General features: G+C 35.0%; 13 protein-coding genes and 3 long non-coding RNA genes across 30 annotated transcripts in view; 10 read left to right on the forward strand and 6 right to left on the reverse strand.

Annotated features, from left to right (window-relative positions):
• The window catches only part of cdi (serine/threonine kinase), a 34,438-nt gene extending 22,397 nt beyond the window's left edge, over positions 1 to 12,041 (reverse strand). Inside the window, exons 1-2 of the mRNA XM_011632869.3 lie at positions 11,155 to 12,041; positions 3,764 to 5,882 (exon numbers count right to left, since the gene is read on the reverse strand). Of these exons, the coding sequence (XP_011631171.2) occupies positions 3,764 to 5,053 (1,290 nt within the window). The 5' untranslated portion in view covers positions 5,054 to 5,882; positions 11,155 to 12,041. The remainder of the gene's footprint in view (positions 1 to 3,763; positions 5,883 to 11,154) is intronic.
• Positions 12,042 to 14,016: 1,975 nt separating this feature from the next.
• On the forward strand, positions 14,017 to 17,225 carry Ns1 (Nucleostemin 1). Its single transcript, XM_011632868.2, has 8 exons — positions 14,017 to 14,176; positions 14,440 to 14,544; positions 14,907 to 15,274; positions 15,346 to 15,733; positions 15,998 to 16,349; positions 16,421 to 16,640; positions 16,726 to 16,897; positions 16,987 to 17,225. Exons 1-8 carry the CDS (start codon positions 14,164 to 14,166, stop codon positions 17,076 to 17,078), a joined length of 1,710 nt encoding a protein of 569 aa, XP_011631170.2. The 5' UTR covers positions 14,017 to 14,163; the 3' UTR covers positions 17,079 to 17,225.
• Positions 17,226 to 20,320: 3,095 nt separating this feature from the next.
• Positions 20,321 to 23,515, forward strand: LOC105423198 (uncharacterized). The gene is made up of 4 exons (XM_011632867.2): positions 20,321 to 20,728; positions 20,968 to 21,149; positions 22,130 to 22,290; positions 22,676 to 23,515. Exons 1-4 carry the CDS (start codon positions 20,443 to 20,445, stop codon positions 22,875 to 22,877), a joined length of 831 nt encoding a protein of 276 aa, XP_011631169.2. The 5' UTR covers positions 20,321 to 20,442; the 3' UTR covers positions 22,878 to 23,515.
• Positions 23,516 to 23,660: 145 nt separating this feature from the next.
• Positions 23,661 to 97,539, forward strand: CCAP-R (Crustacean cardioactive peptide receptor). 3 transcript variants are annotated; one of them, XM_089074573.1, is made up of 9 exons: positions 23,661 to 25,811; positions 26,002 to 26,295; positions 33,473 to 34,169; positions 76,689 to 76,824; positions 81,563 to 81,760; positions 84,243 to 84,337; positions 84,618 to 84,870; positions 92,919 to 93,099; positions 93,471 to 97,539. In XM_089074573.1, the coding sequence occupies exons 3-9, from the start codon at positions 33,987 to 33,989 to the stop codon at positions 93,664 to 93,666; spliced, it is 1,242 nt and encodes a 413-aa protein (XP_088930699.1). In that variant the 5' UTR covers positions 23,661 to 25,811; positions 26,002 to 26,295; positions 33,473 to 33,986; the 3' UTR covers positions 93,667 to 97,539. The 3 variants fall into 3 exon arrangements, with proteins under 3 accessions (XP_088930699.1, XP_088930698.1, XP_088930700.1); XM_089074572.1 differs by having other exon boundaries at positions 23,661 to 26,295; XM_089074574.1 differs by having other exon boundaries at positions 23,661 to 26,295; positions 93,481 to 97,539.
• Positions 92,799 to 104,029, reverse strand: LOC148937082 (uncharacterized). The gene is made up of 3 exons (XR_016138746.1): positions 103,515 to 104,029; positions 101,651 to 101,767; positions 92,799 to 93,628 (listed from the first exon to the last, which is right to left on the reverse strand). It is a non-coding gene; the product is annotated as an uncharacterized LOC148937082 (long non-coding RNA).
• LOC148937083 (uncharacterized) lies at positions 98,992 to 104,609 on the forward strand. The gene is given in 8 exon segments (XM_089074575.1): positions 98,992 to 99,257; positions 99,536 to 99,595; positions 100,148 to 100,358; positions 100,461 to 100,544; positions 100,731 to 100,913; positions 101,752 to 101,953; positions 103,136 to 103,218; positions 104,355 to 104,609. Coding segments are annotated over 8 exon segments (1,200 nt in total). The 5' UTR covers positions 98,992 to 99,103; the 3' UTR covers positions 104,578 to 104,609.
• A 2,326-nt stretch (positions 104,610 to 106,935) lies between these two features.
• On the forward strand, positions 106,936 to 115,371 carry prd1 (pleckstrin homology domain-containing protein pruning defect 1). Of its 2 annotated transcripts, none has more exons than XM_089074569.1 (9): positions 106,936 to 107,238; positions 109,038 to 109,233; positions 109,600 to 109,787; positions 110,274 to 110,462; positions 110,541 to 112,238; positions 112,320 to 112,544; positions 112,704 to 113,302; positions 113,402 to 113,521; positions 113,592 to 115,371. In XM_089074569.1, the coding sequence occupies exons 1-8, from the start codon at positions 106,951 to 106,953 to the stop codon at positions 113,493 to 113,495; spliced, it is 3,477 nt and encodes a 1,158-aa protein (XP_088930695.1). In that variant the 5' UTR covers positions 106,936 to 106,950; the 3' UTR covers positions 113,496 to 113,521; positions 113,592 to 115,371. The 2 variants fall into 2 exon arrangements, with proteins under 2 accessions (XP_088930695.1, XP_011631168.2); XM_011632866.3 differs by having other exon boundaries at positions 112,704 to 113,285.
• mRpL47 (mitochondrial ribosomal protein L47) lies at positions 115,367 to 117,642 on the reverse strand. Its single transcript, XM_011632865.3, has 5 exons — positions 117,333 to 117,642; positions 116,802 to 116,969; positions 116,502 to 116,716; positions 116,218 to 116,377; positions 115,367 to 116,111 (listed from the first exon to the last, which is right to left on the reverse strand). Exons 1-5 carry the CDS (start codon positions 117,452 to 117,454, stop codon positions 115,970 to 115,972), a joined length of 807 nt encoding a protein of 268 aa, XP_011631167.2. The 5' UTR covers positions 117,455 to 117,642; the 3' UTR covers positions 115,367 to 115,969.
• Positions 117,643 to 117,956: 314 nt separating this feature from the next.
• LOC105423195 (ATP-dependent DNA helicase Q5) lies at positions 117,957 to 123,506 on the forward strand. 2 transcript variants are annotated; one of them, XM_011632864.3, is made up of 14 exons: positions 117,958 to 118,350; positions 118,518 to 118,642; positions 119,129 to 119,293; positions 119,735 to 119,911; positions 119,987 to 120,166; positions 120,242 to 120,347; positions 120,416 to 120,527; positions 120,614 to 120,841; positions 121,086 to 121,277; positions 121,360 to 121,477; positions 121,541 to 121,630; positions 121,703 to 121,882; positions 122,085 to 123,210; positions 123,314 to 123,506. In XM_011632864.3, the coding sequence occupies exons 1-14, from the start codon at positions 118,263 to 118,265 to the stop codon at positions 123,361 to 123,363; spliced, it is 2,937 nt and encodes a 978-aa protein (XP_011631166.3). In that variant the 5' UTR covers positions 117,958 to 118,262; the 3' UTR covers positions 123,364 to 123,506. The 2 variants fall into 2 exon arrangements, with proteins under 2 accessions (XP_088930696.1, XP_011631166.3); XM_089074570.1 differs by lacking the exon at positions 121,703 to 121,882 and having other exon boundaries at positions 117,957 to 118,350.
• A 176-nt stretch (positions 123,507 to 123,682) lies between these two features.
• LOC105427829 (scavenger receptor class B member 1) lies at positions 123,683 to 148,690 on the reverse strand. The gene is made up of 8 exons (XM_089074571.1): positions 147,605 to 148,690; positions 136,164 to 136,419; positions 134,669 to 134,810; positions 129,279 to 129,479; positions 128,752 to 128,976; positions 128,020 to 128,182; positions 126,911 to 127,155; positions 123,683 to 126,697 (listed from the first exon to the last, which is right to left on the reverse strand). Exons 1-8 carry the CDS (start codon positions 147,816 to 147,818, stop codon positions 126,401 to 126,403), a joined length of 1,743 nt encoding a protein of 580 aa, XP_088930697.1. The 5' UTR covers positions 147,819 to 148,690; the 3' UTR covers positions 123,683 to 126,400.
• A 716-nt stretch (positions 148,691 to 149,406) lies between these two features.
• Positions 149,407 to 161,052, reverse strand: LOC148937084 (uncharacterized). 2 transcript variants are annotated; one of them, XR_016138743.1, is made up of 3 exons: positions 160,800 to 161,052; positions 159,305 to 159,515; positions 149,407 to 149,743 (listed from the first exon to the last, which is right to left on the reverse strand). It is a non-coding gene; the product is annotated as an uncharacterized LOC148937084 (long non-coding RNA). The 2 variants fall into 2 exon arrangements; XR_016138745.1 differs by having other exon boundaries at positions 159,366 to 159,515; positions 160,800 to 161,018.
• A 3,097-nt stretch (positions 161,053 to 164,149) lies between these two features.
• LOC148937085 (uncharacterized) lies at positions 164,150 to 168,375 on the forward strand. The gene is made up of 2 exons (XM_089074442.1): positions 164,150 to 166,245; positions 166,318 to 168,375. The coding sequence occupies exons 1-2, from the start codon at positions 164,434 to 164,436 to the stop codon at positions 168,373 to 168,375; spliced, it is 3,870 nt and encodes a 1,289-aa protein (XP_088930568.1). The 5' UTR covers positions 164,150 to 164,433.
• A 201-nt stretch (positions 168,376 to 168,576) lies between these two features.
• On the forward strand, positions 168,577 to 173,473 carry LOC105427830 (uncharacterized). Its single transcript, XM_089074466.1, has 2 exons — positions 168,577 to 170,839; positions 171,300 to 173,473. The coding sequence occupies exons 1-2, from the start codon at positions 168,998 to 169,000 to the stop codon at positions 172,848 to 172,850; spliced, it is 3,393 nt and encodes a 1,130-aa protein (XP_088930592.1). The 5' UTR covers positions 168,577 to 168,997; the 3' UTR covers positions 172,851 to 173,473.
• Positions 173,474 to 175,784: 2,311 nt separating this feature from the next.
• Positions 175,785 to 471,612, reverse strand: Fas3 (fasciclin 3). Of its 9 annotated transcripts, none has more exons than XM_089074638.1 (13): positions 471,167 to 471,612; positions 221,067 to 221,123; positions 201,375 to 201,698; positions 200,492 to 200,626; positions 199,914 to 200,096; positions 199,332 to 199,516; positions 196,555 to 196,696; positions 195,578 to 195,628; positions 194,504 to 194,617; positions 180,824 to 180,854; positions 180,501 to 180,581; positions 178,262 to 178,433; positions 175,785 to 177,453 (listed from the first exon to the last, which is right to left on the reverse strand). In XM_089074638.1, the coding sequence occupies exons 3-13, from the start codon at positions 201,562 to 201,564 to the stop codon at positions 177,259 to 177,261; spliced, it is 1,479 nt and encodes a 492-aa protein (XP_088930764.1). In that variant the 5' UTR covers positions 201,565 to 201,698; positions 221,067 to 221,123; positions 471,167 to 471,612; the 3' UTR covers positions 175,785 to 177,258. The 9 variants fall into 9 exon arrangements, with proteins under 9 accessions (XP_088930764.1, XP_088930763.1, XP_088930762.1 ...); XM_089074637.1 differs by lacking the exon at positions 471,167 to 471,612 and adding an exon at positions 295,308 to 295,503; XM_089074636.1 differs by lacking the exon at positions 221,067 to 221,123 and having other exon boundaries at positions 195,608 to 195,628.
• Positions 312,282 to 317,113, forward strand: LOC105427151 (uncharacterized). 2 transcript variants are annotated; one of them, XM_089074385.1, is made up of 3 exons: positions 312,282 to 312,720; positions 312,815 to 313,766; positions 316,946 to 317,113. In XM_089074385.1, exons 1-2 carry the CDS (start codon positions 312,387 to 312,389, stop codon positions 313,759 to 313,761), a joined length of 1,281 nt encoding a protein of 426 aa, XP_088930511.1. In that variant the 5' UTR covers positions 312,282 to 312,386; the 3' UTR covers positions 313,762 to 313,766; positions 316,946 to 317,113. The 2 variants fall into 2 exon arrangements, with proteins under 2 accessions (XP_088930511.1, XP_088930510.1); XM_089074384.1 differs by lacking the exon at positions 316,946 to 317,113 and adding an exon at positions 315,581 to 315,720 and having other exon boundaries at positions 312,283 to 312,720.
• Positions 471,613 to 473,174: 1,562 nt separating the features above from the next.
• On the forward strand, positions 473,175 to 480,362 carry LOC148937086 (uncharacterized). Its single transcript, XR_016138724.1, has 3 exons — positions 473,175 to 474,186; positions 475,663 to 475,806; positions 477,095 to 480,362. It is a non-coding gene; the product is annotated as an uncharacterized LOC148937086 (long non-coding RNA).
• The last annotated feature ends 76,819 nt before the right edge of the window (positions 480,363 to 557,181 follow it).

The raw sequence follows: 557,181 nt of genomic DNA on the forward strand, positions 1-557,181 counted from the left end.
TAGCCGTAGGGAATCTTACGCGAAACTGCAAACTTAATCGATTAACTTCAACACGCGAAGATTGAGACAAATAAGTACCGCTAGAGATAAATAAGTACCGCTCTCTGTTTCGTCTATCTAATATCTATCTAATATCTTTATTTTGGATAAATAACGGTATTGAATACTCTGTCGGGATTCGCACGATGAACTTGAATGAAAGCTTGTCTTTAGATTCCGTTTGTCTCATTCTCTGAAATTCCCTTTCTCGAATTCTATTTTCCATCTCGATATTTTTATCCGCAAGTATATTTTATTTAGACGGGGAATATTTAGCTATCTAATTCATAATCGATTTTTATATAAGTCTATAAATAAAGAAAATTTTCAAAGATAACCGGCTAATTTCTGCTAATTCCATTAATTTTCATTTCGATTTTGGCGATACTTCTACTTTAGAATTTAAGTGAAATGTTTAGGCACAAATTTTGTAAGCAAGTTTGTTTGCAGTTGATGATTAAAGAGCATGCGACTGCATACTCGGCTAGAAAATTGATGTACTTGCTCAAAACTCTTGGCACGGCAATTGCCCTATCGTGCCAAGAATGCACGACCTCTGGGCCTTCAGTGACCCTATGTCGACTGCGATTAACTTTCGAAATTTTTTGAAACGTTTATGATTTTATTATAATTATAATCATTTTCTTTCGAGACTCCTGTACTTCCTGTACACGTTTCTCATTATATACAATATATCTCACAGCGATAAATGTGTAATTCAAATAACGAAAACGTTGTAAAATTAACAAATGTACAACCTTCTCTCTGTACCGTTTTAATAATTACATTTCTGTCATTAAATTGAAATACTATATAATTTCTTAATAGTATATTTTATTAGAAGATTAGAATATTAAATCTTCTTTTCCTATAGGTCGGTTAAATAATTAACGAAAGATTTGAAGATGATATGACATTCTTGTCAAATTTTAACATTTCTGTAGCCCAAAATTGTTACATGACATTTACCGAACTGTACACATGTCATTGGACAATACAATAAATCGAGAGCAATTATGTCAGCGGAATCTGACAATCTCTGACGCACCGCACCCAATCATTAATCATTCTTCCGATTAATAATATTAGTCATGTTCGAGAGGAGATTGCAAGTAGAATTTGACCTACGGCACAAACGACAGGATCGATTCTATCCACGATAACATCGAGAAGCACGAGTTTATTTTTAAACGAGGGTCTCGCTAATGCGCTCAAGCAGAGGTGCGCTATCCAACATCTGGCGGAACAGAAAAATATTATCCTTGCCGGAGGCAACGAGGAAAAAAGAGAGAGAAGAAAAAGAGCACGTTGAAAATTTATTCCACGAATCTCGAAACTGAAGCTCGCCCAAAGAAAAGATAGCAATCATTTAATTATTATTAAAATCAACCTTAATCTGGCTTAAGTGACTCCACGGGAGGAATTTATAAAATATGTTGAATAACTAGAGTGAAAATATTCCGATAAAAATAGGAATGAAAATGGCCCGGTTTTTTCAAAAGGCACTTCGTCACTCGAGAAATGTCAGGAGGGATTACGTGGTGGCGTCAAGTTCGAGATTTGCGCACCGCTGCACCGGAGGAATCACCACAGTCACTACGAAGCGTGCTCAATTTCCTGTTGACCTATTTATAACGCGCCTATCCACGCCGCGGAGAAGCCGCGGCATACTTTTCAAGGTCCCGGATTGCTCGGCTGACTTGTGCTGGTAGATAGATAGGTAGGTAGGTAGGCAGATGGGTAGGTAGGTAGATAGGCAGTCCAGCACAGCCGTCATCTCGACCGGCGCATCTGCCGCAATCGCAGGCCGGCAAATGCGCAAAATTACGGACTGCACGGAATGAATATCACAGAACTGGGGCAACTTTCCGGGGCCACTTTTACCACTTGCGCGTGATGAAGTTAGATCGATAAAGAGAATGGAGGGAGGGAGGGAGGGGAAGGGGGAGAGAGAGGGGGGGGGGGGAGGGACACGTGCATAAATCTCTCCGCGGGATGCAGAATGCGGCGTCGCACGCACGACGAGCGAATTTCGATCGATTTCCGCAAAATTGCTACACGATTCCATCTCAAATCAACATGCCCATCCTCGATTCACCGTTACGATAATAGCGCGCAGATGAAGCGATATAATTTATTTGCGTCCCTCCCGGTGCTTTACAAGACTTCCGCTGGAATTCTAATTGCTCCAATCTCATCTTATAGATTTATCATTATTACATTTATATCTTGTGTCTTGCTTCGTTCGAGGATTACTTCAAGAAATTGTAATTTTTTTTCATGCAACTCTCGTAATTTTCCTCTAAGAATATAACTTTCATAAATTTGATAAAATTTTTACTTCAAACCGACGGATTTCTCGTGATATTGTAACATCTTAAATAAATTATTCGCGTGCAATTGGAAAATCTATAAAGCGAGAAATTTTTATTCCTGAAATCAGTCGAAGAAAAATAAAGTCAAGGATAAGACCCTACGATAATTACGTGCTCTTGCTTACGGCAAATATACACAATGATTTACGTAAGCAACCGTGACACTATTCTTAAATCGCAACGTCTTCTGCATTCGTAAACGCAAATATACAGTGCACGACCATAAAATTCTATAGAAAAATGCATTGTAACAAATGTTCGGCATTATCCAAATAATTCATTTCTCTTCAAGGTATTTTTAGTCGTCAAAAGATCTCGTCGCTTTAATTATAAAATCATTACGTTACGAGAAAAAAAATCCATTGTGCTTTTTTACTTTTTGCGATAATAATTGGTATTATTATAATGATATTACAATAATTGGTACTATCGTAAAAGGAATTTAAAATAAAAAGCAGATTATTTTGTATCTTTGACTCATTCAGGATCTTGTGTGAAGTACTTGCTAACATATCATTTTTTTCCTTTCGTTATTTACATGATAAAAATTATCACATTAGTGACGTCACTGCGTCATGACGTTATGTATGCTCGTATGATTCACGATCACTAAATCGAATAAAAAAATATCCTCCTACGCAACTTCCCCATTCGCGAGTAAATGATAAATTCGAGTAAAACGATAAACGATCTGAAGACTAAGGAAAAAGAGGATTTTTTTTTCTGATAAGTTATATACATCGAATGAGAATTTAATATTTCCGAAAAACCGCGCCAGGACAAAAACAAAATGTCTTCTGATCACTCGTTACCGATGAGTAATCGCGTAATTACGAATGGAATTAAGTTTATGAGGCTACGCCTTCGTGCCGGCGAGCAAGCGTATCTAATCTCCATCCAAAGGATATTAATCTAAACGAAGATAACGCATTCCACACAGCGAAATACATCCGTTTCGAATTCGCGATTGTTGTTCATAAACAATGGTGAGAATTAAGAGGAAGCACATTGCCATACGGGAGAAAAACTTTCTAACGAGCCTCCTCTAATGCAATCAAGTATGTATCTTGAAATCTGATATCGTTCTCGATAGGTGAATGGCACTAATCATCCAGATTTTCGCTGTGCCGTTTAACCAGATAAAATTAGATTATATTTTTTATAATTTTACAATATGTAAAAAAATTTATAATTTTTTTCAATTTTTGTAATAATAGTTCAATTTTTATAATTATTACGTGCGAAAGAGATAAATATATATTAATGTAATACATGCGGCTTATTCTCATCGCGTTGAATCGCAAGAGTATTTTATCACAAAACTTTCTATTAATTAAATATCATCCTACCTTATAAACCTCCGAGAAGAAGCCCGCGCCAATTTTCTCCATGTAGAAGTCGTCCAGGCGGTTCAATGAGGCGACGGCGTGCCTGAGCGCCTGACACGACGCCCCGGTGCGTCTCTTCGAACTCGAGTCCTGAACCGTCTCGCCCGAGCACATCGTCAATCCGTGCACCGCGCCACTCTCCGTCATCTCCGTGGGTCGCCAGGAAGGATCGCGGCACTTCTCCTTAAGCTCCTTGTAGGTCTTCGGCGAGGTGGACGACTGCAGTTCCGTCGGCAGATCTTGCGGCAGATAGGATACGCAATTCTGCTGCAGGGCCTCGCCGCTGATCCTCCTCACCGTCCAATCTTTGGACGGCGTCGAGATGACGAAATCGTCGCAGGTGTCATCCTCGCAGGACGCGGCGGTGACGGTCGCGGAATCGCCGGCGCCGTCGGTGACGTCGGTGACGTCGATCGTTCTCGACGCCGGCTTCTGATGCAACTGCTCGCTCACAACCGCCGGCACGCTGGACGCGCCATTCGAGCTCGCGAAGTAATTGTCCGTCACGAGATCGTCGTTCCCGGATCTCTTTTCACCCGGTAGCGACATGTGTTGGATCGTCTCGGAAGATCTCGGCGAAGATAATTTGGCAGCGACCGTACCCGAAGGGGCGTATCCCTGCAAGCACTTGGTCTGCTGCTCGTTACACGTTGTCTGATGCTCTTTGGTGCTCACGGACTCTCGCTTCACGGCGATCTTCGCGGCGATCTTCGCGATCGTATAGTCTCTGGCACACGAGTCGACGTTAAGATTTCTCGCGATCGTGGTGGACTGCGGTCGTCGCGATCTGCCGACACCGGTCTTCAAGTAATTCGAACAGTTTTGACCGGCGGCACACTTTTGCACCGCGTTGACATGATTTCTGCCAATTTGGGATGATCCTTCCTTGGGCAAACACTTGGCCGAAGTCTTGGAAGAGACGGAGTTGCAGGTCGTTGTTGTCTCGTCGATCCTGCAGGGCCTAGAAAGCTCCGCGGATATGACGTCCATCAAACCGGCGGGCGATTGCAGGGAGTTGCTGGGTGCCTCGGAGACCACGACGGACGAATCGTTGTCGACGTTGTCCTTCGTCGGTCGCCAAGGTCTGGCCTTGTCGTCGGCACTCACCGTCGGCGTCTCCTCCACCGAGAAGCACGGCAGACACGACGCCGTGCCCGTCGTCGCCGGTCTGATGCACGACTTGGCTGACGCTTGGCCGCTGTTATTATTAGGCGGACCCGGCGTGTTCGACGGCGGTACCTTTCCGAACATCTTCGCCGTTATTGCGACGAGGAGGCGGTCGCGCAAGCTGACGCGAGACGACGACAGCAGTGGCAGCCTTGTATGCGTCGCATCACACGCGGCCGACTCGATGATGCGCCTCTCGACGATCGTCACGGCGTCGTCCTGCCGTATCTCGCGACGAACGAGAGATGATCCTTTACAATAAATAACTGCTCGAACCGAAAACAAACGCGGCAACGATGCCACGATGTTTCGAACGTGTTCGAACGACGATAGCGGTGGCAAGGTACATCCGTCTTGCAATGTGCACCTTGCTTTCGTATGCGGTCCAAATTGACGTAATACAGTCAATGAATCGCGTTCGCGTTGACTTGGTCAAAGAACATTCTCGGAGCACTCGTAGTGTCTTGATCGGCAGAAGACTCGATCCTTCTTTCGTGTTTCGAGTGTGCTTCAAAAAAAATTCGAAGAGGTCCTTTCGGTTCGCTGGTCGAAGGACGTTGGAACTCGTAGGAAGACGTGGGTATCTCGGAGTAAGACAATGACAAAAATTGTATCGTGCGTTGTTTCTGGTACAAGATTCTGGAAGACACTCGTCCACGATGAACAGATTGGAAGGCGAAGGAGACGAAGACGCGAGTTCGCGCTCGACGCTAGTTTGTTTCCTTTTTGGCAGTGGCGTCACACGTTGAAATCACAGTCGGTGGGTCACAGGCGAATATTATCCTTGCAGGGCAGCCTGGGATAACGTCACAGGTTCGAAATGAAGCGTAGGAAGAGCACGGCACCGAAACTTGGCACGGTTCCCCCCCTTCGTCATCAACCGGCAAGTCCTCGTGGGCTGACTCAGATTTTCCTGAAATAAAGTTGCACCCGACAGGTGATCGGCGAGTGTCGAAAATTTCAACGAACATTGACGTAACGAAAAGAATATATATACACACACGGTGTTTAAGTACACACATTGACTGAACGTCTAAAAGACGTACTTCCCGACATTGCAAAAGAATTGCGTAGACGTCTTCAACTTTTAAGACACACTTTAGAAGTCATCGGGTCTTCTTAAGACATCTTTTAGAGATCTTCAATGTTTATTATTTTTAAAATATTTCCATGCTTCTTTAGATACTTAGATACTTATTATTTTGTCTAAATTTTCAAAAAGTTGCATAAATAAAAGAAAATTTTTTAAATTACTATGCAGAAATTAAAATTTAATCTATAATATAATAAATAATAGTTTTATAACTTCGTACAAACAATTTTAATAAAGTTAAACTTTTTGAATTTTTCTAATTTGCTTTTGGCGTAAATAAAAAATAAATATGTAAAATTAGATATATAAATGTCTCTCCGTTTCATAATTTATATTTTTATGTAAAAATAATTGCTTTAATTTAAAAAATGCTTAAATTAACGATCGCAATGACAATTTTATTATCTAATTAAGTTAAAAACAAATATTGCAAAGATATTGAAATATGAAAAATAGAAAAATTTTGATTTTAATATATATATATATATATATATATATATATATCTCAATAACGTTAGACAACTATATTCGCGTAATAGCTCTTGAGAACTAATGTGGTACATCCAGAATGTTTCGTTTAACTTATAACTTTATTTAATATGATAAAAAGATTATACTGGGACAAAGTGCGCAATATTTGATCTTCTAAGTGGTAACGGGTTTCCGTAGTTTGAATCATGACGCAGCACGTGCCTCTAAAAGCTATAAATCACGAATAACTGAAATCGATTTTCCCCTCGTGCGGCAAATAATCACATTTTCACACGTAACGAACATCGCGTAAATTGCCACTGTAGATTGACATCGAAATATTTTCTCCGTATTTTCGCAAGTATATCTCAGATCTGCCGGAGAAATCGCAAGTAACGGGAGAAACAAATTATAAGCTGGTTATAATGAACTGTTTTTCATTTATTATAAGCACATCGCAGCGCATTTTACGATAACAAGCAGAGTGTGTCAATCTCTCGAGCGTCAGAAGAAATAAATGTTTTTGTGCCAAAGATGTTTTCAATAAAAAGAAATATTGTATTCATAAAATCAACTTTTATTGAATTATACGCAAAAAGAAATTTCCAAGATCATTGGAAATCTTGAAATTGCAAAAGACAGATCAAATAAAATGAACAAGATATTGCTACATTTAAATTCTTAGCAATATTAAACTATTTATATATCAAGTGTTAATTTTTAAATGAATTCTTAAAATGTATTTAAAGAATAATTTAGTATCAAATCTCCACTTTACATTCGGAGATGTGTAATTATAAATAACTTAATAAAAAATAAAATACAATTTATAGTCAATTTATTTATTCTATTACTTATTACTTATAATTACTTTGGTAGATTTGAGGTATATCTGTAAAAATACGAAGTAAATGTGTTTATTTCAAAATCTTTTTTAAATTAAATTTAAAAGTCTTTTAAATCGCACTAATACAATTTTTTTCCTTTTGTATCTAAATGCGTCATTAATACTATAATTGGCTTTTGTGTCAGTGACGTTCAAGAGGTTAAGGACGCTATTCGTTATCGGATTGATCGTATAAAAAAAAAAACCATTATTCCTAATTATATCTAATGACATAGATAATTTTAGAAAATCCATATTTTTAGAAATATAATTAAATTCTTAAGTAGAAAAAATTCAATAATAATATTTTTGATGAACAAATTTGACGAATATTTTGTTAAAAGCCGTAACAATAAAACGAACAATAGAATTCCTGTTTCTATCGAAATTTAATTAAAAATTATATTTTTCGCGTGATTCTTTATTTATAAGTTTCAGATTGAGTAATTACAGTCAACGATATCGTTAGTTAATTATAGAAAATAAACTCAGGATTTTATCAAAACTCATTCAAAGTTATCTGGAGAACAAATTTTCTGATCTATATTTGTACTCGACGTATGACTCGTTACACATATCTTAGGCCAGTATTCATAGTCAGTTCTTATATTTAAGATCGTCTTAAATAAGCTCATACAGTTATCCTATTGTTGGAATGGATTGGAATGTTATCTTAAGACGATCCTAAATATAAGAACTGACTATGAATACTGGCCATAGAGTATTATATTTTGTTATTTGCGACAAGTAACAAATTATAAAATTTTCCAGCGTCTTTTACCTTGGCGACCAAAATCAACTTGTAATGCAAAAATTAGTTTGATAGTCAAGTGTTTGATAAGACCGAACGCCACACTTACGTGACGCGTTTTTACCTCATTGTCGCATTGTACGATTACGACACAGAGTCGTAATACATAGAGTCGGCATCCACGTGATGCACCTGTATCGACTCGATTCGCTTGAACAAACGTACAGGTGTAATCATTTTCAGAAGAACGCGACAAAGACGAAACAATTTGGGAACGATGTCGCTGTAAAAACGACTCTCACAATTCGTAAAGAGTGGTTTAGCAAGCAATAAAAACGAGGATTTCGCGAAACTATTTATCCCACTTTTAATTACTTTACACGAGATATTAGTAAACAATTACATTGCAATATATATATATATTAATTAACAAGATGTCACTAATGCCGATAAAAATATTCATTTTTTATTAATTTGGATGTATTAGTTACACACATGAAAATAAAATAGTTTCAATTTATCACATTTTTTAGAAATTGATTTTTAATTTGTAAAAAGCAATCATTAAATCCTTCCTTTAATGATTGCTTTCATACAAAAAGGCGGCATTTTAATATTTTTTTTTTGTTATGAGATTTAATTGTTTTTCTTTTAAGTACAAAACTGCTTTTAAATTTTTTAATATAAAAAAATAAGGCTCACAAACTTTTTACTATCATTTTCATATTCACCATGTGAAAACTAATTAAAAGTGTTTCATTTATATTATCGAAAAAAAAAAAGTTAAATTAAATGTACTGATTAATATTGTTATCAAAAGTCATTTCTATTACTCATTTCTTTCGTTCTTATCAAGTAGTCTTAATTCTACGTTTGTCGCGTGACGGTCGATCTAAAAGCTGCAATTATTAGATGGCGGCATCAATTTTAATACTAATTTTATAACATTCTTATGCTGCATAAACCGCGAAATGTGCAACGATCCGCGCAATTTGTACACCAACTACGAATGTTACGTGATGTCAGCGAAATCTTTGTGGTCTGTTTATATCACACGGGTTTTCTACATCGATCTAAAACGAAATCGTGAAATCCACGAGAAGAAATGCGAATTATTATCTCTCCACGCGCCTTCATGATACACTTACAGTGACTGTAATACCGTGACAATGTAACATACATATAAAGTAATATCGCTCTTGCATTCAATGGAAAATTTCAACTAATTTATAGTCGTAATTAAATGGTAATTATACACCATACATAGATAAAAAATAACTATCGGTTCTTCCTCGACGAAAATATCCAGTCATTCTTGTTCGATTAGCGATGGAAAATAACACGCTTATCGCAAGGTAACTCCAGAAGTGCTGAGCGATAAGCCATATTCTCCAATTAACTTAACATGGACTAAGATATTATTTTAAGCTGAAGCCTGGATAGGAAGATTCTAGCAGATGATATAGAAAGTTGGAAAGTTGCGACAAACGAAGAAATCAGCGGAAACATCAGAAGAGATACGTCAATAACGATGTTCCCTAGAGTTTTCTCATGGGAAAATTAACCCGAGGGATATATTTCGTTTTCAATATGCTAAAATGGATATGTCAAAATGCTAAAGACGAAGTAGGAAAATCGAAAGTTAACCCGTTACAATTTTTTCTTACGAAAATGCAACGATATAATTGGTAAATAAAAGACGTTAATAAAATCATTTAAAAATATATAGTATTTAAAATATTAAAATATATAATATTTTATTACATTTAAAAATATATAATATTTAAAAAATTTCTTTCTCTCTATAGAATGTCCAGGAGAAGTCATATTCTGAATCCTTTTTTTATCGATAAAAGTTTATCGATTTATGAACCTTCGAGTTGATGTAATGCCACTTTTAGAGTCATTTTTATATTAATAAAAAAAAAATTCAGAATATGAATCTTCATGTACAATTACATTGAAACTTTTTATTTAAATTTGATCTCAGAACCTCGGAAACCTGGAACACGTAGCATAAGGTCTAGTGATCGATAATTCAAATCCGCTTTTCATCATATATTTACGAGATCGCAAACCTTGCAATTTTTGAGGCTTCATTCAGAACCATTTCAATGTACAAATAATCTATACAAATTGATGGCACTTAAAACAAAAAAAAATGCAATGCCTAGACTGCAGTCTATTTTGTATCACGAATGCCTTGAAGTATTTGAGTGACCAATCAAAATACAGAATCCTATTTCCGATCGAGAAATGCTTCAAAATACTTGTAGCATCAAATGCAACTCTATTTTGTAACTTTTAACAACAATTTTGTTATTAGGCTTCTGAATAGCTTTTTCTTAGCTGGAGTTGGGGAGAAAAACAGGAAAGATGCAAGAAATTTACCTAACAATAAGATTTTATAATAGAAAAATTGCACAATGACAACGTAACGATAATGACATTATAGTTAAAAGTTACAGAATAGGCTTACTAGGATTTTTAAGTCTCCGAAGAAATTTTCATAAATACTTTGTATGAATTTTTAAGAGGTCAGTGGATAAAAGCTCTTCGAATTCTTTTTTCTCTATAGGAAAAAATTAAACTAAACTCAAAATTAAATTAAATAGTGATTTTAATATATTATTAATAATATAATTTGCAAAAAAAATCTTTTTTCTTTAAAGTGCTATGAGAATGGAATGACATTACTAGAAAATGAAAGACATTGATTAAATCACTAAAAGATATGTAATATCTAAAAAATTTTTCAAAACTTTTTAAAAACTATTCCTTTTTTCTTTAGAGTACTTCCAACTCTGGAAAAATTATAACGTATAATTACATATACTTTTATTTGTAACCCTATAGTCTTACATTCCGAAGCTTAGGTTTTAGTCAGAAGAAACCCTCAAAATGTGCAAGAAATTTAAGAGATTTAGATATATAAATTTATATAGATGTAATCAAGTCACATGTGGCGATCGAACGATACTTACGATGCATCGGGTTTCGGTGACCGTTGTCTGTCAAGTAAATACTGTCGGAAGAAATCTCAGGTTCTCGATATTTCGAGATGGAAGAACCGGGGAAGTCTCGACGATCGCTGACAGCTCTCTCGCGCGGCGTCGCGTGGAAGACGTCGCGTCGTCTTGCCTCGCTTCCTCACGCGTTCGCTTACTTGCTTGCTTGCTCGCTCGCATGCACGCACGCATGTACGTACGCACTCGTGATGTCTGAACGCTTTTAGACGACCTTGAACCACCGTGAGGAAGAATTCGGGACCCAACTGGACGTTCCTCTTCTCGCAGATTCCAACTCACGTCTTGGGCCGGACGAGTCGAAACGGCCGCGTTTTCTCTCACTCGCGCACGCTGTCACTCAATGTGTTTACCATCTCTCGACGGCGAGAAATGAGAAAGACAGGGACAGAGGGAGATAGAGAGAAACGGAGAGAGCCCACCCGACGCCGCGTCTCGCGACGGGATGGCCAGGTAGATGACGGACCGGAAGCGCGCCGTCGCTAGATTTTCGGGTTGCTGACATTCGACGCACGGTAAACTCCGCGCGCCCCGGATAAACAGCCGGAGGGAGAGAGGAAGAGGGCGGAAAGGGTGGCACACAACACTTGATGTGTATACGAAATATGCAGTCGCTCGTTTTTAAATCGCCGCCGGTGGCGAGGGCAATCGCGACGCTACGTGACGCGTTGAAACGCGTCCGCGCGCGCTTCACCGTCGCGATTCGCACGTACGCGCGCGAGATCTCGGAGTCACGATCCCGCGGACGATGCAGCTTCCCGACGCAACACAACTACCCGCGACGGGCAACCGCACACTCACTGACAACGCCAGACGGCGGCCATTACGAGAATGAGTCGTCGCGGCGGATGCGCGGCGAACGCCACCGCTCGGCGACGAGCCCGAATCGGGATGGTTTCCCCCTCCATCGGCCTCCCCCACTCCACCCCGTCGATTGGCGGATCGCGCTGATTTCAAATACGCGCGAATCTGTAATTCACGAAGCAGGATATCAAAAAGCAGTAATCCTCGGCAAATTTTTTTATTTCTCAAAGAGACTCAGATTATTGAAATAAATTTTTGATTGTTTACATAAATATTTAAATAATTATTTAACTCATAATTTTTTTTTCTACAGAGAAGGAGTAATCAATTCCAAAATTGGATTATCGATTTATTAAAGAAGGAAAAATATAGCTTTGTTATGTATTAAATATATTAAATTGCTGTTATTAAATATATTAAATTGCTATGTTAAATATAATGTCACATGGTTTGCGATATAAGCAATTGAATCCTGAATTTATAGATGTGAATTCAAAAAGAAAAATTATTAAACTAAAACTCTAAAAGTTTAATTTATCGAGCCTATGTATCGAGTAATATCATCTATTATCCTTATTATAATTTTTTATTACACAAATGCTTCCTAAATAAGTATACAAACTATAATATTATATATTGTTATAAAATTTCAATTTTTTTACACGTATCATTTTTATGAATAATTAAACATGAAAAAAATGATAATTATAAAAATGCAATTTTAAATAAAGTTAAAATATTATTACCAAGTGGTAAATATAAGTCTAAAAAATATCAGGGTATTAATCATAAAATTAATATATTTATTATAGTATAAATTAATGATTTTAATTTTAATAGTCATGTAAACTTCCGTAATTATTGAAAATTTAAAGATCTTGTCAGTGTCGAAGTCCTTCAAGGAGGACGCGTGAAAGTGTTTCGCGCCTTACGTTCATGCCGCGCTAAAGTATACATTAATAAAAAGTGTGTACGGAGGAAAAGCGGAAATTTATTCAGAAAGATCATCAGATTATACCATTCAGTTTTAAACTCGTCGTGCTTTTACTCATAAATTATATTTCATTTCGTTTCACGGGGCAAACGGCCGGGTCGGCGTTCCTTTAAATTGACTGCCTAGATATCGCGGGAAGTACGTATGGACTAACGGACTATGCCAATCATCGCATGCCTGTGAATGACACGGCGTGGGAATTGGGATAAGAGAGAAATTGTATCACTCTCGTGCGATCACAAGGGACGTTTCACGACGCGCGTGAAATTAATTTATGGGAATTTCTATTCCGCTCCGCGTATCTAGCCTCGCTAGAAACGGCCTTGTCTCTATCGCATCAAAAGAGCGCCTCTTGTAAAACACGATGAAAGTGTGAGAATGCACATTTTATCGTATGCGAATACCTTTCACTACCCATCCCGGGCGGTGAACTTCAATCGAAATCTGGCCAAATAATAATCAACTTGTCAAATAATACTTAAATTTACTTTAATAGCAACAATAATGTTCTTAGAGAACATTGATATCTTAAAGATGTCCTAAAACTTATTGAAATATAATATTGTAATGTTATAAAAAAATCTTTCAGATCCAATTTATGATGTTTTTTAAATGTCTTATTATTTGGGATCATTTTTTACATTTTATGGTAAAATGAAAATTAATTATGTGAAAACATGGTAACAAGATGAAAAACACGAAAGAGAAGCTTAGACGTTGCTAGATAAATCAATATATATATATATAATTTAATATTTATATTTTTTAAATTTTATTTTATTAATGATCTACTTATTTATTTTATCTTATATATTTTGAAATATATATTATATATATATATATATATATATATATATGAGACGGTGAGTTCGGTTGTTCGACCAACTCAACTCATTCACTTTTCGAACAAACTTCGCTTTGAGTGTTGCTTCAAAACGTTTGATTAACCAATCAGAATAAAGAATTCTATAAATTGACCAATCAAGGAACGTTTCGAACCAATAATATATCTCAAATATATTACATATGTCATGTGTAGTGGCATCACGGGTCAAATGGTGGGAGTTTCCACTTCATTCGGTTCGATTGAGCACGCGTGATTGTTTCGAACATAATCATTATTATAAAAACTTTGCGATTGTTTAGTGGTAGTATAATTAATAGAAAATATGAAAATTCGTAGTAAGTATATCCAGTATATCACCAAAATTCGGATTTTGTATATCTTATAAAAGATTCAAACAATTCATGTTATGTATTAGATTATGTATAGGTTATGTGCAATAATTTTTATTTTAATCAAAACTGTTTTTTTACACAATTAATAAAAAATCATGAATATTATAATTATAATATTATATATATTATATATTATATATATTTTATCTCTGTTTATTGCATTAATGCAGTTATCTTAAAAATACATTTTTTATTTTAACAAATAGAAAAGGAAAGCAAGCGCGTGCAGGCGCGGAAGAGGTACAAGATTGAGAAAAAAGTTCGCGAACATAATCGAAAAATGAAGAAAGAAGCTAAAAAGCATCCTAAAAGTGAGTATTCTAATTTATTAAATGATAAATGTTAAGTTTAACGGCATTAATCTCCAATTTCGATAAAATTAGGCTTATTCGTTTTTGCATGAAACGAAAGAAGCTGGTAGAAAAAAGTGTCGCTCTGTCTCGCGAATCGAGATATTAATCGTTAAAGTTTGCACTATTTAGGATTAGGAAATCTGTCATATTAACTAAGTGTATTGATACAATAGTAACATATGCATGTATATATGTAAAGATGCGTTGAATAAACCTAATTTTATCGAAAGGAGGTAGGGTCCCTAAACTTAACATTTACCTATTAAATATATACATTTGTATTTATAACAGTTAACAATTGTAATTTCACTTTTGTTTAGAAAAATCCAAGGTAATGGAAGTACCAAATCAGTGTCCTTTTAAAGAAGATATATTGAAGGAAGTAGAGGCGATGAGGAAACAACAGGAAGAGGAAAAACGGAAGCAGAAGGAGGCAGCACGTGAAAGAAAACGTGAGCAACTTGCCAAAGATGGTCTCCAAGGATTGGTCAATCAAGCTGAGAAAAAACAATTAGCACATAAATCCATGGAAATAGATTCTGTACAAGATCAAATGAAAAGTGCCGTTGTTAAGCAAGAGCACTCACTTAAAGCTTATTATAAAGAATTCAAAAAGGTCTTAGATTCAGCTGATGTTATTCTTGAGATTGTGGATGCTCGTGATCCATTAGGAACACGATGTAAAGAGGTAAATTTCATTGAGCTTGTTTTGTTGTTGGAAGTAGAAATGTATATTAACTTACTATTACTTGGATGTAGGTAGAAGAAACAGTGCGATCAGCAAAGGGAAACAAAAGACTGGTGTTGGTTTTAAATAAGGCTGATTTAATCCCTAGAGAAAATTTAGATCAATGGTTGAAATATTTGAGGACCAGTTTACCTGCGGTGGCATTTAAGTCATCCACGCAAAATCAAGCAAATCGATTAGGTAGAAAAAAACTAGGAAAGAAAACGGAATCCATGATACAAAGCAATACCTGCTTTGGGGCAGAATTACTTCTATCATTGCTTGGCAATTATTGCAGAAACGCTAATAATATGAAAACAAGTATCAGAGTAGGTGTTGTTGGTTTACCAAACGTAGGCAAATCTAGCGTTATTAATTCTTTAAAACGCAGCAAAGCGTGTAACGTGGGAAATTTACCAGGTATTTAATTATTTACCAATTTTTATATCTGCTTTGTTTTCTAAACCAATATAATCCTTTTTAGTGATTGTATTTTCGAATTAGTTTGTTAATCTATACTGATTTAAAAATTTTTTTTTTTTGCTTATTTATAAGTTACATAAAATATTTTCGTAGTAACTATATCATTGGTTAATATGTATATATTCGTTAATAGATATATGTATATTATATTGTGTCTATTTATTATTAATTTAATTTATGATTTGATGTTTCTAATTTCAGGAATAACAAAAACGATGCAAACTGTTCAATTAGATTCTAAAATAAAATTATTAGATTCTCCTGGTATAGTGTTTGCTACCTCGGATGAAAATTCTGATGACACATCCATAGCTCTCAAAAATGCAATAAAAATTCAAGCATTGAAAGATCCTTTTGCGCCAGCAAGTGCGATTCTGAAAAGAATTTCGCGACAACAGATAATGGAGTTGTACAATATGCAAGATTTTTCAACGCCAGATGAATTTTTTGCAATGAAAGCAGCGCGAATGGGAAAATATAAAAGAGGTGGGGTGCCTGATGTGACTGCCGCCGCACGTAGTATTATTGAGGATTGGAACTCTGGAAAAATCAGGTTTTGTCGCTAATTCGAATATTTTTGCACTGATGAATTTTATTTTTTAATACTTAAAAATATTTATTCAGATATTATACAATACCGCCTGAACAACCGGTATGTCATATATCCGCTGAGATCGTCAATGAAATGGCTAAAGAATTCGATATCGAAAGTTTCGCTGCAGAAGAAAAAATGATGCTTGATAATTTCACGATAGATTCGACAAATAACGATGTAGATTCCACATTAATTGATAGTACGGGCCCTGTGACGATGGCAATGAAAATCGAAATGCAAAAAGAAACGGTGAGATGCAATTAGAAACTTTTATTTAATGAAATCTCGTGCGTATATATTTAATGCAATATTTGATTAATATATTCTCGTGTAGGAATACAAAGTGCAAAAGAAATTAAAGAAGAAATTACAACGCACAAAGAAAGAAGTGCCTGAAGAAAGAAAGAAGAAAACAGATCCACTTTTCGAGATTGAAGGCAATCAGAAATTGAACAAACTTAGGAAACTTCAATACAAGAAAGAAAAAAAAGAAAAAGCGAGAAGAGGTATGATAAAAATAAAAAGATACTTTGATATTTGGTATAACATTTAGTGTAAATTGGTGTAATATTTGTTTTAAAATGTTAATTTTCAGAAAAAGCTGCTAATAAGCTAGCAGGACAACTTGAAGAATTTAAATTAAGCTCCAATGATTATGACTTTAATACAGATTTTACAACTGTATAGATTACTTCATTATTAATATTTTTTTTTTCTATGTGTCACAAATGTATACATATATGATAAGTGTGTCATATATTACTACATTTACAAATAGTACACACATATACATGTAACACATGTAAATAATAAAAATTATTCCGGTGTATAAAACGATTTCTTTTTGTTCCTTTATATATATATAATTCCAAAAAAATTACAATACGCGAATTATTTCCTTTAATCATTTGTGTATACAAACGAAAGAATCCACGCAAAAATTCTGTGATTTAAATGTACAAATGCTTTAGTTAATAAAGTAGATTAACGATAAAATCTCGTGATCCTTCAAATGACAAAATAACAGCTTACAGATTTATATACTTAATTTAAACATCTTTATCAAAAATAAACTCATTATATTCCACATTATATGTTCATTATATTTTCATTATCATTTGATCATTTGATAGATAATATTGCTTAATTACACATTAATAGCGACCAATAAAGACGATAATTTGACGATTAAAATTTGAAACAAACATACAGAGCTATTTTTAAATCTGTTCTCAGAATTTACCGAGACAAAATACATATTCCAAGAATTTCGATACGAAGTTGTTTAAAATTTGGATTGCATTATCTGCATATTTCCATGTACTTATCGATTAACCTAACTGACATTTATAAATCGGCAAAAGATACGCAAAAATTTACTAACATATGAAAGAATGACATAATCAAATTGTTTTATCTATGTATATATAGAAAATTGTATATATAGCGTTGTATATAAAATTGCTTCAAGACATGTTACATGTTATAAAAATATGTTATTTATTAATTGGTCTTTGACATTTTATTTAACAAGTATAAGAAAAAACTTCTTTCAAACTTGCTTAATTATTAATCATGTTCGAAGCAAGAAATAACTGTAAAGAAAATGAAGAAATTATCGAAGATTTTTTGAAAAATTATAGATAACATGAAAAAATATTTGTAAAAGTTTTTTAAACAACTTATTCATTAATAGTATTTGTGGATACAAAAGTAAAAATATTTTTTGACATATAAATTGGATAAAATATAGCTTCAAGTAAATGAGACAGTCTGATTTTGTTTTTTTCATATGTAAATTATGTATGTTTTTGCATGTTTTTTTTACTAATTTACATTAATTTTATAATATACATAAAAATTATATAATAACAAAAGTAATGCAAAAAATTATTCATTTTTTGGCTCACTGAATGTAATATCTGATATTACGGAATACAAATAAAATATGTTTGGACATCTAACAGATTATAAATGTACATAATGTATGAATATAATGTAATTAACATACTGATATAAGTTTAAATTATTAAGATATAAAATTTAACTTATGCTCACTTTCCTTTTCTAGAATATGCAATTTTTTTTACGTATTTATTCGAATACTTTTATAAGTAAAATAAATATAAGAATTCAATTTGCATAAAAAAATCTTATAGTTCCAATACTTATTACAAACAAAATGCAAATATTATTGATATACTTGTCAAAACAATTTTACTTGTAAAAAATAGAATTCATTAAAATGTTTCCTCATTTTCTCTGTCTTTTGCGGAAACTTTAAAAACACTACTTTGCTCTAATTTTCGGAATTACCACGTACATTTTAATAGCATACTTATTCAGCATTACGTACTTTATTTTATGGCAAAATTAGCAGTTATATATGAATCAAACATGTCATATAGACATTCGATAATGTCAATCTGCGGAAAAAGAATGCAGTGCACTGTAATAACGGGTAGATAAGTTTTCTTGAGTATTTTTTATGCGATTAATATGAGCTAATTGCATGAGAGTTATGTGCATGGGAAATGTATGTATGGATTATTAATAATAATATCTTACAATATATTGTAAATGCAAATATGTTTTACTGCATGTTTTACTGCATAAAAAAACATATCTTTATTATATTTTATGATAGCATATACTAATCACAATCTCGAGACTAGATTATTATTATTATTATTAAAGTTTGAAATTCGCACGATTATAAACACACTTACAAATTCGTATGATAAACAATTAAATATCGATTAAAAAACTCGACATTGTGCTTGTCTCATCCGGTCTTATTATCAAATTTTCGCGCATTATCATTGATACGTAACGCAGACTCGTCCGCCTTTATTAAATTGCGGAAGCGTTTCATAATTAAAAAGAGCCAACTGTGAGGAAACAAGTGGCATTCTGTTCTTACGATAAATAACAAAATAATGTGTTTGCCGCTGTTGCTCCAGATCGGTCCTTTACTGACTTATTTGTCAATGTACAAATATGCGATTAGTTATGTCTGCAATCTCGTATTTCAGTTCTGTTATCAGCGTTTACAAAAATATCGTAAAGAGTAAGTAGTTAAGTTACAAGTTATTTTATTACAAAATATATTGCTTGTTAAGCTTCGAAAATGTGTTACATAACTTGTGTGAATGAGTGTGTGTGTGTGTGTGTGTGTGTGTGTGTGTGTGTGTGTGTGTGTGTGTGTGTGTGTGAGTGTTTTGAAGTTCCGTGTACTCTAGATTTTTGTACGAATAGAGAGCTTATTAACCCTTGAAATGGCGTTTTGATGCCTGAATAGCAATCCAAATCTGAATTTCGTTTCTTATCTGCCAAAATAAGATTTTTCATTAAATTTTTGTATTATTGTAAATTCTGTTATTTAATAAAAATAATATTTATACGAAATATAAATAAGAAGGCTTATTGTATCTCTTGTAATAAATGTTTTTTCGTTGCTAGAAACTAAAAATTGCAAATCAAAGTCAATAGAAGAGCTCGATGAGACTGACGACAACGGTAATATATTGATTTAAATACCATAAAGTAGAGCTTTAGCAATATAACGTTGAGTAATTTATTAATATAACTGACCTCCGCTAGACAAGGCTTAAATCTATCAAATAAATACAAACAATGTGTTTTAATGATATTTAAACGAGATTTAAATTAAGAGTGTTCTGAAAGGCAAATAAAATTACGCTTGCATATTAATTTCTGTTTCATATAATTTACAGCTTTATCTTATATTTTCTTCCTTCCGTTCAAACAACGATATTTCTTTAAAGCTGTAGCTGTCGCACGAGAGCTATCTACTGAGGACGTGCTACATTTTCCAGATAAGACGGATGCAAAGAAAAAAAAAAAAAAAACATATACAAACGAGATAGCGCTAACATATATCTTATTGGTACTACATGTTTTCAAGTGTCATTTGCGTTTGAACGCTAAGCGAACGCGCAACTTATTTAAAAGCAACTTGATAATAAAGCCAAACCCATTCGATCGACGATAGTCATTGGTTGAATAACGGGCAGAGGTCGACGTATAAATGTTAAAGACCTTGCGCTTCCGTAACGTCTGGACAGCGTGTCATTCGACACGTATGTACACGCAGAAGCTGACCGGGATAGATCTGCAAAAGGAAATCAAGAAAATGCCACACATCAGACCAATCGGCCAGCCACCCACGGTTTGGAAATTGATTGAAAAAACAGCTAAGGATGGAAAGAAGATGAAGTTTACGATTCAAGAGATTCCTGAGGATCGGTACGAGGATGCGGTTCAACACATGTGCGAATTCTTCTTGGCCGATGAACCGACTTGTCAGTGTTTGGGTGAGCTTCCGATTGTTCGATAACGAACTTTTAAAAGTATTATTCAAATTATTTTTAACAGCGTCAGTGAATTTAAGATAAAAACGATTATGAAAAAAAAAAAAGAAAGAAAGATTTCGCAGATCATTATTTAAAAAAATTACAGAAATTCATTCAAGATCGAAGAAAAATAACTGTCTTTCGTAATTCCGCGAATTACGAGTGTTTTTTTGTTACCTTTTGACATATTTTATTTGCAGATGCGAAAAATGATCCTGTCTTCGTACGAGACATAAGCACGATATGGCGCCTATTGTTGGAAGAAGGCATATCCATAGCCGCATTCATCGACAATCCCAACGGTGGAAAACCTATAATTGCTGGTATGAATGCTCTGGGCGTTGATCATAAAGACAAGAAAGACAGTATTTCGAGTTACCAAGTGAGTTTTTTCTCTTGTATATATTTGTTGTTTTAGTTAACACCTCATGCTGCTATATAGCTGTCTTTTTTACACATACATAATATAATATAATTACGTAATTATATTATATAAGCTTTATGATAGTGAATGCGTCATATCAGTAAAATACTGACTGCAGATATCAGTATATAAACGTTGTGTCATTGTATAATGATCGTCAAGTGTTTTGATCCTCTTATTGACGTCCTTCGTCTTCTATCGTCGTTAATAGTTAAAGTGTCGAGGGGACTTCATGCTTCTTCTCTACGTAGCATCAAATACTATACAGGATGTTTCAGATCGTCAATAACAGATTTTGTTGTTTCAGATCATTTCGAGATAAAAATCTTAATATCAAAATATCGAGGATAGTTTTGAAATGAGAAGGATTTATAGTTAACTAATTAAACTGTCTAAAATTCGCGCTCTCTCTAGGCATGACACATTGCATAATAATAGTAAAGATGTTTTCAAACTGTAAAGTCTATTCCCGAAATTGATATAATTCTGCATATGTCGTTGTTACAATTGCTTTTTATTTTTATTCTTTCATGATTAATTAATTATGAAAATATTTTTAATAAAAATAATAATAAAAAATTATAAGGAAATGCAATACGAATGCATCGAATTGTCACAATTGTTACATGTAACATATTATAAACTAAATGGCGAAAATTAAATTAAATTTTCGAGAATAGAATTAACATTTGAAAACACTTTTATTATTATATATGTAATGTATCAAGAACGAGCAATTTTCGAGCAAATTTCGAGCAGTTTAATTAATTAATTTTAAACTCTTCTCATTTGAAAATTATTATAGTCTTGACACCTTATTATTAGGATTTTCATTTCAAAATGATCTCAGGTAGCTGTCATTAATGGATGTCGTAGTAAGTCTGGGTTATTATCGCAACGTATAATTACGTAACTAAGTTGGGATTAATAATTTACAGTTTAAATCAGACAAATGCAGAACCACGTTTGAAATCATAGCTGATGCAACGAAGGTGGTGTACGATCGTTACGGAGTTGACAAGTATCTGTATGCCATTGGGCTTAGTGTAGACTCTGATTATCGAGGATATGGATTAGGCAGGGATATCTTGAAAATAAGGTACAATTTATGTTAGAAGATTGAAGCACTTTCAGTATATTTCGCGATGTAATTAAAAATTTTAAGAGATATGAAATTTTTTCAAAGCTTTTCCTATTTTCTCACATGATGATGACAGAATTATCTGCTACTCCTTTTCTTAATTTTTCATTATAATTATATATTTAATTTTGTTAAAAAATTATATTTAATATTTTTATAAATTTAATGTGTCAACTTTGTCAATATTTGTTATATTGACAAATTTTGTTACTGCATAATAATAAAAATTATCTCTATTTTCTTATATTTGACAATTTATTTTTATTATATTATTATTAATTCCGTTAAAATTATCACATTAATCAATTACGTTTATTTGTCAATGATTTAAATCTTGATGTAGGGAACAAATCGGCCCCATGTATGGTATCCCAGCGACAGCCACAGCGTTTACATCGATAATTTCGCAAAAATCAGCAGCGGGCGCAGGATTCGAAGAGTTCACGGAGACGAAATTCGCCGATGTGGTGGATAAGAATGGAAAGGAGATCTACCCTGGTATTAAATCCAAGTCATTTAAAATCATGGGTAAAAGACTAGCTTAATATCGCTCGACCAGGCGCGGCGATGCAGAAAAATTGCATGTTTATTTAATTTGTAATCTGGAGTAAGTCTTACAATTTCTACTGCAAACTGCTCAATATTCCTCATATGCCATCGTGACGCATCGGGATGAATGACAAACATAAAGGGTACCTTTTCGGTGCACCGGGCGTATGTCAAACACATTATTATCGGCTTCTTGTCGAAACGCGGACGGGCGTAACTTCCGTTCCGATAAACATGCACCCATGTGGCATGTGGATGCACTTGGAATACATACATGTTACAAAATTTTAAATGACATACTTCCTCTGTATACGCGGTGAAATGCGGGTTGCACTTCACGCGCCAGAACCTGCTCCGAAATTCGTGACAATACCATGTCGATCGCATGGCTAGAATTTTATGATCGTTGCGGTTTTCTTCATTTACGACGCGCCAAAGAAAAAGATCTAAATTTAGATCGAAAAAGTATGCTTTCACATAATAATCAATGCTAAGCTGTTAATTTATTCAAATTGTAAATGAAGAAAGTAGTAGTCGCATTTGAAAAACAAAATTGTTTTATTAGAAATCCGTTTTTTTATGAATGTCAAATAAAATGTATGCATTCAAAAAATAAATAATTTTCTATCATAAATAGTGGCTAAATATTATTTTATCACATGTGTCCAATTGTTTAATGTTATAATCGCCACATAGAACACAAAAACAAATGGAATAGTTAATCGAAGAATAGAATGATTGTAAAGCAGAATAGAAATCTTTAATTGTTATTTAATGTGTTTACTATAATCTTATACTAGAAATTTCATGCAAAATTTAATGTTATAATTGCATAAGAAGACTTGATGAGAATTTTATGTACTGTATATATAAATTTTCGATTTGATATTAAAACAAAAATTCTATTAGCACTTCAAATCATTAAATAAATAAAATATTAATTATGATATCATTACCTTGCGTTACATCAATTAAAATTTTATGAAGATCAGATATAAATTATTTTATTTCCTATGTTAGGAAATTAATTATTGCAAATAAAGGAGTAAATATGAAATATATTGCATCAATTGTGTTCAAATAGTAAAATAAAATTTTTACATATTTTTTATTAATAGATTAATAAAAAGTTAATGTATATTACGTGTAGCACAATAGAAAATTGATTATAACTTTATTATTTTTTGATATATTATTTTAATTTAATTATTTTATTTAATATATTATTTTGGACAATAATTTTATAATTCAGTAGAAACATCATATCTGTATTATAATCAAATACAAAAGTGACATTTTATGCATAAATCATTGTCTTGATTAAATTCGTATTTAATTTATATATCCACATATATATAATATTGGATAAATTGATTTTTTCTCTTAATATCTTATTTTGTATTTAAATTTAAAAGAAAAAAAATAATCAACTTGACAACCTTTATTTAAAAAGTATGTAATTATTCATCAAATAATTTTATTAAATTAAAATAAATAAAACAGTGAAAAATTTTTTTATTATTAGGAATTGAGATTTAGTCTTTACAGAGTCTTTACAGTTGTTTGTTCTTCTATAGTTCGCAATTTCTTTTCAGTAAATCAAATATATACTTACTGCGGTTGCAATACCGTGGAAGTATTTAACGAATGTTGACAAACACGTGTGTAATTGTATCGGCGTATTTGCCATTCCTGAATAAATATACTTGTTGCGCCAACAAGTGGTTGGATTTTATTGAGCTTGTCGTTATCTCCCTCAATTCCAATCGGTTTGCTTTAATTCCAGTCAATTCCGATCAATTGCAATTAATTTCAATGGTTTTAATTCCATCCGATATCGCGAAATCTCGTTTAGCGTTAATTAACTTTACGGATTTTCGAGGTTTAATTTTACAACGTATTCAAACTTAATACCCTGAAAACAAACAAATGTTCAGATAATCATAAAATGTTATTACAATTCATGTGGGCATAATGCAAATATGATATATTTCTTATTTCAATTATCGTCCAAAATAATTAGTAAGATTTTAAATAACTTATTTTCTTTTAAAGGTAAAAGAACAAACAATATTACATGTTATTTTATCAAAAAATTTTATCAAAAATTTAATGTTTTTCTTGTTATCAATGCTATTAAAGTAACTGTCTCAGAGTATTAAACGAAAAATATAATAGCCTAAAAAAATATAGAATAATCTGAGACAATATTGATCAATATTAAATTTCTTCTCAGAATTCTCATCGAGATACCGAGCCAATTATATAGACGTTCTTAAATAATATTCCCACACCTTTAAAATCAAAGATTAAATGTCATCTTTTACATTCTTCACTTTATACAAAATTAAAACAACCTTTTACTACAAACTTAGTCTACGTACGTAATTACTGACTACGCATTGTTTTTAAATAATTAGTTTTGCTTGAGAGTAATTGAATATATTGCCTTTAACTTTAAACAGTGTACAACTTCCTTCTTCCCCTCGCCCCTCCCATATCTCTCTCTCTCTCTCTCTCTCTCTCTCTCTCTCTCTCTCTCTCTCTCTCTCACACGGACTTTCTCTAGACAAACTATGTAATGTTACAAAAGTTAGCGTCGTATCGCGCTATTAATACATTACGGAGATGTATATTGTTTTATTATCCAGGGAGGGAAAATTCGCAAGTCTCCCGTGACACGTGCGCGAGCGTGGGCGCGTGCGAGCCGCGCGACGCCGCGCCGGACCGGTGATTCCTCCTCTCAGACCGGCGCTCGAACGCGCCTTCAGTCGCGTTCCGCGCGTCGTACGAGCGAGTGTGTTCTTACTCGCATTTCTCTCCCAGTTGGTTCTCACCCTACCTTCCACCCTTCCACCCTGTCCCATCTGTCCAAATGATACGTGACGCATGCGAAAGTTGGAGACCAAAGAGACCAAAGAGAGAATGAAGTAAACGCATAAAACAAGCCGCGTGCGGTTGATCTTTTAAAACAGCGCTAAAAAAAAAAAAAACTAAATTTCTTGAAAGAACAAGAAAAAGGAGAAATATCGATGCGCAAATCCGTCGATCAGACTCGACGTCGTTTGCTAAGAGAGCGGCCTGATATTCGGGTTAATTGATCGTTCGTTTCGTGTACAGGTGTCGCGAGGAAAATTGAAATCGGCGAGAGAGTGTTTTTCACAATTAGTGCTTGTGGAGAAACGGATTTCTCCCAGATACAATTCATATGTCTATGGGACGTATTCAACGGATTTCCCGTGACACGCACTGACAATGAACACTGACATATATAATGCCAGCCAATTTTTCATGGGCACCCTCGCTAAGATGGACTACACTCGGAGGGTCGAGGGAGCAGCGTAATACCTGTTGCAGAATACGATATCGAGATATCGTTAACGCCCGTGAGATCATTCTTCACCGGTGTGTCACGTAAGGGCGGCTTCTTTTCTCCTTCTTGAGGATGAACGCTTCGCGCTTTGGTCGTAGCTATTTTTCGGGCGTAATTAGGATTCTTGTAGGATTCGTTATCTGACGTCCGTATTGATATAAATTAATAATTGATTGAATTTGTTCATATTAATCATTGAACCGTAAATAATTAATTATATAATAATAAAAATAATTAATTTGACGCTTTGATGAATTTAACAATTTGTTACGTATTATTATTAAATTATTAAATTTATGATTTTCTTATTTAATTATTTAATTTTACTATGTGTTAAAAAAATTCATTTCAATCTTTTTCCAAAATTCACAAAAAAGTTAATATTTCCTTGCATCATTTCTATTTAAGGGAAATTTTAGGATTAACTTTAGTTGTACGGTGTTGTTTCTTTTCATGAAATTTATTTCGTATACATAATTTGATCGCCTTGTTAAATTCATAAAAATTATAAATATAATATATGGTTTGCCGATCGTAACGCAATTTTCTTTCATTTTTCAATTTATCATCAATTTCAGAGTATCGATGATAAATTTTGGGACATTTTGAAATCGCTCGTAAATTCAAATCGGAAAACAAAAGAAGAAAAACTAACAAAATCGTAGTGAGCAATTTCATTTAAAAGTTTGCGCAGCGTCCAAGTTTCTTTTATTTTTTTAGAACAAAAGAGGTGCATAGAGGTATTACCCTTTTGTCTTCATTCTTGTCTCAATGCAATAAATTCGCGATTCGAAATAACTATAGAATAAAAATACTCATACAACGTCGTATTCTTCTTTATTTTCATAAAACACGGGGAAAATATTTTTATCTCTCAACTGTGCACACACGTATATTTCTTTGGAAATTTTTTATTTCTTCATGTATTATAAAAGTATTGAAAATCGGGATACCCGATTAAAAAAAAAAAAAAAGACGATATTAATCTTTGATTGACGTTGAACAGCAGATCGCCGTCTGCGTTCTGTTTTTCATACCTTTTTATCTTTTACTCTGAAACCTGCATCCTCATGTACTTTCCATATAATATTTTTTAGGTAACTTGCTTTTTTCGCAAAAATAATCACAAGTCATGTCAATTAAAGGAACAGAGTACGGTACCTTAATTAGGGACTTAAAAAAATTAAAAAAAATTTTTTTTACGAAAAACGCGGTCATCCTTCGCTTTGAGTCCCCAATAATAATCTCTCTGTAAATCGGTCCGATTAACGACTACGTTATTGGTCCTCTGCCATCGATGTCATGTTCTTCTTTGAACGCGTAGATCGCGTGTATCATAAGTTACGCGATTGCATCGCTGAACGGGAGATCAAAGAGAAACCATCCATCGTCGGTATTATCTTTTTAGAATCAGCAGCTCGTAATACCATGTAACACCCTTTACTTGCGGCAAGTAGAAAAAGCCGAGACACTTCGGACTCGCGCGGTGAGAGGCGCTTTCGATATCCGGTATCTCAAAAGAGCTCAAAGGAGCAAGTTCCAGATTCTCAAATACATCGATAGATTACTTAGCTAACAACGCAATATGATCAAGACTATTTTCCGCTATAATTTCCGCGTTAATGATGACAGAAAATACAGAAGATATACATTTTCTTCTTTAATAAAGTATACACTTCCCTATTTAAAATTATTTATTTTCATTATTTATAATACAAAATTGAATATATATTATTGACCATTTAATATTCTTTATATTTTCAAATAGTAATTAAAAATCTACTCGACTCATTATTTGTATATAATCTTTAATAATTTTTTTATAACTTTTCATTTAATTTTTATATTATAGTGCATGATTCTTTTATAATGAGTTTGAGTTTGAGAAACACAAAACTAAGAAAATACATTTATATAAAATGACTTTTATGTCTACAATATAATATGTATTTGGAAATCAAATTGAAACTAATGAATATAACATATTGAATATATTGAAACTAACTAATAACAATAAACAACAATCTCAAGTCCAGTTAATTGAACCTTTTAAATTTGATAAAATAGTCAAATCGTATACAAGGTAAAATAAACTAATTAAATATTCTAAAATTTATCTTAAATAAAAATGAGATGCAAATGCTATTTGAAAAAAAATCATTTATAAATTTAACATAGTAGCATAATTTATAATAAAATTTAACATAACTTAGCATAATATATAATAAAAATTGCGCAGTTGTTGAAATAACTTTAGAATTTGTGCGTAAAATGACTTGTACAATCAAATGCTGGAGAATGAATAATGAGTAAGGCTAATGAGAATCAACATTGTAAACGGTGAGCAGTCATATGTTTAATTTTAATTGTTTTTGTTTCTTGTTAATCTTAACAATTATCATTATTCTCAGTTACCGCCTTGAATTAGAAGTGTAACCGTTTTTCATTATAACGAGACACATTACAAGATGACTCAAATTCGAATCGAAATATTTGACAATTTTTAATAAACAAATTAAAATGAAACATATGATTGCGCACGATTTACAGCGTTGATTCTCATTAGCCCCACTATTGTCCCATTGTTATCATATCGAGAATCTTTTTTCTCTTAACGTGTAGAAGATGCTCATGATTTAATGATTTAGCAATATTGTTTTTGTAAAATAAATGAAAATTAATCGTAATCTCTTTAAGTAACTTTTTATATTTTCAGATTTAAGAATCTATTTTATTTCTGTCAGCGACGCTTTTAACGAGACGTAAAATATATTTATCCGTAATACGCTTGTGAATAAATCGAGATAAGTCGCAGACTAGTTGCTTTAGTAAGTTTGAATGAAAATGACTGTTTCAATGAGCCATGCGAAAAATATTGCCCGTAGATTCTTTCTGCGAAAGAAAGGCAGAGAATAATACGACCGTTTTCTGCAAGCTCGCGTCAGTATCAGAGGCGCTCTCACGACGTTCTCTTCGCAGCATCGTAGGACTTCCACTCTTTTTCCAACAATAATGTCACCGTGGGACGTAATTTTGTTGAAAATAAGTCATCTTTACGTAAAGAAATATTTTCTTTCGTTTCGCCTTTCTTTCTTTCAAAATAAAACCGCGTGAGTGCCTGCACGATAAAATATCGAAGCAGGAAGTTTCCCTTGGGAAAATCTCACAATCCCGCAATGTTGAACGGATAATCGTGTTTCACGTTGACATAGCTATTTAGAACATACGTACGTGCTCGAATACAAGTTTTACTCAATGGATTCTTTACCTGGCGGATTAAGTTTTTGTTAAAATAAAACTCACTTCCTATCGCTAATTATATTTTCAAGAACATGACACTTCTTTAATATTAGATTTATTATTAAAGACAAATGCAGCATATGAAAAATTTATATAATTTGTTTATATTCATGTTTATATCGATTTATTGCTGTAATTCACGTGAAATAATGTAAACTTTTCTTATTAAATTGCTATATATAAAATTCTTCCAAAGAATAAGATTTACGAAGTAATAATAATTTTTTTAGGCTTTAATATAGAATTTGGAGATAACAATTAAGTCTGTGGATGAAATGTAATTAGTTGAAGTTATTTGATTAAATCGATGTGTTAGATATGTTGCGCACATTTACTTTTGATATTAGATAATGTAAGTCAGCAAAATTATATTTGATGAACCATAGTAAGTTTAACATGTTGAATGTGAAACGATTAAAACTAATCATACGATGAACATAGCGTTATGGCACGTGTATGATAGGAATTGTAATTGCTGTAGTTTCCTTTAAGTTTAGATTTCCACGCAAACATCTAAAATTGATGTTTATGTTTGTAACAACGTAGCAATTCGTCCAAGTCCAAAGTATAAATCGCTTTTACCAAGACTCTGTCTATTATCTTGTTGTAACTTATGATTTAAGAAATTAAAAATTTATACTTTGGAAATTATGAAATTTTATTAATAAAAGTATAAATTTTTAATCCCACTGTACGCATTTAATTCATTTTTATTATATAACTCATAATACATAATGAATTTTAAGTTATATTTTCTAGAATTATATTTGTATTAATAAATAAAAGTAAAATGTAAAGTATGACAAGTGATATATATACATTAACTTCTCTATCAATTTCAGCTCGCGCAGTTGCTTAGTTTTTCAATTAATACATTCACTAATTAACTCCCCAACAAGTAATAATAATTTCTATTTCCATGACGCACCAACAATCGCGTAATTTTCACCCGAAAACAAGAAAGAGAGAAACAACAATTCGATACAGATACTGCATTCAGGAAATTATTTTCAGTCTCAAGGGAATAGTAATTGTTTGCTCGTTATGTACTTCACTAATCAAAGAGTATCCTCTAACGGATACTCTTCTCCTGTTCCATTCATGTCAGGAAACGCAAACGGTTTTCGATTTACATCTCAGAACTTCTCAAGAGTTGCTTTTGGCGTGATTGCTATTATATGTCAGAACGGTTGACAAAGGCATGACGGATATCCACGAAGCACGTTCATATTGAATAATTAATTGTCAACTGGAAAACACTGATTCGTTTTTAACAATGCTCGATTCATTAATTGCGGGACGCAATTGCACGTCAAAATTAATCAACCCGTTTCAACAAACTTTGAGAAAATAGAAAGATTGAATAAAAAGTTAATACAAAATATAAAGCACACTATCTATACTAACGTTTCTTAAATATTTAAATGTTTTTTATTAAAATTAAAATTTTTATTGAAATTAATAAAATCATAATAATTATTGGATATAGCAAACGAGTGCTTTAAGTTGCAGCAAACTTCGTTCAACGAGATTTCGTATTTCAATCTGTTCCCGATCTGAAGTGGAATGGAAATGCGAATTAGCGTTGAAACGAACTATTCCAAACTATTTCAATTTGTGCAACTTTTCTCGGTTTTTTTTTTTTTTTTTTTTTTTTTATTACGGCGCTGAGTGATGCAAACGCGTGCGTTCTAATACGTCCCGGAAATGTATGAAATGTACCACATGGGGCGGGAAGATTTAACACGAGTGGATAATCAAAGCAAATGATCAGACACCTAGAAACAAACGTTTCTTTGATGTTTGGAAAATATAAACGTCACGAGAAAAATTCCTAATCAATTAAGTTAAGTACACGCTGCGGGCCCTAGTAGTTTCTCTCAGTCGAAATAGAATAGAACGAATCATTAAATCAAATGACACTACAAGAAAACATATCGCTATCACCCGGAATGTATAGTGCACTCAATTTTTGAACATCTCTTTTTCCATATAATATCAGTTGTTTGCATGCAAATTTATATTTAAATTCAATATTAATTTATATAGAAATTTCAAGATGCTCTTTATAATATATTGGCATTAATGTTATTATAATAAAATGTTTTTCAGAAATTTATGGAATTTGTAATATTCTTAAACTTGTAATAAAACGTGTAATGAAACGTTTAAAGACGAACAATTTAATATACGAAATAAAGAAGAAACGCTAAGCTATTTAACGCATATATACTGTTATTTAACGATTACTTATGACATCAGAATAAAATTATGAAGAATAATATATTATTATTATTTTTTTTTTAATGCTAAACAGTGCATATTATATTTGCGTCACGTGCTTTTCGTAAACTACAAGTCATCATTTACGGGATAAAGTTTATTCTAACATTCTAAGAAACAATGAGAGAATTTCCTGCGTATTACGCCAAATAGTAAAAGCAGAATTATTCACTTACCACAGAAACCGACCACCTTGCAGCCAGTTTAATCAGCTCATGACAAAAGACAAAATTACGAGAAGGAATTGTTCCGTCTGTCAAAGTGATGTTCCGCGATACAGAAGACGCTGCTTAACGTCCATTAGCACAATGGCTGTTTTATCCACCTGTCAGCTCGTGTTGCTACTAATACGCGCGCGGTAATTCACTGTGACATCATGGGAGATATATCATTTGACGGGTTTGCTAAGATCTAGAAGGCTAGATCAAAACAAACCTCAACTGTTCATTTGCGAACAAGCGAAATTGGCTACACGGCGTACAAATGTGCGGTATCGAATTTTCCATCAAGTCGCCGCCCTGCGAGACGGAATGAAAAATGAAAGTCGGAGGTGTAATTTTTCCGCCCGGAGGATCCTCTCGAGTAGAAAACGTTGTAGCGTTTAGCTCTTGGCGAACAACGAGGCGATTCGAGCGTAAATTCTCGCGATATCGAGATCCCATCGTTGTCTATTTTTCTTGGCCGATATTTCTGCGACACGATCAGCGCGATTAGGAATTTGTCGTCCTGTTAAATGTAACGCTGTTTTTACTCAAGAGCTACGCGGAACGATTTCTAACGTAGAATAGAATGTGTATAAATTGGAATTGTGCTAACTTTTTTTACATTGTGTGCATTTATTTATATAAATTGTATTTAATCGAATTAAATGTATTTTAAATTTTAACCATCATAATCATTGACTCGTATGTGTTATAATATCGTTTTTTAACTTTTATGATGTTTTTGAAAAAAAAGAAATATTGTAATATATTATTAGTATAATATTTAATTTTTGAATATAATAATTATCATTTAAATATTAAAAGCAATAATAATTTATCAAAATTCCAAATTTTTAGAAAACAAATTTTGATTTCTTCTTCTTATCTTCTTATAAATCTTCTTATAAATTCAACATATTGCATCTAAATTATTTCCATAATGCAATAAAACTAATTTAATTGATATTCTTGTAATTTCTTTTTCCCTGCAATTTTAATTGTTAAAATTCAAAGAGTTTTATATCGTAATATATTGACTAGCGTAAATTCATAAATGCTAATATAATTTAAATGATATTCAGTTTTATGTAAAACTTAGAAAGTGTATTTTCTTTCATCGTTGTTACTTTTTATCATTGGATGATGAAATGCTTTTGGAGACAAAAAGTATTATCCAACATGATAAATGAATAACACAATGACAATCAATATGTTAAAATATATTGACATAAATGTAACATTATATTTAAAATAAGAATTAAATAATTTAGATACAAATACTTACGAGATAATTTGAATAAAATATAACATCATTATGTATAAAATTTGATATAAAATTAAATTATCATTTACAAAGAAATTTATCTATAATGTTACTTTGATTTTTTGCGTTTAAATTCGAATTTTTTTATCGGATATCTTTCTGCAATAGGCAAATAAAGTTCGGACTCACTTGGACGGCCATCGGATGCATCTTTCGTGCAAGAAATAATAAACCATTTTCCGTCAGAACTTAAGAGGTGGATATTAGTGAACTCAATTGTAAATAAATGATGTTAAATTTTGTGTTGTCCAAGAGAGAGAGACTATAACTTTTCTCTAACTGGCATTATGTGCAGTGATGGTTTCCGCGCGGGAGTATACGTGCATTTCTTCCCATTTCGAACATACTCGGACTGAGTCGTGCAATTGTTCCTTCAAATATTCCTAGCGTGAATCAAGCGAATTCGCGGAAGAGCAAGGAGAAATCGTGGATCTCTTCTTGTAAATGCTGCGTATTTCAAGTTAACCCAATAGAAATCAGACTCAAGTAATCGAGAAAGCGTCTCCTCAAATACGAAGTCGGCCAATATTTAGCCGACGAACATGACCCTCTCGCGAAAAGCTCGCGGAGCGAAAACCTGAGCTGGGGGCGGGTCGTACGAATATTGTCGATCAGAACGACCATGTCCGGGGACGCGAACCAAATGCGGACCGATGATTGGAATCAGACGGCCGATTTCGATCTGGAGCACGCTGGAGAATTGGGGAATACCACCGAGTTCTATCCCCTGCCGGATTACATCAATGTCACATCGCTGCCGGACGTCAATACGACGGAGAAGATTGACTCGTTCTACTTCTACGAGGTAAGTTAGGCTTCGGCTCTCATTTTTGCGTACTGCGCGGTGAATTTGCGAGAAGCGATACAGATTGCGCACGATACGTCATTTTCTGTTACGGCGACTGTCATTTTCGAATCCGCGAAAGATTTATGACAGGCACGTGGATAAATATTTGTTATTTTGATGAATTTTGAAAAATACGTCTAAAATATATATTACTTTTCGAAGTTCTGGAAAAAATATACGTATTTATATTTTAGTTATTTCAATAAACAATTATAATATATTTTTTCTTCAGTCTAATATCCTTTTTTTGCGTTTCTTAATTTCTAGAATAACTTCTGAAATATTATTATTTCTAACTTATTTTAATATTTTTTTCCTGTCTGTAATGACAGAAAAGTAACTTTGGATGTGTTATTAACATCATACATCGCGACATATGATTTCAAATCATATGTTCAAAATATTGGCGTGACATTTAAATATTTTTTTTTTAAGAGCATTAGCCTTAGGCTAGATGCATGTAATAAAACTGTAATAAAACTGTTCGAAGTGTCCGTTTTTTTATTGCAGTAAAAATAACTTTTTTATGTTTTAGATTTCCATAAATTTGATACACATTGTTTAATAAAAAAATACAAACATTTTATATTCGTTTTGTAACAGAACATTATCGAACGATTTGAATCGCAAGACAGACAGACCGTACAATAAAATACGATTGCAATCACAACGTTTTTTGCTCTAATAAAATCATTCTTGCGACTACGAGTCCAGACGATGCAGCATTATTTCACGCGTTTTTTTTTTTAAATTTAAGAAAATCTTTAAATTCAATAAATGCAAATTCCGTTAAGAAAACTCCGCGTTCTGAAAAAAAACCACCTATTAAGAATTTTGAATGCATACGTTCCATTGCTGTATTTCATTTAGGATATTCATGAACGGTTTTTCTCACTCGCGAGCATCACGTTCGTGCGTAACGAATTTCATACAGAACTTCGCATTTACATCGTTTCTTTCTTTTTCTCACGCGCGTCAGAACTTTCGCGCTGAGAATAAGCGCCATAAGAGCATGCAACTTTACTTGCAGCACTTTTTAAGAAAGCGTGATGGAAAATTCCGATGAAGTTTAAAACAACTTTTTGCGCGCTTCCTCGCAGTATATGATTACGAATTACGAATGTTTCTTCCTTTTCGTTTCAGTTTTCGCTTTTCAAAATTGTCAATATACGCATATCTCCTTCCCTACGTAGCGGATTGACAATGAAAATATTGGAGCATATCATTTTTTTAATTACCGGACAAAAAACGCTCGTATAAAGACGATAAGAATATTTCACGATGCAATTCAAATTATTATGCAACTTGTCGCCATTATGCAACACGCTCGTCTGCATATTTTTCAAGTACCACCGTGCACAAGAAAGACAAGAAGAAGGAAAAAAGAAAGAAAAACGTAGCAATGACCGTAAACATTGAAAATAATGAATATTTTAATGTCACGTAAAGTGAAAATTATGTGTTATGAAATTCCGCAGGACAGCTTTACAATATATATATATATATATATATATATATATATATATATACGTTCTATATTTATTCTATATAAAAGGTATGGTTAACTCAATTTGGAGGAAAGCTCTTTGGATTGAATTAGATTGCAGGTAATTACACACGCAATTTCCTTCTTGCCTGTTAATTTACAACGAGATTGCTCGGAGCAACGCGCTGTCGCTTTCAGAAAGAGAGTTGGTGCACAAAATGCCGGTAGTGAATCTTATCTGAATGATTGAGTTCCTGATCAAAGCAACACCGATCTACGATACTCCATTTTTTAAATTAAAGAATATAAATAAAAAACAAAGTTTAGCTTTCATTATCCTGGTTCATTCATATCGAGCATTATATTTTGGGCTTTTATTTTTATTCTCATTCTTCTCACTATTAGAATGAAATTTAATTTTTTTTTTCTATTTTTTCGAATATATTTATTGTCGAAAATGTATAAATATATGAATGTATGTAATGTATGCAAGTGTTTGTCATGTATTAAGCAGGTTGTGAGTTCGCTAAAACCAAATGACTGTGCGAATCAGCCAGAGATAATTTATTATACAAGATATCGCCATCGTCATCATCTGTAGCTCGTTTTTTTTATGATGAGATAAGTTTAGATGTTAGGAAAATATAGAATTCGCCTTCTCGTAGTGCGATCGGTCGTAACCATCGCTTGCTTTTCAGCTACAAAAACTTATTCTATCTTCTATGCCGTTGTCATAGAAGATCATGAAAAAGTAAAGAAAGAGAAACAGAGATAGAGTGTATCTCTCCTTCTTGTATCTATTATTTTACGTTATTCTATAAAACTTTTTGATATGTCAGATAAAAGTCCTCACTGAGAACTCAGTTTTCAGTAGTTAAGCAACAACAATAGAACAAAATATATATTACCAAAAAAATGAAACAGGAGCATTGAAAAAATTGGGTATAACATTGTCTTAAGTACAAAATTTCAGTGCTTTTTTCTTTTAAATTTCAGAGTTGTTTCCCCTAGCCACTTTAAACGCGTAGATAGGAAAAAAGAATTATGATCGCGCCTTCTATCATGATCTTCACATGCAAGATATCTCTCACATGGGTATTCCGCCTTATCCGTCTCTCTTTCTCGCATATACGCGCACCCCGAAGCCGGTTGCATCGCGTGCACTGAAAGCATGACGACGACGACGACGACGACGACGACAACGACGACAGCGGCGGAGGTTCCCTTCTCTCACGATTGCAGAAACCACGCCAGAGGAACTCGCTTATTTTTACTAGGAATGCGCCTCGAGCTGAAGCCGAGAAAGAAAAAGAGTTTGAGCGGAGAGAAAAAGAAAGGGCGAGAGGGGACTCGCTGACGTGACGCTGGAAACAGGCGTCCGATAAAATTAAGCTGCCCCAGAGCGTCCGAGACAGTAAAAATGACTCTTTGTCTTATCTTCCTTTCTTTCCTCTTTTCAAAGAGCTACCGATGATACAATTTCCACATGAGACAGTTGGCGTGACGAGAACGACAATGACGTTGAAACTGATATTTCACGCGTCACTAATAATATCTGTTAAATTTCTGATTGGAATTCCTCGCGCGACATTATAGAATTATATTTATGTGGAAACGTTCAAGGTACAGGCTTATCCCGTGCTTTTTTATCTGATCTCAGCTCGGCATTTCTATTTCTGTTATTAGTGCCGGCTCGTCCTTATCTCTTCTCTCTGTCTCCATCTTATTTATAGAAATCCATTGACGAGAGTTGAAATTTCCCGCGCGATTGACAGAACGCGTCAAAATTCTTCAAATACAACGTATAATTAATGTAAATTGCTGAAATTCTACATGTGGACTTTTGAGATTTCGAGCGCAAAGGCTGTTTCTTTGATTTCAAACAAACTTTACAAGCTATAACAAGATTCTTTGTTTAATTGCTTGTTAATTTATAGTAAACGTTTTTTTTTTTCAGTCATTTATTTTTAAGTTTTCCTTTGAATGGATTTGAAGTTTACTTACAATTTGAGGTTTACAATTGGAGTTAGATAGATATTTAAATGCCGAGAAAATGAGGACATTTGAATGCCAAAGAGAGACTCTAAATTGATCAAAGAACTTGGTTGTTCGATACTGAGAACATCCCGTATAATCTCGCAGCGTTGTCTAGATGGTCATCCAATTTACGCCTATCCGATTTCTCTCGCGAACGTGTACGAATTTAACTATATACTGTCGGTATTGTATGCATGCAGCTGCGTGTCGGTTAAGCTTATTTGAGAGCGCATCTGCACCATGTTAAACTAGCGCCAGACTATGCGCGATTCGTGCTTCGTGATTCGCAACTCACTATTTGTATGAGATTTTGTGAATAGCGTGAATCGTTGAGTTGGTATTTGTTATTTATACCATATTTCATGCCAATTCGCCAATGGAGTGGTTTTTTTTTTTTTTGATGAAATCGAAAGCCGCGATACATCAATTCGTACTGATTCATACATACAGTTGTACTGTACGAACAATAAATCGCGTACAATGTGGAGAGAATAAGTACTAGCCAATGGTGAATTTTTGCAAATCTGATTTTTTTATGAATCAAGAGTAGTATGAGCTTTACGAAATAGTATCCAGCTGAAGCCGCGCTTTATACATTTTTTTGAAAATTTTATCAAATATTGGCTAACATTGTTTTAATATCATTAATCTTATTATTATATACGTTATTGATTGCGAATATGTTCTGCAAATAAAGAAATAACACTAGGAGTACCAAGCGGTCATTTCTATCTCCTTAAATTAACATTTTTTTCTGATAGGATTTTAAAATTTTCTGACATTGATATTTCATGAGAATAAAGAGAATAATTGATGAAAAGTTAAGAAATTCCAAAATTGTGTCTTTAATACAAAAAAAAAGATATTAATTTAAAAAAATAAAATGGTCACAGAAATGATAGCTTCAGACTTCTAACGTTAATAAACTTGAATAATTAAAAATTAATTTAATTTCTCCGGTTAATTTTAAAGCGGCAAATTCTTTCTGAAGCCAACGATATATCAAGTACGAAAATTACAAAGTGGAGTACAATGATGCTCCACATTAACGGAGAGCCGCGGTCCACTCGAATGTAACATCGTGAGTGCAAAGAACACGACGATTTTCTACTCTCTCATGATAATCGTCGGTTACAACGCAAACGAAAGTTTCCTCATCGCCGTGACTCGTGATCGCGCTGCTCGTAAAAGCCTGAGCACGAGTCTGATTGAACGCTACGGGTCGTTATGCGTACTTTTTGCGATCGCGCGGTCGGTGATACAAAAGGCCTGGAAACGAAAATTCGGAAGAGAGGAGCGCGTAAAAAAATATATATAATAACGCGAAATACAACTTAATCGCAGATTTTCGCTGCGCGGCTCGATTTCGCGAACCCGAGAGAAAGCGATGCGATGAGTTAGCCCTCGAAATTACTTCGCAGAAAAGTACTCTCGATACAATATAATAACGGCGAGTGGATATATGTACAATACGATGGCAAGAGAGTTCTGTCTCGAGAAAGTTGTATCTCGTCAAAGCTTCTTCTCGATGATCCCGTCGATGTAAGAGACATTCCGGCGGCAGTGATGATTAGCTGTCGCGACGCCTTGGCTCGTTCATTTCTTTGATTTGGCTGATCATGTTGGCTTTCACGAAAAATCAGACGAGAGAAATTGAATGGCCTCTTCCCTATTCGCACGCACGAGTCTGACCGTGAAATAAGAATGTTCTGCAATGTTCCGAGTTTATCTTTAATTAAGAAAATGTACTTTATATATATATATATATATATATATATATATATATATATATAAAGTAGAGAGAGAGAGAGAGAAAGAGAGAGAGTGAGAACATTTTTGACTTCTCATTTGATATTTCATTTCTAAATGTAATGCAAATTGCCTCGCCTCGAGCTTCTTTCGAATGATCATACCTCGAATGATTGTACATTTGAAAGGCAACATTAGCATAGCGGTGTGTAACGAGTAAACTGGCAATTACTCGACTCGTTATCAGAGATAAAATCGGAATCTCCCTTTGCACGGATACATATCTAAAACATCGAAGTTTCTCTTCCGATGAACAGGCTTCTGCTTCTCGCCCGGGTACGTGAGAAAGAAACGGCTACTCCCGATAACGTAGGAGCGCATGAGTGAAATTTTCTTCTTAAATATATACGATGTACGAAGAAAAAGCTACCCTCCCCTCCTCTCCTCTTTCTTCGTTCCTCCTCCCCTCCTCGCGCCTGACATTCCGCGGTCGTAATTGCAGGCGGAACGGGCATGTAACAAGTTGCGCGCGGGTCGCGCATCGTGAAAAAGAGCCTCGTAAAAATCATGTTCCCATTAGAGCGCGCGGCTCGTTTTCTTGATAAATTTTACGGTAGATGTACGACTTGGCACGTACCGCGCGTCTGCCCCGCGAAGAAAGTTATTTCCACAGTCGTATCTCACGGCGGGGTGGAGGCGCGTTCTTCTTCCCCCGCCATGTAGATTGACTATATACTTTGTCTCTCCGCATCGAGTATTTCGATCGTTTCGCAAATCTGAGACGTCGAAGATGTGATTTATGTGATCTTTCGTGTGGGCCGATCATTTGTTTCTCATCAGAGCGATTAGAGCACTCCCACGATAAAGTCCTCGTGAAGATATACGCGTTCAAAAGAAAGATGCTCGTTCAACGCGAAGCTGGCTTTATTGTGCAATTTATTCTCTCGCAATAATTGAATTGAACACTGACAGCGTCGTATCGTTGATCTATTTAGATCACTCTGATTTTGTTTAATAGCTAAAAAAAAGCTGTTCAAGAAAATGTGCAAACTTTCCATTCGCCACTATTCAATTAGTAGTATTTTTGTTAACTGTATAATGGCGCAGAGCTAGTAAATTGAAATTTCTGTTGTATTAGTACAAATGCGATTCTTTCTATTCTCATGTTAAGTGAATATCAACAAAGAGCAGGTTTAGGAATAACAAGAAAGTTCTCGCGGAAATTAAAGCGAAACAATGCATATGCTGTTCGCATACGCTGTTCGCTGCTTTTACTAATTAGCAGTTTACACGATCAATTTCAAATCACGAATTACGTAGTCAATCAATTATTCTATTCTGACAATGCACTCGCCTTCTCTCCGTTTCCATTTTCCTCTATTTCGACCGCCACTATACCAACTGGATGCGAAATTAATTATAATCCTGTACATTGTACCTTTCAATTAAGTGTCACGAAGCAACGCGAGTCATCAGGATTAGACGCTTCTATTCATCTATCTCTAATCTTATTGAAATAATTTACCATACATGCTCCTTTGACACACCTGTTGACCAACAAAGTAATACATTATATGTAATCGAACATGCAAAGATAAATCGACCTTCTCTTATATTTTTATTTAAAATAATCAAATAGAATAATATATTAATTTATCTCTTTTAATATGTTTGCTTTATTTGATATATTCCATGCCAGGATATTTTGATTTTGACACGATTTTGATAAGTTAAACAGTGCAAATGTACTAATTTTACATTTCTAAAATTAAAAATTAAATAAGAATATTATATCATTTTACAAAATAGAATCAAGTATAAAATGAGAAAAATAAATATTGCTCTTTCATTCCACGTTTACATTAATTTCTATATAATTAAGCTATATAAGCTATTATATCAAAGTATAATATATAATATAGCTATATAATATAGCTATATAAGCTATATTCAAAGTATGAAGAAACGAGCTTTGCAATTTTTATTTGAAATAATAGAATAAAATATTTTTTAATGTAACATTGAAGAAAAATGCTAATTGCAAACTTTTTAACATTTAATTCATGTCTGACAATTTTTGTATATTCATAATAAAAAAATATCGAAAGATCTAAAAAGATTTGAAAATCGAAAAAATCCTAAACCTAATTCTACATTGTCCTATGTTTTAATAATTTATAAGATATTATTTATTAACATATTACAATAAAAATATTAAGTATATTTTTCACTTAAAAGAGCTTATATAATTTTTTAATTATACAAAAATTTTTTTTCTAGTTAAATGTCATTTTGGATAACAAAAAAAAAACGGTAAAAAGCAGAAGCTTAAATTAGATACATTGCAATAATGTAAGCCACGTGCAATCTTTTTATCATTTACGTATTGTTTGCTAATCCTATAATATATCGTCACATTGATATTTCAAGGATAAAAAAGTCATCAAAATGCATAATATATGCTATTCTGCAATTGTAATTCTACTAAAGTTATATTTAATTTTCTGAATAAAACATTAGTTAAAAAAATTGGAAGTTAAAATGCTAATTTATCAAGCTAAAAATATATTGCGTAAAAAAATCTAACACATGCCAGTTTAATGCCACATCGACACATTTTTTTACGATTCTATATTAATTTAACGGATCAAAATGTTTGAAACGCATTTTGAAGAAACTGTTTTTTTTTCTGTCTTAGTTTATTTAGAAGCTAAAAATTATCGTTGATAGTATAATATAATCCTTTGCTTTTTGCTCTATCGTTTACCACAGTAATTTTCTTAGCTAACACTTTTCTTTATGCAGATACGAACTAATTGAGGCAATCATTGAGATAATCGCTTGGAAATTAATTAGGTATGCATTCGGATAATGACGTTTACACCTCCTCGATTGAAAATTGTTACGCTTACCGTAGTGAAGCAACCAACCATTAATCAATGTCGGAATTTTCGCAATAAATTACAGTAACGAGTTATATTCATCTCAGTTTAGTTAATGCCTTAAATCATCAGAGCTTGAGAATTTTTTCGATAAATTTCATTGCGTTCTCTATAAATATGTTGCCTCTCCGCGCTGAAATTCACGAAATATAAATAAACCTTGTTAGTTCCGTTTTATTTTATTTTATACATTAGCATCGTCTTAAATTCGAATATTATAGTTAATTCGAATATTATTTATACAACTGATTCTTACAATGTGTTTGTATAATTAAAGATATATTGCAACAAATGTTGAAAGAATATATAGATTTTTCGTTTAAAAATAGGAAAGAGTATTATATAAGAAAACATGAGTCTATAATATTTTTAAAAAATCAGAGATATCAAATAAAAGATAAATCAAATGATAAATTAATTTTATGTTATTATACAAAAGTCATATTTTAGAAAAATTATATTTACATTTAACAAGATACACTATTATATAAGTTTTCTTTTCATTAACACATTATAATATTTTATTACAATAATTTAATTATATATTAGTTCTCTTTCAATGGTTTCGACATCAACATTTAATTAATTTATTTCATTATTGTGACATGATAATAACGTCTTCATTATTGGTTCGAAGTAATTATCATTTGATCTTGAAATTTAATTTTCTCTATGATTTTGGCTATTTATTATAATATATATTATAATATATGTATAATATTTATTGAAATATACAAAGACAATATATTTAACGATAATTGACACGGTAATTATATATAATAATTACATATATCAAAACTGATAAGTGACACTATCATCGCCTAATTGGCATCAAACAAATGCAGTAGTTAACGTATTTGTCAACTTAATGAGATATCTATGTTATAATTTTCTGCGCCGCCCAATTAGAATCGTTTATGGCTGCAAACGTGGCATAAACACCGCCCGAAATAATCTAATTCTATTGCGTTATCATAATTTATAGCTCTTTAGCTGTTTAATCGCCGATTACCGAAGCCAATGCGCGTTGTTACGCATCTAAATGGTAATTGGCCGACGATAATTTTCGCAAACTACTGCGGCATCCCGCGTAAATCAACTGAATTGACTAATCGATCTCGATCTCTCACAAGCGAGAGAAATACCGGGAATTGGATGCGCTTCCTGGCAACCGAAAGCTTTCTCTATTTTATTTATGTTTCTTATACATATAAAACTTTTAAAAAAATTTTCTGCAAATATTTAATGAATTACCTATAAATTAAATATTTTAACAAATAAAAGCATTAAATTATGAATTCTTTTTTAAAGTTTATTTAAAACAAAATAAAAGAGATATAAACCCTTTCACTGCTTCTCTCAGAAGTCTGATTCCTGGAAAGCCGTTTACTTTCATCTACTTGCTTATAACTTATAACTATAAAAAGTATTGATTCTCTAAAGTTTTTGCGAAGAAAAGTTTTGGTGCCCTTACTATATTAAACTTTAACTATACGTTTCTCAGTAAAGTGTTAAATAAGAGTTTTCTACAAGTTTTCGAATTTTTACGTTGCCATCTTTAGAAATAGCGATAATAGTAGATCTTGATACAATAGAAAAATTAGCGTCGAAGATAAGACACATAAGAAAGTCTAAAAACATGAAGAAATGAAAAATTTGAGATTAATGACTGTATCAAGAAGACTGTGTAAAGTTGAATAAAGATTTAGATAGCAAAAGACATTTAAGCGAACGTTAAACGGAGCTAGAAAGAGATTTTTCACGATTATATTTTCTTTCTGAATGCACAATATTATTAAATAGACCACGATGTTTCGAGGTTATTCCATCGAATGGCGTGTTATATCCACCATCGAACGCATGATTCGATCATTACCGTGTTACCATGTGACACAATCGCTTCGATATCACATCTGCAATAACCGTAACATCGTCGATTCGATGGACGTATCATCGTTACTGCGTCATTTACGATCACCCCTTTATGCAATTTGTGCTGAGAGGCGTTTTCCTAGAATTTCAGAAAATTATACCCCGGACAGTAGACGACGGAGTGAAAAGAACGTATAATATCGAAAAGCTAGGTGACGATGGCTTTCCACTTTTTTCTCAGCTCGAAGAGTTTCGAGCCTTTGGGGAGAAAACGTTCGACGAACGCGAGAACTCGTTCGAACGAGTACGAAGTACCTAATAGGAAAATATTCCCTATGGGAAAGATGATCTAGAGCATAAAAACTCCGGAGTGACCCGAGCTTAAATTGCAACTATTATTTTTAAATTTTGTCATTAATGTACACAGTTCTTCTGATTTATTTTCTAATTATTTTTAAAATTATCATTCACAAAAATATATTGTAAATTCTAGACAAGAAGCTAAATATTGAAAATTGGTTTAACTTGAGATTTATAATATTGCAAACATGAAATAACAAAATATTAATTTTCAAAATGTATAAATTACAACTGTCAAAACAAAACTATCGGATTTTTTTATTTTTCACTGTTATAGGACCAAATACATTTTCAAGCAACGTTTTTTGATGTGATGTTTTTCGTAACTTATATCTAACAATATATTGTTAGATTTTCAGTTTTTTGTATAAAATTACGTTTAAATATATTATGCGTATAAAATTTTTAACGGTGTGGAATTCGGAGATACAAAGAATTTGTGAAGAAAGTCCAACATGTTGCAATATAATCCATATCAAATAAACTTATTTATTTATTTCTATTTAACTTATTTATTTCTTCTATTATAACTTCATAATACATAGTTGATGCGCTTTTTATCCTCAAATTTTTAATTATTGGTACGACTTTTCTAAGTGATGATTGTAGTCATATTCACGATTCCCAGAAATCTTCAGGTGGTGGAAGCTTTAGTATTTCATATCCATTGTTCGTCTTACGTAAATACCCCATAAGAGTACAGTTCACGCTGCCTTGAATGCAAAAACAGCGATTGCATCCATCGAAGTATTCCTTGCCCTCTACGCATTTTCGCAACGCTATGTAAACGATAGAAAGAGAAACTCTCCGTTAGTTTCTACACAATTACGTATAATATTCTACTCGAGTACAGCGTAGATGACAAAAATAATTGTAAGGAAATCGATAAGTCTGGAAGGCGGCGGGAATATCAAAAATAAAGTTTTAAACAATCTTTTGTTGAAACACACCAAAAAATATGAGTGCGTTTATTCAGTTCGAGTGAGCGTTGAGATACAGTCTTATTAATTCGCATTTACTCCGATTTTACTCGCGCACGCGGTGCCACCGGTGTACCGGCCATATTTAAATTTGAACCGTTCGTTCTTCGAACGAAGAAGCGTGAGGTTTTACAAAGTTTCTTATTTTAAATTAATCGTCTGTGAAAATAAATCACAGAATTATCACTGATTTTAATCGAAACCGATAAATTATTCGGAAGATTAGACAAAGACTTTCCCGGAGCGACTCTCGGCAGCGCGCGTCCGACATGTGTGCCTTCTCGATAGAGAGATAAGTGATGTGAGAAATGCGGAATAACGTTCTTTATTGCCTATTTGAACACCGTATAAAATATAGTAAAGAGATATAAATAAATAGGCCGACTCATAGTCGGTCTATTCAGCAGTGCAGAGCGTGTCCTTAATGGTGTTCAAAATTACCGCTACCGATTGAATTTCGTTTGCCCTGCACTGCTTGCACTGGATGTCTGGTGTGTTGTTGACACCAGTTCTGCAATAAAGAACGTTTCAGTGTACACTTCTTGCACTAATTCAGGAAGTTCAGGAATAAAAAACAAATCTTATATCTCAGGCACGACTCTGACATTTGGACTTTCCTTTTCCGATTCTTTCTGTCTTTTTCTCGATTGCATCTCGACTAACATACTCGTTGACGCACGTTTAAACGGAAGTTAGAAAACAATACGATACGATAGCCATACGATGCCCCATCAGATTATCTAATTTAATTTCAATTAATTTGTTTATTTCTATTATTGGAATTGCAATTGAATAACAATTGAGAAATGACGTATCGAATAAGTCACACGTCATTTCTCAAGTTAATTTCAATCTGCTTACTTCTATAGGTTTTAGCATAGTGACATTATCATTAAACATTCCATATGAACTTGAATAGCTGCGGTATAAATCGATAGAATCTCTCTCCACAATTAAACAAATTATTCCTTTAATATAATTTTCACTATTCCAAAAATGTCTGTATAATATATTTAGATAATGTTTAATCTGATGATGAGGCTGCACAAGAATTGATTTTTTAAATTCCTCTATAACTTTTTTTAAAATCGAATATGTTTTTATTAATTCGTATATTTTTCATCATATTAAAAAGATTTTAATTAATATAAGAAGATGGTCACTGTATCCTTTTACAATTAATGTTATTTTATTCAATGAATTATTTAGCTCCCACTATAAACCTGCTATATTAGCAGCGTATAAATATTCTATTGAATAGTCATTATATACTTTCATATATATATATAAGACATTATAAGTAACAGGATCAAATTGATTGACAATATTTAAAATCATACAGATTTTTGTAAGAAATTCTGTATGATTCTTATCCTTTTTATACCATAAGTTTAGAAACAAAGTATCCACCAAAACAACAGGAAACGTTTCCACATTAGTTTCAAGTTTGATATTAAATTTAGTGGCTATAAATTCATTCTCTGAAGACAATTTCAAGTCCAAATTATAGCCACTCAGCTTTGTTTTGTGTGTGTGTGTGTGTGTGTGTGTCTGTCTGTGTGTGTGTGTGTGTGTGTGTGTGTGTGTGTGTGTGTGTGTGTGTGTGTGTGTGTGTGTGTGTGTGTGTGTGTGCGTGTGTGTTTAAAGTTTCTTGCCTACATCCCTCACATCTAATTATATTTTATTTCAGGAATATCCTATACGAAATACATAATACATATCTTTATTTTTATAAAAAATAAAAATTTTAAATTGTTATTCTCGATGCACTTTATATATTTGTTCATAACTCCGACTTTACATGCAACGTTTGTTGTCGATTATATGAGCTGGGAAACTGTCACGAGCGTGCTGCGTATGTAATCAAAATGTCAAAGCTCATGGCACGAGTCTCTCGTTAGGATGCAATCTCGATCAAAGTGTCGCGTATGACAGGTTCATGCGTTCCGAAAAGTACAGTCATGACTTGCGTTATTGCGTCTAGTGTTGACGCGTTGCAGCGACAACGATTCGTTGATGATACGTTTTACACCGTGTTGTGAAACAATCAGTTGTTCTTTCCATTTTTCGATTCACCGATTTCTCTTTAACGAAAACAGACTCGGGACACCTATCTCTCGTTCTCGACAATTCACGATTAAAAATAACTTTCAGTAGTGAAACCCCAGGAAAAAAAAAATATATAACCAATATCTTTTTTCATCAATATCAAATAAAATTGTCTTTAATAAAGATCCTTGTAAAATTTAATTAAAAAAAATACGCGAGGTAAAAATTGAAAAAGTATAGGCGATGGTCGTCTTTAATATTGGCCGCTAAAGAAAAGTCATCTTCAAATTGACGGAAGAGAGAGAACATTCGGTGGTTCTAGAATATCTCACACTATGATTTAGCGACCAGGCCGAATATGGCCCGATCATTATTTCGCATTATGGTGATTCCATCGGCGGCGACGCGCCGGTTTCTCCATAAACGGCGCGCATCTATCGATCCTCGATGTTCTATTTCGCGAAATAGATTTACGACGGTGATTCCCCTTTAGGACTTTAAAGTATCAGATTGCGACGGCGACGGATCCCCGAGCTCGATAAAAATGTCCGTCGCCGCACGGATCACGTTGTTGTAACGAGTTCGAGCATCGGAGGTAATGTGTGGTAAATGGTAAATGTGATCGTCACGGCAAACGCGATCGTAATGACGCGTCGCCCGTAATAGTAATAAATTGACAGCCGTCACTATTAACGCTACCGCAGACATTACATCTCCGACCTGGCGCTACTTCATTTTTAAAATAAGCAGTTAACGCGTTGCAGTGACGATTGTGGACGACTCGCACGATGCATTTATATAAAACTAATCGAGTCTGTACGTTATAATAAACGTTTATCATAAAAATTCTGTTCGGATAAGCGCAAAAAGCGCAAAAAAGTTTCTAACTTATTGTCTCTTACAAATAAATATTTATTCACCATAGAAATATTTAAAAAGTATATTACGTGGTATAAATAAGTATATTACAGGTTATTCTTATTAAATATTCATGATCAATATTTTATAATTATAATAATTATATCGTTGCACCAGCATTTGCCAGTGTTACGCAAATCATTCCTGAATAATTCACGAAGCTCGGACGTATCTTGACATTTATTTTTCGCAGATCCCAGAAATGGCCACCCCATTAATTTAAGCTCTGTGATCGGTCTTTTGTTTATGGTGTATATTATCGATAATGGAGAAATTTAATGGTGAGAACATAATAAATATAATTTGGGATAATTCCAAGCGAGATTTTATATTAAAACCACTAATTAAACGAGCAGATGTGTAATGATCTCCTCGAAGAGACGATATTATCTGAATTGTCCGGAGAAATTAATCGTTTACGATGGATTAACCTCTTCGTATACGAGATTGATGACTTTATATGCGGGTCAGATTTCTGATATCTTTTGTTGTAGTAATATCCAAACCCCAAGTAATTCTTCTTAATCCCTCAATCTTTTTTCAATTTTAGATAAATTCCTGATGGTAATAAAAACTTAAAACGAGAAAATCACTCTTTGTGCAATATTATTCTTTCACCTAGAAATTAAGATAATAATTATAACAGAAAAGTAAATGTAGTATAATACATTCATATTTTAATAACGGATTTTAATTTTCCGTCCAATAAATAATGATAATAATAAAATAAAATAATAAAAATAAAAAATTAAAAACTCATTCCTTTAAAATCTTATAATAATTAAAGAATATTTTAATAAATAAGTATTTTAATGAAATAGTACAATAGTAATCTTATAAATTATTAATATTATCTATAATTGTTTGTAATTTCACAATTAATAATATATTAATAATGTAGTGGTTTACATTACATGTGATGGCATTAATTTTCGGTGTTATTACTAGTTTATTACGTGCGCCAACAGTAATATCACTGGAAGTAATTCTGCTTTAGGGAACTGCGGACCAGAACGAATTATATTCTCAAAAGGAAGGGAATATGAGCTCCCAACTTGGTGGTATCAAGCAAGTTCAAGAAAACCATAGTATGCACCGGAGTTGCAAACAGACTTCCTGCTATAGCATAGTAAATAAATATAATATGCATTATGTGCTATTGTAACCACATTTATTAAACTTATTAACATGGATAAGAAGAAAGGAAAGATTATCAATGATTATTTATTTAGCGCGTAGTTTAACATTAATTTATCGCAAGAGAGTCGTAGATGCATCTTAGAAGTTGAGATTAATGTTATGGCGTCTATTCATATTCTAAATTTAGTGCTAAAGTTTTGCCGAGGTTCTCATGTGGAATATGATAAATACATTCAATGTTATCGCGCGCGCATAGCGAAAATTAGAATTTATATAACTACTTATTAGTTTAGTCGAAATACAGAAAAAAATTACAACAAGTATTTTCAATAATAAAAATTATCTAAAATCAAAGGGATTATCTACAATTTTATTTCTCGAATGTTTGATTAATTTTTCAATCGGCTTTAAATATAAATTTGTAATTAAAAATAAATTTTCCAGAAGAAATGATAAAAAACTGAATTATGTAGATTATTTTTTTTTATCAAACATTTAATAATTTTCCATAATTTTCCGTAAAATCATAATCAAATTAATTATGCAAATTCATCATCAAATAGTAATCGGTAAACGAATTACGACGATATTGGAAAAATGAAACGATTATTATACGATTGTTATCGAAATACAATATATATGACGTTTGTATTGTATTATATATGCAGTATATGCGTTTGCAAGCTGTTCGCAAATATTTGCGATTTGTGTTTCATAACAATGCAGAAAATTGTAAAAGTGGTTCGTGCTCGACAGATCGGAAAATCGAGTGGTTGCACGAGCTTTTAACCGACACTTAAATGCACGGCCATTTTGTAATCTATGATATATGATGCTTCTCGCGAGAAAGTGCACTCTTTAACCGAAAGCGCCGTCATATTTTTCGTTGACGTCGCGCGAAAATCCATTATAAATCCGCTCGCGAGAAACGACACGAAATAAAGAGGCAGATAATCCGGAGATACGAGACGAAAAAATTATGCTTCAAGGAGTTATGTATGTCCAAACAAATATCTCAAGCTTGTATTTATAGTCGTTAGTTAAACGTCATCTTGAAAGCGTCTCAAGTGACGTACTTCAGTATAAAGTTGCATATTTCAAGACATGAATAACGATTACATTTTAATTAAAGATCAGCTAAGACTCAATGGAAAAATAGAATGCTTATTTACGTTTATATAAAATCAGATAAATATTGAAATGTTAATTACAATCATAATTGTTAATTAAAATTTTGTATCACTGAATTCTAAGTTAAACCATTCTTTATTAGCATATCATTAAACGTCTGTTACAATATTTAACTACATGGAAATATCTCAAAAGCGTATACAAAATTCATTAGAAACTTTTAGACCAAACGTAGAACTGACAAGTTTCCGATCTGTCGAGCACGAACCACGACGATTAATTGTGCGATTTTTACTATTAATGGTTAATTTAAAATTACAAAATTTATTAAATTTTATGCAATGTAAAAAATGTAACAAATTTATTAATAATCAAAAGGTCATTAATAAAGATATCTATTTACTTTTCTCAATTATAGAAAATAATATTTGTCTACTTTATTACTGTTTTCTTAGGAAATGTTTAATAAAAAGATAAACAAAGCTAAGTTAACGATTAAAGAAGAAGATAAATTGCGAGATAATCTAAAGATTTTGTAACTGCGTCTGTATGATTTTCGATATCAAAGAAAAGATGGATAATTGACTGCAATTGATTACAATATCGAATACTAATTTTACTTTTTTAAGAACCTTGTGGATTTTAAATATCACGAAAAGGAACCAGATTATTGTCGCGTTCAGTGAAGAATAACTAATTCAACGACAAACCAAAATCTGTTTGATGGATAATATCAGACATGGAGCAGAACAATTTTCACGATGGAAAGAGAACTCAATATGTTCTGCTTCTAGTCGAATTTCATGGATCGATTCACAAAAGAAAGTTAAGCTCGTTAAATACGTCACCAGGGATTCCGTTGCAGGCGAAAATGACTCTCGGACTTTCCAAACTGCTGAAAGCAGTGATTTTGGCAGCAAATCCACGATAGGATTACTATTTTATACATTTCTGCAAAATAAAAATATTACCTTTATTTTTTATTCTTCTTTAGATAATAAAAACATTAATTTATATTAAAATATTTTATTGCGGAAACGGAAAATTTTCAAGTCCTCATTTTTCGATAACATATACATATATAATTCAAGATATCGCTCTATTAATAGTATTAAAATCATTTGACTTGTCTTTTTTAAATATCTACTTTTAAATATATTATGCATTTATGATAAAAAAAGAAAAATGCTGAAATCTTTTGCATGAACTTGTATTCATTAAAAATCAAGATTCATTGATTAAGGAATTACATAATTTGCCTACATTTTATTATAAAATAATATAATTATATAAAGAGCTAATATTTTAATATGTTAGAAAATCTATTTAAAAATAATTTCTTAAAAGAAACCAAAAATTAAATTAATAAAAAATTAACATATTCATAATTATATTTTTATAAAAAACTCACAATAATCACGAAATAACATTTTAATTTACTTATTTATTTACTATTTAAAAATTGAAATTTTCTGTGCGTAATTGCTATAGCTATATTTATTTTACTAAATTTTTTTTTATACAGAGAAAGATAATATTAATATTAATAATAATGAAATAATAATGAAATAATTTAATAAAAGAAGAATATTTTCCTCTAGTATTAGTATTATATAATATATTCTGTAAATCGATTTCAATATAAGATGGTCGTTGTTAATATAATACCGAAATTATTGCTTTTGAAAACCATCAGGATTACTCGGGTTTAATTTCAGTCCTGCAGTAGAAACTCGATTTTCAACAGGATACCAAACTAGTCGTCACAGATGGGTCCCATAAGAACCGACGAGAAATAACTCTTTATTATGAAGACCATTTTGACTCCCCGCCAGTATGAACTATGGATTCACTGAGTGTTCATTTCATGTGAAAGACAATGATGAGGCTTCTATTGAGATAGCGATTAAGTCCAAAAATGTGAAAAAAAAATATGTATATATATATATATATATATATATATATATATATACATATATAATTTATATAATGTTTAAAATAAGGTGTAACTTATTTTAGAAATCAATATTTTAAACAAATATTTTCAAAACAATTAAAATAAATACAATAATATATTGACAATATCTCATTTACCGTACAATACAGTATTTTAATTTTAATTTACATTCATATTTAAAATTACAAATTTTGTGACATATTACATTTATATTTTTAATTATGTATTTAAAATTACATCATTTATAATATATAATTTATAATTTACATTTTAATTGTAGCATGTTATTATATAATGGCATGCATTATTTTAAAAAAATAATTTAGTTCTTTAAGAATAAATTCAATTATATCAAATAAACGTGTTAAATTTTATTTTATTTTCTATTTTAATAATATTTTAAATTTTATTTTTGTTTTTACTTTTAATATTCTAGCTTTAATATATATATTTTTACTAATCAAAACATCCCTAACATTTTATTGTATTCTACATCTATTCGTTTCTATTAATTTTATTTTTTATCTTTTTTATCTCTAAGAATTTTAATATCTCTAATAGTTTCTAATTATCCTAAAAGTATTAGTTTAATTTAATCATAAATTTTAATTTCCTTTCGAATTCGTAAACATTTGTGCATCCTAATATTTTAATTAATATACTAATTATGACCATGGATACAATGCACGACTTACATGCTGATTAAAGCAGGATCCCTAACCCGCGACCTACAATGAGCCCTATTTGTTAGTTGATCCAGCGGGATTCCTAACTCGCAATCTATGACATGACCTACATGTTGGATAATCCAACGAAATCCTTAACTTGCTATCATCCGGGATTTGGAAAATGTATTCTAATTACTATTTAATTTGCAAACGTATCGTTAACATTATCTGATACAATTTTCATTGGTCTATTAAGAAAATTATTTTGTCACTTATTTTGTCAATCTAATGCCTAATGAATAAAAAGTTATCAGTCACATAGCCATGATGATTCTGTAACGTACAAATATACCGCAACAAATATACCGCGATGAACCCGTTGCGGTTCAGTTAAATTGGCGACGGATGGGTACGTTAGTTTCTCTCTCATTGTTTTCGGATTTTTACACCCTCAGGATACCAAGCCCCTCCGTCACTTCAAGATCATAGCCACGGTGGGATTATTATTAGCGATTAAATTATTTAATTAATTATATAAAGATTAATTATATTATATATTAAATATTGATAAAAGTATTCTGAATACGTTTGATATGTAAGAAAAATGTTAGAAAAATAGATTATTTATCACTGATTATTTTGTTACTGTTGCGAAATGTTTAATACATTATAAAATCAATGCCAAATTTTTTATTTAACGTATAATGATTAATAATTAATAAGCAGAGGATATATGAGAGCTACATTAAAATTACTTGATTTTTACTTGATTATCTATTAATTTATTAATAGTATATATAAATTACATTTAAAAGAATTTAAAATCAGATAATATATTTGAATTTTTATATTCTTTCTGATGTAGATGTTTGATTTATATTTATCTCCATTTTCCTCATTTCAATTTATATAATATCTTATTTTTTAAAAGTATATCCAATATTATGATATACATTTGAATAAAAATTTCAAATCTCTAATCTAAAATCTCTCTTTCTCTCTTTCTCTCTCTCTCTCTCTCTCTCTCTCTCTCTCTCTCTCTCTCTCTCTCTCTATATATATATATATATATATATATATATATATATATATTATACTCTCATATAAGACAAAAGCAACAAAAAAAGTGAAGCATATAATCATACAGAGAACAAAAATCCAATTTTCCACCTTCGATTTCACGCGTCTCGTAGGATAAGTTCGGCGGAGTGGTGTGGAATGTTTCCGGGAGAAGACGATTTCCGGTGGCAATCCCAAGGGATGTATTCTCCCCGAGCTGTGCCATCGTGATATCGATTTAATAAAGCTTGCACTCGAGGTGGGCACATATTTATGTTAACAATCTGTGACACGAGTTTCTGCTGCAAATCGAAAATCTTACCTTCCTCCCTTGTACACGGATGTGCAAGACAAACATCATCGTCGGTGGGAAACAACACATTTGCACAAACAACGAGCGAATAATATTGTGTGGATTTCTATCGCCATTCGATATCAAAATGGAAAGCAATAAAAACGATGCTCGATGATGTTTTTTCGCTGGAAACATAATGATAATAGCTTATTCGAGACACACAATTCGAATGGTATTTCTTTGTAAATGAATATTTGTCTTAAATATTTAACGACCAGACCAGTAAACGGTTACTAAAGAAATATATCAAGCGATAATCTCTCCCCTTCTTTTTGTCGTACACAAAATCAAGGTTTACGTAATGAAAATTTATGCCGCTTAAACTCGTTTTTTTTTTTTTTCACCGTCTAATAAAATTCTCCCGACTTTTTCTCGGAAGGCAGTGGTCAGTCCATATCTATCGGTACATCGGCGAGCGATAGGCCGCGAGGAATCTCGCAGTCGCGATTTATTGCTCCCCATGGAATCATACGAGTATCGATTTGCACCGCGTCAGGCGCTTTTCTCGATGTGCCGAGCACCGGTCGTCCGATTCTTCGCGACGCTTGAACACTTATCCAATTATGTTGCAATGACATTCAACGTTAACGAGCCTCGATATTCCTATTCTGAACAATATCCTTAACGATATAATTTTTCAAAAAAAAAAAAATCAATGCTAATTATTTTTACGAACGCATAAAGTTTCACGAACATTCTCTTATTCCTTATTTCTTTCTACAATTTCTTTCAAGCCATGTATATATCGTGGTTGGTGCGTTATTCGAAAGATGAAGGAATAAAATGAACCATAATATGTAAAGATCACTTTAAATACTCATATTCATTTAAGGTACATCTCGTAAATTGTGGATTTAGCCAGCAGTTTTGGAGAACCTTCTATTTCTAAATCTGCTATTTATGATTGCGTCAACTGCGATTTTCGACAGTTCTTATCTTACGGCTTTTCGGGTCCCGAAAGTGATTCCTAGTCCCTCCATCCAATCAGCCATTGATGATACATGGTATATACGCTATTGAGGCGCGTTATCTATCGTAAAAAAGAATGTCTCGCGAAAGAGAGCCAACGAGAAAGGGAAATCATATTTCATATGTGAATACACGTATAAAGCGACGTGCTTTTTGCGTCCCTAGTTCTTCTTGAGATTGTGTCAAGATCGGTTCTTGTCTTCTTTCTTGACTATTCACCCTACTTGCTTAGAATAGCGGAAAAATACTGGCTGTTTAACGGGACAGAAGATCAGAAATCGATCGACTTGAAAAATTCCTCCTTTTGACGTCTTTCTTTGTGGCAAAAACGAAACAATTATAATTACGTATTGTCTCCACCATTTTGGAAGCAGATTTTTCTCAAATCAGCATTGGTTGATTGAACGTGCTCACATAATAAATAATATTTTAGTTTATATATTGGGAGTTCATATTGTACAAACCATATGTAAATATTCAAAGCGAAATTGACATTTACCGATTGACATTTATCACAAACATTTATTGATGACGGATAAATGTTTGCTGTCAAATATCAAAATTGAAATCAAGGTTTAGAGATTATATGTAACGAAAATTCAATTTTATATTATCTTGGGTATTGAGAAGCGTATAACGAATTTAAATATTTGTATACGTTTTACAACATACACCTAATAAGATATATGTAACTTGATATGTCACAGATTTTTTTCATTTGCACTTCCTTTTAAAATACTGCATAAGTAATTACATAAGTTTCCGGATTACGCCCTTGGATCTCTGTTTTTTTTTTTTTTTTTTTTTTTTTTGAAATATTTGCAGCGTACAATTTTAATCGATATATGTATAATCTCATATAATCCGGGGTGTGATATGTAACTGTTGCATTGTTTGTTTTAAAGCTGACATGCCAATTTTTAAGTGAATTAATTTTTACACATACAAAGAAATTTTGGAATGTATTGTTTATGTACAAAGAGAATCGATAATATTCTACTCGAATAGTGGAAATACCTGTGAGTGATATTTTGCGCAAGCAGCTTTATACTCGAACTTTTATATTTTTATCAACAATATCACACAAGAAAGCAGAATCATGCTTCTTCTAAAATACAATTTATAGTACGGAAACACACTGATTAAATTCACAACATTAAACGTGATTAAATTCTTAGTATTATCTGTGAACTTCTCTCTATGCTGTGAGAGTTCCTTACGAAATTTTGTCAGACGCGATTGGTAACCGAGTTAACGTTTTTGTCTCTTTAACAGAGTCGCGATTTCATGAAGTTGCACGTAGCAAACTCTGCACTACATTTTCAGGAAGCTCTTATAAAGCCGCAAAACTTCTTTATAAAGTAGAAAAACGTTCTCGCGCACGTGTTGCTTTTGTCTTCGAAATGTCTTCGTGATCTTCGCGAGACTTCAATACTTACGCAATAACAAATCTTGTCGCATGGAAGGTATTCGGTTGTACTCTCGGAATAAATATTCTCTTCATAATCATTATGATATGTTCCAAATTTTTTTCAAACTCATGAGAATTAAGAATTTTTAAAACAGATTTCATTATGTAAATTTTCACATGCGTATTTTTATGTTACAGATTGTTATAGACAATTTAAAAAAAAAATTTTTTAGTAATCTTTTGAAATTTATAATATGCAGTATAATATTATTATATTTTTCACGATTCATATTTTCAGATTGTGATTAGAGATATTACGAATATAGCAGTAACAAGAAAGTTTTATATATATATGTGTGTATGTATATGTGTATGTATGTATATATATATATATATATATATATATATATATATATATATATATAATATGATTTCGATTAGGCTAATTCATAGTGAAATGATATATCATCGGAAACTAGATTTATTGAAATGCGAATCCTTATTCCTCGTTATAAGGTTAAAAGCATTTCTATCGCGCGGTTTAGTAAGCTATTACAGTGTAACGAAATATCCGGATCTTTCCCGTTTTTCTCTGATCCCGGTTTCCCTCCGGTCGCCATCGTGTCGTCTCGGCTTTCACGCCACTTTCGGAAGGGTATAATTTGGAAACGCGGAAAATCACTTTGGGATTTATCGAAGGCTACTCGAGATCGGCGATAAAGCGCGATTTTCTGTGTTTCAGCAACATAGTAATAGACATCCCGTTCTTAATTAATGGCCATCGTGCCAACTTTATTACCGGTCTTTAATAAGCATATACGCTTTCCAAGTAGTTCGTACAAACGACCCCGTCGTCGCCGCTGACGCGATGCTAACGTAATTTACATGTTAACCCGCCCCTAAACTATGATATTCTCCCTGACCATTTATTCTTGAACTCTCGGCTGAAGATTTTCTCCTTTTCCTTTTTTTCATGAGTGAGTAAGAATGAATGGGTGAAAAAAAAAGAGAAAGAAAGAGAAACGAAGATATTGAATTATTAATATTTTATCAATTAAGTTTCTGTACACAAATTTTAAATCCAACCCCGATATTCAATTTTCTTAGAGAGAAATGAAAATCCCAAGAAATGAAAATCAAAAGTAATTAATTATAAAAATTTAATTAGTAATTAAGCTTTCGCTTTGTTTCGCCCCAACAAAAAGTGTAGTATTAACAGCTGTCGAGAAAATATCTGATTGAAAATCCTGAGATTGAAAGCTAATTAATTTCATGAAATAATTATCGCTACAAAATTAAAAATTTAATTATGTAAAAGTTATGTAAAAGTTAATAAACAATAAAGTTAAGTTAGATTATGAATTACGAATTAATTAACAAATCAAGTTACAATTTATTGTATATAAATGTATATAAATTATAATGGAAGTAATATTTAATTAGAGATTTTATCATCAAGATATTTAATCGTAAATATTTAAAATTTACGTGATCTCTTATTTGAATTTTTAATAAGGACAGATCGACAAAAGAGCTTCCTTAAACAACCTGTTTATATTATCGGGTGTTATTATCTGGCTCCTGACAATATTCTCTTCTCTGTCTGTAGACTGATATTATACGCGATATCATTCCAACATCAGGTTACAAATATTGGATTTAATATCATGGTACGTTACCATCGAAATCTTTGACATCAATGTGATGCGAGATATCAATCTACGGATAAGCAAGTTCATAAAACAGAAGTAGAAAATTCTTGTGAGCTTTTGCTCGATCGGTGAAACGTAAAATCTTAACCTTAATCCTAAAAACACTGAGAGCTTTCTGCAGCAGATAGAAGTTCAATGGCGTAAGCCCATAAAATTTAGACATATCTTAAAGAAACTTTCCGATGTTTCGGAAAAAGTTAAAATAAGTTAAATACATCATGGAAGAAAGAAAAAGAAAGAGAAAATGGTTTCATCTGCAAATGCGTTTTTTAAAACGCATTTTAAAAAATTTCAAGAATTATAAAAAGATTTTAATAATTTTAATAATATATTTCGTTTTCAAGGAAAGATATAAAAATCTATAAAAGAAAAGGCGTTTATTGCATAATTTATTATTATTTTATATTTATAATATTTATAATATTACATTGTATTTTCAGGAGAACTTTTTGATTGCCTGATGTTCTTTAATAAATACATACATTGCAAGTAATGTATTCACAAAGTCCAAAGGTCTGTTACAAATGGAATTACATCAGTTTCAGTAATTTCATGTAGAAAAGCTTTCTTTTTAAAAGGAAAATTTCGTATTCAGAACATTAAAACGATTACACGGCTACACCACTGTTCCCATTTTCTGTATGTGTATTAAGTTAAACCATCTTTAAGACGAACATTTAATTTTACTCTGTCTTTATAGGGACTTCCGCAGTTCGTTTTACTGCGCCCTATTTTACTACCATGTAGTATTTTATCGTTCCCCTTGCTTACGATGCGAAAAGGCTGCCAAGGTTCGAACGCCTGCGCCAGACAAAGCGTATCGTTCTTCAGAGGACATTGCAATCTACCTTACGATTCGTTACAATCGAACCGCGAAAATTGGCACGACATTCGCAATTTTTCTACTCATATCATTCGTTTCTTTATCTCTTCTTTATGAAAATTAAAAATAATAAATAGATATATTAAACAATGTAATAATTTCTTTTCAAAGAGGATATATTATTTCTACATTCTCCCCTTAGTCTAATTAAAAATCTAATGATTGGTAATTTAATTGCTTCGATCAAACTAATTTGCAAGTACTCGCAATTCTCGAAAATTTAAATAAATCGAAAATATGAAAATTTTGATATAAAAGATCTCTCGGCTGTTTAGAAATTGCACAAAAATATTGTCCACTCAAACTGATTTCCCCCCAAAATTTAATTAATTTTTTTAATTAATATGGACTTATTGTTTAAAGCAATGTTTACTTAGACGAAAAAATCAATTTTACGATAGTAGTATCCTTAATAGAATCGCCTACTTTAAAGAAATCACACTGGTAAAAACTAGGATTAGAAAATTGCGTAAAAGCCAGTGCCTTAAAATCTAAGACCCCCGTGGCTAAATGTAAATGAATTATGGTTATCCACTGTTCGCGAAGGAGACGGCATGTCGGGACGATAAATATGCGCGGAATTACACGAAGCTGCGACTTTACTAACGATTCCCGGCACGTTTCGGTTTTTTCGCAAGGCGCTGCCGCCGCCTTTCTCAGCCCAACGTCGACTTTGCGCAACGTCAAGATACATAAAATACCGGTAACTGCCGGTACTGTAACTGCCCCTATAATTGGACACGGGAGAACGTCTTCCATTGCATACGGGCACCGAATTCCGTGCACGTGCGTGCCCCTAGGTAATTTCGTGCTTATATCGGGGCACTCCTGCATGTACATACATCGGGGGGGTACTCCGTACAGTCATCAGTTCGAAAATATATATATTATAAAAATCTTGGCAGGCGTAAATACTAGGCAATATTGTGCCAGCCTGAGAAATCGATATCGCATTAAGCACGATATCTTTCACGTCACGGATCTGTTCTCGCTTTAACGGAGACGTTCCCGAGATTGTCCGAGAGCCGATAACGCAATGTTATTTCACCGCCTGCGCGATAATTGCCATCATAATGACATAATCCGGGAGGGTTTTATGCATCAAACTAGCAGACCGCTCGCGGCGGCATCGGAATATCCCGGATTTTTATGCCCTCCGATATCCCGATTGCGGTTCCCGCGGATTTTTATGCCCTGATATCGCGATCGCGCTTCTGGCGGTGCGATTGACGAGAACATAAAATCGTCATTTAGAGTCAATGAGACGGTAGCAAATTATCGACAGTTTTGTGTAAAGTTTCTTTACGATCTATATTTTAATGTCATCATATTAAAGGAAGAAACTTTATTATATTTGCGAAAGCGTGTAAGCGCTACTGCATCGTTAACAGTCAAATTTTCACGCCAAATTCTCTTTTCAGTTGATTAATTTGCATATTGTAAAGATGGATTATTCATGTGCAAATATTAATAATCAGAGAGAGATAGATGTTTAAACAAAAACTACAATGTACTTAAATTCAATATTATCTGATGCATGTAATATTTCAAATATGATCATAATAGTTTCTTTAATCTTTTTTTTTTTTCAATGTTGTACTTTTTTAACGTGTTTGCTCTCAGAGTGAGATATATTTTATTTCAATTCATTTTAATTTCACAGTTAATGCATAATGCATAACTGGTAAAAAGATCGATTATCACAGATCAATTAGTCAAAAAGTCGAAGTTAAATTACTTCTTGCGTGTATCAGGCAGTTTTAGAAAAAGTTTTTGAAAAAAACATATTTACGGGAAAAGTTTTACTTGGCAACGAGAGAGGCATTCGTTAAATCGACGCAGCGCTCCTGCCGGAACTCGTATGTGGTGCCGACGAGATAGCCGACAAGTGGTCGAGATGTCGAACTGTCTCGTTTATTACGAGGAAAGGGAGAAGCAATTCGCAGTGCAAGAAGGACTCTTAACTTTTACGACTGTCTCGCCCGCTACAGTACTTAAATGAGATTCCTCACAGGTTTCTTCTAACTCTGGCCGCAAATAGAGAGAGTCTCAAGCTGAAAAAGTATTTTAAGTGTCAAAACATCAATATTAAAGAAAATTAAATAGATATATGTGACTGTCATGTTTAATTGACAATTAACGTCTACTCAAATTTAATACTCTATCATTGATTTATTTTATATCATTTTATCGTATTCGAAACAGAATTCAATTTCTTTTTTCTCGTCTAGATGGAAATAAAATCGTAAGATCTCGTTAGAATAAATCAACATTTGATGAAGTTTGATATTACTTGTAAATGTCTTTCATTTCATTTCATGAAAGACATTTACAAGTAATATCAAAGTTTCAATTTAGACTTTTGCCAGTTTAAAAATAAAACCATGTTGTTAAAAACAAATAAAGCTTGATAATATATCTATAACTTAACGTGTAAACTTTATAATTTTTATAAACAATTTATTATAAATTATTATAAATAAATTTCTTTTTAATTTAATTTTCGATATTTAACATTAGAGAGATTTAACATGGTAGTAGGATTCTGCGGATGAATGTTTTAGATCGGCTGTCATCTGCAATGGCGACAATTATTCACGGACAGCCGGACAAATCCTATGACGGATAAAGTTCGCAGATCACAATGGAAATCTCATGAGATGTGTTTGTTACAGATATCACTTTGCGCTCGAATTCTCAAAGTCCCATTTATTCGAGAAATTAATGACGCGACACGGTGTAATTGTTGAACGCTTTACTTTCCACTCGATTTCCGTTCCTTCGTATTGCGACGTTAACTTTGCACTCTATAAACTTCAATTGCATATATACTAGTGCTTTCTGTGCGAAACAGTTACTTTATTTTTCCTCTCTCTCTCTCTCTCTCTCTCTCTCTCTCTCTCTCTCTCTCTCTCTCTCTCTCTCTCTCTCTCTCTCTCTCTCTCTCTCTCTCTCTCTCTCTCTCTCTCTCTCTCTCTCTCTCTCTCTCTCTCTCTCTCTCTCTCTCTCTCTCTCTCTCTCTCTGTATTAGAATATAACATGTTTGGAAGAAAATTCTACACAAGGAGATGCTTTGGAAAAAAGTTGACTTTTTATATATTTGATTCTTTTATTTCTCATCTTTCATTCATCATAACCAAATAGAATAATGTATTTATATTAAAATTGATATTAATTAATATTATATAATTTTACGTAATCTATCTAATAGTGTACATTAAATATACTACAACAAATTTATAAAGCGGTTGAGAAACCTGTTGCTTTAAACATGATTGCGTTTTAATTTACTCCATCTTGTATAAAATGGAGCAAATTCAAAAACAATAAACTCCCTTTACTTTCAAGCAATTGATGTATACACAAAATTAAAGAACAGAATAAAAGCTTGACAAATCATTCTGTATATATCAACTCAAATGTCATTACACATTGCCGTGGAGAACTGCTCTTGCAGAGCAAAGTTGCTCGTTAAAATGCTCGTTAAAGAGATTTCTTAAACAAGAGTTTAAGGTAGAGGATTTTACAATATAATTACAGTTAGTCCAGTAAATAGTGGTGGGCTTCATTCATTCTTTTCAAAGCGCTACTAGTCAAAGATTCATTTTTACAATAATGCTTTAGCAAAAATTTCTTTCTGCTTTTTTACAAAAAAGTTATTTTTGCTTGTAATTAGGCTTCTAATTCTTATACTTTTGTAGACGTTATATTTAATTTGTTGATATATGATGCAAAATGCACAAAAAGATAGCATGTAGCGATGTAAAAATAAAGAGCGCGATGTGGAACTGTATGCTGCCAAAAATTGCGTACGCATTACTCATTCTTTCACTTTGTAACTAACGTGGATATATATGGAAAATTAAAGTTTTCATTGCTAAGATAATTAAAATTGCATTTTAATTGGTAAATTTTATCTAAAAAAACAACATTTATCAAACCTAAGTAAAATTTATTTACAAAGCATAAATTAAATCAAGTGCGCTGTTATAGAAAAATATCAATTAAAAATTTCTAAAATTAAAACAATAATTTATAAAACTTGGTATAAATTTGTATACGTCAAAAGATACTTTTTATTAAATGTCTTCATATTTTCAATTTCTATTAAAGTTCTCATCACTGATTGAATTAAAAAACAGGACTTTTCTAGTATTAATCACGAAATCCTACGCTTTTATGTTGGCTGTTCCAATCGATTATTTAATGCTTTTTTCACATTTTTTCTTCAATTCTATTGTTAAAATTTAAAGCCTCTATATTTTTACGGAATGAAATCGTTTTTAATTTATTTTTAATTAATCATAACCGATTATAAAGCGACGAACTTTGAATTAATGTCGACGTATTATCAAGAAAATGAAAATCAGAATATAACAAATTTTTAATGGACATAAAAAGTGTAAAGTGCAATATGAAGCTTAAATAGCTGTGACAATGCACTTTTCATGACGCAAAAATTTAAATGTATTAGAATCTCTTTGTATCAGACTTAGTCTTTCTAAAAGGGAGATGCACTTTTCAAGATTCGCGTATATATAGCGCATTCTAAAATAAAGCGCGTTTCGTGCATCCCGTTACAAAACCGCCGTCCACGGCGGTTACACGTCGCGCCTCTCGTGGGACACGAGCCACGCATTACGTATGCATGAAAAACTTTTTTATCAGTACGGAGTATCGTAATAACGCGAAATAATAATTTGCGAAACGTAGAATGTGCATTCAATCCACGGATGTTATTACATTCAGTCCATTATTTTATTAAAAATCATTAATATGAGCTTGAACTAATTTCACTTTTAATCACACTTTATTATTACTCGCGATTATTATTTTTTCATGGTTTTCACCTTGATGGGTTTTTTATATTTTTTTCTCGATAAATTTGAGATATTTATTTCCTTCAATATTTAACAATCAAAATTTCTAATAAATAATAAATAATAAAGATGGGGGTAATCAAATAAGAAAAAGTCAAAATAGAAAAAAATATGATCTATATTAATTATCTTGCTTCCCGTTTTAATTAATAAATTAATTAATAATTAATCAATAAATAATTAGAATTTTCTTCTGGATTACCAATTTTATTGTTATTATTATTATTTTATTTTTATTATTTTAAACCACTGATTTATCTCCAGCTATCAGTTAAATTGCAAACCTTAAACATGAGAGTAAATTAAAATGTTAAATAAGATAAAGAGAAATGCTCTGTAAAATTGTATGACGACGAGTCACGAAAATTAATTAACGAAATAATAATAATTGTAAGTGGGCACAACGGTTTCGCTCGCGTATGTAATAAACGTGGCGCTTTTGCGCGCAAAAGAACGAAGTAATCAAGGTAGTATAAAATGCGCAAAAATCGCCAAGCCGGCGAGGTAACATCGGTGAGGCGAAATGAAATTATGCCAGTGAAAAAAAAGATTAATAAATAAACAAAATGAGATGCACGATATAAAAGGCGATGCACCTCCAGTATACAGTATAGTCGGTAAGTGCAACGCGGAATAAAGATGCGAATGTGCCATCACGAGGTACACGTACCAGGAGGGTGCAAAATTTACATGAGCAAAGACTCGAGCCTGTTATTACGCTGCCATTTCGAGACTGCGTGTCGTCGACCTTAGAACGAGTCGAAAACGGCTCGTTCCGCAATCACGCTCGTCATCCCGAAGGACCTGATGAAACGAGGGTGTCGGTACCTCGTTGCCGTTGAGATTGAGATGAAAAGTCGTCAGTCGTCGACTCTTTTACGAATGCTCTCCGATTCTTCATCTCGCCTTTTCCATACCTGCACTTCGCGAGATAATTCGATCCTCTTGCAAAATTGTTGTTATAATGAAGGATAATCCTTAATCCAATTAACCAGCATAGGTTGTTGACAGGAACAATACAATCTGGAAATAATGTTCCGATATCTTGCTAAAATTCTACCAAATTGTGCCAAGAACTGCGATACTGCATTTCTTCAAATATTTGTTACATATTAACTTAGAAAATATAATTTGATAATTTAAGATATACTAAAATTAATATGTTATAATATAATTTGATCTTTTATAAATCTTGCTAAATTGGGCTAAAGAAAAATTATGAAATTATAAATCTTTTATATGAAAGACTATAAATGTCACCATTATAATACTCTTATCATAATAAGATTAAAATTGTTAATTATTTCCCGTCGAAACTTTTATAATTACACTGAAAGCGCTTTGTGAACTACTCTTCGGTTTAATAAGAGATTGGTAAGGAAAGTTCTCGTTTTGGATTTTATTTTCAGAAAAAGTATAGAAAATAAACAAATGGATTCTACGAAAAACAATGTTATAGTACGAGTAAGTATAAAAATGTCGAAACGCGAAGCAGCTTGATGGTAGTTTTCAGTTCTTCAGTAGTTTCTACTCCGCGAATTAAATTAAATCTGACGATGTTGGCTTGAATTTGACATCTCGTAAACTCGAGGATACCACGAAGATCTCGTTCGCAAAGACTACGAATGAGTATAGTATCAATGTTACGATAAGTATAAATATTTCACAATCGGATCTTTTTTTCCTGTTGTCGACACAAACATCCTCGATTGCGTTGCGCTTTACTCGAAAAGTTTTCTATAAAGCATTTCACAAACTATGATAATTCTTTAACTTCAGAAAAAAGTACTAAATAAAAGTACTAAAATAAAAGAAAATTGCAATTTTCTCAAGAAATTATTTTTTTCATTTGTTTGCAAAATACAATTAATTCTAGAATGTTTCTAGGTGATTTTAAGATGTTTTATTCGAATGATGTTTGTAGTACATAAGTTGTTCTCTTTGCAAAATTTTCAGCAAATTATAATATACAATATGTAACTTAATTTTTCTTTTCCTTTTTTTTCTCGTATTTGAATCTATTTGTTTAAATTTGCTGGAATAGTAAGATCGATAAATAAGATAGACAAATCAGCAAAAATTCAATCCTATGCATTGTTATTGAATTAGAGATATACATTAAAATATCCCTAAAATATTTTTTTCGCAAGAATTTGATTTATGATTTTTTATTGTATTAAAAAAATAGCTATTAACAATCATGATGTGCAGTAACTATGAATCATCTTTCTAAAACGAGAGAATTAAAATTTTTTCTAAGATTGTGAAGATTAAAAATTTTATTAAATATTAAGTATTGAAAAAATACAGAACATAAGTTGAAAAACTCATAATCCGATAATTTTTTTCTTCTTTCTTTGTAGCTTATTTTAAATTCTATATACATAAAACGATCATTCTTCTAAAATCTTGAATCTTATCATGATAAAAATGCTACTACTTTATCGTGTCGCGAATGAGGTAAGAAATTCAGATAAAGTGCTTACATATAGTGAGAGACTTATAAAGATTTCTATATCGAAAATTTATTTGCCGAAATGGATTGAATTACAAATTGCAAATTTACTTATGTAAATAATATAGATAATAGTATAATATTTTACAATGATGATTTAATTATATAAAATCTATAATCTTTAATTACTTGATTTTTTCCATATTCAGATGTATTAAATTAATTATATTGGGATTCGAAGTACGCAGTTAACAATTATTATGTAATCTTGTCAAATCATATGCATACTGAATGAAATTAAATTTATGTTTTAATTTCATTATACATTTATATAATTGCATTATGATACATACAGCATTAATTTTAATGCTCAGTAAGAGCTTTATTTTTGATTTACATTCCGTGAAATTATTCATAATATGGAGATAGCAAATACAAAAACGATATATATATATATATGAAAAAAGCTAATTGTAAATAAAATAAATATATAACAAAATAAGTAATACTTTTTCTATATCGTTTGATATTTAATTTATATTACAAACAAGTTATATTACAAACAATTAAATTAATGTGTTTGCTTAGTCATGTTATTCAAAGAAAAATTTTTGACCTTTTTGCTTTAATAATAAATGTTAGGAGATCTAACAAGAAAAAGTAATTTTGCCTATTTGCTCAACTATTTCTTATGTCATAGGAAGAAACATACAAATAAAATAAAATAAAATATCCGCTTGCATTGGATTTGTTTTATCTCGAACAATACGTCCGAATGCTATTATTTCGCTAATGGTTCTCTCGTAAATAGGAGCTAATCTTATAGGAGGATAATCTTAAATAATAAAATGTTAAAGTAAGATAAATACGCAGAGAAATAATTATCAATACTAAAATAAGAAAAAAAAAATAATTATCTATGTCTGTTAAAATGTTACACTTTTGTAAATTTTTTGTTATTTTTGAAATATTGAAAATATTTTTCATATAATATTATAAAATTAAAAATGTATAATATTTTTTCAATTACTTTAAAGAATCAAAATTTTTTAATTATTTTAATAATCTATATGCAAATTAATTGTAAATATTGTTGTAAAGAAAGTAAACTTAACGCTTTAACTAAATTAGAAACTGTTCTTGTCAAAGTTTCACACTATCAAAGTATACATATCTGAAAATAAATTGATAAACAGACTATGTTTCATTTGGTGATGTACAAGTTTTATAACCGTTTTCCTGAATAAAAGTTTTCCGGAAAATAAACGAGGATAAAGTATGCCAGAAACAGCGGAAGATGCTCTTGTCACAAAAAAAGTAGTTCATTCACGTCTCTTCACTCTGACCACCGTTATATTTCGCACCGCTAAAAGGTTTGCATTTTCAAACGCAATATTTCAAACGCAATATTTCAAATCAATCATTCTAACATTGAATGTTACCGTAAATCTCGTTATTTATCAAGATCTTTATGTCTGACTCATTTTGTGCTCAGACACATATTAAAAGTGAACCATACGCAATTTTTCTATATATAATGTTCTAATCAAAAACTTTTTGTTTTATATTAATTCCATTTATTTTATTTATTTTATTTATTTTATTTATTTTATCAATAATTTCTTGATTACTTTTACTACAAAACCAGTAATAAAAAAAAATATGTATGTGTATTTGTATTAAAAAAATACGCAAAAAATATGCAATAAAGAACCAATTTTTATGTCTCATTAATTTGTTTAACAATATTGCAACAGATATTGCATGCATTTTTTATTAAAAAATATACAATTCATTAAATGTAAATAAAACCTCTGTAATTTAGAATATAAATGCACCTGCACATCACGACTTGAAGTTGGTCCTCTAAAAATTTATCAAAGTTCGAAATCGAAAAATCAAATCACTGTAATATAATTTTTATCAATTTATGTAAACAATTAAAAGATTGATTGATGTAATTTACTTTGTTATAAATTCTTGAAAGAATCAACCTTTATAATACAACTTTTTCAACTTTGAGATTAATGTATTCTAATTCTAAAAATGCGTATGTTGTATTATTATCATACTACATCATTAAATTTTATCATAACAAGAAAAATTCAATTTTCTTGCATGTATTAACGTTGCGTTTTTTCCAATTACTCACTTCTCTTTTGGATTATCGATTCGTATCGAATTTTAGAAGTCGTAAAGCCAACACTCTTTACTCATACGTCGAGAGCCTACTTATGCAGGAAATTGGCGTACATCCAAGACTGCACTTTCGTTAATACTACGAGCAACGTCGTTAAGCTTACGCTTTTCGCTCGGTCGTTACGAATTACGAATTACGAGCGACTCATTACTTTTCACATAACCGTCTGCGGTGGTTAGAGATCTTCCTTGAAGACGCACTACCACCGTTACCATTCGACGATTTACCATGGCTCGTTACGATTATACGACGCCACTACGGCTCGTTACCGGCATTTCTCTTGTTACGCCCGATGCAACAACGATACCGTAACTAGTTATTCCCACGCCTGCGGCAAAATATAAAATTGCACCCATTCCCCGAGAGCAACAAAAACGAGATTTCATATATTAAACAGTAAATACAGTCGCTCGAGGAAGTATGCTAACGGTGAATATAAAATAAATGGTATACTGCTCGGATACTTTATGTTGCTTTAATCTTTTCCGATTTCATGGAATTCTAGTAATTTCATCATCATCGAATTTTGTGATTTTTTTTTGGATTCTAAAAAATTTTAAAGAATTACTAAAATTCAAAAAGATTAAAATTCAACATGCTCCAAATGTTATGATTCAACACGTTTCAAAAATTATTCTGATAATTTAAAAAAAAAAAATATATATATATATATCAATGCTTTATACTTCAAAGATATTTTATTTTTTGAAGCAATTTTATAAGTTATGAAAAAATTTGCCCAAGTTTGAATTTGACTATGTTGCAAATTAAAGTTTAAATTTATCTTAGATTAAGTTTATAATAATCTCACTCGTTCAAATTCGAACAAATTTGAAACTTTGCTTATTTAATTTGTTTCAAATTTGCCTTGATTTTTTTGTAAATTTCTCTTAAATCTTTTTTTAACTTTTTTATTTTTTCTTAAAACAGTAGACATAAATATATATTTTCTTCGGATAAATGATCTACTTGCTCTGATTACAGCATTGTTGAAAAGTGTGCGCACTGAATTATGAGTGAGCAGCAAAAGAAAGAGAGATAGAGGAAAATCGCATGTGCAAACGACGTCGTTTCTTACGACGACTCGTAAAAATCTGACACTGTACACATTGTAAACTCTCTTTAAAAACAATTTTCGCTTGTTATTGCTTCTCAAATGCCGTCCGTAAAGTAGCAAAATACACTGCCTCAATGCTTTATGTAACTGCACAGATTTCGTAGATTTTTATTCAAGCGTAAGAGCTTACATTTAAATATTCATATTCAAAGCCATAATAATTCTACAATGATAGTGATAATAATTCTTATTTTCGCATTTATTATATTTAACATTGAGCAAAATTTATTCCAGGTAGATTTTGCGTTAGATATAATTGTCTAGTGAAAATTACATTTTCATTTACTTTGTTCAAAGCAAATTGTGAAAAAAAGAAACATAATTAAGAACGTAACAGTAACTCATTATTTTTATGTTAACCTAATATTATTCTTAGGTACAGATTATACTTATCAGCTTCATCTACTGCTTCATAAAGCTAAAGTGGAACCACTTAACAACGGTTTGCCACTCGACACGGCTATCGTCGACGAATTATATCAACGTTCAATTACGTACAACAGATTTTTACAGGGAGTAAAAACGGTCCGTTTATGGTGGATTAAATGGGTTAACGTTGCCGCTCGCCATTGGCTTTCTTTCACCGATATCGTGTGCGAAAAGCGCGACAACCCGTCGGCACGTATTCGCGGCGAAACGAGACCATAAATCAAGGCAATTTTTTTACAGTCAACGAAATTACACTATAATATGGCTAAGTGCTTTATAAAGCACACGAGGTAATGGTGGAAACCACACAGATGAGAGCCTGTCATCTCGTTATTGCCGTTTATCCCCGTCGTCCGTCGATGATGAATCGTATGAATTTACTAGATGGTGTGGCTATAACTATTATGTCGATTGATTTGTATATCAGAAAATGTCTTATGACTGATACGAGATGTACGCTTGAATCGAATCATCTTTTAATCATCATGTCTTTTGTTAGGCAGAATTTCGCGCAGAAAATGACGGAAAGCTTCGATCAGCGCTATTATGAATTTAATATATCAGATAAATGTTCATGATGATAGAATTAACTATTTAGCCTGGTAGCATGATGCATAAAAATTTTGAAATAGAGGATATGCTCTCATCTTCATTGCATTATATTTTAATAGTAGATTTTTTGATCAAATTAAAATCGATTTTCTTCGACAGAAATTTCAAAGTGATAATAATTTTTTAATAATTGATATAACAATAAAAAATGGAAAAAAAGAATTTTTTTAGAAGTAAATTTCAGGAGATAATAAAATAACATAAAAATACAAAAATACAAAAATACAAAAATTAGTTTAAAATAATTTTAATTGGTGTACTCCATTTATAATATATTTAGAAATTAAAAATATGTTGTTTGTAATTTACTCGAGAAATCCAAATTATCATTAAAATTTAACGTAATACCAAGTGAATCGTTCTGCAAAGTATATTTTCGTTTAATATTCAAATTGCTCTCGAGAGAATACAATATTCATGTTTTCGTGTGGTCTGTCAAAGTGCATATTCAAATAGAAGCATAAAGTGCAACGATTAAATGGTTAACCTTACACTAAAAAATGCGAGTGAGACGATGCTTAATTTTTATAATTTATGTATTCGGTGCGTTTCAAAATTTCTATTACTGACATTTCAGATATAAAGTATTTCACATATATATATATATATATATATATATATATATACATATTACTTTTATATTAAAAAATTCCCAAGAAAATTATTTATCAATGTTATTAATAATCTTTTATTAATATACATATTTAATTGAACAAAGAAAGTGTATGATTAACGCAGCCCACCCTTTATCAAACTGAATTGAACTGACTAAAAACTTATGTTCGAATATGATTTTTGAAAACCTTTGGAAAAATTCTAAATTTAGTAATAAAAATAGAATACAGAAAAAACATTTTAAAATATAATATAAAACTGTGAATTGTGATATTCCACATTAAATAGTAAAATTAGGTGGTGTTCAATTCCCTGATTTTATAAGACATTCATTTCCACCAAATATATATTTAACTTTTTTCCGATTTAGAGAAACCGAGTTGGATTATGGCTTATGGATAATTTCAAGTAACAGATATCGAAGATATTATCAGGTTAATTTCATTCGGCCAAAGTGAAGCTGTCGAGTGTAGTATTAGTGTGTTTGCAACTCCGTACTGTGCATGCGCTATCAATTTCTATCGATCGTAAAACTTCTTACCCGAAACGGACGTCTTGACGTTTCCGACAAGCACCGTCTTGTAGGCCACGCGATCCCATTCACGCCTCGGGTCATACAGTAATAAACAATCGGCGGCAAAACCTTTACCGTACACGACGGGCATGCAAATGCATGACTTGAGTAGCCTCACGCACACTCGCGACGATAAATCGGGTGGAATAAGTAAAAAGATGTAAATTTCTGAGAATATCTTTCATATTTTCGTAAAAAATTTCGTATTTCGTAAAAAATTATTTTTGTGATAATATGCGACTATATTTTATTATGCTAGTTGAACAAATCTTTTTCTATCAATTTTTTTCATGCATACATAACACACATAGCACATATTTACAATTTAGTATTAGTAGGAGTTATAATTGTTTATAGAATTCTACTCAATAGACAAGAAATTTTAAAGCCTCTGTCCCATATAATACAAAATAAATCAATTTTCAAAGTAGCCAAATTACTTCAAGTTGATTATCTAAAATAACCGTTTAATTTTCAGTGATTCTTTTGACAGTATTTTAACTATATATAATTATTAAATTTAAAGCGGCTTTAATTACTGTGTGTTTTTAGTAATATAAAACTCTTATCTTACTTAGCTCGGAATCCTTATCCTCTTACATGTTTTCCAGTGATGCAGTCTAGTAATGCAGTAATACTGTAGAGAATGATACAAGTGTAACCGCGGTCCGAAACTTTGCATACGAATCTCGCGCCCGACAAATTCGAAATCAACTTTATCGAACGATCGATATTGAGCTTGCGGGTGACATGAATAATTGCATTTCGCATTCGGAACCGGAAAGCGGCGTAGACCGGATACGAACGGAGAATCGCGATTCGCGATATGCATGATATTCTAGACATTGTGCCACTTTCTCTCGATTATTGGTACGGTGGATCAAATAGAACCAATGCGGTACCGAGACATCGATAGTTTATAAGCCACGAGCCATACTAGCGCATACGGGATATGCTCGAAATCAACAGAGGTTTCATTATCTATAGACTTTATGGCATCTTGCATAAATGCTTCGAAAATTAAAGTTCTAGCGAAACAAGATAATAATTACGATTGATACGTAGACTTTTCTTTATATTCCAGTTATTCTGAGTAAAGTAATACATTGACAGCAATGTATACGCTGGAGAATATATTCCCCTATCCAATTAAACTTATACACATTATTATACACATTATTATACATTTAGAGTTTATTTATGACACCAGGAACAGTTTGTTCATATTCCCATATTCACAATTACCTATGCTTTAATGAAATAACAGTAATATGCAAAATGCAAAAATCTTAAATGGTCATCTCGAAGACCATTATTCAACAAACATTTTAAATAAAATGTGAACGAGGTTTTTGGTATAAAAACGTTATAAAACTATTTTTTACTTTTCTCTGGACAATCTTCTTTATTACGTCAGTAAATTTTATTGCGAAATTTTATTGACTTTTCGTACGATGATACTTTTTCTTTATCATATTCAATAAAATTGTTATTAATTCTAGTCCTATAAAAGAATTCATTTAAAAATGATGTATGAAATGCTTTAAGAAAAAAAGATTAAAATGTTATAACTGCAATTAACTAATGAGTTTTAATATTTTGTATAAATATATCATTGAGATTTTTGTTTTTCTGGTTGACATATTAAATTTGACAAGCGTTTTTAAAAACGCTGTTGCTTGATACACGCTATATTTAAATTTGTAAATCCCACTGATAAACTGAGCATTAGTTCGGGCAAATAATTCACGGGCAAATAAATAATAATCCATGCGAATAAATCCGCGAATGCTGTCATGTTCGATACACGATTCCTGACGAGATCGGATGACCTGAATCGACCGTCGTATAACTCTCTTTCATAGTTCGCAGTTTGTGGAACAGAAACATAGATTTAGTGCTGAATGCGGAGAAAAAAAGAGAGGGAGACGAATGGGATACGCAGTTCCGTGGTCCACGATTTTCGTTGATTCGGCGACATTTTCTCACCCGATGGGTGGATACGAAAGTAATTCACACACCCATTGGGAAAGAAATACCAATGCCGATAAATCCTCTCGTCGCCGAAAGGCACAATCCATATTGTGACAAGATTACACATTGAAAGCAAGTTCTTTCCGTGTGTATAAACATTGCCCATAAAGCAATTCGTAATGTAATTCAAATAATTAAGACGGATTATCCAGCTCAACTCCAATTATTTTTAATTAACGTATGTGGAAATGTATTTTATCCGCAAGTTTTATCCAAAGTGTGTCACGCATCCGTATATAATTTCAATAGAAATTGTTTTAAAAAATTGTATATATTAAACACAATAAGTGGTTCATATTATTCATATATTATAATCATAATATATTTTTATTAGTTAATACAACATTAAATGTATTCATTTTTTCTTTTAAACAAAATAAAAAATTAAAGATACTAAATAAAATACTTATTATAGTTAATACATGATACACAACACAACACACACACACACACACACACACACACACACACACACACACACACACACACACACACACACACACACACACATCTTCCGAATAGATTTATTATATAATCTATTTTTCTTGAAAAAAATAATAATTTAATAAATTGTTTTTTTATTGGCATTTGTTTCCTTTATTATTGTGATTTTGTGTTTCAAAATAATTGAATTCAAATTGCATTCCTAATTCGTATTGCAATGCAGCCGTTTGAATGACATTATCAGTAAAATGCGCCAATTTCTACAGCATTATTCAATTAAATTAATTGATTTATTGTTGTTTATGTTAAAATACAACCATTTAAACATTAATTTTCCCAATGAAAAATGTTACTTTTAATATCAAATTGATACTTGACAAGATTTTAAATTATTTTGTTATTTTACAATCTAATAAATTGTTATATTTATTAAAAGAGATCTCTATTTAATTTCTTTTTATGAAATTAAAATATAATAATATATTATATTTTTTAAAATAACAAACGTTTGAAAAATGTTAAAAATATAATAAATTTACGTTAATCGGGATTTAAAATTACGTTAATCGAAAAATGTGAAAGAATAAAGATTGAGTAATATTTCGACCGAAACACAACTTGAACATTTAGGTATCTGGAATTTGAGATTTACAACTGTTATTAAAATGAAATATACGAATATTAAATCGCATTATCGGCTTATAGAAGTACTGATTGTCCATTCTAAAATTACGTCACGTATCACATCGATCTCGTCTATGAACGGGCAAATTAGTTCGCTATTCAACATTAAACGTGGCGGAAGAGCATCATGCAAATGATGTTGAAATTAACATTCACGCGTTTCTCGTTACATAACGTGCAACATATACAATTCAAGACCACAGTATTATCTGTCGAACTATAACCATCAAATCAACTGTTTGTTCGGATCATGCGGATCAGTAAATAAAATTCTGTCATGCTGATATTGAAGTTATGAAATACAAGCGTAATGTATGTACAGTTATGCATATAAATTTGTCATTATGTTACTTATAGAGATTTGCATTTATAATCAAACGGTTCTACAAGCTCTAAATATACAATACATGCATATATCATCGTAGCCAAATTTGCAACATATCTGAATAGTTTAAATACTTTAAATAATCTAAATTTTATTTAAAAAAAATAGTCTTATAATAATCTAGAAATAATTTAATATTACTCTTCAATTCTTAAAAAGTAAAATAAAACACTTGTTATAAATTTTCATACAATATACCATAAGTTGATATCTCAAGTATCTTTGGAATCTTATCTCTTTACAATTACCCCCTAGAATTTTTGAAATTTATTCAATATTTTTTGGGAAAGAGAAGCTAGAAACTGTCAGCTAAACTAAAGATAAGATCGCTAATTTCACAGAGATAAAAGAAACATTTTTCTTCTTACAGACAGAACAATTTGCAGTATTATGGCTGCTATTCGCGGTGATAGTTGCCGGTAATACCGCGGTTCTCGCTGGACTTCTGCTGGGGAAACGTAGAAAATCTCGGATGAATTTTTTCATCATGCAACTGGCATTTGCCGGTAAGTGTCTTTATTTTTAATTGCGTGTAATTAAAAAAGATTTGATGCTTTGATGCTTTTTGTATATAGGGTATATCAACTATAAATATTGAATAAAAAATATTGCTGACGAAAATTTAATAGGATCTTCCGTATTAACCACTTAAACTAAAATAATGGTTTAAATAACAAAAGAACCACGGTTGGTTTAACTTTGTTTCATTTCGGTCATAGTATTGTCGATTGCAATGTCAATATTTGTTCAAACGAGAAGTGTGGACAGATTACTTGCCCCCTCTCCTCTCTTCGATATTTGTAATACAGGCTCTAGTGAAACGACAGTGCTTCCTCTTTCATGTACATTTTATAGATAAACATTCTTTTCCTTTTTCTGCTGACGTATCTTTATGTGCGGAATATCGGAAACGAACGATATCTCTCGTATGTGACATAAGATTTTCTCTCTCTCCCAATGCTGCAATTGTATTTGTATATATTGATTCGTAGGTGCGCTGTGTGTGTGTGTGTGTGTGTGTGTGTGTGTGTGTGTGTGTGTGTGTGTGTGTGTGTGTATGTGTGTAGGTACCTCGCAAGCGAGGTGGCATTAATTAAAATTGTATTCTTTTGGCAGTATCGCAATAATCGTGATTTTGATCAAATGTTACGACATTTCCTTTTTAGTATTTTTAGAAATGTAATTTATTAAAAGTTCTAAGTTTACATCTTTATATATATAAACGAACGATGACGAAAGTCATCTAATGCGAGAACTTGATATTTTTATGATGTTCTGAGTAACGTAAACCAACTCAGATGTCCAATAACGAAGTTTACTATTCACATAAGTCCGCCGATAAAAGATATCGAAACGGTTATATGCGCCTACATTCGTATTTACATCATCAGAAAATATCCAATAATAAAGAAAGAAAAGAAGATAATCTTTTTACTGTTTTTTTATCTTTGATTTAAATTATGATTTTCGTAATAAGCGATAGAATTTAATTTTTATGACTAAAAGACCCTTTATTTTGTTGAGAAATATATTCCAAATATGAAAATAATTAATTTATTACGTATATTCTTTGTAAATTATGTTATATATTGCATACTTTCTTTCTATTATATATTCACGAAATAGCTTGGTATCATATAACAGCTAATATTAATGCTGTCTATCTTTCTTGCATTATCGCGTAATACGCGTAATACTTACGATGCTAAAAGTAAATGTACTTGCTACAAAAGTTAATGTCTGTGAGATGAAAGAGGAAGAATATCTTTTATGGCATAACATAAAATAACATGTCACAGAAAATATAGAAACGTATGCATTTGAAAACAGAAGCATTAGAAAAACATTTGTCGGGTGATATTTGAGAGTAGATTTAACGTTTAAAAAGAATCTAAAAATAACAAATACATTTTACCATTATTGTACGTCAAAAAATATTTAAAAATTATTACACGTAGTATACATAAATAAAAATAATTAAATTATGATGATAAAATAAGAAGACAGTTAGACATAATAAATTCGTTTTGATATTAAAATATAAAAGAGAAATTAATAAAGCATATTATAAAATTTATATTATAAATATTTACTTTATAATATTATGTAATATATCAATATATTATTTAAAAGTAAGAAAATATATTTTTCTTCTTATTGTATTTCTTTAAGGAAACTGACTGATTTGAAAATCAAAATCTTAGCTGGTAATCAGTTATCCAATTATTTAACGAGACTATTTGTTTGCACAATAAATAATAACAAGAAATATTGATAATTGATTCAAGGATTATCATAAAAATATAGGATCTAGAAAATATGCTTTTGCAATCAAGTTGGATTTAAGGACACCTATTGAAACATTTCCAACAGTGATTGTCGCTACAAACATGCTTCGCAAGTCGCGCGACATCGCTATTCTAAGGAAAGAGACTCTCTAAATAACGATGTCGTATTCTTGTGTGATAAAAAAGTGAAGTGTACTTGTAAAAGAAATTGCTTGCTTTTAAAAATATCTCAATGTCCAATAACAAATGTTTTTATATAAAATAAAATATTATATATAGTATTAAAATATTTCTATTTTTGTGTGTACTATCCTACAAAATCTTTTCACACTAAACATAGTTTTCGTGTTTACATATTATAGTAACAAATAATATATTGCGTATATCATCATATTTTTTCTAATATATAATAATATAGGATTTCAATAATATCTATATCGAAAAATTATTCTCATCGCACAAATTTTGTACTTTTGTTTCTTGTACAAAAAACTTTTATTTAATAATTGTTTATTGCAAGAACATAATTTCTAGACTTTTACATATTAAGCTTTACAAAAACAATTTTCAAATGTCAATCAATAAATTGCTGTTAAATTGCCAATGCATGAATTTTATCATTCTTTTTATTTTTACTCTTATTACATTTGTAAACTGAGTTATCGAAGAAACAAAGCTTCGCTAATGGACAGTAAAATTACAATACCGTCTTACTCTTCGTCTTCATTTTTATAAGTAATCAATTGTAGAGTAAATATAACGTGAACTGGCAAAAAGGTTCAAATAATAAAAAATATTTTTAATTTAATATATAACAATCTTACTAATAATCGATTTATAGAACTACAACAAGTTATTTCATATTTTTTTTTAAATGTGTTTTATAATGATTTTTCTTTAGCAAAAGTTCATATTTCAAATTTTTATTTTAAAATTAATTGTATAATAGCTTGTATTAATATAATATCATATTTTTTGTGTTAATCATTATTGTTATCATTTATATTTACATATTAAAAAATAAAAAAAATATTAAATTAAAAAAAGTGCTTGCATTAAATAACAGAATTCTTATACATTTCACATACATCAAACTAGTTATCCAAAATAAAACTTGAATAACACAGGTTAAGCACACAAGAAAAGCTAAAAAATTCGATTACAAGTTACAAAGCACAAAGTATTAAAGGATTTCGACATTATTTGAACGGAATGTTGCTTTAGGTTGGAAATATATAAAAGTGCCCCAAAATATAGCTATTAAATTGAATAAATTTGATCATTCCTGAGAAGGATTTTAAATGGAAAATGCGCATGTTCTGGAATCTTCAATCTGAAATATTATATTTTTTTACTAGTGGAAATCTTGAAAATTGAAAATGCTCACTAGCATCATGATGTTGAATATATCGCCATGAATACATCGATTTCCGTTATATAAAGCGTAATATATAATGTAATATGTAATATTATAACAAATCAAAATGTTGGAAATAAAAATAGATTAAAAAAACTACTATTTCATAAAAAAATATTAATTTCTTATATTATTAATTATTTAATGTATATATTTTATATGTGTAAAATTATTATACTGTTAACGTTACAAATATAATGTAACAAACTGCTTTCTGCTTTAATTTGTTTCTGGCACATGGTGTATCCCACTTATACACATTGAAAACAATTGTCGTATAACTTGAGTTTTCAATTACAACATTAATATCGCAACGGGTGTTATTGAGTCTCGAGGTGTGGAATCGAATTTCTATTTCATCGATAAAATATGAGTCATGAATGCGGGGGATGAGCTTGGTTTATTTCGAGAATTAAGTTGGAAGATTGTACTCTCTTTTCCGAAAGTTTTTAGAATTTTGTAAAGTATTGCTAATATTCTTCAAAATTGTTATTAAAAAATTTGTTCTAAAAAATTTATCTCATATAAAAACAAACATGTCTTCAAAAACATTAAATTTATAAATGAAAATCTATTTGAAAATGGATTATAACATTATTAAAAAAATCTAGAGATTTCTATATATTACATTTTTTTAATATTTTTATACTTTTCTCAGATAATCATCAAAAATCACTTCTGCAATAAAAAATATGACGGAATATACATAGTATGATTATGCCTTCGTAAGAAAATTTATATTGCTTCGAAATAATTTCTAATTATTGCGACGTTTATGATGCGGATGTTGCAACACAGAAATGCCGAAATCACCAGCACGTTATTACGTAATATTCGCTCTTATTTTATGTTTCGCATTAATAGTTTTTAACCGTGCGACGTGACGTAAAGTATCGAAACGAGCTATAAAACGATCACGTATTTGAGGGTTTATTTTGCGATTAAAGATATTATTCCACAAACGCCCTCATGAGATAATTAAGAATCGCGCGGCATCTGTATGGTTGCAAAAATCCCACACCCAATATCCCACATTATGGTAAACGCCCCAAAGTTCACATAACAGTTTATATAAGTTTGTTACATTTTCGAAGTTTATACTTTTCATAAATGAAAATGTTAGCACATCGCCACGGATTTAAAGTAGATTTCGAGTATCTCGAAATTCAAGAAAAAGAATAGACGAGGTATCTCGGAAAGTCTTAAAATCGATTGTCTTGGTCTTCAATTTTCATGATTATGACTTTTCGACATTTTGCACGTTCAAAGTTTAATAATTAATTTTTAACAATGAAAAAAAAGAATACATATATAAGGAAAATTCTATCGATATTTTGTTTAATTCTGAACAGATTCTCAGATTCTCCGTTAACATTAACGAACATATATATATACCGAAACTACGTCCAGTGATTGCCCTTGAAACTCGGCTTTGAATCGCGACATGTCGAGAGCCCTGTTAACTGATAATGCCGATAATTAGTAGTACTCCATTCGCAGACGATGTATCACAATTCGTCGTCGTGTATCTTGTTGCAGATCTACTGGTCGGCCTAATATCCGTACTAACGGATATAATCTGGAGAACGACTGTCGCGTGGTACGCGGGGAACATAGCTTGCAAACTGATAAGGTTTATGCAAGCCGTAGTAACCTATAGTTCGACCTACGTTCTCGTGGCGCTATCAATCGACCGATATGACGCCATTACCCGTCCGATGAACTTCTCCGGCAGCTGTGAGTACATTAGACCGCATATGATCATGGCCTTTAACGTTGGATCTCTTTACAAAGCGGCACGGTCGAGCTAAACTCATTAATTCAATTCGGTTGAAACTTCGAGGAATATATAGCACGAATCCGAGGCATGAATGGCGGCCCGACCTCCAAGTCAAAAGAAGTCGCTCTCGTTTTTCCGCGCGAGGAAATCTTTAAGTACGATCTTTAAGTATAATAAGTAGAAAAAGAGAAAGAGGGAAAATGCTTGGCAGCTTAATGTATTAAATTGTCACTATAGAACTGTATGAATTTCATAAAAAGATTTATGAGAAAGTTTTTTTTTTGAAATATCTCGTAAAGCAGATAAAATTAAAAGGGAAGAAAATAATATTTTAATACGGATGGTTAAAATTTGACATAAACGAATTAAAATTGACAGACGGGGCATTAATGTAAATTAAACAGAGACAAATTTTGAAGAAAAATATAACGAGAAAATATAAATCTTTCATAATTAACAATGAGAAAGAACAAAACGGTCATTATTTTCGCATCAATCTGTCATAATTATAACCGTAATAGTGGTTATATTTCTAGTACGTTTTTATGCAGTTTCAGGCGTTTGACCATAGTCACTTTTTACCGGTATCTATCAATCAGCCGAGACCAAGTGTAGTTTATCATACGGTGGGGTGCCCGTTCTCACTCGTTATTTGACATTCTTTGAATTCTTCTGTTCTCGTATTTGCTGTCGAAGAAATCGCTTTAATTTCCGTGCACCGGACGTTCCGCACACGTCTATCTTTACTCACGGAAACTTACAATAGAGTCTTTAAATAAAAAGTAGTAAAAATCAACGCCATCCGAGACTCTCCTTCAGGGAAATTCCAAAATACTGATAGTGATAGTCAACATTGACGGTCCGATTAGTCCGCGATCCGCAATACCTCCGTCATTCCTTTCAGGATTATTCTTGCGTGCTTTGACGTCAATTGCGTTCCTTTTTCTTTTCTTGTCTTGTCTTTTTTCTATTTGGCTCCTTCTTTTTGTGACAAGATAAAAGACCGGAAAAAAGATAGTGTCGCCGGTTCTCTCATCTTTCCGCTGGTCGTATCGTCTATCACGCGGAGGCATCTCCACGAATCGTTGCGGTGGGTATTCGGAATAAAATTTATCTTCTCACCTTCTGTATATCGATGTTCTCGCGGCTGGTCAATAGCTAGAATTACAGAAATTGGTAGGTGTTCGATTCTGAACTACCAATCACGCTCGACCGTCGCTCGATACTCCATCACCAGCGAATTAATACGAGAGAATTATCTTTGCCATTAGCCCAATTTCCAATATTACATAGCTCGATGTAGATTAAAACGAATCCGATTTGTTTTTAGATAAAAATTTAAATCACGCACTGTGTCACAAAAACACGATACTCATTTATATTTGCGTTATTAAAAATATATAAGATAACAATTAACTTTCAAGATTTAATTAACGAAAAAATATACAGATGAAGATTTTATCTTTTACATTTTTTAATAAATTCTATATTAATTCATACAAAATTCAACACAATTATGGCTCTGGTTCGATTTTAAATAAGTATTAAAATTAAGTCTATTACCGACTTATCCATACGCTTTCTATACGTCATTATTAAACAGAGATTAAAATATCAATAGCATTATCGAAGAGACACGAGAGAACATGATTAAATCACAGGGTTATTACAATATTAAATCAATCGGATTTACTTTAATTCTTATTATGTCCAATCCATCATATTATGAATCCCTTTATGCTAATTCTTTTAATTATTGACGAATAATGATCATCAATCGCGTACCATAATTACAGTACAGTAGCAGAAATAATAGACTTGTGCTAATAATATACGTTGTGAAATATTTTTTTATTTCGATCTCAAGCCAAGAAAATTACTGACCGTACTAATTATACACTGTTGAAAATGACAGAGGAGCAAACAATGCTCATGAAGATAAAAATAACATTGTAATATAAAATTATTATGTGTACATTATTTCCTATATTGCTCCATGAAGTCAGATAAATGACTTGATATGTTGTGATCATGTCATATCACGGTACATTGCTGTTTTAGATTCCAAGTTGCATTACAGCTAACCGTAGACATTTTCGTCTTTTCGATTTTTCAAACCGATTTCGCGAGCCGTCACGAGCACCGTTCTCTATTGCATTTTCTTGCATTTCCTTTTCGTTTTTCCAAATTGCTAGCTGTCGTAAAACTCGACATTTACGAAAATAATCACATTTCTTTCATAGGTAGCGTTCAAAGTTGCGCATGCCTGCACATCGATTTTTTTATAAAAATATGTTTATTACCAATTTAAATCGAAAATTCCTTACGTCACAATTTTAATATTCGTTTGGCACAATTATTTTCGTTAACACGATGATCTTTGATCTATTGAACATAAAATCGAACCTGTAACCTGATAGATATTAATTTTGATCATAGGGTGGAGAGCTCGAGCTCTGGTAATTACGGCTTGGGCTCTGTCAGCATTATTCAGCATGCCAATCATATTTCTATACGAAGAAAAACGAATACAGGTACATGTGCCTTTCTTGGATATCAAAATCATTCAAAAACTCATTGACATTTCGCGGTATTTTTATTAAAGAAGAAAATAAGCTTTAAGTGCTTTTGCTTTTGCTTGTTTGAATATTATATTTTCAGAACGCTAAAGAAAGCAATGCATACATTTCTAGACAAAGAATCATTTTCAGTATTTTCGAAAGAATTTCTTTTTTTTTTTTTTTGATTTTCGAAATATTCGAATTTATTCGATAGCTCGCAAGTCAAACGTAATCACAAACGATCGTTTTACAGGACACGCCACAGTGCTGGATCGACTTGGATCCGACTCAATGGAAGATCTACATGAGCCTGGTGAGTTTCAGTCTCTTTATAGCGCCCACTCTGATAATAGGAGGCTGTTACACGGTCATTGTGGTCACGATATGGTCGCAAGGGGCAGCGTTACGTCAGGGACCTACCAGAGATACACGGAGGGCGTCTTCGAGAGGTCTCATTCCCAGAGCGAAAATTAAGACCGTAAAAATGACCTTCGTCATAGTGTTCGGTAAGATACAAATCACTTACAAAAGTATAAAAAGTCGTTCTTAAAACGGTAAAATGGTATTATTTAATTAACATCATAAAGAAGCGGGTGACTCTTTATGGAGAAATATGGAGAATAATTTCTTAATTCAGATTTATTTCCCAAAAATTGTAAACTTAAGCTTTAAACATAATTGTGCGGCAGAAAGTAGTTTTAATTTTCATTATTATATGCAAGATTTGCTTTAAGTTATATATATTAGCGTCTGGTGTATGTGATTTTACGATCACCCTTACTCCTGCGTCAGATCGTATAATTATAAAGAAAACGTTTAAGCTCCAATAAATATCTGCTTTAAGACATGGGTATTTATTTATTTTTTTTTTTCTTTGATGTACACGAATACTTTGTCGTGAACGACAATAACGGAAAGACGGCGGCGTCTGCTTCGCGGTAGTAAAAAGTAGTAACCTCGTATCTAGCTTTTCCTACATCTTGATACGAAATCGGTGAACCGTTTTATTTGCGCGGTGTAAAAGACGCACCGCAGGAAGATAAGTGGCTTGCTACTCGATATCCTTATGCGGATCTTGTAAAGACAGAAAAAATTGTATATGAAAAAGAAACAAATAATCCGAGAGAAATAATCCGAGACTAAACTAGATGAAAAATATGGAATTAAATACTATTGTTTTACGAATTAAACGATGAAATTCGTCATTTCATTAACTGATTCATAGTTTATAATTTAATTAATTAATATAATTTAGTATTTAAATAATGAGACTATTTGACATAAAAAAAGAATTACTTTATAATGTCTAAAATAAGAAGCTCAGGAAAGTGCTCTTCTAGAGATCTTTTTTTTTTAAAAGAGATATATCAAACAGATATTTTGATAGTTTTATTTTGAATCTCATAAATGTTCTCGTAAACCGTGTTTATGACATTTTTATAGTGCCATCAGTCTTGTGTAGCACATGGAATTTCAATCCAAAATTATTTCAAAAACATAAAAGCTTTAAATGAGACAGTTACTTTGATTCATCATATATTATGTCAAAACATATTGATATGATATGATTTTAAATCATATCATGTTCTTAACTATAATGTATCTAAATGTGTACGCTCGTAAAATAGCTGAGTTTTATTATCATTTATATGTCCTAAGTGAAATAATCATTCTTCTTCGTTAGCAATTACATGTGCGTCTCAATTACATGTTCTCCTTATTCGGATTAATTTTCTTGACGGTCATGATCATGATCGAGGAACATTGACAAGATCTTCCATGGAAATAGCGGAAATAGCTTATCCCTTCAATGTTAGAGGAGACACGTGCACGTGGGATCACCGGAGCTAATCAGATTCGCTTCCTGTAACGCCGACTACGGCAGAATTTCCTTTTTTTAGCTGACGACGAGAGTGGTCGTGTCATCGGCACACGATAGAGAAACCTACGGAATTCCCTTTACGTATTTTCCGAAATCAGAGAATCTCTGCGAAAGCGAGAAAACGTGAAACGAAGAAAGCTACGCATGCTGCGTGAATATCGCATCGTAACGAATGTCGCAACGTATTCTTGTCTTACGATTTGAGATTACGCTATACGCATAATGTATCGCGCGTTGCAATTGCAATTGCGCTCGCCGGTGATGCATTTTTTCCGTGCCTCAAAATAAAGGATCCGTATATTTTCATTTATGGATAAAAATCCTTCTATTTGACCGAAATAAAAAATAGACATCTTTATTTCATATTTATTATACTAATATATATTTTCTGTTATTAAATTATTTTTTATCACTGCTACATTTTTCGCATACTATTACTATTGTAACAATAGAGAAGAGATTATTTATAAATAATTATATTATCGCGGTTGTTAATACAATTTTATGAAAAAAACCGAAAGTTAAACAGAATCAATACATCTCAAAAAAAAAATGTCACGAGCTTCTTATATTTTAATTTTAAAATTTCTCGAAAAATTTTCTGTTTAAAATTACATCTCTTTTTAAAACAAATAAAATTCTAAAGGATCATGTTTTATACTCCGAAAGTAATAATTTTAATATGAAATAAATATCTCAAAATCATTACGAGCAGGCACAAAATGCTTTTTTTTCTTTTTAATAATAATAAGAGTTAAACAATATACATGATATACGCAATCAATTTTCTATCAAAACTTTATATTACAATACTTTATACAAAAAGAAATTATGTTCTTTTTTTTATATTATAATAGTTTCACTCTCGCATTTATGAGAATAAAATTTTTATCAAATAAACTTATTTCAACAATTTATTTCGAAACTTTAGAAACGGCATGTCGGATCAAAGGTTACGTTATAGTCCGTAAGATACGTAATGATGTATATTATATTTATACATTAATAATATCTTCGTTCGTAATAATTCTTCTCGACATAATAGATATGTTTATTCATCATTTGTAAAGGAGACGCACAATGCAATCATTCATTACGTTCTTTCAAAATGTTTATATGTACATTCTGATCGGCTATTAAAATGGTGTGTATACTCGTTGCGAATAACGAATCGGACAAATCATTGAATTATGTTTAATCAAATTTTTCGATCATCGCATGACAATATACCACACACATTTTCCAGTTCAACAAATCGTAACAATATGCGAAAATATAAAATATTTCTACCGGAAAGTTTCTATTGAGAGAAACATCGTATGGATGAGTTTTACTAAAATTCTAGATACTCGATAATTTTACGAAATAAATTTCACAATTATATGTTTAATAAATGAAACAATTATATTCAATTATGTAAATTCCTAACAATGTGCTTTTAATAAGCTATAAACATGGTTATATTTATCAAAAAATTAGATATAAGAGCTATTTATTTTATGCGTTACATGTGTAAAATACTTGTTTATCCAGCTTTCCTTTAATTTCTATTATTATATTATTAAGAAACATAAAATTATATTGAGAAATTCTATATTCACCATATATATATGAAAAGAATGTAGTTAAATAACAACACGATTGCAATTACAACACGATAAATAAAAAGTAAGTTGAGAGAGAATAATATTAAGGAAACAATTAACATTTAAGGAAACAAAGTAATGAAAAGCATAGAGCAAGCATCGAGAACGAGGATCGATTTCACGACAATAGAAGCGATAAGCGGACATATTTACAGACAGCTCAAAACTAGCAAAAAAATTTCCTATTATTGCTTTTACGTAATTATATACGAAAGCTCGTAGCGAACGAATTAATTAACAACATTATTTAATGCAGAATTTATTTTATAGTTATCATATTTATTTGTTTAGAGAATATACATGATAACAACATGAAGAGTAAGAGTTGCGGAGTTTGAACCTGATACCAACTGACCACCAAATTGGTTATTTTGGTATTGAGCCACCCTAAATTTCTCAAATTGATTAATAACATAATATTCAACCATCTTACAAGACTTCTCTTTTTATAATAGATATTTCTACCAAATCACAGATATAGCATTTCCGAAATTATAAACATTGTTAAACAATTACATTATTGTTCTATTACTTACATATCGTCAATGTATTAGTAATGTTATTGGAAAACTAGAAGAACTGGCGTAAATGTCCTCAAACGCGAAATGGATTAGCCGCGAAAACTGTTTAAAAGTATTCTGTTTTTTTTTTTTTAAAAGTTATCTACCGTGCATCAGATGTTTCTCCTTTTTCATTTGTTTTGGGGACTTTGTCCTGCTCATAGTTTTCCAATATCGATGTTAGACTGGCAGTTCTTAAGTTTTTTTTTTTTTTTTGGTCACGAATGTATTGAAAAATGAAGAAAAGAATATATATCCCATCCCTAATAGTATCCATCAATATAAAACTTCTTAACAACGTCTGACTTTAATTTCGTCGAGAAATTGTCTGATAAATTTAATAATCGACTTTTCCTTGGCGAAATTATATAATAAATTCCCAATTTTAAATGAAAATAAAAGTATTGTGTTTGATATGTTAATATCAATCCTCAATAAATTATCAAATTTTTTTATGCTATTACTACAAATTACTTCGTAATTAATTAATATTATATTTTAATTAAATATTAAATATTAAATATTATATTATATTATATTTGAATATTAAAAAATTGATTAATTGAATAGAAATGATAATAAACAACTATCATTAATAGTTGTTTATCAATAACTGTATTAATAAATACATTAAATGCCAAACAATAGTATGAAGAGAAGGATATTTAGAGAAAATCTGCATTTTTTTGCATGATTTGAACGTTTTATTAAACGCGATTCGATAAAGAGATAACTATTCAATATATTTTTATAGTTACGGATATAGGAAATACTTGTAGATGAATCCATTGAATTGTTTATTAAAACGATAGAAATTTATTCTTTTTCGGAAAACGATTTTTCTAATATTAATTTTGATATTATAAAATTATATATATAGTACGAAGTATCTCACGATATCTGTCATGATTATGATTTTTGAAAATGTTTCTATATATAGAGTTTGACAAAAAATGAAATATATGACATCGTTTGTCAAATTTTAAAAAACACTTCTCTTTCACACAAATAATACTTTATTATCTTTATCATTTTTTGTAAACTCTATCTGTGAAATATTTCCTATCACTTTTGTATTTATGTTTGCAAGTTTGTGCTATAAATTTCAGACGATCGGTGTATCTGATAATTAATATTCTGCATTATATCATTAGATATCGGAATGTGTCAATAAATGTGTCACCAAATCGATATAAGCTTGTGTGCAGGTGTATCCTGATATGCGCAATAAATCGATAGATAAATGCACATATTCCAGGATTAAACATTAATACTAATTTATTTGTATATATATATATAAATAAATTAGTATTAATGTTTAATCCTGGAATATTTAATCCTGGAACCTAACCTGCACACAACTTACTCGATTTAGTGACACATTTATATATATATATATATATACACATATACTAAAATATACATACATATATTATGGATCTATGAGATATACTTATTTGTGTAATGTTTTATATTCTTAAGTGAATATATACATCTATATGAATACGTCATAATTTTTCATAGATCTATTAATTTAAAAATTTCTTTGACTCACCGATACGATGCGCAACAGCGGAGTTGAAACTATGTTGAAACTGCGTCGGTCTGCAAAATTCAAATACAAAATGCAAATTATAATATTATATAGAATGAGGCATAATAAAATGTAAAATTAATAAAACAAATCTGAATATGAAATTAAAATAAATCATATTTCTAAAAGTAATTATATAAGTTAATTTTTTCTTATCTTTTAAATAGATATTTAACATAAAATAATTTAATTTTTAAACGTAATTTAAAAAAAATTGTTTTTGTTAAGTATAAATTTTTTTATAATTATTAAATAAATGAAAGTTTTTTTCTTTTTAATTCTTATATATATTTAATTATCGAGTAAACGATTCAAAGTAATATAAACATTAATTCTACAAGTAACAAATAATATATATGTATATGAAATTGCTTACCTCATCGTTGCTCCGCCGTTGCCCGATGCTACCCTGAGCCTCCTTCCTTTCTCCTTCCGTTTTGATTCTTCTTTTTTACTCTTGCACTCACGAAAACACAATAAATTCACTAACTGTTAAATATAACTATCGCATGTGTTTCGTAATATTTCCAACGTTAATTGCGCTTGTTTCTACTGTGATGTAACAATAAAATAACGCGAAGTATGTATGATTGTATAAATTATTATTCGATTCGCTGGATATGCGCAACTCCTAAATTAACGCGTAAATCTCATAAAAGACGCGCTATCCCATCATTAATAAACGCTAGCTATCCCATCTTTTTCTTACATAACGATTTGATTGACTACGCGCATCACTCGTGCTTTCAATTTAAAAAATAACGCGCGAATACACTCAAATTTGAAGTCGAAAAAGTTGAGTAAAGATCTGAAGCGCGATAAGAATTGCTTTCGAAAGCAGTTAGATAATTATCGCATCTTGCGACGAAAGAGTGAATCCACAGTTCCCTCGCGTGATTTCCTTGTCTCAAAGGTATCTGCGCAGGACATAACCGATATCTAGATACGTTTACGAATCATAGGAACTAATCGCGGCAGATGACGATAATAGCTAATTGTTCGTAAGGACCGAGCGCGCTTTGTCGTAGCACCTCGCTCGCTCGCGTCCTCGGCGATAATGACGACGAAACACGGCTCGCGACCTACGCATTCGAGTCACGGCATGCGAATGATAACGCGGTCTCGTGTAAACACACAACGGTAAGCCTACCGTGTTGCGTTGCTTATCATAAACAAATGTCGAGGCCGCACGCTTGCCGAATATTTACGTACGGTTTTACGTTTCAATAAGCTATTTCGATGAATCGATTATCGCCATTTTAAAATAACGATCGATATACATATTTGATTTTATTAAAAAGAAAAGCTATATAATCTGTGTCAGAAATAATTAAAATTTGCTGTTTACAATTAATTGATTGCTGTAATGTATGTAGTGTTTATGTATATGAAATTCAAAGGTAAAATCAGCTGAGGAAATCAATGGAAATCAATAACTGATGATGACGGATTATGCATGCAATACTATGTGAATTCTATATGATGTGATGTTCTTCAATTTTAACCGCTTATAGTTTGAGAATTATTGTTTGTAACTTATTGATATTTTCAAATTAAAATTTTTTTGTTTTTATTTATTAATAAATCTACAGAATAAGTCATTAAAATATTATACAATGTATACATGTATATAGCGTACTAATTTTAATGACACATTTTAGAGATTAATCAAAGTCGAAAATGGAATTTGCATTTTCACTTATTTGTAGTAACATTAACATAGAAATTTAAACTTATACTACGATACAACTATTATACAATACATATGTACGTTAATAATAATGATAATGCAATATCAATACAATGATACTTTACGATGATATTGCATTCTAGAATTAAAATTTTATTTATTAATTTTGCAAATATATAAAATATAAATTCATTTTTTAAAATGATAAGTAATTAAATGCTAAGTAATATAAATTACTTAGAATTATAATAAAATTAATTTTATTTCAATATACATATACGAAAAAATAAAAATGAGATAAACTGATTTTATAACTGATTTTATAACTGATCATATCTTTTTACGCAAATATTTATTCCATCTGTCTAAATATATTACATATTACATGTATATAGGATGTTTGATTAATGGTATCGCTTATGTATAGGTACGATGAGAAAAAGTTTCTTTAGATTTAGAGAAAATAAAATTTATTTTTTTAAAGACATTTCTCAGTTCAGTTTGATCCGTTCTATCTGCACAAGCAATGTATCTTAGGAATCGTATATCTTGTATATATCACAGATAAAAAATTCATTATTATATTTCATATTGTTTGTTTCCTAAATCTATATTGTAAACTATTATTTTGTATTATTTTTTCATTTTCCCGAGATATTATTGTTTTATATTGTTTTATATTTTCCTCGTACAAAAAAAAATAGAAAAAATAGCGAATATGTGCTATCTCTAAAATAGTAGCCGCCACATAAATCAGAGCGTGATCCAAAGAGACAAATGGACCGTTTCGTTATTTTAAGTTCGTTAGGTTCGTTATCTAAAATGGAATTGGCACAAACTTGGATCTATCGCTTTGTCAGGACTCTCGGAGTGCTCTCGTAATTTAAGATAGAAATGGTAACTCTTGATTAAAAGCTATATGAATAGTCGTGTTCTATTTGTAATGTAGTAAAAGTGATGTTACAATTATTGCTGGATTTTTTACCAAGTCGTGATTTATTACATGAATAATTTATTTCGATCAAATTATTGTTTTGATTACCTTTTATCTTTTTCTTTCAATTTTATTTTCATATTTTCTGAATATGCGATCACAAATGCAATACATTCTTATCTCAATTTTTCTTCATCGACGTTATATTAATTAAATCTGATGTAAGGGAGCTTGATTTTTCGTTTCAGTGTTTATCCTTTGCTGGAGTCCATATATAGTCTTCGATCTTCTTCAAGTTTATGGACATGTGCCAAAGACTCAAACAAATATCGCAGTCGCTACTTTTATACAAAGTTTGACACCGCTCAATTCGGCTGCAAATCCAATCATCTATTGCCTCTTCAGTACTCCATTTTGCAAGACCGTACGGTGAGTTAATTGAACATAAATTACAATAGTTATATTATCATAATATATTTTACAATAATTATAATTGTCTTATGTAATATATTAATTCTGCTTCTGAATTTATTTATGATATGTAAGATGTTTCTTGTTTAGATTTGAAACGAAAATGATCACGAAAGTGCTAATATTAAGCAATGTTAAAACATCAACAGTAAAATTCTGTTTTATAAAAACAATCATAGAGTCGCAGAATTTCTAGATTTTCTTTTATATGACATCTTGAGTTTCCCGTCGCACATTCAAACCAACAACACTTTGCGAATATGGCGACATTTCCTCAGTAGTTTTTCGCCACAGAATTTCTCCGTTAAACAGCAATTGTTGCTCGGTAGGAACATGCAGGCAATCTCCTGGATTTCGGGATGGTGCCCGACGAATTCGCATCACTGCTTCGGCACCGGGGCGACGAATAACAGCACGAGAACAACCGTGACGACATCCTTGACGGCCCATTCCTCCCGTAGAAGTGGACACTTTACCATGTTGCACTCTACGTCACGAAAACGCGTTATGGTGTCTCTGGTTTAAATCGTGATTTTCGCGAAAAGATTGCATCGATTTTCTTTGCAGATTGATATCTTGAGATCAATATCCGGATCGGATTTGATAGCTTATTTGCTAGCAATTGAATCATTGCAGAGAGAACGTAAGTCTACCTTCTCTTTTATAAATAAAGAAAGATTAATAATTTGTTTTCTGATAAGCTTTATATTTTATTTTAAAATAAATAGCGATCAAATATATTAGAACTATATTTTTTCTTTATAATAATTTTGCAAATAGAGAAGAATCGATTAACAAACGATTGCGAGAACTTTACTTGTTAAAAAGTTTTTGCTTTTGTGATATGTTTAGTGCATCATTTATATATATATTTTGCAATGACCAATTTTTAAAGATTGCAGAAATATATACACTTTCAATAATGCGCGAATATCAATTTAACAATTATTTTAATTTAGAAATAAGATTAATTAATTAGTAATCTAAGTTGATGTCTCTTTAATTCTGCAGTAATTAATAATTTTTACATTTCTATGCGTAAAATATATCAACTACTATAAATGGATCTCAAGATATGTTTTATGTAATACGACATAAATTTACTATACTTTATTGTAAAAAGATCGAAAATATTCATGTGAAAAGATCGAAAACATTCGTGTTAGTCATGTTATAATTATATCGCAAAAGTCTTCACTTTTTATTTGATTAGAAACGGTTAATAATTACATGTAATTAACTGAAGATGAAAGCTAGCACTCGGATAGCAAATGTTTATATTCACTTAACTTAGTTGTAATATTGTGTATAGTTTTTTTATATTGAAAATATGACATATGTCTGGATATGTATACAAGCATCTCAAAACTCTCATTACTAAATTATTAAACTAATGCCATTTATTCCGCATGCAATTTGCATAATCAAATTGTTATCATTTTCAAATTTAGTAATTGAAAATAGAGAATTATTTATAAATTAAAATATAAAAAAACTTTAATATATAAATAAATAAATAACAAAATTTTATTATATACTTAATTTCAAGTAGATGTTACATGTTAATAGATAATTTCAATTTCAATTTTAATATTTAATATTAAAAATTGTTCTAAATTTCAATAAATTTTTAACTAACATAAAAGCAATCTAAATTTTAGCAATCTAATTTTAAGATAAAATTTACTGAACATTTTCAGATTTATTTTAATAAACTTTTCTTAACAAGAAGTTGATTTAATATTAATTAACTGTAATTTAAGAGAAAAATATTGTTTTGAAATACTTTGTATAGAATTATCATATTTTATTACGTAATAAATAAAGAGAGAACAAGAGAGAAAGAGAAAGAAAGAGAGAGGGGGAGAGGAAAAGCTAGAAGAAAAAAAAGAGAAAAAGATTCCATCTTGTAATAAATAAAAATTATACGAGGCCGATATAGCGACAAAGGCAGCTAACAATTACTTTTTTCATAATTTTATCTGCGATGAATTTCCTAACTTCCTCGCACCGTCCAATAACAAAGGACTGATAAAACTAGGTCTTTTCCCTAATATACATAGATTAATTCACAAAGTGCGCAAAAGAAATTCTCTTTTATTTATCATTATAAATTTGTTCTCATTTGTCATCATTTATAAATGTTCTAAATTTCTTAAAGTTTACTTTTTATTATAAAATGTCATTATGTCAATATCACGTAACAGTATTATTAATAAAAGTCATTATTTTGTTCGTAATTCAAACTAATGTCCTAAAATATTAATATATAATATTTGTCTATTATTCATCTATTTTATTGTTTCTTTCGATTAGATAGATATACAAACTTTTATTTAAATATAAAATATATAAATAATAGAAATATAAATTAAAAAGTCACTTTTTTTAGGAGAAAAATTATTTTTAAAAAGAGACCAAAATCACGTAGTTATGCACTTTCAAAATAAATTAAACAAATAAATATAAATAAATCAAATTAATACTTATACGTAAAGTAACATACAACTCTGGTGTTTAATACAATATGTTTAAACAATACAATATTTCTTATCTCAAAAATGTGTAAATTATTTATTTGAAGCTATTTTTTTACCATAATGTAGATTGTATTCTTGCAATAATCATGTTAATAAGTGGATCTAATTCAGAGCTTATTTTTTTTTATTATGACAATGTAAAAGTATATTAAAATAGAAAATCTTAAACTCTCCTGTTATATTTTTCTTCTCATAAAAATAAAAATTAGACTTAAGAAAAAATCATTAAAAATAATTATAAAGCAAAATGTAGCCTAAAATGATTGTGTAAGCGCGTCGATAATATTGTAACCATTGATATCAGTATTAAGGGAACATTTGAAGTGCGATAATAATATATATGTTTCCTGTTATTCGTGCGATTTATTAATCAGATTAGATAGATTTATTTTTCGGGCTCGATCGATTATTAAAGATATCTTTTATCCTCTTCTGCTATCTTCGACATAAATTTTAATTTTCGGGAATACATAACAATTCTTTAAGATAATAAATTATAAGATAATCTGTATGTATGTATGAATAAAAAAAACATTTTTTTTATAAAAAAAATACGTAATTTTTAAACAACTCTTAATATATTACACATTGTGTGTGTATTTATTTATTTTAATATTAATATGTTATTTTTTTGCGTATCTTTAAGAAATAAATAAAATGAATATGTGCTTTCGATCAGGGTAAAAGATATCTATCCGCAGCCATCGAACAGCCTATGTGGAAAATAATACGCTCAAAGTATACGTGTACATACGCATCTATATGTATAGTATAATAAGATGAACGAAACTATCATATGTGTGTGTGTATATATATATATATATATATATATATATTTCCGTAATATAATATATACATAATGATGTGTAATATATTAATGTGTAATATATTCCTTTCGCGAGCGCTATAACATCCTGTGATCTATCTGCGTTAAAATCTAATGGCAACACATTTTTCCGATAAATGTAACGGAATCTATACGCTAGTAAATGATGGAATAAATAAAATATTTATGATAAATAGAGAGATATACTTAAAACAAATATACAAAATCATCTAGGATAACATATATAATATTCGTCCCTATAAAGTTATGTTTCCGCTATTAGACAAATATGATATGATATCTGTTCGATTGCTGTTAATATTTTTAGAGGGAAAATTTCAATTAAATCTATGCAAAATGAAAACATAAAAATAATGTCGACATTCTGTTATGCAACTAATTGCAATTAGTTAGAGGGACCGAATAATTACATATTATTTGCAATGTTTTTTTAAGTAAAAATGATGAGACTAGATCTAGGCGCAATCTTTTTTATTAACTGTCCAATAATTTATGTTGTTTTGTAACAACGGGGACGGCAAGAAACATTCTTTTACGATTGTGTGCAATGTATTTTTTTATTCTTTGCTAAGACTGATTTTTATAAAAATTCCTTGATATCTTGACGCTAATTTGTTGATAACTTGATATAAATATGCAAGCTTTTTATTTAATAACAAATTCCATTACATATTATAATTTTATGTATTTAATTGTTAATCTTATTTATTATTGATTTTCGAAACTTTTGTTTATATCTTCATTAAATTTTGATTGTCATATTGCAGAACTAAGATTTCCATGCGCAAATTATACGTACAATAAGTACAACGATGTATATGTAATGTAAACCTTTTAAACGCGCAAATATGTGGACTGGTATGTACTTATAATTCTATTATTATTAATTGCAATGTGTGAAAAAGGAAGATATAAATTATTACAACGTAACATTGTTTGTATACTTCGATAATGGATACTGTTTGTAGATAAAAGTGAATAAAGCTATAAATTATTTAATGCAATCTTTAATTCCAGACATTATAATTTATGAAGCGTAATAATAATCTTACTCTTCTGTTTTATTTTTTCCCTTCTTTAATTATATATAAATATATTATTAGCAAATAATTTAATATGGTTTTCACTGTAATATTAATAATGTTAATAATGTGGATATAAATACCATATGTATAGCGAATTAAATTTGATATTTCAAGCAGAAATTCAAGCTAAATTAAATTGAGTTTATCATAGTCATATATATTAAATAAAACATTTCACATGTTTGCTGCTTACGTCACAAATATGAAAAAGAAATAAGAATAAAAGAATTAAGTTATACTTTTAACAAAAAATCGGGGATTCAAATTTTTAAATATATTTTAAGCTTTTTTTACTTAAATTTTTTATGATATGTAATATGCATTTCGCGCAAATGTGTAGCATCACGAACACGATGACGTTAAATCGCATGGCTAAAACGCGGCGTTGCCTTGTTTGGATGAAATAAAATTTCTCTCGTTCTCTTAGTCTGCTTTTACTGCTTGCATAATCATAGCTGTAAAGACCAACGGCGCCGGGATGAGTCAAATGCGGTCGGAATAATCGTTTCACGCTCTTCATTCTTCAGAGAGATATCTGTGCCATTTCATTTCGGCGATATTATCTACGTGATCTTCATATCCGGAGAAACATTGAACTTAACTTCTCCATGTTACTTTATTCAATTTGAAACAGTTAGCCAAAACTTCTTAATTTTAAATTGTAATTATGAATAACATACAATCTGTTTATATAAAACAAAATCTGTGGAGAGAATACAATTTTTGTAGCAGCAAAAAAGTAATTTCTTTTAAATAATAAGCAATGCTTTTATGCTAATTGTAAATTTGCCTATTTATTAATAGTCGCGAATTCAGCCGCAAAAAATATTAGGAAACAAGAGAAGTAAACAAGATCAGTAACCAATAACCACGCGAGAAATTTAACGAAATTTCACGGTGGTAAATGTGGTTTACGGATTCTTTTCATTCTCATTCCTTTAACAAGAATATGTGAAGATTCAAGGGAAAGGGTTTTCGGTCGTTTAGTGAGGGACCTGCCGATCCCATGACCATCAGTTAGCAGTAATCATTATTTATTGCTCGTGAAGACAAGGGACAGAAAGAGGTGTCAGCATTCTAGTCTGATGATAGGGACAAAAGGGCGAAAGTTACTTCATTCTCGGTTAGAAGGGCGGAATAATTTGAAAGAATACGAATGCAGAGAAGTCGCTAAACCGAATTGTTACGTGACTTTCGCGTTCTCAATTTTTGTCGTTTCAAAAAAACGTGTTTAGAAAAAAAAAATGCTGGACTGTGTTTCGATTCTCCATCCGAGTGAACTCGTTGCGTTGGAGTGAAAGAGATACAGATAGAGTGAGATAAAGAGAGAAAGAAAGCATCCTTCCGGGTGAGAAATCCAAACGCAGCTCTCGCGAAAGATAACGCGTTTACTTTGTCACAAAGATTTTGTATAAAAAATACAAGAAAATTTTTTTCAGAATAGCGCATAGTTCAAAAATTACGCTTGAAACGGGGTGATATTTGCCAATATGATCAGCAAGAACGCGATGTCGTGCACTCGTTATCGAACAATGGACCCTCGGCAAGATCGATTGCACTTGGATTTCAAGTATCCTCACAGCTGCTGTACGAGCTGCCATACATCTACTGTCAAAAGTCCTTGTTCTGAAGTCTGCAGCAATAGTACGTAATCCTTTACATATCAAGAAAAGCCTAGTAAAAATAAAATTTATATTATTTTCATAATTTATACTGATTGATTAAAATTGATTTAAATGATTGATTAAAATTGAAAAAGGATTAAAGGATTTTCTTATTAATATTTGATTTAATTAGCTACATTGTTTTACTTTTAAATTATAAAACTATTAAATGTTAGTTTTATATTATATATTTTTAAAATTATATGTAAATTTAAATGTGAAATAAATTTATTCATCTTTTAGGAAGTGATTCCGGAGGTCACTCAAATTGGAAGTTGTCTCATTTAAACAAAAGTAATAATGAGACATTTAGAGAAGGTAAAAAGGAATTAATACGAAAACTTATTAGTTTTAAATACATATAAATACATTTTTAATTTGGAGATTTAAAAAAATGAATAAGTTACAGTTACTTTCTTAAAGAAACAGAAAAAATTTTAAGTTATATTTTTGTATCTAGAAGCTAAAATATATACTGATTATATTACAAGATACTTTACAAGACAATTTTGACTCTTTGATATAACAGTATAATTTAATCACAAATATTATTTAATGATTATCTTTTTATTATATTATTTTACTATATTATATAATCATCTTTTTATTAATAATTATTGTCTAAAATAATATTAAGCATATAATTGTTATTTAAACAAAATCTGCAAAAATGGCAAAGGAACAAGCTCTGAGCATCAGATCATAGAGTTGACTCGTTTCTTAATTTAATCAAATTATCAATTCCTGCATACGGTGCAATCGAACCGCCGTCTCTCCGTCTTTAATCGTACGTTTCGAACAATGCGACCCGAAGCGTGTCAGTCGCAGAGGCGCACGAATATTAATTTAGCTCGGAATCCCGAGTCGTAGGCAGAGGCGATCCGCCGTTTCCAGACTCCGGCGTACAAATGGGGAGAATCACGAGTACACACATGTACGAAGCGACGAGGCATCGTGAATCGGCGCCGGTAATCTCGATCGAGAGACTACAAGTTCGTCTAAAGCTCTTGGAAAATAGTAATGCGATGCTACATCTTAGAAATCGCGATCTTGTCGCGGAAAACAAGGTCCTGGTGAAGCGGTGAGATTACCATCACGATTAATTACATGTTACATAAATGTGCTGGGTGCGATATATAACATTCGCATTTCGACAAATTGCTTCGAGGTAAACAATGTATAGGCTCGGAGAGGATGCGAGCAAAATGGAGAGCTTGCAAGAGAACATATCGCTGTTACAAGACAAATTGAGTAACGAGAAGATCAAGTTGACTGAATTATTGGCGAAACAAACGGTAAGAATAATAAATTTAAAATGAGGAGAAAATTATTGTATAAGAAGACTATACAAGAATTTCAGAAAATTCAAAATTCTAATTATTATTGTGGATTTACACGTACATAATACATCATGTAAAATATTAAAAAATTTGCAAAATTTTCAAGTATAAAGTTAGATTTTTTTTATCTAACTTAAAAAATAGGAAAAGGCCTGTCTGGAAAACAAATGCACGTCCTCGACAAATATAGTTTCTAAAATCGATTGCGGATTACAAATTTGGGAAACTTGCAAAGATTGTCACGGAGAATTGGAGGGATGCCAAAGGGAATCACTTATGCGGATCACTATCACGAAGTAAGTTTTCCAACAAGATTGAAACTAGATGAATCTATTACATATCTTGATTATGCGAGAAATAAGAGAGATACACATGCAAACAAAATCTCTCGCAGTTCAAACTCTTAGATCAACATTCTAAAATAAAAATATAAAGCTTTAATTAAACATTTTAATTGTCACAATTACAAATTATATTCTTAGTATTCGAATAACAGAACGACAAATAGAATAATATAATAATGAAATTTTTAATAATATATACTCATATATTCATATATTTAAACTATATATATAATCATGTTTTCATTCAATTAAAAACAAAAAGACATGATATTAAATAAATCTTAAGAATCAATCTTTCTATTTATTATATTATATATTTTCAATCGTGATTTAATTGAGAAACTCGGACAAAATTTATTTTAAAATAGAAATAAAATAAAACAGAATAAAAAACAATTATTTAAATCACAAATTATTATGGGAAAAACATCATATAAAAAAATTTTTTTTAATTAATTATTGTTTTTTTCACTCATTTATCATTTTTTAAATATATTTTTGTAAAGCTCGTTCCAAACAATTTTATTTGAAAATTTCCTTCAACAAAATAATTTGCTAGACGCAAATAAAATCGAAAGGCATAACTTTTGAACTTCGTAAATTCCTGTCTTTTGCCGGGATAATTGAAAAATGACAATTGATATAGTGATAGTGATTAATCTAAGTTCTAAGTAATTCGTTTATCTTACCTTACCCCTTATTGTACCGCTCGGCGGTTTACCCTCCTATCCGCGATTCGATCCACCGATTGTTCATAACTCGTCCGCCCGGCAATCCTTGGTGCGATTAGGTCGGAATTTGAGTTACTGGAAAAGGATATGCGGATTTTGAGGGATGCCGTAATCGCTCGAGAAGAAGCCTGGGATAAAGCGGTAGAACGCGAGCGGGATTGCCAGCATCAATTAGCACGATTGACCGCGGAGGCCATCACCGCACGTCATCTTTGCGAAACTCGCCAGGACGAACTTCGCGCGGTTACGGATACTTTGACGGTAATACCGATAATCGAATTTTGATAGCATATCGGAAATTAGAATACTAGATTGACGTGTAAATAAATGTGTCATATTAATGAGCAACCCAAATTGATATTTTACCTCTACATTTGACCTCATCTTTAAAATATTTACATTCTAAGAAATTGTAATAAGTTTAATTTACAGAATGGGAATTTAACTCTTATTTTATGTACATCTGAAATAAGTAATAAACAAACGATTTTTCGATTTGAGATTTAATGAAGAAGTTTCCGATTATTTTGAATAAAATTTTGTATAAAATTTTATTTTTAACTGTTTGTTTCTTAATCTTAAATTCTTAAAATGTTCTTAATTTCTTAAATTATTTAAATATTATTATATTTATATAACTGTTTTTAATATTATTATATCTAAAGTCTTTATTCTTACTTATATTCTTAGATATTTATTAAATTATATTTATATAACAGATACTTATTTTGTAATATTTTAAGTGGATCATTTCTATATTTATAAATTACGCATTCTCAATTATTAAAAAAAAATCTACTATACTTGATAGATTACTTGTAGATAATTTATACTGTACGAGATACGATAATCTGTATGAGAATTTGTGCTTAAGATTTTGATAATGTTAAAAAAATAATAAAATAATATTTAGTAAATTCTGCCAAAAATTCTCGTTTGAATTTAAAAAAAAAATTTTATTTGTAATATTTATTTTAAATGTAAAATTTCAACTCAATTTCTATATAAATTATAAATATATTTAACTTTTAGAATCTATAAAACATTTTAAAAGGATTAAAAATAGGAATAATAATTTTAACTAGAAAATTTTCATATTAAAGAAATTAAATATCTCTATATAACTTTCAGCCTCGATGTAGCTTATCATTTTGTTTACATGCGTAGCACACGATATGGGAATTTGATTTTTTATAATTTATTCCATATGTTAAAAGATATTTTTGTAAAACATTTTATGATTACTACAAATTAGCAATTATATTTAGCGCGGAATACTTGAAAATTATCGCAATATGATATTTATTATCGTGATATACGTCGCGATATAGTTGACAATGGAGTTGATATATATATAAATAATTCACGTTTTTAAGAGAATTATTTTAATTAATATAGGAATAGCTAAATTTGTTTTGCATCATAAGCATCTTTCGTTTCTAGGAAAAAGAGTTGGAATTAAAAGTGATGCAGAAAGAAATACTATATCTGAACAATTTAATTGCGAAGCTACATCGATGTCAGAAGTGAGTTAGACTCAATTACATTCATTTGCAAAAAGCTCATCTTTCTCTATCGCCCATTCAGAGACTTTATTGCCGATAGACCTATGTTATATTAACGCTCATTATGCGCTTTCAACGTTTGCAATAAAAATTGTAAAATATCTTTGATGAGTTTCCGGTTGGTGTCATAATATATGAAAAGTGCAAACGTAACAATCGCGCTTGTAAAATATTTATGGCAAAAGAAATCGAAATGCAACGAGACGCTCGCAAACAATGGCATGGCAAATACATCGAGGTTGGAAACGAGGACTTACCTTGATTAATTCGTTGAAACAATCTATTGATCATGGACTTCATATTCTCCTTATGTTTCCAACATGCCTTCGCAATACTCCGATAATAGGAACAATGCGAAACACTCGTTTATAAATCGATTATCTCCGCAATCCGATTACGGAATAAATGCGATTCCACTTTGAACGCCGCGAGAGATAGCTATGAAGTTGCCGCGGTATTGCAGTGTGGTGAATGCGGAGGTCACGTGACCTCCTTCCTTCGCGCGTTTTTGTGACAAAATTTAAGAAAAGCGCGATAAACGTTTATCTCTCAAATGATACTTCAATCGAGAGAATAGCGAAACCTTGCATCTTTTATGTCTATTTTATAAAATAACTTTGTAGCTTACAAAGATAAAGTAATTTGTCGCATTCGATGCAATGGTCACGTGACCTTCTTTCGCGCAAAAATTGCGGCATTTAAAAATTAGCCGCAGAAAGAAAATAATGGCGCAATAAATGTTTGTTTTTGAGAATATTTCGATCGAAAGCGTCAATGAATCTTACATCCTCTAGATTTTACAAAAATGCTTCACATATGATATTATAAGAAAAGATTAACTATGATAATTTAAAAATTAAAATGAATAGAGTTATTGAGTACAATTAAGGAGCTTGATTTCTATCTAATACCTAACTCGAAGGAGATTTAAGTTTTAAGTTTTAAGTTTTAAATTTTAAGTTTTAAGATTTAAGTTTTAAGAATTAATTAAAAGTTTCGTCTTTTGGAAAGTTTATTTCTTTTCTTGCTGTAATTTGCAACCGTTGCGATTCTGTATAATGCATCGCGCGACTTCGGTGAGCTCATTTCTATTTCAGAGACCTCGAAGAAAACGCGGGCAAGGGTGCAAGTTTCAACATTAGCGAAAAGGATCAAAGATGCATTGAGGAAATTGCGCGGCGCGTACGAAACTCCAAGAGCAAATCGAAGACGAAGTCCAAGTGCACTTCGGATAAATACTCGCGTTCGAATTCAAGTAGCCCCCGTGAGAGTAAGAACGACAAGGATCAGGCAGGTTCCTCGGAGGATCGTCGCAATTAAATTTGTGATTTCGTAAATAAGCGTATTACCGTCTATTACATAGACTTATTGCGTGGGCTTTCATGATTTAGCGTTGCTATGTATTCTCGCAAGGCTAGTTAAAACTGACTCAGGCAAGCACGTCCGTTTAAGTTCTTTATCTAATGTCAGTACCATGGATTTTGTACAATTTTTCTTAAAATAAAAGCAACACAATTCTCGGCCTTAATATGATCTTAATATTTCATTGTTTCATTTACACAGCTTAAATTTACTTTAAAATAATTTGTTCTATTGTTAAAAAATACTTGCAAAGCGTCCTGAGTTAAAATTTTTGTTTTGTTTGATTTCAGAATAATCTTTTAATCTACTTTAATACTTTAAACAGTCAGATCAATTTCTCTTGATTCTATTTAATCTACTTAGCTTCTATTTAGAATCACAAATTTTATTAAAAACAGCTAAAAATTTTTTTCAAATCTCTAAAGAAAATATTATTTGTTTATTTATTTCAAATGTAAAGATGTAGGAGCTCAATTCCTACATAAATTAAACCTGAATTAGTTTTTTAGAATTTACAAAATAATGGAATTGAAAATAGAAGTAAAATTTCGATTCGCTATTTCAAAAAGACTATTAAAATTTAGAGAAACACTATATATATTTAAATAAATCTTTTGTTATTTTGACATTTCTGTTTCTACAACGATTCTCTTTACGCTGGACAGAATCGAAACTGGAATTGAAGATTGAAACTCGATGAAAACTTATAAGTGCTTTAACAAGCTATACCGCATGTACCGGACAGCGATGAATAAATCGTGATGAATAAACCGACGTTTTGCATGACCGAGCCGAGATATTTGAATCGAAAATGCGATAATGATCAATCGCGTATCTGCGATCATTTTAATATATCATCAGAAACTTTGTGACAAATTGATTCTCTTTCGATATATGGACGTTCTTCCTTGCTATTTACAATTATCTCGTATTATCGTATTACTATTTTTACATCTCTTTTATTGAAGTAAAAAAATATATAGAAAAGAAAGACGTAAAATTGAAAAAAGCAAAAAAATATAATTTTTTTCTTTTAGACATTACTCAGAAGTAACTCACTTTCTAATCGGTTTTATTTCCGAATTGCGAATAGTGGCGCTATCTGTGACGTGGGAAGTGAACAAAGATCTAAATGTTGACGATTGTCGATCTAGGCATTTGAAACGAAATTAGAAAGAGTGTTTTTTTTTTTTTATTTCGAAGTGTTTCGAAAGTCTTATCTATTGTCTTATTTTGCGATTTTTGTTTAAGGGCAATTTGTCGTATTTTTGCGATTATTTCTCTTTCGTAAATAGAGATTTCGTGCATTTTGTCCACAGTTAGTGGAAATTCGTTCGCTTTATTGGCCTTGGCATTCGCAAGCGTCCGAGTGATGTGCTCAGAATTAAACTCGCGGAATTTAATCGAAATTGTGTGGCTCGCAGGATCGTCGGCAACCTCGGTGACATTGACAAGGATAAATAAACGACACCATGCCTTTTATCATCGCATCTGAAATCGCAGGCGGTTGCCTGTAAATAAGTCTTGGCGAAGCCATATATAAAACGCGATTATTAAAAATCCGATTATTTAATGACCGAGGTATTAATTTTCACCTTAATCAACAAATCAACAAATCTATTTAAAAGTTCTTGCAAAGAGCTACGTGGCAATATTACACGTCTAACGAATTGCTTAATTTTTTTTATAAATTATAGAATAGAACATTTATCTATCATCGTGATGCTGTTAAAATCCTCGAATCGAGTTGAGTCTATCGAACTGGATCAATGATACCAGTGAAAGTCCCACGAAATTTGTTAGGAATATAAAATCAATATTCAAGTATAATTTTTTACTATCAGAAAACAGAGTTATCATGTAAACATAGAAAGTGATCACGTGAGTGAAACCCAATGATTAGAGTCACGGATCTAAGTAATCTATACATAAATACAAAACATTTCTGAGATCATCCCGAATGTGCTTAAAAACACTCCTCAGGGCATCTTGAACATATTCTGGATTTTGGAATCCGCTTTACATAAAAAAAATCCCATCTTTAATCTTTTTCGACCAAACGTAGGGGGGGGGGGGAGAGTCCTGTCTGTTTTGGCGTGATAACCTTTTGACAATTGTATTTACAAAATACAAAGTAACAAACAAGACGGAGCAGGCGAGCAGGATGGAGTGAGAGTCGGTGTTCCCGTCATCTGTCTCTAGATAGCGGCTGGACGAAGTTTGTGCGGAAGAAGTGGAGGAAGAACGCCGGCATAAAGACGCCGGGCGCGTCTGATCGTGTCGCCAGTCGCGGCTTGAAAATCGCGGGTGACCTGCGCCTCGGTAAAATCAATGAGCGCGTCCGGCAACGGGATCGACGACGGCAGCGCGACGCCGCAACCGTGCGACATCGGCAACGACCGCGTCGTGGGTGCCGCCGCTTGGCCCGGCCTGCTCCGTAAAATCCTCGGCACCGTCCATCGCGGTACGGGAGAGCCGTTCTTACGTCGGCGCGACGCCGATCATGTAAGCGCACGTGGCGGCGCGATGCCGTCGAGCCGCGAAGACATGGATCTCTGCACCGACAAGGTCCTCTCCAAGGGCAGGATCTTGCAGGAACTGACGAAGGCTGTCAAATTGGTGAGCGAGCGATCGCCAAGAGGCCCTACCCTCTTTCCGCAATGTTTACCACACATTATATTCCCCCCGTAGGTTTTGCGCGTAGTATCTCCTTTCCCTCGGTCTCTAGAAAGCATGGATATGTCTCGCATCTAAGGATGATTCTGAAACCGACGTAGTTTACGAATCCCAAGTTGCGCTGCGTATCGGACACACTTACGTACACTTTCGAAAAGAATTGTACAGAGAATGGGAGATTGTTGCAATCTCGGCGAGACTAAACTCTCGAATGCTTTATCAATTAACGAGAAGCATGTCTTACGTCAGTTGTCAATTGCGGTCTCGTGGTCGTGGGGTAATAACTAATAGGGAACGTTTTTGGACTACGACGTTCATAGGTTCAAGTCCGAACTCACCGATGTAGCACCGGCTCTCGTTTTTGGCCAATCGTGCCAATCGTCGCGTTTCCGTTGTCGCCAAGATAAACGTAGAGATTATTTTACCTCGAAACTTTTTGTCGATAATTGTGTATCAGTTGCTGCTCTCCGAACCTCTGAACCTGCAAATCGGGATTTCAAAATCGCGAGCGGTGTAAAGGTGACCTGCAATCTCAGTCTTGTGCAATGTCATTTACTTGACTTATACTTATATTGCCGTTGTATTCCCGTAACGTGATTTTTTTATTTGATACGTTTCAAAGCTCATTAAATCTAAACAATATTCCAATATTCGATTAAAAATTTACTAGAAACAGCGAATGAGTTTTTATGAGTTAGGAAATGAATGCGACGAAACAAGACGAAAGAGAATCTGTCAACGAAAAAAAAGTCTGGAGTCCAAATAAAATTTAATAAAATAACGTGAAAGATTAAGGTTAATAAAATAGGCGCAAACTGAAACGAATACGGAGTTTAATTCGTGTCTAATTCGCGCCCCTTTCGCACGAGGAGAATCGGAGGAAATGTGCATATATATATATATATATATATATGCGTGACGTTGTGACGTCGTGCGACCTGCTCGCGGCTTAATCGCGACGCAACGCGGCTCCAAATCGAACGCTCGCACACATACGCACATAATAGAGACGGGCGCTCGATCGGAACGTGTGCGCGCTCCGCGGCCTCTCGATGTCGCATCGTCCTCTGTACCTTTAAACAACGCGAAATTTCACGCTGAGGAAGAAGCGCACGGCGAGCCTCGCATGTAAACGACGAGATCCGCGAACGCTATCGCGGAGTGAGTCACTTTACCTGAGGCTGACTAGCCGCGCTGACATTTCATTGACAGCCGCGCGGATGTGCGTTGTACGGAACAGCTGATAAAAGCTTCTGTCCTTTCTATACCTCGGCTTTCTTTTGTCCTGTCTCCTTTTCACTCCGCGATTATTGATCGCGCGCTTATCTTATTCTTCTCGCGTTGTTCAGCGCGGAAAGTCTCTCACTGAAAATGGACAGATCTAAAATTGACTTCGCGGTTTTGGGTCACTTCTAAGATCTCACTCGTAAAAGTGAGACGGATGGCGTTGGCTAAAAGTGAACGTGCTTGCTTGAAAGTAAAAGCATGATGTAAAAACATATCCCACATTTCGTGTAAATAACCTTTCGCTCTTATTATGAATAGTCTACTTTATATTTAGAAAAAGAGATCTTCTGTGCGCTCTTATGTTTTACATATGTATTAAAAATATTCAGATTTTAAAATTTATCAATACGTTATATATTTTTATATTTTTTTGTACTTTTGTGTAATGTATTTTTATTTTGTGCTGGACTTTAATTACGTATCGATGAAAATAATACATGTATGTTTTGATGTAGGTCTATGCCCAAAGTCTCTATGGTACTGTGGTTTTGGATGGTGATTCCTGGTTGGTTTATTGGCTGGATCGTGCATTGCGTCATGGGTTACGTATAGAAAGACATGGATATTGGGGCACTGCTAGAGAACTTAGCCATCAGGACACAGTAGTGGTCATTCATGCACTGCAAAGTGTATTAACTTCCATCGGAAAAGGTACACTTCGATGCATAGAAAGAACATGTTCAGTCTGACACCTGTATCTGTTGTCATCTCATCCTCATTTGATCGATATCATTTTAACAGATATAACGATCATAATTTTATCTTATCACAAAATTGTTAAAGAGTAAAAGTAAAGGCAGTAATTCATGTCTCATTATAATTAAATCTCATGTTACTTCATTTTGTAATTAAATATATTGTAATGCTTTAATTTCAAGATTATTGAAAAATTTTTATATTGAATTTTGAAATTTCAAGCATGTTTATTTGAATGTGCACCTAAAACTACATCTAAACATTTATATATTTCAATATTTTTCTCATTAATTTTCTCGGATTATTGTTCGTGTTGTACAGGTCGAGCATGGCTCTATCACACCCTGAGCGAAGGCAGTTTTGAGAGTTATCTGGCCTGTTTACTGCGCGACACGAAGACGTTAAAGAAACAGTACTTTCCACATGCACTCGTTAGAGATGCTGATAAGACCAATCAATTGGTTAATCTTCTTGCCGGTCTGGAAAACGTGTCCTTCACATTGCAATTGGTATGTTAAATCAACGTGATAAATAACAACTTATAAATAGTTTACGAAATGTTTAGCAAGCAGTAGCACTTTTATGCAGAACCGAATCAACTTTCTCTCTCTTTCTCTGTTTAACATTCAGCATGCATAATTTTTATTCTATATATCCCTATGCAGATATCAATATCACCCCCTGGTTACACTTATCACGCTAATGAATAACATCAATCACATAACAAGAGCCACACATGCATATGCTATTTGATAGATTGTTTTATATAAAGTTGTAAAGAGCAGGGGGTTATCATTTTATTTACGAATACACACTTTATTTCGTACGGACTATATATCGCTTGATTTGCTTATTCATGGAAAATTTCTGGAAACATTTTGAAAAAAAAAGATATTTACACAGAATTATCTGAAGTTGCTAGATTGATATGCAGTTGATAACTTTATGACATATCAATTAATAAAACTAATGCCATTTTAAAAACTAATATCTAGGATGTTACATATTTGGATATTTGCAACTACATGCCACAGAGGCCTATGAGTGTAAATCCGTCGGGAACAATCTTACATCTAAGGTCTTCTAGCGTTTCATCGAGCCTAGCTTCTCCAGGAGACAGTGGCGTTGCGTTCGATAGCGACATGGATATTGCAAATGAGACTGATGGAAGCAGCTATAAAGAGGTAAGATATATATTGGATTTAAAAAGTCTCCATATCTGTTAAAATGAATTGGATATTAGAACATATAAATTTCAACAGGAGGACTATCCAATGGATGATATTCTTAAATATCGAAATAATAGGTATAAAACGATTATCAACAATCGCATGGAGGACAATAAGAATTTCGGATCCAGTGACTCGAGCGAAGATGGCAAGACGCCAACACAATCACCGATTACTAAATTTCAGACTGTTATGATGACGAAAAATGACATAGTTAACCAAAATATAACGCGAAAACTGGACGATAATGAAATGAATTGCTCCAGTTTGGAGACTCTTAAAGATTATGATTTCTATAGCAAGAGTCTGGATGAAACGAAACTGGATAAAACGAACAAAATCGATAATGGGGTAAAAGATTTTAATAAGAGAAGCACTTACTATAGCGATAGTCCCGCCTATAGCTTTAAGAAAAATATAGATCCTCGTAATTCTTATGTAATCAATAATGATACGAATCTATTGGAGCTGAGCATGACAATTTCCGATTGTGACAACATGGATGCACCTTACGGCATTTTGAATACCATTAATATGAGCGATACCAGCATTCTATCTTCCTCCAGTTCAGAGGCCATAGTACAACGTAGGCAACGTAAAAAGAAGCGGGGCGAAAGCAAGAAACGAGTCAGTTTTCACGAAGATATACTGAAAACGATGAAATTGGAAGATGACGAGATTTATGCTGATTTTTCTATGAGTTTCTTGGTACCTAGTTCTGTTTTAAAGAGGGATGCTCAGAAAGGCAGGTACAGTTGGTGTGCACACGGAGACTCGCCGTATGTGCAGAAGAATGTGAATGCCGGCAGGAACGTTCACTCGGACTGTTATTCATTCTCGTCATCGTCGAGTGCGTTTGATGGTGACGAAAGTGATAAGTCATCGAAGATGTGTATTGATATGCCATGTCAGCGCAATTGCAGGTGCAATTGCGATTTATCATTGTCAGAGCGTGGGGCACCAGAAGGTCAAGAGGATCCGGGTAAGAATTTGAGGCCTAAAATGGAAATAGAATTGGAAGAAAATGAGGCTCAAGAAGCCTATATCGTTGAAAAGGCGTGCGGTAATATAGTCGAAGATCCACCGTCCAAGGTAGAGATGCCGCAATCAATGAATCTGAAAAAGTATCCTAATTCGAACGATTGGTCGGATGCAGATAGCGTAACAACATCTGAATTAGAAGAACGTAAAAGTAGTCGACACTTAGTCTCACCGTCGAAGAAGCGCAATATGACAGCGATACTGACAGGTGAGAGTAGTAATAAGCTCTTGGCGCCGCCTTTACGCCAGGCACCATTAAAGACATCATTGCTGAGTAGATTTCTAAAATCGATTACCGAGAGGAAATTCGAAATCAAGAAGAACAAAAAACCACCGAAAGCGAATACCTTGTACATCAAAGGAATCAAGATGAGCTATGATTCTTTCAAAGATTTTAATGACAATCTCGACAAGGAGATTCAAGAGAATGTGGCTGCTGAGAAACAAGAGTTCAGCGGCGAGAAAGTAAGTCTAAAACTGCGTGAACTTTTCAAGAGGCATATCTACCGTGACAAAACGGAGGAGCTATATAAAGTATACAAAGTGCGAAGTTCATACATGACAAACGGTGAGAGTAAACCGATGATCGCGCTACTGACGGACAAGACGCTGTATTTAACTGGCTCGAAGATGGACCATTCTTATAGTAATCAGTTCGTTATTCCTTATAATGAACTAGATGTTATTATGGTAAAAAAGATTTAATTATATTTTTTTTTTCTTGACTTATACTGTGCATATACTTTGCTAATTTGTTTTTTGTATATGCAGATCGGTCCAAATGCACAAAGTATTTTAATTTCCAACGCCGACTGTGAAATGCAATATCTATTCTCTACTGGCAGCTCGCAAACTACCTCAGAATTAATTGGCCATTTAGAAATGGCCATGAGACGATCACCAACCAAACCGAGGCTTCCTGCTGTTAAAGAATTGAATTATGAAGATATGCATATTCTAAGAAATTCAATTCTTACTGATACAGCTGTGCATCCCGTACGTAAATCATTTTTAAAAATTGTGGGATAATAATAATTACTATTTATTACTATATATATATATATATATATATATATATATACTATATATTATTATATGTTTGTATATTGTTATCTGTATATCTATATATTATTCATTTTTCCATTGCCTTTGTAGGATGAGAAAATTGAACATTACAGCCTTATTTATATGGAAGATGAACATATGTCGCCACCTAGTACACCCTGTGGGCCAATGAAAGAGGGTGATTTAATGTTCCGACCGCATACGTATCAACATTTGCATCCAAACGCGCCCACGAATCCTTGGGAGGCTGGCTATTTCGTTCTGAAAGGCGGAGTAGTTTATATGTTTACGGATTCGAATCAGCGACTTCCCAAGCGCGCTATACCATTGAAAGGTGGTTTATGCCAAGGATGTAGAAGAATTCCCAATTCTCATCGGCCACACACCTTCGAGATACTACTGAAACCCAACAAATCGTATCAATTCGCTGCTCCGGATGAATATGTAGCTTCTGAATGGCTACAAAGTTTTGTTCAAAGCGCATCAGGCTTATTCGATAGTGCGGAAAAGACAGAGCCGTTACCTTGCAGCCTTGTTACGACTACAAAACACTTAGTGGCGATGAAAGAAGTTCATCCCGGCACGCAGAGAGGTCAAACGCTCTCTTGCGCTTCCATTAAAGACCTTGCAGCGTTCAGAGTACCATTGGTGCAGCAATCGTGGTGTATACTGGTAAACATATATTTGGTGTAAATCATCAACTGTATATAATGTATAAAATATATAGAACTTTATGTTCCGTTACTAAATAGAGTTTACAATTGAAGTTTATTATTGTACCTTTACAGGAATTCGCGTGTCGAGAAGTGCACGAAAGTAGCGGCGATTGGATCATATATTTTACGAATCATACCGAGCTCTGTGCTTTTAAAGAGATTTTAGAAACATTATGGACGGATGCAAACTTGGTAGGACATATTTTGCAATTGTCATTACATAGTAATATTATTATATTATGTAATCTCTTGATTATTATAGGGCGAGTTTCCTATGGCAACGCTTTCACCAGAGGATAAATTGCAACGACGTTGCTCAGATGCCAGCAGGGATCTGGAACACGCTTGGCGATATTTGCTACCACCAGCTTTAGAGTAAATGAAAAATGTACTAGTACTAGACAATATATACACCGTCATTTGAAAAATTATTTTATCATATTGCCATAAAAAAAAAAACATAAAACAGAACTCTCGTAATAACACACCCGAATATCCAGGTAACTACGTCTGAAAATTTGAACATTAATACATCATACGCCAAAGATAAGTTATGCAATATAATACAAATTTTTTTGCTTCTGTTGCAAATTAAAAATGTGCCATACATCTGTCAGTTGGAACTAGAATAATTCTTATTTTATGGCTTATATATTATAAGTAGAAACATGAATGTTATTTGGACATACGACATTTGATTTATGGTATGATATGATAAATTTCTAATTTCAAGATGCAAATATATGTGCAATATTCTCGCTGTATTGTGGTTAATGAAAGATAAAACATTATCTTGCATATAAGATATAAGTTGCCTCAAACATATAGATAACTGTATTTAGAAAAATCGTAAAATGGTGCATTACCTTTCTTGTAGCATAAGCCATCATAATAAGCTACTATTTATGATGACGCAGAGAATGTAATATAACAATAACTCTTGAGACATTATTGATTACTATATAAATGTCTATATATTCACATATATTGAAGAGACGAACCAGTATGCATTTTAATACGCACTATATATTGATATTAAAATAGATATTTATCCGAGTTAATAAAATTCAAGATCACATAAAGCAGCTTTGACAAAAAATAATACTTTATAAAAATCGCTTTTGAAATTAGATTATATCATTTAGCATTCCTATTACTATTTATAATTATAAATCGCTTTTACTTTTTTACTATCAAGACTTTTTACATATCACATGTATTTGTGATATGTCCCAAAATTTTACTCCATATTAATTTTTTAAGTGTACAAATGAATTGTAAGCATAATAATTGTATTATACATACTAGTTATTAATTTAATAAATACAATTTTAAATTTAATTCATTAAATATAGATCTACAAATATAGCTTGTATTAATTTTTGTTGCGTTATACATAATATTAATTTTTCTAAATGTTTGTCATTTTACGAAATGATTCAAGTTAAAGTTACAAATGTTACCAAAATAATTACATACAATTTATGTTGTGTAAAACTTGAAAAATTAATATGTTTTAAATATGCTTATAATATGTGTAAAATTAAGATAGCTATGAAAATCTGTACATGAAAATGAGTTTTCTTTGTGATGTAATAATACAACACATATACTTATGTTAATATCTTTGGGATAAGATATTTGTTATGATTTTTTTTAAGTTATAATCTTGTGTTACCAAAGCTACATGAACAAATGCATTCTGAATATTCTTGTGAATAAATACTTAAGTTTTGCATTACTTCATGTAGCTCCGTACGTGATTGTGATATGCTGTTTAGTAATAAGTGTCAGCTGTTGTTAAGTTCATGAGATTTCTGTGAGATTTATGTAAATTAAAAAAGTAATGCGCGGAAAAGAAATCGGTTTTGTATGTTAGTGCTGTGTGAAAAGTATGCGGAATTAAATTTTTTACAAGTTACAGCAGCATGTTTTAAATGTTACATCCGTATACTTTTCACATACAAAAGTCTTGTATCACCATACACAACCTGCAAATTATGATGAATAGAGAATTAATAAAAGTGTACAAGAGAATTTAATTGGATGAATAATTTATTTCATTCATTTCTTATATTATTTTGAGAAGTTTTTAAAAAACATTCTATTGAAATTCATAATTCTATAAGTTTCACTAGCAACAACAGCAAATACTTCTCTAATTCATTTTACTTTATACTATATTTTTTATATTGTATTTCATTTCATATATAATTTAAAAGGCTTGAAAATCTTGAATAATATGGAATCTTTATTCTAATTATATAGTTCTAATCATCATATAAAGTAATATTATTTTTCATATTTATATATAGTTTGCGTTCTGATATTCACTGTCAATAGTGAAAATATGTAAATTATTGTAGTTCATGTCACATATATTATAGGTTTTCAGTATTAGCAGTGAATATTGGAATGCAGCCATAATCTAATACAAACTGATCACTTTTATGTAATTAAATAATATACATAATTAATTTGAAATATAATTTAATTAAATTATAAATCTTAGATCTCTAAAATAAAGAGATAATTTAAGAAAAAACATTATATATGTAAACTTATCTATTAGCAATTGAGTATCTTACATTTACAAATATAACAGATATTCAATAATTTGCTATTAACAGAAATTGCACCTTATTCAGGTACAGTATGACCTCTTGCTCTTTTGGAAGTTCTTACTTTATCTATATCAACATTTGGAAACTCCTCTTTCACAGCTTCGAGATCCATATTTGGGAATTTTCTCATTAACATTGCAACACGATTTCTCTCACGTCTGAAACAAATAAAGATAATTTTTTCCTTCCTTTTCTTTAATAGAAATAAAATAAATTGAGAGATATACTGCATGTATATGCAATAAGCAAATGAATGTTACGAACGTTCTTGCTTTGCGTTTTTTATTCCAAAGTTGCTCCCTGTACAAGCGTAGAAACTTCTGAGTTGCATATCCGCCATAACCAAACAAGTGTGTCTTATGCCATCGTGTGTTCACAAATTTTGGAATACTATGTTGACGCATTCGATAATAAAACCTTAAACCTATAAAGAGATAAAAAAATTAATATTACTTTTTATATTTAGATTTCTTTTACAATTTTCCATACTTTTTTATATAATTCTAAATATATAAAAAAATATACATATATAGTAATCTATCCTATACCTAAACAATTATAGGTCAATTTTCCAGGACGTTCTCCTGTCTCACCAGTTTCGAGCAAATGATATGCTCTATTTCTTTCACGAACAACTGATTCCAAGTTATTCATGCTATCTTGAACCTTGTCTAAACGTTCGGGATTTGGGAAAATTTGATTTGCAACCTTACATGCTTCTTCCATGGTCATAAGCATGTTACGTTCTTTCAATAATACAAACCTATATTCATTCAAAAATATATCAATCTGTAAAATGCCTAAGGGAAATCAATAAGTAAAAATAACTTAGGATAGGCAAATTTTACCATAATTTGTGGAGATCCGAATTGCTTTTTAATCTCAATTCATCTTTCTTCCAGAATCGACCAACTCGCACCTCATTTTTTCCCCAATTCTTTGGGTCGTCAAAGAACTCCATCAAATCACGGCGTTCCGATGTGAGATGCACAAATGCACAGTGTAAAGCTGGTGTTCTGAATTTACAAAAAAAGATACATTTAAAAAATTATCAATATTTACCTGTTATTTAAAGTAACATTTAGTACTAAACGCGTCCGTTTGTTTTAATTCTTTTGTCCCATATTAAAATCCTATTCACAGTCGGCAAGTGCCGTGTTCAGCACTAACGTGCCGAAGAATGAGATGATAACGTATGATCAATTCTTGTGCGTGTCAAACGACAAAGATTACAAACAACGCGAAAAAGGAATAAATACTTCTATGAAAATACCTTTATGATTTTTCTGAGTTAATAGGAAATTACATTGCAGATCAGGAATACCGGCGGACTGAACGAAGTAACATAAAGTATAACTCGAGAAGGCTAAGATACGAACCTACGAAGAAATGCATGTTTGGGAGGAGCGATAACACTTGGTGTCAAAGATAGATTCGTAAAAAGTTTTGTTATGCCGTTCATACTTTTAGTGGCTTGCACGGCCTTTATAAGCGCCGCCATTTTTTCTACTGCTCTCTATTGCTCCCCCACGTTAAATTTCCGCATCAGCGAGGAAAAACTTTTGCTGAGAGTGGCCATGCCATAGAAAAATCTAAGAGCTGTCACTCATATTTTAGCTAGTACCAGTCCACCAGTGCCTCTATGTGCAGAAAACATATTCTTTGAAGCTATGTCCACGGAGACAAAGGCTGCGTTCCGATATTCACTCTAAGTACTGAAAATCTATAATATACGTGATCTGAACTATATATTTTCAGTACTGGCAGTGAATATCGGAACGCAGCCAAAGCAACCGTGGATAAATTTTCGTGACCACTAACTGGTTCATTTTCTTATGCGTTATGCATTAGTGTCGGTCCACAATAGGTGATTTAAGCTTTAAGAAGTAAGAAATTGACCAATTATAATCGAATATGAAAAAAATACTCGACTACAATTGGTCAATTTCTTACGGCTTAAAGATTAAATACTTATTGTGAACCGACACTAAGATTGTCGGTCTTTAATAGTATCTCGTCGGTGATAATATCAACGTTCTTCAATTATTCCCTTTGGTGGTCTCGAAAATTTACTACAGTTGTCGGTCTTTAATAATATCTCGTCGGTACCTAATAAAATAAGCTAACCTAATCTGACTTCGAACGATACTTGATGCGTGTCATGTGGCGCGTGGTTTCAGCGAACATACATATTCACGCTTATCGAATACATAAATCAATCGTAAGATTAGCGGACGTTCGGTACGGTGTTTTGCTGATTTTTCTGATTTTTTAGAAGGGAGCCTAAATTGTCGTGGTGATTAGTGACGATGTTGCAAAGTGTCTTGAAATCGAAGTTCGGCTATGAGGATTTTAAAAACGACATTCAGAAACAGGCCACTACTACCATTCACAAAAGTATTTTTTTCTTTTCTCCGATATATACTAATCATTATACTAATCTGTCCGTTGGATTATTGTTATTTTTGTTTATAATATCTTTCAGACAGCTGTTATTATTATTTTTTCTTTTTTCATCAGCGGATATTTTGGAAAGTAAATTTATGAAATGTTAACGATTTTAGGAAAGCAAGATGTATTTGTATGCATGCCGACGGGTTCCGGGAAATCTCTCTGTTTTCAATTACCAGCAATAATGATGGAAAAGAAAGTCGCAATTGTCTTTTCACCCCTCTTGGCCCTGATGAAGGTATTTTTTCTATCATCTATTTTCTATTTGTCTTCTATTTATCCTCTAAACATACATCTTTTTGTAATATGATTCTGAAAGTTAGTTTTTTAGAAAAACTAGAAAAACAATAGAGAATGTGTTAGGTACAATAGTTTTTTTCATTTAGCATATTTAATATTTTGTTAACATATTTTGTTACAAAAATAAAATCCATTGAAGATTTTTTTTCTTCAAACTAGACGAAACAGCAAAATTGCCATTTCTATACTATTATTTAATTCTAAACAAAGGGATCATTAAAATTCAAATTAGCTACAGATTATTTCTATCAAAGGAAATTTGTTCAGAACCTGGGAAAATAGTAATTATGATTGACAAAAAAAGAAAGATTTTAAAATAAGATTCTTAATCAATATCTAATATACTTAATCACTGAGTAATATATTTAATTAGTGTCTAATAATCATGCCTGTTGAGTCCTGAATATTGATTTAATTTTTACAGAATCAAATAGACTTCTTGTTGAGCAAGAAAATAAATGCCTGTTCTTTGAATTCGACCACTTCCAGCAAAGAGAGGGGTACTATTATGAAGGATTTACTATCAGACGCACCTAAGATAAAATTATTATATGTCACTCCTGAAATGGGAGCGCAACAACATTTTCAGGTATTTTCTAATCTATTCTTTCGTAAATTAATAATTTTCTATTCTTTCGTAAGCTTAGGAGAACTTGTGTGTATTTATTTTTATTTTTCATGTCTTTAGGCTTGTTCTTTATCCAGCTGTATTGAATTGCACTAAAATTATTTGCTTTCATCAAGCTTTAAATATGTTTATTTTATTTTAAATAATTAATTCAGTTATAAGGAACAGTCATTTCGTTATCTCTACATGTCTAGCGGTTAAAACATAATATTAAGATATTTTGAAGGCTATTTGGAAAAATAATTATTTCAAGATATTGATCTAAAATGTTTAATTTTTTAATTTTATTGTGATATATGTGTATATATATATATATATATATATATATATATATATATATATATATATACATGCATACATACATACACATATATATGTATATGTATATAATTTAATGTTTAGGAAACAATAACTCAAATGCAGAAGAAAAAAACACTCTCTTATTTCGTTATTGACGAAGCTCATTGTTTGAGCGAGTGGGGTCATGATTTTAGGCCAACCTATAGACAATTGGGAATATTCAAAAAATTATGTCCCAAAATACCTATGATTGCATTAACGGCGACTGCTGCGAAACAGGCATCTAAAAAATATTAATATTTAAAATTTTGAGGATTATTATATTATAATAACATGTTGAATATTGTATGGCAGGTAAAGAATGATATTCTTCAAAGCTTGTACATTAAAGATGCAAAGATATTTTCTCAGCCAGTATTTCGTTCTAACTTATATTATGACGTATGGTTTCAAGATGTATTAGATAAACCATTTATGCATCTAAAAAATTTTATTTTGGATGCATTTGGTCCCACAGATAATTCTATTCCTATGGTGAGATCTAGATCATGTAATATTCTGTGAACTGTTTGAAATAATATTGTGGATTTTTTTATAATATTTTTTTAGCACAAAAGAAATTGTGGTATCATTTATTGTAGAAAAAAGGAAGCAACTGAAGTTGTTGCACATAAATTGACTCTTGCTGGTATTACCACACTTGCGTATCACGGAAGTACGAAATTTTTTATAGTATACTGATTTATCAACTTGCAAAAGAAATGATGAAGATATTTTAAATAGGCTTGAAAACTCAGGAACGTAACGAAGTACAAAATAAGTGGACGTCAGGTGAAGTACCAGTCATCGCGGCAACATGTAGTTTCGGGATGGGCGTTGACAAGGGATCTGTTAGGTAGTTTTGTCATTTTCGGAAAGCAATATTATATCAAGGAAAATAAAACTATGTTTATTATATGAATATTATATGAATATACATAGATTTGTGGTTCATTGGACAATACCTCAGAATATTGCAGCATATTATCAAGAATCAGGAAGAGCTGGCAGAGATGGCAATCAAGCGTTCTGCAGGATTTACTTCAGTAATGAAGAATATGGACCTATTTCATTTCTTATCAAAGAGGAAATCGCCCATAAGAATTCGGAACTTGTGAAAAATAAGTGGCAAAATTTTGAGAAAAGCGTCGCATATTGCTTGGAAGCGAAGTATGATTTTTATTTTTTACAAAAAAATTAAATTATAATAATTAAGAATAGAAAAATGCATTTATCCAGAGATTTTGATTATGTTTCATTATTTTGATTATTTCGTGTTTTTGAATTATAAAAAATAATTATATTAAAGTTAAATTATAGAATTTCGTATTTTGAATGCCTCAGAAGTTGCCTGATATTTTAATTGTATTGATATATAATAATATAACTTATATTTATTCATTGCTGTATATAGATGTCGACATGGAGTATTCTCTAAATATTTCGGAGATTCTCCACCGCCTTGCAAGAATAGATGCGATATTTGTAAAACTAAAGATGAGGTACTAGCAAGAATTGCTCAATTCGAAATGTGTCAGATTAGATCTAAAAGATCCCGGAGTAATATGGGTAGTGTAATGCAAATGAATCAGAGTGATGATGAAATGTATGTATGTGAAAAATTAGTTGAACAATTTATTTACAACGGATATATTTTTATTGTGTTTATAATTTAATATTAATAATAGGGATTTTGATGAACCACAAGAATCAAGGGAGAAATTAATAGCAGCTGAAAAACGAGAAAGAAAAGAACTTATTATGGAACAGTTTGCACTTCGACGTGGTACATCTAAAGAAGATGAAGTAAGTTTGTGAAAAAATTTTTTTCATGCTTTGTCATTTTTACTTTTTATTCGTTTTATATAGGTGAGACGGCAGAATATTAAGGACGCGAAAGTAGCGCATGTTCGTGCAGCCAGTAGTACAGATAAGAAGATAAAAGGTTTAACTGTTCAAGTAAGATACCATCTCTATATGAAATATTATTAATATTTTTATATAATTCTTATTTTTCCTCATTATTTTAAGACACGAGAATATTTTTACAATGAATTAAAAATGGCATTATTTGAAAATTATCAACATTTACATGCGGAAATTAATAAACTTCAGGAGAAAACTATACAAGATATAGCTAATAATATAGAATACAAAATATTTTCCAATACCAAAGTACCAAATAAATACAAATTTGACATGTCTAAATTGGTATGTGATATTTTTCATAAATATCTTCTATATTATCTTTTATAAAATTTTATGTATGTGGATAATATAAAAAACTTAAATACTTACATAAATATGTAAATTATCTTAGAATTCAGTTTTCTTGTGTGTAGAATTGAATTGTACCATATAAAATTATATTCTTTTAAATATAAATATTTTTTTGTTTTCTTAACTCATATAGATTTCATCGGTACGAAAATGTACTGATAATAATATCATGTATGAAGCAATACGTAATTATAATGAAACTGAATCCCATAATATGGAATTTAATAATTCTAACAGTATGGATATATCTAGTAATGAACAAATAACAGATTTTATGGAAATAGCAGAATTTACGGAAGATGCTCATCAGTTGAATAAATATAATAAAAAAACTTTTCCTACCACTTTTAAAACTGCATTAGAGATTATAAATGAGGAAAGGTTACGAGAATCTACATCAAATATAAATAAAAAGACTCAATCTAAAGAATCATCTCTTAATAACAGTATACGAAAAAATACAGAAGAAAATGATAAATTACAGACGCAATTTTCAAGTGGTTTTGTTTGTGCGCGAAAAATTTATGAACACAATATGTTGAAATCTAATACAAGTTCCTCTAAATCAAAAACTCGCAAAAGCAAAACAGATAAGAATGTGAAAAAAACAGGTAAAACCGTTTATGAGCAAATTTTAGCATCAGCACAGTCATCGAAAAAGGCTATTGATGAAGTGCCAGATGTTACTTCTAAAACAGAATTGAAAATAGACAATACCGTTGAGCATGTTAAAAGTAAAAATGAAATTAAAAGTGAAAATAAAAAGAGAGACTACAAGATTATTGAATGTCATGAAGATAGCATAGAACCTGTTATAAAGAAAAGAATTATAAATAATGAACGTAGCGATACAATTAACATTAATATATCCGATAAAAATATTGACAAAAAGATTTTAGATAGTAAAATTGATAAAACAACAACTAGAAAAAAAAGCACAGATACTACTAATATTAATGTGATAAATGATGATTCATCAACAATGAAAGATAAAATGAAAAGACACTTGGAAACAAAAGCTAATGTAGAATTAAAGAAAAAAAAAGAAATTGCATATTTATCTCATTTAAAACATGAAAATAGCAAAAGTGGTAATAAAATTAAAGTACCAGCGGACAAAGCTACGCAGTTCAAAACAGCGGAAATTTTGAAGTCATATCTAATGAAATATTATCCATCGGAACGTCTTCCGGATAGAGCAACATTTTCAAAAACTTGCAGGGAAATGCATTATAATATGCTGAAGAAGAAAATATTTGGTATGGCAAATTAAAAAAATTTTGCCTTATTATTGTATTTATTATACCAATTATCTAATTTTTAGTCTTTTTGTTGCAATTGATAAATAATATTTTATTTCAGATAAAGAAGGAATACGTAACTTTGTTGTAAACTTTATGAGACGATCTTAAAGGAGTATTTATTTCACATTTAATGTGTTTCTACTTTCTGTTGATCAAAACGAAAAATAATGCTGTTTATAATCAATGTGTTTAATTATGAATAAATTTCTGTATATGTATCTATAATTCTTAAATTATATTTATTAAATGTATCTTTACTATCTAGCTAAAATTGTACCTGCCCATAAAATTAAACAAAAATAATTTTTTAGGCTTTTTTGTTGCATCATATAATTTAACGATTAAACTTTTTTATTATAAAATATATATTTATTTTATTCATAAAAGATATTATAGGAAAAGAAATAAATCTTGTAACATATATATATATATATATATACATATAATTTATTAACTTGGTTATTACACATCTAATAAATTTTTTAGGAAATTTATAATATCACACTGTATGAATAAAAAAAAATATCTTGAAATTTACGCCGTATATGCACAAATTATATTATGAAGTAATATCTATTCTTATTTCTAAGTATCTTATTAAACATGTAATCATGAGTACATACTCATGATTATATATAGTCATGAGTACTTAATTACACACATTAAATATTTTTTATATATGTAATAAATAAGGCAAGAAAAATTCTAGAGAAAAATATTCCTCCTACGACCCTATTATTTATATGTGTATTCTTATGTGATTTAATTATTACTAAACTTTTTTATTCTTATAATGTGACGTATAATTTTTTTAATCCTCATAAGAAATAATAAACGTATAAAAAATTTATATATTTTTACAAATAATAAAGATAAATATAATCTTATCTACATTTATCTTTTTATAATTCATTTTTTAGTGCTAGAGATATGTGCGAAGTTCTCATTAGATACTACATCTTAGCGCACATTATATATTTAATAATCTACTTTTAACTATTTACATATTTACATAATCGGATAAAAAAAATTAAAATACGGATTAACAATATGATTACATATAACAAGGATCACCGACTTTTTATATCATATGACAGAAACGGATAAAGATTATTTTTACTTCAGTTTTAGACAAATAATTAAACTTTTGCGTAACATCGTTTAGTTAACAGTCTAAACTGTTAGGTCTAATATACAAGATAATTTACTTTAAAATAAAATCATGAAATGATCTGCCGAATGATATCCAAGTCGGTATGGTCTTCTTCACATGTTCATGCTATGAAATCGTGTTATTATCCATGTGGAGAAAAATAGCCTACGATGTGATATGTGGAGCTATTCGAGATCACTAAACATACAGAGTGGTTCGCTTTATACTACTACTTGGATAATTTTTTCGGAATTCTATTGACTACTATATTTAATAAATGGCAAGTCTTCAGCAGATGAAGCTTCCTTTCTAAAAAAAAAAAAAAAAACAAAAATATAAAAATTATAAATAAAAAAAATTATTCCAAGTGATAATATTAAATAGATGATGTATGTTAAGTATATAATAATATGCATCATTTATCAATGATCGATTTCGTCATTTTCGTCAAGAAAAACAAAAGAACGACTTTTTTAACGAGATTAAAATTATTTTTTAATTTGTCAGCGTTAGTTAACATCGGAGATTTATTACATTATCTCTGTTTATTTAAAGATATGCTATATTGAAAGTGAGGGATTCGTCAATTTAACGTGTGTCAATTAAAATTGAGCTTACGAACGTATCAATGTATTCCTACGTAGACATAATATTTCTCTACATTATATCGACATATTTAAGAAAATACTGTTTTAAAAGAAGAGAGCAAAAGAAATAATTACAGACATGACTATTAGCATGTCATATTTGATGTCACAATTAGCATTAATAAAGCATCATATGCCGTAAAAAATAACAATAGTTTCTTTAAAAGAGTTTACGCAGAGGATTACAGCCTCGTTTTCAAGCTAATTTTTAATAATCTCATTTTATATCTAGAAAATATAAATAAAAATCAAAATATTTAAATAAATATTAAAAAAAAATTTCTCCTATAGAATTTTTACGAAAAGTAAAAAACATAGAAATAGAATAGAGTAAATGAAGAGCAAAGAGAGAATGAGTAGAGTAAGTGAAAGAATGAAGTAGAATAAAATGATTTCGTCAATGCGAGTATGTGATTAAAACTATTGGTATAATAAGACTCAGCACATACATATAGTCATACAATCACATGAAATAGTTTCAATGTTATAATAGCAATGTTATATGTCTCTCTTTTTTTTTGTTTTGCAATCTTGTCAATTTTTATTGCAACTGAAGTGCATCAACATGTTTTTTCCTTTATTGACTTGGCGTATAATTATTTTATACAATTTAATACAATAGCTGACTTAATCACTGTTCTGGCGTTAAATTTTTTAAAAATTATGCCAGTCATGTGGCATATCAATGTTAACAGATCAATAAAGTTAAATGTTTTGTTATAAAAATATATCAATTCTTATATTATTAAAATATTCAGTATAATGCAATTTTTTTAAGAACTTGAGAAAATCAAAATGTTTAAAAAATTTCTGTAACAAAATATAATGAAATAGGTACCTCATATTATTATTTGTATATAATTGCATACAAACACTCTCATCACGAGGAATATTATAAGAGAGAAAATAACTTTATTTAATATTGGAATGTAGATCGATAGACAGCATTGCTATTATTCTCTGTAATAAACTTACAAGTTGGGAAAACATTTTGATTAAAACTGTTAACAATTAAAAATACGAATTACCGGATTGAAGAAAAATTTTGGATGTTTTTTCCATTGATCATCTACATTGTCAAATAAAAAAATATTAAAACATGGAAGTGTTCATAAATTGATTTAATCAAAATCGATTAAATCAAATGGTGAGAACTTTGAATACCCTGACATTACTTGTTCAACAAAATCGTATTCTGGTACGATAATAGCACAGTAATATACAGAGTATATAAATATAATAAAATAATCTACTGTATTTGTCGCTCTTTCGCCAATAGAGCAATTATTAAGACTAAAATAGTTAGAAAGAAATAATTTCCTTTCTGCTCTCGTTCCCTAAATAATTACACCACTAATGCTAAACTTGGATCGCCGGAAGTTAAGAGCGAATTATACGCGTCTATCTCTTTATCCTTCAGCTCAACTTGCTTCTTGTTCTGTGTCTTTCGTCGATCTTTTTCCATTTCCAACCATTCCGACGATCCCTTCGCTTGATACGACAATATTTTCACAATGCTCCAGATGAGAAGCATCGCGCCAGAGAGGAAGAGCACGTACGTCATTACTTCTTCCATTACTGGCAAGATGTTCAGATAAAGCCAGAAACGAAGGTTCATGAATTTCGGTAGCTCGTACATTCCCTGAGAAAAAAAGAGAAATAAATTTTTATCGTTAGACAAAGTCCATTCGATAATGAACAATTTCGCAATCGAGCGAAATAGAAAAAATTATTATTATTATTATTATTATTATTGTAATGTAGAAATATCTATAAAAATTATTCCTTTAAGAAACAACTTTAAAAGAACATTATTAATTAAATACTATTTTTGTTGCATAATTGATATACTTACAATTTCGAACCATAGTAGCGGAATCGTTAATTCGGAGAATTTTTCCACTCTAGCCATGTGTTCGATATTCTGCAGAGCCATGTTGATCTGAAATCGGAATGCTATGTCCACTGGAATTCCGGACTTTGGCTGAATAAAGAAATAAGACTCATGATCTTCCTTTTTCGGCTCCAATCCTTCGACAGCTTCCACTAGTGACGGGTCACTTTTGTAGAAGTGCGGATATGACAGGGCGATTGGAAATCCTGTATAAATAAATCGAAAAAAATATTATAATATGTTATAATATGTCAATGCGATTTTGACAGATTTAATTTGAGCACGAAAATTTGTCTGGATAAAATCATTAGATTGCAACGCAAGACATGAAAAAAAACGTCAACATTCTCGCGATTCTCGTAAGATATTGTTATTATTATTTAGTGGAAATAGCTTCTTTCTTTAGTAATCGACATGTCATAATTTTATTATCACATATTGCAACCGTTGACGCTCGATCGTTTGTTGTATTTTGTCAATAAAGGCGCATAATGCATCGCGTCGTGGAAATCATTGCATCGCATTAATCCCGCAAGCCGAACTCTGGATTTGTTTGCCGAAGCGAATGATTGCAAACGCATATAAATCATCCCTAATTGTCTAGCATGTGACCGCTTAGGCATGACTTCTTTTCTTTTTTATCCTCTGCTCGCATCCCAAATCGGATCTGCTGATTTTTATTGCAACACGACCGAGGCAATCGGAATCTTACGACATGACTTCAAAGGAAACAAGTCGGACGATCGCAACCGGTAAATAGCACACGGTGTGAGAATCATCGATTTTTTTTTTTGCAACGATGCAGATCAAAAAGTCCACTTTCTTATAAGTGGATTTAACAATCCATCCTTTATAAGATGCATTTATCGGCGGAATTAAGGCTTTTAATAAATTATACAATAATGATGATAAAGATGATAAAAATGAAAACATCGAAGATGATTAAATAATTAATATGCACTAAGAATAATAATTTATTCATGAAGTTTAACTTTGCATTGAAACTTACATATATTAATGCTTTTATATGTATCATCTTTGACTTATACAGAATAACTTAATTAACATACCATAATAACAATCGGTGACGTCGATTAAGCCGGGTTTCAAACATAATCCTTGACGACAGAAACATTTATTTTCTGGATTTATTGCTCCGTTATCCAATTCGTTTTCCATGAATGTATATTGATACGTATACAGGCCATTTATCGTCTTTTCTCCAATTCGCACCTTTGGAAGAGATATTATTAAGGATACCGTTTCTATACTTAAAAAAAGATTTCTATAGATTTCTATAAATTTCTCGAAATGTCACAAAACATCATTCTAATATTTTATTATTACAGTATTCAACAATTTAAAAATTGTTAAAGCAAAATTTATTTTGTAATATAAATAAGTCCATATTTTGTATAGCGAAAATATTGAAACTTTAATAGCTTTTAATTTATACACGTCTATACTATAAGATTTATGTCCATTAAGTTCGTGTTTACTTTAGAGATTTCTAATTTAACTATCACGAAGCAAAAACATTATGAATTAAAATCAAAACGTGGAAAAAGAAGATAGATCTCTGAAGAAAAATTATATATATATATATATATATATATATATATATATATGAATTGTTCGATACGTCTGTAAATTGCATAAGAACAATTTACGAGCATTCTGTATAAGGGAAGAAAGTTAATAATAGAAGAAATAACATTACACACGCATGACTCGGCAGGAGGTTCTTTCTTGGTCAGACTGTTTAACCATTTCGTCGTGATGATTGCAATAATCAAAATTACCATTCGTTCGCTTCGGCAGAGGCTCTTGCGAAAGAAGAGGAGTGTGTCGTTAGGCTTGATGTAGCTCGGAAATTTAACCCCGTCGCTGGAACCATGCACATTCGCGCATTTACCAGTCCATTGCGGTAGATTCACGTCCCCATTATACTTATCGATCAAGCCTGCCAGTCGAATATCAGTCTCTCCCGTGTAAATTGTTTCGAAATCACCGTCGAAATCGTACATCTACAAAATAAGTAGTCAGTGTATGAGATTTGCATTGTCGCGGGACTTGTATAATATTTCAGCTAAACGTTACATTATCGAAAAAAGGAAAAAGGAAAAAGATCATGTGTTGAAAGAATATATCTTCTAAAGATGTTTTTATTTTGTAAGTAGAGCGGTGAATCTAAATCTTATATTTGCAATCCAAGAAATTTTTATTTTTCTACCTTAAAAAAAATAACGTTAAGTAGATAAAAATATAAAATTTCATTTACGTATACAAAGTTTCATATATTTTGAGAATTTATCGTCTACTTTCTTACCCTATCGATCAGTCCCAATTTATCGAACTTGATCCAGGAGGGCATTAAGTGATTGCCGAGGATAACTAGGGTTGATTGGTAACCAAACATGAATTCATGCGCAGTCATTTGTACGAGAGGATGAGTGTCTGTCTGACGAATCAGCGTGTTGAGACCCCACCTGGATATGAATGAGGCATCCTTCATTACATTTGTGATGCTCTGCAATAATAGAAAAAAAAATAGATGAAAAATAATATAATTGGACGGATTTGATGGATTGGTTAAATATTATCTGCTTCATTAAAACAACTGATTTCATATTATAATAAGCATTGAGATTATATAATTGTACAATACTTTGCATTACAATACAATACTTCTCGCTCGCGATAGACGTAAGAAGATCTAGTTTTGATAATTCCATTTATCATTCGATTCTTTTTCTCATCATCATGTTAATAAAATGGAAAATACTTTTATCATGATTATTAGAAAATGATGATTATGTAATATATGATTGAATTAATTATATTGAATTGAATTGTTTTCCGTAAAAATGAGTTACTCTATATAATGTAAGTTTAAGTTAATATGAAAAAACTCTATTTTTATTTTTTAAGAATAAAAATAGACATCAAGTAAGTGTATATATTGATAAGAAATTATTAGTAAAAGTGTAAGTTATGTGACAGATTATATTATTGTGCTGTCGAATCAATGACATGTTGTCTATTAACATTTATTATGTGTCGTTATAATAAATATCGTTCTTTATCGAATTAAGTGTGACATATCACTACTGCTTAATAAAGAAAAGAATAAATGCTTTGCAATCTTCAGACATTCTTCTATCCCGCGATTGCCAGGGTCATTGACTTTGATAATACCGTAGTAACAAATGACATGTGAGAGATTTGTTAGAGGTTTCTATTAGATGTAGCATTCTATAAAGTTCTAGTCTTTCGTTTAATATTTTATATGCTTTTGCTTTATTGTGTTCGAAATCAACTTTAATAATAGAAAATAAGCAGATTAGATAGAAATTATGTTATCAGATAAAATTAATTTTTTAATATTATATATTTCAATGTCAATAGGCCATTGTGTGTATGTATTAATATTAATTATAATATCCCCCAAAATTAAATTTAATTTTTAAATACAATAAAATATATTTGTATTTTACACACATTATATATATATATATATATATATATATATATATATATATATTGGCATTAAAATAATAGTAAAAAATTAATATTAAATTCAAATTCAAATTTTTAAAATATTTATTACGATAAATTTAATAAGAGTGAGAACAGAGAAAATAGATAGATTCTTTAATTAAGAAAAACATTTTTGATAAATAAAAATCTTAATAGATAGGAAAAATAAGAATTAGCAACATTAGTTCTCTGAATTTTAATTTTATTTAATTTTCAAGGGACTCGATATAACATAATACTCGATAATAATCAATGTCAATAGACAATAGCTATTACATGCAATAGAAAAGCTGAATATAAACGAAACGCTTTCTCCGTGCAACCTTTTAAACAGATAAGAGCGTTTATGGTGTATCTGTTACTTTTAACTGACGGCTTTACAATTTGCATGCTCAGGTAGTATAGAACGTATTGCTTAAGCGGATTCTTCGTGAAACACGGTTCACTGCACCTCTCGTACTGAATGAACAGCGAATTTAATTAAATATTGAGATTCTATTTCTTCGTAGATGCAATAACTTCAAAGTAATCACCTGTATCGGCGTAACAGGTGAATTTATATAGCGCGTAAAATGCAAATAGCATTATGATACATCATGTCATTTTGTATCAGAATATTTTTAAAAGATTATAACTTAATTTATTTATCTCTCAAACGAGAAGTGAATGAGTTGTGTTTGCAACATCTTAAGAAATCCTTGACTTGAAAGTGATTTAATAGCCGCGCCTAATTGCGTGATTTATGGTTGCAAATGACAATGTAATCTTCATAAATAATTTTCAAAAAAGTTGTTTCGTTCATTTTTAATTTATTTATTAATCACTTTTTTTTATAAAAACATATCTAATTAATTAATTTATTGGACTTTTATATAAAAAAGATTAATCAAATAAGATTTATAAGAAAGAGACCTGTTCATTGTGTGATCCTTGTGATTATATATATATATATATATAAAAATATTATAAATATATATATATAAAATAATATATATATATATATAAAATATATATATAAAAATATTATAAATATATTTTTAAAAATAAAAATATTATAAATTTAATTCATGATGAAAAAAGCTCATAATTTTGCATGAATTTACATAATTGTATATAATAAATGACAATTACTTTTCGCGACAATGTCTATTAATATAAATGTGATTTTAAGCTGTAAAGTGTGTGTCGTAACACACTTCCTTCATTAACGCTTGCTTTGAATAATTTTTATGATAACATTAATAAAGTAATAAATTCTGCTCTTTTGCATCTATTTATATGAATGAATCAGCACGGAGATGTACCGAGCAACTTTTGCAACTTATGCAACTCTTTTTTAATTAACCTATTACAGCATTAAGCATAAATACTTTCAAATACATTTTTTTATTCTGTAATCTAAATTTTAACAAGATTTTCCAAAGTTTTAACGTTTTAAATTTTGAAATTGTTCTATGATAAAATGTTTTGCATTCGTCTTATGATCTACGCATGCATCTAAATATCTGTAATTAAACGATTTGCCACATCACTCATTTGTTCGAAGAAATGTAGAACGCGCTAGTTTATGCGATCAGTTTCGATAACGCTAATAATGAGAACAATGGATGTATTCTTGCCTTTCAGACACGTTATTTCGACGAGTCTGTTAGTAAAATATGTTCTCTCCTATACCGTTATTATTTTTATATATCGTACAACGCGTGTATAATTAGTTGCAAAATTTATTATTTGATTCAGTTAAAAAAAAAAAAAAAACATACAAGAAGACTAAATGAATGTCGAGAGTTGCGCATACGTCGTTCATTAATAGATACAGTTGTATTTCTCTTTTAAGGTGATGATGGAAAGGGCGTTAACTTGCGCCTCTTAGCACAGAATGTATCTTCCTGGTTTCTCGCGACTTCTTGACCGTGCAAAGCAAATGCGACGGGTTTCTCGAGGATGCATTTGTGCATCGCGAATGTAAATTTCTCGCAAACACGGATACCTCGTAATGCGGTGGCACATTCTAGAGAAATCTACGTCGTGAAAGAATAATACGTCATGTGGGATATTTAATTGCCATTCGCGGTATATGCTATTATGTAAAACTTGCCAATCGAAGTGCAATTTTCTTATCTCTTGCGTAATATCTGATCCAAGTTATGTTACAATTTCATTAATTACATGGATATGTTGTATATACCACTAAATGAATATAGTCATCGGATTTTTTCGCATCTCACCTCAAGGTAACCCTGAGAACAGATAATCGCCTAACGCGTGTAAATATTCATGACTGAAAACTCGTCCGCTAATATTGCGTGTCACATTTAGTTTGATCGGTGATTTGACATGATGAGATATTTATCGGAATCCATTTTCCCAGAGTGAATATTGCACGGGTTTTTCAACTGACAAATTAATCGTTATAAAAGTACGGATATTTGAGAAATGTTATATAAGGATGGAATGTGTCGTCAATAAACTCACGCACATAATAAAGATCCTTAAAGCCTTCCGAGAATAAATTGCTTCGAGATGGGCTTTACGAAATCGATCGTAATTAACAGTTTGTTGCTGAAATTTACGACGTGCCAGATCGTATCGAATAAATGAAATACCATAGAAATGTCAAAGTCCGAGTTTCCAATGAACTTCGGTTGCATCAGTGTGAGTTGGCACTAACACGGAATTAAACTGCAGATACTCACCGCAATAAGTCGATGAGTAAGTTATCTCATGTTGCAATTAAGATTCTTTTACATTATCAAATAAATTATTTTCCGGAGTATCATACATTTTATTAACTGATCTCTTGTACTTTTATTATATGATGTTGCATGCGATTAGAATATTTAATAAATTTAACATTTTTGGCAATGTCAAAGATTCGGTAATGTTGAAATTGTAAGCAATGCAAAACGATAAAATTTTTTTGATATATATTTTAGATATTGTATAATAATAATAATAATATCACTACATTAATAGAAAAATTTCTATTCATTAATATTATAACTCATTAATATTATAATATGTTGTAATATAAATAAAATTGAGTGGATTATTTGAATGTTTAAATAATAATTGAGAACGTTTATTAAATATTTTGTAAACGGTATCTTTATCGTCAAGAAAATGGAGTGTTAAAGTATATTCAAAATTAGAAACACGCAGATAAGTGTAGATACAATAAAAATAATTGTTTGTTAATTTTTGCATTTGTTACTGCATATTTACTTAATTATATTTTTATAATCAAGTTGTGCGTCATTAATTAATGCTCATACACAAGAAATGGGTTTCTTCCATTATGAAATTCACGATTGATGCAATTTATATTACTTGTCTGGTCAAGGTTTATAATTCTGTTATCTATTATCGATACTGTTACATCTCGGTATTAAGTGCTTAATTTTCAATGTTTAATGCTTAATTTTTAATGTCAAATAATGTTTTCATTATCGAATAATACTCAATAAATTTTTGATAATCTTAAATACTGAATTGCAAACATATTAAACATGTTGTGAATGATATAAAACATATCGATTAATTACCATTTTCAAAAACCATTTTCAATAAATGGACGTTTTTCTCGAATCATATATGCAAACAATTTTTAATTGATTTCTGATTAATCATTATAAAATAATTGTCAGTCAGCTGTTCTATTTATAACTTAATTATTCTTTAATTAGCATAAATTTATTTTACGATCTGGAATTGTGGAAATATCTTTTTTTTTGCAATTAGTAATGAAAAAAATATTTTTATTTACGTTTTAAAGTTCTGTAATATCCCAACAGAATATATAAGATTTTAAAAGATCTTATTTCTACTCCATATCCCAGTGTAAAATCAATTTATAAAATTTAAGATCTTGCCTTATTTATTTTGCACTTAATACGTTCTCGACATAGTTTTCGATTAATGTAATCTGATTACACAGGAAAATGGAATGTAATCGTTAAACAAGATCTTATTGCATCGTTCTTCTCAAATCTTTTTGCTTTTAGCAGGACCGGCACGTTTTTTAGCGTCAGCGACCACTCACTTTTGCACGAACATGCTCGTTTATCAGAACGAACGTGTGCATTAATCGCATATCGTTTACGCATACGATAAGATAATTTTTCTGAGAAATCATGCTATATAATTTATAATTTACAAGAGTAATATTTTACTACTTACGAATAGCGCAATGTTCGGCATTATTACGAGGTCCTCTTCCGTGCCATTGCTCATTTCCGGAATCCACTGTAATGGATGTATTGGTACCGCCGATAATGTACCGTTGTCATTGAAAACTACATTTGCATGCTCGAATAATTCTCTGTAACAATAAGTTTCATGTTATATTATAACAGGTTTTCTGCCATTAATTTATTATTTATTATACTCATATGATTAATAAATATACGTTACAGAATGTATTTCTTGTATCTTATTTTTGGAAAATATGCTTTTCGATACAAGCAATAAAGTATGTCCTTTAAAGAACATGTTTAACATTTAACATAAATATATATATATTTAAATATTGAACATGTTCTTTAAAGGACATACTTTATTGCTTGTATCTAATATTTAAATATATATATATATATATATATATATATATATATATTACATTATATATTAATTATATATATATTATAATTAAATTATATATATATATATATATATATATATAAAATTTAATTAATACTATCGAAAGATTTAAGAATTATCCAAAAAAAAAGAATAATTCTGAGGTATTTACATAAAATTTATTTAATAAATTATTTTTTAATATAGATATATAAGTTTGAATAAAGTTTGTCAAGTGTTTTAATTCTTAAAGTTTTCGAAAGATACAGAAATACTTTTTCTGCCTATTAGTTTTATTATTTTATCTTATTTGTGCTTTGCCGTTTCTAATTTTACATATTCAGGTGAGTGTGTTTAAATTTAGACTTGTATTTAAATTTGTAAGCGAAATTTAATTAAAAAAAATTGTCGACGTAACGAATTATGGTTGTAAGCTTGAGTTATTTCAAGAACGATCGTATATCTAATCGGATGTATGCACAACACATTATAATGCAAATTTACTTCGTTTGGATGTCAGTGAGAAACAAGTACGCAAGTAATCGATGGCAACGCCTTGGAAGGACAAGTCTACAAGTATACCTAGGACAGACGCATAAACTAGATCTAGATCGTGTCAATTTAATCATTATTATTTACAAGATAGCTCACTATTTTTCTCGCTATTTTTCTTGAACGTCACGACCTTCACTTTCCGCAATTACTTTTTTTAATACAAAAACATATAATTTCTAACTCGGCTTTTCCAGTATTCTGATTAATAATTTTTACCTTTTTTAACACGCTCCTTAGCGAAGTTTCGCAAAGTGACGTTCAATCGAATACGTTAGTCATCTAATATAAATTGCTCTAATATCTAACTCAGCTGTTTAAGACGAGGAAGAATATTTCTAAAATATTTCAATGTATAAATGATAAAACCCAGAACTATAATTAATGTAGCAACAACAACACGTGACACTTGATATCAAATAACTTGTGATTTACAGACACACACATGTGTGATCTGTTTCCTTCCTTAAATAATAAAACTAATGAAACGATGATATATATGTTTTTCGTATGTAGAAGATTTATTGAAGTTACTTATACTTACTTATACACGTAGGGCCCAACTTGTTGGAATCGCAGTTTGCTCTCTTTGCCACTTAGATATTCGTCGCGATTTGTCACGTTGAACAGATAAATCTTTACGTAGAGATCGACCTCGGGTTTCCGCCATAGTTCAAAGCTCTCGCCACCCTCGCCGAGCGTCAGCTTCCACTGGAAGAGTGACTCATAGGGTTGATATAGCACTATAAGGCAACCGCATGTCAGGCCAAGCAGACCGAAAGTCATCAGCATGAAGATATCTGTGGGCAAAAAGGGGAAAGGTGTTATCCAAGCGGGCGTTAACCGACGGTATAGGGAATTCCGTTAGAAATTATTAGCAAAGCTATAATCAGTTGTAATCAGATATCTTCCTAACAAGGCTGTTTCTACGATATTATTTCTTCGTCCATACATCAATCTTATCGCCCTTAATCTTCTCCCGTAATCTTCCATGCTATGAAACTACTTCCTGTATGACGAACTTGTGAAAGATGCTCCATATTTGTATATTATTATATTTAATTTAATATCTGTTGTTACCACCGATATAACATTTCTTCTTTAAGATATCGGAAACAAAAAGGTCATTGCACGCAGTGCTTAAAAATCTGCTAACAAGTTCTACCTTTAAATATTCATCCATCAAATTCATCCATCAAATTTCTATTGAACATAATCAAAAAATTTTATTTGCCAAAGTACACGAGGTTAAATACATAAAAATAGTATAGCTAGCGCAACGGAACAGTTGCAAAATATAATTAATCGTTTTCGTGATATGATTTATTGAAGCACAGACGTTACCGCCTTTTGTATTTTTCTTGACTTAATACTTATGAATTTAGATTTAACGCTGGGTTCCATCAGCGTTAATCTTAGCAATTTTGATCGCGGATAAACAAGAATTACACGAACATTGCAGCAACTTTCACAAATCTCTCATGGTTTCGTAATTTATGTTTGTCGGAAAATACACTGCTCTTCTTTGACCGACAAGTCGCGGCATCGTAACTTTTGCAGCGGGTATTATTGCGATATTAGAATTGGACAATGGAGATCAAATAAGTGAACGGATACTCTCTTGATCGCCTGTGTGTGTGTGCGTGTGTGTGTGTGTGTGTGTGTGTGTGTGTGTGTGTGTGTGTGTGTGTGTGTGTGTGTGTGTGTGTGTGTGTGTGTGTGTGTGTGTGTGTGTGTGTGTGTGTGTGTGTGTGTATGGTGTGTGATCTCTTCTCTACTTTTCGCCGCGAGGATGAGAAGCGGTACTCGACCATTTATGGTGGTTAGCGTCGAGTGCAAGGCATGCACTTTGAAATTGAGAGATCGACTGTCTGCTTAGCCATTTTAAAGGAAAGGAAGACCTGTTACACACACGCATATGACTACACAATACATTTATGTACATTTCATATATATTTATATAATAATCAATGTCAACATAATATAAATGTGTAAATATTGGTTATTTATATAACCAATATGTATAAGTACGTTATACAAGCCCTTGTAAATAATTTTTATATATCAATTTTGATTATTAATAAATTCTGCGTTAAAAGAAAAATGTTTTATCGGTAAATTTTGAAAATTTAATTTCTCTTACTTTTATACGCATATATTTCATTTCAAAAAAAATATGCTATCTATAAAAATAAATCGAAAATAACTTTCTTTAATCGAATAGTTTTAATTTCTTTTATATATGATTAATTTTAAATAAACTTAACAAGAATCGAATAATAGAATTAAAGTTAGAGAATTAAAATTATATAATTAATTTTAAATTGCTAATTAATTTTTGTTTTTTTGAAGAATTTCTGTTCTTATATGTTCATAATTTTTAAGATATTTTTGAAATGGTTAAATCATTGAATACATGTTTTTCAGTGATTGATCATTAATTATATTTAAATGCTTGCCTGACGTATGCGAGTGTCGCGTGCAATCGTCGTTTACACTAAGGTAGGCATTCTACGCAAATCCTTGGAGTATTAAAATTTATTATGCAGACATCAAGCATAATCGCAAATATCTGCGCCTTATTATGTTACCGGTATATTTTATCCGGTCCAGAGAAGCAACGTGGGGAAAAGACCTTGAATCTTTAAGATTAAATGCGCAGCGGTCTCTTTATTTCGCTTTCAATATCTTCTCAGAGCGAAAAAAAATCGTTACTCTTGATTTTCCGCATGAATAATTTGTTTTTTGAATGTAGCACTATTATCATCAAGTTTAATGTGCACAGTTTATTTGTTTGAACCTGACTATCTTTGTATGGCGTCCATGACTTTAAGTATTATATGGATATTATTCTGACTTTATAACACATGTATGGCTTTTCCACTTCTTGTTTTTTGAAGTTTATGGTTATAGCTCGTTACGGTTTGCTCGTTTGTAGCGCGAAACGTTTCGTATCTCGTTTTTAACTGCTAATAGCCATGATCTCTTTAACAATCTTTTTTAAACAAAAGTAAACCAGAAAGCATATCCCGTGATTCTCTAGTTCTTATCGAAGAATGTAATTCATCGCTTGAAATGTAAAAAAAAATATTATTAACGGGATCATTTTTATTATTAATTATTTATTATTATTATTATTATTATTATTTAAAATATTAGTATTTTTTCTCGATGAATTTTTACACTGAAAAATTAACTTAACATAACATTATAGCATTCTCATTTCTCCTACAGCTCTCAATTGTATTGTTCGTAAACATATTCACTGATTAAATAACTAGGAAGTGATTAATCAAATCTGTGTCAAAGACTCCGCTGCTGATAAATTACAAATTGACGCGTAATGTGATACCGATACATCGGCAATAATTTGTAATGTAATAAATATAGAAAATGCAAGATAAAAGGTAAACATGAAAGATTGTCAACATCAGAGATTCTTATCGCAAAACTTACACTTGATATATATATATATATATATATATATATATATATATATATAGCCGTAATATCAAATTCGAATGCCCTCGTACTAGTATTTTATTCATATCAGTATACATTTTTTTCTAGCAGATACTTTGAATGACAATACGTGCCACGGCGCCAATCGTTTTTTCCGCAATGCACTCGATGACGTGCAATGCTACCGTAATAGTTAAGTAATCCTCTTATAAATCATGCTAGAAACATGCTGATGTGTATTGCGGAAGTATAATAGGAGAGATTTATTCACACGTTTATGTGAAGGACGTCGGGCACTGCTCGACACCTATCGGGCAGTCAGAGATTATCTCGCCTACGCTATCGCTATTTCCATATAAACAATGCTTAGAATATTTTAATAGTTACGATCGCAAATGAGACATTTTTATAAATATGCGCTTAATGATGTAAGCTCCCTGGAATTGTTATAATTCGCGTATGCGTATTACATTTAAAATTAAAAAACGTTGATGTGTATTATTATATAAAAAAAAAAAAAAAAGAGTTCAAATTTGGATAATGTAAAAATTATGTGATATAATTAAATTAATTAATTTTAATTTTGATTGTTTAACTTACGTTTAATAGTGAATAAAGAATTCAAGGTTAGGCTACTTTGGCACTTGTTTGTTGTTGTAATTAAAAATTGTAATTAAAAAAAAAAGCGAAAGTTAAATTTAAGTAGAGTGCCATTAAGCTATAAATGTCCACGTGTTCGCGCGTATGTCACGTTGCCGTAGTTGCCCGGGTCGTAGAAAAGGTGTTCTGCTCTCGCCTATTGCAAGATCGTTGGCAACATGCAGCTGTGTCGTAATAATTTTCCGGTGGTAATCGAGACGAGACTGCAAATGCATGATCAAATAGAAAGCGCATAGTTATGCCGTGTTCCTATATTCTACATTGTTTTACACTTAGCAAATGCGACATACAGTTATATATTATGACTGTCAGACATGTTAGACATGGTACTCGTGTTAGCGTAAGTAAACTATTATTAGTTTCCCATATCGATAACATTACAGGCCGCGATATCAAACATATTGAGAAAAGAGTACATTTAACAAAAATAAATGACAAAGATAATAATTAATTCGATGAAATTAGATATACCGAAAGTCGTAAGTGTCAGCTTCTATCTGTGCGTTTATCAGTATTTAATTAACCGGTAATATCACTTATCTAGCGGGCATTAATTAAAAAGAAATGAAAAGTACGTAAATTGGGTAGTAGCTCGCGCGAGTAATTCCCTGCCGATTCGCGGTGGTATTTTGATTTTGCGCAACATAAGTAGTCGCCGGTAGTTTACCCCTCGTGGTTTTCGCTGCGACTAAACGTAATCTGAGAAAGCGACGAGCGAGTTTCTCTCGCGCATTTTAGTCGCCGAGTTGCCTCACGTACTACCATTTGCAATGAAAATCAATTTGACAATTCCGCGGAGTTAGTTGTCGCCGGATTTTGCTGCGGTTGATTTTATCTACGCGGTTTTGTGGCAAAGCGCGCTGCGTTTCGCGAGCTGGTCCAGTCGCGTTCCGTTTATCTCTCGCATTCCTCTGTCGGGCCGCAATCTTCGTCATCGGACGCGTTTCGTACCAATCGCATTTTTTCTCGACATTCTTTCTTCTGCGACTTTGGGTCTTTATGTAACATCAATAAATCCATAAACGGTACGGTAATGGCAATAGGTGCGAGAGCACGGTTTGCATAACTGTCGTCCGACCGTTTTAAGAGCGCCAGGTTCCTTATCGCTCCTGAAACGCTGATTTCGATGCCCACGGGCCATTTAATGATCGATGGAAAATTCACGCGTTTCACTTGTTCATTTATATACACACGTGACAACGTGTACACGTCTTTTCCAGAATGTCATTTTATCCCGTTTCTATCTAAAAGAGAAAAAAATCGTCGTGTTTGTATATGTGTTTGCGTAGGAAAGATCCAAGTCGATATGTTTTACGATGTGATATAATATTTTGAAAAAAAAAACCTTGATAAAAAGTAAAGCAATGACAAAATTTTTATTTTAAATTATAATAAAACACTTCAAAATACCTATCTATCTGTTCAATTATTTTTGAAAATGAGTTTTAACCTGATTGTGATTTAATGCGACTTCTTTTTTTAATTAATTGACTTTATTAAAGCCATTATGCAATTGTGTTGCCTACAGACATCGAACTAATTCGCAATTTTCAAATTGCTATCCGTATAAAATATCCGTGAAACAATTATGGAAACTAATAAGATAGTCATTAAAGTGATTTAAATTACGTTTAATAGTACATTCTCACTGATTGCGACGAAGAAACGCTCTGGAAATTTCTGTTGATTTCTGTCATTTTGTTTTCACTTTGCAGTAAAACCGGTTCTCCGATCGATCTTTTTTTTCTTGAGTACAAGTCTCCAATGCCATCCGTGTAGGAAATATTCCATTATATATTTAATGCGCATTTGTATATCATTAATTTATATCCATTCATTAATTTATATCATCGTCTTCCTCTCAACTGCTCACGGAGTAATTACAATTAAAGACGGATGTGTCGTATAATTGTGTCGAGTAAAGAACTTTGTGCAATTGTTGCATTCTTCGCATTCTACAAGTTACAGGTAAAATATGCCTTTGAAATTATTATCGTGCATTTTACAGGTCCGCGCCCAAGGTAATTTTAAAATAAATTTTGATAAACTTTAATTAATAATTACATATTTTCCGATTAATCAATTTAAAATTGATTCTTCCTTGAGAATTGGAGATGATTCTTATATATTTTTGTTTTTAATTTAATTGAAAATTCAGTGTTATTAGTTTATATAAAAAAAAAAATAATAATATTAATATAATAATAATATAGTTTGTAACTTTTTCGATGAGGAAGGATGAGGTATTGTATGTCGTACATTGATATTCATAGAGAATTTCTATTTTACTATCCGAGCCGGTGTACCATCTGATAGAAACGTCACGTGTCGCTTAAACATTTTGTATGTATATGTAAGCCTATAAAAATGATAATTAGGAAGATAAGTGCGAGCTATCATCCGGATGGACGGCTGCGTCGTTTTAGGTCAATGGTGGAGTTGTATTGTGCAGGATGAGAAAGCACTTGCTGAAGGAGATGCAATCGCGTTTGTAACTTGACAGCTAACTGTCCGGTCCATTCATGACACTCGTCGTGTTCCGTTAAAGCAGATTGCACGAAGCAAAACTTCCTCAGGTGCGACTATGATACATTCTTCACTGCGCGCGGCCAATAACAATCGGCGGCTACCTGTTACGAACCACAACGTGCGCGTGATCTGAGTACGATGATGACACAGGATACCACGTATGGACGATTTTATTTCGGCACGTCTACTTTTGCGAATCGCGATGTCTACGAATGTCCGCGAATGACGCCTCCCCTATTTACATTTCTGACAGCGCACAATAAACCGTCGTATTTGCCACCGAGATATAAAACGTCACGTTTCTGTAAAGATCAAATGGTTAAACGATCAAGATACAAATGCAAATCTAAAATGCAAATTCGGATCCCGTTCCTAGACGAAAAATTCTTGTAACGCAATTTTGAGGTACGCTAGATGATATTTCTCTTTATTTTAATACGATGTAAATTTGATTATGGCCACGTGTCTCGAACCAAAGGGAATATAACACGCGCAATTTTTTTGAAGAAAGATCATACATTTTTCAGTGAGACTATCATTCTGATTTAATGATTAACATTTCTGCTTCCGAGTAATTTTTTTGTTTCTTATACAACAATTTTGTGTACAATAAAATAACATCTGGCTGTCAAATTTCGAAATAATACGATCGCTAAAATGCATGAATCGTACAATACATATTTTATTTCGCGGAGCCATTTGTTGAATATTCTTGTCTCATTCAGACAACGTGCGTCGTCAGTGCAAAATAAATTCGTACTCGCGCGGAAATGTTTTATGGCATTTTGACAACGATTTCAGAGTTCTGGTAATGCACTTATATCAATACTTATATCAGTTAATAAGGTACTTATCAATTTGTAAGGTCACGTAAGGCTAATAATCGAAACTTCCACGTTTACCATTATCTATCTTAACATGCTTTCTTTTTTTTTTAATACTCGTTGGTCGTTGACTTACAAGCATCGCGTTTATGGTTCTTTTATTTGACACAGTTATCATATAGTCCGCATATTTTAGCCCAGTCGGCGACTTTTACTCGATTGAATGGGAGTAAAAGAGTGTGTCACGTGTATGCAGCACGTTTTTGACCGGCTTCTACTTTCACGCACGAATATGCGAGTAAATGATTCACATATGCGGTAATGTTTAAGTGATTTTCCTTTCGTGCTGTATGCTCGACATAAGTAGACTTGAACCTATTAACCCGTTTATCAATCAGCACTTTTTTCGTGCACTATTTCTTTTCCTATTGTCAATTTGTTTTATTATTACTAATAAAATCGATAAGAAAACATTTTCCATTAATGCTATCTCAATATGTTCATTAATTAAGTGAAAAAAGAATATAAAAAGGAAATTAAAAAAAATTAATAAAAAAGGATTATCTATCATTTTTAACTGCAATTAACAGCTAAAATATATTAATAATCGTGTAAAGTATAATGTAAAAGTATATATATATATATATATATATATATATATATAGAAATAATTTAATATGTCACTTATAAAAAAAGATATAAAAGATATAATATTAAAATAATATAATATTAAAAAAGATATAAAAGATATAATATTAAAATTTATTTAATTATTATTAAGTGCATATATTTTTGCGTTTATTTGTATAAAAATTTATTTGCATGAATAGTTTTATATAGCAACGCAAAAAATGTGTATATTTTGTATAAAATTGTAAAGTTGGCAAAATCGTATGCAAATGAAATATTTTATAATACATAATTATTGCCAGAAGACTTAACGGTTAAATTGAAATAGCTTGGTCAATAATTAGTCAGACGAAACCGGAATTCTAAATAATTCAGCATGTGAAATTAATTCTATATTAATGTATGCATATTTGTATTGGCATTTGAAATGCAATTTATAAGAATTCAATAATTTATTAGGCAAAAAAGAAAATCATTAAGCAGAAAATGAAGCTATTGTTATAATTGCGAAACGCAATCCTTTACGATGAAATTTAATGGAAATAGTTTTAATATAATTAATTTCCCGATATTCGTATTCATTATAATAAAAAAACAATACTTGTCTGAATTTATTTGCCTATTTAATGTCTTGAAACTATCATAAAATATTTATTGTCTTGAAACTATCATAATTCTGCTAATGTCAGCTTTAAAAAAAAAAAAATAATAAATTTCTGGGCTTATAGTTTTATCAGGTACAGAATGGTTTATAAGATTTGGTCGAGGCTCTCGACGACGCGTGTGTCTCGAGTAACCAAGTATGAAACGTGACTTGCTGCCGAATGGCTCATCAGATCAGAACTTAAACAACAGATCACCTTCCTTTGTTTCGATAATTAGGTGCATCTGTCGATTGCAATCTCTTTCATGAAAGGCATAACATTACGTGAATAAGAAATTAACAATACGTCGAGTTGTACGCGTCCGATTATGTCTTGGATCAAAAAACGCGAAATAAAAAATGTTTTTTCACAAATCAAGTAGCGGCACGTACGCTATCAATACGCTCTTAGGGATTATCAGTGTCGTTTAGTTTTCAGTATCGAAATATAAAATGTGCAGATAAAATTTTTTCATTGCCACAAAGAACTTCTTATTTTGCTTGAATTATTTCATGTTTACAAAGAAGTCTTAAATCTTGTTTTTTTTTTTAGTAATTCATATCAATATTTCATGTCAAGTGGAAGATATAATAATCAATTGTTAATAATAATAAATTAATTACTATTAATAATAATAACATATTAATTTTTTCAATGTAACCGCAAATTAATTTTATGATTAATATATATATATATAAATTAATGTAGTACAAAAGCGTAAAGTATCAAGCGATATATATAAAATCGCTTGATACTTTACGCTTTTGTACTACATTGCATACAAAAAATTAATTGTGCAATTAATTTTGCAAAAAATTAATTGTGCAGAAAATTACAGTAATTTATATGCATTGTTAAAAAGCAAAAAAACTAGAAAAATTATTGGCAAGGAAGCAAATTTACAAAATTATAGAAGAATAGATAGCGCAAAATTATATTTTATATAAGTTAATAATAAGGGCTAATTACACTCCATGTGGCGTCAAAAATAATTACTTTTAATGATTTTCAAGAATTGCAATGACGCAAAAATGCGTAGTAGTTAACAAAATAATCATAATTCCCCGATATAAATTTTGTCAATCTAATTGATGAACTCCGTATTATTATCGTGTCTACGAAAAAATTAAGTATCAGAAAATCATAATAAATCTGTTCTTCAACGCTACGACATAAATTACAAATTCAATCGCAAGCCACTGTTATTATTAATAATCAAAGTTTTATAAAGAAGATAAATAATATCGAATGTATTTATGCTCGCTGTTATAGTAATTTTTTTCAAATCTTTTTCTTATTTTGTCAATTTACACCTTGTCATTTATGTGCATATTAGTTTTCAATCATGTTCAATCATTGTTTTCAGATTTTGTTTTTCGTAGAAAACTATTTTTAGAAAACATTTTATCCTTTCTTTACACACTGAAAAGATATCCTGCAATTCTTGCATAGTCATGTTTTTTAATGTAAAAAAATTTCACTTTATACGCATTTTTATTGTAGTCTAATATGAAAAATACATTTTACACAGTCACCATTTTTAATGTAAAAAAATTTCTTTCTCATAAGCTTTTTTATTTTAATATGAAAAATATTGCACATAAAAGGTGCGTGTCTATTTCATTTGGATTTTACTCAGGAAAATTCTTACCTCGGTATGTTCGAATGCAAAGATAAAAATATGGTTTTGAAGTATGGAGAGAATTGTGAAAGAGAATACGATTATCCGTCTAATCATTTTCTTCTTTCATCGGGATAGACCTATTATTTCCGCAGCAAATTATATATCGTGAATTTAACCAGTAATACAAGAACACTTTGCGATTAACAATTACGCGGGCATGTGTTCCCACGTGCAAAAATTTTTCCTCGGAAATTTTCAATGTTGCAATCCGGGGAAAGTCAATATCTTGCGCAAAACTAAATGGAACAACCTAATCGAAATGGATCGCAGTTGTAATTTTCGATTCAGTGCTTATTTTCTGTTCATTTTTCGTAAATTGTATCATATAGTATTACAGGACCGGTTTCCTCGCCATAATTATGTACATCTCGAGCGACTCGAGACTAAAGTTCTATCGCATCGAAATGATTTTTTTTTTACCGAGAAATCGAAAATAATCTCTCCCCCCGATACATATATACGAGAACATTTGCATCGTAAAAGATATGCGCGCATTCTTCCTCGGAAATCTTTCGAATCAGTTTCGAGATAATGGTAACAAGCGTTTTATACGAAATCCTTTTTTCCTTAGTGGATACATGTTGCATTTTTTAAACGTTTCTTTATATATCCAATTTCGGAATGTAAATTTAAAAAAGAATATAAATTTAAAAACCAGAATCATAAATATTTAAAAATATTTAAAATAACGACCGATTAAATCTAATTTATTGATATCTCTTCTGTAATGCAGATAATAATTTATAATAAACTATTTGCGAAAATAATTTTTTATTTGAAATGTATAATATTTACACAAAACCGCAATAACAAAAGCTAAATATTTTAGAATAAATAACAAAGGTTGACTCTTCTCTAGCTTATGAATGATTGCACGCGATGTGCTAATTCTTCTAAGAGAATTTCATAGAAAGAATTGGAAATAGAGTGAAACGCACGTTGCGTGTTTTCTGTACACTCCTTTGCATTTTTTTATACCTCTGGTAACATTTAGTTACGGTAAGTTATCATGCATTTATTACTACTTTAGATAGCTGATCTCTTGTTTTCTCTGTAAGATCTTTTTTCTTTATTTTGCATCGCTCGATTTGAAATTAAGTCAATTGTTAAAACTTGCTGAATCGTAGAAATAAACGGCCACCTTTTCTTTATTTAAAATGTTTACTTACGTTAGCTCATCTTATGTAAAAATAATTCTCACATGTTTATTAAAGAGGTATTTTCTAGTTACAATTAATTCAGTATGCAATAAAATAATTTAAACGGATAAAGCAATAACAAAAGAATTGCGGGATATCTTTTCTCACGGATTAACATTTGTGTATATACGGAGAATTAAAATAAATTTTGCTTTGCTAAAATAACAACTGTTGCGAGGATCACATTAAAATTTAGAATCTCAGTTCTCAATATTCTTTCTTCGTACATTAAAAACCATACTTTTACCTTTGCATTTACATGACATTTACATAGACTCGAATTTATCGGACACACGACGAATAAAATAATGTCTCTGCTATTCGACCTTGAAACGAGATTTCCTGTTACTTACTTTTTGACCATCTTCGTCTGCCATCGGAGTGCACTGGTAGAGCGGTATTGAAAAATTTGTTTACCATCACCGAAGATTTTCTCTGAATATTCGAGACACGTCCATTCGTTTTCGCCTCGTCCTGCTCGACCTTGTCACCATTAGGGTTGATGTTCACCGACGAGTAAATCTGACGATGCGACAGGGTATTCCAGATCACCATAAGATCCTTCATTTTCCAGTTCCTTACACTTTCAGGTAACAGCTTACTTTATTCTATTGCCGAACGATAGACGGTATCACGATGGGGGGTGCGTTCGACTTTGTCGACTTGCGACGACCAATCGTCGGCGGTTCAATGATAATGGCGGGCCGGCCGACCGACGATAAGGATAGATCTCCACTTCTGATGCGCGGCTTGATGACAGATTGCAGAATTAATCGGCCCGCGGCTTGTGATAACCGATGTAATGCCCGCGTCGAGAGATGCCTGGTGATTATAACGCGCGATTTCAACACTCTCGACTTTGTCGGCCCGAACGTTCAGTCCGGAGATTCTTCACTTTCTCCCGCGCGGTTCGACGCTCGGTTGATGTTCTCCAACGCGTCCTTGCGGAAGATCCGACGCGAAAGCCTTCGAGAAGCTTCTCCCGGACTGAGGGAGATCCGCGGAAAGTGTACGACCTTTCAAGGGCAACGCGATGCCTCGAGATTAATATTCGATTAATTCCGCCGAATTATTCTCTCTCGGACTTGTCAGCTTGAGAGAATCGCGTACCACTCGGCCGATCGCTCGAGATTCGTCCGGCTTTTGTCCACCTTCACCACCTGTCGTGTGTGTCACCTCGCTCCCCCGTGACGGTGTGCGGTGCGTGCGGCATACGTCTCGGTGCAGAAGTGGCGGTACGGATCTCGGTAGATTTGAAAAATATCGCGCTCCCACTACATTTGTGGCCGGGCTTGTCGCCGGTGGTGGCGACCGGCGAGCACGTGGAATACTGTCCAATCGGGTCACGAGGTTGTAATCCCACCGCGAGGAGCTTGTGATGTCTGCTAAGCGCGTAGGATCTCGGGGGATCTCCGTTCTGCTTGACTCGGAGGGAGGCGAGATCTGAAGGTCACTCGTCTTGGCGGTTCAAAAGACGGTTCCACGGTTTCGAGATGCAAGACCGGTTGCCTTTTTTTTGTCGCGATCGCGATTGTTTCTCGGAATCCTAAATGAATCCTACCCAGCACCCCGTGTGGAACTTTACGGGTGATAAAATCAAGCACCCCATACTCGGAGACCTGTTTATAATTATACGCTATACAATATATTATTCGTTGAAAGTATAAATACGGCAACGAGGAGAGTGCTTTTAATGAGAGCTATAAATTAAAGAACAGAAGGCGTACGAAATAATCGCGATTACGGCGGGCGAATAGAAATCTTGAAAACCCGAATCTTGGAGAAAGTGCAATGCAATGCGATTGAACGTAAACTATTCCCCGACGAATTACGAATGTAAATTGAAGTGAACGGCAGTAAGTTTAATTTAAAATTTGATTTGTTTTCTAATTTTATTCATTCGGTTACCATAATATTTCACTCTCTTGTACGAATTACATTGCTTTAAACTTCCGCATTTTCGCTATTAATTTTATATTGTATATATAGAAATATATTTATATATTATTACGTTGCACATTGCGATGTGTGCTGAATTGTATATCATCATTGCTTTACTTTAAATAAATCACATAAGAAAACATTTATAAGTAATGTACAACGAGTAAATAGAGGATCGATGGAGAAAAATCAAATTTTATCCTCTTCATTAAAATTTCTAATTAATGTTTGTTTTTATTGAAATCGTATATATATATGACGTGTGTAACAAAATCAAATAATCATTAAAAACAAATTGTGTGACATTTGTCGCTCACATGATGCACACGGTGCAATAAAGAAATACCTGGACTGATATTATAATTCTGCTTATACTTTTTTTATGAAAACATTATCTGAAATCCCCCTTCATGCAACACAAAGAGACTTGAAACTCTCAGACAGCTCATTGTCAATGCAGTTTTTTCTTGGTAAAATACAGCATCCCTGTAATTAGTATTCTCACTTAACATGGCTCACCTGACCATGACTTCTCTCTATTAAACTTGTCACTGAAAAGAAAAAGAGGCAACAAGATTAATGTAATCAAAACGAAGCATCTAAAACACAAAAAATTAATTTAAAAAATGTTATCAGCAATGGCAGAACCGGTGATATAAGTGTGTAGTTGCAGAAAGAAATTACCTTGAGAGAGATTAAGTGTTTATTTCAATATCTAATAATGTTTGTTTTTACACAACCAGTTTGAGTATTTTTTCACCTCACCATGTATATATATCAAGCTCCAGTTACTATTTGTATTATATTTAATATGTTTCTGGACCACTTGTTGCTCAGTCTGATATACGTAATATCTATTATACGTAATATCTTTGGCGATCAACGCAATGTTTTGCGAAGAGTAAGAAAATCGCGTTCTGCAATCTCGCAAGAAACGATCGTAACTTTCCGATAGCACTTATTATGCAATTTGGATCGATTAAACGACGAAGCGCAGCAGAACATCGAGCGAATGCGTATTTATTAAACTTGCGCGTTTCCGCATAAGCGTACTTTTCTAAGAGAAAAACAGTCTCGACGTAATTACTTAAGAAAATAAAAATCGTAATCGAAGTCCTAATCGATCGCCTCGTGGCGTTATTGGTTGCAAAAATTTTTAATATTGACGTGTTACGCCATTGGCCAAAGTAATTCGGCTGTAAGCCAACGCTGAAAATATATATTTCACAAGATCCGTCCTTGCCGATTCTGTTCCCGTAAGTTCGTGCAATCGAACGTCATTCAACGCGCATGATGAATCGATGTGTCACGATTTTTTTCATGATTCAGTAGTGTTAGCGGCAAACCGGTAACATTTGCCGATTCCACATGGGAGATTCCCCATCTGATCGCACGCAATACCGATCTCCCACTAGCGTTTTTATATTATATTTAATTCCCCACTTACTCATACGTATTTATCGTCCTGAGACATTTGCTCGGAAATTTAACACTACTTTTCCATTGATTAACATCCTGTTTAGTCATCTAATTAGCACGCACGCTTTTAATTCGTTGAGTTATTTTAACTCTTAAACAGGTTTATAAAGAAACTTGTTAACTTGAAAATTTATTTTTTTTTTATTACAGTATTAAAACGTTCAGTAATTTGAAAGATAGAGAAAATCTTTGTTTATAACTTACACGTGTCACTATAATACGGTACAGCGAGGATAATAATTATCTAAATTTCAAGATACTGAAATTCTTATATAAGTAAAATATTTTACATTTTTTATGACAATTATGGCAATTATTATTCTAATTTTTGATTTTGAATATATCTAATTTTGCATTAGGTTTATACCTGCGAATCAGCAGCGTCTCGAGTGAACGACGTTTCACGCTCGCATGGCGAATGTGTTATTGGACAGGACAGGTTTAACACGGAATTAAATTGGGCGGAGTAAAATTAGATTTTAACATATCTGATAACCCCGAATTGCCATAAATGCAGACATCCTCGAAAGCGGTGAATGCGCAAATTCGCAACTCAGCGAACTCTACCAGTTCTCACAGCCAACGGCCTTGCGCAATATTCAAGGTCAAAAAATTCAAATAAATGTTTTGCGATACGCAAAATATTTCCGGCTCTTGTAGTCATTTGCCTTTCTATATCTTAAACGGAAAAAAAATCGGAATATATTTCTTTTTCTTGGTGAGTTTATGTTAATCCCCATCTATTGCAAGATAGAAGATAGAAGATTAAAATACAATGGGCGAAATATTGATCAAATCATAAAATTGTTATAATAAACCTGATAGTTTTATAAATCTAGATATTTATTATATCTTTTACAATAGTATTAATGCTTTGTTTTTAACGAAGAATGATACATTTTAAAAATTACGAATTATTATTTTTTTTGTGATATAAGCAGTTTTCGAGATACAAGCTTTTCAGTAGTGATTGATTTTGCAAGATTCGAGTTAATTAATATTTATAAGCTTAAGCAGAATCTGAAAGAATCTTGATGTTATTTACATAATGATAGTAATGTACGTAAGGAAAGTAATTACGTTACACGATCTTAAGTAAAAGTGCAAACGAAAACTTTTCTTTAATTAGTTCTCATCTCTGATAGATCGCACCTGTTAATTAATATCTGTTTCTACGGCGTGTAATCGTTTAACACACGTTGTTACGGACTGCGAGCACATCACCGACTGTGCATATACATGTAATTTTGACTTTCGACGTCCCGTTAACCCCGTATCGAAACGCTCATAGTCAACGAAGCTTGAATGCGGCCATTGGCATTATCGTTAGAGCGGATTTCCCGATTATCCGCCTGTTGTATTCCCGATATCGATTATAGCGACATAATTCCGCGTCACTGATTTAACTTGGAGCCATTCTGGCCGTTTCCATTCCCCCGTCGTAGAGAGGAAGGACTCTGATTTTTCAGAGATAAAAAAAAAAAAGAAGCAAAATAAAACCACGGTCTTGTGCCCGAGGCGGTGCAACAATCACTCGAAAGTCAATGTACGGATATCCGAGGCAGGTACATATTTTGTAGTCCTCAGGATTCCCCGATTCTTTTCTTTTGCGAAACCGTTGGCGAAACCCATCTCCAGCGAAAGAGATGAATAAAAAGCTTAGCCAGCGAATGGTTACTAATCGGGAGCCGGGCCGGATGATTCTAATAACGTCAATTTCTTTACTTTTATTTATTTAAATTTTTATATAAAGTTAATGGAAGTGGAAGGACCTTGGAAACTTGTTATGGCACAATTTTACGAGAAAACGGAATACGAATTTCCCACGGAAACTTTGTTAATCTCTATCATATAATAAATAAATTCTGATACAATGGAAATCTTTTGTTGGCCTTAATCAATGGATATTGAAGTTCCGACACGCAATAGAAATTTTTTGCTCTTTGTGTAATCCTACAAATAGATACTGAGTTTCGCTGTAACGGAAACTTTCTGTTAGCTTTTACCGATAGATATGGAATCCCAATACACTACGGAAATTTTTAATTTTTTTGCGCATACTGATAAATATTTCAACGTGAGATGCATATTTCAATATCTATCGATTGGAACCAATGAAGGTTTTCATTATGAGTTTGCATATATCGGAACTTTGTATTTATTGATAGAGATTAAGTTCCGTGGGAGAGAGACTCCGTCTTATTCTGTTTTCTCTCGAAACTGTGTCGTCTAAGAAAGTTCACATGCGATTCTTGATTTTCCGTTAAGTCTACAAAAAAAGAAATTGAGTAAAAGAAAAAAATAATCGAAATTATCGTCGATTAGAAACCGTTCGTCTGGTCAATTTTTATCTATTTCTTCCGCTGAAGGTAATATCGTCCGCTAATATCGTCGATGATTCCTCAAAAGAACAAAACTATAAAATCCGGAATATAGAGATAATGTTCCAGTTTTTGTTTTATTTAATTTATGTCTTCTATGCAAATAACTCGGTTTTAAAAATAGGAATATATGGTTTTTGGCACGTTTACAAATAATATTTTTGTGATAGATAAGTGATTAAAGTGATTTAAGTGATAGATAATTCATAAACAATATTTGACAAGAAAAAACTTTAATAGTATAATTACGCATTGAACATTTGAAAAGATTTAAATATTAAATACAAAGATATTTGCATACAAAAACTATTTAACTTAATATGTTGTATATAAATTATAAAATTTGCCTTTTCTAAAGTTTTTATTATTCTCTCTGCAAAAAGTAGTTTTGATAACAAAAAACTATTGTTTTATTAATGTAGATTTTTAGCAGCAAATTATAACATGCAAATCGGTATCATAAATCGGTATCATAGATCGATTTTATAAAATCATAAAATTATATTTTACGTCACACAAATGACCCAAAATATGTGTTTAAATATGAGTTTCATTATAAAAGGATATTTTGAATATTTAAGTCAAATTTTTTAAATTTCTTTGCAAATTATATTTCTTACTAATGTCACGTATCTTTTTTGATTAGATATAAACCGGAATGTTCAAGAGAAAAAAGTCTTTATATAAAATTTTCATTATTTCTGATTTGAGTTACGAAAAATCATGCAAAACTACTTTTTGCAGAAAAAATAATAAAAACTTTAGAAAAGGCAAATTTTATAATTTATATACAACGTACTAAGTTAAGTGGATAAGTGAATAAAAATCAAGATTTACGGTTGTAATCAGCATTAAGAGGTCAAACTCGTAAGTCGCCCATATCTTAATGAAGCGCTCAACTTACCACACTGTTTCGCACATCCGTTTTATTGCATTACTGTTATTAAATTAGGCATAAGCTTCTTATAAAATTTTATATTGATTGTTCCGGTACGGTACTCGTATGATTGACATATCATTAATCGTTACAAAAATCTGAAGATTATAACATTACGCAAATAAGTATGCGAATATCTCTTCACTATAATATTTGTCGTAAGAGTGAAAGGAGATATTTGCCGGACTACTCTGCATCAGATTTACTGTAAAATAGTATATATTGCGCTTTCGCGATTTATAAAAATCGAAAAGATCAAACTTCTTCGTGAAGCATTTTTGAGGGCATCTCAAAAAGTCATTGATAAGAAAGGTTAATTTTTATCGATCTTTCTAATATTAAGAGCTACAAACAGTCTATATTATCTATGCTGTTTATATCAAATATATATGTATATTCAATGTCATGGTGCTAATGATAACTGTTGCTATCATGTATGGGTGGTCTAGCATGGGCACGCGTTTACAATCACGTTTCCACGTTGACATCTACATATTAATTCGTATTCACGACGTTGAGAGACGAATTTAAAAAGAAACGCACAAACATTACAAGATCAGAGCTATTTCGCTCTTATGTCACATTATTATGCATTAAGTTGGTTTAGATATTCATGCGTATTTATTATGCAGTCCGCGTTTGTCAAGACCAATTTTCTCTTGATGACAATAGAACAAAAGATTGCCAGTATGATGACAACAAATTGTCGATGATGAAACATTATTTATCTTATTGTTTATCTTGTTTGAAAAAAAAATTAGAATTTAGAAGAAAATTTTAATAAAAATTACTTGTGTGTGTGTGTGTGTGTGTGTGTATATAATTATTTTTTATATTAATACAATTATAATATATTTTAACATGTAATTTTTTTAAAACATTTTTCATTAATGTATACAAAATAAGACATACTTTGTTTCTGCCAGATAATAAATGTATTACGCTATTATATAAATGATTTATGTAATTAGATATTACTTTACATTTTTCTTTTTTTTGTGTTAAAATGCGTTAAATAATTAGAAAAGAAAGTATATCTAATAAAAGATGATATCTAATAAAAGAATGCATGGTGCATAAAAATTGCGTGTTATGATTTCATATCCGCACGAGCAAATATCATAATTGTATATTTTTATGACCTAATGTCATGAATATGATAAAATGTAATTAATGGTAAAAGTCATCTATCAATTGCAACTGTATTTTAAATCATGGATATGCTATGTAATCTATGCTTTCTCTCTCTCTCTCTCTCTCTCTCTCTCTCTCTCTCTCTCTCTCTCCTTCTCTAAAAGTGTTTAATGCTGTGATTGTCAAGTTTAATATCACGATTAAATTTAACATTATAATCAAATTTAATTTGAAGATAATAACTTCAGGAGTTTAATAGTTTGTAAATACTCTATTGTTATTTTAAAATAATAATAAAATTATAGTTTCTTGATTTAAATTAACAAATTTCAACGTTCAATTTCATTTCAATTCAATTTCAATTCATAAGTTCAAATTAAAGATTTACTTTTCTATATTAAACAAAAAATTATAATAAAATTTATGTAAAAGTAATAATTTTAACATTAAATAAAATGTTATTTTTACATAAATTTTATTATATTTTTTTATATTTCTTAATAACTCAAAATTTTTAGTTTATTTCTATTATTCATATTTTCCATCTCTTCTCATTTGTGTTAATTAATTAATTTTTTTTATTATATTAAACTGCAATGAGCTCAAAATCAAGAACTATACAGAATTCATAGATAATTCATCAATATTTTATAAATGTTGATATATTGAAGGTTATGTATAATTCGATACTGATGTATTCAGGACTTTCCGATTCGGCTATTTTAAATTAGCATCGAAGATTTGACACACGGATCCACTCTGCGGACATCAATATTTCGTACGTGGCATTGCATTGGAATTTCTGCATTTCATCTCTGATTTCGACGATTTCGAAACAGACGGACAATTGTGACAGTGGCCAAAAATAAAGCACCTGTGCGTATGAATAATTATGACGCGTATATGAATAAGTATGACGCTATTGAAGACGATAGCTTGCGGAAGTTTAACGACCATTGTGGCATTTCGGTTTGAATTATACATCGATAGTGCTAATCCATTTAACTTTGTCTCAAGGACAAAAAATTTATAGTTATCAATAGAATTTTTCATATGTCAGGGATGCATGAATAGTTTTCCGTTATCTTATTTCCTATTGTATGTAGAATTATCTATCAAGCATAATATGAAAATAATAATTATTCAATAATTAGATTTGAAAATTTAATTGTGATTTTTTTTAGTGAAATAATTGTTGAATAATTGTTATATTTATAAATATTGTAGTTATCATGTAATTAAAATTTAAAAATTTTTAATAGTAAAGCTACTAAAATTTTTATAACATGATTTATTTTTCTATATTATACTTTTTTCTATTTTTTTATTTCTACTCACGATACTTCATAAAATCACAATAAATTGTCATTTTATGTTTTCCTTATATTTCTTCTAGAAAATCATTAGTTCTTCTGATAAATAAATTCTTGTAAGCACATTGTGTTGGAGAACGTATCGTATGGTGTATTCTTTGTGCGAAAAAGAGATAGAAGAAAAGGGCGAATGACATGACATCACACTTTTAAAAGAAAAAAAATTGGAAAGATTCCACAATAACGATTAGCTATTACCGGCTCATAATTATTGGCATGTTGCAGATACTGCTTTTAATATCGTAAAGATAGAGGTTCTCTATATTCTTCTTTGCAAATTCAGAATATTATGTATTTTTACGATCTACAGTTAAATAAAATATTCAGAAAAAAATGTGCATAATAATTAATCTGTTTTAATGTTAATAAAAAAATATTTTATGAATACTATGTAATGAAATTACATAGATGATGTTATTGTATTTTTGATTCGATTGATGTTAATTGTGTTTTTGTACTTAATAATTTCTAGAAAGAAGAATGTATAAACATAAACTAAATTATATCCCAAGTTTAATAATGTTAAGCATAATAGCATAAATAATAAAGAAAGAAAACATTTATCAAAAAAATTTCTAAGTAGTTGAGAATCTTTCTAATTTATGCTTTTCGCATGATTCATTTGAATTCGCACTCATGGCGTACCATAATTAATGAGAGTTCCTACAGAACCGGATTTCTAATTTACGATCTGGGTTTATATTATTTGGAGTCGACAGTGATACGAAGACGCTCATTCGTATCTCTTTTACGAGATGCATAATTAACTTTTTATTTTTTATATGTGTGTGTGTGTGTGTGTGTGTGTGTGTGTGTGTGTGTGTGTATGTGTGTGTGTGTGTGTGTGTGTGTGTGTGTGTGTAACAAAAAGTTAATTATGCATCTCATAAAAGAGAAACGTATATGTACACACACACACACACACACACCATATATATATATATATATATATATATATATCGTAAAAGAGATATGTATATGTATATGTATATATACATATATATAAATATAGAATATATATATAAAATTACATATATACTTTAATTCATAAATTATATAATGTATACTTTATTTATTACACTATATATATATTTTTTATATCTGATCAATATCAGCAACATGTAAAGCGTATGTCCCATGCGTCATCAACGATCATTTGGATAAATTTTAATAAGGTATAAAATTTAACTTTGTAATTTGCAGTTGTAAAAAGAATAGTTATAGAGTTTTTATAAGTATTAACGTGGACTCTGCATCGTTATGTAGAATTGATATATCTCATCGTAATCGACTACTTTTGACGCACATGGGAAAAAGATAATCTTGATTCAACTTCTAATGCCAGTTATTAATATAAAATTCTACATAATAATTGTTCATTAATTCTGTTTCAATAATCCACGTGTTGCGCAGTTGATTTTATATTCATCTATCGCGAACAAAACCACAATGACGTAATTAATTGTTATGACGTGTAGAAGCATTACATTTTTCTCAGATTCTGAACTTTTGTATCTTGTTATTCATTTGATTCATTTTTTAACTGTCCGTAAAGAAATTAAAATATATAATAAATCGACGAAATTTCTATTATAAAAACATGTGGAACAAGCCAATTAAGAAATGTTTAGTTAATCTTGATATAATATAATATAATATTAAAGAGATTCTTTGACATTAATTATTTTTATTGCAATTTTTTGTGCTTTTCAAAAAATATTTTTTGAAAATTGTATATTACAAAATTATTTAAAAAATCACAGAAAAAAGTATTGGAAAGTATTATTAACAATATATGGATATCTTTGTCTATGAAAATGCATCTTAATCTATATGCAAATCTTTTGATTAGTAAACTATTTGAATTAAATATACATTTAAACGTAAATGTTATAAAAAAATTGATATTGCTATCGATAATTGTATAATATTTCCATCCATAATTTATTTTTTCTATTGATAAGTATTATTTTCTATTAAAATGTTAAGTGTCATATTTATAAGCAGATAAATTGCAATGACGCGGGATATGCTTTGAATTATGAAAAATTCTATTTTTATTGACTTTAATGGACAACGATTTTTCATTTGTTGACAATATTAATTAGAAATTTTTTTAATAGTTAAAATAAAAGCAGATACGATAGTTATGATCATACACATCAACAATTGAATCTATGAAAGATTAAAAATAAATTGTTGCTATCTACTATCTATATGCTCACTGAGATGACATTTATAGTGCGATTAATAAAAATGTAAAGAAAATAAAAATATCAAGAAAAATATTAATAAAACATAATAAGAAATTAATAATTCTTATTAAACAAGTTAATTAAACAGGAAGGAATTATGTGATTTGTGAGAAATTGAATTGTAATAAACATAACTAATTTTACAAACAAAAATAAATTAATTGAATAATTTAATTAAAAATTAATAAAAAAATCAATTCTAACGTTATATTTTAAAATGATTTGTTTTCATGCAATTTAATTAGATAAAAATGCGGTTTTGATAATATTCTGATTATTATGTAAAATATATCAATTATTTATATCTTTTGACAGATCTGATAAAATCGCGCCTTAATAGATTTGAATTATTTATAGGTTTGTGTAATACAATTGCATGTTTTTGAAAATATGTTTTTGATTAATAATTGCAAATGATACAATCTTTAAGAAAAATTTTGGCAGATGATTTGATGGTTCGAAAATAACAACGACAAATTACATATTTAAATTTATGGCAACGATTATGGCATACTAGTTATATTTTTAAGTAAAATTTATGAGTTAAGGCCACCTCCAGTGAATCGGGAGCAGCCCGTGGTACGTTACAAGTATTGATTCTATAGTGAAATTACGTTTTGGCCGTGTCGGCAATAAGACCGGTGGTAGATCTGCTGTGTCCGCTGTAGCAATGTTCTGTAATCCTTTTCTCACATACCACACTTCCTGTAGACACCATTGTCTAATTGCTTCTAAGATGTCCCTCATCTCTATTGCAATTAAACCTGAAAAAAAAAATAATACAAATTTTTCACCTGTTACTTAATATTTTTTTAAATATATAAATTTAATACATATAAATTTTTTTGATGTTTAAAATATTACAAAAATTATACAAAAATTCGGGGTTTAAAAAAAAAATATATATATATATATATAATAAAAAAAATAAATAAATTCAGATTATTAAAACAAAAATCGATTTTTAACATTTTGACTATAACTTGTCCAATTTTTGAATTTGTGTAAATATAGATTCATTTAGAAATAATAATTTGACTTTGTTGGATTTAGATTATTATTCAGATTATTTATTTCTTGATATATTTCTTGATACATTTCTTGATACATTTCTTAATTATAAAATGAGTTAATTACATCTTGTAATTATTTTATTTTATTATTTACAATTATTATATTTGTAATTTATTATTTAATTTTTTGAAAAGATACAAAAAAATATTTAGTTAAATATTATTACATGTTAAGTCGCGTAAAATAGCAATTTACACAATATAAAATGACGTTATAATATTCTATTCTCTTTCTTTAAATATTATGTGCTAAAAAAGTATCCTATCAATGAATAAAATATTAAAGAGCAAGAATAAAAACTAAAAACAGATATTAGCTCATACTGTGTGATTTTCTAATACACAATTCTTTTATTTCCTGCGACACTTATTTAAACCGTAATAGTAGATATTTATTACAGATTTTCTAAATAAATCGCTTTCTAGCTATTGCATGGAAATTTTATTTGACTTGCATAACATGTTTTACCATGAGCAAGAAAATGATCATGCATATAATTTTGAATAAAACAAAAAGTCATATTTCAAAATGACTTCAAATAATGACGATCTAACTGTAATGTTAGAAGAAGAAGATATATTTAGATATAAATAAGTAGGCTAGAGTTATTACAAATTTATCTCTTTTATCATTCTGTCTCTTAACGATCAAAGTTCATGATCTATTTGTATTCAATAAATTGATATTTATCAAGCTTTATATTAAATCTATATTATAAAATTAATTTTACATACAAATCTTAAACAAAGTTTTAATTTTACATATAAAGAGAGAATGCAATTTATAAAATTTGTATCTTCATTTTTTTATTATTTGGAAAAAATGAAAGAACTATTATTAAAATTAATTACAAGAATCTCAGATTTTTTATTATATATATATATATATATATATATATATATATATATATATATTGGCATTAATTATTAATGTTGCGGCAACTAGGAAAGCTTCGATTTTATTGTTTTACTTACGGATCGCTATTCTAATATAATTCAGCATTGTGAGAGCTCCCGCGTACACTATACACTACACACAATAGAGTCGCGAATTTGAAATCGCGTATCTCTACAAAGTATTATGCGATAAGTGAGAAATGCAATTCTTAACAGCGACGTCTCCATCCGTGTCTGTTTGTTCACTGAGTGCAGCCGCAGCTCTCGATCCTCTTTCACAGTCGTTCTACAAAATCTTCGGGTGATAACGCCAATCAGCCTGCTCGATAAAGACCAAGATCAACTCGAATGACCTATTATTTATTATGGATCCGTGGGGAGGAATTGCTATCCCGGTAGTTGCTCATCAAAGATTGGACCGGACGAGGGATAAAAATGTATAACGGAAACGTTCCGCTACGTTTCAACCACATCCTTTACACAGTTGAATACAACCTCGTCAATGATTTTCCAATATGCTTGCAAGAGAATTTTTCATTTGATTTCTGTGACATTAGTCATCATCATCAAGTATTGCTTCCTATATGCAGAACTGAAAGTCATCAAAAGTTGGATTAAAAGTGAAAATTCCGCATTCTTTTTACCTACTTTTCTTATTGGTGATTTACGTTTAAACTTATAATACAACATTTTACATACTCTGCTTTTATTTAATATCTATGTTTTGTAATTAATACTGTTGATTAATGTATCAATAATAATTTATACTAAATCACCGCACACTACTAATTATTCTTTATTGGATGATGGAATAGAGATGTTTTATCGAGCGTATTATTTTTGAAATTTTTCTACAAGCAAATTTGTTAATTGAAGTTAATATAATTTACAAATTTGTTAATTGAAATTGATGTAATTAATCAAAGTATAAATTCTGTCGTGGCGGTCTAAAATTTATGAGGATGTTCTGCGATTACTTCAAATAATATCATGTTAACCCGTCTGTCAGAGAACATAGGTCATATATCTGACTATGAGCGTTTTACAGTTTTATCAAATTTAATACGTGACTTGTGTCATATAAACGATATGAGGAATGTGCTGACCTGAAAGTATGTGCATTTTGACTAATTTTAATGCCCCGATTATTTGGATAAAGATATATTTTTTTGTTGTAATTAATCAACAATTTACAGAGACGTTCCGATAAGTTAAAATAAAATAATACTCAATAATTTGATTATATTTTCTTTCTTTTTTCTTCCTTACGTTTTTGTTTTTTATTGTTTTTTATATCTATTATTTCTATTACATGTATTAATTAACATAAAATGGATTAATATATTTTAAATAGATCAATATATTTTTCTTTTATATTTTGTATTTATTATTTATTAAATTTATTAAAAATAAATTAATCATATGTTAAAAATAATATACTTTCTTAATTTATATAAATAGAAACATAAAGAAGAGAAGAGTAGGCGATAATTTTAGACATAAAAATTAATTTTAAATTCAATTGATCTTTGTTATTTTATTTTGCGCCTATCGCAATCCCATACTCAAACTCAAAATTAAAATATGAACGTAGAAGGACACATTCATTATGAAAATCGTTAAGATCGTCTGATAATATCTTATAGATATATATCTACAAATTTTTTGTCGTATGCAATTATTGGTATCTGATCAAGGCATGCAAATAGGTTCGAATCAAATTCACACGTGCAACTAATTATCAACAAGATATACAAAGCAAATTTAATGCGCACTATATTTTTATCTAATTTTTATCTAATTCAATATTCATGATTTTTTACAAGTTCAATTAAATAAGTAATGTACTTAAGTATAATTTCATTAGTTTATATATCTTACAGAGACTTACAGAATAAGAAATAATTATAAATCATTTGAAAAAATATATATAAAAATTATATAAGAAAATAATTAAAATTGTTCTATATTGTTTTGTAAAATCAGTCAATAAATTTGTCGAAGAAACTGTTTAATTATTATTGCTGATGTTACGATCTCATTATATGAATACAGGATATGGTATCGCAATCAATGTGTTTATTTTATATCCATAACAGAAACACAAAACATCCTCATAATCAGGTTTTTATACAACAAGAATGTATCTCGTAAAATTTATTATACGCTGATTTCATGAGAAGTATTATGCCACGGTGTCTTTTTATGAAATGATAGTAACTTAATTAATAATAAATTTTTTCCAATCATTAATAAAAGAAAAAAAAACAAATAATGGAAAAATTTGTGAGGTTTCTTTATCAGAATTATAAAATAAAAAGAATATTAAATAATTGCAATTAATTTTTTTATTATAATAATTTAATTTTCATTATTAAAATAATTGCTCAAAATATTTAAAAAATATTTTATTTCATGAATATTTTATAATTTGTGCAGCAAAAACAACTTACTAAACTCTTTGCGCTAATTAATTAATACTTACTTTTAGATTATCGCTAATAGAGAATTTTATTCGTTAAATATATATCGACATTTCAATTGTGTATAGTCATTTTTCTGTATCAAATTATTCTGTTGATAATTTCGTTCGTTTTAAATTCAACATGCAAATAATGACTTCAAAGTTAAATTTTAGTGTAAATACCGATTTCATTCATCATAATATTCATTAAGGTCAGTATTTTGTATGCCGAAATTTGTATATCAGCAAATATAAACACGATAAGTTATTGACTAAATGCAATGTAATTTGTTGATTACGTTAATCATTGATTCGGGTTAGGTCTCTTAATATTTAAACGTTTTTTAACGTTTTTAAAAAATTTGCCAATATATATTATAATATTAATATAAAATGTAATATATACATTGCGGACACATTTCTTCCTTTTTTTTTTAATTTACAAAAAAAATAGATAAGACAAAAAATGGAACATGAGAAAGAGACAGCACTTGATTCGGAAATGGAAAAAACAAGATTATTCGGGGCAAAGATAAGGCAATTTGCCGAAGAGTATAGTAAGATTATTTCGGCCGAGTCTATCGGAGAAGTCACGAACGATGTCGAAATGGTTGAAAATAATCTGTCAAACAGTGATGAGTTTGATGAAAATTTGGAGGAAGAATATCGAAACTTGAACGATATTCTCGGTTTACCAAATGATACTTATTCCCTTACTAAAATTAAAGCTGAGTTACCTTCTCCCGTCAAGTATGGCATCCGTTCGGGACTGATTCACTTAAATATGTCACAATTCTCACCGCTATCCAGAGGTTATCAGGTATATTAGCCAATAATGCAAAATTATTTATTTAAAAAACATTTAAAGAACATTTTTTATATATATATATATTTTTATATTAAATTTTATTTTGTTTTAATTGTATCAAATTTAAAATATTTGCCTTAAATTTAATTTATTTTTTAATGTAAATTAATTTTGATATATAAACAGTTTATAAAAATATAAAAAAATATAAAAATTTTATGTTAAAATAGATATTTTTCAAATTATTAAATGCGGCTTTGCAGTTTCTCATTTCACAGCTCTAATAACAGGGTGGCGCTATAGCGATTGCAGCTTTTGCCACGACCGCGATTCGCAAATCTCGCTTTTGGAATGAGGCGGTGATCGATCAAATCGTTGAGGACGGCGATACTTTTTACTGCGAGTCCTACGAAGACGTGGACACCAGCGATCGTCGAACAATGTCCATCCTCGACTTGAAAAGGACTCTTTTTCTTCAGGAAAAATTTAATGTGAGAGTCAAGATCGAAGATCCGGCGTACGTGGGAAAATTTCGCTCGCACAATCCAACGGAACTTCATCTGGCGAAGGCGTTGGAGTTGTTTTTCGAGCGGCACAACGCCGGGATATTGACATCACCGGTGCTCAATATAGCTATCTGGAAAGACTCGAAGTACTACTATATTTTTGACGGTCAAGCACGACAAGCATGCGGCCAGACAGCGGCCGATGGGATCAGCGGATCAGCCAAGCTGTTTCTCGTGAAGGACTTGATAGGGCTGCTGTTCATTATCCTTGAGAAGAGTAATGTGCGAAACGAGCCCTTTGTGATTTATGCCATATTCATCGACGATGTCGAGACGGTTTTTCCGGAAGAACCCGAGGAGGCTGCGAAAACGCTCGGACTGCCGCAAAGAAGACCGAGCGGTTATAAAATTCCTCGAAAACATCGGGCCTTGATACATGGCTCTTATCATCTGACTCATCCCGCCATACTGGAAGCTCTGCGAGGTAAAGGACATCTGATTCTCGCCGTGGCGGCATTGATATATTCCCGGCTGATCAGTGCCGACAAGTGGACGACCGCTTTGCTCGATCTGATCTTCAATCAGTCCAACATCTACCTGATCGATCTGGCCAGAGCTCTAAACAAAAAGCTCGACGATGAGTTCGAGCTTCGGTTGGAGGACTTGATGAGCGACATTATTCTCGGGGTGTATTCCGCTAAGGTGAAAGTCGACGCGAATGTGATGCCGATTAACGCGCAGAAGGATAATATTACTATCGACAGTGGCATAAAAGAATTCTTTGAAACGCGGGAAATCGGAGTGCTCGAGATCAAGAACATTTTTTATGCGATCTGGAAGGACGGTAACGCATACTACTTTCTCGACCCGTTTGCTTGTGATGACGAGGGCTTCAGGGTCGATCGTAATAACGAAGAACACAGGACAGGTGATAATATCAGAAATGCTGCCTGCGTAACAATGAATACCACCATGGACGGAATGGTGGAGATAATACTGGGAAATACCAACAGTAAGGACAAGGATGCTTACCTGATACATGGAGTCAAGGTGCTTTATGTCAAGACCGGAGGTCTCACGCCAGACGGACCACTTGAGAAAGTAATTTATCGAGAAAGAGGTACAAACCGCAGGCCGCAGGCCCCATTGCCACCGGCACCGACGGATACGATAAAAACGGATTTGATCGACGTAACGCCACGCTTACGACCAGATTCGCGTAAATTTGCAGAAGTGTTAACTCAATATCCAGATATTATGAAGAACATGGATCGATACATGATGACACTTGACGAGCCGGCTACTTTCATACTTGCGTTACAGAAAGATAAAAAAGTAATGAAAGTAAAAGAGGAGGAAGAGGAACATTTAATAGGCTTTATCAAAGGTTATAGAATGGTAAATGCTCATCGTCTCCTCCTCCGCGGGACTAAAAATTGCTCGAACAAATTATTTAACGAGGAATCACGTGGTAGACAAGGATTAATAGCCGCCTTGACTGCGTTGGCATATAGAAGATTGAAGGATCCGATCCGTTGGCGAAATATAGACATAGATCAGATTATCGACGTTAGCAACAAAGCTTATGAGCAGATTATAACTTGGATTAAGCAAGGTCGACCGGAATGGGAAGAAATAGAAATGGTAGAAGAGGAAGAGGAGGAGGAAGAAGAAGAGGAAGAGGAGGAGGAGGAAGAAGAAGAAGAAGAGGAGGAGGAGGAGGAGGAGGAGGAGGAAGAGAAGGAGGCGGTAGTGGAAGAGGAGGAAGAGGAAGAGGAGGAGGAGGAGGAGGAGGAGGAGGAGGAAGAAGAGGAGGAGGAGGAAGAAGAAGCTGAAGAAGAGGAAGAAGAAGAAGTTGAAGAAATAGCACGCGTCCCGAGTCATTTGGATATGTCTCTTTTGCCCTCCAAGTTGAAGTTAGCTGAGTACGATGTTTTTTTCAAGACGAGAATGAACATCGCCGATGGTTACGCAGATCCTTTGGCTAATCTTGCGGAAGCTCTCGAGCGTTATTTTGAACGACATACCGAGGTAGTGTTGGAAAATAAAAGATTGATGTATGCCATTTGGAAGGAAGATGAAAAATTCTTTTTGTTTAATTGTTACGGCGGCGATTCAGAAGGATGGCGTATTTGGAATAATGCAGCTAGTTTCATCGTTACGGACAGTCTCAACGAACTGGTTGATCTCCTTTACGGTATATTAGAGTACAATGATCCGCGTTTTTCGCTTCATTTCGTGGCTCTGGAAGCAATACAACCAGAAAAATACGTGTCACCTGTAGAAATTGCGATCCCAGACGAATGGATGACTGAAAAGTTCCGAACGAAGTTTTTACCAATCACTGATGACGATTTATTGAAACTCGAAGAAAAACAGCCGGATGTCATTGAAATGGAGATGGCAAAGAAACTTGTTGATTACAAAGAAGAAGAGGAAGAAGAAGAGGAAGAAGAAGAAGAAGAAGAAGAGGAAGAGGGGGAAGAAAAGGAAGAAGAGGAAGAAGAAGAGAAGGAAGAAAAAGAGGAAAAGGGGGAAGAGAAGGAAGAAGAGGAGAAAAAAGAGGAAGAAGAAAAAGAGAAAGAGGGGGAAGAGGAGAAAGAAGAGGAGGAAAAAGAGGAGAAAGAAAAGGAAGAAGAAGAAGAAGAGAAGAAAGAAAAAAAGGAAGAGAAAGAAGAGGAAGAGAAAGTGAACAAAGAAGAAAAGGAAAAGGAAGAGAAAGAAGAAGAAGAGAAAGGGAACAAAGAAGAAAAGGAAAAGGAAGAGAAAGAAGAGGAAGAGAAAGGGAACAAAGAAGAAAAGGAAAAAGAAGAGAAAGAAGAGGAAGAGAAAGGGAACAAAGAAGAAAAGGAAAAGGAAGAGAAAGAAGAGGAAGAGAAAGGGAACAAAGAAGAAAAGGAAGAGAAAGAAGAGGAAGAGAAAGGGAACAAAGAAGAAAAGGAAAAGGAAGAGAAAGAAGAGGAAGAGAAAGGGAACAAAGAAGAAAAGGAAAAGGAAGAGAAAGAGAGAGAAGAGCAAGAGGAATACGTGGAGGAAGAAGAAGAAAAAGAAGCAAAAGAAAAAGAATGGAAAATGCCAGAGAAACTTTTCATAAATCCATTGCTGGAAATCAAAGAATCTGCACAGTCCGATGCACCTTATCGTTTAAACTTAGCTCTCTTGACTTCTATAGTGAAGATTCAAGAGCCGACTAAAGAAGAATTGAGTTTGCCCGAGGGGATAATAATGGAGAAAATGAAGTACAATCATCCACCGCCATATGTGATGCCTCCAAAGAAAGTGCTTTGTGTTTTGCTGGAAGCAAAATTGGCGAACAAGTCGATTCCTTCTCTCGTATCAAGATTTTCAATTGATTCAAGATTGGAAATTAAGAAAAGCGAGTTCCCTGCTGATGTCGAAGCACCAACGACCGTGTCATTGCTTCGAGATGCGAAACTTTCTAAGATGATCAAGTTATCTTTTGGAAAATATTTATACTCGAGGTTGCTACCGATACATATGATTCCTCTAAGAGCTATCGATGAGAGTTATATCCAAGATGAAGAAATCGATAAAGCAAGTAGTGAAAAATACCGTAAACGAGGAAAATTAGAAGAAAAGAGAAAAGACGTTATATTAAGAAAGTTATCGACATCTTTTGTTGCCAAGCCAGAATTGATACCAATTGGACCAATCATTAAGACTCCCGTTTTAACAGTGAAGTATCAAACATATTCCGATGAACGGAAACGAAAGAACGTGATGAAAATAAAAAAATTAACTCCTATTGTCAAAAAAGATCTATGGAAAAATGATCAAGAAATGGAAAAGCTTTTATTCAAATTAATATTTCCGAATTTTCGCCCTGATCCGAAGGTTAATACATTTCAATTATAAAAATATAATATGATATTTTGTGTGTGTGTGTGTGTGTGTGTGTGTGTGTGTGTGTGTGTGTGTGTAATATATTATATATTATATAAACATATAATCTAATTTAAAAGATATAAAAAAATTGCAAATTTATTTTATTATTGTTTATTATATATTTTATGAAAGCTTCTTCTAATTAAAATTGTTTTACATTTAGCTACCGGAAGAGAAAGATGATAGTGAAATAGAAGTGACGCAGAAAACGATAATTACTGCGAAAGATTTTGATAAGAAATCAGATATTTCATCATCAAAAGTTATTGGTTTCAAAGTAATTTTCTAACACAGTATTAGAGATAATATGATTATTTTCTATATATTCAAAACAAATCGTAATCGTAAACATTTAATATCAGGTCGATAAGAATTTTTTTAAACTAAATTAATATCTGCTTTTCCTTCAACATTTATAATTAGAATTTCAAGCCACTTGGTATACAATTTATCTGAATATTATTTCAAGGTTCTGAATGAAGATATAGAGATAATACGTGGTAATTCAAGTTTATCGGATCGCACAAGAAGTGGATTTCCTTATTACAAATCTTGTTACATCTCGGCTATATTATGCATTTTGACCAAAATCATGCTGGACGCAGATCGTTTTTGCGACATCACTTTGGATCAATTGATTCTTCTCACTAATGAGATCGATCAACAAATTGGCAGATTGCAATACAAAGATTGTAGAATATTTTATAACATAAATATCTTCAATGCAAATTTCAGCGTTATTCTGAAAGAAATGTTTTATACTCGTCTCGAGGATTCTGTATCTAACAAGTTTGACATGATTCTCGATAACTTTTTAAAACAGAATCAGACTATCATATTGGTACTATCAAATTGCGCCCACGCAATTTGGATGTCGGACGACAAGTTTTATTTATTCGATCCTTATCCTTGCGATGAAAGTGGAAAAGCTAATGAGGAAGGTTTCTGTTGTCTTATGAGGTTTCGCGATTTAAAATCTATGCTCGATAGAATTAAAGAAAACGCAGGCGAAATTGTGGGAAAGCCTTTTCATCTCTATATCATGTTTATTACTGACATGGAAGTAAAAAAATGTAAATGGAAACGAAAGAAAGATATTAAAGGTCGCGTGAAGCTAGCAAAAGACTCAAAAATTAGCGAAACAAAAAAAGAGGATGTGACGACATTATTAGCCGAGGCGGAAACTCCTCTGATCGAATTAGCTGAGTGGGTTACTTCCGATCCAGAATTAGATCCTCGTCGTGATGTCGCGATCGCCGGTTTCACGCCGATGAGGCACTACGAAGCTTTCATGTTGGAAGCGATCGTTTTGGAGAACGACATTACAACATCCACGTTAGCGCCGTTCAAGAAACCGTTGAGGAAACTCGATAGTAGTTATCAAGCTCAGGAGGAAACGACGGAGGCGCAACAAAGTTTATCGCCCGAGAGAATATTTCGTAACCATTCGTCCGTCGCGATTCCCATCGATCTCTGCATCATGGCGTGGTCGTTGATTCACGATCCTACGTCTTGGTCAGAACGCACCGTCAATGGCTTAATCGAGGCTGCCGTCGATTATGCGTTTGAAAACGTGTTGGCAAGCGAGGACACTTCCGTGAGCGACATGATCGACGCGTTACTGCCGGATTTCGAGATAGCGAATTATGCGTTTCACGTGGTGCTCGCGCCGTTGCATTACGGAACTCTGTACACCACGGAGGGGTGGAACCTCGCGGCGACTCTGAAGAAGATATTCGAGACAACGATCTACACCGGTGCTATCATCGCTTGCCGTTATGCTCACGTGGGCGTTACAAAACGGAATAAAAACTACTTTGCCTGGTGGACGGTCACAGGAACGAAGAACTTGAGAATGATCATGTCCAGCGATCTGAGCGATTTCCTCAAGTTAATCGTCAAGGTGATCGACGAACCGCAGGAGATTAAATTTGCCGTGAGGGCGGTTACCATATCCTACAGTCGAAAAATGGCGCCGGATTATAGGGATATCAAGGATCTTCACGAGCCGATGGTGACGACGACGTCTCTGGCAGAGATTCACCGAAGGGAGCTTCCGGAGTCTTACGACGTTGAAACGATATTTAAGCCCATCAGTCTGGCACCGAAACCGATTTTCGTACTCGGAACTGTAGCTCTTCGTGACCGGGATAGCCTACAGGAACCGCGAGCAAAACGTTGTTACTTTGTCGCGTTATTGACGACAGTGATAAAAAGAGACATTGTTCAGTCTCCACTTCCGGGAATGATCGACAAGGTTCTTGAAGTGGCGGAAAACTTGTATAGGAGATTCTCTGAACCGAAATTTCACGCGGAGCATGTCTTACGAAATGTTCCATTAATGAACAGGTTCTTTGGTCTTCGAGATTGTGCCACACCCTTAATTATACTGACGACAAACTGTCAAACTGGCAGAAACAATTTTTACTTACAAGTAAGCGCCAAAAATAAGAAAGAAAATTACCTTTCCTCTATCTTTTTATTTCTTCTGTAAAAATAGAAATAATGTTTTAATTTTTTTAATTAATTTTTTTAATAATGTTACTTCAATTCAATAATTAATTCTTTTTTAATATTAGATATTTATATCTTGTCATTTTCATTTCATTCCGTCGCATACTTCTATCTATTAAAAGAATTTAATTTTTCTATTTTTATTTTTTTTTTTTATTTCTTTTTCTTTATTCTATGATATTAATACAAAGTTAGTTATATTTATTTACTAATTATTCTATCTATTTTTATTTATTTATGTATATTTATTATAATCTATCTAATAAATAGTTTATGATTAAAATTTATTAAGTTAGTATTAAGTATTTAATTTTAATATTTTAACTTTTAATCAATAACTTTAATTTATAAATTATATATGTATAAAAATAATTGTTTAGGTGAAAAAGCATCTGAAACGTTACTTTAAAATGCACACAAGCGGTATATTGCACTTCACAAATTGCTGCTACGGCTTTTGGTTCTCGAGAGCAACTAACTGCTATTACTATCTCGATCCCTATCAGTGTGATGCAGAAGGTAGAAAATCTGCCAATGGCAACGCTTGCCTGTGCATCTTCTCTTCCGTGCATCAAATGGCAAAGCACATGTGCCTCAATCAATACGAAGGCACAACCGGCTTCTTTCTTCATAGAATTTACATAATTTCTATCAATGCATCGCCGTTCGAGGATGGCTTCCAGGAGGATCCGATGTGGGTTTACTTAGACTATCATTGGAACTTCACGTATTCAATTGTGAGGCCGTGTAAGAAAGTAAAAAGTAGCAATAGTAGGTCCAATCCCTTAAAAATTACTCGGCAATTCTGGAACAATTATACTATTGAAGTGATTGGTCTGGTTTACTCTGTTTGTGGCACGATCGGCACGTATGACCGTCGCTTCGGCGAAAGAGCCGGAAAAAATCGCGTCGCTATATGCGTGGCCGTCCTGGCAATGCAGAACATCTGTCATCCTTCGCGGTGGAGTCCGGCCATCTTGAACTCGGCCGTGATTTGCGGGGACCTTTACTACACGGATAGTCTGAAGAAAAATGTAACGCGAAGGTGCTCGAAGGTGGAAGACAGATTCAACTTGCGGACCTCCCTCAGAATATTTCCACACTCGTGGACCGTAAATTTCGGCACGAGTGTGTGCGGAATTCTGTACGGCGATAAAAACAGATTAACGCTAACTGACGCGTTAAGGTCGGCCTTCGAGGAAGCACGCAACATTATTATCGAGTGCAACGGGATCACCTTGGCTGCATTGGCGGCCAAGGACGCTTATTACATCGCCGATCCCTGCTGGATCGGCCCGCCGTTGTTCGCGAAGGATCGCGGCGCGATCTACGTCTTACGTTGCAAACACATGGACATTCTAATATATGCGATCACGAAGATGCTCGATACCAATCGGAGGCTCGGTGTACGCGTCACGCCGGTGAACTTCGCATTCGATCAAGATTTCGACGCGGATTCTAAATTCTGCGTCGCGAGAAGAAAGATCTTGCCAAGATCTTTGCGAAAAGTTCCGGAGAGAATGGAAGATCCTGTCACACCTATTCCCGGAATGGTCGCCGATAAGGATTCCTACCTGCAGTATCGACGACATCTCGCCCAGGGTGTCACTGGGGAGTTCCAGCTGGAAAGTTTCCAACTTCATCGTGCGGAACTGAATCCCGAAATTGCAAATAATACGATCGTGAGCACCAAATGGCGTTTGAATCACGGTCGAGTGCGTCCCCGGAAAAAACCTCCCTTGGATCCTATCGAGACAACGGACGATTCGTTGGAATACACCGATTCTGCAACTGATTTGGTACATCGTTCGCGAATTTTCGACACGGATTCAATTACCGCAAGCGACCATTATTCAAGACCAATTGACTTTGCCAGCAACGCTTCTCCATCTGGAATAGAATCACTCGAGAGCGTCAGCAGAGCGTCGTAACTTCATCAGAAAGTCGTGTAAATTTTGATAAGCATTGAAATGTTGCTGAAATATTTTAAAATATTTACGGTAGCCATTGATCAAAAGATCTCTTAAGCGTTGTTAAAAAAAAAAAAAGAAAGTATTCCGAGAGCTTCTAGCAAATTAAAGCGGCGCGACAACCGACATAAAAAGAAGAAAACAAATGTTGGAATTTTATGGTAAATGAAGAAAGATAATTCTTCTAGAAGTCGATTAAGAACATAAGTAGATGTTTTTCCTTGAGATATTGACGTAACGATGGTATGATGATAAAGAGCAAACTAATTGCGGTTTTATGCGATTACATATCACAACATTATACAAGATCGATCTAAAAAATCTGACGAGGTTTTTATTATTTTACTTCTTTAAAAACAACATCTGACAAAAACTTAATGATTCAATAAAAAGAGAAAAAAGATGTGGAATATTCCATTACCTACAACAAAACTATTCTTTTTTTTTATATATAAATGAGCGCTCCATCATTTATAAATTAGCACCTGGTATATTTACAACTATTTACGATAGTGATATATAATATATACATAATATAATTTGCACGTGTATATGTAAAATGTAAATTGATAATTAAAATATAAATATCATTGAATTATTAATAAGAACATCAAAGAGTTATTGTTATTGATTAATAAGATTCGATCATAAACGATAAATAGTATGTAACTATTTTTATTAATTTATATTCTATGACCACATAATATCTTTCTATCAATAATTTCTAAGTAATTTTTAACACAAAAAATATCACATAATCGACAAAATTAATTGTGTGTGTGTGTGTGTGTGTGTGTGTGTGTGTGTGTGTGAGCATTTTTAATATAAATTAAAATAAATGTAATGAAATATATTATATATACTTAAATAAAAAATTTTTTATATTTTTTTTATTTCTTTTTATGAATTTTATATCTCGTTACCACCCGATTCTCATATAATTAACAGATTGGCAGTCAGATGTTGATTTAGCAGTAATACATCTACACTAAATATATAGGATTGTTACAAGATCAGAACAAAAAAATCTTACATATTTATGTAATTATACACAATAATTGCACGTATTTAATTTTGGTAGAATAAAAATAGTTCTACATACTATCTCTACTATCTCTATTCAAGAATTTATTTTAATATATCTAGAACAAATTATTCAGAGAATTAATTATTAATATTATTATGTTAATAATAAATAATAGTACATTAATAAATTATTTTATTATATTAATAGCATCTCATATAAATGTATTATTTGAATTTTCTCTGGTTAATTTAACATGATAATTATATATCTTATTATAATCTTTGTTTTAAAAGAACTTTTAATCTGCTGAAGAAGACTCAGTGTAGCCGAAACGTTCAAATATTTAAGTTTATTTCAAGTGACATATTATTTAGATTTCATAAAAATTTTTTTTGTATTAATGATACTTGTTTTGTTTACTTTATTACCTTATTTCTTCGTTTTTTTTGTTTTACATACACGAACGTTTATATATTTTCTCTTATTATAATACATTATTGGTTTCATAGTTCAATAACAGGTGCGATAAAAGAAAAATTTGAAATAGGAAACGTAATAAATAGAAAAATATGTTTTATTTTAAAATATTATTCTTCCTCGGAGGATATTTTCCGAGCTTTAAATGTTTGTTTATTATTAATAAGAATGTTATATTTACCGCATAGCGATCTTCAGTTGTCGGTCGTTATCTTATCAGCGGATGTCAGAGAGTGCTTAGAAGCTAATTTAATCATTAACATATTTGTAGAGACAGAGCGCATTTAAAAGACATGGTTTTTCCAAATATAAAAATAGTTTTGTACATTATTGGCTTAATTTTGAGCATATGCCAATATGCTCACACTCTATCACAGTACGTGTGTTCGGAATTGTCATAAGTAAATCACGCCTGAATGCGTGCCGTGGAACACGCGAAGCGCGCGTCTTCATGAGGATCTCTTCATTTATAAATTGGATGAATCGAGGATCTGCGAAGACTGCGCGTCTGAGATGATCCAAGTAGAACTACGACTTCCGGAAGCGTGGAATTTTAATCAAGCGGAATCGTTACAATCCAGCACTCGTGCAGCATTAAATTAAAAAATTTATATTCATGCATAAATCCCTTTCTCAATTTTAAATGTATGATTTATCAAGTGTTTCCAGACATGTTTCCGTAAAAGAATTTGAAGATTTTAGAAATAGGTATAATAATTAAATGTAAAATTTGAGAGATCATTTTATATGTATTAAAAATTATTTCATGTCAATTTTATCTCAATTAATAGATACGTTTGAAGCAATTTCGAGATTTGTAATTCGTTAATATTCATATTAATATTTTCAATATTTTATTTTATATATATAAATCAATATTATATTATGTCTTTACATTAAATTAGTTCTGACCAAGTTTTGTATATAAAAGTGTTGCATATCGATATCCGTCTATCTATTTGGATTATCTATTTTGTTCTTTATGTAATAATTTTCGTAACGTGCGATCAATCTCAGAAATTAATCTGAGAAATAGTTACAAATTTTACTCATATATGTATTTTATATATTATGATTACATTTTCTTGAAATAATAATAATAACGAACTGGATTGAAACACGTAAAAAATTTCTGACAATGTCAAATTAATCTTGTTTGTAATTATCGTCATGAGCTACGAAAAGATTACAAAGTGAAAGTTAAGAAAGACGAAAATAGGCAGGAAAAATATTAATAATGCGTGACGCATTCTAAATCCGAAAGTGTGCTGTATTCTTTAAAATAAAAATCTAATTTGTAGTACCGCTACGTTTGTAGTACTAAGAAATAGGAAAATTTGTGGGAAATTGGGAAAGATATAGTAAATCAGAAGATATAGATACAAGCTTGATAAATGTCATATAATTTATTCATATACATTTTATACTTATACTTATTTATTAAAATAGAGACGTAAAAAAAAGTAACGAAATTTGTTAGTATTGGACGGTGAAAGACATTTGAATCGATATAATTATAAGTTTTACACCTAAAATATAATCGAACCAATCAAATGATATTAATAAATGACTTATATCTATTGTATCGCCGTTAAGTGATTAGTTTAATATAATAATATAAGTTCACATTTTTGCAAAAAGTGATATTCAAAAATTATGCAAAAATACGCGATTATAATATGCAAATCTTACATATAGTTAAAACTAATTAATACAGTTAATATAGTTAAAAAAATTTATCGCGCATATAATAAAAAACACGATACAATCTAAATATATAATTTATAAGCACATTAAATTTCACAATATAAAAACGATAACTTCGTTTAAAAGTCGTTTCTGCATTTTTATCCATTTAATGCTAAATTTCTTTTTTTTACGTCAGTATCTTTTTTTCTCATAGCTGATTTTTAGGATTTCTCGCGCGATTTATTTTTCCAATTTGAAATTATTAAATCGCCCAAACGACTTTTAAGCGTATAACTCGCACGCAGTACAATTATTATTATTACTTATGTATTATTTAAGTGGATAATAACAATATTGATAATAACGATAATATTTAAGTACGTTTGGCGTAATGTAAACCAGTACAATGCGACAGTCACATATAATTAAATAAAAAATTTAAGTAAAAGATAGAAAAAAATACATTTTCTTACAGAATTTTTTTCACAAATATACAAATTAAAAGTTTCAACGATAAAAAATTTCAAATGAAATTCTTCAGGTAAAAAAGAGTTCGACACTGAAATGATTGAACAGTTAAGATCTTATCTTCCATAAAATTTTCATCAAAGAATTATCGCATGCAAATTATAAAAGAACATTGTTGCTTATTTCAACAAAGTAATTTGCATACATCTTTCTGGGACACGTTATGACCTTACGAAGCAATCAGTTGTTCCAGTTAGTAAAGATAATCATTTTCTCCTTGCTCTCAAATTTGATAACCATTGCGTAGAAGACCATTGCGTAGAGAAGGTCAAATCAGAGTATCGATCGTATATTATAAGATTGCTTACCGTACAGTAAAAATTATCACATGTACGGAAACACGTAACCCCGGAATTTTGATTAACGAGGAACGTCAACAATAACGTTTCTTTTACACGAATTTACATTACTTTACATGAACGTGTAAACGATCTTGCGACGAAAGATCAATAACGAGATAACATAATCCTTGAAATAATTTTCTCGCGCTCCAAAGCACGTGTCTAAAATTATACGTTTATTTTCCCTTTTGTTCTCTTTGCAAAGAAAAAAATCGCGTTAGATTTTTTTAGAAGAAGTGATCGTTGTTCTAATGAATGAAGGATGAAACACACGGTCGTTCACTTAATTGCTTTTGCGAAGATGCAATTATTTGTTTGCTGCTTCCTCAGTTTCTGGTTTCGTGTACAAGATTTCGGCATATTCCGTTTTGTCTTCATTAATTCGGCGAGGTACAACGCCTTGTTGCTGTTGCGTAAGATCTAATTCCGCGTATACTATTCCACTCTCGCCTGTCGGAGGATTTGCTCTGCCTTCCTGCACAGTTTGCTCGGCAGTCTGAAGCTACATCATATTTTCAGATACAAAACGCGTCGATAAACATTTTTTAAAATTAATGGATCTTAATGATTAAGTGTGCAATTGTAAAAATTATATATATTAAAAAATATAAATATTATTATTCATTAATATATTATACATCTTTTTTATAAAAAAATTATGTAAATCCGATCGTAATAAGTTACTGTTTCTACACTTGAGTGAAAAAAATTTGCGCGACTCGATTGAACATAACTTTACATTTACATAAATACATATTCAATTATTTATTTCAAACATAAAGCAAAAACAAACTGATAAAATTGTCTATCCATCGTATAAGTACCGTATAATCCGAAAATATCGCATTTAAATTTATAATTTCGTGATCTGAAATATCAGGGCACATGTTATGTCTTCTTCTCATCAACTCAATTATTCGTTTAATTAGATACCTTTCTAACAATCAACATTTTCTTTCTAATTTTATAAGAAGAAATCTGATATAAATTGTAACAAATTTTTACAATTTTTCATAATATAATTTTCAACATTTAACACTGTTGTTCAATTTATATTGAAGATCTACAGAAATGTAAAATTTATCCTTTTTTAAGTTTATTAATATAAATATTAATATACATATTTTTATAACTTTTCTCCAACGTATATGTATGATGTTCTCCAATGTATGATGTTATTGTACGTTACTAAACACATGTAATTTACTTAATTAAAAAAAAAATGACATAAATAACGTAAATGACGTAAATAACGCAAAAGGAATAATTAAATTTAAATTAAAAAAAAAAAAAAAACCGATAGTAATTACCTTCTCGTCGTCGACGGTGACAACAGTCTTCATGGTATCTGTATCGGTACCGGATACTTTATCTTTGTTCCTTCCAAAGAATCGGGATAAATTGATCCTCGGTCTTCGTCCTCGGGCCGACGCTCCATCTACCTCCGATCGGGAATATCTGCCAGCGCTCTCTGTGTCACTTCTAGGTGCACATATGTATGTATATTTATAATAAAAAATAATTAAATTGTCATTTTCGATGCGACACAATCTCGCCGACATAATTGTGTAATAATAATTTTACGAGAATAGCAAAACATAAAATATAAAATAAAACATAAAATAAAAAGTAACAAAACATAAAATAAAAGTATGCAGCGCTTATATAACATTGACTTTTTACGGAATGACAATTTAATAAGTTTGTTTTGCCTTGACTATATAATTATTAATTCCAATAATGACGTACGAAATAACAGTATGTATGTATGTGTAGGTAAGTATGCATCATGTCCGTTTTTTTAGTTTAGCGAATGACTGAGATTAATAAACCATTAAGAACACTTTTAATTACCATATACATGCATAAATTATCTATTAACCTATATCTTCATGTCAAGCTTCATGTAATATTAATTATTAGATTAGTTATTAGATTTTGTTTATTTTTTGCTAACGCTTATGCTGGTTTGCTCTCCTTGTGGCATACAAATGCGAATTTAAAATTAAAATTATCAAAAAAAAAAGGATATTATAAAGAATGCAAAGTATTTAAGAAATATAATTTTTGTGAAGACATTTTATTAATTTGTCAAAAAGATTTGCTGGGTATTACCGATTACGTCATCGATTATACATAACAAGTACTATAAGTGAAATTTTTAGAAAGTTTCACGTAATATGGTAAATAATGTGATAATAAACATTGTATTACACATGATGCAATTGATTATCCAATAAAACCTAACAGCGTATTACAAAATTAATTGACTTGGCGTAGCGTTAGTCGTTTAGATGCATTCAGGAGTTTTACTTCCGTAAGTTACAAGATAAGCGCCGCAACACAGATTGCTACATGAAACCACAACAAAAACCGTACTGAACAAAGCACGCATGTAAACGAAGCATCAAATTTTCACCCTATGATATTATTACTAAAGAGGAATCTCAATATAAGCGGCCCTGATTGTTCGAGTATAAATATGATTATCTAGAAAAATACGAGGGCGATTCGCATGTCATAAGCAGCGATTACGATTACTTTACCATGCCACGTATTGAACTGACCGGCATATTTTCTTACTCGGGGACTCGCGAACTGTGAACTTTCGTCATCGAGAGTAAAAGTATTGCGATAATAATTACTCGAGTTACGAGCATCTCGGCACGTTTCGAATTTTTTGCGGCTCGTCAAATCATCGCGAAGTCATGTTGAGAGTCTTGAAGTCACGCGAGCTCAGGTGAGATCTTTGCACGCGCGAAAAAATTCTTTGTGCCACCAGAGATATTATTGCATCGGTTCCGCTTAACATTGTTTCTTTGTAACCTTCACTCGTAATTATAGATTATAAAAGCAAAAGTGGAGCACAGAATAAAAAAAAAAAAAGATGTCATATCGCTGTGTGGAACAGAGGAATTGAGTGGCTGTTTGACTCGGAGTTTTATTTGCCTGGTATATTTCACAGTAATCTGCGTAAATGCAGCACGCAAAGTTATTCAACATTCAGCACTAATACCAATTCTCATTTTTTGTCTTTGTTCATCTCATTTGATAAATGTGGTATGAGAATTAAGTCATTTTTTTTCAGATCGCGCTATGTTTAGCGTGGTTATATAACATTCGATACCAGGGATTTATACATTAACGAATTTTTTATCAATATTATTCAAATTCTTAATTACTTTATTGATTTTTTAATTGTAACGTTAAAGCCACGAAACAATTGTAAAATAATGTTTAATTTGTTTCCGTATAACGTCTATCGATAATGATCCTTTCGTACTTGTTCTTTTTTTGTTCGTGGGTTAATAAAAAGTTTTAATCTATTGTCACGTAAGATTTATTTTTACTGGCAACATCGTGAGACGAGGAACAGTTCCCAGTTTGATCAAATTGCGTAGAAAACGGGGCGACGAACAATACTTTGTTGGCCGCTGCCTTTCCGCGCAATTTAATCCAATTTTGTCCGGCGAGTAAGAAAAGTGAGCGCGTCGGCGGACACATCCGACACATTGCGAACGAGTAAAATAAAAAGAAGCTGCTGCTTGCCTTTTTCTAACGACATCGGCCGTAGTTTTCGATTTGCCGGCGTGAAGAAGACTAATGCTCGTCGCTGGGTCCGCGAAGTCTCTGAAAATGTGCATGCTTGGCAAAACTCTACGGAACGTCGAGAAACGGGTCGAGTGACGGGAAAGCGACGAAGAGATCTTTCTGTTCGTCCCTAAATCGCGTCACAAGGATTAAATTAAATTAAAGCACTACGAAGAATGAAGTATTAGTTAAGACGCCTGTGCAAGTGTAGATACTGGTAAGCGAGGGTGCGATCATGTGGGATGGTACATTAACGTATCGTAATTTCGGTATATACTCACGACTCCCCGAAATTCCTAGTAGATGAATGACCTGAAAATAATAAGAGCAAGATTTATGTTTCAATTTGGTTATTAAATATGAAGTTCTTTGATACTACATATTGTATGAATCCATATTGTATGAGTAACACAACGTATATGCTCCTCGTAATTTTTGTCCTAATAAAAAATATGTTTCAATATTTCTTTATTAATATATAAATGAATATTTTGAGAAATTATTATTTTTTTGTTAAGATAAATTTTTTAACACTAACATTTATTAATGTTTTTGAAGATTGTATTATGCATTGTGATTTATGCTAAATTACATTGTTTACTAGATAATATTAATATAATATAATTTCATATATAATTTTGTATAGGATTAAACAATTTATTAATTAAATAAAAAAAGAGAATGTTATATAAAATTTATAGAATTTATCTCTATATTTAAAGTTTAAGATTCTATTCTAGCGATTAGCTAATTGTTAAAAAAACTTATTTTCAATTTTCATATCTAGCTGGAAGGCAACATTGTCAGTAATGTAATCATGCATTATATCATTAACTCTTAACTGATGATGTCAATTTGCATAATTTGTACGTTTTTTCTGCTTGTTGTAATTGAAATTCATGCTTTAACTACTCGTGTAGTCTTAAAATGTCTCTTAATTGACGATGAATAGCAATAAACTCATCTCTTCACACTTATTAAGAGAATACATTTTGTTAAAATTGTTAAAAAAATCTCATAATCTCTCTTAATGTCACAATCTGAAGATTAATATCATTGTGCTATTCAATTATCATGTTCAATAATCTTTATTTTTAGCTATGTATCATTCTACAGATAAAATCTTAAGTTTGTAATACAAAATAAGAGGTTAAAATTTAATGATAGGACGATATATCTCTCAACATTTATACATGTATTTAAAACAAATGTTTTATTTCAAAAATCATACGATATCTAAGTATAATATCATAGCGACGAATGAACTTATAATTAATTATACATACAGCTCTCTATATATTAATTTCATTTGAATCCTTAGATATACTTTTCTCGCCTATCGCATTGTATCTACAAGTAGAGATACAAAATGTTATCATTCCTCGCGGCATGGCTAGCTCATTTTAATTGCGACTTGTTGTGTAACGTCATTTAAACTGTTTCGCTTGCCTAATTAGACAGTCAGCGATCTCTGGACTTATTCCTGAAACTGATCGCCAACGGCGCCGTTTCGATTGGGCCCTTAATCGGAAATGACGAGATAACGATGTCGCGTAAATGTAATTTCTCGATAACCGCGGCATTTAATTAGCTTCTAAAAATGCTTCAAAGAGAAGAGAACACCAATTGCAGGTATTTAATATATTTTCACGATCCGGCGAATCGGCGCCGCCATCGCGTTTATCATCTTACTCTAGACTTACGTTTTAACATAAATATATCTATATAATATAATATATATAGTATATATATACCCCATTGTATGGCCAACGATCATGCTCCTTAATAACGTATATTATCTTTTCGATAATATTATGAATTTTACAAATGTTCATTCAATCTCTACTTGTTACAGGGCAAAAACGAAAACGCGATTGCATGCAAATGTGTATATATGCGTACACTGTCCCGTGTATATATTCACATTTATATACATACCTCAAAGCATGATCATCGAGATTTAAGTCGTAAATACTAAAAGTATAATTACATTAAAATTAATTAATTATAAAAATTAATTATGCAAGAAGTGTTCCATTAATAAAATGTATTAAAATTTAAAAGGGAGGTCTGTACGCAAAGAGTGGGCTCGCATATAAACGTTTCGAGTCTCCTTTCTTTTTTTCATATTATACGATAAAATCATGTTTAACGATCGTTCGATCGGAATGAATAAGAATAAACAGCGCAATAAATCGGAATGAGTCGCAATCTACGACGATACTTGTGTCACGCATTTTTATAAACACTGATAATTCATTCGAAGCGGGTGGGTGCCTTACGGTTCAAGTATTCGTTCTTATCGAGTAAACGTGTTAGCTCATTAGGTTTTTTAGGTTAAAATGAAGGTCATATGGAATAGTCTCTCTTATGGCATTTTATAAATATGACAGAAAAATCGGCTTCTGGCAGTGATCTTCGACGTGATCTTGCTCTCTCTACATATTTCTGGATCTGTTCGAGCTAATCTCAGTCAGATTCATTGACATATTTTTCACGGTAATCTTAAGTAACAGCGTCCGAATAAAATTGGTAGAGATGAAATTAGTAAAACTTGTAGAAAATATAGATAAAAGAATAAATGTTTGTCTTGCTAAATCGAAATGTAGCATAAGCGAATTGATGAAAGAACTTTTAATTATAAAATACAACACTCGATCTTAAAAGATTCAAAATATGGCAAAATTTTCATGGTAAATCTTTGCTTCGCTTTTGTTTTGTTGAAAAAAAAATATTTTATTTATAATTTTTCATTTTTATTCACTTTTTTATGCCCAAGAAAAACATTTAGACAAAATATAATTAAACGATAAAGTTCTATATATAATTTTTAAAAAGAATTGCTAGGCATTAATGTATAAATTCGCTGTTACTTATTACGTGTTTTGAACGTGTTTATACATTAAGAGCGACTTTCAATTAGTAAAAGATTCCGATAGAAAGTTTTTGAGGATAGGTCTTTATAGTCGTTTATTCGTGCGTTTTATTTTTCAATAGAGGCTCACAATAGTGAGGATTTCACGTAATATACCTAGCCTAAGACGGAAAATTGAACGTTCAATCAGTTCTCTCTTCGTGCCGTTTCTTTCTTTCTTTTTTTTCTTTTTTTTTTCTTTTTTTTTTTTTGGAAACGTTGATCTCTCACTTTTATGGAGTATTGTAAAACATTTAAAAATCGGATGTGACCACATACATTACATTATTATGTATATAAAAAATTCGGATCGTTCTAGTGTGCCGCTCTTATTCACACTCGCTACAACAAGATCGTCGCGATGCGATGATATACAGAACGCCGCAATATCTTTCTCCTTTCCATTTCGTATCTTTAGGTAAACGCGCGATTTTTCCCCTTTCCCGTTCATTTTTTTTTTTTTTTTTTTTTTTTTAGGCTCTATTACATACATTAACGTACTGATATTAGTATACATAATATATATTACCGTGATTATACATATATAATGCATAAATTATACACATATATATTTATACTATATATTATATATTATATATACTAACAAATCGATATATTCGGGTTGAAAACTGAGGCGAGACAGCCTCTGTGTGACGGCGCGGACAACGCGTTCGGCCTCGCGAACGGAGCTTCCTCGGAGCCGGCAATGTAGCGTGTTCAGTAGTGTTCCTCGCAAGTACAACACCGATATTCATTCTCTCTTTCCGTCTGTCTATCCTACGACACTTTCTTTCCTTCGCTTCTAATATCGCACTGGAAAATAGTGGGGTGGAAATAGCGGAGGAAAACTTTTACCATATATATTACTGAAGAATATGGACGGAGGGAAATAAGAGGACCTACCTTACGGCCGAGAGGAAAAGGGCACCGGGTAAGCTAGCGGGATAAATGCTCTGTAACTGTGAAACGCGTAACGTTTCCCTTCGTTTTACTATGCGAATCGTAAGGAAAGCTCGCTCGGATACGACATCGGTAGAAATGACATCGGTCGTTCCAGTTGCGAAATACTAGCGTATTTTTAATTTCCCCCTTCGTTACGGCCCTGCCTTCCTCGCGCGCGTCGCCCCTTTCTCGTCCCGTTTCGAAAAAAGTTCTATCAACTCCCGTTAAGTAAATCTCATATTCTCTGCCCGATAATATCTTTCACCCTGAAAAAGTTCACGGATAACGACAGGTCGATTCGGCAATTGGAGTGCAAGCGGATAAGTCTGTCATTTATTCGATCGGCATTCACAAGTTGCAAGCCAAGTGCCCCCGACGCAGAATATATAATATCCGGTACTGTTTTTTTATTCGCGATCTTGTACCGTTATAATATATATATATTTATATTTATATATCTTTATTTATATATATATATATTTATTTATTTATATGTATTTAGAGTATGTACAACACGCAGTAGAGATTCGACCGTCGACCGACGAGCTGCATCGGCGTTCTCGAATCTTGATCGAAATTCGCACCTCGGGAGCGCACGATCAATTCTTTACCATATTCTGCTTAATAATCATATCATATCTCCGACGAGAATCTCGATGATCCCGTCGGTCTCAGCACGGCTCTTGTAAGTGAAAACACGAATGCATCCGGTAAAACAGCGGAGGAGCGTACGTGCAGAATTCGGAAATATATGATCGATGAATGGAACATGAGAGAATCCATCCTTTGGTTCTTATACGATTTTCTTTTACGCAATGCCGACGAGACCTAACGTTGTGTATACGGTGTATGCGCGTGTATATGTATGTGTGTAAATTGTGTGCGAGTATTCCGTTTAAAATTGCACGATTGCTTTCGGTGATTAGCTGAGAAGCAGTCACCTGTACAAATAACACTTATTGTCAAAGGCAACAATAAGGATTTATAACGTTTATTTCAAACCTTCCGCTTATCGTCGTTATGTCGTTAATCATTGCAGAAAGTATTTTCGGTATGAGTGTACAGAAATGGATACAGAATATATGAGATTTGCGATCGAAATAAAAGCATATTTTCTCGTATAAGCATTAAAGCATTTCGCAAAAGATTTACTTAAAATCTTAATGATTAAAGCTACAAATAAAATTACAATTAAATAACACTCGACTAATTTAAATAAAACTTGTTTAATTTAAATAAGAATCTGTTTAAATTCATCATAAAATAAATTTTTGTTATTTATTTACATATTTTAAGAATATCCATTTAAAATTTTAAAAAAATTATATTAATTAATTATACCATAATTTCTATTTTCATCAAAATTTGTCGAGAATTATGTTTCGGAAGCTCGATGCAAATCTCTCAATAATCCTGTAGGATGTGTCACATATATAGTTAGTTGGATGAAAAATATATTTAACATGCCATGCCGCTGGCGATGTATTTAATATGAAGATGATTTAAATCATGAAGTATCTTTCGCACAAACTTTTAATAACATGATAGGCTTTAAAAATTTGATTATCACAATTGTACTTGCAAACTCATATCATTCACTCTTAGATATGATTCAATTTGTATGCCCAGCGAATTAATTATATTTGCCATCCAACAAGTGAAATAGGTTGTGTGTGTTGTTGAAAAAAAAAATGTTTAATTTATTGAAACTAAAAGTTACGTCTTTTTTTATATAAAAAAATGTAGTTATCTGTATAACTACAAGTGCCGCTTTTACAATGATATAATCATATACATACATTGTGGCAAATATATAGAATAAAAAATTACGTCAAACGGAGACTGTCGATCAGTATATAATACTGTCTAGTGACGTATGGAGGGATATAATTTGTTTTATCGTATTTATCGTAAGAATATCATATAAATCTTATTGGCTGGATGTCCGTCAATCTTATAATTCACGGTCGAATGCGAATGTATTTTACATATTTAAATACCGCATATAAAATCGCTCTTTTTATAAAACGCAATAATTATTATATATAATTCGTTTCATAAATGAGATTTTCTCTAAGTGGAATTCATATCTTATAAAATCGTGTAGATAATCAAAACGTCGTTAAATATTTAGTTATTATAATTATGCAGAATGTTTCGTAAGTATAAAAAAAATAAGGATTAAAATTAAACAATAACAAAACCAAAAATTTCGAATGTCTAATTAAATTTAAATTAAAATTTTGAATGCATACATTTAAAAAAATTAATTTATCTCATCTTGGGAAAATAGACTTCTACATGTCTTTAAATTCATTATTAAATAAAATACAGTATTAAAATCTTATTTAAGAACTTACATAACATTCTGTATATTCGCATAATGACTTTATTGTATCCTATATATATATATATATGTAACTTACAAAAAGATCTCTTCGATAAAATGTATTTAAGTAAAACACATAGTAAAATGTCAGGAATGTTACAATATTTGTAAAAATGTTACAGTACAAAAGACATTGGATAATAATATTCTTGCCTAATAATATAAAAACACGATAGCACTTTTGACCTTGAAATATCACGATATTTTTTCCCATGTATTTTTCGATCGTTCCTGCTGTTCTCTTCCATCGCATCTATGAGTATTATACATTAAAATTTGATAATTCGTTGCGTCGCTTGATAAAACTTTCATAGCGCTAAGATCAGAGTGCATATCGTGATAAGAGTGTAGAGATAAAAAAGCTTCCATTGAGATTCATTCCATTGAGACCGTTTTCGAAAATCAACGTCGCAAACGCATCGTTGCTCTTCGCATAGAACAAAACGTTATGTGATCACAGTATTAAACACGTTTTCCACAAAGATCCACATTTCCGAAAACATTTTTAGTGAATTAGAGGGGAATATCTTAAGGAATGTGTTCTTTTGCCTCAAAATAGCAACACACACACACACACACACACACACACACACACACACACACACACACACACACACACACACACACACACACACACACACACACACACACACACACACACACACACACACACACACACACACACACACACACACACACACACACACACACACACACACACACACACACACACACACACACACACACACACACACACACACACACACACACACACACACACACACACACACACAGTGTTTCCTACACAAAAATCTTACTTCCGAAAAGCTAAGAGATTTTAGGATTTTCTTTATCCCTATTAGATCGAACGTCAATGGCAAATTGTCGAAATAAAAACCAAAGACAACGATTTTGATACGAGATTATGGCAAAATAAAATTTTATTTAATTTTAATTTTATTGTAAAAAATTTTCGATTTTACATTAATTCTATAGACACTGTTTTCAAAAATATTAAAACTGTAGATATTTATAGACACTATTTCAAAAATTATAAAACTATGACAAATCGTTATTTGACAACGATCTTTCGTAAGAATTAATAATTCCAAACTTAAAGATTCTGCAATTGACGATCACTCTGATAGAAGTAGAACACGCTGTTTTCTTCAGATAAAAATAATGCTCATGTCAAATGACTCCATACATGTGTAAGTATTTACGTGTATACATATGAGCATAAAGTCTCATCATGTGTGTAACAATTGTATCGTTTCGTGTATATATGTATGTGTTTGTATTCGTGTTTATAAAAAGTCGCTCGGCTGCGCAATTTGATTTGTTCCAGTTATCATGAGGATGCCTATTGTCGGGGTCGGCGCGCCCCAGCAAAATTTGTCATAACTACTTTATAATCATCGCTAAGTTCGGCATGAAAAACCACATACGTCCAGTGGCGAGCAAATTGCGGCGACAATCTCCCGATCGCCATTCCGTATCTCGACACTTACAGATCCGTAAAAAAAAAAAAAAAAAAAAAAATAGAAAATTTAGGATTCATACATCAGATCTTACCTTACAAAAAATTCTAGTTTTTAAATAACAAATATTTCATATAAAATTATATAATCGACATGGTCAGATCAAAGTAATAGTCGTATCGACTCAGTTCTCGAAATCTTAACAGATATCGACGAATAGCGAGTCTAAAATTATGCAAAATGACGCGTATCAACAAAATCGTATTTTTTACTTTGAGATTTTATTAATACGCATACTTATAAAAAAAACTACGAAGAAACGGAAATATCTGTAAAACAGATTTGTCTTTTATTGGCGAATGAGTGTGAGGAGATTCGGAACGCCGTAACCGAATAAGTCGATGGATCGAGAACCGAGCCTCTTCGACACGAACACTTACGGTCGTACTTGAAGGCTCAACCAGCTGCCGTTAAAAAAAAAATGAGAAGATGATGCATGATTAAAACAAAATTCCTAATCCTAATTAGAGATCCTGCTATTAATCAAGATTTGATATAAATGCATGAATTCATATCTATAAATAATCGTCACGATTTTTTTTTTATACAAAAAGATTCGTCAAATAAAAAACAAATGCATCAAAATTATTTATATAAAAAAATTAAAAAATAAAAAAAGAAAATGTAATAATATATTCTGATTTTAACTCTCTCGTCCTCAAGTTATCTTTAAAATCACTTTTAGATTATGCAGCGATTATTGATACCGTGATACAATAGAACACTCGTCTTATATATATATTTCTTTTCATATAATATAATCTTTTCTTCTCTTTTTTTTTTTCTTATATAATCTCTTAACTCCATCTAATCCATTGTTATATAATTATTCTAGGCATTTCAGAGAATCACATTCAAACAAGTCAATTATACGACAAAGTCGTTTTACGGAAATTTATATATAATTTATATATAATATTCTAGTTTATATAATTAATAATTAATAATCTCTTAATACGTAGCTTTTCTGGCTTATCGCGGAGAGAACGAGAGAGTTAAAATTATTTCGTCTTATTCGCGCGGTAAAAATGAGGATGAGAAATAAGTAGCACCACTCGCTCTACGACGATCACTTTTCGATCACGACACTTAACGGAGGTGTCCACGCGCTTTATACGTAAAAACGGAAATCATCCAGGAAAACTTGGATCGTTATCGCTAAAGTACAGCGTGACGTGGAAAAGTACGACAGCTCGGTTTTCCCGTACGAAGGAAAGGTAAAGAGAGAGAGAGAGAGAGAGAGAAGAAGGAAACGAGGCGAGAGGAATGCGTCCCTTCTCTTTTTTTTTCTTTTTTTCTTTCTTTTAGACGGGCGTATCCGTCTTCTTCTCGTCCTTCTTGACGTCTTTGATGTCCGTACGGCCGTTCACGTATTCGGTGCTCGTGTGTATCGGATTCTCTTGGCCACCCTGCGGCACCTTCTCGTCGATGATACGCGGGTCCTCCTGATCCTCGTCGTCCTCGTCGCCGGGCGTGATGTGCGCCTCGCTTCCGGCGCCGACGTCACCCGCAGTCTCCTCGTCGCCGCGACGCCTCGCTGCAACAAGCAACGCCACGATCGGTCAAGGCAAATGTGCGTGTGTGGATATTCTACCATTCTTTCCCCTTTCTCTTTTTGTCTTTTCTTTTGTTTGAAACGCTCCGCGAGAAACGCGAATTCGCCGTTCGCCATATACTCGCGTCGGCCATCGAGCGCCGTTTATCTTGTCAACGAATCGATATATTGTCCGGGTGTTTTTCTGTTCGCGCATGACGTCTCTCCTTATATATCACGTAACGTAAACGAATATTTTGTTTTTGCACAAGTCGTAATTTATATCTCGCTATAAAATATCTCGGTCGGTGAGGTTACTCGCGAGATAGCGAAATGAGCTCGACGTTAATTAAATTTGCGTTAAATCTTGAACGTTCAATTCCCGCATCAAAATTTCAAGGTAGTCGTTTGATTCCAATTAACTGGAGAATTTATTAAAATTCGTTTATTAAAATCGATCGTTACGCGTCCATACTTTTTCACAAAGTTAAGCATTTAATGAGTGAGTTTAACGCGAAAATTTCTAATATTCATTACGCGATTAATGTAACAACTCGTGACGCAACTCGTGACTGCACGAGGGCACAGTTATTACACCGTGTATTGCATTCGCTGCGTTATTCATAACGCGTATTTTTCAAGCGTATCGAGTGTGTAAATGTCATGTGCCCGGAGTAAAAAAGGTTGTATCTAATTATCTATGCTACTGAGATAAAACATTCAATTTGCATCCCGTGCGTCACATATAGAAAGTACAAATTAATAATTGTTTAAATAATAAAATATCTTAACATTCACAGGCATGGTCAATTTGCACTAAAGTAAATCTCGATCCAAGCAAGATAAATCCAATCTCCAATCTAAGCAGGACAAATTTCGCAAAATCAGATCGGATCTTCAGTTATTTAGTACTTATTTTCTACTAATTTGTATCACCAATAAAAATGTTGGCCGCGTATTGAAAAAAATGTGATGCCGCTAGCTTAATAGCTTATTAAGCCAGCAGGATCACGTTTTTTTTTTTTCATTTTTTCAGTACGGCAGTACAAAATTTTTATTGGTGGTACAAAATGAGTATGAAATAAGTGAAATAAGTGAAGGTCCGGTTTGATTTTGTCCTGATTTGATTCTGCTAGCTTAATGGAGATATACATCGAAGTAATTATAGCGAGAGTACACTTTGTCGTCTCTCTCGATATTAATTAGCAAGTAGCAAAAGGATATACACTCAATTTGCGCGCGGACGGGGATGTAAATAAATAGCGAAAGATTTCTGAAGTGATAAACATGCTTGTACGAAATCGGAATCGGGGAGAGAGGAGGAAAATCACAGTTCTAGTAGTAACCAAAAAGACGCTAAAACGGCGACGAGCAGTGTCAGAAAGCACGCGAAGGTAATCGGGCGGACCGATCGTTTTTTTTCTCAGAACACAATTTTACCACACTTGCCTTTGCCGATTGCTTCTCGTTGCTTGTTGCGAGAAAGAAAAGAAAAGAAACGCAATGTATATCCATTCTCGCCCAGCGTATTCACACCACTCGATTTTCGGAACGGTATCGATTCGTATAAAAATAAAAATTATGGTTTGTACGCAGCTTCACATTGCTATAAAGATTTTTGTAGTGGTACTGTAAAATAAATAGTGATACGTTGATTGATTGTTACTTCAATTTCGTTATACAATTATTGTTTTACAATGTAAGAGCGATAAACCGATACCGTGACGATACTACAAATGACATGCTAACAAAATCACGTAGTGTAAACAGGCTGTAAGACTTGCACAAGAGACGTGCAAGGTAATCACGTTGCAATAAATATGCTTAAATTATCGTTGATTAGCTACGGAGCGGGTTTTTGCTAGTGACATGCAGATGAACATTTCAATGATGTGACTGTGTATCAATGCGATTCGAGGTAGGAAATCAATTTGATTCGATCGTTGGCGTAGAGTTTTAGTCGAAGTTCACCCGGCGACACTGTATAAAAAAAAAAAAAATCAAACCGTAACTTAATCATGTCTAAAAAGATGTATATTGATACAAAAGATTGATACAAAAGATGTTCTACATTTTAATCATTTTGAAAATTAAATACGGATCAATTAATAAATACTTTTTCTCACATATTTCATATTAAATAACGTAATTGTAGAATGGCTATTTTTTTCCTAACTCTGATAAGTGTTTCGATTGATTCTAAAGCGTATGCGTTTTACGTTTCGTTCATCAACGGAGAAACGGAGCGTAGATATGGTCGATTCGTGAAAATACTCGGGAATATCCCAGTGTCAAATTTACTCTGCAGTTCCGGGTTTATTGGAATATTTAAATGCATTCCTATGGAATAATTATATGGAAGTAAAATATCGGGAGGATAATTTTATCATTTAAGCATTTTTAATTGTGTTGGTCATAAAAGTTTCGCCGTTAAACTTTACCGCGTCCTCGCGGTTTCTGTCGGAATTCTCGATACGCGGATGCATTAATGTTATTTCACTTAACTACGCTATTGTAAAAGACTTTAAATATTTCTCGGTAAAGAAAGTGAAGTAGTAGTCTTAAAAGTGTCAGACGCTAAAATAGCTTCGAAAATAGCTCACGATGAAAATGTCTTATGGCTTTTCAAAAATACTATTTTCCCCGGCTCATCGGATGTCATCTTTATCGCGCACATCTTTTTAAATCTCCTCTCTTTAAATATAGGCAAAAGATAGTAGATTTGCGGCTCCATGCGAAAATAAGCCGTAAAACAAACGCGAAAGAGAAGAAACAGGCAAAAATCGTGCGCGGCACAGCCTCAAACTCGGCCAATGAAAGCGAGAACGCGAGTAGAAGCGCGATCGATTAATCGAGGAAGCGGGCGATATTTATCGGCGATATAAAACGCAAGCCATAAATCGATAAAACGGTTCGGTATCGACACGTGCCAAATAAAAATGATGGTGCGGCGTAAAAATTTGAGAATACGTCAGGGGGGGGTCTGCGAGACGAGAGAGCGAGGAGAGCGGGAGCGAAAAGTGTATTAAATTTGAAGGGGAGGGTCTACCTCTCAAACGAGTAGACGGGTCGTGGTCGTCGATAAGCCGGCGCTGAAGGTGATGGCATGAGAGAACGAGAGGGTGTCGTGAGGCTGATAAAAATGATCGCGGAGAAAAAGAGGTGACGAGCGAGCGGACGGGTCGATGATGAACGAGAACGAGCATTGTTTTAGAGAAGAGAGGGGGGAGGGAGGGGGAAGTGTTGTTTCGTCCTGCCTGAGGTGACTTACCCCTGGACAGTGTCATGCCTAGAGTACGGAATCGCAAGGTAATCGTTGACGTATCTCCGTATTCTTTACTTGGCCCGACTCGCATGCTGTCCTACATCGACGTAGCGGCACAACACATAATTTTTTTATACGTTCAGATAAAAGTATAACTATACTTATTCATATGTGTATATATATATATATATATATATATATATATATATATATATATGTACATTTACTTATATAATATGTAAGGGTAAGGTAATACGATAACAGCATTACAATTCCTAGCTTCCGGAGCGTACTAAATAAACCCAGTTTCTACAGCACGCGCATACTGTGCTACCACCGTGATAATTACCTCGCGTTTAGGCTAATCGCATATTGCAGACATTGCGATCCACATGATCGTAACGCAACGTTAACGGAAACAATAGTAATGAACTATGTAGTAACGAGGTAACGACAACAACGACAACAACAATCATAACAAGAAAATGACGAGTAAGTTGCTTCATCGCATTTCGAGTTTTATGCTAAATTATGAATATATTATCGTTTCATTTGTCTCTTATTATCGTTTCATTTGTCTCTAAAGTCGTCGCCACATATTTTTGAACATCGAGGATTTCTTTCATTTATGGTGCCTATTTGTAACAAATTCATAAAAAATTTTCCTCATGTATTATGCATGTTCGCAAGATGAAAAAATAACAAGCCTTTATAATCTTGTTTGTTGAGTAAACGAATAAACATCACCGCGCAATTTTATTTGAACAATTACATTAAATTAAAATTGAAAAAATTATAGATATTAAAGATAAATAAATTATATTTTACTTTTTTAATTCAATATCGATATATCATGATTTTATTACTAATCGAATCTTGATATGATTTGTTTAGTGCGTTTTTATCATATGCATTTTTTTTATCTAAAATTAGATTCATTTTTGTTAATTCTTATATTTTATATTTCAGAGTTACGCTTATTTCATTTTTATCACTAAATTTTATGAAGTTATTAATATTCAAAAGCAGAGAAGTGATGTAAACAAGCAAAAAACGTATGCCATTGAAAAATTCTTTTCTGAATTCTGTCATTCATCTTTCTCCAACTCATCTTCCCTATAATTGATTACACAATCTTGATTTTAATGAGCTCATATTTACTAACAAGTTACTCTTGTGCAAACGACATCTTTTACTTAAATTTTACGGTATTTCTGGTTTGCATTTCTAACCGTTCCCGCGTAATCAAATCATTAGGGAAACGTGAAAGAAAAATGGAGGCTGACACATATATATATATATATATATATATAATATATAGCATATGTAATCTAAAGAGGGTCTTTTTTACCGAGTACATCTCTAAATCGACTCACCTGCAAAGCACCAGCGGCCAGTCGCGCGTGCAAAGATTACGACGAAAATAATGAGCATGAGCACCAAAAAGCCCACGACGATACCGATGATGGATCCAGTGTCCAAAACAACGCCTGCAAATTGTAAGGAAAAAAATGCCTCTTGTTATCGTAGCTTTTATGTGTATCCGGTATTATATGAATGCCTTGGAAAAACTAATGGAGTTTCTCTGATATCAAAATTAAAAAAGGGAGAATATCGCACATGAAATGACATTTAAGATAAAAATTTCAAATTATTTATTATTTTTCGATGGTAATAATATTGTTAAATAGAGAAATAAATTTATATTCACTTTGTTTGATTTATATTCACATTTTTATAATTTTTCAATATTTTAATTCCAAAGTACTGATATATAGTGCAAATCAAAGAAACTTATTTATCAAATAAAACGTAATAATTACATTATATTATTACATAAAATATTTTCACGAATTTAATTTATTATTACATTTTTTTATCGATATTTTATTATCCGAAATACTGGCGTAAATAACTTTCAAATAATTCCAATAAAAGCACATTTTTTTTAAATTTCATCTAAACTATTTTCTCGTTTTCTCGCTAAAGATTAGGAATTAAAAAAAAATTTTTCATCTTCTTCATCGATATTTCCGACAAAGAGAAATATTTCGTTCGAAATTCATCAAACATCCATCACAAAAGTCGCGAGTTGTACACACATTATCTCGTACAACTTGCGCCGAAGTCAATAATAATCACAGTGCGACGTGTATACGCATATTTCATCACACAGCGTTTCGTGCGATCCGATCCGAACCGCGTCATCGAGAAATCCAGAACTGTTTCGCAGTCGTTGTGCCGTTGAAATTGGTAAATTACTCGTCGCTCGATCAATGTCAACGTGTTCTCTCGTGATCGACGTATATTACGCCCTTAGCCAAATAGCGGTTATTAATTTCCCGGCGCGATCATCCTCGGTCTTTACCTCGAACCGCCGTGCACGGAACGCCGCGTTTACGTGACTACACAGACTACTTACGTATAGTAATTTGAAAAAATGACATTACCTAGTGCATACATGTGTTCGGAGAGCTTACCATAGAGGTTACCGAGCGGTCCTGCGTGAGCATGCGGTGAAGGATCGATATGGTTAGACACGCACACAAAACATAAAACAGAACGTACTTTCGAAGACGCGTGTGTGTTATGTATGTGATGGAGGGGGGGGGGGAGCGATCGTGGCGATTATACGTGACGATCGATAGCCGCGATTTTACGTGCGAGATCGCGTTGGCATGATTATGAACGTGATGTAGTAGTGGATGATCGGTGGACAGCCAAGTGTGAACGACGGTTGGTTCAGGCGATCAAAGAAAAAAAAATGTGTGAACAAAGCGTGTGTGGAGGTCTATTGATTGCTTGCGTGTTACGCATCATTCGCTTGCTATATATCAAAACTCGAGAATGTAATAATTTAATTGAAGAAATTGTTCATTTACATAGAAGATATCCGATAATATCAAATAGGATTAATCTTTTTTAGAAATAAAATCACAAAGCAAGAGATTCAAAAGATAGCAAATTTTATTTAAAAAAATGTGAATAAAATAGAATATTTAAGTTTTTCAGTTCAGTTTTCAAATAGGCTTCTTACTTTAAATCTAATGATATTTTAAAATAATTTCAAAAACAAAACAGTCAATGATTAAATTTTCTATTGGGAAAACTTCTTGACTCATTTATAAAAGAATGTCTGGTTACCAAATAAATTAAAATATATAATTATAAGAATTACGATTGTTTTTTTTTTCAATTAATTAATATACTAACATTTTATTATTAGAAATAATAAAATGTTAGTATATAGTATATAGTTAGTATATAGTATATAGTATAGTTCGCACATTCTTGTATTGCCAATTATCGTAATATTCGTGGTGCTCGAGTTAGTTTCGGTATGTATAAGATTCGTATTTCTAAGTGCACGGTGTGACGTCTTCAATAAAAGAGAACTTACGTAAGTCAGATTTGTCGAATAACTTACCCGCTGGTTCTGAGGATGTCGACAAAACGATTTTATATGCATATGATCCCTCACTGTTGGACGCCTCTAACGCATAGTTCTTCTCCGTATCGGATTTCTGAACGCTGTCGATCTTCAGGATTAAAGACCACACTCCTTTTGCCTGTGAACGTAGCTTTGTGTTACGAACGTACATCAATCCGATCCCATTTCGCCGAGCTCTTAATTTTCTACGCTCCATCGCTCATTAATTATACCCTTTAATTAAGCCTTTTAAAATGTCCCCGCGCGCGCACGCGAAGGTACGTCCACTATAAATTATTCCGAAGCTTACGCCATTAATCTACGAGTTTTTGCGCAATCTTTGTAATCCATATATTAAAAAGAAGTAAATTGATAATTATAGCGCTCGTTACGGGTAGGGGGCGGGGTGAAGCAAAGGAAAAGAAAAACTACAACGACGAACAAATTTCCTTCACTTTTAATCAAAGTTATTTAATTTCAGTAAAATATTTACCTTTGAAATTTTTCGCAGTCAAATGAATGCTATGAGCTTTATTCTTCTCAAGTTAAGTGACTTTAATTTCTATTGCATTTTTCATGTCTGTTACTTTCCGCGACAATAAAAATGTTCCGCGTGATTTGTTTTTTTCTTTTTTTTTCTTTTTTTTTTTGAAATTCTATCAATTTTTATTAAACTTTTTTGCTTTGTTCCTGCAGTTTTCTAATCGAGGAAAAATCCATTTCGGTGAATCTCGATATCGCGTCGAGCGTTGTTCTCGGACGCTATTATAGAAACGAAAGCGATGTACTGAGCCTTTCCGAGCTTCGCCTCTCGAGCGGCTCACCGTTAGTAATTGCGTTTTCAGAATGGAGGCTGATTCGTATTCGTCAGTGGCGCGGCATGTCGCGGCGCCCGATCGGCTTGCCGCTCGGTAATCCGCTGCAAGTTGCTTGCAGACTTGGGAGGGTTGCAGCCTATTTGAAAGCCATTCATACGCGAGCCGGAGCCGGTTGCCGGATAGCGGCGGCGGTAGAGCGGCGGTGGCGGCTTTTATTGGTTCTGGCACACGCTGCCGTTGTTCTAGAGCGTTGAGCCCGCGCGAGTGTGTCGTTTGCTCTGAAAGTTTGTGCCCGAATCGTGAGTTCCGGCAAAATTATCGGGAGGCCATTGAGATCTCTCCCTCGACCGGGTAATTGCCCGCGTCATTGAATGCACTCGGCCGGCTTGCCGCGCGCGTGCCGCTCGATTAACGCTTCGACTCCCCCCCCCCCTCCTCTCGCGCGCCCGAGAATCGTACGTTTGCGATTTGTCCGGAAGTTCATCGGCTTACGCGACTTTCCGCTGCGATTCCGCTGCACGAAGCAGCTGGCGCTCGACGATAAAATTCCCGATTTTACATAAGTATTAAATCGAAGAAAGAAAAAAAAAAAAAAATTAAACGGGCGGAGAAAAAGAGAAGTTTGGACGTTCTCTCAACCATTCGCATTCTTTGCGAACATGAGAAATTTCTTCCCCGAAAGAACAAATCTCTAGCTCTAGACGACTATCCGAGGAAAACGTTTAAGTTTCGTTCAAGTTTTTTTAGACTTCTATCTTTTTTTCTCCCCTCGAACTGATTTAATAAATGAATTCAGAGTGACAAAAACGCGACCGGCGGTATTCAAGAGCGACGGAACGCCATTGCCTACTCCCATTCGCCCATCCCGAACTAATTAAAAAGCGCAAGTTGCAAGATCGGCAAATCCATTTAAACCTTAACTATGGGATGAACAAACCGCCTCTTGCTAACGAAACAATGGGCCAGGAACAAACGCCTCCGACGCCCGAGGGCCTCCGTGCGATCACGCGGCGCCGATCGATGCGCCGTGTCTGAATTCAATGGAATTTCATTACGGCGCTGCACTCCGCGCGCGCTGTCACACAGGTGCATAGAGAATGCATCGGACGAACGGTAAATCGAGGCCCGCCGCCGAGTCACAGCGCAATATTGGATTTCTGTTTCATTTGCCTCCACCAATCCGGCTGGCTCTTCCCTTTCATCGCCAATTATTTCTTGGGCTCGCGCGTTTCTTTCCCCTACGTTTCATCTGTCACCGAGGAGAATGGCTCGGGTCTCTAAACGAACCATCGACCGGCGTTCCCGACGCGTTCTGCTCAATGTTTCGCCAGATCGAGTCGCCAAATGCGCTATCTACCATGTGGTTGTGACCACATCGCGGGGTGACTGCTTTAACAGGATTATCGTTGAAACATGAGGATCGATAGCAAATGGTAATTCCTTTGCACGAATTTAGAAAACCGTTTTTCTCTTTAATGAAGAATCAATTGCCAAGATGTTATTGAAAGAGATCGACGTAAAGTAACAAGTGCTTTTCTTGACGCTTTTAATTCGAGACCACAAGCAAAAATAACAAAAATCCCACTTCTTTTCTTTAATTAAAATTTTTTTACTTCTTTGAATCAGATTAAAGATGTTTAACATTGATAATGGATGCTTTCTATTTAATGATGTATCGTATTATCCTTGTTACTCGTTGAATGCCAAGAAAAATAAAACGACGTTTGTGTAGTCACTAAATGGAACATACCCAGTCAAGGAACAATAAAAAAAAAAATTGATTTTTGATCATAAAGCTTCATCGGTTTCTGTGATAATTATATATATATATATATATTTAATATATATATATATATTTATTATATATTATATATATTTAAAAAGCAATTAAGTCTGTAGAAACATGTATTATAGGAAAAAGAGCGTAATGAAATTTAATTGAAAAAAAAAGCTTACCAATTCCATGGGGGTTGAAGTTTGAAATCGATTACTGTCGTCAGGTTGACCCGCGTCAATTCTTGCGCCGTCTACTATCCATGTGAATCGCGGTTTGGGATACGCATAAATGGTAATATTAATAATTCCCTGTCTACCAATTACATATCCGAAACGTTCAAATGTTTCATGTGGCTGAGGTGGATCTGGAAGAAAAAATATACCTTCTTAAAAAAATCTACAAAATAATAAACTACTTTAAAATAAAAAAAAACAATATCTACATTGTTAGGATTTGTGAATAATTGTCGAATAATTGTTAATTTAAATTTATTAATATAAAAATTATTATTTCAAATAAATTTCTATTCCACTTAAATATACAGATTCTATCACTACGTGCTAAAAAGTAATATTAAAGAAAATTCGAAATTTTAAAATACAAACCAGAATTTAAAAAAGAGATAAAAATTGTATATAGTAAAAAAGAGTAAGTTATAAGAATAAAAAGAATAAAATGAAAGAAATAAAATAATCTTTGAAAATGTTGTAAGGCAAATGTTAAATAAGAAAACGCTTTCTATTATAAAGACAGTAACTTACAATATACTTCGAGTTGCATAGTCGTTTCCTTTGGTCTGTCGAGAGCGATGTGATTGGCTATGCATCTTAACGTTTTGCCATTATCTGTCCAATCTAAACTGCGTGAAGAGTTTTGCATCGCCAAGGAATCATCCATATGTGTACCATAAAACATACTTCTGTCGTCGCCAATCAGCTCGTCGTCTAAATGTTTAAAATAAAAATAATATTGATTAGTTAAATATATCTTACAGGTAACTAAAAATAGATTACTTTATTATTTATTGCTCTGATTTTTTTAGATAAGAAACATTAATAACTGTGTTACTTAAAGATGTAAAAGCTGTGTTATTTAAAGATGTAAAAGCTCTTGATGCTTTACATTATGTGCTTCTACTTGAAACATTGTTATATTTTTTATCAAATTTTCTTATCATTTTATTGCAAAAGATTAATATTATTTAATTTTTTATATTATTTAAATTAAACTTTAAACAAATTTTTTATCTTGGTTTTTACAGATTTTTGTTATGAGATCCGAAATTAAAATGAAGAAGAACATATATTTCTCTAGGATATTAAATAATAAATATACTAACCAAGAAATAAGGACACATTTGCTGCTGGCCGTCCAGCTGGGGCGCTGCAGCTGATCTCCAATTTTTCACCTTTTCTAAATGTATGTGAGCCAACACTTCCACGATTCGTTAGAAGAATCGGTTTATTCGGTGGTCCTGAGAAATTAAAGTAAGTATTTCTTGGAATAGATTTTATCACACATTTTATTATCGCGTTATTATCCAAATCCAAGAAATAATTAAAATTAAACTTTTTTCACAATAATGTTTTCCTACGTTAAAATAACAGCAAATTTTCCTAAGATATTCACGAATCTCGCCATTTATCTTTATCGGGTTCATCTTAAACGGTAATTTTGCTCCGAGCGCTTATTTCAGTCTCTGTAAGCAATTTCCTTAAGGAAGATTAATTACTTTTCGAATACAGCTATAGCGAGTGGAACAAGCGTTAGCTTATTTTTTGTTTCATACTCTAATTGATGTTTTTTCTTTTCATCGTAATCTCTTTGTCAAAAATAGCCTATCTCCTATTTATTTCGCACAAAACAATGTTCTCGTCATACTTACTTTTAAATATTATAGTTTATAGTAATGTATAAAATAATGTATAAAATAATTATCAATAATAAATTAGAATATTACAAACAATCGCAAAATTTACAAATTAATATAAAATAGTTATATATAAAACTAAAATAACTTTCTTTTTTAAAATAATAGTTATGTATAAAGAAGTATATCTATAAATGGAATTTATAATTTCTTACAGTATATTCACCTTTGAAATATAAATATAGTAAGAATATAATTTAAAAATAAGATTTTTCTACAATTTTGACACGTCGAACCTATGTAACAATTTTATTAACGGATTAATATCTCAAGAAAGAACGTGAGAACTCACTTGCGACGATAATCTTGATAGAAGCAGTCGATTCTTGCCGGGCATCAATGGCCGTCAGAGAGCATTTGAACATGCCGTCGTGAGTCTCCTTCACCTTAGTGATACGAACGCCGCACTGGCCCGAGTTTAATCCATCGCCGTAATACTCGATGCCGTCTTCCGATGGTTTGTCTCTCTCAGACAGCACCATGCTACCCTCACCAGGTATCTCCACGCGGCAAACGCGAAGCGGTTGTTCGGCCTTGCAAAGAATTTGCAATTTCTCGCCGACCCGCACGGCAGTCTCTTTTTTTGGTTCAATGTCTATTATCTGACCTTGTTTTGCTGAAAACAGACAAATATTTCGAATTTAATTTTGACAATTCACACGTGAATGCGTGAATCTTTCATATTCAAAATTATGTCATTAATCTTAAGATAAATTTTAGAAAAATTGTGATTTGTGTGTAATTTTTTATTGCTTTTCTTGAAATTAATTTAGTACTTGGTATTCTGTATTATTAATATAATGTCACAATCCTCTAGCTTTAACATTCGTGCTGATTAGATATTTAATCAGAATTGTTTTATATAAAAATGCACAACGAGCGTGATTATTATTTAAAAAAAGTCGAAATAACAAAAAGAAGATAAAAAGGGAATGTTCGTAGCAAGTTTAAAGAAACACGCGAGCGTCTCGATAAAAAATCGAGAGGGTGATTCGCATGGGCGAAGATGCCGCGTCTACGAAGATTTACGAGACAAAAAGAAAAGTTGATTAAATCCCCACCTGCACTATCACTATCGCCCTCGTGTATCTTTCTTATACCAACGCGTTTTGCATCGGAAAAGACTGTAGCCGACTTTTTCCTTTCCTCATCCGCTCTTTTGTCACCGAACTTATCCGACATACTGGTACATTTAATCCTTATATTCCAAAATTATATTAATTCTATGCTTTTTGTTTTGTTAATTGATGTGTTATAAAATGAAACAAAGGATAATTGTTCAATGTTTATCCAGTTGAATAATATATTTAAATATTATATAATATTAAAGTAAATTTATATTAAATGCAAAAGAGAAAAGTGATACAAATATGTAAAGTAATTAATTATATTCTCATAATAATATATTTTAAAAAATAAAAAAAAATGTATATGTAGATATATCGAAGTCTTTATGCATGTCGTTGTATGTGTGTATATATATTTAAGAATATCAAGATTAATGTGTAATTATTATACATTTTCAGTATATTTAATCTTTTTTGTTACTTGTTTTTTAAATACATTATCACTGGCAGATAAAACGACATTTTAATTTAAGCTTATCATTACATGCAAATTCAAAATGGTTGAGAAAGTTTTTGTAAATAGCTTTCAATTAGGGGTTTAAATGTTATCTATGACTTTAAAAAAGCTTTAAAAAAGTTATAATAATCGAAGAGCAGTACAGAGATACATATTTTCCAGAACATTCACAGTATAGCTTAATTATGCAATAAATATTAACTTTAATATTTACTTAAATATTACTGGCATTAGTATGCGCATACGTGTTGTTGAGGTTTCATAACGTGACATAATATTGTAGTAATCAAAGCTGTAGCATGATCTTAATATTCATACTATACCGTATACTTTACATAATATGCAAGATAACTGTTTCAGATAACTTTCCACATTTTACAAAAAAGAGGGCAAATGGTATTCTATCCCTATATGAAAAGATTATATTTAAATTTATAATCATTTTCGCTTGACATTTGGGATTTAACATTTACTCAGTAGTATAATAAACAAATAAAATTAAATCAGACTTTTTGTCACTTTTCTCTACATATTAAAAATTTTTTCACATCTCTTTGTAGGAAATATTTTCATTATTTTTCAGTGTAAATTAAATTTCCATTAGATTTTCGGATTTTATATTTCACAATCCAGATGGAAGAAAAATAAAAAATATTTTAAAACCTATTCTTTATATACACGCATACATACATACATACATACATACATAGACGCTATTCAAATGTGACGATTTTCGCTGTCATTCGAGCCTGATGATGCACATTAGTGAGATAATGTACGTTTTAGTTTATGCGTAAGTATATCTCATAATAATTTATATCATAAGAAACTTCGCACCGCATCCCAATAAAAAGGCTCCGCCCTTAAAGAGCTATCATCCCAAGCGTTAAAAAATATAGAGGTTTGCTTTCCTGCCGGGAAGGCGCCGTGACGCGACACGACACGACGCGACGCGACGCGACGCGATGCGACGCAACGCGACGCAACACGCTGATCGCATCGATCTCCTCGCGAGTAGGACGTGGCGTGTCATCGGCGGAATGACGGCGCGGCGACCAACCACCACCGATCCCATGCACGATGCTATTATGATAATGCACTTCAAGAAATATGATAAACTGGGCGTGGCGCGGGCAACGACTATCATATTTCATCCCGTCGACCGGTTGGCTGGTCGATCGCCGGGTAGCTTCGAGAGGCAGAGGCAAGTCAGTCGAAATCTAGCAATTTTGACAGACTCATGTTTTCGAACAAACGAATTGCGGAAGACGCAAAATGCTGTAAATCCAACTGCAGTTTCCCAAATGCAATTCTGAAGAAAAGCCAGCGTAATTATAGTTTTATATAGATAACTCTTGCATCTCTTCTTCATAAAAATGAAATATAAAGTAGTAAGAGATAAGAAATACGGTGTATTATAAATCTAAAAGTTAAAAAATTGATTGAATTTATATTAATGCATATTTGGTTTAATGCATATTTCAATCATTATGAATTATTTCAGAGTTGTGTAAATTTCTTTTAGAAAAAATTTAAGTTGTATCATATCTATTAAGTCTCTATTATTTAAAGTATTAAACTGTGGAGGCCTCCTGATTTCTCGGGTGTTTATTGTTGTGACACGATCGCGGATTTTCAGTTTTTTTTTCTATTCGTTTTTGTACAGAGGTATATTTTTCCATTTAGATGCCCTCAGATGCGTTTTCTGTGTACGCGCGCCGATGTTTCGGTTCGTGGCGTGAGATTCAATGGGTTCGTTAGAATTGTTGCGCGATTTTATAGCACGATATGGACTTTAAATGCGCTGAAAGCACTTCCGAAAAAGCAGTGTTCCCTGGTATTGTCGGTGTTTCTACTGTTTTTTTGTGCCGAGGTATGCAAGTACTGCTTTCGTTTCTGCGTTATCCGCGATATACTTGTCGTGTAATATAATTTAAATTTTATACGCTTCACAATTTAATGCAACTTAAATTATTTCATCAATTTTATAAAATATTTCATTTTATGATTTATTAATTGTAAACAATTTTTTTTAATTTTTTTAAATGGGAAACTTTTCTACAGAAAAAGAAAATTAAAGTTTTACACGCGCGAAAGCAAAATTATCCGATGGAATGACATTTTTCACTTATCTTTAAGTGATCAATCAATTATCGAATAATATCCTTTAGCTGTTCATTCACCTCTACCTCTACATTTACATTACATTTTTTTCATTCCTCTTGACTTACTTAAATTCGCATTGTTGTGATGTTGAAATTATTTGAAAATTCCTATACGCTTTCTGCACCGTTCCATTTGCGATTGCAAATGTGACGCGCCATGTTGGCCCGCCAGGCGATCGCAAGACCATAAATCTCATTTGATTTTCCGCTCATCAATTTGTTACATAGCCGACGTCACGATCTAATTTGCCCGTATACCCGGATCTGCCCGGAGAATACGACCGCTCGCCACCGCTGGTCCCTGCATCGTTGGAACACGCATCCCCGAAAGCCGCAGCAACAGATGCGGTGATTTGTGGACGTCGCGCCACGCATCGCTGCAATTATGAAATTGATGCGCGGACGGCCGCGCGGTTTAAAGCGATTTATCTCGATTTTTGAGAATTGATATAATTCACGCAAACAACGTAAATTTATAATCGCGCGATAACAGTTTACCTAAAAATATATCGATTCAGCGGACGAGAGAGAGAGAGAGAGAGAGAGAGAGAGAGAGAGAGAGAGAGAGACTTACATTCACGTTTACGAATCACTCGGTGAATTTGATTTGTTTGAGGAAGAAGCAGTTCTTTGCTCGCGTTTCGAGCGGATTCCTGCCTCGATGTACAACGTACATTCCTCATGCCACATTGCGGAATGGTATGAACACGTATCCGCCTGTGCACATTCCGCACCTCGGGTATTTTATGTCCGCTCGCCCATTATTGACTCTCCCCCGGTCTTTCCAACCGCCGTCTCCCTCCCTCTCGTAGTGATAACGCGGCGAAGATAATCTTGGTTACCCGGCATGCAACCTGCCAGCGCAATTTCGCAGCGATTTCCAATTTTCTCGGTTCGCTTGCATCCCTCTTCGCCGCCTCCTTCCGCGCGTGTCTTCCGTTCGGAAGTGCGAAGAGGATGTGGCTTGAAATAGAACGAGAACAGGGAAGCGAGAAGAAGGGAGGAAACTACCAGAATAGAGAAGAAAACGCGAGTTAAGTTACGTATATGCTGTGCCGGTGTACGAAAATCCTTCGGATTCGTCTTCATTATATAGTTTGTTACTCTTCACGTTGATCACTGGAACGTTTTGTATTCGAATAGATTGGTTCGTTGTATAGTTTGTAAGCTTCGAATGTAACCAATTGTTTCCACGTCGTCGCGTTTCAATTCGTGCCCACAATTTCAAATGTATTGATATTCTTGAATCAACGTTTGTTATATATTTTTATTTTAACTGTTTAAATTGTTAGCACGCGATATTGTATTTTTTTTCGAGCCATTTTCTTAGCCAGACGTTATAGTGTCTACCAATCGTGTCTCGTTGATATACACGCACCTTTAGAGCGACACGACCAGATTGCGGTAGCGGTTTCACGATGCAACGAGAGGAAATAATCCTGTCCGGCACTTCTAGTATTAGGATGCCGCTATTCCCTAACGTTACTAATTTTGCTCGACGGCTGCCACGAAATATGCTCAGTTATCGAAATACGTTATGCTTATAGTTGCTCTTATGATGATGATGATGGGAGGGGAAGAGAGAGAGAGAGAGAGAGAGAGAGAGAGAGCAGCAAAATCCGAGTTTCGTCAAATCAAAACACTGAATATTATATTAAAAGAATTTACAAAAAAATAATATAATAATATTACAAGGTTATTACAAAGTTAAGTTATGTTCTACGAGTTCTCCTCCATCACTATTATCATTAAAGTCGTTAATGATCAAAATATTCAAAATAACCTGAAACCTTTTTTTTTTTTTGTAAAATTTATCGCAGCGCTTTTGAATTCAAAGTGAATGATGCGTGTGAACGATTAATTCGTATAAAATAAAATGCTAGAATTTATGCGCGATATTATAGGCGCGATTGTTAAATGATTAACTGATCGATTGACTTTTGAAAGAAACGAAGCGTGTTGCAGCACATATCGCATTTGAAGCGTATTGTGCGTCAATTTTATGACGTTCCACATCTCTTGTCGATAGCATTTTTCGGAAGCCACCGAGTTCGATCGAGTTAACTTGATATCCGTTGCGGCCGCTACGGTCAGACAAAAGCACTATATTGCTTGCAAGCTTGTTTCCACGTTATTGGATGCGTTCATCAGAATCCCATAGCTCGAAAACGATTGGGTAACACTTAAATCTGATTGGTACAGTGATATTGTACAGCGAGAGAGAGAGAGAGAGAGAGAGAGAGAGAGAGAGAGAGAGAGAAACGGAGCACACCCAGTACTTTTAATTATTTCGAACTTGTCTGGTGTTTGACGACGTGGCCACATTTATAATTTAGGGTCAGCGCAAACTCAAATACGTCTGATTTTACATATATTTCGCTGTAGCTCAAGAGCAAAGTTAATTATGTTCTACGAGTTCTATTCCACCACTCTGTACACTCGCTAATTAGTCATTAATGAGCAGTAACGTGTATCACCATTAGTCATGGAAATCAATATAACGAGGCACCCACGAGTGTGCAATTATACAGTAGGCACAATTTTGACCAGCGGTAGTCGGCAAATATTTGCGATTATATATGGTAAATCCGATTAGATGGATTATTGATTAGATAAAAGTCGTAATTCACACAAAATGGGAAATAGTTAGTCCGTCATAACACCGACGCGAAGCGCTCGGTAAAAAAGCTCGCGTGAACAAATACGTTCACAACATCGCGTATTTTCAATTTGATTTATCGTTCGTACGCATGACGATCGGAAAGCCGGATAAGAATCCGAAATACACAATAAAGGAATGAAACATCTCATTATGTCGACCGGTATACTTTAAAAGTCCAAGACGCGATCGCGTGTAATTTCGCCGCAGGCTTTATGATGGACAAAAATATCTCACAGATATGGTTCGCAGATATTTCTATTATAGAACAGTTTAAATTCCGTCATAAAGAAAAATCGTAAAAATTAAAACGCAAGCAAAACAGACGAAGCAGAACTTTCTCTGAAATTAAAATTGTTTTCTGTGTAATTTATGTATTTTTTAAAATAAGTTATTTAAAATAAATTTCCCATAAAAATCTCGACAACAGCAGAAAAAAATACATTACATTAAGAAGTTATATCTTAATATCTTTTCTCTATTTGAATAATTTCTAATGACAAATTAACAAATAAAAAAAATAATTACTAAGAAAAGGAAAGATTATTCAATCGGTTATTTGAAAAATAGTCCGTATATGATAATAATCAATATCAACAATAAGTCTAATAAGTCAAGAATATTGGTATTAATGACTTGTACAATATTGAGAAATTCGATAGAAGTAGATTACAAGAGAAGCTCAAAATTGAGATTTTACTCGCTTCGTCGTAGTATTGATCCTGTTTCTCTCGTGTTCTACGTTGAATGAAAATCGTGCCTTCAAGGTAGATCGCACGGGAGTTCCTTAAGGTGAGAAAAAAATTGATTGTAGTCGAAGAGCTTGACGTGCATCCACATGGTTTCCGGTGCGTTGCAAACTTCCGCGTTTCGAGAGAAAATGCTTCCTGCGAGTCTCAGTCGGACGCCAATTTCAGCCCGACAGCCGTAAATCCTTGCCGAGATTAAGGACGGTTTACACGGCAGTAAATCAACTCATCGCGCTGCGCTGCTTCTTCCTCCCGATCTCTTTTTCTCACTCTCGCTCTGCCCCTCATCTTTTCTGGCGAACTTTCGAGGCAAGGAGTCACCGGAAGGATGCGTTTGCCACACCGATACCAGTCGAGCGCCTTTTCCTCCTCCTTCTGTCGTCGACGTAAATCGATTTTAGTCAGTCGATGATGACGTTGGAATCCAGTTACGCAAACCGGATTTCGTATTAAATAACTGTCGCTCGATGTCCGCTGCAGGACTTCGGACTGCTTCAGGAATTTCTAGTTAATGCGGCATCGAGAAACGTTCGATGACTAATGAGAGCAAGCTGTCTCGAAATGTAGCACACATAGCAACAACCATAACGTAGAATTTAAAATTAAATAAAATAAGTATATAAGTATATAAATAAGTATATAATAATTTATATACTTAAAAAAAAATTATTGGACAAATAACCAATAGACGATAGACGATTAATAGAACTAGATAGACGATAAATAATACGTATATTATTTTTGCAAAGATCTCTCTCAGATTATATAAAATACCGATTAGAATATATTATAAAGATGTAAATTAAATCTTTTCAGAAATAATCGTGATTTAATTACATTTTTTATAAAGTAGTTTTTTTAATAACATTGATAATAATTTTTAATTAACATTATTAACATTAATGTAATAATATTTAATTTTTAAATTTTAGATTTCTGGTAAGATTCTCTGTTTTGTTACGATCAAATAATGGATGTTCGATATGTATCTCGATGATATTGCATCGTGCATTTCATACTCTCAGACACCGTATGCAATGATATAATCTTCATTGTCACAGAAACTCGAAGCGAAGCGCACAGAACATGTCTCTTTAAGAAATGTTATCATGCCGTGTATTCTATCGTTTCATCGCAATAACGTCACAATAATGATGTTTTATATATAGTCTTCGTGTAGCACGGCTGCTTGTCAATTATTCGATAACGATTTTATCGAATGGATCCTGTAATGGACATTCATGTCACAAAAGCTTATTGTGTATGAGTGAAGTGACAATTAAATGTACAACAGTCACACTGTACTTAAAAAAAAAAAAAAAAAATGAATAAATTAACACCTAAAATAAATTTTTATTTTTTTTTAAAGAAAACATTACGTAGTAAGAAAGCGCGGGCGAAATTGAGGGCGAGATATAGAAGGGTATTTATCTCGTCGGATACAATCTTTCGTCGTGAGTGCGAAATTATGTTGTAACGTAAGAGCCCTTAATACTGGAGTGAAGGTGTAAACACGAAACCGCAGGTTATCGTTAAGCCCACGCAATGTAGCGGTCGAAAGTGGACGCGCTGGAAAATGATGATTATGACTCGGCATTTCGCATTGAATTATTCACGGATATCCACTTTGACGCAAAGTATACATGTCTATTTACATCCGTGTGTACGAGAAAATGCATCGCATTATTTTGATCTACTTTCCCTCCCAAATTTTTGAGACGCGACGGGATTGCAAATGCGATTAAAATTTTACTGTGTCTATATATATAAATTATATATATTATAAATATATATATATTTATATATTATATATTATAAATTATATATATATATATAATATATATTATATATATTATATATATTATAAATTGCATATATTAATATGCAATTTATAATATATATAATATATAATTATAATATATATAATATATTATTAATTGTATATATTATAAATTGCAATGAACTAAGAATAATTTTTGTCTGTTGAGTGATGTGAAAATATGGAATCAAAGCAACCGAATAAAATATAGAAGGTGCACTCGGGTAAACTAAATAATTGAATTGTACCAGAAAATATAGTACCATACTCGAAACTTCAACCAAATAAATCGGATTGTGTTCAATAAATCGTAAACTGTGTTCAAAACTTTAGCTAAGATAAATAAATCCGATTACACTGGAAGAATGAAACGCACTGGTGTGAAAACAATGTTACAGTAAAAATATTGGACTATATCAATAAATCGAAATACCATGGAAATTGATCCTAGCGAAATAAATTGAATGGTGATACAAAATTACATCATTCTTTGAAAATTCAATTGAGTTCGCGTTCTGAATTTTTAGTGAAAAAAGCGATTTTTTTAATTTCATTAATATTACTCTATAAAATTCTATAAAATTCGATTCATTAAAGTAAATATTCGATAAAAAAATCAGTGTAATAATTAACGAGTTATGCAACATGAGCAAAATGAATCAAACTACAGATGCAGTCAAGGAGCTTTTGGCAAAAGCGTCTTGGCAAGACGTGATTTTAGGAGAACGTAGCTTGTCTGAAGTGTATAGAATCTAATGCGGCATCTCACTGCTTATTCTGGTGCTATTATGGTCGACCGATATCCCAAGTTGGTCGACTTAGTGGTAGACTTTAGTCCAACGTCTCGGCTTTAAGGGAAAGTCGGATTCGTCGCGTAAAGCCGCTTACGCTTCTTTACAGGAAGACATTATCTAGATTTATAAATATGTCTTTCAATTAAATAAAATTTTATATTTATGCCAAGGCAAGGTTCAATCATATACTCGATGTTCGCTATTGGAAAATCGCTTGAGGAAAAGAAAAGGACTTTCAAAAAAAGGCAATCGATGGATATTCGGATGGATATTCGATGAATTATATTCGCAATAACATTACGGAAATTTTTGTTTGAGCAGATCGAAAATTGCGTCACATGTTCAGCAAACTCAGAAAGAAATATATTCCGTGGTTAAAGTTTCGTCAGACTCAAGGTAAGACTCGAGGTAGAAACCAACTTATTAGCTAGGCAAGAAACAATGCCGTTTCCACATTCAGCCGGGTAATCCATGGTGTTACCGCGGATTACTGATGTTTCCTATCCGTTTTGTTTCCTGTTTTCCTCCTCTCGTTAGCGACGAATGCTTCCCGCGATCTCTCGAAGACGCGATTCTGAAGCAACGTTCTCGGCATTGTTTCGGGATAATAAGTATCAGACACAAGAGAAGAGGATCTACTTTCTCAAGAAAAAAAGAAAAAAAAACAAAAAGGTGAATTCTATTATTATGCTTCTATTTTGACGTTATAGAATTATATACATTTCATTTTTTTAAATTTCTGTCAAATGCTTCCTTGTTTTGTATCAGTGTCCTTATCTTTCCAATATTAAATTAATAATGAACAGAATACAAAAATGATATTTTTTTAAAAAGTTTTATGAAGGGAATAAATATATTCACATAAGCAGAGATTATTTTATAAAATGTTCTCTATATATCAAATTTTTAATTTTTAATGCATCGAACAAATGCGTTAATGGCAATATTATTTTTTGATAAGAATATTACCAAGATATTTATACAGCGATATTTCTAAAATATCGTAATAAAAAAACAGAATCTATTAAATATATTTTACGGATTAACGAGAGTAAATCAGTATTCTTTGCGATGCAAACGGTACCATCGGATTAGTAAAGGAGTTTTACATTGTCGATGAGAATATACTTGGGGCACGATTTGAATTTCAAGCTGTTCGAATACCTGGCATGAATGGAAAATAGGTGAATTAAAAGAGATTGGTAGAAATGTATATTCTCTGTCAAATTAAATTCCAAATTTTATCAAATCAGAATATTTTTCGAATTTTTTCAATTAGAGAAATTTTTTTCAAATCGAATAGGTGACTTCAATATCATTTATTTTTAACATACTTCTTTACAAAGGAGAAATTTGTTCTTTTTAATCATCTTATTAAAGTTATTGAGTATATTACTTTTACATATGTATATAGAAAAACGTTTTAAAATTCATAAAATAGAACTTCGATTTAAAAACTAAATCCCACGAAATAAATTCTTGTTATTGTCTTTTATTTCATAGATTTCTTTTTTGAAAAGATTGCGCACAACTGCGCAAATAGGCAAATGCAAATTTGCATAACGTACATATAGTGTTGCATATGTAGGTAACGCGTATGTTTCGTAGTTTGCGATAGCGAGTACGAATTGCTAGCAGATTGACCTTCCGCATGAGAATGTAACACTAATTAGTGACTTCGCTCCGTGAAACATGGACACGTAAAACGAATCGTCGAGTACCCTCGAAAATATCCACGAAAATCCGCATCCGCGTTGCGCTCCAATGTACTGAGTATGTAAATATGTACTGAGTAACATTCATGAAATTAACGAAAAGACAACCTATATATTCTTTAATCTTTTCGTCCTTTTTTTATTTTCAACAGGGATCACCGAACCTCTGTCACAGTAGAAATGGTAATTCTCCAACACTTCGTTTTCTGTCGAAGGATTTTTATAGTAGAAAACATCAACCAAATGAGAAATGTGTAACTTTCCCATTAATATAATTTAAAAGATACAGTAAGTCAAGGATAAAAAAACCAGATTTGAAAATAAAATTGAAAAAATTTGTAAATAAAAAATATTAAACGGACTAAAAAATAATTAACATAAATAATTCATTGTTAATATAAATCATAATGCGCAGATTATGCTAATATTATGTTAATTTAATTATTATAATATATATATATATATATATATATATATATATATATACACACGTTGCATGTTTATAATACTTCATTTCACAGAACTTACATAAAATATATTTAAGCAACGTAATATATATTATTAAAATATGTTAATCTGCCATAGTAAGCATTATATCAATAATATAAGATTAAGGGAATTTCAGAGATCGATTCACCGCTGCATTCTCCTACGGGAGAATTTCTTCCCAAATTTAATAAAACGAAGGCGTTTCATTTCGTTTGGACGGTGTCAAAGGGATCAAAAGGTATTAGTGTATGGTTCGTCGCGTCCTAGCTTTTGCCCAGAATTTCATTCACGTCGGTTCATTCCGTTCCTCACGGAAGCATGCAATGTAAATTGCATTGAATGCGGTTTTCGAAGTTAGAGATGAAAACTAGCGAAAACAAGAAGCAAAACATATATCAAGAATAATATATATACTACAAAATAATGTATTCATCATAAAAATAAAAGAAATTTTAATAGCGATTTTTAATTTAAATATGTTACATTTGTAGCATCTTCTTTCGTGAAAATTTCATTTTGCACATTACGCTACTGTCATTTAATTCAGATTGACAGCAAACAATCAAACCATGTCATTTATTTAGTTATTTAATTATTTAATCACGCGTTAGAAATCCAACTATTGATTTCTTAATATTTTCAAGAGAGAATATAACATCTCTCTTTATCTTTAATTTGATTATAAATTTGTCGTAAAATAATAACTCGTTTTATCCATTTCTCTTATGTCACACACATCGGAGAAATTGATAGAGAAATTATTCTGCGAATGATCTGATCACATCCTTTCGTTTACTTGCGAATTCACGACAATTACCGATAGCGAGCGAATGGCGCGAGGGAAGAATAAAATACAAAAGAACGAACAAACAAAAATGGAGCAGAGCCGCGACGTTAGTCGTTGTCGTTGCGAAAAGGACGAGACTTTAAAAATCACGACGTATGCTATTACTGCCGACTGCGGATCTCATTTGAACACGGCGCAGAGTCCTCATAGTCTTTTCTAATGAAGGCGGCTTTTTCCTTTCCTCTGTTACACATCTCTTCACCCTTCAACCCTATCCTAGTTCCAACCGTTCGCCACTCGCGTTCCTTCTCGGACTTGTCATTTTTTTTTCTCCCTTACAGTCCTATTCACTCTGCATCGCTATCTCAACTGCGTTCTTTGAACAAGACGGCGGTACGAAGAGTATCACGGAGTGAATGTTATCATCGCACCACCAGATGCAGTCTAAAATGGCAACGAAAGGCTAAACAGACTATCCGGCATAATTAAAACTTGTACCGCTCTGGCGTCTCAAAGATATATTAAGATATATATATATATATATATATATATATATATATAGAGAGAGAGAGAGAGAGAGAGATGTGAAGACAATAAAATAATAAAATATAAAAAAATATATTTAATTTAATTAAAAAGATTTATAGCATTATATTTATATCTTAACATTTTTCCATAAAATTTAAGCATCAAGTATTTTTTTATATCTCATAAATGACCTGCAACGTGAACGTTTATTTAGTAAAAAAATTTTAAACCTTTGGAAGGTTTCCCACGAGTAAATTATTATGTTGTATAACAGAATAGATAAAAAACATCTTTTTGGAAACCATAAATGTTCACAATATTTATCAAAGAATAACTGGGAGCACAAACAAAAATAACACAGAGACAGTCACTCGGATAAAGAGCACGCGGGAAAAAAATTTAAAATTTAAAATTAATTTTAATATTAAAGAGTTTACAAAAGTATTTCATTGAAGAATGAATAATGGACATGTTTGTTTTGATAGATTTGCATGAATAAACCGAATTAAATTATTGTTGCAACGTATTAGCTACGAAGTCGATTCAATGATGAAAACCATGGTCAGCGCAAAATATTCACTTAAAGCGGATGCATCTCGATTCTGATGGCACGTAACGCCCCAATTGAAACGGAATCCGACTTGGTAACAGTTTTATCGAATCGCGGCCGTATGTTTCAAGTAATTAACGCGTTTATCACATAGGTGGGGTTCGAGGGAAACTCGATTAATTGCGTGCGAAGCGGCAATTTCGGTGTTTCAATCGCGATAAAACCCATCGAGCTGCGAGACTAAGCCGCCGCGTTTCTGTTATAATTTTTAATTAACTTCGCTGAATTACTACTTACGTCTCTGGAATAAAATAAGGGAAATAATGGCAGCAATACAATTACGCTTTTGATCCCTTAACGAAATATTTGAACGAACTGTTCACAATCTCATAAATATTCGATTTTATATCAAGAATACATTATTATCGCTGGATAATCTATGCTATTTTTTTATGTAAAACAGTTTTGCCATTCGCGCCGTCAAGAGATGTAGAGAAAATAATATATGAATAAATTTTTCACCATTTTGTGCGAAAATAAAGATAAATGTATAAACACATTTATCTATTTTTAATTTTGTATAGGAGAAAATTAGTAGGTTGATTGCTTTTACATTGGATAATGAAAAGAATAAAGCTCGAGGATATCCCGATGGTGCATTAAGCAACGAATCATATCTCAGGAGACACCTCGGCGAAGGCAACGCCGATGGGACGATGGCTACCCTCCAGCGCAATCTCAATAAAGCACGCCGGAGTTGCCGTTTATTTCAATTCTTCAACGGTTAAGACACGTTAAAATAAGGGGCGAGCATCGCGCGCGCGTAAATACGGCGATTCGCAGTCGACTGATTATTTGCAGCCGGAATCCTCGAGAAGCTGTACTCGCCAAATTGTACACCTGGGAATTAAAAGCCCCGCTTGCTCTCGAACCTCTCTCTCCCTTTCTCTTTCTTTCTGAACTTGATGAGCGACAGGAGATAAAATTGCGAGGAACAAAGATTTTCCGCGTCTATTCATGCATAACAACGATATAGAGTATGAAATACGCGCGGCGATAAACGCTACGTTACGGAAAACGCTTTCGAATCGCGGCGAACTTTTCGGGCGATGACTTGCGGGCGAGTTAACTCGTTTTCGGGCATTATCTCTTCTTCACTCGCCATTAAACGGTACAAATAAGGCCAGAAAATATTCGGCTCGCTGCGGAGTTTTCCCGGACGTGTTTCTCTGCTACTGTGGTTGACGTTATCGCACTTTTACTAATGATCCCTCGCGCAATCCGCTCGCCCCTTGTTTGTTCCGCGAAACGTCATTAGCATCTGCTGGCTGAAAAGGGGAAGGAATCGTCGTCTGATATCTTGCATCTGGCGAGCGCTCGATTCCAAACAGTGCCAAGATATTTTTCATGCCGTGTGTCTTCCGAAGTCATTATTCGATTAAATCGAAGTTTTCATTTCATCACCACACGGTAAATTTCAGGGTGGTATTTTGATAAAAAAAAAAAAAAGTTTATTTAACGTCAATAAACGTGCGTGTTTCGTCTACGTGGACGGTAGCAATTACAAAAGTTATCTTTTTTGTAAATTACAGAAAGGTAAATTTCACAATAATGGGAGCAGTGATCGAGCGAAAAGCGATGGCGTATTACTACGGAATTGTTATCTATCACTACGTGCATATATTGAAAACACGTAGTGAATGCGTCACGGAACGCGCGGTTTAATTTAATTGCATTTTTGTACGGGTCCAGGCGACCGTAGGAACGCGCTCATTTTCCGCGTGGCACGAGCGGCGAGGGGTAAATTCGAGATATGAGTCGACGTACGCGCGCTGATAAATGTGTTTGCGGTAGGAGACATGCCCAGAATGTGAAGCAAACGATATACTATCAGCATAATAAATCGTTTTGCGCGTTTCACCCGCCTTGATATTTTCAGATCTACATATTAGGCTGTCATTTAAACAGAGATATATATATATATATATATATATATATATATATATAAATTCAGGCGTACCATGAGTAACATCAAGAAATAATTATGTTTCAAATTTTAGATATAACGCCGCTTAATTAAAGAGTGATCGTCTGATTATACGTCATACAGATACCAACTGTTACTATAATTAGGTTTGAGTAGTAACGATCGTTTATTCGCCGACAGCATTTCTATTATTCTGTTCTGCTTAGTTAGTGCGTGAATAATGTTAAGGTTCTGTCGTATAATTTGAATTATTGTTTCATTTCATTCCAAAAACAAACGAATTCTATTTATCAATAAATTTGAAACGTACTCTGTCAATATAAGCGAAATTATTAAAATTATGTTGCTCAATTCATTTATTCAAATAAGTAATTTCGTGTAAAGTTGCGTGTGATTGTATGTTATACTAAGCGAATAGCTTCGGTGAAGAGTATAACACAGCGATTCGATTCGCTATCTAAATACACATACAGAGTTCCAACATAAATCATTACGACAAATCGGAATTTTTCCAGTGGAATTCAGCGGAATTTCGTAGTCAGTTGCGTTTCGCGAGGACATCGATTTGCACGTTTGTCGTCGTCCTGCTGATGCCGGAGAGTCTACGATTCGCAATGCCGATGTGTCCTTGCCTTTCTTGCAATTCTCAATTCTCCTTTTCTCATTTCTTTTTGCCTTTCCCCCCTCCCCCCCACTTTCTCTGTTTCTCTCGCTCGCTCACACAAAATCGGATCGAAGCTTATTTCGATGCGAATCGAACACGGATTGGGGATATCAACGTCGAGCGTCCCCGAATGAAATTACCATAATAAAGCGTCACTCGCGGAGTCACGCTGCTTTCGCAGACGAGGATATCGCGACGGTTGAGGAAGTCAAATGAATTATCGCGTCGAACGTAGAAAATCACCTGCCAATTTCTCATTCAGACGTTCCTCAATTTTTCATCGTGTCGCTTCCCTACTTACTCCGATCCCCACACCCCTGCGTTTCCGCGAAACGCGTCACGCGATCGCGACGATAAATTATACTGTGTACTTTGGTATCAAACGTGCGAATTCGATTCTGCGGTTGGGACTATAAAGCCATTCACCAACTCTGAATACAATCGAATATTCGAGTACGATTGCAATTTGAGAATCGGAATAATTTCAATGAATCTTATTCAAGTAGAACAACAAATAATTAAATTAATGACATGTTCAAACGCATCAGACCAGAAATTCCGCGTATGGTCCTATTGAACTTTTTTGTATAATACCACTATTAGAATATTTTAACATAAAAACTCTTCACAATATAGTTTCAAACTTTTATAACTTTCATATTATTCCCATAAGAGAAATATTAATTCTAAAAGGATATTAATTTTATATGTTTCTTAAATTCCGCTATAACTCTGTTTAATTATTAATGTTAATTATTAAATGTTAATTATTTAAACATCCTATTTTCATTAAACATTAATATCGATATTAATTCAATTAAAATCCATTTGAATCCATCAAAAATGCAAATATTTTTAATTAAATTTCTATACAAATTTCTATACATTTGTTTCATATCTCTATTTCTAAGAATATTTTGTGAGGATGAGAGAGAAAGAGAGAGAAATTATACATATAAATTAATTAAACAATTTTAGAAAATTATTACTTTGGTAATAATTATTTTCTTTGTTCTTTACGTACGTAATGTGATGTATTAATAAGAAATTTATTATGCTAATGATCATAACACACGTGCAAAAATTTTCTCTAAAATATGCGGTATATATAATGCGTCTCTTTGAAGTCGCTGATTTGATCAATTGGAGAATCCGCGACCGAAAAAAAAGACGACAGTTCCACTACCATCCTGTCTAGTTCGATGATCATGGTACGTGATCAGATAATCGAGATCAGACGTACGCTTGACTGTGAACAAAAGCCAAAAAGGGCTTTTAGCCTTGAAAAGGGCCACGCTCGAATAGTGTCAATGTTTTCGGACTCGGCTCGCCGGCGGAAAAAATAAACTCGTGCCCGATGCGCGAAGGTTGCTGTGAGATATGCTAGTCCGCCAGAAAAGGGTCAACCTCGCAGAAGGTACGTCGATAATCGGCCAAAGACCGGGGGAGGGCTTTTCATCGCTCGTGAAACCGCTCGTCGTGGATTTTGAGCAAGCATGGGTATTAAAATCGATCTCTCTCTCTCTCTCTCTCCCCCTCTCCTCTGCTCCTCGTCGAGTGGTTTTTGCTGACGTTGCGCGGCTTCAGCGATGCCGACATCGACGCCAACGCCAACACCGATGCCGACGCCGACACCGACGCCGACACCGACACCGATACCGACGCCGACGCCGACGCCGACGCCGACGCCGATGTCGCTACTCAAAGCCGGTCCTTCACGCCTATGCGTCGAAACAATTGCAAGCTCGGAAATTCGCTGAGGCGTGAGATAAACCGGGACCTGTTGCAGAATGAATGAATGCCCAAATGAGAAAAGAGAAGAATGGCGAGATTTAATTTTTTGGCTAGTTTGTATATATATATATATATATATATATATATATATATATATATATATATATATATATATCTATATATCTCGAATCGCAGCATATGTGTTATTGAAGTCATATGATCCGAAAATTGTAGATCTCCAGAACTAGATTTCGACAAAGCACACTTTTATAATTAAAGATTAATATAAAGATTAATATAAAGATTAATATAACTTTTCGTAAATGTACGAGTATGAAAAATATAAATTATACACTTCTCATGAAATTAAAAGTATTGAAAACAATAAAACACAGGTTTACGTAATTTTGTAAAAAAAAAAAAAATAAAACCATTTTCGAAAAAAAAAAAAAACACATTGTTATATCAGAATATATTGGATTAAAATCCTGATAAAGTGTGTCGAAATTGTAAACGTTTGTATTGAAAAATATAAATGAAATTTATAAAATTGAAGAGATCATTTCAAAATATTTTAAACCTTGTAAAACTAGCGTAGCGATTAGCTTGATATATTCGTTTTTATTTCTATTTATATTTTTTTTATCTCGCTGTTGTATCTCGTGTTAAACAAGTTATCATAGTTTCATGTGCGACAAAGTGTCTACTATTTCGCAAGACAACATTTCGAATTCAGTTGCCACGAAGAGAGACGTAATGCTATTTGAAGCGACTCTCCGCGTGTAATATCGGCGGGCAGGCGGTGTCCCGGCGCGTAAATGGAATAGGAACAAACCGCCCACACCTTCGCAACTGCAACACCGATCTTCTGCCGCGATAACGAACTGAACGAGGCACAACCGCTTCGGCGAGCTGTCGACATAATGTCGTACGCAGCTGCGCTGTGTTCTACTAAACTCGTTTCACGTCTGCGGTGAGAATCTAAATTCGCACCTTCGTCGCACGATATGTTGCTTCAAAGGTAAAATAGAGAATAACGATAATAACGTCGTGATCAAATTTCGATAGATATCCTCGAGAAAAAAAATATTTTACCTTTGCGATTGGTTCAGCCGGAATAATCGTCGAGAGAGAAAGAACCGCGCTAAGCAAGTTGGTTTCGAGAACGCGACGTCTTGATCACAATCGTGTTACCGCGAAACGTAATTCCGCCCAACGCGCGGCGGAGCACGTCTCGCGCAAAATACTGCAAAGGAGAACGTTCGAAGGATGCGCGTAGCGTGCGTGAGCGAGTGCTTGAAGAGACACGAAGAGACATAATGCCGGGAACCTATCCAGGTTCATATGCACGACGACGCGTACTACGGCTGATGCGGGCTCGCATACCGATCGGCGATGCCTCCTAACAGGAAACGACATTGCGCATTGAATACCGCGAGTTTCCGTCTCTCAAAGGATCGATCGTTCATTTTTAAGCTGTGTGACTTTGAATCACGATGATAATGACATACGCGCTCTTTGCCCCCGTCTCTCTCTTTACCCATCCCTTCATCTTTTTCTCTTTAAAGCCCGCACCACTTAAGACTCCGTCGGATTAATTGAACTAGAAGATAAGAGGAAGTTCATAATTTTTTCTGAAACATTATAACTAAAAGCAATTAGAAGAGCAATCAATTGGTAATTTTATATACTTTTATGCTTTGTGATGCGCTGCATAAATATCACTTCGGTAAATATTCTTTGTTATAATTGAGACTCACGCAGTTATTTATGTTTCCTTTATATTCCGTTTCTGTTAGAGTTAGTTTTCAACTCACCTGTAACAAAGAAAACACATACACAATTAGATGTCGATAATCGAAAGCAGAAGCAGTTAAATATTAATTAATATATAGCCATACCAGGCTATTGCTGGCTTCTTCTCTTATTAGTCCACATTCTCAGTACACGATACTCCTTGAAATTGCCAATAAATATTATTATTTACTAAGTATAATCATTAAATACAAAGATACATTCAACGATAAGAAAAAAATGGAAAGAAGAAACAACGGTTCTATAATATCTAAAATCAATTACAAAGTTAGAATTTATATAGAGATTTATATAGAGATTTATATAGAATTTATATAGAAAAATAAGAGAATCCACCACGTGTGAACAGTTTATACTTTTTATAATATCTATATGTATAGATATATATATATATATATTTGTAATGCAATCCACGGGTAGTATCGCGTTTCGCGTATCAATGCATAGGTCGAAGCAGAAGCTATCGACTATCGGCTCGGTAGGAGTCATAGTCAACGGCGGAACGCGACCTCCGGATTGCCCCGTGGCGACGTATGTATCGACGTGCGGCAGATATATCGGCTTCCGCGCGAGCCGTCACGGTCCTTCGAACGATGCCATTACACGCGCCACGTGTTCAGAATTGGATCTTTGGACGTCGCGGGCTTGCATCCCGTAATTTATCAGGGAGCCGCGGTAATAGGGTCACTTGCCAACAAAGCGCCCGGACCAATCGTTTCCACCAGTCGGATCGACTTCGCGAGAGATTTCACGATTGATCGTTAAAAAGAAGCGGATCCGATCTCTTCCACAACTGGACAACTTTTACGGCGCGATGTAGGAGCTCCTCCTCGGCGCTGAATTATCGTTAATACGATCGTGTAGTGCCTTTCTCGTTACCGTTCTCCGGATTCTACGCTAATTCCGAGTTCTGTTCAGAATAATCCGGCTGTCCCTTTTTTTTTATGTTGCAAAAATTTTTCATATTTTTCCGTCTTTGCTTCGAAAAAACAGCTTAGAAATTAAGGAATTTTAGAAAGAGATTTTTCTCCATTTCAGTGAACATAATCCAGATGTATCCAAGGGGAAGGAGTTCAACCCTTAAAATAAAAAAAAAAAAAAAGTTAAAGTTATGATTTACAAAACCTAATATTTTCTCATTCAACATTAGGAACAAGGAGATATTCTACGTTTTAAAATGTCGAAAAAAGCAATTCATTAACGCCAAAAAATTGCTGTTTATATTAACAGAATTGAAAAAAAATCCTATATGCCCATGATAATTCTTATACATATTTTTATTATTTGATTAATACGTACATATCAATATTTATATTAATTTGTGCAAATATAATATGTAACTTTTGTTTTTTTTTTCTCGAAGACTTGTGAGTGATTTATGAACACCTTTTTGAAAAAAAAATACGTTCAATTTGTACGGGCGATCGTGGTGTCAGAATTATTGTGTCCTGTGAGTAATCGGGATGTATCGGGACCGAAATACGTCAAACTCATAGATAATACGGCACGCGTACCCTCATTGAGAGCAGATCCTTATTGTGTTTGCTCATCGTGATGTTAGACTATTGTCGACTATTGCCCCAGGTGTTTGATGACTCGGGCGGTCTTTAGACGTCACTCGATCCATAGCCCGTAATTCATCAAAGGTACTGTGCGTACACTTTGACGTAAAGCTGATGGATTGGCGTGTATCTTGTGGCAGAATGCCTCGACCACATCAAGGTAAGTGTACTTACTGAAAGAGACTGGAATCAACTTTTTTAGCAATCGGATACATTAGAGTTGACCGTACGTAAGATTTCAACGATTTAACTCGATGGAATCGATCATCATTTGGAAAATTGGAAATTAAGAGCAATTAATTTATTACTTTGAATTAGATTCAAAATGAATTAAATAATTTTTTCTTTTATTTATTTGAGATATTCGTAACGTTTTACTTTAATCCGAGCTAATTTGGATGTTAATACTTTGATAAATTCGAAATTCGGTTTAGAGTAAAGCCCTGGTAATTAGTCTCGAAATATATCGTAAAGCAATTTCCAAATGCTGGATATGCTTGTACGAGACTTGTTTACGACTAATGGGGAAATGTGCGTGCAATATATACGGGATAAATTACACTTTGAGCGTCGCACTATGACATAGCGTGCTGCGAATATGTACTATTACATTATTGCATTTAAATATGGTTTAAAAATAATTGTTCTAGTTATCAGAATTTCCCTCTGCTAGTCTTAATTATATAGTCAAATAAATTGTAATAGAATAAATTTATCTATAAAATAATTTTTATTTAACTAAAAATATTTTTCTGTCCTTAGCCCTATTTTTCCTTTTTTTTTTCTCTATATTCCTTGTTTTTTATAACAATTTTACTTACTATAATATTTATATTTCATATTTAATTTTATTATAAAAATAATATTAATATATCATTATTTAAATTTAGCCTCTATTTAGATTTAGCCATTATCATCCTTCAAGCAACAGCATAAGTTTTATAAATAATAAAACGATTTCACTTTCTTGATAACATCTCATTGATATTGAATATATCAAGTTTATTAATTAAAATATAAATCACATATTAATTTATATTACATTTCAAATATAAAATGCTTTCATAACGAGAATGAAACGAGCTTTACTTACCCCAAGGGGGGAGGGAGGGAGGGAGAGAGAGAGAGAGAGAGACAGAGAGAGAGAGAGAGAGAGAGAGAGAGAGAGAGAGAGAGAGAGAGAGAGGAGAAAAAGTAAATATCGATCTGCGATTCTCAGGATATCCCGCCGCGTAACTTCGCTTTTGCATTAAAGCTGTCGACGTTATGGCGAGGGAAGTTGTATAATTCTCTCGTATAATCCATATATCTATCGTCTATCTCCCCCTCCCTCCCCCTCTGTCTCTACTTCTGGATTGTTATTCCCGACTCTAAGACCAGGAGTACTAAAATTGGTAGAGATATTGCGCCTTGTAAATCGACTATGTCCTGCCGGATGGATTATGCGCGTACTCAAGAAGCTTAAGCGCCGAGTTAATAATTCGAGTTATAAATCACGCTGGCAGGCGACGGCCCTATCGTCTCTTCCAATCGCTCCTTATTATTTGCTCTGTTACAAGTTTAATTACTGCATCGCGAACACATTGATAGAGACATCACGTTTAATTAACGAGCGATTCATCCGCTCTAATAACATTTTGTATAATACACTATTGCAAATATCAATCACGCGCTTAAATCCGCATTTTACTATTCCAATTCATTAAGATATTGATTTATTGTCATGCGAATTTAGTAAGCACTTTGTTATAATATATTCCTTTATCGTCTATATCGTGTGTATTATATCATGTATATTATGCCATATCGTGTACATATATTATCAAAGTGTTTAATTAATGTATTAAACTATCGGCACGTCGCGCCGAAATTTTGCTATTACATTATCATAATGACGAAACCTAGCCTTAAATCATAATCTCATAATTTTTTACTATAAATATTTATTCGAACACTAGTCTTCCGTAAACAAATTTATCGTTGTGTTGTTCAAAGAAGAAATTGCGCCGATCGCTAAGCCGCCGCCTCTCTCCTCTCTCACTCTTCTATTTAGGTAAGTTCGCTAAAGTACAAATACCGTAAAGCCGAAGGGAATATCGTATTAGGTGGGAAAGTTTTCGTCTCGTGGTTGGCATAAAGTAAAGCGCGGACATACGGCTTAAGATCAAGTTCTACTGAATACAATTACCCGCGGTGCAAGGGGAGGAGAACTGCAAATGAGATTCTTCGTCAGGGAGAACTAATAGCGAAACCTATCGTCTTCCTAACGGGTGTTCAATTCGTAAGAAAGTTGAGCCGAGGTAGTGTTTCACTTTCGAATAAATTATTAGGAGAAGTCTATCGCGACTTAAGCACACAAAATACAAATATTTCTTCGATCGTATAAAATAATGTTTGTGTCGCTACAATTTTATCAATGAAAACAAGTTGTAAAATGTCAAAACAATTGTACAATATATCGTGTAGTGATGAAATTTTAGGAAATTTATTTACAAATTCACAAACAATTCATTCAAATTCCACGTGCATGTTATTTCGTATATATTCGTATAAATTTTATTTTAGTGAAATTCATCCAGAGAGAGAATATAAAATAAAATAATTATTTTTTTCACTTCACGCTTCTATAGAATAAATAAAAATAAAAGTGTTTTAATTATCCTTAATCGAGTAGGATATTTAATTTCTTTCTGCTGACTGGTAGAAATGACGAGCGCTAGAATATATGTCCGATATAGAGAAAATGTTCCTGATTCGTTTTTATTCATTTAAATTTGCTCTCGACAACCATCATCGATTGATATATCTCATCTTATCGGAGGACTCCCTCAATCTCCCCCTCGCAATTAAGCGTCCGCATGTTGGACCGGTAGATTAAATGTCCTCAATTTTTGCGCTAATTGCGCGAATATGGAAACACGGTAACAACGCTTTTATGCGAAATATTTCCATACGTCGTCCTGGCGATGCGCCACGCAATGACGTTACCGCAAAACGGCGCAAAGGCCACCCGCGAATATTGCGCTCGCGGCACCGAGAGGCGTCCCAGGCGACGTAGCAACACAAACGGTGACCAAGTTTCGCGCGATGCCGATTAAATATTCCGCGTTACAACGCGCCAATCTGGTGTTACAACTGCGTTACAACTCGATTCTCTCGTCGCCGTACACACGCTATTTTCGTGCCGCGCGCGAACGAATCGTTTTTCCACGAATGGCTTCGTGAGAGCCACAGTTCACCCCCGACGGCGTTGCCGCCGATGTTTTCCGGCTGAAGAAATTGCCCATGGGAATAAACTCTCCGTGAGTGCGAACGCGATCCAACCTCCGATGCACTCTCCTGGGACGGCGCACTCTCTCTCTCTCTCTCAGGAAGTTCACCAGCGGAAAAATAACATCAGGCTCCGATCAATCGCCGGCCGTTTCGCGAGCGCGGATGTGACGGCCGGAATCGATGCTGCGATTTAGCGAGCGTACCCCATAGCTAGCACTTTTTCCGGGCTTTCTCATAATCCGCTCGTTTATTTTATTCCCGTATAGGATGTTTGACAGTTCGAGCGATCGCGTGCATCCGCCAGAACTGCTCCGGAATTGACGTAATATGCAGTGTTATTCTTCTCGGAATTTTGAATCGATACTCGACGGATGTTTATATCAAAGACATACGTCAGAGAGCCCAGAAAAGCGAGGCAAATCCACAATTTTTAAAATTCACTTTACATTTTAGATGCAATCTCATATTTAACATCGATATCGCGCTGGGATAGACAGCTCTATTTTTGCTGTCATCGTTTTCTTTTCATAGATCTCGCGCGTAAATGCTTGAACGTCGCGTGGACATGTGTTTCATATATTAAACTTCTAAAATCGCATGTCGCATCCATCGCCCGGGCAGGCGGTCGAAGTCACGTAAACAAGTTGATATTCTGAAGTCCGAGTTAGGCGAATCCGATTTGCATTTAAAATTAGTCGCAAATCCGCGATACGTCGTTGATTAGCTTAAACTTTTACCATATACCGGCGTCCAGCTGGCGTCAACTAAGCCAATTACGCGGGACCAAGTTACGCGATCACGTCCGCCGGGCGACACACGCCGGAAAGCGATAAAGTTTGTTTGTCCGTTCCGCGTGGCTGTGGCACGGGAAGATTTGATTCGCGTCTAAACTTCTGTCGTCGTGGCGTAATAGACAACGTAAAACTGGTAAGATTCATATCGTCCCGCAAACAGGAGCGGTTGCCAACGCACAGATGTAGGTATAAGCGCAGATATACGCCGCGACGATATAGCGCCTTCCTTCCTTCCTAGCGATAACGTCCCCCCTCCCTCCGAGTTTCGGGAATTTCCCCACGAGAAGTTTCGCGAAAGCACGAGCGATTATCCGAGCTGTTCCCTCCGATTGTGGTGGTAACCATACGGAGACATGAATGTACGAGCATGTCCCCGTCATGCACCTATAAACTAAATTATAGGTATCCGGAGGGATGAAAAGCGCGGCGACGAGAGGGGGGGGGGGAGGAGGAGGAGAAGAGATGCGAAGGAGTGGCAGACATTAAGCTCGCGGATTACGTAGTTTAGCGTATTTGATAACCGCGCGGGGCTATTCGCGTGGAACGCGGTTGCGAAAATTTTGACTGCGACAATACTTACGCGGTGGAAACGCGAAGAAACTGCCACTGAACACTCGAAGCACTTTTTTTTCCATTGAAGAAGTCCGGATGGACCTCTAAAATATTTCGGAGTTAAGTTTCTCAAGCGGTTCCTTAAACGTCTCCCGGAGACATTTTACGTACTTTCCCCGCGAAGAAACCAGTGTTAGTTACGTTGAGAATAGCGACCGTTGATATCCGACGATTATGTTAGTAGCGCTCTAAGAGGTCAATTTGAGTTGGGTCGTTTCGCGTCCCCTCTCCCTCCCCGGGGAGGGCACTTAATATTAAGTTCGCGAAAGAATTAGCGTGTCCCCCTGAGGATTTCACGTCGGGCCGGATTTTGCGCAGCTCATATTTCAGTTGTAATGGTGGATAGGAACGGCGGTTAAAAAATTTTTACCGGCGCGCGACATTTGCATGCAAATCGTGCATACTGTAGTTTGTCACACGGATATGGACAGGCACTCGCCGGGGAGGGGGAAGGGAGAAGGGCGAGGGCATTAAGTTTATGCCCTGCGTGGAATTACGTAGTTTAACACGTTGATAACCCCGCAGAGTCTGCACCACCGCTTTAGCCGTAAAATGTGGATCGTTCCGCCCCTTCCGGCGGTCGTCCATCGATCGGCGATGACGGGCACTCCAAGCATGCACACGTGTGCACATTTAATTCGGTCTAATGGGAATTCGCGCGATTACGCGGTCAGTTCCCGAAGCTGCCTTTCCGTCGTGCGGATTTCGAGAAAAAAATTAAGTGTGCCATCGGATGAAACCGAGTATTTTTGCCTGATCGGGATGACGTTGCAGAAAGAGAGCTATCTATTTCTGTGCCGTTTCTATTCACGTTCTTCCGCATTCATTATTAATCGTCGGATTTGCTACTTGTCAATTAACATTCTATCCAATTCAAATCGATCAATAATCTTCGCTTTTTATTTACATTACAGTCAAAAATATAATCGTGCGCGTGAAGAGAATCTGAAATAATTAATAAGATCTTGTTTTTTTTTTTTTTTTTTTTTTTTATTATTATAGCAATATTTTATTCCATATTTCATTATCAAAAATAAAAATAAAAATTATTATAAAATATTATTATTCCATAATGATATTTTAAGATTTTCACATCAATTATGTATTCATGAATTCTTAATAACGTATTATTATTAGGCATTTTTTAGGGAAAGTATCTCTTGCGGGAAGCGGGATCTCTCGATGGCGCTCAATTTTCGCGGATAAACCCGCGAATTTTTCAGCCACGGGCTAACGAACCGTTTTTTTTCTCACTGTATCAAATTCATCATCCCCTTTCACTACCTTTTTACTCACGCAGTGCGCAGTTCAGCGTAAGTAGTTCGCATATCGATGATTATACCCGGGTACATCCCGCGCGTACAGCCTGCTAGATCGTTTCGTCGAGTAACGAAATCCCGGCAGATTGCACGTGGTAGCGCATGTTATATTCCGCGGCATAAATTGGGAGCGGTGCGAGTAGCCGTATATCGGCTGCGCATGCAGCAACGGCGATGCGTACTTTGCGCTGGACCCCGAGGGAAATTTTCATGGCGGTCAGTGTAAACTATATACTCTACGGCTGCCCCGGCCATCGGGGAGTCCCTCTCGTTGATATCGGTTTTGATATTTATACGTCACGTTCGTCAGCAATTCTCCATCGCCGGCATCGAACATCAAATGACCGCCGAGTTACTTACATTATTTCTCTTGTGGGCGCATAATCCACCGTGCACCCGTAATTGTAATTAAACATTCCGTAAGTTTGGGCCATTAGTTCATACGCAATATTTTCGGAACATATATATATATATATATTATATATAAAAAGAGAAATATAAAAATGATTTTTGTAGATTTGAGTGACAGGAAAAAAGAAGCGTGAAAAGAGAAAAAGAGAAGTAAAATTATTAAGCTAAAAAAATTGAAGAGCTAAGTTTAAATAAAAATTTATAAAATTTAATAAAAAGATTTTTTGATAACAAAGTTAATATAGAGAAGACAAATATTGAGATTTTTTTTTAACGTTCTAGAATTAATTCCAAAAATAAGAATCAAGAAGGATATACAAATGATGATCATCAAATAACTTTGCTATTTTCTCGCAGATGTCACAACTTTCCAGGTTGTCACAACTTTCCATCTTGCGAACGTGTGTTATCTTTGATCAGCGATTCAAGCTCCTACGGCTTGCAACAGTCAGATAATCTGATAGACTAACACCTCCACTGGGCCACTGTCTTCATCCCCTTCGCACTCCCAACATGCCAGTACGGAAGACCATTGACCTATTCTGTTCAGTTATAATAAATTGAGATGTGGAACAAGTCGCTGGTTCCCTACGGCCGAGTCGAAGTCGGTCGATACTTGGTCGCGCATTTAAAGTCCGTAAATCACGAGGAATCTCGACGTACCTTAAATCAATTTCCATCTGAAAAATAACTAGCTGGAGCAGCTAGGCTTGCTCTGGGATCGCGCGCAAATAAAACTTTAGCATTTTTGAGAAAAGTTTATAAAGTAACTTCTCTCACACTGTCGTGATATTATCGGGAGGAAAATCCGCTGTGAAAGCAAAATGCGATAGCAAGATGGGAAGAAGCGCTGGGAGGAAAATAAAGATTGTTATTAATAATTTTGTCGGAGTTATTTGCATAATAATGTAAACGCGCGATGAAATCTTATTTTCCAATTAAAATCTGGATTGGTAAAGACCTCGGGGATTAAATTCACAGATTAATTACTGAGCTATGTAATGTGGAGAGAATTTTAAATTCGTGCAAACGGAAGAAAAATATATACCAGGCTTTTATTAAAAAGCATTCGTTTTAACCTGCAGTTAAAAGGAATATACAATATTTTCAAAATAGTCAGGCACAAAGAAAGCTAGGTTTTGTTATAATATATATTCCGTTGCATTTGCAGTCATATGCGCATTCACTGAAGTACTTACGCCACAGAAACTCGGGATTTCGCTTTGCCACGGCATAAGCTACGAAGAAAATGTGAAAAGTAAGCAGAAATTGTGCCATATACAACGTTTAGCGAAGGAAGAAAATTCGGACGGGTGAAATTGCCTCGCGAGCGTTTCCGCCAAATAGAACCTTTGTTTCCTGTTATTTGGAGCTTTGCGATAATCTCGCAGAGATGTTTTGTAGGACATGATGAAGGATCGACGTATACATACAAAAGCGTTTATTCGTTTTCACGGCTGTCCGTATCTTGAAGAGAAAATTTCGACTATAAAACAATACAAAATAAAAGAATAGTGCCCTTAATTAAATAATGCTTATAATTTATTACTTTTTAATAATCACGTTTTATTTTACGATGTTAATGCAAGTATTTATCTTTCAAAAAATATCAATGTTAAACATTTTCCGAATGGCCACACGTCTGATCAAAATTTTTTAAAAACTAAATATACAAAGAACCACTTGAAAACTAACTGAAAGCTAGAATTTTATCAACGAGCTTTTGAAGCTTCAATTCCTTAAAACTCGTCAGGCTCCAATCATCGGTGTTAAATAACTTCCTAATTAAACGTTGATCGACTTCGAAAGCTTTGGAAAAAGCATACCGCCGCTATTGATCGATATATTCTGTCTCATTTCGCGTTCATCTCATATATTTCACGCGAAATTTCTTTATCAGCCTCGTCGCAACGATGTTTACAACTTCCGCGTGATTGCGACGACAAACGAGCTCCATTCACCTATCGGAGTAGCTCGTGCGCTCCCGGGCAGGAAAATTCTTCGGAAGATGTACTCGATCGCGCCGGCAATCTTTTTCCCATCGTAGCCGATCTTCGGCAACGAAATTCGCGCGGGCGGACGATGCGCGCGGAGGAATCCAGATAGCGATCGTCTGCGGCTTAAAGGATCGTTAGCATCGTCGTTCGCGGTGTACGGGGAATCCATGACTGCCATGACGCTTCTACTGCCATAACTTTGCCATTATCCAACTTGGCAACTCTCGATCCGATCGCTCAGTTTTCTCTTCAACTCCCGCTCTCTATCTGTCTTTCATTCTTCCTACTCTCTCTCTCTCTCTCTCTCTCTCTCTCTCTCTCTCTCTCTCTCTCTCTCTTGTCAAGCTGCACGTTAAACGAAGTGGGTTATAAAGGGGACGTTCCGATCTTTCATGCTGATATCTAACATAGGCGTCCGACCGTTATTATGGAAGTTACGATATCCGGAGGGTATCTCGTTTAGATTGATACACTTGTTTATTTCTGTGGGAAGACATCAAATCGTCGTGGTAGATCTCAATTATCTTTTCATTTCGCAAAAAATAGATATCGATGTGAAATGCGATCGATAGTAATTAGACTCTAAAAGAAATAAACGTCCTCACATTAATATAATACGTGCACTTAGCGCGATTCAAGATTATAATCAATATTTTAAGAATAATAATGAGTGTCCTGCATTTGACGTCCAAAGTGCGCTGATTCGACACCATGCAAAGACAGGCCCTTAATCCGATTTTCTTTTCTCACTCTCTGGTCTTTGTTCCGGTCTTCAACCTCTTGGGCGCAACGCATCCTTCAACCCTCGGTCTCTCATCCTTCAAACTCCCCAGCCTTTCCCCAGTCCTTGGTTCCTTCTATTTGCTCACCTCTCGTTCTCTGTTTGCGCGACCTTAATATTTCCGTAATACTCTTCCTCGACGCCGCCTCGTTTAATACGCCTAGCTTTATGTTACATTCTACTGGGGAAATGATACGTCAACAAATGTTAGCGTTTCCGATGCCAATCTCTTTACCGATGTTTTCCAAGAAATATTCTTCCATTCACAGTTTATAATCACATTGTTGTATACACGTTACAAGCGAAAATCCTTTTTGCATCTTATTTTAATTAAAATACATACGAAAAAAATCATAATTATTTCACTGTTAAAATAATTTAATTTTGTGAGATTCCAAAATTAAAATGGATCCAGCGAATTAAAATCTACGTAAAAAACTGTATAAAACTGTATAAATGACAAAAATAATTGTTTAGCTAATTTTCAATTAATTCAGAGAACAAATTTAATTTATGAAATTTTTTTATCAAGATATTTAACGTTAAAAATTGACAAGTATATCTAAAGTTAATATTAAATTAACTTTTAACATTAAGATAAAATTTAACTTTTAATGTTAAGGTAAAATAAACTTTTCAGTAATAAAAGTAAAGCATTTTTACAACATTTGCTTTTATAGTAAAATTATAATGCTTAATAAAAAAGTAAGTAATAAATTATTATAAAGCATACTTCATTACATTGCTATTCCTATCTCTTTATATAACGTAAAGATAATGCATATATTCTATATATCTTTTATATATATCCAATATTTTTAAGTCCTTCGCAGATCATAAATCTTCCTCAATATTTTTATTACTTATCGTATTAAAGCTTCAAAAGCTTTTCTCTTTAGAGAAATAGACTTTATATTACGTATTATCGAGAGAATTAAATAAAGGAGATGTTACATTACAAAAGTTGTGTAATGCAATATTCTTAATTTAAAATTCTTTCTTCTAATCAGATAAAACTCCGCTAATATGATATGTAAGTTTCTCCTCTAGCGTTTCGATACGTTTATGCGTTTTCTCCATTCAAGGTAATTTTGCAACAAATATATTATTAATAATTTCTTAAAATATGTTAGATAATAATTATTATATTAATGTCTATCATCATAACTTCACATTGTTTTGATTTAAAATGTCAGAGGCAATATTAACATATAATATTTAATATATATATATATATTTTTTTTTTTCTTTCATTTTTTCTTCTTTTACATCTTATTATTTCATGTGTTTCAACGTCACTACTATATTATCAGCGCTTTCGCTTCCTCTTCTTTCTTTTCTGTGAAGCAAGATGTAACTTTCGGCGTCATTACCATTGCGGAAATTTTCGCGCTTAACGCATCGGTTCCTTTCGCGACGAACAACCGCAAGTCTTCCGATAAGACGAACTTTCGTTGTGACCTGTACGATAATACGAACTACGACAACACTTCTCGCGAATGCAATTCTTATCACTGACTTACTTTACTCTTCGTCTTCCTTTCTTCGTCCACGCGTTTTTTGGGCGAGTCATTATAAATGATACAACGAAAATCGTTATCACTAAATTAATTCAGCAGTATTAATATTCATAATATTTCAATTTGTAATTTATAACAATATAAATAATTATGATATCAGAATAGTTTCGTGAAGATATTTTTTTATATTTAAATATGTGCAAGATAAATTTATTATTTCTTTTTATCTTCCGTTTATACTTTAATTAAAAATGATTTAATGTAACTCTCTGAAATTGCAGTTTGCTCTTGCGTTATTACATTAAAGAGGAGCATACGTAAGTTTTATATTGTCATTCTCTCTATAAATTTTCTTGAGTCTTTATTCTTTAACAAAGAAATTAAGAATTATTAATTTTTAAAATCATAATGACACACTGTATTAAATATACATAATTTTCCACGATATATTAACAACGAAATTTTTATTTAAATCATAGAGACGAAGGAGAAAATAGCGAAAAAAGTCATCGTTTATCAATGGAAATTTTTAACGTTAGATGTTGATAATACTTGTGATTAAAATTTTGGAAATAAAATTGAAATAAGAGTTTATTTGTCAATGATATGATAAAATAAGATTTCATTTATTAATTTATTAATGCATAAAGCGTTTATTTTTAATAGTTTATATCTTAAAAACTATTAATTAGCTAAGCTCTTTCATGTAAACAAGACTTTTCACGATCGATCTTCGGCTTCGAGTAATGTCACGACCAATGATAAATGTTCGAGTTCTTCGGCATTTTTAAAAAATGTTTTTCGATAATTTTGCTATCGATCTGGATCTTTCGTCGCCCAGCATCAATGATCTCTGTCGCTATTTAGCAGGCGGCTCTTTTTGGGATAACAGAATAAGCCGTGTTGAAAAACATCGACGTCGACGGACGAACGTTTTATGATATTTGCCGAGAAAACGTACGCGAAACGAGAACGAGGGAAGATATTGTTCACCGACAAACGCCGCCAACTCGCAAGTTCGCCAACTGGATTCCACGTGTAATCTGATTTTTACCGTCGTCGGTACCGCTCAAACTTGGATTTTATTGTCGTATTCGCTTCGCTGCGACGACGCGTTTATTTCATACCACCGCTTCTACCAAAAACTACCCTATTCCCACGATTCTCCAAATTCTGAAAAGCATTCGTTCTTTCAATGCGTCACGCAAGAATTTATATCCAAAAGCGTTTGTTCTCTCTCTTTCTCTCTCTCTCTCTCTCTCTCTCTCTCTCTCTCTCTCTCTCTCTCGTTCCTTTTTGCGCTAACCTTCGAAGAATGCGACAAGAATGCGAAAAATACGAGACGTTCGATTCGCGAACTGATACCGAAAGAGCCCGTTTCCTTATCGCCGTATCTTCTTCGTAAGCCACGAGACGACCATTGTCGATAGCAAACTTGCAATGTTTCCATGTAGACAGTAAAAAAAAAGCTCATACATCCATATAATCTGGCTTTGATTAAACAAATAATATTAATGAAAAAAAAAAAGTTTCATAGCCAGATTAGATGTCCGCAGATGTAACACAATTCACTATTTTTCATGTTCATACAAAAAGAGAAATTTTTAAAATTATATACTTTTTCTTTACAAAATTTATTAGTATTTTATATCTTTATTTTATATATATTTTTGTTAATTATATCTAAAAAAATTAATAATTAAAAAAATTAAAATGAATAAATATAACAAATTTCCCATTAATATCATAGAAAGTGAACAGAATTTTTCTAACAGTAAAATCGTCTCTTTAATTATTTGACATTTGCCTACAAATAAAAATAAAACTGCAAAAATAGAAAAAGAAAACAATCAATCGAGCAGTGAAAATTAGTAAAAATAAATAAATTTTATTGTTCTTATCTGTAATATTTATTACAGTAATAAAATTTCTATCGGTAGAAAAATCCTGTTATGATAGCTTATCTCAATTCTATACGTCAAATGCTTTCTGGTTTTATACGGACCACCCTTTACTCTTGTATGGATAAGGATGTCAACCCAAAGAGCTTCTTCTGCCATAAACTTCAACCTCACGTAGCCCATGTCACTATCTATATAAGCCGCATGCTCATCTATCGTCGCTCGCGATTCATTCACGATCCTTTTTAGCTGAATATGATATAAAAATTTGAAAATATCAATAAAAAAACAGTTTTTTCACAATACGTGCAAAATAATAACGGAAAAATGTACGAACAATTTACAAAATTGGAAGTTACTAAAATAGATATTACATCATTGAAGATACCATTAGGAAAGTTTATTTTCTTTTGCTTTAAAAATATCGCATTTCTGCGAAGTTAACGAGAGCCTCAGGTTTAAATAATAGTACTATTAAAATAATGATACATGTATACGTTATACGTATACGATGTTCATAAAATAAAATAATTGTACGTTACCGTTGCAAACACGGCGCGCTATACAATTGTATTATATAATACTATATTCTCGCATTTTATTAGCAATACAATGCTTCTCGTGATGTTCAGATGCAAAATTCAAAGTTGAATAAGAATAAAATTTAAAAATAAAATTTTGCAGAAAAACTGCATTTAACGAAATAATGTCTGTAATTATTTGATAACTATGCATCGCGATAACTATCACTACGTTCTAATTTTTTAAAATTTTAATTTAGATTCGATTTAATTATTAATGTGTGGAGCATGTAAAGAAATTTATGAAGCGAAAATAATTGAAGATGCGAGTACACTCACACTAATTATGAAAAATCAAAGTACGAATTGGCGAACATACGAAATTAACACTTAGTCAATTCACGATACGCTATCGAACAAATGGCACTAATGCATGATTGAGGTTTCCGGAGAATGTGATGCCCCATCGAAACACGTGCGGCGAATAAACGTTGTCGGAAATTACTGGAAAGTGAATCCTGCGCGCGCCGTACGAGGAGGCGTAATGCGATCTCGGGCATCCGGCCACGAGGATACGTACGTCGTGCTATTAATTCTTATCAATTGTCAATTCGCGCCCCATTACGTCCCATTTAAAAATTCCACTTCTTCGCGATGCGAAATACTGCGGCTCGCGAATCCCCTCGCGGGAATTTTTCAGGCACGCTACCGGTCAAATATATCAGCTTAACATCGATACATTTCGCGCGAGGAGACGCAAATGGTTTCCTGCGGCGGAGGTTAAATCTTTGATCGCCCGGCCCGTATCGCGTCGCTTTTATTTTCTCAAACGTGAATGTGTGGCTACGGCCCGCAGTCTCGCTGTTTCCGGAAACAAATCTCCACCCCACCCCCCCGCGGGAAAACGTGATCCGTTTACGGTGAGATGATACTACTAGGGGTGGCAGAAATGTGCAAACCACGTGAGTAAACTATAGTGAGAAGAGAACAATGGAGATAATGATAAAAAAAAAAAAGAAAAAAAAAAGAAAACACGGAAATCTCCTTTCTCGTTAGTCCTGAACGTGACCGAAGCGAAATAATCACGGCGAATAATAGCGGGAGGGAGCGAGGTTTAGCGTTGGCGCCCGGAACTTTCGGAATTTTTGCAAAATACCGCTTTCGAGAGTCCGAGAGTGGTCGTTTCCTGTGGCAACAACAGATAACGGCTCGCGCGTTCTCTCGAAAAGCAAACAAACGATCTCTTTGCAGTCGCGCAATATTGCATTCTGTCAGTGCGTGAATTGAAGAGCTCGCCTCGCGTAAAAATGCGCGTCCTGCACGCAGAAATTTAATATGAGGACCATCTATTTTATGAGAGCACCGAGTACACCGATGTCTATTACGGCCGACTAGAATCCGCAAATTAAATCTCGTTTTGCGAGAGGGCTATTATTTGAGAAAACTATAAAAGTCGAATCGAATTCTATCTTTTATTTATGCGTATTTCATATAAATTTCTCCATTATTCTTCATATAAATTTCTTCTTTTTTTAAACATCGAACGTATGCGTATACATAAAAAAGAATGTATTCATTCATTACTTGATATCGTTCGTTAATTAAAATTTAGTTAATAAAAATGCATTTATATACCCAGAGCGAGAAGCTAGAAATTATATAATGGAAATACCTATTGACGTATGTATTGTATTGTTAATTATTTTATACTATCGTTGTGTTTGGCAAAATTATTGCGATGTTATCGGCGTATTGTCGACATTAATCATAACAGCGAAATGTTACTATCATTAACTATTCAGTTGTTAAACGTTTGTATTAAAAGTCTTCAATTTCCGATATCTCACAAAAGTGGCTTAAACTAGCCGAACAGAAGATCGATATCCGGTAGCCGCGACGTGCGAATGCGGCGTGTTGCAGGCGGACTCATCAGCTGTCGCCGCATAAGTGCCAGTGAACCGCGATTATCGATGTGGGATGCGCATTTTGGCGTGCTACGCGGCCGGACAAGTGATTTATACGAGCGCTCGCACATCCATGGAAAATTCATTTGCCGGGAACAAACAATATTATTATACCTAAATAGAGCGATTTGCATTATCCTCCTCCCGTCTGAATTTTACGTATAACATCGTAAAATGGCATCGCGGTTCGCATGTATGTGCCGACCACGAATTGAGATGAGTGTTTGTTAAACGAATAGAGAGAATAAATGGAAACCGAGGAAATTAAATGTTATTGATACTATCGTCGTGATAATCGTTTATAATAAATTTATCTTCTTAATGCCGTGGCGTTTGTCACAAGGTGCGGAAGATTAAATTGCAAAGTTATTATCGCGAATTATTGCGGATTTATTATTGCAAATTATCTGCGAGTGGTAATTATTAATAACAAACAAAATGCAAACGAAGTGCTCGTTCGAATGTGCTCGTTCGAACGGATAAATGCGTAAACAACTTTTTGTGGACTATTAACACGAATTCAGTTCATTTCCCAAACTTCTCTAAATTTATAATTGCAGATTCTGGAAAGATCGAGAATATCCAAAATTATCTGATCTTATTTTTCACGAGATCCACAATTAAAAAAAGAAAAAAAAAAGACAAAATAAATTTTCAAATTATAAATTACATTATCCTAGATATAAAATTAGAATAAATTTTATATATATAGACTTGTTACACTTTCACTAAAGGTCTTTCGCTTTCGATCGTCAAGAATATGGAAACGCGAAAATATTTCCGAAACTATCGCCGGGCGAGTAAGAGCCTTTGGGGGATCGGAGCCATGACACATGTTCCAGAGAGTTATCGAAGTGGCATAGATTTATTGCGCGGAAACGAGGACCTCGCGCGCATTTTCGACGTTTCCACCAACGGCCACCACAGAGCCCGACGACGCGGATGGGTCTCTTGAAAAACCATCGGCGGTTATCCAGGGCTATCGTCGGGCTTGTCGTCGCGCGACTGCGTTTCGAAAATTGGGAGAACGGCCACCGATATATGCCGGCCACCGATATATGCCGGCCATCGATCCATCGCTCGGCGACGCGTTCACGCAACGGTGGATCGTCGACGCGAGGTATCAGAAAGAACGAATCGATCTGAATTACAGCCGCCGACTGGGAACGACGGCGACGGGACGCGGCGCGCTCGTACCGCAATCATTTCGCGGGATTACGGGGAACGCGATCGCGATGGATTTAATTAACGAGCCTGGAACACCGTGCGTATTACAGAACGCGTAATCGGAGAGGGAAACGCAGTCACGAATTACAATATTGTTCTCTGAACACTCGGGCGTATATACACGTCGTAAGGTTTCCCGTTCATTAAACTGCAATTGCCGGATCGCGTTATGACGTTTCAAAGCGAGAAATCACGGATAATTTTCTCTTGTGGCTTATGTCGAAATAAATGAGATTTTTTTCAGCCGTGCAGCACGTTACTCGCGTTCGAGGAGTAAATTTGTAGAACTGACGCGTACGATTGAAAAAAAGGAACATTATGACGACTATATGAAAAAGACATTTTTAATTAACGTTGCAGCAACGTTATCTTGATAGTAATTTAACTTTAATAATATATTAATATTTTAGAAAAAAAAAGTATTTAATGAAATGTTGGAAAATTAAATTAAATCACACGTGTCATTTAATTTTCACGATGTACGATGTGAGCGGCGTTTATAATATTCAGCTAACAGCTATTTTGACGCGCGCGCTTTGAAATTCAGGAAAGCGAGAGTATGAGGATTATTATCAAGATGGTGATTTGAAACGGTAACGTTCACGCAACTCTAATTGCCATAACAGGAATTTCTGGAATAATGTAGCAGATATTGTTGCGCGTATAATGGACAATCGGATATACAGCATCGAATTAATATTTACTCGCAACTACAACGCAGAGTGAGCCTTGAAAGATTATGAGGGTCGTGATGCATCGCAGGTTGAAATTGGGAAAACTGCGGGCGCGACGTCCCACGCTTTATCAACGAGTGGAGATCTGTCGACTCTCGTTACGTAAATTGCGTGAAAACCGCGGATACCGATATGGGCTGTACATTTTAGTGAAATACGCGAGTGCGCATCCGCGAATTCCGCGTTCCGCTACATTTTATGTGATAAAGAATTGACGACGCAAAAATGTCCTCCTCAACGACATTAATAAAGCCAAACGAAACGAAGAAAAGTGCGTTTGAAATATTATTACGATGTAATGTGTGTCATATTTTGCTTATTAACTGTCCCTAAGTCGCCCTGCTTATGCAAAATATTTTGTCGACTTTGAAACTTAATTAATAATTTAAATTAATCAAAATTAACGTATACGATAGTAATAATTATATTTGGATTTGTAACAATAGATTCTCAAAAATACCTTATGCTCGCGTGGCATTATATTGTTAGTTTATTTATCGAATTGATCGCTCGCGCGAGGCGATCCTGACTGACCGCGACCGCAAGTGTATATATTTTTAAGTACACGTAGAGCATGCGAGCGAAATTTTGGTCGATGGCAGAGAAAATTAACGATTCGGGGGGGAAACTCGTTCGGATAATGGAGTTACGTCGAAATAGCGTCGAGGTTAAATCCTCCGGGAGCGATAAAACCTCCTTTTTTTCCTCTCCCTCCTTTTTACACGCCAAACGATTTTAGCCATTAACTACGCGGCGCACGGCTTATGAACTCTAATTTCACCTCGTCGGCGAATTAATCTCATTGTAGCAACGGCGAATTAAAATTTGATATTACAACGATTACTACTGATCGAGTTTCGAACATATTAAGACTCGGATATTAATTTTTATCGTCCGAGATATTTGCCGCGGAAGGTATTTATATATGTTGCGACACCGTCAGGCGCGATTTTGATTATGAAAAATACAAATTACGAGTCTGGATTACACAAACAATTATCCAGAATATTACAATGTGTTATGTACTAATCTACTTTGATTTACTAAAAATAGATATTACGCTCATTGTTTTCATGTATTATTTATTACGCACGGATACACATTTATTTTGCTTTATACGTTCCATTCCTAAATGGATTATGCATGTTTAAATAAAATATATAGCAATCCACACATGAGAACAGTCAACAAATTTAAACACATTGAGTGTAATATATATGGATATATGTATATAATCAATTCACAAATAGATAAGTCTGAAAGTGTGCAATGAAAACGCAAATTCCGACACAAATTAATATTGATTTTGACACACCGGTCATGAAATAATTCCTTTCCGTTTCGAAATACCATTTTATTTAATTATCGATATCGCGGTTTATTTTCTAACGTTGAAATCAATTACGTATATTTTATCTTTCCTATATGCGAATTATTAATGCAATTAATCAAAACGTACGTTTTACCCGTGGTAGCAACAACGTCGTAAAAAGATCTTAAAAAAATTTATATGAACTCCGCACTCCACCTTCTGAGCTCGCATTTCATCAACTGGTATATCTGCGCTCAAGTAATTCCAGGAATGCATCCTAAACCCGCGAGAAAAAGCTACGAGCGTCGTAATGGCGCGTATTTCTCCCCGCGCGCTTCTTCATTTTTCCCGCTCCCCGCCGCCGTTCCGTCCGTCTCACCACAGGGTACGCGCAGAAATATGGATGCGTTGCCCCTTTTTCTTCTGCCCCAATCTCCTTCACGATACGAATGAGAAGTAGGCTCATAGGCGGGAGAAACACATACGTCCACAGGCCTCCGCAGAGGCGTTTTCATGCCGACCACGCAGCGCGACCCGAGACTTCGCAGGCGCTACAGGATGTAGTTTGTTACGAGCGTATTGTGAATTTTCCGGCCTTTCCTCATTCGGCCTTCCTTATTCCACGGACGAGATGCGGCGCCGTTCTTCTCCTCCGGGATAGCCATAAATCGGAGCGCGGTAATGGCCGGCACATTCGTCGTAGTAATTTGTCGCGCCTTCCCGAAAGGAAAGGCCCTCTATGAAAAAAGCCGACACGGGCGATTGCCTCTGACTTGAGTTTCTCGAGGATCAATCGGCGGATTCTCCTTGTTCCTCTACTCTGGTTTTTCGTAGTGAGTACGTAAAATCGCGAGCAGGACTTATCTCTGATGCGAGAGAATCGTATTAATATATCGGTTCTTACAAAAATTGTTCGAGAATCTTTTCGGGAAATGTTACAATTTTGTAACGCAATATCGTTTTTCCATAAGAATTCCGTTCCGAGATAATTTTTTTCGATTTTTATTTCTGCCCTTTCGTAATTCAATGTTGGGATAATTTTGTGTTGGCGAACTATATTAGTACAGCTGATATTAACCACTTAACAGCAGCAACAAGGACAGTCGACGCCTCCAACGGGATGCTAAATGTTGTTCCCGCAAAATTAATTGTGCGTGAAGCCCGAGACTCGTACGTGCGATCTACGCGTGTGTACGCATACGCATATGCGCAATCATAAAGCGAATCTCTCTATAAAGCGAAATATATAGAAGATGCAACTACGGTTGTCGCCGTTGCAGTAAAACGTTCCTAATTTTACAAATGCTATTACAAATGCTAGTCGCGACTCGGATTCATTTTGCAAACTCACCTTGGCACGCGTTTCACGGAAATAGACTGCAACAAAATGGAGTACGGTGCAATTGCTGCGTAGGATTGAAAGTGAAGGAAAACCCCCGGTACTTCTGCGACGCTTACGATCTCATCTTATTGTCAATCTCAAAATTCTAAATTATTTTCTTACATCAAATAAGATTAAAAATCTAAAAAGATAATTTCTTAATCTCAATATTTTCATACGGTTTGGAATTTCAATTTTAATTGAAATTTAATTCATAATATTAACTATAAAATTATATATTTGGGATGATAAACGTACGTGAAATCATAAATTGAATTTCTTGTGCATTGATGGCGGCTTTTCGACCGAGTTACCACAAAAGCCAAGATGAACGAGTAACAGCGGGTCCTATGACAGCGACAGAATTCCCGTTTGCCAATTTTCGAACTCTAACGACAGGGGTAGTCTCATCCTCGGTTACATTTACTACCCCGCGTGCATCCGCGCGTGAGCGCATGGACGGAACGTAGGCGCGCAAATGGCAAGCCATGAAGTAGCCCGACTTGGCAATTTGTTCAGGTTAAGACTTGACGAGATTCCGTAATGAATACAAAGCTGAAGGCGGGACGTTGCTAGTATTCCACGACGCGTCTTCTGCCGCGGGAGACTGAGGATGCGACGCGGCTCTACGAGAGATAATTGGAAGAAAGAAATATTTACGCCGAAATTGGCGTGCTTGAGAAAAGGGGGACGTGCTTCGTTCGGTAGCCGAGTGTCGGTGTCCCTCGCGAGAATAATATCTCAAGAAGGCATTAACTAGGATTTGTTCTGGCCTGCCTTTTTTTATTGGACGATTAAATCAGCCACGCAGGAATGCGATTTTTTTCATAAGAGAAAAACGAAGCTGTTTCTCGTACCAACTTTCTGTTAAACTGTAATCGCGAATAATTATTACAATAATTATTTCAACTATTTCAGAAAAGTAGAATGAAAATTCTCAAAGGAAAGGAAACATTACATAAATTGTATGTGCAAGCATATAACTATTATATCTATCATAGTAATATTATTTGAAAAAAGATTTATATTGAATTAAGAGAACTTGTAAAAAAAAAAGGTTATCGTTTTATATTTCTAACAAAGAAAATAATTTTTCCGCAATCTCTCAATCGATATTATCCATAAAAAATTTTGAATTTATTTATTCGTAATATTACTTGTGCATTATCTCAATAAATTTAACGTAAGCGGTAATGATGTTGATAAAATTATAGGACAATCGCCGTTAAGAAATAATGCGAAAAAATCGAGAAAGAAGATTGGAAAAATAATGCCTGGTATGTCGATGCTTAATGTCGCATCCTATGAAAATTCACAAGGAAGAAAGAATGCAATTGTCCTCCGACAATAGTCTCGATATGGGCGAAAGATTAAATAAAAAATTCTTTTGTCCTACGAAAATGTCTCGTTAAGCTCGTAATGGTCTTTAGCGAGCCATTTTATTCACGCAGAAGGTTATTTTAGCTCGTCCCCTTGCACTCTGCATTGTTCTGATTTTAACGGTTATTGCACTGAAATTGTACCATTAACAGTAGATTGTTAAATAATTGGAAGTATCTCTAACATTCCTTCGAGGCAAAAGAAATAATACATTGATTTATTATTAATAAACTGCACTTTTTCTAATCATCCTGATACAATTTTTCTAGTTTTCTAATTTCAATAAATATTTTTTGTTTCTTAATAATTAATAATTATATACATAATAAAAAGGAATAAATATTTGATATTACTACAAATAAGTAACTAACTTGCCAATTCTAATGTTAATTTTAATTATATAAAATTTTTCGCATATAAAATAAATAATGCTGAAGGAAAGTAGACGTCACGACTCTAATGTTTTAATTTTGATGAAAAAGTATCTCGATAAAAGTGTCGCAAAACATACAGAAACGATTCTATTCTAATTTTATGCCTCGCTAAGAGTTTCTTTTGAAGCTTCCATGAAGCCCTCGATCGGCACTATTTCCTTTTCATTTTCTCGTTACTTCATTTTGTCGCTATCTTGCCCTTTAATTGCATTCGATTGCGCGTCTAGTGAACATCCGCTGACATTAGAAGTCTACTCTCCAATTTATTTTTCTCATTAAAAGAAGAGTGCTTTCTTAATCAATACTTGAAAAAAATAAACGCAACTAGAGACTAGAGATGCCATTCAGATATCGCAATTTATTCTGAAGTTCAAGTACTTTTATTCATCCTTTTGGGTCTTCAGAATAAATTTATTTGCTTATTCTCTGCTATATCGACTCCGGTAATTAACATTTAATTTGCACTTCGCCATTCTGCGAGTTTCGAGATATTTGTATACAGAAAGAAGAGATTAATATAAACGGCAGCAAATTTTACACAATCCGTCTGTTTAACGTATCAAACGATAATTAGAAAACTATAAAAATAATTTTAAATTAATGAATATTTTTAATTAGTAAATCGTACGGTGAATAAATAATACATACATTCGAATAAACGAGGAACTCGTGGGATAGACAGATGATAAATAATAAATAATAGATATATTACAGAGAATTAATTACCGATAGCTACAGTGCGGCGTACGTTATGCGATAAAGAATAAAAATTGGTTTGCAAGTCAGGACGCGCGCATATTGTATTATCGATGGAGGGCAATTTTCAGGACAGGGTAGTACGGTTACGTCGTAAGAAGTCGTGCCGCTATAAGAGCTCGAAGTAGACATTGAAATAAACCCGCCTAGGCTCCGGCTTCCACTTTCTGCTACCCAACAGCGTGGAAGCAACCCCCTTAGAATACTTCCGACGCGAGCAGTAAATTCCATCGGCGGCTTCGCCATGTTTCCGCTTCTCCTCGTATTCCTTCTCCCGTCTCTCCCTTTTTTCCCGCCTTTTTCTTTTTTTCTTCAGGACTAGAGACGTCTCCTCTTGCTTTTCTTAGCAAAGCGAGCGGGCGAGCCGAAGGATCGTTAATGCCATGTCCTTTTAATGATCGCTGTCTCAGCTTTCATCTTTCTTATTCCGAATGTTTCGAAAGCAACTCTAATTTCAAGAGATTTCATGCGTCGAGTAACACGAGCTCTCTATTTAAAATTTAACGCGGCTCATATTCGGCAGAACGATAAGTTCAAGTGAGATGTGGAATTTATCTCTTATATAAGAATTGTAAAACTTTAGTTACAAGTAATAATAAAATGGAAAACTCAATATTTTAATCATAGAACTTTTTATGTAATTAATAAAGATTTTATGTAATTTTTTAACTTTTAACACAAAAAGAAGCCGTAAGTAGTTCAACATTTTGCTTTTACAATTGTAACATTAATTTTTAACATTGATAAATCAGAGAGAGAGAGAGAGATAGAGAGAGAGAGCGCAAATCTTACGGTAACAAAAAAGCTCCTTTGACGACTATCGATCTGAAAGCTTATAAAATAAGCTCATCAAATTAATGGATTTATAATATTAATTTACTCATTTATTTCTTCATTTATGAAATATTGGAAGAGGCAAACTCTTGAAGTTGTCGCGTAAAGAACAAATCTCCCACTCTATTGCGCTGCAAAAAGCTCACTCGATCATCATCGTAGTAATCTTCAAGTTACGAGAAAGTCAAAGTCAGTTTTTTTTCTATTCGCTACGCGTCACAGCGGTATTCAGTAATGAGCTAATAGCACCGCGTCGTAAATTAGTGCTATGAAACGTGCGAACGGGTAATACGCTGATATTTATTGTGCGCGATCGATGGAAACAGGCGCCTGCTAACCAACGATATTGCCAATTCATTCTAGACAATTATCGAGAAAGAATGACATATATGTCGTTACGACGTTACGTTAATCATCCGTTCCCTACGATCGCCACACCATGAACGATTATTTGTGCTCACATTTGTAACGATTTGTGCTGATAAAAAAAGCCTTTCTACCACGATCGATTTGTATCAATCCAATAAAAGTTTTTTTGTTTGAGAGAAACGCTTAAGTTTGCTATTTGCTGTTTCACATGTTGTCATTTTACATTTATTATTATATATATTAAGTAGCAACGATATATAATTTAAAAAAATTAATAAGTAATTAACACGTTGATACTAATATAATGTTAGAAATATTATATTTTAAATTCTGTTTATATCAACACTTTTGCGCTTAATATAATTTTTAATTATTTTCATTAAAATAATATTTGCCAATTGCACCTGAAGCTAATAAATTAAAAACCTACAAAAATTATGAGATTGCTTTATTCCAAGTTAATTGGAATTATGGAAATTTTCACGCGTACATTTGACATATGATTTTCGACGATTCGGCTTTAATTCCATCTTTATAATCGCAGCAATTTCGAAATTTAATTAAAACGATGTAGCGGCAATCTGCTATATTAATGGGGTTACATTTAACGCCGATAATGAGAAAGAGATTGCTCGACAACACGAGAGGTATTAAATAAAGAGAAAGGAGAAGAGAGAACGAGCGAGGGAGAAAGAGAGAGAGAGAGAGGGGGGGGGGAGGAAAAGACAGAGTGAGTAACGCAACGTTGAAATTATTTCGCGACATTCCGCCGGATTTCACGTGGAGATTGCGCGCTTACCAATTTGCGATCTCTTGTCTAGCAAGGGCAGGGCACGCTTTCGTGCAGACAAGAAGCAGAATCCAGGTTCTCGTGCGAACCTGCAAGACGTGGCGCTGGCGCTCTCGAGAGCTCGACGACTCTGCGACTAGAGAAAGCCCGCGTTACGTCTGTATCACACCTGTCGTCGGGAGAAAAAGAGAAGCACTCGGGGAAATTCATCGTCTTGAGTCGACACCTCGAATTAATTACGAGCCGAGCGGGTGGTACATCCGCTTCTAAATACTGCGTGAGTGTATGTGAAATTGCAGGTAGACCAGATACGTCACTATATTTGTACATAGAAACAGTGTGGATTCGGATAGTGGTATTTGCCCAGAGACATGTATATATAGAAATTTGTAGGGTCACTGCACCAATCGATGAACAAATAAGAAATTCGCGATATATGTCGTGAATTGTAGTGCGTGTATAAGAAAAGTAGCAGCTATTTGTTCTTTAAAAATGTCGTATGTTATTTATTTAAAAAAAAAAAAAAATAAAAGAGATAAGTTTTTATTTAAAAAAAGCGCAAAAAATATCAAGAAATGACTGAACTTCACCAACCTGTTGTTGATTCATTCAATAAAGCAAGATATATGTTTTTCTTCTTCGCTTAATATAATCACATTTTCAAGTTAAAAATATTTTAATTAAATTTGTATGAAAATTAGATATATAAAATATAAAAAATATAAATTAATTTGCAATTTATTATTTTGAAATCTTATATTTTGATATTTTTTTTAAATAATCATTTATTGGTGATTATTCAGTAATTTAAAAATCTATATCAGCTTGTTAACAATTTATTTACGTTAATGCAATCTTAATATTGAGACGAGAATACATGTGTGTGTTTTATTTTTTTTTTTTTTTTTATACGATTATCATTATTCTTTCATTCAAACTTTTATCTGATATTCCAGTGCATGGAATATAAATGCCGAGTCTGAAAATGAATGTTATCATCGTGCGCATTTAAATGGAGCCTCTTCTCCTATTGTTGTATTCAGCGTGCTCCTAGAAAGGACACTAGTTTAAAGTATGGACAAGAATACGTCGTTTTTATATAGGTGGTAATATATCTAGCAGGATGAATCGTAGATAATTAAGAGATTGTAGATCATGATTATTAAGTGCCTGAAGGCTCTCTCTCTCTCTCTCTCTCTCTCTCTCTCTCTCTCTCTCTCTCTCTCTCTCTCTCTCTCTCTCTCTCTCTCTCTCTCTCTGACAGTAGTCATATGATTTATTTCTGTAATTTTTTGTTAACGCTTAAGGAAAACATTGCCACTTCTAAAAGATTCACGCGATAGAACACGCGCTAACCGTATTTTCTCGACAATTTTACCCGCGGATATAACTCCTTTATGGACAATGGTAAAAAGCAAGCTTTCGGATGTATTTTTTAAAAGTAACGTCCATTATAGGACACGCAAATATTTACCTCGCATTTTGCATGCGTCAGATTACGTAAACGCGTTTCGAGTTGTAATACTTCACTGAAAGAATAATTTCAGGATTGGCGTGATTTTAGAGCAGCAAAACGCGCTTCTCGAGCACGAGGAATTAAGAGATTAGTTTGCTTACCAAACGCTTCCCTCGCTTAGTAGCAAAAACAATTTACTTGACTTTTCGTATGGCTCATACGCCAAAAGCTGTACTGTAGCCGTACGAAAGCATTTTAATGGGGGGAAACGCACTTCTCGTTTTCTCTCGGTATAAAGTTAACTCGCAGCGAACTTTTTGAGCTGCGATTTGAGTTTCCGCTTCGTGTTTCCACGCGTTCAGCCACGCGGAGGAAGTAGAAATGTATCTTTAAATACGAAAAGCTTGGAGAGTTTTCTTGATCAAATGCATCTACTCGGGATGTCAAAGAAATCGGTCTTTTCCGTCTCTCAACTCAATCTTTCCACGCGCAAGATATCTCTCAAAGAGATGCAACGATATAGTTACCGCGTGATCGTCACCATGGCGTAAGAATCCAAAAAAAAAAAAATGGCGTTTATACGGAGCGGCATGTAATTAAACTTCCGTTCGCTATCGTGTCGTATAAGAACATATTATATATAGAATCAGACTTTCTCAACAACACTTATAAAACTTATAAAATGAGGCTTCAGACTGTTAAAGAAAGATGTAATAAACAGAACGTTAATAAACAGAACGTTAATAAACATATAAATGTTACTATATTTTACAAATACAATTTAGAAAACGTATTTTAAATCTCTAGCCTCTATGAAAGCTGGCTAATTAAAATTAAAAACAAAATATTTTAAAGAATTTTCCAGCTAATATATTCGTTAAATTTTTTAAAGCATAATTGGTATTAAAATATTAAAATTAAAGATAAAAAAATCTAGATCTTAATCTTTCTCTCTCTCTCTCTCTCTCTCTCTCTCTCTTTCCATAAAAGATAATATTATCAAATATTAAAATTTATACATTTTAATGAAAATAGGAAATATTTTTTTAAATAAATCTTGATTATATTAATTTTTGCATAGATGAAATAATAAATAATTAGAAGATAAAATAATAATAATTAATAAGAATAAAAATAATAAGAAGATAAATAATAAGAAGATAAAAAAAATTACAATTCATAATAGTTTTGAAATAAACCATGATAAAATCAATCAAAATTTCCGTACGATAGATTGCAAATGAAGTCATACGCGAAGAAGGAACATTAGGACATTAAAATCGTACTTGTCACGACGGTATGAAGTTTCAATTAGTTTGTAATGCGTAGAAGAGTATTTTGTTAAAGCAACGTTGCAACCGTTATCATAAGAATGTACAGGAGTAATTAATAATCATCCGCCGCTTTCTATCAGGTTGCGTCTCGTTTGCGTGCGGTTTCTTTGTTCAACGATTCTTTATTGAACGATCTACCGTTCAATTAAATTTTGTGTAATACTTTTCTTAATTACTATCGCACGTTGGAGACGAGCAATTATTAAGGCTTCAGTTTATAAGATTCTGAGATTTTTTTAAAGAATTTCTTTGTAGATAAGAACATTGACAATGATAAATTACATTAATCATTGTCGTATTATTAAACAGGATACACAATGATGTTCGTTAGTAGATAAACAAGCACTTCTTTATAATCACGAACATAAGAATATTATAGAATATATAAAAGTAATTTTAAATAAATTAGAATGTAACGGGAAGTGCGATGCTTTTATCCATAAAGCAAGAAAAAAACATTTAGTAAAGAAAAAGCTTTTTAAAGGATAAAAATATTTGCTCTTATCTGCGTAACCTAACATGCCGATAACTTGCAACTTCTTGTTCATTATATTTAATAACTCCTCTTTTCTCTCTTTTCTTATATCACGGAATCAATTAACTGTCGTGAAGCGACCTCATCCGATTTATGGTTACTGGAATTACGTCTATTTCGAGTTTCGGGAAGTTCCCGAACAAAACGCCATTCTCGACGGCCGACTCACTCTCTCTCTCTCTCTCTCTCTCCCCCCCCTCTCTCTCTCTCTCCCACCGAAGCAGGCTGACACAAACCCGCCGCAACTCTAACGAGCGATAATGAAATAAATTGCGTTTCACGTCTGACTTTCCGTCTCGCGTTAGGTTTATGTCGGTCATCCGGAAATTCGGTTGGCTTAATAAGCGCACGCAAGACGTGCGATACCGCTAATGGACGGCCGGAGGCGCGTCTGAGCTAAGCTGTCTCCTAATGTATTCTCGTAGGTACTAATGAGCACCGTTTGCATCCGGGCAACGTTCGCTCTTTGAGTTCAACGTGTCGTTACGTAAACGTGCACTGGCACGAGTACGCAAACAGAGGGACACGGCATGCGTGAAACACGTGTCGGCGCAATGTGTGCTCCGAAGCGCGAATTCCTCACGGAATTTGTTTGTCCGTTTATATTATTACGACATAAATCAACGGAATGCGTTTTACGCGACATCCGTAAATGCGTACGCATCCTCGAAAAATCGAGGCGTTTTTCCATCGCGCGAACGGAGAAGAGCTCGATAGCTCGGTCGTTTCAATGATGAAGAGTGGACTGCACGGACTCTTCAAGTTGTACGATAATATCAAACGAAAAAGAAATGGTAAATTAAATCCTGTACAACAAGGATTTATTCCTTAATTAAGAGTAAACTTTGCTTTGAAATCTTTTGCAATAATATTATTACAATCCGTATTTCCCTCTCATTCGTGAAAATTACATTTACGCACGCGAAATGAATATTATACGGACAAAACAATAATAGTAAAATGTTGCGTTATATTGTTTTGAAAAGCTTGACGTGAATGTATTCATTATCTTGTGTATATACTATATTTAAATGTTATTCTAATGCCGCGTTAATTGTGGAAAATGAATTACTTATTCTATCTGCATAGGTAGAACTCCAGTAAATACGGTATTTGTACGTTTCAATTAACTACGTGGCGATCTGTTAAATTCTTATATTAATTTTCTAATTACCGATGGTAATTAGTGTCTATTGTAGATGCACGAACAATCGACGTGAATAGCAGCAATAAACGGGTACAATCGGCAGAATTTAATCAACGTATGATGGAGAATTAATCAATGGGATAACAAGACCATTTCGACCAAAGGGGTCATCACCGTTCATTTGACCGGGTCGTCCTCATTAAGCGGTGTATCTTATTAAAACTTATATCCATTTACAATGTGAATACGTTATTAATATTATATTACACCTATCTAATTGCTCTTATATATATATTTTGTTTTTTATTTTTCAAGTAATATGAAAATATGTTTCCAATATTTGTATTTGTAACATCTTTGAAAATACATAACCAATTCAAATGTCATCCTTTTTTATAATTTTTAATTTTCTCGATATTAAACATCTTGAGTAACTAAGTCTGAAATTTTAAGATTAAAGTAAAGATCATTCGAAACTAACTGGGGAACAAGATTTTCTTATCTATTTGCACTCTCGCGTAGCTTACCTTGGCAAAAAGCTTAAATTTACGACGTAAAGAATTCTTTAATTATGTTTAGGTTCAAATAATTGTCGAGGAAAAGTCGACTTATAAAACTTGAATTTATCAAGAATTATCTTTAAAACTTAACGTGCGTTTCACGAAACGGTATATTTTTTCGAAAAAGTCTTATATAAAATTATTGTAATATCATTCAATATAATAATAATAATTTAATATATAATATAAAAACTCGTGTGTATATGTAAAAAAAAAATAAGTAAAAGAGATGAAGAATAGAGATAGTATCCAATAAGTGTTTACATAAGAAAAATCTTGCAGCATCATACATATATTTTATAAGACTTTAGCATTATCGCATAAAAATGATGCAAATCTTCAAACAATGTTGTTTCAAAGCCCTCTTTAATCTATATCGTAATTGATTTTTCATGCAAATCCGACAGTAAAAGTGTTACCTTATCTCAACTCTCTTTTTCAAAATGAAATTAAAAATGTTCCTTGAGCTTTATGAAACGTACGAGGATCAACGACTAATTAACGACGTAACGAGGGCCGCTGGCTAAACGGCCCCAGGTCCGCGAAATTGCAAGTTTACGCTGATCCCGTTAATTAAACGGCTCACAGTGCTTCTCTTCTTCTACCATTCTGTTCGTCGGCATTATTCCCTCGCCGCCGATTAAGAATTTATCGCAGAAATAAGCTCCCTAACTACGCTGGCATCCATGCGTTTAGACCCCGGCCGAAATCGTGACGGAAACAGACCGGAAATAGTAAAAGGTCTTGGATTATTGGACCTCGTCTCGGCCGCTACCTTCTCTTGAGAAACTAGTTTGCGAAACTGAGCGATTGGAGTTCCGACGATGTCAGCGACACTTCGATGACCTAAATTTTAATTGTCCGATTTATGGAATATATTGAAAGATCTTTATGCAGACCGATGTCCGATAACGTGGATAAACTTCATACGCGAATTCCTTTATTAACTTTTTGAGAGGCGATTTTCTTCTTCGACGTAAAAATATCGACATGATCTTTTCAGTAACTAGCGGTTGAAAAGGTGAAGGTCTCTTTCAGAAATTTAAACGCGACCTTTCATGAACAATGGGATCAGTCAGGTACTTTATGTATGCTAGTACCTAGTTAGTGATCGAAGATAAAGGTCTTTCCGTAATATAAGTTTCGAAACAAGTTCACGCACACAGAGCAAGAAATAATTTATCTTTCATTCAATTTAATAATTTGAAACTGGAATTACTTAATAACCTTACTTAACTGACTACTTAAAATTTTAATGCTCCGCTTACCTAACAAACTACTTTAGAATTCACGCTAGAAATTAAATAAAAGCAAAACAAAATATTTACCTCAATGAACCTTTACGAATTGAAGTTTGATATTCCGTTCGCAAAGCGAAGATCGTTATCTTATGATTCATGCGAGGTATGACTCATGGGTGGTGATTTAATCGTATGGTCCAGTCAATCTTCGTGACTATTCCTCGCGATCGCGACGAGAATAATGGAAAGGCCAACTGAAAGAGTTGATCGCGTCATCGGGATTCGTGGGAAGTGCTGGAAAATGCGAACGAGCGATAGAACTTTGCCAACCATGACCATAAAACTTCATAGTAGCCGGTTCAAGGAACAAATCGCTCTAAAATTTTATGAGCAGTAGCACTCAAAAAAAATCTTCATTCTACCTACCGCCTTCGAAAGCGTTCTGTTAAATTCGTCATTGGGATAAGATCCCTTTTTTTTCCTCCTTTTCATTACGCTATTGTCTGCAAATTGAGAAGATTGTTATGACTACGCAAACGTGATTTTCTCATACCATTCGTTACGAAAGTTCAATAAGTGAATTAGATAAACAAGAAAATGACCAATAATACCAATAAGGTCTCGTGATCCGCAAACATCCAAAAATAAAATTATTCATGACAAATATCGTTAATAACCTTTCTCTCTCTTATTGTTTAATCCTAATTAAATTAAAGTTAAATCTAAAATGGACGCGCACGAATCGATTTCTACATTTTCACGATATTTTTTTATTTTCATATTATTGTCTGATATACTTTTAATCAAAATCTTTTGTTCTTCTATATGGATTTAAACTTTTCGTGATATTTTACATCAAAATTTATTTCACTGGCCATTGAAACACATTTTATAAAATACATTTAACCTCAAGAATAAAAAAACTATTATTTCTATCTGAGACGGTTTTATCTGGAATTGTTAAAAACCTTCGAAAATTTCGATAATTTACTCTCTTAAGCAAATTCGCTAAATCGAGTTAGTACGACAAATTTTACCTTAAAATTTTAGCTTAAGTATTTCAACTTTCATACTTGCTTTTACATAATCAATTCTCTCTCTCTCTCTCTCTCTCTCTCTCTCTCTCTCTCTCTCTCTCTCTATTAAATTCTGATAATCTAAAATCTACCAATAAGTTAAAATGTTGCTGATTACTTTCGGTTCAATGCAATGTCTGAGTCGCCACTATTCTCGCTAAACTCGCTAAAAAGCGTCAGCGAGATCGGTATTTTCCTCTCACGAGTCCTTGCTTCTCTGCTGTCGCGTGTTTGCGCTCACGATCGATCGTTATCAGCTTAAAGGAATCAAAAAAACCCCAGCGTCGTAACTTCATCACCGCGGCCTCCGCTTCCGCACTTGACGATCATTTTCCTAGTTGCCCTAGGACGGAAGGTAGAACGCGCGAAGAAGAAACGGTCTTTGACTAAGGCTTCTGTTCTCTTCTCGTTGACCTATCCCAACCTTTTTCCCCAAAAGCCATCTTCTTCTCTCCCCTCCTTCCCACCCCTTCCGGCATAAAAGAATGCGAGCGAGCACGTCGTCGAGTTGGAGCGAGGAGCCGCTTGGAGAAAAAGGACGGAGATACTGGCGAAGGTAACTCGATTTACCCCCGTTGAACTCTACTTCCCTTTATTACCATCACCAAAGCGATCTTATCGTACGGGAGGGTGGAGTTGGAAGTGCCAGCGACCAGGGGGAAGAGACGCTCCTTTCCGTCTTTACTTCTCTTCTTTACAGGACGAAATACATTTCAAGGCAAGAGTCACCACCTCGTAAGATGTTCAGATATGAAGTCATGCCTAGTTTGTCCCAGCCAATCTAAAACTATCTCGTTCTAGTTTATCTTGTTCACTATTCTTGCCTACCGGGCGCATCTCGCAATTGTTAAATCAACACACACAGCTGCAGCCAAGGTGCATTCGTGTCACTGTTCCCTTTGTATATTAAATTTCAACTGTATGAAAGAAGACTTCGTCCAAGGAAACTACGAGTAATATAAACCCTTTTTAAAATATTAAAATATTTTAAGACATTTTAAATTTTATTCGTTAAGAGCATTTCAAGTTAAATGTAACCAATAGAAATTTATTTTGTGGATGTTATTATTATGTTCTTATAAAATTTAAATTGATTTATCAATAAATTATTATCCATTATACGACTGCATTAATAATACATACAGATATTTAATATATGAATAATTGATAATCTGTCCATAAATAATCGATTTGCAATGTCAGATATTACATTATTACAATTGTAAATTTAAAGACGTAATATTTTATAGTATTGTGACGCGTCTTGATCTACTCAACTGCAGCGTTCATTTTAAACTCGCTCATATTTTATGATTACTAAATAAAGAGCTGAAATGCGGAATTGCATTAACGCGGAACGTACATTAATCCTAGAATCCATGCGGCAAAAGCCGGTGTAAACTGTGGTGAATCTTCATTACTTTTTCAACTTATCTTAATTCCTTGTATCTTGAATCTAGTTCACATAATAAGCGCTGTTAAATTTTTTTTTTAATAAATCAAAAAACATTATCCGTTATCCTGCAATTGTCTTTTCCTTACCAATAGGTAAAAAACGAACAAGCCTTAAATCTCTCATCTTTTTCCGCAATGTGTTTGCGGATTATCATATATATGCCGAACGATTTTTATTTGTGTTAAATTCGAAGTCAACGCGCATGCAATTTTTATTTCATATTTCCTGTACAGGGGGTAAACCTCGGCGTCGGCGTGGGTTTAATGCCAGAAGAGGCCGTGATGTCTCCATAGAAATCGGTTCATGCAGTTATACGAGATTCGATTCTAAGCGCACCGCCATAAATTATGCGAATAATATCGTTTGTGATAATGGACGATAATCAAGTTCTAGCGTGCGGAGCGACTATTGAATTACGATGCGACGTTGCACGGAATATAATGGCTCGCTTCGCAAAATCCTACAACTTTGCCAGCTACTAAGCGCCAGATATTGAAAGCAACCGCACTGTCACGAGTAACGCGCGCGCGTACCACCATGCCTATTTCCAGTAAACAAGAACGTTATATCGCCAGTAGCCGTGATGACTACACTGAAATATGACGCGCGTACTTGCCACGAAAATATCTTCCCTCCGGAAAAGAATTTCAGTCGTGTACAAAAATTGCGCGCCGGCTAAAGAAAAATAGTTGGAAAATTCAGACGGCGTTTGTCGAAAGATTTCGACGCAACCAATATAATCTACTTCTTTAAAAACTTTGGAAACGGAGCTCCTCGTCTATTGATCTAACTGAATTCTAAATTCAACTCTTGCAACTACAAAGTTAATTTTGGAATTTCGCGAAGTACTCAAGCGCGGATGTAAAATTGATCTGGACGAGTTTCTTCAATTTACGTTTCGCTACATGATAAATGTTTATCATGATGATATCGTTGATATATTAATAAAAAAAGTTAATAAATTTTCGTGGTAATAAATAAACTCTAAAATTATAAAAAAATTATTTAATCAGATTTTGGATTTTTATTTTAAGAAACTATGGAAAGAATAAAATTACTCCGATAGTACAATGTTATGGATGTTGATGGATGAGATAATGGAAAATAATTTTGCTAGTACAAAAATATCTTGAGGAATAACATCTGAAGCATGGAATAAATTATCAGTCCGTGAGTTCAATAGAATCGCGAAAAAATTGTAATTGGATTGAAAAACCATCGATGAGACTTTGCGCATCCTGCAGAATTCTATTCTCGATCTTGTAAAGCTTTAAAAGCCAACAGGAGCACCGGCCTACAAAAGTCAATGACATTTCAAATTCCCGTGTTTATGACGCAGCGTGAGATATTTCGCGAAGTAGGACTTTACTGAAGAAAGGAAGGAAAAAAGAAGATAACAAACTGACACCTTGGTGCCCTGTCACGTAGGATCGCTCGTAAAGCTATGTGAATCGTCGCGTTCCACTTGTCTCATGAATAACTCAGATGCGAGTCCTTGCAGAATTTTGCAATACGAGATCTTCATGCCAGCGAGTTATGTACACAATCCCAAATTATTTGTGACATTATGAGAGACGTATCTTTTGCGTAAGAAATATCTTTTTTAATAATTTGTATCAAAGAAAAAACTGACTTATAAACCACGATGTTTGTTTCTTCATTATTTTAAATTATCCCCAACGGCGAGAGATAATGATTTGATTTAAAAGTGGATCGGCATACACACAGACACGCGCACACAGTAATAATAATTTCGCCAACTAATCAATGAGAGATAAAAAGAAACTTATAGCTTCCCACAAGTGCTGTGCGCAGAGAAAAACACGTACTCCACAATTTACGTTTAAGTCGCTCGTTAACGACTTTGAGAGGAGCAAACACGTTCGTCTCTGGGAATTGCCAATTTCCACCTGAGAGATATTCTCTACTTTGGTCGTGCGATCATCCCCCCGGAAGAGACGCACGATGTTCGAGAAAAAAAAAATCAATAATCGCGAGCCATCCTAATTTCCCAAGTGTACGTCGACCGCGCTGGTGTGACGTCACCTGTACATCTATATACCCAGATAAAAACGCAATTTATCCGGGACTTGGCGAAAAATGACAGTAAGTAACGATTGAAACAGGAAGGGGATCGCAACCCGTTAAAAGATGACAAGAAGAGAAAGAGGGTTCTTCTTTGAGAATTTAAGTGACGTGGAGTTAGACTCATCTAGTCAGCTTCGGCAATATGAGCCTTCGGTCTTATCTTTCATCCTCAAGTGTCTTTACTTTTTCTCCGTGAAACGAACGGTTTTTGGAGTTAGATTAAGATAACCGCTAAATAGATCCAAATTAAAGAATACTAGCAAGATTTATGTTCTTTATTAAAATAAAGCAAATTGCGATAATACAGCGATTTTCTATCAAAAATATTTTTAAAGATGAATAACTCAATTTATAAAATAACGCTGTGATTTATTTCACAGTCGAAACACCAAAGTCAAAGTGGGAAGTAAATTTATTCTCCTTTAAATGTATAAAGATTCCTTTTGTGCAACCTCTTCGCACGCGCGGATCGTGCAAAGTTCTGCTAAATAGAATAATAAATGTCCGACAACGATCTACTGTTGGAATTTTCAAAGTTACTCGTTATTTATCTATCGCGGGCATTGTCGTTTACCGTATCGCCGTAAATAACCAATTTTCAACTTCCACTTTCCTCCTTTCAGCGTTGGTATCGCCGTATAAATACAGATACCGATAGAGGAGAGGCAACAAAGGGAACCAAGAGCGGAGCGAAGTCGAACAAGTATAGAACGGGACAACGGGAGAGAACGAACGGATAAGACGACGAAAAAGTGAAAAGAGAAGCACCGTGGGCTTCGCGAGGGCGAGTTTCAATGATGGAACTTCGGATTAACTTCGGCTACTTCTCGTGTCCTGCTGGTTCCCGGGCGCCGAGAAGGAGAAGCGTTAGAAATTCTGCTCTCTTCTTTCCCCCTGTGGCAAGAAGCGACTCTATCAATGGCCGTCTAAAGACACGAATTTATTAGACCCGATGGTCGACGACCGGTAACCGCGCCATTCCGATCGCGAGAACTTCGAAATCCTCCACGCTCTAAGCTCTACTATTTTCGAACCGTGGGACGGTCAATAGTTGTGATTCCAACCAGAACCCGGCAGCCAAAACCTGAAATGGATCTCACGGAATCCGTGGAGTCACATTGGTAGAGGCGAGAGACCTCCGAGTTTCAATAGACAAGTTCTGAACTTTCTGGAAAGCCAAGTAGATAACAAATGCGATTGACGCTAGTAGTAGAACGAAAAAAGAGAAAACTCTTGAACGTAAAAAGTAATATCGTTGTTTAAACATATAATGTCATGTATACAGCATCACGTATATATTCAATAAAAACAATTAATAATTATAAAATTATCAAAATTTATATTTTAAGCCATTATATAAAGCCGTTCATCCATTTTGTATAAATATGCAATTAAAAATTTGAAAATTTTCTCCATTCGTTTAAAAAATGCCCTGTGAACATAAAATAAATTCCGTTATATTTTTATACAATAATTCCGTTATTTTTTTATATAATAAGATCGCGCATAAAGTTCTATCTGATAAATGCAGCGATAAATCAGATGGTACATCGGATGAAATGCTGAATAGAAATCAGTTGAGTCATATTTCTTTCGCGAAGTCTTCCGAATGCGGATGTCGAAATGGCAAGCGACGCAAGTTTGCGGGGTCAAGTTTACAAAGCAAGGGAGAAAAAGCGAAGGGACAACGTGGAGAGACAACGGAAGACTAGGGAAGGGTGTGCTCCACCGAACGAAGAGGGATAAAGTCAATTCCGAAGTGCAACTCGCAGTTTTGCCATCAAACCTGGCAAGGCGCCAGAGCAACGTAAAAACTTGGTTGACTCGCTTGCACTGTCCCTTCCTATCTTCATTGAGACTGGCTAGACGACGCAAAAGCAAAAAATCAACCGCAAATGTATGGTTAATCTATGGTTTGAAACGAGAGTCTAGTATTACCGTGAGAAAAGCGTTGCGTTTCGTGGTTCCTCAACCAATTACATTTCACGTATAGTTGCACGAAGCAGTAATCTCACAAGATTCCTCATCGAGATATACGCAGACCTATAAATTGATTCGACGCAATTCGCAAGCTCGCTTAAATCGAACGTGAACGTTTAATCTTAAACCGGTGGCCGTCTTACGATTAATTTTCTTCGAGCGCCAAAACACAACAGAGGCGACATCTTTTTACGCGCGATATACGCGACGCGTATTTTCCAACATGCCAGCCTCTCGTCTAATTTGCGTTCAAGTGGGGAACACTTTAATTTGGCCAGGTAGCCCTCGCCGTTACTAGCGAACTTCGTCTCTAATTTACGGCCAACGCCGGAAGTGTTGGTCGTGCCCAAGGCGTAATATGTACCGGCGGTATACGTCGAGATGTGCCTGATGAAAGGCAAACGAAGTGTGTCACTGTATTAAGAAAATTGATATGAGGCGAAGTGTGCTTCTCATTAAAAAAAAAAAAATGCCTATTAATTATTTAAACAAAGTTATCTGAAATAAAAAATAAAATAATAAGTAATTTAATCTAAAATTGGCCGGAAGGGTGTAAGAGATTTTGTCATTTAATACTCCTGAAACTTAATTCTCATCTCAGAAGATCCCTTCAATCTCTTCTCTACTTTCATACGTAAGGTAAGAAAGAATGCGGTGAGAAAGAATTATTCTACCTCTAACACATAATTATCAATTATATTTGCACGTTACCGCGTACTCCGTATTTAACGATTATATATTCTGATAATGCTTTTTTATGCAAATGAAATGACTGCTAATGAACGGATCGCGATGCCGAAGAGTTACAGGATGATTTAGCACGCGTTACGTTTCTGCCAGAGGAGATTTCTGGATCAAGCGTGCAGATGAATCACATAATTCACGTGAAGATTCATCGAGTAACAATAGCTTCAGGCATCGAGCTGACCGCGGTGACTAATTAAACTTTGCGCGGAACATACTGGAGTTGATTAGTACGTGAGTAGTAGAAGCCATCGGCTATCGAAACAAACAGTTAATTAATAATGCCACACGCGCGCATACATGGACGACACATGCGTTTGTCGAAGTTTTCGATTCCAGCTGAGCTTTACAAAGAAAAAAAAAAAAATTATATAATTGTTAATCGTGCGCTGCTGACATTAAAATGTGTCCATTTATGTACTTAAATTAGTGTTCGCCGTATCGCTCTACTATAGAAATTCTATAGTAGTATTGTAGTAAATTTAATTTGAATAAATATACACATTACTAATCGCAGCGCATTATGAAATTACTGACAAATTTACATATAATACATATAATACATATAATACTATTAGCCTGATCTATCTCTTTGTGTTAATTTAGTCGCCAATGTATAATATATATAGAAGCATACATAATCATAAATGTATTTGTATTGTAAATACAACGTAATATATTTTCCAACGTACATATGTATTATGTATATGTGTTATATATGCATACATGTTTATACAATACAATGTTATACAATACAATATTTGTTGTATCGTATCTGATGTATCTCGCGATACACATCAATCGCGATCGATTACTGTTGCTTAAATAAAACAAGACATTATCGAACCAAACGAGGTATTCCTCGCAGAAGCAACAGATACGACGACTTTTGGCGAAAGCCAAAGTAAAAATCTAATCGATGCAGCCGCACGATTCGACGACGAACGCGCGCGGCTGTATGCGATGTTTCAAAGTACGCGCTTTGCACCAGGCACGCGTACGGCGAAAAGTGGCGATGGCGTAGAAACGGGAGAAGGCTTTTTTGTTAGCGGCAAAAACAAAAAAAGAGAATAATTCAATTCGCATTTCGACGCTCGTGGCTCGCCCCGAACACTGGGGCTGGGAAAAACGCGACCGCGCGCGCGCGCGTGCGCGCGCGCGCGCGCGAGATCGCAATAAAATATTTATATCTCTATTTGCATTTTAAAAGCGCACTAGCTGCCCCTGTTCCGGCCTTCTCGCGCGTTATCGTTGGCCATGCGCGACGCGCATATCCGGATTTTTTTCTCGTCGATTATAAATCCCTTTCCCTCTTATCGCTCCTCCCGCGCGCACACGGCGGACAATCTTCGCGGTTGGATCGACGGAAAAATGCGCGGATATTTATGATTTCACGAATTTACGATAATAAAACGCGCGCGATCTGAGCCCATCACCTGCCAGAAGTTATTTTGCGCGCTGAGTGCGCGGTATTTTTTCACGATGCCCCCGTACCACATTCGGCGAATCGTTATGTAGCGTTATATGGAAATACAGAATTTGGAAATACGCGTCGAGAGGATTATTTTCGTTATAAAATGAGATTTTTTAGTTAATATGTAATGGGAAACAGATACAGAGAAATACAAGACTTGTTGAAGCGGAATGGATTTTGGGAGTAATTTAAGATTTCATGAACTCAATTCCGCGCAAGTTTTAATTGCTCCTCCAATAAGGTTCATTAAATGTTAAGTAAGACGACGTAGCATCTGATATTTCAGTCATATATATGCACAAATACGCGAATATACTCGTCGTTCGCGAGAACTCATCGACTACGAACTTGCTGGATTCCGACAAATGTTGAAGTAGTTATAACAGCATTTGAGGTAACAATTTAACACGACACTTTCGAACAATCGTCATTATATTCCGGGGAGCGAGAGAGCCCGTCGCGATAGATCCTAAATTAAGTTTGCGTCAAGCTAAGTTTTCATTATACTGAAGTCGGCCTTTCAAGCGAAATTCATTCTACTGACGTTTCTACTGCATTTCATCTGAGTTATTTGTTATAATTGCAAATGTCGATTAAAAATTCAAGTGCACTTATTTTAATCAAAACCTCTCCCTTATCGTTCGTTTATTTTAATAAAATTTTAATTCAATTTCACGAAATCGATACGTTACCACCCAGAAAAAACATTTTTCCTAAAACTTAGTGAAATTAGCGACCGTAGGTATATATTCTCTTCTTTGATCAATGGCAATGGAAGAGTGGTGACCATTCCGCTCGTCGTTCTCGTCATTTTATTTCAGCAGCTATCAAACTGGTGGAGTATTACAATTACGGATGGAAGCGGCCGTCGAAGTTTGCTTTGCTTTCGAGTTTAACGCTTTGGCATGAGTATTAAAAGTTTCGCGTCACGCGAGCCCGCCGGGCGAATCATAATTCACGATAATTCTCGACGTTTACGCGAATGCGAGCAATCTCCTCCTTCCTTTTTTCCAAATTAAATACGTCGATTTTGAAAAGCGGTCGAGAGGAGAGCTTTTAAAGAACATTTATGTTTTCAGCGAGATTACAGGGTCGGGGTAATCAAGGTGCACGGTGCAAAACGCAAAATGTGAAATCGGCACATACGGGGAGGGGGGAGGACGGGAGCAGAGGAGGAAGGAAGGGGAGGGAGGGGGGAGGCAATCGTTACCATCGGCCACGGTTACCCGACTTATTTGATCACGCGAGAATGCACGCCGTAATGCTTATAAGCGCGGCGAAGCTACGTGTTCCACTGACGAAACCGATCTTTTTATCTCGTCGGATTTCAAATGACCGACGTGGCGCTGAGCACATAATCGCGGTAATCCCGTCACGATTCCGCACGAGCGCCCCCGGTATTGCGGAATCATACGTGCGGCTCCGAGTGCGCGCTCGTATTTAAACAGGACGTGAATAATTAATAGCGCGCCGTTTGGCACGCTTTTTTTCGACCGGCGCGTTTTACACCAAAGACACATGTGAGCGAGCCGGCGATTTATCCGCCTTTTTTCACTGTCCTCTGTAAAAAAAGGGAAATCAAGCGGACAGCTCTTCCCTGTCGCCTCCGCGCGTTTCGTTTCTTCTCGCCTGTAATCCTTCTCCCTCGGAGGCCGCATGATTTGCCTTTACGCATGCATTCTTAATGGCCGGCGGAACGCAAAGTCACAGCTGTCACTTTCTCCGACGATTAGGCGCATTGACGTTAGCGTGACGTGTGCGCGGATTATTTACGAGTGCGTGAATGTTTTCGCGAAAAGGGAAAGCGTGGGGTTCCTAAGAAAAATGTCATTGTCGCTGATCTTTCAAGGGTACCGCAATGACCGCAATGATCGCAATATATTTTTAAAATTGAGCAAATATTTTCTTTTACAATTTTTAGTTGTCATTCACAATGAGGTTATTTATCACGTTTTTTGTATGAAAAACATATAATAACTTTATTTCACCATTTCAACAATTCGGAGAATGATACATGTTGTATTATCGTAGTTATAAATAACGCAAGGCAGTTGCGCCATATTTTATCGTTCTCATAAAAAAAAAAATACCTCCGTGGCAGGATCGCGCGGTTTGAATTATTCCCTAGGCGAAAAAGATGAGCAGCAAATGTGGTAGGAAGGGCAATTTGTAAAAGTGACACGGTAGAGATCAGAAGAGTGTAATAAATGCTGAGATAATGCGGGCGTTAAACATTTATAAATCATCCATTTTACAATAGCACACACTGCTTCGTGGAAGTTGATACATAATAGAACATTAGCATTAAATTGAATTGAATCCCCTGTTTAACGAGTTTTCATTTTTCACACGTACGTCAGAGAATGTGTCATTGTACGACGTAACAATGACAACCAAATTTGAAAAAAACTCCGCGATATTATTCAACAATGCTCAATGGTTGTAGGAAAAAAAAAAAAAAAAAAAAAAAAACATATCGCGGGCACTTTTTTTAGTCAATTCCATATGTGACATCAATCTTAATCTGTAGAGAAGAAGATAACGCTTTCATATTCCGTATTTTTAAATGATATATTATCGTAATTTTCTTATATAATAATTTCCTGTGTTTGCATTACGTATCTTGCGTAATGTTATCTTTAGCTCCGTCATTCGGTTCAGCTATCGATCTGTAATCGTGATAGCTTGCAATGTAGATGTTACAACTGCCACAGACTGCATTCACCAATACATAGCACGTACTTCACTATAGTGTTATATTGCACTTTACGTTGTAGTTACATAGAGCTATAGGGATCAATAGAGATTTACGAAACTTTTCGACATGCAAACTATATTTGCCAGATGTTCACTCAATACACTCTGTACAGAAAGAAGAAACTTGAAAAGGAAGGTATAAGCAATAACATTGAGGCATATAGAACACATTTGATGAGTGAACAAATAAAACTAATCATAAATCAATCAATAAAAATAAAATACTCTACGTGACATGACTTTTTCGGCTTGAATAAAGTTTTCCATTACGTGCGCACGTTTAATTTTCGAGTGTAAGAACACTGACAGGCCGCGTCAATAATTTCCATACGTTTGCAATATATTTTATGAATAAAACATATTGATGATCTATACATATACGTTTGCTTATCAAATTGAATTTAATCTTCGTTTATTCAGGGGGATAGCGGAATATACCTGCTATCTTATTTGTATATTCGTTACCGTCATTAATATTTCATACACACATCCGAAAATGTAAATCCCTTTAGCAGTCGGACGTGATTTTTGAAATTCAATATTCAGCACCGTAAAACAATTACGCGTTATCGCTCCGTCAATTTTGCAGCAGCTGCGAAGAGGGGCAAAAGGCCGAGGAGAGGAGAGTCAGGAAGGAGCGTCAGAGGCCTCTCAAGATCAAAGAACATGATGCATAAATTTGCAATAAAGCGCATTAACGATCGCGTAATGGCGCACAATGCACAACGGGCGCCGGAACGTGCAGGCTACAACGGTAATTTGAAAATTGAGTGGCTAATTCAGAATCGAGTAGACGCTGAATGCGTCTCACCTGTACACTCCGGATCTCCATTAAAATTTCATAAAGCTCGCCCGGCTGCAAAGGCAGACGCGCGCGACCGATACGCCGAGACTGTTTTTACTGTTAAAAAAGAAAAAGCATCGTCTCGCTTTTTCCCTCCCGTTTCATCACAGCGCGGCAATGGTTGTTTCGAGTTCTGATGAAGTTCTGATGCCACGGAAAATTGCTATTGTGCACGTCGCTCTCGCGGCACTCACGCGTGAAATTAATCTTAAAGCAATTTTCTCCTTTGTATAAGATTTTAGAGAAGACTCTACGTTATTATTAATATTGTGTCTTAATGTTAACAATGTATTTTGGAACCATTCACGTTCTCGGAGAAGCACAGTAATTTGTGATGAAATTGCTTCCGAGATTAATTTTTATCAAGAAAGCAAAAACATTCACGATCTGGGGTGTAACTCTCGAGTTCTAGTTTCAATATTATCGAAATTTCCTTGCCTGTTGATTACTTTCTCGAACGCTAACAAACTCTGAAAACTTTCTTCACCACAAGCCCTAAGTTAATTATCTTACAGCAATCTCGTTGCGACTTAAATGCTAGTTAGAACTGATAATTTTCAAAAGTTATCGTAACATTGTCAGATTTATAATTTCACATCGAACTACGTCGTAACATCATCGTTTAAATTGCACGAATATCTGAAATCTTCACGTGTGTATTTTCTCCGAATATTTAAAACGTATGTAATAATTTAATAAAATTAATAATACTAATAATAATTTCATTTATTAATTTGAATTTTATTTGCAATTTTAAAACCCGCACGATTTTCTTTTGATAAACGCTTAATTAGATAATTTTTCTGTGCGTACCCAGCTTTATATAAAATACAGCGTTGTCATTTGCATTTTCGCGTAAACCAAATTTCGTTTTTAATATATATATATATATATATATATATATATATATATATATATATTTTAACATATGTAACATGTGTAGCATGCAAAAATACGATAGCAATTTTATATGATCGCAGTTGCCCGATAGCAATCACAGGTTATCGATGCTCTCGCAACGTTCATTAACGTTTTTACCAACGAATTTGCAGTATCACTTTTTTATTATAACGAATGCTCTGTCTGTCATAAGTAGTTGACATATCCGCGATAATTCGTGCATGCAACGCATTGAACCGTGTATCATTGCAAATCCAGTTCATAAGATTAGTCTTTGAATAAAAAAAAAAAAAAAAAAGAGAGAGAGAGAGATAATTTTAGCCGACCAACGATTTGGCGTTTGCAGCTGCTATTTTACAAACGTATATGATAAAATTATATTTTTTCATCGAAACGTTGCATATCAAAAATTGAAGATAGACATGCAATTTTGTGTCATTGAAGAATTCCGGAATACCTTTTAATATATTATACAGCGAAATCTAATTAGCGTGTAAAAATTTGCGGCACTTCAGAGATAAGATTGCAGAAATGCGACGTTATTGAGTCTCGAGACGTCTCGACGAAAGAAGTATTACACGTGGCAAAGAGAATAGAATGAATCTTAGCATAAAGTATATATTGACGCTATTCTTCGTTTCATCGTAAAAAGGGTTTCGAGAAGGATCATGCTACGCGAAATGCGATTTCTCCGCGCGTGCTTCTCCTATCCATTTTTCCTTTACTCAGTGCGCAACACGGAAGATCGGAAAAGCGAGAAAGACCGAGAGGGAGGGGGGGGGGAGGGGGACGGGGCGGAGGGACGGGGCAAAAGGTATCCTTGATCCGTGGCTTTTAACTTTCCGGAAATCACTTTCCTCCATTATTTCCCGTGGCTCCCGCTTCCCGCTTCCCAGACGTTGCTCGCAAGTTGTGCCAGCAGACATGAAGCCGGTATATACGTACCGCGCAGGAGTGTTTGCCCGTGTGTGTACTCAAACTTGCAAAGTTGGCCGTGTATTTATACGACGCTCGCGCATAATACAAAGCCACATATAATGTGACACGCGCAAGACACGCCTGCACGTGGGCAAGTACCTCTGACGGGATGCTCTTCCTCGCAGATTTCGGCGTATCCTCTAAAATTTGCACGAATCCTCCACAGAGGCGGATTCGCGGAGGATTTTGCAAAAAGCGACGACATAATTGGTAATACAGATCTAATTTCGTTCCTAGACGAAATAAAAAAAACTTTAGAAATTTTTCTATAACGCACGTTTTTATTCGCTCGTGATGTTAACGCTTGTTTTATAAATCTCCCCGGCAATTTTGAGATTTTGATTTGAATCTTACATCTTGTATTTTTACCTCGGATTTTTAACCCAAAATTTATATATTTATTTTCTAACATCGTATAAGAGTATATATATATATATATATATATATGTATATATATATATATTATATAATTTATTTCAATTTACTTTTTTTAATTTCCCTGCTAAACTTTATGAAAAACGAATATCTTTACTTATGCTAAATTTAACGTGAATGATTACATTGCTAAAAGATTTCGTCTAAATTGCAAATAAAACAAGACAGACAATATAATCTTGCCCTTTGCTGTTCTCAAGGGATTTCTTAAACTTAGTCTTATTCTGACGTTTGATAAAGCCAACGAAGTATGTGCGACTCCTGACCCGTTTCTCTTTTGACCCAAACAAGCTACTCGGCTTTCGGGTTCTTTGATCCGACAAGTTGAGCGAGATTCATTGAACAGTATCAGGATACTGCACGATGCTCTTGCTCATAGATGTGCCACGTGCACATCAAAGGACGTACTAGGTTCATCAAAATTCCCTAGTAGAACGGTCCACTTATTTTCTGGCACGACACTCCTTTCAGACAGAAAGTTCGACCACTATCGAAATTCTACTTTCAGCTGCAGCGAAGAAATCAGTTCGGTCAAAGGATCACGAACTTTTTACCGTATATGTACTGGACGTGCGGAAAAAGTTTTTCCGATTGATCATGTCGGTAGATTATGTAACTATCGTATATATTAACTGTATATACGTATATGATATTAATTGAAACTTTGAAGGTTTCGAAAATCTGAGAAAAAAGAGTCCCAAGTCGGAACATGACTGGTATCATAATTGAGCCGACGAAGTAATTTAGGAATCTCACGGGGCTCTCGGCATACCATTGTTTCAAACTTCTGAGACTGAAAGAAAGCTCCTCGGATGTAAAAACTTTTACAATATAAACCCCGATAATTACAAAAAGGTGATGCTTATTATTATTAATCCACAAAATCAACTTTTTGTTATTAAGTAAACTTGTTCCTTATACACTACAAATAAATAGATTAATAATATTTTTCGACAGACAAATTTTGTGCAACAATGTTTAAAGATTATAAGTACATAATAAATATTACATAAATCAAATTTAATCTAATTTGTCACGGATTTTTATGTCGACAGATAAGAAACGGGGAAGGGATAACTTCGCAGAGGATTGCATTTGTGTAATTTTAATATTATCGAAATTTAAGTAAGCATTTAAGTAAGTTTTATATTTTTATTATAAATATGCATACTTTCATACATAAGGAACCCGTGTAGTGCCTTTATTAAATGAAATTTGTCGCAGCGCCGGATAGATGATAAAATGCAGTACCAGTCGAAATTGCCGGCTGCTCGAGTTGTATTTTCCTTCGTGGCGGGGTCGCATGCAAAAATTTACAATTGCCACGAATTTCGACAGAAACGCAAATGGCGCGGAATGAAAAATGTATGCACGTGGCAGACGCGTGTACACGCGTATGTACCGATGCGCAATAAATTTGTTCACCATCCCCACCTTACGGTCCAGCGCCTGCCGACCGCCAGGCTGACCGCAAAACGGAATCAAATATGACGCGCAGGCGGCATTATCGAAACACAATACGCGATTCAGCCGGGACGAGGGTCCGCCAATTTGTACCAAAATCGGCGCGCGCGGTATCGCCGTGTCCAATCACGGCGGTCCGTCGCGAATTTGGTGTTGCGCAAAATTATATCGGTAGCTATAAAAATTAATATTCACATCCGAATATCCATGCCCTTGTATTTATTGCTTTCCCTGCAGCCGTTGTCCAGAATAAAAATCGTCATTGAATAAAAATCGTCATTGAATAAAAATCACCGTGTTATTTAAATAAGCACGCATTATTTCGTTATATTTCTATATCTATCTGTGTGAAAAAAAACTTTGTTAAAAAATACAATTAAAATATTTTAAATATTAAAACGATTGACCGTCCGTATACGGATCTTCTTTAAAATATAAAATAATTATAATAATTGAAATTGAATAATTGAAGCAACGATAAAATTGAGTGTAAACGTGAAAAAGAAATAGTTTCAGTTTTTGTTATGTACTAGGTTAAAGTCTTCCCGAAGGTAAACGTAGCGTTAAAATAGTTGCGACAAGTTTGCAATTTCTAACACTTGACTCGGGTAACAAGAAAATGATTTGTTGGCAATGTCGCAGCAGGCGGGAAGAAAACTCGCTCGATTTTTTTCGTTTTATTTTCGCTTTCTTGGCAAGAATGATAATAATGTACACGGGAGAGACATATGCACGGACAGATTCTTTCAGCTTTTCGTTGCAGGGGAGTCTAGTTTATGGCCGCATTTAAGAGTCAAGCCTGCATAAACGCACGGTCTCAGGTGGACTTCCGTAGGAACGGCCAATGAATTCCTCCGAGGAAATTGCATGGGGCGCGCAAAGCCTCGCGGACACTTTCTTCACCATAAGCCGGCGAAAAAATCGATTCTACTCCCTGGAAGTAACATCGAAAACGTTACCAGAAGCCGCGAAGGGTCGGAACGGATCTGCAATAAATTTCACTTCTGTTGCTTAAAAACCACTGAACACATATAAATATCTAGAACCGAGAAAGCGGTTGACGTTATCTTATAAAGTATTTCTATTCCTGGATGTTTCTTTATGGACTAGAAATTTTGTCCCTTCGATTACGAGTTCCCTGGGAATAATCCTTTTTCATGGTGAAAAAAAACTCAAAAGTATCGGTCATGCCTTTTTTCATGAATTATTTAATTAGTAATACTATCAAAGATAATTATTAGCACCATATTTAGCAATATGATTGATTTCTTGTTTTGTCTATATAAACACATACATTTCAAGTATACCTTTTCTAACATCTGCGCTTGATTGTAAAAATGATTAAAAACATCGATATAAAACAATCCATAAAAATGAGCGGAGCGCTTCGAGAAGTTTGAGTATAGCGATGTCATTTCAGAAGTCAAAAAATCGGCGGTTCCAGAACATCGTGTGCCATTCTAAAAGATTATTTGGCGAATTGAAACGACTACCGGTTGCTGAATTTTATTCCCAGCGAGACAAAATTCGAAGTTTCATAGGGCGAAAACGTCCCGCGGCATTTAAGCGCTTCACTGGGCTCGCGAATCGGACAAGAGCTCATCACACTCTGTCTCTCTCTCTCTCTCTCTCTCTCTCTCTCTCTCTCTCTCTCTCTCTCTCTCTCTCTCTCTCTCTCTCTCCTCACTCCACTTCCAGAACTGCGACATCGATTATCGGCTACCGATAGACATTAATGGAAAAATACAATTCACGAAAAATCCACAGATTTTTATCGGCTGTGGTATGCGGTAATCTCGACATACATAGTAATAGCATAACATTTAGCTAAATTAAAATAACTTTAAAATATACATAAATTGAATAAAGTTGTCTATGTCCTATTTCAAGTATTTTTTTCCCTCTTTCTCATCTTGTACGTTTACCCAAAAATCACAGTATAAATTTAATTTGAAATTAAATTTAACATATAATTAATTTGTAATAACAAAATTACAATTAATTAGATACACTCTTTCATATTACCAGTGTAAATCCCGCCACTTGGAATAACTGTATTCTCTTTATGCACTAATAATATCTGCCTGCGTTTTAACTCTCGCTACTTTATTTATGACGTCGTTATTTATATGGACGTTTATTATAACACCGACAAATCATATCTTGCTACCGCGAGGATTTTACGAACGAATTATTTCGCTGGAATTAGAAATATTACATAAAGCGTAACGACTCGCGAGCGCAAAGCGCACGGATTACGATGGTGTATTCGTGTTACAAAATACTTCAACTCCCCAGAATTTGTTTCACTCGTGAGATACTCGAGCTAAGCCACTAAACAAAAGAATAAAGCGTTGATATGATTGATGATGCATCTCGTCAGGGAATCAGCAGCTGCGGCTCGCGAGGCTTCGCTGAGTAATTCATCGCGTACACGTTTACCTGGCTCGACGAGAGGGAGAGAAAAAAAGAGAGAGAGAGAGAGAGAGAGAGAGAGAGAGCACAAAGTAAACGACAAAAGAGAGAGGGAAGAGAGAAGAGAAACGAGGAAGATGAGCGTCGATGAGAAAACACAAGAATGCTAATTGTTCGCTCGACCAACGTCACACTTTTTCTCTTTTATTAAAAAAAAGAAAAAAAAAGAGAGAAAGAAAAAAAAATGCTGTTTACGCAAAACACCAAAGAGCTGCGGCGAACATGCGTTGCTCGCGTCGAGAGCAGATCTATAAAGAGAATAAAAAATTGAATCATCACGCGTTGCAAAAGTTGCCACCTCAATGCGGCCGCCGCATTCACATTTCACACGCCGCGCCGATCAATTCAATCAGTGTGCAATCAACGTTCCCGTTTAGGCACATCCTGAATGTCCCGCTAATTATTCGTTAATTAAGTTAAGTCGATTGATAAAATTGGAACAATCGACAATTCAAAAGCGGAAACGTGAATGTCCATCTTCATGAACAAAAGCCAAGATTAATTTTGAACTTAAATATAATTCCGAAAATGTATTTAATATAATGATAATAATGAAATGTGAATTTTTACATGGTATAAAAGCTGTACAATGTCCGAGAAAAATATGATATCCGTTTCTCATTTTGTCCGAGCGTTCATTTTGCACACATGCAATATTCAATCATATAAAATAGATGATCCGATTAATCTGATACTTTTTGGGACGTACGAATTTCACGAAAATTCACTTGGTTCGTTATTGACTAATTGGCAAACAATCGCCTTGCGGTTTATCAACCTGTCTGCTTGGTAACTTCAAGGTGGTGTAGCCGCCGTTTCCGTTATGTCCTGAAATCCCTCTGAGCAAACGTACTTTTTGCTCGTCGAACGACCGGAGACAGCAACGAGACTTCTCTCGCAGAATCATTAATTCCGATGATGGTGGATTGGCGAAACGTAGGACGTGTCCTGACCGAACTGTCGGCTATCCGAAAGGAAGGAGCGGGATAGAGAAGGATTCGTTCGCGGAGGAAGGGGACGAGGCTGTCATTGATAGTTGTGATTAATGTGCGATGCGTCGCCAAGATAACTTGATTATGCGGGTGGACGGGCCTTCCCCCCCCCTTCATCCCCTTTCCCCCAAGCCATATCTCATGCTCTTTCGCCTTCTCTCGCTACTTCGATGAACATTTTAATCTCTTTATCTCGTACCTTCGTGCTTCTCTAGTCGAATATAACCACCGTCCATTTCCTGAACTTAGTCAAGCAAAGTGCGGTAAAAATGGCAGCATTTTCAAAGAGTATTTGCACAAATCTCTTTCCTTTCGTATCAATATCTTTTTCGACTTTGGTAGAAAACATTTCAAAAGACGTATTTCATAATTTGAATGTAAAGGACGGTATAAATACAAGAATAAATTTTTCTAGTAGTCATCTGACAACAATGCAAATCTCAAACTGCATTCGAAGAATTTCGAAAAATTGTCGAGTGTTTTTATTTCATTATATGAAAATAGTTAATTGAAAATTTGTTTTTATATACATATATATATATATATATATATATATATGGATTAGAATATAAATCGACGTGAAACAAATTCATAAATTTATCTCACGGGAAATTAAACAATTACAAGACTAACTAATAAATTTTAAATAACAATAATACGTTAATAACGATAATAATGCTTTTCCCATTATAAATAATCTGTTACATAATTTGCTAACTCGATATCTAAAAGCCTGAAATTAACTTCAGCAAACTTTAATGAGAGATCGATAACAATAGCGCTTTTCAACGGTATCCGACAGGTAATTCACGTGCCGCTGATGGAATCCGATAAAGTGTAAACTATCTGAAAGCATCGACGGCCGACTTGCAGCCCACGCAACTAGGCGGGATTCGGGCGAGCAATCTGAAGTGTATGAACAATTCCAAGTTCCCGATCAATTCCGGGGGTAAATAAATTACACACAGCCGCGAGTAGCGAGGCTTCTACGACTCGCCGTGGATGGTCAATGGCCGTTAGGCCACAGATTATCTTGGATTATAGCGAGCGTCCATTATCATCAGAGCTGTATTCTGGCCAAGTCGTAAACCTCCGATCAGACCGCCACAGGGCGTCTGACAATGACGCCTGTCCTACTTCCCGAAGCGAATCGGCCATGTCGACGTCCTGCGAGGCTCTTTGACGGTCTTCGTCTTACCGTGGTAATAACGAATATCAAGGTTTGCGCAGCTGCTACGACAGACAGAGGCGGCGGCCGGTGTTTAACTTGCGAATTGTAGGTACGGTACTGTCTCTGTTGTAATTGGAGAGATGAGTGGATGAAGGCTTTCGATCATTTCCATTACATACATGGCGGCCATCGGAGTCAAGCGTTATATTGAGATACGAGAGAATTAATGTAGAGGTACGAGCGTTCCGGGGAAAATCAATACCGAACCGAGAAGGTACTCAGAGTGCAATTAATTTACGCGTGAAGGCTTTGTGCTTAAGGTGAGACTAACGTTCGCGCCTATTATATGGTTAGTGCTTGTTATATTAATGTCTGTTATGTGAATTCGCCGATGGACGGTTTTGGCGAAAGGCGAATAATATTCGAAAGAGATGCGAGTCAGACAGCTCGTACAGCTCGCGATGATTTTTTTCTTGTCGCTTACGTAAAAATTGCTGAGTCACTCCGACGTACAGACGTTACTCGGCAGACTGACAGCCGCGAACTTCCGAATCGTCGGATGTAGCGGGAAGTTTCGGCGGCGGCTGTTTCCGGACTACGAGACGTCGTCCGTCGGCCAAAGTTGACCGAGGAATTTGAGTTTTATACTGGCTGTACCGGAATTCGAAGTTTCCGCTATGTCTCTTATTTGATCCGCTTTGCTCGCAAACGCGACGTTAGAAGAGACGGAACTCCGTCGCTTTTAAAAGAACCGACAGTGTGCCTATCGTTAATACTTTCTCGTTGTCTCAAAGGGAGACAAATCTTCAGAAAGTTATTTACGAAATTTATAAATTTTCTAAATATATGACGCTTTAAGGTTGAACGAGCAAAACAACAAAATTAGTTTCAACTGCAGAAAGCAAAAAATGTGTAATTAATTTAAAGAATAAATTTGTAATTGTTAATCGGAGATAAAAATCTTAAATTTGTTCTTTTCTTTACTTTTAATTTATTTAGTTATCCAGTTTATTTTATTTAATTCTGAAAATATTGCTAAGTCTTCGGAGTATTGAGAAAATATTAATTTAATAACCAATATTAATTCAAGTCTGTTCTACTGATACTGACGCAGATCTGGAAATGTAATGCATTTAATAACAGTAAACGGAACAAAATTAAATATTCCGCAATCAAGCGTGCGACGTTTTAAAATATAATCCCGTTATCGAACACGCGAACGCGCTTAACGTAAGAGCGTAACAAACTACGATCGATTTGTACAACATACAACGCGCCCTGACACGATTACGCGATAATTACATATCTCGCGCGATAATTAGACGTCACGCCGCGTCGTCCAGGCCGATAGCGTAATTGCCGAGCCTGTTCGGGATTTAAAGTCTCGATTGTCTTGCCAGATCGCTCGACACGATGATTACGGTATACGCGACGTAACGTCGAGATTGCCGACGCAATCTAATAAAACAATTAGGACGCAGTGAGGACATACAATTCGCGGTATATTACCTTCCGTAATGCGGAAGACCGTCATAGCGCGATGAGATGACATCAGATGATTTCGAGAAGCTGATAAAAGTATATCTTTCCGAGAAAGTGTCTAAAGTATCGCAAACGACGAGGTAATTAAATTCGCGACAATTGCCATCCCAAGATACGACCACTTTAATTATTTGAACCAGGAGACAACAACGCAGACAACAACGATGATGGTTTTATTTACGCATTTACGCACTAAAATCAAAATGGAGGATGAGCCCAAAAATGAGTCCGGCGGAGGGGTGATAGGTCGTTAGGAGTAAAAAGAGCTCGTAGGAAAGCAAAGATAATTAGAATGCGCTCGTAGCGGGATTGGCCGAAGCGGAAACCATATTCCTAGCGATACTCGTTAAAACAACCGTTACGTGCTGATAGCGACTATTAAGGGAACTTTCGACCGTACGATTCAATTACTTCGCGTGTTTTAATTACATCCGTTTATCTGCGAGTCAAGCCGTCTCCGCTCGAAGTTGACGACACCAAAAAGCGTATAAATATCAGCGTCAGAACGCGTAAAAATAGATCGGATCAGATTGCTTGCCGATTGTATCAAAATTTGTTACGAGTAATTCGTCGAAAAAGAATCAAATTAAAAATCGATAACTATTAAGCACGAAATTGGTGTTCGTTAATAGTGATTGTCTACGTCGACGATGTCATTTGTCTTTCCTTGTAACCGACTTCCGGTAACCGGTTCTATAATTAGATTACTTAATTAATTAAGCAATTTGCCACGGGAAGTATTCGTTTTATGAGAAGAACATGCTGAGTTGGTTGTTTACCTTTGCTTTAATTTGTTGAGGGTGCGTTATTTTTTAGTAATATGTTTAACAGAAAATACATAATTCAGATATTATAAAATCAGATAAAATTTTCAACGCATACTAAATTTTTAAATTAAAATTTTTAAATTTAAAAATTTTTAAATTTATTAAATAAATTTGGGAAAATATCTAGTAACAAAGGTCAAGAATATTTTTTTAAATTTATTTATGTCTGAATTTCTGTTAAAAATTAATTTGTTGCAGCATCAAAACAATTATGTAGGACGCTTAAGTTGGTTATTAAGATATTAAAATTTGTTGCAGCATTATTTTATCACGCTTATGTATCTACATAATTTTAATGGTCCATAAAATTATTTTCAGACGTGTATCTCGCCACATTTTTAGATGCTTCAGCAACCATTTTTTTCCGTGTGGGTCTTTAGATCTTTCATTTTCTCTTTTTGTTTGTTGCCTCGCTTCATTGTTCTCTTTTTCTTTCTCTCTCTTGCCGCCTTCTTTTTCGATCTCTTTCCACTAACTGGAACAGCTTTGAGTAATAGTCCTGTAATGAGGGCAATTTATTATATCAAAGGTCACCGGGACAAGAACGGGGGAGTTTTCATTCTTCCGGTACGTTCTTTTCTCCGGCGGATTTAAAGAGAAGAAGGAGTTTCCCATAATGGAGAGAAATTAAATCGTCTTCTCGAAAGTGAGGAGGAGTCATCTCGTTTGATACTGGAGGCACTTCATCTGGATTGGGATAGCTTCGAGTTATCGCTTCATAAATCGGTGAATCAAGGTGAGATCCGGCTAGCTGCGCCCGTTAGCGATATGCCCGATGCTCGATGGAACGGTAAACTCGATGAGCACGGGCCTGCGGCGAATCAGTCAAATCGGAAAGTAATTATAGATTTTAATTGAGATTATTAAGCGCAATACAGTGCGCGCGCGCGCCATCGCGTTTATCCGCGAGCAAAACCTATAATTCAGCACGGCTGACTTGCGGCGCTTCGTATTCCGATAAAATTGCAGCGATTGCAGCTTCTATTTAGATAAACGCGATGTCGAAACGTATATCTTTCTGCGAACATCTAAAGTCCGCTCAATCTATATAATTTTTAATATTTCGTTATCAATGTTCCGATTTACAAAAATTTTAATTATTAGAAACAAGCGCAAATAAAATATTATAAAATCGTCATATGATACAATTGCAATTTAATGATAGAAAGATAGATAAAAGATAAAAAGAAGAAATTGTATAGTAGTAGTGAATAATTAGTTTTATTCTATTCGCCATTTTTTTTTTCTTCGCCGTGTGGAAACGTTAGATAATTATCGTAACTTTCATATATTAAGCGAGATTATAAAAATAATTGAAGTGAAATTCGATATCAAGATTCATAATAAAGGTGCGCAAACGTGCGTAAATTAATGTTATTACTGCATATACAATATTTGCTATCGTTCTTACGATTCTACGTCTGGCTTTATGAGCTGTCGTATTCCGTTTAATCGTTTTCTGAAACAACAGCCATCGCCTTCTGCGTATCCTCTTCTACGTTTGCCTAGCAATTAAGCTCGGTTCTCAAGGCGCGTTTATATCTTCGTGGCATTTAGACAAGTTGACACAATGCCCACTTATTTATAATTGATCGTCGATTATATTCGAGTTCATAGAAAAATATACATAAAGCCTAAAGAAATAAAATAGTCGGAAAGATGAAAGAAAGATTAATAAAGAAAAGCATTATTCCTCGGAAATATTGAAAGAGAAATAGAAAAGACAAAGAGAAAGTGAAATGCTACTAATTGAAATATAAATAAGAAATACAAAAATTTAAAGTCCGGGGACCGCCACAATAAACTTTGTACTTTTTCATTAATTAATTCATTAATTTTCATTATTAATTAATTTTAATATAACATAAAAATCCTGTATCTATTTTTTTTTTAAACATTACAATTTATCAATACATCTTGTAATGTGTTTAGTTGTAACAAAAGATAATGTTAACCAAACAAAATAAAAAATAATGACAAAAGGATATCTATTATATTGGATCCCAGCGATCCCAGCCAGCAAGCGTCGTCTCTTAACCATTGTATGTGATCTAATTAGTTAGATCAACATGTAAATCTCAAGGATAAACGGAACCATCTCGAGGATGGCGCCCTGCGGCAGGAGTAGTTAATAAAACGGTCTTGTGACCCTCGAAATCCCACAGCGTAACGATCGTCTGTTTTGCGTCCGTGAGATTCGTTGGCGGAAGACCAAAAATCATGTTGTTCCTGTTACGCGTTTCATTAACCTCGAAGTGGAAGATACTTGGTGAAGTCAGCCATTCCGTTGCTTATTTTTTTCGAGATACGTAGCAGTGATTAATCTATGAAAACGTGGTAATTAATATTAAGATCATCTACAGGAGTAGTCATCCGTTTCGAAAGTTTTCTTATCCCGTCTGCCTCTACTATCCTCTATAACCTACCCTATCCTTTCGCGGAGTTATTTTATTCGCGTTCCTTATTTCATTAAGTTCTCTGCGGCATTCGAGCTGGAAAACTTAATAACCAGACAGTAACCCGACGTTCGAACTTCGTGCTGATGCAATTAATATCTCACCGCGTCCGTAAATGATACACCTTCGAATTTAATCTCTCGTTACATTAAAACGTTTAATTAAATTAATAATTTCCTGAAGGAAATTTTAAAGAATGACATCGATGCCTCCTTTATTATAAGTAAGAGCCACAATTTAAGATGCGTTAACACTTTAAAATCATCATCTTTTAGTTTTTTTACATGTCTCATAAACTTTAAACAGTGTAGATATAAATAGACGTAGATATTATTTTACACAATAAGGAAAATAACGTAAAATATCTTTTTCAGGATCTTAATGAATGTTCTCGCTGATTGCTGTCCCACGCAAATACGCGAGACTAAGAAAAACGAGCATCCTGCCATTTTAAGCTGATGATTAACCCTCCTCGCCACGGTCGGTCGGTTATTTCCCACCTATTCAACGTTGAAGTTCTCTAATTTCACTGATGAGATTGGGCTGCCGAATCACCGTGGCAGAAAGGGCTCGGGACAAAAAGGGGCTACGATTGCTTTATTTCACTGGCGCCTGTCGAAGATCATTATTTTATCGGCGGCGGCGGCGGCGGCACGGATATCTCTGCTTCGTTGGTCGGGAGGGGAGGGTGAGCGGGGACGGTCGAAACTGGCCGAATGCCGGAGGAAGGGTTGGATTGCAGGTGTACGCTGCGGTGTGTGGTCAGCATTACTCGCCCCGAGCACTGTCAGCACCTCCCCTAATCGCCGTTTTTGTCGCCGTACCTACCATTTCTCTTCCGTCCTCTTACACAAGCTCGACTCTTCGCTACCTCGACACGTCTCTCGCTCCACGCCGTCGATGTTTATGCTTGCGGCGCTTATGCACGCGACCGTCTCAATCTCGCATCCCTCCCGCTCGCTATTTATTATCGTCCACGCCCGAGTCCCCATTGTCAACCCATCCTTCGGCCCACGTTTTCTCTTCCGGATGATCCGTTCGATTAATAAAAACAACCAACTCGCTCAGCTGGCGAATATGCAGAGAAATATGTCGTAATTCCGGAAATGCATATTTTTTTTTATGAGAATGAAAATTATCTTGAATCCATCAATGAAAATTTTGCACGCTTCTCTGATACAAACATATTTATTGTCATCCGGCGCTGAACTCTAATTCCTTTTTCTATCAATAATCCAACAGCATAGTGCATGAAAAGTGATTAAGAAAGAGCCAAATGAAAATAAAATAAAATTAAGAGAAGTCATTATTTTTCTCTCAACATAGTACGTAATTTTTATTCTTCATTTAATGAATAGAAAATTACAGTAATTATAGCACGGTTATAAATTATTTATCAACTCACGCGAATGTTTCGAAATTCGAAAAGGGGATGTATGATGGAGGAACAAGCATATAGGGGAACGCCAACTGCGTCGATCTGCGTAATCCCGAGGGCCATCTTTCTCCCGAAGGAAAGGGGAACGGAAGCTTACCCGAAACAGAGAGGATGACGAAATATTAATGACGCTCGTAAAGGTTACTGGCGGCATCGTGTCATGCTACTTGACCTTATAAATCTTTTGTTCCTCTAGAAACACAATACAAGAGTTAACATTGACGTAACTTGCCACCGGTGAAATATTAAAGTCGCGATGGATCGTCGCGACGCGGCGTCACAGCAATTTTGTCGATTATTCCCACCGCAAATAATGCATGCATATGTACGATACTTAATTCCTCAAAAATGCACTTGTCAATACAATTTTACATTGCATAAGAGAAAGGCGGATAATCTTAAATTAAAATTATCGAATTAACGAATTAAGTTTTAGACGACAAATTTTTTTATATCAAAAAAGTATCATTGTAAATTTGTAAATTTGCAAAGATATCGAAAAAAAAATAGAGACGAAAATCGTTGTTTGTCTCTTTTGATTTGCAAAAGTCGCGTTGCTCGATTTAATAATTGCAGCAGTTTGATAACAGCCCCGAAATCGCGTCACTCGAGTAGAGTACACTTCTCTGATAGCTCGAAACAATTTATGAAGTGTACTAGTTAAGGTAGCAATTAAACAATTACACAATTAAACAACTAACGACTTCATTGCAATGCTGTTCCACTAACAAATTTGTTATCCTCATTCGCTGGTATGTTAACATCAACCGATGATGTTGGTTTTGCGTGAAAAGCTTACGCTTTAGTGATTTTCTGCTTCGAATATCAAAGGGGTATTTGCAATGTGTAATTGGTACAGATAATTAACGCGAAATGCAATAAATAACGGATGCGTTGTTTCATCGATACTCTGGACATCAAAACCAAATACTGCATTTCAACGTTCCATAGTAGCAAAAACGGAAAATGGAGATTATCGTTACGATTAGCGATGTAATCATCGACCAATTTAGTCTCATTTTCAGAACATTTGTTTTTCGATTGTATCAAACTGTAAGACAAATTGAGAATCAACAAAACAAAAGAATTAAAAAAAGATAGAATATATGTATAAATAATATAAATAAAATTTTTAGATATCTATGATTTTACTCGAGTAATTTAGTAAGCGATTGCAAATATCGCGCGATTGATGATCCCATTTGCAAATAAACACGCAAATCATTAACATGCGGCGTGTCTAAATTGCGCTAATATGTCTCATCGAAATTTTGGTCGACACAAGAATCGGTTGTCCGGATGGCATTCTAGAATTAAAACGAGTGTCAGGAAAGTGACGCTGGCAGCCGTAAGAGTTGCGATGCAAATCTTACACGAAGAGCCAGCCAACTTTGCGAAATTGAAGCAACCCTCCAGCGATCTCTTCGCCGTATCGCCTACGAGAATTGCAAATTCGCTCTCGCGTGAGAACGGCAGAAGAATGAATTCGTTGGTCCGTCGACGACGGCTGCTGGATATTTTGAAAGATTTTGGCTAAGGCCAGCGCAGTGGAATAAAATCTCGTGAAGCAAACAAAATTCGCTAGTCTCTGGTATTTCTGGCAAATATGTGCAATAATAAAATATTACTTTTAATATCTATTTTTATATAAATTTTTGTGGAATTTTAACGTCTATTGTTAGCTACAAAGCGATACTTAATCTAAAACTGAACAGCTACTAGGATACCTAATGAGTCTTTTCGACTTTCTCACTGTTCGACTTTTCTCGGAAAAGGCAACTTCAGTTTGTCAAAAAATTTCTTAAATCCGGATGAATCCGATAGAAACGGGACATTTTGTAGGTCCGACAGCTAGGAGAAAGTACTATGTTACGGTGGGCAAACAGAAGGGCTCGGTACTCGTACCGATACTTTCCGCCTCGTTATTAACGCAGCACGCCTTTAATTTTTCAGCGCGGTGAAAAGCCCTCTCGGGTTTCCACTCTCGCCGCCGTTCCGAGAGCCGAACGAGCGCCGTTTTCGAAAGGTAGAAACGAACGCGAGTGGCGGTGCCGGTGGAAGTGAGGGTGGCGGTGGTGCCGATGGTGTGCCGTCATCAGAGTTGCGGGATCGTGAATCGGGGAGACGCGGACTACCAGGAGGAATGCGCCGAGAACCACTTGAATCATTTCCACCTCAAGTCTCTACTTCGCCGCCAGGCAGGATGCCAGTTGCGAAAGAAACGAGAAAAGTCGGGAAACGCAGGAGTGGAAGCGCGAGGACGAGACCGACGACACGCATGGCTGATAAAAAAAAATAGCGACTTTATAACTATCTCGAGTCTTTCTGCTTTTAGACATTAATAATGAAGCATAAGTGAAATATATGAGCAAAATCCGAATTTTTCTCCTTTTCGAATAAAATTAGATTATTCAATACATTCTGAGTGATGATAATCTGGATAATTTTAATTATTACTATTATTATATAATTTTATCAACATTGGATAAATATCAATATCCATTTATATTAATTATTTATTCGTCATTATTAATATTGATATTATTATTAATTAACGATGAAAAATATTCTGTAACGAATTTTCATCTGTGATGTCTGACCACGTGCTAACTCTTTCTACTGAAAAAAAAAAGGAGAAGGTTCTCTTTTGTCTCGGCAAGAGGTCTTTGCGGACACATATTTATATAAGTTTTTTTTTTATCACTTCGACATGAAAAATCCTGAAAATCTGCAGTACCGATATGCATATTATTTTGACTTCTGTATCGAAATAATTTCCGTATTTCCGACGAAATGTATGATGCGAAATTGCGTCGTACATCAAAGAGTCCGAGAGGGAGATTCACGTTCCCGAGTAATCCGAGGATCAAGGCGGCCCGAACAAAATTACACGAGCCCATAAATCTCCGCACATAATGCGACGAAATAATAATAACAATGGAAACTTTCAACAATAAGGCGACCCGGAGGACAATCGTATTGAAAACAGCGGAGGCGGCCGCGCACACAATGGACGGCCGTCTTACGTGCGACACCGGGCGGATAATTATTGCCCTCGTTAACCGCGCTCCCGTGACCGATGATCGGCCACTCGGTACGGTCAATAATTCTGCGACACTGTTGTTTAGCGCTTTATTTCGTGGTTGAACGCGCGGTGTCAAAAGGGACCACCGTTTATGCGCTCGCAAAACTTTCGGTGGCGAGCTGCTTTTTAACGAGACATTTGTAATGCTTCCGAGGAGAAATATTATGATTTTAATCAATGAAATATAACACTTAAACGAACGTGCGGAGGTTCGCTCGTTTAAATTGAACGAGCGACTTCGAACGTTCGTGACATTCACATTCGTAATTTTAATAAAATATGTCGATATCATGATAGTAAGAAATAGTAAGAATATGATGCGAATATAATGCGAAGAATATATCTTTAAATGCTTTCCGTTCATGATTCGACAAATTTGTGTTATATTATCAATCCAGTAACATTACAATAAATGTTCATAACTTATTGTAATTTGTTATCATTATTGCAAATTTATCAGAATCTCATAAAATCTAGAATAATTATAGAATTAAAAGCAAAAGATAAAAATTTTTTATTTATATGGCGATCATTTTCAATATTTTGATACAATATTAAATAACATATATTTATCATCTTGACATTTTTATCAAGGGATTAATTCCCAATTAATTAAAGAATTAATAAAAATTAGTTTTATATTTGGGAATTTCGTTATGGCGATTTATTAATGATTTCTTTTCATCATATGTACCTGCAATCTCTCTGATATAAAAGAACGAATATTTTACGTTATAATAGCCGCTTCGACTTCTTTCCTATGATCCAATTATTATTTACTTTCTACCCGTTTTATTTGCTTGGCGCATTGAAATAAGCGAAATTCAATGGACGTATTATTCGCGCGCGCGCATAATGAAAGAATATCAATTCTTTCGTTTGTCCACTGCACCAGGTTTCTCACCTTGTCTTCAACAATACTATAGACGAGGAGCAATTCAATGCAGATTCGGACGAATTGCTTCCGGCGCAGTCCATCGAAATGGGGTATTTCTGCGAGAATTCCTTCGTCAGCTAGCGGATTTATTCGAAAATCGTGGACTATCGTTGAACTTCTTTCAAGTGATTTGAAGAGAGAGAAAAATTTTATCCTAGCGGTGGTGATTCTAAATCTGCATTGTAATGAAAACTTGATGGTCTCTAAGAAGTTTCATAAGAATTTTCTATTTCTTTGAAAAAAAAAATTGTTGTTGAAAAAAAGTTCAATTAAATATATTTCGTAGAAAACACATCAAAACTGAAGTGAAAAAGTCACAAAAAAAAAATGAAGTCATAAAGATATATCATGTCTGTTGGTAAAGTAAAATAAAAGAAATTTTAAAAGATCGATACATGCACACGCACATAAGAAATTTATCAGATTTCGGCGTATCTCCGTCAACTTAAATAATAGTGATAGACGCGCATGTATGCTTAATCTTTTTTCCTCCATTTGCCTCCATGCAATTTCCAATTCTCAGTTAATCTTTCCACGTTTCATTGCTGCAAACATTTTTCACGTTCTATCTCGCTTTGCATGATTGACATCTTGATATCCCGACTTGTTGCACTTGTTGCTCGTTTCAATCTGAACTTCTCCTGACTCACGTTTTGCTCGCGTTACAGAATTCAGAAATCACAATCATGATGTTCTGATTGAAATATATCGCAGTCTCTTAGTAATTCTCGTATTTGATTGTATTATTACTAATTATAAAAATGACAGAACGTAATCATATTATATTATGTAACGTGCAATAGATTATACAAATAAAAATATGAAAAATTTGTATAAGTGATTTCCTTTCTTAGAAAAATTATTTATATAAAATATTTGTCTGTAAATTTTAATCAGGGCACATATAAAATAAAAATATAACGTGATTTCATAAATTTCATTTTATAGCATATTTTTCAGTCTCTATATTTATAGAAACTTTGAGCGAATATTTTATGTTTCTAATATCTTATTTTTCGATTTTACATAAGAACATAAATGTCATTGCAATATTTTTTCACATAACATAATGTAATAGCTTCTGTTCTTTGAATTTTTTCTCGATAAATAGAAGCAAAAATCTATGTCGTTTTACTTCGTTTAAATTAATATACTATATTTAAAACAACTATTTTAATAAAGAAACAACCTTTATTTTTATCGTTAATATGGAATTTTGTCAAGTGTATTACGATCTCGCTGTGCAACATACGTACATACGTATATGTACGTGTATGCGCGTGTATATCGACTCAACATATTTTCCTGAAAGTTACCCCACTTTTCACCGCTTTTTATTACCTATCTCGAATTCGACGTGCTCGTTTTCCCCATCTAGTTCGTGCGGATACGTCGTTTTTCACGCGACCCCGTGTGTATTCCCAGGATACCACAAAAAACTATATCGGTCGTGTCCCGGTGAAGTTTTTCCCCCCCCCCCATTTCCTGTCTTTCCGTCGCATCCGTCGCTCGGGACCGGCGGCTTCTTCGCGCAAGGAGGAAGTTTCGGCAAGGAGAGGAGCTGCCGGAATAGCGGCAGCCATGAATTCCGACATCCGACGAGGATAGGTGTCGAGCCCTTGCATATTGGCAGACGTTTTCCAACTTTACGCCAATATGGCCAGGTGCCGCCAGTCATTTTGCGCTTATTTGCACCCCGTCGCGTCGCGACGTTATACGTAGGTACATACATATGCCGCCGTCAATTCGCCTTGACGGAATATCGCGATCGAGCTCGGTTGCAAGGTGCAAAAAGCGGCTGCGAGGTATTCCGGTCGTTGCGCTCGATTTTCGCCTCTTCCTCCAGGGCAAACGTTCGGGGTCGTCCGTGATCGTGATATTTCGAGACTGCTCTTAATTCGCTTCTGATCGAAAGCGCAGAATTTAGAAATTAAACCAGCATTCCTCGATCTGCAAATGTAGCAAAAACCGATTTCTACTAAAAGTTCTGTATCCGCGAACCATTAAAAATCGATTACTTTTTTCCCCCCCAGAAAAGTATTGGACAGAAACTGGAAATATATAGCGACAGGAATAGCCAGAAAATGAGACGACTATCCCTCGATTTATGGGAAAGATCTCTTCAAATAGATAGATAAGTTTAAAGAGATTCCGAAAGGCAATCCCCAATCTGAATACTAATTTAGGGAAATTTTCTTTTATCGCGAACAATTGTAACCGCCAAAGTGGCATGGTTCATAAATTCGGGGCTTTATATAATATGTTTAATTAGCATTCCGCGTCCGTAAATTAATTCGTTAAAACCAACGCGTTCGCGCGCCGCTCGAATGGTCCTCTTTAACGCTAAAGCTAGCATCATCGATTTGCGAGTTAAGGAAGAACGAGCTTCGTGCTTCGCAGCAACGGAGCCAATCGACCAGCTTAATACCGATACCGTATCGAACATCGAATCAACAACGTCGGCGGTATGTAGAGAGACAACAAAGGGACAAAGAGTGGAAGATGGTATCGGAATAGGCGCTGATAACGCGCGTGGCAGCGATAAAAAAATATGAAGCTTGAACGTTTGTTTGCCTGGGCAAACCTGCATTGGTATCGCTGGTAACGAGGAAAAGAAGGCTTTCCGGGGAAACGCCGGAGGGGGGTGAGCAGGGCGGCGGAAAAGTAGGCGGCGGTTTGTCGCCGATTGGAAGGACGGAACGGCTTGCGAGACGACTGCACGACTGCGGAGGGTGTGCACGGCCACGCGGTGGAAAATTGAAAGCGTGAGCCCGCGGAGGAAGTTTCATTAACGGCAGAGGGTGTCGCAGCCAGTGCGCGATGCTTGCCAACTTTTAAATTACGTTTCGGCGGGAAAGTAGCGGCGTTAAGATCGCGCGCGAGTCTGACGTCGTTTGCACGACCTTTCTTCCTCCTCCCTTTCCTCTTCATCTACTTCATCCCCCGATCCCCGATTGGTCTTCTGGTGCTCTGCCATCTTCGCCTCAACTATTCGCCCCCTTTTCGCCTGATCGTTACTTTTTCTCGAATGAGCGATATCAAACTGAAGCGAAACCCCGTTCGAGTATCGATTTCGCTTTTTTTTGGGGGCTTGGATGCTATCGGAGCCTCGATATTCACGTCCGAATTCTGTGATCTTTTTGTAGACCAACAATGTGTACGCCCTCCTTTGCGCTTTTCCCAGTTAATACACACGTCGCCATTAACATTTAATTAAATCTACCTTTGCGTTACGACGACGTACTTCTTGTCGCATCCTGAGTATATGAATTTCCTACGATGCAACACACGAGCGGCAAACTCAATTATTGCTCTGAATTTAATGGCGATCAAGTCGCTCCTTCGCTCGCTCTCAAAGGGGCAGTATCTGTTACGCCTTCAGTAGAGTTCATAAGCTAATTACGTAACGAATGCGTCGCGAGGGTCAATTTGAAAATATCATGCTTCGAAACGATATATATAGCACGCTTCTTTCCATCTTCGCATGGTTCGATCAAAATTATATCGAAAGCTAATTAATTTAATTACATATCAATCTGTAGCAGTATTATTTTCTTCAAGTACTGCTTGAAAATTCTTCAAGTATCATAATTTAAAAATTAATATATAAAATATATTAAAAATTCGATATTCGTCTTTTATTAAGAATTAATTTTACAAAAATTGAGAAATACACAAATTTAATTCTTGTGTATAAAAATGCATTAAACATAAATATTATATAAATAAAGAAGTAATATTGGAAATGTAAAATATTTTAATCATTTAAATGCTTTACTTTCAAGTACAATTTCTTTTTCGTTATAACAATCCAAATAAACTTCTTCATAAAATACAAAAATTTTTAATATTTATCTTTGTGTAAGTACACGCGATAAGTAGGAAATCGCAGACATGAACGATCGAGTAACTTAACTTAATACGTCGTTCACAATTCGTCACGCACGGTCTGGTGAGAAATCGAAGGTTACGCCCACCACAGAAGGATCACCCTTTTAGCTTTGTTACTGACATCGTCACGGTGGACTTCTCCCATTGTAGATAGATGCACTTGCAGCTGTCAACGTCCGCCGTAGCTTTCCGTATGGAATCAAGCGTCATTAAAGATAATGATCTTAAATACGGTCGTTGAGTCGGAGAGACCGGACGTGCCCGAAAAACTGGTCTCTGTCGTGTCTGACGAAATGGCAGTCGGGCGGAAAACTCGTGTACGCAATTCAAAGGGAAACTTACCTCAAGCCAAGAGACCAAACGCGAACTGTTTACAATTTTCGCGGGTGTTTCGCGAAATAACCGCGGATGTCGGACTCACGCGGGACCGCCCGCGCCCACCTCCGGGACCTTCTGCGATGTTTATTTTACTCCCCTCTCCCCTCCCTCCGGAATCGGCGTACTTCTCACTCGGCGGCGAACGAATGAACGAACGGTTCGCGTACTCTCCGAGAAAGGAATTACGAAATTTTCAACGCGGCATGGAACTAGTTGTACGGTACGTACACGACATACAGACCGGCGTACACTTTGCGCCCGCCCCCCCCCCCCCTCCCACGCCTCCATATGTTCGTAACTTTCCCACCGAATAAGCCCGGAGAGGTTCTCCCGGGACGAAACGCATAACTCGCCCGTGTACGTACGTGAGTTTCCCCGGAGTGGTCATAAAATTGCATATTCATATTACACGACTGCCGCTTCGAGTGCGGTAATGAAATGGCGCGGGCAAGACATCTCAAATAAGGTTGAGCGCCGACAGTTTGGATATTTTCGGTTTTCCATACATGCCTAAAAAGAACCTCGAACGAACGGGCGCCATCGGTGCCGTATGCTCGAAGGTTTGCTCAGGTTTTCAAAAACATCAACGAGTCGCATCGACTCACGTGCGCATTTCTCCTCGCGACGGAAATGCGCAGTCGCTTTATGTAAATTCAATGATATTACATTTATATGGAATGACAAATCGGATATGATTCGGACATGTTTCACAAAATGCATTACACATACGCGTGAAATATTTTTGAACCTTATACCCCTATAAAATTAAAAATAAGTATAATATAAAGGAAATATGATATCATAAAAAAAATATTAACAAAGAAGAAACTCCTTTCATTTGCCTTGAAATGTAAATGCCTTAAGTGTGAAATAATATCGATATCAAAGCATTTAAACGGACAAGAAACTCATGGTTATTACCAGCATATAAAACTACTCTATGATTTCTTTCTTGAAAAAATTCATTCTATTATTGATGTAATTTCATTATTACTCGACATATCTTTTGGTATTACAACTTTTAAGATTTTCTTGCGATCCAACATAATGTCTATTACCAAATTCAAAAATTAATATTTTAAAATTATTTAATGGAAAAAAAAAGATACTGTTTGAAAGATATTCATTGCTTTATACTTAAATCGTAGATAAATACGCATGTTCTATTTTCTCTGTTTATCAAAAGGATTAATGCATTCGCAGTTAATTCGTTAAAACCCCTTATTTATAGTATTAATAAATTTTCCACGAAAATTTCGTTCCAATGAAATTCCACTTTTACTTGGCTTGTTGTGCCGAACAGACAATTCCTCCGCCGTGAGACCTTACGCAAGCTACCGTACGCTTCTGTAATACTGTAAAAGAGGAAACAAACATCTCATGGGTTGCCTACGTGTTGCCGGCACGAATCGCAGAAAGTAGTAGCGCATTTGTTGCACTATGCAGTTGAGCTCGCGCAGTCCGCAGGTGTTCCGTCGATAAATCTAATTCGTTCGGAACAAAGAGAACATTTAGAAGTCGGTTCGTCCTGCATTCTAACGATCGACTCGATCTGCAAAGCAGCTCGGATAGGTTGTAATAGTGTTACACGGCACTTCGAGCCGGTATTTGTCCAATTATTTTCCAATACATCTAACGAATTGTCGCGTAACGGAAAAGGTACTCTATTACAGAGATGCACGGACGACTTTTACAATTGTTATAATATTTGCTCTGTACAAAGCAAAATCAATTAAACGTAATTAGAAAAAAAAATCAGTACTTGTGAAATTTTCGTCCTGTATTTAAAATTATATTCTTACTTATTACATAAAATTTACATCAAGAAATATAAAATAACCGAGAAGCCAAGTTTCGCCATTTCTATTACACGAATCCGTTCACAATTTGCGGTTTCTGCACGACAAAATATTCTTTTTCGTCTTTAACCCCAATCTCTCATTTTTTTCTTTTTTATAAATATATACTGATATCGATATAAACACGCGTTTCTGGCGAAAGAGAATTTTCCATTCGAGAGAATATAGAACGAGAAAGGCGCACCTCTCTGTACAGAATGCGACCCCCGTCGCGGAGTTTCACCGCGAGTTACAAGCAGGTAGTCAGCGTCGGATCTGACATACGTCAAAATGTTCGCCGCAACGTAACACAATGGTGGTTATTGAGCCGGTATAATTACCAAGCGAGACGAGGCCGAGTTACGTCAACGGCGCGCGTGTTCTCGCAACAAGGGCGGCAAAGGTCCTCTCGTCGCGAAGCTGCCCTGGCGCGCGCGCGCGCGAATTATCCCCGCAGCGGGCTCTCACGTACGGGGTGAAATAGTCGAGAAGGGAGGATGATGCGTGACGTCGTGCGTAAACATCCATTATGCCAGCCAGTCTTCGTGTAGCGCGTCACTGGTGCCAAACGCGCAACGAGCGGAAGGAGCGGCCCCGACCATTATTTCCCGACGCGCTCCGTCGAATATCAACGACGACGACGACGACGACGACGACGACAACGAGATCTGTTGGCGAAATGTCGGTCATAAGCCGTGGGAGAACCACGTTTCAGGAAAGAAAGCGACGAGGCTCACTGTCATCGTCGAGTGATTTCTAATCTGCCAGTAAACGCGTCGTCATATGCTACGTAACACGCGCTTTTACCTTGCTTTTATTTTTTTAAACTGAATATTTGCAATATTTTATCAGTGATGTTTCGATGAATACTCTGAATATTATTGTATTTTATAAATTCGTAAGCTTTTATATAAAACTGAGATTTGATCTATTTACGATTTTATTTAATTAAATTTGACAATATATATATATATATATTGTCAAATATTTATATTGTCATATAAAATTCTAGTTTTTTACATGAATATTTAATAAATACGGAGAGAACAATTTTGCTGATAAATCTAAAAATTTATATAATCAGATACAAATCTTAAAAATAATTTTATAAAATAAAAAAATTATTATGTACGACGCTTAAATATAATAATAAGTGCAAAAATATTTGATTTTCTAGCAATTAATTTGAGAATATTTAAATAATTTTGAGGTAACTAGATATAGATTTGAAAATAATTTCATTTGGAAAATGAATATATTATATATATTATATTTTTAAATTTACTAGCAAAAATGTTTTTCCGTGTATGTGCGCCTATGCTAATTAGATGTGTAGACATATTCGATAGAACGTGTATCACTATGACGTTTGCACCGAAAGGATTAAGGGCTATACCTATCATACTCGTGTTTCTGATAGGGAATTAATAGTAGCATATAGCTCAATAAGCTGATCGTGAAAGCGATTCTGAGAGATAATTCGATATTCACCATATCACATTTGCGTTGAACAATTGTAGGGACATAATCCCAATTGAGAATGCATTTAAGATAATTGCATTTTCATATGTAATTGAATACAATCAATAGTTTTACTAATTGTGTTGCTAATATATATCGTTTCTTTTATACTGATACACGTGTTGATATATTCATGTATTTTTTTATTCAAATTAATCTACAATCTGTAAAATATTTAATGAATTACTGAATTCGAAGAAAGAGATGATAATAAAAAATTGGTTAATGTCATCTTTAAAATATTTATAGAAAGAAATGAATTATTAAAATATTGATAGAAAGATGAGATATCTTTTCTATCTAGCTCTGATATAATTTTTTACTATTTTAGAATATCTTAGATTACGTTTAATTTTTAGGTCAAATTAGCAGTGAAATTTTGAAACTATCAAATAAATTTAGATTTGAAATCTAGCTTTTAGACTTGTTAAAAATAGATAGAGCAGTTGTGAAAATTACATTACGTTTACGATATTTGGAATTTGTTTTATATCCACTTTAGTAAAGTCGAGTTAATAACGGACCAACTCTATAAACACATGAAACAGTTTTGCAAAGTCATCGTAAAAAATTGAACGGCGTGTTATCGTGACGTCGAAAACAAATAGTGTCCCATTGTCATAAGTATCGCGAAATTTAACGTCACATGCAAATGGCTTTACGGCTTCGTTTCATGAAACATGCGCGCTAAGTGACTGCTTCGATCGATTCTCTCGTGGTGATAGCTTGGCAACCTTTAGCCCTTTTGTACTCGACAGACCTCTGCACTAGTGAACCAGTGATTAACCTTTAGGATAACGCAGGGCAGTTTAATCGCTAAACCTTATACATCCTTTATAAGCTTAACGTAGATGTGTGTGCGCTGCTAATAAAAAAAAACATAAAAAAATTTTTTAAATATTGTAAGAACACTCATGATAAAAATTTTATTCTTAAAATGTTTTAAAAACTCTATTGCTATCAAAACATAATAAAATGATTGAAATTATGCATATCATTGAAAATTTTTGACAATAATTTTTAATTTTTCAATAAAATCGCAAGATATTCGAAATGTTTTATGTCTAATTTAAAAAATATGTTTTCTCACGTATACTTTCCGACATGAAACGTTAATAAACTGTAAATTTTCATCGTATGCATCGCAGAAAAGACGTTATAAAAATGAGAAACATAAGTTATTTTAATGAAAAAATATTTTGCTATCGTAAAATTTAATGAGAGTTAGTAATGTGTATTCACGCGGGAAAAAATGTAGAAAACTGTAATGTTGCTTTCAATGAAAAGATGGTAAGTTTCCCCTTAGAAGATGCTCAAAATCAGTTTTCGTTATGCGAGGAAGGCTTTCTAGGAACGTCGGTGGAAACGAAATTACAGTTGGAATGCATTTACGGCGCATTTTTGACAAAGAGGGATACATTTGAAAGGGCTACGTAGATGGCTGCAGCCTTCCACTCCAGTCTGAATAACGTGCTGAATAGCTGTTGTTTCGCCATTAAAAACGTAGCACGAAATATTGTAACTTATAATTAATAAGTTTCTATCATTCTCAGAAGAGAATAATAAGGCTGTAACTTTTACCGAATTCCGCGATTATATTCATGAACGTATCTGTTCCATTGCGCGGCGCGTAATCGCATGTATAATGTGTCTTCGCAATTAAATGTATCTCTCTGAGAATGTGTCTCTGTTACGCCCCCAGTTCCACAGCTAAATATTTTGTCGAATGAATAAGTGATTCCCCCGGCCGCGAAACGCTAATTCATATTCCCTTGCTGCGAGATATGCACTTCAGTGCCATTTAATTATATTAAGGACACATTTGCGTCTTCTACTAGCGAAATAGCACGGTAAATATTAACTCAATTTTCTTCTAAATTAAATGCCGTATATTTCATATATAGTCACTTACTTCAAGGGCCTCTTTTGTATTGTATTTCCTTAATCTATGGCAAAAATATTCAAAGACTCAGTGTTCCAATTATTACTATTGACTTTCGCTTAATTAGTAAACTTCTGTGATTCGAACGTGTTCTAACGGAAAGGCAAATATTAACCCTCAATTTCCGCCAAAATTAATATCAGTTTATTCAGCCAATTATCAAATATTTCATTCTAATTTCCCGATACCGGAAAAGACTTCGCGACCCGCTCTTCTTAATTACTAATATCAATCTTAGCTTAATTAATCGACCTCTGTGTTATGTAAGTTAGTTTTGCCGAGAATTTTACGTTCGGTAGGGTTGGACAAACAGCTTCACGGACGTTGCTTATTCATGCAAATGCGAAGCGAACCCTTTCGCCACCGAAGTGGCAGCTTACTCTGACAATGCTAATGCATGCAACCGGTTGTGTTTCGCGTAGTGTTTCTCTGCCCGGCCTCCGTCCTAGGTTGTTTTGGCGGCTTGGAAAGTTTTCCCTCGTGCATCGTTGTGATTTAAATTGCGCGGCGTATATCTCTTGTCTGGATATCAGCGCTGGCAGAAAGTTCCACAGAGCAACGTTTTCACAGCGCGGATATTTTCTGACGCGCGTTACGAAATTGTCGTTTTTCGCCGCGTCGCTCGGATCGTTACGTTTTTAAGCTTACACAGAAAATATGTTACTTGGTATGCATTACACCAGAGAAATATTTCCAACAATACACACAGTTTGCTCTTCTTATGAAATACAGCTTCAACAAAAGAGTTTTTAACGATCTTGAAATTAACTTTTTAAAATGACAGGACACGTATCAAAATGTGTTTTTCATTTTTAACATTAAGTACTTTTCACTTTCCTCTCAAAATAATTATTTACATAAAATAAAATTAATTTATACTTTAATTTCTTATTTACCCGCATTCTATTTGTCACATCGTAAAACACTTTATTTTTAGTCTATTAATCAAAGAGATAATATTTTAATATCTTTATTAAAAAAAAAAGTATAATCAAAAAAAATCAAAAAATCTGTGAATCTGACATGAAATGAATGAATATTTTCATAATATAACAATTTCGCGTAATATTTTTTTTAAATTTATGAAATGCGGAATTGCAATCTCATTCATTTCAATACCGTTATCCAATCAAGGAACTTGTCAATTTCAATAGCTCTCATATTGTATGCAAATCGGAAATCTACGTTGGGCTACATCCGAAAGCACGATGAAATTTCCATTGATGCATCGGTGATAGCCAAGCGAATTGACATGAACGTCGAAACATAGTTCTCTCATTAGACCATGTAATTGCGAGATTCCTGACGACCCATTCTATTCTCCTCTTAGACGTGCAGATTGATATAGTTACCGGATTAAATTAAATCTGCAGATCTCGGAGAGTTGGCGAAATAAGCGGAGCAACATGGTGATGAGCAGAAGTCAAAGCTTGAAACTTCGACACGCGACGTGTAGGAATCAAGTCGCTACATAGTTGTCCGTTGCTATTAAATGCGATTTCCTTGGTTGAAGTTTTGCAAACTCCCTCGGTCATCCCTTTGACATTTGACACACGCCCACGTTTCGTAAGCGGTTCAGAAAACACGCGTTTTTTATCTACAAGAATATAGTCGACGTTGACGTACTGTGAAACAACAATCGTGCAAACAACAAATTTGTGGATCTAAAAATTTAATTTCTCTACTTACTTGCAAATAACTACGTCGATCGTCTTTTAGAGAAGCTCCTTAAACGATTTATAAATTTTTTCGGTTAGTTGTTCTATTTGTCGCAAAGCATATTACTGCTATATGTCGAAATAAATTTTATTATTAAATTTGGAAATACTATAAATTATTACATATTCGGGCGATTAAATTCTCACTTACGCGCAAAATCATTAACATGCATCGGCGATTTTGATGTGATTTTCATTTCGCTAAATGGTAAAGTGCGGCTAAAACTGAATAACACGTACACTAATCAATTGAGGGTACCGCAATAAAATACAAATCGGATCGTGCCGTAACTCGTTCAGAACACCGCACTAAAATGTAGAACATGCTCGTCGGAAAACGCGACTACGGAAGAGCGAAAGCTTTCGTGATGAACTTTACGATCAGGGGAAAACATCATCGCGCGTTGCGTTAAAGGCACATCGATATTCGGCAATATCGTAAACTCGTAAAGGCTTTAAGCAAGTATTAAGTAGATGACGAGAACTTGCAAATGGCTATGGATTAACGATCTCATTGAGCATCCTTAATAGTCATGATTATAGCCAATTATGCTGGGCTGTAAAATCCACGCACGGCCGCGGACTGGACTTTTACGACAATGAGAAGCCCGCTCCTGCTTTAAGCTGCTTCTCGATTCCGCCATCAATGATGAGCTTTATGATCTGCTAACTAAACGAAAGAAACGTTCACGATGAGAGTACTTAACGACGATTCAATCAGACGTGACCTGTTAATATTTCACGCTTACTACCGATATTACTCTCGAGAATGTTACTTTGCAAAAATTTTACAGGAAGGTTGTAAATAATCAAGAGACGTGTGTCATTTAAAAATTTCAAAGCGATCTTTTATCGTCAACGTTATTATTGGTACTATAAAAAATTAATGATTTTAAATCTGAAATATTAATCGTAACATTTGGAATGTTGTTCACGAATAGGTAGGTTTACATTCATTTCAAATTTCCAGAAGTGAATAAAGAAAGGAAAGAGAGAATCTTAAATATATATTTATAATTAGATGAATCTTGTATGTAAAAAATATATCAAATAAGATAATGTAAACGTAGCTATAGTATAAATAAAAAAAATTAAACTTATGTAAAACTTATGTAAATTTATATGAAATATGCTCTTGAGTAATAGAAGTAAAGTTAATAGAGCAGGCTTCACTTAAAATATTTTTCTCGAAAGAGAAAATAGATTTCGACAGTAATATTTTATTCCGTATTACCTTATCAAAGTCTAAATAAATTAAAATATCCGGTCATCAATCTCATCCGCGAAATGAAATCTCACCTGAAACAGAAAGAAAAAATAATTTATTAATTACAAGTCCATTGTCAAATATCGTATTTAAGCTATCTTACGATGCGCTAAATTAAATTAAATTAAGTCATGTTATTAACTTAATCGGCAAGGCCTTAAAGTTCATTTAAATTAATATTTTTATAATAATCAATTTAAACAAATTAACAATATTTTTTAAAATATTTTAAAATTATAGCCTACATCATCTACAACATTCTATATCGTTCTTCTCGCGCCCCCATTCTTTCGTACATTCTCTAGCATTCCACATTGGTTTCTTTTATTCCTTTCGCGTGGTGTGTCTTTCACTCGTCTCCGATGTCTGGACGGATCTTCGAGCATTTTCCGCTTTCTTCCGTACCTCATTTATTATTCTGCCAAGTTGTGTTATTTGCGTGCTTTCACCCCGCGTATCCTTCCTTTTCATCCCCACGAAGCATGCTCGGGATGGATAATCCGCAGTCTGGGTTCGTGATCGATATAGCGACTGGCGAAAGCGAGAATCGCTACTACATTGGAGTTTGCTCTAACTTGCGAATTACGATAGTTTATATTAGCAAGCTCGAGGATCCAGTGTCCTGTCTAATTTCCACTCGCAAATAATAATCATGACACTCGGCAAATTGCTTCCAGCAATATTCCAAATAGTCGATATTCGAAAAAAAATTTTAAATTAATTAAATATCAAAGTCAAAATTAACACAGAAATACAGAATAATATGCAATGTTTCGTGTATTAATAAAACATTAAAAAAAAAAATATTGATTAATATTAATTAAACAAAAATTGATATTAATAAAAGAAAAGTAATACAAGAAATGAAAGAGAACAGCGCATATGTATACAATATTTATTATATCTTATACGAATATAACGCTGTCAATGTTCAAACATCAATTTTAAAATGACGTGTTTGTAAAATGGCTATGAATAGTAACATAACTAATCAAATTATTTGCTAGCTTTGACATTTCATTGATTATTCCACATTCATGTTATAAATTCCATCATCCAAGGTTCATTTATATAATACGGAGGATTGCATTATGCGCTAACAGTATCTGAGAATATTACATTTAATTGAATGAATACGATATGAATACCATCTACAGTATTCGCACAAGGCTGCTTTCGCTCTGCACGTCGATGCTTCTGCTTCCCGGCAATTTAGCGATAAAAGCGTCGTTGTAACTTAAATCATACGTATCGACGACGTCAATAATCTAACGGATTGAGTCATAAAATTCCATAATAGCAATCTCCAAGAGGTGATCGAATCGCTATAGATATATTTGAGAATAAATTAATACAATAAATTAAAAAAAATCACATATAGAAATAAACACAATATTAAAACTTAAAATTTTTACATCTTTCACCATTTTATGATGTTTTACATTTTCTTAGAAAAGTAATAGAGAATGTCGGATACCTCCCCCCCCTCCTCTCCCCCGTATGACTAGTAATGAAAAATTATAGACTCTGTACAATTTCAATGTTTTATTAGCGTGCTGCAATATTGAAAATGTGTTGTATCCGATAATCGAGTTATAGAATTTCGTAATATCGGACAATCGAAGTGTGTATATCGATATATAGACTCATCTAGACATAATACATCGCTCGATGATGCACTTTATTCCCTGCCTCTCTTTCTCGACAATGAAATAATCCCATAAATTCGCATTAGGCGGCACAACATGGGATGCTAAAAAAATTACCCTGGTATCCTCGGGTGGTTTTTCATCTAAACTCGCAGCACGCTTAGCACGTGGAAACTCACATATTGCGAAACAATCGAATTTTCAATCCAGCATTATTCACTTCACGTACGGCCATATCACTCCCATTTTCTGCGCGGCCGCGTTCTACGTTATGATTTCCAATTTTCATTTTAATCCATGTCATGCCGCGGGGATATCAAGAAACGAGGCAGTATATCCGAAAATATCGGAAACAGATTTACTTCAAATTGTCCTGAGTTTTCAGGAAAATTACGTCTATTAACTGACTTTCTGAAATATTAATTTCCCTACCACGCTTTATAAATCTGTTCTTTATATTAATCGCGGAGCTATCGAAATATAGACATACTACAATTTAAATAATAGATATTAAAATTACTTATCAAACGAATAAAAATGCTTAAATTATACAGTATATATTAAATTACTTTTATTTTATATACATAAAAATTTTAAGAATAATGTGATAATGATGTCTTTATGTGATGTCTTATGTGCAGAATATGAAACTAAAATAACTTTTGATGTTATACGAAGTATATGCTTCGATACAGGTTTTCTCGTCGAAAAGATAGACGATAAAAAAGAAGTAGAAGGATTCAAATGACCTTAGTTTTACTAGCTCTACCTCATTTCCTTCCTAATTTCCGGCCTTTTACAAGGATTATGTCTTCGAAGTAAAAGGCGCGCTTTTACTACTTCCCTCCGGTATTTTACTATTAAACGAGTTTTCTCTATGACGTTAATATCCGAGCACAAATTCCACACTTAGTGATCCACGATGAAAAGATTTTGATTATATTGGTGGCATTGTTTGTCGCGACGACAAGCGCGCCAATGCCAAGTATTCGAAATAATCAAATTACGACCATTTATTTTCCAAAATACCATAAATTTCAAGTCGGGTCAAGTGATAAATACGCCATAAAAGAAAAATGAGAAACAGCAATAAAAATCATGAGCGGAAGTATTGAAATATGGGTGGCAAAATATTCCTTGTCGAAGAGAAAATTCCTCTAGTGCATTTTTCCAGTGAAATATCTATAATAAAATTATCTTTATCGATAAATTTACCAATGTATTCCTACGGAATACACGAAGTGGACAAAGAGAATATATTACACCGTAATGAAATTCGTAAATTAATAATTGTAATATTCATCGAGAAACATTGTCAATAAATTATTTTCAAAAATATATGAGATATGTTGCGTAACTTCGGAAGAAAACTCGAGGATTTTAACATATCGTTTAATATATCGTTGTCCGATATCTATCGACAGGTTAATCGATTGTAGTTGATTGTATAATATACTTGGTCACGAGAGAACATCTAAACTTTCTTAAAAGTTAACAATTTATTACGGAACCAAATTTCCCGATAACAAAGTTTCTTATCTACACTTTTTTCATTTACGGCGCTACTTTTACCCCCTCGAGTTCTCGCTTCATCGTATAACTTTCTTGTTTTCTACAATCATATTTGCTCTCGCGCCGTAGATTCCCGATGACGCCGTCGATAAGCAAAGTTGTATCGTCAAAGAAGAGTAAAACAAAAGTAGCATCGAAAAGAGAAACAGAAAGATATGATTTTGTAAACTTACTTTACCGTTATTCGTTTTTCTATTCGTTTCATCATAATTATCGAAATTCATGATATAAATTATAAATATTCGCATCTTTTTCACAAAGTACGTCATAATTTTTCAACTGCATTTTTACCTTCTGTTCTTCTTATAATAAATCAAGTTATTACTCACAAACTACGGTATTTAAGAGAATGGTGGAATTTAAAAAAATAATGGGTTTTTTAACAACCATTAAAACTCGAAACCTTAAATTAATTGAGAGATCTCGCCAGAAGATAGAAGAGGATTAAGTTGATGAGATAGACTGGGAAAATTTTTCATAAATGCAGAACGACGTCCGAATCCTCGTTGATGCCCCATTAAATTCTATTCCTTTTTTTTTTTTTTTCCTTAAGGCTTCATAACCACCCACGATCAAATCACAATCAAATCAGCATATAAAAGGGAGGCAGAAATCGCGAAAGGTAAAACGTGCCCGTCCCTTTTAGAAATAATCCTCATGAATATAAATTGTTACGTCCTCGAGCGGGATGACGCGATGAGCAGGAAAAAAAGCAGGGACAAAAAGGAAAGGCAAGAAACTTCCCGATACAAAAGTTCAAAGTTCTGTCCACTTGCTCGCTCGCGCGAATAATTCTTGGCGCTTTGTAACATTTTCGCTCGTCCGTTCCGCGTTTAAATTACAAGCAAACTTGCAATTTTAAGTCTTGTCGAGTCACGGCTAGTTTCGATACTTGATACAAGATTTAAACGATAGTTTAAATCTCGAGTGAAGCCTTAGACAATTTTATCGGACAATTTGTTTTTCCTTCGTATAAGTCGTAATAACTCATATTGATTAATGCTCAAATGTCGACGAGTGATACTTCTAATTCTTAAGAGACGGGGAAAGTTACCTCGTATAATTAATATATATTACCTTCGTGTTCGGTTCAATGACAAAGGTATAATCGTCGCAATTAAATATAATGTTGGGTCGCCAAGGGAGAACGCTTACCTTTGATGTGAGGCTAAGTCTCTCTCTTTCTCTCTCTCTCTCTCTCTACTCGAGTGGTACGTTACATCCTTATTAATTCAGGAGACACGTGTTGTACCGGAAGATAACTCTACGACCCCTTAGAGCCAATGTTACGTTTGATCCTCCTTTATGAAATTCTTACTATGAATTCACAAGCACTTTTGCTCATAATACAAAAATATTCATTGTTAGAAAACTCATCGCTGACGATGAAAAACGACCTTAATGGAAAGCTACATTTCTGTCTCACTTTCAAAAATTATCTTTATCGCAAAATATAATATACCAAAGATATAATTCTTTTATTTACAGATGTTATAAATTAATTCCGTGTAACTAATTGTGATAACAATCAGATAAAACAAAGAGAGATATACATAAATGGAGCCATCGGGGAATTAACAGGACGTGAGACGATCAACGGAGCAATGCTCCTCCGGAGGACATCTTCGCCGTTATCGGAATATAGGAGGAGATGGTTCAATCGTCACGATCGTTTCGTGCAATGAGAATAGAGGCAGCTAGCCAGATAAGATGACCTCGTATGTAAATACGAACGTCTCCTCCTGATTCGCGCATGAGGTGGCAACGATCCCGGTCCCGCGGGATCCATTCGAACGGCGCCGAGTTCGTGGATCAAGCCCCGGGATCGAGGGGGAGATCAGTTTGGCAAGTTAAGATCCTCGCGTACAGATCATGAAACCGTCGTCCTCGCAGCGGGGGATGGCCTGGCGAAAAATCGAAAGACGGCGGCTGAACGTCCGCGGAATGTGGATTAGCCACCACCGACCGGGGCCTCCAAATGGAGCGATTTCGGAATCGCGCCTCGCGATACATCACGATGAGCGTTTCCCTGTCTCCGTCTTCTAGATCCAAATCCAGATTATCCGCAAGGATTCGGTCTTAGAATTTTAACGAGGCGCAGTAGCGAATATCGTTTTCGCGCCAATATCGTTTTCGTTTCTTTATTTGACATTGAAACGGTTGAAACCTTTGCTCTTCTAATTCTAAGATAAAAAGCCATGGATCATAAATTGTCATTTAAATATCTAATATTTTCCATGTATTTCGAGATTAGATAGATAAAGTAATATTGATCGATACCTTTTTGTAGAATGATTAATACAATTAAAATTTTCGTTACACGCATGTATAGATCTTGTTGAAAATAATTTGTTGTTTATTACTTTCTGAATGATCAGTGACAATTTACAAAACCCTGTCATAGATTCATTAATTTCAATTTTAAATCAATACCGAAAGCTTCTGGTTTTATTTACATGTGACAAGTGTTTCACAAATGGTTATCGATTTTATTTTATGAGCATAATTTACTGTATTGATTTTGCTTACAATCGAATGTAGAATTACATTGGACATATTTCACAAACTATCTATGATATAAATTATCGGGCATTAATCCAATTCGTCACGCTGTCTAATTCCATTTGATAATTGAACTTTATCATCGCACAATCGACTCTATCAGGCAACTAAAAATTGCACGACGCGATATTCTTTCAGTACAAATTGTTGCGATCCATCATGTTACAAAATTTATCGCTTGTCGCAGCTCCTCGTAAAATTTTTCACGAACAATTTCGTCGACGCTCGTGCAAAATAATTATACCATTACGACCGACGTACGCTGTCACGAGGCGAAATTTGCGTATCTTTTATTTCTCATTCGCTCCTTCTGCAAAAAGCTTCGAGCGATTTCAATTTTGCCATTAATTTCGCTGAATATTTAACGGACCTCACTCGGCTAGACGCGTTACAGATGCATAATGGGCTCGTAATGCGTTCTCGCAATCACTCAAAGATAATGAATTTATCATATAAATTCTATTGACATATTTTTTAATATACACAAATCAATATATAATCGGAAGATAATCTATAGAACAGAAAAATAAATATTTTTAATTATAGTAATAAATGATATTAAAGAAGATTATCATGCTGTAATATATCATAATAAATAAAATATAATATAATAATATAGGATTGCATAATTTTTACTTGAATAATCCATTATCTCTGAATAAATAAAAAAATGTATTCACAGTTTATAAATGCAACCTTTAGAAATTATAATATTTATTTCGACGGTGCTTATCATCGATGTCGATATAATTAATGAAAAAAGAAAGTCAACAAGTAAACAAATTTTAATGTAAATAATTATATATTGTATAAAATTAAAAATAGTTTAAAATTATTAAATATTATATTATAATATTTAATATATATTATATTAAATATTATATCTTTATTCAATGTTCAATGTTTATAAGCATTGTCGATATTTCATTAAAAATATTGAGTGATTTGCAATAAAACAAACGCGTTTTTATTTTTATATAGCATAGTAAATACTTCAAGAAAAAGCTATTTGACTAAAATATTTTTTTATGCAAAAAATAATATATTTTCAACTATTTTAATTAAAACTATCCGTCGATGCAAATAAGTTACAGTATTACAGTATTATGGTATGGATATGGGTATCAAAATTAAATGATTATAAAAAGTGTTTCAAATTAAATATTTTCATATCTTTCGATCATTTCCATACGTACATAATTATTATAATGAGTGTATTTTCAGCTAGTCGAGAAGTTCTATAGACTTCTGTACATAAGCAATATGCACGATATGTAGAAACGGAGAATTATTGTTTAAACGACTAGGTAATCTACTGTAGAAATCGAGCGGACGAAGAAGACGTAAGAAGACAATTTTTTGCAATTCTCGAACATAATAGCATTAAAAAAAGGAGGATTAATCAATATAACAGAGAGCGATCCCGAACGAATATCGCGATTAAACTTCATAAAATTACGAAGAGGTGCAATTAGCTAATTATCGTGTCGTAATAAAAAAAAACATGATAATGATACTCGATTGTTTGTTCTATTTTCTGTTCTTTTACAAGCACATCATCACGTTTAACCGAATTATTGTCGTTTATTTCGACGTCGGATGAGTAGTACCGCATTAACTTTAGACTAGAGGGTCGGATCTGGGTTAATTTGAACTATTAGCAGACACGCCGGAAGTGTGTAGTGAAGAATGGGAACAGAGAGCGAAACAAAGAAGACTGCCAGGTGCAGGCGATAATGTTTTGAAGCGTGACGAATTACGTTTTCAGACATCTTTTCATATTTAAATTTTTTTCAAAATTATTCCCGAGATATTCATAGAGATATACTGAATAAAATTAAATTAATTGTAATATGTATGTAATTATATGAATTTAACTAATTCGAATTATATTTAATATTGTTTTTTTATATATGCAAATATATATGCATATCATTAATTTTATCTAATAATAAGAAAAATCAATATTAATTGCAACAAATATCTAATTTATTATTATTAATTTATACATTTTACTTATATATTTACTTATATATTTATCTGCTATTTTCATATATTTTTCTTCATTGATTATCTATTGTATTCCATCTATTGTATTTCTATGTCCTACGTACTTTTGCTTACGTACTTATTACTTCACATATTCTTTCCAAAAATTCTCCCTAATAATTTTCCGTTTTCGTTTATCAATTTACAGAATGCAGAAAATAATGAAGTAGGAAACAGCGTAGCAACAATCAACAAAAAATGTCGCCACGGACGCTAGAGAGGTCGCGCTTAATTAAAAGACTAATTAACTGATTTCTCACGCGAACCATGCATTCGAAATGCGCGAGAATTGCAGCTGGAATCTGATAAATGAGTAAGGTACCACCATTCGCGGGGGGTGCTCGAAGTGGCGTGCGGTTCGTGACGGCATTTTGACAACAGCCGCTTTTGCGTCATCGTCACACGCCCGTTACATGCCGATGCGTGCACGCATCCGTTACACGGGTGGCATGCGGCGCGACGCGCGTACCGTCGAATTACCTGCGGGCCATACGCGTTTCCGAGTGCGAGTAGGACGAGGGTAGCCACAAGCGTGATCAAAATAGATCACGGATGCAAATACGTTCGCACCTGCCGAATGTAACCGGCACGGATCACCGAGAATTAAATTATATTCATCGGCAATGACAACTCGCCCCCTTCATTTGCCCCATACAACTGACGCTTTTATAGTCATTAAAATTTCGACTTCGTCCTAATGTACCTCTGCGAGACTATCAGGTTCGTAATTATAATGCTCATTCAAATTAAGAATACTTTAATAGAAAAATCATTATTGTAAAGGAGAAATTCTAGTTTTATTATCAAAACGATATAAAAAAAATTGTGTTAATAATATTCAATAAGTGATAATTGATAATAATTTTATAAATATTATTATTATAAAATTTCGGAATTATTATATTATATTGTTACATTATTGGTGATTATTAATTTGGGATGGAGAGAGAGAGAGAGAGAGAGAGAGAGAGAGAGAGAGAGAACTTCTCTAAAAATTTTAATTAAATATGTAATAATTACACATCGTTATTTATATATATAGAATGAAAATATTTTTAATTAAAAGTTGTTTTAGTGTTAGTGCAGTTTATAGCTATTATTAAGGAAGCTTCTAATATTGAGCGTTCTAATAGCAGCAAACTTAAGTGGGAACTTAAGTGGAACGACGTCATTGCTCTGTCTACAAGATTAATCGCATGTCCACTATCCAAGAAAAAGTATGCCGGCATACTTAGCCCGTGACCCTTCACGTAGCATTTCACTTCCTCATTCGAATAGTGACACACCTATGGCGTGACCGCGAACGTACAGCTTACTTAACGCTATCGGTTCCACCTTGTAAAACGCAAACGCCCACCTTATACACATATGTGCATCGCCGTGACGTCATTGTATGACCACACCTTCTTCTCTAGAGTAAATTAAACTCATAAATGGCAAACGTCAGTAATTTATCATGGTGCACAAGGAAGAAAGATGATGATGTAGGCGCTTCCCGCAAATGGAAAAGCAATTAGCGATATGTTTTTATAATACCGATAAAATAAAACTTTTATACACTTCACTTTATTACATCATTGCTTTTCTAAATGGTATTAATTAATAGATTTTGTTTGTAATTTACATTTATATTATTTATATTATTATATATCGAGCTGTATTTATCTAATAGATGAAATTTAAATGTCTATCTTCATATTATATAGGAATTCTATAACATTTCTATATGTAACTGTTATTCTAATATTAATTCATTTTATTCATATTCATATTATAGTATTTTTAAAAATTTTATCTAACAATATATTAATAATACAAATCTAGAAACGTTTGACTAAATCCACTTGAAAAAAAAAAAAATACTCTATGTGCATCGATTATTTTTAAAATTAATCCAGAGAATCAAATATTATCCAGGAAAATCCTTCTTGAATCCTTTTCCTGGCCCTTGAATTATCTCTAACCGCGTATTTCTCGTATCGCGTTTGAACGAGCGTGGCATTCAAATACACTCCGCGCGAGCGTTACATTAATAATACAGCTTAGAAGTGATTATTAGTGCCGAGTTCCCCGGAAACGGGCGGTAATTAATTTGATCAAGCGTGAAGATCAAAGGCGCGTGGAACGATGCATCTTTAAAGCGACCTACGGCCGATCTACGGAAGCGAGTTAATTAATATCCACTCGGCGAGAGTAGGAGTCGATCGGGGCGCATGACACAACGTTGCGGCGGCTTAATCGGGGATTCGTTTGACGAACGACTCCGAGTATACGCCCTCCCCCCCCCCCCCCCCGTTGTCCTCTCGTTCGTGCCTGTGCAAACAAAACGATCGCGTCAACGTCATAAACCTTGTTGAACTTTGCGGTCTAATTTCCTCGTGTAACCGCTCCGCCCGCTCGTGTACCACCATCGTTGAGGCCGTTGTTGCATCTCCTCGGCATCTCCGTGGCGGCCAATCCCGATGGAGCTGTTCGAGTTACTACGGATAACACCTGTCCATCTGACGTTAACTCTTTGCGCGTGAATTGCTTAGTCGGCGAGGGGAATGTCGGAATGAAAGAATCGTCCCGAAACGCTCGGCGCTATGTTTCCCCCGGATACCCGGTTTATATAGGAAGAATTATTATATCGCGACGGCTGCGTAACGATGACCGACGAGATAGTTAACATAATCGCGCGGTGCAAATGATTAAAACGAGAACGAATGTTATTGTGGAACGGGAATAATCGACATTGTTTTACGATAGTGTTTTTCAATAGTAGAAAAAAGAATGTACGTACAGCTAATACGGTATTTGCTTAAAACGTTGATCACTTTGATTTCAAAATATCAGTATGACGTCCAAGCTTAATTGAAGTATGACGAGAAAGGGGCTCCTCTTTTATTTATGTAAAAGTAAAAAAAAAAAAAAAATTCTCAGGGAACAAGATAAAAAAAAACGTCATATTTAACGGTCTTTGAATAATTAAAATTGATAAAAAGGATATCAACGAGATGTCATAAAATTGCTGCTTCACGTCAAGTGCGATCGTTAAACATTTTGTCAAACGGCGCTGTGGCCGCCTGTCAATATTCACCGGTTATAAAATATCTCGTTCTCGTCAAGACGAAACAAAAGTCATCGGGGCTTCTGCTGGCGATATCGATAACGCGGGGCCGACCGTATAAATCAAAATGGAAATAAAAGTTATTTACGGGGACGCGCGCGGGAGAGCGCAGATCAGGCGCGGCTTGATAAAGTGGAAAAATGCAGCCAGGAGGCGGCTTTGTCGAAACAACGGACCGGCCATCCCTCAAGCTCCCGCACCCCCTCAGCCCCCGAAGCCCATCAGTTCGGTGCTTGCCCGGTTTTATCACGGCGCCGTTTATCACCGCTTGCCTAGACAATGCCGTTGTTGTTCCCATTGTACGGCCCACGGGGATGCCGTCGTGACCCATATCCCCTTACCGAACACTCCCACGGGGAGAATCAAACACGTCGGTACGACTGTGAACCTTTCCGCACGCTCACGAATGGGAATGGTACCGTGGAACATCAAACGGAAGGAAGACAGCTCTCGCGTTTCTTCCCAGAGTGGCTTTGCGCGTCGCGAACAATCTCGCCTATTATCGCCACGGAGAATCGAAGTCTCGCTCGCGGCTGCCGGGGGGTCGGGGAGGGGCGAGGGACGGGATGTGAGAGACGGGTGAAATGGCGGAAGAACGGAGAAAGTGCTCGACGCCAGAATTACGGTCGTTTAATTGCCTCCTCGAGGAACTAATAAAAAGTATCTTACTAGACTCGTGCGGCATCGAGGAGGATTCGTGCCGAGGGGTTAAGGCCAATTTACGCGGTTTCCTCCTGACGAGCGTTTCGCGTGAACCGCACCCGTAGTAAAAGAAAAGTGATTCGCGTAAATGACACTTCCGCGAAAATAATCTGCGCCTTGAATGATCAAGAAAAGAATTCCTATATAAAAACGATTATTAAAATAAAATATTTCAAGTAACATATATAACGCGAATAGCGTTTTATCCTAAATTTATATTTATAGATTTTGGATCACATTTTATAAAAAATATTGTTTTTACATAAAAATGTTAAAACGCGAAAAATTTCAATTAGCCATTGAAAATCTAGAGAGATTTTGAATCGTGAGTCGAATGAATGAGCAGATAACAAAACTGTACTCTTCGTCAAGTATTTCTTTGCCGATGGTACTTTAAAACAAACTTATGTATGTGCCTTTGCCTTTGATAGTTTATCCAAAATAGGATATATTGTATAAATTACTTTCTGACGCGATTCTGCAGATTAATGCTTTTTCCGTTTGGTGGATTTCACAAAGAGCGCGGAGGAAGAGAAAAAGGATAAAAATATCCAACGAGAGCGATATTGCGGTTTTCTTTATTAGAATTGGTAACGCCGCGTCTTATCCGCCACGGATTTGCTTTCTCGGAGTAAAGTAACAAGTATTTAATAACCAAACTTGTTCCATTTCTGTGTTTCCTTTCGCCGTCGCCTTTGTTTTTCTATATTGTATTCGAGCGTCTATCGAACGCGCCCAAGTGTCGCAAACATCCGGATTATTGGACACTGAAGTAGTTCACGACAGTAACAGAGATATTAATGGTAGCCGCGATATTATAAGCAACAAAAATGCTTTGATGTGGCGCTCTGGAATAATAATGAAGCAACGATAATATTGATATATGCGAATAATGCTAATGGACGCGCAAAGATGAAAACGATATTAAATAATATATAGTAATAATAGTAATAATAGTAATAATGCCGCAAATGCCGAGACCGTTAATAACAAACAATGTGTAAAAAAATAATATAATTACTTCATATAATTATTGAAATTAACTAAAAGTTATATAAATCGTGAAAAAGTTAATAAATATTAATGGAAATATTAATATGTAATATTCATGTCGTAAAAGCTTTATTGCACACGATTTTATGATCTCAACAGGAAAAATGCCAATATGCAGCTATTAAAAGAGTGAAATAATCCTGCAAAATTATGTATTGTAATTTGCGAGATAATTCATATTATCTCTTTTGATTTAAAAATTTTTAGTCATTTAACAAATAGTATAATATTCAGTTATCACATTATCTGTTATTTTTAAATAACAGATTTATTAAGTTAAAAGATATTGGGAAAAAAATTTAGAATAAAATGTTGAAGAGAAACCAGGCATTTATGCTTATTAAATACTTGTTATTCCATTTTCGAAATATCTGAACCTCAATCCGAGAAAGAATTGAGCGCGCGAAGTCGCTGAATTCGACGAATCGTACTAAGGAAGCAATATCAAGATGTCAGTATTATTAACTATTTCTTTCTCTCTTCTACAACTAAAACGTATCTCGATATCCTATGATATAAACACGATTAAAATCCACGATATTTCCTCGATATATCTCTACAAAATAATTAAAAAAAAACGAGATTATCTTACAAGCCGATAAAACATAATCGACGAGCGTATCTTAGTCGGCGTATTTTTTTCAAAACATAGAAAGTTTTAACGTCTAGGTCAAACTGGAGACGGTAAGAAAGATCTATCCATCTTGAGGATATAAGCGTTTCCGCGAACGTTTCACTTTCCCCGCGAACGGGGAATCTTTCATTATTTATTTGATTATTATCCTTCGATTTGTCCGCGATAGCTTTCACGTCGAACCCCCCCCCCCCTCCCCCCTCACGGCATCGACAAGTCGGGAAGCACTTCGCGACGATATAGATTTGCATCGCGCATTCCACCGGAATGACGTACGATCCGTGGATTTAGCTCGAACACGACAGGGAGCAAGATAGGTGCACAGAGATTTAAACCGACGGGATAACAGTAGTCGCCGGCATACGTCTACGACTGGCAGAAGATCGCAGTGCATTCGCGATAAATCTTCCCCGCTCTGAATATTTCGCCGGCTTCATGAAATCCTCTTACCCCCAACCACTTACGCTTCAACCTTTACAAATTGTAAGCACTTTTACGCGTCCCGAATATACGTTCGATCGGGCAGCGACAAGGCACGCTGGGGATCCGGCCGCTTTTTATTACGCGCTTCTTAAATACGCGTACGGACTCGTGGGAGAAATTTGAATTTAATTAAAATTTCAGGCAAAGGGATACCTCCATATCCGCGCACACGGTTTAACCTTTTTTTTCTCTATTTTTCAGAGTAGACGCGTAACGAGCAGTCGCGTAACGAAATTATCGTTTTGATCGCGCTCCATCAATTATCATTCATTAATCTTAACGACTGAAAGAAATCCTATTTTACGTTTGACGCAGCGTTAAAAATTGGAGCTTAATAAAAACAAATCGAAGAGGGTAGAAAAAGCAGCGATGTGGGATTCTCACGGAAATTTATGTTACTTCGTTTTAAAGCGTTCCCGACAGATATTCCCACCTTCCGCCTTTTCGCCTTTTAAATAAATACGAGATACCCTCGATGTTCGATTGGGATGTTACTATCGCACCTCGTCGTAATGGTTCGAAGATATGAAAATCGAAAAGTTGCAATAAGAAGAAGGAAGTTTGCTCGCTTTCCTCTGTTTTCTCGGAGTTCCACCATCGGCGTCCCTTTATTTCTTGGCCGAGGCTAGACTTTTCTCGTTCTCACAAAGTTTATCGGTTGACGGTGGGGAGGGGGAGGGGGAGGGGGGGGGGGCAATTTTAGGAACACGGTTGACCCGGAAGTAGCTAAGTTCTACTGGCGCCGCTTATTTGCTCTGAGGATTTCAAATCTTACACGCGTCTCCGATTTAACACCGTCGCCCCACTAGCAGATATTGAACGCGAATGCTAAGAGAGCGGCTTATTTGTTTGGCCGATCGTTTTTATACAACATAATTACATCGCGTTTATATCGTTATGTAAAAATGTATGAGCATCCAACTTCGTTATACATAACGATACTACAAACATTAATAATACAAAACTGCACCGCGCATTTATTGCTTCTCCATTATTAATGGTTTCCGCGCAGGATTGCTAGAATTTTCATTGGAATTATAATATAATGCGATATAATAATATGATGCAACGTAGATAATGTATTATTATAATATATCACGTTACGTGTTGTTATTAATCGTGCACTTTACATCTCGGATATAAATAGTTTGATCAGTTTGAAATTTAATTAGCGAAAATTTACTAGAAATTATAATTATAAAATAATTTCAAATTAAAAAGAATTAAAGAATTAACGAATTAACTTCTTTTCGTAGTATAAACAGATCTTATTTTTCGGTTAAGATAAAAAAAATTACAATCTAAGATTGTGCTACTTTCAAATTCGAGTCTTTCATTTCAATTCGGTTTCGAGTTTAATTCAAATATTGTCTGTGCGTGTGATTGTTGTCGATTGAAAGTCATAATTATGCCACGTCTCGTCCGGATGGATAACTATGTAGTTACGTCTCCGCGCCTGCGTTGTCAACAGAATTCACAGAATCGTAAAAGCAGAAAAGGGGGCGCTCCGGCATCCAGGCCCCAAGTCCGCCATCTTGTCTCTCCATTATGTTTTTCTGTTCCTGCACGGACGGCAGAGTTCACATACAGTTCTATAATTTTCTTAGTTTTGTGAGTTTGCTTTTCAGGAAATATGCCCAGAAGAAGAAGAGATCGCTCATCGAGCTCTTCGGGACGAAGAAAAGTATCACGAGGTCATAAGCACCGTGATAGTTCGCGTGAGAGATCTCGACATAACCCTTCTAGAGGATCGAGGGAATCTTCGTCATGTAAGAAATTGATGCGTGCTCTATCCGAGTTTATGACATTCATAAAGGACCGAGAGGCGGAATTGGTGAGGCCCGAGAGGCCATCGCATCCGCGTTTAGATGACACTTCATCTTTTTCGGATGCACCCGTTGCTTTATCGGTAGATTCACATACAGATGGACAGACGGTCCGAGGAACGGACCGGGGCTGCGTACCAGGTGTGTCCCCTTGTTGACCCGTTATTTTTGAAGAATCGGCAAAGAGGGGACGCAACCGACTGTTCCTATCTGTTATGCTAATCCCTTTTTTCAGAAATCTTGCCGAATGTCGACGAGATCTCGCACTCATTGGAGATACCTATTGAGGCAGACGTATCGCTCACTCAGGTAGGAGACCGCACGCCTAATTTTTCGGAAAATGGCAACGTCACTTTTTCTAACCCGGTGGTCACGGAGGTGGTCGAGGATTCAAGTACCAACGAGAAAACATCGGATATTCTTCTCAAGGAATTATTTGGCGAGCGAACTGATTCTCCGGTTGCTACCACTTGGCCGCCTATTATTTTGGATACGATCAAATCTGATGTCCGGTTGGGTCTTAGAGAGGAACTAAAAAATAGCCTCCTCGCCAAATACGAGCCCAAAGAGGAACTTGCTTTTCTCGCTCCTCCTAAGATGAATAAGGAAATTCTTCCAAATCTCGGAGCCACGGTCATCACACGCGATAAATATCAATCGCAATCTCAAGGGGAAGTAGGAGCGTCCTTAAACGCAATTGTTTCTGGCTTCTCGGAGCTCTCTAAGCTAGAATCTCTCCAGGCTTCTTTGGAGGGCAAATCCGCTATCTCCAAGATTGCTGAAGGCATCCGCCTGTTATCAGATCATCATTTTGGCCTATCTAAAACTAGACGTGCATTCATCGTTCCTTCGCTAAATGTTCTCGGCAAGTGTGCATCCGATTCAGCCGCCATTGACGAATATCTTTTCGGAAATAACTTTGCCGAGGAAATAAATACTGCACAAGCAATCGAAAGAACAGCACACAAGACGGCTAGAAAGATCCAGCAGCCAGCTCAGAGAGTTCAACGTCCTGCAGTTCAACACTTTAAACAGCAGAGAAACCAGCCGTCTCGTATCAACCAATCGTTTCCAAAAAACTTCAAGGCCCTTCCTCACAAGGACTCGTCGACTCATCAGCCGAGGAGGGGCTCTGTCCAGTCGAGTCGCGGCAGGAGGCCGAGGTCCAGATCCCGCCGTTAAATTCAGTAAGGCCAGCAGGCCGTTTGGCCTCTTTTATAGATCATTGGAGAGAAATTACCTCAGATCCTATCGTATTGGAAGCTGTGACGGGTTATAAGATCCCCTTCTGTACCCCGCCTCCACCTCGCCTTTTGGTCAAGGAACCATCGTTTTCCGCAACTCAGGCAGAATTGTGTAATTCTGAAATTAAACGTTTACTCCTAAAGGGCGCCTTGGAGAAAGTTCACCCGTCAATCGACCAATTCCTTTCTCCATTTTTTCTCATCAAGAAATCTTCGGGCGGTATGCGATTTATTTTAAATTTACGGAGGCTGAATTCGTACATCTCTCCTCCACATTTCAAGTTGGAAGACTGGCGCACAGTAATCCGCCTCATGCTTCCTAATTATAAGATGGCTACTATAGACCTCGAGGATGCCTACCTACTGATGCCTATCCATCCGTCACATAGGAAATTTCTTCGTTTTCAGTGGGGAGGTCAGGTGTATGAGTTCAGGGCCCTACCGTTTGGCCTTGCTACCGCCCCCTTCATCTTTACTAAGATTATGCGTCCTGTAGTCAAGTCATTGCGAGAAAGAGGTTTTCACTCAGTAGTTTACCTTGATGATTTTCTACTTTTAGGCGCTTCAGACGAAGAATGCCAGAATAACATTTACGCATCACAAGAATTACTTTTATCTCTAGGTTTTCTCATCAACTATTCAAAATCTCAACTTACGCCTTCTTCAAAATGTAAATATTTAGGTTTTATTTTTGACTCGGTTCAGCAATCTGTGGCCATTCCACAGGAGAAAAGACGAAGATTATTTTCACTAATACGAGATTTTTCTCAGAGAACACACTGCTCTGTAAAGGACTTTGCGAGTATGATCGGCTCGCTTGTTTCAGTCTTCCCAGCAATACAATATAGCCCTTTATATACCAAGAGATTTGAAAGAGAGAAATTTTTGGCTCTTAAAGCTTTCTCTATGGATTATTCCAGGCAAATGACAATTCCCTCTTATTTGAGAGAAGATTTTAATTGGTGGCTCAACGTGCTCTCGGATGTCGAGCAATCCAACGTTATTCGGTCTGCCCCCTTTGTTCGTGAGATTTTCTCAGATGCGTCACTAACAGGCTGGGGAGCCTCCTGCGACGGTCGACGGACTCATGGCTGGTGGTTACCTGACGATAGACTTCTTCACATTAACGCTCTAGAATTGAAGGCTGTTCTGTACGCCTTAAAGTGTTTTGCAGCTGATCTTCATAGCTGTAATATTCTACTTCGAATTGACAACACCACTGCCATCTCTTATGTAAATAAGTTTGGCTCAGTCCAATATCCCCTCCTATCAGATATTGCCAGAGATATTTGGAAGTGGTGTGAGGAACGAAATATCTACCTCATGGCATCTTACATTGCATCGATGGACAATGTTATTGCAGACAGCGAATCACGTATAGTGAATACCGACACAGAGTGGTCTCTTTCAGCTCAGGCATTTAATCTTATCGAGAGATCATTTGGTCCTTTCGACATCGATCTCTTTGCATCATTAATAAATACAAAAACTGTGACTTACGTTTCCTGGGCCCCGGACCCAGGTGCTTGGGCGATAGACGCTTTTACGCTATCGTGGCACTCTTTCTATTTTTACGCTTTTCCACCCTTTATTTTGATTCCCAGAGTCTTGCGTAAGATAATTGATGATGAAGCTACGGGAATTTTGGTCATACCATGGTGGCCATCTCAACCATGGTTCCCAATGTTTCATCATCTTCTAATCGCTGACCCTATCTTTTGTGCACCTTCTCATTCTCTTCTATCATCTCCTTTTAGACCTCAACATCCGGAGTGGAAGACCCTTTCCCTGGCAGCAGGGAAATTATCAGGAAGGCATTCAGATCTCAGGCAGTCCCATCATCAGCTTTAGACATCATTTTGGCCTCGCTCTCTACAGCCACATTTAAACAATACGCTCGCCCTCTAAGATCCTGGTGGAGTTTCTGTCAGAAATATCGGATTTCACCCTTTTCTCCGGAAGTTAACCAAGTACTCGAGTTTCTTACTCAGGAACTAAAGAAGGTCGGTTCTTATTCGTCGTTTAACACGATCCGTTCAGCAGTCTCTCTGATTTCCGACAACGCAATCGGCAATCACCCCCTGATCAAACGTTTCGGCAGGGGAGTCAGTGTTATGAAACCACAGAAACCTCGGTACGATTTTATTTGGGACCCAGCTCCGGTAATTGCGAAGCTAGCAAAAATTTTTCCCTATGATTCTCTAACGCTAGATACTATCAGTAGGAAATTAGTTCTCCTCCTAGCCTTAGCCTCAGGACAGCGCGCACAAACTCTCGCGGCTATTAGAGTTCCATATATCTTTTCTACAAATAATAAACTTATTATTAGAATTCCTGACAGAATAAAGACCTCTGCCCCAGGTCGGATCCAACCTCTCCTCACTTTTCCACGGTTTTTCGACCGCCCAGAGCTTTGTATTGCTACCATTTTAGAACATTATCTACAGCGTACCAAAGAACTGCGTCCTCCGAATTGTGAGGCATTGTTTATTTCGTGTGTTAAACCCTATAAAGCGGTCGGAGTCCAGACGGTGAGTCGCTGGATTCGCAGAGGTCTGGAGGAGTGCGGAGTGCGGAGCGATCTTTTTTCAGCCCATAGCACTCGGCATGCTTCTACCTCCCTTGCTGCCGCTAGGGGAGTTTCTCTGGATCTTATCAAGAGGGCAGCGGGCTGGTCCGGAGAATCTCGAACTTTTGCGAATTTTTATAATCGCCCAATTATTAACGCAGACGACTTTTGCAATTCCATTCTTTCGTCCTAAGATATTATTATCAGTATTACTATCAGTAGCAGTATTAAGTTGCATTAAGAATATTAAGTTTTTTAGTTAGTGATATTCTATTTGTTTATCTTTTCTTTTGTGATAAGGATCAAATTAATTTTTTGTTATAAGTTTGATGTATTACTACCCAGCCTTTTATTAAAGACACATTCATTTGCAAATCGCGCTATGAACAACTACATAGTTATCCATCCGGACGAGACGTGGCATAATTGTAAGATTAAACGAACTTACCAAGTGAAGTTCGATCTTAATTATGCCTTCCGTCTCGTCCGGATGGACTCTCCTCACCCTAAGCGCTTACGCGCTTCTCCCACCCTTTTGGCGATTTGCTTCAAGACTTTAAAATAATGAAGAGACAAGATGGCGGACTTGGGGCCTGGATGCCGGAGCGCCCCCTTTTCTGCTTTTACGATTCTGTGAATTCTGTTGACAACGCAGGCGCGGAGACGTAACTACATAGTTATCCATCCGGACGAGACGGAAGGCATAATTAAGATCGAACTTCACTTGGTAAGTTCGTTTAATCTTACAATTATCCAGCGGGCACGGTATGCTAATTTTCGCAAAATGACACTCTCCCAGTATCGCGAGATTAAACCAATTTCTCGTGTTGTACCAACGTGTTGCTCGCACGAGGAGGCCATTTATCGGTTTCTAATTACGTTTAATCGTTACGATTTCTCAGGATTAGCAGAGAGGAAGCACTCGAACGAGACGTCCGCGGCTAATCTTACGGCTAATTCAAAGTTAACGCCAATTACGTGTAACTTTCTCTGACTATTGTTGCCATCCTGGCTTATAAAGTAACTTTAATCAAGATTTTACAGTAATTTCTTCATGAATGTCGCTTTATGCTATTTCGCCGCAGATTATTTTATGTAGAAGCATTTCGATTATGTTGCTGATTATAAGTTAATTATATATATTATTGAATAATAGATATAATTTTACAGTTCATATTTAATAAAATTACAGTTGAAGTAACTCTTTCTAAGAGATACACTTGAGTTTATTACATTAAAAAATTTATATTTATATTGATACGTTTTTATTTACAAAAATATATTAAAAGTATAATAATTGTATACCAAATATATTATTAAAGATCATTGTATTCACTTTATTATCCATTTTGTCTTAATTAACTCTCTCATTACATTTTATATTAATATGACAAGAGATATTATTTTATATTTTCGTAATTAGCAAAATATTTTTACAGAATTTTATTCGCATTGTTATTTGAAGAACAAAGGTAGATATTAAAATTCTGCTTATTGTACGTCAACGAGCAGCGTCCCAAAAAAATGACGAATAGTAAATTCACAACGAAGCAAAGCAAACTCTCTCATTTTCAACACTTTTGACAAGGACTCCCGTAAAGATATTTCTGCGCTACCATAAAATTAAATACGAAGAATTGAATTACGGAGCGCGGTCTGTCTATCCATTCTCCATATTTCTGTCAAAAACAGCTTTGTTTTTTAAACAACAAGGTTGTTTTTGTTTGAGTTTGCAAAATAATTGATAGTCGATAGAATATCTCGCCAATGTCTCATATAATAACTAAATCAGCGCGACCGACTTTTGAGAAATTCTCATTACGTATTAGATATAATTAGATACATAATTAGATATGATAAAAGAAATGTGTAGAAAACATCTAAGCGTGTAACATTCGCATTTATTATTTCGTGAACTAAAGAATTGTTTCAGTTTTTTCGACTGTTATCCTTGAATAAAATAACGTCCCATTTTTGTGACCATTCTCTATTTCATGAAATTAAAAAATAAATGATCTTCAAGCCTTTTCACTGAGATCGTAACGCAACGTACCGGAATTTATTTTGGTTAGTTAATGAGCAGAACATTAATTCTGTTACTTTTTAATTTTTAAGTCTACAAAAGATGATTTTAACTGAATCTTTTCGAATATGCGTATTTCAAAATTTCTATAGTGACCGAAGTAAAATTTTTAAAACTTTTTTAATGAAGCTTGAAAATAATTTCTAAATTAAGGTCAAACTTGCCTGACAGCCTTAAAACAGGATTATTCAAAATTCTCTTGAAGGATAAAATGTTTGCACTAATAAATTCCGTTCTCGAGAAAAAAATATGAAAAAAGTATTAATAGCTATCGAAGAAAAATACATGGGAGTTATTATTAGATTATTGGAAACTGCGTTCTGCAAAGGAAATAAATAGAAATATTACGATTATTTAATTGAACGGTCAAACTTCACGTCTGATATAAATAACGCTTCTGCATTATTGATAGCAGCCGACTAAGTTGTTTTATTCGCATGCTTTTCCAACCAATCGGTTCGAGGATTTTCAATCGACCAACGTTGTATCAGAAAACGAACGCTTCCGCTTCACTCGTGCGTACGATCGGATTTACTTTTTGTATGATGCAAACGTTAATGGATACACGAACTATCGATTTTTTAGTGCGTTAATGGTAATACAGTTTCCGCTGTTGCAAACATTTTATTATTCGAATATAAGATTTATATGAATTAAACATATAAATAATTTCTGAATATGAATTAAACATATAAATAATTTCTGCGCGAAACAAGATATTTTTTTGAAATATGATTCAAGATATTTGTTGAATGGCAAAATGTGAAAATCTACGTATTCCTGAATTTTAACTTAAAACTTTCAGGATCACATATTCAACAAATTGTCTATCAGAATGAATTTGAAAATGAAGAATTGTATGATAAATAATCAATTTTTTATACTAAGAATAACTTTTCTGTTATTATCAATTTGGTAAAAATAATATTTCCAAGGAATGCCGTTTCCTTAATAAAGTTATTTAAGACAAAAATTTATAATTTTCATGAGAAAACGCTTATTGTAATGTTAAATCTCGTTTATTTTAATTAATTTTATTAATTGTTTCGATATAATTTATGATGAAAAAAAAAAGAACAAGTTTTCCTCGTGCTGTATATAAAAGATATATATTTCCACGTAACAGAAATCAATGACTGATAGTCACTGCGATCGTGGAGCAGCTTATATCACGATCGCCAAGCGATGAAGATGGATTGCTGGGACGTGTCGTTCGGGATCCGATATCTGCTCGCTAGCAGCCGCGCTTATCTATTTTATCGTTGCGTAATAATTCATGTAAAAACGTAAGCTACTTCGACAGTAAGCCCTCATCGCGTCTGAATAATCCTATGAGTTGTTTAAAAAAAAATCGACTATTATGTTGTCAGAAAAACTGCGTTAAAATTTATCCTACCAGAAAAAATACTTGTCAATTCGGTTTTTCTTAACCTTGTTTATATTTTATATTTTTATATATTATATATATTGAAAATATAATATCGTAAATTGTTTGGAAAAATTCATTAAAAGTCCTTCTTTGTATCTAAATAACTTGAATTCTAATCAATCTATCAATTTAAATACATTATATATATCTAATATAGTTAATTTAAATTTTATTTTTAATTTCTCAAAAATTCTACTAGAATAGACGCGAAAAGGAGCATGTTTCACTGTTCGCTTCATATTCATATACGAACTTTTCCGTGTCAGATAGAAGCATCTTGAATTTAATTACCCACAACAGAGCAAGTCACGCGTAATACACATTAAGAGAACTTCCAGAACTGCAAACACACAAGTTAAGTAGCAGCTAAGCAGGGTCTCACATGGGTTTTGTCGAATTAATCTTAACTAACTGACTCCGCGTGGTCGATCCATAGCTTGCGGAATGCTTTTGTCAGAGCGTCATCGTAACACGTCAAATAGCTGAGGCACGTCTCCGACGTCAGCTCGAAGAGCAAGTCCGTCAGATCAAATACGTTTGTCAATTGAGAATGGGGCGTCGGTTCGGAATTTCATACTCTCGCTTCATTGTCTCGTACCTCGTACAAATTCTTTGATCTTTGTCGAGGCATAAAATTCGAACTGGCACAATAATAGAAAATGGATTCGGTATCCACGAGGGTGCAGCTCTCAAAAGCTGCAGAATCTCTATGGCGTAAAATAGTCAACAAATTCGTCTCTCATCATCGTTACCTTTTCGATTTCGAGTTTAAACATTTTCTATGTAAAAATTATTCTTCATTTCCGTTAATATTAAAGACAACGTCAAAAAATCTACGTTTCACGTTTTAAATATCCGTTAAATTTACCTCGAAAACTCGCTCGGGTTTCTGCGTTGAATGCATCGCGTGTCCTGATACATTCAACGTCAATAATGTGAATATCTTTCCACGCCAATATTAATGGAAACCGTACGTTCTGCGTATCGTACCTACACATTGCGAGATACGTACTTGATTGTGACGATTAGCTGAACCCATGGCGGAAAGTTTCCCGTCGTCGGAACTTGCACGACGGCGCAGCTGTTAGGAACTATGCGATGTCGACTGCGGCAATCGACCTCGGATAGTTCGTGCAAAAGACACGGTCGGCGAAATTACACGTCGCAGTCGCGGTGTACGTGTTCTTTTCTCGAGCCGCTGATCCGTGCCGGCGAATCGCATATGCGATTGGACGGTGCACCGGTGACACTCACCTGGAACAAAGAAAGGAGAAAATCATACGTTAGAGAAATACCAGAGGATACGTTCGCACGATGTTTCGTTGAATTATCCGTTCTCCATTTTTATCTCAATAACGATGAATATCACCTCGAAGGTGAAAGGACGAATATCGATCTCGGCGCCAAACTTTTTATCCCAAGGATATAATGTAAATTGTCTGTATATTTCTTTATCTCTGGATAAAAATTTATGTAATTAAATATAAAAATATTAAATTATTGAAAAACTAACAAAGATAATTCCTAAATATTAATACAGTAATGTTACTTTGATCTTGTTGTATCACTTCCTTCTTTTTTTCAAAATGTATGAAATAATATTTTTAACATTATTGCACACTATTATTTAATAGCTTAATAATGAAGAAAAAGCGTACAAGGTTTTTATTTTTCAAATCTTCATGATCACGATAACTAGTTTTCGTTTTCATAGTGCAGTATTATTTTCTCTATATAACTTTTACTCTGCATATTATTCTAGAATAATATAATCCAATCTATCGTAATTTATTTTTTTCTGGGTCATTGATTATAACTTTTATATTAATAACAGTTCTAATAAATTAAATATCTCGCGGTTAAATATTATTTTTAAACAATTAGATAATAACAATATTATTCTATTAAATAAAAATAAAACAAATTCTTTTTTTATCTTTTTTATATTTACACATATAATATGTTTGAAACACATTTTATAGTATAGTTTATATAAATATAAAATATGTTATAAAATGTGTTTCAAATATCTAAAGCAAAATCTAATAAAAAATAGATAAATACACTTTGATATTTATAATATGTTGTTTACTAATACTAATATGTGTACAATACAGATATATAAATACTTTAATAATATATTTTTTGAAAAATTTCTTCCCTAATGATAAATAGAAAAAATATTTTAATAAAAATATATCAAAAATCAATGGGAGAAATAGTGTGTCGTTCATTTGAAATATAAAACTATTAGGATCTCGATATTTAAATCATTAATAATGATTATATTATTGTAACATCTATACATTGTTTACGATCAGAATATTGCGTTTATCGTGATTGTTTATCACAAAATATGTAACACAATCATTGTCAATCATGTTGCACAATACTGTATTTATATGCAACAATCTACAGCCGACGCACAGGAAGGAATCGAGCGGATTAAGAAGTAACGAAAGCGGAAAGGAATAAGGAGCGCGGTGACGTGAAAGAACTCTTCGGCCTGTAAAAAAAGCACTTCTCGTCGTGGCTCCTCTGAGAAGATAATTTGTTGGTTCAGTGAGCTCAGTGAGCTCTCCTATCTTCGAAGTCCACCGCGTTTTCAATCGTCACTTCGATCTCGTTGCTATAATATCCGCGCGCGCGCCGCGAAAATAGTCGGCTTCAATTATTGGTCTTCCACGAAGGTTTGTATTTAACCAGAATGACTTCTTCCGCCGTCCGGTACTTAGGCCAGTTTGCGTCTTTTTCTCAATTGGCTATAAAAGTTGATGGCGCCGCGGGGAAACTTTGATAAGTATCGACGCAGGCGGACAACTAATATCGCGAATATTAGAATCGCGTGAGTACCCGTAAAATGAGAATCGAGTGTTCCACGTTCGTGTTTTCCTTTCGGCTCCGGGTACGGACACGAATATTTGCTAGTATTCGAGTCATTAAATACGCAAAATTGGAGCAAACGTGGCTGAGACAAATTACAAGTACAAAAAGACTTATACGATATTTATCATTTATACGAAACGTAGTTAAATAGAATAAAAGATATCAAATATGCATATTTATTTATTCATGCATTCACTTTATTTAATAACGACCGCTGATATTGTTTATAACACATATGTAAACATTAGATAAGAAGATTAATGGCCATAATGTATTAATTGCAAGATGAAAACTGAAATGAAAATACTTCAATTACCATTTATGAGACAAAGAGAGAGAAATAGCTTTATTAATATAATATCATTACTATTATTATATTTATGATGCTAACAAATCGTGTAAAACCCACGGAAATTATTTGCTACATAAATCCGCTTGCTATTGCATTTCACGTTGTCATAATAATAGCGTGTTGAAACAATAACGCCATTTCAGCGAGGATTTGATATAAACGATACTTTGAGATATGGAAATAATAAAGCTATAAAGAATACATTTCGGAAAATTGAAGATTTAAATATTATAATTAATAAGTAATGCATACTAAATTTGTTTACATGCAATATTATACTAACTATTAAATAAAATTTAATGTTTAAAGGCAAGAATCAAAATCAACAAGTATTATCGCTCAGCATTATTGCGCACTTAGAAATACGTAATTTATATAGCTCTATTATTCCCCGAATAATTCACAGCGTTTCTCCTTTGTAAAACGTTAATACAACTCTGCGGTCAGTTGTATCTAGAATTCGGAGACGACAAGGGAGAGAAGAGCGACATTCGGGAAGGGAATTGAAAATAGAATCGAGACGTGATGTACAGGATGATCATGACGGGCGAATACGATGGTTAACCACATTCTAACCGCTTCTCTAGAATACATATTCGTACGTGCGAGCAAGCATTTCGACAACTTGCTCAATTAAATGCTCGTCCGATTAACGATATGCCTTTGATGGTCTTACCGATCATCTGAGTGGATACTGAAACGTACCCGCTCGAAAACCCGCTCGCGGGACAGATTGGTTAATATAATCGACTTTGAGGAAAATTGCTTCATCGCGGACGATGCAGCACGTGCAGAAATGCAAGAAATATTTCTGCAAAGCCGGAAAATAAAAGCCGAAAAAAGGTCCTTTATTTTGTGAAATATTCCCAAGAAGGAAAGCAGAGAGTTATGCTTCATGTTATATACATATTTCTCTCGGTAGAATATAAAATACAGACGGCGGATGAGGAGGCGCCTCGTACGAAACTGAAATTACGAAAGTAAAATTACATCAGTCAGAATATAAAGTGCAAAATTAGATACGTCATCGTTACGGGAGTATGCCATCCTTGCATTTTTATGACGGAAACAGTAAGAATTGTGGTGGAATATTTTTGAGAAACCGAAGATTCTACGTTTTCCGCTTTCTCGACTCGAGGTAAACGTCGTCGCGAGATATTGCGAGACTTTCCGTGATCTCTCAGCTCTCGTCTCATCTTCGCGCGCTCTTCGATTTTACCGTTTTCCGACGAGTGTCGTCTCTCTGTCTTCGCGTCCGGGGGGGCGGGGGGGGGGGAGGGGGAGCGTCGTCGGAAAGGTGAGAAAATGGAAATACGTGGGGAATGCGACGAATAAAAGGGGAGCAATAAACGGGATTAGAATCGGTCGCGCGTCTCGCATAACTTGCCGGTATTGCGTAATTACAGTATGCACGCGTGCGTCCGAAACCACGCGGCACGCGTATCCACGTGCGTACGCAAACGTTCTCCGCATGACTGTGCACGTGGCTACGCGACGAAAATGAAGATATCAGATGCCTCATCCACTTCCCCATCCTTTCAACCAATATCGTATCACGCGGAGTGACTCGGGAACTACTGCTTTACACAGATACAGATACATCTCACAGATATATCTTTTTAAAAATTTGACGTACCTTTAGATAGATATTTTCACAGAATATTTCTTTACGTTTAAATTATACAATATCTCCGTATGTCTAATAAAATTTTAAATTCGTTAATCTATATTCTGTCTGTGTGTGTGTGTGTGTGTGTGTGTGTGTGTGTGTGTGTGTGTGTGTGTGTACTTAGTTTGAAAATGCATTGAAGTATATGTTACATAAATTAACACTTATCAAATTATCAAATTATCAAATTATTATATTAGTAACATTAAATTAAAATTAAATGTATATACATTACGTTTCAAAAGAGCTGTCAAAGACAGGTCACACTTCGTGAATTTCTATTTTTTTAAAGTTAATATTATCCTACAATTTACGATAAATGAGCCCCATATATATATTAAAAAAATAGAAGTTCACGAAGTGTGATCTGTCTTTGACAGCTCTTTTGAAACGTAATGTATATACATTTAATTTTAATTTAATGTTACTAATATAATAATTTGCTAATTTGATAATATATATATATATGGATAATCATTTCAGCTAACTTATAATCGTCTGAAAATAAAAATTGTTGCTTGACGGTACATTCGCAATTTTCACTCCGTAGTTCGAAATCCTTGGCACGGCGGGTGTCGCAGGGGATGCGATTGAATGGAACCTCGGGATTGGCACGAGAAGCCGGGACGATTCGATGCAGCCGGGCCATGGATCAAATGCGGATCGAACGGCGCGTGACAACTGGATTTCGTGTGGACTTGGTGTCCCCGCGAGAGCGGGACGCGTTTTATTTCGCGCCGGTAGAAAGCGCGCGGTGGGATTTCGTGATTTCGTGCCGAGAAATCGGGTCCGACTGGAGGGTTGATAGGCGATGAAATATGAGGCGCCGGGAGAAGGAGGGATACGGCGGATATATTCGACTATCATCACGAAGGAGCAATAAAATCCGTTGACGCGATAGTGGCAGGCTCGGGAGAGGCGAGCTCACTTTTCGAGTGAGCTCGCGAGAAGAAAGCTGAGCGAGGGTATGTAAACGTCGGCCACGGCCACCGGCAGGGAGACGTGACGAGATGAGATCGCTCGTTGAATGCGCGCCCGAGAAATTTCTGGGACGTCGACGACACACACAGTTCATCCGCGGACGCGTCTCCGGCATAACTTCGCGCTCGCTATTTCGTGAGAACAATGTTGAATGTTTACGGAACATTGTGCTGAAACTCTCGGTTAATCCCTGTCCCTTTGAGCTGTCTCGCCGTGGAATCAAGAATGCTCGGATTTCTTTAAAAGGGATACGAGAAGTCTTGACAGATATCTTCCCAAGACATTGTTTTGTCAAATTTTTTCGCAAAGACGAGACAAACGATCCATCATCAAGTTTATATGAAACATCGCATATACTAAACAGAGATACAAGTCGCAGTTGTATTATTACACGAAGATTTTATACAGGTCTATCTCTGAAAAAAAATTTCTTGATTTTCGTTTGTTAAAAATTCCAGATATAATATATATTTGTAAATATATATATATATATATATTTATTTACAAAACGTTTAAAAGTACTTTCATTTTCAATAAAAATTTCCTGAACTCCCTGATTTGTGAAGGCATAAATAAAGAGATTTCTAGGTTTTTTTTCAAACAGTAGACATTCTATTAATCACTATAGAATAAATCTCAGAATATGCACGTTACTCTTTTGAAAATATATCTTTCTGTATTTCGAAAATTCACTATAATCTACGCACGTATTTTGAATTAAAGTAATGGTTCTCCGATCGTCATGAAAATTCACATGAGAAATATTAAAACTGTTATCTCATAAATGTTGGTTTTCCATACAATAATGTAGTCCGGCTCGCCTTAAGGGGCACGTTATTGGACTTGTTTATCCTCTACACACAATGCCATAGCAAGCTCCTGCAATATCCTTTACTATGGCAGCATGCCGGTGACACGTAATAAAGTCCAGCTTGTCCCCGTTTGACGCGCTTGCCGTAGTAGCGCGATCCAGGCGGGAACATGAACTTTAGGTGCAGCAAAGGTTAACGAGCGCCGAGATGCTATATTATGGTTTGGATATTCGCTCGATTAGGCCTCGCACGGTGGATTTATGATGTCCCCAGTGGCCATTCAGGACGTCGCGGATGCAGGTAATATCCGTCATTACGCAACATCCTCGGCGTCGGGTTCTTATCATTTTTATGGGTGAACGTTAACAGTCGTACAACGCGTTTGTTCGGAACAACAATGCGCCCACGTGTCACTCATCTGTACCAATTACCGTCCCTTCGTTCGTATCTATTTCCACGAGCTTAGATAAAAGAATTACACTAGTCGTGATATCAGTGCTCGAATAAACGACGTAATTAAGAGATGGCTTTGGAGTGGTGATACGGTATCGGTATTCACGTCATCGTTATGAATGCTTTTATTCGTCGGAAAATGGATCGCATCTCAGCAAGCGCAAAAAGCATTCTTCCAAAATCCCGTAAGGATCTCGACGGTGGTCACGCGAATGAGGCGAGCGATATTATTCCGGGCGCGTGCTCCACGGACACGAGCCTTAAGTCGCATTCCGCTCGGTACCCCAGGGTGCTTTTGTCAGATGACATGCCGGTGAATAATTCACCCGACCCATACAGCGCGATGATGTTCACCAACGAGAAATCGTGACATCGTAATTCGAGCTGATGCCGGAACCAACCCACCGTCGCCCATGTTCTGTTTCCAGGGAAAGATCGTTTATATTATGAATCCTTTCCTATGGCGAAAATGCAGAACTGCGAAGACGAGCTTTAATATTCATCAAATCATATATAAAGCGAATACTTTTTTTTTTTCAAGTAACGCTGGCTTATGGTGTATAAGTTCGCGAGGCTTGTCACGTCGCGTCGACTGCTCCCGATAGAGTGGTACGCAGGTGTGCCGGAAATGGCGGCGATATTGCTCGTTTATATGGCAAACATAATGGAGTGTACCATGTTCTTGTGTTGGGGGTACTTTTATCTATAGGATTATTGATTTCAGCAGCTCTCTCCTCTATTCCCTTAATCCCTGCATAATAATTTTCAGATTATTACTCGCACTTATTCAAGGTACTTTGACAGATTTCGAGTTTAATATCCATCTAAAAATTCAGATTAAAATCAATTTTTTTCGAATATTTCTATATAACTTTTCCTTAAGTCAAATTCTTCTTCCACGAATTTTATATTAATATTCGTGAGCGACAATCTTTTTTATTCAATAGTTATTAATATCTTATTTTTTTTCTTAATTAAACTCGAGCAAATATAAATATGTATTTTCCAAAAATAATTGCGATAGAGATTATCTTTATTTGCTTTTATTTCATGTGTCTATAGATATAAGATCGTTTACATAAACTGGATGATATCGCCAGAATCCCAAACTGGGAATTGAGAGATATCGATTTTGCTGAACTGGAGATATGCAATAATACAGAAACTGTTATGCATACTGCTCCGTTTTAAGATAACAGTCCCACAATAGAAAGTCTGTGTCATATTATCTTCTTAAATGTTATATTTAAGTTGCGTTCTTATCATTTGCGATGTAACAGACATTGTGATACTAGAGTTGACTATATGAAGGGATAAAACGTTTTATGAAAATGTCTACGTAACATTGAACGAAATACAAGAACGCGGTAAAAAAAAAACGTTAAAAGCGACACTTTCTCTTGAGTTTTATTGTCATAACTATAAACCATAAATAAAAATATTTTATTTCTTATTTCTTAATGTAAATCAAATAAATTATATTAAAAACGACTATCTTAAATTGGATATGACAGAGGAAGTTTTTTGCGGCTCCCGTAGTTTAAAGTTTAAACCAGTCCGTAACCAAACAGCTTTTAAAAGATGCGAGAATCATAGCGGACCGCAAATAAAAATTTATTACGTGCTATTATTTAAAAACAAAAGAATAATTTAGTGAAATCTTTGTTTATTTCTCAAATTTATTTCTATATAAAAATATTTTTAACAAATTGTTTGTTCAAAAATAAACAATCTAGCGGAAAGTGGAATAAAAATGTCGTAAAAATGTTTTATCAAATACTAGTGTTTTTTTATAATAGCAATGAGCGTGTTTTTACCGTATCCGGAATAATTTCAATGAGTAAAATACCATCTGTTGACACGATGGGATACTACATATTTTGTATGAAAGATATTACACCGAACAAATACAGGCACAAGAAAGAGAGAGAAAGAGAGAGACAGAGAGAATCTGACGAGAAATAAAATGCGTAAACATATAACGCAATATTTTATTGCGAAACAATTCTTTTACGGTAATACGGTATCTTTAGCGGTCAAACCTCGGTTGGATATTTCCGTAAATATAGTATCAACCGGTATTGCTAGGGATCTAGCCATGCGAATGCGATTCAGATACTATCCAATGTGCGCTGGTCGAGAAACAGACGACCGTATTTTCATGAAACCGGAAAAGCGAGTTTTCCACTTCTTCCTTGCTGTCTACCTTCCGCTTACATATGCGACGCTGCTGGAAGTATTAAATCTCAAATATTTAATATCCTCAGATTTTCGTACGTAATCTCGACGTTCTTGTGTATTCTGCCACTGACACCGCTCCCCTCTCCAAATCCCACAACGAAAGTGTGAAACGTGATGCAAATAGATGCGAAAAACGGTACTCTTCGATTCGTGCAAATGCAACTAAGTTATTAAGGTAAAAAAAAAAAAAAAAAAACGTTAAAATACGTTAATAAATAAAAATTCAGATGTGATTTTGGACAATCAAGACAAAATTATATATCTTGTTATGAATCAAATATTCGGATGATTAAAAGAAGAATAATTTTAAAAAATTAATTATTGAACAAAACTAAAAAAAAAAGTTACCATTTATTTATAAACTATCTAAAAAATTTTTTTTTCCTTGCAAAAAGTTTACAATATTTTATTTCTAATTTAAAAAATCAATTCTCCATCAACTTCAACTTCACTTTTAATTATTAAACGTTAAATAAATAAATCCATTATTTATTAGCAAACGCTGTTAATATAATGACGTTTTTGTTAATAAAGACAAATATTTATTTATTATAGAGAGGAATATTCATTGAGAAAAATAATTATGAGGTCATTGCGCTTGATTTTCTTCTTTCTTTTTTAATTACAGCAATGGAAAATATCGCATTTCGGCGAAAAGTCGGATGAACTAAAAACATTCATTTATATCGTACTGAAAAATCTAAATATGCTGCGATAGGCAAAGTACCTTTATGACAAAAATAGGAAATATACGGTTGTATGTGCTTTTTGTAAATATTTTTTCTAAGCTTTTAAATTTACATTTTTGCCACATATATCCGAATTTCACAAAAGATATCTGTGCAGAGATGTAGAAAATCGACATTAAACTGCAACGTTGTGTTTAATACCAGCTTTATTCGATATTTTTTCATATGGAGTCGAATTGATAGAAATAAAAATAAAATATTTCTAAATATATGTGAAAAGTAATTTTTTTACTGATCTGGCTGATTTAACATTAAGTTATTTTAAACATAAAAATAAAGAATTTACCATCACATGTTTGTATGTTTGTTTTTAGCTTTAAACCTATAAAATGCAATAGAGGAAAACACAAAATTTATTTATTTCGCGTTTTTTTTCCATTTCCATTTTATTTTATTTTATTTACGTAATTTTATCCTAATTGAACCAAAAAACAAATTTAAATCTAGAATGTAAATTTAAACCAAACGTAAATAAACAAGATATTTTTTTCAATAAATAATGTTAGAAATATTTGAATAGAACATTATTTGTAAATATTTTTTAAGAACAAATTGTAAATATGGATATGGCATATAAAGTTATCTACCATTATTTACGATTACCTCCTTCCGGTATTCAAGTGATACAAGTGATTATTGCATCCTTGGAGAGAGCCGATTCGATTCCACAGTCCAACCAACACGTAGAAACCAATAATTGAGGGAAGTAGTTTGCCTTAACTATTAGCGCCCGACGTATCTAACTATCTACGCTAGTGTCTGATAACGAAGACAGGGCTGGACTGTCGTTAGAATTAATATCGCCCGTTCAATTTCGATTTACCTACCTAATACACTTATTCCACTATTAGATTAAGAAAATATCAAGAAGAACCGAAATAAGACAAAATCTTGAATTAATTATTTAAAACATCGCCATCAAAGAAATTGATGCCTTGCTTTATTAACTATAAATTATTTAGACGGATCTTTATCAAATTTTATTAATCCATAAAAAATTGATAAAAAAAAGAGTCGTATAAGCATATCATTAATTTTAAGAGACAAATAATTTTAGAAACATGGAGCAAATTGATTTTCTCAAATCAAATATCCATTTAAGTTTTCCAGTAACTGTAAGTAATCGTAATTAAATATCAAATTTATATAACGACACGACGAACGAAAAAAATATGCTTGATTATCGAGCGATACCGGAGAGATTCTCACTTATCAAAAGTCGCGCAACGATAAGAGACGCTCGCCTCTAGCTGGCGGCGCACCGGCGACGGTTTCCATCGTGGAAACTTTAGAAGCGGCAGGAAGAATGCTCGCGTCGCGACAACTTTCTATTTAAATTGGATGGGAAATGGAGAGGAAAGTGCGGAACAGCTCGGAGAGGAGGGAAGGAAGGAAGGAAGGAACGGATGCAGGCATCGCTCACGAGGGAACGATTTCAGGGTAGATTTCGTTCGTTCGTCTCGTGTTACGACCGGTGTCGACGATACTCGCGTATCGACGAATGCATCGTTTAACAGAGAAACGCGCGCCCACGCACCTCCGAAGAAAAATGAATTTATGTCTACCGGGCCGTTTCGAACTCGGAGGTTAGCGAGAGATGGCTACGGCCTCCTCTCCGGTGTGTGTTGATAAATGCGGAGCCTGAAACTCATCCTGCCGATTGCGTGCCTCGCGCGCGATATAACGCCAAGAGAAATGTTTCGTTTCCGTCCGAACATTCGAAAGACGGGGAGGAGAGGGGAGGGGAGGGAGAGAGGGAGGAATAGAGGGGAAAGCGCGAAGAAGACCAGGCCCTTCTCTCTTTTCCGCGCGAGAACGGCGATAACGGCGAATAATTTCGCGTGAGATATAGGCGTATCGAGCGATTTCCCTGCCATCAGTTCATTCAGGAAGAAACGCTATTACGAAAATCGAGTAGAGAAACTCGAGGGTAAATTGGACCATGAGAGAGAATCGGAGAAGTGATAAGGCATGTCCCTCGCGTACAACGTTTGCGAGTTAACGATAAAGTTGTCGTTGGAGATTCTCATTTCCCGCTCAGATCATTGTCGAAGAGATAGCTTGAATGAAGATAGAGATGCTTGATTGATGTGTGATCGCAGGCAAGAGATAAATGGTTAATCGAAAATTAATTATCTAATATCAAAGGGATAGATAAAATTATTAGTAATGCTCGCACGATCATTTTTAAACGACGTTCTCGTAAGAGCAGAGTTCGAAAATTTAACGATCAAACTACTCTACCAAAGTTTAGTTAGACAGAATTTCAATCTCATCGCAATCATATTTTGATTGTAACATTTTTTTTTTTCTTTCTTAAAGAGTGTAAAAATGCACCCGACAATTGAGCAATCTCGCATAGTCGAAGATTTCATTTTAGGAAAAGATATATAACTTTGCGACTTCTTCTTCAGATTCTCGAATATCCTAAAATAGAGTACGCGTGTTATTTTCACACAGCGCGAGCTGTTCAGCGAAGATGGTCGAAAATGATTTCAGAATGCTCCACGGTACACTCCAAGTTCAATTTCTGCGAGAGAGGACGACGCGAACTCAACGAAAGTTTCAACGAAGCGAGCGCTTCCCTAGGCCCGCGTTTACGTGGCACCCTCACGCGAGGGTGCTTTCAACTCGTTCCGATGAAACTGCCGTTCTATTATTGCTCCATTTGTAGTGCCAGAAAACTGCTGTCTTATTTCGCGGAAAAACTTTCGCGAATTATCGAGGCGCGTTGTTACGACCGTAAGGTCCGTGTTGTGTTCGCAATTTCTACATGTTAACTCCATGTCCCCTGCGTATACTCATTTGTTAATGCTATTTTCTATATCGCGCGCGTACCAAGCAACAATGTTTCTTCAGTCCCTAATATCGTCCAACTTTTCCCCCATTAAATATACTAGAAAAAAGATTTTTAATTTTAACCGTATTTAAAACCGCATTTGACGATTTGTATGCGACGACGGCTTATCTCGAATAATATTCGCGGAAATTTCTTTATCTCTATTATAATAAGAGCTGAGCTCGAGTTGAGCTCTTTGTGCTCCCTGGAAATCGTTCTGCCTCGCCAGAAAAGAAACCCATCGCGATGACGACATCAAGGGTACGCTCTTTACGTACCCCCTTCCGACCAACCTGAATCGGGAGTCTTTTTCGCGCTCGGTCGGGGAACCGTCTCATTTCCGGTCGCCTGATCCCTTCGCTTTGCGCCCGAATGACATGTAAAGAATGGAATCCACAAGAGCATCTTAGGCCAGCACCATGGCAACGCATCGCTATTTCGGCACGGTCGGCTAGTTCCCGAAGTTTTTGCGCTCGAGATCGCGACGAGCGAGTTTCGCTAGGAAACGAAATCGAGCTTATACCGCGATAAAGGAGATCACGAAGCGCACACGCGATTTCCATATGCTGCTACATCGACTGAGCAGAAACTAAAAACACTCCTCGGTGCAGGTAGTTTGCAAAAATCTGCAGACAATATAATCCGCGTTAACGATGCATTCAAAACGTCAATATAAAGACGTATTCGTTATAAAAAAAAAAAAAAAAAAAAAAAAAAAATAACGAGATCGTTTTAATTTCAATAAACATCAAATACAGATCGCTCCAAATTTCTATATACTTGTTATAAAATTAGATGAAAAAAATATAATGATCTATATTAGTATTCGCAATATACGATACGATAATAGCTCAAAGATTAGATTTAACACAATCAAGACTTGGATTGAGGTGTCATTGATGTCTTTCCCTCCCTTTCTCTCTATCTGTCTTTCTAATCGTTTATTTCGATCAAGTAACTACTCACCAGGACGTCTTTCAGCCCGTAAATCGTGATATACATGCAAATTTTCCGTAGGAAGGTCTACGAAACGGAACTTTGACCGCCATTACGACGTCGGATATTGAATATCGTAATGCAGTACCTCCGTTCTGCTCGATCGTATATACCAAGAAGGAATCGAGCTACGCCCACACAGAATTTCTGCAGAAACTTTACGTTCTTATAACGGGTGTCCCAGGCACATTTCAAAAATTTAAGGAACAAAAATGGTAGGAGCAAAAGAATAATTCAATATAAATTCAAGAAATTGTCGAGAGCAAGACATAATCTTAAAAGGAATATTTTACAAAATTCTACGAAACATTCTACAAAAAATTTTTGACGCATTATAACTATTATTATATATAACTATTATTATTCCGAAATTTGATTGAAATTCATCAATCGCGCTACTGGGGAATAATGCAATTATTAGAGAAAATATTTACAGTTATTCCATACTGCATATTGATCATCCGCTCAAATAAATTGTTTTAACTATAAGCAAACTATATAAGCGATATATAGTTCGAAGAACATTGCAGAGGAGATTTTCAATGTATACCCTATGTGTCGCTATAAACGATATATCCATTTCGTAGAATCTGCAGCGGCGTGTATATATCGTTGTTGACCTTTTTGAATTCATATTCTATAAATTCAGAAACGAATTTTTGCAGGACATCTCGATTGAATTTCTCTGTGTATCGTATATCGTACATCTGTGTGCCGAGCTCGTCAATAGTTTCACGTCCGAGGCCAGAAAGTGAATAGAACGATTTCGCAATAATTATTGGATTTGATCTATTAACCTGCATAATACGATGATTCTGCCCCTGACCTCCGGTTCCGAAATTACGCGCATAATAGCGATGACGCTCTCGTTGTTCCTTATTCTTCCATCGTCGTTACATAACTCCGTAACTACAGCGAGGCGCTGGTTGTAAATTTCAACTGTCTTGGGCACGTACAGTTAGGGATCCACACAAGCGCGTCTTGCTGCTGAAATCGCTGAATGGCCCACCATTGTTATCAAACTATAAATCTGTTTATTAAATTGACGTTTAAATTAAAATTAAATTTGAATTGATTTCTATCATGGGTGTAGAAAGCATTCGGTGTTTCAGATGTATGAATGGGTAAAACGATAAAGGAAAAATTCAATTGAGGGACAAAGTTACTAGACGAGTTACTAGACGGCAAAAGAGACTAAAATGAGATATAACGTATTGTATAGTTTTTGTGAAAATATATATTCGTATTACTGTTCTCTTGACAGTTTCACACAGATACGACAATTTAAGACAATTTTCAAGAAAATCAAGATATATATTGTAACGTTTCTTGTATAAGATGATTTTCAATCGTATAAAACAAATTGAGTCTCAATATTCAGCATAAGAAGACAAATCAATATTCAATAACAACATTTTTTCGTAATATGACGTGCGGAAATTAGAGAATATCGAAGAAGATAGATAATATAACTACAGATAGTTAAATAGTTAGTTAATGAAATAAAATGACTTCTGACGATTTAAAAATATTTAAACAGGCTATTTGTGATGACTATTTCAAAAAGAGTTAAATTTTATTGTATCAAAATATACGAATACATTTGTTAAGATATTTTTTTTTACTCATTTTAGATGTAAGCAACTATTTATTGTACAATCAAAAATCCCTTCCCGTGCGTTATTTAATATCAGATGAAATTGCAATCTCGAAAGATTAGCCTATAGCCAAAGTTCGTGAAATCCTCGGCGTACAGCGAATCCGTTTGGAAGAGAACAGGCAAGCGTGAATTTAAAATAAACATGTTCCGCTTCTATTCGTGAATTTTGCCTTTGTGTGAGCGCAGAGACGCGAATCAGTCGATCCGTGCACTTGTCCAAGTAAACAGAATTTGACTGCGGCGGCGTAGCCGCGCCGGACGAACTTTAAAACCCGGACAAACTATCCGCCGTCTGTCTATCCATCCCGAAGTGGGAAACGAACAGGTCGCGAATAGAAGGAGCACTTCACTCAAGAAGCTGGAAAAACTCGGTGCCGCGAGTAGAAGATGTTTACTCCTTCGTTTCTCGACTCGAACGGTACTGACAGTATCCCAGGCTAAAAATGTCCATTTGCAGCGATCGCCGTGTAATTTTCTCGCGTTCCGCTCCGCTTCGAAACGTTTACGAGTTTCGTGAAACGATGTACTTACATTTCGCTGAAACGATTTCGGAGAGCGGCATCAAACGCGAAAATTGGGTTTCTTGTAATAGCGTGCGCGAGCAAAGATTTCTAATTTATTTATTGGCGGTTCCGAATAGTTTATAGAGTTTCGTGGAAAAGTTTACGGAAATCTATTTTCCATTCTCGACGTATGAAACAAAATAATTTATTGTAATTTTGTTGGAATAAAATAGATCCGTGTATAAATAACATTAAATCTATTCTAAATCTAAATTTTTAAGATCCTTCACTCTCACCACTAAATCCTGGCAAATGGAGAATACGAATTTTACTACTATCTCTCATATATCGTATTTATATAAGGAGAAGGGTAAACCGCTGGGGAATTTTGATGTAGGAGGTCAAGTAGGAATTAGCGGGTATTACTTGAAGAGAAGGTTATAATGTAATGAGCGCAGTAATTCCCATTTCAGTAATACCAGCTTAATCTTTTGGTCGACAACGTACTTGATAAATTTTGCAAAATCCTCGGTTTTTAAAAAACATTAAGAAAACTCCGGGTAACTGTGAGGTGGGATAACAAGAAAAAATAAAACAATCAAAATCGTCATTAATTAGAATTATTAATAAAAATTATCAATTAATACTTGGATTTTGACATTTTCTCTTACTTAATGTTATTAGCATTAATTAATTTATTGTTACGTAATATTGAGAGAATTAGTAGCCTAAAAACATAAATTTTTGATCAGAATTTATTTGTAGGGATAACCTCTTGTTTATATTCATTAATCATGTAAGTTAACTCATTACAAAGTTATCTTGAGGATCATTAATCATGCTAATATGTGAAACATGTAAGAGAGAAGAGAGAGAAATATATTTTTTTTTTCATTTTCTTAGAAATCCCAAAAAGATTTTACCTCCTTTCGCGATTGAAAATGCATTGGCGTCATTCCTCGCTTAACAATTTCTTACAATTCCAATCGATTTATTTTAATGTATTCTGGTCGCAATATGAGGAAGAGAATATTTTACAAAGGAAAACACGAAAAAATCGCGAGATAAACGAATAAATAACTCAATACCAGCATATCGAATTCTTTAGTCCATCTATCGCGTATTCGTATCAGTGGCGCTCTTTGGGTCTGAAGCGCGCTTGACCCCTGCTCCCGATGTGAACAATTAAGTTGCCAAGAAATGCGGAAAAATGTCGAATTGAGAAGGAAAGCCACCTCGATCCACCAAGTCGAGGTCCACGTTCATTCAACGTACCGCCTATTGTTGGGATTCGATCACCCGAGAGGACTCGGACTCGCTTCTCCACCCCCGTGCATTCGCCGTGTATGGAAAAGGAGGAGAGGGGGTAGGAGCCACGAAGGCATACACCTGCATCGGCGGATATATGGGGTCGATGCAGGTGCATGGACATCATGGCCGGTGCAGTTGACTGCGAATCGCGAGGGGCGACCATGAGGGTGCTCCTGAGCGAGGGATCGCTCTCGGGGTGGCTTTCGAGATCAGGTAGACAGGTTGACAGGACGCGGTGGAAGGGTATGGGGGAGATCGGGGGGGGGAGGGGGTGGTCGTTCTGCAGCTGGATGGCTGCTTTCTGTCGACGAGCATTGTCGGCGCATTGACTTATCGACCGGGGGATACGAAGCATAGCTCTGCGCTACGATGGATCGCGGTTATGTCCGTTGTTCCGGTATAACGAGGGTCGCGCGTCCCTTATCCCGCGTCCCTTACTCGTACGTCTATCTTCGTCGTGCGGCCTAGTGGATCACCGTCAATGCTCGTCATTACCTGCCAGCGAAGACGAGAGTACGTCTGACGATGTCTCCAGATGAGAGCTTGCGGATGATGTAGCAGTGCTTGCTCACGAAGGGTCAACGGTATACAGCTGCGGTTTACGTAATAACCGTTTCCGCACAAGGCGTCACTAAAGCGTTTGGACAAGCTTTCGAATGTTCTTTGATTGAAATCTTATGCCTCAGTGAATATTCATTAATGCTTGAATAGATCTAGTTGTTTCGACTTTTACATAAATTTTTACATTAAGCTAAGCTGCTATAGCTTAGTAATATCATTTTTTTTTAACAAAATTCGACGTAACGTATTCCATTGGAATGGAATTTTTTAATTGAGGGAATGCATCTGATCAATTCTACGTCACGAAGGGTTCTATATCAATTCGTAAATGTTTACGCAACATCGGCTCGAGCGGAAGAGAGAGTAAATGGAACGTCAACGTGGCACCATTCGTTGTCACACGTCGCGCAGCGATGTTTGCAGATGCGAAAATCTTTAGACACGTGTCACGTCGGAGCGTGTCGCGCAGTGTGGAAACAACGTACTTATAGCCCATTAAAATGGATGTAAAACAAGGGATCGTATATGATACCGCGCGCACCGCGGCGCGGTATCGCGTCGCATGTATCAAGTGGATTTCGAACTTAAATCTGCCTTCATCTCACGCCCGTGTCTAACGGCGAACGACGAATTCCCGTCACTGTTCCCGTGGGCGGAAATATGAGCAGACGCTTCCACCTAAAGGTACAAAAGCTATGAATAAATATCAGAGAGAAAAAGAACTGTAAAAGAAGATTGCGGATATGTGAAATTGTATCTGAAGATATATAGGTACATTATTATTACATTGTAGTTTAGAACAATTATCAAACTTTGTGTTATTGTTCCATGTTGTACTACTTTACTAATTACTAGTGCTGCTGCGTAAATATTGTACGTTTATATCAATGTGTATCTTGCGAACATTAGCCGGTATTATTGTAAAAATATGTTACGTTATATGTTTATATAAACCGTTATATGTAAAGGTACATGGAATATAAAACTAGTCGAACAACATGTTTTGTTTGTTCCTAAAGATTATTCCAATTTATTCTTTAGTGAAACAAATTTTTTTAAATTTATTAAAAAATACAAAATACCGCATCGACGGATATTATAAACGATTCAATATTTTAATTTTCTTCTGCATGATAATATTCTGTAATATTCAAAAACTTTAACGAAGTTCAATTGTCCATGTATTATACTTTCTTAATTAAAATTTACTGAAATTTACTCGCGAGGAGAAAACTGAAATTTAATACACTCCAAAACGCTAGGGATTTGTTCGCGTAGATTTATTGACGAAAATAACGTCCAAATATAATTCTGGAATTCAACAGATATGTAACTGAATGTAACAACAGAACGCGTCTACATTGTCACGATAACGAGGTACTCCTCCTCCATCCGCTCATCTATCTGTCTCAGTCCTATAACTACCAGCTACCAAGACAGAGGCAATGCACGTCATTACCTGCCACCGTCAACGGCGTATGTCTGATGTCTCTCTGAGAGGAAGGACTACAAGGCGCACGGAGAGGACGTGGAGGATTCCGGAGGGATCCTGACAGGATTCTGTAAATAAGGTTACCCTACTAGCACAATAGTCACGAACCCTTCGATAATCGATCGCGAGGAGATCGCCGATTGAGAGACCAATATCTCACATCTTCAGAGTATGGCAATTAAATATAATTAATATAAAATAAAAGAAGGATGTGAAAATAATACGTATGTAGTTAAGTATTACATTTTCCACGTGCAAGATAAAACTTCTTTAAAATTCATTGTATAATTAATAATATATTTTCAAGAGTGTGTCAATACGTTTATCGTATTCTACTCAAAATGAATTTTCTTGGAAAAATCTTTTTGGGATATCGAGGCTAAGAAAGTTGGTTGACTTAGAGATTTCCGATCGATTTATCGTTACGTGCTTTACACACAAATTACATTTATCTCGAGTTATATATATAAGAGTTTGGAAAGAGGACGGTTTTCCTTCGAGTTGCCGCTGGTTTACGCTGTGGTTTACGTCGCGACTATCTCTATTTTGCGATATACTCTTCGGTTTCGTGAAGTCGATAACACCAAGGAAGTTATATGCGGATTTCTCCCTCGCCCAGTGGCTGATAGGGATAAAAGCAGGGTGCTGTTACACGGAGAGCACAAAGTCGTCGTATTTTCCCAGGGAACGACACGCAGCTCCCGCGCGAGTAACGACGATGATAACAGAAACGTCAGTGTCGGCGTGGAAATTTTCGCTCGGAGATTTCGGATAAAGCTTATCTGATAGAAATGCAGAGCAATAGAAATGCAGAGAATTATTTCATCCCCGTTTTAACTATCTTTCTATTTGGCATTAAAAAAATAATTCCGACACGATTCGCTACTCCATCTGTAAACATTGTAAATGAGCAACGTGGAATTGGAGAAGCAACGAACCTTTGTTATTCTGACTTTCGTACCATAATAGAATCATAATAGAATCATGAATTCATTTACAGTATTTAAATTCAGCAGAATAATGGCACATCTTGCGCATCTTTGCATTTGTACTCTTATCACTTAAATTAAATCACTCATTTGTTTGTATTGATGTAACATGATGTAAATTTTACTGAGATACAACAAATACAACAAATACAACAAATACAACAAAAATTTAAAATAAGATGTGAGAAGATGTTATTATCTTAATTATGTCTATTTAATAAAATAGAGAGATATGCCTTTACACGATCGTTTTATATATTGTCACGAATAAATTATTGCAGTTTACAGTGCTTCCGAGCAAATTAAAGTCACCGTCATCGTCATCATTCGTTTGAGAGAATCTCGAGATCGTATCTTTCAGACGGCACAGTACTTCTTATACTCCGATATCTCGCGGAAAAGGGTCGCCGTTGAGCCGCGTCTCTCCGCGTGCGGGCTCTTTATTCCGTCTCTGCTCTTGGTACAGATCGAAAATCGAGTTTCAAGTATCCTTTCGGTTCCCCATCTACCTCGGATGCGGATTAAATCCCGACGGGATCACCGATTGCCGGAGGGAGGCTGTCCGGATACGTCAACGTTATTTCTAAACAAGGAGCAACATCTCCGTGAGGAACAAGAGGGGGAGGATAACGAGGAAGCGCGCGGAGGAAACGTGCACCAGATCGTAATGGAATTTGGCCGCTACCCGAAGGAAAATAAAGACGCCGCTATTCCACCCCCGGCTCCCTCGGCCCCGCGGGAGAGAGGCGTCGGGCGCCGGGCGATACTCCGCCATCGGCTGTTTCAAAAGAGAAGAGAGAGAGAGAGAGAGAGAGAGAGAGAGAGAGAGAGAGAGAGAGAGAAGTCGGTAATCTAACCGATGCTGGAACCAGGACCGATAAACGAAAATTGCATTCGAAGTTTTCCGTGGCGGCGTGGGGAACGTTTAATTGTTTCTCCATGTCGTGTCTCGCGTCGCATAGTTTCCTCAAACCTGTAAATCCCGCCCGACAATGCAATTTTCTCGGGCGCGCGGCTCATCCTCCTCCCTCCTCCCTCCTTCTCCCTCCGCGTTCCCGACGAAGGAAACGCGAAGAGATTCTCGCATGGAGTGACGTATATTAACAGGCACGCGCTGTAGAACATAGAATAAAAATTCTCATTAATTTTCACCCACGATGAGAGATATCGGTTTTACTCTCGCGAGTCAATTTCTTCTCGCTCTCCGCGAATGAATTTGAGATTCTATTACGGGACGAAAAGCTGCCGACATCCAAAACGTGTTATTCTTAAATGGAAAGTGTAATCTCCTCTAAATCCGTAAATCCTTCGTACACCTTCAAAGTCGTTATGGTTTACAAAGGTGGAACGGCTTGTCCCCGAAGCGATGAGAAAAGCAATGTGCGCCCAATTTATCTCGCAAGTGAAACTGCAACTCTCTATTTATACGTATGTATGTATGTATGTATGTATCTTGAAAGTGATATTAACAGCGTTCAATGTAGCTTGCTATTAAAACTGGTTTATAAAATACTATTTCATTATATATTATTGCTAATAAAAACAAATTTTCCACGGATGATCTATGAATTGTTAGGATGATATCAATATTCAGCCGCGTTGAATAAAACAGCACAGAAGGGCGGTAAAAATTCGAAAAAAATAACGCGGGTTTACACGATGTTGCGCTCATGCTTGCTTGCTCGCTTTATATTCGCGATCGCGACGAGACACTCGCGCGCATTTTCGCCCCGCGCGAATGGATGGTGCAGAATCGGTTACTGCCGGCAAAGCGCTTGGAAAATCCATCGCTGATCGCTTTTTGGTACGGGCTACTGACCGATTCTACACCGAGGAAATGAGTTTTCCCCGGGTCGAGCTGCCGTAAGCTACCGTAAGCTTTTCTATTTCCCCACCGTTCTTCTTCTTTCCTTGGCTGCTCCGTGTAGCAAAGAAATTTAAAAAAGGCGGTCATGGCGTGACCGTGAAATTCGATACCCCACAGTAGTGTGGAATTCCCTTTACAAGATGTTCTATTATCTCAATAAAAGAAATTGAATAGATATTTTTGTCACGGAAGATATTAACAGATACATACGTGTAAACGTTAACATTTTCTTAAATTTATCTTAACTTTCCAGACTTAAGTAATATCAAAGTTAAAAAATAACAAATGTCGATATTTTTTTCTAAAATTGTACACTTTTTGCTGTTTTTTTTCATAAAAGATGTAATGTCATAAAACATTATTTGCGCGAAGACTCATTGAGTTTCGGTTACCCCCGATATTTCTCATACGAGCGATCGGATTTAACAGATTTTCCCATTAGCAATGATTGAATTTTTCATCAAGCATTTGAACGACTAAAGTGTTTCGACGAGAAGCACGAACGGACCCGAAAAAAGCTGGCGCCAACTTTCATTTCGGACAAACGGGATTTAAACGAATATCACTGACACGCGGAAGCGCGACTTAATGGAAAAAACGAAATACCGTTTCCGGTGCTTTAATGGATGCCCATGAAAGATGAATCGGGCGACGCGTGTTTCTTATTGTGCGAACAGCTGGCGAAACAGCGAGACGATGATTAAAATCCATTATCGTCCCGTAAATGGCAGCCAATTTACGGCTGGAAGTTAGTTGCAGCCCGTTCGCTATTTCGAGAACCGCTCGTTGTCGATTTGAAATAAATCGGGCCATCGGAACTAGATCGCCGGAACCTGACTAAGCATAACGTATAATGGGATTAAGATCGTCGCTCTCGTTAATCCACTTATACGGGGCGAAACCAACGCCTTGTGAAACCAACGAGACGTCACCCCTTCTTCTGAACCTAAACCCATTACGCGAGTATATGCATCTATGCACCCTCGTCGGCGAAGGATTAGGTACGCCCCGAGATTCTGAGAGAAAATAATATTTAGGAAACCAATGCATGTGTATGGCGCGTTTCTCGTTAGGAATAATGTTCATGAATATAAATCTCCATGCGCGATACTGTAACAGTAATCCTCTATCGATGACACGACTACAGGACTATGCTTTCGACGAGATCGCTGGATTGCGTTTAGAAAGCAGCTGTGATTATATATAATATATGGCAATTAATTAGCGTTATAAAATAGAAGAAAATATCTAGTTTGCAAATATTATTTATATAATTAGAAAGCGGAAAGAAAGTCCGAGGACGATGCGATAAAAGAAAAATACGCAACTCGCATTGCTAAGAAATAAGATAAAAAATAATTCAAGTGTGCACATATTGTTTTTCACAATTTCTTTTGCGATAAAAGTTCCTAGAGAAAGCTAATAATTATTGAATAACCAATACAGTTTTATATACGATTCGATAATAATTATCGTAACCATTCCTACGTACATTTACATGTGAATAACGCGGGAGAAATCGGAGAAAAACCGACCATTCCGAATCGATATATTTAGGCGATATACAACGAAGCTGAAACGTAATTCTCGCTTTAAGCATTATTCGATATCTCGAAATGATGATCGGATACGGGAATTGAAACGAGTTTTTAGCTCTTAAAGAGAAAGGGAAAGAAAGAGACGGAGCAAATTGGCTCGCGCACTTTATACACATTCATGCACGGCGCATCAAAAATATCCGTCTAGATCTCTCTTCTCTATCATTTTCAATTCTCGCTTCGCCAATTAATTACAGCCAAGCTAACTAGAGATTCTGCAAGAGCAGATCTCGTTTCTGCCCCGCTTGCTCTCCCAGCACCGCGCGTCTTTTTGCCGGGCTCCCTTTTTTCGCTCGCACGCGGATTATCCCCGTGACGACGAGAAGGGAAAAGGCTCGGAGAGCCTTCTTTCGCCGGCAATTATTCCGAGAATGGGTTTCGCGATGTGACGCTGAGAGAAATACGATTGTCCCACCAACGTAGACCAGACACTGTCTGGTCTCCTCAAATCCGTTACGTGAGATTTTAATAACTCCGCTCCCTGATACGAAATACCGGTGGAAATCTCGCGTCACATTCGCGCGCGCCTTTTGATGAAGCTTGCGCTTTTTAATTCAATTTCTCTTCAATTTCTGCCTACGCTACGCCGAGTTCCGAATTCCGATAGATTAGTTCCGCCTTATTTTCATGTTTTCTGCACTCTCTGTTATTGAGTAACAAAGCGAAGCAGGATTGGAAACATTATTCAATGTGAAATTCAACGGATAATGGCTCTCGTTAACCCATTCAGCATTTTAGTAGAATCAAAACGCGAATTATTTGTAATTGGACGACGCTTGAATTACGAAAATTCATGTAGTAATGATATTCAATAGAACATTCTAAACGTTAAATTTCATATATTATATAAATTAATAGCTAACAATATTGAATGATTGATGCTCATTTATAGTTTAGGATAGGATAAAAGTAAAGATAGGATAAAAAAGTAAAAAAGTGAGAAAATAAATCTATCTTCGATTATTCTTGTCAACTAAATAAGAGAATATAAAGCCGTTTAAAAATTCGCGTAAACGAGCGTTTCAAGAGCCATTTTTGTTCTTATCTTTAAAATCGTCGTTTTGTCTTGAATACTTCAGTTCTATGATCGTATAACGGAATTATGCAAATGGATATAAAAGTGAATGAAAAATGTCTGTGTGTGTGTTTCATTGTTCAACTAAAATTATTTCCTCAATAAAAAATGTAACTCTAATGTAAATCGCATGTCATAATCGTGACTTATTGAAGTTCGATTTTCGAGCCGTTGATGTCAATGGACGTATGCTTTGCAATGGATAAAACTGAAGAGACTTTCTTTAAAGTCATATAAAAGATCGTATAATTTTACGACAATCATTAACAGCCTAGTTCTTCCTGTGGAACTGTACTCTTATAGCAGAGTTGATTACGGCATTGTAAAATTATAGTTTGTGTTACGGTCGGTACGTGCATACGCATTATCGAATATGCATTATGCAAAATTTTATGAAAAAAAAAAAAAAAAATATTCGACATCGGGAGATGACATTGAGAGACTAATTTAAATAAAACAATGCTTTTTTACATAATAAAATGTTTACAGATGCATTTAAACAGTCAGAGAAAAATTATGTAAATGTAAGTTATTGCAGTCATTCGTAATTATATAAAACAGTTGCAAACATGTGTGAAATATTGATTAAAGTAATATTCCTTAACATACTTGAAATATACATCTTTTTAAAAATTTAAGCTAATAATTGCAGAATATAAAAAAATAGTAATTATTAAATAATTAATACTTAAAGAGAAAATAAATAATAAAATCTCATATTTAAATATTTTTTAAGCCATTTTCATTTCGACAAAATTTAATATCAAGCTAAAAATAAATTATTAGGACTTTTAAAATTTTCAAATCGATCAGAAATTCAATGACATTTATCTCTTTGCTCTTTGCTCTTTGATATTATCGATTTGCTAATATCAAAAAATTTTATCGTTGCAAAATAAATTAAATCTTAATTAAAAGGGTCCGCTAAATCCAAACGGAATCCTTACAAAGCGAAAATAAAATACAATTTACTCTTTCAACATAGTGAACATGCTGGATGCCGGATTATGCCATATCACACCGTAAAAGCGAATGCATTTAATATTGTTAAATTTAGTATAGAGAGTCGTGACCAATAGTGTGACTCACGTTTATTCGCGAAAGATAAAATTCACGGTTGCTCGACTATAAGAGGGAAACCATTGGCGTAATTAGTTACATACATCATAGAGCTTCGCTCGAGCATGAAGAGGTGATATGAAACGAATTCTTCTATCCGATCGACCGCGCTCGCGCAAAGCGATCGCAGTAACATTTATCCCGTTTCCATTGCAACGTTGTTAAAGTCTTCTATGATCTTGCTACGTTTATATCGTTTTCTGCTGTACCGCGCTCGCTCGATCCACGAGAGTTCACCGGGCGTCGAGTTGAAAGGAACGCGTAATTCCCTGGGATTAACGTAGTAAACACGGCTTTTAAAAATTGTTAAAAAAAAAAAAAAAAAAAAAAATAAAAACGGGTTTACAGCGTACTCAGTTAAGAATATGCCGCCATTGCCGATATCACGCACCAAGGCGGACAAAAAAGCTATTAACTTTGAATAAAATCTCCGTTGTAACGTTAAATGTGCGCAAATGTAACCGACCGATTAATATCTCTTCTCTACGTTTGATACGCTGAAGCATTTATGGACGCGCGATTTCCGATATATCGGAAATAAAGTGTTCTTCGCGCGAGCGCGCTCGCGAATCTGTTCCCACGAGAAATATACTCTCGGTTACAATGGCGTCATAAAACCATCGTGTTTCATAGTCGGGTTTTTCGTGCGGAGTACTCGGAGTACGTGTCGCCAATATATCACGCGATTATACGACTGCGTAGGAAAATGAAGCCAAGCTTGAAAAAATCCGCGAAGACGGTTTCATTCGCTATATTAATCTCAGTATACACATCGTCGTAAAAATGATTTGTCTCTCTGACGATTTTAGTGCGTAAATCGATGATAACAATGGACGTTGCCACGCCCTGGGAAATTTATTACACAAGACCTTTGATCTTTGTTTATGAAAATATACAGATACATGTGAGAATAAGTATATATAAAATTAATAGTTATTAAGAAATCGTTAAAGAACTTTTTATTTAAATCGTATAAAACATGATAACTAATTAAATATACAATTTAAATATCATAATATAAAATTAAGTTCTTTTATGCAAAGAACTAACGAGATGTAAAGCTTTCGAAGAGATAGTCTTTCCCGCTGTAATGGGAATTGTCCAACCGACAAAAGAGCTAAAAAAATTCATGGCGCATTTAAGAATTGATGACATCACGATGAGAGAGAGATCGTAGAAAACAATCTCCCGGATGCGAGATCGATGATCGATGATGGGGTAGTAAAATCACGCGCTCTTCCGGGCTTTACGACGGTACGATCGACTCGTGCCTAGCACGCTTCGCGGTCCGGGCGTGGCCGTAAATCGGCCGCGATACCGCCGCGAAATTACACGGACGTATAGCGGTGTTACGGCCACGAGAGGCCGCCTAACCCGGCAGATTCCACGAATCCCGATCGCATAATTCATCTCGCGGGCAGCCGTCGATCCCGCTGAGGCGTTAACGTCAGCGCGCGCGTTTCATACCATCTATGCCTATATGAGTAAAATTAAGTCTCTCTCCGACCGTGCTCATTACAGTATCACGTGAAAGCGCAGCTGGACGAATATTTAGCAAATTTGAAAGAGATTTTCCGGACGGTTGTGAAACAGGTATAGATTACACGGATTAAACGAAGTATGAAAGAATACGGAATACATACCAAGTGTAAACCCAATTATTTCGTACACACGTACAAAAAAATTTCGAAATTAATAATCTTTGAAGATTAATAATAAATAAATGTTTTAAACCAACAGATTTAAACTAATAATTGAAACACATTTAAGCCAGCGACTTTTTTTTTTTGGATTTTATATCAAGGTCGAAAATTCTCGAAAACTACTAGGATTTTCGGGCTATGATAAATGTTATCGATACTTTTAGCTGCTGTCAAAAGTAACTTGTGGTAAACCACAAAGTTAGATATCTCTGTATTGTTGTTTCACGCGTCAATTGAATAAAAATTTTATGATTAATATTTTAATTAAGTAACTACTGTGTAATTAAGTCACTCTGTGTTTCATTTTGAGCTATGAGTTTAATAAACCTTTTTTCGCCGTGACTGTTATACGTGCTTGGATATCAGGCTTCACACATACGTCTCGTTATCTTCGTTTACGTGCATAATTAGTGTCAATCGATGCGCGCGTATACGCACCATTGATTGCTTGCTCTGATGCGCCTGATTGCATCTATTAGAAATATTAAACGCGAGGCATGAAAGCTGATTGTAGTAATTCTAGATAATACCATTAATAAGTTTTAAATCGCAAATGTAAAATGCGTTATATTTGAAAAAGAAAAGATATTACAACAAAATTCGTTTTACAAAGTAAATAAAGACAAATTTTAAGATAATATAGTTTTGAGACACATTACATGAAAATATTCACAAAATTGACTACGAGAATCACAAATTTTAAAGTTAAATCACTACGATATTGATGTAACAATTAAATTCCAATTTTATTGATATTTTATTGATAAATTTGTAAACTAATTTAGAATTTATTGTATTTTCATTAAAATTAGGATTGATTTGAAATATATAACAAAAGTTTATCATGTTTAAGTGAGTATGATGTATATTATTAAATAACTTAAGCAATTGCAATAACTATAATGAACATCTGATATGATTACGACTGAATGTATATACTGATTTAAAATGTAATTTTTTTTACAATGTACAATATTCCTTTCTATTATTAGTAAAAGAACAATGATTGTATTTTTATTCTTATCCTCGGAAATTATACACGGCGATACAAACGTCGACGATTCGTTTCGAGACGATTTACTAACTGAGATTTCCGAAAATGCGGTGCACGCGAAAGCGCTTGGAAACTGGATCGTCTATGAGTATCCTCGGTCGAGGAACTTCGCAGTCTCTCCCAAAATTAGCGAAACTCGTTTACGCCGCGAGACAGGTAGTTTCGTGGCAGGGCCGTTATAACGACGAACTCGACAGCTACGGTATATACATATCTACGTGCTTCTGGCGCAAGGAGAACAGAAGAGGAGAAATACAGAGAGAAGCAGAGCGAGAGCGAGAGCGAGAGCGAGAGCGAGAGAGAGAGAGAGAGAGAGAGAGAGAGAGAGAGAGAGAGAGCGCTGATACTCTAAGATACGGCAATTTCGAAGCGGCCGTTAACAAGGCACGTTACCAAGCATCGTTTCTGGCCGGTTGGAACTGATGAACGTTCGGAATATCGCTGCTTCTTGGCGCGTATAAATTCCTCTAAATTTCTAGGACTTAATAGCATAGGAATCAGCCACTGAGAAATTATATAAAATCTTTTTCCATAAAATACTTTCAAATTATCACAAAAATATAAAAAGTTCAAGCAATAAGTGCAATAACTATCTGTTTTAGATCTCCACTCACAAATGTTATAAAAACAAAAAGAACAAAATTAAATATCTTAAAATATAAAAGATTTAAGAGTTACAAAAAAAAAATGGAAAAATGACAATGATTTACTAATCTATCGCTTCGCTATCGGTCGATGTCTGTCTAGGCCTCCTCCCTTTCCATTCCAACATTCAATACTCGTTCGCGAGAAAAACGATTAGCTACTTATTAATTATCAATATTAAGATAATCGCATGACATTTTGCATGACTTTCATCATTAATCGTACACGACACATATTTTACCACGACAGAGAAATATAATGTGAAATATTTATTTTGAGTAACCATTATCCGGATTATTGTTTATGAATTGTCAATCACGAAATTAATTACATTCTCAGTCTGATATTTGATAATGTTAATAAACACGGATGACAGTCGTGCTTGGACCTCTTGTCACAATCATGTTTTGAATGGCAATATCACAATGTACAGAGCGCTACCTGCCGGTTTGAGTATTATCACGCAAATATAAACAAAATGAGTGCATATTTATAGTAACTGATTGTATGTTGTAAGAGTCATCAAATTATAAAGAAATATTTAATACACAACAAAATAAATTTAAAATACGTTCTTTGAATCAACTCGTCAATAATATTGCAAATCATAAATTGCTTAATCCCAGAACAATGGTAAAAAAATAACATTTAAAACTGTTATCATCAAATATTATCGTTACAAAATGTTTAATCATAACAAAATTTTAATGCTCTATATAAAATAATATTATACCAAATATTCTGTTCTTTGTATTTCAAATTAATTAAATGAGTTATGAAATATGTTATGAAATAATGTACAATTTATTTTATAAACTTATTAACGTTGTCTGACGATTAATTTTGTTCGATTGAAAAACTGTTTGATTGAGAGTGAAAATATCTTACTTACTTACTTTTATTTAAATACTTAAATTACTTAAATTTTAATTAAATCTAACATTTGCTTTAATCTGCTTAATACATTAATATATAATATATTTACTATAATATTAATAATAAATTTTAATGTGATCATAACACAAGAATTATTTTAATAATTCTCTTAATAATAATTTAAATGAATTAATATATTAATTATTTCATTTTAAAAAATTATTAAATATTATTTTAAAAATATTTGTTTTAATAAAAAATTGTTTATAAAAAATAATTTTTTTCTTAATCAAATCACAATTCTGAAGGTCCATCTATTAAAGCAGAGCATGTTTCAAGATGAGTTTCAATTAAGTTTTTCAGTAGGAATAATTAGATATATATAATTTGCTTCGTAAATTAAATTGCAATTGCAATGAAAAGAGAAAAGGAAAAAGTTTAATTTGCTCGCTTAACATTGTTAATGTGTAATCTGCAATATTTGTAATTATATAAAATCCAGTTGTTCTCTTCCCTTTTAATAATTACGTAATATTAGAGCAAAAAAATTTAATTTTCATACATGGTTTATAGCAGAAATTATGTTATATAGTTTTTGAAATTATATACAGCATATAAAATAACTAAAGATTATATAATATAATTGATTTTCTCAAATTAATACGTGAATTTGTCGATCGTTAGAATAAATAGGAATTCCATTACAGCTTGCAAGGCTTCTCAGAGCGTTGACATATTTGAAATACAATCCAATTTTATGTTGAGCGCAGCAAGAAAGTTTTCCGTATGTCGGCATCATTTCGAAGTCGATTATTCTCGCATTCGAAAGTGTCGCATTTTACTTTGATGTCGACAGATTCTGATTGTTCCAACTCTTGAATTTTTCGTGTAAATGTTGTGCCCTCTCTAAGTTATTTTGTTATTTTAGCTTTCCTCTTGCCATCATTTATCACAACAAAATCCATTTACCTAATGCCATTGAAATAGCATAATCAATTGATAACATAAGGGAACTCCATACATTATTATGACGAATATTATCATTAGCACAATCGAATAAAATCTACAACGCTGAAAATGTTATCTTATCACATTCTATCTTAAATTTTTTAGATTTTTCATGCTGATACGAATAAACATATGCGAATCATATACGAACAAAATGATATTTCGTGATTCATAAAAATAAATATCTCATATTTTTTAACAATAAGACAAAGATAGACATATTTTGCATATTTTACATGGGCATTGCGCAACGAGATCGCGCAACTCAAATTTATTTTACTTTTTAAAATAGACAGTCGTCGAGGGTTGAATTTAACAAGGGGAGGATCTTTCTTTTGGTTCGCCTTGCCTGACGGATTCACCCAAACGGCGCGCGCGAACGATTTGCCCTCTCGTCGAGAAACTTCAAGACAACTCGTTACGAAGCGACCGTCGTCGTCGTTCGCCGATTTCAACCGGCTCGACTGTTTCGCGAACGTCAAATCCTCGGAGGCTGTAAGGCAGACTTTGCGCTTCGCAGGAACGCTGTTGAACGACGTCATAATAATGATAATTATTATTATAAGTTTGCGCAAGACGTCCGCGCGTCGCCAAAGTTTGACGTTAATGCGGCACCGTGCGGAATTAACGTCGGCTTGGTCTTCTCGAGACTTGATTCTCTGAGATTTGTTCTCGCAATGAAGATCCGCGCGAAGATATTCCGATTTAGCGAGTTAATACGAACACCTAGTTTCCATGACAAATTTAGCTCGTACATTTAAAAACGTTTAAACAGATCGAACAGCGAGAAAAGGGAAAAAACTACACAACTTATCTGAATGCAAAACAATTCTCAATTAATCAAACTCTTTTAATATGTGATACGATTAAAAATGTGTCACAATTCTTTTAATGGAAGTAACATTATCAAAATTGTCTCGCGGATTTTATTTTGCAAAAATCCAGCAGATTGCATGTCCTAATAGCAATACTTTTATTGTCCGCAAATCAAATTTATATAATTTCTAGAATAAAAGATTGGAACTGTGCGGTTGAAATACCCAAATAGCCGAATAGCGGAGATTACTTCTGGCTTGAGTGCGATATGAAGAAAAATATACCGGTACGTTCTCATTGCCGGTTACATTAAATGTGTCGGCCTGTCATTTTTTATCCCCCGTAAAATGCGTCGCAATAAATTAAATTAAATTGCGCTAATGCCACGTTATTCGCCGCTACCAAATCGCGTTTAATGTTGCAAAGCGCGCACTTGATGAGAAAAGAATTCAAACCAAGCGTACATTGAGAGCTTCGAGCGTACAAATGAAGAAAATAAAATAAAAGAAAGAGAAGGAAATCAATCTCTTTTCATATTATTTCTGGGAATTTCGATTAAACGAAACGCCATTATGAAATTACCAGTTGAGAGTACGTAGCCACTCGCCTAGTCATTCGATATTATCCGTTAATGGAATGCGAGAGCTTGCGGTATACCTGCTTCTAAATGAATCTAACGTGTAGTAATTAAAAATCCGCCAAGTTTTCCACTGCCTTGCCGGGACGCAAATTATTTCTTTTTGCGATTTAACATTTTATGACTATATATCTTACTATTATATCTCTTTTTGCATAATCCTTCTAACAGCCTTTCTATTTTCTGAGCTACACGATCGAGCCCGCTTCGAGAGGCAAACTCTCTCTCGTCTCGTGTCACCGGTAATTATCTATCCCATTACCACAAAAATGAATAATATAGTTCCATTATATCGGAGAAGTCGCTGTCCAGTGAATTAAAACGCTTGCAGCTAGACAGGCCTTGATTAAGATCGCCCCGATAATTGACATGAGATCGACCTTTCTTTTTACCTATCTATCAACCAAATGAAAAACTGGTTATAAAAATCTAATATTATAAAGTCACGAGGGGGATATATCACGTTGCCCGTGGTTAATTTAATTTTACTCGCCACTCGCTACGTTTTCTCGATTCATCGTGCGAGCTACGATAGTCCGTGAGTCATCGCTTGTGACTATAGTCGCTCGAAATTATTAGTCGCACGAGGCATCATGGAAGCGGCTGCACAAAACATTAAAGTAGATAATTCATAATACCGTGCCAACTTGAAGAAATTACGTGAGTTCTGCGACCTTTCCTCTATCGATCCTAAGACTACCGACAGTTCATTGGCGCTAAAATGTTTCGCAATAGCAAGTAAGCAATAATATCTTTTCAGTGCGAACAAATTTATTTTGCGCAAATTATAATTATAATATTATAATATTATTAATATTATAAATAATAATTTAAAACCAACTTGCGATTTCTAAGCAATTACATTTTATCAAAATTAACAAATATTAATTACTACTATAATTAATATAGTATTTTTATTACCAGATATGTACTTTCACGGCTCCTCCTGCAGCAACGTTTTTTGACACTCACCTGCAACAGAATAAATATCGTAAAATTAAAACAAGCACATCGTAGGAATATATCTGTCGTATATATTGAAAATTGTCGAGTGTAATCGAAAGATATTTGCGCTTGAAAAAGAAAATTCAACGTCATAACACGCAAACGCTCCCCCCACGCGGCACTTTATCGCGTGAGATGCATCAGCCTTTTTTTCTTAAAAGACTCCCGTTTTCCTAACTTAAACAACGGTTCGGTGTAGACGTTTTAAGACCCTCTCACACATGTAGCCGTGTATACTCTACCCGGAAAACCACAGGCCGTTCTTGAATTTCAACTCGCGTTGAGCGTATTATCGTGCGGCGTGTTGCCGCCGGCACGTAGCAACCCCGATTCTTATCGCCGCCTTGTAACGTATTGCGAAACTATAATAATTACACAGCGTTAAGCTAAGAGCATGAACTGTTAGATATTTCGCGCTCGCACGATGCGTTTAACGTCCTTCACGCGATCGATGCAATCTCCAAGGAGTTCCGTCTAATTCTCGACAGGAAAGTCTTCACCCTTTTGATGCATCATTCAATTTTCGTCTTATCTATAATAAAAGGTAAACATAATGTCCTCTAAAATGCATTGGTCATTTTAATACGATAACTATAGCTGGAGATAATCTCCATAAGTAAATTAACATAAAACAAAAATGTTCAAAATTAAACAGATATATAAATAATCGTTAATTTTTGTAATAAATGTCATATAATACAAAATAATTATATAACGAAAAAAATAAATTAATATCAATAGATATATTAGATGATTATTTTATTATAAATCGCAGATAATTTCATTTAAATTAATCTATCTTTAAAAATATTAATCATTAATTTTTTTCTCTTTGTATTCCACATTTTCTTTTTCTTTTTAAAATTTTATATTTTCTTAGAATAATTCGTGTAAAAAACTTAATTTAAGCCATTGTGATAAAAGACCTTTACATAAAATAAACCAGAATGATATTTCTACGAAGCACGGTAGAAAACCTCATGTAAATCTGACGAGCAATTTAATCGCGTTCGTGAAAGAGTAGTATTTTTCACGAGAGTATTTTCCTTTTGCCTTTCAGCGTGATTCTCCACAGCTTAATCCCCGCAATATGCAATGCACTTCGGTAACACCGTCGCCGGCGCAATGGCTGGCGGCTGCGAGGGATAGTAGCTGGCGAATGGCCAGTCTCCGATATACCGCGCGTGTTTCTTTGCTGGCATTTGCATACCGAAACCCCTAAAGTGTGAAACTATTGCCGGTAAAGCCGATCCGCAGATTGCAGATTAAACGGATGTTCGCGCGGTTCCGAACACGCCGCCTTCCTTTCTTATAGGCCGTAAATGATAAGCGACACTTAAGCCGGAGTATTTTGCCACCTCTATTTTGCACCGGCGCATCGATCGTGCCTTTGTGCCTTTCACTTCAATCGACGATGGATATCATTGAATAATTTTTAATTCCATAATCCATAATCCATAAAAGAAATAAGAGATATAATCCTAATCGTTTTTAAATAATGAGTAAATGTAATTTTAATAATAATATTTAATATAGTTTTTATAATAATCAGTATAAAAAAATATATATTTCCAGTTATTAACTTTTAATATAAAATAAAAGCTATAATATCTAATATCGAGATATCTAACGCAAAATAGATATATGAATATACGAGTCTGATCATGAGATGTCGCTCACGTGTCAATGTCATGGTGTATTGTAAATTTACTTACTTGCCAAATGTGTATCAGCGTTTTGGTTAAAGCATTACGCTATCTGGCATTAAGCGAAGGCACGGGATTCACGACGTATCCATACCGCATCTCAATTCTGCGATGTGATTATAATCGCAAGTTTCGACGTAAGATGACGACGACGACGACGACGACGACGACGACGACGACGACGACGACGACAACGACAACGACGACGACGATAACGACAAGAACGGCGTGATATGCGCGAATTGTAATTCAATTAGCAGCTCTAAAACTTTGCCCGCTCGATGCAACTACCGGAAACATTTTCAGCAAACGACCGCGAACGATGAGCTCGCTTTGGGAGATGTCGTGGGAGGGGTAACACGTGTTACCGTTCATATTCGCTAAGAGACAAGCGCGAGTTAGCGGAATTATATCGGAGTCGCGCCGGCGGGGGAATCTTCCGTGGTTAGAGCGCCGTTGAGTTATTAGCTGTTTCCCTTCAGAATTAGCACCAAATTAGCATACCATTAAGGCTGCCCGCACGCACGCAGGTTACTCGATAATCCCCTAATCCCGGAGTTTATCTTCGCGTGATCCTATTACCGCCAAGTGAAATTCACCGCGAAGCACCGACGGAGTCTTCGAGCAGCGCGACGGGTATTATCGTTTTTGAAGGCACGTACGAGAATACGCGCAAATGGCGCCCACTTTAAATTATCGCATATGTATGTGTGTGCGTGTGTATGTGTGTGTGTGTGTGCGCGCATTGCTAACCGCGACTGGGCCTTCGTAAGCTTCGAGGATGACGATATTAGCGACTCTATTATTTTATGCGGCTGAACGCGCGAAACGGTATTTGCCAAGCGCAAACCTTCGCGGCCGCAACGAGCTTGGGTAACAAAAAGCTTTCTCGCTAATGAGAACAAATTGCGTGCGATACTTTCAAGCACTCGGCTCTGTTAATTACGACGTCATAATGATAAAGATACGCGGATGCGTCAAGATTTGCGGTAGCATCCAACGAGCCAATCCACAATTATCTCGCTCTTTTTGCGCATGCTGCGATCCCCGAGTATAATTATGAGTGTGCAGAATGTACAGAAAAAAAACTCGTAATTATTCGTTTTTCTAAATTGAATAGAAGAAATTTATATAAGAAAGTGATGGAGCAAATTAAAAATTTAAGCATTTTTTTTTTTTTCAATAATGAATTTTCGCAAATTCATTGAATGAATTTTGATGCAAATGAAAATAATAGCGCTAAAAAATAAATATTAGATTTTTAGCAAGCACATTTAATCGTAAAATGTTTTTTTTCTGTTAAAGAAACTTGATCGAATATAGAAAGTAATTTTTAATTGAAATTTTTTAAGTTTAAGTTTTAATTTTTAAGCTACATCTGAAGAAAATATATTTTAGTATCCCAATAAAGAATTAATTTCTATCTCACAAATAATTTATAAAAAATATTCCGGAAGGCAAACAATTATGGTTTCTACGTAACTATGCATAGTTATAATAAAGTTTGCTGCGTGGGATCAAAGATCTTAGAGAAGCACTTTATGAACGATACATCCGAGACACATTATTCAGTCAGGCGATGCGATGTTTGCCGTTTATTCACCGGCGTGCATGCCTGCGCTATTCCTTACTGAAGGAAATTGTGCTTAATTTAGGATTATGTACGAAGAGGTCCTCGGTGGACGGAGCGGATGGACGCGCCCCAGCAATTCACTTCGTGCACTCACTTGAGTGTAAAGGTCGAGCCTCTGGCAGTACGTCGGTAACTTGACCCGGCGGCTATATCTGCCGTGGCATTAAACTCGTAATTATTCGAGGGTGCTAATTTCAGACGGAAGCCTTCCGGCAGAACCTACTCGCGTTCAAAGTTTCAAGGTCTCCTCCGGGAGATGTTAGATGCTGCGCGGATGTTAGATGCGGGCTGCGCATCCTACTTTGACGATGATCCAAATATGTCTAATGGGATAATGGCAAAATAACGTGACACGTGAAGACGGGGTGCAAGCTTATTAATTTGCGCTTATTAATTTTCGAAGCGAGATTAAGCTCACCGCCCCCTTCGAAAGTAAAGAGAGATAAGAGAGAGAGAGAGAGAGAGGGGGGGGAAGGACGGGGAAGCGTTGAGGTACAGTGAGATACAGTTACAGACGGAAAAGTTCTCGCAATGTTTCTCGCGTTGCGGTGGCGACCATGTCGCACGCTTTTCACACTGCGGCGGAATAAGCAAGCTAAAAGTTTCCGGATCGCATTAGAAGTCGACCGGCTGAGAGTAAGGCCATCAGGCTGAGGCGTTAATTCTACCACGAAGGGGAACGCCACCCGGGGGAGGTTTTCGAGGACGAAATGGACGCATCCTACGAATCCTGTCTGGTGAATCTAACGGCACCTTTGCTGGCGGCAACATTTAACCCCCTTCCCCCCACTCTCCGCGGAAGTATCTCTAGCCGTCGCTCGGCTCTTAGCTCAGTCCTTAGAACGGAGTTTAGTCCTGGGTCACGTCTAACGTGCCTCTGGGTCGTCGTAATTAGGATTCAGCCCGGTTCGGCTCCGCCCCTCCCTAGATTTATCCCTCTTTCTCGGGGGCTCGCTTCGCTGTCTTTGAATCCCAGGCCACCAAAGTTTGCGCCCCTCCCCCCCCCCCCTCTCCCCCCTCTCGCGAACGCGCGCCACCGTTCTTCTTGCGTCCTTTGAGCGGCACTTCTCTCACCTCTTCTAAACGGAATTCTCGTGCCGCGCTCACCTAAGCGGGCCGCTAGTAGTCGAACGCGCTTATCAGGAAATCACGTAGGGTGAGTTTATCTTATTCGCTCGTTATCTCGAGCATTAGCCGTGATTTAAAGCCGACTTTGCCGATAATTCGAGATCCTGACTAAACGCTAGTTTGAATTCGAAGACGAGTTGTAGGTTTCTCTGCTGCATTCCATTTTATTGGAAATGCGTCAATGGCAATGAATGGAAAAAGCAATGTCTTTCATGCAATTTCCTAAACTATATTTTTAGGTAGTTCAAATTTAATGTTCTTCATTCTGACCGTTTTAAAGAAATATAAAATATTTTAACAAATATAGCCTAAGTCTAATTTATTTATTAAAAATTAAACTTTCTCTCTCTCTCTCTCTCTCTGTCTCAAAATTGATTACATTACATTAATATTAACAATGATATATTCTGTATTTTATTTACGGCATATTTGTTTAAATTTCAGTTTATTTTTGTTAAAGAAAACATTAAGTAATCTGTCAGTACTATAAGCTCTCGTTGATTTCTTTTGCTCTATATATATATATATATATATATATATATATAAAGCCACAGTGAATTTTCAATCGAATTTTCTCGTGTTCGATCGTGTACGAGCATTTCTGTGCGATTCTAAATGAATCGCGAAAACGGATCGGCGGGCGCAACACGCTGGTGCCAGAGATTTGAATTTCAACGAAAGCATCTCGGACCGGCGCGTTCACCCACGATACGAGCTGCATAGTAAGAGGATTCACTACCTTCGCCCGCTATCTCGAGAATCGTCGGTTCATCGGGAACAAATAGATCTCGAGCGCGATGGCGCGATTTTGCAGCAAGTTTGGCGATGCTTGCGCGGCTCTGTGAGATACCGCGTTCACGGTGGAGGTATCCACTTATCCGATACTCCGTCTATCGCGATTTAATCAGAAGGGGGAGACGCACATAATCGCCCACTCTTCGAATATAAATGAAGCTCCTTTATCTTCCGCGCGAGCCCGGCTTAAGAGAGAAAGCAAAATCTATCCAAAAATACTGAGCATTATACATAAAACAATTACAAAAGATTGTAAAATTTTTTTGCCGATTACTAGTTGAGGTTCAGTTCTGTGTATTAAATAATGCAGCGAGGTATAATTAGAAAAGAAAAAGAGATCCCTTTGAAAATAGATTTATATATTTTTTATACGAACAGAATCGAAGGATATTGAATATCCATATTTTCGAATATCCTAAAATAAACTTCTAAATGAGTTTTAGATGTTAAATAAGTCGTGATTCCTTCGTCAATATTATCTAAATCATTTCCTTTTGCACATCTGCGAACACCAGGTTCACAATAATTTGTCGAACCCATATAAATTTTCAAAGCGATCTGCATCAACCTGACTTCTCTCCCAGATTTCCTCTCAAGAGAATTGACCCGGGGCATACCCGAATCGCGCAAAATATATTATCTTTTATGGTTGCACCTAAGCGGCTCTCTAATGCCTTTTATCCGATAAAGGAAAGAGAGAAGAGCGAAAGGATAGCGCCACGCGAAGTTAGGCAGAGAGAAAGATATGCCCGAAAACTGTCGTAAATCGTCGAATGTGAAGTCCACTTGAATTCGGCGGTGAATTTCCGCTCGCACTAAGACTTGCAATAAAGGTAAAAAAAGGAAATTGAACTTTCCTAGCGGATTTCTAACGCCCGATCTTAGAACTGATTAGTATTGTCCAAATCAAAATGCAGTAACTAGAGTAGCAAATAATCGTTGCCTTATATAATTTGCAATTATATTAGAAATATCACAAGTATATAAATACATAAACAGTGTTTTTTTAAAAATTTCTGAATTCATAAAACCTGTGTGTCTTCATTTATAATTTTCAAATTATCTTGTGATAAAAAATAAAAATTTCAAAACAAAAGAGCTTGAAAAATTGACTTAGAGAGAATAATTTTAATCTTATTTTTATCTTTATTTTACCAACATTTTATTAGAATTTATCATTAATCAGAATTTAAAAATATTTCAGATATTTTCAATAGTCTCTTTTCATATCTAGACACTTCAGTTTTAGAGAGTACAAATGTGATATGAAAAATGCGTCAGAAAAATGCGCCAGAAAAATGCGTCACTAGTAAAGGACAGTAAGGCTATCGTTTTCGTTGATATGCTTATCATCGTTTATCGACAACGATATGCAAAGCGGTATAGTAAAACATTTCTTGTTTTGAGTAAATTCCTTCCCGCGTACATTATGAATAATAAGCGTTTGACAGAAGACAGATTTTTTTCAGTATAAAAGGGCTCACATATCTCTAAAAACAAACAACTTTATCATTTAAAAAATCATTTAAAAAAATATATATAAAGAAAAAGAAATTCTTAAATATAATTCTTAATTTCGTTTTAAAATTAAACTGTAAAGTTAAAAATATCATCTAATTTAGTAAATGACACTCTCATCAAAATAAAATCTATTTAATAAATTTGCTATCACAGTTATATGAATTGGAAAAAAAAAAAAAAAAAAAAAAAAAAAAAAAAAAAAAAACATTCACCGCAAACCATCTACATATTTAACTGTTCTATTGAATGTAATGCACGTTTATGCACATACAGAATGCATTATGGTTGTTCACAGGGTGTTCTAAATAAGTTACGTGTGTATATACGTAAATAAGTTACGTGTGTATATACGTATAACGTCAGTCTCTCACTAGAGATCGGCGCGTCGTGTGGTAGCGAATGTGTTAAAATTAGATGTAGAATAAATATTTAGTAAAGAATGAACCTCGTGCATCAACGTGAGCGTCTTCTTCTCTTTTCTCGCATTCTGGCTGCATATCCACAGGAACGTATAATGTACGTCGTATAACCCACTGAAATGGTACACGGTATATATTTCTCGGTTTTAAGTGGACACGCGTCACTGCTGAATCTGGATTTTTAAAATCATAAAAGCACTCGTAAACATGAATAAAGCGGAATTAGAGTACGCGGGACACGATTTTACGACAGATATTAACTTGCGCGCGTGTGAATTTTTATCGCTCCACCTTTGCGCGAATGTTATGAATTTCGTGATGATGTATGCACATCGAGACATTTCGCATAAAGGTAAGAGGGTTTATTTCCGTGCTGTCGTCTATTTATAACATGCGCACATGCTCGTTATGACAACGATTTAATACCTGATTAATGATCTTCCACGCATTTTCGTATCCATTACAATAGAAATGCGTGTACATATTTGCGCAGCGCTCAATGATGATAACAATAATGACAACGGTAATAATTACAACAATCGCAACAATGTGGAAAATAAAATATAAGAAAAAAAAAAAAGTTAAAACTGTAAACGATGTTGAACCGAACAATGGCCTATCCATCTTGACCATGATTGAGCGATTTTTATTTGCATCATGGTAACGTAACGAAATAATGCCTGTGAAAAAGATGTGATCTAATTTTATTTTCCCTTCCCCATCAGTTTATTTATCGCGACAAGTTCTCCTTCGTGCGCTCCTTTCCTGTACGTTCCGTTCGAAAATCCGCGATAATTCGCGACGCGACATCGCGAATTTTGCGCGCTCGCGTGCGCGAAATCGCGCGATCGCGAAAGAAAACCTCTCGCTCTCGCTTCGCTCTACAAAGCGTCCGTACAAAAAACGCATTACGGATAGAACGCGATATTTGCGAAGAGAACAGATACGCACACACAGAGCGGATCGAACAGAGCGCGCGCAGAGCTTTCGGATGTAAATTGATAAACCAATCGCATCTTCGCGCGTAATCCAACTCGGGTTAAAATTACATTATTCGAGCCGCGACTACACACTCTTCGTTTTCGTCGCGAGAAGATAAAAGGACGAAGAGGGAGGTTTGTTAGCCCTCCTATATTCATGATATACACCCCGTATGATGGGCCGCACTAGTAACGCGACATGCAACGGCGACGCAGTTGCATCCGCGCCACGTGCGACAATGCAATCGTACGCACGACCGGTAATAACTGGACGATATACGAGTGGTCTCGCGTTACGCATGTATGATTACCGCGATAAGCGTTGCGTGGCACACACTCTGTGAACCAGCCTGTGACGCACCTCCTGACCCCACCATCATCCTCTCCCCCCCACCCCCGACTGCCTGTAATTACTCACGCGGCCACTGTATTTCCATCCCTCGGTCGATTGTGAAAATTCGCCCTGGGAATTCAGCAGAAGAATAATATCGGAGAGAACAACGCGATCTCTCGTGTCTTTATGCTTTCCGATATTCGCACTAATACAAATGCGTCGAAAATATCTATAGAAAATATCGCGCGATAACGGTCCATATTTTGAAATAAATTATTAAATATATTTGCTTGTGTATGATGATTCTGATTTTAATTTTTATATCTATTTGTGTTATAATTGAAAAACTATACGCTCCAAACTTATGATAATTGTGTTACACAAAAATCATCAGTCGTGCGACTCATTAAGTTATAATTGTTTTATTTCGAGTTTTATTATATAATTATTCGTGCCATCGAGCAATTAGATTATCTAATTCCATTACAGTGAAGATTGTTGCCTGATGGATTGGCTATTATAATATAACATTTCCGGATTTAATATGCATCAAAGCACTCTCCGTTGTTATTTGTTTGTTCAAGGGAATTAATCGACCATTTACACAGATGATAAGGATGATAGATGGTCGAACAAATTCTCTCGTTCAAATGTTTAAACGCGCGATTAAATCGTTTGAGTATTAATACCGATCTAAATCTGTAGTCCAAGCGTGAGATATATAATACATAACGGCATTTTTTAGCCCTCGTTTTATTCTATCGCTGCTTATGCTAAATCAAGCCAGGGTTGAGGATATTTTCGACAAAGAACAAAATAAATTGCATCGTCCCTCTATAAGAAAAATACAAGCAAGTCCGAAATCGGATAAAAGCAGAGAGTATCATCAGGATGCGCAAGTGGCTTTTGGAATAGACAATGAGGGGGCACAATTTTCCCTGCGCGACTCGCGGTTACACTTCGCATAAAATCTGTTTACACAGCTGGGAAACACACCCTCTGTGCTCAACCAAAATAGTGCGAGGGCTATGAGGCACTTCGTGGGCGCCGCGACACCAGCGCGGCGATCGACCGACACCCTTGGAATTTTATTAACCGGAAGAGGCAGGGAGCTCTGCCGCACGAGGATCTATCTTTCTTCCTCCTTGCTCCTGTGTTTTTATAGATGTTTTGGATACAGCGTTTAGGGAATTACGCGCGTTTGCCCAAGTAACACAGTAAATGTATCAATTTCAAAAGAATGCTCTCTTATTGTAATTAATCCTCTTCAAAATACGAAAAGTAAATAAAAAAATGTATATACGTATGTATATTTTTTTAATGCTTTATGAAACAACAACAATGTTTTGCAATGTTTCAATATATCACTGAAATTAAATTATAATAAAATTAAAATTTTGTCGCAGCAGGATTAGATGAAATGATTTATTAATTTCAGTGTTGTGATGTTATAACACTGTTTGTATTTCACGTGAAGTAAGGAAGGATTTATATTTAATTATCGATGCATGTATTCTTTCGTGGTCGTTTCAAAAGAATCTTTTTGTGTAGCGCGTTGTATAATGCATTCGTACAAAAGTTACGACGGATTCGCGGCGTCGTATATACTTTCGAGTTTTATTGGGTGGAAGTGAAAGAATATTAGCATGAGAAAGTTTAGCTTCCGATCTCGCGAGCCCCCGCGATTTGGCCAGGCAAGAATTTACGGGCTTCCCCGGAATTGTTAAGTCAGAATAATTTATCGCGCGGATTTACGATTGCGAAGAAGTTAATCGAACTCTGGGTTGTTCTTTATCTTTGCTTTATTACGCTCACGGTTCAGAACGGCAGTAAAACTTATATTTAAGTCGGTGACTGCGATTCTTCATAAAGTCATAAAGTTGCCAGAATAATACGCTAAGCGCGATAGGACGTTTACATTTCGCTAAATACAGCTCAAAACAAATAATGTTAACATTGACGACAGAAAATTACTTTTGTAAACTGTAGGGTGTCAGAGATGTATATATATATATATATATACAGGGTGTATGCTCTTTAGTCCAAGACAAGGGCGTATTTTATTAGCCGAAGAAGATGAAATTTGCATGAGATCCTTGAACTTTCGTCCACATCGTCTCAAGTCGGCGATTTCACCTTTGTGGACCGCAAAGTTGCTCCTAAGTTACGATCTAAACTTTCGCGGGGGTTGACAGATTTATCACGCGCATACGCGCAATAAGGAACGGGGAAACGCGAATGCACCAACGACCTGTTTAACATAATATAAATCTTACGCGTCATGGATATATTTTGTACCGCTTTGATTCCATATTTTCGAAAGAAAATATACGAGCAGCTGAATTAAGCCATGCTGTAACATCTCTACTTCTCATGCCAAACATATATACGTAAAGGATAAATAAAAATTTTCAATTACACACAGCTTTATCGTAAAATTAATGAATTAATAAAATTGAAAATTAAAAAAAAATTATATATAAAGTTTTGAACAAATTAATAATAAAAAACGTGACACTACCATATTTCGTTAAAGCAATTAAATTCTATACGTGTATACATATATATATATATATATATATATATATATATATATATATATATGTGTACATATACTATATAATTATACTACATAAATTATTCTGTTCGCTTGTTCTCAAGAGAAACATGACATGCGTTAAATTTAGAAATTCACACTGCTTATCTATATATTCCGTATGTATCAAGACGCATGCATCATAATCTGCATTAGCACATTCTTCCGGTTCGCAGGGACGTCCCGTCGCGCGTATTCACGTCTTGCGGAATTACAAAAGCGGAAAATTTGTTCAGGACGATAGATTTATCGTGGACGTACACACACCGACGGGAAGGATAATTCCAAATGCATGGCCGAGCAAGATTAAGGGGGACATTCCGGGCGTCGCAGCAGAGGGTGAGCGCCGACGCGCGATTTTTTTCGCGCTTTCTCCGCGCGACGGCTTAAATATCCATCAAAGGGTGTTTCAGGATCCACGCTTCGCCTCGGGGGCTGCGGGAAACTTCCGCCGGAAGCTGTTTAGAGTTCCGGCGAGTGTCAACAAAATGGGCCGAATCGGAAGGGATCCACCGAAAGCCAACAGCGGAGTAAAGACGGGCGGGCGAAACCGGATTCGTACGACTCACTGATGTTTGCCTCCCTACGAGTACTTGCCGGGATTTCGACGTATACTCGGTTTAGGGGTCACTTATCCGACTACCCTCCCCCACAGCGTACAACTTTTCCGAAAGCGCACATTTGGCGTCGTCAGTAACGCACGGTCACTAACGGTCTTAAATATCTTTCATCTACAAGTCTCTAACAACACTATATATTTTTTTTAAATTATTCAAATATAAATTTTCATGAAAGGTATTTATATTTGATTTCTTTATTCCTGAAAATTAGTAAAATTTTAATCCTCTCTGTATCGAAAGTATCGATACAAATTTTTATATATTAAAAATTTACGATCCGTTCGAATAATTTTATCTATCGACAAATTTGCTGATTAAATTCCCGGAAAATTTTGATCATATCCTCGAATTTTTTTAACAAACGACACGGCAACGGAAGCCCATGTCGAAAAGCGATCGCATTCATTATGGCCTACCGTGCCTCTTTGTCGCGTCACTCGGCGCGCAATTGGCCGAATAAACGGGGATCCTCTTCGACGTTCAATTCCATCAAAAGCCCCAGCTCGCCGTCGAGAATGCCGTTTACCCGACGAAAGTTCAGGCGCGGGGTAAACTTTCGTCGTCGTCATTGGCCGTCGGTGCTCGATACAAATAAGCCCGTGGTCGTTCCATCTTTACGACGGAGCGCAAAGATGACGCGCAGAACCGACGGTCCATTTCAAAATCGAACGTCTTTTCCCGATATAGCGGACACCCATAAACCCACACCCCTGTCTCTCCTCTCGAGGGGGCAGGCACGTAATGCCGAATTGTACGGCGTAATGAAATTCTATGTACCCGCGAGGTAGCATATGCGTCGGAAACGAACGCACGCGCGAGTTATGCTGATTTTATGACGAAACATCGACGCGATGGGAAGTGCGTCATGTGTACCGCGAATATCATGCGTATTATCGTATGAGACGATACATCGTCGCACCGATTCTCCGACACACCGGCGTACATAAATCCGAGGAAATAATGTCGCCTTGCGCGCGCCTTTTACGATTATTTACAACCTACGCCCTACGCCCTACTTATTTTCACGAATGCGACAAATGGGAAAAATGTCGAACGATGCTGGCGTATTTTAGCATATAAAATTTTATCCCCCGATACCCTCAAAACCTATATTTATTACGTTTTCGGCATACGAAAAGGGGGAACGTAAAATTGAGATTTCTATGATCTGATTTTCTGTTTATCTAAATGTATTATCGACGTCTAACGATACTTTTCACTTTGATGTGACATTTATGCCATATTTCTCTTTAGAACTGCCTTTTCATGTGCCGGAATACGTCGTATCGTAATATCGCTGCATCTCGCTCTCTTCTTGCTCTCTTCTCCGTCCAAGATAGAGGAAAGAGACAGAGGAACGAAAAGGGGGGGGTGGGATTGTCGATCTTCCTCGTGGTTTCATTCCTGAAATTTAAAAACGCCGCATCGAGACAATGCGCCGGCCGTGCAGCAAGCGGAAGTAGCCTCCCGTTAAAACGAGGTCAACGCCGGCGCCGGTGCTGCTGGCTGCACACAACGCGTGCCACGTGTGTCGCATAAATAACGTCGGTTTACATTTTTACGACGCTCCCGAATGGATGTTACGCAGTCATTTATCCGTCGAGGGTTTTCTCCGCGGGATTACGAGAGAGCGGGACATGCGACTTGTAAGTCGTCGCGCTCGATGGTTCCCGAGGTGCGAGATTATTCCATCCAATTAGACGTAATGTATGGACACAATGGCCGAAACTCTTTGAAGGAATAATAAAAATTTTACGAGTCAGAAGAAAGTATCTTTATTTTACGAAAAATAAAACCAAACTACAAAATTTAGTTGAAAACGAATAAATTGCAAAAATTCTTGCGTAAATCGTTTTTATATGAAAGCTATTATATTTATTAATACGAATGTTGTATTTTAATAGTAATAGAACATTAATCATTAAACAAAAATATCGTTTCAAACTCACTTTATTTCCACATATTTGTCCCTATTTCTCCAACTTAATTAACTCTGAATAGTTACCATAGTCCCGGAAATTCTGAAAATTATGAAGATAATCCCGGAATGCTGGAAGAGAACATGCACATTATATGCCGGCAAAATAACTTAAACTCACGGGAAGTGCGGAAATATTATTTACGGATAAAAACTCGGGTAGGAGAAGCGCCAAACGGAATCGTGCCCACGGCTTCTTTATGTCCCTGTATAATGACCATCCTTTGCGCGCGAGACGCAACTTCACCATTATTACATCCGCAATGTTTATATTATAAAGTATTTTCTTCGCTATTCCCGCCACTATAATCTAGTGATTTATTGAACTATTTGAAACCAATTTTTTAAATAATAAAATCTCCAAATTTTCATGTTTTTTTTGTTCAAGATTAAATATTCTTGTAATTATTCTACAACTGTATAGTCAACTTTTTTATTAATAAAAATTACAATAAACAGATATTGGTTGCATCATTATAATTTATTTAGATTTTTAAGAACCTTGAATATCACAGAATTATCAAAAGTTACATCTGTGCATCGCCTAATAATCGGTGAGGTAGATTTTCCATAATGTGTAAAATATTACATTTATTTAAAATGATATAATTATTAAATCCCCGTATAATTCGCCATAAAATACTTTCTAACATTTTTTTCTATTTTATATTCCAAAAATTCAGTAGTGATAAACGATTTGACTTTATCGTTTATATTAAGGTTTAAATAGCAGTACAAATAAATATATTGGAGCGATTTGAAGCCTTCAAAAAATTTTCATAATAAATTATTCTGTTTTTATCGTAAAATAATCTAATTATATATCTAATTATATATCGAGCATTTTTATCCTATTATTAGCATACTAGAACTCGTTTAATCGAAAGAATGAGCTCATACATGTAGTTCGCAGAGAATATGCTTGGCGCAAAATCTCCAGTGATAAATCATTGTCATGAAATGCAAGCTCGCTTAGCACAATATATTTTTTCTCTTTTTTTTTTTTTTTTTAATAAAACTGATCGGATGTTATTTATAAAATATCGTGGCGGATAACAGTCGCGGACAGTCGTTTATATTCCATCATCGTGCGCTTATTTATACGCGTGGGAAATCCCAGTTATTCAAATCGCAGATTGTAGTTTATCGTAAAATTTAGCCGACAAACAATATATACGCGTGTGTGTGTGTGTGTGTGTGTGTGTGTGTGTGTGTATAAATAATATAAAATAAAGCGACAAACTTTATTCGATTATGCAAAGCTACTTAAGAATTTAAAAATGTATGGCAACGTTATATAATGAATGAATAAAGTTCATGTTTCTGACGATTCGTCTTTCTCATTACCATATAAAGTTATGCAATGTTATTATTATAAAGTTTACAGAAATAAAAAATTTGTTGCATGTTGTATTAAGAATAAAAAATAAATATGTGTAATTTTCTGTTTTACAATTCTATGTTATTGCAATTTTAACGCAATACAAAAATATTCAACTATATAAAAATATAATATTTAGTCTATTAGATATTTAATAGAATATAATTTAATATCGTATTGTAGGCATCTGTATAATATCGGATTATATTTGTGTATCTATATTAATATTTCATATTTAATTTAATATTAATATGTATAATTATTCGCTTAATTGAATTTATATTCGTACTGCAATCTATATTATACTGCGAATTCACTTCATCATCACATAATTAATCTGCGAATTACAGGCGACTTGATAAATCCGAGTTTACGTTGAATCCTATATGCTATTTTTGCACAAGATTTCCAGTAGAGCAAACGCAATAGAAAGGGTGCGTGGCCGGCGTGGCGGATGCGCGCGTCAAAGCCGGAACTTCACGCGTACGTGAATTCAAATTAATTTCCCGTCGTGCGTCGGCTCATTTCACATTCCAGCAGATCGCGTGAACGGGGCAGGGGGGGGGGACGGAGAGGGGACGGGGTCAAGTGTCAAGCGAGTGCCGAACCGTTTAGAGCGAATTCCCCGCCAAATTGGATCCCTACGGATTTCATAAACCGACTGAAAAGCGCGCGAGTCCGGCCCGTTCTTTCGTTCGCTTTTTCGCTTATTCGGGAGAAGAGTATCATCCCGACTGACCGCACTGCGCGTTCGGAAGAATAAAAAAATCCTCCGTCCTCCGGCGATGAAGCGACCGATCGGGCGTCGCCCGATTGTAGCCATTCAAGCGCGGATTTTTCATTGATTCTCGTAGACCGAGGCGAGTCGGTAGAATAGCGTCGGGCACCGTCCACGTAGATGGCACATGTCCATCTCTCTGTTTCAATTCCAAATCGCTGGAATCCCGTTGGACATAATTTTGGCTGAATGTCAGCGTCGCCGAATGCCGAGGGCTCACCATCACGAAGAAGGAAAAAAGATTGACGAGAGATTTAAACGTCGAACGGTACGAGGAGACAAATGTAAATTGTTGCATGGTCTGATTTTGACACACGATAATTACACCAAGATCGTGCGACTTACAATTATAATAGAATACGTACGCCTGTAACCTTACATCGTCGGATGTTGTGTTATGTAATAAGTGTGTTGTTGTAATTACCAACTATCGCAGTTTTGATAAACCGAACGAATTTAATAATCTTTCGCAGCGCAAGCTTGTCAATATTCGCTCTCGTTTTCGCTGCTCGTTTGTTTGCACAACTGCTATAGCCGATAACTTCGTCAATTATGCGGGTCTACGCTAATCTGCAGATTAAAAGGTATAAAGGAGGGATTCCAGCAAGTATCGATTCCTCACCGACGCGTAGAAAATTATACGCGACGTTAGACGTTGAGGAAATAAGGTCTACTTCCGAGGAAGGAGCTCGTGAAAGAAAGGATATAACGAGTGACTGTCGAAAGGGGACGGGGTGGTAAAAAGGGATGAGAGAACCGTAAGACGCGATTGCACAAAGGAATTCCGTGGTAATCCATTGGCGAAAGTCATGGTACGCCGTCTGACGAACGATTTTCAGGAGCCGCGCAAAAATTGCGTTCAGTCATGTAGCAGTCGTAATAGATTCAGTCGAACTAGATTTAATTCCCTCTTTCAATGTTCTCCCCTTTCTCTCCTTTCGCAACATCCTTTTCCACTAACACTCGGAAATACTTATTGAGATTTTTATCTTACGTACATAAATCGATCTCCGATCGATTCAAATAACGGTAATAGATGGGACGATAATTATCGATAACGTTAACATTGTGGCATCGTTTTGTAATCGCTTAACATCTATTATTCGTAAAGAACATGTAGATTAAGATAATACCTTTAAGTAATATATAAAATGTAAGGATAACATATCAAAATCACGTATATATAAATAAAATATATAAATATATAAAAATATAAAAATATATAAATATATAAATATATAAATATATAAATAAAATAAAATGTTATAAGATATGTGAAATAAGACGAGACAAAAATACTTAATTACAATATTAAAACGCAAGGGTAATTAAATCGAGATAAAAGATTTTTAAAAGTTAGCAAAACTTTTTGATACACGATAATAAAAAAGTGATTTCTCATAATTGAAACAGTCAGAATTCAAACAGTACGAATATTCAAAATTGCATAGATTCTTTGCAGTACTTTGTAAAATTCATTGGGCCATTATTATGACATCAAGAAATGGGGACAATTAAACTGAGATCAAAAATTTCTGTAATTCAACCGAGTCTCATTGAAAAAAAACGTGATAAAAAAGCAATCTCTCGGAGAATTAACCGGTCGGCGGCTGACGGAGATTTCCGACCTAATCTTTAATTAAACTTATCTGGATTCCAATATCCGGAATATTAAAAGTTTGGCAGGAGTTGCGGTCGGCCGAGTGATGTGTGATTAAATATGGAGCTGATCCCGATAGACTCGCGCGGCTGAATTCATTTTTTCCCTTCGTCTTCATAATTCGACGGGCTGTCTTCGCCGGACAGTTGACAACAGCGTGATCGCGAGAGAGAGAGAGAGAGAGAGAGAGAGAGAGAGAGAGAGAGAGAGAGAGAGAGAGAGAGAGAGAGAGAGAGAGAGAGAGAGAAACGACCGGGGCGTAAGAAGGAATAAAGTTCGCGATAAAGATTTTTACGACATTTCAAGAGGACACCTATTAGAGAACATCTTTGAGTGGCATTGGACGCTTGTCCTCTCGATCTACCAGTGATTCGGACCTCTAACCCTCGTCTCGGAGGATGCATCCCTCGATGGCACGAGCGATCGTTACGGTCGATTGCTCTCGACTGAAACTTTCGAACTATCGGAAGTAATTCGTGTCAAGTTCGCGTAATAATTGTCCATGTACGCGATATAAAAATTAATTAATCCTCGGATTGAAGCCGTACAGGGAAATTCTCTTCCGTTAATTGCAATAAAAGTATTATCGGTGATTATATAAATTATCAATGTGCGGAAAATGTTATAATAAATATTAATCGAATGAATCTCCTTCACGTATTCCAACTTTCTCGGTTTCCGAAGAACCAGGAGAATGATAACATTGAAATATCTCCGTCTGGTTTTAATTATTAGATTTCCACTTTTCGTTTAATATTAAAATTTTCTCTCAAAATCAATTACATTTAATATGTCATATTTCGTATAAAAGGCTTCATAAATTTCGACGAAAAAAAAAATGTTGCTTCTAATTTCTACTAGACAATTTGAATTTGTATTTTATTAACGAAACCTCGATTAAGAATAAATATCCCTGTGACGGTAGATATTACAAAATTTTTCTGACGCGCTCTCTCGCGTTGCAAATAGAGGGTCGAAAATGATTTTGGAAAAACGGGAGTTCAAAAATGAGATTTTCGAGAAGCACGAAGTGCATTCCTATGTCGATAACGATCCCCGGCTGGTGATACAAAAGGCGGACATGTGCAGGCATGAATCATTATTTAATAACGCGGCGTGAACGTCGAATATCGCGAGATGGAGCGTTCGACGGGCCAATAGGCCGTAAAAAAATCGGGATTCTGGCGCGCCGTTGTACGGCAACGGCGAATCGCGTTTCACCGCGATGCAGCCGGCGTCGATTATCGACAACCGACGATAATAAATCGCTGCCGGGTGCTTTTCCGTCCCACGACGTGCAGTACGATGCAAGACACGCTGGCCGAGCGCGTATCATCAATTATTTCCTGCCGGACGCGTATAAATGCGCGCGCCACGCGCATATCCGCACGTATTATTCGCGTACGTTGCGTGTCGAGAAGTCGATGAATGCAATTGAGTGGATTTGATCCCGAAACGAGAGCGACGGGGAAAGAAAAGAATCCGGTCGATCAACAATCGGAACAATCGGAAACCCGAAATAAGTCGAGAAGGACGACAGTGAGAAATTAATACGCTTCGTTGCTGCTGCACTTTCGATCGCGAAGTCATTTGGTTCACACAAACAGCCGATTGCCAACAAAAAAAAAAAAAAAAAAAAATAAAATAAAAGTGCCGACTAACGAGAGCATCAATAGCCGATCGAAGCGACCGATTAGTTTTGCAAACGTCCCGAGATTTCCGTGGGATTTGTCTGCATTTTTCACAGTTGCGCCCTCGAAGAATTCGTAGGTTAATTGAATCGTTCGGGAAACAAAACGTCGAAATTATAAAAAAGTAAAAGGAAAAGAGTTGTACTAATCGTTTAATAATTGTAATAATTATGACATCGGAAAATATTTATATTTTTCGTATGTACTCGACTGCAATTGTATATTTATCGCCTGTTCAACACTTTCGTAATTTACATACTGTCATTATTTTATAATTAAGTACATCATTGTATATAGTTGAGTAAAAAGCAATTATTATCAATAAGTAATTATTGATAAGAGATACAAAAAAGTAAATAATCGATTTCTTTAAAATAATAAAATAAAATTGATTATTACTGATTCACGCGCTATTTGTTATCGAATAATGAATAATTTTGTTTTAATTTTAATTTAAATCCCGACCTAAATGGGAATTCTAAAAAGTCAATGCATAATGGTAGTTTTCCTATTATGTTATAATATCACTGGCACAATTAACTGCCCGCTAATGGTTTATGATAATTATAGCAATTTGCAAGGCGTCATATTCAATAATGTATTATTTCATCATAGGATTAACAAATCGACATTAATGAATAATATTATTGCATTTCAATATAGAAAAATATATATTATATAAAGATTTAATAAAGAATATTTTCAAATCTTTAAAATACTGTATTTATTCTAATTTATTGTCAAATCATGTGTTTCAAACACTTCAAATTATTTGGATATTATGCAGTGATATTAACGATAATTGTGATCATTCTGTTGCCCTCCCAAAATTAAATTAAATATGTGTTTAGTAATGTAATTAATTTTGATTACCTGTGTGGTTACAAAATGGTCAATCTCGCATAACCGCATATCACTAGGAAAGAGTTTATACAGAGTTTCCTGGAATATTGTGACTTAAAGAGACTTAAGAAAAAAAAAAAAAAAAAACGGTGCAAAAAAATAAATAAAATTCATCGCGAATACGCGCCGGTGCTGAAATTTTAATCGCGGATCACGGAATTCGGCGGCGATATTGCTATTCGTCACGAAAGCAACGTGAGCAACGCTATCTTCGACGCAGTTTCGCGGGGCATAAAGGATGCGACCGTAAATCTCGGCGGGAGCTCATTTCGCTGGCGCAACACAATAGTTCGGCAATGCCGTTGGCCAGAAGTGTGCTCAAAAGGGTACCCGGGAGTACAGCCATTTTATTGTGATACGATTTACGATTGCTCGGACCGGCTGCTGAGCTTTCCGCGTCCCGCTGTACGAATCTTTGGAATTCACTTACGTGGCCCCGTACGGACGAGGGATCCGCACCCACGAGTCTCTTCGTCACAAAACTTCCAACTTTGCCTCTCTTACCTGCAATAAGAAAAATAAAAACGTTATAAGCGTGGGTAAGCAGAAATAGAACTGTGGAGTCGATAATAAAATGAAAAGCAGTGATGTATTATTAAAAGCAGCAATTTAATAATAACCTTCACTCGTTTCTCTCTCAATGGATAAACAGAACAGACTTAAAACCTGTCTTCAAACGCTGATTCAATACAATATTAATTCGATTAATTTAATTCATCAATCGAATAACTTAAATTTTCAATTAAAATTCATTATCAAGAATTCTAACAATAACGTGTGTAACGTGTTTTCCTTTGCAGCTGTAATTATAATGTAAATTATAGCCGAATATTCGTGAATATATATATATTCTTCGACAATTACGTTCTATACTGAACACGAGAAGCGCTAATTTGCTGGTTCAAAAGTACTTGCTTACGTAATGCTTCCCAGAATCCCTATAATTATACTAAGAACCTTTGGCGAATACTCGTACGGCCGTCGCCCATATTTCTTCTCGACGGCGGCATTTCGTACCGTTGCTACGGTCGTCGGTTACGAGTACTTTTTTTCTTCACCGATCTCGGCAACGATGGCACGCAACGAAAATGTCTACGTAATTACGCAATATGAGGAAGACAGAGTGCGAGAGAAATAGGGTAAGGTACAGTCAAAGCAAAGCAAAATTTACAGCACATTCTAAATTTTCAGCAAGTTCTCTTGAGAACGTTGCATATAATGTTTATATATATATATATGGTAATAGAAAAAAGAGAATAAAACAAAAAATAAAATAAAAAAACTAACAAACAAAATAGAAGACAATTAAATAAATATAAATTAATATTTCAATAATAAAAAAGTAAGAGACACGTGCAGAAAGCTATTTGTGATAAAATCGATATATTGAAATTAGGGAAATCAATGTTACATATAAAATTAAAGAGAAAATAAAACATTAAGCGATATAAATTCTTGGTAAGATAAATATAACTTTGATGGATTTATGACGATCTATTCTGCTCTGAAATAATTAAACATATACTACAGAAAGAGAGCGAGAAAGAGGAGAGAGTGGAGTTACGAGGGTTGCAATTAACTCGAAACCTCGCTCACGTTCCTGGCGATTCAGCAGTTAATCACCCAGGAAGTTATTCGGCGTTGAGGGTCTATGTCACATCCATCCTCAACCACCTCCCACGTATCACCATGCTGGCGGACCGTTCCGTCGTCTCTTCCTCCCTCCCGCACTCCCACTGATGGCGCTTCATTAGGATAGCATTCATAAACATCCACGTGACGCATCGACAATCGTTTCTGATAATCATCGGGCCGCGCACGCGATCAATTAAAATACTATTTTCCCCTTTTGCGCTCCCCTCTTTCCTCTGTCCTCCGCACATTTTTTACATTCCCTGGATTGTCGCCTTTCTATTCCGTCGACGCTTTGATGATTTTTATCACAATGTAACTTGATATTTGAAATTTGCAAGTTTTTTTTTCATCTTTGAGAATTACCTATCTCGAAAAAAAAAAAAACGTTTTAAAAACCCACAGCACACAGGAAAATTCACAGCTCGAGATACGGACAAATACACGTTGTAGATTCGCACTTTAACATTTTTATCGATACGAGAGCACAGTAATATCATAGAATGGCGTTAGCTAATAGCGGACGATAGCGCCCGTTTTCATTGTAAGCGAAAGATTTATTGTGACGGCCGGCGGCGAATTATCACCTTGCAACACGAAAGTGTGGATAATCGCGTCCGACGCTGATGGAAACCTGTTCGCGGCCTTTACTTGCTCGACGATCATCCGATACGCGTTGCATCACGGAATTGCGAGGAACCCCATAATTGCAGCTTTTACAGAGAATTTTCAGCGTGATCGAACCCTTTTCAGTATATTGAGATGTAACGTCATTTGTTCTAGCATGTAACAGTTGATCAACGGTCTCTCAATATGAATTTACTTGACAGTGGCTAAGTACCAGGTATTGCAATATAATAAAACATCAGACAAAATAACATCCATTATAATTTCATCAATCTGTCAAAATATCTGTTAAAAACCTGTCAAAAAATGTAGCTAACAAAATAAAAATAAAAAAATTTGTAATCAAACCATTTTTCGTAAATGTAATAATAATCACGCCAAAAATAACAGAAATTATATTTTCCGGTTTATTCTTCTGTTGTTAAAAAGTGGACTATAAACACAATTAAATTTAATTAAGACAAAACTTCATATGGATATTTGGAAAAAAATTACTTGCACGGAAGATAATGAAGTATCAATGAACTCGATTCTTGAGTTCATTGATTTTTTGAGAGGCAGCATTCTGCGCGATTGCAAATGCCGCATATATCTCGAAAGTTATCGAAACTTTCAATTTGTCATGTAGTGCGAAAATCTTTTCCGCAAAAAGCGAAACCCACCGTACGAAACTCCTCCGAAAAAGCCCTTCAAGCCCTCCGCGACTTGGCAATTTCATGGCGACGGACGGCTCGCTGCGGCTCGCGTGATCGCGCCGTAGCGAGAGCACCGTTTCGTGAGCGCTAATGGATTAAGGCGGAAAACGCAGTTAAGCCGAAACCAATCCCTTATCTTTCATCTCGTAAGTGTACGGCGGACGAGATGGAACTATAGATCCTTTGTGAAACATCCTCGGACTTGCGCTCTTTCTTCCTTCCTCCCGGTACTTCTCTTTTTTTTTTCTTCTCGCCGCGTGTTGCACCGCGCCGCATCGGTGCATTCGTGCCCGGACGATTTTGCCCGCGGACAAAATTGCAGTTTGCGCTTTCGATGCTACGAGCCGCGTCTTTTCCGCGATATTGCACCGCAACACGCACGTGTTCATGAGCACGTATGTCCGTACAAACGATCGCACAAGCCGATATCGGGAGCTAAGGTACGATCTCGGCGGAGATTGCCTTCAGAGACAAAATGTGCCGGAGAAATACAATATTAATTATAACATAAAAGACTGTAATAGATTGTAGAAACTCTTTTTTTATACAGTTAATACAGTTTAAGAAAATAAAATCTATCAAATTTAAAACCATACACGAATCATAATCTTTGCAAACAACAAGTTGAGAATTAATTTTGCTTCATACAGTTACAAGATATTCTTAAACTACATTCGATCTTTTATCTTTTGTTTTATGATCATAATACAGTTGTAGTAATCTACAAAATATTTTAATATACCTTGCTATTCTGTTATTTAAAAATATCCCGACGAGAATCGTCGACGGGAATAAAAATGAAGAACTCTCGCGAGGCTGCCTAATGATCGCAAGTAAGAAATTAATGATTCATCGCTTCGACATTTCGCGAGTCTTCTCCTCGTGCTTTGGTCGAAGCCATTGAAAACCCGTCTTTGATGTCGCGGCGACGACGGAGACGACGGCGACGACGATGTCGCGACTACGGCGACGTAAGCTACGCGGATCGATGACGACCGAGACGTCCCGAGTTTAACGATTCACAATGACGAAAGTAATCGCGTTATTTCCGCTTCGTTAAAGGCACACACTCTCTCTCCGGTAACCGTTATGTATTCGTGTGTACGCGACAATAAAGCCGCGCAATCTGTAAAGCGAAAGTTTATGCGCGAGGCGATGCTTTCTCGATGGCTTTCATTTTTCCGGAAAACGCTCCGATATTACGCTTCATTCTTAAAAGCGTAGCGTTGCACAACAACGAGATTGATTCCTATTATCTTCTTATCATTTTCTTGCGTTATGTAAACGTAAGCTTCGCAAGCAGTGTGTTTATGCAAGCGTGATTGATACATTTTATGCAACAGTCAGCGACGACAGTCTCTCTCTCTCTCTCTCTCTCTCTCTCTCTCTCTCTCTCTCTCTCTCTCTCTCTCTCTCTCTCTCTCTCTCTCTCTCTCTGGATTTTCCTTGAACGCTTCAAGCGTCGTAAAAGACTTCTTAACGCATCTTGCCGTGATCCATTTTCGTCAAGCTCCCACAACTGCATATGCATCTGATCTACATATTAAACATGAAAGTAATATGAAAAATGAACTCTTGACTATGTAGGACGTGTATAGATATCCGTCCTGCAATGTTTTGTGATTTATTGAGCATATATGACGAGTCTATAGTTATAGTTATTTTGAGATATTTTTATATTGATTACGATTCAAGCTGAATTTTAGAGAGAGTAGCAAGGAAAACGATACAATATGCAAAAGCGATTAGAAAGCCAATAGATTAAATCAAAATTGTTTTTGAAAGTTAAACACACGTTTTGTATTATTTTGTATCGACTATATATCATTTTGTGATATTTTGCTGAGTATCTCATGTCATCAGCTAAAGCGACAACGCATTGTATGCTAATAAGAAATAATCAACCATTCTAAAGATAGAAACTTTTATAGAGATTACAATTTTTTTTTAAATGACATTTATTAAAAGCAGAAAATGACATATAAAGATGGATAAGTTGGATATAGAAATTATCCAAAAACATATTTCACATTAATATTTAACACATATTTTATCAATGTTGAAAAATTCAAGAATAAAGAGCTAAATTTATTTATTCAAAAAAAAAAAAAAAAAAAAAAAAAAAGAAATATTATCTTTGCTATTTTCGAAAGTCGCGTGTGATAAAAGATACAAATGTAGCATTGATACATCGCCGCGTTGCGCTGCGCTTTCTCCCGCTTGAATTCAGATCTAGACAATTCCCCTATTGTGATCTAAAGGATGCCGCAACTTTCGAATCGCGGCCGTTTCCCGGCCGTTTCCCGAACGACATAACGTGCACGTTCGCGACAAGAAGGAGCCACTTTGAAAAACAAATTCGCGCGAGCTCATCCGCTTGCAAATTCGCGCCTTTATCGCGGGATATTGCACGAGGTACATACACGCGCACGCACGCGCACACACATACGCACACTGACACACACGCGCGATTCCCAGCGGCTCTGCGTCACTTTGTTACCGTATCGTAACTACGCCACCCTGACATTCGCTCTTGCGTTATTCTAACGTCGCCGCGCGCTCGCGCGCGGAGTAATATAGCCGACGACGCAGCGACAACGACTTCCTGTATGCTCGCTGAGATTGAGTCACTTAGATGCCGCGTGTACGTCATGAAAATTCAATAGACAACGTCCCCTTGCATATGTCCGCGCGCGGAGATCCCGGTTCTCCCGGGCAGGAAGGGAGGACGAGAGAAACAGAACAGAGTATAACTATGGACGGGGGGAGGGGAGGCAAAGAAAGAGAAAGGAAGAGAAAGAGGAGGGGGGGAGAGAAAGAGACGGAGAGAGGTTAGCCGGAGATGCAATAACGGCGCCATGGGACGCTTATCCTGGGGATCTTTGTGCCCCGTGAGCGGCCTCACCCTTTGTGCCTCCGCGCCCCTTATCGCGATCGTCGACCTCTTGGCCGCCGCTTTCGAAAGCTACCCCCGAAAGCAGTTTCCTACGCTCCCCCGAGGTCGCCGTCGAAAAGACGCGTCGAGTGGGCCGCGTATGGCAATGCATCGTTGCAGCGCAAGCTGTTGTTGCGACCCTAATTTCTTAGGGTGCAACGAAGCGTAATATATTCACTCTAATGGATTCTCCGTTTCCTCTGTTGGCCAAAGATAAGTTGGCAAAGATAAGTTGTTCAAGAATTCAGCTCAGCAATAACATTAATTAAATCATCACGTTAATGAACAGTCTTTTCATAAACGTAGCGTTAAGCACGTGGCTTCAACATTTCTGTACAGAGAGAGGGAGAGACTGTCGCTTTAATGTATTCAATTCATTTTAAGTTTTACAACTACTGTAAAAAAAAAAATTACAGTTTACAATACAAAAATACATAAATATTTACAAAAGAACTTATTGTAGTTTCAAATAAAAAAAAAAAAAAAAAAAAAAAATTTTTTTAATTTTAAATTTCTTGTTACAATGCGGAAGAAAAGCAGAAAGAGAGAAAGACATGGTGTGACATAAAAGGTGCGATAGATCAAGGCAATGTCATACATACCATATACATATATATTACACGTTTATATTCTAAAACATGGAGAACTGCAGTTAACGAGGAGAGGAAGTGAACACTTAACGGCACAAATATTCCCGCGGCAGATATAGAAATGGGGGCAAGGTGAACGTAACGTGGTGGGCGTTGTCGTTGCGCACTACAAATCGAGTCACGAAGACCATAAAATGGCCGCTCGTTTCGCCTTATCAGCGACGGGCAAAATTGAATAAATGAAAAGAAGGAAAAAAGTGAAAGACGACGGGCGCCGCGCGCACTCGTGTCCAGATGTCGGACGCGTCGCGCGCTCGCCCGTAACGTCCGACACCCTAGATCACTCATACCTGCAATATATATTACCCTTATCCGACGTATCTACCGACAGCGTGGCGCGATACATCGCGTGTGTACGCACGCACGTACGCACGCACGCACGCACGCATGTGCGTACACGCGCGTGTCCGCCGTGACATGCGCGCTTATCTGTCCGCATCCTGATTGGCCCTATCGGCTACGTGCGGTGGCAGTCATCCCGCCATTTGGTACTCAAACGCGCGAGTTCTTTGATCTTTCACAAATCAAATCCAGTCCTGGCTCCAGTTCAGGCTTCTCTCTCTCTCCTTCCTTGATGTCCTCTCTCGACAACCGGATGGTGGTTCCCTTTCGAGGGTACCGTCATCCTCCGCGCACCTCGTTGGTAACGGCATTAATTCACTCGCCGCTTGCCTTTTTTTTTTCGGAGCCAGGGCGTGTCTCTCTCGTAGCGAGACAACTTTATTTATTCATTCGGCGGATCGGACACGCGTCGCGTGCGTCGCTAAAAATCGCACCCCGCGTCAAAAGGGACGATTCGCCACGGCTCTCGCGATCCATAGGGACCGTGCGTTTCGCATTAAGCTCAGCTCGTGTGTAGCACCATACTCGAAGATAAGATTGATTTAGATAGATGAAGGGGAGATTCGAGAATCGCTGTGTCGTTTAAGCAGGCGTGACAGACAGGGCTTTTCATATAACGAGAGAAAAAGAGAAGCTGTTCGTAATGTTATATCGTAACGAATTTTATTTTCACTAACGGACGTAAAAAGTTTAAATCCGTGTCCGGATGTTATTTTATTTTTCGACAATGGCTTTTAGAATCCTAATTTATCGGAGCTACTCTAGTATTCCAGTAGTTTATAGAATGTTACGATCGTGCACGAATGTTCGAAAATGAATAGTAAAAGCCGAAAGGCAAAATCGCAAATTATTATAGGAAAGTGAAATGAGGAAGATGCTTTCATCTAACTATCACTTAATTACCGCACGTTACGATACTTAAATTCAAGATATACGATTGCGTGGAATAATAAATCATTTATAGCGGAATCTTGTGTACTATTACTAATTAAAGACATTACATTATGCCTGACAAATACGTAGTGGGTTTAATTAACGAGCGTGTCATAAAATTCATGAAATCGCGTTCATTAAGCGAGACACAGAAATCGTTCGCGGCATAGCATAAATATTCATTACGATTACTTTGTACGTGAATGTGCGTGTGCTACAAATCTAGTAATACGTGATTAACAATTTTGAAATTCGCCGAACTACGCTGATATATCTGGCGGCATGGCATGCGCACGCGCGCGCGCGTGCGCGCGCAAACGCGTCTCTCGTGAATTTATGGCCGTCATTGATTTAATTACAGTCTGGTTAACCTCATTTAACTAATCATGAGGTTTATGTCGTACCGAACTGCACAGAATGCGAGATTCAAATCGGTGCGCCTTGCGCATATACTTACTATAAATCGCCACGGTAATTAACAATTATCAGCAATTCCGTCAATATTTATAAGGCGCCATTCTTTTTCGGTGCGTCGAAACTACCAATTAGATTTTTAATCTATAGTATTACATGATTTATATTATTATAAGATAACATGCGTTTTCCAGGATATAAATACTCTTCTTTTATTTACGAATTAAGTTAAAATTATAATTGGTTTTTAATAAAAATTGTCTTCGCCTTAAATGTAATACTTTGCGTTTCTTATCTTTCTACATTAAATATTGGAATAATAAATCCAAAAAATTAGAATCTCATTAAAATCGCTTCAAAGAATTAATTAAAAGTTATTTGTTTTTGATTTTAAAATTAACACCCATTCGTTGATTAAAATTTTAGATATATTTAGAAAAATTAGTAATTAAATTAGTAGTAAAAAATTAAATTAAAATATTTAATGTGATACGATTGGTAACTTCTAATTCAGTATAACAAAATTAATAACTTTTTATTTCCGGTTTTGAATAAAAATTAATTCATAACAATTTAACTTGGAAAGTGTGACAAACAATACGCTAGTTAATTTTCTGCAACGAGATTTTCATAGATACTATTGCAAATGTTTTTGGCAAAAACGTTTTGATTGCAGGCAATTACATCTAATTGGCATCAACAACGCGCGTATACGATGTTGAAATGGGAGAAGACAGGAAATTATTGTGTCGATAGAATAGCTGCGACAAAATACCCCATCGCTACTATTTTCGTTATTTTGTGATTCACCTAGCTAGCGACGATTCGGTCTACGTCCGTAATTGCGGCCGGTGTCGCGATACACCGAATCGCCATCCGTGTATCTCGCTTGCCGTCCGTTTCATCCAGTTAAAAGGTTTCGGCATTTGGTTATTCGACACGTTTGTATCTCACCGTTCCACTTTCAGTTCGTTCCCCCCAAAATTTGTTTACAAATGCGCCTGAATTCGTCCGGTTCGTTATCCGTAACGCGAATAATTCGCTGGAATGGATTCAAGAAAGAATAACAACGTGATAAACGCACACCGCACGTGATCGATATAACGCAGCTAAATTGCAACGTGTTACAAAAAAAAAAAAAAAACCACTCTGTGAAAATATTGTCAGGACACACGTAATTGCGAATTGTAAAAATTTGTCTCCAAATAACTTCTCACTCTCCCTCTCTCTTTCTCTCTCTTTGTATAATGATAATTTTCTCTCCGTACATGTTACCACGCAAAAAATCTCGAGTATATAAATAAGAGAATAATCTATATATTTATATCGCTATTTAAATTTTTCATGTTTTTTTAAGATGCCGTTTATATTTTGCGTCTTCACAATATTATTAATAATGTTTATAATGTCATTTTATTTATTAGCTTCTAGAATATAAAACATTCAATTTACAAATTTTTTTGCAAAATTTATTGCATCATTTAATTTTTTGCAACGGTTGATTCTTTAGTAATTCTTTGGTAAATAATCAGCAATATTCGACATTGTTCGTTAGATGATCGTTATTCGGTCCCCTATTGTACGCTACCAGAGAGATAATAAAAAAATCGTATATAACAGGGACATTTTCTTCACTGCTCCCCAAATTACGAAGGATGCGCCTTCCGGCGGCGGTACTTATCGAGGATCTACGATTCGAAGGGACTATTTACGGTTCGTAGGGTGGATCATCGACCTTTCCTCCCTCCGTCGCGCTTTTCCGCTGGCCTTGTCGATGCCCTTTCTTTGCCGTAGGAACAACGGCTTTGGCGAACGATAAATCACGACACGCTCGTGGGAAGTTTTCAGACCATTTCCGGATGGCTCGGATTTTTATGCTAACGTCGCGAACCGATATCGCGTCCTGTATTATACGTCGTCGGTACCATTTGCCGCGATTCGTTCGTTTTGTTGGAACAATATCGAAGGGTCGAATTGGTACCCATAGTACAACGGATGTACATTATGGTATCCGGTAAAGGAAAAAGGGAGCATTCGATAAATCTTGAATTATCACTACACGATGCAACTTCTACACGTCTCAGCTTGTTTAAATCAATAATAATTATGATGATTTCGATTTATTATTTTGCCCAATTATGTGTTAATATTGATGGGAAAGAGATTATTGACTAAAATATATCCAAGTTTTGCGTCATGTAAATTTATATGACATATTATAAATTTACTCTACGATGATAGAGTGTAGCTTATGTATTTCATATTTGCTGTTTATTGTCCCAATTTATTATATGGATGTGCTCCTACAAAATTATACTAATACAAGAGAAATTATCTTTGAAAAACTTTCACCCCGTAGGGGTGCAAGATGTCTTTGTAGACGGATGGGATTCTGCCAAACCGACCCTGTAGTCACATAACGAGTAGCTTCGCAACGGAAGGGTGCGATTCAGTCGACAAAAGGGCATGGAATATCTGCGATCAAATCCCGGCTGCTCCAGCTTGACGGACTTTATTTGTGACGTTTTTTCGAGGGGTGACCAGAGTCTCCCGCGAAGATCCCCTGCGCAGCCCTCCCCCTCACGGCCGTACGAGACCGCCCTCAGGTTCATCCCCTAACTGAGCTAATAAGCAACCCCAAAGAGACGTCGAGCGGCAACTGTGACATATCTACATACATACGCACGTATCCACTCAGGGGTTGCCGGAGGCCAATTTGCATTAATATTTGGGATGGTAATTAGGGGAAAGGCCATAATAATCGCGATACTTGGCCGCCCTGCCTGCCCTAATAGATTGACTCTGTAGTTCTGACTTCGACAATAATACTACGAGCAGGAATTGCATTCTCGACCCTTCGTAACGTCTGCTGCCTCCCCCCTTCGGGCGATCTATTATTTTGAACTTTCGACAACCGCATCCGGATCGTTTCTCTTTGTCGAGAGAATGACTTTGGTCACGCTGGATGGAAGTTACGATGGAAAACGTAATGGCGATGAAAGGTGTTCAGTAAAAGGAGCAAATTGAATGTTCTTTATCCTGACAAATTTCCCAAGAGCAGAAAGTAACAACGGCTAAATACTCGGCAATATGAATTCACTTTATAATTTATTTACTCAATTTATACTTTATATATATATATATATATATATATATATATATATATATATATAAAAATTCAAAAACTAAAAAAAAAAGATTATTAGATGTCTAAAATCCTGTTTGCCGAGTATCGCCCATTATTACTTTCTGCTGTCTCAACATATTCTCGGCTAACATTCATTAAATTGTTGAAAGTTTTGTTGAAGCAATTTTTAAATAATTTTCAGATCTGCAAAAATTGTTTCCTCTCGTTTTGTCAAATTCTCTTTTTTGCTCTATCGTCTCATCAGAAATGAATGCATCGCATTCATATCGTGAAATAAAACACGTGAAATCGATGTGTCTAATCTTTTTTGCTTCTTTTTTTTTTTTGACGAAATATCCGATAGATGCATGTTGCGAATCATGACGACTGTAAAAATGTATTAATAATGTCGTCGACGAAATATATTCGTCGTATTTCGGAATGCGTACGCGTCAGGTGTGCAAACAGAATACTGTCCGACGTGTTTGCATCTAAATCCGAAAAAACCAACCTCGCCAAGCGAAAAAATACCGCTACGAGCCATGCGGAACGAATGTAAACCAGGATGTACAACGCGCTCGCTACACGATTCCATACCACGGGAGTTCCGGTGGGTAAATAATTATACGCGCAACGCTAAAACGATCGTTGGAAGGATCGAAAAGCAGTTAAAATAGAATCGCATGATTTCCAGCTGGCACATTAACACATGGCTATTGATTACGCATTCCTATATAGCATAAATTATTATGCATAACGAATGTCAAGCAGCCGCGCCGACAATGTGTATAACATGAGTGATGTAAACTCTTGTCGGTCTTTTAACCTCGATAAATGTTTGCCGTTAACGGCACAGCAGTGATGGATCAATGAATCAAGACTCGTAATTAATGAATAAAAATGAAATATTAAGGGAATCAAGGATAAATGTCTGTTTCGTTAATTAGACAGAAAAAAAGTAAAATAAAATAACTGGAGTTTAATTCCACAATAGTGCATTCTATATCTCCTTCTGTATTTTTATCTTCATAAAAAATTACTTACGCATTCTCTTAATTTGTTGAATCCAATAGATTTCGTTCGTGTGCATTCTTACCTGCAACAAAAAATCAAAATTGTTATAATATGAACGAAAAAAAAAAAAAAAAAAAAAAAAATAGTTATTTTCAATAAAAGAAAGAAATAAAGAAACATAATTAAATACATATGATACACAAATTCATTTTTAGAAAATACAAATTTTATGTTGAAATGAGTTTTTAAAACTGGCTTTTTCCGACTTTGTTCTTCACAAGAGAGTTAATTGAGAATTAATTTTTAGCTTGCTGCCGGAGGAAAAGTGAGATTACTTGAAGCTTAATGGCAATTCTGTTTCTCGTCAACGCCGTGCGATGAAAAATATCGTGTAGTAGTGGAAAATGCGTTCACGCCTCCGTGGCATACGGACGTCAGAAGCGATTTAGGGAGCTGGTATGGGTGAAAGTCAAATAGAAACCCCGCCGCGTTGAAATACGATGTCGGAACGTCCCTCGGTACGATAATGGAAAGAGTCAGGTCGCGTCGCTGTATACAGGGTGTGCCGAAATAAGGTGGACAGCTTAGTAAATGTCAGGCGCAGTTATTAAGATACGTTTTCGCGACATATGGCACATATAAACAAGAAAGCGACACGTTGCATTCCGGGAAAATAGACGCGCGATCAGTCCCTCGCAGCAACAGATTTCAATTCGTGGCAGCGAATGCGCGTGCCGCTAAAAGATTCATGCAGTCACGGCAACATGCTACGTGCCTCGTGTTACAGGCAAAAATCGCGTGGTATCAGTAGCTAAAAAAAGATCTGAAGGAAAACTAGAAAGACTTTCCTCGACGCTTTGCCTGCTAAGAAAATTAATATTCACGCTCGCAATCAAATATGATAATTTTGCTTGCAATCACAAAAAGTATTATACGAGCTCTTGTCATCAGTCTATTAGTTCACATTACAAGTTGACAAACATGTTAATAACATGGGGCATTATGAATATATTTATTATATTCCATTAATGAATCAAGAATGTGTTGTTACATCGTATCGAACATAACATAATAAATATTATATGCGTGCATGAAAATAAAAGGAGAAACAAAGAATAAAATAATTCTTTGTACATTGTAAAACAATTATTCTACGGGGAAGGATAATTTAGGCAAATGTGTTCTTATTAAAAAAAAAAAAAAAAATCGATCGAGTTAGTTCGTTTGACCTAATATATCGTCACCTTGTACATCCACATAACGACTCTATACTGGCGCGAACCCTCGCACGAGCGATTGCGGTTGGTTCACGAAGGGCAGACAGGGATGTCTTTAGGGGACGAGCTCTTTACGACATTATGTATCACTTAAATACCCTCCCGCCGACAAATAGCCTGACTCATGGGATTTTATTAGGCCACCGTGAGCGCATTCTATCGCGAGATAATGGCGGGCGCCGGCCGAGCGTGACACTCGGTTACGGCTGTAGAAGCGAGCGTGCCCATATTCGCATGTATAGACGTCATGTCGCGAAAACGAAACGTGTGTGTGTGTGTGTGTGTGTGTGTGTGTGTGTGTGTGTGTGTGTGTGTGTGTGTGTGTGTGTGTGTGTGATGGTTGGAGACATTTACGTTGACCATTAGAGGGAGAAAGTAAAAGAGACGAATTAAACGGGGACGTCCCTTTTTCGTTAATCAGCCACGATTTATGGATGTCAGACATTGCTATCATTAGTCGCAGTCAGCGACAAAGGAATGCAATAATGACAGTGCACCGTTATCACATATACAATTAGAATTCACCGACTGCATCAATGTTAAATGTGACGATTAGTCGCACTTTGACTTTCTCCGAACTTCTTTCCTTACATTATTATTATTATTATTATTATTATTATCATTAAACTTAGAGATTTAAATTTATGAAAATTATACATAATCGTTCTTCCACTTATAATATCCTGATAAAATAACATATCATTATAAATTTATAGGAAATGAGAAAACGATAAAGGAAAAAATAAAATTTAAAAGCGATCGATACGATTAAATTCAGATCGTCGATTTAATCGTGTAGTCATCGTTAACCAAGTTTTCCTCCATCCAGTCACAGAGATAGAAAAGGATAAAAGATTCGCCGGGCAAAGTTAATTTACGAAGGTTGTCGGTGCGTCTGTCTCCTAGCGATATAATTGCGCGAGTGCAGCGCGCGTGATAGTCGGCGAATCAAATTACATTCGGCGCGACGAAGAAAGTGCTATGCGCGGTAATATCCCGCTGCGTGTCTCGCAGATTCTAGATGCTCTCTAAAGCATAAACAGTTCGTTAATAAAGCCTCGGGAACGACGATGTAGCATCTAGGTACAATTTTCGAAGAGCTCTGCCTCTCACCTCCCCTTGTGCTACAATCCTGCCGGCCCTCGACGTCGCTTTGAGACAAGCTCATAAGGGAACGGCCGTAATGGTTAACCAAGTACCTCCGACAGCCTTCGTCTTAAGGTTTCCTCCGTGATAATCATAAATCCTTATTAACAGGCTCGCTTCTATTCCGTAGTCCGAGATATAAGATATTCACTTGGATAGTCCATTGCAACAAAGCGAATGGTGAACATTGGAAATCTCAATTTAATCCCCACTACTAAAGAGCATCTTTCATCACAGAATGCATAAATTGAGGAAAGTAAAGGAAAAAAAAAAATAAAAAATAAAAAATAAATTCTGCTTGGTTTTGGTTTACGCGCGCGTCGGATTCACATTTCAAGTAAACATATCCGCACGTCGCATATCAGTTTTAGCTTCATCGCAGCTCTTCCAAGTTATACAGCCTTCCGACGAGCAGCTTTCGGAAAATGAATTTCATGTACACACCGCGCTACGCGTCGATGGAACAAGTCGAACGGGGACGGGGATAAAAGCCGACGACGAAAGGCGAATGTCGTTCAAAGCCCTCTAGTATCTGCAATGTTCTTGTAAATTCACTGCGGGGCGAAATCCCCTTAAACCGAAGCGCGTCTTCGTTGATTAACTCGACGTTCAAAGTTTGAATATTTATAACTTGCAGAGTGACGAGACGCCAGTCTAAGAGTTTCGGAACAAAGCGGATACACGGAGTGTTGTCTCGTGACTAAGTTTCCTACGGTGGCCGTCGAATCGATCTTCAAAAGGCTAACGTGACTTTTGCACATAGAACAAAGAAGCTAAAGAAAGGCTAACAATCTTTGTTGTAATGAGAGTTTTTTATCTGTATATATAAAAAAAGGTACAAATTAGCTGATATACATAGCAGATATTGAAAACATTACACAGAAAAGGTAAACACAATAACAATAGAAAAATAAAATATTATTTTCGAAAAATTAATTAAATATATATATTTAGTAAGTTGCAGAATTATTTATGAAATATTTACGAAAAATATCGCTAAATATAAGCTAAATCAATAAACATAAATAAATAATTAATTGCAGTAAGTTAGATAATTTTGTCCAAGCTATATGTATCATGTTACATCGAAATTGTAGAAAATCAAATAAAGTGAACAAAATTAGCCTACAGATATAGATCGTCATTAATACTATTTATCCCGATTTAAAATTTAAAAAATTATAAAACAACATTATATTATCATTTTCATCATAACGATCGCGATGTTTAAGTATATCAATTAGTAAATTTCAGTGCCAGATATTTACGATAGATACGCGCGATGTAGGCTGCATAGCGTGACACGGAACAAATTAAACGACGATTCTCCCCATTTGCCGATGTAATAACGAAAACCGATCGCGAAACGCGAGATATCGCTTTCTTCTGCTGTACCGACCATGATACAGCGGGCAATTCCGATAATCCGGGCTCCTGCGAAGCGAGAATCCGGCGGACTATACGGTATCAGACGGTTCAGGTGTAGCCAATACGGGTCAACCGTTTGGCGCTGTCTTCTGGCGTAGCAGCGATGCATCGTGAGTGCATTAACTCGTAAGGGACCACTAGTTTAGCCCGGCTCTAATCGGCGCACTCTAATCGGCAGTTTCCCTTGGCAGATCTGGCGAGATCCGCTTAAGCGGAAAATCGCCATGGGAGCGGCTGTATTATCGTCATGGTTGTTGTACGCGCGTTTATCGTCGGCTTCTTCGCCGAGTGTCGCTCCCAGCTTTAGATCCGCAACGCGATCTAATTTTCCCTCGTGTCCACTATTTTTCTTCGATGAACCAGCCACCAACAACCACTCGTCTCTCGTCTCTCTCTCTCTCTCTCTCTCTCTCTTGCGCGCGCGCGCGCGCGCGACAGGGATGATTACGGCCCGAATACCGCGTGCACATTACCGAATGAAAATCAAAGGAATCCACGCCTCGCTGCTAAATGCACCAGAAAACAAAGTACTCGCGACATTTACGACCTATGCTCACGCTGCGAGACTCTCTTTCTCCTCTGTTCTATTCGCTTCCTTTCAGCCACTTTCCATTAGCACGTTTTCAGTGATATCGGTCGTCCGATACCGGTTCCGGTCGGTAGATAATTACGTTCCCTCCCGGTATCACCTGATCCAATTCCGCCGAACGCTTTTGCTTAGTTACACGCTTGCGCGCAAACCTAACTACATGCTCACTGTAACGCGGTGTAACAGCGAAAGAGGATATCATAGGCGTATGTATATATATATATATATATATATATGTAGGTACACAACCGTGTCGCACGCGCGTATGTGCGCGCGCGTACGAGCCATTTCACGCATTTCCGCGTCACGTTGGAAAATTCACGCCGCCAAAGCAAGAAGTGGGAGGATGAGAGAGGAGGAGGAGGGAGAGGGGGACAGATTACATTTTCCATTAGCGGTCGCGTCGAGCTTTCTTCGGGTTCTCGTCGCACGCTGGGGCTGGCACTCGTGCTGATTATCAACTCACATGGGTTCGGGGTCAGGTCACTTTTTTTTTCCTCCCTCCGTCTCTATCTCTTCTCCGCCTCATTTGCTATTCTCTTGTGCGACAAGCCTCGCGTTGCGTTGCACCTATGCACCTATCGCTTTTGCGATATTAGCGTATTATACGTTACCGCGGGCTATACACACGGCGTCGATCGAATTGCAAAAGTTCTCATCACTCTCATCCGCGTTATCCAGGTAATAACGAAATATTCGGATTGATGTCGTCACTGTATATGTCGCGCGAGCTGAATAGATTTCGCAGATAAAATAGATGAATGGTACGTGCATGCTGATTACGATTCAGATTCTGCGACATTTTTAGAGCGTGTTCCGTATGATTGAATGAACGGATCGAATGCTCTAATAACGCATACATGAAAATGTAGAAATGAATAATACTAGTATCACTTTACTAATTTAATATTGACTGGCATTATGAAAGCACTATTTACTTACTGATATAATAATTATTTTCAATTAGCTTTTATAACTAATTAATGTTTAATCGTGTAATAATGACAATTGCTACAAACAGACACACGTACATACGCACATATGCATTATGCACTTTGCATTTTATTAATATTTTTATATTAATTTGAAAGCGTTAAATAGTCTTTATATTGCTTCCGTAACAATGTAAGTTTCTATGTGGTTTCAAATAAAATTAGAGTAACTGCAAACGAAATTTAATTAATTAATTTCATCTAGAATAAATAACAACGCAAAACTGAGTAATTGCAACACGGCGAACATTGCAACCTCGGCACGAAACACACTTTTCAAAACGTGTCGCCCGCTTGCTAATTCGATCCGCCAAGCTTTCGAACAAACCGCAGAAATTTATTCGCATGTTTTCAGATCGCCTGATGTATCTGCTCGGCTAATAGTTTCCTTTATACTGAAAATTTAATTAAACTCTTGCTGGTAGCTTATGAATAAAATTTCGCAGAGATCTAACACGATATTTACTGGCGGATGCGCGCAAAAAGGTATGCAATTTCGGCCTGACGTGTAATTCTGCGGCTCGTATCTCTAACCTGGCCATGATTAATTTCGAGTTATTGCCGTTGCGCGTAACGGCGCGGTGCATAAACGAAAGAGCAGCCGAACGCACAGAAATTGGGAATAGCGGATTTATCGCCCCGGGGGAAGATTCCGCCGATTTTAAGTGACGCCCCATTCGGGGCGAAACGCTGCCTCTTTCGGCTGCACGCTTGGATGCACCGGCGGGTGCATCGAAGCGAACGAAGTTGCGGAATTCCCGTCGTGGAAGACGAAGCGGCATTAAACTCGTTGATCGAATGGTGAGTTCGGCTATGTTAATTTCACGGCAAAAGATAACGAGAAAATTCGCCGCTGGCGGTGAGAAGCAGGCGACCTCGATAGAGAGATTAATAACTGCAGGCTGCAGTAAACGTGACTAGGGATGCAAATTGCGCATTAAGGCCACTAGAATGTATTTCCCCATCGATACTGTTGAAAGTCACATTAAATCATCAGACAAACGGAGAATTGATTTAAGAAAAAAAAAAAAAACACCGTCGCGTTATCTATTACGTTTAAATTATCGCGAAACATTATTCGGACCGTCAATCCTTCGCTGAACCGAATGAATAATATCGGAATCTATCTTGATGTTCCATCAAAATTATCGAGCCAGGCGGATTGTAATTTCTCGTATGTGCTCACGCTTATAATGGTAACGTCAGCGTTGAACGTTTCTGTAAACGTCATATCGCGCGAGGAGTATAATTCGCGGCAGGGCGGACAGAACGAGTTTCCATCGATTTATCGCTAATCGGCCGGCGCGAGCAATTAGAGATAGAGGCGGAAGAGCAGCCGGCGGCGAGCACGGGGCGGATCGTTGATTTTAATCGGCTATTCATTCGCGGAATGCTCGTATCCCAGGGAAAACGGTCCGCTTCGGCCTTTGTGAAACGAGAACAAGCGGAGGCGAGCATCGGAGCACGTAATTTTCATAACTTCTCGCGGAGACAATAACCGCGTGCTTCTCGGGGCGCCCCCCACCTCGCCGCGAGGAGTGGGGTAGAACAGCTAAGTGGCTGGAACCGGCGGATCTGTTCCCTTTCTCACCCTCTTCTCCCCCTCTTTCCTCCTACCAGCGCAGCTCCCTTCCGCCCTTTCTTCCCGCTTTTCACACTGTCTGCCGCATCTTGCACTCTCTTTGCGTTTTCCGATGCAACCGCTTTCTCTCCGCCACGCCTCCGCCTACTTCTTATCCGGGCTCGTGCAGGCTGAAGAACGCTTTGTAATATGGCGAACAAATCTAATTTGCGTATTTACGAGACTCTCAAGCCCCGTCCACTCGATGTCATGCCGTTCGATGCAGCGGGATATTCGCCTTAGCCGTCTGCTTCGAGATACGGGTCTCCCTGGTGCTTATCGAAGGATCGGCTGAGGACAGCCAGACCGGAGGGGGGGGGGGCAGGTCGTAAAAGCTTATCGACGGATATCGAAGAACATCGAAGGGACCTATAACCGCTTACAACGATAGATCAACCCGCTCTGACAGTTGCGAGGCACGCGAAAAGACGAAGGGAATTGTACGGGTGTCTAGGAAGGACCCTCCAATTCATCATCTCGACGATCGTGCACGACTGCAGAACCATCGGTGTTTTATGTTGTTCCGGTGACGCGCATCGATGAGCATAAAGTCCCCCGAAGGGGGGCACACGGACAGGTTTTTTGGTCTACGAACGAGCCCCGAAGGGTACCGAAACCCTTGCGCGTCGCTATCACGTCTCTCTCCTTTATTGCGCTCGCTTCAGCGATCACGAAGAAATCAAATTACTTCCGCTGTGCGCGAGTTTGCGCGCGACTTTCCTGTAAATATATATTTTCAACCTCGCGGGGCCATCGCGCCCGTCCGTCGCGGCGAAACTAAATGTTTGTGGATGATTCATAAAGTTATTGAAAACTTTGTGCGTCATGTACATTACTGCAACGAATCAAGAGTTCACGACAGACTTTAAATAGCGACCGCGAGTAAACTTGCGGAAATATACTTTGGACTTGGTTCGCGTGTAGTATGTAAACTTTCCTCTTAAAAAGATTTATCTTGATATAAAAAATATAAAAAGGAAAATGTAAGCAATTTATACAATGTAAACAATATTTATACTGATATTGAAGCGTGACAACCATTCGGAAAAATCGATAAAATATGTATATATATATATATATATATATATATATATATATATATATATTTCAAATCAAAATTATTTGAAAAGTATAAAATATATATATAATTAATTGATAATAAAGATTCAATATTGTGTGCAATTAATTATTATACTTATTTGATTCATCCAGAATATTTTTCATTTAAAAAATAAATCAGCTATTTAATTGTAAAATAGCGCGTCTGCTAATAATTTAATCATGTTTTAGTAAAAATAAAATAATAATCATCGGAAACAGCAATTTTTTCTAAAATAATCAATTTCAAACATCGTATATCGTGTCGTGCAATAAATTATGTATTCGCCACGTTCCGTTTTATTACAACTAACTTATCACTGTGACGTAAACATACATTCGCAGAATTAAATCCGCTTTCCCCCTGGATATCCATCTAATCCACATATTGCGCCAGACAAACGGAAACCGTCTTCGTCTCCTCGTGCTAAGAACCGTGCCATCATTCGTCAGCCCTCTTTCATTATATTCGCACGAGCGGCCATCGAGGGATCAAATTAGCCGCTTTTGATGTGCGATCCAGCGATGTGAATGTGCAATTCGTTCGCGGGTCGGGACGTGTCTTCCGACACGGAGGGTCTTGCGCCCGTGCACGAAGTAGCCGCGAGGGGTTCTGCACGCAAACTCCTGAAGAACGAGCGTGGGATCGAAGCGGAAGGGTAGCGTTGGGAGCCGATGGGAGCTGCTGGCTCAGGCCCGAACACCCGGAGGGCATTGCGGAGTATCTCACGTGCGGATGGCTCCACGTGTTATGTAAATATGTTCTCGCGCCCGTGTCTCTCCTTAACGAATATCGTCAAAGTTTCGCGATTACGACCGGAATAAAGGGCCCCCGACGTAAGATCGCTACAGGCGAATTGGCGGAAATGCTTGATTCTCCGACACGGCTTGTTGTTGCACCGATCGTCCGCACCGATGGTCGGCCACGTACCGGTATTAACCTTCGATCGATCGATGCCCGGAGTCACGGATTGTTATCGACCAGATCAAAAGAGGTGACGATTTTCTAACAAACCCGCTTGCGGGTAGAGGTAAGGTTGTAGCGATCTAAAGTACGATACCGCCGAGACACCTCCGAGATATCTCCGCTGTTCCAATAACAAGAGCTTTACGACGATCCTGGTATTTCAACATTTCACAATCGATCATAGTTCAGCGAAAGAAAATTACCTCTGAAGTTCTTTTAAAATATACGAGTTCTACAAAATGTTTTTAATTCTCAACAGTATAATAGAAAAACTCTGGTAAAGTTTGATGCATGATGTGTCCTATAAATCATACGTATACTTTGTGCAGTTAGAACATGATAAAAAAAAAAATATAAAATATTAGAAATTTATAATAATACTGTAACAAATTTAAATTTAAAATTTTATACACTAGCAGAAAAGTATTCTTGGAGAATTAAGAGGAAAAATTTTTTATTACGATACCGTTATAATAATATCACGAACAAAACAATACACAATAAGAAAAAATGTTTGCAGAAGGAGATTATACTAATAAAGGTAGATTCATTTTAAACGGTACTTCATGCTTATCTGCCGCATTTATACGCAAGTATATTATTGCACTTAGCTACGCAACATGTACAATATTCTTTGATCTTTGAATTCAGAGATAGTAGTACATGCAATATACTACTTCATGCATGTAGAAAGGGAGTGCTTATCTCACATGAAGAAAAGATTTATAAAGCAGAATTCTAATTATCTTTTTAATTGTAACCTCTAGTGTGAACATAATGTTCCTTGATTATTGAGAGTACTTAATTATCTTATAATTTTTGCTACAAACGTTCTTTTTCTATAATAAAAGCTTAACCTCAAAATAAAAATGTTAATGTTAATATCAAAGATGTACATATTTCTCTTGCATCTCTTTAAAGATATATATTTATCTAACATCTTTCAATTTTCCCCGCCTTTTTAAAATATTAAATACTTACTGTTAATTTTTTAAAAATTTATTTCAGATATTTATCCTAATGGTTATTTTTGGATAATTCCCAGTTTTACCATCAACTGTCAGTAATTAGGAATATTTTTTTTATTGAATGACGAGACTATTTTTAGGTCCCCTAGTTAGATCTTAAACAGATCCCTCGAGGTTGGCGACATAACGTCAACGGATGAAAAAACACCCTTGATTAATGCAAACGACACACGCATACCCTATTCGCTTATCTTTCATACGCATACACATCCCCTGCCTTGCAAGGCGTGCGTTATCGACACTATCACGCGGGTGCGACGCGTCGTCACTTCCGCTCGAACGCGATGGATTGCGTGAGATTGCCAGTCTCGATTCTTGAATTACGTTCACGATCGGCAAACGTTTTACCCAACCGGGCGAGCACTCAACGCGGTAAAAAATAACTTATCGATTAACCGGTGTTGATTAAAGTTGTTTGTTTTGTTTATCGTGGGGTAAGCTCGTGGGGACACTCGTCAACACAGATCTGCAAATGAAATTTTCGGATAATATCTTTTGATGAATATTTTTAATATTTTTTCCATATAATAAATTAAGCGTGGAAAATGTTTTCTCTGAAGTGCAAATTAAAGTCAATATTGAAAGTTAAGAAAGCACAATAATAAACATGATTAAAATGAAAAATCAATTATCATGTATTATCGCAATATGCACTTTGTGCAATAAACATATTTTACGATTATTTAGAAGATAAAAATTAATTATATCTGTAAGAAATGAATATAGATATATTAAATAATAATCAAGAATTTATGCAAGATGACAAAAGCAAATAAATTTAGATTTTGTAAAATATTTTACATTTAATTTGCTGCATACATGTACAAATATACAGAATTCTCCCCTCCCCCTCTCATTCATTATTTCTTTTTCAAATTCCGACAATTCTTACATTCACCAGTCTTGTATTCTTGGATTAGCAAATACGTACGTTTTACCATATTTGTTCAAGAAAACCGCGAAGCACAATAGTTAGATAGTATTTAATTTTGCATTCAATGACATGCCGGTTAATGCACCAAGAAAGGACCGGGTACATGTAGAATAATAAAGGATGTGGAATATTATCATAGGCAGAGAGTTAATTTAGAGAAACACGTTGGAAAACGGAAATTTTGTTCAAGCCTCATTCGGCAGAATGTACAGTTCGCGTTCATATTAATCAAAATACGTTATCATTAGCTCTTAATATAAGTCGGAGGCAAAAAATTATAGTAATTAACCTAATTAAAAAAAAGGACGTACTAATCCATTTAATGAAAACATGATAGCGCATCGCTTGATAAAAGCCACCGCCGTTCCCGCTGTTGTTTCCCGATGGATTACGTTATAATACCTGGGCGCTTTGGCGTTTAATTCCACACAACGTTTACAATGAAGAGTGAGCGCTTGTAAAACGACAAACGAACTATCTTCGTACGTGTTAACGCATCTTCGTACGTGTTCACGTTAATTAACGTATAATTATTTGTAACACACTGTCACGCGCGGCCCGCCTGATCGCATCTGCATACCCGTCCGAGATGCGGAATAGCGGCAGGCATAATTCATGAATACGTCCCTGGAGGCGTGAGTACAAAAGCGAGTAAATCGTTACGGGCTATCCTTTTTCCATGGAAATTCGCGCGCGCGCGTCGGTTTACTAGGGGTCGAGATGTTTTTCACGGCACAGTTTTCCGAGCCCGCCGCCGGCGCCGCCTCCCATGAATTATAAACGCCGGGGAAATGAGGAAGTTGCTTAAAAGGATTTAAATTCTGACGCGTGCCGGCCGGCCGGCGTCGCCTACCAAGTTTCTTCTTTCAATCTCCACGCGTCGTAAACTCCTTTCTCTCCGAGACGGAGCGATATCATTTCAACTTTTGCGCGAAATTGAAAGCGGGGCGGAACATATCGCCTGAGAATCAACGGCGCGAACGTGGTATGCTCGCCATCGCTTCTCTCTCTCTCTCTCTCTCTCTCTCTCTCTCTCTCTCTCTCTCTCTCTCTCTCTCTCTCTCTCTCTCTCTTTCCGGCGTTTCCTCCTCCATCCCGCTGCAACGCGTTTCATTCCGCACCTTCATAACATACGGGTTATCATGCCAAGCGGGCTGAAGTGAAAATAAATTGGCAGAGCGCGTTTCGAGAGTTTTCATTAGATGTTACAAAGGGAAAAATTGTTGTTTATTGACACTTGAAAGCAAATGGTAATAAACGAGAAAAAGTTTGCAACTTCTAAAACAATTATATTAATAATAAATGCTTAAGAAATAAAAGCGCTCCAACACATCGGGAAATTATTTTTCTTCCTTATCAATATAGCGAAGATAAAATATTTCCTTAACTTCGAAGAAAGATCGCTCTCATAGAAATCCAGCACGTTTGGCTTGGAAAGCCTGAGAATCGTAAAATTCACCGCACGACTAACGTCAGTAATTCCTTATAACTAAGGTGGGGCGAAGAAACGCTACGGATTCGCGAAGGTTTGTCACGGCGTTTACGACACGACGTGATCTCGAAACGACAGAGAACTCGCATTCCTTTTCGTCCCTTTGCATCCACTGTGTGCCCTTCCCCATTCCAAATAACGAAGGGAAAAAAAATGGGAATGCGGAGCGAAAACGGAAAACAACGAAAAGTCTAACAACCACGAGAAAAAGAATTCCTAAGTAAATTACAAAGAGAAACGCATGCGGAGAGCGAGTGTGGCGGCATGGCGCGTTGAGGAGCATAAAACTTACATTACTGTCTAACCGTCTTCCCGCGAAAATATCTGACTAGAAAATATAATTCTCCGTCCTCCATTCAGAAATCCTGTGGCTTACATTTTACTCTCCGTTTGTACTACATGTAAAGATTAAAATTTATCAATTACCATGTAATAAATATCGGGTTAAAGTTGCATAATAAAATTAGAAATTAGGAAAATTAGGAAAAGATATAGAACGAATATAATCAATATTAGAAATGGAAGCTAAAAAAAAACAACCTTTTTAAAAAATATTCTAAATTTGTACTTGTTATCCTTATCTTGACCTAATTTGCTTAAAATTTGTAGGAAATATTTCATCATCTTTAAAGGAAATAAATAATAATTCAATCTTTATTTTTACAATTATATATCATTTTGAGCATATACAATTACGATCCTTCACTGTCTTTTCTAAAGCATTTGCTATTATATTTAATTTACTATTTAGTTAATTTTTTATCATTTATTTTCATTCGCTTAAATCTAATTTTACATACATATGCATACACGTGACACATCTCTTCGAGAAATGTACATTTGAAACAATCATTGTATATCAAATGTAGAACAAACCATAAGATTGCGATACTGCGTAGGGGGCGAAAAACCAGGGGATAAGCGTATCGTGACATCATACGACATGTCGCAAAACCTCGATCTTAAACTAGGGGAGCTCTTGTTTGTTTCTTTCTTCCCTTCTGTATCTCTTTCTCTCGCATTCTTCAATCCCTGTGTATTTTTCCACATCGAGTGGTTGAGCACAGAAAGCGATATATCGAAACGGTGCGAAGAACCGGCACCCTCGGTTACGACATAGTCAGCATTGGCAAATGAGGGTGTCTCGTCTTTCTGATTGCCCTTGAGGCTGTTTGTACGCTTCAATGGATTGAGAAGAAATGAACAGAATGAAGATTGACCCCACGCGCGTATTCACAGTGATGAAAATCAAAAATATATTTAATAAAAAAGATCTGACGAAAAGGAAATAGGCTGGAAATATTTTTCTAAAATTGCTATTGAGAGAGAGAGAGAGAGAGAGAGAGAGAGAGAGAAAGAGAGAGAGAATGTGAAAAATGTAAAAATTCCAGAGAAAAGTTTGATCTTCAAGATAAAAAAAATATAAATTCGATGATGTAAAATGCATAATTAAATAAACATAATTATATATACTTTATTTATTGTGCAATAACTTGATAAATATTAGAGTTTATCCTACAGTGACGTGGTTTGCAATTCCAATGACTTCATATAGTACTAAGTCCATTCGACTAAGTTGCATCTAAATGTGCGACGATTTAACCGGTCATCGAGAAATCTCCCGACGGCAATAATGTATCCCAGCCGTTACAAAGATGAACGACTGTAATTTAAACGAACACGCAACAGTTCGTGATATTTACAGCCGTATTAACGTCGTTGCTAGATATAAATTGCTCGCCTACTACTGTACTTGCCTACTACTGTAATAATTTAGAGAATCACTAATTATTTGTTACATTTTATACAATATCAAATCTTGAAATAGTTTAAGAATGTTTAATAATTTAGAATCAATGATATAAAAGTCATAGAAAGTATTTAATTATAAAAGTTAATAGAAACATAATAAATGAAATAGTTGCGCAAATTATAAAGGCAATTAAACATAGCAAACGCCAATGATGTAGATATTGACACATCCTACTAATATATGCGCTCGGAAAAATGCCACGAAACTAGGTCGTGACCGTGATAAATCGCATCAATTTAGCATGGATCGATACACGGAGCAAGCCTTTATTAAAATCGAAGCTGCAATATTTCTACTTGAAGGAGCACATCGTGACTATCGATGCTGATAAAGGCGATAATAACATATTGCCTACCGATTAAAATAAACGTTAAAGTTAAATGAGATTTTACGCGTCTCGAATAATTAGCCTTACTTTACATTAACATTAATCAATATTAGCGGAAATAATAATTTCGAGATGCTATAATTAATTAGATGAATCGATGACAAAATCAAGATGGATTAAGCACTTGTCTTGATGATGTCAGCAATTCACATTATATAATAAAGTTAAAAATATGTAGTTTTTATTATTCGTAGATATATTTAATCGCAATTCACGATTCATAAAAGCACAAAATTGCAACGATGATAACTTTACTTATTTGATATACCATCATACAATAAATACTGATAACAATAATATGATTTAAATATCTGATACTTGAAACTTAATCATTTATAACTAAAAGATGACATGATATGTTCAATTATCAAATTTCATGTCATTGCTACGAATATATTTGTTCATTTATTTTATTTTTCTTCGTTCCTCTGTTTTATGTAATAAAATCCAATTGTTTAATCTGTACACATCTGCTGTATTGTCATTTTCTTAATTCTTGGAATCAAGAATCCTCATAACTTTGCATTATTATTTTCCGTTTCGGCACAAGTTGAAGTTTGCTTTCTGGAAAATTCTTTTCGTGGCCGATTTCTCATTTTTCGCATCGGCGATCAAAGTCGATTGCTTGCGCCTGCTCGCCTCGAAATGAAAGAATAAGGTATCTCGCGTAAAAGTGGACGACATAGCTCTTCACACCTTGGCATCTGTCTAATATTTCTCGCGCTCGCGACGACATCTTACCCGAGAGACAACGGTATTATGGAACAGAAGGCGTTAGAGAAGAACAAAGCACAAATTTCTTCCGAAAGAATGCGGTGTGTATATATATATATATATATATATATATATATATATATATATGCACATAGTATCTCAGAAAATCGTGCTATACGGGGATAAGACGATTTCTTTTCTTGAAAAAGGAAACTAAAATACGGAATAAATTCCAGAAAATCAATTTAAAAAATTGTATAATTATAAAATTGTAAAAATTGTAAAAATTGTATAAATTGTAAATTATAATTGTATAATTATATTTATATTAAATTATATTAATTGTAAAAATAATCTTTCAAGATCTTATATATTATTAACAACTATACTTGTTAAAAAAATATATTAAAAAAACAATAGTTTAACAAGAAATCTTTTTTTTTTTACTAAATTCCTTTTTTTTACTGTTTTCCCTTTTTTACTGAGATAATTTTCTTTTTTTACTGAAGTCCTCTTTTTTACTGAATTTTCCATTCATGAATGAATACCCATTTACTAATTACACCCTATGTATTTGCACTTGTGTAAGCATGCTAAGGGCCGAGATAAAGAGATAGAAGAATGCGATAGTCGACTATACTGCTGCGAAACAGGCGCAATGAGAGCAGCAGTGGAGACGGCGGCGGTGGCGAAGGGGGAGCGGAGACGAAGGCCGAGGCAGAGATGGAGAAGCGTGAGTTACGTATCGGAAAAGCGCGACGTGGAATTCGCTGATTTTACACACGGAGCTGGAAATATTTCCGGGAATTGTGCCGGGTAACGGTCGCGAAAAAGCCACCAGTGCGGCACCACCACCAACACCACGAGCGGCTAACACTCGCGCGAATACCGTCGCGACACCTTTCCTCCACATCGCCGCCGCCGCCGCCGCCGCCGCCGCCGCCGCCGCCGAAGTAATGCCGTTTCTTGCAGAATTCGGGCCATTCATGAATGCATTACCGTCTTACTTTCTCACCATTCCTGTTTGTTCCGCCGTTTCTGCGCAGAAAGTCGTACATCGGGATGAAAAAAATCCACGTGTAAAGAAAAACAAAATCTTTGCCTTTGTTAGGATGTGACGAACATAATCTGTGACGCATCTTCTTTAAATCTGGATTATCCTTACTAAGACAGACACGAGTGTCTTTACATTTTACGATTTTATCTCTCGATCAAATTACAGTGCTAGATTGAATTATAAGACTTTATATAACGTTTGAAAATTACGTAATATTTATATTATACGTAATCTTAACTTCTTAAACTCGTATAATATTCATAATGCAATATTCATAAACCTCTAATGTCGGTGATTGATATTCAGGATTCAGCAATTTACATAGACCACAAAAGCGAAACTCCACGACGAATCTTGATCTCATGCAAATCTTTGAATGTTCCGCCGAGCAAAAGTGCCCGCTATTTATAGGAAAGCGGATATTCCGTACGTCGTAGCGCGGCAAACCCCTCCCCTCAATAATGGCACTCCGAGATCTTCGATGAGCAACGATACGGTTACGGTTCCTGAGCGCGAGCCTTCTTCGCGCACCCGATATTTTGCAACCGTGATTGCACTTGCGGATTACGTTTGACTATGCAGAGCTCGATACTGCCGCGAGCTTGTATTCCGGTGGCCGGTAATACGAAGGAGATCCCACTGTATAGCGTTGATGGTGAGCATCTACGACCCGATTTGAGCCCGTTTTCAAAATACTCGGACCTTTCGGTGTAAATGGATTTAACGGAATGGAAGTTATTCGGCCACCGGGACGTTTTATCCGGAACCGTCACGGAGATAAAGGGTCTAGTCGTCTATATATATGAATATCTATACTACACTCCCCCCCCCCCCCACACACACACACACACACACCATACACACATTACGTACGAGAGAGAGCCGCTTCACGCTCCGACGCGATCAACATAATAGTTAATTTCAAATGTTGTCGACGTGTTCCACCGCGTCGGCTTTATTGACGATTTAATTTTCGGCACCTAGCCGAAATATTTCTCGTCGCGTGAGCGCGATTAATTTAATTTCGAATGCGTTATCTCGCGAAATAAAAGACGATAATTCCCATTTGTGCGATTTCCGGCGACTTATGCTAAACATTAATCGGCGTGAATTCAATACTTTGAGGTTTATCAGTTTACAATTTCCAATTTCTCTTTTTTAGTGCAGAAAGTTTTCTTAAGCTAAACTATAATCTTTTGAAAAAATATGTTGTGTAATAAAATTTCAATTCCTATTTAGACTGTCATAAAATAATTGTGTGTTATATCAATATTAAATTTAAAAACAGAAGAGATTATAAATAATAAATGTAATACGATCTCTTTCAAAAGTAATAACAAGATTTAACATTATCTTTATCACTTATTTCAAAAGCAAAATTAACATAAATTATTCTTCACCTTTTTATATGATCACAAATAATTATTAGTTATCAATTAAAATTGCATGTTGTCCTAGATGTCTCTGGACTCACAAATGCAAGCGTTGCTGTATTCAACTTCAAATCGATGCAACGATAAACAAATTCATAATGCATGACGAGCAATATGACGGCAAAATGACGATTAAATTTTAATAAAATAAACAAATTTCTATAGAAGCGCAAGCGAGAGCTAAAGTAAAAAAATGTGCTAAGCTACGCGCGGATGCAGTATACGTCAGAAATACGAATGACATGCGGCGTGACGATTTGAAAAGCGTTACTCGGCCGAGCGACGCGGGCGAAATCAGATTTTTGTTTGTCGCTGTGTGTTGTTCGGTCCGTAGTTTTCATCTCCATAAAGATTGCGCGGCGCAGTACAGAGCTTTTTCAATTCTCGATAGGAATCAAATTCCTGTCAGTCGCGCTCAGAGGACCATACGCCTCTGCGTGACAAAATCGTATAAAAGGAACATTCCGCTCTTTTTTTTTCTTTCTTTTTTTCTTTTTTTTTTTTTTTATTTTTATCACCGACAACGCGATAAGCTTTCGCGAGAACGAAACCATCGGCGCGTTTGCAGATTGTAACTCAATTAGATCAGGCTCGCATGTTACGTTATGCAAAACACAGCAATTCGACTAACAATAAGTAAGAAACTGCTAACATACACAGCTTATACTAGAACCTATTACGTCAGATTTCGGTCGCACATGCCATAATGCTAATACTTATTTCCATAACAAGTATTGGCAATTTTTAAAATTGTAAGAATAATAAATTAATAATTTGCGATAACTCACGAGCTCAATAAAAGTAAACAGGCAGTAAACACAATTTCATGAACTTTATTAACTGCTGAGTTTTAAAAAAATTTATCAATGTTCTAAACATGTTTTTAACTTTTTAATTAATAAAAAAATAAAATATGCCGCGCTATATGAGTTCTCTTATATTTCTATATAAAACTTGCGCATGTACCGTTTAATAACGAAAAGTTTTTATTGTTAAAGTGGAGATGAATAGAATAACGCAAAAATTAATTAGAATTAATTAATTCAGGGTGTTCATTATTCTATGAGAATTTTTGATGGGCTTATTTATGATAGATCGAATTCACCGGGTTTTAATCAGTACGAATACGCGATATGCAAAAAAAAAAAAAAAAAAAAAAAACTGTTGCCCGTAGCTAGATATTACTTGGTTACATCCCTACGAAGCGGGGCAATTTAATCAGTTCTCAACGTTATATCGACGAGGAACAGAATTGCGATTCTTATCGCGCGCGGCGAGCTGCTTTCCTACCGACAGATTGAAAAAGCTCCGCGGCGCTCGCTCCTATGCCTCCGTGCTTTCATATTCGACCGTATATAACGAGGACTCCGATGAAATGCCGCTCACGGAGATTATTTTTGCTTATTACGGATCCGTGAGAGAGAGAAACCTAAGAAAACGGCGAGACGAGATTCATTGGTTCAATCGCGTCTTCAGAGAGAAAATACCACCGCGTATACAGAAAGTTAACCCCCCTGAATGGTCGAGGACCACGCAAAATCGCATCGTTAGTTGTGCATGAATAGGACGAGATACCATCATGGCAATATTACATAATCTTATAAGAGCGAAAATATACTGTCCATTTCGAAAAGTCGCAAAATGCCACGTCTGTACGTACGACTCGTTAGTTCTGCTTTTACACACACACCTCGCGCGCGCGCGCGCACAATTTAAATTAGAGATACGCCGTTTTTGGCGGGGTCAGATCAAGGTCGGACAAGTTTTATATTGAGTTAGTGTGAGGATGGTGTACACTGTAAACTCAGTGAAGTGCATTCGCTCTAAAATTCCGTATTTTTCATCGCTCTCAGCGTATTTTGAATTCAATCAGTTTTGGAGCGCTTCCGGAACAAAAAGCTATCAAAATTTTTTCCCTCAGTTTTTTTAGCGTTATTATTTTTGGTTTGCGGTAGTTTCGTTAGTTTAGTAAGGCAGTGTATTCTAGAAAATGATTTTTTTTTGTTTCACGTTTTACACTTAAAAAAAAATGTACAGACATTAAACGCTTTGTCCTCGTCCAGTTTGACACTTGATAGAAATTTAAGCAAAAGATATAAGAGAGATATAAATAAAAGATGAGAAAAATGATTTATAAGGAAGGTTTTTAAATTTCTTATAGCTCGCGTGTTCTAAACTACGGTGTGTTTTCGCAGCAATTTCGTTCCGACAAACCTCAAATAGTGAATTTCGTGCGGTACGTTGACGTCACTTACGACATATGTATGTATGTAAAGGAATGTCGAACCGCATGCGATGGTTACACACAGAGACGTGTGACAGCCGCGAAAGCCGACGGCGCCTGAGACGAAACTGGAAGACTGGTTGGGAACGTCGCGTGAATTAGTAACTAATGCTCGTCCTTCGTGCGGAGGGCCGCCGCACACCCACGCGGGACACGCCGCGCGATTCCGCATGCGGCGCGGCGCCCCGTTGAAATTTATATTAATGCGCGGGATGTCTGTGTGAATCAAGCCTCGGTCGGACGAACCGACCGACCGATCCTCCCCCGTATAAATGCGCTTGGCTGTTGCTTCTGACGATTTCCGTGCGCGAAGCAGAACGGAGAATGCATAATGGCCCGCGTGGGAGTAAGGCGCGCGGATCAGAGGTCACGTGCCACACAATTAGGCATGTTATTGAAGGTCTAATAACTGCGACCACACGGAACGCAGCCTTGGCGTGCCTCCAGCTCTTTCTACCGGCCGAATAAAGTATTAAAGATGTGATTAGCGCGAACGCACGGCGGTAATTAGGAATATCTTTATTTCAGAATTTCATGAGCCGTTGCAATTCAGTGCCTGCCTAAAATACAGAGTGGCACGGTATGATTAATTACTCGTTATTCCCCAACTTTTAAACAGAAAACAAGGTTCGAGATAATTGGCCGGTGAACAATGGGAAGAAGATAACTAAATTATCGGATGTTTTAACAAAATTCCATTTGCGCGTGGCTTTATTTCAATAATCCGCGGCGTTTATTTTTCACGATACCTTATCAATCACTCAGAATAATAATCTTCAGTAATTATACACCAAAACGCTCGCGTACCGAAACAGCTAACGATGCGGATAAACTTAGTAAACGTTAAACTGTCGGATTATCACGAAATTTTTTCCTCGTTAATATTCTCATTCGTTATGACGTCAGACTGCGGGATAACATCGAGGCATCGCGCGCTAAAAAGAAGAGGTGAGCTAAATATATACAAATTGCCACGTTGCTCGCTGTTATCCGAATTTACGACACGGTATGTACGACCTGTTATCCGCTTCCCGGTCCAGGAAGGGTTAAAGCGGCGCACTTTCGCCAAAGAATTAAATGTTAATCTAGAACCAGGATTTCTCCAGTGCTAACGGTAATTAAGCTTTACATCCTACCGCACATTCGCGGTGCTTTATTCCTACAAATTTTCCCTTTTACGATTTTCCGGAACGTACGCGAGTACATCAGCATTCCGTTTAAGCACCGGCAATTTCGCCGGGTGTTCTTGTAAAACGCCGGACTGACCGTCTTCGTTCTACTTCAGTTACGCAAACAGGGATGAATTATGACGCTTAAAGTGTAATCAATGGCCAAAGTAACATGAAAAATGTTGCTCCGTAATTTTGACATTGTTAACTTGCGTCCAATGAATAAAAAATTGTCAAGATACTCGCATAAAGATAAGCTAATTTTAATCATCAGGTAATAATTTATAAATAAAATATTAGCTCTAATAATTAGCAAATTAATTCGAAAATATTAATTCAAAAAATATTTAGCAAAAATATTTATAAACTAAAAATGCAACATCAAAAAATAAATACCAAAAAAATAAACAATTATATATATATATATAAATGTAAACAAAATTAAATTTGAAATTTAATTTAATTTGAAATAAATTTAAAATATTGGAAAAAAATAATAGTATGTACTATCAATAAAATAATTTAAATTAAAAGAAATTTAAAAATAATTTTTATAATAGAATCTTTACCTTGCATTTCCAATTCAAGTTTTAAAAATTAATATTATCATTTCGAATTCGAATTATGCGAGATTTAACTTCGAGATACTAACGGAGAAGAAATGCAGGTCGGCTATCTCATCGGATTTTCATGAAACTCTGAGGCATCGCTTTTCTTTTACTTTAGGAATAAGAACTGGACAAATTATAACGCTCCAATTAAGAATCAGTGGCTTGAATAACGTAAAATATTATGTCAGAAGTTTTCCAAGAGTTCAAATTACATCTAAAAGACTTCTGCGGTACCTAAGATATTTAAAAGAATAAACTAAATGTAAAGAGTTAATTAAGAACTAATTCTTTTTCGTTGATAAGTCAACAACTTTGTTCTTCGAAAACAGAAAGAAAGAATATCAAAACTAACTTGATTATACTAACTACTACAACTTTAATCTACTCAACTTCTATCCTATGATAATTTATATCACGTTATATATAATAAAAACTTAAAAATAAAAATAAAAATAGAAATTTTTTAATGTATATTATTTCACATTATGACATACTTTAGAATAATTATTTATCTTAAAATGTCCATATCAACTTTGAAATTTTGCAAGCTTTTGTTACAAAACTGAGCTTCGTACATCCTTCTGCCTTTCAGATATGAAACTAAAAGGACAGTCGACTGATGGCTATGTAAACAGACCTAGCTACGCCAGTGATAGTTTGCAGGAGAGCAGAAAGTGACGAGCAAGTTCGTGAAGGCGGATCGATATTATAGTGGCGAAGTTGGATGAAACTCGAATATAGAGATTCGATATAATGGCAGTAGCCGATCGTAAACCGTTTCCACTTCGATTTCAGTCACGCTCGCGAACTTCCCGAATCTACCAACTTATTCGCAGCGATTTCATGGTGCGAACAAGCGCGCGCGAAGACGAAGCTTTAAGAGATTAAAGTGACTCGCTGGAATCAGTCCATTTAAAAGATTGAACGTCCGAATTCGCGGCCTGGCTGCCCCATTGTATGGCAATTCCATTGTAATAAAAAAATATATATATATATATATATATATATATATATATATATATATACACTCGATATTTCATACAGCATTTTAACAGCATATTGTAAAGATTAAGATAAAAATTCTGATGTAAAAATATTGGAGTTAATTTTCAAGAAGAGAAAAGAGTTCTTAAAAAAATTAATTTAAATTTTATTTTCTGGCTCTAAAGATTTTTTGATTCTCTCAAGTTGAAGGTTTGAATTAAATCGCTGCCACGAAACATTCATAAAATCTGCACACGCCACACTAACGTGCCAAATGTATATACGCAATTTCACGGGATATTACCGCGATAAAATTCACCGCGCATTCGCGTTTCACGCTACAATTTTATAAAAATTACGTCCCGCTCTCTTCTCAATTGCGAGCTTGCCCTCTAGATCTCCCATCGTTGAGATCGCGTCTATATACTCCGGGCGTAAGCTACGACGGAAAAAAAAAAAAAAAAAAATCTCATCTCGCAACCGAGGCGACGGCGGCGGCGGCGGCGGCCTTCCTCGCCGCCTTCCTCGCCGAGCCCGCAATGCCGCCCGGGTCAGAGGGATTGCAATTTACGGAACGGCACCGCCGTTAAACAGTTTTAAGCTCGATATAGATGACGGGGGGTTAAAGGGCTCGTTCGCCCGCTCGTCCGGAATCTTTCGCGAGACGGCCGAGAGGATGCGGCGTTGCTGTTTCGCGCGTGGTCGGTCATGATTTAACGTGGATATGCCCACCACCTACCCGCCTGAAACGTGGTCGCCGAACTTGTTCAACCGTTGTTGTTCCGAATGTGAGCGTTGCGAGGGCGCGACCCGCATACTCGCCACGCGATAGCTGCGGGAGAATTATTAAGGCTCGGCTCGATGACGAATAGCAGTCGCGCGCTCCGCGGAAAGGAATTTCGCGAAACAATACCGTTTCGTACGGTGACGCGACAAATTAGCGAGGGGCACCGCTGTAAAATAAAATCACCGGTGTACTGCGCGCGCGCGCGCGCGCCGACGTAAATACGCGGTTCTCGAATCGAGAAAACGACCGTACACCGCTGTTCTTCTTTTATCTCACTTTTCACACGGCTTGACCCGCGCAACTACGACCCGCGTGTTATTTTCGACCGAGCTTTTCTCCGTCTTTTTTGTGCGCACCACCGCTGCAGAAGCTTATCGTCGAGAACGTTGCAGCGTATGTTTATTTGTATATCGCATTAGGTAGATCTCTCGTCTGATGACTAATGTCTCGGGCGTTGCAGCATTCGTGTCAACGCCGTAGTACTCATGGTTTAATTTTTCTCACCGTGTTATAGAGGAGAAAATGTTGAAAAAATGTTTGCGGTATAAAAGATTAACTTAAAAATTAAGTAGCCGTAATATGATATTCTAATTGCGCACCACCACCAGTTTTCCAAACGGAGTAAAAATGCATCGAATTAGCCGGCAGTTTTTAGCCGCGATAGCGCAATTTCGCGGGTTCGTGCCGCAAAAACCCGACATTATTCATCGAACGAGCCAATATTTCTTCACGTAATGGCCGGCATCTCTGCCTAAACATTTTTCCTCGTCTCGCAACTAGGAGCTTATAGCCGTCCATGGTAGCGAGGGTAATAATCATTTCTTTAAACATTCAGCGAGACGGGCGCGTCCCTCTCTTCGTAATCGAGTTACGTTAATGCGCCATTGACTTCCGTTCGATTTCACACCCCGAAGCAGAGCGCCGCGAATCGTCGAAGATGAAGCAGATGCGCGAATCGTCCACCGTGTACTTATCGTACAAATTGCGCGGGTAATCGTGGAAGACGCGGACGGGAATGAAAAGGGTGCGAGAAAGGGAAGCGTAACATATGTCACCGATGCATCTTTGCAGTCACGGCGACAAAGATGCGAAATATCGGAGACGCGAAATTGGGGCGCACGAATTCAACGAGCACGATGGAGCGTGAAACGAGGTAATATAGAGAGGGGAAAGGGGGGGGGGAGGGGTCTTCGTCGACAATTTAGGATAGCGATCTTTGAATCCAGGGAACCTTTAACAGTGACCTATGAGTCCATTGGGAAAACTTCAACGCGTTTTCGCGTATCGCTATATGAAGTCATTAATTAAAACCTTTATCCGCTCGGATTCATAATTTACCTCACTTTCTGTCGCACGTGCGATAGCTCAATTTTTGACGTTTCATTGTACGATATGTTCACGATTTTGTTCATTATTTCTCTTCCTCTATACAGGGGAAAATAAACCTTACAGAAATTTTTGGGAGAGAAAGAATGTATGTGACATAGTATCGCACTACTATACTTATTTTACGATACTCGCGTGTGCTCGAAAGTAGCGCAACAAAGAGTCAAGAAAGAAACGACTGAGTTCTCTCTTTCTCTTCTGTATAATCCTGTACAATCCTGTACATCCTGTTTCCATGCACTGCTCGATCGTACTACGCGATGTACAGTTTGCAGTGACAGTACGACCGGACAAGCAAGTCTGTCAAAAAAGCTGCAATATGAATCGAGGCTGCAGATTATACACACACATACAACACACCATACAAGGCAAATTTTGCAGATGAATTGTAAATATTCTTATTTTAAAGCACGTGTTGTAAGTCACGTTTGATCATCTCATTTCTTTTATTTTTAGCCGAGAACTAGGTATAATACAACAGTTTTTACAATGGTTTCTTCTCGCTCTTGTCTCACATGTTATTTTCGCTACTTGTTTTTCTCGCTGCAACGTTACGTAATGGCGAACACATAGGAAATATTAATTCTATTATTCTTCTTTTCGTGACACGTTTCGCCGATATACGATTTCTCATTGAATTTTTAATCCTTCTATTTTCTACTCATATCAACAGACATATATATAATCAAATGGAAATGTATTGATATCGCGGAATATCCTGTGCAGTGAATCAAAGACAACCCACGCAAACAACGTGAACTCCGATTCTGCTCGCCGGCGGATGGTGGACAAACTTGTAGGCAAAGGAAGATGGTACAGCGGACGCGTTACCATACAATTTACGATGAGATCTCTCATGCGCGAGTTATATATATATATACGTATACGCGACATACAAAGGAAATCACGCATACATTCGTGTATGCGTGTATGCGTGTGTGTTTGCAAGATGTAAGGAAGAAGGAGAAGGAGGCAGAGCTCGAACGACGTTACCGAGACAAAGCCATCGTCTCGGCATTGTCTGGACGAAATCGAGCAAATCAACCGCCAACAGTCCTTTGCTTTGCCTCTCTGTGCGTATCTATAACCACCGTCCCCTCCGTCCTCCTCGACCAGAACACGCGGACCGTCCTTCTTCAGGTACCTATCTCGAGACGCGCCGCTATCGCCAAGTCATCCAACCCTTCCTGTTTCTGTTGGAAAGGACGAAATACGGCGGAAACCGCAACTGGAAGGGAGAAACCGCGAATCGAGATGAGACACAAACGCTGATTTCGTGCTCCTTGTAAAACTTGTGTTCCGTACGGTTACTCTCCGACGATGCGCGGATTTTATATTTTCGAGCAAGTCGAGGTAGAATTTCAAAAATATAATTTTTGGAAAACTTCCTTTCCAATTTGATCATTGTGACATAAATATAATTTATAAAAACTTTTTATCGCGAATATATATTAATACCGTGTTAATGGACCGTTAGATACATCTCACTTGCAGATGGTCCAAGACGTTCTGCTTATGCGGGCAATCTGTCGCATTGCGCGGTGATTGGTCTGCCTTGATGTAACCTCGATCGATTAGTTAGCCATTAACGGGGCCATTAATTACCGTGACGAATTTGAGGTCGCGCGAACTTTCTCACGGCTCTACATAAATCATTGCGAATCTGACGTCAGTATGCCCAGTATCGAAAACGTAACGAAAATTACGGGAGGCAAGTAATGCGCGCCGAAACGCGACATTTCCGATGTTAGAATTGAAATCGTGCGCGCTAATCAATTTAATATTCATATAAATGAATATTGCCGCGGGGGAGGGGGGGAAAGACAAATCCAGATTCGACGTTACGTTACACAGAGGACGTTTACGCGTCGCGCGTCGCACAGTGAGTCGTGCGTTACGCACGTTTCGCCTTGCGAAGTCACGCTGCATGTACCGCTACTACATCTACGTGTCAGGCGTTCGAGACACGTAGACATTGGGAGAGAATATCGCTCTAGAGCGAGTCATATCTCACCACCGTCCAAAGATAATGATGCACGAATCGTGTCTCTTGTATAACATTATCTCCTTATCTCTAAACATCTGACATTTAAAGATACTATTAATTATTAGCTGTAACATTTAGTACAGTCCCGAACTTGGTATTTCGATATATTTTGTAAGACATATCTCTACGAGCAGATTCGTTTCGTTATAAATAAATTTAAATTGTAATTGTTTTAGACAAAATATTTATTATTACACGAAAGAGAACAAGTGTGAGTGAGTTTAGAAGAATGTAACTGATGTATCAAAGCTATAATAGCTTTTCATCTTTTCCCTCCATACAAATTCCATTTCGTTCCCTCTGTTCTCATTATCTCGTTTATTTTATGCGTAATGTATAATGTAAAATACACAACGGAGAGTTACAACTGTTTCATGAACGTAGTCGCGGCACGAATACACGGTATGAATTACTCTCGCGTACACCAAATATATGTCAGGCTGCTTCATACGCATTTCGCGTTCGCAATCCCATTGGATAGTCCAAAGTACACGCAACGGCGGTCACGCACGCGTGCGTATGTATTCAACATATGTATCCTGACGAAGGGGTAGGCCTGGATCCGAGGGGAGGCGACGTCTGCGACAAGGGATATACCGCCGCCGGTTTGCGGCTGATCATGTGTGCACATGCGGATTCACCACCGGGAGAGGGGAGGAGGGGGAGGGGGGGGGACAGGGTCAGCGTGTTGCGTGCGAATAACGGCTAATCGCTGTCTAATAAGTTTGCCCGCATAATCGATAACAGACATCGGCCGCGCGGTGTGCGGCGTCGTTGCTCGAGGAATGTCCGGCGATTTTATCGGAAACACCTTGTGAATGAAATTTGATTAAAATCGCACGTGCGTGTGTACACGTGTCTCCAACGGTGAAACGCGAACGAGAGGGAGGCAAATCCGATGAAAGAAATACTGTACCACCTCAGTCGTGTTATCGCACAAATCACATTTGCCCACTTTTATAAAAAAGCATAAATACCACCCATTGCTCTTTAAAAATAAATCGCTTTCACGATAAATTCTTTTACATAGAATAAACAAAGTGGTTAAATAGCCGAGTTTTCTAGCTTAGTTTAAAAAAATCTACCGAATCATCTGAAAAAGTCTCTATAACATTTCTTTTGACAAGATGCATTATTATAAATTTTATTTTAATCGCTAATATGCAATTATTATATCTTTTAGTCTGTAATGTTCATCTGTACTTTACCCCGTTTTACGTTTCAACGAAACCGTGCACCCTTGTGGACAATGAATATAACGTTACCGCTAGGATTACTGCTGCAAGTCCGTTAAGAGAAGTTTCTAAAACGCTATGCTGTTGAACAGAGTATCATATTCTTAAGTGGGACCATGTGTCTACCTGTTATAAACCATAATTGCGAAAGTTACCACCACACTCGTATTATTGTGGCAAATAATGAAACGCGACGTTGTCCTTTATTTCATCGCTGTCGTGTTCCGCATACGGAATTGAGTCTAAGAAAAATAATCAACAAATAAGAGTCGACGAATTATTCGAGATACCAGCGTGATCGGCTGTCACGCCATATTAAATTATCTCGAGCTATGTCCTCCCATAATCGTTCTTATATTTAACGAGTCACGCACCAAGATATGCACATTCGTAGATATGCGAACAATCTTCGACGCTATTATAATTTGAAATAACACATGAATGTATACCGTTAGATGCAACGCGCAACATTACTTTCTTAGACAGATAAATAATAATTAAAATAAATTATTTTCAATAATATTTTACTTAATGAAATGTAATAATTTTACGTCATAATAAATTAAGAGAGCAAAAATGTATCTACGCTAAAAAAAGAACTGTTCACAAAATTTATTTGTAAAAACTAAGATTTATTTAAATGCGGTAAAATAAAAAAATTTTCTTTATATATAACATAAGTGAATCATCTTATAATTAGTAGGAAGAAAGATTAAATATATTTCACAAAAACGTATATTTCTTTAGTGAAATTTTTTTATGATCAATAAGTATCAAAGAAAAACGTCACAAGAATTAAACTTTTTTTTCGATTCCTTTTTTCTCAATGTAAGTTACTATCAAAACGATGTTAAATCAATGCGTTATGTAATATAGAACTTAAAAAAATTAAAAAAAAAAAAGTTAAATACTTTTGACAATTGACAAGAGTCACCGAGATTTATACAGTTCACGATTATATATCGAGATTGTAGTCGAAGAGTGTAAGAAAAATGGCTCCAGTATATATTATCGATCCCGAATGCGAACTGCATGCCAATCTGCAAACACGGCGACAATCCCTTTCCACTGGCAAAACGCCGGAGAACGGCGACGTATTCTCCGACGATATGAGCCGATCGTGACGTAACAGCAAGACACGGGTACAATATCAGCGATAGTAATCATCGCGATATCGAAGCCGCATCGGTAGCTTCAAAACCATGGGTCGTGCACTCGGGGATCGAGTACAGGAACTGTTTGCGTTCCGTACGTACATACGCGGTAATTCCGCAATAACGCTGAGTGGCACGGTACTCTCCGCGTGCCCCTCCCGCGTCTCCTCCTCCTTCCTACGATCTACGTTTTGCCTTACAATAACCGGCAACCTGTTACGGTTACACAATAAAGCCGCACGTTTGTGGTCCCTTATCGAGACCTCCTCGTTTTCCGTCTCGCTTTGCTTGTAAAACGTGCGCATTTGATAACGGCGGCGATGAAGAAACGAGAATCATTCCGCGCGAATTATTAATCTCTAATCAAATCGACGGAGAAGAAACCAACCAACACGGGAGAAAATGCGAAGCGATCGCGCGTAACATTTTGAGCGCGTCGCGTATTAAAATAAATAAATAAATGTCTATAAATAACGTTCTCCCATTAATACGGTACAATGGATCGAACCAAACTCGGAGATTAATTCTTTTTTTCCGCTTCACGCTCGACCACCGCCGAGCAACGAATTGTTCGGATTTTCACGCATACTTCGTCCACTTTATCGTCGTCTTATTTCGGAGTAGTATCGTTTCTGAAAGCAGCTCGTCATGTGGGCGTCAAATGGATACGCGCGCGTTTCCCCCTGTGCTCCTTCTCTCTTTCGCACATCGCGATGAAGGCTACCGTAGACAGAGAAGGTACCGCGTCCGCCGTCCATCATATCGTTAATGCACGTCGTTTTCTCCCACCTTCTGCCTCCCGATCCCTTTCCTCCTCGTGTATCCCTCCTCATTCCCTCTCTCTCGCTCCGCTCCTTTCTGTCGTGAAACACGACTCTATTCGTCTTACTTTCCGCGAGTGTTCCGTTCCACCCGTTACAGTTCCTGCCTCGTCTTCGTCGCTTCTGCCACCTCCTCTCATTTTCCTCTCGAAGCTCCTCTCGAGGCTTTCGCGAACGGAAAATACGATCCCCGGAGAACGCCGTCGTAGCGAGCCGACCGCATTTTCGCGTCGGTAGTTTGGAGCACTCTCGAGTGCAAGATAAGACCGGCTAATCGCCCCCCGGCATTGTATGGTTGCGCGTCGCCGCAAAAGCCAGTCGCGCCCAGAATTTCCCATTAGTCGATCGTCCCTTTATTTTTACTTCTTCATAAAACTTCATAAAACTCGCGAGAAAAAAACATCTCGAAAGAGCATATCGAAAATAACTTGACATGCTTTATTACTTAGTCAAGATTTCTGAAAAAAAAAAAAATATATATATATATATATGTATTTTTATAACTAAAAATTATATGCTTAAATAAAACGACACTATTTTTAAAATACAACGTCAGTCACGTTGATATTTTTTAATTTACAAATTGACATTCTTGTAACAGTGTACTTTTAGAAACTACGAACTCGAATGAAAATAAAATACAAGTCCAATTTAAATAAATCGAACAATCTTCTTTAATTATCCTTTTATTTATTTTTGTTCGTAGAAAGTTAAGGTTTAATCTGAAACAGTTATCGTCGATAACTCTATGCTCGATATTACTTTGATAAATACGAACAGCTAAATACAGTTGCATTCTCGACAGTACGAAGATATCGACCGTCGCATTCTTTTCCAAGTAACGGTTCGCGTCCGTTACTTGCCTGCCTTTTTCTGAAATTTCGTACGGCAACTACTGTTTGTATTGCGAATAATTTATTTACTCATTAAGATGTTCTAGCGTGTTTGCGCGACTACCAGTCGGCAGAAGCTTTCTCTCATCAAGACCAGCTGCACACTCCATTTCCAACTTTCTTATTACATCATCCCGACTGCGTTGCTGTAATTAGTGGGATAAGCCAAGAGATATTCTTTCTTCAATTTTCTTCTACGCGATCTGGAATAACTATAATTTAACTGCGTGAGCGTTATTCGTATCTTGATATGACCGAGCGCGGTCAATGGCCTTTCTTGTTAATACATACTCTTGCTTAACCGGCTGCTTCTGTATCTGGATTCAAACGTACGATCAACTTCAGATGTGGCCTTATCAATTACTTAACCATGAACATTAAGCACGCTTTGATATTAATAAATTGAATAAGTCTTTATCTTTTCGAGATATGAAAATCTTTTTTCTGAAGTTTATCGGCATGACGACGGTCATCGAGGTTAGCTTGTCCACGTCGATTGCTAAGGTCATTGCTTGTTCTCCCCTGCTTCCGGAAGTCGCGTATACTGCAATCATCATGTTGACTTGGTAGTCGACACTCGGTACTCACAAAAAAATCCGTAGCAAAGTTGCATTTCTCGTTAGTTAAGTAATTAGAGACAGAATTAAGATTTATGGAATAATCATCCAAATATTGTAGAATAATAAATTACCGAAAAATAAATAAAAATGACCAAAAAATAGATAATTTTTCTGTTTTAAATTTCTTCTATGATCAGTCGAAATTTTTCTAGTAAATTAAAAAAAAATCTTAACATTACAGTTTTATTTTTTCCAAAATTTTATTTTATATAAAATATTATTGATTTTTTTATATGTAAAATAAAATTGTCGGCATTTTCATGCAAAAAATTATTTTCAAAAAAAAAAAGAAACGTTATAGAAACCAATTATATTATTAATCGCAATTATACACAACATTAAAAAAATAGAAGTAACCTATCACATGATTTAAAAAAATATTTTCTAATAATGTAAGATAAACGGTACAAAAATTTATTGAATGTATCATTTTTGTCAAGTATAAGCTGATTCAATCAATTATTGTCCGATATGTTCAGTTAAAATTACAAATCTCACTTTAAATATTTAATTTTCGTATCTTGTAGAAGGTAATCACGCCGCAATGCCCGCCCACGCGGGAGTCTCACATATTAATGACATAATACGCACAAATGCCAATGTCATAAAGACTCATAATCATAATTTCACATGAAATATTTTAAAAGAGTTGAAAAAAATTACATTCGAATATTCAGATATAAAGTAACAAAATAAAAAATAATACGTTTCGTATAACTTGCGCTAAAAGAAGGGGAAAAAAGGTTAGAAATAAAGGAGTTGTTAAACTTTTTAATTACTTTGTTTGCTTTATAGCACACGCGTGGTTAAATCACGAGGCAAATTATTTCCCGGTGGTGTCGTGCGAAAAAACAAGGATATTACCCGCAGTGACCGCTACCGTGATTTAAAAAAAACCATGACATGATAGCTGGAAAATCGAGACGGCGGGCTAATCTATTCGAAATGATAAAAATGTACGGAGTCGTTCCTTCGATTTTCCCGGAGTGCGACTCACGGAAGGCGATCGTTCGCCTTTTTTCAGCGTGAGGGGAGGCAAACTACCCCTCACCACTGATGGTATTTACGTTGATTAAACCATACCGGCGGGGTGACGACGGTTTTTTCGTCGTCACCCCGCCGTCGGCCACAGGTAAATTAAAGCGTTTTTCCGTTAGCCTCTGCCCACCGTCGTCATAACGATGTACTCTAGAAGCATGCAAAAACAAAGAGTTACCCCCCCCCCTCTCGCTATCGAAAATCGCGGTCGAACCGCGTCGCGTGCGCGAAACTTCGGATCCCGCGACGTGATTTACTTTTCGCCACTTGGCACCGGCTCTAATTGCGGGGCATTTTCCAAAATGGATTACCGGCGGGAGATAATATGTTCGTTACAAAATGTACAGCGAACGGAAATCAGAATTCAATTATGCACACCCACACGGCATAATTATACCGTTATGCCGGCACAATTATGCCAGCGTAATTGCGTTCGACGTGATTATTTCGATTTAAATTGCGTATATTTCTACATTTATGGGAATTATATTTACCGTGATCTATAGCGTCACGTTAATTTATACCATACGTCGCGTCGTGCTTATAATATCCGCGCGTACATACGCCGGCGTACACGCGCGGACATACGCCGTAAAATCTTTTTAATCAGCTCCGTTATTTAGCCCACGCAAATTTATGAAATATACGTGACTCGTAATCTAAAGCGTTCTCTACGATAACGAATGGCGTTCAGACGTTTCTAGACGCATCGTTAGCAATTTTATTCTCCCCCGCAGTCGCGATAAGGAAGGCTTTGACGACAGTTTCCACATTGCGTTGAGAAGAGCGGTAGCTTCCCTTGACGCGGTTCGCTGGAAGCCTCCGGGCGGTTCGTCGGAGTCCAGAGAGGAAACGGAGCTTTTGTCTCCGCATAGAAAGAAAATGTTACGCGTATTTCTTTCTTTTTTTTCGTTTTTCGTCTTTTCTTCCTTTTCTTTTTTTCGTTTTTCCCTTTTTGTTTTGAGGTCGCCCTCGCGGCGAAACACGTCACGTAAGGCGGAACCGCAGGTCGATCAACCTTTGCGTGCTGAAATTTCTGTAACTGCGCTCGCACTTCCTCTCGATCGATGCGGTTACCCTTTTGCGACGTAGCTCAAAGGCAAAAGAAAAAGTCTGATAAAGTACACATTTTTCTTCCCACCGTCAGTAAAATTGCCGTTGTTTTTTATCAATTTTCGCCGTTACAAAAGGTTTTCGGGCGGTATAATATTCTCCGCGCACTGAGCACTTCAAATTCTAAGAATTTCATTGAGCCTTACATAACAGCCGTTGAGAGACATTTCTTACGTAAACGTATAACATTACCATTGAACGGACAGACGCCGGAATACAATTATACATTTCAAACAATGTTCAGTTTACATCACAATTCCAAGAGCGCATTGAAATAAACTTCATTTTCGATTAAAATCTTAATCCAAATATAGAGATTACACCATAGAAACTAATTAATTGTAAATAGAAGAGTTGTAAACATACGCGATTATCATGAATTTCTGCATTTAACGTCACTTAAACTAACGTTCTATTGTCTTAATTCCGTAGTTAATAGACACGATGTTCATCGTCAAAAATAGAAATGTAAAGAGAGTGTCCAAAGAAATTCTTGTCCGTATTCAGAATCATTCATATATAAAATTGCCTTTATGCATAGGCGAAAACTCACGCTTATGTATTTCTTCAATGAATCTTTCAAACGTTATGCCGTTATGTCGTGTGACGAATAACCACTTTAACTAACTGCTGAGTGACCCGTCGCGAGTAAAACTGTAGTGGGACGTCCGTGTCCATGAACCACGACGAGCCTGCTAATCGCTTGTTCGGTAATGTCGCTGCTAAAGTCGACGGAGAGACAGACGTCAGTGGAGGAGGCAATTAAACGCGACTTCGCATTACGGGATAATTCTGGAGAATAAAGCTGCTCGGCAACGTTGCGACCAAACAGTCGAGAATACGAGCCGCACTGTAAATTGGCAAACTTGGACGTGTTTTTTTTTTTTTTTTTTTTTAATTAGAGACTTTAAAATAGTACAATCGAGAGAGAGAGAGAGAGAGAGAGAGAGAGAGAGAGAGAGAGAGAGAGAGAGAGAGATCCAGTAATTAATGATACAGTTTATCATTTTCATTTATATCGTTGACTGTTACTTTTCTTTCGCGTGATTTCCTGCTTTAAAAATATCGCCTAATTATCGCAATGCGACAAAATGAAAAAGGATACCCGAGAATGACGCGGAACGACGACTTAACGCGCGTGTTTTATATACTTTGATGAACTGCAAGCACGCGCGTCCGAGAGAGATGAAGTCTTTTTTTTTTTTCAAAAAAAAAAAAAAAAATCCGCTACGTACAACAACACAGCTTTCTAAACGTGCCGTCGTAAAAAAAAGGAAGCTCGTGAGTAGAAACTTTATTCCCAAGAAAAAAAAACATACGTGCGAGAGAGCGAGCATCAACTCACGATTCTCAACTGGCACGTACGAATTTTGATTGGCCCTTCCCATGCTTCAACGCGGCGTGCAGACCTGCAAGAGATCGGTCGCAAGGGAACGCAATCACGGAGGTAATGAATTCTGGCAATTTCTCACAAATTCTCCACCAAAGTCGAAAGTGGGTGGATCCCCATAGAGTCCCGTAGAAGCAGACACACTTACGACCAGCAACTTCGTGCGCTGGTATGAATCATGCGCGCGACACCCAACGGTACATTACTTTGAGCACACATAAAATATATGCATGAGAGCAAAAGTTAAAGCTCCGTAAGTGAGCTAATAAATAAATGGATTTTAAAGAAGATAAAAATAGTTAAAAGCGCGAGCATTATATGGAGTGGTAGCCATTAAACGCGAACGCAGTGTCTTGGAAGTTTGAAAATAAATGTGAGTTTCTACGTAATACCATAGAATGAGAATAAGTTGAAACGAGACTAGAGCTATTATAGAGCTTTTCAAGAAAAGCTTACTATATATATTTTTTGTCAATATTTAAAATAATAAAATTAAAGTTATGACGTTATTAAAGCATAATTTAATAATAAAATTATGCTTTAAAGCCTATAATCAAATAAATTATAATCAAATAAAAAAACTAAAAGAATAAAATTAAAATATCTATACATATTGTTAAGTAATTAATATCCCATGTTAAAATATTGCTCGAGTCAAGAAATTTATCATTTATAAACAAAGCGATAGCTATAGAATATCTCATAAAGACGAGTTCGAAAGCTAAACTATCATAGCTCAACTGTAAAGAGAAACAGAAGCGTGCAAAAGAGCTCGATCCACGAAGGGTTAAGTCGGACAAAGTTCGGACAAGTTTGAACGACTTAGCCAGAAACTAAGAAGAAGCGAAGAAATGTCTCCCTTGGCCTGCGGCTTACGCCGTTCCGAATGAAATATGCATGTACAAGGTTAGGGACTACAATTTTCACAGAAAATAGCTGCCCCTTGTGCGCTCTCGCCTTCAAGAAAACTTCTTCGGTCAAAGTATAAAAGAAGATGCGCCCTGGGTCTACGGTGATCTTTCTTCCATGCTAAACATGGAAATCCGTTACCTTCTATCGTGAAAAGCGGCACGTAATCGCGCGTTTTTAAAACATCATAAGCTTCTCGAAATATCTTAAAAAAGTTACACACCTAAAGATCCGAAGATAATAGAAAGTTTCAAACAAGACAGTTCTAAAGTAAACAGAATACATAATAATATACATATAAACAAAATTGAGCTAAAAATTTTTATAGGTCTAGTTATCAATATGCTTATCCAATAAAAAAAAAAAAAGAATTTTTTAAATCTATCGGATGCACATTAAAAGTAAAAAAAAATCAGCAAAAATCTTAGCAAAAAAAATGAAACTGTTTAAAATGTGACTGTTTAAAAAGAAGCAATTACAGATGTTCGTAACGTGTTTCTGATCGTAACAGCTTGCGCTGGATGTCGAATTTAGACGCGCGGACCGGTAGAGTTATTTCAACCCAATCCGGCCTAGTGCTCGCGGGGTATTCCGATATGTAAATGCCAGAGTCATAAAAAATTCAGGGGACCGGCCGATCATAAAAAAAAAAAAAAAAAAAAAAAAAAGAGCGCACCGGGCACCAGTAACCCGGGCACCGGGTAAATATATCCGCGGCCTCTGTATCGGATGTGTCGATATTTCAACCGTTTCGAGATGCCGTGGGGTTTCTCGTTGAGCCATTCGTGTCGCACTTCAATTTCGTTTCTTCACTGCGCAAAAAATTTCGTTTCTTCACTGCGCAAAAAATTCTTATTTCTTTTGGCGTAGCGCGCAACGAAACGATTTTTTCCTTCATCTTTTCCTCCTCATCTTTTCCATTTCCGGTATTCTTCTCCTACGACGAGAAAGAATCCCATGCTCGATTTTCAATAAAATTTTAAGCTGCTCGTAGAAGGACCTGAAAACGGACACTTTCATTACCAGGCAGAATTACTAGGAAGGATCACTGGCCGAGAAGTTTTGAACCGGCAACCCAGTTCTCTTTTGAATTGATCCTGTTCCTTCAAGAATTCTATGTATTTCTCCACAGAAGAATAAACGAGCGGCTAATGGAAGAATCGTTTAATCTCAACGACCGAGATATCCGTTGCGATTAAACGCAATGACCTGTGTCTGGTGGATTTTTTATAAAATATAAAAGTGAAATATATTTTTCGAGCGAAATATAAACGAAGAAAATTCTTATCTTTCACTCAGACATAATAAATGATAGTTACAAGCGATATTACAGGAAGAGTATCGTCGAGAAATAATAAATTTTAATTGTTATCTGGTATTCGAAATTATTATTGAAAAAAGAAAAAAACAGCAACTGACTTAAAACTCCAACAACTAAAACGTTTTAACGCGTATCGTTTTTATCGCCTGTGCTGTGCAGCATAATATTACTTTTTTTGTTTCTAGATATTAAATAAAACGATAAAGTGGTTCACCTAACATCTGCAAATCGGAGACGCCATGTCAATTTAATACAAAAACGAAAGCAATAAGATTCAAGAAACGTCCATTACGTCACATTAATTTTTAATACATTTATTTTTAATGCGTTTATTTTTTCAAAATTGTCACAGAAAAATGCGCAGCGATTTGAAGTTTGTTCAATTTTGTACAACTGCAAATACAATATGCGCATGTTTGCAGGTATCTCGCAAAATAACTTCTTCTATATCTTCGCTGCGGAGGCACGCGCACGTCCATGTTACTCTTTTGTAAGGATAATTAAAAACTTTGAGAAACGGTAGACACAGTGATTACTCCTAAGAACGTGGTAATGAGTAAAATCCGATTAATTCATCATGCGTCAAAACTAAGTTTTAGAATGAAAGTTCCTAATTGTCTCGAGGAATGTTCGTTAAATTAAAGGGGCGCAGTATAGGAGGAATTACCATCTGTGTTTTAATGTTTCTCTTCTCTCTTCTTACTTTCGCGTAATTGATTAAATTTTATCCCGGGCATACTTAACGACCAACGTGCCGATAATGTAAAATAAGAATGTGCAAGAACGCCATCATGCCATCCCCACCTATTATGTAAAATAACTAAAAGAGAAAAAAGAGGAGCAAGTCTCTCACGCTACATATTTCTCTCGATTTAACGATACTTTTATCACGCAGAAATTTCGGCTCATCCACGGCGTTTTATCAAAATTTAATATGCATTGATATATCCGAAAAAATTCAAATAAAAAATATGTAAAATGATATACCCTTAGATTTTCTATTTCAGCTTAGATTTACATAAATATGACAATATTTAATATTATTAAATGCTAATAAACTTTAATTTCATCAAAGTAAATTAATAAAAAAAATTTTCTTTATCCATAATAATCTATCCGCATTAATAATAATTATTCAATAGCAAGTTTTCATTTAAAAAAAATAAAAAAAAAAAAATCCGCACAAAAAGGCAGGGAAAAATGATGCACTTCTAGCCTACTATAAATCTCCAGGAGCGATAGTGAGTTCATTACGGGACAAACGGTGACTCGGAAGCATCGAAAATGAGGGCCGGATAAAAATCACGTATTCTCTGTCCGCGACGTGCTGACCGCGGTATTAATAAATAAAATGCCGGTACCCTTTTTTATGGACTGACGCACACGTGGAGAGCCATAATGAATCTCATTTATTCTGCGAATAAAGAACGCAGGACTCTGGACGTGGTGATCGATGACCCCGCTACGTACGCAGTAACCGTAGTACTTACTAACTGCCCTTCCGCGTAATTTAAGCCCGCCATTTGTAACTCTTTACAGCTCGATGGAATTAAAATATCAGGTAAGTGTAAAAATCACATTTGACAATACTTCAAGTATTGATTCAGTTACAGATTAATATTTTTATTGATCAGATTATTCAGTAATATTTTATCTGCCAATATCCTATTTGTAATTACCTTTTTGTATCTAAAGTACATCACAATTTGCACAAATTCATTCTAGCGAATAAATCGGTGAAGTTTATTCCATTATTGTACAAATATCTACTGTTTGTAATAAAATAAAAATATTATATTTTCTTTATATTTTCTTTTTACTCAATGTTTTCTTTGATTAATTTAAAATAACATTTTTTAAATAAAAAATTTTAATACTCGTACGATTATAAAATATTTAAACGAAGAACCGAATGCAAAAATAATCGCAAGTTATTATATAAAAAAAAAAAAATATGCAAACCAACCAGTTGTAAAAACGACATATGTTACTGTCTACTGAAAATTCCTGTAATGATGCGTACATCTGCTTTTGCAGTTTATTACGCTTTAACAGCGCATGCCAAAGTAAAAGTCTGCGTGAGCAATTTTCCTCTTGACGTTTGCTGAAGTGCTCGAGCGTTCCGACGTGGAAATCTCGAGACGCCGGAATCGCGCGGTTACAAATGCTTCTCTCAGAATTTTATAAAGGATACTGCCGTCTCGTTATACGGGGCACCGCGGCATAGTTCAGGAGCACCTTGTATATTTGATACGCTGATGCACTCGCTATATCCGCAAATTCTTTCGTAAAAGGCACCGCCAAATGCGCGCTGCATTTTTCAAGACCGGGCGATCCGTTATATTATTACGTGACTCAACTACGAACAATGCAAGACCGGGAATCAAGGTTGTGCCCACCGACCAATGCTATATAATTCAAGAGAAAACACAATGCAGTATATCTTAATACCGCAATCAGTGACGGATTTACATGTGGGTCCCATGGGACGTGATATATATATATATATATATATATACTATATTTCAGACTTTTTAAGCAAACTAAAATACTAGACGGAAAATTTATATAAATGTACACCTTTCATGAGCACATCTTTTCATTAAAACTTATATTTAAAACATATTACAATTATTTTCTTTTCGATTGTACATCGTAATATTTCTGTCGAACTTCTTGTTTCGATTCTTCATTTACAGAGGACCAATGTAGCATTCATAATACCAAAATTGAAAAATTTCTAATTTTTTTTAGCAATATTATTTGTCATAGAGTTAATTCGTGATAAATTCTATTATAAGCAACATTAATGTTACTGGCAAAATGATTACTTGCACTGCTTAAGTTTGTGAGTATTATACTCGCATTGTATAACAGCTCATTGTCGTAGCAATATCGCGCTTTGTATTGAATCAGTTATCGAAGTTACCTGTGACGTTAATTTGATAAATACTCGCCGCTTATTAGAAACGAGGTTACGGGATGACGGGCTGAAGTTCAGTCTAGCGGCATAATATGGTACTTCATTACTCCGCGATCGCGCCAACTCACGTTGACTACGCGGGAAACGCAGTCGACACCATTATAATCCCCGTAACGATGCCGTAACATAAAATCTAAACGCTATAGACTGCTAACGCCCGAGTCATCCAAACGCATATCGCCACGAACAATTCAAAGGACGACGATGTAGGAATAGTAGTGCGCAATCACGATCGTCAGCCAACAGAAACGCGTTCAGAAACAAGAAAGGTAATGGATAACGATATCCGCTAATGATATCTGCTAATGATTTGACCGCCGTTTTCTAAATTGAAACATGACGAAGTGCTATCGGTATTATAACAATTTGTGAAATTTAAACGCAACGTTATTTTCTAATTAAATTAATTTAAATTTCTCAGCTTTTTTTTCGCGTTTTCCGATTGGAAAATTTAGAAACTTTTAACATTAAATTAGAAAATATTTATCTTATAGAAAAAAATTTTTACAACGTTGCAGAGCAACGTCGATTATTGTCCAGACCTTGCTGCTGCGCGATCCTCGCGTCATTAAGTCAAATCGACCGGAAACCTTTTGGTCATTGCATACATACGACCAGGACGGGCACAGGACAGACGTGTACGGAGATTTCGAGGCGTATCGACACACGACGATAATCGCGTGTTCGCTTCGGTCATCTACAAATGTAATTCGCCTAAGTCGTAAGAGCGATGCGTTTGGAATGCACGAAGGTCGTATTATTAGGTCAGGAGTTATCCGAGCGGTAATACATGGCGGTAATCGGACGCTAACTTCCGCACCAGCATGTATGACGCGATTGACGATTCGGCGATTTGAATCCTCGACGAAAATGCCAATATTCGGCGCGGGCTGAGATTTAAGCGCTTCGTTGCACGACTCCGACGTTGCCGCGCAACTTGTCGATCTCGCTTAGCTAACCGAATAGAATCCAACAGAATTGTAATGAAGACAAACGGTGTCTGCTCTAAAGGAAATGTCAAATTTTCGATTTTCACACTTTGGATCCGAATAGAATTGAACAACAGCGGCGTGATGCGTTAAGAAAAACGAGAGCAGACACCGAGAGAGAGAGAGATCATTTAACTGTGTACATCGCCTGTCGAACGCATTAATGATGGTCAACACGCATGAGTGCGTCAACATACCACACGTACCACAGCGATTCAGACGTAATCGACCGTTCGTCAAACAATTTCTGTCTGCTGTCAATCGGACTCGTTTGATCGCGTGTACGCTTTGGCGTGAAACAATCGATTTGAACGATTGTTTCGTCGATTGAATAGTGTTGGTACGTGCGATGCAACAATTGTGAACAACATCGAGAATAATGAACAATTTTCTTTGTTTTTTTTTTTACATATGCCTCTATGTATCTCTAGCGGATGGTGTAACATATATTTAATTTAATTTTATTCGGTTATATCGGATTCTCGAACATTAACATAAATTTTTTAAATATATAAAAATGTAACAATATGTTTTCATTAATGTGTATATTGCTATACAGAGTTATATTCAAAGTGTAAATATTAATAAATGAAAAAATACAAAATAAATTAAATATTAATATGTAGAATGAAAAACGGAAATAAAATGAAAAGATCCACCAATTAATAATTTAATAAGCTATGTTATTTTCAATAAAATATAATACATTTAAATCTGCGTGATAATAACACGTGTCATTACCAGGATTATTACTAACATACAAGGTGCTTTTACGCAAAAATTCATTTAGCCATTTTCTGCACAGAAAATACACACAAGTTAAAATTTCCAAAAATTAAAAAAATAAAACTTCACAATCAGAATTTATAATAAATATAATATTAAATTACAAATAAAAAATTGCACAAATAACAACGAAAAATTTATATTCAAATTTTAAATCCAACAATTGAGACAAAAAATATAGAAACGCATAATGAATAATCACGATTTAATAATAAAATTAATTTTAACAAATCATTTCAAATATCAGATCAATTTTTATATTTATTTATCGTTCATATTTATCATTTTCTAAAATTCGCATTTGGCAATTCACTTTGCACGTAGCGCGCACTTTGGATTCGTAAGAATCTTAAATCGAGCTATAAATCGAGAGATAATTGAATTACATCGTATTAGGAAAGGTGAGACTATCGGTCGGCTAAGAAGTGCAACGGCGGCATTCGTGTTCATTAATATTCGGTTCGTGTTCCCGAAACTTTTCGGGTGCGACGCGGGTGTCCGGCCGGAAATTGAGTACCTGCACGTAATCCGCTATTAATATCGAGCTTTAAACTTGGTTCCTCGTCGTGAGAGGGGGGGGGGGGGGAGGAACTTCTACCCACGGCGACACGCCGGTTTCCAGTAGATTATGAGGGCAGAGTGACGGGCGCGGGTACGATTAATGCACTCGCTACTGTCCCGGACGGGAAGAAATCCGGTGCGTCGCGAGTGCAAGGCGCACCTGCGACGGCCCGTGCACCTGCTCGCGCAGTTGCACGAACTTTCGAACGACGACCGGTGATTAATGATTTCCACCGAGAATGGATTCTCCGCTTTTCCCTTATCTCCCCCCCCTCCCCCTCCCCCTCCCCCTCCGCCCCGCTGAAATCGCGCGACGAATTCGGTTCGGACTGAGTTTTGCCGGATTAAAAGTTTTACGAGCTCGGTACAGAATGCTGCTTTATAGTGCCTTATGGAACTGAACGGTGTTACGCTATCGCATTTGAGCAAACGTGAGAAATTAACTCCCGAAACATTTCTCTGTAAATGTAAAGATTATTAGAAGATTAGCGAAAGCTTGTTCAGAAAAAGAAACATTCGAAATTGATATGATTTTGTTTAATTAAAAGTAGAAATCATTATCCAAATATATACGTTGGTTCAGAATTCTGTGCTGTTTCGGAACAAAATCTATTTTCTTCTGATAAATGGCAATTTGATATTTGTGCTTGTATGAATATCAGTTCATAATATGTAACTCGAGTAGCAGATGTGAAAGTATTTGTGCAAATAATGCTTGTAATGTTGATTTTGTTACCTTTTGCTTTCTGTTGTTTTTACAACTATTTTAGAATCATTGTCATCAAGGAAAATGAGATTTCATTTATATTTTCTTTGCATTAAAAAGTATTACATTACTGTACAATAAAACCATTCTCTTGTAACAATAAAGAAAATTCGTTTCATATTGAGCTCAATTATACTTTTTACCTTCTGTTTCTCTTCGAAATATTTTCTTCGGAATAAATCTAATATATATTCTTTTCATAACATAGGATAATTTATTTTCTTCATTTAATTATTTGCTTATTTGCACAGCAATGAAAAGAGCTTATTCACTTACGTAATATCTAAAGAATGGACATAATTTCATAATCCGTGAAACATGCGATACCAAAATAAATGAGGTTTTTATTAAGAGGAAAATTTACTTTTATCATACAACGAATTTCGGGCGTGTTTACTGCGATACAACGCCACTCATTGTTTCAAGAGTCGCTCTTGTAAAGATGCAAAAAAATTGCGAATTTATCGCCATTCAGCGTCGGTCTCAATGAGTCAAGGTACTTGGACGTAGCAATTTCTCCGCAAAAACCAATCGGTAATTTATCGCGATCGGCCGGTACCAAGCACGGAGATGGCTTAAAGTATTTCGTTTTAGTTAATCGCTGCGCTCGCGAGTCGCTGAGCACAGCGAGGAATGCCACAAGAAAAGCCGTCGCGTCCTCTTGAACAAATGGCAGAACGAGAAATATTTCTTGCCGAAATAGCACATGGTACATTGACTTATGTCTCGTACAATAATTTTTAACAGCGAATTGTAAATGTTTTTCATGATCATTGATATATCTAGTAAATTTTTTAATTAAATCTTGCGAGAAATTATTTGCACGCAATTATTTGTACGATAAATTAATATTATACTCAACTGTACAACATTTTTTGTAGGAAAAAAATTTACCATTTTAGCGAGTTAAAACTTTACTTTAAAAACAAGGTAGACGTAACGATTTATCGCACCTGTCACCGATGGATCCAGTATAACAAACATAGGATAGGATGTTTCAGGAAGACGTAAAGCTACCGAGGAAATTTCGGTAAATATCTAGGAAGATTTAACGGCGTTCACGGAGCTGCTCGGCTCGCATTACGTAGGGAGAAAAGTGAAAGAAACAGAACATTCCGCGACAAAAACTACCACCGGGACGCGCAGCTAGCTTGCGCCGTACGTTGCGAGTTTTGAAGCGTCCCATGAATTATGAAGAGGGGACAGAGGAGCGGAAAAGACTTACGAAGTGTTTAAACTTTAAACGGCCGGAAACCATTTTAGGAGTTCAGGCTGCATAGCTTGCGCTTCTGCTCGCGAATATATACGGATCTTTCTTTCTTTTTTTTTTTTTTTTCCACGTATATCACAGGCGGAGAATCGCGTACTTTACCGTCTTGTCGGAGAGATCCCGTCCGGCCGGCGGCAGCTGTAACTGGGCGTAGTTCGTCGGCTCGTTTCGGTGCGGAGCAGCACGAGGCTCGTCGCATTTTTGAAGAGACTTACCTAAAATCAAAAAGAGAAACCGGTTATTACGATGGACAGGGATGAAACAGGATCGTCATCGGATTTTGAACGGCACGCAAGTGAGCCGGCGAACGCGTCGCGTGAGCGCACGTGATGCCATTATCGGACGTGTAACTTCAAGGACCACGGGGCAGCGTATTATAGTCTTACTGGAAATCGCCAGCACATTTATAATTTGCTGCTAATCCTATTGTCGTGACGCTTTTATTACTTGATTTACGTACAATGGTACGGGTCGTTTTAACGGTGCGCTACAACGCAAACGCAACGACGTTTAATTTATTTGGCGTTAGAGGGTCGTTTGCTTAACGAGTTGTATCACGTACTGCTTTAATAACATTTGCCTCAATACGATTCGTTCTTTTTGCAAACGAATTTTAATAGCCCGATCGAAAGCCGCCATTCTTTTATCTACAAGATATATAACAAGTGCCATTTTATGCAATACATTTTTGGTACAAAATACAAATATTCATAAAAGTAAAAAAAAACAATATAATAATCTCAAAAAAGTGCTTCCTAAAAATTGCAATTCTTTTCTAATGTGCCAATATTGCTATAATAAATTGCTTTTCTTTATGTGACCCTCCTCCCCCCTCCGATTATTAATGTTATTTTACATTGCAATCGATATAAATTTATTTGCGGTTATTTATTTAAAGAAACATTTTATGATGTGAATGATAGAATATTGATAAAGGTATCTTTAACATAGCAATTTTGATAGCTTAAATCAATTTCGCATCGTATAGATATAACATCTCATTAAGCTGCTCTCTGACTAAGTACCTAGCAAAGTTGATCCAAAGTATCTGGTTGCCGTTATCGCGTGTTCGCAATATCGGCATAAATATTTTATCAGAATACCCTCATAATTACCATCTCTATTAAAAGCGACTTTTCACCCGTTAACTTGACCAAAAGAAGAAATCTGCGAACGACTCGCTGCCGTGAAAGGCTGCCGTGGAAGCTCGCGGGGAGCAAGGGAAAGGCAGAGCAACCCCCGTGCAAAAACTTTTCCGCGGAAATTCAACTCGGAGGAAGAAGCTTTCAGGATATCGAAAAACTTCGACCAACACCGCCCGCGTTTCTGCGAGGATGATTAATTGCACTCTGATTCGACGACAAGAATGCCTACCCGTTCCGTGAAAGGAGACTGCCACTGTCTGTCGACAGACGCCCCGTCAGTCTTCCGATGAAGATTTCACCCCCATCAGTGCGCCTATTTTTTCCTTTCTTTTTTTTGAAGTCTTTGAAAACTACTTTATTTATCTTTATTATGTAAATTGTGCATCATAGTCATATTTTTTTTTCACGATAAAATATCACGATAAAAAATAATGCACGTTTTGTCAAATTTTTTTGTTAAACATTGTTGACAAAATGATATATTGTTAAATAAAATAATAAAAAAATATAAATGCAAATTACTATTATTTTATTTCAACAAAACACTCATCATTAGCATATTATTTTTCAACTAAAATTCTTTCGATATATTTATGTGTAAAATATTGTGACTCACTTTGTCAACCGTATTAGATCATTTTATTCTTAGAAGGCAAGAAAAAAACCGGATTTCCACAATTACTTATTCTACCATGCATCGCGCGATGAATCACTGAAGATTACAGAAATCAGGAGAGAAAGAATAAGAAACAGAGGTAAGCAAATCGAGCCAAGTAAGGATAAACTTCCTTCGCAGCTGGACCGAACGGGGCCAACAACGATGAAGAAGAAGAAGATGAGAAAGAAGACCCTCGGGACGCGCAAATGAGCAGTCGACTTTAAGCGGCGGTGAAAAGGACGGCAGGAGTAGAAAGGCGAAATGAGCTGATAAGATCTGTCGACCGAAAGGCTACGGGCGAGTATTAATATTCACTGTGTCTCCATCGAGAGTCGTGTATGCGTCTTAAAGCGCCGCCGCTTCACTTTCAGCGGCCTTTCCGCATGGATAACATCGACAAACGTACTCGAAAAGAGCGGCGCACAGAGCTCGAAACTTCGCCGAGAGCTGCACGAGAGGATCTCAAACCGTGTGCCCCGGCTCTCGAGAAAAACCGTCGAGAGAATAAAAACCGCGGAAACCGCTCGATAAGAAGGAAGGCTCTTCTTCTTTTTCATCCGCGCGAATCTAACCGCACGTCTCAGCTAATAGAGGACGATTCAACTTGATGACAGCGAATTAAATAATTACTTTTACCGAGAGAAGAAGGTAAGAAGGAGAAAAGTGTCTTTCTTTCTCCTGTATCGAAAATCGCTATTTAACACGGCATAACGCGATAACGATGCAAATCCCACTAAAAGAGATATGATCCCGTTAAATCCTTTGGCGAAATGTAAGAAGAACCGTCCGCAATTGCGGAAGAGAATAAATACGAAGACTATATGAATACAAGACTTCTCTTAACGGCATTTCAGCGTGGTGAATTAATCATTCTGTTTGTTGTAAAATATATTTCCTGGATGTGACCGCGTGCGAAAGATACTATTATTCACCGGTTTATTCATTAGTGCTAAATTGAGAGAGAGAGAGAGAGAGAGAGAGAGAGAGAGAGAGAGAGAGAAAGCTTATTTTATCACACTTTTCAGAGCTACCTGACTTATAATATGCAAATCAAGAAAGCCGTTCTAAGAAAGAATGTTTAGATATTCTTGATATAATTAGATCAAATATCTTTTAATTGGCAGCTTTGTAACATTACACTATACCTATGTCAATTGGATTAGTTATCAATGTTGAGAGTCTTTCATCTGTTCTCAGAAGCTTTATCGTTTAAACGCCATTACGGGAATTGTAGATTGGCATCAGATGTTACACAGCAGATATGAGAGATATATGTATATAATACCGCGAAGTAATTATTGACAAATCGTGTAACCGGAGCCAGATACTAGCTTTAGGCTAATCCTAAGTGGATTAACATGGATATATAAATACATACGGAATACTTGATCCTTTGCAGAATAATTGCGAATATCCGCTTACGTCGACTTAATATCATTTATTCATATAATTTGCTAAAGTTAATAATATCGTATTTATTACATTTGCACGTAGCTGCAGATGCATTCTTTAATCAATTGTACAAAACAGTTTGAAATAATTGCGAAATCCTTTATCTAATATCTTAATATCTTATAATACTTACTATTTTAATATGTTATAATATAAAATAGCTTAATAAAGAAGTTATAGTTATAATTTGTTAAAAAAAAAAAAAAAAGAAACTTACATGCAATCAAATAAAGATCATCCTATTCATATTTATCTAAATATAAAAATTAATTTATACAAATGTAGTTTTATTTTCAAGTAACTTTAATTCTAATTCATCGACATTTTTCTGTGAAAAAATTAAATCCATAGAAAAATCCATCAGAGATAAATCGGTAATAATGTCACGGCAATGATACTCAAAGACAAATCAGATAAGCTGAGTAACAGGTGGCGTACCTGCCATCTGTCAACATCTTATAATTCTATTCAGCTGTAGGATCTTGCGACACAATGTCATTCTTCACAGTCACTGGACTACTTTCGAATCGTTTACAAAATTAGTACAAAAGCTGATTATTGTAATCATAGTAAAAATAGAGAAACTTATTCAATATTTTAACAGTTTATTTGCACTTATAACCACTCATCTGACGTTATTCTTAGATAACGTTCTATCATTTAAAATAATTAAATCGTTTACTATTAGACCACAATTATTCCCCGTTAAATGATTTCATTTCATAATATTATATTGATTGCTTGTAATGACAAACGTAATGAATACAATTTTCGATATCCGACCTGCTTGAAGCTATTATAGCGTTAGCAAATACGATTCCGGATAAATATAAACGTATATTGTATCACGCCACATAATGATATATGATATATGATTAAATCAGTCAAAAATTTGGAAAGTTGTATGTATGAAATATTATTTTCATCCAATCTCATCTCCGCATAAGTATCACTTAAACATAATTTTTATAAAGCTATTTTGGATAAAATATTAGAAATAATTCGATATCAGAAACAATTAAAATAAAAAATAAAATATATTCGAGCTAAAGAGCAATTTGCATCTTTTTCATATATAGCATGTGAGATTAATTATTAAGCCACTTTCCATTTCAGTAATACACTTTCTAGAAGGCAGTCGCAAGGAATCCAATGTTAATTTAAAACACGTGTAGCGTCACTGAATGCAGACAATCGCATTTTTATTGCGTTTTCACTCCGTTCCGTGAGTCACCGCTTCCGGTAAGCAGTCATGACTAAAATGAGCAACATTCGCACGCGCGAATGTTGTACATGCGCATAAATTCTGGTGTTTTATTTTCCTCGGACAGTACATTCACATATTTTTGTTGTATTCAGAGACAGAGTCGTTAATAGACGGTAAAAATTCCGCTCACGTTATAGGGCACTATAGGCAGTCCGGTGCATATATACAGTACTTTTATGATGCGGTACACATCCACGCGAGAAAACGTCGCGAAATGTCGCAAAAAGGTTTCTTGTTATAATTGCAAACTTAAAAAAAAAATTCACGTGTTATACGTTACGTTTTCAAAATTTTCTGGCAGATGAAAAATGCTCGTACGCTTTAACGCTTTTCATCAACAAGTGTAACGATTTCATTCGGCGCCGCGCCTTCGTACAGCTCGGGATAGACATAATTACTATTTTCAATACATATGTCTAGTATATAGCCATTTTGACTGGGTTAACTTATACATAAACCGCACACAACGGAGATTTGCGGTAGCAAATAGCGCAGAGTAAACGCGCGCACGAGTAAGGGCGGCGTATTAACGTACAGTTGCCTTAATTGCAGTCTCCTCGAGCATAACCACTTTCCTGTAACGAGTCATAATTTATCCGGAACAGTTACTTCCAGTGAAAACAGTTATCCCTCGAGATGAAAACGCGCCGCTTGCGAATCGAGCGGAGATCGCGCCTGAGATTCTCTGGATGCTGTAGAAATCGCTAAGTCCAGACTAGCGGCCGTTCACTCGCCATCGACCACGTTGCCGCATTGCGAAATATTGCTTTCTCCACTAAATTATTCCCGTTATTCATGTATCACGACGAGTACCGACGAATATCTCCACCGAGCGGAGGATGCGGCAAACGTTGGTGATCGGAAAGAGATTCGAAGTCGAAAGCACGCATGACGGGTCATTAAAAATGCAAAAAGGAATAGACACACGCAGACTGTTCGCGAGGGTCATGCACGACAGGATTCGGCGCATTGACACACGGAATGGCAAAGTTACGTTACAAACTCTACGTTATAAATATTTATGCTCGACATGCACCAACCGCGGGAGAAAAAAAGAGAGAGAGAGAGAGAGAGAGAGAATGAGAGGGAGAGAGAAGGAAGAAACATGGTGTACACACTCGATGCGTCGCTCGACCGTTATTGTTGCGTGTTTCACTCTCTGACGTAACTCCGTCAATGCAATCGACATTCTCCGCAGCGATTTTTCGGCAGCGTTTTTTATTTTATCTTCACCGTATATTTAAATATTTCGCGGAGCGCTACCGGCGAAATCGCCGACCCGCAGCTACGCCGCGCGCATTAGCAGTCGATTATATCGAAACTGCGATATGTGAATTTTTCTAATGTCAGCGGTGCTTAAAGTGCACGCGAGTGCATACGCACTCAAGCACGTCTTTATGCACAACTATAACGAGACTGCCTATCGTAGATCTCCTTGACATCATTTCAACATGATTTCCCGCACAGTTCACAATTACGCGATTATTAGATACGATATGTTCAACTGTAAGAAAGCCGCTCGATATACCGCTCGTAAAATAAGTTTATTTGCGACACGTACGACTCGTTGTCGTAAAAATTCAAATCGGTTTTCTTCAAAAAGAATTTAATCATTTTACAGACATGTAATTTTTTTGCTTGTCCGAAAATAAATTTATTAAAAAATTTATGAGTGTAAAAAATAAAAGATTTGTGGTTGATTAAAGTACATTCTGTATGCGATACAAAATCGAATCAATTTTACCTAATCTCTCGAATGACGTACGTTCGTACAATAATTTATATATCGAGATGAAATCGAGTAATGTAAAATCATGCTTTGCAAATTCAGGCAATTCTTCGTACTTTTTCCTTGCTGTTCAACCGCGGAACGATTTACACAAGCAGCAATGCCGTAGTGGGTAATAAAAATCATAAAAGCATATTTAAAATCGGTATTACGAGTGCGACGTATCGCTTTTCTTTGTCAATATAGCCTACGGTCTGGTAACTATACGACTATGTCAGTCCAAGCGATTTATTTCCGATTCATTCTCCGAACTTGACTTGGAAAGAAAAATCGTAAATTTTTAGAATTTTTGAAATAAATTGACGTATCGTAACTGAAATGTTTTGTTCACAACAGGAAGAGATAACCATAAACATTTCAAGAATTCCTCTAAAAAATTATTCCTACACTGTTGGAAAAAATGTGTTGAATTTAACATAAATCGCATGTCCTAAACGGTCCACTCAAAATTTTGTGTTAATTTAACATAATATAGATGTGTTAAATAGTAACACCGACACTACGTTAATATTTCAACAAAAAAGGAATGTACTCTTGATCTTAATTTGAAGTTAATTGTGTGTTACAATTAACATAATTTTTATGATAAAATAACATGTCGAGACGCGTCAAAATCCGAAATCACACAAAGAATAATAACAAGTCATCCCCACTCCTGTTAGAGAGTAAAACCAACATTTTTTTTTTGTGTAAACATATCGAATAAATACGTACGAATTCTGTTATTTTAATACATTTCTTAAATCATTTTAATAATTTTACATTTTATATTTATTAAGGTCAGTTAACATAGTAGACATGTGTTAAATTTATATATAAATATGTAGGTTATTTAACACAAAAATTTTAACAAGGACCAATTTTAACACAAATACAAAATGTTTTTTACTGTGTTTTGTACTGTGTTGTTTTCTGAATGGCTTTCCATATGGTTTTTCTTCCAGATTCTAAAACATCATGCTAGGAATATCCGCCCTTTATACTTAATGAATAGGCGATCGTTTCGACGAAATCATCTTAAAACGAGCCAAAGATTTCCTATCCCCTGGTGGTTTCGCATCTGTAGGGATGTCTCGCCATTATACACCAAACTATCTGACACCTCGTCGTTACTTCCGTCGCATAAAGAAAATTTAGGACGGTCATCCGGACAATGGTGGCAAAGTCGAGCTTCTACGTTCCTTTCGTTCCGATAGCATTCTCGAACAGCTTACGCTTTAGCCAACGTAAATCGTGATATAAGCTAACAATGAATTGCGAGCTGGCGCTCTTCTGTCGTCGAGGTTCACGCACGAACGTGGCACGTAACGTGGTTTCTACCAATTCGCCCGCAATTTCTAGAACTGTCCGTCTCTTTCCTTTAGACGACACGTCGTCCGTTTGCAGCATGAAGTCGCGCGAACAGGCGAGGCTTGTTAAGTGAAATAGTCGATGTTGCATCGCTTTCAGCATACAACGTTAGTTTGAAACTGTCTTTGCAACATAAAAGCGACCTTTCCTTCCTCGAGGAAATATCTTTGACAAATACGTCTACAATTAACTACAGAATAGTTTACAAGTTATAAATATTTAACAAACGCTTTTAAGCGTAATGTTTCAAGCGTAATAGGTCACTGCCGTGTAATTACGTAAGCACATAGTACATAGATTAACATATTATTTGCTAGTTTTTCGACGCGTGACTGATCGCAGATAACCACTGTGTAACAGTCCTCTCTAATTCACAGCATTTCCCGTTTATCCATATCTACTTTTTCCGTTAAAATGCGCACGGTTTGTTCATTTTATGTTACATTATTAGGGATTATTACGTTCTTAAATCTTAATTAATATTAAAATGTTTTAATGCGAATAATAGTTTATTAGGTTCTATTTGCACAGAATATTAAATTCAGTTTGATGTTAAAGTTTTCATCCAGAAGGATATACGTCACAGTAAGGAGAGTGCAGGACTACTAGCACTATTACTTCGTGAATTTTCGTGAATTTACGAGAATTACGGGTGTAATCTTGTGTCTTGGTAATGAGACGCGTGCTGCACAAAGATCCGTCGACGGGAAGTGCGTTGAACCACAGCGTAACCTTGGTGCCGTCACGGGTGCTGCATCCCGGTTGGCAGGTGTAACAACGGCAGTGGAAAGATGATCTACTACAAAGGTCAGCAGTACTAAAATCTCCCGACACTTCCTTTGACAGCTTCGTTCTTCAATTTCTCGATCTCGCGATCGCGATGTTAATTAACTTTTTCATCGTCTAACCGATTCATTTAATTTCTGACAAACAAAAAAGGCCAGATAAGCCAGATACTTTTTAGATATATTTTAGCAAATGTAAATTTATAGCTTGAATAATATTTAAAAAACTCAAATTTATTATTATACGTAAAAATTTAATCATAAAAAAAATGAGAAATGTGTGTAAGTTATGTTATCATTTATGTTAGAATAGTCTAGTCGGTGTAACTTTAATTTTGATAAAAATCTACATTCAACTGAACCTTTGAGCTAAATTGTTTGATAATTGCTGTGCTCATAATTATAATTGCTGTATCGAATAAAAATAATGATGCAAGGCGCAATAACGCTTTCTTATCTTTTCTTGTCTCCTATTTCGATATGCCACGGTGATGGTAAAACAAAAACATTTGCTGTGACTCGTAAAACATCGCGCTCTCTTGCAAAGAAATAGTTTTCTCTGAGAATTGTGTTGCAGCCCTCTTTATTTCTTTCAAAGAAAATAACTTCCTTCAGCTTATGCAGTTACGACAAAATGACACACAGTTTTACGATGACGTAACGGCGTTGCGGGATTCGTATTTCTAGAAGAGTTCATTTTTGAAAAGCAGACACCGCTTCCCGTAGTTTTCCGTGGAAATAATAATCAGTGATTAATGAATAAGTATGCGTACAAGAATGCAGGCGTTGCCACCAAGTGCTTCAATGATCATAGCACAAACTTCTCTCCCATGGTAGTTTCCCAAGTTTATATACGCTACAAACCATACTGCAGATCACCGATAAAACGATTACATCACTGCCGAGCTACGAAAACTATGGTTGCGAATGCAATGAAACAGCATAACGTAATAATTACATTCCTCATAATTTTATTCGTAGACACGCAACAGATAATTTAAAGGTCGGTATCCATAATGACGATATAATTTTCCTTTATTTATTAGATTGTTTATAATTTTATTATTGACGTCAGTCAGATATGCATTTTCTTAGATAATTTTTTTTCTTTTTAACAATACATCCTGTGGTGTATCTTAACGATATAAATTACTACTTTTATTAAAATCATTATCATCGTTATATTACGAGAAAATACAAGGAATTCTTCTCTTCATTGAAATACTATAAAAATCAAGGAGACGCTTCCAAAGACAAAAGATAGATAACGAGAGTCGACTGCAGGTCGATCTGCACGACTAAGGATCTTCAGCGTACGATAAAAACGGAACATCAACGTAAAAGACGAAAGCAATAGGTTTATTTCTTATCGCCATCAAGGCTGCTCGTATTTTCCACATATACCTTTTCTCTGACATACCTGTCCTCTCTCCTCTTCTCCCGCCCTCCCTCCCTCTCAGTCCCTCTCTAGCTCTCTTTTTTTTTTTTCCTTTTCCCGCGTGCATAGTGCGACGGGTGTGTGCAACGGCTCGCTGACCTGTTGCATGCTCTTTTGTTCGGGGCACCCAGTGCGCCACCGGTTTTCTAAAACGGCACTTATTCTTTCTGGTATTACTGAGCGACACTCGCGAAACAAGAAACCCATATTGTTCCACGTGTAAATCCTGTAATTTCAGTAGATCGACATTGCACACGCGCAAGACCTCGCGAGCTGCCATTCCCGTGTTCTCGATGTGTTTGATCGGATTCTCCGATCCTTCGAACAGAGCCTGATCCTCGGATGCCTTAAGCCGGTCGATGGCATTAGATCGTATCATCGTAGCGTTATATTGATGCCACTGTGATTCGAAGGAAATATAAAGGAAGAAATATTTGATAAAAATATCGGAATATTTAAATCAAAGCAACAATGTACAGAAAAATTGAAAATTTCTCGTTAAATATAGACAAAATCAAAATTTTGAACTACTTGTTGCTTAATCGGGCAATTGATTGAAATTGAAATAACGCATTTTCAAAGTGAATTTGTTGTGTATAAATATTGTAAATAAAATATAAAAATGTATAATCAATAATATAGAATTTTAAATGTGTAATATTAAATGTAATATTAAAAATTGTCAAAATATAAATCAAACAGAAATATCTAAATCCAACATTAATAATGTAACTGTTCTATATATGTTCTATATATGTACGTACAAAAAAATGTCTACCGATCGGATATTTAGCAGAAAAAAATATACGCGCGTTGGTACAATCGTGTGCGCAACTTTGCAAACTCCACGATTTCCAGATCTTGCATTAACATCCATGATAAATAGTACATATTTTTCGTAATGCAGTAATTCTTTTGCCGGACAACAGCGCGAGCCCCGAACAAAAAATCTCTAAAACAATGGCAGTGATTCAAAATAACGATATATGAAATGCGCCGAGGCCGAGGCTTGTTCGATACAGCTTTGCCTAAAACTGTTTTTATTACTTTTTTATTACACGTTTGCTCGTCTGTGAATCGGGACGCGTGAATAAAATGATGCGTGTGTGTATATGGTTTAAAAAAAAAAAAAAAAAAAAAAAAATTCATCATGCAACTCTCGTTGAAGGTTTGGAGACATATGTCCGCCGTTGCCTGCGGATGAACGTCAAAAGTGTTTTAAAAATTCATTTCCCTCGGCGGAAAATATAGCGACAGGAAAAAAGTCCGCTTTTATTCAGCGTCGAATTACCCGGCGTCGTTAATCCCGGAGTCAAGAGACAGGAAATGGCTGGAAGATTATACGACGTGAATCTCCGATTACAATGTATGGCTAATCAGCGTTAACCTTTGCCGCGCCCTCGTATGCCAACGTGATAAAGAAGAAAAAAAACTTCGCGAAATAGCGCCAGGAAGTAGCGCGATCCAAGTGACGATCGGAAAATATTGGGGAAACTAGAAAAAGCCGATTTATACTTGGCACTGCGAACCCCTGGTTCAGCAGAATCTACTTTTGTGCTCCACATAGCTACGTGTAATCGTGATCCCTTCTCAATATATCATTGCAGCTGCAGTATAATTTCTAACGTGGAAAACGATCGAGAAACGGTGAGATATGACGCGGGCGAATCGTTCACGAAAAAATAATCGCGGAAAAGAATGATGCGCCCGTCGTTATTAACAAGTATCTATCGCGTATAAATCTTTCATTTGATAACTCCCTCATGTTGTAACGAAACATCACTGTCGTCACTGGCGTTGTTACATACCTTTCATAATAAATGATACCGTATACGTTTCAATGTCGAATATCTTTTATTCATTGACAATCGACATCCACCGTGATGTAAATGTCAAAAGTATCGCGTAATATAATGACAGTAAACCTTCGCTAAAATTGCAACGCAAGTCAGTCAAACTAGGATAAGATATTGAGTGTGGATTTTAATCGCGGTGATTAAATCATGGTGATTATCACCGGAGATGTGCGCAACCGCATATCGTGTCGCAAATGATTGTACAATGAGTCACAAAGCAAGCATGACAATGGAGATAAATCGGTCTGCTTTTTCTCAAGGACAAAAATAAATCCTTCCTTGTCTATCAATAGACAGCTGTTTTCACTTATGAAAAAAATATGTTTGTCACGATTATAAAATAATTAGCAATACTAGCGTTAATGATGTATAATTGCAACTAAAATGGCTTTTCTTGTTATCAGTTAATATAGATAACAGTTACAATAAGATAACAGTTCTAAACAATCTAAACAATTTATCTTATTACTAATGTAATTCCATTTACGTTTTTCAATATTATATACTACGTTATTTTTATTCATTTGTTCTTCTCTTTGTCTATTCTTGTTCTCTTTCTCAATAATTGTTTATTACAAGATATCTTTACAACTTATCTTTACAAAATATTTTGGAAGAAAATAGTAAGCAGATAAATTGTTAGAAAAAAATCGTAAAGTATAGAATCTTTATATAAATACAATATACAATTATCTTATTTTCATTACAGTAATATGTGTATGTATGAAGATATCATGCTTTAATGTTATATCTTAAGTCAAATATGCGTCAAGATAGAATTAGTGCGGTAGAACAGCATGTAAAATTGAATATAATATATAGCCACGAACAGACTGATTTCAATTTGGAAACTCGTTATCGCAACTTTCGTAGACACTACAACGATACGATAGTCCCACACAGTACAATGTTTCGGTATATCACTATATATATATCTATATACTATATATATATCTAAACGATGAACCTAACTTATATCCGATCAAATCCTGCTGCAAGCAAATTTTACTTTTATTAAAGCTGCACGAATATGAAGGCTTCCACTTTTTCAGAAAATAATATAGAAATTTATAATAACCGAAATTTTTCATATTAAACCCATATTCAAAACCCAGTAACTTATAATAAATTACACTATCTTGCTTAATGTTGAGAAATTTCTCAATTTTATATATATAAACATAAAAATCTTTTTCATTCAATTTTCATTTTTGGAAGAACCATCCAATTTTCATTTTAGGAAAGTTACGGTATCGAAAAGTTCATACATGCACAATAAAATGCATGTGCAGTATCAATCGTTTAAGGCATGGTCACATTTTCTTGTTGCACATAAAAAAATTTTCCTCTACGACGCACTGAAAGAAAAAATATTGTGCAAAAAATTCTTATTTTCCGTCTAATATTTATAGTTATATAAAATACACAGGCTATCTTTCCAAGAAATAATATTGCATAAAATTACGCAACCTTTTACTTCAAACTTGGATAACCATTTCTTTATCTAGTAATATTATTTTTTTATAGACATCAACCTTGTAGTAATATTATAAAAAATTGTTAACACTTTAAATTCTTAATGTTAAATTTTTTTCTTGTTTGCTGTCGTCTCATCCGTTATGAGGCGATGTATATGGAACACTGGATTATTCTCGAAGCGTGGAAAACAACGATTTAACGAAAGGAAGCACTTTCTCGCTGTTCCCGCTATAACAACGATGTATACAATATTACTAGCAGGTAATACAGTCAAGCAAGAAAATTGGATGGCTTGTAAACAGAATTACACTTTTGTAAATCATATAAAACGATCATTGAATAAAAAGTCAAATGCATGATTTGATCGACTCAATATTTAAATTCCCACATTATTAGTTTTATAATATATCACAAATTAATAAATATTAACATTTATTATACTTTTATATACTAATATCTTTCCAACTTAAAGAGATATTAAAATGCAATTTAGAATATTAAATTTAAATGATATAAAATTTCCTCGGTATGAGTTAAATTAAGTAAAATCTTACTCAATATTCTTTTTCAAAATAATAACGCAATTAAATTTTATGCAATTATGTATAATTGGGAAAAAACACAAAATTTTTCGTCTATTAATTGAAAAATTAATTAGCACTGTGACGGATAGTACTTTTTAATTAATCAACCTTGCACATTTTCAAGTATAACATTGATAACAAATATGAAAAATAGAAAGATTGTTTTTCCTCGGAGAGACAACTTTCTATTTCCATGACAAATTAGCCTTCCATATTTTATTGAAATAAAATCTCGGTCGTTCTAGTATTAAAATCGGTGAGCATCGAGTGCATGCCGAACGCTAAATTTCATGGTAAACCTACACTAACGATCGCTTGAAACGAAGCGAGATAATCGCGCGGCGCGAGGTATAATAATATCGCGGGAAATTCCTATAACTTGGCTGATCCGGTTATTAGGCTTTGTCTCTCGCTGTGTAACCCCGATGCCGGTGAAAAGTAATCGATAATGGACAGAATACGGTCTGTCGGCCGTGAGAACTTCTTCGCAGAAACGGTGGAGCGTGACGCCCGTCTACTCTTACAGTCACCGCCGCGCTCTGGCAGGTGGAGAAACCATAACGGATCTTCCCACCTCCCTCGGCTTCCGCTATTCGTAGTAAAATGCGACCGAATGAAACTTCTTCCACGATATGTTGCAGCGCCTTAGGTGTGCCGAGTTAACCCACATGCGAATAACTGACTGAATACATATTGGATTTCAAGGAGAACGCGTACTCCGACGTATCGATCACCAGTCGGTCTATCGCCAATTCCATTGACGAAGAAGCTATTTATCTTTGCTAATGGAAATCGAAATTTTATAGAGTACGTATGTTCCACAATATGTACCCAACGATTTTGACACACGACACACGAATATATTGCATATTTAAATTGCTTATATAAAGAAAATTTAGATTACTTACAAAAATCAAAAAAATTAATTCGATATATCATAGAACATTCTGGATTTGTATTTTACATTTAATTTTTATATTTGACATTTCACTATGTTTATATTCACAATATTCACATTTAACAAAATTAAATTTCATACTAAAATTAAATATGTATTTTAGTAATAATTTATAGCGGAAATTAACAAACAGTTAATAATTGTCGATCAATACGATTTAAAGAGTAGTTCCATAATATCCAATAACTTTTTTTTTTTTGAAAATACGAATCGTCGTTTTACGATAAATATACACAATCGCTATTAATGTACAAATATTCGAGACTGATCGGAAAATTCTAGTAACGCGATAGAACTCCTCCGAAACTCTGATTCGCTCTCAATTTTTCATTCCACTTTCATTTACCTGCTAAATGTACCATTCATTCTATATATTACTTCATATCACGATAAACATGATAAATATTCAGTTCATCATTTGCAAAAAATTAAATGAATTAAAAATCTCTCTTCTACATTTTTACATTAAATTTTTATATTAATATAATTATTTGTTTCAAATATTGCACTACTTTCCAACAAGCGCATAATTTTCCGAGAAAAAAAGGAAAAAAATGATATCCTACAGAAATATTATTTTTTTTATGTATTAATTTTTTATATATTAATTCTAAATTAAGTGTTTAAATTTAAAATGTAAATGAGTAACATTAATATAATTTATCATGTATAGCTTTTACGTTGCGTTTAAAAAGATTAAATAAGATAAATTTGTTAAAGAAAAATATTCCTTTCACGTGGATTCAGTTTCAAGTATGTTCATCGAGTTTTCCGCGATTCCTACAAGTGCGACCTTGACGAGACGTCGACGTAATGCATAATTCATCTGTATGCAAGAAGGCCGCGAGAAAGATCAGACGACGTAAGCGTCATGGCGTCGATGGACGTCGAAGCGATCGGTCGCTCGTGAACAGGTTTCCGCTGTCTGTCTACCGACTGCTAACGTCAATTCGGAAACCGGCGATCTTGAGCTCGACTGCAGAATTTGTCAGTCAGAAAGCGTGAGAACGTGCGAGTAATACGAATGACAATTGCTGTCAAATGTGGGTGTCTCTGCGGCGCCTCGCGGCCACGAACGTTTGTCTGTCGTATTAAAGCACGCGTCACGAGAAAGGACGTTCGTGTAAAGTGACGCAATGTTACATTGAACAATAAGTATATAAAAAAATTGTCATTCTGTGTGAGAAACTAATGTAGAAACAACGTAGCAATGTCAAAGTCTATTATAATAAATCACGACATGAACAGTTAAGTGATTAGAAACAGCTGTCGTTTTTATTAGGATTATTAAGATATTTAAATATTAAGATATTTAAATATAAAACGCAATCGAGCAATTGGATCAATAGGGTTATAAATAATATACTTGAAAATGCAACTTAAAGTTATTAAAACTACAATTCGAAAATTCGAGTTATGTTTTCCTCGAGTAGAATAAAGTTTTTTTCGTGAAAAAAAATTTGTGAAATTTTGTAAAAGTTAAATATCTTATCTTGGATTGTTCTTCAAATGACAGATTCATATCTGATCGTGAGAGTGTACGTGACCCGCGGGAAAGGAAATTTCAGTTGGCACGAGCGTTATCGCTTCGACACTATCTTGCTGCGAGCAATATTTCCATATTTTCCGACTGTGCGGCGCTGTAGACACATCTCCCCGCTCGCCAACGGAAAAATGGATGCGTAAAAGTAATTTAAAGTTCGCGAGTGGGTGCCTCGCATTCGTCGTGATTTAAGTTCGCTTAAGACGCGACTGCGCCGTTGGCTCGCTTCGAGCACAGGGCAGATAATACGAAGAGACATTACGCTCGAAGTAATCTTTCCGAGATTGCAAAATGCGAATGGTACAAATACCGTATTACTCTCTAACCGCGAAAAGTTGTAAGACACTCCGCGACGAATAATCACAGTGACCGAATAACGCGGGTGTTAGCCTTCCTCTCAATGAGATCTAATATCCATATCTAATATTCGTGCGTTATTATTCTGTTCGCATTAGCATTTGCGCGTAATCTTGAAAATACGCCTGCAGCGTTGAAGTAATTATACTAAGAATATTATCGCGCCCGTTGCAATTTAACGTAGTCAAAATGACTATGAACTTTGCGTTAACGTCTACACGCGGCAAGAGGAGTATGCATCCGAAACTTTATAGCGTAGCGCACAAAATGGAGATTATTAGAGCGATGATAATTATTATGAATCGGACACAGCTTTATCGCCAAATGTCAAATTGCAGTTAAATCGAGCTTTCAATATGTCTCGAAATAAGTTAACGGCTGCTCGATTTATTTCGTCGTCGTTTCACATCTATCTCGCGTTATTCGTAAGATATAAATCACGGCGAAATCGATACCTCGTAACATACACTTCTTTTGCCGTGGTCGCCGGTTTACCAGCGTTGTACATGTCAAGTGAGTCGAGACGCGTATTCCGAGGCTACGCTACATTTAGTTTGCAAACCGAACGACGAGCGACTCTGCAGAGAGACGCGACGAAGAAAAGCACGGATATTTATCTAAGTGGATTTCTGCGTTGCGACTGCGCCATTACGGCGAATTATGCCGGCGAATTATGTCCGCATAAGCGAAAACACCTCACTCGAAGGGAATAATATCCCACTTGGCGCCGATGAAATAGCTCTCTGACAAATTATTATTATTATTATTATTACAATATATCCTTTCGTTTCAACACATATTTCATAGACACTTTAAGCAACTTCGATGGAATCTGATATCGTATTTTTCTAACGATCGAGCTTCATCACGAACGACCATGCGCGCCAATAAAAACCTGGATGCGCATTATCGAAAGAAAGATCGCTCAGGAAGGAAAGAGAATAAAAAAAATTGTAGAACGAAAGGCCGAGCCTGCCAAAAGTAAGGCAAGATAGAGAACTCGTTGAGGCACTCATTCAAGTAGATCAACGCTATGGTCAAGCTTAAAACTTCCGGGAATGAGTTCACTCATATATCGAACCGCGAGTAAATTTAACTTAAATCTAATTTTTCTGCACTAGTTGCTGTATGACCAAGAACATTCGTCGGTAAATGTAGAACTAAACGATGCTCTTTCGGATGTTATTTCGCATCTTCTGACGTTGTTCCCGGTTTCATTGATTTTTAAATAAAAAGTAATCAGACGCTTTTTTATGCTCTGACAGTTGCATGCCATTTCTTTCCATTAAAGTTTCTTTTTTTTACAATGTTGCACTTTGAATACAAGCATAAATGCAAAAATCCCATTTTATCACGGCAGCACACAATTTTCACTTACAGTCTTACGTTACCATTCACTGCGTACGCGACTTCATGCTACATTAGCGTTCACTGCAACCAAAACACGCTTTTACGAAAAGTTGCTGTGGCGAGAGTTTTTTTAATTCGTGGAAATCTGCCTCGCGTTTCTATCAAAAAAGGTTTTCTCTCGCGGTTTTAATTACAAGTCGTAAATTAATACTAGCATTTCCTAGCCGGGACAAATATTTGCACGACTTTCACAGTACGATAAAATTGCAGAAGAGAGACTTTCCGTTCCGCGCGATATTCCAACTGAAGAATTTCATTCTGTCCAAGTTGCATGTCTCTCCTGCCTACTCTCTGCCTCTAGCTTTCTCTAAACTACATTGTAATTATTATTTCTTGGCGGTAACACCTAACGATCGTTTCTTGCCTTGCGAGCAGCCTGAGCCAAAAATCAATGTCTCTATTGCTTTTGGCCGAGCTCTCTCGCAGGCCGGTAAACCATAAGTATCTACGTCAAAGAGGGAAAAAAAAAAGCCTCTCGACTCTCGTGCACGTCGTGCTCAAAGCACCTTATAAGAACGGTGCCGGGTTCACCGGGAGTCTAGTAGCGTGTTCTGGGCTCGCTTCTGCCGCCAGGCAAGGAACGCGTTCATCGGTGTGTGTCTGATTGGCGGACACGGGTGTAGTACGGTGTCGGACGGGTGCGCGAAGATGCTCGGACTTCTCAGCCGACAGCTCGCCAACGCCAGCTCCGTCAAAAAAGGAAGATATTCCCCTTGTCCGTCGGCCAGAAGAGACGTTTATATACAGCGACTTCGGCACATCTTTCGAAAAAGATGAAGCTCCGTTTCGCAGTGATCCGAAAGAGCAGTCGTGAAACGCGCATTGGACTCGAAACGTCGTCGTCGAAATCATTATTTGAAAAAAGAATATTTATAGTTATATTTAAATCTATAAACTCCTTTAAAGCTTCTAAAAAATTATTTATTTATAAATTCTCAAATTAGTTTGCAGTTTATTCTAAGTTAATGAAAATCGATTTAGTTGTCTATTGTTAACAATATTCAAAAAAAGAACAATGATGTATTTAAAATATAAAATGTGCATATCTATCACTAAAAATAATATTCTTAATTAAAACTGAAAATTTATTTCATCATGAAAATAGCAAGAACTAAAATTATGTAACATATCATTTTCAATTCTTCGCGTCGGTCATTATATAAGAAAACGTTGAGTTAAAGAAGATTGTTGCATTTTCGCTACAATCTTAAGCAATGTACATTAGCAATTTAAATGGTTTTTACGGTATACATGATGCAAGCTAATATATGGCCGGTCGCATATTTAAGATGTTTATAAATTGATTTAAAAATAGAAAATACCTATAGAATAAAGGCACTCATTTATAAAATTAACATATAAAAAATATAAAAATTAAAATTAATCAATGTCTTTATATTATCAAAACATCGTTTTGAAGGCATCAGATTATTCTCGGCGATATTTAGAAAACCTCTCGAGCGTTACTACATTGTTCTAAACAAAAGATCTCTCGGATACTTGCTAACCATCTCGCTAATCATCTGAGATTTCTGAGAAGGACAAAAAAAAAAAGGTTTATTTATACTACTGTCATTGCATATGCAAGCACTGCTTTGCATTGTGCTTTAGTAAATTTCTAGAGAGAGTTCACGAAGTGGCGGAGGTGTCCGGGGCACTCTCGAGAGTACGGCCAGTGCAAAGCCGCGCGTAAAGAAAGAGGCTAACGGAGTAGAGGCTTTCGCCTACTCGACCCGAGAAACCTGTTCGACCGGTCTTGCTTGGTCGACCGCTTTTACCCCTCTCTCGTTCCTTCTTTTCGTCGCTCTCTCTCTCTCTCTCTCTCTCTCTCTCTCTCTCTCTCTCTCTCTCTCTCTCTCTCTCTCTCTCTCTCTCTCTCTCTCTCTCTCTTTGTCTCCCGTCGCGCGTCGTTCTCCTTCAACTTGAGTCCGATTCACGTAAACGCACACAAACGGCACGACACGTAAACGAATCGAAAGGGCTCGGCGGCCGAGAATATCACGATGCGATGCTCGGAACGAGAGAGAGGTACGTTTCATCCTCTGGAATTCTTTCGTATCGCAAATCGGCACTCTCAGGATCCGTACCGCGCCGATTGCCGTGCCACGAGCAGAATTTTACGTTCGTTCTACATGTCGATTGAGAAGCGTATCGGATACAACAAGGACTGTTACGTGAAACGAAGAAGCAGTGGATATCGCAAAGTAAAATTTTTATTGATCGTTTAAAAAATAATCTAGCTATAGTAATGGCTACTTAAATATTATATAAAAATACTGTAAAATATTTTTAATTTTAAATTACGTATCGAATTGTAAAATAAATTTTTATTTCATTCTGAGAACATCGATTTGCGAATTGAAAAGAAACCTACCGAGACAGAATATCTTAAGCTGAATGCACAATGAAAAACACAGGCAATAGGAACAGGGAATAATGCAGGCAACAAATTTCAACTTATGGAAAACCGTGTATTCAATGTACAATGGAAAACATTTTCCATTGTATATTGATACATTGTTTTCTATAGGTTGAAATTTGTTGCCTGTATTATTCCGTTCCTATTGCCCGTGTTTTTCATTGTGCATCCAGCTTTACGTTAAAAAACAATCTACGGATATACGACAAATTTTTATGTAATGATATAGCTTTCACGTATGCCTACGATTCAGGATGACACAGCAAATATCGGCGATAATAACACGTTACTTCATAAGCGACCATAACAGACCCGTAAATAGCTGATGTTCTTTCGGACTCTCACTCCCGAACGAAACACCTCCCTCAACATGGATCGTTGAACCCTACGAGCAGCCTTGAACCCTTCGACCGGCTTTCCTTGCTCGTACCTTGATGCGGACGTTCTAGGAAGTATAACGACCGCGGGTAAAAGAACCCCCGCCACCTCATTCTCGCGCTTTGTTCTTTTTTTCCCCCCTTTTTCTTCTGAGGTCTGGCGAGAGTCCGTTTCTCGTTAGGGTCAGTCCTGGGCAAATAGTAATGCGAATCTAGAGGTGCCATTCTGCGATTAGTTCTGAAGAACGAGGAAAAAATTCTCTTTTCCTGAATTATAAATACAAAAAAATCGGAACAATCGACGATCGGATCATGGCGCCGACATAGTTAACTTCAATTTACAATCCCGTGATAATTTTGAATAATATATCGAAGTTATTTTTTGATACGGTCTATTTGTTAAAGCGTATCTAATACATTCGAAATGTATCTTGATGATCTTGTACGATTATCACATTGAATACGTTAAGTAAGTCAAGCGATTAGATCCCGCTTGGAGGCACTATTTATCGACTCTCAAGTTTTAAGACTAAATAAGAGCTAGAACGAAACAAAGTAACCTAGATTGCGTCAGATTGCACCGAAGTAATCTAGTTTACGTTAGTCAACGTTGCAGATCCGCGTGGTAAGATAGATCGCAATATTACTTCTAGTTTAAATAAATAACACCTATCCGAAATAATCTTCAACCTAGCAACCTAGACGTCTATTATCTATTTTAAAAATTATTATCACCTTTAAAATTATAATAGATGAATTTTTAACTTTCAATGGCTCGCAACTCAAAAGCCATCCGAAATAATTACATAGTTTTTTTTTCCTGGCATTCTTTTTAACGTAGTTTGCAAAATGTATGGTAGGGAAAGGTATAGGAAAGGAAATCCGCGCAATCTCTACAACATTGTGTATCCACATTGAAAGATTGTCGATAGCTAAATTGACAATAAATATCTATCGCCTGCGGGTCCCTTTAGGAAATACTCCGATATTAACGTGTCGGAGTCATTCGCGTTTTCGCTTCGTTCGCGTTGTAGCGCACGGCACTGAGGTTCTGTGTGAAAGTGTCGGATCGACTACAGCGAGGAAGTGGCCCCGGGAGTGCACTAGCGACGGGGTAATTACGATCAGAGCACACCGTCTCCGCCGCCAGTGTAGATCTATGATCGCAATAGATGGCCAAAGAAGCGAGAGAGGCAGATACAATGCGAGCGAGTAAACGGACGAGATAGAAAATAAAAGAAGAATAGGGAGAGAGAGAGAGAGAGAGAACGTCAATCGAAGAGAAACCCTGGCGAATCGAAGAAGAATAGCCCGAAGGATGGAAATTCTCCAGCACGAGAGCTGGGAGACAGAGGACTTTATTAACGTCCGAGGAAGAAAGGACCTGCGATTAGAAGACGAAGGACACACATAGCGGAGTGAATCGACGCCTACGCCGTCCCTTTTCGTATAACGGATTCCTCTCCTCGATTCTGAGGCGATTCTGTTGGCTCGAGTCCCGGGACGAGAGAAGCTCAAGCTGAGGCTTCTTTTTATGCAAGATGTGAAAATTGTGTCTATCTGCAGAAAGAGGAAAAGAAAAAGAGAAAGAAAGAGAGTGCTTAAAAAAATATCTTAAATTCTGAATAATGGTAAAACGTAAATTTTTAATGGCAAATAGGAATTTTTATAGCAAAAATCAATTTAAAATTAATTTTTAAATTATCTTATCAAATCCTACAGTTAAATATTAATGTATAAAGCAATATTTTCGATCAGAAATATACGTGATCTTAGTCTAACGATCGTGATTAATGCTATTATCGTCTTTCAAATACGCGTCCAATTCCCTCGATTGGTAATTCGACTTCGTCATCACTCTCCACGCTCAGATGAGTTGTAATGGGAAATTGTGACGGATCTCATGACGGAATGCACATTGTGTTGAAAGTTTCATTCCTGGAACGTGCATCTGGTACAACATCGACTATTCTATTGAGAGAATTATATCGCGCTGCGCATATTTGAAAGATCTAAAGATCTTTTGAATACTTATTATAGGATATATATTCCTGTAATAACTTGTATATATAAATATATATAAAATTTTTCGGACAATTATATATTTTAAAATATTAAAATATTATTATAAGTATAAAAAATAAATAGAAATAAAATAAATAAATATAAAAAATAAATAAAATTTAAATAAATAATGTCTATATTTGATCAAATTGAGATAGAAAGATATAAATATATAATACTAATGTTAAGAAAAACAAAAAGTATTATGAAAAAAATTTTAAATTTAGATATTTCTTTTAGCAATATTTTTATAAGATTAGAATGTCTTGTATATATCTTGTATACAGATGTTGATGTCCTATTTCCTTCTTAGATGTATACAACATATTATTCTAATCCTATAAAAATATTACTAAAAGAAATATCTAAAATTTTTCTCATATTTTCTGTCTCTCTTAACATTAATCTAACAAAATATGTTAAAATAAAAATTGTTTTAAAAGATCTTAAAGATTACATACTTTTGAAAACAGCTGAATAAATAGTACAATCCATTCAACTAGTTCAGTGTTGCTGAACTTACAAGCGGCAGCCTTGAACCGTCGGATTCCAGCGGATTAAACATCATTGGAGTAACGATGTCAGTGTTATCGATGTTCGGTTGGAACATTCGGACACGAGCAAAGAGTAACGTTTCATTTCACGTCTCTTCAGAAGTTGTCGAATGAGCGAACGTTCGATCGATCAACCGAAGGATAAAAGGCAATTATATCCGATGAAAAGGTAGACGACGGGTTTTACCTCGGCTACGTCCGCTCTCGTACCGCCAACGACAAATGAGGAAGTATCAGAAACAGCCATGTCACGACTTTCTTCACGGCGTCTGGTGCACGACGAGATGCACCTTGCACACTGCAATGAATATCGAAACGACAATGCACCGTTTTTACCTCTTCAGCGCGTTATATTTCGTATCTGCAGCGGCTGCGCCGCTTTTTTTCTCTCTCCTTCTCTTTTAGCCTGCATTTTTATCCCCGACCGCGGGACTTATCCGAAGTAAGCGCGGCGCAGTTTAACGACGTAATGGCGCTGCCGACCGCCACTAATTTATCGAATGGAATTGGCGCGAGTGAATCGACGCTCGAATCGCCAAACGAAAAAGCTTTCAATTCGACAACGAACGAGCCGACTAGCTACTCTACGAACTTTAATTGCGCTGCATCCGCCTCGCGTTTGCACACGCTGTGTGTGCACCTCGAGTGGATTTGATCATCGCAACCTGACGGCATTTCGGAACGAGGAACAGGCGATGGGTGCATGTACATATTGTGTGTGTGTGTGTGTGTGTATGCGTGCACAAATTCTTCTCGCTTGAAAGAAAGAAAGAAGAAAAATTCTTCTCTACGAAAGAATGAGATAAAAATCAATGTTTGACTTGTGAGACAATTAAGAGAAAAAAAACTTTGACACGGAAATTAATGTTGGAAAAACTGTATAAAAATGATGTACTGTAAACATGTAATAACAGGTAATAACTGATATTTAAAAAAAATTATATCGGCTTTCAAGAGAAAAAAGAATTATTACAAATGTATTCTGTCAATTACGTTTAATCACCGAGCATCCTGTCTTTATCTCTTTCTGTTCACTATTTGGCAAGTTTTATACCGTCAATCTAACTAAAATTGCCAATTTAGATAGCAAAGCTGATTAAAGTAACCATCCACGCGTGTCGAGCAATCGCGTATCTTCAAACAAACAAATGTTTGTAAACTCGCATTCGATTTTTATTGAAAACATGGTACTTTCGCACTAGATTGAAATTGTTGGTTTGATTTTGGCACAGATTGGCCGTCATTTCAATTTACGCGCGAATGCCGCCCGCCAAAACATAACACATATAATGCATTATCTGAAATCACAGAGCAAATACAGACTCCCTTTTTGCGAGATAAGAGAGGAAAAATCGTGATATCGCGGTGTAGCTCACGGTTAACGCCAGTATGTAAAAGCAATTTGTCGGCACACGTATGTGCGGTCTCGTATTATGCAGACGGTATTCTGCGATTTACTGGCGAAGCCCCGCTGCCGCGCCGTCAGTCCGATCGATTTTCTGTCCGAAAAATGATATTGATATACGAGAGAAAGAGAGAGAGAGAGAGAGAGAGAGAGAGAGAGAGAGAGAGAGCCAGTCGATTCCAATCCACCCGGGAGGGATCGGCGGCGAGGCGTACAACGCCAACGATGATCCGTACGTCCGCAGCACGTCGTTGTGCATCTTCTCTGTGCCTATATATAACGCGCACGTGTACATATGCAGGGTGTCCCGGAGTTATCGTGTTTCCTCCCGCGTATAGATAAGGTCAGAATGAATGAAAAATGATCGTGGGGGGCGAAGCAAAGGCGAAATTGAAAAGTCAAGTTACCACATTAAAAGCTAGAAAAACTTTCAGTTTTCGGCGCTTCGATTTAATTCATAAATAATTCACTTCATCCTTTAACTTTAATATTTAAATTCACGTCGTTCCGTTGTTCTTATTAAACTCTTTTTAAAACAGGATGTAATATTTATTAAGAGTCAAGAAAATAGATTCAAAATTACATACATAAAAAGTGTACAAGTTGAAAATTAATTATCAATTGCAAAATGTGTGGCAAATTTGAATATTCGGATGTATATTTAAGTCAAATTCGAAAATGTTCTTATTCGCGAATTATTCCAGGTTGATTCACTAAATCGGCTTGATTCACAAAGGGCCTGTAAATTTGCGGTACAATGTATATTTGAGGAAAGGTACAGTAATTTTGGAATCACCCTGTATGCTCACACAGACTCGGCGTCATCGCGACGTGCTTTAACGTGAGACGATGTATGTAATGTAACTATGTTGCGAGGGGCTCGGTTCACATGTTCATCGGACGACCGCACCGTCATAGAACGTCGAAGTGGAGTACGTCGACGAATCACGCGACTACAAAGCGTAGAATTCAATGCGATTAACGGTCGTTAGGGATCCTAATTAGCGAATCGTGACTTCGTTCGATTAAATGCGGCTAGAATCTGTCAGTAGTAAATTTTCGGAATATCTTCTTTGATATCCTTACCGGATCCGAGAAACTTTGCCCGACGGGAATTTCCTTTACACGTTTGTACTCATTCCGCAAATCGATATTAACTGTCTATCGTGATGACATAGTAATTTCAATGGTTAATCCGCGACAAAAGCCACTTGGTGATCAATCGACTAAACGTCAAAAGTTAAAGAGAAAATATTTTCATTGAGATAGATACTAAAACTATTCTCTCTTTAATGTGTGCTTATTGTTTCGTGCGTATCGATCTCGTATAGATATAATGCTGAATATCTAATATTAAACGGTCAGCCTTAAATCAATGATATATCGAATCAATGATAAATCGATGATGACATAAAGCCTTAATCAATGATTCATCATTCTAATCTGTTACACTATGTTTTATTTTTGTACAGCGTTTCTGTACGTTGTATAAGTAAAAAAAAAAAAGAATAATCTAAAACAATATATAAATTATTCTCGATCCTTATTCCGCTTGTTCCTTTTTCTAAGTAAACGTGCTTGAATTAGCACGAAGTATTAAACTTTTCCTACGGCTGCTGTCGGAGATTAAATTTCAATTAACTTATTATTAGTCCAAGTGCAGCGCGGCCCGTTAACCTACATTGCCCGCTTAACGAAGCTCGGCGACGCTTACGGGAGCAATGCGCTCTGGCTGCATTCCCGGGGAAGGGCAAATTCCACGACGATAAATGCTAAAAGCGCGTAGATTCATCATAAAGATTTACAGTGGCCGTACGGCCTGGAATCGTATTTTCTAGTATTAGGAGAAGATGGGCGAAGCTCGTTTTCCCTACGGCCAACACACACACACACACACACACACACACACACACACACACACACACACACACACACACACACACACACACACTACACACATTGTGAATTCGGAACGAGCCCATTACGACCCATAGTCAGATACTTTATGATGACACGCAACATGGACACACTGCCGTTATAAACGCGCTTTAACCATACATATGTGTAAAAACTGCTGTCAAGTCAACCGAATGACATATAAAAATAAGACTGTATTTGGGCAAACGACGAGACTGATTGTAAGAATGATTCAAAATATTACAAAACCTTGACCTTGACATATTTGATAACAATGTTTAAAGATATATATGATAATCATCATTATAAAAATATAGCAATGTTTACGAAAGGTATATAAAATCGATATGCCATTATGTCATTATGTCAGTAAATGTCAGACATATTTATTCAATTTATTCAATTATATTCAATATTTATTCAATTTTTTAATTTAATTCATTAACTCGGATATTTTTATGAAAGCTGAACATTTACCGACGTTGTATTATTCTCTAAAGTATACGTCATTTTATTTTCAGACGGCATTAAATTGTTTATCTCGCGTCGGATTTGCAAGTTACACGAGAAATGTTTCACGACCAAAAAATAATTCGGCAGAACATGGACAATATTTTAGAACCCAGCAGACTTTCGATATTGAAATACGAAGAGCGTAGCGTAGTAAGTTGGCGAGATGCTCGAAATGTTCACGCGTTCGATCGGCGTGCACCTATACGGTGGTAAAAAGGCGATGCCTCTTTCAAATTGCATTTGCAATTCAGATGATATAACGGATGATGTTTATTTCGCGATATATTTTCGATATCGATCGGATGAAACCCGGATATCCTTGAATTCAGAGCAAATGTTCTGTATCACACATTTGTGACTCGTTTTATAATGCGCCTTTTATAATGCGCTCGATACGCGGCAATGACATAATTCAATGACACATTAAGGCTAAATCAATAAAATATTTATCACAAAACCAGGAATATCGTTTCTCTTATCGTTTCTATTATATAAATGTATATATGCATTATCCAGCAATTGTTACACGTCTATCAAAAAGGCATCATATATGTTGACACGGAAAAATAGATGCCAGCGAAAAGGACAGACATCACACGCGACATTTTTACCTGAAAACGAGCTATTATATTAAACCTGTATAACTAGCACACTTTTTCTAATGTAATAACGTGCGTGACGCAAACTAACAATTAGCATATTGATTATAATTAAGTAATGTAAAAACTAGAAATACATTTAGATAACATAAAAAGAAAGACAAAAAAGACAAAAAAGAAACAACTATATCATTATTAAATATTGTAAATAAAAAATATCAAGATTTTTTTGTTTACTCCGAAAAAGTAAAGGATATTATAAACGAGTAGGAAAAAAATCGTACATGCTGCAGAAGAACATTACATCTAAGGATCAATAAAGTGTTAGAAAAACATGACAAGCACGAGAGCGTCATTAACACTCTCTCGTGAAAAATAAAAATATTAAATCATATAAATTCTCGACTAAAAAGGATCTTGGCAGTTTGCCCGCTTCCGATGATGCTCGTACCGTCGAAAACATCGCGTCGATGCCTAATTGCAAAAATTCGGACAAGACTCAAATTCCATTTTAACGAGATGCGCAATTATTTTATCCGTAATTATTATATCGGACAAGCTGCTGACTGTGACCAATCATACGACTTAATTAATATGCACATGAGAAACCGACAAATAACATTAGCTTCATTGAATGCGCGTTACGTGAGAGAAAATAAAATACATAAAATCACTATTCATGTACCTGACCCTTTCTTTAATATATAAAAAAAAAAAAAAAAAAAGAAGAAAAAGATATATTAAACATCATTCAAATACAATAAAAGATTCATCATAATTCGTATATTCAACTTAATAATCTTAAGAATTTTTCAAAGTATAAAAGAAATTAAAAATTTGTAATTGTATTAAATAATAATACAAAAATGCATATTTCTTAAAAAAAGAAAAATGTATATTAAATGTCGTTTAAATATAACAAAAAATTCATAATTCGTATATTCAAATAATCCTAAGAATTTTTAAAATTCTTAAATATAAAAGAAAAAAATTACAATTACAAAATTGTAATTGTATTAAATAATAATGCTAAAATGCAAGTAACAACACTGAATATAAATAATAATAATAATAATAAAATCAAATATAACGTGACATCGAAAAGCATCGAAAATGAAATGTTAAAAGCATAAACGTTGATGCCGTCGAACCTTGACATGTTTCGTTTTGCCTCATTACAATTTCCTCTTACATTAAACTGACTAAGAAAATAATGAAAAAGAGAGAATATGAAGCGATGTTCGTCATCACGGCAGAAAAATACGCTGGTAACGCGCTGACGCGCGTGCAACGAATGCCGTTGCGTAATCATGATGGAGGGAAAGTCGCGCGGGCGAACGTTCGGATAACTTGCGCGCTGCTCTTTACGAGGTCCCTTTCCGTGACCATGTGCTCTTTAGACCGGGTCAATATCCTTTCATCTGCTCGACCACGTACAATTAAGTTCTACGCAAGTGCTCGTTGATCGGTGAAGACTCGCAGTATCACATAACCGAGTTGTTCGAAGATATCTTCAATGGCCAAGAAGCAGCAGCACTCGAGTTTCTCGAGTTTCGATTGAACCTTTTTTCCTTTACTACTAATTTCTCTAGCGTTTCGAAGTATACTACAAATCAATATCTTAGACGCGTACGATTCTTTTCATTAATAACAAATCAATATCCATGTTCGAAAAAGCCTTGTAAATATAACTACAAAACAAAATTCTATTTTTATAATAAATAATGAAAATAGAAATAAAATAAAAATAATCACATTTAGAATATTTAAAAATGTACACTATATTTTTTGTTTAGCGTAAGACTGTTTGTGTGATTCCTTTTATATTGAAAATAATTCTTTTGTAGTACGTACAATTGTTTTTCTCTACCGTTTCTCTTTCTTAATTCTTTAAAGAGATAATATCTGAAATAGGTTGATATTATAGCTCATATTTTATGCTCGATCGCATTTCCTAGCATGAAACATCGACAAATTAAGAGTTGGGGCAGTTTCCGCAATAAGACAAAAGTGTGCGTAATCTGCACTGCCGCGAATCTGAATTCCATTAATTATACGTGGTCGAACATAGCGCGATCAGCGATAGTGCATGTTTTCGCATCGATTCTCGAAGCTCTTGCGATGCATTAGAAAACGCTGCTGCATGGATGTCATGGTATAAATACGCGATATCGGATGCGTAATCCGCTGCGCATACAGATACACACAGATATTACGAGCATCGATTGTACGCATATAAATGTATGCGATTTTACAATGTACGTTCTATGTAGTAACATACGCGTGTACGTTAAATACTACATTTGCAGAGACTATAAACGCTTTTAAAGCGCCAACCCTCCCTCCCCCCCCCGGTGCAAGTACATTCTCCAATATCTTTTACTTTGCTATTATACATTAATACGATTGCAAATCGTCATCCTATTTATACAAGATTTCCAAGATTATAGACTATCAAGATCGATAGTAAATTCCATTTCCGTTAGCATATAAATGCCAGAAATAAAAAAAAAAAAAAAAAAAAAAAAAATAAAAATGAAGAATGTTCGGTTAAACAGAACGTAAATATAATGAAATTTCCATGTGAAATAGTATTATTAGAATAGAAGATCACAGTTTCTTTTTTAGTTTGTCTCAAAGAAAAGGAATGAGGTGTCTCAATGAGACACTTCCTATCTTGAATATATGTTCACAGCAACTGTTCCGATTATTTAATTGTTTATGCCGTTCGTGCTATTCGCTAAAAATATCGACACGAGATGTCAGCACAAACAAAGGAAGAAATAGAACGTTTAAATTGTGGATAATTTAAGAAGTTTGAACGACGTAGTGTCGTCGAAAATAGTCTCTGAACCTGTTTCTGGAAGGTAACCTGTTGGTCCTGCCAGACATCTGTGTCTGTATCTAAGAATACGTATGCGGACCTACACATGTACACGCCTAGAAAGCACCTGCCAACTTTTCTCGTGACGGGCGTTTCACCTTCTGAATAGACGCATCTGACCTGCTTAACTTTACGCCTCATCGATTGCGGTCATGCGTGTTATTCAACCTATTCCATAGATGAAACATAGATAAAAATATCAGATTTTTATGAATACGAGTATTCAAAAATTTATTTATTGGTATATTAATTTATTGGTATATATTTTATTGATGTGAAATATTTGATCAGCAAAGAAAAAAGAATATCCATGACGAATAATCATGATAAAAACAGTACAATGGTATATTAATTGCAAAAGTTAAAAATTAAAAAAATTAAATGTTTTTTAAATTTAATTTTGTAAAATTAAAGAACATATATAAAAAAAAAATGTGACTTTACTTTTTTTTAATTAAAGTAGGAAAAAATTATGGCAATGAAATATACATTAATTATACTTTTATTATAAAAGAAAATTCGAACTAACAAAGCATCTACAAAAGCGTAACGTAAAAACCGGTATAAGTAGGCAGTCTCTTCGTACGCTTGCACTTAGTATGCACTTAGCGTCCTCATTCGTGTGTCACTTATAAGCTGAGTACAAGCATATGAACACCACCAACATACTCTACCAATAATTTTTTAACTTTGTATACTTTTATAATAGCACCATATACTCTTCCCTTTTATACAATTATCAAACATCTCATATATACCGTGTTCTACATATCTTTCTACATATCTTTCAAAAAACTAAAGCCAACTATATATTTTGTTTTATGATAACTAAAGACGATGGATTACTACGTAAATTTTATTTGTCTTGTCATCGCAACCAATTTAAAATTCAAGGACACGTATTTCAAAATAGATTATACTTAGTTGTTAATAAAAATGCTAGATAAATTATATATGTGGTAGTAATTGTTAATAACTTCCGGATGCGTCATTAATAGCATGCATTATGAAAGCATGTGTCAACGTATTATTCATTAACTACAATTACACTATTCTTGGAATCATTTTATGCACAGAGTACTTGGAATCCACAGAAATTCGTGCTTCGAATAATCTTGATTTTAAGCACGATATGCTCAAAGCCTATTTTCAAATTACAATGTCATAAAAAGATAATTTTTCCATCCAGTCGATAAATCATACGCATGATAAAATCTTAAAGAAGAAATAATGAAATTATATATAAAAAGATCACGCAAATAACATGTAGTGTTAATTAGAATGAGAAACGCATATCTTTTCACAAATTAATTTCGTAGCGTTTAAATATTAAATATAAATCTTGAATATCTACTCGTTTCAACTATATATGTATTTTTTGTACATCTGCCTTTCTCAGATGCTCGAATTACAAAAGGCTAATTAGCACACTGACCTGTTTCATAACATGACCTACATTCCTCTATACTTAAACCACTGTGCATATAAGATAACTGAGAGTGCAATGATACCACGCTTATTTAACGATCGCTGACATCAGCGACTTCGATTTTACACTTTCTTTACGATATATACTCGCCGCCACACAAATTTAAATCTGTAATCCATTCGAATGGCTAGACGATGTTTTGTTATGTGGTTTTCAGTTTTTTACAGGTGGTTTACAGTTTTTTTTATTTGATGTTTGTAAAACTGTAAATTTTATTTTTTTTTTTTTATTTTCTCACGATGCATGTTTCGCCATACATTTAATCGATAAATGTCGATATATCACTGTCGAAATGTCACTATCCCTATATTACATAAGGCCACAAATCATTGTGGTTACATAATCAGCATCATTCACTCTCACACACAAAAATTACAACTAGGTCTAGAATAATAAAAATATATTCCGCTTATATAAAAAATTAAAAATTATATTGACAAATTATAAAAATTAGTTTAAGTAAAATTTTTAGTTTAGTCAGCTGATCTATTTCGCATAAAATAATAATTTATGGAAGCTAAAATATAATATAATATAATATAAGGTTACTAATGTAGTTGGTTGTGTATATTTTGTTATAACAAATGTATATTCCGAGCGAATAGTGCGATAACGCTTTACCTTTCCTCTCTTCGCTCTGATTAATATCTGATAAGATTACTTAACAACACGTATCGCGTTTTAAAGTTTATGAAAGACTCGTCAGATGTTTTATCCGAAGGAAAACCTCAATGCAGAGAAATGATATATTTTCCGCAAAATCTGGAAACGACTACTACTACCTTGCAACTTCGTGGTTCAGTTTACAAAGCAAACTTGGAGCTCGACCGCATTCGGCTGCAATCGTATGTGTCCAAACGGAGACAGAAAATTTTCAAATACACTCACTCGGTACGGCCGAATCACCGCGGGTCTTTTCGTATTTATCCATCCGAAGGTACAGTTTTGCCAACAACCACGCACATATCAAGGTATCAAATTTAAACCCTCAGTCATCCATTTTCTCTTCGTTCTGAACAATATCATCACTCTCCCTCCCCCCTCTCACCCTCTTTATCAGTCTTTCTCTCTTTCTCTCTTGCCTCTTTTTATCCGTTTTCCTTTCCCTCTCTTACGTTGTTTGTAGATAAATATTCTCTCTCAACCAAACAAGTGTTTTTTACTGACTTTCGAAAATCTCCCTTCAGCTTCCGTTATATTTTTACAGCTTCTGCGGTGACCAATACTCTCTTGTGCGTAAATACAAAACACGCATCTCGACGTAATAATTTGCAAAGAGTACCAGGTAACAACGAAAACAAATTTTTACAGAGTTTTTTTCAGCCATTAAAGTTTTATATTATTTTACGTAGCGGAAGATAAAATTCTTTCTCAATAGAGGCTGGTGAAACATTTGCCAACGAAAAGCTTTAAAAAACAGTAACAGATTTATAATTTTTAAAATGAAAAACATTGTTTATTACGTATATATTCCGCATATATATTCAATATCTAGAACATAAATTTTATTATTTCCAAACTGCAGTTTTCAAAACAGTTAATAAAAGAATATTTTTAATATCTTTCATTGTACACTATTTATTAATTTTACTTGAAACAAAAATAGTAGAATTATAAATTTTGTAATTATCATAACAATTTTACTTAAAAGCGAGCACATTGAAATTCGTTATATTATTTCTCACGATACGACATTAACTTTTAATCGGACAATTATTTTTTTGTTACTTTTATATAAAAGTGAAATATGATTTTGCTTGGTTTGGATTATTGAAACCATTTGTTATGGCAAATATTTCTGAAATATCATATTCTGCTTTAAAGATTTTTTTAATAATAAAAATATAAATTAACCACTTAATCTTAAATGTTCAAAGTGCGAAGCTTGATAAATTAATTGAGATATTTTGATATTTCATTTATGTATTCTAATTACTTAACTAGAATCGATAAAATATATTTCATAAAAAATATAAAATCTATATACGTAGACAGCTTCTTTAAACAATATATAGAATTTATTGTTTAAATCGTCGGGTTATACAAATTTACAAAACATATTGTTTAAAAAGGCTATTTTTTTTCTCATTAAAAAGGAAATGAAAAAAATTAATGATAATATAATTGTACATATCATGAATATATAATTTAATTTATTCATTCTAAAATTTTTTAATAGAATTTCTTTTATTTTTCATAGCCTTTTAATTTCTATATTCTATAAATAGCTCAAGGCAGTAATTATACTTTAAATAAAATATTCATTATAACTCATTTTATTTAAAATTTATTATTCATTGTAATCATATTTTTCTATATATTATTAAAAAAAAATAGAATCGATGAAAATATCCTATAAAATATATTCCTAATTGAGTTCTTGTTTTCTCTAGGTCACTGTGACATTATCATCGACATCTTTCGAGAATGCACGTTGCATTTACGATCAAAGTCAAAGCAACAACTGACATTCATCGATCGTGTGACTCACTCCGTCTTCGGAATTAGGTTACGACATGCATGACTGTATCATAATAATTCGTCGTTGAGTATATGACGTCATTTGCAACAAGTGCACTTATGAAATTATATCTCCTCTCGTGCAACGAATCCGTTGTACGTGCGAAATAAGTCTCGCCCGTCGGGTTATCCCAGAAATGCGAATTGCACCAAGGAATTTACTCGGAATGCACCTTGCGTTCTATTGCAAGTACCGTGACGTCCCACGCCTAGCATTCGCAATTGCGTCAGATTTACATCGACCTTTCCTTACAGCGCTCAAGGTGAGTGCGAGTTCAATCGGAGTGGCATTAGGCGGGAGGCAAGTTTTGTGCAAATGCGACCTTAAACTTTCCCCAAAGCGTATTCCAGATCACTTTATGATGCCGCGCACGCGATGTTGATATACACGTGATATTTTTACTACATCACATTTCTACCGAAATATATACATCGCAAGTATATCGATCGCTGACACGCTTACTCGAGGACGAACAACCAGGGATAATGTACCAAATATATGCCATACGTTTCGATACGATAACACACTTTTCTAAAAAAAATATTTATATTTCAAAAATTTCGAGTTAATACGATTTTAATCCCTGAAATTGACAAAAATAAAACTTCGCAAAGCGGATTAATTTATCGCGAATTACCGTAACGCAGCATTAATGTAATGCGTATGCAAAGCTTATAATATTTAAGAGTGCACTAAGAATGACAAATTCCTTACATTAAAAATAAATCCCTGTAATCCGCATAAGATCTTTATTCCGATATAAGAACCATCCGGTTCTTCGCTCGATCACATCGAGCAACAGCAAATAGAACGCTGGTATCGGTCGTTGGTCGCGCAACTAAATCGATGCCTCGTATTGGATTTTGCCTCAAACTTGTACTTGTTTCGTGTCGCCTTATATAGCACTACGAACAAGAAATATAAGTAGGTAAAATGGGAAATAGGCAACTTAAAAGACTTCGAGGCAGTATCGTTTAGTATGATGATCAAATTCAGACTACGTAGAATAGCGAATATTGCTAAAATCATACCAAACCCATGAAATATAAAACAAAATATTTTCGTCCATTATTATTAATCAAATTTGAAATTAGTGAAATACGATCAAAATTTCGATTTCGACTAGTTACGGTTAGTTTCGGTCAAAAATTGAGGTTTCTATTAGCACAAACAAAACATTATAATGTTTATTAAAAAAGAAATATATAGTATATTTTTGTGCGCGTGTCTATACATATTTCTTTTCATAATTTCCATGAAAGTTTAGGTTTTCGGTTTCGGTTTTGGCCGGAATTAAAAAGGACGGACTCATTTCGGACTCTAGAAATTAGTTTTAATCTGTCAAAACGTCTCGATTAATTTAATCTCAATTATAAGCTTCGAGCTTCAAATATTTATATTTAATCTACCTTTTCATTTTTCAAAAAATCTTTAAAATAATTATTTGAGAAATGTTAATATGCTAAGGAAATAATAATCAAGCCAAGCGAAATCATCGAATTACTCTACTTTGATAAAAAAGTAACAAGAAAATAATTGTTCAGTTAAGAGTTAATGTCGTATCGTGAGAAATAATATAACGAGTTCCAACGTGCTCGCTTTTAAATAAGACTGCTACGATAATTGCAAAATAATCAACGTTCCGGTCTAAAGCCTTAATAGGTTGCGACAAGTTACTCACGGGTAACGAGAAATTTTCTTCAATTATATCGTGGTATTAATTGTTCATCCTGCCGACGTTCCTGACGAACGATCGGCTGTCACTTCGTTAATATTTCACGTCAATTAATCGAAAATAATTTAACATTAAAATATTTAAATAGCAGAAACGGCTAAAATCACGTACATCACGATATGAAGCTGACAAAAATTAATGATGTGGAATTCTTTAATAAATATAAAATTGTGTATCTATTTAACAAAAATTTGATAGAAAACTATTATTTATCACAATTTTTTTCAATTTTTCATATCAAAAACGTAACAATTGCTTAAATCAAACGAAATCTATTAAAATCCATCTCTCCAATTTAAATTAAATGTAAGATTTTATTATTCTTATTATTCTTTATTATTCTTCGTTATTCTTTTAAAATTTTATATTATTAAAAGATATTAATTCTCTATATTTGAACATTAATGCTTGAATTATTAATGCTTAATTTTCCTGAATGAAAATAATTGTGTTAATTAATAAGAAAGAAATTATTACAGTTAGATAAATATAATTTTGCAAAACAAAATATTTAGCAAATAATAGAATTCATTATTGAGAAGAAAGAAAATCAAACAGTCATAATTGCTTCAAATTTAGCCAATTATTATATAAATGTTCAGTATAAATAAATCAAAATATAAAAGTATATCAACTTTATTTTAGCGTGTGATGATTTCACACGAAATATATTTTAAAAATCAGGAATTTAAAAATTGCGAAAGATAAAATGCGGAATTATCAGAAGCGCGCGAATAAACTTCACAGGTATCCACAAATCATAATTAAATAAAAACAAACATTTATGTTTCCGTGCCAATATTATTCTTACGGATACAACAAGCAAATCAATCAATACATTCGTTTTCATCACAACCAAATTTTTTCATATCGCAGATTTGATCAGTGTAGAATGTTAGATTTGCGAGTTAAAATAAATCCTATTTTGACAAATATATTTCTATATTTCTGATAATCTTGTTTTATCTTAATCTTTTCATTGTTTTAAAAAAACTTCAGTATTTTCTCTAATTTTTTGTTCGAACTAAAAGTTATATAAAAAGTATATTTTCTATATATTTTCTATATATTTTCTAAATCAAATTGCAAACAAAACATTAATAATGATATAATTATCCAAGTATCAATGTTCATTATTCAACATGCGTTTCACTCAGAATACATATCATTATTCTGATATTAGAGAGCGAATAATCAGCATTTCAAATTTCTCGGAAACAAAAGGGTCTTAGCAATAATACCTATCTTTCACTTGCGAGCTCAAAATACAATAATTTCCCTATTCGTTTCGACTTTCGAGGAAAATATAATACGACTCAGAAATGTGTAATCTTATGATAACCTATCAGTTATTAAAGTTACTTAATATGGTGATGGAAAAGTCGACCCTTTCGGAGCAAGTTTCATAACAAAGTTTCCGCGGAAAATCGATTCTACAGACGACAACCGAGAAAAATTATGTTTACAAACGAAATAGAGTAACTTCTTGATTTAATTCTGCTAAATTTTAAAATCGTGTTGCCTCAGCATGTTAGAGATATTGCAATAGACTTAACCTATATATCGTATTGAATCGATATCGACATGAAAATCTATTTTAATTTCCTTACATCGAGTACTTTCCAATAACTTTCATTCATATAAAATGGTAGTGTTTCAATTATTAATATTTTTCGTCATTGCTATACTCATAACGCATTAATCCGAATATGAATGTAGTGTGAAATGTACACGTCCATATAATTCTTAAGCCACACAGACGCACACACATACGATCCCTACTATGCTTCGTTATCTGGTTCAATGATCGATTAGCTGTAATCTATTGCGATGTCAAGGAACCGTTTTGTTTCGAAAGCGGACAAATACGCGTACGATATCTCCTATCGCGTTCACAAAAAACTGTCGCGTTATATTTACATTAAAATATTAATTCGCCTTTGAATTGTATTTACTATCGTATGTTAATCACTTCTTAAATTTCGTATTATACGAGCTGTATTTCCCAACTCTTCAACAGTTATTCCGTATTTTATTGTATTCCATATTTTTTACGCTATTAAAATCTCTCCCAGTATTTGCACATTATTATTATATTTACCATAGTAGTAGTTATATTTACCATACACATATTTCAATCGAATTTTGTGCACGTTACATTTATATCGCGCGATAAATCCCGCCGAATCTTACACGCGATATGGCGATAATATATTTATGTCGCCTATATCGAATTTCATATTCATTATAATCACGTCGCGAATTTGGCGAATTTCGCTCGTTATATTTTACGCCGTGACTACACATTTTCTCTTCCCCGCGGAGAATTTTGTATATTTAATATCAATATCGCGCTATTAATCGACCGTCGCGCGCAGGGACGTATTGCACTCACGTGGCGATTCATTAATTATCCGCGGAATATTTTGTCGGTGTCACGTTTATATCACGCGCCATTAGCCTCGCCCGAAGCGAGATACGCGCATTCAGGGATAGACGTCTAAATCTTGTCCCCATCGGGGCCGAGAGTTCCGGCGACGAGAGTCGGCAACGACGGGCGTCGACAGCACATTTCCCGCCAGCGTTTATATTCGTTTCGTACATCGACGGGCGTCGTTACGCAGTGTGGAGAATTACTGCGTCGCGCACATCCGTCGAGAACTTTCCCTGACTTCAAAGCGCCCGGAGTTTTCCCTCGAGTTTCCCTTGCTCGCGAATCTTCGCGCGTGCGACGCCGAGAGAGGAAAAGTTAGCGAGCCGTCCGACATTTGCCTAAACGCATTTGCGTTCCGCAAGATAGAAGTCACAAAGAGATGGGAAAGCTGCGTCTTCCGGTCTTTTTCCTCTCTCTGTCTCTCTCTCTCTCTCTCTCTCCCTCTCTCTATTTCTCCTCTTCCTAAATGCGTTGCGGCGAATACCGACGATTGACCGCGGCGCGATATAAATCGCGATGTGTCGAGGTTATTTCATTGGCATCACACATTCGAAATCACGAATTCTCAAACGTACGTCGGAAAAAATGCGGCTATACGACGGATATAGAAACCACGGTAAAATCTCATTATAACGAATTATTTAGAACCGAGTCGATCGCGGCGTTCGCGATACATCGATACGCGTCCGATGCCCGTCATGGTGAACGCCGTCCGCTCTGTCGGGCACGTTAAAAATCAGTGACATTCGTCATAACAGGATTTCACCGTGTGATTATGTAACTAATGCCACGCGCACCTTCAACAATCGATGAACACAGCACGGCGAAGACACAGGCCCAGGCAGTGATCGTCGTCATCCTGATGCGGCCGCTGGCAGCTCCCGTGCACATCACAGAAAAAAGAAACACTTTGTCGCAAAACCAAATTTCCCAGAACGTGAACTGTAGGTAGTTTTCGCAACCGCGAGGTGGAACACAAAACTCAAGAGAACTCAGAAATCGGCGCGGGGCTCAGCGCGATTCTGATTCAACGCGGGCGCGAGCCGACGTCGCGGTGACTCGCGCGATACTCGATCGAACGTCGATCCGAGTCTTCGTCGTCGTTATCGTCGTCGTCGTTGTCGTCGTCGTCCTTGTCGGCGGAATGTCGACTTGTAATACGAGACAGAAGCGTGACCGTGAAAGAGCGACCGGTGAGCTCGACGCGCAAAGACCGTCTGCCGCGCGCTTTGCTTTCGGAGCGCTTCGTGAGACATCGGCGGCCAGCCGATTTCGCCCGAACGCGCCGCGATCCCGCTTGCCCCTTCCACCGTCGCGCCAACCTGCCGTTACACCGTGCGCGTAGATACCTACTTTCGTTCACGATCTTACGTTACGCGCGCGATGAAAAAACATACACAACACAAAGTCGCGCGACGCACCACTGTGCCCGCGTGTTTATTTCGGGGAGGAACGTTCGCGCGAGCGGTCGGTTATTATCCTCGAGTCACAACCAACTTAACTCGCACGAGACGCGTGTCACCTTCGCGCGCGAACGTTGTTATTCTTTCCGTTGATCTTTCCACTCTCATTCGCCAGCTAGAGTTCACGGTTGGTATTGCGTACAAAAGATTCATACGACGCGACAGCAAATTCATGCAATTCGCCGTGTCATAAAATTATCGCGGTGATTCCGAGACTCGAGAAACGAACGTATCGTCGAGTACTTTACTTGCTCCAATCTCGTCACTTCTAATATTCAGACAGAATATTCATCCGGAATTCTCTGGAAATGACGTATCTTGAAACATCCACATTGATGTTCCAACTAACGATATATATAATTTCTATACGAGGCGATTACGAGATATTTATCGCGATTACTCGCGTTAATTAATATAATAACTCTTTAGCGAACGTCCGTTGTTCGATTTAGCACTGTCGACCATTGTTTTCGCGCGGATTTTAGTCTAAACGTGAAAAATATGGAGAAAAATACGAGGCAAACGCGATGCTACTTTGATTTAACGTTAAGCACTGTGAACTTAGCGCAAAGTGGCTGCGTCAGTTGAAAGGAAGATAGTGTCACGTGATAGTCCAGATTTTCAAAGTGCAGAGAAAGACAAAGGGAAGATACAAACTACATACATATGTCTGCATGCATGTGCATCTTTAATCCTTGCTGTTTTGTGTTGGTTGGTCTGCTGACTATCTCTCGCGCAAGCCAAAATAAAAGACAGCAATGCAAAACAATGAATTTGAAGAAATCCGATATTTGAGTCTCGATGCATAACACAATTTTTACCGCAAAGTGATTACGAATATATAATAAAAATTAATTTCGAAATATTCATCGAAATGATTACGAATAAGTAATGAAGGATATTATTTTCAATCGCATTGTTTTAATTTAGATTATATACTACAAAATAAAAATATTGGAAATATAATTATTTAAAACTTCAAAATCATAATATTAATTAGAATTTCTTAAGTAAAAATTTGGATATTGTCTGCAAATTGTCTGCAATTGATGATATTGTTTTCAAATTCATTGTAGTGCGCTTTTTAAAAATGTTTAAGTTAGTTTGGTTTATTAATAAATTAATATAATTTATAATAAAAGAATTTATTCATTAAATTAATATAATTTAAAAAATCATTTTTTCAAATCTCTTTAAAAAATCATTTTAATAATTATTATACATAAGTATATATTAAATTCATTTTAATCTGGACATAGCGGACGGTTACTTGAGGAATTAGATTTTCGTAGCTTTAAAGAAGATTTCGTATTACATATGTGGATGTATGTGTGTAATCCGGTTGTATTTCGTGTTATTTAATGAATACTACCGATCGTATTCCACGTGGACAAAAGCGCGATACATTCAACAAGCGATTCGATCGTCGAATATATAACAAAAGGTGTTAATTGCAATCGCAAATGTCGAATAACATTCTTCGACATCCATTTCTCTTTCAATTCATCGTTTTCAATGAGTCCAGGTTTTATTGCCATTAATGGAAGAAGTACGAAGTTAAAATATAAAATATAAAACGATCTATTATTCCGAACCGGCGCGAAGCACCGCGAATTTAGCACAAAGTGATCATGCGAATCGAAATGAAGATGGTCACGCTATGGTCTAATTTTAGATTTCTATAATATGAGAAAAGAATCCGAATCATCGAATTATACGTGCGTAAAAAGATTCTGAACTTGCACGTGCGTGCATGCAATTTTTTAACATATATTACTATATTTTCAGAAAAATATTTTCACTGACACTTTTATCCTTTATTAACTTAACATCATTTTTTTTCATTTAATATCAGAAATAGTCTGATTATTTTAAACAGTTGCAATAGATAACAGTTGCTAGCTGCTTTCCATTAATAATTTATTTATCTTTCTTTTTAAATCATGAGATTATCGTAACAATAGACAGTAGAATGGTAAATGTTCCATTGAACCGCACTAAAGTTGCATTATTGGTGCACTAGTGCAATTTTCAAAACCTAGCACAGTGTTAAGGTTGTATTAGTTGTTCGGTAGAAAATGCTAGATTCATGATTGCTCGGATGGCAACCTCTCGTCCAAGCATAGAAGCGCATTCAGTAAATACAGCTACATCTCATACTTATTTGTGTCCATTGTGCGTATATTTGATCTTTATTTCGAATTTTCATTTTCAGAATAATATTTAATGTTCCTATTGTTCCATTGTGCGCAAGATCTTCGCAATTTAATCGTCGGCCACGACAAACGCGCCCGCGCGACGTTATCTACGTCTGCGCGCTTATCAGCAGCCTCTTGAATTCCAGGGCACTCCAGGTAGGCTCTAACAAGTTATGCATATGTTGCGTACGCGCGTCCACCCATATGACGCACAAGATATCTGTAGCTCGGTTAACGTCGTGTCGTAAGGCTTAAAGATAATCACGATGATATATGAAATAGTCCGATGCAATTATTGTTGCGAAACCGCATATAAGATGAAACAATGCGATCCATTCCGCTATAAAGATTAACTGTCAAATCTCTATGAAAAACAGAGAGAGAGAGAGAGAGAGAGAGAGAGAGAGAGAGAGAGAGAGAGAGAGAGATGACACAAAAATCTGAATAAATTTTTCTTTCCTGCGATTTATTATGTGCGATTTATCGAACGATTTTATTTATTATATTTTAAGAGAACGATGGTTATTTTTGTCTTTTGCAATAGTATATCATGAAATAAAGAATTTTCAATTTATTAGCTCTCTATTTATAATCAAATTTATTAGCTCTCCACGTATGTAATAATATTTAATAGTAATCCATCGTGTGTCCATTTTAGTTAAAGAAAATTGAAAATAATTGAATGAAGATTTTATAAATTAAGATTTATTCTATGGTTTATTGATTTATTATATATATTTTGTAAATAAAGACATGGCGGAGACGTTATTTTACCTTTTGTTAACTTGCAAATTATTGATAATATCACGAAGTAGAAAGAATTAAATTTATTAATTCTTTATCGACGTAATAACTATATAGAAACACATCACATTTATTTGTGAATGAGTAAAAATTTAAAGCGATTGAATTAAAATCAGATAAAGATTTGGTTTTTGTTTGTATTCTATGCATGTCGTCAATAAAGGAAGGATCGCCCGATTAAATATTTTATAAGAAAGAGGACGCCTCGCTCTCTCGAGGGACCTTAATTGTTGAATTTATCTTTAACTTGTTGAAATTTCGTAAAACTATGTAAACGCAGCAAAAAGCGTCGAAGTAGTCGCATTACTTTAAAGTACTTTGAAAGTTAACTCATAATCTAAACGGAGTCTGTGTATAAAGCCAACATTATGCGCAAACGACCGCGCCGTTTGAGTGCTCGGAAATACACATAAAGAGACTATCTTTATTCCCTGGCCAATCTAGGACTCGGGGAGGCGGGGGGGAGGGGGGAGGGAGGCGGCGAAGAAATTCGAGATATATACCGCGATAAGGGTAATCGAAATGAGATAGTTACCGATCGTGATCTCGCTATCGAACCGACGTGCGAGTTACGTGAACGGCGAGCGAACCCGAGTTGGCCGCCATTGTTCCTCGCGGCCGTTATCGCGTCGCGTAAAACCGGGGAAAGGAGGCCAAAGATACGTCAAGACACGGCCGTACGGCGGCGACGAGAAGGATAACAGACGATAACAGACGCGCGTACTCTCGCCGGCACGCGCGGTTCCGCGCGATTGTGTTGCGCGCGCTTGGAAACGCTCAACACAATGAACCTGGGATCGATGTTTGTGTTGCGCGATATTGTTGCAGGTTTGCCAAACGAAAACGGCACTACGGTGGTGCACGTGACCGATACGAGCCGAGCGGGATTCGGCGTTTCGCCGATAGCTGCCACAGCCGACACCGCGCGCAACGGAGAAACCCCGGGGTAGGTTTACCCTCGGCGCGTAACAGGTAAGAGGAATGTTGATCACGATCTCCCGATGTCGGTCGCCGCGAAACTACCGTCTCTACCACCCCCGCGTGTGTCATTTGCATGTGAATGCGCTCACGGGGCGGACGCACGTGCGTCGTTTGTGCACATCCACCGAAATTGCGTCGGCTTAGGCTGTCCATACTTCGATTTACGATTACTGGAATACATTGGAGAGAACACTGTTTTCGTAACGGGGAAAAGGATATTTAATTGCGATTATGTAATTTGTACGTCTTAATTTAAATAATTTAAATTAGTTTGTGATTGATATTACTTATTTTCCACATCTTATACGTCTATATGAAATCATGATAATTGATTTTCTTGCTAATTAATAATGACGTTATTTTTAATACATGTATAATAATAGATATAAAATATATATATTGTGATAAAATTATAATGTAGAAAGAAAGGAAGAAATTTCGCAAAAATATTTTTCTACTCTCAAGCAATTTTTTTAAAAGAAACAAATTGTGATAAAGTGAAGCATTCTAGAAACACAGAATATGGAATCTCCGAGACGATTCCACAAGAGGCGCGATTTCATATCCTTTTCCGCGATTCGGCATCAATATTGTTAAGCGTTTTGTCGAGAATGTTTTAATGAATGTCGGCAAACCAGTATTGCAAAACCAGTATTGCAGACTTTTCTGAAACATATCACAGTAATAATATTTTTTTGTGTGCGGGCTAGAATAACAGTGAAAAAACTAGACTCTACGCAAAAAATTCCTTTATTTTTATTAAAAACATATAAATATAGCAACCAATAAAAACAAAAAATAAAATAAATATTTGAGAAAAAATATTTTTTATATTTTATATAATGGATTACAACGAAATTGAATACACAGACGTTAATAACAATATTCAACATAGAAATTCTAAAATTTCAGTAACATGAGACAATAAATAAAATAAATGTGTCTAAATTTTTACAAGTAAAGTTAGAGTCTAAAGGGAGAAAAAAATTTGAAGTATATTATAAAAAAATTCGAGAATACATTAATATTAAGATTTAAATGATTCAATTCAATTTTGAATAAATCTTGAAAAATTCAGGCACTTTTTTGAAAATTTTTATTTTTTGTAAAAAAGATTGATAACTTTTACTATTCAAAAATTTACGTTTTCATGAAACAAGGAATTTTTTTTTTTTTTTTTTTCAAAAAAAGTTGTAATAAAAAGTTATGATAAAAAGTATATACTCGAAAACTATATTCGAAAAGAAGGATATTTAATAATTTTAAATCTGCATTTAAGGCTAGAGCTATTGCCGGGCAAAATTGCTTTTGTCATTTATGCCGTGAGGTGGAATCTCTACGAGCCCCCCCCCCCCTCCCCGCCATCGTTAAAGCAGTTGCTCGCGGTCGAAGATCTTCTAGGGGGTACGTGACCAAACGGTCTCGCTGCCGTTTCTCGATCGTGGAGGTATGCTGCCTATGGAATCGACTAATCGAGTTGACGATAGTTATGGACGTGCACGCGTACGTGTAATCGTATTAGCGGTCGAGACAGCCAAATTTGTCGTCGGTGGCTACTGGTTGGCCCTCGTAAGTTCGCTACGATCATTTCTCTAAGTCATCTATTTGCGTTGACTATTCGCTCCCGTGCATATTTCATATCTGTAAGATAGACCAATTTAATCCACAAAAAATAATATGTGACATTTGAATCATATTCATTATTTTTCAGATATCTCTAACTCAAAACTTCGCGAAATACGAAGTTTCTTTTTTTCTCGTACTTTGCATTTTTTACGATAAATTATTACCGTTTGAAATTGACGAAACTCTCGATGATATAAGAGCAATGTTATAATGCCGCAGATATACGATAACAAGTTTCAGCTCTGACACTGGTGAATAATGATCCTTTAACTAACGGCTACTCGAATTACACGCTTGTATGAATGTGCTTTATCTCTAAATACCGTAGCATTTGTTGATGCAGTATATCAAGAAGTTCCGTCACTGTTTAGCTTTTGCTTACTCATTGACGGTTACTCTGCTAGTTTACGTCGAAAGCATTTATATCTTTATCAAAGCATTTATATCTCTTTACATATGTACAAAAATGATCAAGTTTTATACATATAAATAGAGTTTATGTATTTCTATATCAAGAAATATTAGAACATTCTATTAGCATAATAAATTTATTTTTTAATTAATAGCCATGCAATGATACTTTATTTTACATGACAAACATTGTTGCTAACAAGTTAGAATTTTATCGTTGAGGATCAATAGGGATCATATCACGATATTATATCAAGTATCGAAAACAATCTGATGTGACGAGCTTCAACGATAGCTGACGTTAGCAAATGTTTATCCCCTAACTGACGGCAAACCGAGTTACAGGTTTGTATTAAAGTACAGTCCAGTATTACATAACATATATAAACAATATATAAACAAATTATTATTTTATTAGTTATATTATAATGGATTCTTATTTCCCTAAAAATACAAAACGTATATGAAAAACTATACGTTTTAAAATTAAAAAATCAATTAAATGTGTAACGCAAATATATTTCTATTATTCTCTCTTTTTCTCTCTCTTATAATTTTCTAATTTGCAAATATTGAGTAGTTAAATCATATATTTCTGTATATTTGTTAAAAGAAAATTTGTTTACACAAATGATGATCTATCAATTTGCACGGATCTTGATGATCCAACTGAAATTCTTCAATTTTTATGTATGTGTTAAAGAAAAAAATTTATACTTGCAAACTTCTGAAACATTTTATTATGAAGCTTCTGCTGTGGCTTACACGATATCATATCAATGAAATGTAACGAAGACCTTTAAATTATGACTTGTTTGTGAAAAACCTTTCAATTTACGCAATTTAAACGTCGTATCCTCAACGCTGTATGGGTTATCACCGTAATCAAACGAACGCAATCCAATCAATGTAGATTCATCGTCGCAGACATACTTATTCATTACTTTGATCGCAATGCTCTTTCACATCAAAGTAACTATCAGTTTATATATCTGATATATCATGTATATAAATAGCCAAAGAAAAATTTACATAGATTATTTTACTTTTACATTGATATTAACTGTTTTTGTAATAATTATTTAATGTTAATATTTTGTTTTAATTAATTATATAATTTCAATATTTACAATATAAATACGAGTAAATACGACAGATTTTAAAATATATTGTGATTATTTTATTGTTATTATATCATCGATATAATTCACTTTAGGCATTGTAAGTGACTTTTAATTTTCAATTTTCCTCTCAGTTAACTTAATTCTAAATTTCTCGATTATAATATTTTTCTTATGATTCTTTAACTTTATATTTTTAGCAAAACACTAAACGTACGAATTGCGTTATATCATCACGAGTAGAGCTACACCTTGAATCCTTAATATACCTCGAAACAATTTAAAGTCTCATAATTGACAGGAACATGTGCGTCGCGTAACTGTATTAGCATTCATTATTGCGCGCGACGAAACTTTGTGCAAAAATGGATTTGGCTAGTCGGCTTCGTTAACGCTAATGGACTCCTTGTTATCTCTTTAACGCAGTAGGTGCTCTCGGTATCGCAATTAGCATCATCCTATCAACTTATTTATCTTGCTATTTCGGATTTGGGACCGAACCTGATTGCCTGTTTATACTTGCTTGCCCTAGATGGGGTCGTATTGTCTGAGGGTTGTTAAACGGATTTCGCTATCGGCAAAAGTATGCAAACGAGTTCTCGAGATAAAATTGTGCGATAATTCGCTTTCTTCATGGGAGAGGACAGAAATTCCGCAATAACATCACGATCAAGACGGGTATTAAATAACGGTAAAGAAAGAGCATATTATTGCAAGAAAACGCGAACTTTAAAGTTCATTACACTCATCTCCGTAGTTTCGATAATGTTTAAATAATGATAAGAGCAGATGGACGGAGATCAGACTCGCCGTGAATGTAACTTTCTGTAATATCTTCTTCTATCGTAATTTAATTTAAGAAAAATCAAATATTGCGATTTTGTAATGTATTTTTATTAAAGCTAACATAATTGTTGGAAACGTTTGCATAGACATTGTAATTTTACTTTTCTTTTTCTCTGTTGCATTTATTGCATCTGCTAAGGACATTATCTTGTCAGTAGTAATAATAGGAAATGTTATCACTGCATGTAAATTATTTAATTCTTTTTTTCAATGAAACTTTAATAAATAAACGATAAAGTACTGTTTTTTAGAAAAGTTATTCAATTTAATAATTATATAATATAGTTATAATGTAAAATAAGATTTATTATTGTTTTAACCAAAAAATTATTTATTATTATAAATGTTTATAAATGTTTATTTATCATTATTTTTCTGTTTATGTTTTCAGAAAATTAAATTTGAACGCGATTTTAGTAAATTGAAAAAAATAAGAATATTATTACATATTTCTCATAAATTAATTTTAATATTTATAAAAATTATTTTTATTATTATATTTTATTACAATTCTATTTCTTATCACAAAAATTAAAAAAAAAAGATTCTCTTTTCGAAAATAAACTTTATTTTTGAAACAAATATTAAACTTTAGCAAATAATATAATAAATCTATTACTTACAGTTTTAACTAAAAATGGATTAAACAATAACTGTGTAATAATTAAAATTTACGGTTAATGATATATGAAATATATTGTATTAATCAAATTTCAATATATTTGTCAAATTAAGATTTAAATAATAATATTACCGTCACAGAAGAATTTATAAGACACGAAATTAATCATTATATTAAGCGATGCTAATTTGTCCATAAGACAAAACATAAAATATGCAACAGTAATTTATTCACCAAATTAATTAGAACGTAAAGAATATAATATTCAACATGAACTTAATTTATAACGATTCGAATACGATATTTCGACAGATCAAAATAATGTTTAACATGTGGCCTTGATATTTGTTGTTGATATTTGTTGTTGAACGCCGCGTTTGCTTACACGAAGTTACATTATTATCACTCGCAATGTAAAGCAGTTAGGTAGCAATTGCTGTTATCTTCTAAAAGATTCATATTCAGATATTTTATAGAGTATTTTATAAAAATAATTATTAGTTATTGAACTCGATTAATTATTAACGTTAGAGTATTGAAGTGACGAGTATTTTACAAGATAAGTGTTTGGTGCAAGTTACTCGATCAAAAAGTGAATTAAAACAAATAGGAATTATTACTTTAGCATAATATTTACGGATATTTTTTTACATATATTTTCTTCTTTAATGCGTGGTGTTGTATATTTCGTTTTGGATTTTCAACCTGTTTATATTTGTTATTTTAAAATTTTTCAAAATATGAAACAATATAAGAACCATTGAGGTTGAAACATTCAAATAACGAAAAGCTATGATATATCATTGTTTATCGATAGTACGTGTTTTTCGCGAGATTTATACATCCGAGATGTATTGTAAAATTTCGTTCTTTGATTCATCGCGTTCCAATTAATAGTCAATAATTCGAATTATTAACTTTATTAATTGTATTACACGGTAACAGTGCGAAATAAAGTATAATATTTTCGTGAATAAGTGTGTGTATGTGTCATGAAGAACGATGGAGCACGAGAGAAGTGAAGGCATCAGTGAAGCACAGTGGAGCAATCATGGGATGTGAGTAATATTTTATTTCATACATTATTTATGATGATATCTTGTGGAATTAATTATTTATCGTTGCGACGACACACGGCATCGTCCTTCATTTTATATTATTATGTAAAAATATATGTGTAAAATATCTATAATACTACACTTGACAAGAGGTACCTAAAAATACTTTACAAAATATATTTAATATATTTATAATTATAATTAATTCTATAAAGATTTCATACTTCTAATTTTTTATATTAATATTATTTATATATAAAATAATTAAACTTTTATTTATAAAATTTACAAACTTTTCCGGAAATTATATTAATAAATAATTGTTTAAAGAGAAGAATGAAAAATTTAATACGCACAAAAAATAACTTTATTAAAAATAATTTTATTTATAATATGAATTATTTTGGACATTGAATAACTTGGATATATCTGTATTTTACAATTCAACGTAGTTTACAACATAGTATGCATAACTTCGCTGTTGCGCATTGTACCTGTGAGTCATAAATTATATTTTATTTTAAATAGCGGGAATGAATCTGTGGAAATTGTATTAGATGATATGATGTATAACATATTTAGATATATGTATATATTAATTCAAGTAATACAGTACAATACAGTAATACAGAAATATTGCACATATCAGATATATTTCATCATAGAGCTGTTAATTTTAAATGGATCGATTAGGATAGATTAAAATTAATATGTAATATTCCGAAGCAATTTATCTATCGATTTATTATATCAGAGATGATATATTCATACAGAAATAAAGCTCGTTATATATTACGTTCTATGTTACGTATTAACACACGTTATGATTTTTTATTTCCTAACGGAAATTGATTGTGAAACATTATGAATGTATGTGATCAAATAAAATTTATAAACCAATCTAAATATGAAAGAAAAATAATTTATTGATAAAGTATAAAAATAATAAATAATAATATAGTGGTTTTTATAAAAAAAATTATTTATTTAAATTATTTAAGTCTAATTAAGATATTAATTGTTATGTTTTGCCAAATAACTTATACATATAAAATTATTATTAAAGATATATTATTTTTAAAAAATATTAAAGAAATTAAAAAAAATTTTTTTGTATTTTTAGGATACATTTGTATCCTAATTTGTATTTAAATTAATATTGAATAATATACCAAATACATTAAAATATATGAAAATAAAAATAAGCTAATAAAGTAAAAATACATTGATATTTTTATAGATATGAAAAAATTATTAACATTTGTGAAAAATATTTAATATGTTGTCTACTTTTTTCTTCATTTTCTTTTTATCTCTCTTTTAATATTTCTTTTATAAAAATAAAATTTAATTTGCATCTGAATCTGAACGTTCTTTTTATCTTTATATGTACTTCCAGTATTAAATATTTAAATATGAGTTAGCGCAAAAAAGAAGTGTATTCAGAGATTTTTTAAATATGCATTACAAATAGAGATGAGAGAGAAAAAAAAGGACATGAAATATATTGTAGTAACATGTCACGTTCTGATATAATTTATTTCATTAACTAAGAATGTTTATTTCATTAACTTTTCTAACGTACCTATTTTATTTTAATCTTATTAACTCGTCCATTTACATAACTATTAACAATTTATTTTTGCGTTTGTAAAATGGCATAAGATTAACAAACGTCTAGTTAGAAAACAGATGAATATTTTATTTAATCTTAGCGTTCCTGCCAAAGGATAAAATGAATACAGTTTGCGATTGCGAATGTCCAATGCAATCATGCATATACTATTGCGTTTAATATAGATACTACTATTTCTCTGGCGTAGGCATAAATCGTATAGTGTACCCCTTTCTGAGTTAGTAAGACCGAATGTAGTATTAAAATTTTCCGCATACCTATCCTGTTGGCACGTATATTACGTCGAACTCAGTTTCTTACGGATTGAACGTTCCGGCATTCACTGGGAAATTGGATACCTACGGGTGGGAAAGAAAACAACATAATTTACGGGTAACGCGGTTCGCGTCATAATATTTATTTTCTTTTTTCTGCAAACATTTTATCGAATATTTCGACAAATAATTCGAATGAGTGGAAGGGGAGTATCGTGCTTTAACATACCTCGACAAATATCAATACTAAGAATATAGGTTTTTACTCGTACAAGAGACACAGTGTTTGATGCAGAAGGATGCTTTCTCATATCGCATTTATTTTATTCAGAATTGTATTGCGAACAGGTTGTTACATTAAAATATTTCTTATGCTGGAACACACGCCGTTCGCTCGTTCTTGTAAAAAGTTAAAGTAATATAACGCTTAACGTTATCGAAATGTCCGCCGAGTATCCCATTTTTATTGCCGTCAATTAAATATATATATAGTCAATTAATTATTTGCCATGGAATGATTGACTTCTCCGATTTCACATTAAATCGAATGATTAAAAATCTTGGATGTATGATGATCATAGCATTTATCATAGCACATATCAAGTGCGTGCAATTTAAATGTTATATTTTATAAAAATGAAGATAAGACTTTTAGAGATTTGTGTTTGTCGGAAAGTTATGAATAAGATTGAGCGAAAATATCATGTAGATTCGTGATTCCGTCTAGTCGAAAGGTTACAATCGTCTAATCTCAAAGCGAGTAGTATTGAGAAATGAGGATGTTTACGAGGTAAAACGCGCGTGGAGACGTTAATTATTTCCAGCTAGTTGGCCGATGCTAGTATAGTTGATTGACGCGACCACAGACACTGAATTAGAGTTCCTGGCGGGCGTCGACCACCGTGCGGAAATTGAATTTCGATGACAAGCGCGAAATATTAATGGCCGATGCGCCGTTACTCTACCGTTACATAATATCCATTCCGGCCTTCGCGCAATGGTAGAAATTGGGCGCAATTGTGGAATAATTGCGCATAATGGCCTCGCGAAAATATTACCTATTCATTGAACCGGCGTGCACGTTTGCGCGTTAACGCGCGAGAACGCGCGTTTGCCACGATGAGAATTGCAGGTGTCAGCATTGCGCACACTTTGCGCAAAATTCGTACGTTCGCGTAAAGATGTAATCACGAAGAATAGCAATTAATGACTGATTGATCTACTCCAATTATTTCTCTAGCTATTTAAACGTGATAATTTTAGAACGGTTTTTACAATATTCACAACGCTCGAAGGAAAGCTTGAATCGTAACTTATAATTCTTTCTCACATCAATTTATTTAAATAAATTAATAAAATCTATTTTATACCAATTTAATGTGTAACGGATACATAAATTTATAAAAACTTGTAAATTAGAATATTTTATTTGATTTAATCTATTGAATCATTAAAGGTATTAATCTTATATTATATTATTTTTAATATTTGTATTTATAAATCATAAATTTATTAAGTATTTATTTATTGTTAGATAAAATTATTAGTTTTTAATTATATATTTTTTTTTTAATACATTCACAAAATTTAGTGACAAACAGCATTTTTAAAGAATATTTAAGGCATTTTTAAAGAACATTTGTGCACGCAAATAATAAATTATTATTATCAGACGATCAAATATATTTCCACTCTTCCGGATTTCTAATCACTGTATGTGCAATGAATTTAAAACTCGATTGGATTCAAGCATAAGAAAGTTATATGATCAGTAACTATGCGCATAGTAATCGCAGAAATGTCGAAACGCAGAGTTAGATCCGCAGAAAATTAACTGCTCTCTGTTTGAAAGGGCATCCGAGAATATAGAAGCGCGGCGATCGATTCACTCGTATATCGTTGTGGCATAATCGCATTTGCATGCTGTACTTTGTACAGAGAGTCCATAAAATCCTCTTTCGAATGTCCAATGAATGGGGCTATTACGGCCGGCTTCGCAAGCTCATTCCTGAAATATGCTTCATGCCATCAAGATTTTCGCAAATTTGTCGATACAAATCCTCACTCCTAAATTCTCATATATCATATATTTATTTCTCTGATACATTTTATCTCAGCAGTTCTTTATTATTTATTTATTTCAAAAACACGTGCAGTACCTTTATATAAAATTTGCTAGTAAAACGTGTTTTATTGTAATGTCCATTACAACAATTTTTTTTCCCATAAATTCTACGCTTTTTTTTGCCAAGCGTTTATTATTTGATTCAAACTTTAATGGAAATGGTTAACAACGGATTGTAAATTAATTCTGTTTTAAATATATGGAGCATGATAAATAATGTTAAAAACAGAAATTATTTTACGAAAATTGATACAAATTATTGAAATTAAAATCTTTTTGACTTGTATGCAACAATTCTAGCAATCCGGGTATTTTTTGTACAGCTATTTATACAGTTATTTCGTCGCATTAAGTTTTAATTTTTGTGGAAAGCATCATAGCTTTTTTCAAGAAAATTTGCGGATTTACAAATCTAGTAAATTTCCTATGAATGAATTTAATTCTCTGAACTCTATTCTACTCTTTCAATTTAGAAAAATCTTGAAAGATAAATAGCTTTATTTCTAAACAAGTCCATTAAATGCGCCAAAAATAAAAGAAAAGATGCACATATTTTATTAGAATTTAAGAGAAAAACTTGAAAAAGTATTAAACGTTTATACGATACATTTTATTTTTTATCAGGATCTTTTTCATGTGTGATATAATACACATCTGCAAATCAATGCTTGATATAAAATTCTGTTTATGGGTGAATACGCGAACCTCTATAATAATTTTTATGGAAAATATATTCATAGAGGAGATTTTAATTTTCTTTTTACTTATATTTTGTGTTAATCCTTTTGTGTACGCGGCGGAATTTAGAATGCACCATCGAATGCGAAATAATGGAAGGTTACAAAATCCAAATCCTCTATTGGCGGAATTACAATACAGAGAATGGCAAAAGGTTATAGTGGCTATTTCTCTCTACTTGGAAGCCGAAGTTGCACAAGGATTCAATTCCACGAGGCGGCAAGGAATCTACTTTGCCGTACACAGAGAACGACCAGAGAACTTCGTTTCGCAACTGGGGAGAGTTGGTCTAATTTCGCGGAAAAGATTAGCGAAGAGCTAATAATCAGATTATCTACTTTAAAGTGTGCTTTTCCTATGTTTCTGCTCTGGTTACCCAGGCTGCAATGGACGCAGTGATTTATTTCTTAAATGTTATGTCGACAATAATTGTTCGCAAAAACTTCTTGCGTCACATGAAATATTATTTTAAATGTTCTATGACTACTGCTCTTTTTTAAACTTGAGTTTTATTACTTTTTTATTATTATTTTTCTTTTTTTGTTTCGTCGAGCATGTCAACGATTCTCTCAAACGTGATAGGTATTTGAACAACAATTTTACCAGCGAAACGGATAAGCGAAATGACTCATAAACCATGTCAATATCGACAACCTATCTTGCAATTTTTAATCTCAACACATTCACACCGTTTTTTCGTTGCGGCCCATATTTCTTTTACGCAATCCATCCATCAGCAGTTGTTTTTCTAATTTTTTTGTTACAACAATAGATAGCTGAATATATCTTTCAAAATAATCATTTTTTAATAATTAAGTGAAAAATTTTTTTTATTTTTATTACGTTTTTATTTTATTTTAAAACGCTTCTGAGAATTAACTTTGATTAAATTGTTTTGATAAATTAATATTAAGAATGATTGATAAATACTTTTATTTTATCATCAATAGAAATAGTTAGATTTTATCAATTTTATCAATAGAAATAGAATATTCTTAGACGCATAAAAACGAGGTTTGAATCGGAAGAGATACAATGTATAATTCATACAATGCATTCTTATAAGAACCCAATAATTGGATATACGAAAATACGATTGAGAGTTCTGTTCACAATACGTCTGGCTTCGATTTTCAATAGTTGGTTTTGACAAGCACTTGTCTCTATATATAGATGCGCGATACGATAAGCAGCACTTACTATTAGGATGTGATTTTTACGTTGTACCTCACAAATACCATTCAAGTTTCTCCAAATCGCCATATCGACAATTTACAATAGAAAATAATAAAGAACCTTATTTTATACAAAAAAAAAGCAATGCAAATGGAGAATGGGTTTACATATTATCCATATGTGATAAGTTATAATATATAACAGCGGTGTATAAAAAGGCTTTGTGAGCTCCATAAAGTTCGTATGGCGATAATTTTATTACGTTGACAATACAACGTTGGTTACTATATTTAATGGTATATGTACAAAGTCAGTTTGATTCACAGATGAGAGAGAGTTGTTATAATAGTCGGTTATAATTGGCAAACGGATATATGCGCGTGTATTAACTACGCGCATTGCACCTCGTTATCCCGCGCATTCGTTAAAATATAATTGCGAGTCGATAAAGTGTAATCCCATCGGAAACGAATCAAAATCACGCTATCCATAGGGATAATACGCAACTACGATCTTTCAAAATTATATCTGATCACACTGCGGTTCTTCCTGAACTCTCTGAATAAAGTGTTAATAAAGGTAAGAATTTGCTACAGAAAATCAAGCACTGCAAAAAACGAACAAAAAGATGTTCCAGAGTAGCTTTTTCCTTGCGGCTTAATTAGATGAAATCATAATTCAACCGAGATTTCATTTAAATTTCATGTATAAAGAGTTCCTTTTTTTATCGATAGACTTACGAACTATTAATGTACGTGTGAATAAAACGCTAGGATAAACAATATACAATAGGATATGTTTGTATTTAGGTTGCTAATATATATATTTCATTCGTGTCTTAATATTATTGAATTATATAAACTCAATTTCATTAAGCTACGTATGCATTAACATACAAAATCGTAACAATTTTATTTGCGTAAATAACGTATAATTAATTACTTTATCGCCCGATTTATTTTATTTACGTAAATAAAAGAAAATATGTTTATTTCGAAGCTGGCATGTACAGTAGTAATTCAGCAAATAACGGTTGTTGGGTACACAGCAATATTTTTTTGGAGCACGATTGATCGATATGGCTGTTAATCGCGGCTTCAATGTCGCAGAGCGCTTCCTTCAATATCATTTGTTGAAAGAAGTAATAATAAACGGCTTTGAATCGACTGAATGCAATGTTCTATCGACGGCACAACCGCAGGTGCATTATTTCTTTCCGAGGAATATCATTGAATAAATCCTCCTCTGTCTGTTTTATTATCCGACTTATGCGGCGGACCGCATTTAGAAATCAACAAATCGACAACCGTATAGATGATAATCAGGCGGATCGATAATTTGCCGGGCCACTGATTGAAATTTGTTCATACATCACTTACTCCGGCTCGGAACGCACCGTGTTGATTGTGAGATTGTGAGAGATTTATCGAGGCCGCGCGTCTATAACGAATTAAAAAAAATCAAGTTATTATTGATCCGTTACTCGCCGAGCGTGTTTCGATTTCCGTGACACAATCAGTGCCAGTAACGAGTTAACTTTTGGATGACGAATTAAACGTTTTAATTTGCTCGCGTTGGACCGTTTGTTACTCTTGAAACGCGAAATGACAAGCATTGGCACCTGTAACATTTACAGAGACATATCTGTCCCTCTTGTTCTCTTTTGTTCTGTTTTTATTTGTGTTGTTTTTATTTCGTATAAATGATAAATTTCTTTAAAAATGCAAACATAATCCTGCTTTTTAGTTTTAATGAGATATATTAACACATAAGTAACAATTTTTATTAAAAATTAAAAATTAAAAAACTAATTTTTATTAACATAATCTACTTTGTGCTTTACGTTTGTATTTATATTTATTTATACCTTCGAAACTTAGTTTGCCCAAATCTTTAATTATAAACATCTAAATGTTTAATTAAAAATTTAATTAAACGTGTCTGAATTCTTAGACCATTAAATTTTTGTCAAAGTGACATTGACTATCAAAAAAATTGTCAAATTCTAACGTAAATGATTATCATACACTAGGAGAGTGTCTGTATAGGACACTTTTGTATAGAATCACATCGAGGTTAATTAAATGGCTACAACGTGGATAAATTGCAGTAGACGAGCAAGAAAGGAAAATGGTGACGGAACGGCAATATAGAGACACAGCGGCGGAAAATTCCGGAAAAAGATGCAGACGAGCGTGGTGTTATTAACGGCAGCGGCTTACGAACGTAAAACGCAAGATGTCTGCCGGTGGTTGTTCTGTCCACTATGTACCTTGGAGGCATTCATCTCGCTGCAAGAAACTCCGAGATTACGGTTATGGAGATTTTCGTTGTTAATTTAAATTAAATATTTCTTTGTTATATCTATAAATTCTCCGTATAAAAATTCTACTATTTTTATCGATAAGATTAATGTAACGATTGCGTATACAGAGAGAGTTAAACGTTAAAAAGATAGGAAACATTTTATCCCGAATTTTTTAAAGTGGATCCACGTAGTGGATTATCTAGGATTGAAGACTTATTGTTAAACAAATTTTCATAAGTCTCTAACTTTTTACTTTTATAAAATTCCATGGAAACATGACAGATCGAGGCTTATCTCTTTTTGAAGTTTGAAGATGTCACTCGCAATTTTATCAAGAGGTACGATGTGAAAATGAACAAAGTAAAAGTACGTTTGGGCAGCCGGGACGGTAATTCAGAAGCGTTAGTAGACGCGTGCGCGCGTACACGGCCTGATTTAATATTATTTTCATTTCGCGAAATGAAACTTTTGACATGGCGGACGGTTTTTTTCTACGCATCCCTGGACATCGCGGTGCTCGCTTGCATTGTTCCCACGTTTCACACGTCGACAGGGACCGCCGCAGCGATTTCTCATGCGGTTAACGTTCGAAACATCCCCCCGCCTCCATTCATTTACATTTTACATGCTGAAAAGTTGAGGCGACGTAGCGCATGCGAGATGGAACTTAAGCCCTGACGCTAGTGCCCTGTTTATATTAAAATACGCGAAAACGTCCGGGCGTGCAACATAGGCGAGATTATGAGACGCCGTGGACGCGTTTAAAATTCAATGTGCTTTTACGCCAAAGTTAGATATAATATCATGGGTAACTCGGAAAAATGTTGCGGTTACTTGCTTGCTAAAATATCTTTTCACGATTCCACATTGACGCACTTGAAGCTTTTAAAAAGCTTTAAGTCTTTGTGCCGAAACTAAACCACAAGTATTTCATTTAGTCGTAGAAAATAAAAAACACTTTACGCAAACAAGTTTTATTATGAACTTTATGATATTGTTTCAAAATGATACGTACGTAACACATTCATATATTTATTTAAGAACGTACATGTAATATATATGTAATCGTAAAGTCTCCTAACTATCGGATATGTGCCGTTGTAACAAAGGTGTGTAATAGATTTCGAGCGTGAGTGTGTACGGGAATGAAAATGGATAACGTCGCTGAAGGTGGATGATCAGGTAGGAAGCAGCAAGAAGTGCCATCGATTCAGTGCACAGTGCATTCGTGTAATCTGGGCTATCCGCAAGTCGGCTTTTTATTGCGGAGACGACTAATTTATCTCTCCAAACCCCACTGGCATTTCATACATAAATCGTACTGATCGCCATTCTCCGTGCCATCGATTGCGTAGCGTTGGCTCGCGTGTGCGATGTCTACATGAAAAGTGACGTATTCAACCCAGATAGTTAGGAATGATCTTCTTTGTATCGAGAAATGTGATCTGTCAAAGACTTTTTCCCGGTTTTAACAAGTAGATAGTCACGTCGTAGTCAACGTAAAAACGTTATTTTTTTTTATTCGGTGATTATAATTAATATTCATATACATTAATGTCGAGAATATGAATATATTCTTGTTCTTTACTTTACATTTTTAACACTCAAATAATCATTCAAAAAGCTTAAATTTATTTTAACAAAATTATTATGCTCGTAGTCTCAAGCTGCTTGAGAGAAATTTAACTAATTATCATTTATGTCGTATGTCTACCCATCAAGCGGTTAATGGGACGAGTCGTGTGAAAAATTACATTAGTTAGTAGACGACGAAATTTCACGTGCGTTTCCACGCACGGTTCCATCGTATATGAACGCCAGTTGCAACAACCGGCTTAGCCGGCCGCGCCGTGTAACATCCGGCTCGATTTCCGGTCCGTGACGATGGCATTGGGGGTGCATTAAATCCGAAACGGAAGCACCGGGACTAAAACGTAACGAGAACATTAGTGGAGCGCCAGGTAGGCGCTTTTACGTTACTCACCCCTTCTACTCGACCGCGGAACCAACACCTATTACTGCACTATTGCGCTCCACCGACGTCGACGTCGTCCTTTCTATCTCGCACACCGCATTCCCGTTACCTTAGCCTGTGTTACCTACGGCTAAGGCCGTACAGTCGTAATTGCACATTATGGCCACCTTACTTAAGAATTGCACGAGGCGATCTAGGAAACATTTCGTATAAACGGAAACCTAAATACTTTGATTCTTTATTACTGTAATAAACTAAACTAAATAGTCACGATATAATTTGAGTAGAAATATTATTGAGTTATATCTAAACGTGCAGAGGAAAAATTATATCTTATTTACAGCCAAAATTTTTATACATCTTTAAAATGTATTAGACATATTTAAAAGTATAAGATAATAGATATACGATATAAATAGATTATTATCTATTTTAAGAAAAGAGTAAATAATTAATAATAATATGAATATAATATGAATATAATAAATACAAGAGTGAAATAATTTTTAAACTTTAATATTATATTTTACATTTTTTACGTAAAATTAATGGGTAAAACATACGATACAATTGCGCGCATAAAAGACTTTTGACGGAGCATCTAATAATTATCCTATATAATAAGGATTATAAGGAGGAAATATTTAAAGCATAAATTACATTCTATTAAAGCATCTATCATAGGTTCTGTAATTAAATATTGTCAATTCTTATAATAATTTATTGTCTCTACACTTTTTATATAGTATGTATGTATTATATGTAAAATAATATCAACTTTTAAAATTACACGATGCAGAGCTTTTCTATACAAGGTTACATTACAATATTATCTTTTTTACTGTAGAGTATTCATTATGAAGTCAAAAGGATTATGGATACATACAATGTGAATAGCGTTTCCGATTTGACATACTTTTTTAGCTCGATCATCCATTTGTCTCTCACGAAACGATCCAACTGATACTGTAATGATTGATGAATGTCTGGCAGAGACATCCGATTATCTAACGAAGGTTCGTGTATGTAAAAAAAAAGTATGTCACGCAGGAAGAACGATGGAATAAAATATTGTTTGATATAATTCGAAGTGATAGAATTCGCTTTAAAATTGTATTTTATTTCATGATTTGTTGCACACATACTCTACATGTCAATTAAAAATATTAAAACAGGAAGTTTAATAATTTTAACGCTTCGCAATGAAAACTTGATATTATACGATTTTTATACAAATGTTAAAAAATATACTTATTACAAAAAATATAAAAACGATAAGCGTTTTTAAGTTTTGATCGGAAAATATCAAAGAATGTGAATAAAATATTAAGATTAATGCCATTAAATAAAATGTAATTTAGATCGCATATTTTATCTTTCTCCTATATTTTATCTCTCTCCTAAAATAATAATAAAAAATAAACTTTTAATAATTCGTATCTTATTTTATAAATAAAAATATAATTATAACATGTAGCGCACTAATTGCTTTTATACATATTTAAATCTTATTATATAATAAAAAAAAAATTTCTGTCATTTGTCTTTTTAAATTATTGTAATACAGCATTGCAAATATAATTTGTATTATAATATAGCGAGCGCCGGAAGTATTATAAATTTCGCATCCGATAACGCTCGCTTCATTGGTGCTTGAGAGAAATGAAGTAACTATCTCCTTTGATAGCGCCTAACCATGTTGCTTAATTCTATGCGCAGGCTTATCATGCTCTGCTGCTGCTCGTTTTTTTTTTCTCAAATTATGAAATGTAGAGTATACCGAAGGAAATCGCTGCGCAGCGGTGTGCCCTCTCCAACTAACCCTTGCCAGTTATCTCGCACAGACTACAGCTTTGCATAATGATTATTACTTTCTAGACATAGTCTATAATCGTCCTTGCGGAGTCCTACATCTTTTCTACATTTTAAATAACTGCTGCGTCATCTCGAGCACAATCTTGATATAATTAGCGGTGGAACAATTGCATTAAAATATACTTGACTGATGTATTACTTGATTTGGACTTATATATGAATGAATTATTAAATTTACTTAAATATGCAATTAAAAAGGGAATATTTATATTTTATTCTTGCTATTCTTGCTTTAAGTCGTGTAAAAATTAAAAGCCAGATATTTTTAACATTAAGATTGCTTATTTTATACGAAAATAGATTGAATCAGTATACATACAGAAACTAAGGAATGAAAAGTAAGGAACATAAATTTATCGCAATTGCATGAGACAAAAGCAAGTTTCAGAGCATTTCGTGGAAAGCTTCCATCTTTTTTTTACACAAATGTACCGTGCCGAGAACTCGCGCGACAGTGCAAATATGTTCCTATGCCCATTGTACGTTCTATCTATATTTAAGCACTGTGCCGGATAACGCGCTTTCTACCATTTAAGCGAAACGTACATCCTGCACGCCATGTAAACGGTACCATCGCAAGGGAGAGTCGAGAACATGTACCGAATAGAGGCGGTAGCTAAATATCAGGCTACCATAGTAAGTAATGTAAATGTATTCGCGCGATTCCGCCGCGCAGAAGCAGGATTTCAAACACTGGGCGCAGAATACAACTGCAAATTGAAATACTCGTGGCGCCACGTGGTTATACCGTATGCACGTCAAGTTCTGACGCGTACCAACGTTGAAGTGGACGTTAACCAGAAATTTATGTAGCCCGTCTGAACAGATAACATAATTAATTGTAGAAAGGTAATGCAAACCCGTAAACTAGGCAAAACAAAGCACTTGAAACATAAAGCAGAAAATTTATCCCTTTTTGTTCTAACTAATACGTTATCCAGTAACAACGATGCTAAAAGAAATCTATAATTTATTTAAAATTAAAGCGTCATTCATATTTTAAATATTATAAATAAATTGTACTTTTGCGATTATTTAATAAGCTTTGATAGCTGTACATATTTTTATTCAAGATTAATAGAAGTATTTTATTTCTTTTATTTGTAATTTTTAGAATATTTATATAATATATCGAGGTCTTTTAAATATTTCTCTAATGTAGAGTTGTTAAAAAAGTAACTGGAATAATTATCCATTATAATTATAGAATTAGACTCAGGTACGGTTTATTTTTTAATGTTTTGAAGTATCAGTCGGGTATTATCATTTACTCGTATCACTTTAATCGTTACGAGCACCAGACGATTAAGTCTTACTGTGTGTAACGAGCTAACTATTCAAATTCTGCTTGAATCGACCGATGAGCAAATATTTATTTATAGATATATCACGTTTTCTATCTTTAATCTGATAGTTTTATAAACATTTGTCACGAGCAATTGAAACGTGTCCGTCCAACGATATGATCGATCGATCCATTTTTCATCCGTCCAGGATGAAACGTATCCCGAACAATTCTAGTACAAAATAGCACCACGTAAGGTGGGGTTGCAAATTAAAATGTTAATCAACGAGCGAATATTAACATTATCGCGAGCGCATTTTTAAAGCAAAACGAGACTGTAATCGGCACAACGAAAAGCTAGCTATATCCATATCGTTATTTATGACAGAAATAATGATAATAATAATTAACCTTTTGTTATTGGCGGAAACATTAATCAACAGAACAAGGCTTTGTAATGTGAGCATAATTTTTTAATTGAAGTACTTGTTTCACTTAAATTTAACAACTTCGTCGAACTCCGGCAGATCGGCGGTGACGCGGCGATGAAACGATCGACTGCTCGAACTCCAAATAGGAAACTTTTTAATTACCACTCGTGGGAATAATGGATTTCGATAAATAATGGTAAAGCAGCTTTTTGCCGTGACGGCAAATAAGCGCAGAGGAAAAAGCGGGGCGACGACAATGAACACTTACCGTGTTTGCGCACGGTGAAAGGCCGACGTCGAAATAATAGATGTGTTCGAATTCAAGCGGCTTTTAAAACAATTCCAAGCACAGCCAATTGGCCGTATATCGAAATCGGTGCTTCAATCGATCGATAGGCAATCTCGCGATCGCTCTGCTACGCGCGTACTAAAATGTGATTTTGAAAACGGAACTTTCGATTAGTTTCCTCGTTACACGTTTGCACTATGATTCGGCGTTTGGTAAAAAAAAAAAATGTTCATATAAAAAAATTATTCATATGAATTTATTTAAAACGAATTATTTCTTTCTTTCTGTGACACCATTACCTTTGTCGTGAATAGAAGTTTTAAAAAGGATTTTTCTTCCCGTATAAACATTAAAAATGGTCTTGGTTATTATTTAGACGCTGACAAAGAACGGTATTAATACGATGTATGAGAACAATATCGTCGAAACTCTTATAACTGGAAGATCCGTAGCAGACGAAAGATCCTTTTGAGCGAAGATTGCGGCTTCTAGCTTTGCTTTAGTGCGATCTGCGGTGCTTAACTGTAGTTGCGCAGCTGCGATCCATTCCCACGAGGCATGAAACTTTAAAGAGGATGGCTAGGAAGGTGGAATGTGCAACAAAAAAAGAGCTCGTTGCCAGGCGGAATCCCATTTGCAAACGTATTTTTAACGAGTTCCTGCGGTAGAAAAGGTGTCCGAGGTCGTCGACGTCGACGACGTCATCGCAGTCGTCGTCGGCGTCGCCGTCGCTGTCAGTAGGACGCGAAGCAGAAGATTCCTTGAAACGAGTGGGAAAAAATTCCCCCAAAAGGAATCAACAGAATTCTCTGGGGATGTATCTGTTGACGACGTGCGGTGTTATAAGATTTAAATTGCATTAATTATATGAAAATAGAAAAATATTTAAGGTTATTGAGAAAATAAAAAAAACTCTTGAAATATCTTTTCAATTTGACACAATCACAGTTTTTAAAAAATATGTGGCAAGGAAGTCAAATAATAATAAAAAATTATTGAATTTAACTCGAATATGAAGTGTCAAACATATAATATAATTTGAAAGTATTTAAAGACATTTTACTTAATCTATGATATTAACTAACTATCAACTAACAATTTTTAAAATTATATAATAATAAATAAATATTTTATTATTTGTTTTATTCTTAAAAATTTGCAATTAATTATCTTACTTGTTCTTTTCATTAATGACAATTATTAGTAATGATCTTTTTTTGTGACATTAATTTCTAATTGTGTATATACTTTTCGCATAAAATGGTTTAAAAGTATTTACATATTCTCTTTTAAACCATTAATTAATTTTATTTTGTTTTGCTCTTTTAACATTTATATTGAAGACCAGAAAGCATATATTAAAATTATGAAGCGGCAAAAAATAAAAGTATGGAAATATAGATTTTTATACTTTTATGTGTTTTATCTTTTATAATGTAATTTAAATTAACTATATTACTCTTCTGTAGAATATATAATTAATTATATATTTATATAAAATTATATAAAAAAATAATTAAGTCTGTAATATTCATCAAAATGTAAATTTGTTATTAGCTCATTGAAATTGTAGATGATGTTTTATCATACTTATACTCATACTACCAGAAATATTTGCAAGTTTGTGTCTGTAATTTACATTTTAGAAATATTATATTATACTTTAGATTGTAGGGCAAGAAAGAGGAAAAAAGTTTAAAAAGATTAGTAAAAGCAATTAATGCAACAAGTACATAAACAACTTAATTTGTTTATATAAAAAGCATCTGCAGATGTTTTCATGATAAACATTTATTGATGCGTAAAAATTTATCAAAGTCGACGGCGGCTTCTCGAATTGTCGGCATTCGATTTTGCGCGCCTTCCTTAATTGGGACACGTTCTCCGGTATCCTGAAAATTTCCACGCCACGACTGATTTATAGGCAATGATAAATTTTCTAACGCGGTATCTGCGGAACTCCCGAAAGGCATTGATGGATCAAGCAGCATTACGTACCGGACTCATCAGTTCCCGTGCGCCTCGTAAAACTTTTATATTCCGCAAAATGAGCGCTTGACTCGTTTTCCCACCCCTCGCGCTGCTTCGCTCGCTCTTCCAACCCTTGTCCCAAATATTCCCAGCACGGCGACGCAAAGTTTATTACGTACCGTCGAACCGATGTCCATTAACCTAAATATGAAACTGTCCGTACATTAGGCTAGGTGGTTTAATTAAAATTTTCGAAAATTGACCGCTATATGCTTAATGCCTATTGGAAACTGTGACGATTACGTGTCGTGCGTTAATTTTGAGCTCTACTCTATCCCATGGTGTATGTAATTGTGTCATAATTATCGAAGCGCGCTCACATTGCCGATCTCATTGGTAAGTTTCAATCGAACGCCAACGGGAATGTATATTTGATGCGGTGAGAGGATTTGATCACACGCTTAATCTGCAAGGAAATCATGGAAATTGTTACGTACACAGAGAAATGTTAGTTTACGTAATACGGTAAACCTCAAATCTATATAGAGGACTCGAAACCAAGCCACGTGAGGCAAAATCAAACGTCCTGATTACTGTTTATTTGTATTTAATGATTATTTAAATTAAAACATTCTTCCTATATATAAATGCAGTACAAAATTAAAATTTTCAAGGTTCGTAGTAAAAAATAAAATTTAACTCGTCAATTTCTTCTTTTTTAAAATAATTTATTGCTTTATTTTATTATTCCAAATTGTTTATATGTATACAGTTCTTCAGCAAGTACGAATAATTTTAAATTAAAGGAAATAAAAACTGCGGTAGAATTTGCGAAGATAAATACACGAATGAAATTCCGTAGATATTCAGGCGCAAGAATTATGTGAATGACGAAAATCACCGACGTTGTGAATCTTGGTGGCTGATTTACAAATTTTCTTCCTGCATATGTGCAGGATTTTTTCTCGAGAAGAATGAGCAAAAATTTTCCATAGGTCAAAATGCACTTTTCTCTGTCCGATGGTCGTCATATAAACATTTCTTACGAATATCCGACGCGGAACATGATTTCGACTAGAATTGTTATTATATTATAACATGTCTGCTAAAATTTTCAAATCTTTGGAATATTAATATTGTAGTTGTGTTTATATCATAGAATATTCAAGTAATTCTCCATATTTTTTTAAAGATCATATATATAGTACATACATTTTATATGCTACATTGTAGTTCGACATTGTTCAGATATAATCCAAAGCTTAATTTTATTTTTAATAACATTTTATCCCTCTGAAGAATATTTTTAATCGGATACATAACTATACTATTTACTTTTCAGTAAAATTTTATTGAACATATAATACTTTAAATATGCAAATATTAAACTTGTCATGAATAAAATGTATTATCAATATTGGAAAAATAATATAAAATAGATAGAAGAGATACTTTTATTTTATTTATAATAATAGTAAAATCCTACTAATGATAATAAAATACTTTTATTTTATTCATAAAAAATAGTAGGTTAGTTTTATTCCTAAAAAATACTGAAAACATAAAAATAGTAAAATATTACAGGTTATGCATTAAGTTGATGGCTGGATGTGTTCCAAACTTTGGCTAATTTCAAAATTGCTTTTGATCGCAGTATTTTAATAATTCAATTATAAAATCTTGTTTATCAAAAATCCGATAAAACTATATTTTTCATCAGTTTAATTTAAATCTAAATTCTTATAATTATAACGTGATATACATCTTGCAATTACAATACACCTACAATCTAAAACGTGACTTATGCCGGAAACAACGAATGAAAAAATGATCATATGGAAGATATATGCACACGTCTGGCGGGTACAGTTACAAATAATTCGATCGGCCGAAATATGTTACCTACCCAAAATCGTGGTCGTTGGGGTGGCCCGATATTTTTCACGGGGAAACATATTTCCGTGGACGCGCACTCGATCTGAAAGTCGACGTGGGAAGTGCTGATAATATGGCAAACGGATAACATATTTTTGCATTTTACGTCGCAGCTAGTACCAGGACGCACTTGCCTCGCGTCATTGCTAGAAAGAGAGAACCCGCGCAGCGGGAATTCCGATGTCAATTTTTCTGAAAGTACGAAAGCAGTGGATTTTAGATAACACCCTCTTTCATTTTAATAAACTTGTCTCATGTTTCCACCTCAATGACAGCTGCATCGGTGTTACCCTTCATTTATTTTGAATTTCTTGGATTCATGCTGTCAATCGTGCTGTTATCTTTCCTTCTTTTTTTTTTTTTGGAAATATGCGTCCGACATGCAGATATTCTGTTTGCGAGAGATAATTTCACGAATGGCGCCACGGGAGCGACGTAAACGTCGTTTTGACAGAACATGAAACTTACGGTTCACGGTTTAATAGCGCGTGGAATAACATTGCGATAATGGACGTAGACGGGATCAAATGAAAACGTACGATCTTTACTCACGGATTAGAAATAACAGTCTACTGTCGACGATATAACATTATTTCACGAAACTTAACTGCCTTCGTGTGCGGTCAAGCTGCTACATTCATCGTCGTTTTCTCAAACGCATTGCCACGATGGCGTCACGCTGGAATACACTCTATCTTCCACTTTTTTTATCTTTACTTTCTTTTGTATTTTGTGCAACTAATCACTCTATAGCTGCAATCCATTTCGCATTTATTTCGAGAATTCTAGTCTTCATTATTTTCAATATTTTACGATGCGTTTTAAAAAGACACAAATTCTATATATTGCCATAGACGACAATGTTGCATTATTTTCGTTGCATTATATCGGCGAATATAAGATGGATGATATTTTATTTTTAAATAAAATATCTAATTTATTTACGATGTGGAAACTATGAAATATATTCAGTAATAAAAATGTTATTATAATTATCTTAGAATTCAATATTATTTGCCATCTGTCATAGAGTATGATACGTTCACCGTATGAAAAGACGAATTATTAATTAAATTAAATAATAAAATGATACGCTATTAAATTGTAATAAAAAGTAAGAAAAATACCAGGAAGAAAACAAGAAAATATATAGCACGTATAACTTTTCTAAATTAATTTTAGAATATCTAGAATTCCAGAATTCTATATTATCATATCATTTTTATATTATCATATCAATATAATATTAAAAATTGTTCTGTTTAAATAAATTTAGAATTTATGTTCGTTGAATAATCTATTAACATTCTAATAATTAAACTATTAACCTTGCGCAAAATATTAACATTAGTGTAGCATTCGAACGTCTCGGGAATTACTTAGCAGATTGACAGACGATCGTAAGACTTTAATACAAAAGTTCCTTAAACTTATAGAAAACTTCGGGGTAATACGCGAGTCTGGTATTTGGTTTAAAACTCGGGAAAAACCGGCGCGCAACAATAAATCCTCCATTCTCCCTATTTCTCTGAGCAGCTTACGCTTTTTGACTTCCGCGCTACCGGATATACACCACTGAATGCCACGCTGAGTGTTTTACTCTGTTATCTTCTTACTTTTCATACAACCGTTTCCACACTCATACTGGAATGAACTTTTATATAATGTTCTTGCTCTTGCATATTCCTTTATAAAAAAAAAAAAAAACATCATTTAAAGTGAACTAATAAATAACGAGAGGATGCGGTCGATATATGAATATAATTGCGTTTTTTTTTTTTCAAGAAATTTTTTTCCTCTGCGATATATTTAAAAGCAAAATGGTTATTTTTATTAGCTGTCGCGACACGATAATATATATGATATATATAATTTTATGTCGCACTTTGTGTGAAAAAAAAATTTTAAATCTCAAATGATAACGATTATTCCGATTGTTAAGACTTTACATTTTTACACTAAAAAAAAATGCGAAACCGAATTGTTAACAAGCGACTTGCGTGAAAACGTGATAATTTGTAATGATAAAATATTATTAGCTACCAAGATAGAAATGCAAATTACGATTATCGCGAATAGCGCGACGGATATTTACTGTCGTTGGTGGAAAACTTATTTAATTTAATAATATATAATATAATATAAATTAACATCAGTAACCTTTTGATATTTTATAATTTTATAATTTTTATAATTTTTATAATTTTTTTATAATTTTTGAGATCTTTATATATTATATAAAAGTAACATAAGTAATAATTGACATTTAGATAATGAATAAAATCCTAAAAAATAGCCGAACAGTGAAAATGACATATTTAACCTGTGACTTGTGTCGAGTATATTCTCTGTTCTCTATTTCGCGTATGCTTTAACATCACGTCAAGCATCGCATATCGCGCTTTTAAAGGGGAAATACCGTTCCGTGCCAACACAATGGTCTCTCGAGTGCAATTAACGGCTTGGTCAAATTCGCTCATTGAATAAAAAGAAATGCAATCCGTATTTACTGAACAGCGGATTAATTGAATTTTACAGAGAAATCGTCGAAGTTAATTTATATACACGAGTACTGCACAATAAATAAAAGCGGATCGATCGAACAAACTCGAGCATAATTCACCATGCGCATCGTGTGAAAGTATTAGTATCTGATTTTCTTGGATATTTACCGTACAACCTAGATCTGTTAAAATTAAAAATCAAATTTAATTCTAGCGTTAATTTTGGAAATGTAATTCTTGGATTACTCGAGATTTGACTATACAGAATTTCAAAGTTTATTTTAGTAAAATATTTGTTTAAATATTTTATATTGGCAACTAAAATTGTAATAAAGGATCGTCTAAATTCACTTATTAAACGAATCTATGATAATTTAATATTTAATAATGAGAATCTATAGATTACCGAGTTTTGAAAATAATTTGATTAAAATTACACAAATAACTATCAGAAGTTATCAATTCTTAATCTCTCGATGTTTCATTTAAAGATAAATGGACTTAAGAATGTAGGAGTATTTACAGATAAGAATATCTAATGAGAAAGAGGGAAGGTTTAAAAATATTTAAAAAACATTTATCATTGTGGGCAAAGTGTAATCGTAGAGAGGAAACTGAAATTGCGATATCTCGATGTTTCATTAAGGACAAACGGACCTCGAGAATATAAGAGTATTTGTAGATAGAAATATCTGATGGAAAAGAGGGAGGGTTTAGAAATATTTAAAAAATATTTATCATTGTGGGCAAAGTGTAAGTCCGTAGAGAGGAAGCTGAAATTGCAATATGCGGCCGTCGTTCTTACCTTACCTGCGAGAAAACGGCAGACACACAAATTCGTCGTCGTCGACATCAGCGTCGCGGGCACGCGCGCTCGCGAAAATACCGACATACCCACCCGGGCGTTGCATTTGCATCTTCAAATCTGCTGTGATACCACCCTGCATGTACGAGCGTTGACACGGCGTACAAACATTGAATTTACTCCGGATAAGATAAGAGTACAAATACTAGGTACGTATCCGCGTTCCTGTATACGCTGTGTATACCTGCACGACATCGTGCCGAGTGTCGCGCGACGCCTGTAGGATTTTCGAGCGTTACCGTTGTCGCGAGATTCCGATGAATTAATTCGCACGACGGTGTTGCGCACAAGAAACTTTCTAATAGGGAACTCTTGTGTGCATTAGTAAGCTGGGAGACGCTGCGAAAGGATGAATATATAGAGTCATAAAGTCGAGATAGAAATTTGTCAACCGTGCCGTACAACAGCTACATTGTTTATCAATTTTTGAAACCACCCAAATACAAATTATGAATTGTCCCGATACAAGAAACTGGTATAATGGTTAAAAAGGTTCTTTTTCTTTTGTTTTCTCTCTTAAAAACAGTCCTTAAACAGTGGCAAGAGATGAAATATATCAGCGAGCGTGTAGCACGTTATGTTGTTCTGCTATTACAAACCGCAGTGCAAATGTACCTATCGTCGAATTGATTACGTAGAAGTACGTAGGAGTACGTGCCAGAAACTTTTATCAATTTTACATACACGCGGTCCCTTTTCCGTTCAGCGCTAGGTCACGCTACATTTAACAATTACGACGTGATTTGTGCTCTGCCCCTCCAACCGGAAATGAGAAACGAAGGTAAGCGACGTTCTTTCCTCCATCAATAATAACGACTATTTTCAAATATTAGCATTCGGCTGTTCATTTTGTCTGCATTTAATTACGACAATTAAGATACTTTAAGCGACACTTATATAAATTATAATAATCAAAATAATGACAATCTTGCAAAATTTAAAATTTATACATTTCAATTCTACTTCAATAGAGAAACGAATCTAATAATATATAATGTAATATAAAAACACGATAATTATCAATACAAGCAATAATTTTAATATAATAATAATAATAATAATAATAATAATAATAAGTATATATTGTTAATATTTGGAATAAAATATGCAAGTATATATGCAAGTATATATAGATGAAAAACGTGTAAATTATTCATTTTTACAAAATTATAAAGAATTTAAAAAACAAGTTATACTGAGAATGAGTTATTATATTATTTATGATAATTCAAATTATTTTAATCTTACAATTAGTTTTATATCTACTGTTTTATATTTAAAAAATATTTAAAAAACTTAAATTAAGTTTTATCAGATATTTCTTTATATGATATTTTACTATATATAAAAAAATTTTATAAGAGATTTTAAACAATGTACGCGGAAATTTAAATCCTTTTTTTGTGAAAGGAAGGTTAAAACCGTAGATACACGAAATCTTGAATCTTTTTTTTTATTTAACAACAAGCTTGATACTACTTGTTGGCATAAAAGCTTTTGTCACAGCGGATTATATTTCCAGTTGTGCTTCTTCGAAATAAGCAAAAGAAAAAAAAAAATGAAGTTTTAGTAAGCCCCTGCGAGAAGTCGTACGACATTCGTATTTGTATTACTGACAAATTTCATTCTCATTCTAACGTTTGCGTCCGTATCCGGAGCGGGCGGAGCTTAACTGAAATTCGTGGATATCGATGTTATCCACGTTTATCCATCCTGGTCGCGGTGTATGTCGCGAGACGTGCACGAAATTCCGTAGAATCGATTGCCAATCGTTTCTGTCTGAGAGAAGCGTGTCGTGGTGTCGGTCGTACGTATCCGCACTCGTCTCCGTAAGGGCGTATGCGTGTCCACGTATACGATATCGCTCGCACACACGCGCAGGATGCGTATATCCATCCGAGACTTGACGAAATTTCAGTATCGCCGTCGAGTTTTAAGGGAATTTAAAATTCCGCTGACGACGCCGTGCCATCCGGATATATGTTGCAAGTCGCATATGTGTGTCAGTGTGCGTGTCAGCCTCATACACCTTGACACGTACGCTCGCACTTACACCCAAACACGTTTTCATCCACATCGATTTGATGCAGAGCTTATTTCGTTTCTGCGCTGCAACTCTGGTATATGCTCAATCAATGAGAGTTGGCAGACCCTTACAGGGGAGTTATGAAATATTGGCAGAGGATACAGTGTATCCTGTATATCCGGTAAAAAGAAAAACGGAAACAGGAGCAAAAGTCAGAGGATTAATCTTCATGGGTGAGTCTTGAGATATGAGAAACACTCTGTTGCATTGCTTTAAACGACATTGATTACTGAAAACGTGTAAACAAGAAAATCGAAATATCAAAGGTCGTGCGTCTTTTTCAGCTTACAAATAATAAAAATGTCTTTTTCCATTTATCTTAATATTCGAGCTTTATTAAGATCGATTTTTCCAGATATGTATAACTATATAATGCGATTTGTTAGTTTTAAAAATATAAAATAAATAAAAAAAAATTTTTTTTTTATTTTATATGGGATATAGAAAAATTTTTGATTAAATGATTAGTTTCGAGGACATTTAAAATTTAGATCCATTACCATTTAAAATTTAATATTGCAGAAAAATAGTATTCACGGAAAAAATTTTCGGATTTTAATATACAATATATATATATATATATATATATATACATAGAGATGTGTATATCTATAGATAGCTAAAAATTGATATATAAAAAAGTATTACACATATACGTTGTCAGCTTTCATTTATACATTTTACAAATTTTTTCGGACAGAGTAACTACGGGAATATTTTCCTAAATAAAATGTAATAGGATTCAAATTGAGATCAGATTTATTACGCATGCTATATTTTACATCAATATCCTCGGGAGAAGGACATTTATCGTTCAATATGCCTTGTTTTCTCATAGATAAAACCATCATAGTCCTTTATGATCGCGATACCGGGGAGATACAATGCAGTATATACGAACGCGTTGTGGAAAATTCCCGGTGAATATCGTCCTCGAGAACAGATAAAAAGATCGCGAGAGACAGATGGAAGCTGCGCCCGCTTTGTGCGGTTTTCATGATAAAGTGGAGCAGATTACGTTCCCTCGGCGTTTCCATCATTTGCACTTTCGAATTACGAAATTCACGTATTTCGAATCTTGTATGGAGAGCCATTTGTTGATTGATACGCGACGTTCTTGTATAGGTATGTGTGCAAAATACAATTTATCACCCCTAAATATGTCCCACGTGATATACGAGTAAACTCACGAGCTGGTCGCCAATAAGATGTGACGCGTAAAAAAATGCCGCGACGCAACATATACGCACAAATGAAAAAATGATTTTTGTTGCGCTTGATGTATTTTCCGCGGAATGTCGTATGGCGCCATTAGATTTTGTTGTAAGCATTCGTGAAAAACGACGGTACGCTTGCAGGGAACGTAATTGCGCTCGTATACCGGCGCCGTGTATCGGACGACGTGTACGTACGTCGACATGGTGGTCGGCTAATTTATGAAACTTGCATCGATCGCAGAGAGCAGTTTGCATTCGCCAGCGTGCAAGAAAACGGTGGCGACCATCGAGGAGACGGCCCCGAGGGGGAAGAGGGGGAGGGCAGGGTACGAAGGTACGGCCGGCTGGAATAGAAAAGCGAGGGACAGGGGGTGGATCAGTATTACGTGCGCCGGGTCGGAAGGGAAGCGCACCTGTACAAAAGGGGCGACGATTTTTCAAGCAGATAAAAGTCACGAGTAAAAAATCAACATCGCGCGCTGCGTCGCGTTGGAAACCTCGACGAATGGACGGACGAGATATCTCCGTGCACGCCAGTGCAGGATTTGCCCATTTCCCCCATTCTCGAGTTTCGTTTCAAAAAAAAAAAAGAGGATGCAACAGTCACGGCGGACGGATGGATGGAATGAAAATTGTTCCGCTGGCTGCAGTTAACTCTGGTGCTTAATACAATTCGAACGACAGCCGCATTCATCTAATCTCGGAGACCTCGTGAATCTTGACGGAGGTAACAAGTTCCGATTGATTAACCCTGAAATGGGACTTATATTTCATGATCTTTCAGTGACATTTCCGAATAAATGCTAACCAGGTGATTACTATTATTCAATAATAAAAAATATCCCGAATAAAAAATAATTATTATAAACATAACTAGTGCATATTTTTTGAACAATGATGGTAATGCCAATGCCAATTATCATCATTGTTCAAAAAATATGCACTAGTTATGTTTATAATAATTATTTTTTATTCGGAATATTTTTATTATTTATTATGATATTATGACTTGTTACATGTTGCGATGTATACATTTAATTTATAGCTAGGATGCAAGAAATATCCCACTCAGTCGCTCGAAACTGTTATTCAACACGGAAGGCTTAACGTGCCAAATAGAAAGCCCTTTTAAGCCCCCATAAAGCCTAAGTAGTCATGGTATAAAGGACACTAGCCTACATCAAACGCATATATCAGAATCAATCTGCTTCTCTTGTTAAATCTCTCTATTGATGTAGATAAGAAAAAACTTTACAACTGTAATAAAGAATTTTATATCTTGTCCGTTCATGTAACTTACTTCATTTTTATTTTTTAAATATACAAAGTTATTATTAATTCTAATATTTTTAACTTTTGTAATTTGGTTAATTTGTTGTTTTTACATATCCATCAAATATAAAAGTAAACAAATATCTAACTAAAATTACAATTTAAAAAATTGAATTTCCACATGTTTATTTAAAACTGAAATTACAATATATATATATATATATATATATATATATATATATATATATATAAGTATATTATAATACGAACTAAAATAGAAGAATTAAAATTGTAGTCCAGAGCAATATACAACAATGGATCGAACAACTGAATTTTTTGGATTAAGATCTGAAACATAGTGACAATGATTTTACGTCAATTTTCGCATCATGGCGAGTATCGATTTCACTTAAGCGCAGTCTAGGCGCGAATCACTTGTAAGATAACATCTGTAGGCGGTGCCGCGGCACAAAACTTCGGTCTGCGGCTCTCGCAATAATATTCGAGTTTTCAACTCAATAAGCGCTTGATTAAAATGTGCTCTCCGTTGCCCCCTCCTCTCCCCTCCTCTCTCTCTCTCCTCCCTATCGCGAACGCGAACGCTCGGAGTAATTTGAAAATGAGACGTGCCTTTGCGAAAAGTTCTCAATACGATACCACGCCGGTGTCGTTGCTGCCGTTGGTAGTGGTAGTTGTTGTTGTTCTTTCTGCCCCTATCGTTGTTTTCACCCTGTCTGAAAAGTATCCAGTAAGAGGTACCCAAGCTCCCTCGCTGAGATTTGTGTTCGAACCGCCGTTGTAATTCCACTGACGAATATTAGTCGAGCTTTTTTAATCTCGCGATGAGAGCAACATCTTGATGATAATTCTTTTTCGCATTTTTCTTTGTGCGCTCGTCTATGGCGGAGATTGGAATATGAGGATTAAGTGCACTTCGAGAAGATGAGATATTCTACGCACGAAATAGATCATGTAGGTTACTACTCCGGTACCACTCGTGTTTCCTAATTAACCCGCAGGTTGTGCCATAAATTTGAATTAACGCAATATATAATTAGATGGCTCTCCTAAGAATCATTTTAATATGGAGATTATTAATTTGATAATTAAGAATATTATCAGTTTAATACTATCTCTGGAACGTGAAGATTTTAAGTATATAATTATAAGTAATTTTTATTACAATCTGGATTATATTATAAATTTTCGAATTATAACAACGAGAATGGTTATACCAGCCATCTTGAATGATAAAATAACTTGTAATAAGTATTTAAATGAAAATAATAATTATTTTTTAAAACGTGATAAAAATTTACTTTTATATTAAGCCAAAATACACTTTATTTATTTCAATCGATAATATTATTATATTAATAATTAAAGCAGATTATTCTTAATACGTCATTAATAATACTAAACTATAATCACTTAATAAGCTATTATTGATCTGTCTAATCATAATGAATTGTTCGAAATGAAATGAATAGCACTTTTGATCATCGGAACATTATGAATATGCACAATAATTATTCACATATACGCATTATATTCATATCCGTTACTTAATTTAAATGGTTTCTAAAGCTTTCTGAAACAAAAAAATGATTTATTAGAAACAAATTTTTTTCTGCATAAGTTAATTCTAACGAATTACAGATTGTAGTATAACCAATAACACAGTTTGGACATAAAATGAATAATTACAAAATTGCATTCCTGTGTATGTCTTAGCATCATAAACACATCGAGATAGAATGAAATACATAATACTTTGCATAATAACTGTAATAATGCGTTTTGATATTTATTTTTCTCTGTAGTTTTGAATAAATTACATAGTTTAGTATGCGGATAAAAATGCGCGAAACATACCGCAGACTGCGGTTAATGTACATTAACTGCAAAACGACGCGCGCTGAAATTTTATTGCTGAGCAAAAATTGTTCATTCGAAATTATCTGGTAATTCCGGTATGGAAAGCATTTTTTCATTATTGGAATCCGCAAACATTGCGTTCATTATATCATTTTTATTAAACATGAATTCATACTAATATTTAGCGAAAAATCTTATTAATTTTATATATAATTAAGAAAGTTCATCGTTTCGAGATGTTTAATAAAAAATATCTATTTTGTTTTATTTACGTGTTTTGTGCATTTTATTATTGCAAATGATCTGAATTGATCAAAAGGTGAATATTTATATTGAAATAAGTTTGGAACAATGAGTTTTTTAATCTGCAAGTAATAGAGAAATTGTTTGTTTATAACAAGAAATTAGTTGTTTAAATTATATATATATATATATATAAAGAATTATTCTATTAATTAATTGAAAATTAAATAGCATTAACATATTGAAAACAGAGCATATTTGATATTTGATTAAATTAACTATATGCAACAGGTAAATTTTTACTTTTATTAATACATCAGAAAGCATATTAGATTTAATCATGCACATGAAATTTAATCATACATATTAGATTTAATCATACACAGGAGATATAAATATATATTAATATATTTATATATAATTGTCTTTTGTGCATTCGAGAACAGAATACAATCACAGAATACAATTAAATTTTTGTCACGTACGCACAGTAAACAATTATATCGTACATTTCTAAAATAAAATTATGGACTATTTTATATCGGGTGTAGTATTTAAATTGAAAACATTATTGAATTTTAATCAGTTTTGATTGATAACCAAATTAGTGAATATAAAATTAAATGTTTTGACGAACTCAATTTTAACGATATATCGACGCGCTTATGCAATTATCGTTTTATTTAAATCGAGATTTGATTACTTAATATTTAAAATTGAAAGTTGATGATGAGTGAAGATTTTGATTTGAATATTTTATTTTATAAGCGATATAACGAATAATATAGTTAAGTTTAATAATGTAACTGTCCTACTGAATTTTCATCTTTTCTATAGTATATGTCAAACTGTCGACGATGACGGCCCACTTTCCGAGCAACGATTAATTATGTCACAGCTAACCGCAGCAAATGTCCTATTCATAGTTTCCGTCGTCAGATAAATGGTTTCGCGTTATGATTTTTTTCTCTCTATTATCCGCGCTTAATGGCTACTGGCACGGTTGACTGGCTCCCAAAAATGCTTCTTAAAGCCACTGAGAAAACTCTCTCGTAGGAGACGGAGACTATCTATTCTCTCGGCTTCTCTCGGCTTGCTCGCGGCGGCTCCTTCCACTCGCAAGTCGAAGTCGAAGCGCGGCGCGCGTGTAATAAAATCCGAGTCAATTAACGGAACGTCGCAGGGTACCATTAATAATCCTGCAAGCTCCGGACGACGTCCTTTCAGGAATCTCCAGAGGAGGAGATACCGGCGGAAGGAGGCACGAAGTAACATCTAAGGGAGAGACAGGGTTTCACGGAAGGGAAGCTCGCGATGCCGGATTAAGAACTTCCGGCACCCTACACGTTCGCATTATGCGGCGGATTTCTCGCCATCCGTACTCTTGCCGAACGTACCTCTACGTGATCAATTATTTCGTATTTATCTCACGTGATGCAGGAAATTTACAAATAAAAATTGGATTCTTTATTGCTAGATTTTTCCCCTCTCTTTACTGTAAAATAAACTGAATACGTAATTGAGTTTATTGTAGCGGATTTTAAATTTAATAATTGCATTGATGTTCACCATTAAAAATTCAAAAATGAATAAGAGTCGTACGTAAGCTTGAACTCATTTTTGACTTGAATTTGAGATTGAAAACCAATATATGAATCAACAACGAAAACAGAAAACTTTTTTATACGTTCATAGATATATAGATCTTCCATGAGTTTTTTAGTCCCAACTTCATCCTACACGTAGTGTTTCTTCTCTTCGGGTATTCCCTATGTAAAAAGTAGTCACGAGTCGTTGCTCCCTGCGGATTTTCTCAAACTTTTCCTGCATATGTATGTGGGACACGTACACACACATATATATATACTTATTTGCCTGTCGTAGATACGAGTATCTGCAGCATCACCGTAGTTTATCGATTTCGGCTCTATCTCCTTAATCTTTAAGCAAGTAGGGCTTTCTATCTATGTTTGTACTATTTACAACTCTTGTTTAAAATTGTTACAAATTTACACTTTGTAATTTTGATAAGTGTATTTTAATGTGCTAATGTATACGAAATGTCATTCAATTTCAATATGAAAAAAATAACAATAAATTATTATCTTTGCTTTGAAATAAAATTGCCAAATATTTTTTGAATTTTAAATCCATCATAACAATTTGGAATATCTATCTTGTACTACAATTTCATAAATATTTTATCATTTTGATGAAATTTTGTATTCGTGTCATTATTTTGTCTAATAGCTAATAGAGTTTAATAGCTATAAAAAAGGATTATTAACCATTTTAAACAGTGAACATTAAGTTTTTTCATGCATTATAGTTAGCATCAAAAAATAAAAATTATTATTTATTTGCTTTATCATTGTTTTAAAATATAGGTCATTAATTGATTGAAAAATTTATTTATAATAATAATAATTAATCTACCTTTAATTCACGTGAGATCAACGCGCCGTTAAAAGTAAATAGCCGCGAAACTAGAGGCACGCGATTTAAATGCGATGTTCTCCGCCCAGCGATAGCTGACGTTCCGAAAGAGAATTCTCGTGTTCTATAATGTATAAGGAACCGCGGAATACGGAACAAACGCAGGCATAGCCGATAGTCGGTTCAGCATCGGGAAATGCTCGAACATACGGACGAATCGCACGCCGTGCCATGATAAGCGTCGAAAGAGAATTCTTGAGACGTTTGTTACGCGGCGTTTGAGCCGCGAGTTTCAATGGTACGGACAAAGAGTCGAACCGACGACGCCATTAAGCTTTCACGCCTGAAAGAAGAAATACCTGCCATACCTTGCGCGGCAATAATAAAGGAAAAGAATGTGCTTGAAAAACAGATCGAGCCAATTTATTTCAAATTAAGCAAGATAACATAAATATTTTTCGCGGTTCGCAAAGTAAGTGCGCTTAATTATCAGCAATCTTGATAATTCGTCTCAATCAACTTTCAAAAATTCACCTTCCGTTGCAATACAGTTAAAAATTTCAATTTTTCACATGGAGTACAAATTCTCTTATTCTTACCTAATCGAAATAAGAAAAGTCGATACGCGCTACGTGTTTATAGTATACCGAATAATCTTTGTACGGAAGAAAAGCTTAATGTTCTCCTCGCGTAGGAGTGCCGCGCACTAAAATAGCTTAAGGAGATCGTATCGCATAAAAAAACGTCGAGGAAGATATTGTAAGTCGCGAGACTTACAATACTTGCCGCAAGCTGCTATCGGCAAGTACCGCCTCCGCGCCCTTGGTTTCCATCCCACCAAAGGATACGCCACGTCCTCCTTTATTACGCGATTCATTTCCCAGGACGTCAGCATAAATCCAGAAATATGGTACCTGCCAGACTGCAACCAGCGTCGCGCCGCATACACCGCGAAAGCGCAGGCAAGTCGTTTCCCCCCGATGTGTATACATTTTATCTGCCACTAAACGCTCTTGGGGCTTCCGCGCCGCTCGCCGGTGTAGCGCCTCGAGGAAATTCTCAGCCCGCCGCCCCCCCCCCCCCGTAACCGCAGGACGAGCGCGGGACGAGCAGCGGAAATGATAAACGCTGCTTTAGTGAATATAAAGACTCGCGTGCAAACATTTCGTACTTTGTGCACATTAATTACGCCCGTTAGCCGTTCCCCGCGTCAATGGGTATTCATTCGTGCAAGCCGTAGCGCTTGCGTTTCATATTTCACCGTTTTTACGAGCTGTAACAACCTAATAACCTCAAGATTCAAAAGCAGTGATAAGAGAAAAGTCCGCGCCATATTATTGGTATAATCGTTTGAGCGAGTTTGTGGTTGAGTGGCTAAAGAGCGCGGAGCGCTCCGAAATGAACTGGTTGGCTACTCGGATAAGCTGGCACCTTGCCCAAATCTTTCGAAGTAAGTAGGATTAATTTTTAAATTATTCTACTGAGTTCTGTGCTCTTTCCAATTTACGATCGATTTCCGCAGGCGCGGAAAATACTTGAAATAAAAATTAACAGCACTCTGAGACATGGCAAAAACTAATTAAATTAAAATAAGGAAATTATTTTTAATGAAGATTTTTTTTCCAGTTGTGTTTTATCACAAAAAAGTTTGATCCGATGAGGTGTACTGAGTGCAAAGTGCGTTCGTTTGAACCCCGCCCCCCCCCCCCCCCCCGGTTACTTGTATACGGCCAAGGACCGTCTTCGAAATGCAGCGCCGATGCAAAACAACATCAATTAGGGCAGCGGTGCGATGTTGATCGCACTCACTCGCTGAACGCGGCGCACTCGCAAAAACGCTTTAATTAATTCCGCTCACGACGCGCAAGAACTAATGCGCCGGGTTACACGGACATTACTAAGTATGTGTCGTGTGTCTACGGCGCGCGGCAGCCGTGCGTTACGTTTCGGCCAGATTAGGCATTAAAAAAGCGTTTAACCGGCGTGCGCCTGGCGCGTAACGACTGTTTCGTTATTTCGATAAAATTTCGTGCCCGCGCAATTATGCGCCCTTACCTCGTGCGATCGGTGACGTGTCGCGAAAGGGGGGAACGAACGCGAACTTACAATAACTCATTACGTTGTTTTGAATTGCGGCTTTATCTCGACGAAATAATAACTTCGCGCGACATAATGGGCTTTTATAAGAAATTTTAATTTTCTTTAAGACCGCGACCGCACGAGAATTAACGCAAAAATTAACCGTCAGCCGTTTCTCTTCGAGCCGAGAACGTTTACGAAGTGAACTCCGAAACCAAATAAACGGATATTTAATTATGGAATTGTTTGCTTGGCACATTATTATTTTTGTGGTATAAAATTTGCATGCAGCATCGTCTGAAATGCGAATAATTTTGCCTCAAGTAACTTTATTATATTTAAATATATATATATAGAGAGAGAGAGAGAGAGAGAGAGAGAGAAAGAGAGAGAGAGAGAGAGAGAGAGAGAGAGAGAGAGAGAGAGAGAATGTGTGTAATGTATCTTACGCTGGCAATACATAAATATTTACTATATTAAATAGCTAAATATCCTTTTTAATCTTTAATCACATAATTACACATAATTACGTTTTTTATAATTAGTTTTTTATTAAATTCGTTATCATTATCGTACATACTTGTATGATTTAAAAGTTTAAAAATAAAGTGCATTAAAAATGATAATTATAATAATAAAAAATAATAAATAATAATTTTTATTAGCACTGGAAATTTAATTTGATGAAATTTCATAAGATTTTATTGTTTTTTATTTTTTTTTCTTTCGATGTGTGTGTGTGTGTGTGTGTGTGTGTGTGTGTGTGTGTGTGTGTGTGTGTGTGTGTGATGACAAGATTAACCAAAATATGTACGTAATATAAAATATATTTGAAAAAATATTAATAATAAATATTTGATTTTTGTTATATGTTTATATTTTCGTTATTTTCAGATAAAGATATATTTGGAGATTTAATAAAACTTTTATAATCAAACTTTAGTATAATTTTTAAGTGGAAATTTGATAGCCCGGATATCTGATTTTAAAATTGAAGAAATAAATTTTAAGAATGATTTTCTTGTATCCAAAAAAGATTGAAAATTCAAATTTATTAAAGTATAGCTGATCGCTGACTTTGCTCAAATCAAAAAAATAGGATGACTATTGAGACAGATGATATATCATTTATATTGCATGAATAAGTTTCATACGAGCTTTATGTTTGCAATACCATAGTAGCGTCCGATTTCACGTGAATGTCCCTTAAAAATTTTATAGCGGAATACCTCACTGTCATATCAGAAATAGGAAACAAATGGAAGAAGCATCATTCAAGCATGTTTTTAAATTAAAATAAGGAATAATTAAAATAAGGAATTTTTTATTATTCTTATAATTATTTTTGTGGACAGAATAATGTAATTACATTTCTTCGTGTTTTTATATCTTATATGGGAACGAGTTTAAACAAAATTATATATTGATTACTTTTATGAATGCATATATCTTTTTACTAAACATAAAAATCGTAATAATAAATTTTCTAAAAATTGATATAAAATTCTAGTAATACCGAAAATTATACTGTTTTTAATATTAGAATATTTGCATCTATAAATAATTCCTAATATAAAAGCAAAGATATATGTACATTTAAATATAAATTTTATTAAAGATTTCAATAATAATCAAATAAATTATATAGGATAGAACAAAATAAATAAAATAAATAAAATTGTTTTTATTATATATATTAACGAAAACATATTGTTGTAAAAAGTGACAAAAATTAATTAAAGTGTTTATAAATTAAATTATTTCCTTAATAAAAATTAAAAATTGTTATATGTTATATAATTCCTGTATGTAGCAACGTAATATAAATATCACGTGTTTCTGCGAGATATTTGTTATCAATGTGAATCTTATTGACGAGAAAAATTATCATTCTCTTAACAATGGATGTCTTATTTGGTCCATGGATGACGTAAGTTTTGGCATATGGGATATGTTTACGTATCATCGAGGGGATCGCTTCCATGCGCGAACGTCCTTCTTTAAAAGTTTTATAGTGGAAGACACCCCGGCGCCACGCTCCATTGCTCTATATTGGGGCAGATAGGAAAAAAGCCCCTTTACGTTGCCGCTCGAATTGTTTGCTCGTGTACGCTAAATTAAACGTCAAGGACTAGATACGCTTCTAGATACTATCACTAGTAAACTGCAAATGTTTGTATCCAGTGACACACTCCTGCTCCAATTTCTGCTTCAAACTAGCCGCGAAAATCTACCACAAGCAGCTTTGCAAAAATTAAGAATTATTATCGGTTTAAAAATCTTTAAAAGTTAAGCTCATCATTTCTGTGAAACTTTATGACCCTACTAAAATGTGAACGATGAGAAAAATACTAGAACATTATAAAACACGCGCTTTGCGCCATTTATTGTTTAACACTATATATATTTTTTATATAAAATATTTACATCACATACTATATAACCTCACACAATATACTCTTAACAATCTTAACATTTGACAATTATGCTTCGCTAACATAAAGTGAACAAAGCGAGAGAACCAATCAACATCGCGGAAAAGCGTCAACAATTAAAGTCTTACACGGTCTTTTTACGAATAGTTTTCGATAATTATTCAATTTTTTGCATTATTGAATTTTGAAGGTTACAGTGAGAAATGTAGCCATGCAACATAATTTTCAGCCATGCGGATATCAAAATCAAGCACGCTATTCCACGTTTTATAAACGCGAGCGTCCTAATTGGACAATTTGATTTAATGAAGTCATACGATTATGTTGGAATATTTCACCATAAACTGATAACGATCTTAATTGGCAATTTTCCGTCTACTGATAATGAAGCTGTAAATTTTACAAAAATATCTTTGCGATATTTAGATAAATTTTATGCTTTATGCAGAAGAAAATCTCATCGTACATCATAATACATTGTTCTTCTAAATCCAAATTAATTACTTTCTAAATATGAAGAGAATTAGTACTTGAATGTTTTTGTATTTTTTGTAATTTTTTTGCTTTATGTAAATGTTTGATGTTATAAAATTTTATCGATTGGTTATTCATAATTTTATAATACTGAAGGTATGATGTATCATGATGTAGCGCAGTGTCAGTTTTGAAGAAGACGCTTAAAAATAGCCGCGATAGCAGGTTGATGACAAGAGACTGTTAGATTGTCAGCTCGACAGTACTTACTAACGATGCGATCAGTTAAAGGAGCAGATACCGAAGTTTCGTTTCTCGGGATAAGGGCAGCTCGAAACTCAGGGATAATGACAGTCGTGACGAAGGAAAGGACTGTATCAGCCGTGCGTTTTCTTTTCAACTTTTCATAGAAAATTCTGTAACATAGAAAATCATATCCAAAAAATTCACTTCATATAGATTTAAAAAGTATTGAAAAACTAACTATAATTATTATATTTTGTCATTGTCATTCATTAAAGCACACAACTCGAATATATTTTTTTCGCACGTATATATATGCACTATAATTTAAGAATAGCAAATTATTATTTCTGCAAATAAGGGAAATATACCCTGAGAATTTGTAAATATAATATAAATATAATTTTTTAATATTCGATATTAGGTTAACTAAAATGATTGAATTACGACAAATTATCTAAATGAGAAACGGTAGAATAACAATCACGATACAGCAGTCGCGGAGATTCTTTTTCGTAGCGCGTGACAAATTGGTTGGACGGATTTACGGTCCCACTGGGAGAAAAAAGCTGGGAAAGCGAGGAGGCTGTCGGAATTTTCGTAAACTCTCGACTCGACTATGGCCCGCCACGAAGTAGCTGCGCGTGAAGGCGACGTCGCGATCTTATTAAATTCCGGAATTCTTTCCAACTGTTTTCCTCTCTCGATAGCGAGAGACGTTGGAACGTGATAATAAAACATAAAAAAACAAGATATGAGGAACAAGAAAAAATAAAGATTATAATTTGCAAGAAACGTATATAATACGTGCACACAAAGTATCAGTTAAAATAATTTTATTTTTTTTTTATAAATGTTTGCTCTCTTACTTCTGCTGCGTGCACCATAAATTTGCATAAAAAGAAACACATAAAATATTGTTAAAGAAAAAAAAAAGACTTACAATCATTACAATCTTACGAATCTGTTAGTCTTTGTTTCCCTACTTCATTACGTTCCCTTCCGTATCGTTTAGGTCGCAGCACGCTTTGTACGATTGTACAGCTTCGGCCGAGTGGCCGCAGGCATAGCCTTAACAGCTAGATTACATGGGCTGAGCCAATGATTAATCAAACACTCCGATGTGCAACGTAGTAACACAATGCACCGCTCGCCGCTCGGGTGCCATTAGACGTAGGGCTTGCGGTCGCACGGTTAACCCGTGATTAACCATGTATCCAGGGATAAACATGGGCTCGCCGGTCCCACGGCCAACTTCAAGATTCTCACCATCGAATTCTCGATGAATTAAAGCCCGCTCAATATCACCATTACGGATGCAACGATTAATATGGCGCTGCATTCTGGGGCAGCGATCCCCGGAGTTTGCGACAGCATTAGTCGGCCGTGGCAGACATTGTTGTGGCGGATTTCACCGAGCGCGATTAATTGCAATCTTAGTTTAACTAATCGACCTACTCCGCAAATTTATGCTTATTTGCTATGCAAATACGCTTATCGTGATTAATTTCCGACGTAGCTTGGTTAAATAGACTTTGCCTAAAAGGAAGGAAAGCGATAATAAATTCTTGATAACAGGGAAAACACGCATGCCTTCATCGCATGTTAGTAACTTTCTCTTCATTGTTCGCCTCGTGTTAGAATTTACAGGCAAATTAATATCCAGCTTTGGGAAATCGGGCAGGCAAATATCGACAGAGTGGTGCGTGGGGAAGAAGCGAACTTCCACGATAGTTTACGACGCGTAGACATTTATACTCGGCGACGTCTGCTCCCCCGCGAATGAGCGGCGACAGCCTCTCGTTTGGCGGTATATACCGATACATCTCATTTATCATCGAGCAACGAAAGTTTTTATTACTCTCGATATAACGGAAGCGCCGTTGCGGGGGCGAGTAGCTAAGGAAGGCTCGCGGAAAAGAAATCGAGCGAAACGAGAAAAATAAAAGCGGCGTCCGTTATTTTTTAATAAAACTTGCCCGGGTCGCTTTTCCCGCTGCCGCTTTTCGACGGGCGGAAATTCGTTAGATTTCAGCCAGCCTCAATTTCATAAAAACTCGTTAAAGAAAGAGGTCGGGGCCCAGGAATGCGCGAGAGGAAAGAGAAATATTCGCCCCCGCGTTCACGGTTGGCGAGCGGCCGTGTAGAAAGAGCACTGCCAACTCGGCTTGCAAACAAGCTACATCGTTATCGTCAATTACACCAACGGATTTACCGATGAGTTGGCCAAGTAAATTTATTAATCCGCTACCGAGAGAACGAAATTATTTTTCCATCAGAAAAAAACGCTGACTCCATTTAATAACTTTAAAACTGGGGCAGTAATTATGAGAACTAACTCATTTGTCATCTTATTTCTCTATTTTCTCATTTTTCGATATAATTTCTTAAATTAATATATTGAGATTGTAGCAAAAATGTATAATATTTATTGCCTTATTTATTTGACAAATGAACATAACGTTAAGAAACGTAAGTAAAGAAATAATTAAAAACTCTTTTTAGGAAATATGTATATTAAAATCTTTCCGATTAATGTAGATAATATTTTGGAAAAGTAAAATCAATCTATTATATTAATAATTAATAAAATAAGTTTTCTTAATTTTCATATATATATAAAGACATTTTCTAACGTTGCTGTTAACGAAAAGTCAATACTATGAATAATTTTAGAAATCTGTTATTAAGAGATTTTACCATAATTTAAAAATATTTAATACGATTTTTCTTATTCCGAGCACATTTTTTGGAACAAATTTTTTGGAAGAGAGATGAAGTTATGAGAACTGTGTGGAATCTGATAACTGAGTAGATATCAGCGGATATTGTCGTCAGGATTTTACATGCATAGTAAGTGTATGACGGAACTTTTCCTGCTGTTGGAGAGACGAAGAGCGAATGGCCGACCATATCCAAAATGATTTCATCGGAGAACTTTTTCGCGCAACTCAGCCAATGTCCGCTTGAGCTTGCCTGGATTATGCCATTGACTCGAGGACGGGACGTTTGCTTTACGCCCGGCATATAGTTATTCCGAATTTGCGAGGCGTTATATAAAGTCCAAGAGATTTGGGACACTGCCGCTCGTAAAAACGCTCGATCCCTTTTTTTTTTTTCTCCGAGATGAGAGATTGTCATAAATGTTATTTCTGCGTTTCTTCCTTAAGAGACAACGAGGGCGATATAGTTGTAATGGAAATATAGCGGAGGGAAGCGCCGCTTCATATTTTTCCGTTCGCAGATTTGTCATTGGCTTCGTACGGCATTGGCCCTGCGAGACGAAGAAAAACCCGTGTAAATATCTTACGGAGAGACGAATGTTCTTCCGCCACGGTTGAAACTAGTATACGAATTGCGCACGGTTTGATTTATGACTACGCTAATGCGCGAAATATGAAGAAAGTCCAGACAATCATGTTTCTATGGTCGTTTCTGCTGCCAGTTCTTGGAGAAAATACGGATTTTATTAACGCAATGTGGTTACGTCTGGACTTTCTTTACGAGACTTTGATGAGAGATGCCATAAGGATGAAAGGTAACAACAATACGTCATACACGGAACACATTAAAAGTCGCTCATTTTTCGACAGTTATACAGACTTTTTTTTACAAATTTAGAAATATATTTTTTGCAACTAAAGTTTTAAAATGTAACAAGATTATAATTCTTAGTATTAAATACTTTAGTAATTGGATCTTAAAGTAAATTCCTCAAAAGTCTTAATCAAACAATATATTTTTTTAAATTGATATTTTAATATGAAAAGTTTGTCTGAATTTTTAAATAGTTTTCTTTTCTAATATCAAATATTGTAATTTTACAATGTCTAATTAGTCATACTTTTCTAACAAAAAAAAAAAAAAAAAATCACAGATTCGTCAAAGAATCTGTCATTAACAGAGATGATGCTAGTGGCAGATTACTCCGCATATCTGAAATTCGTAAACCTCGTGGGTGTATAATTGTTATAAATTACGCATCTTCATCTGCAATTTACGATCTTGGATGGCAATGGAATACAACGCGAACATTTGCGAATCGTTTAAAAGACAAACTACCGCGGGCGTGTTTAAACGATAAATCTCGCGCCTGGAGCCGAAATTAGAAACAACATTGCATTCGTAGGCCGACAATGCCTTTCTCGTCCGGCGAGGCAGGCCGCGATTTCAAATTCGCAACATCCGGTAGAACGTTCCGTGAATGCCGTGCTTATGGCTCAATTAATTTCAATGACCTGCAGGTGACATAGGCTACTTCGATAACAATGCTGGCTCGCAATCCGCTCGCGATTGTAATAGTGACGCTCGGCTGACCATCGCCATTGCGCGTACAAAAACAAGACGAATAGACCGGCTATCTAGAGCAGATAGCCACTGAATGGATCTGCCTGATCTACGATCCCGAAAACCGCACACGAATGTCGTACCTACCTGCAAAAAGCTTTCGTCTATTGGATACGCGGGATCTTCGTTTTTCTGATTTTCACGAGTGCAATTAGATCGGTCGATTGATGATGCAGGGAGACGTTTTAGGATTATATATTTTTTACGTTTTTCAAAAATATTTTACATTACATTAGAGTACATTTAGAATAATTAGAGAGTATATTCCATCGAAATGAAGATAATCGAGTAACAAGATTAATATGAATTAGTGAATTAGTTGCAAAGTAGTATATATTGTTCAATTTATGCGATTACAATTGCATAAAATATATGTTGAAATATAATGCGCTTAGTTGATTATGAATCAGATTGTCTTGAATGAAGGACATGCGTGCGAATGACGGATTCAAATGTCAACTCATATTCATGCGGAATCGTATTTTTCTACATGATACCGAACTGAAATCTTTTCGAAAAATTCTCGCAGCTGCCATGTACAGATTCTTTCAAGGGAAAATTCTCTAGAAATTTTTGCAGAATTATTCATAGAATATATAAAAGTAGTAAAATCCATTCGTATAACAGAAGTTGCTCTCTAGAAAATTTTTGCTATGAACTTTTAGATAATTAAGAATAGATAATTAACAAAATTAAAAAATTATTCTAATATGAGATGCATTTTATATAAATAAATAGTTTGTTATATCGTATAATTAAAAACATCTTGCGAGACAGGATATTTCTTAATCAGATACTTTTAATAGTTACGATAAGAAGCTGTATATTAAAGACGAGGGTGTTCGCGATACTGTCGTCGAATTCCAACACGCAATTAGCTAATTGAACCATAAGCGAAATTCGTCCGGGGTTTGTTATGCGAGGAAACGACCTTGGTGCTCTAATTCGTAACCTAGGCATGCCAGGCGAATGCGAATTTATAGCGCGGCGAGAAGTTCCGGAGAAACGGCAGGTCTTAGGGGTGGTGAGCCGCAACGTAGGGTTGATGGTCAAAGCTTGTATTAATTACAACTGTCAGGCAACCGAGCGCGCCGCCGACTGAAGCAGAACCGTGCCAGCACTGACTTTGTTCCTTCCGAGTCGCGTTACGACACGCAGTGATTCTCAAATCTAAGCTGCGGATTTGGGCTGCGATTAATCTTACGAATACGTTCTCTCGATAAATGAAACGCTGTAATGCGAAAATAGAAAATAAATTTCGTGAAAAATTTTAATATTGATATCGCACAACTGGAAGATATCGAAACGGATAATGAAAAAGTATGTAATAATATATTATAACAAATTTATACATCATAATACATAATATATAATACATAATTTTTAAATAAATGACACAATACAAATAGACATAATAGTATTATTAGTAGTGAAAGAAAAAATTTTAATTTTCTTCAGAGAGAGAGAGAGAGAGAGAGAGAGAGAGAGAGAGAGAGAGAGAGAGAGAGAGAGAGAGAGAGAGAGAGAGAGAGAGAGAATATCTATTATTCGTATTACTTAATCTCATCTGAAGATGTCTCATATTATCGACTATGAAATATATATTCTTGTGATAGCGAGAAATATTCTGAAATGGAAATCTAATGATACAAACGTATTAAGCTATGTCAGTGGTCCCTAGTGGCACTGATGTTCTCGCACTTGAAGCACATATATCAATCTTCGGTAAGTCACTGCTGTCCGAACCAACAGCCCGGCACCAGGTATCGATCATTTTAGGGAAGGTATCAATCCACCGCAAACAGCATAAGTAAACAAACTCTCTCGTTTTGTTGGCATAAGATTATTTTAACCAACTTTGCTCTATGATAAAAAAATATTTTAAGGATTATATAATATATATATTGAACATAATAAGCTTCGGTTTTCAATATTGATGTTTTTCGCTAATTATTCCACAAACATTGATTAATTTCGAAAATTATTTTTCTCTTTCTCTATTAGAATACTCTAATAGAATAATAATTTAATTTATTATTGTATTATCGTATTAAATTAAATTTTTATTAATTTCAAAAATGATATTCTTGAAAAAAAGCACATTCATATTTAATTTAATTTAAAGATCTCGCAAATTAGGTAAAAGTTATTTAAACTGAAAAATTATCTGAATGACTTATTATATATTATTTATTTGTCACATTAATCTTTATATCAAGCATAAAAATAGACATACAATAAGGCACAAAAATAGACATACAAAACTATGTTGCTATCATTCTTGCTATGAATGTCTTGATGAAGTATTACACTATTATGTGGTTTCTTGATTTCTTGCTCGTGCTGTGTGCTACACATACACATGCCCGCTACACGCGAATCCTTGTTTCCTTGTTCCTGTCGGATATGCGCAAGACGACGTCGCAAGGCAAACTTCGTGCTTGTAACTTCATTGCGTCAGCAGTGTCGACCCGAAGTTCCGTGTGCATAACACGGATAATATATAGAAGATACTGCGTAGTCTTCCGACAAGTGATGTGCGTGCGCTACGCGATTCATAATGCAAATTACTATAGTCGTAGATGTTGTGTGTTGTAGTAGTGATGCTGCTTAAATGAGAACATACGCGAGAAATCGATTTATTTTCAATATTGTAAAACATAATTCACATTTTTGAAAAGAATATACGAGATAAGTCGATATATCTGTCACTGTACGCAACACTTGCGGCTTTCGGTAATACTCGCTTGATTTCTCTTTTCTCGATTCTAATTCTAATTTTCAGCCATAATTTCAGCGCATTCATTTGCACAATTAGAAGAAAATGTCTTTTCGACTGAGACTTTTCGTCACGTTTCCCTTTCCTTTTCGCGTCAAAGTAAATCGTATTACCCTACGATAGATCGATCCAACTTTTCGGCATCGGCAATACGTCTTCGTATCAAAATACTTCTAGTTTCACGGCGACCTCTTTTCCCATCGGCGGCCTTCCGATCCCGGGCTCGACTTCTTTCGCACCCAACCATCCCTCACCTTCTCGCGGACGTGTGCTCGAGGAGGAGCTTGGGTTTGATGCATGGGGCTACTTCGCAATGTCGCCGGGAAACTCGACTTTATCAAGCGGCCAAGCGGAGGATCGAACCCACGACCGATTGTCGACATGGAAATTCGAATGCGATGAACTCGCCGAGAAGTGATAGCCCCCGTCGACGGTAGACGCGGGAGATGGAAAAGCTATTTGCTTTTGATCTCGCGTTAGAGCGAGCCGCTTTACGACGGTGGGGCGCGGCGGAAAAGATAGGTCGGGGAAAAGAGTGCTTCAAGAAACTGGAAAAACGAGATCGTAATAACGTCGCGGTAGTTCAGCGAGCGATAAAAATCCCTTTTCATTCGCGGCCTCCTCCCGCGTATCCTCCAGCGAGGAGAAGCCGAGTTTACTACCACTTTTTTTTTTATACAGCCGAGTGTAAATTATAATTGTTCGGCTCCTTCTGGTGGTAAATTGTTCTGCATTTATAAACGACTATACGCCGGGAGGAAGAAAAATTAATTCTGCGACAATATACGAGCAAACTAGAGAAATATTTTTATCTATTATCCTAACTGTCTATTATTTAACGTGTAACTTTTAAGTTTATATTCTACTTTTTGAGATTAATAAAACTAAAATTACAAATATTACTAATTTACAAGACAGATATACGTGTATCGATGTAAGTATGTATGTATTTAATGCGACGGGATGGGTTCATTTATGCCTCGAGGAAGATTCGTGCGAGGCATAGCAACTGCACTTGCAAGCGTGCACTTTCGAAACAGCTTAAGGGCTAATAAGCACGCGAGACACAGGATACGAAAGTTCTTAATTGGAAAATCTTGTAATGATACCGGATGCATTTATACATTGGATAATAATGAACCACAGACTCCGACGTCAGAAATCGGAGGTTGCTGTTTCGCGCTTCTCTAAACAATTACGTTTTATTGATAAAATACATCATATCTAAAGAGTTTATTATATATTTATATATATATATATATATATACTATTTAACTAGTGTTGAAATTTAAAAAATAAAAGAAAATAATTTTAATATCTAACAGTTTTAATAATAAATCTATTTTTTTTAAACAGCACAGGATATTAATGCGACTCACATTTGTGAATACTAAATAAATAAAAATAAAAATGTACTGAATTTTGGAACACAAGAAATTCATATAAAAATTATGTAAATGCGTAAAATAATTATTATTACTTTAAAATAAAGTTGTAAGATAATGTTGCTCAAATAGTTCAACAATCGATATAATTGCTAAATCGGTTATCTGGCGCATTTCATTTTATAAATAATTACAAAAATTTTTTAACAAACGGACGTAAAAGAATAATGTTGTTATGTCATATTTCATAATATTGAGATTTATCGAATAAACCGATTTTGTTGAAAAATATTTCCAAGCGGTGCACGTAATCGAAATTAAAGTAATTGAAGCAACGTGGACGCGGAACAGTGTTTTTGATATTTTTATGCAAAAATAGTAGCACCAAAATGGATTACTTTATTGAGTGACCGGCTAGATTATACCTCTATTTGTTCGCTGGTATTCATGAAAATCGTTCATAAAAATTAGTTTCATTTATAAAACTACGAAGCGCCATTCGTGATCTTGCAGAACAAGGTGAGCTTCACGAACGTACACCGAACACATCATTGTGATTAACGATTGTCTCTGGCCGAGGGCGAGCATTAATTTTGATTTCGCACGTCGAATTGTAACGCGTATTCATTTTGCGATAATTTTTGCATTATTCTGTTCCATTCGCGTAAAAACGTGTCATAACGACCGCAATCGCACTTTTGTTTTGGCAAAATCGTTTTTTCGACAAAATCGAGCGATACATTTTTTCATCATTTCCGGGCAAATGATTTTAATATGAGGCACTTACCCTCGCTAAATTGCCACGAAAATAAATAACAATTGAATTATCGCGCATGAAATAATACCTCGCGCCTGTGTTGCTTGTACAAGCATAACGTTATTGTGAAGATAATAATCTATCGTTAAAAGGTAACGACATTCTGCTCTGCATGAAGCGGTATCACAGTTTCGTATTATTATGCGACCAAGGATAATAACCTGCGATATGACATAGTGTTCGCTATCATATGACGCCATCGTCATTTGTTGGCACGTGAACAAGCGCACGCATTGGGATCAATAGACAAATCGTTATTTCTTCCCTTCGACATATGTACTTTATATGTACTATGTACTACACTTAAACGAAGAATATAAATTTTTTGCTGGGATTAGCCGAAAAAAATAAAAATCTGTGATTAATTAAAAAATTGTCAGTAAAAAAATTATTTATCGTAAGAAAAAAAATTGTTCAAATTAATATGAAATTAATTTAAAGTTAAATAACCTATGTAAAATTTTAAATATATATGTTGCGTATATACGTACTAATATTTTTCTTTCCTTTATCTAATCATCGAGGATAATGACACTAGTGATAGTAGTAGTCGTTAAATAATTTTTAAGTTAAAGAGATATTCATTGTTACAATTTGCAAAGTGTAATCCTCATCCTAACGCGAATCCTGCAGATAGAATTTATGCGATCAATGCGTTTTCTTTGAACATCAAGCTCATCTTTAATCCGATGTTTACAGATCGAATTATTATGCAATCGAGGATAATATCATCGTATGCCTCTCAGCGGTTGCATACATAGTAGTTATTATCATAGAAGGATCACTATTGGCTACGAGTATGCATCCTCGTGATGATATAGGTATATGTTACGCTGGGACTAATGAATCGCTCGGGACTTTAGGGGTAACGAGCAGCCGGCCGATCTATCTTCCCGTTATTCGACATCAAACACTATAATCTTCCCGGATTAATCGACTTTGGTCGTATTTATACACCTGCGGGGGGTGCGCGGCGAGAATTTACGCGTCTGCCACGGTAAATCCTTCAATATTGGCCTACTTGAGCGATCGCCGCGAGCAGATCGAGTTCTTGATAGCTTCGATAGCCAGTCGATATCATATACATACTTGGTACCCTTCTGCTTGGTATTCCTTTCGCGAAAATGTGCAAGAAGTGACGTAGGTAAAAAGTTTATAGGTTTACTAAGAAGTATCGAAGCGTGGAATAACGTATACCCAATAATACCAAAGATCATCTACAAATTTAATGTGTACTCTGGGTTACGTCTCTTAGGGGGATATACGAAATATTTTCTCACAAACCCAAAGGGAAAGGAGCATCCTGCTCGAAAAAGATAAAAAGCAAAATTCTGTTTTATACTTATTTATTATTAAATTCTAAAATAATTATTTGCTGTACCACCCAATATAAACTTCATAAAAAATAATAATTTGGAATAAAATGAATAAAAAAGTATTTTTTTCCTTCTTTCTTTATATTCTTTTAACTATGCAACTAGAATTTTGCACTGTCACAATTTTAAGATTTAGGATTAAAAATGCCATTATAAGTACAACACTCTTAAAAGATTATTTAAATCTTCTTAAGAAAAAGAAAGATATTTTCTGAGATTCAGAAACATTAAATATTAAAATATGAAAAATATTATATATTCTTAATGACAGTTATATTATCATTTAATAATGTCTTGATCAAGCAATGTTCTTTAATGCTTTTCTTCTTTTTTTAAACTTTATTTCATCACGCTGTTTTGTAGTCTATTTTTATCCACACATTCGCGCGCATATCAAGATTACCAGAAAATAAGATGTTATCACGCTAACAACGAGAAATTACATTTGGGTAGATTGTTTGGGATGGCCTAGGAAATTGATTTCGCGGGGAAGCAATCCCGAGCGCTTTGAATGGATCACTCTGTATGGAAGGACGTTGTTTTATCGACGCCATCGATCACCGTGCGTGCATCGGGCAACCCTTTCAGACTTGCTGTTCTCGTTACGCGTTTCACTGTAGCTAACTCGGCGTAACCGCCCCAAGAAAATTGCCGCGCGAAGACGCCAGTTGGGCTCGACCGAGAGACCGAGGGTGCGCTCATCCCCTACGGTGACGATCGTGGATGGTAGTGGCGCGTCGGAGACGCGATTCTTCCTACAGACCTGTATGAGTGTCGAGATTATTCCGCGCTCTCTTTTTCCCTCCGTCCTGTTCCAAGTAATACACTTCGGTGCCGAGGCACCCCCCCCCCCGGATGCATAAAACCGCATATCAACCGCCGCAATAAGAAAGCGCTGCAACCGGATTTAATATGACGTGTACGCTGTTATTGCCGGTGCAGTCTCGCGTTTTCCCCTCGAGCCTCCGCTTTCCTCCGCCTTCCCTCGTCTTCCACTCTTTCCTCCTCGACCTTTCTCCCCCATCCTCCCCCTCATCCTTTCCTACCCATCGTCTTTTCTCTCCCGGTCGCGCGCGTGGTCGATGTCGCGTAGGTGCGGTGCCGTGAATTTTACAATGTCGGCCTCACCACCCCATCTCACCATGCCGTTCGCGCTTCCTTCGCCTGGCGGCGAATATCGCGTTCCAATGCGAGATTTCAATATCCTGGATTCGGAGATTTTAATAATAGCGTGTTTCCGGCGACCAACCTCTGCTGCAACGATTTGAATAATCAACAATGTAATCCATTTATATTTGACAAAGGAAACTCAAGTCAAAAGTCAAGTCAAAAGGTCATGTCAATCTTCGCATGTACAAAGTATATTACTTTAATAATTATAACAATGTCAAATTATACGCTCGTTAGAGTTTAGAGCTATTTTGACATTCATTTTAGAATTAATGAAAGTTTTAACATAATAGATTTGCAGGTTTCATTGACTTTTCCAATGAACTCGTCGAAATAATATCCGTCCATTTGCGTATCATATTCCCGTGAATTTACAGAATATTAATGACATCGTGCTTCCGGCGATTACTAGCGTGCGCGGCGTGACGTATATAATTCGAAAGCGCTTTCAGATATATTTCAATATTAATGGCCGATATTGCAAGTTCGCTTGCAATATCGCCCCTAAAAATGAATGATTCCGCGGTTGCGCGGTGAGTCCGATATCAAAACATATCAATCGCCGCCGATTTATTTCATTGTGGAGGAATGCGCGTACAGGATCCGACGTGGAATGTCAATGAAGTCGTATATCATTGCCAATCTACGCTAATAACAATCTATCGCACACTACCGATCGACTCGTTCCGCTAAGCCGCTGTAAATTAGGCTATTAAATTCATATTGGCCGCTCGGCCGCTCGTTCTGACGTTGCTGTTGCCAGTAAATCGCCGAATAGTTGAACGAAAAGACCAATACGGTCGATTCCATATAATCGCGCCTAGTGCTGGGAAACTCGCCGCATTGTAGTCCGCCACTCGAGCGTTTTACATATTTTGATTGTGCACACACGAGCTATCTCACGCGGGCATAGAAACGGGGGGGGGGAGGGGGCTCGGGGTATAGAATGGAAAATGCGCATTATATTATCGAACACACCGCTATTGTCGCACTCATGCATAACGATCGCAATTCGTTGCTTTTTGCCGGAATATCTGATGAAGCTTATCTCAAGATATTCTCTGACGAGAACGAAACAACGCAGCGTTGCGGAATCATCGATTATCAGTGACGTTTTAACGACTGTGTTCTTTCAGATTACCTGGAACCAATTTTATCTCGATTTATAATTCATACGAAGTCGTAATTCTTCCCTTTTTATTTTTAACGCCGTAAATTACCAAGACGTAATAAATTTGTCTACTTCGTGTAACATTTATAGTTGATAATATATTACATATCTGATACGTCATTCGACACTTTATTGGGAATAACTATTAAATTAAATCTTTGCTTAAAATAAGATTTATTTAGATATTGTAATGTCTTGGATTGAGGCAATCATAATTTTGTAATTTACTTTTTAATACTTAAGATATTGACTATTGGAGCATCCTATATAAGGTACGAAAGCAACGGAGAACAGATTAACGATCGGCCGCTGGAAACGATAACCGTGCGTCAAGAAAACGATACAATTCGCTATATAAGGTTATTAAAGCTGTCTTTTATCATAGAACGTGGACGTTTTCCAACATTGGCTACCATCCTTGTGACATTATTTTAAATACATTTCACGAGAGAAATGTATGTATATATTAGTTTCAATCGCGATGACGATGAGCTGGTCTCTTATTGAAGATATTTGTACAAATACGGTAATTGTTTAATTAGCCAGCCATGACTGATTACAATTGCCTGTCGCGAACAACGTTGCTCGCTTAAAATCGCTAAAGGCCATGTGATGTCCCGAAATGATATGATATGCAATTTCATAAATGGAATACGCAGAATCGAGACATCACATAAAATGACTGAAAGTCGTTTTCCGAGAGAGAGAATATTCATTCAGAAACGACAATTTGAAGAGTTTCGTAATAAAGCTGCGCGATTCAAATGGAGAGAAGGACAACTTTAATAATAATGGACCAATAATAATAATAAAGTAGAATTATGAAATTTAATGCGATTACATTCAATTTAACGCATGCGCCTTGCAAAAGCCGGCTGAACATCTCCGCAATGAGGAGGTGTACCCTCCTATCTTGGAAATAACGTTTCGGATCAACTCAGAAGCAATCCAACTTGGGGAGAAATACACACGCAGCTCCCTGTGGTATGACGAACTTCCGACACGTCTTGTACATATACGAACAATGCCGTTTCCGGCTATGCTATTCCGTTTCCGAGCTGCGTATCATCCACTGCACGATTTATGCGATATCGATAAACAACTTGCGTCGACTTGCCCTAAGGCAATCGACTATGGACTACTTAGGGGCGTAGCGCGAGAAACATAAATTAGCAAACTTTTCCTCTTCTTTGTTGAGATAACGTCCATGTAATAAATAATGAACCTTGTATATCCGTATTATTCATAATTCCATTCAAGCTGAGATACGGTTGATTAATTAATATAACGATACGCCTTACAAACACTTAATTAAATGCTTACCAATTTTGATTTCGTCAACTTTTCTTTTTTGCTTCTCAAGATAAGTAAATTTTCTGCAAAATTTTCTTGAAGCTCGAGGAGTTTGAGAAACTGCGTTTCGATGGATCGTGTGTTGCCGTGATACGTAAATGGGTGTTCGTAGCAATTTGTATCACACAGCGCGTATGTCGAGATATCATCGTCGGATGACGCGACGCGTACTAATCAGGAAGCGGTAATTAGTTCACGTTCGTGCGCGTTCTTTTCGAGTCGTTAAGCCCCAATTCCCTCTGTATAGGTTGACGATAATAATTTCCGATTGTAGATTAAGACCGCCGCGAGAAACGCACGCCAGGGGCTCTCTTTCTCATGCGAGGGCATGCGAGAGTCGTACAAAAAAAAATCGCGGGTAAAACCGCAGGAGGCGGTAATCAGAGCCACGAGTCTGCTGGTATTCGCAAGGTGTTATTACGAAGTGAAACAGCGACTTCGCCCGCCGATCGCGCTGTGACACGTTAATTAGGCGTGCGAGTTACAATCATGCGGCGTCTATCGTGTAGCGGGCACGACGTGGTGAAAAATGCGATCGTACGGCGGACCGCACGGCGGCAACTCGATCATATTCGCGGTTTAAAAAAAAAAAAAAAAAAAAAAAGCAAATTGACAAATAGCCCGGGGAGCAGTTTCCGTGTTTCTACTTTATCGGGGCGAGTACGACACGCGAGTCATGCGTGCCGCTCGTCATCGGGCCATGCAAGCGCCGAGATACGCCCGCGTAAAGAGTTTAATTGAGTAATAAAACATACATATTATATGTCACACTGCAACGCCGAGAAACGATATCTAATGAATTTACGCGGTTGTAACTCCCTCCGTGCGGCAAGCATTTATTTTCCACTGTGAGCTCTACTGTGTTTATTAGCTAAATTAACTTTTTTTTATTTAACGAGGTTGGAAACTTAGAAAAAGAGAAATAAAAAATAACCAGATGGACGTATAGATTATAATATACTAATCTTGATAGACTCATAATTTTTATACTTAAATACAAGAGCAAATTAAATATCATTTTGACTGATTTCATAAATTCAAGAGCAAACTATTAGAACACGTAATTGTAATAATCATAAAGTGATTTTTGACGATACATTTGTAACAGCGTAAATAAATAAAGAAATTTCATTTATATAATTTTTTGTTTTCAAAATATTATGCATAAATTATTCGACATAGCTCAAATAATTTAAAATATTGTATTATAAACTCATCACTACGGTAGCAAAAGTATTAGGTCGAAAAAAGATGTAAGTAATTCATGTCAGTAATAGTAAGGGAAAATTCAGCAAGTCTATTCGACTTCGCTTATCGCAAATGGCGGAAATTGCGATTTTAGAAAATCTCTTGAGAGGCTTGTGCCAACTTGGGCAGAGAGAGCGCATATAAGAATATTGGTGATATGTAAAAATGGATCCTTCTATGAAATTTAAATTCAATTATTTTTTTATGTGTCTAAAGAAAGAATATAATGATATAATTAAGAGAAACGTGCTGTACTTTACCATTTGCTTTTTCTTTTATTATTTCTCTAATTTCACGAAGCAAAAATACATCTTTTTAAAAATACATCTAGAATTTTATAAAAATATCTATTAAATTTTAGTAAAAAACTATAATGTCTTACTTGCATATAAAATAATATAAAATATTGATTTTTTTATAATTTTTAAATATTTTATTAAAAATAAGAATAAAGATATGGAGATTTTCTTCTATTGGAAATAATCTTTTAAAAACAATTATTATATATTTACATTTATATAATATTTTATTAAGTTTAATATTTTTTTAATATTTTAATTTTAATATTTTAATATTTTTATTAAAATTTTTAATATCGACATTATTTAATTTTAGTTATGTTATTTTTTATGTCATACTGTATAATATATTTTACAATAATATTTATGTTATCACGGCTTTAGTAAAATGTTAAGTAAGTAAGTGTTATCTTAATAAATAGCTATTAAAGAATTAGCATTATATGCGAGTATCGTGCTGTCATGGATTATGATTTAATCCGAAAATTCATCGAGAGAAAAGGAATGAGCGATAGTCACGGAAACCTTATCTACACAACTTGCTAGACGTTAAAATGAAATAATACTTTAAATAGTTGCTTGAAATTTAGTATCCAAATGCACGAATTAAATCACATTTTTAAACATTAATGAAAAACAATAAAACACTTTGCACTGTTACCTTATTTTATTAAAGAAATAAAACAATAACAATATTTGATTATTTCTTGGATATTAAGATGACTTGAATTTTATCAGTACATTTAAAGCGAGATATAGCGGAAAATTCAAAACACGTGTAATAATACAAACAAATATTTCATCGTGACATTCCGCACTTAAAAATCATGAGACAGAAGTATCCACGTGTACCATATCGTGCAACATTAGTCAGAAATTTTGCATTATTTCTCCTGCTGTTTCTCCCTGTGTTTCCTAATGTTCAATGTACATCTTCCTTTATCATCTCGGTAACAGCGGATATAAATGTATGTCCGGTCCGGTAGCGCCGCGGCGTGTGCCCGGGTGAAACCGACCCTAAAGACGTACGCACGTTCTCACGGGGGGATGAAACGCGGGCGCGGCGATGTGGCCCAATGAAATACTCCGGGGCAAATAGAAACAAAAGGCGCCGCACGCCGGTCGTGTTTCTCCCCCCGTGTGCCGATACATCGGACACACGGTAGAGAACGTGCAGTAGTATATTTTCACCCGTGGCTGCATCGCCGTCCGTCGTCCCGCACCCTCCCGCCACCGCCACCGCCACCGTCACCACCACCACCACCACCACCCTCGTCATCACCATCGTACGTATATACCGCGGAACGCGGTAGCAGACGTGATAATTTAGAGCGAAGGGAAGCGAAGGTGTCTAGATAGATGCGCCGTAGAAATCGACAAGTATGATAAATGCTCAACAGGCGCCATCACCATCGTTATACCGCCTGGCAGAGATTATTGCATCTCTGTCGAGCCGCACGCCGCACCGACTGGCGGCCGTCGAAAGTTAGCCGGGGAGGCGGCAGGTTAACGATGTAACATCTGTGCGTCGCTCTCGCATGAACGAATGGCAAACAAATTTCCCCCGTGGCCGCCGCTCGCTCGAACGCATTACGGAATTGTTCGTCCGCGCGCTCTCCTCTTTTTTTTTCCGCTCACTGATCGCCTTTCTTCGTGGCATCTTGACGATTGATGTCATGATATGCTAATGCATTGAAGTCAAAGTTGGCATATATCTTGATATATTACTTTTGATTAGGTATATATATATATATATATAATATATATATATATATATATATATATATATATATATATATATGCTTCGAACAGATGGAAAAGCGAAAGTGATTTTTCATTCACGATCATCATTCACGACTTTCATTCACGATCATCATTCTTTAAGATTTTTATAATGAAGGTAAGAAGAAATAATATTTTTTTTTTATTTTTACACGTTTCACTTTTCGAGACTGTTTCGATTTATTGTATTTTACGTTTCGACCGAATGCCTCGCTGTCCCTTGGGCATTCTATCTGCATTTGTCTTTCTTCATTTCGCTTCACTGTGCATTAAATCACATTTATTAATCATGCCTATTCGATGTATAAACGTATATATCATCGTGTGTTTTACCGAACGATCCAGAATCGTTGGTTTCGAGAATGGGGAAGAATTGATAAACGCGATATAGTACCTCGGGTACATTTACATCGAAATAGGAAAGGTTTACTCTTGCTTATCTTCTTCTTTTTCTCATCTTCTTTTATCTCTCTATTCTATTATTTCCATAAATAACAGTTATAAATTTGTTGCGTATCGTTTCTTTTTATTTTCCATTTATATGACAATATAACTCCGAGAGGACTCATTTCAATTCACGTCACTCGATTTATGTCAACCGGGAATTTCTTCTTGTGTATTTTCATCAAACAACCGAAATCTTCGGAGAGGAATTTCGAGCTGTCGTAATCATCTGCATCTTCAGAATCGCGGTTGAATGCGATAGAAAGATGCGCGTCCGTATTCCGCGCCTCTCCAATCCCTTTTTCTTCCCGCGCGCCCTTCTTTTCGTCCTTCTTTACCTTTTTTTTTCCCGTCGATGCCCGATGCCTCTATCGAAATCCTTTTAGCTTGCTCGTTCGAGTGATTCGAGGTTTTAAAACGGCGTTCCATCATCCGACACTCCAGAAATTCTGAAGAGGACGATGCCATCGCCGAAGAAGGCGACGAGGAGAATGACGAAAGTGACGAAAGCGCAGGGAAAACTTCTCCCCGTGCCGGGAACTGCCGACCGAATAGCTCGACGCGAATCGTCCGGCGAGTTTTGATGGATTATCCGTCGTAGAGGAAGCCAGTCGATCAGCGAGAATTTATCGTGACTGTATTCGCCATTGACGTCTACAGTTATCTAGACCTGGACAAACGTCTAGACATTGACGTAACGTCGAGACTATCCGATCTATACAATAATTTCCATTTTGAATTCTGTCGGAGGCATATCGCTTAATTTTCAATAAGTTGACAATATTAGTGTGACGTTAAAGTGTTTGACGTGTAACATACGTTCGCATAGAATAAACGATGTTACACAGAAATAGGAGAAACGTTTTCAAATAAAGAAAAATAAGTACCACTCGTTCAAGAACAAGCAGCAAATATAAGAAAGAAAATCTCCGCCCTACTCTTTTTGCCGGAGAAGAAACAATTTCTGCGAAGAAACGGTCTTAAGAAAACGGTCTCTTCAATTGTGCTCAATTTGATTTGACTCTCTCGAATCTCGCTCGCGGCAAGATGGCAGGTGTGTTCCCTACCTTCGAGGGGGAGCATTATTCTTTCGCAAATTACAGATTCCTTGAGACCCCCTGTGGAATTGCACGGTGATTAGCGCGTACGGGGGGGGGGGGTGCCAAATAGCGGGCGGACGCGTTAGCCTCCGCTAAATCATCCAGGATGATGCATCATCGCAATGGCAGGCACCCTACAATATCCATCAAGAGCCGTCCGCTCCTACGTCGACGGGAGTCGACAGAGCGGTGCCGGGCGGCAGAAGCAAGGCCCATAACGCCGGAAGGAAATCATCAGTACACCCGACTCGCCGCCACCGTGCGGCGCAATGGACAATGAATTATTGCTGGTTTCTGGCCCGGCGATAGCACCGCACGGCAGGCAGGCAGGCAGGCAGGCAGGCAGGCAGGCAGGCAGGCAGAAGCGACCATAATGCCGTCCGGCATTGAGACGTCTCCTCCGTGCGGTCGGCATTTAGGTATGAAATAACCAAGATCGCGCCGCGCGCTTTGTTTCCGCGACCGTTTGCGTGTCGCGGAACTCTCTGCCGACGTACTTCCGGCGCCGTAACGGAATCTCATTGTAACGGTAATGCCGGGCTCTCTATCGGGAAACAGCGCACCTCAGGAAACGAAGAGAGGATTCCCCTTCTCTTCCTCCTCCTCCTCCTCCTTCTCCTCCTTCTTCTCCTCCTCGTACTCCTCTGCCTCTCCTCCACACCGACCGGTTTAATTCAAGGGAGAAACACGCGGTTTTATCCCTCCATTAGTAGGAGCTTGCGGGTGGAGCTGTTACGGGATGTATTATTTGAGGCAGTAACTGCAGACTTCGCTGGCGTTTCCAACGCGGATTGCGTTCGCTTGTCGACAATTTCTTGAAAATCGACTCGCTGAATAGCTGTAGAGGATAAATGGGTGATAAAATTTTACTATTTAAATGAATGCAGTGGAATATTTTTATCTACTTTAAATATTTATTTCGAGATATCACAGAAGGGAGTATCTGAAAAGTTTTTTATTATTGGCGCGCTAATTTCGCTTGAGAGGAAAGCGACTTTACATTTCTTTAAGAAATACATCTTTTTGAAATCTTAAGTACATTGTATATAAATAAAGTATCGTATTTCTTTGTATTACAAGATGATTGAAGCAGGGTTTTTATTCAAGCTAGAACATCGTCACAATTACATTTACGGAATGCATATTACTTGTGGACTCGTCGAGATGAATATTTCGGTTGCAATCATGCATCGCGGTATACGCATAGGCGAAAGCTATTATTAATCTCCGAAAAGCACCTTCCGCAAGGTTATGTGAACGCATATTATTTAGTATTTACAGATAACCACATTCCATAAACACGTTTCGATTTCCCATAATGGTGTTATATGCCCCACCGCCCTAGCTCCGTCCATCGGTTTATCCGATGAAATTGTACACGCAACGAGATTGCTATATATACATACATGTATATAATATATATGGTCTACCGATTATACAGAGTAACGACAAAGATCAATATGCGTTGTGCTTGACTATATAATACATAAATTCAGATTTTTCGAACTCTATAAAATAACGTCGACATTTTTAGAAACAGGTTCTTTAAATTGTAGACAAGAAGAAAAATTCTTCTTGATTTACTAAATTCCTTAATTTCTACTCATTTATAAAATTTCTAAGGAAAATTAGATTCAATATATAAGACATGAGATATATTAAATAATATTAAAAAAATGTAAAAAGTAACATATTTGTACACTAATTTACTTTTTGTATCTTTATTTATAATTTCTACTATACATTTAAATGTATAGTATAACATCATGTGTGATAAAAAAAGATACCATTGAGAACCGAAAGATAGAAAAGGAAAAGATAGAAAAGGAAAAAAAAAACGGCGTACAAAATTTGGGGAGTGAAGGTACGGCGATAGCTATCCTGTACGTAGTCGACAGCCGAGTATCAAAATCCGAATAGCGCGGTTCCGTCCGACTGAAGCGTCGATTAACCTGATCAATGTATTACGTGCGCCAGCTTCGTCAGGCCGCGTTGCCGAGCACGCTATACCTGTCGGAATTCGATTAACGTTTCGGGGCGGCCGCGCTAATGGTTAACGCGTTGCCCGGCGAACGCCGCGCGCCGGAAACGCGCAACGGCCCGTTAACGCGTTGCAACGGCGGCGCGGCGTGCGCACGGCGGCGTGTCGCGTTGTAACGAAAAATCGTCAGGGCAGCGTGAAACGAAACGCCAAACGGCGTTTATCGTATCGTCCCGCGTAGGTCGTCCCGCCGATCGAATCGCTACACATGCGATTACCGTATGAAGCGCGGTTCATTAGAAACGCAGCGCAGCGTCTCGTTTCGGAAACCGTGCCGTTACAACTGCATCGAGCGCTTGAAATCGAGTTTCACTGACATTTCATTACGCGGAATTCACCGTTCGGTGATGCACGATAGACGCCGAATCCAATCACACGTTGCAGCACGGTATAAATCTCGTTTCGTCGATATTCGTTAATGAAATTTTGTTCGTACAAAGCGGGACGCACACAGGATGATTAATTAGAAATAATTAGGTAAATGAGAAACTTGCGGATGCGCGAATATGATGCGCCAAGCCTTTACACCGCACCGCATGACAAATGATGTGCTCGACAATGGTCTCGAAAAGACGTTACTATTTTTAATTTTATTTTTTTAACAAAAATGCCGTTTCGGCTATTATCGATCACAACTGGACTCTAGACGCGGGGGATTCATTTTGGCGATCCTGAAACCAATTACATCATTTATTGATTTCCTATAATGAATGGCAGCATCAATATAGAAAATGGAATTTCAATCCTAGTAGATTAGAAATTTAATTGTAATTGAATTTGCAACCACTATCATTATTTATATATCATTATTTGACCGTTTTTATTTAATTCCATATTAGATTAAATAATTTTTTTATATCCCGTATTTAGTATAACGAAATAACAGATCCTTTTAATATAGTAAATATTCTAATTTAATTTCTCTGTCGATGGCAAAACATGAAGGCCAATACCAGTCATACATTTTGCGCATTCTTCAATTATTATCGAATGCCTTTTCTATGATTCTAAATTCGAGTTCCGACGCGTTTCGATACCGGATTTAAGATTTAGTGGTTTCGTTTCCTATGCATACATGTAAAGATCTGGCTACATATTTCATGCCGTTAAATCTCATTCGGATATCAATAATCGAAAGGCAAGCTGACCTGTTTGCGTGCCGGAAATTACACCGACCTGGACGCGTTAACTCTGGATGCGAATGGCTAAAAGATTATTGCGTTTGCGAAAGTCATAAAAATCGCAGTCGTTTCGAGGGGCCGATGGCCGAATGACATAAACGTCACGATGTAGTTATCCTTAACTACCGATACTCTCTTTCGCGGTGTAGGTTAGACAGATACGTGTATTAAATCAAGCGCATTTCCCACGCCGCATAGAAACATATTTTAAACCCGCTCATAATTCCGTGAAGCGGACTAGTAGCGACGAGGCTACATCATTCATTTTTTTTTTCAACTTGATCCACGTAGGGTGTATCCCATAAATTCTTTTTTTTTTTTCTTACGTCATGGAAAATGCGACGTACTTGGAATCCGTCCACGAGTATCGCGGCGTAAAACTTGGCGCTGTCGCGCGGAAATGCGTGCTCTTCCCCCTCTCCCTCCCCCTCCTCGAAAAACTCGTATTCCGTGCGGCCGTATGCGCATTTTTTTAAATAACAGATTCAAATCCCCTTGGACGGTAATGTCTGCCTATCACAACGATGGCGGTCCGGTCCGAAAAGCGTAATAGACGTCGCCGTCCGAGAGCCGTGTTCGAGAGAGCCGGACATCTACCGATGTAAATTCGCGTAAATTTGTTGGAGGCCGCAAAAATGGCGCACGAGGCTAACCCTGGGCGGGGACGAAGGAGAAAGGGTTGCGCGCTGCGGGTGAATAATGCTCCCGTTTAAATAGTGGGCGTCCGGTCATCGGGGGAAGGGGGGGGGAGGGGAGGAGGGGGCGAATGCCGTTTATGCCGCATCAGAGTTTGCCGAATTTATTCCGTTGCTCTTGCTCTCGCGCTCACGGCTGCCTCAGCGGTGCCATGTTGTTGGTCCGCGTGATGAATGCGCGCATTAAAATTGCCGTGGGAGAGAAAGAGGCACGAGAGAGGAATAGTATTGTGCGCGAAACACGCGCGTTTATACGCGCCCCCCTCGAATCTCGTAGGACAGTCCACTGAATGCCAAATCGACTCAACGGTTACGTTAAAATATTAATATAACAGTTGTGTATAGCAATTGTCTGCAATTATGTCCTGAGATACGCTTGAAATGAGAGAAACGTTAAATGTTTAGAGACACATATCTCCGTATGTATCTCTCTGCATGTCGCGATGCCTTTTATGATTTTTTTTATTTCTTTCTCTCTCGATTTTTTTCAAACTCTGTTTCTGTTACAAATAAAACTTTTATAATTTTTAGATTTTAAAGAAGTAATTCAACGATTAAAATACATATTTTTGACATCTAAGTATTTTCGGACTAATAAACCTACCTGTCAGTACCAATTTAATTTTCTTAATATAAAGATCTAATATAAATATCTCATAATTTTCTTGTTATCAAATTATCCTCTAAATCGATATGTCTGACTATCTAAGTGTCAAAGATAATTTAAGAGAAATGAAAATTGGACGAGTAATCGAACTCGTAACATTCGCCGTAGTTCACCGCTATCATTCAAACTCTGATTCGTATAGGAATATAGAGGCTCGTAACTTGCAGATGAGAGTTATTGGAGCACGATCAGTTAGAAAATCAGATATGCTGTAGTTTCGCTCCCGGAGGAAGTGGCCCAGCCGGATGTTTACTTGAAACTCCAACCGCATCCAGCGCGCGGCTAAGTGAAGTAAGGTGGGCCGGAAGCTTCTTAAGTAAAACCATCTCCAGCTCCCTCACCTTACCCTTCGGCCATAGAATCAGATCAAACTATTCTTCCCCTCGTAACACCCGCGATGCCGTCTCGGAGATTTGTTTTCTCGTCGTACTTCACGTCTGGATGAGAATATTGAAAATTAATCTCGGTTCTTTGCTTCCTCGTCGAGAGGATCGTTCCTTTTCATTACGTTATGTCGTCGATTCCAGTTGGAAAATGGAGAATTATCTGTAAGAAGGATTTCATATCTTTATACATAATTATATATTTATTTAAGTTCTTATAAATATAGAAAGAGAACTCTTATTTAGAAGTTTAAAATGTTAATTTTAAACTTTAATTTAAAAACTCTTCAAATGATTTAGAGTTTAATTACATATTTAATTTCAAAGAAGTTAAATATAACTGGAAGATATACTTTATTTAAAAATCTATAGATTATCGTAGATCGTCTTCTATTTTATTTTATTTTATTAACGGATAAATTTAGTCACTTTCTTCGAAAAAAAAAATTAAAGAAAATTATCTCTCATAATTTATTTGTTTGCATCGTATTAAATATACGTATATGAAACATTCTTCAGTCGCTGCAATTTACAAATAACTATAAACACATAAGTTGTTCTTTATTTCTAAATACGTCTACTATGTTGTAGTTTTGCGCGCGGAAGTTGCTAAATTTTTAAACAGGCACGAAAGTCAGTGGCGCGTTATATCAGTTTTTCCGCAAATCGTTTGCTACTGGAGTCGGTTTCGATGCCGCGGCTTGTAAAATTGAATGCTTCAATTTTACAGGCTACTTGTTATTTGGCCGTAAGAGGAAGTTACGGCGCAATACCGAAGCTATTGGTCGAGTTCCAACTCGAGGAGTTTTTACTGTTTACACGAAATCCGAGACTGCCGATTACCTTCGCATTGGATCACATCCAACTTCCCATTCTCATCGGTTTAAGGTCCCCTCTATGCTCATCAACTCGTGTTTTTCTAACCGGTTTGCGAGTTCTGCGTCCTCTCGTCGAGATCTATAACCGAGTTTGCATCGGTCGTGATGTACGCGTCGTCTCTACCAGCGCAATGCATATATTCCACGTGCATACATTGCAAACATTTTAAATAAGCTTTTAAAAATGATTATCTTATTTAACTTATTTAATATATATATATATATATATGTGTATTAAATAATATTTTCCGTATATTAAAATATTTTTCATCATTCCAACTAGTTTAATTATTCGAACTATTTCTTTGTTTCATTTCAACCATATTCTTCGTTAACAATCGTTAACGAGAGAATGCTATTAATAAATTTTTAGTGATATATAATATTTTCATTTTTTGTTATAGACGATTTGCGATTATAATGTATAAGTAACTTTTATTTCATTTTTCATCAAATTATTGTAACATTCTAACATACTTTAGCGTAATTTACATTACGCAGAACGATCATATTTTAACTGTCTCGACAGATAGTAAATTTTTCATTACTCTCTGACACTTCCTACATACTACAGGAAATGATGGACGCGTTCGCGTATGAAATTGAAACGCATCTGTCGATCGCGGATGGTCTGATCCGTTCTTTCTCTCGCCGTCGAGGACTATGGTAGATATCGCCGTAATGCTTCTACCATGTAAAACTGACGTTGAATCGCGAACGTTCATCTAGATTTAAGTTTTATCTGCATATTCGCATGCGATTTTAAAATTTATTTTACCCGTTTGTGCGTAACAATGAGTCACTTAAAACTCCAGTAGTATTCGTATTTTCATTATTTTAAGAAAATTAAGTGCTATTAAATTAACGACTATATGCGTTTGTACAAATACTATTTCTTTTATATTTAAAATATTGAACAGCAGAATCGTTCACTTTGCCCGCTGCCATTTTCCGCCGTTCTAAGGCTACCACCTTGGATCTTTTCAAAAGAGCCAAGTGTGTCTTCTTTGATGAACGTAATCAACCGACAGATACTTACCGGTGATCCCTCGAATTTCTTGCCCAGAATTTCTATCTTTTTCCTACAAAGTTTCCGCCTTTCATCCAATTTTCCCAACGATCTTATTCACTAGGCAGCCCGCTTTCTTTGATTCTCCCCGCATAATGAGATATTTCAAAAGAACATTCGTATTCGTGACATTTCACTTCACGTTCTTGTCAGAGAGGTGGCGATGTAAATTAGTAAAAACATATTATTCATTTCAGTAATTACCTTTCTTTGTTTTCAGTTGACTCGATTATATTTGAGATTAAATCGCAACATATCCGCGTCGACAAAATGTAAATTAACAACGAAGAACATACTGACAGGTTACCTTCGTTGCTTTATCTCGCCAACATTTTGCGCCTAATATAAAGTTAAGTTGTAAAGTTAAATTGCATATTGTAACGCGGCTGTGTTATTATTAAGTAACGCTGTAAAACCGTATTATGTGTTTATATCCGCATAATCTAAACGCATAGATTGTAAAGCGGTATTAAAACGTTATTATTAAAGAAAATGGCTATTGGCATTTACGCGCATTATGACGAAAATACCATTGTTTCAAGATTGTTTTGTGCGCACGTATGGATCATAAATATCCGACGAGACTTTTCATGTTGTTGTGAAAAGTACAGAGTTCCGTCGGACCTGGACGCGTATTTTAATTATTCATACTCAATTATAACTTTCCGCTGCCGATTTATGCTTGCATAATACATCTAGCGATCGGCTTAATTACGAACCTAGCTACGGGGTATATATCAGCCGGTATTGTGCCACTCCGTACAGCCGGAAAAAAGATTCACTTCGTATAAACACGGGCGGATGACCTTAGGGGATGCTCGCCAGCCAACCCTCCTCGGGTGCGCGTTCCATGTTAATTAAGAGAGGTAAATAATATTCAGAAACACATTTCGCGCAATTTTTATTTCGTTTTGTAAACTAAGCTCCCCCTTTTCAAAGAAGTTCTAAGTTTCTTGCGGAGAATGAATGAAAATACAACTAAACCTCTTGTATTAAATATTTCAATAAAAACAAATAAATGTTGTGCGACGCCTATATTTGCTTTCTAAAGTTCTTATCTTTGATGTATATAAGATTGATTTATATATTTGAGCTTTTATATAAGAAATATATAGAAATATTTTTAATTATTAAAATATTAATTACCAATATCATACTAATTTATAGTGCAAAATATAATTTTTATATAAAATATAAACAGAATTAGGTATATATGAATAACATGTAAAATAAAATTGATAAATATCGACATATTATAAATAAATACATCAAGATGAATGTTGATCTAACAAGAAAAACAAATTAATTTGTTCACTTCATTGAATTAGATTTTCTATGTATTCATGAAAAATAAAAAAGTTAATAGATTTTTCGGCGCTATATTTCAGAAATTCCTAACGTTTCTATTTTTTAGTCTGAAACATTCAAATAGATATGTATATCTTGTTTGAAGAAACAGTGATCGCGAGAAGGCACGTTTCCATTTTATCTTCCGCCGTACCGTACGTCTCCAGACGTAGGGATGACGGACGTTGAATAAGAACCACGAGAGAGAACGGTATGAATAGGGTCGACCTGACAAATAAGTCCTGAGAATTTATTGGACACTAGTTAAACAATCCCATTATCTACTATCAATAACGGAAACATTCGAATATTTAATTACGAAAAGATTATGACTTGGTTCAAAATTCACGTAATAAAAAATTACTGCAAATATATCCTATAAATTTTACACTGTAGTATACTTTACACTATAGTATAATTTTTGATAGAAATATATAATATATAATATAATATATAAAATAATGAAAAAATATATTTGTTATTTCGAGTTCTGCTCTGACATTTCATTAGTATATTTTCATATTTTGTTGCATAAATTTTATCATCTGACATGCCTTATTAAAAAAGAATATTTTAAGATTTTGCAGCGTTAAGTTATTTTAAATTAAAAAAGCTCGCTGGAAGCAACTTGTTCTGATAAACGATCCTCGGGTTGAGGTCCTCTCGTCGGTCTATATAACATCACACGCCCATTGTGCCTGGCCAATATGGTCAGGATCTTACCCGAGTTTCCTCGTTTACGAGCCGGAGGATTTCTTTCGCATGTTTACGGTCCGGGAAATAAGGGACGCGGAATTAGACGCCCCCGGAGAGTTCTTCGCGCGCAAAGCACGAGAGGTGCAGTAATGGAATAAGTCGAGTAGCGGTGCACCGAGCGATGAAGTACGCGAGAAAGTACGTATATATACATGCAGGTGTAAACTACTCCCAAACCCGTCGCAACTGTTTTGCGGAAAATTAGCTATTCCGTCGCCGACCTCCTTCCGGAAAAATTCCGCGTTTTACGCGTCGCGGTCGCGCATTTTTCTTTCTCGAGAGATGCAAAGAACGGTGGAGATCCGACGATATTTAAAGAGCATCCCTCTTGACATCGCTCGAATCACGTACTGGAAACAATATTTTTCTCCCTCCGGCGCTTATTTTTATTCTCTTTTCTTAAGATTTTTATCCATAAAATATTCTCCAAAATCTTTACACTTTCTCTCTTTCTCTTTCTCTCTCTCTCTCTTAATTTCATTTTCTTGAAGCAACATTAGTTTCTAAGTATCATAATGTGTTTCTTAAAAATTAAAAAAATTTAGATTATGTATTACACGTATTTAAAATAATTATTGTTATCATACAGCATACATTTTTGGTTTCTTTTAAGGGAAGAGGATTGGTTTTTAAATTTGTATTAACTTAAAACTTTTACTTGTATATCACTCGGAATATTGTATGTACGTATTGAAGCTTCTCGACTTTCTTTATATTCTTTTATATGTAACTTGAATATTTGCTCGAAATGATTGATGAATTCTCTCGTGGATTATTATATCATATTACTAAAACATTATTTGTATTTTATCGCAATTACATGCATTGCTAATAATGTGGGATCGGCAGTAAACATGACTGAACATACCATCGGCATCGAATAATAATCCACACATTTTCACAAACAACATCTCCCAGTTTATCCTGTTAACATATCTATTTTGGAATCGGCCATAGAAGTTTGCGACGCCACAATATACACAATATTATGACTATTTTGAACGAATATGCTTGAATTATGTTGATTCCGGCATTGCATAATTCGACAACTTATATTGCTCGTTACCGCTAATTAGCGTTCTATTTGCCGGAAGGTATTCACTCAAGATCGCGCGCATAGTTCGCGTAGTTTATTTAAGTTTATTGCATCTCCCATAAGCGGAAACTCCATCTATCTTCTCTATGTGGTCTGAATGCCCTAAAGTGAAAATGCACCATCCCCTTTCTATCCTACAAACGCTTTTATAAACACCTGCATCAATTTATCGTAACTAATTGTGGTGGTCAGCCGGATGTCAGCAGTTAAACAACTATCATGAAATACATTAATTAGAAATGTTAATCGAGAAATCAGAAATTGTGATATAATATATAATATACAATAATATAAATAGAACAAAAGCTGCATGTACATTATATTAATAATTGTCACTTATAAGATTACATATAAAAGATTGATTTATTCGTAGTTGGTATAAACAATATATGTATTTTGTTTTTTATTTAGATTTTTATCATGTTTATGCAAACTTCATATCTTTATATGCTCTTTACTTAATTTAAAAAAAACTTTCGTTTTCTTGAATATTTTTCCTTGATTTTACGGGTTATTGCCATTTCACTTAAAAGTTTATTAGACGAGATAACAATGCATACTTGTTAAATTTTTCTTGAGAAAATAACAAACTTAAAAAATTGGTATTATAAATCAAAGTTCTATTTAATATTTTCTCGAATGATTTTATATTATCAGTACTAAATACTTTTAATTTTTCCATAGAAAAAGGAGAAAGACAACGTTTGCCCGATCCTATCGCGAATATTTTTCAATCTTTCGCGCTCGCGAATTGGAGTAAGCGGAAAATTAAAATAATATAGATCCCTTTACGCGTTCAAACGAGATAAAGGCAGCTCATCGCAGCAACGTCATTGTCCTGGGCGTTTTTTTGTTTTTCTTCTAATTTAATTCTATGTTTTACGCGCGCGAAGGCGGCGACGGCGCCGGGACGCGTAGCCGCGTCGCTTTTCATTTTTCAACCGGTGCCCGGCGCTTTTTACGTTTCCTACGCTTTTGTACCGTGAGTAATTAAAACATTTTGGCCGGAATCCACGGGCCGGAGGTCCTTTGAGGTTTAAACGCGCCAGAAAACGCGTCCTTCTCCCCGCGCTGCAACGGAGCCCGTGGCAAAGTGCACGTCTGCCTGCCGTGCGGCCGTAATGGAGAACGCCGACACACGCCTACCGACGAGCCTCGCGTGTCACGTATTTCGCTCCGTGAACCTTTACACGGCTAGCTTCACGGTAGCTCGGGCTTCGTTTGGCGAGCTCGCGAGCTACGTCGTGAAAGCGCGTCTCTTTGATCCGCGCGGATGATCGTTACGATCTTCTAACTTCTGATTACATCTCGCTCGCATTTCACGGTGATGTACAAAGGAGCAACTTCTTCGAGCAACGCGCGTGTGTACGCGTATGCATTTACGCGCGTGCGTGGTCTATGTATAAAAACATTTTTAGGGAAAATTCTATGATCTCGAGACTGTCCCTCGGAACGAAGTAAAAAAAAAAAAAAAAAAAAAAAAAAAATCGCTTGTTCCGCAGATATTTCTTCGTGGCAAAAATCATGAGGTGTAAATTTTTTTCTCAAATTGGAGAACGATTCTTTCTCGTGAAAAATAATTCTTTAAAGTCGAAGGAGAATATTACATGTTTTCTGAGTTTCAATAGTGGATTATTTGAAATATTTGTTTCTAACTAACTAATGAGTATTAAATCTGATTAAACTTTGGATTAAAATTCTGAAAAATGCAGGTCATTTGAATGTAAATGAACAAAATTTTGCTGTACACGCACGTGATTACACGTATACACATATCGCTGAAGTTAGTTAAGAGTGATAATGTATAATAAAATTTCTGCTAAAAAGAAATTGATTCTAAATTGCACAAAGTCTCCATAGATGAAAGAAACAGAAATCGTGGGACAGTTCATATTTTTAGCATCGAGCTTGCTCTAATCCTTCTATAATTACGTTCATTCGCTCGCTCGCGAACGCTCGTTTATATTCATTCTTTTGCGCGCTATTAAAATATGTATGCGATGTAATTCATACCCTCTAATATCATGCCATTCAAGAACAGCACACACGTAAGCTGTGTGTGGTCAGCATATCAAAAGTAAAACGAGATGTCTCTCGTAGCAGAATTATAAACTGCATATTCAGAGGTATACACCATATATATATATATATCTCTTTCATACTTTTAAATAGATAAAACTATATATCCATTCTTCGTAATCTAAAGCATATTTTAAAATGCAGATGATCTCATTTAAATAGTTCAGCCTGTACGTGCTTATCTGCCAACGTTGAAAACACAAAGAAAATATGTCTACCGGAAGCCCATTAGGAAAGAATGGAGTTAAATTTTCTTCTTCTAAAAATAATGAGTTTTCGGACACATATATCATTCTATTAAGACACGAATACGTTTGCAGGATTTCATTACACCCTCGAGCGCGCCGGTCTCGAAGTTAATACACTCGAGTATTGTGACTCGTCGAGGACGTGGCAGAGCTTGAAGCGAATTTCTCATTGAACGTAACTAGCGTTTCGATATTGCGAAATTAAAACGCACCCCCTCGATCAATGTTTGACTAACCAATGCGCGCGATAACGAGGAGGGGTTAAGCGAGCTCTCTGTGTACCTTGTAAATTTTACTTGCCCTCGTTTCGGGGTGCGCTCTCCCCCCCGCGCGCGTTCGCGGAAGGAGAGCGCGGGCCGGAAGCGCAGCGTGCAAGCGTTGCATTTTCGCGTGATTCACGCGGTCTGTCGCGTAACAGGAAGGAGCGAAACGTGCTTGCCAGGATTAATTAAAGATTCCTCCAATTCTCGAGGCGAAGCGCCTTTAATTCTTCCCGGCGAGTCGAAGGTAGGTCGGCGGGACGCCTCTGCAACGAGGGTCTGCAAGAGGGTGTTGCGTTGCAGCGAGGTATCTTCTTCTCTATGGAAGAACAACAAAACACCACCACGTCGTTGATTAATAGCGCCGTCTCGCTCGCTTCCCCTTTCCGCGACTTCGTTTCCTTCGGACCAGCGAAGCTATTTATCATAGCGCGCTTCCGCGTGTTATCAATTTCACTGACCGCGACTGTAACTACTGTGTATTTCGAGACTCTCTTAATTTCTCGCGATTCCGTTCGTGAGGATAACGAGGGTAACGGGTGTCGAGCTTAGCTCAGCACAACGCGACACAGTAGCACGCTGAATCTTAAAGTTGCACCATTAGTCCGCGCGGTTTTGAAACGATGAACAATTTACGATCGTTTGCAAAAGCAAACTTAAATTTTTTCCTATGTCGATCATAAAGCATATTATCTTACATAAAGACAGTTTTTATACGTATCAAAACGCAATTATTCAAGGTTATATCGTCACATGTTCTGATTTCGATGGAAAATTATATATATATATATTCGATATGTTGGTTCATTTTAGATTAAAATATGGAAACGGAATGCATCAAGCCGCCCATTAAATTTCAATGCGTCCGCAGCCGGGAACGTACCTCTTTATTTTTCTTTCCTTTTTATTATTGATTCTATCGACGTGCAATTTGCTGATATTGTTACACAATCCGGCGTATATATATCTCAAACAGGTTTGTGAGAATAACTCTTTTCGGAGGCAAGAACTTCTGCGGAGGGCTTCTCTCGGAATTTGTCGTTGTTACACACAGCTCTATCGCGAAGATTACGTCGATGCAGCTGTCATATGCACACTAACTTGTCGTGACGCCTTTTCAATCGGGAACGTCCAATCGAGTAACGCACAGACGTCACGAAGAAATCAATAAATCCGAATTCAAGCGTGGAACAAGTTGATCACGTGCGCGATGCCATTTCCACTTTAAATTAACGATGCGTCGTGCCATTTTCATTACGCTTGGGCTAATGTGACAAGAGAAATTCCAACGTCTCTGCCTTCCGGCCGTATCCTCCAGCTGTATCAAATAATGATCGGAAAGTTAACGCGGGAACGTCAGAGCTCTTGATTTTTTTTCAAACGTTTATAAATGAAGTGAGCCGCGAGTACGGGAGATCGATCGCGAGACGGGATCCAGTTGCAATTTATGCGACGTATCAACTTCCACACTGACCGTATCCCGCGACAATTCAGAATTTCCGCGAACGCATACGTGACTGGCATTACGGCGAAAAACGTGGTGAGGAGAAGACAAGTTTGTACAAGACAGTCGTGGTGCGAATTCCTTAAGGGTCCCCTCACACGGTGATCGATATCCTCGCGAAACTGTGAACGAATCGCAGATGGAAAACGTCGACGTGAACCTACATCTGAGCCTGCGTTCAAATATATACGCGCTCGTATAATTGTGTGTGTGTGTGTGTGTGTGTGTGTGTGTGTGTGTGTGTGTGTGTGTTCTGCGTTACATATGGATTATCTATATACATAAATGTGCACGTATGCCAGAACGCGCGCGGTGCTCTACTCGAGATATCGATGATCGTCGACGTCGGACGCCGGTCAAGTGGATGCATCGGTTGCAATCGCAGCGCTGCTGATTCGGTCTTCAATAGCAATTCGACGTTCCTGTCGTGATCGTACGCACAGATAAACAACGGAAATGAGACTGTTGACCTTATTTTTCGCGATTGTATCGCCGAGGCGAGTAGACGTTCGGCTCCGAGGGGATTGAAAAAACAGAGGTGCTTCCGTCCCTCGGAACGTTCGACCGTCGACTCCTGCGGCTCGAATTTTTCGCAGCCGCGTTATACAGAGTATTAAAACTTTTTCCGTTCCACATACGTGGAACTGTTTGGCCAAAATGTAAAATCAATGTTTCTCGTAGCAAGCATTTAAATGCAATCAAGATAACAGAAAGATATCATTATGTGAATCCTTAATTTGAATGTAACTAAAATTTTGTAAATTTTATTAAGATTGCTACGAAAGTCCGTTTTTTTTTTCACTAATCTTGTTTTACATTAACTTATGTTAATATTCCATTTAAATTCCTTAATAGTTTAAACCTAGATTTATAACAATCTTAAAGTAAACATCTCATTAAAGATGCGATATATTTGATTTTTCTTAATAAAAATTGAGTTTCATCTAGAGATGTAGATGTCGGTAACTAAAAATTGAAGAGAAGATAATAATAGCAGTTCCTTCTAACGACAAGGAAATCTCCGAAATTCTTGCGGGCAAGTTTGAACTTCATTGGCTGAACTTCATTGGCATTCGCCGCATAGGCGTATCGATATGTAACCGCGTAACGCAATTCGGCTTGAGTGTGCCATTATCATTCTGTATAATATAACTTGCTCCAGGCAGTAAACTCTAGTCCAGCAGCCACATCGCGTTGCATTTCCATTTCGTATCTGTCTCTATTCGTAACGAGCTGCCGCGCCTCGATGCCTTGAACAAATTAAGCCTATGCCGCGCGCATCTCTGCCAACGCACGTCCTCGATCGTAATTTCAACGACATCCTCGGCAGGCGGATGATGCGGCCCGCTGCGCGAATTTGGTGCATAAATATCGTGCAACACGACTACAAATGAATCCGCTGACGGAGACGCGCGTCATCGCTCGCAGGGCTGCGTCAGTAATTTAACGGAATATGCGCAATTAGGATGGAGTAATTAATATTAACGGCACGGGTATCGGCCTAATTTGAATTAGACGAGGTCCGTGTAATTAACACTATTGTTTCGCGACGCATTGTACGAATCATCTCATACGCGTGTGCGGTGCGTAAACACACGCGATTTGCCGCGTATATACGTTTAACCGCTTGCGGCTTTCGCGTTATTATTTATCATATGTGCCATTTATCATCGATGCGCCGGAGCGAATAAGTGTACACGGGCGTGCATTTATCAAGATTTTCTCGCCCGTCTCGATAAAGATGCGAATCATATGTATATTAGAAGCGCGTCAAGCCACTTGCAAAAAGTGTGTATTTTTTTAAATGACTTTTTTCCACATCTTCCTCGCCGAGACCTAAATGTCTAGTTAGTGTCCAGCGATGCATATCGCTTAACGTCCCACGTCTCTCTTTTTCTCCCTACGCACAGGTGGAGATGACAAAAACATATCTCTACATGTACATTAGCGCGAGACACAAGTTTTCGCGATATCTCTCTACGCGTTCGCGTCTCCCTAATGAACTGCGACTAAATTAAATTATACATTTACTTTCACAATAAACGGGGTGGTGAAAAAAGTTTACGTTGGTGATAATAATTAATATATCAACTGTAGACGTATAACTTAATCTGACGAAAGAATCACGAGTTAAAAAAGAATAATAAAACGTAAATCGTAAAAGATAACACGTTGATGATGCAAATAAATAGAAGTTTATTAAGACAGGTGTAGCCGTCATCCGATTCATCTGATGCAGCGGGCATAACCAAGAGATATTATGACTTCTTAGAATCAGCGGAAAAAGGCGCATGGGAATAGAAGACGTGGAAAGAATGATAAGAGAGAAAAGTCACGCTTTTTCTTCATTAATTCTTTCGTTGCGCAAAGCTACATTACATTACACCGTCCAATTGCTCTCGCCCGTAAATCTTGGACCGCGACTAATATTATCATCTCTTCAATGCGCCGTTATTATTCCATAAAGTAAGTCGCCGCTACTGCCACCGCCACCACCACCACCATCACCACCACCACTACCATCACTATCACCATTACCATCATCACCACCACCACCACCACTACCACCGCCACCACCACCACCACCACCATCACCACCACTACCACCACCACCACCACCACCACCACCACCACCACCACCATCACTACCACCACCATCGCGCCGGTCATTTCCTTCATGCCTTTCGCATGTTAATACATTAGCCGTCGTCCCGGGGTGCAATTTTCCCGCGCGAATGAGCATCCCTCACGTAGGATAACGTGGCAATCTCGCATAAATATCCGCTGGAAGTTTATTACGTCGATAATGCATACCGAGGGAATAAAGTGGGAACTGCGAAGGTAGAGGGTGGAGAAAAGAGCCCGAGCTTTCTCGCTTTGCCGAGCCCGAGCTATCGGATGTATATCTCGGTATTCTTCCTCCCGGCCGGGCATTTTTCTAACTAGAGCTCGCACACGGCGATGGCGAGGGGGCGATCGCAGGGGGGTTCGATGAACCAGAGAGGGATGCGCTCGGCCTCCAACGGCGACAGCCACAATCCGTTCATTTTACAAAATGCCATTATCGTGGGTTGGGCGCGCGCGGGCGGGTTCAGATAGCCATTGTGAGGATAACGATGCCGCCTCCGGATGACGAGTGCTATTGAATCACTCCGCCAATACAGCCGCGCTATCGTACTCATAGATCTGTCCGCCTGCGCGCGATGCCGGGTAATACGAATAATACAATAAATTGCCGCCGATACGACCTGGGGGATGACGATAAACCGGCAGCGTGTTCAATTAAAACCCCAAAGCGGACCATTTATTGAGGTAAAATTCATTTTAGGCGACACTTAGAATTCACTACGCGGCACAGTTTGCATGATGTACCGTTCGGATGTAGACGCGCGAAGAAATGTTCCAGATTTTATCAAGTCCGTACAATGACTCAATTATTGCTTTTCCGAATTAAAATTAATTATTCTTGTTGTAATCGCAATAAGTAGAAAGTATACGAAATTTCGCGTTAATCCAAAATTATATATTGATTATGAATTTCCTGAGAATTATGAAGTACAAAAGAGATTACATGGAAAATTTAATAATAATAATAATAATAGCTTTATTGATGTGCATTATAGAAAAATTGCAATAATAAAGTTGTAAATAATAAATCACTAAATAGAAGATAATCAAAAGATGAGATATCAGGAAAGATGCTGCTTGAGAATCTAAACCTAAATTTAAGACTAAAGCAGAGAAATTGAAGTGGAAACGCATTATAAAATGAAAAGATAAAATTGAATATAAACTGAGTAGATAATAATAATGAAGCAGAAAATAAATTAATCAAAACTAAAGAGAATATATAAATTAAATTAAAAGATATAAATAGTAAGTGAGTAAATAATAAGTGAGTAAAATAAATAAGTGAAGAAACGAATAAGAAGATTATAAATAAGATGTAAATAATATCCAGACTAAGTAATAAGCATAAAATGTATAGTTATAAAATAAATATAAAAAAAGCAGTACACACACACACACACACACACACACACACACACACACACACACACACACATATCATCCTATTTGTTTCTTCACTTATTTATTTTATTCACTTATTATTTACATCTTTTAATTTAATTTATACATCCTTTTCAGTTTCTATTTTCTGCTTTTTTTATATTTATTTTATTTTATTATATATATATATATATATATATATATATATATATATATATATAGATTAAAAATCGAAAAAAGTACAAAAATAAATCGTAAACCAAAAATACTTTTTATTGTTTCGATATTATAAACTTTGTAGAATTTATTTTTGATTTCGATTTACATAAAAAAAGATTACGAAACAGTTTCCGGTTTCAATTCCGATTCGGTCCGGATCCTTTAGTCATATTCACGATTGCCAGAAATCTTCAGGTGCAGTTGGCTTGAATTTGCACAATAAAATACAATGTTCGGTGCTGTCAGAAGAGCAAAAGCACATACCGCATGCGTTGAAGTATTTCTTGCCCGATATGCATTTTCGCGATTCTATATAAACGATAGGAAGAAAAATTCTCTGTTAGTTTCTACACAATTACGTATAATATTCTACCTGAGCACAGCGTAGATGATTGATAAGTATAATATGAGAAGATGCAGCTACTCACCTAATGGCACAGCTGAAATTTCTGACGCAAATAAACCAACGATGCTGATTATCACAACTGTCATAAGTATTTTGGACGCCATGATTTCGATACTCTGTATGACTCAACCTTGTTGCTTCTCTTTTTTTTGGACGAGGCTACGCACGGGCGAGACCTTTATATAGGACTCCTCCTCGACATATGTCTCAGGCATGATCCCCACAACTTTCTTTTTCCGGCTCTTTCTATCTTTCGATTGCATCTCGACTAAGATACTCGTTGACGCACATTTAAATGAAATTTAGAAAACAATACGATACGATATAGCCATACGTGCGATGATGATCGCGTCGTAGATTATCGCACGTAAGCGTGCATTGCTTCATTAGCATCTACAGCGTAAATGCTCATTGAACTGATACAGTCATTCGCTTTTCGTGAAATTTCGAAAAGTTGCCCGAATTCATCATGCATTGTACGGTTAAAATAAAATAAATGTGCATATATGATTCATGAGTCTTCCGAACGTTTATTCTTTTTTCTTATCAATTATTAAATATACAAAAATTAATCAAAAACAACTTAAAGTTTTTTTAATCATCTTTTAAGTTTCTTTAATCATCTAGTAATATTAAAATAATATTTAATGTGTATTTAATTTCAAAAAATCCCGATTTAGAACAAATTTTGTTTATTACTTTTTTTTAAATTTAAAGTCTTGAAAATTCCAGAAGTATTATTTGAATATAAAAGAAAGAAGCTAGAGAGAAATTTACAGTCTGAAAAAATGCTTGAAAAGAATATTTCCTGCTCAATAATACCCATGTGTTTTCTGTTTCATATTTTCTATTGTATTTTTTATTATCTTTTACAAAAGAATGCGTCCCTCACGTCGAAAATCAGATGATAATCAGATCCAAGAAGATTAAGGAAAAAAGAAACATAATGTTGATGAACAAAGGACTTTAGAAACATGACTGACAATAAGATTAAAATTCCAAGGATCTTTTTTTACGATGTGATTAGACGAAATATAAATTTGTTTGAAAGGAATGTGAAATTTTATCTAGATATCGTACAGTCGTAAAAATTCAACCTGAAAGCTGTAGCATATCTGCTGCCTACAGACCAATAAGTTGATAATATTCTATTTATGTATATAATATGCTATAGTTCAGTCAAAATGTAGAGAATTTCAATATGACAATTATATCGCTGAAAACGAAAATTCTTTTATACAATAGTTTTATGCGTTATCTTAGGAACCACACTATTTTTTTTGTGCACGCCATGAATCCTCGATGCAAATACAATTGCATCCGTTAAATTTTCGTTCACCTTTTTTACACGTCACTGCTCAAAAAGATGTTTTTACGATATCGTTTAAAAATTTATAATTGCATTATTGGCATTTTTATAATACGTAAAAATGAAAACTTAATCAGCAGAGCCAATGCGATAATAGTGATCGCCAATATCAGAAAAGTTAATTTGTATGACATAATTATTTAGTGCACTGATAAGTTTAATGACAAGTTCTTTGATAAAGACTGCCGACAAAAAACAGACAATAACTTTTATACCAAACATATGTTACATAATATGAATACATACATACATACATACATACATACGTACATACATACATACATACATACATATATCTTCCTATTCATTTATCTTGACTTATTTATTTTACTCATTTATTGTTATTTATCTTTTAATTTAATTTGTGCGTCCTTTTCAGTTTCTATTTTCTGCTTTTTTTATATTTATTTTATATCTGTACATTTTATATTTATCTGGATTCCACTTAATCTGGATATTATTTATATCTTAC

Source organism: Pogonomyrmex barbatus, unplaced genomic scaffold, assembly GCF_055798465.1.
Source record: "Pogonomyrmex barbatus isolate J1 unplaced genomic scaffold, ASM5579846v1 scaffold17, whole genome shotgun sequence".
NCBI classification, from domain to species: Eukaryota; Metazoa; Arthropoda; class Insecta; order Hymenoptera; family Formicidae; genus Pogonomyrmex; species Pogonomyrmex barbatus.

Excerpts from the sequence above, each read along its gene's own strand:
- Ns1 (XM_011632868.2), top strand. Across the intron at positions 15,275-15,345 it reads TAGGAACACGATGTAAAGAG|GTAGAAGAAACAGTGCGATC; the intron begins GTAAATTTCATT and ends ACTTGGATGTAG. Across the intron at positions 16,350-16,420 it reads TGGAACTCTGGAAAAATCAG|ATATTATACAATACCGCCTG; the intron begins GTTTTGTCGCTA and ends ATATTTATTCAG.
- LOC105423198 (XM_011632867.2), top strand. The coding sequence starts at position 20,443 with ATGTTAAAGACCTTGCGCTTCCGTAACGTCTGGACAGCGTGTCATTCG. Across the intron at positions 20,729-20,967 it reads ACCGACTTGTCAGTGTTTGG|ATGCGAAAAATGATCCTGTC; the intron begins GTGAGCTTCCGA and ends TTTTATTTGCAG. Across the intron at positions 21,150-22,129 it reads ACAGTATTTCGAGTTACCAA|TTTAAATCAGACAAATGCAG; the intron begins GTGAGTTTTTTC and ends AATAATTTACAG.
- CCAP-R (XM_089074572.1), top strand. The coding sequence starts at position 33,987 with ATGTCCGGGGACGCGAACCAAATGCGGACCGATGATTGGAATCAGACG. Across the intron at positions 34,170-76,688 it reads ACTCGTTCTACTTCTACGAG|ACAGAACAATTTGCAGTATT; the intron begins GTAAGTTAGGCT and ends TTCTTCTTACAG. Across the intron at positions 76,825-81,562 it reads CATGCAACTGGCATTTGCCG|ATCTACTGGTCGGCCTAATA; the intron begins GTAAGTGTCTTT and ends ATCTTGTTGCAG.
- prd1 (XM_011632866.3), top strand. The coding sequence starts at position 106,951 with ATGAGCGCGTCCGGCAACGGGATCGACGACGGCAGCGCGACGCCGCAA. Across the intron at positions 107,239-109,037 it reads TGACGAAGGCTGTCAAATTG|GTCTATGCCCAAAGTCTCTA; the intron begins GTGAGCGAGCGA and ends GTTTTGATGTAG. Across the intron at positions 110,463-110,540 it reads ATGGAAGCAGCTATAAAGAG|GAGGACTATCCAATGGATGA; the intron begins GTAAGATATATA and ends AAATTTCAACAG.
- mRpL47 (XM_011632865.3), bottom strand. The coding sequence starts at position 117,454 with ATGGCGGCGCTTATAAAGGCCGTGCAAGCCACTAAAAGTATGAACGGC. Across the intron at positions 116,717-116,801 it reads TCGGATCTCCACAAATTATG|GTTTGTATTATTGAAAGAAC; the intron begins GTAAAATTTGCC and ends GAATGAATATAG. Across the intron at positions 116,378-116,501 it reads ATTGACCTATAATTGTTTAG|GTTTAAGGTTTTATTATCGA; the intron begins GTATAGGATAGA and ends ATCTCTTTATAG.
- LOC105423195 (XM_011632864.3), top strand. The coding sequence starts at position 118,263 with ATGTTGCAAAGTGTCTTGAAATCGAAGTTCGGCTATGAGGATTTTAAA. Across the intron at positions 119,912-119,986 it reads CGGCGACTGCTGCGAAACAG|GTAAAGAATGATATTCTTCA; the intron begins GCATCTAAAAAA and ends ATTGTATGGCAG. Across the intron at positions 121,278-121,359 it reads AATCAGAGTGATGATGAAAT|GGATTTTGATGAACCACAAG; the intron begins GTATGTATGTGA and ends TATTAATAATAG.
- LOC105427829 (XM_089074571.1), bottom strand. The coding sequence starts at position 147,818 with ATGAAGGATCTTATGGTGATCTGGAATACCCTGTCGCATCGTCAGATT. Across the intron at positions 136,420-147,604 it reads CAGACGAAGATGGTCAAAAA|ATATCTTCATGCTGATGACT; the intron begins GTAAGTAACAGG and ends TTTTGCCCACAG. Across the intron at positions 127,156-128,019 it reads CGTCACCGATTGTTATTATG|GATTTCCAATCGCCCTGTCA; the intron begins GTATGTTAATTA and ends TTATTTATACAG.
- LOC148937085 (XM_089074442.1), top strand. The coding sequence starts at position 164,434 with ATGTCCATCCTCGACTTGAAAAGGACTCTTTTTCTTCAGGAAAAATTT. Across the intron at positions 166,246-166,317 it reads AGGAGGAGGAAGAGAAGGAG|GAGGAAGAAGAAGCTGAAGA; the intron begins GCGGTAGTGGAA and ends GAAGAGGAGGAG.
- LOC105427830 (XM_089074466.1), top strand. The coding sequence starts at position 168,998 with ATGCTGGACGCAGATCGTTTTTGCGACATCACTTTGGATCAATTGATT. Across the intron at positions 170,840-171,299 it reads GAAACAATTTTTACTTACAA|GTGAAAAAGCATCTGAAACG; the intron begins GTAAGCGCCAAA and ends ATAATTGTTTAG.
- LOC105427151 (XM_089074385.1), top strand. The coding sequence starts at position 312,387 with ATGCCCAGAAGAAGAAGAGATCGCTCATCGAGCTCTTCGGGACGAAGA. Across the intron at positions 312,721-312,814 it reads GGACCGGGGCTGCGTACCAG|AAATCTTGCCGAATGTCGAC; the intron begins GTGTGTCCCCTT and ends CCCTTTTTTCAG.
- Fas3 (XM_011639742.3), bottom strand. The coding sequence starts at position 471,260 with ATGTGCACGGGAGCTGCCAGCGGCCGCATCAGGATGACGACGATCACT. Across the intron at positions 178,434-180,500 it reads GCCGATGTCGTTAGAAAAAG|AAGTGACACAGAGAGCGCTG; the intron begins GCAAGCAGCAGC and ends ATGTGCACCTAG. Across the intron at positions 177,454-178,261 it reads TCACCGTCGACGACGAGAAG|CTTCAGACTGCCGAGCAAAC; the intron begins GTAATTACTATC and ends AATATGATGTAG.